This window comes from Macaca nemestrina, chromosome 9, assembly GCF_043159975.1.
Source record: "Macaca nemestrina isolate mMacNem1 chromosome 9, mMacNem.hap1, whole genome shotgun sequence".
Classification (NCBI taxonomy): domain Eukaryota; kingdom Metazoa; phylum Chordata; class Mammalia; order Primates; family Cercopithecidae; genus Macaca; species Macaca nemestrina.
This window is the reverse complement of record NC_092133.1, coordinates 57,594,536-58,171,251: the sequence shown is the minus strand read 5'-3', so window position 1 is coordinate 58,171,251 and position 576,716 is coordinate 57,594,536. Positions and strand designations below refer to the sequence as shown.

Genomic DNA, 576,716 nt, shown 5'->3' with positions numbered 1-576,716 from the left:
AGAGTAATTATTTTTTCTCAAATAAAGGCATTAAAAAGATGAAGCTCTGGTGGTGGCTCATGACTGTAATCCCAGCACTTTGGGAGGTGGGAATATTGCTTTAGGCCAGGAATTTGAGACCAGCTTGGGCAATGTAATGAGACCCCTGTTTCGATGAAAATTAGCTGGGTGTGGTGGCATGTGCCTGTAGTCCTAGCTACTCCGAAGGCTGAGGTGAGATGATCATTGGAGTTCAGGAGTTTGAGGCTGCAGTAAGTCTAGACTGTGCCAATGCTCTCCAGCCTGGGTGACAGAGTGAGACCCTGTCTCTTAAAAACAAACCAACCAACAAACAAACAAACAAAAAATGCAAATGAGCCCAGAGTCTGAAACCCAAACTCTAGGGCCAGCCAGATTTAAACACTTTCCACATTCAAATGTCATCAAGACCAGAAAACCCCAAACACTAATGGATGGATGCGCCCTAGAGAAATTTTACACTCATCACACTGGATATCATGCGATATGAAGACCTGGACTTTGAATTACGAAGTGTGCTTTTGCCCAAGTCATACCCCTACACTGCTTGAACCACAAACTACAATTTAACATTTTCAATGAACTCTGCTCTCACAGAATCCGTCCTTGTTCTTTCTCCCAGAAGGGTGAGCAGTTGTGGTGTTAGAAAGAACATTAAAAAAAAGAAGAAGAAGAAGAAGAAGAAGCTGGCTTTATATGAGGTTGTCACTTTGCCTCTTTGTCAAAATCATTGAGAGCCCCAAGAGTCACTAATGAGAGTAATGTATTACTGCCTTTGTTATACCTGGATTGCTTGGGCAGTTTAAGTCCAAAACAGCCATGGACTTCATTGACTGCTCAACAAACCATGTAAGTAAACACTTTTGTAATCCATTCCAAAACATGCCCAGTCTTACTCACTCTGTTTCATACTTGTGAATGCTGGAGTAATTATTAATGCTCCTGATCAAGGTTTTAGTAATTTCTTAGGCATGTGATTTGCATAGCTATTTCCTGATCTGCCTTCTCTCTCTGCCCTGGAGGTCTTCATTTCTCAGAAACACTTAAAAACAGAGATTATTTTACTTCTACCCTTCCCCCAACCCATAAATGGAACAGGACTTCCTAGCTCATCTGTATTGCTAATTGGTTTGAAAGCATGTGACTCCGTGCATTCTTGCCATTAAAACACAAGCAAGCCTCTTTTGAAGTCAGCTTTACCAGCAGTGATAGGCAGATTTCTATCTTTGTTCCCCCACTGTGTCTTGAGGCAGGGGAGAAATGTAAATGATCACATGTTATTTAAATATTGTTCTGAAATCATGTAGCGAATTCCAAGGTAATATAAAAATATTCTAGAAGTCTGTATAATAGGGTTGTCTACAAACACACTGGCAAAGAAGGGGATTATAGATGCTTTTCACTACTGTTTGAGAAACAAGGGGAAAATCTGGGAGCTGAATCTAGGAGTGAGGAGAGAGTCTGGTTTTTCAGAGGATTGATTCTCTAGGGGAAAATTCTGGAAACAGGAAAAGAGATTGAAATCTATGCCAGACCTTTCCAACTCTCATCTTCTCTCTGGTCTATTTGGCTATCTATTCTTGGTGGAGGGTTCCCTTGTAAGAGGTGGAAGTGGTAGCTCATACCTGCTGTGCAAGAGCCTATGCATCTTTGGGATAATGGGGTCTATATAGCACAGCATGGACAAGACCACAGCCTAGGTTTTCCTGAGGATCAGGAGCCTATGGAAAGACTCCTTTGTCTTGGGATTCCACATATTGTTTTCTTTTTTTTTTGAAACAGTCTCTCGCTCTGTTGCTCAGGTTGGAGTCCAGTGGCACGATCTCGGCTCACTGCAAGCTCCGCCTCCCGGGTTCACGCCATTCTCCTGCCTCAGCCTCCGGAGTAGCTGGGACTACAGGCGCCCGCCACCAAGCTCGGCTAATTTTTTTTGTATTTTTAGTGGAGACGGGGTTTCACCATGGTAGCCAGGATGGTTTCGATCTCCTGACCTCGTGATCCGCCCAAAGTGCTGGGACCACTGGCGTGAGCCACCATGCCTGGCCAGAATTCCACATATTCTATAAAGAGACATCAGGGCAGAGTGGACATCTTAGGACTTAGCTCGGTCCCTAAAGGTGTGCGGCAGTGCTATCTAGGAGCTGATACTGTACGCAAACGGTCTGATTTCTCTGCCCATGCCACGCACCAGGTAGCTGCAAGGTCCTGTCAAGTCACAAATTCAGCAAAACCAAAAGTGAATTCTCAAAATGCCATCAAGGCTCAAACTCCCACTTTCACATTTACCTGGCAACTTCTTTCTCCTATTCATCTCTCCAGATGCTGGGTGTCCATGAGCCATTTCCAGGCCCCAGGTTCCTCTCTCAATGGAGATCAAGCACAGAAACTATTACAGTGAGAATAAGCATGTTGTTTCAATGCTATACTATGTATTTTTTTCTTATGATTTTGAAATAGCTCCTGTCTTCATTTTTTGAAAACTCTGCTATAAATACAGATTTAGTCTTTCTTGGTATGGTTCTATATAGTAAAAATAGAATATTAACAAGATACTTGTCTTTTTCTCTTAAGGCTGTTTAAGGATGCGCTCTGGAAATGTGTTTTAAGGCATTTTGATTTCCACAATTTCTGAAGGTTATACAGATAGAACCTCTTAAACAAAGAGAGTTAATTTTTTGTCTCTCTCTTCTTTTTGTTAAAATCAATAAAGCTGCTCATTCCAGTCTATGATTGATATGTTCTATGGTGTTACTATTGAACATGACAGCACAGAAGTGAAACCAACATTTTTGTGTCAAATAGCCTTGTAAGAGCAGTAAATATCAGAACACTTTTTAAACTCATTTATAAACAGGACATTCTTGTTCAGCCATTTCTCCAGGTTTGGAAATGAGACAGTCCATTTCATCATTGAGGATAATTGATTTGCTACCCTCTTTATAGAAAACATTCCTCACTTGGAAATAAGTAAAAGAGATGGGTTGTTTTTGTTTTTGTTTTGGTGTGTATGTGGATTAACATGGAGATATTTAACTTATTGCATACTTGGATGAGTATGTCATGGGATACATTTTAGTATTTAAAAGACATACACTTAAGAAACAGTCATCAAGTGATAGGCTCCCAATTTATTTTAAAAAGATCCAAAAAGGAATTTGTACAGAAAGGGGGCTTTTCACTCGCTTTGTGCTTTTATACCTTTCAGAAAGAATAATGTGAATAGTAGGATAGTCTCTTACTTAAAAGTAAAAAGATGACTATTTTTGGTTGTCTGAGATTCGGAGACATTTTTCTTTGTTCAGGCAAATCCCTCTCACCCTTCCTTCCTATGAGGGCATCAGTACCGTCCCCAACTAAGTACCTCAGTGGTCTCTGAGCTTCATTTGTTTGCGCAGGTACAGGAGCCAAGATACTGGAAAATGACTAAAAACTCTTCTGTGGTACCAAGAAACTCACGCAAACTCACAGATTGTATAGAGGAGTGTGCGTCTTGGAGCAGGGTGGGGTGAGGGTACAGAATGAGAAGAGAAAGGGGCCTGGGGTGGGCGTGGAGAGGCAGCAACAAGGTTCATCATACCTGGTGACATGTTGACTAAGTGCAGACTATAAGCCATGGGGCAAGCTAGAGTTATCAGTCAATTGGAGGGAAGTTTGTCACACGATAGAGAAAGAGCACACAGATACCATCAGAAACCCTAACGTAAAGCTAACAGTGAACCCAGAAGAGGTTACAGCTTCTTCACATTTTTTCGGGGTAAGATAAAACATTTCTATGACTATTTAGAATTGCTGTGTCTGATACAGTCACCGCTAGCCACATGTGTCCCTTGAGTATCTGAAATACTATATGTCAAGTCCAAATTGAGATGTGCCACAGTGTAAAATACACACTGGATTTCCACGACTTAATACAACATAAAAGTAAAATATCTCATTAATAACATTTTATATTGATTGCATATTGAAATGATAATATTTTGAATATACTGGGTTAAATAAAATGTATTACTAAAATTAACTCCACATGTTTCTTTTTACCTTTTAAAATGTGGTTACTAGAATATTTTAAATTACATGTGGCTCACATTATCTTTCTCTTGGGCGATGCTGGTTTAGTCAATAATTCAATGTTATGATTATAGATATGTTCTTGGAAATATGTGTTAAGGAGCAGACAGAACAAGATTAACATCTGAAACTAGAATAATCAGCAAAAGTCACGATTCAATGTTTCAATACATTTAAGATTTTATTCACTGTTATGGAGGGTAGTCATGAAAAATGATATATATAGTTATATATATATTACACACATATATAATGTTATAATGGTATCTAAAAATTTTGCTGAAGCTGAGGTCTCTCCTCTGTAAAATTTAAATCTGGTAATCATTGACTCAAGGCTACTAAATGGCCCTGCTGAAGATGTTATTTCATTAACTTCCTTAACTAAGATGTCAAAGTGAATGTTAAGCTTTGACAACAGACTGGAGAAGAGACAGAAGGAGAGAGAGAGAAGGGAGAGAGAAAGGGGGGAAGGAACTAGCTAATTATTTATTTCACGACTTGTTCTCTCCTGCTGTCAATATGGGTCGGGTATAATGTAAGCCATTTTCATCATGCAATACAAACTGAATAGGAGAAAATGGAGCTGGAGTGATTTTAGTTGCTTGGAAGTAGACACTTCTTAATCTCCAATTACTGAGTAAGTTAATGGTCTGACTTTTTGAACATTTCATCTGAGAATAAATAGAGAGGTCAGTTATAGTCAGGCTTAAATACAGGGGCATAGCCTCATTGGCTTTGCCAACCTGCCTCAAGTGCCATTTATGACAAAATATGAGATTATTCATTGAAGACTGGCATTCCAATAAGCCCAGAAAAGTTGAACAGAACAAAAAGGTTTGAACTCTGGGGGCAGGGAGGAGATACATTTTTTCCACAATCATTCTTAGCACCAAAAAACCATCAGGCATCACTGAGAAGGCGGCTGCCCAGTGCTCAGCTGGCCCTATGTCCCATCCTCCCAAACAACTTGTTACAGTAGCCAAAATCAAAGCTGATTCCCTCCACCTCCTCACTCTTTGATTCCTGTGGCAGCAGCAACACAGAAACCTAACTAGACATTAACAGCCCTCCAAACACTACATGCCAATCAAAAGGCTGGTAAAATGGGTTCCTATTGTAAAAATAAAAGAGCAACAATGGTGGAAACAGAAATAAGCTTAGGAAATCTTTTCTTTTCTTAGAAGGTGGGAGTTGCTAGAGCATTTAAGGCAGTAGCATGCAGAAAGGCTTAGACCAAAATCTCTGCAACATCGACAAAATGTGCAATAAATATCATACATTCTACTGTATTATACTTATAATGTAGTAATTTTGATGAAATGATTTGGTGGGTTCAACCTACGTCCCGTGAAGCAATCTGCACACCTCTGGTATGTTTCTGATATCTAACTATCGAAGTATTTGTCTTTGTCCTCCAAACTCTTTTATAGCACATGGTATGCATATTTCAGCATCCAACATTATTAACTCATGAGCAACTGTCAGTTGATGGTTATCTAACACATGGGGTCTGCACAAAAGGGATCCTTATTTGGGCAAAAGCTCTTGTCTGCACCAGTCTGTCTATATTTTCCCTCAGAATAACTTTATTTGGATTATTATTCGCTGTTAGTGGAAACTCGGAGGTTGCATGTGTGGCAATCGGAAGGCGGAGAAATAAATCCTTAACAAGTTCAAACACTTAGCTGATATTAAAACCATTTCTAGCTTTGTTAGCTGAAAGCAAACGCTCCATTGCCCTCTCGTGGTGAGTCGATGGGATGCGGTGGGACGATCAAAAAACCCCGCAGAAACTAACAAGAGAGTTTACTCCAATACAGGTGACAACATTCATCTTGAATAGAAACAGCCACAAATGACAACCTTATGTTGTTTTATATGTTTCAGAATTTACATTTTTCAGCCCTCTTACATGGAGATTGGACAAGGTGTGGTGGGTGGGGCCTGTAATATGGAAATTAGAACTTTGTCTTTCTGCAATACAATGACTGCACTCTATTTACAACCATAGCTGCTATATATGTGGCAAATTGATTTTTATGAGATTTAGAAACTTAAAAAAATCATGCTCACATTTTAAAAGCTCCTTTAAACCAAAAATAGACTGATGTTCCAACTGGTTTGGAATTATAGGAACCAAGGAAAGAAGTCTGAATAATTCCCTAATATGGAAGAAAAACTGTTTTTTTTTTTTTTTTTTTTTAAATAAGGAACAGTTTGTTTCTGACAATAGGCAACATATGGAAACATGGAATTTATAGAACCAAGTATAGGTACAGAATTTATCTTTCTATATTCTCTAAAAATAAAATTTTATAAAATTCTGAACTCTAAATTTAATAGTCAGTTACCCAATTGGGTATTTATCTTTTAAAAACACCATTTAAAATTTCTGCTGTATGCCTTTCAACAATTTCCTGCCTAACAGGCCCATCCCCAGAAAGCAAACAAACCTGGTATTAAAACAGACTGAAGAGCTTAAGAGAAAGCTGGGGGAGAAGTCGGGGCAAAGTACATGAGAACATAAACTACTTTTTTAATCTTATTACCAGTAAATGTACCATTTTTCTCTTTTATGTGTCTTCTCTTCAGATAAAAACCACTCCTCCAACCAGCATTACAAAAATGCTCTGTATTTTTATAATATGATTTTAGGGGCAGATTAATCTCAAATTGGCTTTTCCACTCACACGTGGAAGTTCAGTTTTGCAACAACAGTTGTTTGATTTTGTCTTTGAATTAGCAAAGTTCGTAAAGTAATTTTACTATAAAATTAAACAGCTGGGAGTTCTTTAGCAAAACATGACAACTCTTGTTCTTCTTTGTACTATTGTGCAAGCTGAAATACCCTTTCTTTCATGTCTTTTCATTCCAAAATGAATTCCCTAGTTAGCCTTGTTTAACTTTAAGAAAAATAATAAAGAAGGGGGGCGGTTTTTGCTGACCTCTGAAATTCACAGGCTTTTAAGCACAGGGCGTTTACACAAGGTGCGTTCTCAAAGGGCTTTTGTTTAATTCCTATTATGGAATGAAAAATGATATTCTTCCCCCATATAATGCCGATCCTTGTGTACAGCAAAGCTGTTGACAAGTGTTTCTGTGGAGCGAGACGTCTTATGCCGATTTTGCAGATGGGAAAACTGAAACATCTCTAAATGCTGAGGAAATATGGAACTAAGATGTTCGTAGAGGCTGGAATTAAATTTAGAATTTGACTCTTAGCCCAGGACTCTAACCATGTGAGGGCCCTAACTCTCTGGAATCAACAGAAGGGCAATTTTAAAACATTCTTTTGACATTATTAACCACAGCCTGGGGGCTCAGGGAAGTGAGTGGGGGAGGGCCTGGAAACATAATACAGAGCTGCTAGGTGACAGCCTCTTGCAACACTGCTAATACTTTGGATTACTTGATCCATATTGCCATATACTCTAGGAATATTCCGAGGCTTAGTGATTTCCTTTGTATCTTAAAAAATTAGAGTCTAGATCCAAGGGCTAGTGTAGACTGCTTCTTAAAATATGGAGCCAGAGTCATGACAAGACAAATTGCGGAAAGTGGTTCTTGGCTTTTCACATGAATCTGGAACCAAAGATCACTGCTAAGAGTTGGTGAAACCATAGATGTTATGCCAGTAGGATTCATCATTGGAGTCATATATAAAATGATGGAATTCCATAGCTTTAGGAAAACCTCGGGCACCAGCTTGTCAGTCTCCACATCAGAAAAGGCAGGACCAGAGAGCCCAACACTTGCCCAGAGTCACCCAGTGAGTAGCAGAGCTACGATAGACCCTGGGTTCTGTTGCATGAGATCAGCAGCAGAGCCTTGGCAGCAGATGGCTTTTCAATGGCCCTGAATACCTCCACTTGGGTTTCTGCAGGGCCAGCTCTGCCATCCCAAGACCATGTTACTGAAACACACTTTCCAAGGAACTGCAATTAATAAAGTCAAATGGGAGCCGACAAGGACATTCCCACTGTGTTCAAATGCCAAAACATACAACCAAGAAAGCTCACTTGGAGCGCATGAAGTGGGGGTCCTTCTGGCAGGACTTCTGTGCACCATACTCCCAGCTGTTTGCTCAGACCCAAATGTGAGGGACTAGCAGCAAAACACTTGCAAAGCCATCAGGAAAGTGCTCTGGCATTGGGCGTCAACAACTGCTTTTTTTTGTTAGGCTGGGCTGAAAAACCAAAGGAGCCCTCCTCAGGGTGAGGAAGGGCTTTGGGAACTCAGGATCTCTGGGATCAAGAAGAAATGGACCACAGGCCACATTGCTAGGGAGCACTGTCCTCACCTTCTAGAAGTAACACGTGCCTCAGAGGTCCCAAGCACATTAAGAAGCTTAATACCTGTGTGCCTTTGTTCCTGGGCTTCCTCTGACAACAACATCTTTCCTTTTTTAGCTTTTCTTCCTCCTGCCCCAACTCCCCACTATCAAGCTTCCTTGGCCAGGTGCAGTGGCTCATGCCCATAATCCCAACACTTTGGGAGGCTGAGGTGGGTGGATCACCTCAGGTCAGGAGTTCAAGACCAGCCTGGCCAACATGGTGAAACCCCATTTCTACTAAAAACACAAAAATTACATGGACGTGGTGGTGGGCGCCTGTAATCCCAGCTACTTGGGAGGCTGAGGCAGGAGAATCGCTTGACCCTGGGAGGCGGAGCATGAAGTGAGCCGAGACCGCGCCACTGCACTCCAGCCTGGGTGACAAGATTGAGACTCTGTCTCCCCCAGCACAGCAAAAACAAACAAACAAACAAAAAAAGCTTCCCTATTCTCCTTCATCTCCTGCTGGGTGAGAAAACCCTTGTCAGTACCTGTACAAAGTATGCTTTGGGTCGGCTGCGGTGGCTCACACTGAGACCAGCCTGGCCAACATGGTGAAACTCCGTCCCTACTAAAAAATACAAAAATTAGCTGGGCATGGTGGCAGACACCTGTGATCGCAGCTACTTGGGAGGCTGAGACAGGAGAATCGCTTAAACCCATGAGGTGGAGGTTGCAGTGAGCTAAAACTGTTCCACTGCACTCCAGCCTAGGCAATGAGTGAGACTCGGTCTTAAAATAAATAATAAAAAATTTGAAAAAACGCAAAAAACAAGCATGCTTTGATCCTGGCACCTGTCACCCCTGTACTGAAATCATCTGGTTAGTGTATCTCTCTCCCTTACCGCAGTCTGAAGAGATTATGTTGGTCTTGATCACTGCAGCATCATTATAGTTGGTGTTCAATAAACGTTTACTAAACAAATGCCTCCCTCTGTGTCATGTTTTGAAATCAGTGTCTGGTACTACTTACTAGAGTCTAGTAAATGTTTGTTAAACTGCACTGACTGCTCATCCCACTACAGAACATAAATGTCTCGAAAGAGGGCCAGGTGGCTAGGCTATCCTTGATGGTTCACCTTCCTATCTCCAGCACTTTCCCTAGGTCACGATCACCATTAATAAGGGGAAGACATATACACCGACATTGTAATGTCCACTATGTAACTTTGAGACCCAGCTATTGTCAAACACCTAAATACCTAACAGAAACCCGCCTTGTCTGTGGACACACAGATCTCACCTGTTTTGCCAGGACTCTCAAGCCCACAGGGTCACTGGCTCTCCTAGAGAGCCCCTACAACAAGAAAAGGTCAGCAACACCTAAGAGAAAAAATTCTCCTGGGAAAGATGGCAGACTGCCTGGTGAGGATCCCTTTTTTAAGGAACCCTCTCTCTGCAGAGCTGCCTAAAAAAATGTGCCTACCAATGAGAGTCTGGGCAAATCTGTAATGTAGAGATTACATTTAAATTCCAATAAAGATTTTTAACAAAAATCAATAAAATAGGAGATTGATCTGCAGTTAAAAGTTCCTAGTAATGGGATAGCCTAGGAATTTCATAAATAATGCTTTTATCTTGATTACAAAATAATCCCCTGCCACAAAAACAAGGCAAATCAAGGTAGGAAATTGTTCAGCGGGAATTAAAATGTCACACTTTACACAGAATAAAGCATTGCAATCACCAGGGAAACACACATTGCAAATGTGTTAACACAAAATTACATATATCACTTAATTATATAAGCGCATAGCTCCTGAGTCACCCATTAGCTAAACATGTCAGCTGCGGTTAAATATATACATGCAATATTTTTAGCACAGAGGGGATGTAACTATGTCAGGCCTGGCACCATAAAGCCTGAGATGGCAAGTGCTATTAAACTGAGATGCAATCATGTTGAAAAGGAAACATTAACAAACAGCAGACAATTGAGAAGAAAATACAGTGAGCTTGTGTTCTACTACATGTGCTTCCAAAACCTTATATAACTATTCATTGTCTATTTCATCTGGCTTGCATCCCAGGTTTGTTCTATGCTATACTAATTTTATAATAATAAACTGTTATACCAGTTTTATGAAATCATGCACACAGAGAGGTTGCAGATGACATTATGTCTCATTATCTTCACCAGAAAAGGACATCATCCCGAAATTAAACATAGCCTCATGCAAAACCATCCGCTCCATTTAAAATGGCCCCTTGAGTTTGCTTCTGAAAAAAGATATGTCATCTTTCCTTCCATCATCACAGCACTGGTGAAGTTGGCAAAATTGCTGTTGGAGACCCAAGTTTCATAAGAAAGTAGAGAGGGCATGGGCTTTGAGAGCAGGCAACTCTGTATTCACTTTATACATAAGGCAACTATGTGACCTTGGGCAAGTCATCATCTCGCTCAGGGCTGAATTTAACCATTCATCAAGAGAATTATATACCCATCTTGAAACATTATGATGGGGAAGGAGTATGAATGAGGTAACATTAGACAACGTGGCTGGCACATTAGTTGGCACACTGAATACACTAATAAATTATTATTATTATCACTATTATATGCACGGACACATGGAAGTAACATTAATACATCATTTCAAGCATTTCAAGAGACCAGCAGTTTGCTGGTGGGAGAGTTATTGACATTTTGGAAACACCTGAGCCCTCAGCACAGAGGTAAGCACCTTGTAGAGCCCTGGAAGAGAGAGAAGTGCAGGAAAGCTCCTCATTTGACAAAAGGCATCTGGCATACCTCCTTGGAGCCTGAACTGTTGTCTATGGTGACAAGTCTTCCAATACAGAGGCAATAACTGGGTTGTCAAAAGGAAGAACTTATCTTGGTGATAATTGATTCTGTGTTTCAGGCAACTTTACATCTCAAGGCAAAAACTGAAGAAAGGAAATTACCACAAAGTAAAGTGTGCCTCAACAGGATGAGAGACAGTGCACGTGAGAGAGTGACAGACAGACAGAGACTATGCCAAGTGTCCTTATTCTCTAAATTAATCATTAAATGTTTCTGAAATGTGCTTGGAGAATCCCCATTCAATGCTTAAGTCCCGAGGCTCATTGGAAATCATTGGAATCCCCTGTATCTAGAAATCACCATACACAGGCCTCAGCACATTGTAGGAGCCCAATAAATAGAAAACAAATTGAACAGAATTTAATCTCGTAGGCCAAGAAGAATGGCAACCTGTTGGTTGTAGGGTTCCCAGTAGAGACAAACTTATCTTTCAGGAAGGTTGGGCCCCATAGAGGGCTGAATGCTTTTGCTCTCGCGCTTCCAGTAGAGCATTCTTTTTAATCAAATCTCACTTTAAGCAAGCCCTTAGGTAGCAAAATAGAAGAGTAAATTCTACCTATATAGAAGTTAGGGTAGGTCACTTAGGAGAAAAGGAAAGAAAGGAGTCATTTAAGATGAAACGTTTAAGGTTCTGATTTGTCCTGGCCAAACCAAGTCCTGGTTCTGCTTCTAACATCCAATATTCACTGATCCAACACTTATTTATTTTCCAAGATGGAGTACTGCTCTGTCACCCAGGCTGGAGTGCAATGGCACGATCTTGGCTCACTGCAACCTCCGCCTCTCGGGTTCAAGCGATTCTCCTGCCTCAGCCTCCCGAGTAGCTGGGATTACAGGTGTCCGCCACCATGTCAAGCTAATTTTTGTATTTTTAGTAGAGATGGGGTTTCACCATGTTGGCCAGGCTGGTCTCGATTTCCTGACCTCGTGATCCACCTGCCTAGGCCTCCCAAAGTGCTGGGATTACAAGTGTGAGCCACCGCGCCCAGCCCAGACCTCTTTACTCTTAAAGATGCATACCCCTTGCCTGATTCCTGGGGGATGTACTTTGAAACTGATATCAGAAAATCGGTCATTTTCAGCAGCAAGTTATACTGTATTTGTTCTTCATTCATTTTTAGACCCTTTGCGCTCCAAAAACACTTCTTGATGGTTGCTAGGCAACTATTGTTGAATACATGCAAGAGGCATTAATTGTGTGATCATTTTCAAACATGGGGAAAATTTGTTTAAAACAGAGGACATTGCCACACCTAAAATAACACATTTCCCTCCTTAAACAGCTATCCAGAAGAAAGCCACTACAGGTTGCTGGCTTCTGTCAAGGAGTAACATGATTCGCCAAAAATTGTTTATTTACAGTTATTTGTCTTAGATCTTCCGTCTTCAGCCCCCCACTCATCCATGTAAACAGCCCTGTCTTATGACAAATCCTCACTCTTAGGCTAACTGGGACTTGTCTTATTAAATATTTCCCACTTTTCCTGTTGTGCGGTTCCTTACCTAAAATACCTGTAGTGGTCGGGCGTGGTGGCTCACGCTTGTAATCCCAGCACTTTGGGAGACCGAGGCGGGTGGATCACCTGAGGTCAGGAGTTCAAGACCAGCCGGGCCAACATGGTGAAACCCTGTTTCTACTAAAAATACAAAAAATAGCCAGGTGTGGTAGTGGGTGCCTGTAATCCCAGGTAGTCAGAAGGCTGAGACAGGAGAATCACTTGAACCCAGGAGGCGGAGGTTGCAGTGAGCCGAGATCATGCCACTGTACTCCAGCCTGGGCAACAAAGAGTGAAACTCCGTCTCAAAAAAAAAAAAAAAAAGAAAAAGAAAAAAAAAAACCGCATTTTTCCTGACATGTGTATTTCACACTTGCATATCCTCAGGGCAGGACAGCTTGTGGCTCGTCAATTATTACATCTAGCTTTAGAACCCAATAAACTTATCATAGGGTGATCATCTCTTTCTCTGACCCAAATGGAAACAACAAGAACTTTTCTATTTTCCACATCAAAGACTAAGCTTTCTGCTGATGCCAAATGCTCTGTGTACGTCTCACACCCCCCATCATTAAAGGAAACATAGATTTCATTTTACAGTGTGTTTTCCTCACACTTTGTTTTTGATATCCCAATGTCATGATTAAGCTACAAAGACTTCGATAAATTGAGTCAAAAATCTGAACTAAGTAAGGGCAGAATTTGTCACAAGGTGATCTCCCTCTTTTACTGAATATTAAGTGAAGCAACACAAATGTCCATGAGGATGGAGTCCGACGGGCAAAACTAGGCTCTTTCCACTCTATGGTTCCTACAGGCAACCAGTTTCCTCCTGTGTAAATTGGGGGAAAGGATTCAGAACTCAGATCAGTGCCTGGCACATAATAAATAGTATATAAGCACTAGTCACTACTATTATTAATTCTTGGCCTTAGATCCAACATTGTCTTCCTACTGTTTCTTAGTTATATATTCTCATTTTGGTTAATTCCAATCAAAGACAATGTCTTCTCTATGAAATTAACTTGGAAAAATACTGAGCATAATTGACCTGCCACAGGAAAAAAAATAAGCTGTTATCAGAGAACAAAATATACTACATAGATAGATATAATTCTCAACTTCCAAGCTGACTTTTGGAGAGTAGTAGAGATAAAGAGAGGCCATGGCATACCCGGAACTGGAGTAGTCTGTATGACGTGGACATGGGTAAGGGTTAGGGCTGCAGGAGAGGAGGAGGAACATAAAAAATGGAGCCGGGAATAGTGTGGCTCTGCAATATTCTGGATATTCTAAAGCCTAGGCCTCTCTGTGGACACACTGTCACCTCAAAGTGTCCCACAAACAGCTTTGGAGAGCAGATGGAGGCAATCAGATCTCCCTTGATTTAGGTTAGCTGTGGTGTGTATTGCAAATCTCCCGCAAATATTTTATGCCAGGTACTGTACTTCTAAGAGTTTTTTTTTTTTTTTTCTTTTCTTTTTGAGACAGAGTCTTGCTCTGTTGTCCAGGCTGGAGCACAATGGCATGATCTCAGCTCACTGCAAACTCCGTCTTCCGGGTTCAAGTGATTCTCCCACCTCAGCCTCCCAAGTAGCTGGGATTACAGGCATGCGCCACCATGCACGGCTAATTTTTGTATTTTTAGTAGAGAGAGGATTTTGCCATGTTGGCCAAGCTGGTCTCAAACTCCTGACCTTAAGTGATCCACCCACCTCGGCCTCCCAAAGTGCTGGGATTACAGACATGAGTCACCATGCCCAGCCCCTTCTAAGAGCTTTATGTGCAGCACTTCATTTAATCCTCATATATATAATATATCCCCTTGAAGTGAGTAGTATCAAGATTTTCAATTTAGAAATGAGGAAACTGAGGCTGAGAGAGGGTGAGTCATTGCCCAGGAGCACACAGGTGGTGATTGACAATGAGCGCAGACTGAGATCCAGAGTTCATCTTCCGGTTGCTGCGCCCCTGCCTCTACAAAGCAGTGGGCCTCAATACCCCACAGGGGAACAGACTTTGTTTCCCGTGACAAAGTGGCCTGGAAGGAGAGAGGCTGAAAAGCAGAATGCAGTGACAACAGGCCCACACTTAACACAGGATTGCTCACTCAATACTACAAACTAGTATTTTTGTACTTACGTAACTCCTTCAAACTAAGAAAGCAAACAAGTCCAAGCCGGTTCGTTCTTCTCCCTATCCCCCACATCATTAAAGGAAACTCTTCTCATTCCCAGCTAAGGTAAATATTACAGCAGATCTAAGAATTATTTTCAATAAATATTTCTTGGGTACCAAATAGCATTGCGACCAAAACCAAAGAAATATGAGGAAGGATTCTTGTTTTCCAGGGACGTAGAATCAAGTGTGTTTTCTGTGACTTAGGGTTAACTCATCCATCCCTTCAACATTCACTGGCTACCTAGGATAAGCAGCTGCACACCAGGGACAAGGCGTTTCCAGGATGCCCTTTCTCCTTCCTCCCATAAAGCTGAGGTTTTGGCATGGAAAAGAGCAAGGTGAGCTGGGTCGGTGTTATAAAAAGGTAAGAGTAAGAAACATCACAAGGGTGCCGAACTCATTGGAACATCAGGGAAGACCTCTTTGAGGAAGTGATGTTTAAGGTGAGATCTCCAGAATAGAAGGAGAAATTGGCCAGGCTGAGGGGTTTCTTTTCCAGGAAGGACATACACAGGGTTTTCAAGGAAGAAGGAAACGAGTTCAAGAAGTTACAAAAAGGTGCACACTGCCCGGCTGTACAAAGCACAAGGGAAGGACCATTTTCTTCTTAAGAGATACGTGAGGCGGCCGGGTGCGGTGGCTCATGCCTATAATCCCAGCACTTTGGGAGGCCGAGGTGGGCGGATCACGAGGTCAGGAGATGGAGACCATCCTGGTTAACACGGAGAAACCCCATCTCTACTAAAAAAAAAAAAAATACAAAAAAATTTAGCAGGACGTGGTGGTGGGCACCTGTAGTCCTAGCTACTCGGGAGGCTGAGGCAGGAGAATCGCTTGAACCTGGGAGGCGGAGCTTGCGGTGTGCCGAGATCACGCCACCGCATTCCAGCCTGGGCGACAGAGCACTCCGTCTCAAAAAAAAAAAAAAAAAAAAAAAAATGGAGATACTGTGAGGCTAATGCATCACTAACGTGAAGACTTTTCATGTTGCAGGCCTCCAGGAGGTGGACAGATTCAAGAAGGCTGGTGCAGAGCTGTGGCCAGATGAGGCTTGACAGATAGGAAGGACTAGAAGAGATGGAGGAAGAAAGAGAGGAAACAAGACTGTTTCCTTTTGGATCATGGAGGTGGCGGAACTAACCAAGGCTGCCCGCCCTGTCAGGAGCCTTCTTACAGGACTTTATCACTGTGATACAACTTGCCATGCGTATGTTTCATCCTTGGTGAAAAAGGCTCAAATTATTCCTTTCATTCCCCAATAGCCGTTGTTTGGCTCCTTCTGCAGGCTGAAGTTGCCTATTTTAATATATGACTCTTCATTTCTTCATTTTCAGCCAGCAAACAATTTTTAATTAGCCTGCTCTTTATTAAGGACATGGAGCAGGTTATTAACTAGGTGCATCTTTGGGTCTTTAAAAGGAGTGAAAGAGTCATAATCAATTTGCATGTGATGTTTAGGGGTTTAAGTGGTATTAGTCAACATATTTAGAGCAAATCTCATCAAGCTCCATTTTTAAGCCCTGACTCAACTTGACGATCCCAGAAGGCAGAAGGGAAGAGTGGGATTAATATATTAGTCACTTGTACAACTTGCCAGTCCATCAGTTACATTAGTTCCAGTAAAATATTCAAGGGAATAATAAAAAGTTTTTTAAAAAGTATTCCTTTATCTACAGAATCTGACAAGAAGGATTCACTTAGCTCTATCAGAGTACTTAAATACTGCTATAATTGCTTAATTCAAGGGTCCTCCACCACTAGAATGTGAGTGCCTCAAAGGTTAGCACTGGATTGTGTTCTTTATTGTACTAGTCCTATATCCTCACATGGGGCTACACACAATTACCTAGTTGGCAATCAATAAATGTCAGTTGGACACATAAATAAATGAGCACACTCACTGCCACACCACACATATCTGCTAATAGGTAATACAGGAAACTGGGGGATCAAAATAACCACATGAGCTCTCAGGGAGATGGAAAAGAAGGTTTTTAGCTCACTCCATTTGGCAGTTCTGCCCTGGTCAGTTGTTCTATATGGTTCTGTTTCTTGCAACAAGGCTTGGGTATAAATACTCAGCATGCATCTAACTCCACTCATGGAAAAGGCACTTGGAATCTGAACCCGACTGAAAGAGTGAAAGAGGGCGGTAAATGAGTGGTGTCACCACCTTATTAGAAAGCCAGCTAACAGCTGTAGCAGTTACTCAGCTATTTCTTTATTATCCATCCCAATGCATGTGCTAGAATTTGCAAGGTCTTCGGTGTGTATTCACCAGATACGAACACCTTTTGAGCTTCCACTCAGTGAAAGCCATTTTGGAACATATTTATCAAAATATTTTGGAAATCTTTCCAATTTCCCAGAGGTAAAAATGCAAATAAGCTTTTTTTTTTTTTTTTTTGCTTCAACTCCACCTCTGGCCCTGGTCAGCAGGCATGCTTGATTATACACATAAAATGTGAATAACCTACATAAATAAAGGAGCTATGATATGGTCACAAGTTATACCTATACTTCTCAACATGCAGTGACTTGATCAAGAGCGATTTGTATTTAGCATGTTTTTCTAATTATACCTCTTTTGTAACACCTCGCAGCTATTGCAGGAAGCACACAAACATAGGTCATCTAGCTAATTTCCAGGCAACAGATGCCAACTGTGGATATAGTAGCATGACCACAAGTTAAGTACAAATGCCCAAGCTTGTGATAGGGAAATTTATAATAAGTAAAGGCAGACAGACACATCCAGATCACCTTTCCAAAAAGCCAATTAGAAATGATCCCACATCTCCCTGTCTCCAAACTCTCTTTAAAGATACCCATTATAAATCTGCCTAAAGTAATGTCACTGAATTCTATGGCCAAGATAAATAGGTTCCTTTACTGTGAGATTTGTTGCAATAAAAATAAAGCTCGAATGAATCACAAAGATGTAAGATAAGAACTGTGTGGAAAACACTGTGATAGATGACACATCTCATTAAATATAATTTTATGTGATCAGTTACTGTATTGCCCTGTTTAGTTGATTTATATACACGTTAGGAAGCTTTTTACTGTTCAGAATGCAATTATATACTTTATAATTGAGTACATAGTTGATTAATTACAATGTTTATGGCCATTTCAATTAAAAGCTGGCTATCAGGTCCATGGTGAGAAACCTACCCTCCCCACCTTTTAAAACATTGCTTCTACAAATAATGTTCTATGAAAAAGAATTATACTTAATCTACAAGACTTTTACTTACAGCACTGCTTCCAGTAGGGCACTCATACATAGTAATCAAGTAGCTATCTTTTCTTTAGATAATTGTCTATTCCTAAGTGTCTTTGGTACAGAGCCATTCTCGATATTTTAAAAGTTCTTTCCAAGCCATTTCAGAACCCGAAAAGAATAACAATACAGATGATCATTTGTCTCTAGTGGAAACTCAATCAATATCTACCCATGAAAACTTTTCTAGATTTTCTTCAGTTCAGTGGTTTCGTAGCTTTGTACTCCTTAGTAAGAACAATGGGAAGTTAATCTGCCTTCTGAAAGAAAAAAAATCAGAAAATATAATTTTGTCAAATCTCCTTCAAAGGAATTTCTTTCCTAGCTTCTTATCTGTTCAAAGCTGCTTAAGATATGGTAGTCAATATCAATCAGAAAACATTTGACCCAAAGAGATAAAGTCCCGAGGTATGATCCTTTGATGAATGGTTTGCCCTTATCAGCTTGTAATTGCTATTATAAACTCAACAGAAAGGTTCCCTTCCATCCTCGTTTCTGAAATAAGCCTCAGAGAAAAAGGAGTGGTTGTGTTACCATTAAACTCAAGAATTGAGCGTGTGCAGTAGTCACTGGCTGCTACAAAGACAACAGGTGTTGTATTAGTCAAAATTAGGAGTCTCTTAAGTTCTACATTTCTCTTTGTACGTATGTGTACAAATATAAATGTATATATTTACTTGCTTACTATTCATATCCCCAGGCTCTAGAATTAGGGTAGCTGAGTTATGTCTGTTTAATTCCATAAGGTTTAATCAGGGCCTCAGGCAGTATCTGGTACCTAATAAGTTATCCCTAAATATTTGTTGAATTGATGAATGATGACCTTGACAGAAAAAAGTACAGATGGATAGATGAATAAGGCACTCTGTGCTGAGGGGATTATCATCCCCATTTTAAAACTAGGGAAATCGAGGCTTGAAAGTGAAGCTGCAGAGGGGGCAGGCACTTAAATCAGAGTCTTCTATATCTTTGTGTGGATACAGAAGGCTATCTGTATCTAAGACTCAAAGGGAACACTGCTTTATATATATGTGTGTGACCCTGATCATAACAACTACTTTACTTAGTCTCCCAAACAGTCTGTGTCCTTCAATGTGCACAGTTCAGGGCAGAAGAGTCACTATTAAATAAATATTTGTGGCTTGATTTGGAGATCAGAAATAGCTCTCTTAAAAAGCACCATTCTTACTCATTTTATAAGTAAGTCTTCCTTGTACTTAATATCACATCGCTACTTGTTTTTTAAATCAAGGTTGCAGCTATGTATTCCCTCGCTTCCTTTTTTCTTTCCTAATCTGACCAAGAGTCTGTTGTTTCTGACTTGACAGTCTGTTTTAAATTCCTTATTCTCTTCCACTTTCCAAATCAACCTTACGCTGACCAAATCCTTCGGCTCTGCAGTCCTTTATTCTTCTGGTACAAGAATATGACTCAAAATGTGGCAGTGACCTGCTCACATGTGCGTAAATATGGGATTTGGTTCAGTTGGTGTGAGGAGACTCAAAAGGATTCTGTGTCATACATGCAAATACATGGAACTCTCAAGATAACAACACTTCTTTCAGGGCCGCTCATTCATACTATGAATGATGATGGCCAAAGGAGGCAATATGGGGAAGAGTTCCTTGCCCTAAATCTAAGGAGCAAATGCATAAAAAGTCTGAGTTGATGAATATTCTAGTAAGCATTTTGTTATTTTCAGACATTCAGCTATTTGTTAACCCAGCACGTTCACAGAAAGTGTTACTTTAATGAACAGATAAGAATTGTTCATAGTAAGGGGTGTGAAACAGTCTTCTCTGAATGACTGATCATCTGCCACATCCACCAGGTATTGGGAAAGGGGCTGGAGACTTGCCTCAGTGTGTGGAAAGTCCAAGCAGAGCAAAGAGACAAACACAGAGACATGTCTCTGACTTGTTTCCAGCATTGACTAAAGACCTTATCAATACTCGTAAGAAAACAGATGTGAAGTTCGTAACACGGGCACCATGGGTTCTGCTGCCCTGCTCAATGAGCAAATTTAACCTTGCACTCCAGTTAAAGAAGAGCTCTGTGAATCGTTCACAATGAGGAGATTTTTTTTTGGTTTGTTTTCAATTTACACTTTGCTTCCAGTTCTTTTCTGTCATTTCAGTTTTTTACAAGACAAGACCCAGGGAATATCTCAAGGAAAGTACATTAATTTTAATATTCCTTTGATGATGGCCCTCTAATAATAGGAAATCCCCAGCCAGTGTCACAGATGAGGGATTGTTGTAGAAAAAAACTGGGTTCCTGTCACATGACCAGGAAAGACTAGGCTTGGGGACACATAGAAGGGTGAGTGGAATTTATTGGGCAAAAAGGAAAAAGGAAAAGCAACTCAGCAAAGTCAGATGGAGTCTTGTTAACAGGCTGTCTACCTCACCGACTGAATCCCAGGTTACCACCCAGGAAAGGAGAGGGGCAGCTCCTCTTTCCTGCAAAAGGCGTGAAATTCCCAAGGTTCCACCCCATCCTCCCAGTGCCCAGGTCAGTGGGAGATTCTCCAGGGACCTTCCCCCTTATCTGCCTCCTGCTTCTATCAGGATCAAACAGGAGGGCAGCTGTGAGACACAAGTAAATGGGTAAGGTTTTCCAAAGGACCCCATGGTCCCCGTGGTTGAAGTAAGAGTGCCCCTTATCTGGAAATCCATATACCACCTAGAGAACCTCATTTTCTCATGTGGGTTTTGGAATCTCCAGAAAGTGGTGTTAGAGTTTATCCAGTTCAGCCCACTGGACTATATGGGCAAACTTCGTTGTATGAGCTCCATTTACATGAATTGTAGTTCAGTAAAGAAGAGGGTTAGAGAACATGGGACAGGGGGACAGTGCCAGGGCTTAAAGCTACTAAAATGGTTACAAAATGTGAAATTTAGAAGAAGTAAAAAGAGTTATGTGATATTTGATATTGTATTTACTTTTCCCAAAAGGAGAAAATTTATAAATCATTAACAAATTCTCCCCTCTGACTCCTTTCCATATTGTGTCATCTCCCAGTTGCTATGATTGTGGTGATGGCGTTGGTTTCTTAAAGACCCAGCTATAAAGTATGTGGACTAACTGTTGAACCAAACCAGGGAGCTATTAGCACCACAGTGGTTGTACTCTAAGCAATTGGGTTTACACAGCTCCAACTCATGCCTTGAAATGCTGAAATAAATTAACTCCTTTATTTAGACATAAGCATTGTTGTAGGAAAAACCAAGTTCTTGTCACACGACCACATTACACCCCAGAAAGGGCCAGAATGGGTGTTTCTGGTTCACACATTCTGTCCAGGGCAAAAGGAGATACTTCTTGGTAATTATCACTGACCATAATCTGGATTCTCTAATTTCAGAAACCCATTCCTCTGACAGAGTAATATTTATAGAAGATGAATTTCGGTTTTCAATTATGCCAACTTCCTCTTTCATATTCAAATGCTACATATATTCCAGAACATGTTTACAGAATTTTCCTATATTTCTAAATAAATACTCCAAAGAAGTTCTGAAATATACACATTTTAAATATGCCTTTGCACACACCAAGTTATTCCCAGATGTTTTACATTCCAAATTTCTCAATAAATGAATAACATGCTAGGAAAGCAAACAAGAGCTGACAGTATTTAGTCTAAGTTTTTTAAATGGGATAGCATGTGCAGCTAAAAACAATTTTCAATAACTATATATCAGCAGTTATTAAAGAATCCAAAGAGTGTTTGTGGGACTTGGCACTGAGCTCTATGTAAATGCAGTCTTCAGGATGATTGTTTTGTGTTTCTCACAACCGCACTGCAGCAACAACTTTTGTCTTCTATCTTCTGAGTTTTTTATATATATATATATTCATGTGACAAACCCATGATCCCAGTTCACTGCCACAAATGCTCATTAACAAGCATCACAGTCCCACAGTCAGTTCTGTGAGCTTTGAACCAGTTCCAGAACGAGGGCTACAGCAAATGGCAGCTTGGCCTTTTCATTTTTTCCATTTTTTACACTTAACAAAACGCAGAAAACTCCCAATAACCGCTCATTTCACACCTTTTATCTCCTTTATAAGTTCGTAATATTCACCCATTAAATCTCAAACTTTGCTATGTTCTTATGTAATGCTTAATTCTCTTCTCTGGCGTTGGCTTGTGAAATGTCTTTAATTAAAAAAGCTAAAAGCACTCTAAATCTGGATGGCAGACTCATTTCCAGGGCATTCAGGCATGTTGTCTAATTTTAAAACTCTGACAGGATACATGTAAATTTATGCAAGTTTCATAAAAGTCACAATTTCCTCCTTGAATTCAAGCTAAAGAAAATGCCCCTGAGCTCTTTTCAAAGCTGTTTGTTTTACTGGAGAGCTCATTTTGCCTATTGTGTTGGAGGTGATTATTCTGAAGAATATCCGATGTCAAAGTCCCATCAATCCACTAAGAATTAAGGAGTTAAATTTCCCGACTATTGATCAAACAGGCTCTTTGATCATTATTTTATGGCTTTTAAACACAGATGGGGGAGGGGAGGAAAAATATTATCATGCAAATTATTTTGGTTGACAGTAATTAAGAAATTATATGTTAAGAAAATCAGTAATTGTTCACATGAGTCATTAATGTGTTTTCATTCTTTGTAAAACTTTCTGGCACGCCCTTCCTTTCTTGCTTTAAATAAGCAAGGACTGGAAAATATGCATAGTATTTGGAACCCAGGGGAGTGACATATTAATTCAAAGTTTGCTTGGAAGTGTAGCTTTGTGGAAACTCAAACATGTTCCCATCCTCTTTTGTTTCTACCTCCCTTCTACTCAAGACTCCTCACCAGAAAGTTAGAGTAGCCTCTTTGAATGTAAGGCAGGGTCTTCTATGGGCTGAGACTCACTTCCCTTCAGAGGGTCACAGTTAGAAGACTCGCTGCCTAGGAAATCTGTAAGAAAACCCACAAAATGTGGGAATTAGAACCAGCTCAGCCCTGGGCGATTAACCAGTCCTTGCTAATTCTGTGGCTCCCTAGGAGCAAATCTTCACTCTGAATTAAACCTTTGCCAAAGTTTGTTTTGGAAAGGTCTTAAATCCACAGGAAAGAGACTAAAAGTGTATGATGGAAGGCTGAGACAAGCTCCTAAATGGTTGGGACACCTTCGAATGAACTCAGGTTGGCTTATAAATGGCCAATCCCTAAAAGAGCACAAACTAAAATTACATTTGTTTTTATTGAAAGACAGCCTCAAGTGCTGACATGTAGTGTATGACATGGGATACATAATAATACTCTTAAACCAGTTCTGACATAATATCTCCGGCGGCCTAATAACCACAAATGATTGCTTTAGTTAAGAACTAGCCAGAAGCAAAATAGTCCATGTAAAAGTAGCTTGAATCATAAATGCCTCAACAATATTTTATGTCACTTTGTAAAAGTTAAAGGAGTCCTATAATAATTAACAACAAAAACGCCATGTTCTTTACTATTGTATGGTGGTTGTGAAAGGTTATTTCATAGTCCCGAGGCTGCCAGTGCCGTAAATTATGCAGGCACCAAGAAGCATTAAGGAGAAATAATAGCAATTTAAACGAAGGCTGACGTAATTCATGATAAACAGTCATTGGAAAATATTACAATGTTGTCTTTTTTGAGTGGGTTTAATCAGAAGAATGTGACCATATTCTAACATAAACCACTTCTCTTTTCCATTGTGCTAGCACTTGGAATGTTGGCACTCACCCTAGCTGCAAGGTTCTTATTCACAATAATTGCTGAATCCAGAGCTCCAACACCTCCAGGGAACCTAACAATGTAAATTTGGTATTCTGATTGATGGAAGGAGCTTCCAAGACAAAGCTCCAAACCTCTGGGCTGCATGGTGGTCTAAAAGACGGACTGAAATGTGAGATTCCTATAGCCAGGATACTTTCAAGAATACACATTAGAAAGATGGCTCAAGTAAAGCAAGCAGTGAAGAATTACTTTATTGTCACGTCTAATAGAACCTGGAGATGTGGTATGAATCTGGCAGCTGTCCTGATAAAAGGAAATCTTTGTCACAGATTGTTCTGGGTGAACTGTAAATATAGCAACACATTAAGAAGCAAATATGATGGGGAAGACCAAAGCAGCCAACTTTCATTAATGCAAAATATCACCAGGTCAGGATCATAAGACATAATCACAAGACAGGGTGGTCAAGCAGATGTTTGTATCTGAACACCCACAAAAAATTACCTTCTGTTCATAAAAGCCGACGATGGCAGGCGGGGGTGGGGGGGCAGGTTTAAAAAAAAAAAAAAAAAAGGTCAGGAGCACATCTCATGCCAACATGAAGACTGGGCAATATTTACCTCTCTGGCATCCACCCAGTCTTTGGAAACATAAAGATAATAATGATATTGGTATTATAATTGCAAAGCCTTCCGATGTAGAGTTCATTTAAAAGTCTTTAAACCAACTATTGATTATCTGTGCCGACGAAGGAAGGCAAGGATAAAAGAAAACACAGAAAATCCAATGGCTTATTTTTCCCACTGGTTTCTATTTCATTCATGATCCTTTCTTTCCAAGGGCCATTAAGAGCAGCAGAAGTGATTTCATTTCTTCTTCCTCTCCTTTTCTCTGCCAACCTTCGGGTGGAGGTGCTAATGAGCTGGAATAAACTCAAATGAAGGGAGAGGAGGTCTGCCCAGGAAGTCAGGGACTTAGATAATCTACATAGTGGGGCCTCTGTCCCTGATAATCAAAAATTAATTGCCACCTTCCAAAGATCATTTAAAATATCCATTATATAGAAAACCCGATTATTTTTGACACTGGATCTTTTCTTCCAACTGAATCTATTTAAATCATCTCAGAGGTCAAATATCTGGCCACTCCTTTAAAAATATTCTTTCAAAGTAAGATAAATGGCTTTCTCTGGCATTTATACTATTAAATAATAAAAATGTATTTTATCTCCTCTTACCACATAAACCTTACTTTCTCTAAATAGCCCACTGTGAACATTATCAGTGAATTTGCTCAGTGTACAAATATTTTATGTATTACAATGAGTAGCAGAACACAAAACTTGCAAATATTTATTTTTAGACATATGGGAAAAAAAGCAATTAGAGCTAAAAATGTGAAGAATGAAGAGCTTACTTAGAAGCAATTACATTGGACATGCAAACTGTTCTGCCATCAAACTTTTATTCAGATGCTGTAGAGCATATTAAGAAATATCACTTGCACACACACACAAAAATATTATTTCACAACCAAACATTTCCAATCACTATAAACAACATCTGGGGGTCATTAATAAATTACTCTGCAGCTGAATTAGCCAAATAATATGTGGCCTGACTCACAATTCCTAAATTTCTATTTTTGAAGGAAAAAAAAAAAACAGAACAAAACAAAATACCATGACTTATTTTTTTATTTTTTATTTTTTTTGAGATGGGGTCTCGATCTGTTGCCCAGGCTGGAGTGCGATGATGCGATCTTGGCTCACTGCAGCCTCCACCTCCCAGGTTCAAGCAATTCTCCCACCTCAGACTCCTGAGTAGCTGGGGTTACAGGGGTGCGTCACCACACCTGGCTAATTTTTGCGTTTTTAGTAGAGACAGGGTTTCACCATGTTGGCCAGGCTGGTCTTGAACTCCTGACCTCAGGTGATCCCCCCACCTCGGCCTCGCAAAGCCATGGCTTACTTTTTTCAAATATGTTTGCTGTCTGGGCAGTTTATATGAATATACAAACGTAAGTAGACATAATGGACAATTTGTGTACACATACGAGGCACATACTGTTTATGCATTAATCACTACTTCCCCTTATGTGGTGTCCTGTTTTTGTTTTGAGGAAGTTTAAAATTGTAATATTGAGTTCACTCGCCTTTCTCAGAGGCTTGTATATAATTAGCATATTTTTCAGACTAGTAAGAATCTGACCATAAGCAACATCTGAGAAGCTTCCCATTCCAAACTACTACAAAGCCTTTTGTACACAGCCTCATAACACATTTTAAGAACAGGCATACTGTTCAAATATTCCAGTCCTAAGATAAAAGAACTAACAATTTTACTGCCACACAACCCACTGTACTGAAACACCCCAAATATTTATACTAACAGGAGTTGAAAATAGTATCAGAGGACAATGCCAAAATATTTCTTCCACTCATTATTAGCAACAATCTTTGGGAAGACAGATGCCAAGAAGCCAGTGCTTTTCTAATTCACTGGGTCCTATCACATGGTTTGTTATTATAGGTTTCATGGGGAGCAACAGACTGGTTGACTTACGGGCAGGGTAAAATTGTCTTTAAGACAATCCATATTTACAGGGTTTTATTTTAATGCCTCTCAAACATCACTTTGAAAAGTATTAAATTTCAATTGTGAGATGCACCCTTTGGTTCACATTGCAATATCTCCAGAATTGGTGGCATCTCAATTGATGGCATTTTACAGTTGTTAATTGGCAATGCTTTTTATCGTATATGCAATGTGGCACATATAAAAATGGTGTGTCTTAGAAATGATGTCTTAAATTTGATGAACCTCATTGGTCTATATCAGAGGTCAATACATTTTTCTGTACAGGGTCAGAGTGTCGGTATTTTCAACTTTGTGAGCCATACTCAAGTCAGCTGTTGCAGCACAAAAACAGCCATAGATAAGATGTAAGCATATGAATGTGGCAGTGTGCCAATAAAACTCTGTAACAGGCTGAGGGCTGGACATGGCCCGTGGGTTGTCATTTGCCCTATGGGCAGTAGACTGCAAACAGCACACTGACTTATGAGAATAGAGCCAGCTATGCACAGTGATGGAACCTTAGCCCCAGTGCTGAATCTCCTAAAGGCAGAAACTCTATCATCCTCTGAGTCTTCCCAGTCGAACAATTTACCTACAGCAAGGGTTCCATATATGCCACATAAGGCTAAGGTGAATAACGGTGTTTAAATTCACACTGTTAGGCTGGGTACGGTGGCTCATGTCTGTAATCCCAGCACTTTGGGAGGCCAAGGTGGGCGGATCACCTAAGGTCAGGAGTTCAAGACCAGCCTGGCCACCATAGCGAAACCCCGTCTCTATTGAGAATACAAAAATTAGCTAGGTATGGTGGTGGGCACCTGTAGTCCCAGCTACTCAGGAGGCTGAGGTGGGAGAATCGCTTGAACCTGGGAGGCGGAGGTTGCAGTGAGCCGAGATCACGCCACTGCACTCTGGTCTGGGTGACGGAGCAAGACTGTCTCAAAAAAGAAAACAACAACAAAAAACCTCACACCGTTCAGAGGTGGAAAAGCAAAGACTACGCAGGTGAATTTGAAGAGTGTACCTAGTTTCCCCCATAGGAGCATCGCTGTATGTATTTGACAAAAGTCCCAGTGAGCTCAAGTCAGATTCTCATAATCATTATTTAAATGAATTAGAACAGTCAATAGGCTACTAAAAAGAAGCACAACACAACCCATCAGAGCACTGCTTTGCAGCTCACAGAGCAGGGTTTGAATCCCAGCTCCACTTACGCAGCTGTGTTGAAACACTTCCTTAAACAAGTCTGAGCTTCAGTCTTCTCATCTGTAAAACCAGAGAAGGTAACCATCCCTACCTCAAAGCATTATTGTGAAAATCAAGGACATAATGTACATAGTAGGTGCTCAATAAATCCTAGAAAAATTCGGCTTCAATAAGCTTTTCGCTGAAGTATTTATCCTACTAACACTTCATTAAGTGGTTATCTCTTAGGGACATAAATTATAGGCACATAGCAGTGCCTGATACATGGTATGCTCTCAATAAAAGGTATGATCTAATGTCATTATTTTCATTAACTAAAATTCTAAGGAAATGAGTTGTCCTAATTAATGAAGTATAAAGTTTACAGAGAATCATTGGAAACACCTTTTTTGTTTCACTGATGGAATGCAAGTATGTGAGAACAGAAAAGTTTCTTAAAGATCACTCAGTCCAGGAGTTCTTAATCTGAGGTTTCATATACCCTACAAATCCTGGAAAATAGATGCAGAATGTTCTGTATTTGTCTGACATGTCAATTTTTGCTAATAATGTTGTTCAAAGCCATTATTATTTTTATTATGTTTGCATGCACGTTTTATGAGACGATTCATAGCTTTCATCAGATTCTTAAAGGGACCTGAGATCCAAAAAAGTGCAAAAACCGGTCTGACATTCCATTTCATATGTAAGACATGGAGTCCCAGAGAGGTAACTGAGTCATGGAAGCTCCTTATTTGGTATGAGGGTCATAATTCAGAACACAGCTCTCCTCACTCCCAAATGCCCTTTCTAGTACACTGTGCTTTTTCTTAATTTCTTGGTAGTTAATAGCATACAGAGTATATACCTCCAAAATCAGGGCTTTGCACTTTTACCTAGCAAAGCCTTTTACCCATCTGTAAGTGCCCAAGGAACATACCCCCTACCTTCAGCCGCTACTTCTTACCACATGCTGCCTCCTGTCAGCACCAGCTCAACAGTTCCTCTATCACACCCGAACAGAAGCAATTACGGAAGGAGGAGCTGGTGGTAACAATTACTTTGTCAACTTCCATTCTCCATTACCACTGCAACCAACTTCAACTTTAAGCATTCCTACAGTATTGAGTCTCAATCTTAAGTGTGCACAAAGTGTGATTAAAATATTGGTAACAAGGAAATGTAAATTAGTACAGCCATTATGGGAAACAGTATGGAGGTTCCTCAAAAAATTAAAAATAGAATTACCATATGATCTGGCAATCCCACTATTGGGTATATAGCCAAAGAAAAGGAAATCAATATGTCGAAGAGATATCTGCACTCCCATGTTCACTGCAGCACTATTCACAATAGCCAAGACTATGAGTCAACCTAAGTTTTCATCAAAGAATAAATAGATTTTTTTTTTTTTTGAGATGGAGTCTGGCTCTGTCGCCCAGGCTGGAGTATAGTGGTGGGATCTCAGCTCACTGCAGGCTCCACCTCCCAGGTTCACGCCATTCTCCTGCCTCAGCCTCCCAAGTAGCTGGGAGTACAGGCACCCACCACTGCAACCAGCTAATATTTTGTAATTTTTTAGTAGAGACGGGGTTTCACTGTGGTCTCCATCTCCTGACCTCGTGATCCGCCCGCCTCGGCCTCCCAAAGTGCGGGGATTACAGGCTTGAGCCACCGCACCTGGCCAATGAATAGATTTTAAAATAAAGTTTATCAAGGAAATAAATGCTTGATGTAATAGATATCACAATTACCCTATTTCATAATTACATATTGTATGTTTGTATCAAAGTATCATATGAACCCCGTAAATATGTATTATTATATATCCATAAAAATTAAAAACGAAAATGTGGTATATATACCCAGTGGAACACTATTTAGTCTTAAAAAAGAAGCAAATTCTGCCACCATTTGCAGTGACACGAAAGAACCTGGATGGCATTATGTGGAGTGAAGTAAGCTAGTCACAGAAAGACAAATACCACAAGATCTCACTTACATGTAGCATCTAAAAATGTTGAATTCATAGGAGTAGAGAGTAGAATGGTGGTTACCAGGGGCTGGAGTTGGGGAGATGTTGCTCAAGGGATACATAATTTCAGTTATGTAAGAGAAATAGGAGATCTCTTATACAACATGGTGACTATAATTAATAATGTATTCTTAAAAATTACTAAGAGAATACATTTTAAGTATTCTCATTACAAAAAAAAAGCTAAGTATGTGAGGTAATGCATGTACTAATTACATCAATTTAGCCATTCCACAATGTATATATATTTCAAAACAACACATTGTACATGATAGACATGTACAATTTTTGTTGGTCTATTAAAAAAACATGGGTTACACGATATTACCCATTCCAATTCTAAAGGTCTGAGGCAGATCCCAAGAATCAAACTTTTAGTAAGTGCTTCAGGAAATTGATGCACATGTGAAAATCATAGCCTGAGCTCACTTTCTTGCTTGTGCCCAGTATTCACTGAAGAAAGTTTTTTCCTGTTGTGCTTTGGAGCCCAGGTGAAACTCTGGATCTTCATTCTGAGCACTGGGTCTCAGAAGATACCTAGGTTACAGTAGGCTCTGATTACCTGATTTCTGTGCTATTGCTTGGAAGGAAAATAATCTTGGCAATAAGAGATTCCTAGAATCCATCAAGTGCTGATGCTTTTATGTATAAAGATGTTTGTTATAGTATTAATTATATATTATACATAACAGCAACAAAACAAAAGTGGAGAAAACAATCTAAACTTCTAATAAAAAGGGATTATGTCAACTGTGATAAATTCATTTTATGTAATATTAGGCAATCATTAAAATGGAGTTCATAAAATGTTTATAAGAATATGGGGAAATGCTTTATAATGACTAGAAATGTAACATATAAAATTGCATAAATAAAATGTTCTCAAGTAAATGAAAGTGCTTTTGAAAAAGACTGGAGGGAAATCGATAACACTGATGAGATGGTGGATGATGTTTAGGGAAGCAACAGAGTAGATAAGCATACCAGCTTTGAAGCCAGACAGACCTGAACTGGAATCCAGCTTGACCACTCACTAGTTTTGTGACTTTGGCTTATTTAACTTTTCTTTGTTTTTTAATAGAGACAGGGTCTCACTCTGCCGCCCAGCTACTTGGGAGGCTGGAGTGCAGTGGTGTGATCTTGGCTCACTGCAACCTTGGCATACCGGGCTCAAGTGATCCTCCCACCTCAGCCTCCTGAGTAGCTGGGACTACAGGCGCATGCCATCACTCTTGGCTAATTTTTGTTTTGTTTTAGAAGGGATGGTGCCCAGGCTGGTCTCAAACTCCTGGGATCAAGGGATCTGCCCACTTCGGCCTCTCAAAATGCTGAGATTATTTAACTTTTCTTAGCCACTCTTTCCTCCCCTGTGAAGTGACGGTTAACACAAGCTTCCTTATAGGGATGCTGTAAGGATTAAGCAAGATAATGTATGTAAAGGGCTTAACATAAGGCCTGACATATGGTACACGCTCACAGAAGAGTGGCAATTATTATTATTAGTCTACTTGTACTTTTCATAATAGAAATAACTTCATAATGAGAAAAATATTTTGAAAAACACATAAGCTGCTTTTACTATTTACTTTTTTTTTCCTCCTTGAAATATGGTACTATGGGGATGAAGGAGGGGGGGCATCTGGTTAACGGAAGATTCTGGTTAATTAGGGTGTGCTGTATATAATCGCAGCTGTGATGCCATGCCCTTCCGCACTGGGCCACATTTGGGGGAATGGTATTAAGAGCAAAGGCTGAGTAGCTGGTGCCCGAGTTTCACTGTGGTTTTCCCTTAGCTTCATTCACTACTGTGCTAACGTTTAGCCACTGACTCACCTGACCAGTTTCTTCAACTTCCCGGTGGGGTCAAGGACACTTGTTCTCCCAGTACAAGAGTTGTGCAGAGGCCAGAAGAGGTGGAGGTGCTCTGAAAAGTATGAGGCATCTTCTTGCATGTGCAAGACATTCCTCCTATGGCAAGACTGAGGGTGGGATGAGGAGTTACCAGGGTTGGGAGTGGCAGGGTCAAACTCGCCATGTCTCTGAGGCCACCTCCTCAGCTCATGTAGGTAACACTGGCACCAAGGGTCTGCAAAGCAACTTCCTGGGGCCTCCATAACAGTCCCTGGGTTTGTTCTAGTCCTGACACATTTTGATTTCCTTTCTTTCAACAGCTATGGGATAAAATGCATTCTCTAGAGCATGGTACTTGCAACTGTGCTACAGTAAAGACAAACCTCAAAAGAACTAATTAGTACTGACATCCGTTGTCTTTCTGAAGGGGTATGTCCTGGAAATGAAGCGGGACTCAGCCCCTTGATAAAGTAATGTTTCTGGTGCTGTGTGTGATACCCTTGTTAAAAGATTTGATCTCCTGCTTCAAAGATATAATATTCATGCCTGGGACGGGATGAGGAAAGTGTCCTGCTGAACCCTATGTGTTGTGAACTTGCCTTTCTAGGATCTTCCATGCAACTCTCCCAAGAGAAAGATTCAACTATAAATCATATGCAGTAAGCCAGTGATCCATAAGGGATCCTTGGGGTGTCAGTGCCATCTACCAAGTAGTCTTCCATATGAGAACGTTATACTGGCTAAACCTTTTTAACTTAACAATTTCCAATATGATGCCAGCCTGAACTGTGATCTATATTATATTCCTGACCCATAGAGTTAACATTTAATTAGAAACCTGACAACGCCCTATATGCTATCAAGCAACCAGCCACTGTTTCTTGGTTGGCCACGGTGAATTCTGGTATCTGTGTTAGAAGTTGGAAAGGTTGTTAGTGACCTCTGGATACAGGCTACCATTTGTCCTGACTTAAGTATGCTCCCTGATTTTCTAAGGAAGAGCATCCTTCTAGGTTGTGCAGACTACAGAGGTCTTTTAAGCATCCTAACAAATGAGCAATCTTTAGCCAAAGACATTGACCAAATTACAAACAATGTCTCTTTGGTTTGAAAAGATAAATAAATATTGAGAAAAATCCAGTTGAGTCTGGCACTCTGCCTTGAGAATGAGATCAACTGGCAATGAGCTAAAGCTAAAAGACCGAGGTCATGAAATACTTACCTAGGAAAAGAGATAGATGATGCAGATTTGAAGCCCTCTGGGATCTAGTAGAGTTTTTATGTCATTTCAACAAACATGTTGATTCTTAACCCCTCAAGGAGCTTAGAGTCTAGTGAAGAGAAATGCAACTGAAGCCATTAACTTTAACAACAGGCAGAGAGGGAAAAACATCTTTGGAAAAGTACTGAAGAACACATAAAGGACAAGAAGCAAAATGTTAAAGATGATTATTCTGAAGCGACTCTTTTAGCCTAGAAGCAGCCCATTAAGCAGACAGGAAAGCAGGCAGGCACCTCACTCCTTTACCTCTGCTGCAAAATTGGTGCCTCTCTCCTTTTCTTTCTCACAGGCCCAAGAGAAGGATCCAATTTAATAAGAAACAAGTTGATTTTTCTTCCAAGAAACTTCCCCTGGGTTCCAACCACGATGGGGGTCTATGAGGGGACTCACAAGCACTCGCTCCCTCGGGGGAACGTAACATCTTCTAGGAAAAGAAAAAGAGTTTTCGCTTGTGGAGGCTGCTTTTTGTCTGTGCAGAAAGCTAAACACAGCAGAGGAAACAATCTCTTTCTTGAGCTTCAAAGTCCAGAGTATTTTCCACCTCCTCACTTGAAATAACTTCCTCCTTTTTGTGTCCTTCAAGGTCCAGTTGAAGATCGATTTCCTCTAAGAGACTTCCTCTGACATTAGGGCCCTCTTTTAGGCATCTTTTAACTCCAGTGGCACCTACAGTTTGACCTCCTCATTTCGCCCTAAGCCAACTGCCTTGCAGTGTCTGTTATATGGCAAACTTTCCCATGGACAAAGCTTTGGCAGATATCCTCTCCTTTAAACTTCAAAATAACTCCTGACTCTTAGCTCCAGGCTTCTTGCATTTTTAGTAGAAAAGCGTGCCCCTTCGGGTCAGTAGACCTAGGGGTGTGTGGGGGTTTGCTTTGCTAACCCCTACTTCAGCAACATGCCAGGTCTGTGACCCTTCAGAAGCTGTTTAACCTCGCTGAGGTCGCTCATGGGTAAAATGCAAGATCGTTAAGAGGATTACAAAGAACATTTGTAATGGTCTCTTGCTCCATGTCCTGTCTCAGACAACTTGATTTTTCAGTTGTCTAGAGAGCAGACACTAGTCTCCTAACAATGCCTGGAGTTCTGCCTTAAACATAGTTGGTGCCCAAAGAATGAATGTATAAGCACCCAAGGAGCATTAGAATGCACCAATCTTCTTCTGCCGAAACCCAGTGTGTTCCTTAGTCCTCCAAGATGGCACCTGGAGAGCCCAAACAGCCGCTCTAAGAAGAGCTTCTTAGCGAGAGAATTTCTAGGCAACTTCCTAAGGGAACATAAAGCCCAGATGATGGAATCAAGGCCCACGCCAGCCAGCAATGAGAAGATTTCCTGAGCAGGCAGTACAGCTGGCTCTTGTGCCAAGAGCTTGGCTACTCTGCCTCCTTTGAAAACCCATTACCAAATCATGGCAAGCGAAATTTAATTTTAAAAAGGGAAATGATTTATGTGCTACAGAAATAAAAAAGTGACAGAAGCAGGAAAGCTTGCATACATTTCATTTTTTGAAATTAGACCTATAATTTTTTCATTAAAGAAGAATGCCAAGTTGGGAAAGCCAATGCATTCTAAGCAGAAAATTACGGAGAGGTGTATAATGAAAGTCCTGTCAGCATGGAAACCCCGTGTCTCACAGAGTCCATGAGGACACAGCAGTTCACTATCTGCCCCCTTCAACTTCTAAACAGTTTGAGCTCTTAAAGAGCCCTATCCTCATTTCTGTTTTTCTCATGAGATGGGAAGCCACCAGAAGTCTGAGTAGAGAAATGGCCGCTCTGGCTGGGGTGTTAAAAACAGACCAAAGGACAGCAAGGGCTGAGGCAAGAAGGTTGGCATAACAGAGATGAAGGGTACTGGCGGCTGGCACCAGGGTTTCTTGATTCCAGTCCAGTAGGTTTCAGATTTTGAATCCTTGTGATTATTCCTTTCCTAACCACTTCCCAACACGCCAATCTCTCTATTTAAATCCTACAAAATCTACTGTACATTTACATTCATCATCTAGAAATCTAGAGATCGGTTATCTGTTTTCCATCAGTCTGATCTCAGGAAGCCTGATCTCTTTCTGAGCAGGGTCTGGGCTGAGAGGCAGCTTAGTGTAAAGGTGCAAAGAGCATGGACACTGAGCACGGATGCTGATTTTGCCAGTTGCTAGCCATGAAATGTTGCTGTGCTTCAGTGTCCTTATCTGTGAAATGGGATAGCAATGATACTGACACACAGTATAAACGTATCCATCCGTTCATGTGACTGATATTTACTACACATCTACTATGTGCTGGGGTACTGCTCTGTTCCCTGCACACATGGCTGTGAACAAGACAGAAAATCCCTATATACATTTACAAAGAGCTTATATGGCAGTGTGCGTGTGTGTGTGTGTGTGTGTGTGTGTGTGTGTGTGTTGCAGGGCCGGGGTGGGGTGGGTGGAGGGGTGGGGCAGACTGTAAACATGTAAAGAAACAAATACAGGAGTTAATTTCAGATAATAATGAGTTACAGAAATATAATGACACACTGGATGATGGGATAGAGCTGGGCTTGTGGAAGAAGGATGGTCAGAGAAGACTTCTCTCGGGAGGAGACATTTGAGCCAAGGCCCAAATGATCTGGGAAGAAGCCAGATCTGTGATATCTGGGGATATACATTCCATGCAGAAGGACAAACAAGTATTTCTGGAATAAGTGATATGGAATGATTTTTAATAGCAAATGATATACTTCATTTTCCCCAGCAGTCTGTATCAATACGAAATAATTTTGTGGGCATTTTCTGAGGAACCACTACAGACCCAATATGTGGTTGAGGTTGTATTGGGTGCTGTAAGAGGCACAAGAAGAATAAGTTAACAATGAATACTTAAACAGCACTTACATGGACCATCTAAGTGCTTTTACTCCTTAGCTCATTTAATCTTCACAACAGCCCTGTGAGGTCAATACCTGTGAGGTCAGGTCCACAGTTATCTCACATTTTGTTACTCCCTTTTCCATATACTATAAAAGTGGGAAATTTTCTGTCTTGTTCACAACTGTTGTCCTCATAGACCAGAACAGCACCGCACATATAATAGTTGTGGAATAAACACTGGTTAAATGAACAAATGAATGAATGAGGGCCCATCATGTGTCAGGCACTGTAATAGGCTCTAAGCATCTCCAGACAGCCTCACCTACAGTCCAAGGAACTTACATCAATCTAGTTCCCTGGCAGGAAATAATAAAGGGGAATACAGAGAATCTTCATTGATCAAGGAGGTTGCTTAAGTCGAGCAAACATAGACTTATTCTGAATCTCCACCACCGCTACCCCAGACCAGCACTTTTGCTTGTGATTTTTCAATGACCCGGTTCTTTCCTGCAGCATGTATGTGTGTTTTTTAATTGATAAAAATGTCTATTTCAGCCCAGAGAGAAACATGTTGATGTTGCTAATGTAATGGGATATAACCTTCTTGCTTTTCTAGATGAAATGCTAGGTGAAATATTAGTCAATATAGACACAAATCGTTTCTTACGGGGTGAACAAAAGTTTATTGTACCCATGAGCCCAAATATTTTTAATAACCCATTGAGCCCACTCAGCTACAAAAGGTGTACAGAGTTATTTTTAAATCTCCTTTCAAGTTCCAAAAATAGAAAAGAAATCCACTAATCTTAGCCATTCCATATGTTATGACTCTGTAAATTAATTTACAGTAGCAACACACAAAATTCTTTTCCCAAGAGAAATGGTATTCTAGCTTCTGAGGCCTCTGCCCAAGGAGGTCTTCTCTCTCGCTCTACTTTTGTCTTACTCTCTTAGAAGCTGAGTCCATCTGTTAATCATTACATGTATCACGGAGCACATCCATTACGCCTCTACCAGCACTGAGTTGGATTTGGTTTACTATGTTGTATGATGCCTTAATGTTCTCCTTGTTTTCACTTTGGTAGCACATGCAACAAGGAGAAAGTGCCAAGAGTGACTTGGTTAGACCACTATTTTGTTGTTGTTGTTTCTTTGTTTGTTTGAAATGGAGTTTTTGCTCTGTTTCCCAGGCCGGAGTACAATGGCACGATCTCGGCTCATTGCAACCTCCGCCTCATGGGTTCAAGAGATTCTCCTGCCTCAGCCTCCTGAGTAGATGGGATTACAGGTGCTTGCCACCATGCCTGGCTAATTTTTGTATTTTCAGTAGAGAAGTTTCACCACGTTGGCCAGGCCGGTCTCGAACTCTTGAACTCAGGTGATCCACTTGCCTTGGCCTCCCAAAGTGCAAGGATTACAGGCATGAGTCACCATGCCCAGTCTGGTTAGACCATTCTTTAACAATAAACAAAACCTCTAGAAAATTTCCAAAGCAAAACAGTCCTCTAAGTAAGATCTCTGAAGATTAAGGTCTTCTGCATAAATAGCAATATACGAGAAGCACAACTCCTTTTCCACTTAGCTTCAATGAAAGACAAATGTCTGCCTTCTTATCATTTGGGAGATCGGTGGGTACTGCAGGCAGGCAGAGAAAGTATGAATGTGGACAGGGGCCAGGAACAAAGCCATTTGATCATCGAAATCCATTGTGACCATGAAACCTACTTTGGCAAGGAAAAAAATGTTTACTCACTTGCAAATTCCCATGATCCTTAACAAAACAACTGCCTTTCCTTTCATTTCCAGCAAAACATGTGATGTTCAGAAAGGAAGAGGCAGAGCCCAGCTCATCCTTTATGTTTCAAATTAATTTTATACATCCTGAATTTCCTCTCATAAAAATTCAAGGTTTTGTCCCTTCATCTCTTCTGTTCTCTCCCTTTTCTTTTTCTTCTTTTGTCCATAATGTCATTATTTCACTCCACAGGAAAAACAGGACTGGAAAGTTCAGTACAGAGATAGAAAAGCCTCTTTAAAAACATACCATAAAAAGTAGAAAACTCTTCTTTTCCATTAAAGTTCTATTATAGTAAGACCCCAGGAGCCTTAGGGAATTGGGTTCCTTCATGATTGAAAAACAAGATCATTTTGGATGCATATGAGTTGTGCAAGACCTAAGACTGATAGAAACAGTAGAGAATCTTCATTTATTAAGAGGATTCTCTAAAAATCAACTGAATACAGTCTTATTCTGTGTCCGGCAAGTTGGCTGTTATTACCTGATTTTACAGATGGGGCAAGTGAGGGACCTTATGTCACTTGCCCAGAGGCACAAGAATCAGATGGTTGAGCCCTGATTTAAACCTGGGCTATCTGCCTCTAAGCTTAGCACTCTTTCACTATCCCCTGCTGTCCCTCCTTTCTGGTCCCCAGCAGAATGTGTATTTTCATATTGACACAGCCAACCCCTTCTCCCTGAAGATCAGAGCTCATGGTGTCTGCACATGGACAAAACACCTGATGACAGGCCAACTCATCTCTTTTCTTTCCTGGTGAATTACCACAACTTTCCTTTCACCCCATCCCATCACACTCACACACCCCAACTGCCAAAAGACTTAGAAGCGCAACTTCAACTTCCTATGCTTCTTCGCAAATCAAACCTCAGACCAAAATAAACTGTTATCTCTTTTTTAAGTCAACCATTTCTTAATCCATTTAGTCCCACACACCTTGAATAACTGATTTCATCTCATTTATGTATATTGAGCTGCCTTACATATCTTTGATGGAAGCCAGTACCTTAAAGTTATCCATTTATCTACTGTACTGAGTGTGCCTCTGTTTGGATTTAGCTGTCAACACTTCACACATGTGAAATCATTCTGTGTGATATTAATGTAAACACTGTGCATTACAAAGTGGTGGACATTTTATTGTTCTAACAACAAAAATAGACAACAATGTTTGTATGTGTTTGTTTTTTCTATGGCATAGAAAATAACACAATATAAATGACAGTATGCATTTTACAAAAGAGGAATCATTAAAAAAGGTAAAAGCAAGGTAGGGGTTGTTGGAGAACGCTTGATGTTAAGCTATTCTAACAGGACGGTGGAGGCAGGAATTATGCACAGAATAAAGATTCTTATGAAGAAAAAATTGCCATTCACATCACTTTCCCCTCATTGGTATTACAAGCTCATTTCCTAATTGCATGCGCAATACAATGAGTTTTCATAATGCTTTAATGGGGAGTCTGTTGCTTTCGTTTTAAAAATAGTCAATTCTCTTGTGCTAAGAAAAGAGCATATTGCCTTTAAGAGCAGTGTAACTGACAAGATGGAAGAATGCAAGCAGGATGTCGAGACTGAAGCTTTTCAATCACCTACCATTAATACGATTCAATTTATGCTTATGTCATAGGTTTAGACATTGCACAGCTCTGTAAGCAAGGAAGGGACCTGAATAAAATACAGTGAAGAAAGCAGATGGTATGCTATCAAAACCCTTCAAGCCTAAAATAACCTTTTCCAAGTAAGGAGGATAGTTAATTAAAACCAGGATATATTTACTCAATTCTGAATATCTCAATGTAAATAACAATCAAAATGACGCTACTGTAATGTTGGATTAAATGATGAAATTTCATCTATTCTATTTTTCTTTAATAGTTTCTAATCAAACTTTTCATTAAATAGCTTCATAAAATTCCACAGAGAATTTATTTACAGGGACTCATTACAGATTTAAAAGCCTTACTTTTATTGTTCAATTAAACTTGTTATTCAGTGGACAACATTAAAACAGCAGTGGAGATTGGTGGGGGGGCAGGGGTGTATGGGCAGTTGGGCAAGGTCATCCCACAATGCAAAGTCTATTTTCAGAGATGAATCCAGGGAATGCAGGTAAGCTCTAAGGCACACAGAGAAAACTCAGACTCATTCCTATCCAAGATGAAAAGCCAGCCCCAGCTCCAAAGTCACAGCCTGGGTTCTTGCCAGGCTTGGTCATTGAGTCACATGTGTGTCCCACAGGTAGAGAGGACATCAGGCCATTTATGAAACGCACCCAAAGGATAGTGACTAGAGGCAGAACAAACCTAAGACAGACCAACAGTTGATCCAGGGTGAAGGCAGCCTTTACCCAAAATTGAAGGTCAGAACATGAGTTTTAAACAATCTACACATTTCCAATAGTTTTTTAAATTAGAAATGAGTCGTTATTAACCCGCTCCCTATCTTTTAAAACCAGATCAAACCCTGCCTTTTTCACGAGGCTTTCCCTGACCCCTCACCAAGACTGCCATCTCTATCCACCTCCCAGCCCACTGCTAAATTCCTACCACACTTGCTTTCTGCAACACTCATCAAATACTTAATCATTGACTTTCTTGTAACATTAGTTAACCTTTCAGGTGTGTTAATCCTGTCTTCCCCAATTAGATTTTAAATTCTCAAAACTAGCAAGAACCAAGTTTTATTTATCTTTCGAACACCTCCTCCCACCCCCCACTCCATAATCGCATTTAATAAAAGAAAGCAAAAAGTATATTAGTTAATAAAATAAACATTATTCAATCAAGGAAAGCAAACAGTGTCCTTTTGAGAAGGACCTTGGAGGTATTTTATGGCAATTTATGAATTTCATGTGTCAAAGGTGTAGCTGCTAAATGCTATAAACTCTTTGCCATCAGCTCTACCATTCATCCACCTGGTGATATGGCCAATAAAATTTGATTTTTACAGCCTAGGCATACTGTTACCTAAATTACATTTGACCAATTACTGAAGTCACCAAACGTGTGGTACAGAATATATACTGTGTAGAAAATTCATCTGTGGGCCCCCTGGCACTCTCGGTAATCTGACAGAAGTGTTTCAGTCATCTGGCAGTGTTTAATATTAGGAACATTTGTTTAATGCTAGTCACTAATTAAATTTATGTTCTTCCACCAACTGTTAGTTGGTTGGAGAAACTCAATGCCACATTTTAACAAACACTTCAACCCATGTCAATTTCAAATGCAACCAGTTGGAGATTTAAAAGGGTGCTCTTTGGAAATTTAGGTTGTGACTGAAAGTGGGACGGTGGGGAGGGATGTTAGTGAAGCTGCTCAAATCTGCTCAAAATAAGCTTGTTGGTCCACTTACTAACATGAAAGACTTTAAGAAGTACAAACTATTTGAAGTACAAACAACTAAAAAAGGTCTAAAACTCTAATTATTAAACTAGCCATCTAGAAGGTCTCTAAAGGTACCTTTATTCCAAAAGAAAGCTTCCACTTTAAGAGGCTGGAGAAGAAAAACAGCATTAAAATTAGCTATACCAGAAGAAAGTTCAGGAAAACATTCAAAAGTCAGACGCTTGTGTTTGTGAGAACATTTAAAACTAATTTAGTAACTCTCAACCATTGTGATCACTGTTAAATTGGAACTTCTTTCTATTACCAATTCTAGATGCAACAGCTTTGAAACTCAATGACTAATAATTCTTAAATTAGCCAAAAAGGTTAAAACATTTTTTTCCTCATATTACATTGTGAAACTCTAATTTTGAACACTCTTAAATGAGGGAACACATGCTTTCGGTTTTATTCTGTGTCAGGAATTTAGAGACCTCTTGAGCGGCAAGTAGGAAGCAACGTTTGGGAGCCGGGCACGTGGAAGAAAAACTCAAACACAGGTATTGAACAGGGAAGATATGTAAATGCTGATCTGAAAAGAGAGGGCATTGTAAAAAATGTATTGCCTACATGTATCTACTTGAAGTCAAAGGATATTTGAATACTAAAAATATAACAATAAATCAATTTCTTTGAAGATGAAAAAAATAAATACTAATAGTTTTGCCCTCTTACAGAATGACAGTCATTTGATAAGCCAGAGTTGTGAAAGATACCCAAAAAAACAATTTAGAGGGAAAAAAATGTCATGGCTCTTAAAATCTAATGGACTTAGATCATTTGGTTGCCCTTCCTCTCTCTCTTCCTTTCCTTCTTGATCATCATATGCCATCTCCTCATCCTCGCCTCGACTCTGTTCACATATCTACTTGCAAAATTTCTCCAGCAGCAGCACCAGGGCTGTTGAAATCATGAAGAATCAAATTTAAGAGGCCACAGTGGACTCCTGAAACCATACCAAGATCTGCAAAAGATAAGCAGAGTAACCTGAATCTGGATAATCTGCCAACTAGGGATTCTCGGAAAAACGTCAGCCGACAAAATCAAGGAATGTTTCAGTTCAAAGGGACCCTATGCTCTCTCCAGGCTAAGGGTCTCAACCTCTTCTTCACCCAGGTAGCCATGAGGGATTCAGCAGGGCTCAGCCATCCCAGCAGTCACTCTGTGGTAGTGATTCCAGAGAAGGGGTAGGGTGAGAGCTGTAGTGTTCACGCCTCTAAGTATAGAAATTCCCAGGAACACAAGCAGTTTGATAAGGCTACCCCAGGGTATTCTGACATCCCTGCCCAGCCCACTGAAAACCACTGATATGATCCAATCTCTTCAACAAACAGATGAGAAAGTGATAATGTAAGAGAACGACTATCTTGGCTTGCATCTCGCCATCTACTGCATCACATAAGGCTTCCCCAACTGGTGATGTGATATCTTCTTCTCCTCCCGCTCTGTCTACATGTAGAGACACGTGACCGGTTAGCTAGGCAGAGATGTGGATTAAGATATGTGTGCATGTATCCATCTTTGGTGGGCACAATGTGCGTGCACACGTATGTGTGTGTGTGTGTGTGTGTGTGTGTGTGTGTGTATGAGTATATGAAAATATTCAGGACATGGAGATCTATTACCAATCATCCATCTATCTATCTATCTTTATCTATCTATCTATCTATCTATCTATCTATCTATCTATCTATCTATCTATCTATCCATCCATCCATCCATCCATCCATCCATCCATCCATCCATCCATCTATCTATCTATCTATCTATCTATCTATCTATCTATCTATCTATCTACCTACCATCTCTCTATGTGTCTATCTACTGTACAGGACTGAAGTGGTTACCTATTTATCCACCATACAGTACTGAAGTTGTTTTCTTTGTATCTATTTATCTATCCACTGTTTACCATTGGTGCATTTTATAATGCCTTATAACAATGAAAAGAGAGTGACTGGTTAAATAAAAAAGCACGTGAATAGACAAAGCCTTTTGAGAAAGGACTAACATGAAAGCTTCCTGTCCTAAAGTCCAATTTCAAGGTCGACCAAGCAACTTCAGACTACACTGAACAACAAATTCTAAATAATCATCTCTTACTCATGGTAAACAGAGGCTGTGAAGGAGGCAATGACACCTTATGCCGCAATAATGTGGGGGATGGGAGGGATGGGGCAGCACATGGGGCTTGTGAAAGTGAGCCCCGTTCCCCATCACCGCTCTTCAGAAGAACTGAAAACAACTAGGCACACACGCACAAGTATCAGGTAGGAAAAAAAAAAGACTCACCAAACTCATCGCATATACTCTCGTTTTCTATGAGAGTCGGGTGGTCAAAGGTGTCCCGACAGTACAGGATCTGAGGGTTCCTGCTGACCACTGCAATGCCCCCCAGGGCCAATGCAAACTGGTCCGTTAGAATGGAAGATGGCTTATCCTGGATGCGTTTCAGCATCGAGCGGTACCGGCAGTACTGGGGGTAGCTGAGAACTATCACGTTCGTTTCTTCCTCGTCCTCCCCTAGACAAACGAGAAAACACTTCCATTACCCTCTTCCCTCTGACAAAGAACTTTCATGGCCATGGTATAATTTCAATAATCACTTCTGGTTTGGGACTAAAAAGACTCTCATCCTTGTTACAGTCTGGGGGATGCCAGCATCCTCCCGGCCCCACCTCACCCATCCAGCCCCACAGAATATGCTTCAGGCTACCTGCACAGTGGACCTTCTTATAGAGAAAAGAAAAGAGTAGGCTGGCCCTCTAGACACAGTAAGCAATATCTGTGTCATCAGCAAGCAGCAAGACCCAAAAACTGTTTTGAAAGAATCTTCATTTTTTGAAACATTAAAGTCGTCATCATCATAGGGAAAGGCAGAACTTTGCTGGGCTTCTTTATATTTATTTCTAGTTTGGAATTGCTCTTATATTGGATTATACAGATGATCCTCAACTGAATGATGGTTCCATGTAAGATTCCATGACTTTATTATCGTACAAAAGCAACATGCATTCAGTAGAAAGCATACTTTGTATTTTGAATTTTCATCTTTTCCTGGGCTGTGGATACGCAGTAGGACACTCTCTTGTAAGGCTCGACAGGGGCAGTGGGCAGCAGCTCCCAGCCAGCCACGAGATCAAGAGGGTGAACACTGGTACTCTACAGTATACTGTGTTGCCAGATGATTTTGCCCAACTGTAGGCTACAGTAAATGTTCCAAGCACGTTTAAGGTAGGCTAGGAAAGCTATGTGTTCAGTAGGTTGGGTGTATTCAATGCCTTTTCGGCTTGATATTTTCAGCTCACAATTGGTTTGTTGGAATGTAACCCCATAGAAAGTCGACAAGCATCTGTATCATCTTTTCAATGCTTGAAGCCTCTCAATAGGTCATCTGGCCCCAAAGATGTCCATGGGTCTAAAAGGCATCACCATCTGCTCTGGGGTCATGAGTGCTGTTTAGCAGCTATTTCCTGTTCTCCTTTTGGGCCTGTGGAAAGCCCGTGTGCCTCACTCTCTTGGAGGCCAATGGCCTTCTGACTTTCCTTGGCCAATGAGATATGACAGAAGTGGGTGATTGCTTTAAGACCCAGTGTGCCACTGACCACAATCTTCCTTCGTCTTTGATGTGACCATCTATGATGTTCCAGATAGTGGCAACTCTGCCAGTATGGGTCTTGGAGTAAAATTAACATGAAGCAGAACCCCTGGTTGATCCAGAAGAGACATATAACATAAGCAGAAAATAAACCTTTGTTGTTCTAAAGCAATGGTGATTTGGGGGTCATTTGTTATTGCAGCATGATCTAGCCCAACTTGATTGATACACCCACCTTCTCCATCCTCCCCACACCCATACCCCTTCTCTTTTAATGTTCCTCAAATCCATCTGGTAACTTGGCACACCTCAGAGAACCATGCTGGGAGGACTCCCTAAGCATCCTTGTGAGAGAGTTCTATCAAAACCACCTTAACTCAGGGGAACATTTCAGCAAATTTAGCGAAGCTTCCTCTTACAATGATCTTAACGCTTATTTATACCTCACTTGATTTTGTGCTAATTTGTAAACACCAGATTCTGCATGGATGAAGCCTTCCTTCATCTTAAGCTTGAGAAATGATAAACACCGTGCTTTGGTGGCCTCCACCTGTACAACATCAAGCTGAATTTAGGCTCCCTGACCCAGTTTGCCATCACTCTGCAACCACCCCATCAGAGCGGTTGTAAGCAATTCCCAGACATGTCACTTGCTTCTCCAAAGGGAAAACACTCAATATTTCAAGCCCTTACCATGCTGCAGGGAATTGCACTAGACAGTTGTTAAGGATACCGACGTTATCATGGCCATCTGGTAACCAGTGGGAGACGAATGAGCAAGGACGAAACATAATGATGGAACATAACCAGTACCCACGGAAGGTGTGCATGTGACCTTTTCAGATAGGAGGCCAATACCCAGATGTATTTCTAATTATGCTCACTTAGTTCCTCAGGCTGGCGGCTTTTCCACGGATGGAGATGTTTAGCTGCTTACAAGATGACATCTTTTAACAGTGTACACGTCTTCAACTCCTGCCTGGTCTGTGGATAGCTGCTTTGTCAGCTGGCACACTTAATTAGGAGGAAATATGTTTACCTTAAAGGCAAGTCCCCAAATGCAAACTAGTTTTGAGATGCTGATATGTCCCAAGACATGCCCATCTGAGATTTTCACAGCAGACCAAGACGCTAAGTTCAAACTTTGGGTTCAAAACTGTGTTTTTATACAGCTAAAGCACAAAAAGTTTTAGCAAAAATATTCAAATGCTGTCAGTTCTCCAGAGTTTTTAAGCGCTATTTCAAGAAGCAGCCCCCAACGTGTCAATTGTATTATTACACTCGATTTGTATTCTACTCGATTTGTCTAAGACATTGTTAATGAGAGACAGGCATATAACCATGAACTGCCAGGGCTACCCCTCATAGCAAGCTCGTAGCACTTAATACCCTCTCCTATATGTAGTAAATACTGTGCCTGAAAATACCTGTTGATTCCAAAATTCTATCTTGGTTGTGCAACTAGCTTTCTACGATGGAGGTAAAGGTGCATCAATTTCTCCAAGTGTTCTTGAAATAAAATGGAGAAAAATGTGTGTGCTCTCAGGTTGAAGGAAAATAAATGAACAGTTTCAGAGTAAGTTTCACGGAAGATGCCACCTGGACTCTTGGGACCACTTTACTTCCTTCATATCCTTTCATTCTCATTTTGTTTTTTTCTCTAACCATTCTTCATGATGATGCCATCTCTAACTGCTTCCCAATTCTCTGTTCTGGATGGAGTTGGCTCCCTGGCAATCTTCTGTGCCTAGAAATGACCTATTTTTTTTTCTCTCCACCTCATCCTAGCTCAAAACATTTAGGTCACACAGTACCCAAAACACTAGCCAAGTCATGAATCCTTCTCTTTCTGTTGGAAGAAAAGCAGCAAGTTCCCCCTACTCTCAACTCCTACAACTGTCTGTGCGTTCTGGAGACAGTGTTGCTAATAGCGGTCCTGGGAATGTCTGCATCAGAAACAGATACTGTGCGGTCGAGAACCAGTGGTTCAGCATCTCCAAGGCTGGGGTCTAGGAATTTACCTTTTCAACAAGCATCCCAAGTAGCTCGTGCACACTAAACTTTGAAACCAGTAACTCTGAGTTTACTTTTTTGCAAAGACTTAAAGTAAGGTAGTTAGTTTGGGTTTTGTGAGAGAGAGAGATATATATCTCACAAATATATATATATTTAAATTTTATATATAAATTTTATATATAAAAATATATATTTATATATAGATGTATAAATATATATACAAATATATATATTAAATATATATATATTTAAAGTTGTCAGAGTTTTAAAAAATTCTTATTTCTCTCCTAACCCCCCAGTACATAGAACAAAGAACCAAATTCTCTTCTCGCTGCCACTTTTTCAGGATTGTTATAGATATCACAGAAGACAGCACATTTTAAAATCCCTCTTAACTAAAAATATGAGAAACGGAGAGACTGTTTTCCCGTTTAGAAAGCAAGTATTAATGCTATCTCCAGTGCTGATAATAAAACACTAAAATTTACAAAGGTTTTTTATACAGCATTTTCACATCTCTTTTGTTCCTCGCAACAACCCTATTAGTGCCATTACTACTTGTTAATATTCCCCAATTTGAGACTATAACCACCCAATCCTTTTTCTTTCTTTCTTTCTTTTCCTTTCTTTTCTCTTCTCTTTCTCTCTCTCTTCTTTTTTTTTGAGATGGGCCTCTCTCTGTTCCTCAGGCTGGACTCAAATTCCTGGGCCCAAGCAATCCTCCTACCTCTGCCTCCCGAGTAGCTGGGATTTATAACCCAATCTTTGAACTCCAAGTTTGATGGACTTTTCATTAGGATAAAATGTCTCAAATAATAATAGTAATAATAATAACAGAGATTTAACTGGTTTACACTATTAGGGATGAGGATGGTGGCCTCTGATCAAGTCAAATCTAAGACTTCTGTTTGGTGGAAGACTGTAGAATTCAGCCAGTTGGAAGCCAAAATTCTGTTAGCTTGTTATTTATTATTTTGGAACACTGCAATTCCCACTGTAATGATTTAACATTATTGATATATCATTCATATACCTTAACTTTCTACTTTCTATGCATGTGACAGGAAATAGTCCCAACTCTATGTGTTGCCAGCCTAGAACCCCTACCTTTCATCAACCTCCTTCCACACACTAAGAGGCTACAGGCATAGCTGGGGCTTGGTCTAATGTGGCAATGCTTGGTGGGGCCAAAACAAAAAATGATAACTTTGTTGCTTACGAACAGAACCGCCCATTTGGATCAGAATTTTGGCATTGTTTGGACAGAGGAAGATTTCCAACCTTGCACTTAGACGTCCCCAGAGGAGTTGCCTTTAATATTTACCAAACTGGAGAAAGCCCATGAGACCTTGAGGACTCCTAGGAAAGTTTACAAAGCATTCTAAGTGAAAAGTAAAAGGCAAAAATACAGAGTCAAAGTGGGATCCGGAAAAGCCAAGGTTGAAGCTAGGTTGAAGTTTCACTGAGTAAAAACATCCCACGTCCAGGTCTCTTCTTTGTAGTTTATTTTATTGGAGAAAACATTTTTTTTTCCCCCTCAAAACAAAATATGGTCAACATTACATGAAAGGTGTGTATAACAGGGTATAAAATTTTGAGTTTGGGGAGAGCTTTCCAGATCTAAAATTCTATGATCCTAAAACTGCCTCCTAAGCCTTTGCATTAAATTAACTTCCTTCTGATACAGCTATAAAAATATTAAAGTGTTCAATGGCTGGCATATTTTATTTTGCCCTAGTACACCAGGAAACAAATAAAGCCAAGCAGTCCTTTCAAGAATTATTTAAATTCCTCAGATACTTTTTTCTTGCTCACGCAGTTCATATACACATAAGTAAACACTCCTGTGCAAAGTTACCCATGAAACAAGGGCTGCCAATAAATGCTGTGTAAGATATTTTCCCCCTTCCAATTCATAATAGGGAAAGCAGATAAATCTAAGAATGAATAAATTGCACATTTGTTTTGTAAAAGACAAACAAAGTGTTCCTGGAACAAAGATTTTCTTTCAACCACACCCACAGAGAAAAAGAAATCAAAGTACTACCCTAGTAGTATTCTTCTAACACACTCTAGTTGGACGTAGCTGGTTGGGTTATATATACATTACTTGATTTCAGTCAACAGAAAATGATCTGTAATAAATTGCTAGTACCCAAGACTGAAATTTTAAACCATAATTATGATATTCTATTAAAATGTCATCCCATTCCTCAGTTTCTCCCATACCAAAAAAAAAAAAAAAAGTGAGTGCCTATTTTAAAATGAAACATTCACAGGGAATAAGAGACCCAACATTACTAAACCTCATTTCAACTTCAATAAAAAGAACTTTGCCTATTAAAAGTTAATACCTAAAGTACACTGCTTGTAATGCTCAACCAAAATGACTCTAATCCTGTGCTTATATCATAATTACACGTTTTGTTAACCTCTCTCAATGTCAATTTTTTACTTATTTATATATTTCAAAGTCTGAAACAGAATTCCACAGAGAAACTGTAATTATAACTTGAGACTCCACCCAAGCTTTTCAAACAGTAACTGTATACCATTGCTTTAATCCTCAGAGTTGGGCTGGGGGTGGGGAAGGGGTCGGGTAGAAAGGGTAAGAGCAGGCCTTCATTCTGAATAGCACGTTGCTCAAGTTGTCTTTGTACAAAGAGAGATGCATGAAATAGCAAACACAATGAATTAATGGAGCATTGACTTTCAAATATCCATAATGCTATTTTTTGAAAATAGATAATGGCGGCCAAATGCACAGAGTCTGAAAACATAAATTCCAGAGGAGAAATTTGCTTTTATCTCTTACACAACAATTTAGAAATGTAACTTTCTTTTTCATTCTTGGGGTGAGGGGAGGCTTGTTTCGGAAACATCACACTAATATGCTTACTGAAAACCACTATAATCTACTTCTAACATCAGTAAGTTTTCTTTAAAAAAAAATCTTTAAAAAAAACCTTCGCCCCAGGATTTTATAGAGCCTAGTGGAAAAAATATGCATGTTCCTTCCTGCACCTAATTACCTCAACTGAAAAATCTGCCAAGTATTTTGCCCTTTAGTTCTCTTAATCGTATTAGGGCAAATGCATTTGGATGCCAATAGAAACAAACATTTAAAGATTTTCACTTAAAAGATTCCAAATATGTATGAAGGCTAAGTTTGAGACACAATGTCCCTTGTGCTTCAAAGACAGCATACAATTTTCTTTCTCCTTTTTTTTTAAAGCAAATAAGAATGTGCTCATGTTATAAAACTTGATGTCTAGTTTTGAAACAATTTAAGCAAAATAATGTCAATATGTGAGGTTCTCACAATGATTTATGCTTCCTCCTGTTACTTTATTACATTAGACATTCTTTTCTCAAAGCTTTACACTTTTCACTGTGCTCCTAGCAACCAACCAACGGCGAAGCACCAACTTTATATACCTGGCCGTATTCCAATTCTTACTGCTATTGACAATTACATTGAAGTTTCCATTTAATTGCTGCTCTGTTGTGACACTGAATATTTGTCATAATTAGGCATTTCCTATTTTCTGTCCATGCATTTTTTATTATTACTGAAAATGAAATTTTTATTCCAGAAAACCTAAGCATGAAAATTCTACAGATAAGAGTAGCTACAGCTGTTACTATCATTACCAACATTGTAACATGAAGAAAAAAAAAAAAAGAATATAATTTCTCGGAAGGTAATTTTCCTTTCAGTCTAAGTGCTCTTATTCATCTTGCAGTTACTCAATGATTTCCTGTTCTAATTACAGGACATTATACAGAAAGACATTTGTAAAAGGAAAATGCAGCAGAGCATATGACTAAATAGCTTGAATTGGTTGAAAGTGTTTAAAATTCCAAAGTTGTACATCAACTTTATCAATTCGTGGTTACAGCTCTATGTAAATGTGTACTGTGTCCTGCCGTATTTTTCAATCTCTCTTAAGGCAGTAAACTTAGTATCCAAAGTTAGTACACATCAAAGGGGAAAACACATTTGCAGTTAAACTGATGTTGAAGAGACGGAGTCAGGGAAGATCAGTTTTGTGTGTGTGTGTGTGTGTGTGTGTGTGTGTGTGTGTGTGTGTGTCTGTGTCTCCCCTCCTCATCAAAGCTATTAAATTGGAGACATGCCAAAACAAGGAGTGGAAAATATTAATAATAAAAATAAATTAAATGCCTGATTAAAAGGGAAAGAGAACAAGATTCCATCCGGAATAGAAATGAAAATGCCACAAACTATTTCATAAAAACAAACTGTGACGTAAATTACACATCAGTATTGCACTGTTGTGGTTATTTTGAGAAATGGTTTGTACTGTAAGTCAGCTGGTACTGCCCCACCCTTAATGATTTTGTAATTCTCTACACAGTAAGCAAGTGGGGCAGCCCTGAGATTGCTGAGACAGAAAACAGACCTAGCCATACAGAACTGGCAATAAAAAGATAATGTACTTTTAACATAACAGAACAAGGAGATTGGCTTGACTTTATTAACTAAAAAAAAAACTACTTTAAATGGTCCCCAGCTTGCCATTTGTTTTGATAAATGGAAACACAGATCTTCCCAGGATAGGCAACAAAAACATCACTGGAGAACTTAAAAAAAAAAGTAAATGTGGGAAAAATATATCAGTGCATGGATGCAAACAAAGAATATTTCAAACGCAAAACCAAGGGTTTGAACCAGCTGTTTCCAAAAGCAAACCACTTAAAATAGAGGCATACACAAATATAAAAATATGTATCAAAATGTTACTATCAGTTTTTGCCCTTACTATTGCTTCATCACTCAAGAAAAAAACATCACAAAGCTAAACTATAACCAAACACTGCCATCACTCTGAGTAACAAATGAACTCAGTGGGAAGAAAGCCAGCTCCACCTCCAAGGTTGTCCCAAACGGTCACTGAATTCTTAAGCCACCACCAGGAGCCACTTTTTATCTTGAGAATTTTGCAGCTTATTGCCATAGAGTTCATCTCAGCCAAATTTAAATGTCACACTAGACAGGGATAATGCAATAGGTGAGACTTCATGGCCAGATTGACATGTAGGTAAAGTTGTTAGCACATATGAGGTGTTATTCTATGGGACCTGAACTACCTTAACTTCCTTCCCCGTCACATGGGTTAACCCTTTATGCTATAGTCAGCCATTCACGTTTCTTTTTTCTTTCTTTTTTTTTTTGAGACAGAGTTTCGTTCTTGTTGCCCAGGCTGGAGTGCCAAGCATGATCTCAGCTCACCGCAACCTCCACCTCCTGGGTTCAAGCAATTCTCCTACCTCAGCCTCCCCAGTAGCTGGGATTACAGACACGTGCCACCAAGCCCGGCTAATTTTTTTGTATTTTTAGTAGAGATGGGGTTTCTCCATGGTGTTCAAGCTGGTCTTGAACTCCCAACCTGAGGTGATCTGCCCACCTCAGCCTCCCAAAATGCTGGGATTACAGGCGTGAGCCACCGTGCCTGGCCTCTACAATGGTTTTTTAACCATGATACCAAAAGCACATATGGAAACAACAAAAAAATAGATAATTGGACTTCATCAAAATTAAAAGCTTTTGTGCATTAAAGGACACTATCAATAAAGTGAAAAGATAGTCTCGGAGAGTGGGAAAATATTTGCAAAGCATATACCTGATAAGGGATTAATAACTAGAATACATAAAGAACTCCTGCAACTCAGTAACAAAAAGACAAACGGCAAAGGACGTTGATGATTCTCCAAGGAATATATATAAATGGCATCTTAAAAAATACTCTTCATTAGGGAAATGAGAAGCAAAACCACAGTGAGACACTACTTCACACCCACTAGGATGACTATTATAAAAATGAAAACAAAAAAATCCCAAGTGTCGGCAAGGATGTGGAGAAATAGGAACCCCTGTGCATTGTTGGTGGGAATGTAAAATGGTGCAGCCATGATGAAAGACTTCCTTAAAAAGTTATATACAGAATCGCCATGTGATAATTCCACTCCTAGGTATATACTCCAAAGAATTAAAAACAAGGACTCAAAAACAGATATTTACATACCAATGTTGATTGTAGAATTATCACAAAATAGACAAAAGGTAGAAACAACCCACCAGTTTCTCAATAGATGAACATATAAAATTTGGGGGGTGTGTGTGTGCGTGTATGATAAATATTGTGATTGCACTTATACGAGGCATTTAAAAGTGGACTCGCAAAACAGGGTGATTCATAGAGACAGAAAATAGAATAGAGGTTGCTAGGTGCAGGGGGTTTAGGAGGGTTGGAAGGAATGAAGAGCTATTGCTTAATGCGTACAAAGTTTCTGTTTGGAATGATGAAAAAGTTCTAGAAATAGTGATGACCGTTACACAATATTGTGAATGTACTTAATGCCACTGAATTGTGCACTTAAAAATGGTTAAAATAATAAATTTTATGTTATGTCTATTTTACGCAACAATGAGAAAGAAGGGAACAGCTGGGAAGGGTTATATTTTCTGTGGAGATGCATGCTTGGTTGCTCTGGGGAGGAAAAGTGGTGTCTCTCCAATCCACAACTAGAATATATCCTGTAGGGCACAGAATCAGTGTCCTAATTCCTTGGTATCCCTCCTAGACCTTTGAGAATGCTGACAAATGTAACTGCCTACAAACAGTGCTGCAGTAGACATCTGAGCCTTCTTCCAAAGGGTAAGAGCAGTCATGTCATTAGTTCACCGTAGACTCTGACCCAAAGGCACTTTCTAAAAGTCTGAAGGAATCTGGAGAAGGTTATCTGCCCAACATCACTGTAGCCACTGCCTGGCAGGCCTTTTGTAGACAAAGGGTCATGTGGTTAGGCCGTCATCTCATTTTAGTGACTTTAAAAAGCAAAATAATCTCACCACTTGAGGAGTTTGTCCACCATGCTCTAAGTGCTGAGCCACCTCTGCAACTGCACTGACTTCTGGGAGCTAACATCTGTGTCAAGAGCATTTTTATAGGTTGCACTGTTTTCCTTCATCTTACCGCAGGGCTTCTGGGGCAGCTCAACAAGGAAAGAAGGGAAAAGGCCTCTTGCCTCTGTCAGTGACTCATCTTAAATCAGTGGTCTTCAAAATGGTGAATCTCTCCTTTGAGGGTACGAGAAGACTTTTTAAAGGGAACCTACATAGGAATGGGACTGATCTTCAACTTAGTTATTACTCCACTCCGTAATGCATCTGCCCAAGAATGAGCCAGCAATCAGAACAGCCCATCTCCTTCTTCACCCATCCTCCATCCCTACTCCTATTATGAGCACTAAAGAGTCAAATCACAATATTGGTTTTGGAGACGCTTCCTTTATTGATCTATCAAGGAACCTCAAGCCATAGGCTTCTGATCTTTCCCTTCTTGCACATAGTTCTGTTCAAGAGGAAGCTCAGCATTAGAAATAGAGTACTTTGGCCTGTGTTAGGATGCTGTAAATTCAGAAAAGCCAAACCAATAAAGGTTAACGATGCTGGTCCATGAAAGTGTAGCTGGAATGCGCTGCAAGGCTACCAGATTTTTTGACATAAATTGTATAAACCTATGGATAAAAATTTTAGATAATTTATTTTAGAACTGTCGTGCTTTATTAAACACAGATTTTAAACTTCAGATTTTTGTCAAATCATATGTAACGTTTCTTCCAGTTATAATCACCATCTTGTGTCATTCCCTATCATGTTTAACATTTTTTACTTATTAACACAAAATTTATCCAAACATGATTAAAAATGTAGATGTCTACTCAAAACCGGGCAAAGGAAATACATCATGGATTCTTTTTTTCAAAAATCTTTTAGAGTAGCATTATTCAATAGAAACATAATGTGAGCCAACTTATAATTAACACACTAAAAATGTAAACAGAAAACAGGTGAAATTAACTTTAGTAAGCTATTTTGTGTAACCAGTATATCCAAAATATTATTTTAACATATGATCAATAGAAATGATTACTGGTAGGGCATGGTGGCTTATGCCTGTAATCCCAGCACTTTGGGAGGCTGAAGCAGGCGGATCATGAGGTCAGGCGATCAAGACCATCCTGGCTAACGTGGCGAAACCCTGTCTCTAATAAAAATACAAAAAAATTAGCCAGGCATTGTGGCATATGCCTGTAGTCCCAGCTACTCGGGAGGCTGAGGCAGGAGAATCACTTAAACCCAAGAGGCAGAGGTTGCTGTGAGCTGAGATCGCGCCATTGCACTCCAGCCTGGGTGACAGTGCGAGACTCAAAAAAAAAAAAAAAAAAAAAAAAGAAAAACAAAAAGAAAAAGAGAAGATCACTAGTGACATATTTACATTATTTTTTATAGTAAGCTTTCAAAATATAGTGTGTATTTTACATTTATAGCATCTCTTGAAGTGGACAAGCCACATTGCAAGGGCTTAGTCACCACAGGTGGCTAGTGGCTACCATATTGAACAGCATAGCTCTCTTTAGAGCGTCTGCCTGAAAAGAAATTTGAAAATCATCGTGTCCTGGGTATAAAGAGGCACCTCGGAAAAATGAGGTTCTTCTGGGCACAGGTTCCTTTTGGCCAACTATCTTGAGATACGATGTTCTGAAATACAGCTAGGAGAGGAGAATAGAACAGGAGGAAAAGCCTCACAGTGCCTGTTATTTCATTGTTCTGATACCCCAAACCCCAACAAAGGCCCATAGTTAGCAAGTATAGTTATTTTAGTAGAGATTCTCGCTTGCCACCTTTGGTTTCTGGTGAATAATAAAATCAATTCAAAGTAAAATAATAATCCCTTAAAACCTTCAACTATAAGACCTCATGAGAGCCCTCTCCTCTGCGTTAAAACATATCCTCCTACTGTAACCAGCTTCAAGTTCACTTGGTGCCATGTCCACAAAACCATCTGCTCTGTTTTCTGTCATGACACCCAGTTGTTCAGAACGGGTATTTCTTTCTTTTTCTAGTGTGCACATTACTAAAAGTAGTTTAACAGCTGAAAGAAATACTTATGAAACCTACTGGAAACTGAAACCACTATTTAATCTCACGGCAAAGCAGTCATATAAAAACTCCAGCACCTTCTAATGTGCTGTCACAGCGCACCATGGAAGAACATCATTGAAAGCTGATGATACGGATATGCTCTGTTTTACTTCCTTTTTGTACAGGGTTAGTACTGAGTAAGCTGATGTAAGACAGGAGGAGGATGGCTCTAGTTTAGTCACCTTTCCCAAAGTACCTACCATCTGCTGAAAATCATTTCCACGGCAAATATCCTCCTTTCCCCAATCTCTAACATCCAAACCTACTTCTCTTTCCTCATAAAAGACAATAAACAAGTTGCTCGTGACTAATATATTAATTCCAGTGAGAGTTCTGGGGTTTCATACCGTGAGTTACCAGTGCTACAGATCCCCGTTCTGGGTATCTCTTAGGTATTTCTTCAAGATGATTTCTGTTTGCAAGGGTTGGCAAACTATGGGCCAAATTCAGCCCAACACCTGTTTTTGTAAATAAAGTTTTATTACAACATAGTCATGCCCATTCATTTACATAGTCTTTGGCTGCTTTTACACTACAACGGCACAGTTGTGTGGTTACAGAGTGGTGCATTTACCACAGAGACCTTATGGTGCACAAATCTAAAATATTTACTATCTGGCTCTGCTGACCCTTGATCTAGAGAATATAGTCTTGCTGCCAGAAATCTGCTATTTTGGATCACGACTATCAGCTTAATTTCTAAGATACAGTTACTCTGTAACACTTGGCTGCATTTACTTGTTCAAGCTGGACTCTCCTTTCCAGAATATGGGTTCTTTGAAGGGCAGGAGCTAGGTCTGTAGCATGTCTGAATTCCTAACACCCGGGAAACAAGCGAAGCACATGATAGACTCTTAATTAATGTTAATTCTTTTTCTGGTTATTCACTGTCCCTCTGTTCTTATCCTACTCCCGGATCATTACCCATTCTTTCTTCCTTGCTCTGTGACCCCTGCAGTTGTATCATTGGGCTCCCTCATGGGCTGGCTGGTTTCTGCTTGTTCAGCCAATGGGAGACACCTAACAGATCGCATGTGGGAGAGACAGAGAAGTTGTCATATTTCTTCTCTACCCATCTCTGCTTCAGCCTGGCAGCTCTGGCCAAGGCCACAGCTCCTCCTTGACGGCAGCTTTCACCAGGTAGGACAATTTCTTCCTCTTGCTTCTTCCTAGTGCCCAGATGTCTTCATGGTTCTTTTCACCCTAACCCCATCTCTATAGTCTTCTTTGGGTTCTTAATCTGTAAACTGGACTGAAGAACGGTGACTCCTGGGAGGTCTTTAAACAGTAGTTAAAAGACGCAAAGCAGTCAGGCTAACGTAGCGCACGATAAACGCCCCGTAGGTACTTGTCTGATTATTGCTTTGCAAGTTGTTTTCCAGGAGGCCAAGGAACACTAGTTCCTTGAGAAAGAAGGGAGTATGTTACCAAGTGTTATGTGGCAAAGGGGCACCACAGCACGGGAAACACTGAGTTTAACAAAAAGCTACACAAACAGCTTGGAGCCTTTAAATGCTAATGGACATTTTAATGCATAGGAGGGAAGATGCTGCTTTTCCTGAATTTATTTTACTATGAAATCCTCTCCCATCCGCTTCCTCACCCTCCCCCACTTTTTTGTCATTCATGGCTCACCTCAACAAGTTAGTGTTTCCCTGATCACATTTTGGGGACATAACATACCTAAATGTTGATTACAGCGATCACCCTGCTCCCGTCAGCTCCCGTTCTCAGCACACAGCCTGCTTTACACTCTATAATTACAAATAGTTTACTACGCATAGTATAACCACTCATCTGTGTAACACTTCCACGTTTATAACGCCCTTTCATGTGCTTAGACTCATTTAATCCTCCTAGAATCTCTCTTAGGGCCTGTCAAGAATAGTCCCATTTTATACATGAGGACACCTCAATGAGGTGAATGACTTGCCCAAGGTCATTCAGCTAATGGCAGGGGCAAGTTGCCTGGCACTATTTTAAATCCCACAGTGTTCTTAACACACCCCAGCTGCCTTCTGCTTGACTCCGAACCTCTGAGAAGAGCCCTGTCAGATTCATGGTATTCCCAGGCACCTCTCAGAGACCCTCCAGTGAGCTGGTGGCTTTGAGAATTCTCGTGATTTTATGAGATGCAAATTTCTGGTTTCAGATTATAGTAGTAAAGAATCTCTTCCAGTCCTGTGTTCCAAACAATCCCTAAGTGAAGCTTGGTTTTGCCTTATTTGGAAGATAATCTCAAAAACAGATGACCATTGCACAGAACACGCTTCGCCAGCACAATTCTTTACTTTTAACCCCTTAGAAAGCACATTTCAGCCTAAGTGAAGTCAATGGTATTATTATTTCTCTCTATTACTTCTCCTCTTTGGATCCCAGGACAAAGGTCCACAACCACCTGATTCTCATCATGCACACATAGCTCACACAATTGCACCCACTGTATCATCAAAAAGATAAGATTAAAAATTACAGGATTACATATATGTAATTTAATGTTTTTTAGGACATTCACAATGCAACCATGACTCCAGTCAATTTAGAACATTTTCATCACCCCAAAAGGAAACCTCATACCCATTAACACCCTGGCAACTACTAATCTACTTTCTGTCTGTATAGAGTTGCCTATTCTGGACATTTCATATAAATGGAATAATATAATATGTGGTTTAAAAAAAAAGGATTTAACATCAAAATGGTCTTGCATCTATTGACTGGTCAGACACCAGGGGAATACCTTCTGTGGATTAGGAGGTAGCAGGTGGCAAGAGGATAAAGACCAAAAGCCACCATCCCTCTTCAAAAGGGGGTGTACAGCCTAGAAAAGGTGGTGGGCATGTGAACAGATGTATTAGGTGGGTGCAAAAAGTAATTGCGGTTTTTGCCATTAAACATTACTGCAAAAACCGCAATTACTTTTGCACCAACCTAATACAAACAGGCCTTCTGACAAGAGTCACAGCAGAGACAGAATCTTGATAGCAAAGAGAGTGAAGAAAGTCTTCGCAGGGAAGAGAAACCCCCTAAGCTAAGTTTTGAAGGATAGATAGAAACTCTCCAGGCAGGTTAAAATACCATGACTCATTCATCTTTCCAGTGTGTCAGTCATGAACATTCTCTCTCCTCCTTTGGGCAGCCCTAAGGAGGTTATTATGAGCCCCATTTTTCAGATGGGGAAACTGACGCCAAAAAGAGATTAAGTAATTTAACAACAGTCACACAGCTAAAGAGGCCTGGAGAATAGATCTGGGCCCGATGGATGTGTGGGTCTGCCTGCCCCTGATGCCTCAAAAGGTCGAAGGAGAGAGGAGAATCTCCTGTCCCCAGGGCTGTAATTGGTATGAACCAGTGAGGACTCTGGAGTTTAGGTGCTGTGTCTGGAATATGGGTTTGGAACTCTGAGAGAACCTTGGTGGTCATGCTATGGGTTTTCGAGTAAATCCTGAAGGCAGCGAGGCTGCCATTCATGCATGGTAGTGATGGGCCTAATCTCCTTGCCCGCAAGAGTGGAGGATATATTGGAGGATTGCTGTACTTAAACCTTAGCCTTCATCTTCCTCCTTTCACTCAGCTGACTGAGGCCCTCCCACCTGCTGCCCCGACATGAGCAAGCTCCACTGACCCCGGTTCAAGGAGGGCCGCGTTCAATGTCCGGATGAAGTCTCTTCAAGAGAGAAAGAGACTATGCAAGCAGCATTTGAGGGCAAGATCCCAGGAAGGGTAACCTAAGTGTAATTAACTAGATATTCAAGGATAATGTCTACGCTTTCATCATGCAGTCAGCGAACCTTTATTTCATTTCTACTCAGTGCCAAACGCTGTGTTCAGTAGTGGGTTTACATGGGTGAACATGACGGCACCCGTTCTCAGGGAGCTCCCAGTCCTATCCTCCAACGATGGAGAAAACAGATGAGACTCCAGACAAAGGAGGAGTTGGTGGCTCCCAAAGAAACAGTGGAGCCCAGGGGATGAATAATTAAAACGTAAAGCACATCCCAGAGCTCAGCACTTTGAAGGTGTTTATGTCCCAGCTCTGAAAAAGATGTTCAGTATTTCATCTCTGAGTCTAAGATTTCAAAAACTATGGCTGGTGCAACAGTAAGTACAAAAGGGGGTTTAAAAAATATAATTTGGATTATGACTGGGTTCATGCCGAAGAAAATGGATATCTCAAGTACATAGTCTACCATTCAAATATTTCCTTTTTCTTTTTTTTTTTTTCTGGCACTTGGCTTGCCACACCTTCCACGGGGCAAGTGCTTCATACGCAGGTCAGCAGCCGAGATCTCTCTCAATAATGAAAGATATTACTAATATAAAATTTGCCTCAACTGTAATTCAAACCTGATGTGATTTTTTTCTCCTCAGGTGGGATGTGGACAGAGAACATCTATATAATAGGTGTTATCATTCAGGAGGCCTAGACTGAACCAATACTTTGTAGCTAAATGTAATTTGCAAAGCACAATTTAACAGCTCCATTTAGCGACTTTTCACAATCACGATGATTTCAACAGTCTCTGAACGCCAGCCAAGATACCACCAAAGTATACTTAAATACCAGCAAATATTACATGTTATAAAAATTCCATGTTTATCTCCTCCGATTTAAGAAAATCACTACTCTTTCCCATCCTTTTAAGTCAAAGCCATTGCAATTCTTCAATTCTAAATGGGAGGAGGAGGAAAGGAAGGACTTGGATGAGAAAATTGAGCTTTGCTATTTCCTAAAATTAATATTCATCTTCCCCTAATTCTCTTTTTATTGGCTGTTAAGCTTTCAGGTCCTTACTTCAAGCTAAGGGAGACACCCAACACACCCTTCCCTTGCTCCAGCAACAAACTTTGAAACTTACAGGACTTCCAACAGCAGTTATTTTAAGGATTTAGTCAGAGGCACACACGAGCGAGCAGCCTCCGAAGGCGCCTCAATATGAGGTTCTAGGCAGCCAAGAAAGAGTCTTTGAGATCCATCAGATCCCTCTACTTTGCCCCGTCCTGCAAATCAGTCTGGTTATTTAAAGTCACCCTTACTCTTTCTGATTGGAGGGCCAGTTTCTAAATTAAAAGGCAACATAATTCATCATCTTGGCGGGGGGTTATTTGTTATCGCAAGTTGGTCCATGTTTTGAAATCTGGAAATAAAATCTCATCTTCTCAAGTACAATAAGGAGAACAAAAGCAAGGGGCTTCCAGTGTTAGGTTACCATTTCCCAAGGCCAGCCAAATACCCTCCCACTTTTCTCTAACAGAGCTGAGCTTTGGAGCTGGAACAAATATTCTCATGCACAACTTAGTGGAAGAGATTCTTCCAATCAAATTTCCCACCACATGATATCTTGGGTTAGGATGCTCTTTTATAAATGTCAATGAGTTATTCCCTCATGCATAACGATGAAGAGACTACTTCTCTTTAGCTGTAAGAAATAATTTTTATCTTTGCTCACACCTTCTTTAAAAGCATTTTTTAAACTCAGAATATATAAATACATTCTTGTTGTAAAAGATAAAGTAATGACTCCCTTGACCTCACAAACCCTTATACTTTAGTGGAGACTTATGTTTCCACTTCAACAGAGCCTTCTTGAAAACTGGAGAACAGTTGTTCTTGACATGAAGGAGGCCAAGAAGAAAAGGGAAGAAAACTGGTCCAACAATTCTAGCTCAGTTCTGGGGTGTCTGACTTTTTAAAAAAAAATCACCATGAAATAACAGCCCTCTTAATTCTTCTAGAGTGTAATTTACTTAGCACAGAGGCAAGAACATCCCACCTATCCAATACACTGTGGCAACTCCGAGCACACAGCAAGGATGCAAATCTGTGAAGACAGTCAGCTCTAATCTAACCCCAAGTCTCCAACTCTATACTGCTTCTTCCAACACGCAGAGAAGTGAGAATGATTACATTTTGTTCAAAATGTCTCATTACATTGATTTAAATAATATTTCCAAACCTGCAAAAAGAAAAACAGCTTAAAATGCCATTTGTCTTATACAAGACTCCATAAAAAGGCAGGTAGTGAAACCCTGCAGAAACCCAGGTTGGTGGGGACCAAAATCTCCCACCATGGACGTCTGACAGGAGGATAATGGAGTTTAGTAACACCCAGGTGAGGTGTTTCTTTTCTGCTTAATGCATCCTCGGATGACCAACACAATGTAACAGACAGGTGTTAAGAGACCTGCATTGAGGAACAGACATTGTGGGTTTTGAGATCTCAAACTTGAGGAACTTGCTCCATCTCTGAGAAGATTTCACACACCTGACCAGGTAAGATAAGGTTCAGTGTGCAAACTGCCATGCACATTTCCTGATGTTTATTAACACCACAATCATTATGACACTTAATGACAAACTACAGGAAAAAAAAAAGACAAAAACCTCAGGCCGGGCACGGTGACTCACGCCTATAATCCCAGCATTTTGGGAGGCTGAGGGAGGTGGATCACCTAAGGTCAGGAGTTTGAGACCAGCCTGGCCAACATGGCAAAATCCTGTTTCTACTAAAAATATAAAAATTAGTCGGGTATGGTGGCGCGCACCTGTAATCCCAGCTACTCGGGAGGGTGAGGCAGGAGAATTGCTTGAACCTGGGAGGCAGAGATTGTGGTGCGTAGAAATTGAGCCACTGCACCCCAGCCTGGGTGACAGAGCAAGACTCTGTCTCCAAACAAACAAACAAACAAACAAAACAAAACTCAGCCTACCCACCAAGAGTGTTTACTTATTGCACTGTCCTGCTAGAATACAGCTGCCTTTGATTGAACATGCTCTACAGACAGGCAAGCGCTAAGCCCTTAATGTGTATTTAATCACTGTAGCAACCCTATGAGGGTTAAGTTTACTGCTTCCATTTTATAGATGAGGAAATTGAGGCTTAGAGAGATTAAGCAACCTGTTCAAGGTGACTCTGGAACCCAGGCCTGTCTGATTCCAAAGCCCACAGTCATAACCACTGCTTGTAAGTTCTGAGAGAGGCCTGTGCCCAGATGAACCGATGACACAAAGGCAAATGCCACAGAAGCAGCACTGAGAACAGAGCTGCATGCAAGGCAGCGGAGGTGCCCAGAGGAGCAAGCTACTGGGTGAGTGATGGTATTTCGGATACTGGCATCCTAGGAGACAGGACAGTAGTCACTGTCCTGGGAAGCCATGATCCTCTCCATTCCTGTTCAGGGTCAGCACAAAACCTATGATTTTGGAGGAGGCAGAAGGGGGCCCATTCTGGGTTTGCCATTCTAGTTCCTTCACTATCGGCTGAGTGGAGGCAGGTATTTACTGAGCACAGCAACACTTATTATTATTGTAAGAGAGGCCTTTGGAACCAGGAAGCTCGATGAATTTATGAGATCAGCAGCTATTTTTCCAAGATGGTTATAATACAATTCATTTCATTTGCAGCTGGTTTAACGTGAAACATTGTTTAAGAGAGACAAATAAACAACAATTCACATTTGCTGGGCTTCTCTCCTCCCCACCCCTCCCAGTTGTTCCACAGGAAATTTTTTATTGATTAAAGTACAATTATATTACGGTTGGGAAAAATCAGCCCCGGAATAAATCGTTTTAAGAAGAAATCGAGGCAATGCCTTATGAAGAGGCAGCATAAGGAGGAGAAATATGAAGTAGGCACTGGATTTGGGCAAAGAAGGGCTTCATCCTCTGGCTCTGTAAAATGATGGGGTCACTGTCTTCTAGGAAGCGTGTGACCAGGTAAAGGCAGTACTGCCTTCTGGCTTCCATTAGCCTCTAGGCACTTTGCCCTCCTGAGCCCCTTCCTCCATAGAAAAAGATTAAAAGTCACATTTTAGGACTACATTGGTATACAGATAACTATATAAATATAATATATTAAAATATATTTTTCTTCTTTTTTTTTTTTTTTTTTTTTGAGATGGAATTTTGCTCTTGTTGCCCAAGCTCGAGTTCAATGGCATGATCTCGGCTCACTGCAACCTCCACCTCCCAGGTTCAAGTGATTCTCCTGCCTCAGCCTCCTGAGTAGCTGGGATTGCAGGTGCCCGCCACCACACCCAGCTAATTTTTTCTATTTTTAGTAGAGATGGGGCTTCACTATGTTAGCCAGGCTGGTCTCGAACTCCTGACCTCAGTGATCTGCCTGCCTTGGCCTCCAAAGTGCTGGGATTACAGGCGTGAGCCACCACGCTCAGCCTAAAACATATTTTTCAACTGAAAAGGTCATCGTGTTTTCTTCTCATTTTAAAAGAGCTAAAGGCATTTTTGTGGGTCCTTAAAAGTGTTGTGGGCCCTAATCACTGTGGTTGCTGCGGCTACTGTTTGTGCCAGACCTGGATAGAGGGTAGACCCCTTGTTTGCTGAGGACTTGGAGCTGGGGAAGGACATTTGGAAGGGGTGGGTCCTGGCAGTGTTCTGCAAAAGGGGCCTCCATGTGGGAGAAGCCTGGAGAAGAGATCTCCAATTGGGAACCAGCTGAAGAGTCAGGGGGAGAAGTGTTGGCTGGGAGTGATGACGTTAGTGTTTGCATGGAGAGTGGATGTAAACCAAGACCTCCTCCAGTTCTGCCATCAACTCTGTGAAATCCTTCCTACGATCTACATGCCTCACCAGGAACAAGGAATTTTAAAAATAAAAACAAGATTGGATTCCATGATGTCTAAAGTCTCTGTTCCTGCTCTAATATTAGATTTTTCTTCTTTGCCACAAGTATTTAAATAACTGTTCCACAATGCCAAAAGTTGTGTCTTCTCCCAGAGGAAACTCACTAATGTAGGACCTAAGAAAGGACTTTGAGGAACTCGGATGGCTTGCAAAAATGCATCACTGTCCAGTGCTGCAGAGGTTTGGCTGCAGCACTTCCCATCGGCGGGCCACGTGTACTCGGGTCTCCCATGGAATTCTCCTGATGAGCTCTGTGTCGTGGCTGGCTGCATTTCACACTCAGTACCTTTGAAAGCTTCTGTCCCACAGACAGGAATGAATTTGGATAACTCAAAATGGAACTGTGAAGTGCTACATAATTTAAGATCCTGTGTGGCAGAGAGTTACTTATTCTGTAGTTCAACATTTGTAAATCTTGTAAACATGTCTATTGGGTGTTTATGCTCCAAACCACCTTCCACTGACTCAATGAACATTCTCCCCCTGGCAGAATTTCAGCGGCACCACCATCTTTGCCCGCTCACCAGGGTTAGGCACTGCTTGAGAATTTTATTCATTTTCCCCATCGATATGTACCAATTCCATGTTTCAACAGCATACACTCTAAACAGCAATCCATCTGCTTTTTTTTCCGTTGGTACTATCCAAACACCAACTTTCTGAACCTTGGCATTGTGCCTCATTAGGGAGCAAATATACATGGTCATTTAGGCTTCCACGTGTCTATGAAATACTCCTCTTTACCTTCCAAACTGGCAATTAAAGCCACAAATCTTTACTCTGGAGCTGGATTATCCAATAGAATAGCTTCCATTACGTTGTTGCAAAAGTAACTGCAGTTTTTGCCATTATAGCTGCATGCGGCGATATAAAGTTAAATTAATTAAAACAAAATAAATTTTATATATTAAAAATTCAATTAAAGCCACAAATCTTTACTCTGGAGCTGGATTATCCAATAGAATAGCTTCCATTATGTTGTTGCAAAAGTAACTGCAGTTTTTGCCATTATAGCTGCATGCGGCGATATAAAGTTAAATTAATTAAAACAAAATAAATTTTATACGTTAATTCAGTTTCTCAGTCACATTAGCCACATTTCAAGTGGTCAACAGCCACGTGTAGCCAGTGGTACCTTACTGGACACAGAACAGAGATACAGAACATTTCCATCACTGAAGAGCGTTCTATTGGCAAAGTGTGCCTGAAGGCATGGACATTTATAAAGGCAAAGCCTACATTCCTTTCACCACTGTATTCCTAGTGCTTAACACAGGCCCTGTCTGACATGTATTAAAAGCTCTAATAAATGCTTAAGGAACTGAGATTCTTCCTCTCTAAACATGGAAACAAAATGTGATCCCAAAAAAATGCTGAGTTAGACAAGGAAGAAGTAATAAATACAAAGAAACAGCTATATTGGGAAAACTGTTTCCATACTCAAAAACTAGAATTCTATTATTAATATAAAAATTATTTCTAGATCGCTCCCTATGAAAGCAAAGAGTGAATAAGACTATTGCTCAGAATTTACATCCATCAGCTATTCCCAATATTAATAGACAGGCAAAGTCACGAAAGACTGTAAGAGTAATGCAATGGCAATAGTCGTAATAATAATGATGGTACTCTGCAATATAGACCATTTAATACTTATAAAACCCTTTTCAAATCTTTTAAATCATTTCAATCTCACAATAATTTTGCGAGGTTGGAATTCTTATACCCACTTTACTGGTGGCACAAAAAAAAAAAGAGGATTGGAGACTCAGTGACTTGCTTAGGATGACTCAGCTGGTAAATGAGAGAAAAAGACATCTGTCCTCGGGGTTTCTAACTCCAAGTCTTTCTCCTCTGTCACAACTGCCACACTTTGTCCAGACATTACCCACTGAGCTACTCCCACTTTCTATTTATGCTGTTAAGTGAACTGGGATCCTTTTAACAAAAGCAGACTTCTATTTCCAGTGTGTTGGAAGGCCAACTAATCGATTGTCCTCCTTAATAATTTTTGGCTTCTGCAATATTGAGGGGCTAATCTTTGGTAACCAGAGGCTCCAGAAACATTATTAATGTATCACCCAAGAAACCATTTGTTCTGTGGATTATCCATCTCAAACAGTGATTCTGAAGCATGATATACTATGTTCTGGGTTACACAGCTGCTTTGCATTTTGAATTCTTTATTTATAGAACAAGTCAAATTAATAACTCAAAAATGTTGTTTCAGGCAAAGTAATGGACACACAATAAAACTATTCATTTCCTAAAAGGTCACTCCAGGAGATGCATACATTGTTTAAAAGCCTACCAACAATGCTATTATTCCTTCGAAAACTGAAAATGTATAATAAGCAGTTAGAGCACATATCTGCCCCTGAGACCCCAGGCTAATTTAAAGTACAATCACAAGGCAATCAATCATACTCCAAAATTACTTCATTTTCCAAACTGTTTACACTTTTTAAGTTACAAATCCACTTTCTGCTATTTCAACTCACGATTTACAACTACAGATTTAGACCGCTTGGCAAGCAGCCAAGCACTAGTCATGAGGGAACTAATGATATGAACAGATCAGTGTTTTATAAAGGAGAAAAGCGCATGTAAATTTCCAGTGTGTCTGCAAGTAATCAAGGCACTGCTGACTATAAATGAGACCGTCTCAAATTTATTTTAGGAGAAATATCTTAAAGCTGTACTTTTTATCCAGGCCAAAAAAAGCCTTTAGGAGGAACTCTGAGATTACTCAAATTATTATAAATAAACGGTTATGTGAACAATATGGAAAAATAGTGAAATAAGTGACTTATTTCAACATTCCTGTCACACATACCCTTATCATGATTTCTGGAATGCTAGAGTTAATGGGAAGAGAGGGAAAGATTTGTTCTCCTCTCTCTCTTTCTCTCTGTCCCTTCCTTCAAATGTGATTGTTAACCATAGCATCAAATCAAGTTTGTTTTAGTAGTCCACAACACTCAGAATAAAAGGACCCTAGAAGATACTGTTTTAAATTAAATATGATCTTTATTGTCTCATTACAATGGCATAGCCAAATAATCACTTTGTGTTATTTGTACAAATAATGTAGAACGCTCATTTTCTTGCGGAAATAATTACTCTGGTGTATCATATCCTGCTTGTTGTCAAAACCTCTCCCTTTGCTGTCACCAAGCATGTGCATTGGACTCCAGAGGCTAAATTTAGCCAAAGTTTCACGTGTTCTTATATGTTAAAGAGTAAAGCCAAGTAAGCATATTCAGATGTGCGGGTGCCTTAAAGAGAGAAGCTCAAAATAGCCTCACAGTGTATACATCGCAAAAGTCCATTCACTGTGATTGATATTTTACTTAGAGAATCATTACATGGCTAAACTCGATTTTATAATTGGATAAGGCCAGATACAATAAACCCGCACTGCACTGTAAAAGCATCTTACATCTTAAAACTATTTGTAATCATAAATCAACCTAATTATTTGAAATACTGTCATGATGTGGAAAAGAAAAGAAATTAAAATAAACTAGCTGCCTGAATATCTCATTTTATTTTCTAAGGATCAAGCAAAGCTTTTTATTGGCATTAAAGCCTAGCCCCACAATGGCTGGTAAACCATACTCTTTAGATAAAATTGTACACACAGAAAATCAGAAAATCAATAACAAAGATTAAAAGCTTCCCCCCCTCCCATTTTTTACACAGGAATCTGGTGTGTGTGTGTGCGTGTGAATTTAAGTATGACTAAAAATAATGACCTTCAGGAACCTGGAGCAACAAATGTAGCCCCAGTCTATTAAAACTTCAATTTATCCTTGTTTATCAAAAAAGCCACAAATAGTGGAATGAATGTTTCCAGTTCTGAGTGATTTCATAATGAACTCCCCAGAGTCCTGGAGCCTCTGATATCAGCATTGTGACATCATCAGGATAAATGCTCATTGGCTACAAGAACCTTTCAGGTTAACCCTTTCACAGAAGGTCTCAGCCTATCACTTTGCTAGTTTTCTAATGAGGTTCCTCTATATTCCCCTGTGAGAGCAGAGACTGGAGAAGAACGTCACCATCCTTTCCCCTCAGTCCCCCACACACAAACAGCACAGACCGAGAACATTCTAAAGGGCACTGGGTGTGTCTCTTCCACTGGAAGCCTTGGTACAAATATAGGCCCTCAGAGGGTCATTGTGGAAGGTTCTCACAGGTGGAGGAGGGAATGATCAGGCGCTCTCTTGGTGTTGAGTTGTCTTTCCTCATCATAGTCTGAGAGCTGGAGATAGGATTCTGGATATAGAAACATGTTCTGCACAGAAAGTACAAGTCTGTCCAAGATTGGCTCTATCTAAGTTTGCCCAACTTCTCATGAGAATTGATAATAAATTTGTTCATTTCACACTGGCTGTAGCAAATGCAATCATTGAGGAATTTTCAATATACACAAGATCCTAATTCTACTGAAAATGTTATTTACAGTTTGACCAGCACCTAGGTAAAGTCTCAGAATTCTGCTTTGAACTTTGATCTGACAAGCTCCACTTCTAGGAGTTTATCCTAAAGAAATAATAATATGGCTTCAGGGATGTCTCTGAGAGCACTGTTTATAATATCCAAAAGCTGGAGGAAAAAACCCAAAGTCCAGCAACAGGGGAATAGTCAGATAAGCTATGGCACTTCCATAATAGAATACAGTGGAGTCCATCACTAACAGTGATGCTACACATGAATATTTATTGTGTGAAAGAGCATATTAAGTTTTTTTAAAAGTATGATACAGGCCGGACTTGGTGGCTCACGCCTGTAATCCCAACACTTTGGGAGGCCAAGGCGGGTGGATTACCTGAGGTCAGGAGTTCCAGACCAGCCTGGCCAACATGGTGAAACCCCATCTCTACTAAAAATACAAAGAATTAGCCGGGTGTGGTGGTGGGCACCTGCAACCCCAGCTACTCAGGAGGCTGAGGCAGGAGAATCGCTTGAACCTTGCAGGCGGAGGTTGCAGTGAGCTGAGATGGCGCCACTGCACTCCAGCCTGGGCTGCAAGAGCGAAACTCTGTCTCAAAAAAAAAAAAACTATGAAATAAGACTAGAGATACAGTATAATGTTAAAAATTAATATCCAACATATAAGCAGATAAAAAATATAGAGTACTAGGCAAATATCAACACTAGCTATCTTAGTATGGTGGTATTCTGTATTTTTTTTTCTTTCTGTTTCTTTGTATTGTCTTATGATAAACATGGATTATTTTTATTATAATAAAATAAGCACAATTAAAAGAGATTATGAAAAACGTGGACATAGAGAAAAAAAGTAACCCCACATAAGTTCTTCAGTGTTGGGTGGCTCAAATATTTGCTCATGCCTTTTTGAAATAAATATACCAAACTTTCATGTTTTTGTAACTCTGATAAATCCCCCTCAATACAACTAGCAAGAAGATGACAATCCAATATATATCCAATTAAAAATCATAAAATAGCTGCATCAAGTTAGGAAAAAATTAAATTCAGGTTTACATGCCACTGACATCTTTTTTTCCTGCTAGTGTCTTCAAGCAAAACATGTAAAAAATTAATATATTAGTGTGGTACCTTTGTTAAAACTGGTGGAACAATATTGATGCATTATTATAATAATGACTACAGTTTACATGAAGGTTCATTTTCTGTGTTGTACAGTTCTACAGGCTTTGCCATATGCCAAATGCATAATGTCATGTATCCACCATGACAATGTCTAATAGAATACTTTCACTGCCAATCTGTTTCCTTAACTGAGACTGAAAATTTCCATCGGATAACACATACTGACTTTGCATTATTAGAACAGACACAAACATATCAACAACCCTCAGCACAGTTCAGGAACAAAGACAGCTACAGAGTTTCAGCAAAATTAAACAATCATTTTTTTGGTGCCAGTTCAAAGGGTGGCTGTGAAAAGAGATAAAACTTTGGGATCAGCTAGTCCTTTTCTCTGAAACATAAGGAGGGGAGGAGGAGTGACTGAAATTTCTTTCTTCTCCACTCTAAATCCAGAATTACTATTCAATTACAAGACAGAATGTCAAGATATAATAAACTGAACTGAAAAAGGGAAAAGAAAACATGCACTTTTTTTTTTCTACAAATGAGGTTCAGAGCTTTTGCCCATTAAAGTAAACCAAATATGTTTCTCTCAAAAATTCCAGCCAAAAGGCAGGATGCCAAATATACTTAACAGATAAATCACTGTTCCAGGGTCTCTATTTTACACGTTTTCCCTTTTTTTTCTTTTTTATTCTCTTTCTTTTGTTTTACACACACACACACACACACACACACACACACACACACACACACACACAAAGCAAACTAATACTCCTCCTACTTTTCTCAGTCTACTTACAGAAAAATAAACCAAAGGAAACAATTACTTTTGTTGAGGAATCCATTGTTTAGGGGGAAAGTCACATAAAAATAAGTTCTACCTTCTTCATCAGAGATTAGTATTTCATATCTTGGGATCAAGCTATTGTTCTGCTCACTATGTATAACTTATTTTAGTTAATTTATCACTAAGGTCATTGTAAACTAGGAAGGAGTTTGTAAACAAAAATGAATCACAGGTTTCATTTTTGTATCCTTTTCAAACTGGAAGACCTAACAGTTTCCTGTTCCAACATACAAAATAGCATTGCTTCTATCAACCTCCTCAGCGCTCTTGCCAGCAGTTTCCATTTAATTAAACTGACAGCAAAACAGGGCCTTCGCTAATGGGATCCAGACCATTTTTCCTTCAATGTAAATTCTCAGGCATGAAATTACATCTGAAACAGACACAATAATCCTTCTATATCTTCTACATACATTTAATCTACAATACCAATTCTTTTGTCTATGTTACAGTGTATTTGAGATTTCAGTCAACCTTGTTTTTAACTGGAATTCTCCAGTGTTACCCAACTGGAATTTACCTTCGTGTTCTTCCAGTGCCCTGGCTATATCTAGCCATAGATTATAGTCAAAGACCATATGCCAAAGGCTAATGTCCACAGCAGGGAAAAACAATTATAAAATGAATGAATTATATTTCTGTTTGCATTCTTGTTCTCAAAGTCAATTTATTTAAGTAAGAGCTTTTTCATCAGTTGTTGACTCTAAACAAAAGCTATTGGCATTTATAAGTATATCTGATTTTCATATTGTAGGTTATGTTTTCAAGTATTTCAATATGGTTAATCAAGGCAGAATATATTGATTAAATGGAGTTTGGAGACCTGATCATATCAACATAATGAATGGACTGGCTAACTATTTTTCTCTATTTGGATGTTAAGTCACTTTTCTGGTAATGGCAAGCCATAATATATGCTAAAAACTTGACTCTTTCTAGTGTTTTAAGTGTAATTATATTTTTTAAATCCCCTTAATGGATGTTGGAGAGAGTGAGTTTTGTCAGGTAATTTAGCATGGAAATCAAGACTCTTAGGGCAAAAAACAAATCCAAAAGAATCAAAAGGCTATTTCTAAACACAATTAAAGCACCTAGTAAACTGAGTGAGGAAAACGCCAATTTATTCTGATTGTGAGACAATAGAATATGAAGATTCTTGAGTGAAAATTGGTTGGCTGAAGTGTCATTAAAAAACTAAGCCTCTTTCACACTCATGGCAGGTGTAGAGATCAGCAACACAGGTATGAGAATATCAATGACTTGAAAATGCTAAGCCGAAGGGTCAAGAAGCCTGATTTGGTAAACTCAACTCAGTCCTCCTCAACACCTTCACAAAATGCCAGGTCCCTTGGTATGGCTGGTAGGGTCTGTCCAGCTGTCGAGCGAAGACCTGTCTATTTCAATGAAGGAAGGGGATTTTGTTGTAGACACTTATTACCATGGCCCTGAAAAAAAAGGATAACGGTGTGCATATTGCATATTATAGGTTCAATTCCTTTTCCAACGCAGAAGGCTACTATCCTGTTTGACCACCTCACAAAACTGGGAATTCTTGATTGTAAGTGAATTAAAGAAGATATTCCTATGAGAAACTTGATAAAACAAACTGCTAGCAAATAAGCATTTTAGGACTTGCTGAAAATCGTGTCTTCCAATATGAGAAGTAATGCCATTGTTCTCTTGGAAAATATAAAACAAAGCACTTTATTTGCGGGGGGGGAAGGGTATTGCAGAGCAGCTAAGGAACTCTCTTCAGAATATCCTGACAGTCTCTTTGAAAATGAAACATTTCATTTATACAGCAGAAGACAGTTGTGGCAAGATTAGAAATCATTTTGAATCTCCCAGGCAATCAAAATACAGTCTTTTCATGCGGATGGAAGGCCTCTTGTTTTACAGAAAATGCTAAATAAACAATTCTATGGGCAGAAATGTGAAAGCAATTTATTATTGTTCTATTCACTTTGGTTAAAACTTTAGAAACCACATGAAACCTATAAATAGAAGCTTTTCTTTGTCTTTGGGATTGTTGAAAGCGGTTTCTCTTAGGTCCTGGGCAAAAAGCAGGAATTATCACTCTTTCTCTATCGAGGAGTAATACACTGATTCAGACAATGCCTAAAAGATGGATTCCTAAAACACACTGTATATGAGAAGAACAGCAAACCTATCCACATATTTTGAAAAATCAAGGGCACTGTATCATAAATGGACTTGTGCTATGGGGTTCTTCTGTTTTAGACATGGGTAGCTTAGTAACATACGACAATATATTAGATTACCAAAAAGAGCATGGAACTGTACCAGTAATGGTGCCTTAGAAATAGGATACCTTGAAAGGGTTCATTTTTAGACTTTGGAAAAGAAATGCAAATTCTGCAGGGATTGTTATAGGGTTGGAAGAACCTAAGTATCAATTAGCCGAATTTGGATCCACACACACTTAGTTAAGTTTGGAAATAGTGTGCTTAACCAGAAAGAGACATCAGGCAAAACGATGACGTGTACGTTAGCATTTTCTAAACTGAGATTTGCAGCGCATTAATAGGATTAGAAAACCAATCAGGTGGGTTGCAACTAGCATTTAAAAAAATGTAATAGGATATAATAGAAAAGAAAATGTCAGAGGGCATTGTTGGTAGGGGGGTAAGTACTGTCTGGTGAAACTGTGTGTGTGTGTGTGTGTGTGTGTGTGTATATGTGTGTGTGCATGTGCTGGCTTGCCATGTTAAATTTATTATTGTGGCACACTAGATTAGGTGTGTTTATAGACCTATAAATTCTTACTTAGGTAATTATCATGAAATGAGCCATCCCCACCCACTTGCCATACAATAAGAAAATGCGCATTTTCAGTAATTTTTCTAAAAATCCAAGGCCTAATGGAGCCTGGGCATAATAGGCCCTTAAGTGTTTACTGAATAAACCAATGAATGAATAAATAAAAATAAGAATGTACAAATAGATGGTTATCTACATGAATGCAACAAGCATTTCCAAACCAAAAGGTTATATGAACTATTCCATGGGCCTGGACAACTTACCTTTACAACATCAATCTGTACTTCCAACATTCTGTTGAAATAAAATGCCAGCATTATTTTTTTCTGTTGTAAATGGCACACACATAAGAGAGACATTAACATTCACAGGACAGAAAGGTATTTTTGGAGGCTGTGTCTACATTCTAGCAAAACATCTGCTTGGAAAGGGAAAAACTGAATGTTTGGGCAGTTTGTCTACACAGTACAAATCATCTAGTTGAAAGATGCACATTTATCCATCAGCCAACTCCACTTGTCATTCTACAACTAAGCATATGGATGCAAGAAAAGAACTTTTTTGCTGTAGGGTGCATGACACCGTGTACGAACCATCGCCAGCTAGGTTCAATGTGTTGTCTCATACCACATATTTCCCCTATGTTCACACAGAAAGGAATTGTGGTGGTGGCTGAAGATAAGCAAGGTAGACACATGATTCACTAACGGCCAATGGATCAATTAAAAATTTACTTTGAACTAAGAGCTCTGGATAATACAAATATTGACTGTTAAGATAAGCTTCTTCCTGTAAGACACTAGGTTGGAGTCAAGTTAGGAAGATATATCTTAAAGTAGAAATATGGTAACATCCAAATAAGAGTGGTTTATATTTTGTTTGGTGTTTGCTTGTTTTAATCAGCTGCTTGAGTAAGTTATAGAAAGCTTCTCAAACTTGCAGATGACACCATTGGAAGATATAATCCAAATGTATGTGAGTCAAGAGCAAAATGCTCTTAAAGGGCTGAAAAATGGCCTAAAGATAGTATTAATGCTAACTCTAGTAAGGGAAAATACAATCTTACATAAGTTTTGGGGGAAAAAAAGTTCCGGTTTTCTGAGCTAACCATAATTTCTATATGAGCCAATATATAGAGTACTGCTAGTGAGAAATAATAAAATGTGGGCAGAATTCATGGAAATATAGGTCCAGGATAAGGAATGTTATAGATCTTATAATATGCCACATTGGTTATACAACACATATGGTCTGCAGACAGTATTTTTAAATGGGCATTGATTAACTGAACCACATGACGGAGGGGCACTTCAAGGAATACTCCAGGTTGAAAGCACCAGGGATGTTTCACCTAGAAATTAGGAGATGTCAGAAGAACCTGGAAGATTTCAGGTTCTTGAAATCTTGAAAGCAACAAATTACTGCTTTTAAAGTATCTGAAGGACTTTCATGTGGGATAAGAGTTTATACCCTTATCTTATGGGATGCCTTAAGGGAACCAGTCTCAATGGGAAAATGTGGCAAAGCCAGGGTATTTGGTCCATGTAAACACAAAGAACTTTCTAAAATTCAGAGCATATGAAAAAAAAAAACTACAGTTGTATAAGGTAAGCTCAATATCACTGAAAGAACAATGGGAAAATTACTGTGATTGAATTTTTGTGGTTTCTTACAATTCTAGGACTCTTAGACTAGGGAGAGCATTCTCTGTGAGCTGGAAACACAGGGAGAAAGATGACTTCTTGAGGGAGGAGGGCCAGAGCTGGCTTTTAAAAACCATTCTAAAACGTGCTCCCTGCCTCTCCTCACCAGTTTTTAACTTTCTGAAATCAGTATATATCTTAAAATCATGTGTATATTTAGAATGAAATGGTTTCCTGTTCCCCAAAAGCTGCTGTGAAATTGATGATGCATTGTATACAAGTGACATCTTAGTAAAAAGAAAATATAGTACATTGGAATTAAACCATTAAGAGTGGTAAGCATCTGGGTAGTGGGACTATGGCTGATTTTTATTTCTTCTTTTTGCATATCTTTACTTTCTGCAATACAAACATATTACATTTGTAAGGGAAAAACATTTTAAAAGGATGATTTAGAATGAGATTAGATTTTCATCTAGAAAAGTCCCACTGGTGAAAAATGAAAGTGATGTCTAAATTAAGACATTTCAATGTTTCCCAGATAATGCACATAACTTTAGTTCAACCAAAACATTTATTTTCATAGACCATGAAAAACAACCCCTGGCCTACTTGAGATTATGGCCTCAAATCTAATTTTAACATCAATGACTGAAAAGTTGCCTTTATGTTACTACTCTTCAAATATACCCATATGTTAACATTTTAGTGGCCAGTGTTCTACTGACATTCTTTTATTTACTAAAGTAGTTCTTGTGAGTTGTAAAAATAGAACCCTGGGGACTCAAAAACGCCATTTTTATTTTAAATAGAAAAAAATATTTTTTTTCTGAATTGACCTATATGCACAAAAACCATTCACTTCAGAGAGGGACATATCATAACTATAGTAATGTACCGAATACTAACTCCTCTACCTGACAGAGGAATCATAGTCCCCTAACAGTCACTCATTTTCAGGATGGCTGGGGTGGGTGGAGGGTAAAGGTATATTAATAATATCTCTTACTCTGTGGGTTCATGAATGGGATTTAAAAAAATAATTGCTCCTCCTCTTTAACACAGAGTTAAAACTAGTATACATTTAAAATCCCCCTCTCTCTACAAATAAAAATGAACGTGGAAAAAATTTCCTATTATCTTTAAACAGGGATATTCAAAGGAGATGTACGTTTGAAATATATAACTCTGAACATACAATGTTCTTTCAATAAAGGCTGGGCAAGGGTCATAAAACTATAAAAAAAATACCCTGTCCCTTTGGACTGTAACAGCTAATCATTAGCCATCCATTCGTAATGTTTACCTTTTCGTGTGTTATTTTCACATTTTTCTTCATGGGGACTAACCATTAGTATCCCCCTAAGACTAACAAAAGTACATTCATTGCCTGCTGGCAAATGATTTCCGGCCCCAAAGCATTTGCTGGTAGAAAAAGTTAAAGTATATCTAGGCTTATATTTCTATTATTGTTAGGCATTAGCGGCAGCATAAATTTTTCTTCCCAAGAACTTCATTCTAACTGGCTTCACATATAAAGGTAAAGAAGGCATTCCAAATTCACACGTACAATTAATGTGTTCGTGAATCAAATGTAGGAAAATGAAATATTTTAAACATAATAGGCATCTCAGAAATCGTTTACTAGGTAGACATTTTAAAAATTCATTCTCTACTGAACCCCCTTACTTTCACTCACCAAAAAACTACCCCAAAGCACCATTGCCTCACAAATTAATATTCTTCCGCATTTTAAAAAGGGAGCTTGTTTGCATTTAAGCGTGCCTATGTAAACAAGGTGTTTGGGGGAGATTTTCTTCTCAGAGTATTCCAGAGCTGGAGTGAAGCTATTTAAAGAATGGAGTATTCAATTCCTTAGGCCAGATGCTAGTATAAATATGAAACTATGTTCACACTGCAGATGAAACTATTTTTAGTTGGTGCATTTTGAAGAGCACTATTCAGTTTAGCATTATAGGGTAGGATTTCAGTAAGCTACAAACAGAACCTAGACAGATTCCTGCCCCTGTGCTAACGCGCTGACACCAGGACTGCAGCAAGGGCTAGAACGTGCTAGAATGGCCTCATCAGTTTAAAATACTGAGAGACGTCCCTGCAGGTTAATAAATAGCCCTTGCCCCATCTCCTCTCCCTAGTGCTCCCTGACTCTTCCTCCCCATCCCTGGTCTTCCCTTGGGAGCTCCTGGACACCATATAGTCCAGACACTGAAGGGTTAACTCCTGACACACACAGGGGTCCCTGGCTGCTATTGTGGCCCTAAGGTTTGTGTCCATTCAGACTGGTGCCTGCCTATTCCCTACAGTTGCTAATGTGTTGATTCTCTCCCCGCTACATCTGATTATCCAGTAAGTTGGTCTCCATATTTGACCCCAGACTTCAAAATCAAGAAAGGTGCAAATCTAAAAGGGATTTGAGGACCACAGAAACCTGCAAAAATAAAATTACTCTGGGGCAGATCCTGGCAATGTTTTTCACACCAGGCACATCTGTCTCTGTGTGTAAGCTCCTTTAACTGAGTGTTGCTAATGACGCCAAGGCTGTAGGTACACTGGGGTCCCAGGTCATTTCTTCCCCGGTGCCTTGAACACACCAGATACAATTATAGTAACTGCACACAGAAGGGGCTAGAGTAATGACAGTAGTCAAAGATGACTGAAGTTTCCTGAAATCAGGACACAGGCACAGAAATCAAGAATGCACCAAGTAGTTGTCAACCTCCCACTAACACCTGCATGTATCATTTTCCATGGAGCTTTCTGTGGGGCCAATGGCTTTACAAAGAATTGTCTTGCTCTTTTTTTTTTTTTTTGAGACGGAGTTTCGCTGTGTCTCCCAGGCTGGAGTGCAGTGGCATGATCTCGGCTCACTGCAAGCTCCGCCTCCCGGGTTCACGCCATTCTCCCGCCTCAGCCTCCTGAGTAGCTGAGACTACAGGCGCCCGCCACCACGCCCGGCTAGTTTTTTGTATTTTTAGTAGAGACGGGGTTTCACCATGTTAGCCAGGATAGTCTCGATCTCCTGACCTCGTGATCCACCCGCCTCGGCCTCCCAAAGTGCTGGGATTACAGGCTTGAGCCACCGCGCCCGGCCTTGTCTTGCTCTTTACTCGAATCTACGATGCTCTGCCAAGCTAGTCCAGTGGCGGAGTGACACTGACCTTATAGGTCAACTGCCCATCTGGATCTTCAACTAAGATGTGGGGTGGTGTCATGAGACAGTGGTTCTGGGTGCAGTCTCGCTCTCAGGAGCTGCCCCAGGGACATGCTGCTCTTTCTGTGGCTATGAGCTAGGTCAGTTGGCTGGTGTGGGTCGGTGCCCCTTTCAGTATCTCTGCCATTAGACCAGGAGGTAACAGGTAGGGAAACAAAGTCCAGGACTAAGCATGATTAATGTTCTCCTTTGTAGAATCTAAAACAGGAGATAAACCAGCCAAACTGGGGTCAGGAAGCTGAGAGGAACAGGGCCTTTCATTGTTGTCTTTTTTAACTTATAGAAAACTCATTCGAAAGAAAGGAATCAGAAATTAGGGAACTAAAAAAGACAGACATGAGGGAATATCTTATTTTTCTCTAAGTATATTTCCTATTTGTTGAAGCACACGTCATACAAATTGAGGGCCTAATCTCAGTCGGGACACTCTCATTGGCCCCAATTTCCATTAGTTGAGTTGAGTCCATTAGTAGAGTTGCACATTTTGACAAAACACCAATCACACACCGCCAGAAAAAAGAAAAAAGCCAACTGCAGTGCTGTGAACACGGCTCTAAATATTTCCTAAGGTTCTACTAACATTAGAAACCACTGCAGTTTCTTTCGTGGTTTATTATGATATCACCAAATCCACTCCGTGTATTTATAGCCTTGTAAGTCATAATTACCAATCATTTACTCTAAGACCATAAATGCTTTTTGGCGACTTAACAGATAACTAATTCTGTTAGTCAATGGATGAAGGTACTGCTCATATATGGGAAAATTTATTCTAGTCCAAACTTTAGGAGTTCATCTGTCAGATATTTTATGCCACTATTCTTTTAATGATTCATTTACCTGCATAATATTTGTATTCAGAACTGCGGTGTTTCTAGCCAACGGCAGAATGCTTAGCTGAATTATCTTTTTCTTTCACAGCATAACAGAGTGAAGCACAGTCAAATTGAAGATGGCCTTCACTACTACACTGTCAGAATTAGATTGTCTGGCAAATGATCCAGGCCTATTTCTCAAACCCACATGTAATGTTCTGACTACCAACGTGCCCGTAGAGTCATTAACAAGCGTCCTAAAACATGCTGTACATATTTAAATGATTAGGAGAGGAGTATGGATGATGAGGCTGTTTCTAATGGTGCTTCAGCTTTTATCAATTATGCAATGCAACACAGATGTGAGCCTTCACCTTTGTTTTTTGTGTGCCGCTAAAGTGCACTCCCTTTTAAAGCAGTGTTTATTTCCTTTTATCTAGCTTAAGCTCGGTGCTTGGGCAAGAGGGTTGTTCCAATCCAGACAATCTGAAAGATTCAACCTCTGCAAATCACCTTTGGCGAGGCAATTTCTAAAGAAGCTCATTTTACCCAGGACTCAGTTGTGCAATGTTATGCAATAGCTGTTTAGGGCTAGTTGGTAGTAATAACAATTACCTTTTCCCTCACCCTACTAAGATCTGTATTCAGAAATTGCCCAGAAGGCTGGTTGTGGTGGCTCACGCCTGTAATCCCAGTACTTTGGGAGGCCTAGGCTGGGCAGATCACCTGAGGTCAGGAGTTCGACATCAGCCTGGCTAACATGGTGAAAACCTGTTTCTACTAAAAATACAAAAATCATTTGGGTGTGGTGGTGGGCGCCTGTAATCTCAGCTACTCGGGATGCTGAGGCAGGAGAATCACTTGACCCAGGAGGCGGAGGTTGCAGTGAGCTGGGATTGCACCATTGCACTCCAGCTTGGGCAACAAGAGCGAAACTCCATCTCAAAAAAAAAAAAAAAAAAAAAAAAAAAGAAATTGCCCAGAATTGAGACGCTTAGGTCCCCCAAGCCCAATCAAGGGGCTAGATATCAAACCATTGATAAAAGTCTGAGCATTTGGAAGGTAAGATTCATGCCTTTACTGTTCCTACAGCATTTCATCCTCTGGTGCTTGGTTCACACTGTAACTGACACATGAAAAGGGCAGGTGCACGGTGGGTTATTTTCAGACTTCACATCTGTGTGGCAGTTACACTCCTGAGCCTATAGATTAATTCAGTGCCACCGGTTCCAACCCTTTCTAGCTTGTTGTTGACATGAGGCTTGCATGGTCTGAGAAGGTCTCAAAGCTATCAATAACCTAGGTTAGGCTGTTGCCCAAGAGAAAAGCCTCAAAGGAAATGACTTAACTGTGGTATACACTAGTGGTACCCAAGTCAATGTTAGGTGGTGCATGGATAAACATATTTTTTATTTTAAGGATTACATATTTACCTTCACCATTAATTATAGCAAGTGATACACGTTTTCCATTTATGGTGATGATATAAAATTTCCTACTTAAAGTTATTTAAGTTAAAAAGCAATTAATTTAAAGAAAAATTAAATAAATAATAAAACAGAGTGTTATCGGTATGGCAAGAACTATAAAGTTGCTTTATAAATGACTAAAGTCTAGGATATCCTGATTTAAGGCTTAAGAGTTTAACAGTGCTACCATGTATCAAGTGCTTTATGGCACCAGAAAATGTCCTTAAGCACCTGGGATTCTATATGTTATTAAATCCTACAATATCCCTATGAGATAAAATTTATTATACGCATTTTACAGATGAGAAAACTGATACTCTACAACTTGCCGAAGGGCATAAAGCTAGAGATTGGGGATCCAGAGTGCTAGTCTATGTCTGCCAGACTTTTAGTCCCTTACCATTACGTTATGTTGCCGCCAAGTACAAGATTTAAGATCTAGTCATCCATCCATTCATCCAACATTCATACGGAGCACCTATGATATATCTGACAATGTCCTGGATTAAAAGAAGGGGGCCCTCATTCCCTTCCCTTCAAGTAGCCTAATCTAGTAAACAGCAGATGAGATCTTGGTTACAATGGAAAAAAAAGGTGGTTCTCATCTAGGGCTTCAACTCATGCTCAAGGAGGCAGGCTACATTTTGACCAAAAACAATATGTAGAACTCCCTACTTAAAAGACAAAACTCGTAATCTTATAAATATTTAGAATAGTGAGCAGGAGACTGATTCCTATAATAAACATATTGCTGTTAAAAGAGGCAAAAGGCTTCCAAAAGAATCCTTAGGCAGATCTCATTTTATGCAAACCCTATATATAAAAATTAAGCCATAGAAAATGTGTTTCCATTGCAAAACGTTCTCCACTTTACCAAAAGGAGTCTCAGTAGGGCTTCCTACTGTTGCGAGCTTCCTTGGAGCTTTCTAAAGAGAAAGTAACTAATGAAGACATTACTGTACATGGTATTTCCAGACTGTCCAGACAGTAGAGAATGAATATTACCTATTGTCTCCTGCCGTCAAAATGTATAATTTGAAAATATAAAAGAAAAATATATGAAATAAGACAGGCATGCCCTTCCTTCCTACACATGCATGAAAACCAGAAACTCTCCAATCTGAAAGAGGAAACCCACCAACCAGGCAGGTAGACATACATCATCCTTGTTTTCCTTCTTCATAGCATAATGGTTCTGTATTCTTAAAGGAAATTATCCAGCAGTCCTTAACCAAGAGAGCATGGACCAACTTCAGGAGGGGGCTGTTCACGAGTGTCCTCAAATGTCATTCAAATTTTGTGGATGTAAACATTTTCTGGGTGGACGGTCCATAGGGTTCTTTAGATTCTCAAAGTCATCCATGCTGTCCTCCCAAGTTATAGCCCCACTAGACTAGGTGACCAACTACCTGTCTTCCCTATCACATGTGTGAACTATTAGGAAAATACAGTAAATAAAACTTAGCTGAGATGCCTGAGTAGCTTCTTGGGGAGAACAGTAACTGATAATTGGGCATTTAAAAGGGTATATCATAAACTTGAAAATCATCATCGATACCTTTCAGAATCAGACGAATGCTATGAATGGTCACCCAAGAAAATGTGTGTTGAAATATAAAATTCTGCATGCAGATTTTGGCAGGGGGTGGCATTGCCACAAAAATTATCCATCAGTTCTTAATTAAGATCCTATTACTCAGGTTATTTTCCAGCACAACATTTAGGCACTTGACATGTAGCCCAAGTTACAGGGTTTTTGAAGGTGGGGTGGGGGAATAATTACTGTCAGTATATCTCCTGCCAAACACTGAACCTACGCTGTACAGTACAGATTCTAGACCAAATAGCCCTACTTCGCTCCCAGAACAGAGATGTGAGAGAAGTTTTATTCAGCCAGAAAGTTCTGCCCAAGGTGAATTCTGTGATTTTGTGAAATCCACCACTAACATTGCCTTCAAGAGAAATTGTTTTATATGAAACAATTTGATTAACTACACTAGCCCCATTTGCAACCACGAATATAGGTCAAAAGTTGACATTTTCATGGAAAAGTTCTATCATTTGCAATCTAAAATTGCTAACTTTTTTTCCTAGCTTGTAGGTTGTACCCTAAGAATATGAAAATATTGCAGTGATGAATCAAGGATAGTGAATGAGAGGATAAATTATTAACATTCTGAACTTCAACTGACAGCCTTTCATTGCCAAAGCAGACACTGTAGGCCTGGACAGTCTTCATAGTTACGAAGCAAATGAAACTGAATAAATCCAAATAAGAATGAGCCTTCAACTCCTCAGAACACTTTCTGGATGGAAGTGCTAGAGCTTTGGTGGAATATTAGGAATTTTGACAAGGAATATACAATATACATATTTCTTCTGTTAACCAGACAACCTCAAAATGAACCACTATGCACTTATCAGAGACAACAAAAGGTCAGTATTTAACATCAAGCACAAGGTTTCTATTTAGAAAGCTGGGTTTGAACTAAGTATAAGTTCCTAGTGGGATGAATAGGCCTTTCAAAAAGAAGATCCAAGTCAGAGCCGACCACAAGATTCTTTATTTCTAGTAATATCCTGGTAGAACAGGAAGAGTACATGGGATGGGAGTCTCCTCATTCATTCAACAATCATGTGTATGAGACTACTACCAATGAAAAAGAGGTCATGGCCAGGCGTGGTGGCTCACACCTAGAATCCCAGCACTTTGGGAGGCCTAAGCAGGTGGATCACGAGGTCAGGAGATCTAGACCAGCCTGGCCAACATGGTGAAACCCCATCTCAACTAAAAATACAAAAATTAGCCGGGCATAGTGGTGGGCACCTGTAATCCCAGCTACTTGCGAGGCTGAGGATAAAAATTGCTTGAACCTGGGAGGCAGAGGTTGCAGTGAGCCAAGATAACACCAATCCATGAGAATCCATCTCAAAAAGAAAGAAAGAAAGAAAAAGAGGTCACAATGCCTACTCTTTAAGTTTTTACAATGTTGTTCACTGGCAAGACGTACTTATGCAACCTTCGTCCAAGCTCCTGGAACACTGCTTACACCTTCATCCATGCACTGGCTAGACTCTACCTTATAACATAGTTGTAGCTGTTTGCCCTGCTACCTGTGAGTTCCTTCCTTCCTACACATGCATGAAAACCAGAAACCCTCCAATCTAAAAGAGGAAACCCACCAACCAACCGGGTAGACAACCTCAGAATGAAGGCCGTGGTTGAGGGCAGTGACTGGATCCCTTTCGTCTTCATATTCTTTCTACAGCAAGTATAGTGCCCTGGCCTTATGAAGCACTCAGTGCATGAAATGGTGATTCCACTTCAAAATAATAGATTGGGCTAAACATTGCATTTGTCCAAATCTCTCTAGATCAGCACTGTCCAATATAAATATAAAGTGAGACACATATATTATTTTAAATTTTCATTAAAATTTCTTAAAAGGTCAAATTAATTACAGTAATATATTTTATTTAATCCAACATATCAAAAATATTATTTCAACATGCCATCTATATAAAAATTATTAGAGAGATATACATTCTTTTTCATACTAAGTTTTTTTTTTTTTTTTTTTTTTGAGGCGGAGTCTCGCTCTGTCGCCCAGGCTGGAGTGCAGTGGCGCGATCTCGGCTCACTGCAAGCTCCGCCTCCCGGGTTCCCGCCATTCTCCTGCCTCAGCCTCCCGAGTAGCTGGGACTACAGGCGCCGCCACCATGCCCGGCTAATTTTTTTGTATTTTTAGTGGAGGGGAGGCCGAGATGGGCGGATCACGAGGTCAGGAGATCGAGACCATACTAAGTTTTTAAATCCAGTATATTCTGCACTTACAGTACATCCATTTTGCATGCTAAATATATAACAGTTACAATGCCAAGACAGGCCGGGCGCAGTGGCTTGCGCCTGTAATTCCAGCAATTTGGGAGGCTGAGGCAGGTGGATCACCTGAGGCCAGAAGTTCGAGACCAGGGTGGCCAACATGGTGAAACTCTGTCTTTACTAAAAATACAAAAATTAGCCAGGCATGGTGGTGTGCACCTGTAGTCCCAGCTACTCAGTAGGCTGAGGCAAAAGAGTTGCTTGAACCTCGAAGGCGGAAGTTGCAGTGAGCCGAGATCGCACTGCTGCACTCCAGCCTGGGCAACAGAGTGAGACTCCGTCTCAACAACAACAACAACAAAAAAACCATGACAATAAAGTTATGTTTAACAACAACAACAAAAAAATTATATTGCTTCAGTTTTTTATTTTAAACTGAAATTAGTTAAAATTAAATAAAATGTAAAACCCAAATTGTCAACTGTAGTAGCCACATTTCAGATGCTCAGTAGCTACTTGTGGCTAGTAGCTACCATACTGGACAGCAGAGCTCTGCACTACTGTTAAATACTAAAAAGCACATAGTAAGTTCCTGTCTTTTCAGAAAAACAATTTAGGAGGCTGAGATGGGAGGATCACTTGAGCCTGGAAGCAGTTAAGGCTGCAGTGAGCCATGATCCCAACAGAGTGAGATCCTATTTCAAAAAAACAAAAACCAATTTACACACAAACACACACAGATAACTGGAGGAATAGCCACAAATTGTTAGCAATTTGTTATTTCTTGGGGGAGGAGTGGGACTGGAAAGGAGGTGAAGAAGGATTTTTTACTTACATTTTCATGTGTATTATATAAAAAGTAAAATTAAGGAAACAGATTGAGATGTCACCTTTTCTTTAAATACGGACAAATGTAGTTACAGTTTGAGAGTGACAGGGACAACTTAGATTTCTTTAGATAAGGGCCACCAGACAGGTGAAGGAACTAGAAATCACACTATATAAGGAATGTGAGATTGAGGTTATTAGTGTTTGACCTGGAGAAGGGAAAATTGGGAGTGGGGACAGAGAATGGTGAGGAGGCCTGGAAACTGAAATGAAAATATTTGAAGTGCTATCAAGAACAAGAAAAATGTGATTTGTGCCATGTTGTTACAAGAATAGAACTGGAAACAACAGTATACAGTTAATACAGTTGTTTATACTATAAACCAGTGGTCCCCAAACTTTTTGGTACCAGGGACCGGTTTTGGAGAAGACAGTTTTTCCAACGACTGTGTGGGATGGTTTCAGGATGAAACTGTTCCACTTCAGATCATCAGGCATTAGTTACATTCTCATAAGGAGTACACAACCTAGATCCCGTGCATACACAGTTCGCAATAGGGTTTGCACTCCTGTGATAATCTAATGCCACCACTGATTTGACAGGAGGTGGAGCTCAGGCAGTAATGTTCAGGCAGGCTGCTCACTTTCTGCTATGTGGTCCAGTTCCTAACAGGCCAGAGGCTAGTACCAGTCCACAGCCCGGGGGTTGGGGACCCCTGTTATAAACCATACAGTCAAATTTATTTGTCAAAAGGAAGAATGTCTAACAAAGAGATGGATAAAAGATATAATGGGACTATCTCATAAAGTAATAAAAATTCCCAGTTATTGAAAATATTAAAAAGTCAACTAATCAAGATTTCTGGGTCTGGTGCAGTGGCTCATGCCTATAATCCCAGCACTTTGGGAGGCTGAGGCGGGTGGATCACTTGAGCTCAGGAGTTCGAGACCAGCCTGGCCAGTATGATGAAACCCCATCTCTACTAAAAATACAAAAATTAGCTGGGCATGGTGGCAGGTGCTTGTAATCCCAGCTACTCAAGAGGCTGAGGCAGGAGAATCACTTGAACCCGGGAGCCGGAGGTTGCAGTGAGTTGAGACTGCGCCACTGCACTCCAGCCTGGGTGACAGAGGGAGAGCTTGTCTCAAAAAACAAAAACAAACAAAAAAAGATTTCTGCAAAGGGCATTGAAGAGGTAGTAAGTGTGGTAAATTATTAGTAAAATCTTGCAATTAGATTATCTGTAGTTCCTTTCATCCCTGAGATTTTATTATCCTATGATATACATCATTATCCTAAATGCATGTGCGAAATATTACTAATGTTCACATTCAATTCCCCTCTCCTTCTAAGAATGCTGTAAGATCATATGCCCACCCCCACCCACCTCTTTTAAGTCAAGACATGGGCATGAAGTTAATCACTTCACTGATCAATGAAATGTGAGAAGTGATGCATGTTACTGCATGTTAATGTATGTATTAATAAACATTTAATTGCTAGTACTCCACTTCTGCCTGTTTTTTCCCTTTCTGTGTGAGCACAGAAGCATGTGTTGGTATATGGAGGTCCAAAGCCGGGCCACCATAGAGGGTAAAACTGCTCTTACAGTCCTATGTACCCCACATTGAACGGTACATAAGGAGGAAGTTAGTCTTGTGTTCAGCTATTGAGGTTTTAGAAATTTTGCTACTACAGCATATTTTAGGCTATTCTAAAATTTAAAATTCTTACTCACAACCTCTAAGAGAAAACAACACACAAAACCATGGCACATCATAGTTTGCTTTCTTGTTTCTTTTTTTTTTTTGGAGATGGAGTTTCGCTCTTGTTGCCCTGGCTGGAGTGCAACGGCGTGATCTCGTCTCACCACGACCTCCGCCTCCCCAGTTCAAGTGATTCTCCTGCCTCAGCCTCCCAAGCAGCTAGGATTACAGGCATGTGCCACCACGCCCGGCTAATTTTGTATATTTAGTAGAGATGGGGTTTCTCCATGTTGGTCAGGCTGGTCTTGAACTCCCGACCCCAGGTGATCCACCTACCTCGAAGTGCTGGGATCACAGGCCACTGCTCACGCCCATAATTTGCTTTCTTGTGGAATAAATAGATACCACAAGGACAAAAGAGATTTCAATTTTGGATGATTTCACAAACACACAAGCGTATTCACACACCTACTCATGCACACCCAATAAACCACAAGAACACCAGTTCACAGCCAGAGAAGCATCAGAGGAGCTAACAATACACATGTTTTACATGTGATCCTCCAAAGCACATTCTGAATTCCTGGCACCAAATCTAACCAACTAGCATCAGCTGTTAATCATGATCTAAGAGTGATCAGAGGAATAAAAAGCAGAAGGTCTACAGGACAATACACACGAGTAAATTTTAGCAGCAAAATATCTATCTATCTATCTATCTATCTATCTATCTATCTATCTATCTATATTTTTTAAATTTTATTTTTATTTATTTATTTTTTTGAGATGGCATTTCAGTCTTGCTGCCCAGGCTGGAGTGCAATGGCACAATCTTGGCTCACTGCAACTCCCACCTCCCAGGTTCAAGTGATTCTCCTGCCTCAGCCTCCCAAGTAGCTGGGATTACATGCATGCGCCACCATGCCCAGTTAATTTTGTATTTTTAGTGGAGACAGTGTTTCTCCATGTTGGTCAGGCTGGTCTTGAACTCCCAACCTCAGGTGATCCGCCCACCTCAGCCTCCCAAAGAGCTGGGATTACAGGTGTGAGTCACCGCGCCCTGCTGAAATTTATATTTTTAAAAAATCACGTTAAAAACTTCAAAACAACCCCTAGAGAACTGGGATCATGGCTCACTTAACCCTCAATCAATTTCAGTGTCTTATAATAGATAACTCTAGTGTTTGTGAATTAAATAAAATAAAATAACATACTACTGTAATCTCTATCTTGGTATTCTTTTTATGTTGCATCTACTCACTTTGCTTTCTTGAATAAGGGTTTACCTTTCTAATGGAAAGGGGAAAGGAAACTAATATTGTTGACCAAGTGCTCCCACTGTGTGTTGGTTACCCTTACACAGGATCTAATCTAATCTTCCCAAGTCCTGTGAGACAAAACTGTGAGATGGGTATTGTTAACCCTGATTTACGGATAAGCAATCAAAGCAGAGTGAAAGCTTTTAACGCCATACAGTTTATGGAGCAAGGACTTGAATCCAGGTCCATCTTACTTTGTAAATTTCATGCTGTTTCCGCTACAACATAACTGACTACCGAGGTTTAGTACAGTGGTTAAAAAGAAGCTACCCTAAAATGGCAGCTTCTGTGTTTGCTCATTCTTCCAAATCTTTGATGGGAAACATTAATACAAATCAATGGGAACTAAATGAACATTCTCAATTAAAAAAAAAAAAAAAAAGAAAAGAAACCCACACACAGGCTGCACATGTGAAAAGCCTGTAACTTTAGACACACAGCCATCATGTGATGGTTAATTAGCCAGGTAACTATAGGTTTTTCTCTGCTAGAAAAGTATATGTTTCATCATGCTTTGAACTCTGCCTTATTATCAGCTCTGCTATGAAAACAATGTTTTATTTCTTATTGAGAGAATAGGCCAGGCATGAAGCATTGTTTTTGTAAGGCCTAACAGAAGACTTTCTGTGTGAACCACAGTTGTAGAATGAGTAGTTGGAAAATGGAGAATATCCTCCGCCATGATTAGCAAGCAACCATTTTAAGGGAGGTGAAGATTAAAACGGTGTAATTGCCTAGAATCAAGCAACACTGGATGTCGTACTACAACCACCTTCTTAATAACCTGTCACCTTAGAAAAAGATTACAAACAAGCCGCTAATAAAAAAAAGGTAAGGTGGAACAAGTCCAGTCTGGATTTATTTCCCTGCCTACTTTTGTCACTGCTATGATCCTGAAACATGAAGAAGATTCCCTTGAGAAAGGCATTAATATGTCCCACTATTAAGATGTAAAATGTCCACACACACACACACGTACACACACTTATAATACCATCTACAATCCTCAGGCTAGCAGGCTAGCTTCAAGCATGTTCACATGATCTCTCAATGTGTTTTTCTAGAATGAATGATCAATAGATGACTACTAATTAGACCAAGAATAGTTAGCAACCTAATACCCCAAGTAGCTGCTGCTTCTACAGGGTACCAGTGAAATAGCCCCTCCACTAGAGTGTCTTAGGAAATGCTCTAAAAGAAATCAAATCAACCTTCAAATGCGCATAGGTGTCTCCAGTAGACTAAGAACAGAGAACTCCAGAGATTTCAGGAAAGTCTGATCGTAAAAGCTGCATGTTTACTTAACCTACTAGGTATAGCTTTGATGTCTGAGTGCTAACACTATAGAGTTAAGACTGTTATTGGGAAGATAAGATAAACACATGAAAAAAAGATACTGCATTATATTGGTAGGTATAGAGTAAGGTGATCAATAAGGTGGTAGAGACACTAAATGTGATAAGATAAGAGCTCAATAAAGCAGGGCAATTCCTCTGAGCTGGATGGCTGAGAAGGAGTTCAGAGGCTTAAACAAGTCTTAAACGAAAGGCAGAATTCCCACAGGTAAGAGTCCTAGAAAGGCCATTCCAAGAGTAGAAAGGCATGAGCCACTTAAAACACACTGGAGAGTCTGGAAGGCAGGGGACTGAGTATATGTGGTTAAAGAGAAAGAAGACGGGGCAGTTAGACTAGTTAGGCTAGGGTAGAAGGTTTACGAGAGGAGATAAGGTAGGGGATAGGGGTCTTAACGTTCTGTGTGCACTTTGAACCAGTGATCCCCCGCTACAAATGTATAAAGAAATAGGCATGGCTATGTGCATAGCTACAAGAGTTTCAAAGGAATCAGAAGGAGCTGAAATGCCTAACAATAATTAAAGTATGAAACACCTCTGTAATGAAATATTCAGCAGTCAAAAAAAAAAAAAAAAAAAAAAATCAGTATAGGATATTTTGCAACATGGGGGCATATTTATAATACCTCTGTACAAAGTTAAGTGGAGGAAGGTAGATTCCCAAACAGTAGATTTTATTTTTAGGAGGAAAAATAATATCTATATAAATTCTCACTGATACATGCATTCATATACATTGGTACATATACGAATACTAACAGCACTTACTTCTGAGTGGGAGGAAAATAGGCAACTTTAATTTTTCTGCATTTTGCTTGTCAGTAGTGCCTATATTTTCTAAAACAAACAAGGATAACATTGGTAGTAACAAAAAATAACAATAATGAAAGCTACCTAATGAAAAAGAGAAGAAAATGGAGGCTGGAAGTTCACTGGATACTCCTGTAACATTTGTATTTTATCCAGTAGGCATGAAGTTTGCAAAGAAACAGGGATCCTAAGTGGAATGCCAATATTTAAAGGTCACAAGTAAAAGATAATAGACATAGTTAAGAATTCAAAAAGCAAGTGGGGCTGTCCAACGAAAGAGAGTTCTAGGCAAGGCGCAGGCTCAGGGTTTTAAGGAAGAAAGAAGCAATACCACTTCATCCAAGCACACCAAATGAAAACACACAGTGAGGCAACTAGGAAAAGCCTGAAATCATCAGCACTATTTGCTCAGCCCCTACTGTGCATGAAGCACTTCATGAAGCCTTTGAAAACCCACTATTATTCCAGTCTGTCCTAAATAAATACATTTATTAAAATAAGCTAGAAGTCCAAACCTCAGCTTTCCTCTGCAGTGACCTGCATAAACTACAGACTTAAACACATAATGTTACAGGAGAAGAGTGAATCTGACATTTAGGAAAGTTAATGTGCTGCAACAGAACTTCAGACTTAAAAGTACTTCAACAGATTAAACAAACTGTTCAAAAGAATCAGTGTCAATACCACCGAGTATTAAGAGTAAATGCCCAAATCAGATACCTGCTCACAGAACGCACCGGCAAAACCACATCAATTTACATGTAGGATATATCTGCTTTGTGTTCCAAGGTGATGCTATCATGATAGCAGCTGTAATAATGGTTCACTGTCAGTAATCATATAGTGGGTAATGAGGTGAGAGGTAGAAGGTAAACAAAAGCATTTTAGAGTCATGATAAAATAAAAGCATCATGCACCTCCAACTGAAAGGGGAACTGCTGAATCAAGCCTCATTTTAATTTTTTATTTATTTATTTATTTATTTATTTTTGGAGACAGGGTCTCACTGTGTTGCCCAGACTGGAGTGTAGTGGTATCATCTTAGCTCACCGCAACCTTGTTCTACAAACTTCTTTTCAGTTGATGGTCCATCTGGGCATCAGTGATTGTCCTGCCTCAGTCTCCTGAGTAGCTGGGGCTACAGTTGGGCATCACCAAACTCAGCTAATTTTTAAAAATGCTTTGCAGAGACAGGTCTTGCTATGTTGCCCAGGTTCCTCTTGAACTCCTGGCCTCAAGCAATCCTCCCACCTCGGCCTTCCAGAGTGTTGGGGTTATAGGTGTGAGCCACTGTTCCCAGCCAGACCTCATTTTAAAAGCACATCTGAGGTACAGAGTCAATGCTGCATTCTCAAAAGATATTTAAAAGACTGTGGTGGTCGAAGCCAGGTGTGGTGGCTTATGCCTATAATCCCAGCACTTTGGGAAGCCGAGGCGGGCAGATCACGAGGTCAGGAGTTCAAGATCAGCCTGGCCAACATGGTGAAACCCTGTCTCTACTAAAAATACAAAAATTAGCTGGGCGTGGTGGCGCATGTCTGTAATCCCAGCTACTTGGGAGGCTGAGGCAGGAGAATCACTTGAACCCGGGAGGTGGAGGTTGCAGTCAGCCGAGATCACACCACTGAACTCCTACCTGGGCAACAGAGTGAACCTCTGTCTCAAAAAAAAAAAAAAAAAAAAAAAAAATGGTAGATCAGTTGGGTTTGTCCTTCACAATAGACCCACTTATATCACCAAATGCAAACAGAATTACTGGTCCAAGTTTGGCAATCTATCAGTGATAATGAAAATTCATGAGCTTATATAAAGCCAAGGCTGCATAAGACTTGCTTCCAGTCAATCCAAGGTACACAGCAAGAAACTAAAGGCATAGCAAGGAATAGGACCACAACAGAATTTATTCTTTCATCTTTTGATTATCTTCTCATCATATGGCGATCTCCACAGACAGTTCTTTGGGAAATTAACATTTCAAATTAATGAAGCTAAAACAAAATTATGAATTGGCTGTCTTATCCATCACAGTCTTTTTTGTGGGGGCATGGGGGGCGGCGGACAAAGTTTCACTCTTGTTGCCCAGGCTGGAGTGCAATGGCACAATCTCGACTCACTGAAACCTCCGCCTCCCCGGTTCAAGTGATTCTCCTGCCTCGGCCTCCCAAGTAGCTGGGATTATGGATGTGTGCTACCATGTCCATCTAATTTTGTATTTTTAGTAGGAATGGGGATTTACTATGTTGGTCAGGCTGGACTCAAGCTCCTGACCTCAAGTGGTCCACCTGCCTTGGCCTCCCAAAGTGCTGGGATTACCGGCATGAGCCACTGTGCCCACTCTCCATCATGATCTTTTATCATAGATATGGCTGTAAAAAAACAAAATGCCAGAAAAAAATAGACAAAACAAAACAAAAACAAGAACAGCTTAAGTCCAGGAGAACAACATGATTAAACTATCACATACGATAATTTAGGGAAGACTTGTCAGTTTTTATATTATTTGGTTGGAATAGCTTAAACAAACTCTCAGACACCAAGCTGGTCTTCAACTGTAGACCGTTAGTGAGGCAAAAAATCAATTTGGGCAAGCCCTATCCTAAATGCTAGAGTAAACAACTACAGGAACTACAGAAGCTCAGAAGGCACAACATTGATATTGAGCCACAGTAGCTGCCATATTAATTAACAATGATGTTCATTAGATACTAGTCTACACTTAATATTACTGTGTATAAAAACAAACAAACAGGTACCTAAACTTCAGGGAGTGTAGTGGCAGAATATTTTCCCCCTTTTTGCTCTTACGTATAGAATGGTCAAGGCCGTACAGCTATAGAGAAGAGTCCAGTAGTTTTGCTAATGTCATGTCGTATCTGGAGGACGCCAAGCCAGCTCCTTAGAGTTCTGGTCACGCATAATGGATCACTGGGGACTTTCTCTAGAATCTACTCCTACTCTGGCTCTAGGATTCTTAGTAAAAATGAGCTCCTGCAATATAAATGAGTTAAATGGTATTAAAAAATCACCTCGGCCGGGCATGGTGGCTCACACCTGTAATCCCAGCACTTTGGGAGGCCAAGGCGGGCATATCATGAGGTCAGGACATCAAGGGCATCCTGGCCAACACGGTGAAGCCCTGTCTCTACTAAAATACAAAAAAAAATTAGCCAGACATGGTGGTGCGTGCCTGTAGTCCTAGCTACTTGGGAGGCTGAGGCAGGGAAATCGCTTGAACCCAGGAGACAGAGGCTGCAGTGAGCCAACTCCAACCTGGTGACAGAGCAAAACTCCATCTCAGAAAAAAACAAAAACAAACAAACAAACAAAATCACCTAAAGTGTATCCTAAGATGAGTAACTGTAATGGTGAGGGATTCTGAAAGCACATCTTAGGGAAGAACTGAAAAGAGAGGACTGAAGACTGTTAGAAGGAAAAAGAGGAGAAAACAAGGTTCATGAAGGCCCCTTGGAGCCTGACAATTCTATAGAGTTTCAGAAAAGCGTGAGTTTACCTTTTTCATACATTGTATCCTAGAGGTAAATACTGGTAGCCTGGATACTAAAAATAGCACAGAAAGTTCCAATATCACTTTTTTTCTACTTCTGCCCTGACATCTCCAAATGGAAACGTAAGAATAAATTCCAAAATTCTACAAATTTCTTTTCAGTTGATGGTCCATCTTCAGTCTGTCATCAAAAGAAGAAATGAACCTGGAATTCCAAGAATCTTTCGTGGCTGCAGGAAACACTAGAAAATCCTCAGGTCAACAGAAATTCCAAATGAAAGGGTTTTAACTTGGATTGTGCCTTCATGAGTGATGGCAGTATAAGTACCTGGGCAGCAGTATCAATGACCAGCTGTTGACTGGCTCAGACTCGGTTAGATTTCACAAAGACCACTTTTCTAGCAGGAAAAGCTGAGATGGTTGATTGTAGACAGCATAAATGAATGTTACTTATTTGAGCCACGTTTACTCACTCATTCTTCCACTATTGCGGGGCAATATTCAACTATATGATTAGATGGTCAAGCCAAAATTTAAATTTCAAATGAAATGAATAATCTTATTACTTATGTGTTACAACTATATGTATTCCTAGTTTCTTAGAAAACATACTGGATTGGACACAGTGGCTCATGCCTGTCATCCCAGCACTTTGGGAGGCCAAGACGGATGATCACTTGAGTTTACGAGTTTGTGACCAGCCTGGCCAACATCGTGAAACCCCATATCTACTGAAAAAATACAAAAATTAGCTGGGCACGGTGGCGGGCACCTGTAATCCCAGCTACTTGCGAGGCTGAGGCAGGAGAATTGCTTGAACCCAGGAAGTGGACGTTGCAGTGAGCCAAGATCGCACCACTGCACTCCAGCGTGGGCAAGAGAGAGAGACCCTGCTGTCTCAAAAAAAAAAAAAAAAAGGAAGGAAGTTAGGAAGGAAGGAAAGAAAGAAGATATACTGGTAATAAGCTGTTCGAAAACTTTGAATGTCTTGGATGCAGATTCTTGTACCCCATTTAAAGGTCCTTTGGTTTGTCATGAGAGGCATGTGGGCACTTGGAGAGTATCTCCTCCAATGTTAATTATGCCATGATGAAATTCTTTAAAGAATGCATGGTTAACACAACAATATTGTCAGAGAGAAAATCCTTTGGAAAGTATCTTTACAAATCTTTGAAAAGTCTTGTATGTAATCAGTTTCTATGTTGAACTTAAGGATACTATAAAGGCCAATTTTTTTTTTTTTTTTTTTGAAACAGAGTCTCACTCTGTTGCCCAGGCTGGAGTGCAGTGGTGTGATCTCTGCTCACCACAACCTCCGCCTCCCAGGTTCAAGTGGTTCTCCTGCCTCAGCCTCCCGAGTAGCTGGGACTACAGTCGCATGCCACCATGCCTGGCTAATTTTTATATTTTTAGTAAAGATGGTGTTTCGCTATGTTGTCCAGGCTAGTCTTGAACCCCTGACCTTGTGATCCACCCACCTTGGCCTCCCAAAGTGTTGGGATTACAGACGTGAGCCACTGTGCCCGGCCCAAATTCGTTTTAGTTAGGAGGTTGTTCTGTAAGGGTTCTTCATGATATTCATGAATAGCATAGTGCAACAATATATTATTTAAGAAACTTCTCAAGTTGCAGTGTTAAGAAAAATACTAGAGTTAGGCCAGCAATGCAAGCAACAAATACCTTCAAAAGACTCTTTAATATACATACAAAATTTAAATCTAGAAAGGAAGGAAGGATTGTCCCAGTAAGAAGGATGTCTTCCAATCCTAATAAATTCATTAGCAGTGAAAAGTCTCTATGACAAAATGTCAGCATTTAGCATGCTTTTTACAGACATCTATACTGTTTTCTTCCACAAAAAGTGAGAATCCTTCCCATGTCCACATCTCAGGAAGCTGCTTGACATACCAAACTCAAAAGTGATCTGAAACAACCATTTGCAATACAAGGCCTCCAGAAGCTCCAAGCAAAAACTACAGCTAATTTTTAACTAAGAGTATTTGAGCGGTCCCATACAACTGGCCACTTATGGCTCAGCTTATTTTGACAGAATTTTCAGGAGATAAAAGTTTGTAAAATATGAATATATATTAATATATGAATAAATATATAAAATGTTTATGTTATATAATAGATATTACATACATTTATTATTTGAAATAAATATATATTAAAATAATAGTCATATATAATATGTATTTATATATGTACATATAAACAAGCAAAAACCTGAAGGAGTCTTTTTTTTTTTTTTTTCCTTCGAGACGGAGTCTTGCTCTGTCGCCCAGGCTGGAGGGCAGTGGCTGGATCTCAGCTCACTGCAAGCTCCGCCTCCCGGGTTCACGCCATTCTCCTGCCTCGGCCTCCCGAGTAGCTGGGACTACAGGCGCCCGCCACCTCGCCCGGCTAGTTTTTTTGTATTTTTTAGTAGAGACAGGGTTTCACCGTGTTAGCCAGGATGGTGTCGATCTCCTGACCTCGTGATCCGCCCGTCTCGGCCTCCCAAAGTGCTGGGATTACAGGCTTGAGCCACCGCGCCCGGCCCTGAAGGACTTTTATAATAGTTTTCTATTGAGGGGGACAATCATGAGAGTAAGCCCTATTCTAAATCACTAGAATGCGTGTGTGATTAGGGAAATTCAAAATGGACAAATAAGCCAACCTTGTCCCACATGGCTCCCTATCATACAGAACCTGCTTCTGATAATAACTATGTAGTAATAATACCACTTTAGACTTCACTATCACAAATGTTTCCACAGATATTAACTAATTTGTTCTCAGTTGGTCTTCTCAAAAATCCAACAAGAAACAGGCAGGTACACATTATTGCCCATTTTAGACAAAAGAAAGCTGAATGTATAAACAATATATCATTTAAGAAACTTCTCAAGTTGCAGTGTTATGGAAAATGGCAGAGTGAAACCAGCAATCCAAGGTAACATATAAACAACAAATACCTTCCAAAGACTCTTTAATATACACATAAAATTTAAATCTACTTTGAGCCATTTGGTTGAACAGTTGCATTCTTTTCAAGTTACTTTAGAGTTGTATAATAATATTTTACTTTATCTCTGCAGCAATGATCTGAGTACAGATATTTTATTTTTTACCTTTGAAAATCTCATTGTATTTTATCATTTTTTGTGGCTGAGAATTAAGAATTCATTGCTCTCATTAATATAATAAAAGTTATTTTTCTTCACTGAAAAAACAAACAAAAATATACACATAAAATTTAAATCTAGAAAGAAAGGAAGGATTGTTCCAGTAAGAAGTATGTCTTCAAATCCTAATAAATTCATGAGAGCACTCAGGTGAAAAATCATACAGTGACTCTTCCAGTGGTGACAGATCTACAGGTACAGCCACGATTCTCCTGACAGCCCACCCTCTGCTCTTTTAACCCTACCATGCTGTTGATTCCCAAAAAGTACAGTGAAAGTCCCAGCAACAGAAGAAAGGGGGAAGCTACTCTTTCTCAATTTGAAGGGACAGATTTAGAAACAGAAATTGAACTGAGGGAACCCCCATCATTAAATTCAGCCAAACCCCCACACATAATCTTTGGGTCTTTTTTCTCGATTTCAGCTCAGACTCCTCTATCTTTTCTTTCTTTTCCTAAAGACACATTTGGAGATGAAACCATTCATAACTGCCCATCCACAGACAGTTTGTGGCAGCATAATTGACAATGAGTCTGCTGCAAAGAAATGAAAATGCTGTTTTAATAACCTTAGCCTAAAATACATTCTGTTGTATGCCTCAAAGGGCTTCAATAAAAAGTCAACCTGTAGAGACATATTTTCTTGGCTTAAACAACAATCCAAAGCATATAAATGTAGTCCAACTATAATGACATATTTATAGGCCAATAAAGCTTACACTGCAGCTTTCATACTTCGCTTAAAGGAACTCTGTAAGAATCAGTGTTACATAAAATAATTTGATTTTTTTTCAAACTATAGCCCAAGGAATAAAAAATGCAAGTTTGCTATGCTTAACTGATAGTGTTTATATTCCTTACTTGCTAAAAATTTTGTAAAACGAAATAATTCTTCATTTGACTACTTTCAACTGCCATACCAAATATGGCTATCAAGTCCACTTTATTATAAAAGCTAAGTACTGTAATTCTAAAGACAAAAATAAATAACTAGAGGCTTGTGTGGTGAATGATTTAATCAACCCAATTCTTCTGGAAAAACAGGTTCTTGTGTTCATTATGCTTATGAATAATACATTCCTTAACCCTCCTATTTTAACATAGTTATTTTTCTTTTTTTTTTTTTTATAAACTTCAGTATGAAACAGTCTGAAAGAAGGTAAAATATCTCACTGAGTAAAGTCATAATTTGCATTGGTTTCATATTGAACTTTCTTTCTTTGAAAAGGACAAAGAGGAGGGAAGAGAATGAATGCACTTTGCCACATCTCAGAAGTGTTTTTTAAGATTATTAGTTTTTCCACTATCCAGATCTGTAGTTTTAGTCATCAACCATTAAGAGTCTTAAAACGAAAACTCTAGAGAGTTTTAAAAAGCAGAAAGATGACATCCTCAAATATTGTCTAAATGTGCTCCCTCAAGGGGGAAGGGAATAAAAAAAAATGAAAGAGTTGTGATTTGAATCAGAGCATTTATTGGAAGCTGCCATGTGGGGCAGAGTTTCTCTTTGTGGAGTATTAATTTGTTGGCAGACACACATTTGTGAGAACATTCTTGTTTTTTTTTTACTATTCAGAGAGAGACAGGAAGTGACACAAACTGGGATTAAAGGGAACTTATTCTACCTAAACACTGAGCAAGAAAAGTTCTTTAATGAGCTTTTATATTTTAAAATCCCTTCTCTAAGAACCAATCTAATTATTTTGTTATTATTGATGTTTTAACACTATGAAGTAACTCAGTTAAAAAACAATAACATGTTGGAGTTTTACTTTATCCATAGAAAGGTGAGATCTTTCCGTTCTTTGCTTACTTCCACCAGAAAAAAGGGGGGGTCTCAAATAATCTCACAGTTCATCTTCTTTCTTTGGTAAGAACAATGAGGAGTTGGAAGGGTTCTACAGAAGGAAAAACCTAATAAGTGTGTGAATTTCCATTAACAATGTGGTATTGGAGGTGGTTTCAGTGTGACCAACAGAAAAGGAGATAAGAAAACCACTGTGGAGAAAGAAAAGTACAGACAACAAATATTTTGATGTTATAGACAGAGAAAGGAAGAGGCTGAAGAGAAAGTTGTGGGGAAAGGAATGTGTAAAGAAAATGACACCCCCTATCTCTTCAATATAAATCCTGACAATGTAGACTTACCAACCTTAGATCAGGCAGATAATGGAAACTCATTACATTAAGGAAAGTTTTTGTTTCTCTTTCCACATTATTACAACACAGTGTGCATTCCAATTACAAAAGCTATTTGTCTCAAATTCCTCACAGTTCAACTGAGTAGAATTTCAAGGCCCTAAATTCTATCCTTAAAGGGGTATTTTACATTAAAAATTTTTTAAGTACATGGTGTTTCTTGTTCCCCAGGGGAGAGCCTCCCAATCAACTCTCCTGTTGATTATTTTCCCTTCTTCAGCACTGATCATAAAGCTGTCTCCAAAATGAGACCAAAACAAACAAACAAACAAACAAAATCAGAGTCAACCTAAGAACCCCGCTTTTTTAGACAGAGTCTCGCTGTTGTCGCCTGGACTGCAGTGCAATGGTGCGATGATTTCGTCTCAGTGCAACCTCTGCCTCCCAGGTTCCAGCAATTCTCCTGCCTCAGCCTCCCAAGTAGCTGAGATTACAGGCCTCTGCCACCATGCGCGACCAATTTTTGTATTTTTAGTAGAGAAGGGGTTTCACCATGTTGGCCAGGCTGGTCTCGAACTCCTGACCTCAGATGATCCACCCGCCTCAGCCTCCCAAAGTGCTGGGATTACAGGCGTGAGCCACCGCACCCGTCCTGGAACCTTTTTATCAATACACATTCCTTGGCCTTTCCTTAGTCCTACTGAATGAAGAATCTAGAGAAGCTGGACTCAGTAATCAGTACTGTTTTTTAAATTTCTTTCATGAGTCTAATGAGCAACTAGATTTAAAAACCACTCATCTAGATTTTCCAGGTCAAACCACCTGCAAGTACTGTGACCACTATAAACCAATTTCTTCTGGAATCAATTGCAAAAAGGTAGAATATGGACCTTCTTTTTTTTAGAATCCAGGAGGATCAACCTCTTAATTCTTTGGGTGGAATTAAGAAGTTAGACTTATTTTCCTGTTCATTAATAAATTATCCATTTTAAACACAATTTTAAACATAAACCTTGCTATAAATACTCTTGTTTATATGTGTGACATCAAGCTTAACCATCTACACATCCTTTTGTCCCCTGTGGGTTTCCTGTTTAACTTTTTATTAGTAACAGTATATTCCATAACACACACACAAAATTAAACAAACAAAAGAAAGGTTTTAATGTTAAGGAAAACATAAGACAACGGCAATACAACTTGGATCATACATTAGGAAAGTAACACAACAGATGTATTATTCAGCATTATCGCAAGTCATAAGACTAGTCATTGTGTGTTCACAAAACTGGGGGGTGTAACAGTATATATAGGAAGACTATTAAAAAACTCTTTGGCTTTAGAAGGAAAACCACTAGCTTAATAATTTTCTCTAAATGTGCACGTGACAATCAGGCTGCCATATCCAAAATGTTCCCGTCTGACATCAACCAAAAGATGCCAGGAAACTGTTGATAGTTAAACTCAAACTGCAAGAAAATATTAATGCTATTCCCAAAACACAGCACAGCTCATCACAAACCAGAGTCACATGAAAGCCACAGTCAGTTACTGGTGTTATTCAGTCTCTTTATGCCAATTAAAATAAATTGCCTAGGTTTGTTGTAATAGTTAAGTTCTGGGTTTAAAAAAAAAAACAGGAAGCTGTCACATTAAGGCATAAAATAGGACTGCAAAAATCAGCATTGTGCGCAAATGAAAGAAAAAGATGCCTTAATATGTTAAAGCGCAGTTCCTCTTTGCCTAAAGAGGAAATAACTAGTCTAAATCAGAGGTCAACAATTTTCGTCTTGAGCAATGCTAGGAGAGTAAATAAGTGAATGACATGGGAATACAAACAGAAGGGAAAAAAAGCAATGAAAGGACACAAAATGTCACTGGAGAAGAAAGTGTTAAGAAAAAGCAATATAACTAATTATGGAGCCCCTCGTTTATGCCAGTCAATGTGCTCTACCCTTTCTATCTCACATCTCACAATAACCCTGTAAAGTTTCCCTATTTTTTAGATGGGGAAACTGAGGCTTATAAGTTAAATTATTTGCCTTAGGCCACACAGCTAAGTAAGCAGCAGAGTTAGTATGCAAACACCAACCAGCGTAACTACTCCACAGTCCAAGTTCTCCTTTAAACTTACAGTGGAAGAGGGAAGGAAGCAAAAAAAAAAAAATATATATATATATATATACATATGCAAAAAAAAATATATATATATATATATAGATGGTACCACTGAACGCTAAAGGATCAAGCAAACCTATGCCATTGGTTGCCAACCAGTGGATCCCCTGGCTTGACATTGTTTTCTTGCTCCACATTGAGGAAGTCATCTCTTTTCCTCAGTTTGTTTTCCACTCAATGTAAAACATGAAATTGGGACATGGTGTTAATAGATGTCATACTATATACTTATAGCAAGTATATAAACGCTTTATTAATTAAATTTCAGGTGCTATAATCAAATCGTCTGCCTTGACATCACACTGAAAGTTGTTCAGAACCACTGTATCACCCCAGAGCAAGGATCCACACATAAATGGTCCTGTGATCCAACAGGTAACACTCATTCCTTACCCATCCAGTCATTTCTCCATCCATATTCTTAGGCCCCTTTGAGGTTAAAGAAATTTTAAATATATTTATATACAAATGATAGCGTTTCCAGAAAAATCTACAACCGAAAAGTTACTATATACGCCCACACATTAGATTTAAAAGTACGAGTCATATTTACCCAGGTCTGCCTTCTCCTTGAGAACATCTTTGAAGTTGAGTCCACTGTTTAGGGTTGACTGCCTGTACTTCAGCAGAGCTTCCTTCTGTCCATTCCTTCCCAAGGCCTCAGTTTTCACGGGTCCAGCGTGGAGGCCACATCTCCACTTGGAGAAATCAGAATGTACCCACTTGACCAGGTCTTCAAGCTTCACAATCACCTTTTCAGAAACAGCAATGACTTCATCCTACAAGAGGTGGTTGGGGAAGAACAAAAAACGGTTATTTATAGGTTTGAGGGAAATGATCCACTCTCCACAAGGCCCACCTGAAATGCCATATGAGTGGTTTAACCTAATGCAAGGAGACTGTGTGCATTTTGGTGACACAGAATCTTTAGTAACTCACTTCATTTCAATGGTTTTTCACTGCTAATTGTTTAGTTAAGGAATAAGTTTTGTATTTGTTACACAATTAGAAAGTATCCAAAAATAGGACAGTAATTCTAATAGCCATTTTTAATGTTGGTTGCCCAAGCTCACACTCTACCTAGCTGACCACTTGGGTGAAAGCTAGTTTTTAGGTGTAATTAATGGCAAATGTAAAAAGTGAAAGCTAGATGACTAATGGTGAGCCTGTCTCTACATAAATGGTCTAAGTAAATCTAGGATTCTTGGAACTCTGACTCACCCCCAAATTCCTATGTTTATGGTACATTTTCCCTTGGCTTATACACAAATATTGAATTTAACTTTTGTCCTAAAAATTAAATAAAACTGTGATGTAATCCCAAAAGAAATACTTCATAAATGTTATGTGCTTCCCACTGAAAGAAACTTACACATTCTCATGTTTCTGAAAAACTTTGTAAGCTGAGAAATGAACTGATTTTTTCTTTTAATACATATGGGGTAGAGGGTGAGAGGGTGAGTGAGGAAAAAGTCTTTGAATCTAAGAAAAGTAGTTGAAATGTAAGTTTCTCCTCTGGATCATAAATTTGAATGTTAAGCATCTTTAATTGCTTCTAGGAAACAACCAACTTTTCTGACTCAGAATTAATCCAGCAAGATATTTAATAGACATCCATACATGGAACAAAGGGAGGCCCCTTCACCCGAAGATTTTTTGGAAAAGGCTCAAGAAGATCATCTCACTGGGTTTTAAGTTATTTAAGCATTGACATTTCAACTTGAACTGACTTCTTTCATTTTTTTTAGTTCACATTTCTGAAGAAAGCTTAGCTGTGAAAACCCCTAAGCTTACAAAATCTTAGAAATATTTCTGACAAACAACAACAGGAAGATGTTTCAAAGCTATTAAACAAAAGGAATTCACAACTGATTTTGGCTAATTTTGCTGTTAAACAGGACTTTTTCCTCCTCCCCAAACATGACTTTTTCTTCCTCCTTTTGCCCCACCGACACACACACACACACACACACACACACACACACACTTCTCCAATTCGAACAAAAAAAGGTTATTAGGATAACCTTCACATAATAAGAAGCCCTGGGTTGAGGGTTTTTTTTTTTTATGTTTTAAGGTAGAATCTAAAATTTCAATTTTCCTCACTGAGTTCCAAGCTGCTTCTGAGAAGAAAGTCTGTTAGGCAGCAGCAGAGTAACAAATACTCTATCAAAAATGAAAAGTCAAACTTCAGTAATGGAATCTTTTCCCTTATCATGATTAAACATGAACTACCACTAAACGGGAGACAAAGTGGGAAACTGTGTTTTTATCCTCTGCTCAAGAAAAAATTTGAGTACTTTATAAACAATGGGGCCCATTACAAAATACCATTTCAACGGATGATTTCCCTCAGATTCACCACACCATCCTCTTGAAATAAAAGATCTGTAGTTGTCATGCATTTTATAGCTATTTTCATGGTGATTATTAAATGTCAGAATAAAGTCAGGCTAGATATTGTTTCAAAGCATATGGGAACAGCTTCTGGACAGGGCACACCAGAAATCAAGTTTAGAATGTACTGGAAAATAATTAGGTGTATCAGTCTCAACATTAGTAAAGAGACAATTTGGCAACATTTTGACTACATACGGTTTCCCAGAAGAGACAAGTTTGTAGATGAGTGTTATTTTCAAATAGCTCTCTGATCAAATGATTATCATTTCAATTACTAGTTGCTTCAGATCTTTTCCAAGAAATGGCATGACTATCTTTGGATGGCTTACAACACCCTCCAAAGAAATAATTTATTAACCAAGAGAAAATACTATCCTTATGATGTCATTAATGAATAAACCCATCTTTTATGATTCAGTCTATAGGTTTTATCCTCCCTTTTTCTTCCTCTCTCAAACAGATCTTTCATGAATATACACACACACATAAAAACAAATGCAGGAATTCACATAAACATGTATAAGCCATAAACCCAAGTTTGGCTTAATTGTGAAACCACCAGTATGTTTTACTGTGGATTCACAGAGAAACTGGCCCTGCCACATTGTCAAACGCCATGGAAGGAAATCTGATAAGGAGAGGAGGGGGGAGCAACAAGCCAACACCCCCCTCCCACCACAAGAAAACAAAAACTAGCCAACATATATATAGAAAATGTCTCAGGAAACATTACTTTGCGCACACAATGGCATAAATCACATGTTCGCATTTACTATTCTGAGCAAGTGCTGACTAAAGTTCCTAATACTCACCATTCTTGGGCAAGTCTCTATGTCTAAGAAAAGAATTTCAATAAGCTCATCTCATGATTACATTAGCTCTCTGCAAACTGAGAATTAGCACTGGATAAATATTGCTCATTTACTCTAATACAACACAAAAGGAACACAAAGAAATACACTTTGTTATTCTATGAATGTACCTTGGCTTTTCAATTAACCCAGCTCTTAATATTTATGTAGGCTGTGTTGAGCCACGTTCTAAGTCCTTATGCTCTTTCGTCACTGTTTTAAACTGCCTATTTCTGTAATTTGGATTTAGTTTCTACCGTTGTACAAAAACAGCTCATTTAATAATAAATCCTCTAAGTCAAGAGGAGCTCATCCAGTCAAGAAGTCACAAAGCAGTCAGCCCATGTGCATGGCGGGCCCTTCCTAGTGTTCTAAAACTTGGGAAACTTTACACAAAAATACCGAGACCTCAATCTTCTCTGATCAAATAAAATAAAGGCCAAAAAAAAAAATAAAAATAAAAAACAGTTGAAACTGATAGAAGCTGCCTTCTTCTGATAAGATGTAAAATCCCCACCACTCCCTATTGTATCGCATTCAGTCTAGTTTCCCCTTAACTATCTGGCCCCCGTGGGCACCAGACATTTAAACTTGTAACATTGATTTAGTTCACCTTTCTCATTTTACTGATGAGGACAGTGAGGTTCAGTGACATGTCTAAGAACCAACTGATGGCAGGACTTCAACAAAGATCTAGGTTTCCCATGTGCCAAGACAGCATCTTGGACTCTGCAGCCAGATTGCTTGGATTCAAATTCCAGCTCCGGAATTTACTTGTTGTGGAACCCTGAGCAACTTCTTCAACCTCCTTGTGCTTCAAAGTTTTTTTTTTTCTTTCTTTTTTTTGTAGAAAGACAGTATAATAATTCTGTCTGCCTTGTACAGCGGTAATTGCCAGGACTCAATGGGTTGATACAAATGAAGTAGCATGTTAGAATTAGCTATCATGATCATTGTTGTTTCTTCTCTACATTAGTGTTTTCCAAACCGTGGCATGCAGAGACGATTTTAGATGGTTCAGAGGTAAACTTTCAATTTAATTTAATTTAATTTAAGTTATTTATTTATTTATTTGAGACGGAGTCTCACTCTGTCGCCCAGGCTAGAGTGTAGTGGTGCAATCTTGCCTCACTGCAACCTCTGCCTCTCGGGTTCAAGCGATTCTCTTGTCTCAGCCTCCTGAGTAGCTGGGATTACAGGTGCCCGCCATCACACCTGGCTAATTTTTGTACTTTACTATTAGTAGAGATGGGGTTTCACCATGTTGGCCAGGTTGGTCTCGAACTCCTGACCTCTGGTGATCCACCCGCCTCGGCCTCCCAAGGCGCTGGGATTACAGGCGTGAGCCACTGCACCTGGCCCAGAAATAAACTTTAAAAATGTATATTAAGTTTCTCATTGCTTATTTGTTTTGTATTTACTATTTATGGGAAGGTGGTACTGGTTTTCTATTTATAGGAGATATAGCAAGTTTCCTCTTTAAATAAATTTAAGTTTTAAAAAAGGGCCAATTTGAACATAGGCATTAAGTAAACACAGGGAACATGTGGATGTAGCTAGGAAAATAAAAGTCAAGATGCTATGAAAATAAAATTTGGAACAATGTGTTATATCATTGGTTTTCAAAGTGGGTTCAGAAACCCTTGGGAATCCCTGAGACCATTTCAGATGCTCCACGGGGTCAAAACAATGATCCTAAAACTACTAAAACATTACTGGCTTTTTTCACTCTCAGCCTCTTTCAAGTGTATATATAGTAGGGTTTTCCAGAAATGATGTGACATGTGATATCACAACAGAGTGAATGCAGAAGGAGATATGAGAACTCAGCTCTCTATATAAAGCTAGACAGGAAAGAGATTTACAAAAAATGTAAAACAATGCCACTGTTCTAATTTTTTGTTGTTTTTGAAAATATGGTTAACTTTCATAAAAAGTGTGCTACATTTACATAATGAGTTTATATTGCTATTTAATTTTATTTTTAAATTAACTTACAGTAAAATTTCCTTTTTTGCTGTACAGTTCTGCAAATTTTAACACACGGATAGACTCATATAACTACCACGACTCTATTGTCAGGATACAGACTAGTCCATCACCCTCCAAAATCCCTCATATTAATTATTAGTAGTAACCCTCTCCCTCCACTCCCCACCAGCTCCCGGCAACTACTGATTTGTTCTTGCTAAAGTTTTTTCTTTCCTAAAATGTCATATAAATTGAATCATACAGTACAATCAGGCTGCTTTAAGAAGCAGCTTCAAAGAATAATGCCTTTGAGATCCATCCATCCATGTGGCTGCGTGTATCAATAGCTTATTCCTTTCTGCAGAGTTCTTATGTATCCATGGTATGGTTGTGTCCCAAAGTTTGTTTATCCACGCACTGACTGAGGGACATCTGGGTTGTTTCAGTTTTGGTGATTACAAACAGAGCTGCTATAAATTTCCATGTACGGGCATACCTCTTTTTATTGTGCTTCACTTTACTGCACTTCACAGATACTGCATTTTTTACAAATTGAAGGTTTGTGGGAAGCAAGTTTTGCGGCCCCATTTTTCCAACAGGAGGTGCTCACTTTGTGTCTCCAGGTCACATTTTGGTAATCCTTGTGATACTTCAAAACTTGTCATTACTGTTTTATCTAGTATGGTGATCTGTAATCTTTTTTTTTTTTTGAATTGAAGTCTCTCTCTGTTTCCCAGGCTGGAGTGCAATGACACGATCTTGGCTCACCGCAAGCTCCACCTCCCAGATTCAAGCTATTCTCCTGCCTCAGCCTCCTGAGTAGCTGGGATTACCGGCATGTGCCACCACGCCCAGCTAATTTTTGTATTTTTCGTAGAGACGGGGTTTCACCATGTTGGTCAGGCTGGTCTCGGACTCCTGACCTCGTGATCCGCCCGCCTCAGCCTCCCAAAGTGCTGGGATTACAGGCATGAGCCACCACACCCGGGCGATCATTGTTCTTTAATGTTACTATTGTAATCGTTTGGAGATGCCACAAACCATGCTGATATAAGGTGGCAAACTTCATTGACAACTCTTTTGTGTTCCGACTGCTCCACTGACCTGCCTTTTCCCCAGTCTATCTCCCTCTCCCCGGGCCTACTTATTCCATAAGACTCAACAATAATGGGCTAATTAATAACTCAACAATGGCCTCTAAGTGTTCAAGTGAAAGTAGGAGTCCCATGCCTCTTCCTTTAAATCAAAAGCTAGAAATAATTAAGCTTAGTGAGAAAGGCATGTCAAATGCCGAGAGAGGCTGAAAGCTAGGCTTCTTGCACCAGTTAACCATGTTGTGAATGTAAAGGAAAGGCTCTTAAAGCAAATTCAAAGCACTACTCCAGTGAACACACAAATGATAAGAAGGCAAAACAGACTTACTGCTGATATGGAGAAAGTTTTAGTGGTCTGGGTAGAAAGATCAAACAAGCCACAATATTCCCTTAAACCAAAGCCTAATCCAGAGTAGGGTCCTAACTCTCTTCAATTCTATGAAAGCTAAAAGAGGTGAGGAAGCTGCAAAAGGAAAGTTGGAAGCTAACAGAGGTTGATTCATGAGGTTTAAGGAAAGAAGCTGCCTCTGTAACTTTCAAGTATAAGGTAAAGCAGGAAATGCTGATGTAGAAATTGCAGCAAGTTTTCCAGAAGATCTAGCTAAGATAATTGAAGGTAGCTACACTAAAACAACAGATTTTCAGTAGAAGATGAAGCAGCCTTATATTGGGGAAAAAAATACCATCTAGGACTTTCATAGATAGTGACATGTCAATGCCCAGCTTCAAAGCTTCAGAGGACAGGCTGATTCTTCTGTTAGGGGCTAATGCAGCTGGTGATTTTAAGTTGAGGCCAATGCTCATTTACCATTCTGAAAATCCTAGGGCCTTTCAGAATTATGCTAAATCTATGCTGCCTGTGCTCTATAAATGAAAAAACAAAGTTGGGTTGAGAGCACATCTGTTTACAGCAGGGTTTACTGAATATTTTAAGCCCACTGTTGAGACCTATTGCTCAGAATAAGAGATTTCTTTAAAAATATGACTGCTTATTGACAATGCACCTGTTCATCCAAGGCTCTGATGGAGATGTACAAAGAGATGAATGTTGTTTTTATGCCTGCTAACACAACATCTATTCTGCAGTCCATGGATCAAGGAGTAATTTTGACTTTCAAGTCTCATTATATAAGAAATAAACGTTATGAAGCTATAGCTGCCATAGTGATTCCTCTGATAGATCTAGGCAAGGTAAACTGAAAACCTTCTAGAAAGGATTCACTGTTTTAGATGTCATTAAGTACATTCAGATTCATGAGAGTGGGTCAAAACATCAATATTAACAGAAGTTTGGAAGAAATTGATTCTAACCCTCATAGGTGACGACTTTCAGGAATTCAAGATTTCAGTGGAAGAAGTAACTGCAGATGTGGTGGAAACAGCAAGATAACTAGAATTAGAAGGGGAGCCCAAAGATGTGAATGAATTGCTGCAGTCTCATGACAAAACTTGAACAGATGAAGAGGAGTTACTGCTTATGAACGAGTAAAGAAAGGAGTTTCTGGAGATGAAATCTACTCTGGGTGAAGACGCTGTCCACATTGCTTTTTGTTTTGTTTTGTTTTTGTTCTTTTGAGTTGCGGTCTGGCTCTGTTGGCCAGGTTGAAGTGCATTGGCACCATACGGCACTTTAGCCTCCCAAATAGCTGGGATTACAGGTCTGGCTAAATTTTAAAATATTTTTTTAGAGAGGAGTTTCACTATGTTGCTTAGGTTGCTCTCAAACTCCTGGCCTCAAGCAATCCTCTTTCCTCATCCTTCCGAAGTGCTGGGATTTGCGAACATTGCTGAAATGATCACAAAACATTCAGAATATTACATCAAGTTAGTTGATAAAGCAGTGGCAGGGCTTGAGAGGGCTGACTCCAATTTTGAAAGAAATTCTACCTGTGGGTAAAATGCAATCAAGCAGCACTGCATACTACAGAGTAATCTTTCGTGAAAGGAAGTATCAACCAATGCATGGCATTTTAAGAAATTGTGAGTTTGAGACCAGCCTGGGCAACATGGCGAAACCGTGTCTCAACAACAACAAAAATCAGCCAGGTGTGGTGGCACACGCCCATGGTTCCAGCTACTCAGGGGCTGAGGTGGAAGGATCACTTGAGCCTGGGAGGTCGAGGTCGCAGTGAACCATTATTGCACCAGCAACCACCACCCTGATCAGTCAGCTGCCATCAACGTCAAGCCCAGATCTTCCACAAGCAAAAAAAATTACAACTTGCTGAAGACTCAGACTTTAGCACTTACTGGCAATAAGGTATTTTTAAATTATGGTATGTACTTTGTTTTTTTAGACATATTGCTAACGCACACTTAACAGACTACAGTATGGTATAAATGATAAATGTAACTTTTATATGCACCAGGAAACCAAAAATGTCATGTGACTAGCTTTATTGCGATATTCGTTTTCTTGCAGTGGTCTGAAACCAAACCTGCATTATCTCTAAGGTATGCCCGCACAGGTTTTTGTGTGAACCCATATTTTCAATTCTCTAGAGTAAACACCTAGGAGATGGATTGCTGAGTCATACGGTAAGTATATATGTAATTTCTCTACCGACTTCCCAATTGTTTTCCAGAGTGGCTGTATTATTTTACATTCCCAACAGCAATGTATGAGAGTTCCAGTTGCCCTCCATCCTTGCCAGTACTTGACACTATCACTGTTAATTGATTATTAATAATTATTATCCTAATATGTATGTGGTAGTTTCTCATCATGTTTTAAATGGTCATCTCTCTAATGACTGACGATGTCAAACATCTTCTTCAGGTGCTAATTTGCCAACTGCATGTTCCTTTTGGTGAAATGTGTGTTTAAGTCTTTTGCCCATTTTAAAAATTGGGTTGTTTTCTTGCTCTTGAGTTTTGAGAGTTCTTTTAACTTTTTGTCAAATATATAGTTTGAAACCCCTTTCTCCTACTTTGTAGCTTGTTTTAAAATTCTTGTAACAGTGTCTTTCACAACACAAAGGTTTTATATTTTGATTAAGTCCAGTTAGATTTTTTTTCTTTTTTGGATTGTGGCTTGCCATTATATTATGAACCTTTTGCCTATTCCAGGTATAATGAATTTCTCCTATGTTCTCTTCTAAAAGTTTTATAGGTTTACATTTTACTTTTAGAAGTATGATCCATTTTCACTTAATTGTGTATAAGTTATGAGGTTCAGCTTGATGTATTTTTATGCATGTAGATGTCAAAATTTTTAAATGAATTAATAGATGTTTTAAAATTATTTCTCAGTTGTAATTCCTACTGTAGCAAATATCAATAGGTATAACCCACAGAAACAAAAGCTCTTTGGGGTCCTCAATAAGTTGAGTGTTAAGGGTCCTGAGTCCAAAACTTTGAGAGCCATGGTATTGTGTCACTAACCCAAGGCCTTTTCTTATTCTTGAATTTCTTTAACTTCTTTGTAGCATTTGGTAATGAACAACCCTAATTTTGACTTGAAACTCTCCTTCCTATTAAGAACTGTGAAGGGTCTGAGATTTTTACCCTATTTGCAGACTTCCAAGTTCACCTGCCAGTTTCATGGATGCTAGCAGATGCCATAAGACTCCTGGCCAGAGACAAAAAAATGGTTAATTGCTCACGGTAATAGCAATAGTCAATGTACCAACATTTGTGGTGGTTCTTTAGTACTCACTTCCCAAAAGGAGATGCGAAGAGAGATGATACCTTTTCACACACTGGGGTGCACTACAGGAGAAGAGTTCTGAGCGTAGAGAACCTATATGTTTAATACTGGACAGTAAGCATGCCTGCTCTTGTTCTGAAGAAAAACGCTATCTTTGGCTTCCAGTGCTGTTCATTCACTATACAAAGATCTTTGAAAAGACAGTCCGGAACACAGACAGTCAGTGGCTTTGCTCACAAGATGTGTATATATGCAAGAGACCCTTGGAGAACAGTTACCCAACATCTACCACCTCTACATTTCTTTGCTTTATTCAATTTCTCTTCTTCCTCGTTCAGTCTCCCAAATGGGAAAATGTATGAAACATATACTTAGATGCAATCTGAGATGTGGTCTTCTTTCTCTGCATATCACGCCTTAAAGAAATCATTCTCTATGGGGATTCCAATGCTCACCTCTAAAGCCTGTGACTACATTGTACTGTTTGGTTTCAAAAATTCATCTGCAGTCTAGTCCCTTGTTATCAGTTTAGATGCCTCAGAGTCAACTCAAGCTCAGTGGAACTGCACAACCTTCCCTTTGACTTACTTGTAAGAAAATATCTTGTCTGGCACAAGAAGACCTTAACACTTCCCAACTGTGGCTAACCTCTCCATAGTATCTATTCTCCCTTTCTAATAATAAACTGCTAAATTGTTGGGTGGAGAAAAAAGGCATCATTTCTCTGTTTCCTTTTACAGCCAGGTGCAGTCATGTGATCAAATTATGACCACAGGATGTGAGTATTAGTGATGTCCTTCCCGTATGTAGTTCCCTCAAAGGAAATAAGTGTAGTTTTGGACCATACGAATGAGGGCAAATTGCTCAGGAGAAAAAGAAGGAGCCCAGTCCCTAGACAACTTCACAGAGCAAAGCCACCACACTAGCCCTGAGCCATCTACATCTCTACCATGATAAGAGATTTTGAACTCCCAACGTATGTAAGCAACTATAATATGTGAGTCTCTGTTACACATAGCTGAACCTATATCCTTACTAATATACCATCCCTCGAGAGAAAGAACATGAACTTTTCTTATCATACCATGTTGTACCCAGTAACAGATCATTGCTAAAGAGAGTAATAATCACTTAGCGTCCCATGGACAATAAATGCGCAAGTGTAATGTCAGAGGGGTTGGCAGGGAGGGGACAGAACGAGAAAAGGAAAGTGTGGCATACTCACCTTAATCTTCCCTGAACATTCCAGACTTTAAAAATGTACTTTGTAGCATTTGAAACATGATAAATGTTGGGAACACAAAAACAACAATATGAGGTATTAGCTAAATAAACTGTGAAACCAATATACTAGTCCAACTAGTTGCATGAGGGTGGCAAACTTTCATCAAGGCAGAAATTAAAAATGAAAATCTTTTAAGAGTCAACTTTTAGAAAGACTAACTACAACCACTTCAGCTTGTGAACTGATGGAACCATTCCTGGCAGGTTCATGAGCCTCTGGTGTGCACCAATGGAGACGGATAAGGGGAAGAATGTGCCACCTCGAAGCCTGGGTGGTCTGGCCACTCCCTTGCTTTCAAGCCTCCCTCAGACACACTGCAATTTGAGGTACCTACCAGTTTGCCCAACTGTTCTCCTCATGACACATTAGTGTATTTTACTAATGGGATATCTACAGAGGGAGTAAAAAGGTTTCACGCTACGGGTAAGCAGTCACCACTTGGAATCCAAGAAAGTCAGAAAAGACAGGATGGTAATATGGATCAAACAAGATGAAGCTTTGACTGGTCGGCGGTGAAATGAGAAAAATAGGGACAATGCAGTCAAACTTCATGAAGCTAAATTTGCTAGATTTCAAGGACTCTCCTTGTAGCAGTCTGAATCCCAACAGGAAACCAATGGAATACTTGAGTAATAATAATTCAAGTTGGGGGGCGGGCATGGTGGCTCATGCTTGTAATCCCAGCACTTTGGGAGGCCAAGGTGGGTGGACTGCTTGAGCCCAGGAGTTCAAGACCAGCCTGTACAACATGGCAAAACCCAGTCTCTACAAAAAATACAAAAATTAGCCAGGCATGGTGGCAGGCGCCTATAGTCTCAGCTACTCAGGAGGCTGAGATGGGAGGATCACCTGAGCCTAGAAGGTTGAGGCTGTGGTGAGCCATGATTGTGCTACTGCACTCCAGCGTAGGTGACAGAGTTGAGACCCTGTCTCAATAATAATAATGAGAGTAATAATAATTCAAGGGGAGGTTTTACACTGGAACAAGTGACAAAGGTGTTGGTGGGATGTAAAGGAAGCATAAGAGATACACAGTACAGGAACCTGGGCTACAGCAGCTCAGCTATCACTACTCCTGGGCTAAAGGACCGCAGAGGGGTGGGAGTGACTACCAGGATAGAGAAGACCCTTTTACCAAACACAGTGACTGTTCCTTAAAGGGAAGCCACCAGCCTGAAGGGACCAGCCTGGCGGGAAGCAACAGGTAATAAATATCTGCCTCCACACTTCTCCCTTCCTCTTGCCCCCGGCACCTCTATGAGTAAACCCCACTGGAAACCATAGCGCCCAGGGCCTCTGTTAATGGAGCCCACATAGGTCAGCCTTCCAGAGCAGAGAGCAGAGAAAAGAAAGGAGTGGCCCTGATATGGGGGGACTCTACACACCCTCCGCTGGAGACTTTTATCCTTCCTCGTTTCTTTCATGTGGTATTATAATATCCTTTATTTTCTCTGAAATGATGATATCAAAAGATGCTGGTAGTTATTTTTGAATGTCCTTATTAGGCAAAATAAAAAGCTACCTCATCTAAGTTGGTCCCTGAACTGGGACTTACTATTCTTATTACCTGTGACATAATGTTAAATCTTTATTAGGCACTAGTATTTGATGCTGAATTGCATAATTCTGTCTTCTAAAGTAAACACCTCAATTGCAAATATTTTTTAGAGGCAGGTTCCCTTGCCTAATTTCCACTTCTCTTATACTTCCCAAAGAGCCAAGGCCTGTGTTGGGCCCAAAGCACCAAGCGCTTATTTTAATGGTACATCATCTCTGAATGTTCCATGTTGGAAGAAACCAAGGGAGAGCTGAGAAAGTCCTGGCTTTTGAGCCTGATGGACCGAGATTCAAGTGCAGCTCTACTGTGTTATTTTAGCCTATTTTCCTCATTTTTTAGATGAGACCCTGGCAAGTCTATGTTATTCTTGGACTTGCCAAGTCTCATATGAAAAAATGGGGAAAATAGGATAAAATAACCAACCACGGAGGGTAGTTAGGATGCTGCAGTTGTTACAGTACAATGGTCAACACAGAGTAGGCATCCATGAAATAATGGCTATTACGATTATATATTATCTCTTGAGCAGAAAATGAAGGGAGGGCAAGTGGGATTCAAATGTCCCTTGTGGGTAACTGTGCATGTTCCTAACTCTTCTTAATTCTTTGTCTAGGAACAATAATGGTCCTGTAACTCTTGCTGGGTATCTCCAAGGGAAGGTTGGGCCAGAAGACAATTATTAGGTTAGTGTAAAAGTAATTGTGGTTTTGCCATTACTTTCAATGGCAAAAACTGCAATTACTTTTGTACCAACCTAATAATAAGATTAAGGCCAGGTGTGGTGGCTCATACCTGTAATCCCAGCACTTTGGGAGGCTGAGACGGGCAGATCACGAGCTCAGGATATCAAGACCATCCTGGCCAACATGGTGAAACCCCATCTCTGTTAAAAATACAAAATACAAAAAAACCAAAAACTAGCTGTGTGTGGTGGTGCACGCCTGTAGTCCCAGATACTTGGGAGGCTGAGGCAGGAGAATCACTTGAACCAGGGAGGAGAAGGTTGCAGTGAGCTGAGATTGCACCACTGCACTCCAGCCTGATGACAGAGACTCCATCTCAAAAATAAAAATAAAAATAAAATATAATAATAATAATAATAATAATATTAAATACCTGGGTTTCTCATCCTCCTCAACTCTCAAGGACACAGCTGCAGAAAACTCACAGATGCTTTACTTGATGCAGACACTAGTCTATGAATTTAATAGACATTATCCTATCTAATCCCTATAAGGACTTTCTGAGGTAGGTGGTCTTAACCCATTTTAGAGATGAAAAACCTGAAGTGGAACCAGAAACCAGCATGGTAGCATCATCTTCTTTCTGGAAAATTGGTCATTTAAACCTTGACAGTAGTCACATCCCAACCTACTCCCTCCCTGGGACAAATGCATCCTTCCCCACCTCCTGCCAATTCCCTGGGGTGAATGGAATTTCAAGTCACTTCACAAAAAGGATTTTAATTTTTATCGTGTTTTTGTTCCCAAAGAAAGACGGCAGAAATCACCACTCATGTGCTAGTTAAAAAATGTAAAAAATTTTCTGTTGTCAGAGCGATGAAGATAGACCCTGAAGTATGTGCTAAGATTTAATTTGACTCCCTTAACGTGATGAGATGATTGGCCATGGAGGCTCTTTAGTGTATGGGGTTCTAATTTCCCAAGCTAGCCCCTCCTCTTCCAACCTTTTCCATCCTGCTCACCAGATCTTTGAAGCCTGTGGCTCGATGAATTTTGGAAATCCATCCTGGCAAAAGAGGAGGGAGTAAACAAACAGAAGATTGCTCTGAGGCACGCTTTGTCAAACGGAACGCGACCATGCTTCATGGTTATAGCCAATGGCATTTGCGTATCAAACAAGTAATTCAAAAATCCTAAATATTTTATGTTCCTAAATACATTTTTAATATACACTAATCTAAAACCTGGTCGGCTGCAGCCTGCTCCCCTGACCATCTCCAAAGAAAGCCCTGGAAACATCCTCTCATAATTCCCTGTTCCATTTCTTTCCTCTTGGGCTTACCATACATGTACCTTTTTCCTCCCTAAAATTAAAGACGACTTACACAGAGAGCAGAAAATTGCATCCCAGTGTCCTACATACTCTCTCTCTAAAGAGGCAAGCATTTGATATGCAAAGAAGAGGCCTTACTTATATCAGTGGTTAAGCCTGCCTACTTTTTCTCTGGCCAAATTAATAGGGTGTACACTCCATAGTCTATGTTTTTTTTTTTTTTTTTAACTCCTTTTAGGTTGCCATAATAAAAGCTAGCCTTGGCACCCAAATAGTTAGCTCTGGCCATTAAAACTTTAACAAAGAAGATAAATGAGCCTAATTCCAGTGTTATGCTCAGGTAAGCCACATGTAAGAACACTCAATAAAAGCAAAAACAGTAACAATAAAGACCAATCCCAACCACCACCCAATCCAGAATGACTCCACGATTACTTTAACATCTGATTTTTTTGACTCTTCTTTTCTTTTTTTTTTTTTGGAGACAGAGTCTCACTCTGTCGCCCAGGCTAGAGTGCAGTAGTGCGATCTCTGCTCTCTACAACCTCTGCCTCCCGGGTTCAAGCGATTCTCCTGCCTCAGCCTCCTGAATAGCTGGGACTACAGGTATGTGCCACCATGCCCAGCTCTTTTTTGTATTTTCAGTAGAAACAGGGTTTCACGATATTGGCCAGGCTGGTCTCAAACTCCTCACCTTAAGTGATCTACCCGCCTCAGCTTCCTATAGTGCTGGGATACGGGGATGAGCTACCATGCCCAGCCTTTTTCACCCACTTTTACAGGCACATGACCTTCTGCCCAGGTACATCGTCCAGCAGAGTCTATCCCATAAAGACCCTCAAAGGAAGAAGAAAACCCTTGGCCCCTGTTGGTGTATGAAAATCTGAATGACTAAACCTTACTGGTCATCTGGCACAGAGTCTTGATATACCGTTGCCATTAATTAGAAGAGCAGTCTTTCGAGAATCACTGACAGCCTTATGCCTATTTAGGACACTTTAATGTACAAACCAAGTAAATCTTCCTGTTTTCTGTAGCCTCTGTTTAAACATAAACATATGATTTAGACACACTCCCTTCTCATTAAATTTTTTTTGCTCTGTTCACTTAGCACAGTTCACATTATTATCCTCACATGTACAATGGCAGTGGGATCATTTGAGACCCACAGCTTTATTTAATAATGTAATTATCCTATATTGGATTACTTAAAGGGACTCTGTATTTTTAAGTTCTAGTTTTTCCTAGACTAGTGATATGCTCTGCTGCGGTAAATGATTCAGGCTTCAATCAAAAGCCCTAAATTCAGTTTGGAAAAATATCGAGTGTTTTTGAATAAGCCAGGATTAATGCAAAAGCCAATTTGCAACCACAGTTGGTGCCTTTTTACTCCTGTTCAACGACTGTGGTGTGGAGGCCAACACAGAGGACAGACTCAAGCAACTACAACCGCCTGAGTCCAACTCTTTTGCCTCCTCGGGGAGGTTGTATAAGCCAGAGAATACAGCCTAACTTTTCCTCAAGACACGCTTTCTAAAGGTGGGGCTGAAAACTTATGTAGCTTTCCATGCCCTGTGCTCTGCATCCTTGCAGGTGGAGCTTTAAGAAACAATGAATAAATGAATGAATAGATGCATACTACTAGGCATTCTGACAAAACAAGCACAGGAGGGAATCCAGGAGGAGCCATCTCTGCCACCTTTAAGAGGACATTCACAAGCTGAGCTTCATCCAGCATTGTTGTCAGGAGAGATTTTGTTCTAGCTTTTCCCAGACTCAATTTAATCTGATCCAATTACCTTGTATTGACTCTCTGCTCTGTGCCAAGCACAGGGCTGAGTATCAGCTACAGAGATAAGGATGGAGAAGACCTGGTGCTGCCCTTCAGAAACACACAGTGCCCAGGGAGAGTCTCCTGCCCCTTGCCTGGGAAGTGCAGCTCACACTCCTTCTAGTCCTTTGTCAGAGGGTTCACTCACTCTTTCATCCTCAGTGTTGCAAGCATCTATTCTGAGCTGTGCTAGGCACTAGGAACAGCTGGGGAACAAGCCTCTCTGAGTCATATACCAGCCAAGGTGGGGAAGATGGACAGTAAACATAAGCCCTTAGCTAAATGTGGTTTATATAATGAAAAATGGTCATAAGTGATTTTATCAGTTCAACAAATATTTATTGAACACCAACTGTATGCCAGTCACTGGGGTTACAGCCAGGAATAAAACAGACAAAACCCCTACCCTTCTAGAGTGGACAGTCATGTATGTGTGGACTGGGCAGAAGAGCCAGATAATAAACAAAATCTGATGCAAAAGGATGAGAAGAGGCATTGATGGGGCAAGGGGTGGAACCAGGGATGACTGAAATTGAGTGATCAGGAAAGGTCTCTCTGTTCAGACCCTGAGAAAGAAAAGGAAGCAGCCAAGTTAAGAGGTGAGGGAAGATGGGGAAGAACACAGGACATTGTGGGAAGAGGGAACAGCATGCATGAAGCCACTGGGAGAAACATGGTACATGGTACATTTGAGGCTAAAAAACGAAAAACACACAACATGCCCCATGTGTATGTCTTACTGCTGATGCATGCTCCTCAATTTGAATCCAGGCCGCTTTTCTTTAAGTTCCCACTAGGTTTAACATGGAAGCCACCCCATAAATCAATTTCCATTATTAAAAATTAACCAGTATCATTGAACATCATTATGCATTAAAAAAAGCATTGGCCAGAATCTGTTTAATACTATCTTTTTCTCAAACCTCTAATGCCTACATATGTATGTTGTGAGCACTTTGCTGAAGACCAAACTGCACCCTTCCAGAAAGAAAAATCATTGAGTCTTCCCACAAAACAGTTAACTTGCACAAAATTTAAAAGATGGTAGACCAGCCTCTCTCCTGACATATACACAAGGTGGAAGGAGAGCCAGGAGATGCTCACCTCTTGTAGATACACTCATGAGAAACACACCTGGGACAAGAATCCCTCTCATGTGGATTTTTAGGTCGTCTTTCCATGGGCATTATGCCAACGTGATTTAAAGCCCCTCCTGAACCACTGTGCATGAAACATGCCTATTTTCTCTTTTCTTTTTATTGAGACAGAGTCTCACTCTGTCAGCCAGGCTGGAGTGCAGTGGCGTGATCTCGGCTTACTGCAACCTCCGCCTCCCGGGTTCAAGCGATTCTCCTATCTCAGCCTCCTGAGTAGCTGGGACTATAAGCATGTGCCATCACGCCCAGCTAATTTTTGTATTTTTAGTAGAGACGGGGTTTCATCGTGTTGGCCATGCTGGTCTTGAACTCCTGACCTCAGGTGATCCACCACCTTGGCCTCCCAAAGTGCTGGGATTACAGGTGTGAGCCACCACACCCAGCCCAAACATACCTATTTTCTTATGCATTAAGGAGCCCGTTTATATTAGCTACAGGATCCTCCTTCCTCATTTCTCTCTGCCGATTTCTCATCTAACCAGATACAATGCCCTTTCCAGCAAAACTCTCCAAATGCAATGATCAAGACATTAGATGTAAAAAAGACCCAATACGGCTTGTTGACATGCTGTAGGACTAACAAATCTTCAAAAGATTATGGCAATCTGCAGTCTACTTTGTATGTCATCTATAGTTATATGCCCTGAAGAGTGGGGAAATGTTTGGGAGGAACCACCCAAGGAGACTGTATCAAAAAATTAGCTGGGCACAGTGGTGCACGCCTGTGGTCCCAGCTATTCGGGAGGCTGAGGTGGGAGGATCGCTTGAGCCAGGGAGGCCAAGGCTGCAGTGAGCCGTGATCACACTACTGCACTCCGGCCTAGGTGACAGAGTAAGACTCTGTCTCAAAAATAAATAAATAGATAAACAAATAATAAAAGGGAAAAAAGGAAAAAAGCAAAACAGAGTAAGAAGAATACCTTTCAACCCTCATCAGATGAGCTGTACACTAAAGTGACTGGCTCTGTTGCCAGCTGTAATAGGTGGCCTTGAAGATGGTCCCCTGAGATTATACGCAACCTTGTAATAATCTCCTGCTCTTGAGTGTGGGCTAGATAATAATGCCTCACTTCTAACAAACAGAATTAGGCAAAAGTGACGGGATGTCACTTTCAGCATCAGGTTATAAAAAGACTATGGCTTGTGTCTCATTCCTACACCTTACAGTCTGAGGAGAGTCTGTTGCCATGTTTGAGTTGCCCTATGGAGAGGCCCATGTGACCCAGCAAGGAAGCCAGGAAGACCCAGGCCCACTGCCAGAGAGGAACTGAGGGCCTTAGTCCAACAGCCTGAGAGATCTGAGAGCTGTCAATAGGCAAGTGAGTGGGCCTGAAGTATCAATAGATCCTCGCTCTACAGAGCTTTCAGATGGCCACAGCTGGGGAGGACACCTTGCCTGCAGCTTTGAGAGTCCCTTAGCAAGAGGCACCCAGATAAGCCTTATTCAGACTTGCCACCCACAGAAACTGTGGATAGTAAGTGTTGTTTTAACAAGACACCAAATCTGGGGTAATCTGTTACACAACAATAGATAACCGATACAACCATCTTTAACACAGGACACATTTACATGCCATTGTGTGACAATAAAATGAAGTTTGTAAAATGAGGTGCTAAATATGTTTGAAGTATGCCTAGAAATTAGATAATTTTCTGCAGAGATGACAACAAACCAATAGTAAAATACTTTGTGCAACTACCTAAATCCTAAATCAACTGCCTGTACGAGAGATCTTTCATTTTGGGGGATTATCCATAGAAATTTCTAAGAATACTATTTAACAATGTGAGTGTATTTTTCACTATGAAAGAGGCAGTATAAACTTGCCAAGTATGGCTAACTTGAACATCTTTTATCTCCTCTAACTAGAGAGAAAGAAGCTGATTTTATTCATCCCTTTATCACCCTGGTACCTCCTAATAAATATTGATTGAATTTAATTGAATAAAGGTTATAGTCAAAGGCCTATATTTAAAAATAGAAATGTTACATTTTTTCAATAGCAATATTATGTTATGCCCTTAACTACCATATGAGAATTCCAAGCCCCATCTTCCTTTTTTTTTCCTTCTACTCATTTAAGAGTCATCTTTTATTTGGGAGGCCAAGGCAGGCAGATCACCTGAGGTCAGGAGTTCGAGAACAGCCTGGCCAACATGGTGAAACGCGTCTCTACTAAAAATACAAAAAAAAAAAAAAAAATAGCCAGGTGTTGTGGCAGGTGCCTGTAATCCCAGCTACTTGGGAGGCTGAGGCAGGAGCATCACTTGAACCCAGGAAGCGGAGGTTGTAGTGAGCCGAGATTGCGTCATTGCACTCCTGCCTGGGCAACAAAAGTGAAACTCCATCTCAGGAAAAAAAAAAAAAAAAAAGATTCTTCTTTCAAAGACCAATTAGAAAAGTTAGCTGGCACAGCTGAGCAGTTAGAACTGTATTAACTGTAAGTACAATCTGCAGACCCTGTCCTCCAGTCCCCCAATCCTCATGGCCAAGATTGAAGCAAGATTCCTCTTGGCTTAAGCAGAGAAAAAAAAAGGACACACAAAAAAGCCTGTAAAGATTAAGGCAAAAAAAAAAAAAAAATTTAAGGCAACCGAGATATCTCAATATTCTGACATGCTGAGAATGTTTTCACTCCACTGCCTCAAGGGGTCATTGAAGGAATTCTGGGGGTCAGGAGTGATTTGAACACCTGCTTGGCTGTCTATTGAATTCCTGATCTAGTAATATCAAAAATGTGGAGTGAGAAACAGGACCTATAATATAAAGAAATAAAAACGCACCCAGAGCTTGTTGATAATTTTTAAAGACAACACCATTTATGTGATTCATATGATCTGCATTAAAAAAACAAACAAACAAACAAAAACCCTTCAGCCTTTTTACGAGAGCCCTCTTTCTTGCCTGTCCACATAGTTGGGGATGCATATTTTACAACCAATGCATTGTTGCTAAAAACACACTCAGGCCCCAGAAGCACAAAACACAATTAGACTATTACAGAGAATATTCACAAGGAACAGAATGGAACAGATTACTTTACTTAAGAAACACCGAATTCAGTTATTTTTTCTGTATTTGCAACCCATATATTTTGGAACCATTTGGCGAGAAGATTGAGTACTATAGCAGTGTTTTCATCTGAATTCTAGTCATCTGATATACACTGTGGGATTAACCCAAAGCAAAAGGATTTAATGGCCCAGCAGGCTCTCTCTATTTGGAGGATCCTTCTGAGATTCCCCCAGCCATTTTGGCTGGGACCTTTCCCTTTACATGGTCTGGCTGATGCTTTTTGCATCTTTCAAAGAGTTGGATTGGAATACACCCCCTACCATGACCACCCCCAAATGAGGTGAGGAAGGGGACAAGGGGATGAAGCAAATTTTCAAGTTAGGGGTGTTTTTAAGAAAAGAAAATACAGGAAACTTTTCTAAAATGGAGGCATAGTGGGTTTATTTAAAATGAATTCAATGTTTTGCATGTTTCGCAGCTCAACACCAAATTTCTTGATGGTTGCATCATGAAAGGGCAGGGTGGAGGGTGGGGCACTTAGATCAAACGTCTGGAAAGCCAATTTTGTCTCTTGACTCCATCATCCTCCTATCTCAGTTAATTTTGTCGTGGCCAATGGAAGAGATGTCCCCTAATGTACCTTTTTTTCTCTTTTTTTTTTGAGATGGAGTCAGGCTCTGTCACCCAGGCTGGAGTTGCAGTGCAGTGGCACAATCTTGACTCACTGCAACCTCTGCCTCCCAGGTTCAAGAGATTCTCCTGCCTCAGCCTCCTGAGTAGCTGGGATTACAGGTGCATGCCACTACGCCCAGCTAATTTTTGTGTTTTTGGTAGAGACAGGGTTTCACCATGTTGGCCAGGCTGGTCACAAACTCCTGACCTCAAGTGATCTGCCCACCTCAGCCTCCCAAAAGTGCTGGGATTACAGGCATGAGTCACCATGCCTGGCCCCTAATGTACCTTTGACATCTACATGGAACAGAATAGAGTGGATTCCAACATGTCTCCTTCAAAGTGACTGGAAATCACCAATATAGATAAAAAATGTTGAACCTAAACACAGGAGAAGTCTTTTGGGGTAAATGCAAAACCAGGAAGTTTAACTCTATTTAACATGATGGTTTCCTTAGTTCCTGTTTTTCAAATAATAGTCCAATACCTCAACCCATAATTAGTTATTAAGGAGTTATTAACAGTCTAGCACTAAGACTTCAAATGTTACAATGTGGTCCCTGACCAGGGAGGGCAGGGTCAATAACCAACATTTGCTGCAGACCTAGGATAAGCCAGGTCATGGTTTTGTGCTCTTTGCCCATAAGCATCTCACTTGACATTCTTAGCCCAGCAAGATCAAGTCATTTCACAGGTAAGAAACTGAGATGCCAGAGAGATTAAGCAAGTTGGCCAAGATGACACACAGCTACTAACTGGCAGAGTAAATATTCATGCTCCATTCTACCAGTCTTCAAGGCTAAGGGTTTATATTCTAATTAGAAAGAGAAAACAGATGTGTGAATGTATTCGGCAGCACTGCCTTCAGATTCCAGTCCACATGACATGCTAGACTCCCTGAGGTCTGGCCTCAGTCTACCTCATTTCCCACTAGACCTGTGCTCTCTTACCAAATCCAGACCATATCCGGTATTGGTATGTCCTTCCTTCCTACTTGCCTATGGCTTTGCTTCTGCCTAGGATTTTCTAATCTCTCACCCTCATCCATCCTTAGGTGTTTTCAAGGGCCCCTTCTCCAGGACACCTTCCAGGATGGCTATAGGTCACATTCACACTCATGTGATGCTTTCCACAGCTTGTCCCTGCCTCCCTCCTCAAGCCTAAATGTAGGCTCCAGGGCAGAGCCAAGCTCTTCTTCTTGCACATCTCTTCCCCATCCCTCCAGACTCCAGAGCCCTGGCTTTATCCACCTGGTTGTCTCCACCCCGTTTTTAACAGCCCCTTTGGGACCAACAGTTCTTTTTGCCTTAGTTACAGAAAATGGGCCAGATATGAGAAAGTTTTAAAAACTGCAAGAGTCCAAAGCTTTGCTCTAGAGATGGCAAGGTGGCAGCCTGTGGGCCACATCTGGACAGAAGACACATTTTGTTTGGCCTACAGAGAGTGTTTTAAAAATTGGATTAGGCCAGGCACAGTGAGACCAGCCTAACAAACATGGTGAAACCTCGTCTCTACGAACAATACAAAAATTAGCCGGGCATGGTGGCATGTGCCTGTAATCCCAGCTACTCAGGGGGCTGAGGCAGGGAGGATCACTTGAACCCAGGAGGTGGAGGTTGCAGTGAGCCGAAATGGTGCCACTGCACTCCAGCCTGGGTGACAGAGCAAGCCTCTGTCTCAAATAAATAAATAAATAAATAATTAGTCAACTAAAATCACAAGAAAATCTAGGTTTCTGGTTTCTCTTGAAAAATGGAAAGATTTGGCAATATCTCAGAATGACATTCCTGCCCAGCAATGCTAGGTTGAAACTGAAGGGCATTTTATTTTTTTAAATAATTATTATTATTATTATTTTTAACTAGAAACAGGGTCTTACTCTGCTGCCCATGCTGGAGTGCAGTGGTGCCATCATGGTTCACCCTGAACTCCTGGGCTCAAGTGATCCTCCCCACTTAGCCTCCCAAGTAGCTGGGATTACATGCACATGCCATGGCACCTGGCTCAAGAGGAACATTTTAGAGGCATGCCTCAAACCAGTCATACACTCCCCAGTTCCCCTGAATATCATATTGTCTCCAAGACCTGGCCCAGTCACTCATAGATCTTATCTGCCTGACCCAGAGGGCACTTACACCTGTGCCTCTGTGGCTTCTTTGTTCCTAGACAGTCAATGGAAGACCTCAAGGAGGAGGTGGGTTTTGAATGGGACCTTGAAAGATGGATACAGCGGCTGTGCAGTTTCATTTCACAGAGTAAAACCTCAGCTAACTTCACCACCCTTTTCTGATACTTCCCGTTTCCTCTACTTGTAAATAGGACAGCACAACGTTTCTGCCACCTGCATTTTGGAATCAAGACAGCTTGAGTTCCCATTCAGTCTCTGTCATTTATCAGATGAGTGAATTTGGAAACCCGGACAAGTTACCTAACCTTTCAGATTACCCTCCCGCAAAATGGAGATGACATTAGAATCTACCTCACAGTATTACTGTTAGAAGAGTAAATGAAATGTCACATATTAATCTGTCAGGACCTAGTTTTACTATTACTTTTATTAATATTATTTTAAATGAGGGGTTGGCATTTTTTATAAGGGCCAGATAGTAAATGTTTTAAGCTCTGTGTGGTATATAGTCTCTGCTGCAACTACCCAACTCTGCGACTATAGTGCGAAAGCTACTGGAGACCATTTGTAAACAAGTGGGCATGGCTCTGTGCTAATAAAACTTTATTTACAAAAACAGGTAGTCCAGCCTGGCCAACATGGCAAAACCCCATCTCTACTAAAAAAATACAAAAATTAGTTGGGTGGGGTGGCACCTGCCTGCAATCCCAGCTACTCACGAGGCTGAGGCACAAGAATCACTCGAACCTGGGCAACAGAGGTTGCAGTGAGGCAAGATCACGCCATTGCACTCCAGCCTGGGTGACAGAGTGAGACCCTATCTCAAAAACAAACAAACAAGGCTGGGCACAGTGGCTCACGCCTGTAATCCCAGCACTTTGGGAGGCCGAGGTGGGTGGATTGCTTGAGGTCAGGAGTTCAAGACCAGCCTGACCAACATGGTGAAATCCCATCTCTACTAAAAATACAAAAATTAGCCAGGCGTGGTGGCGGGCACCTGTAATCCCAGCTACTCCAGAGGCTGAGGCAGGAGAATCACTTGAACCTGGGAGGCGGAGGTTGCGGTGAGCCGAGATCGTGCCATTGCACTCCAGCCTTGGCGACAGAGCGAGACTCTGTCTCAAACAAACAACAAACGAACAAGACAGGTAGTAGATCAGAATTGGCCTATGGGCCTTAGTTTGCCTTAGCTTGCCCTGTTTTCAACCATCTCCACAGCCAAATGATGTACATTAGCTCTAAATATGCACCCCAGGTGTCTAGATGATACCTAGACCAATAGGTGTCTCCAGTGGGCATCAGTGGGTATCTCTAACCTGGCTATTGAATTCACCAAGGCCAAGCCCAGCCCAGAAACCATTCTGCAGGGAGGTTTTGCTCACCCTACACCTTGCCTAGAAACTTCCCAATCTTCGCCCCCAGATCCCTTTAGACTTCCCCTCAAATGTTATTTCTTCTAAAATGCCTCCCAAGACCTTTCTGACAAAATCATGTACCCCTGACAGAGGTACTTATATTTTCCCTTCATCCCCTTGACCACATCACAAAATCACCCCTTTGTTTGTGATAAGTTTATATACTATGCGTGTGGTCCCCACCTGATGGTAAGCTCCGTGGGGGCAGGATCTGCCTGGTTTTCCACCTCTCTCTCTCCAGTGCCCAGTGCTGGGCTGCACACAAAGGCACGCTGGAGGTACTGAGCCTGAGATTTCTCTCTCGTGAAATGTGAGAAAGGCGCTATGTGGAGTCTAAAGCGCCCTTTGAAAGTGTATTACCCGTGTGTAGGGTATTACTGTTATCTGGGTATCAGTCAACTGTGCAGGTCCCTAAAGAGCAGGAAAGAAGCTTTCACGAAGACTCAATTAAAGAATACATCAGTATATAGTGAAAGTCCCAATGCTAATGTTGAGAGTTCTCAATATGTTCTAAAGTTATAACGAGAAACAAAGCTCGCCCACTGGTCTTGGCAGCATCGGGAGAATATGGGTTTCAATCCTGACTCTTGAGTCTCACCTATGTGTGACCTTGGGCAAGTTCCTTTAACACCTCTGTGGCCTCAGCTGCATCATCCACAAAGTATGGAAATGTCAAAATACTACTGACATTATAGACTAGCTATGAGAATTAAATGAGATATTTTATTTATATTTAATTTATATGTTAACGTTTTTGCAATGCCTGATACATAAGTGGTCACTGAATTAATGGAAAATATCGTGACTTTGACTTCATTGAAAACACTGTGGGTGAACATTTTGCGGATGGTTTCAGGAAAGGGAAAGGTAGGGCATTTTCTCTAGGCTGTGAATACACAGAGAAGAGAAAGCACTCTAAGGGAAGCATGAATTCAGTTTTAAGACTACAATGTATGGAGATGGTTTTCCCTCCATTTGGGACAAATTAATCAAGTTGCTTCTTCCTTCTTACTATAGGAGAGAAAATATGCTCTCTGAGAACAGAAATCTTTGTGTACTAGTCACTCACTGCTCACTACTATATCCCCAGAACGGAAAACTGATATATAGTAGGCACATAGTAGATACACACTTCTAAATGATGAAACCATCCATGAGTATCAGATGTTGGCAGAAGTACCAGTTCCATTTATTACCAACATTGCCACCTTTTAGCGAAGCTTTTCTTCAGCCAATATAAATAGCATCCCATTAGAGGGCCCTCCCGGCTTCAGGAAAAATTATGGAAATGAAGGCGATGTCTGGTCTGGGATCCTGAGTATCAATCCTGACTTCTGTGTAATCACTAAATCTCTGTTAAGTATCCTGCCATTCCAGGACCGGGCGCAGTGGTTCACACCTATAATCTCAGCACTTTGGGAGGCTGAGGCTGACAGATCACCTGAGGTCGGGAGTTCAAGACCAGCCTCACCAACATGGAGAAACCCCATCTCTATTAGAAGTACAAAATTAGCCAGGCATGGGTGGTGCATGCCCGTAATCCCAGCTACTCGGGAGGCTGAGGTAGGAGAACCGCTTGAACCCGGGAGGCGGAGGTTGCGGTGAGCTGAGATTGCACCAATGCACTCCAGCCTGGGTGAAAAGAGTGAAACTCCATCCAAAAACAAACAAACAAACAAACAAAACAAAGTATCCTGCCATTCCAGTAAAGTGCATATTCTCCATGAGTTGTTTTATAAAAGTGATATCCCCCATGGCACCATGCACTGGCATAAGACAGGGCACTGGAATGGCCTACCAAGAACACAGCCATGGAAAGCACTTGCCTACTTTCCTCAGGGCATGACCTCAAGAGAGCAGCCCCTTCCCCAAAACAGCAGACCAGACTGTGGTACCTGAGAACACTGAATCCTAGTTCCACTTCTGTCACTCGCTAGCTCTGAGGACATGTCCAAGATTTTTCTGGGCTTCAGGTTCTGCATCTATTAAATAAAGAGGGCTGGATTTGTTCTCCTCAACCTCTTTTAACCTGTTATCCTGTGAATCTACCAAAATGTCCATAGCAAATTAGACATGAGCGTTTCTCCTAAATAACCATGGCGAATCTTCTTGACCATCGTTATCAACAATACCAAGGGACTTTAAGCTAGCCATGCCTAAAACCAAACATGTTGGCAGATAGCAGAGCCAGAGGGACCAGTTTTACCAATGGATACACCAAAGTTGCAGCCAGGAAAAGGTCTCTGAGAACATTATCAATGACCTTTCCTGCATCTGACCTTCACTGGTCTGCCCTTTGCCTTGTATCACCAGCGTCTTTTCCACAATGCAAATTTCCAACCAGAACACTGCCAAAGTTGCATAGTCACAGAATAAAAACAAGTAAACCTGAGCCTATCACATTCAGGAAAGTCTGAGGACAAGGGAATGGGTGAGTACATTTTTATTCTCTGATACTGTATCTAGCTAATTTGCCTTCTTTCTGGTGATACTCTGAGCTGAGCTCAAACTAGATAATGGCAAGCAAAAATTGAACCAAACGGAAAACAGTATTCTGTCAAAACGTTTCCATCTCATCTTCCATTAGAGAGCTTAGGGCAAGCCTAGTGACAAGCAACTCGAGGGTAACTTGACTTGTTATCCCTGTAGCATGTGAGCCTTCCCTTGGAAGGGTTAAAAAAACCATATGTATATATATGTGTAATGTATACAGAGATAACAGGACAAGTTATCTGTGTGTGTGTGTGTGTGTATATAAACATGCATATATATACATACATAATTATATATATGCATATATACATATTTTTTCTCCAGCTTTATTGAAGTATAACTGACTAACAAAAATAGTATACATTAAAGTATACAATATGATGGTTGTATATATTTAAGGTATACAATGTGATGATTTGATATACAGATATATCATGAGGATGACCACAGTCAAGTTGTTAACATTCATCACCTCACATAGTTATCCTTTTTTGATGTGGTAACAACACTTAAGATCTACTCTGTTACCAATTTTCAAGTATACAATACAGTATTATTAACTATAGTCACTATACTATACATTAGATCTCTAGATACAAGATGAACACATATATATACGATATCTCATAACTAACAGTTTGTACCTTTTGACCAATACCCTATATATACACATTAATATTCCTGCCTTAAGAAGAATACACAGTATTAGTGAGTTTAAATTATTTGCACTTAGTTCTTTGTCTCCAGTTATACTGTGTTCCTTTGTGCTTGTGAAACAACACATGCTTTAATTAGCAAATATCTGTAAATAATTTACTTGCTTTTCAAATACAATAGAACAATGGAGTCAATTTTCACATACATTTACCAAGCAAGTATCCTGGGTCATAATCCAGACTCTCTCATTTTTCAATAACTCTATCAAGCCGTCGAACTCCGGCTGCCCTCCTTGGTGGAGGGTTGGGGTAGTGGGTTAGAAGCCCAAGCTTCAGTAGCAACATCACATTTTGTAAGAACCCAGAAGGCAAGCACAGATAGTTGTCCAGCTCATGCTAAAACAAACTCTTACACTCTCTAACCCTAGAACCTTCCTTAAGGAGCATGGAAGTGAGCCAAGGGCAAAGGGCGTTGGAATAATGATGGCAAGACAAAGGCACCCTTCTGCCCCCTGCCCCCCAAGCCCTGAGAGCATGAGCCAAAAAACGTAAGGCACAATGTATAGCCTATGAATCACAGAACTTCATCTAGGCTCTGCAGGGTTAAAACTGGGTGCCGCGCATGCAGTGCAAAGAAAGATGTTAAATCAAATGAGAATGACTGCTCCAGGACTGGAGGCACTATTATTTTGAATAAGATTGAAAAGGCCAGAAAAAGCAATTCAAAAACATTTCAATTATGTATTTCCCAGAACTACATCTTTGAGCAACTAATGCAAATGTTACCACCACAATAAAACTTCTTCCCACATATAAAACAGGTTGAACAGCATATACTTTATATATCATATGCATATTTTTGACTATTAATAAAAAATTCAAAATCTATGTAAGCTTTACTCTCCTAAGCAATACAGTAATTATGATTAAGGGACAAGCAGCACAAAAAGAGCCAATTTATCTTACTCGTGCTCAGGAATACTATTGTGTAACTAAGCAACTAAAGACAAAATATGGTCTAATTAATTCACTCCTATGCTTATTTAAAAGACACAATTAGAACATTTTTATTTTCCAGCTTGCACAGTAGCTCAACATGCTTGAGGGTATAGAAAGCAAAGCCCATTATTCTCAAAGACAAGAGTTTAATGTTTAGTGCCACTGATCAGGCTTGGAACTCAACTATGGGGTGGAAGGGGTGTTTCATAGGCCGGGTGTGCTTGGAGTCATGAGAAAAGAAAGGTGGGGGAAAAGATGTTTATGGGGTCTCTAGATTGACTAGCAACATTTGGCCTCTGCCGCCTGGGGGTTCTTACTGGGGCACAGGAATGGAGATGTGACTGTGAACTTGATGGTCATATGCCAAGGACACACGCCACTGTGTGTCTATTTATACAGCCACAAAGATCCTACAGAAAATTCGCGTAATTAAACCACCCATCCTAGTCTGCGTGATAAATGTCAAATATCCATCTTTAACGCTGCTAACAGTGCATCTGATTTTAAAAGCAGAATTAATTTACCCAAGTGTGTGCGAGAGATTGATGCTATTAGCATGATTCTAAAGCACCCTTTCAATAATCATCATCATCTGCGTGTTTGAAATGTGTTGTCGATACTGATGCTCACAGTCCAGGGCACGAGGGATGTACGCTGGAGGGCTAAGGCCAAGGTTCTCATCTCCAGCAAGTCAGTGAGGAACACAGTGTGGCCAGAAAAATCCATTCTTGGATTTGTGCGAGTGTAGATTCTTCAAGAAATAAGGGAATCCATGACCACATCTCTGAGAGGCAAATGAATCCTTAAGCCAACAATCGATAAATTTGTTTTAAATTTCCTTAAAAGCCAAGGCAACGGGTAGTCACTCGCTACAATATTATTCTGAGTAGAAGATGGCAAATATCCAACTACACTGGCTATAAAAAATGACAAGTGAACGCATTTGATTCAAGCAATTATATTCTGGATATTGGTTAAAACTAGACTTTGATAAATGAGCTTGAGTCATATATCACTAGATGCCACTATGAACAATGGCATGCTTTATTAATAATTAATAATGAAGTATTTACATGTATGGACTCCTGTATTTCATAAAAATAACACTGCCTTAGTATGTGCCTGACAGTCTAATTGTCAAGAGAGGTTTTAATTGCTTACAATTTTGAGGCACTATCAAACACGTGGCCTAGTTAAGACCATCAGCCTGCAGAATATGCTGGCTCGTATGAACTGCCAACCAACACCAGGTGAGGAGTGAATCTTCTTCCCTGAAGTCTAGTCTTTTCATAGGTTGCCACCACAAAGCCGTGACTTTTTATGGGTTGACTGCTGAGACTGGAAAATTACCCAACGAAACAGAGATGCTGTCTCCAGCCTAATCATTCAAATATTTGCTTATTTCTTTGGTGGGTGCCCCTATGAAAAAACCACTTCCCACAGTTTCACATTCTACAGTGCGAAATGACTACAGACTTTGGAAGAGAAAGAAGAAGTGTGAGATGGGGTCCTCGATCTGGCCCACATGTGGATGACTGGTCACTGGTCATCTGCCAGAAAGAAACTGGATAAAGCTTTAAAAAGGTAGCCTGTGTGCAAGAAGGCATTTTAATTATGTGGTTCAGTCACTCAAAAAATACTCACTGAATAGCACTAAATATTGCAGAGCACCCATAGGTGAGTAAGGCACAACTGCCTGCTCCTGAGAACAGCACTATGGTGGGGGGAGCATGGGGTCAGGCAACAAGGTAAAGGAAAAGAACACAGATAACTATAAAGTGCACAAGAGGTTACAACCAACCGCTGGACTATACGCTCCCTGGGAGCAGTGATTTTTGTCTGTCTTGTTCATGTTGTATCCCCAGGGCCTAGAATAGGATCTGGCACATAACAGGTGCTCTACAAATATGTGTCCAGGGAGTGATAATTCAAAGATGAAGACAGTATTTTCTAATTTCCAGAAAGATTAAGAAATGCTACAAACAAATAATGATCTCAGTTCATCTCAACTCAAACTAAGGAACCCAGATGGAAAGAGTCTGATGGCTTTTCTGTGATTACTGTCTGTCTATAAAGGCAGTCTGGCAACTCCTTGAGAGCAGAGGCCATTCTCTTTTTTTTTTTTTTTTTTTTTTTGAGACGGAGTCTTGCTCTGTCACCCAGGCTGGAGTGCGATGGCACGATCTCGGCTCACTGCAAGCTCCGCCTCGCCGGTTCACTCCATTCTCCTGCCTCAGCCTCCTGAGTAGCTGGGACTACAGGCGCCCGCCACCACAGCTGGCTAATTTTTTTTTTGTATTTTTAGTAGAGACGGGGTTTCATCGTGTTAGCCAGGATTGTCTCATCTCCTGACCTCGTGATCCGCCCGCCTTGGCCTCCCAAAGTGCTGGGATTACAGGCGTGAGCCACCGCACCCTGCCGAAACCATTCTTCTTAATCTCTTGTATCCAAGTGCCAGCACACAGTAGGTCTTCAGTCAACATCTGAGAAATTTAATGAATTCTTTTCCCAAAAAACATGATGGTTGGGAGCCTTCCTTTGGATGCCTATTACATGTATTATAAGCACAATTTACTGACGTGTTGTGTGTCATACTGCTTTTACATTTTTAGACATGTTGATCTCATCTCCTTATCAAGATTGATAAATTTATTCAGAAAACGGGTCACATCACAAACCATTTTGCATCCATCTCTTCACCTACCAGAGTACTGAGCACATAGAACTTCAGGAGTAGTTTTTTATTAACTCAAGATAGACAATACTAATATTGGCTAAAGTTTCGATCTTAACCATACAAAATATAACTTAATATTATTTCACTCATTCTCAAATTTTAATGTCCTAGAATCAATGGTGAAATTGGATTGGATACGTAAACGTTAATGATATAATATTAATGTACAATTTCTTATAGTACTTAAATTTCTTATATTTCTGATATTACTGGTTCCTGGCCAAAACTCAAGTAAGAAAGAAAAACAGGTACACATCATCTACCTTCTGGCAGATCAACTGCATAGGCCAGGGGTCAGCAAAGTTTTTCTGTAGAAACCCAGATAGCAAATATTTCCACTTTAGCAGCGATCTGGTAACTGTCAAAAGAACTCAACTCTGCTGTTGGAGCCTGAGAGCAGCCTTAAACAAATTAGCATGGCCACATTCCAATAAAACTTTATTCACAAAAACAGACAGTGGGCCAGATTTGGCCTTCAGGCCTTATTTGGGTGACCCTTGTCACAGTCCAGTAATTTCTCTCCATGCAATTCTTTACATCTTATCTTTGCTCTAAAAGACCTGCTTGGTAGAAAGTAAAGATAATTCCTTTTCTTAGCTTAAGATGATTACTAAAAATAAGTAATAACTATTATAAGTGCAACCATTATTCATTGAACTCTCATGTATAGGTACTATGCTAGATTCCAGACCCTTTTCATTATTATCTCTGATTCCCAGCACAGTTGAGATCATTAAATCTATTTTACAGAGGAAGAAACTGAGGCTTAAAAAAGTTAAAGCAATTGTCAAAGGCCAGTGTGGTCATTTAAGAGGTCTCAGAAATCTCTAAAAAATTACCTTATGGTTATAGACCAAGACTGAGGAGCTATCCAAAAAGAAGAGCACGACCAATCCAGCACCTTCTAGATTCCAGAATGTGTCTGCCTAACTCCAGATATGATCAAATCAGGTAATCTTTTGGAAAAAAAAAAAAAAAAAAAAAAAAAAAAACCTGCTGATCCAGTTGACAGCTTACTTCTGCAGTAAAATGTAAATCCTTAAGACAGTTTTTATTTTGGCGACACAGCTAAAGCCAACATAGAGATGAAAGACAGCCTGGTTTGGTAGGACTTGGAAGCCCATGTGTCCTAGCAAACTAACCTAGGTGCCATTCTCTCACACAGAAAACCTTTCTTCAGTAAGCTCCATGGTAGTGGTTTCAAACCTCAGTGAGTATAACGCTAATATTAATGATAATAACAACAGTCAACCATTACTGAAATATCTACTATGTGTCAACTTTGTGTATATGCATTTTACATATATTAACTTATTTAATCCTTAAAATAATCCTAGGAAATAAGGACTGTATTTCCACTTTACAGATGAGAAAACGGAGGCACAGAGAGTTTAGAACTTGCTCGAGATCACACAGCTAGACTGAGACTGTTTAAATATTTAAAATTCAGACTCCTGGACCCAACTCTAGATATTCTATTTAAGTAGATTTCAATAGGGGCCCCAGAACATGGATTGTTAGCATTTTTTAATTCAGCAGTGAGGCTGGTGATAACCAAATCACTTTTAGAAATCCTGAATGCATGCTAGAATCTGTAACATCCAGGTATGTCTGATCTTGACTCCTGGACATCATTAGCTTAGCCATCCACATGCACAGTTGAGGTGACCAGCAAACCTTCTCGTAAAATCCCAGCGATGGCTGGTCAGGCTGAAATCCACGCTTGCATATCCACCCATTTTAAGAGGGTATACTGCCAGTAGATTAAGCACTTGGCAATTGGAAAATGAATGTAATCAGAAGTTATCCAGTAACAGAACCAATTACCCGCCTACTTTGCCATTTTCCTCCTCTGAAGAGCTACTGGCTGAATGTGGCAATTGTAAGTAATTACTAAAGACACTTAACTCCTTGCACATGGCCCTGCTATTCATTTTCATGGTAATTTAAGATGGTATCATTTTTAGGTCCAAGAACCTCCACATAGACACAAAAGTTATTTTTTTATTGTTTATAAAGTTAAGAATATCTAGAACAAAGGTCACTATAATCATAATTCTTTTCTATTTATTTAAGCACTTTACAGTATATAAAGCTCTTTTGCCTATAAATCCTCTTCATCTTCACCAACAATCTATAGTCATCCCTACTTTGTTCCCATTTTGCAGCTGAAGAAACTGAGGCTCCAAGTACTTAACAGTTGTTCAAGATTAAGCAAATAGCAAGCTGCAGAATCAAAATGTGACTTTCTTGAATGCTTTTCCTCAACACCAGTTGCCAACACTGGAAATATTATATATGAAGGCATTGGTGTATATAAGCACATAAATCATCACCATTATCATTAAAATGAATAGTAAATTGTTAATGATCATTAATAACTATTAAAATATAACTGCTATCATTATATACCACTGATTAGAATTAGCTTAACTTTATAGGATAGGGATAGTTTTGCTACCTAGACATCTGGTGACCTTTGGCAAACCTGATTAACTAGTTACAATTCTAAAATGTCTGAGGGACTGTCCACATTAGTACACACTTCTAGAATATAATATGATGCGTTCAAGCTCTGCTTTCAAGGGTAGGTTTCACTGGGGAGAAAAGATAACCCTGAATTTCAAGAAAGCCTGGGTTCTAGCCTGGGGACCTTTGACGAACCACATAACCTTTCCAAGTCTATGTCCTCATCTGTAAAATGGGTGTACAAAGTCCTGCCTTATCAAGCCTCCCACAATCATTACAAAAATCATGAGAAAATATTCAAAAAAAAAAACAAAACCCTCTGCAAATCACAGCAAACCACACAGGGACGCTATTTCTAATCTTGCACAATGATCATTTTTCTGCTTTTAGAACTGACGTCTTTACATTTCAAGAAATCATAAAAAGGCAGAATGATTCTCTTAAACCAAAAAAAGCATACTGAGTCCTGGCTGTCCTTTCGAAATGGATGCTGATGTCAGCTCAATCAAGAAATTATTAACCTCCATTTGGTTACTTAAAATAAACTGTACTGGCTGATTAAATGTGCTGAACATTTTCTCCAAGTAACAGTGCATATCACCAAGAAACCTTTCTCTTTCAGTTACATATTGCAAATGGCAACTGCATCATTCAAAACTATTTAAAATCAATAATAAAAATCATTTAAATGTATATAAACAAGTTAATGGAGTAAGTGAAAACAAAGCAAATTTCTTAATGAGAGGGCCCTGTTGCCCCCTCTAGGTGCCAGCAGTAAATGCTGGTTTCTGTAAGGCTCTCCTCCAGAGGAGACTGCTGCTGCTAGTCTGCTAATGAATGACTAACTTAGGCCAGGGGGGAAATGACATCACCAGGGTGGAAAACCGATCTGCATTGGGAAACTTTCTACCTGCTTTACATTTGTCATAATTATTTTGCACAATGCAGCCTGCATTTGCATAATTTTGAGGCGTGTCATTATCTCAATTGAAAATTGTTTTAATATGGCTGAATAATTCACAATGACATCAGCCAAAGTCCTAATGAAATATACAAGTATAATCATACAGCTAATTACCAGCCGTGTTAGCATTAAAAAACAAATCATGCATAATATTAGGCGATGTATATGCAGCTGAGGATTATAAATAGAGCCATCTCCCTCTGCAAACCCCCAGAGTTTACTTTTAAATGGCAAGATTAATTTTCTCAGGTATGGCTCATATAGCAGTGACGAAATGCAGAGATCATTACAATGGTTCCCTTTCAATTCCCCATAATGAACAATTAAAAAGAAATCATGTATTTAAAAATATATCTATTCACTGTCAACACTTCCAGCAACATTTGGCAAACACAGCCTTTATTCTTAAATCAGAATTCACCATTTAATTACACCAACAAAAATTAAAACTGGACCAAGTGGGGTCAACTCAGGGTCTTTAAAAAATATCCCAATTTCAATCCCTCCCCCCAAAAAAAGAGTGACCACAAAATATCCCATAAAACACTGAATAATTTCCTCCTGGACTTAGTCAGAAGTCTATTAGGCACAAGTTCTTTTCTGGATATTTAATCCTTCCCTTTTCCAGATCACAGGCCATGTTGAAGTAATAAATTTGAAAAGCAAATAATAAGAAATCAGGAGGGGGAGGGGGAGGAAGACAGCTGCGCAGGAAAGTTGGGTCGGAGGAGGGGGCCGAGCCAGACCTTGGGAGGGGTAAAGAGCTCAACCTGTTGGTAGGTTGCAGGATTTTTCACAGTATTTCCAAACAACACCTTTTTAAAATTGCAGGCGGACGTCGGGAAATATGAACATTTAAAAACCAAAGCTGGCCAGGGAGGTTGGAGGGGGGAGGTGAGCGGGGAGGTGGGAGGGGCTTATTTCCGAAAAGGCAGATTCGAGGGCGAACGTTTCGACGAACTCCAGTAATTAACCGGCAAAGACCACTGACGAGTAATTCGATCCTGGGGAGAGGGAGTGAACTGGCAATGCCAAAAGTACTATCAACTCCACCAGACCAAGGAATTCTGGAAGGACTGGCAGCTCCGAGCCCCGGGATGAGTTAAACGGGAAACCATTCATTTAACAAAAAGATCCTTAGATCCTTACACCTACCTCGAAAGCTCGAGAGCCTGGCACAGCACTAGCTGCTCTCAAAAGTCTGTTTGATTACCCTGCTCTCGCTTTGGCAACACAAAGCCTCGCCAGGCGGCCGTGCGCCCTCCCTCCCCGCTGCGCCGTGGGCACAGACTCCCCAAAATAGTTCCCCCCGGTAGGTACCACGGCGCTGAGGTCGGTCAGCTGACGAGGGGAGCCCGCAGAACTGCGGTCACACATGAAATGACAGAGCCGAAGGGAGGCGGCCGCCCCGGCGCCCAGTGACAGCGGGCTCACCTCCGGCGTCCTCCCAGGAGCGCGGCGAGCGCCCCCGCGGCCGCCCAGAAACGTGCCGGGGAGGCTCTGTCCCTCCCCGCCCTCCCCGGGAGCGCCGTCTGGGCACGGAGAACGCTGGACCCGCAGGGCCAGTGGGCGAGCACACACCTCTCTGCCCTCCCCTCCCCCGCCCCTGTCCCACACACCCCCAAAGATCGCGCAGGAAGACGTCCACTATGCGTGGAGTAATTGCAAACTAGAACATCAAATGGCTTGTCCGGGGGGAGGGGGAGTGGGCGAGAGATAGTTGTTAATGCTTAACGTGTTTGTGCCTGTTACACCACCGCTTTGAAATCCGCCCGGGCAGATCTGCAAGTTATTTGAATGTATTATTCCAGTACCTGTCATTTATCACTTTATTCAACACGTCTTTGCCAACTCAATAGCTTTTGATCTCATTCTGCCTCCATTTCGTAATTTCCGCCCTCTTAAACATATCAAATACTTACTTAAAAAAAAGAGAGAGAACAATATCGAAACCCACCGAAAGAAATCCACCCAGACACGACGAAGCCAGACACGAAGGTAAATTTTCAAAAGGCAAAAAATATAAAAAGGATGTGATGTTCAAGAGGCAATAGCAGGAGAGCAAATGAACACACACACACACACGCGCGCACACACACACACATCCTTGAACAAAACCCTTCTCGAACAAGTTATTTGATCTTGACTAAAATCAGCAGTTGGATCCTCTTTGTAAAGCTGACAGCCAAACTCTGACAATGGCAAAATACTCGAGCCCCAGCTAGTGGCGCTACCCCTTTAAAAAAGGAGTCGATCCTGCTCGCCTGCAGAAGTGAATACAGTATTTTCAAGCTTGCCCTGTAATAAGCATTACTAGGGGGAAAAATAATAAAGAAAGAAGAGAGGGACAGACAGGTTTACCACCTCGCCATGGTCGCTATTTCTGCCCTGGGGAGTGTCTTCTGGGAGGAAATAAAGTTTAGAGCTGGATAAAAGTTGCCGGCTGGTCCTCTCTTCCCACAACAGCTGGAGCTCCGCTATGCAAATCGGATCCTTTGGCGTACATCTTACAAAGAAAAAGTCGCCAAGGGACAAAATTCTTGGTTTGCCTTCAAGGTGGAATTGAAAAGCCTTGTAGAAAATGTAAGGTCCGTGCAAGCCACACGGTGAGCCGACCCACTGCAGGGGGGGAAAAAAACACCAAATAAATAATGTAGCCATCAGAGCACAAACATCTATTCCCAGACACATTTACACACACATCCACTCTCTTAATACAGACGACCCAACAGATATAACGCTGGGTGGAAAAATAATAGCGCCCACAAATTTTTTGCCTCCCTAAAAAAAAAAAAAAAAAAAAAAAACTCAGGGCCCCCCACCGCCACTTCTCCCACCTCCCCATCTGAGGCGGTAAAATTACATTATGTATGTATGATCAGTGCAGGGATTTTTTTAAACAATAAAAATGATTTTGGGGGATGCAGAGGGTAAAAGTTTGGTGAAAAGTTTGTGGGGGGTGTGGGTGGGTGCAGAGGTGTGGGTGAGCTAGGGGGTTGGGGGGTGCCGGGGGGTGCCGGGATCGGAGGAGCGGAGGAGAGCGAAATACCTGGAGTGAGTTGGGCTCCATCTCGACGTTCTGAATTGATTGAACTCAACATTCTCTCCAAACTTGTTGGCTTGAATGGATTGCATCAGGTCCTGGCAGGGAAACGCATTCTCTGCCTTCAGCCGGCGTAATGTCTCAATATAAAACTGAGCTCTTGCCTCCCTTTGGGCACCGAAATGATTGAAAATATGTCCTAATATTTCTATAACGACTCAATTTTCAGCTCCTGAAAAAACTGTATGGGTTTTCTTCCAAATATGGATTGATCAAATTCATAATCGAGAGAAAGGCGCCGTACGATCTCGGCGGGAAGAGGATGGATCAAGGCGAAAAACACATAGAAAGATTTGTAAAAATAAAAAGCACCCTAAAACTGTGTGGAGATGTGATTCCTCTCTCTCTAACCGCCCCTGTCTGGGGATATCGTCTGATGAGATTTTTGGAGGAGAAGAGGGCTAGCGAGCTCCGCTGTGCATCTGACAGGACCTGCTTGTATATGTCTAATATAAAGAACATTTCCTGCAGAGATTCCGGGGCGCTGCTCCTCTTTCTAATGCTCCTTAGCAGATTTGCTGTTATTAGACATGTAGATTTGTTTGATAGTTAAATTACGCTTCCTCACTGCCATGTTTTCGAGAACTAATCTGTTAAATTATCTTTTGATGCCTATTTACATGGAAGGGAAAAGTGGGTTATCGATTATATAAACATATAAATATTAATGCATTTGTTCGCTTCGCAAAAAAATACTCAGCAAAAAAAAAAAAAAAGAGACAAGTGAGCAGTGCACACACATCTTAGGATTTTGGAAACAATATTGAACGGACAGCGACTGCATTTAGGGACTGGAACAATAAACGATGCATGATAAATCAATAAATGCGAGCAGCGAGTCTGCTCAGAATATGAATTCAGGCTCCCGGTTCTGCGTGTGCATTCTTTAATTTTGAAGTATATACACTAGTACGTGTTTACAATGCTGATGGACGCCAAGGGCGCTCTCAAATGATAATGTGTTTATATAACCCAGCGCTACAGGAATAATATACCGACTCCTACCCCACCCCCATCCCCTCCCCCGCCAAAAAAGGGAGGGGAGCTTCCTCAATAATAGTTTGAAACTGAAAAAATCCATTTGCAAACTAGTTAAATACAACCAGAAATTAAGCTGTTGAAAATCGGGGGCATGAACCGTAAGACAATAAAGGCTTTAAATGTGTATATTTATTGTTCTGGAGCCCTGGAGCATTGCGAGGTTTGCATGCACGGCTATTATGCAAACACAGAGAAACTTAAGAGCGACAGAACAAGGAACAGGCAGAGACTGCAAAGCCCTCGCTCGCTCCGACCCAGCTGCCGGTCCTCCGCCAGGCTAGATTGCATTTTCGCAGTGTTGATTTAAAATGGTGTACTCGCTTCCCCCACGTTCCCCCACCCCCTTCCCCGCTCTCCTCCCACTCCTTCCAGCACACCCCCCCTCCAGCTTTTATTATATTGGCACCAATCTTTCCAAAGTGGGTCTGGCATGCTAAAAAAGTAAACATGTACTATATGGGGAATAAGGTCTGTATAGTATGACAGTTGAAACTTGATCTGTGATAAAATTACAGGATGTTGAAATTACTAGTAAGCTATTTTTAACGCTTTCGCAACGTTTCACCTCAAGTCACAGCATCTAGTTGAAACAGGATTACTTTAATGAAAATTATATTCACATGGCTGAAGTTAATACACCCGGCAGAGCACAAATGCCTCATATTCAGTGACTTGAGGTGGAAAGACCCTCTGTGTGTATTTTTATGCCTTTTCATAACGTCTGCGTCCGCTGCAGTAAGAATTAGGGCACTTAACATTATCTAAACCACATTTTTGATTCAGAACATGGGGAAGTAATAAAAGGCAAAATCTATCTCCTTTCTATACACACAGAGATAAACGAAAGAAAATGGCAGATCCTCCAATTACAATAAATAATAAAAGCCCATGCCAAAGAACCGGTATTCTGAAAGCTGTCGAAAACTATTTTAATAATTTAAAGTAATATCACAACTCTGCACGATGGAGGACTACAATTCAGTCTCCAATCTTCTACATTAGCCAAATTATGACTTGCACATCACTCTTTAATTATCTCTTGAAATTTCATCTGATCTTTCTATTTTATAAACATGGGTTACAAAGAGAAATTACAGCTCTCTTGCGCTTTCTCTCTTTTTAACTTTATAATGCATACTGCAGACGTTTGATTAGAATCGCCCATTTTGTTCATTTTTAACATATGAGAATGGACTTGACTGAGGGGGATTTTACATGTCTTTTTTAAAAATAGACATGCCTAAGGCTTCTGTTAGTCTCTGTCCTGTTAGCGTAAATATATACATCCAGTTCAAGAAATCCTATATTAAAAAACTTGAGTTGCAGTATTTTGACAAGATCGTATTTGAGATCGACTCTGAGTCAGTTTCCTGTATGACCAATGCAGCAGCATTTATGCAGGAAACCTCAACAGAATGCCTGAGGGTATCCCTCAATTGTATATTAAATCTCTTTCTTAAAAAATTATACAGCTCTTTACAGCATCTAAGCAACTTCTACTATCTTTGGTGCTGTAAGTCTTTAAGTGTGTAACGAACTTCATCTAATTAGAAACCCTGTTTCTTCAGCTCTTCAAGGTAGGCACTGAACTAGGATGCACGGTGCCTTATCTCTCTGATAAGGTTTCTGAGATGTTAACAATTGCAGGGATCTAGGTCTGAATATTTTTGAGCATCCGCAGCCTTGTAGTCAGATGAATGCTAAATTTCAAAATAGAATTACAGGGATATCTTTCCCCCTCTTTTTACAGCACTGCCCCCACCCCCATGAACATAATAAATCTAATAAATTGAACGAATACTGTGAATGCTTCTTAAAATTACAGATCACAATAGTGTTTACCCCTCCCCCCAAAAATCCCTCAATTTTACCTCTTCCTTAATGTGATGTTTCATAGGCACCTGTAAATTATCTGTGTAGCAAATATCCACACAAAGAAAGTTTCAATTAAGATAAGGAGATTGTATTGAAACAGTTCTTTGAAGTAATGTAGTTAATAGCCTGTTTGATTTCTGCTTGTGAGAGAGTAATAACGTGGATTCAAGGCTCCATCAATCACAGAGCAGATGTAAGACTTGAGACACCGACACCCAGGGGAATAGAGGCAAACTCCTGCAGTGCAGGGTCCCTGGGCTAATGTAAAGTAAATACTCATAAACAGATTGAATGTTGTAAGAAGACAATCCATTCAGGACAGTTATAATCATGAAAGCAACTGCTTTATTTATCTATAAAAAAGCTTGTAGCTGGAACTTGCTGTGTATAAAAGGCGGGAGGGAGAGTAGTATATGTTTATATGACCCACTATTTCTGGGCTCTTTCTTGTACTGAAACACAGAATCCTGTACCCACACACCTATATCCCTGCTGCTTTACTAGCCAAAAATCCTACTTTCTAAATTAATCTGGTATATTTACAAGGTAAAAAATTAAAAATCATTCTTGCCCCTCAAGGGGATGGAAGAGCAGTAGACATTATTCAGTGTCTGCGAATCGCTTCATAAAGGATCAGGAGGATTAAGTTAGTTGCAAAAACCAGCAGTGACATAATTAGGCAGCTTGGACTATAATAAACAGGATCATAAAAAAAAAGAAAAGAAAAAAGGAAAAGTACAGTTTGAAGAAAGAAGGCGACCATTTCGAAAATGCAAACCTCTCTGCGTACCCCTGGGCCTCCCCTCCCCCAAATTGAAAAGACAACTGAAGCATTTTTGACCTTGGCTACAATAATACTTCATGTTTTAGCACTTTAGTCAGCATTTTATCTACTAATTGCTACACACTACCGCATGTGGCTCGAATCTGCCACTGCAGCTTTCTCTTATTGGTGAGCGAATTGCTTGATAAAGACTGGGAATTCAACCTGGCTGTTTCCTTCCTTGCTCCCCCTCAGCCACCCGCCCCCCCCCCCCGACCCCTTTTCTTTCCTCTTCCAGCTAGAAGCCACTAATTTCTCCAGAAAATACCACATGGATGAGAATAGGGACAGTGAATGGTTCCCTGATCTCCTTCCACTGGTTAAAGCTCGGGTCACTTTTGCGATCCGGAGGCAAAACGGAGGCGGTGAAGGAGGGTAATGGGGGCGGGGAATTAGGGGCACGAAGCGAGGAGCGAGTGGATCCTGGCCTGTTGGCGGACCTGATGCTAGGTGATTCCGAACGTGGGTCCCTTGCCCAGTCCATTGCTGGCTGGGAGTCCGTGGGGCTCCACGCTGCCCACCTGGGGACCTCGAGTTAGGAACGCTCTCGTGCTCTTGCTTGGTCAAGAAGTGGGGTTCGAAGGGGTAGCCCTGGAGTCTGCAGAATGATTCGTAAAGAACCAGCACTGTCTGAGGGTCAGCCACCGCCTGGTCCCATCCCCCTCTATGCCTGGCGCCATCGTGAGCGGCGGGGGCGGGTGGCGTTATTAGTAAGGAGGCCTTGAGCAGAGCCGGCTCGCCAAGTCTTAGTGCAACAAGTCTATTGGTTTGAAGGAGGATAAACCGGGTTATACGGGTCATTGCTTTCCCGGAGACCTCTAGTGGTCAAAGGTTGAGCTACAGCTCAAATTTGGGTCTCCTATTCGTCCCCTGTCTCAAGAGCTGTGGTGGGGGTGGGACTCCAGCCCAGGTCCGGTGGTAAAGGCTGGAAGCTTCAGAAGGATGGGTATGGTGACAGATTTCTCATGAACTTGTAGCCGGAGCCAAGAGAGACACAGGAACTCGGAGCAAGTGATCCCCCTGGGAAGGGTCATGTGATGCCCTTTGTGAGCACTGGAAGCCCCAAGTTCTCCTGCCCTCGGTACAGATGGAGACCTCCTGTCTTATCTTGATTTTCCTCCCGAGTCTGAGATTAATCAAGTATTATCCGGGAAGTTGGATTAAATTTGCTCAAGCCTTTCCAGTTACAATAGCAATGCTGAGTCTGTTTATTTTTTCTAATTTGTTTGTAAATTAAAGACAAGTCCCACTCCCTCACCCCATCACAAATACACCCTAACACCTCTTAATTTTAACAATTTCATTGCCTTCAAGTGCCCTTGACATTTATGGGTTACTTAGTATAGAAATAACTAAGCTTTTATTTTTTTAATTGCCTGCACTGCAGGGTACATATATGACGTTTGACTAAATTGTAATCTTGCCCCTTTATTCGGAATGCCATGCCATTCCATCCCAAATGGCAGGGTGCTGGGGGAAAGGGTAGTGGTGACTCAGGCTTTCAGACTCATTTGTGATCCACATATTAATAAATAATTTGATCAAACTGCCCCCCAGCATGGTATTAAAGAAATTGCTGGGAACACCTACCATAGGTCATACTCAAAACAGAGGTCCCAACCATCTGAGGTTATTAAAACATCTTGCCATACCTGATTTTTTTTTTTAAAGGAGACAAGAAAATGTACAGACATGGAGTCTTGGCTCCACTGGGGGACTCATATATTGCCTACTAAAATTTCTCTGTGCAGTTTCAAACGGACATTAATGATGCCTTGTATTTGGTGATTTACAACTTATAATTACTTGACAAGCATTAAGTAACTCATTACTTAGAAGCACAGTGGGTACGGTAGGTAAATCACTAGACTGAAAGTCAAGGGGATCATTCTTCTCTGATTTGCTGTGTATCCATGTCCATGACTATAATTATCTGCCGGGCTCAAACCCTAATTCCGGCTTTGTCAGAATTTCTCACATATTGTGGCAGAATTATCCAGACTGGTCATCTGTATAGAGGCAGCTGCCCTTGCTGGGGAGTCATTCAGATCCATGGAAGTGCCGGCAAGTCCCTTGACTGCCTCCACCTACATTTTGCCATGTCACAGACTGATAATTTTATGACTTGTTATTGCAGGTTGAAATATGTAAATGTGGTAATTCACTAAGGGTATAAGGAGATCTGAGTACTTCAGAAGAAAAATAATACCAAGAAGAACAGTGAGGTTGGTTCTGTTTTCATTTTCAATAAGCTTTGGCCAAAATAAAATTGGGTGGGCTTTACACAAAGACAGTAGGGGACCAGATGAATTTCCCTCAGGGCTTAAAAAATGCCCTTCTAGGGGTATGCTGGCACTAGTTCCCGCCAACTCCCCAGAGCTGATGATTACATTTTCAGAAATTTTGCAAGTCAGATATCAAACACATCCACTATTGAACATTAAATTATATAAGCTGTCAAATAAATTATATTAGAAAACAATGGCAATATACCCTCAACACTCTAATTGTTTTACTACATTTTACTGTTATCTATACTCTGGAGGTTATTTATGTCTTTTGCATTTTTGTGGCCGCGGTACAGTATCCTCAGAGGACTGGTTCCAGGACTCCTGGCAGATACCAAAAGCTGTGGATGCTCAAGTCCCTTATATAAGATGGCGTAGTATTTGAATATCACCTACTCACATCCCCCTTATACTTTAAATCATCATATTGTAATAACTAATATGATGTAAATACTATGTAAACAGTTGCTATATTGTTGTATTTTCCACTTATTTTTATTTTTCACTTATTTCACCATTCACTTATTTTTATTTTTCACTTATTTTTATATTTATTTATTTATTTGTTTTTTTTTTTTGAGACGGTCTCATTCGGTTGCTCAGGCTGGAGGGTAGTGGTGAAATCTCTGGTCACTGCAACCTCCGCCTCCTGGGTTCCAGCAATTCTCCCACCTCAGCCTCCTGAGTAGCTGGGACTACAGTCGTGTGCCACCACACCTGGCTAATTTTTGTATTTTTTGGTAGAGATAGGGTTTCAGCATGTTGGCCAGGCTGGTCTCAAACTCTTGACCTCAAGTGATCTGCCTGCCTCGGCCTCCTGAACTGCCGGGGTTACAGGCATGAGGCACCATGCCTGGCCTTTCTGAATATTTTAAATCTGCAGTTGGTTGAATCCTCAGATGCAGAACTTGTGGATATGGAGGACCAACTCTACTATATAAGGGTATGCTACTCCCCATCTCTTCCCAGTTCACATCCACTGACATCCTATTGGCAGCTTGAAATTGGCCATGGTGGGGTATTTATACCATGGAATTCAGCAAACATTACAAATCAGAGCTTGATTCATTGTTTTGTTGATTGGACTTGAGAAAGTGGTGAAGACAATGTTAATACTGTAGATTGTGATGATTAATCTTATGTGTGAACTTGAGTGAGCCATGGGGTGCCCACATATTTGGTCAAACATTTTTCTAGGTATATCTGGGGGAGTGTTTTTGATGAGATTAACATTTGAATCACTAGACTGAGTAAAGCAGAAAAATGATATGCAAAGTAAATCCCCACATGGGTGGGCATCATCTAATCAGTTGAAGGCCTGACTAGAACAAAAAAGCTGAGTAAGAGGGAACTTCTCTAAACTGCCTGCTTGACTTGGGATATGGGTCTTTTCCGGCCTTTCGATTTGAACTGAAACATCAGTTTTCCTGGTGTTCAGACCTTTGGACTCAGCTTGGAAGTACACATTAGCTCTCCTGGGTCTCCCGCTTGGGGACTACAGATCTTGGGACTCCTTAGCCTCCATAATCAATCATGCGAGCCAATTCTTCATAATAAATTAATCTGTCCCTGTCTTTCTCTCCCTCTCTACACATACTCAACACACACACACACACACACACACACACACACACACACACACCCCTTATTCCGTTTTTCTGGAGAACTCTGACTTAGGTTTAACTAAGTCAAGCCTGTAGCCAATCATATTGTGAATAGCACAATTGAGGAAATAGTTTGAAAACTATTATTTGATACCAGCAAAGAAGGTGTTCATGTCATTGATGAAAAAGCGAAGTTCTAGGATACATCTTTGTTTTTTCTCTTTTGTTGTATTCCTTAATATAAGTGAAAATATCCATCAACATTAAAGTTAGAGCTACACTTATTTGTTAATTGCAACCGTAGGTTAGGTATGGATAGCAGAGTTCAGCAAACAGGAACAGAAGCATTCTATGAGAATAAATGAACCAGCTGGAATTCACAATGAAGAGTGTTGTATAATTATTATTTGCACATTTCTGCTATACTTCCTGTATATCTGCAAAATGTATAATAAACTTTCACACATATATATGCATAACTTGATCTAAATATATACATATGTAGAGCTATATATCTAGATCTAGATCTTTGTATATATTTAAATAAAACATACATACCTTTTTGGGGGTGAAGAACTAATTGTTAAAGATTTGAAAGATTTGTATGGGTATCTTTGAACATGATATGCAGTTCAGACTTCTAGAGCAGGGACCAGCAAACTACAGCCTACCACCTGCTGTTCTATAGCTCCCAGGCCAAGAACATGTTTCACATTTTTAAATGGCTAAGAAAAATCAGAAGAATAATATTTTGTGACATATAAAAATTATATGCAATTCAAATTTCAGTGTCCATAAATAAATGTTATTGGAACACAGCCATGCTTTTTCATTTATGTATTGTCTACGGCTGCTTTCGCGCTAAAACAGCAGAATTGAGTAGTTGTGACAGAGACCGTATGGCCCTCAAAGCCTAAAATATTTACTGTCTTGCCCTTTGTAGTAGAAATTTGCTGACTTCTGCCCTAGAATATGGAGGTACGTCCCTTGGTTGGGAGTGGTCAACTCAACCAAATGACCTTTTGAAGTCTTTTCTTGCCTTTGGTCCTAGAAATACTTCCTCAGTAAACAGATAGAAAAAAAAAAAATTGAATACCTGGAGTTTTTGTGAGGCAGTCAAATCATTGACTCAAGGTCACGGGGAGAGCCCAGGCCATCATAAAAGTAAGAGCGGAGCATAAGATTTCTCACTCATTGGTTTGTATTCTGACCACTGCATGACAGTGCCTTTCTTCCTTACTGCTTGTCCTAAAGCACTGTATAATTTTGTTGGGTGCTGTTAAATATTTATTGAGTTTTCTTGTCCAATGTGGTTCGGTTACTGTGTGTCTGTGTGTGCGATGGGACCCTTCAGGATTAAAGGTGCTATATAAATAGAGAATTATTTTATGAATTGTTATTGCAGGTTGAAATATGTAAATGTGGTAATTCACTAATGCTATATCAGTGCATATATCTGGGAAGCTAGAATGCATTATCCTGCTATTTGAATGTAACATCATTTACATCCTTTTTTAAAAAAAGATGCCCAATCAATTTTTTTTTTTTAAATGAGGAAACACAGTAGAGGAAAAAAAAAACCTCCTTTAATGCAATACTTCAGCTGAAAGTTTAATGACACAAAAGGCAGGCAATTCAAAGTTACAGTTCCCACAGCAACTGTAACTCTGCTATATAGCACATTTAGGCATAGATTTCACAGCATGTACTGCAATACAAAATACTCCACACTGGGCATGCAAGGGGGCAGAGTTATGGTTGCTATGGGTACCATGACTTTGAATTTCCAGATTTTTTGAGAGTTTAAATTTTCAACCAGAACATCACATTAATAGTTCATTTTTTTGCATTGAAAATAATAAAGGTTGTATCACTGTTTCCACTGTCAAACCCATCTCCAGCTCAGTCCACTGCTTAGTATAAATACCTACCCAAACATATTCACCCTACTTGCTAAAATTAAACACATGACCTCAGCCCAGGGAGTATTTTAGTTTGCAAATTTATATGCGATGACTTTCACTGGATTAACTAAATCTGTTCCCTCGTCCTTTCTCAAAATCACCCATACATTCAGATTAACCCTCTCAGCATTCTGGTATATTTTATCTGTTATTCATAGGCTGAGAAGATATGATAATCATATTCATTGTGCATGAACGTGTGATGTATATATTTATAATTTATACTCTGTCTACTTCCAAAAAGAACTGGAGGTAGCTAACTACACTTATTCATTTATTCCTTGAACATGTCGTGCAATTTTATGTCTTTATACCAGTGGTCACAGGACCCCTTTTCACTTAAAAATTATTGAGGACTGCAAAGAGCTTTTGTTTACGGTGGATATATATACATATAATATTAGCAGGTCAGATTTTGTATATGTAAAATATTATACATTATAATGGAAATATTTTAAAATATTTATAACTGATTTTAAAATAATAATAAATCCATTCTGATGAAATGCTTTTTAATAAAAAATAACTATATTTTCCAAAACAATGAAATATAGTGAGAAGAGACGCATTGTTTTACATTTTTAAAAGTCTCTTTAATGGAAGATAGCTAGATTCTCATAGCTGCTTCTGCATTCAGTGTGTTTCATATTGCAAGTCGTATAGTTTCTGGAAAACTCCACTCCACTGTATTTTTCTCAAAAAATGAAAGTGAGAAAAGCAAATAATGTCTTAATATTATTATAATCATTGTTCTGACCCTGTGAGCCACCTGAAATTGTTTCAGACGTTCCCACGGATCCCTAGACCATACTTTGACAGCTAGTTCTCCATGCATTTGTTTATGCTGTTCTCCCAAGTATATGTCTCTTCCTTATCTACAGGAAAACTCCTATTCATGCTTCAAGGCACTAGGAAGAATTAATTGCCCCCTTAGCTGTATTCTCATAGCATATTACATATATGTGAATCAGACCATTTATAATATTATGTGGTATTATGACTATATGTTCAAGTATCTGTTTGCTGTTGTTAGACTGAATTCCTTACAGGGGAGTCATGTCTTATACATGTTTTCCTCATTTCTTAGGATCATACCTGACATTCTGTATGTATGAAATGTAAGAATTCAATTCAACCAGTGATAAAATAGCTCCCATTCTTAGAGTCCATAATATATTTTAGGAACTGTGTTGAAACTGTCTCAAATTTAATCTTCATAGTAATGTTATGAAGTTGGTACTATTATTATTAATGTTTTTTGATTGAGGAGATTAAGGCTTGCCCATAGTTCAACAGCTAGAAAGTGGGCAGACCCTGATGGGTTTAACATATTGCCAAGAAATATGAGAGAAAGTATAAAGTAGGAAACAGGGTCTTTGCCTTAAAGGCATTTACAATCTACTTTGGGAGACAAGATGTATTTCACAAATGAAAGGCAAATATCCATGCAGAAGTTAGCTAACAGCAGACCACAAATGCCATAATTAAAGCAATGCCTATTTAGTAGAAATGGCTACTTACCCAATGAATCATTCAGATTCAAACTTTTGGAGAATATACTTCTATCAGAAAACCTTTGTTTTAGAGTGCACACCAGATAAACAGGTATTTATTTATAAATTATATACTTACTCTTGCACCAATCTGTTACAAATGTATCAATATATATATTAATATGCTCAAAGATATAAATCACTAAATATTTAAAAGAATAAGATAAAAGATATAAAGACATTCTACAATATTGTTTAGCATGCTGATGAATTATGCACTCCACTTTGGAGGCAATTTATTTGGACTAGTGGTGCTCAACTTTGGCTGAAAATTAGCTTCTCTGGAGAGTTTAAAAATTGACACTGGGGTCCCAACCTCAGGTCAATTCAATCAGGATCTCTGGGGGGTGGTACACAGATCTTGGGAATATTTTACCTTCCCCCTCCACCCCACCCACCAGGGAATTCTGTGCAACCAAGGGTGAGAATCACTGGTCTAGCCACTGAGGACAATGGCACCCTGTAGAGAGATCAGTGGACTGCAGAGAGAGAAGGGAGATACTACAGGTCACTTTAATATTTTTACATGGAAGCATTGAAAATTTGTGTTTGTAAAGTTAGTCAAGCTGAGTTTTAAAATCTCCCCTTGCCTAAGTTGGTGTTCATGTTTTGGTTTTTTAAAACAGTACCCCTTTTGGGTGTGTCTGGCTTGTCAAAGTCTGGGAATGAGGAGATCTGAGTTGTATCCTGGGCCTGCCTCAGAAGTTGCGCTGAGACCTTGGGCTAGTTTTCAACAATTGTAATTATGGGGGTGGTGATTTTCTGTAGTCATAAAGTACTTTGTCTCAGAAAAGTATATTCTTGGCGTCAATATATAAGCCTGCAAATGGAACCCTGAAATATTTGTTCTGGAAGACATCTTTTAGAACAGCACCCTCGGCCGGGCGCGGTGGCTTACGCCTGTAATCCCAGCACTTTGGAAGGCCGAGGAGGGCGGATCACGAGATCAGGAGATCAAGACCATCCTGGCTAACACGGTGAAACCCCCTCTCTACTAAAAATACAAAAAAATTAGCCGGGCGTGGTTGCGGGCGCCTGTAGTCCCAGCTACTCTGGGGGCTGAGGCAGGAGAATGGCGGGGACCCGGGAGGCGGAGCTTGTAGTGAGCCGAGACCCGGCCGCTGCACTCCAGCCTGGGCCACAGAGAGAGACTGTCCCCCCAAAAAAAAAAAAAGAAAAGAAAAGAAAAGAAAAAAAAAAAAGGACAGCACCCTGATTACACGTGAGGAAACTGAGACCCAGAGATGCTAAGTGGAGGTAGTTGGCTTACCTAAGACAAAGCTGCAAGAAGAAAGGGTTAGGACACTGGTTGGGGGAGGAGGAGGAGGCTGCTTCTCATCAGCCAAATGGTTCTCAAATGCGGAATTCCACTTTCATAAAGGACTCAGGATATATGGACAGAATAGAGTACAGTAATTGTGGCTTCTCCATCTTTAACTGATCCCATCAACACAAGGGGTAGGTTTAAAAATTCTACAATAAGTTGTATAGAAGGCTCCCATGTTCCCAAAGTTAGAAAGCCCCTATGGTCAAGGTTTCCTCATTCTTGGATCTGTTTTGAATACAGTCATCCAGAACTTTCTCTATGAATGAGGAGGTTAAACTAGATGAGCTCTGAGGTTCCTTCTGACTCACCATGAAACTTCTAGCGCTGTGTGCATTGCTAGTGTCATGCAAACACAAGGACACGATTAGAGCACAAAGTTGGGTTCAAATAATTCCCTGTTGTACTGCATAACGGAGGAGAGGTATTCTTGCATAATTTGCATTTGAAAATACAGAAGCCTGGGCTCATATAATTCTGAGGGCAAATAGAATTACGCTTTCCCTTGCCTGCTTAACATGGGTCATTATAGGTGAAAGACAGCACAACTGAGAACTGCTGGACCCGGAGGGCCAGTGTCATGCATACACCAAGACAAGTGCATGTTGACAACTTGTCAAGGCTTGTTTCATATGGTTTACATTGGCTTTCATGAAGTGGAAAACAATACATGAAACCATTCTTGTTCTTTGTTCTTCAAAACACATGAAAATATTGGGAAGATTTAAATGTAGGAGTTAACATGACACTTAATGTCTCTTTGTGCCTTTGTTTATGTCATTACTTCTTCTGGATGTCCCTCAATTTGCCTTCCTCACCATATCCACCCAGAGAAGTCCAACATGTCAACTGAAAAATGGACAAACAATAGGAGTAGTCCATTGCCTTAAGTGCTTACATGCATGCATCTAACTCTATATGGCAAGCACTAATATTGTTCTCATTCTAGATGAAGACACTGAGGCACAGAGAGGATATGTAACTGACCTGAAATCATTAAATTCAGAGGCAGAGACTGAATTCAGACTCAAGTAGTCAGTTTCCAGTGTGCTCTCAAAAACACACTTTACCAAGTTTTTGATGGCATTGTAAAGGATATCAGAGAAGAAAAAATTCAAATGTCTGATGAATGCATTAAAATTAAAAAATACAGTTATGTTTATGACCCATCAACTTGGCAAATATTTTAAATAGTAGCTGGTGGTGGGGAGGAAGTGAGAACATGGAATTTGCCCTGCTGGTGGGTGTGCCAGTTTGTACAGTCCTTCTGAAAGACAAATTGGCAGTACAGTAAGTCCCTTAAAACACACTGCCAGACCCAGAAATTTTACTCCCATGAATTTATTCTAAGGATAATTTTGGAGAAGTTCACAAAAAATGAATGTATAAAATTTATACAAGAACATTGTTTAAAATAGCAAAAAGTTGGAAACAACATAAATAATTTACAATGGGGGATTGGATAAATAAATCATGGTACAACTCTAATAAAAAATATGCAGATATTAAGAATGTAATAGAACCATGTTTACTGACATGGAAAGATGTTCAAAATATTGTTAAGTTTAAAACAAAAATAGTTTTAAACTTAAAACATAAGTTTATGTCAATAGTAGAATTAAGACAGTTGCAGATTTCTTTGTAGTGTTTGGTAATTTCCATTGTATTACTTACATAAAAAATAAAAATAGACCAGGTGAGGTGGCTCACATCTGTAATCCCAACATTTTGGATTACAGGCAGGTGGATCGCTTGAGCCCAGGAGTTCAAGACAAGCCTAGGCAACATGGTGAAAGCCCCTCTCCACAAAAAATGAAAAAATTAGCCGGGAAGGGTGGTGTGTGCCTGTGGTCCCAGCTATTCAGGAGGCAGAGGTGTGAGAATCACCTGAATCTGGAAGGTCAAGGTTGCAGAGAACTGGGATTGCACCACTGTACTCCAGCCTGGGTGACGGAAAGAGACTCTGTTACAAAAACAAACAGACAAACAAAACCACACAAACAAAAACCCCTAGATTTTCCTTGCCTTAGCCATTGGAAAACTTTTTGCATATGTGCAAAACAGACAGTGACTCTAACCAGAGTGAGTTTAAAGTAAAATTAATTGTTAACATTCATTGAGCACTGAGCACTTATTATGGGCTAGGAGCTCTGTCAAATACTTTAAATGATTTCTTTTCATCCTTACAACTCTTATGATGTGAGCACTCTGTCTTTTTACAGTTCAGAAAACTGAAGCATGAAAAGATTTAAATAACTTGCGCCAAGTTCACTGAGAAGGCAGCTTCTAAGGGGATGTAAATAATTTGTGGGATTCAGAAATAAAAGAATGAAGTTGGCCTTTGGACATTAAGGCAGCATCTCCTATGGATAGGAACGTTAGCTAGTTAGCCCAACGCAGAAGATCAGTTTAGATCTTCTGGTTAAGAATAAAACCATTCATTGAGATTGAGCCCTGAAGGAACTCAGGATGGGTAAATAGCTACGTTGTGTGACTTTTTACCTTGCAGTTAACTTCTCTGCCAGATAGAAAGTGCTTTACTAGTGATTGTTTTTTCCTTTGTATCTCACACAAAGCCTATCCCATCTGAGGAGGAGCCTGAGAGAAAGTCACTTCAATTCAATTTTGGTAATTTAGAGATTTTGCTTGGCACCCGATCTCCTTCCAATACTTGTCTCCATAAACACTGATCTTCTCTACCTCTCTGAGGGGCTCTACCCTTGGTATGTCGCTGTTCTTCATCATTTAGTGACTAGGAAATACAAAGGCAGAAGTCCTAAATCTGTGGCAACTTCAGAACTTCTAAATAGTAGAGCCGTGGAGGTAGTAGCACAGTTACGGTAGTACACAGTAGCACAGTTGGACATTCTAAGTTGCTGGACATTCTAAGTTGTGTCTACATAGTACTTGACACAAGAGTGAGAAGGCATCAGGTGTGTGAATCAAAGAATGGGCCACTGATAAGTGACTTAGCCCTGAGGAAGGGTAATGAAGAGTGACCAGGCTACAAAGAAAATGTGCCCGGTGCCCTAATCTTTGGGTCTCTGCTTAACCTCAGCATGCCTTCAGATACAAAGGAATTGCTTTCAGTGATTGAGTTATCATCAATATTCTATCTTAGATGGAGGAAACCAGGATCTTGAAAGGACAGAAAACTTTTATGATTATTATTCTTTTGTTCATGACATTCATGTTTCTGAAACACCTCTACTTATTCTCTTTCTCATCATCCATTGCAACCCAACTCAAGTGCCCCCACCTCCTTCTATAAATAATTCTCTTGCTACCAGACATATTGAGAATGATCTCAATATACCTGGAGCTGCATAGAAAGCTTGGACTGCTTTCCTTGGCTGTGTCTTTTTAAATAAGTTGTATAGCTATATTCCTCTGGCCTTGAGGGACAGGAACTCTATTACATAACAACAATGACAAAACAATGCCAACAACTAGCATGGCACAAGCCTATTTATTTCAATAGAGAGAAGCCTAGTGGTTTAAGGTAGACATCATCTATCAAACTAAGCTTTCAGTACTTGAAGCTTTGAGGCTTCAAGTGGTTTGAAAAGTCCAGTGTACCTAGAACCTATTCTGTGCTTGGGGTTAATTGGCTTCTAGCTCAAGACCAAAAGGTAGGAGATACTGGTTGTAGGATTGGTTCGCTCATCACTAAGACATATTCTCAGTCACTTCTTGCAGTCTTGGTTCTCTCATCTGTCAGTTGACACAGAGCCAATCATACCTAAAAGAATTATTGTGAAAACAAAATAAAATAATGGATGTGAAAAGCCTTTAAAAGTTGAAAGCACTAGGCAAACCCAAGGCATTATTTGGCATTATTGTAAATGACAAACCAAATCTTATGTGGCAGAGGAGATTGCAATTATAAGGATGGGTGGTCAATACTTAAGATTCATGTATGATCAATGAAACCAACTATCTGTGGAAATGACATCCACCAAGGAAAAGCCTGAGTGGTTGAGGAGGTCACAGGGAGATGAGGACAGCTCATATTCAATCAAGGGAGAATATTCATATTGCTGAAATATAGAACTCTGGGAGTTTTTTCATAAAGTGTTGCCTAAAGTTGGATCTGTGAAACAGGTTTTTCAGGGACAAAAATGGGTCAAATAGATTTGAGTTAGACAAAGTCAAATAGAATTTTCACTCACCATCTTTAGAATGCCAACTTGACTCTTCAAAAGGGAGAGAGGCAGGAAGCTTTAATCTTTTCAAGGGCAGTCACCTGGCAAAAGCTGAAGCTCAACCCATTGTATTAGATCTGACTGCAGGGAGTATGTGTTTATGATCTGCTTGGAGTTTCTGAGATAAGAACCAAAAGACGAAGACTTGAATGATGTTTCTCCAGCACTATGAAAGTGAAAGAGTCAGGTACAGTGGCGTGCACCTGCATTCCCTACTACTTGAGAGGCTGAGGCGGGAGGATTTTGAGCCCAGGAGTTTGACACCAGCATGGGCAATATAGTGAGATGCAGTCTCAAAAGAAGAAGAAAATAAAATAAAAGAAACTTGGGTTTTGGCAGTCATGGGAATTTTGGTCCTAGGAAAGCTGGAGAAAGCTGGACTCTATTATGACAGAGGGGATTGATTAGGCACACTTTGGTATGTGAGAATTCTCCTTCCAGACAACTGTTGCCCTTGTCCCAATCCTTGGCTCTCCACCAACCTTCTGTTACCTGCTCAGCTTCCAGGCACTGTTATCATGGAGAGCAGTGTAAATGATGGGCAGCACCATTCAAGAAAAAAAAAAAACAACATTAAAAATTATTAAATTCATGTTCATTTTTCTTAATTACTAATCATAAAATTAGCACATTTACTCAAAATTTCAAATGGAAGAAATATAGAGTAAGAAGTGGATACTCTTTCTCCATCTATCACCATGCTATGACACATAGTTTAAAATTGCTACATTAAAAAACAAAATGGGCCAGGCATGGTGGCTCACACCTACAATCCCAGTCAGTGCTCAGGAAGACCGAGGAGGCAGGATCACTTGAATGCAGGAGTTTGAACCCAGATAGAGAGATTCTGTCTCTACAAAAAATTAAAAAATAGCCAGGCATGGTGGTGTGCACCTGTAGTCACAGCTACTTGGGAGGCTGGGGTGGGAGAATCACTTCAGCCCAGGGAGGATACAGTGAGCTATGATCGCCACTGCACTCCCAGCCTGGACAACAGAGCAGGATCCCATCTCTAAAACACCAACCAAGTAACCAAACAAACAAAAAAACCCATGAAATGACTAGAAGCCAGTTCACAATATTTCATAACTATTTATTTAACCAGTTCTCTATGGCTGGGCATTTAGGTAGTTTCCAAATTATCATCATTACAATAGGTGTTGCAATAAACTTGGACATTTATTTTTGTGAATGCATTTTCTATGAGATAGATACACAGAAGTGAAACTGCCATCACAACTCATAACTAAATTGAAAATTTGGCTATGTACTGCTAAATTGGCCCCCTCAAAATGGCACCAATTTCCACTTCCACCAGGAGTATATGAGGGTTGCTCATGAATTTGATCAGTTGGGTGAGTTGCTTGGGACAGACTATGTCTGAAGCAATGACAAAAGTGATGATCTGGACTGCAAAGTCTCAGGAACTTGATGACACAAGAGCTACTCCTGTGTCGGGCCTTGTATAGGTGGTCAGCATGCCATGCCTAATAATGTTGACCTCACACATCTCTCGTTAACTGTAAATCAGACCACATTATGGCTCCTGAAGTGCACTAGACTGTACATCAATTTCCTATGAGAGCCCTAATCAATTGTTTCTGTGAGGGGTTTTAAAGGACCCTGAAACATCATGCTTCTTTTTGGCCCAAGGCTTGAATCAATTAGAGTTAGGCAAAAGAATAAGACAGAAAGAATCAAAACATCACCTTTGTCATTGTTAAAGTTGCTGCTGAGGAATGTGGTTATATCTGCTGTGCCAGTGGGCGTCCCCATTCTTAACTGTGATATTACAGGGACCACAACCAGCCTCCAGCAGCATTGGACCACTACTGATCTTCCTACAGGCTGAGGAGTAAGTTCACTGATAAATTCATTAGCTGGTAGAGAAATATCAGGAGTACATGCTCTGTGTGAGTGTGCATACTGCCAGAGGAAGGGGCTTGGCAACCCATGGCTAGTGTTGCTTTTAAAGCTTACCAATCAGATTATGTCTTTTTTTCTTCTCTGGAGGAAAGTAGGAGTGTTACATTAGTGGTGCTCTGTTTACAAGAAGGAAATGTCAGGAATAGGGGAGATTCTTGCTCTTTCTGCCTCAACCTTCCCCCTGCCATGCCATCCCAACAGCAGTGTCCACCTAAAATGTTTAGTGGGAAAGAGTTTCATAATTGATTAGTAATGTCTGCCGTGAGAGTGGGCAGGGGGAGTTATGGCACATTTGTCATACATTTTCAATCCTACAATAATTATGCAATGAGTAATATGTGGTTAGTATAAAGGTTCAGTACAGTTGTGTCTTCTAAATTATAAAAGAGTTTCACTACAGATCAGCCACCCCCACAGACTTTCTGTCTCTATTTTTCTGAGTGTTCTGAGTCTCTCTCCTATAGTAGGGTGGAGAGATACTCTGGTCCCAAATAATTCGTAACAGTCTAGGTCTTTATACCACTTGGTGCTATTCCCAGTACAGAGCTGATATTTTCATTGTAATGGTTTATAATTAAGAACTCACATATCCAAATCTCCAGCTTTTACTACTGGGGAACAGAGGCAGAAAAGAAAAAAAAAGTCAGTACTAGTATTTGCCAAGTGGCCAAGGATAAAATTAGTAGTGAAACAATTAGACTTTCAAGCTATTAAAAATGTATTACAAACAATGGAGCATTTAAATAAAATGAAGCTGATGTTGTCTTTCTGAACACTTGGCATGTTCTACTTTGTGCTCCTGTTGATGTTCTTTCTTACAGAAGGAATTTTTATTTATTTTTAATTTTTTTTGCATGCAGATACTTTCCATTTGCAGTACTGAGGAGAAAATAATTTTTTTACTTGATTGGGTGGCTTTGATGCTAAAGAGAGGAGCCAAATATGTCAATGTCCAATTAAGCTGGATTTAAAAAATGCATGAGCAGCCTAATAGGAGAGTAATAGATGCTGGGCGGGATTGAGTTAGGAGACAGGAAGGGGTGTATTGAAGAGGAAACCACTGGGAAGACAAAAAGAAAAGATCTGTTCTTCTATTAACATCTTTCCTGGTAGACACTTTATTATTTCCAGCCCTTTCCCATATTCAGCCAATAAGATGGCTGTTCCCTGGGATGGGACTTTAATTAACCCCAGATGAAATAAGCCCCTCTCAAGATCCCTGACCAAATACCTTCCCCTTCAAACTAATTTTTTCCTGAACTTTAAACATTGGTGTATTTTCTTTCTGATTTTTTTACTTATCAATTTTCCACTTGTGCTGTTTCCTCTCCTAATTTTATATAAATAAATATATATATTTAGAGACAGAGTCTCGCCCTGCCACCCATGTTGGAGTGTAGTTAGGCGATCATAACTCACTGCAGCCTTAAACTCCAGAGCTCATGGGATCCTCCTGCCTCAGCCTCTGAGTAGCTGGCATTACAGGGGTGAGCCACCATGCCTGGCTATTTAATTAATTAATTTACGTATTCATTTTTTTGAGACAGAGTCTCGCTCTGTCACCTAGGCTGCAGTGCAAAGACACGATCTCAGCTCACTGCAACCTCTGCCTCCCGGGTTCAAGCAATTCTCCCACCTCAGCCTACCAAGTAGCTGGGATTACAGGCACACCCCACCACGTCTGGCTAATTTTTGTATTTTTAGTAGAGACGAGATTTCATTATGCTGGCCAGGCTGGTCTTGAACTTCTGACTTCAGGTGATCTGCCCACCTTGCCCTCCTGAAGTGCTGAGATTACACATGGAAGCCACTGCATCTGGCCTGGCTGTTTATTTTATTGACTCACTTTTAAAACTGTTTATAACTGAAAGAAAAGTCAGTATCCACCCGCAGTAAATACAAGGAAATCATAAAAGTAAGTAAAATGGAAACAAAAATGCTACTTAAAAGTTTTTTAAAAATAAAATTCACCAATGAAAAACAATTAATGATAAACCCAATAAATTAAAAAATTTCCACACCTAAAATAAATTTCTCAATGACAAAAATAGATCTATTTATTTTTAGTCACTAATGGAGGGATATTTAACTCATTGGTGCTTAGTTCCACCCAAAATCATGTCATTGTCTGCAGTTTGGGAAACAGACTTTTCAAGGGGGCAGTGAAGTAAAGTAGGAAAGGTTGGGATTTAAAATCAGACCACACTGAGTTTGACTTCTAGTTCCAGCTGTTACTGGCCCCTCACAGTAAAAGTAGGATGATAACATCTACTTCACAGAACTGCTGTAAGGCTAAAATGTAATTGTATTGAAAAGCATTTAGGACATATTTAGGCAATTTCAGTTTTATTCTTTTCTACCAATATAATATTAGTAGAATATCCCCAGTTTTGGAGTCTTTTTGTCTTGGTGGAGAAAGGCATTAACAAAACATGGAATCATAGAATTTGAGAAATAGAAGGCATTTCTCAGAAAAAATAAATAACGTTTACAGGCTGTATTTATTTTCCATTCAAAATAAAAATAGTTTTATTGAGTCCCATGGGAAAAACGTACCGTCTTACCACTTGCATGATCTACTTCATTGACTAGAAGAATGTCAATGAAAAAATTCTCACAGTTTGTCTTTATTTAGTGTAAATATCTCGGTTATTTGAGAAGCAGCAACAGAGGTAGCATCCTAATCATTTAGCCTTATATTCAAAGCGAGGCCAGTGGGCTGCATGGCATCCATGGGCCTCTGTAGCTCCTCATTGAGTAGCCATTTTTTTTCAGTACTGATGAACAAATGGAGATGAAGAGCATTGAGTGTCCCTGTGATATTAACAAATAAATAAATCACATTGAGTGGCAACACAGAGATTTACCCAATATATACCCTCATCAAATGCTTACTAGTGTCCCAATACCAACTGACAGTATTTCATACAGTTTTGGAATAACAGAATGCTCAATATAGAAGGAAATTCAGGGCTTGCTTAGCTCAGAAGGTCAGGTAGCTAACATTAAGGAGTGACGTGGGGCTGATGGCACTGGGGAACCAGAGAGATCAAGCTATCCTAAAAGGCGCCACCTCCTAAACTGTTCCCCTGCAAGACTTTGAACCCAGTATTGCCAGATATGACTTCTAAAGACAAGCTAGGGAACAAGCGTGGTAGCTCACTCCTATAATCCCAGTGCTTTGGGAGGCGGAGGCAAGCGGATCACCTGAGGTCAGGAGTTCAAGACCAGCCTGGCCAACACGGTGAAATACCACCTCTACTAAAAATACAAAAAATTAACTGGGCGTGGTGGCGCATGCCTATAGTCCCAGCTACTTGGGAGGGTGAGGCAGGAGAATTGCTTGAACCTTGGAGGCAGAGGTTGCCGTGAGCTGAGATCGTGCCATTGCACTCCAGCCTGGGCAATATAGTGAGACTCCATCTCAAAAGAAAGAGAGAGAGAGAGAGAGAGAGAGGGAGGGAGGGAGGGAGGGGGGAGAGAGAGAGAGAGAGAAAGAAAAGAAGGAAAGAAGGAAAGAAAGAAAGAAAGAAAGAAAGAAAGAAAGAAAATAAAGAAAATGAAGAAAAGCTAGGAATTTGGATATTGCCATTTTTATGTGAAAATTTCTTTATATATTGGCAACTAAACACCTCCTACCTCCCCCATCCCACACTTAGTGCTCCCCACCCCACTCAAAAATCTCCATGTGAGTCAAATAAGACGTGTCTGTGGTTTCCATCTACTCCAAGTGTTGCCATATTGGTGCCTCTGATCTGGTCCAACTGCCTTCTGTGTTGGATGGGAAATGGAAGTCCAGAAAGGAGAAATGACTTAATTATGGTCATATCAGAAGCCTCTCTTCTAAAACCTCCTTTGAAAAGCTGACTGTTTGTTCATTTAAGAAAAAGTATGATGGAATAAAACTGGAATCTGATAATCTAGAGAGCAATAATTCTAAGCGCTGCTCTTTGTTTAATTGTCTATAACCTATATTATCCAAGCTGGTGAACATAAGAAGTTAAGACAGTAGATCACTGCAATAATAAGTTGGTAAGGGAGGGTTTGAAAATTAAGCAGAAGTATTCGTTGGTGCAAGATTTTTCCACAGATTAACTCTTGTCCCAAAATCATGCACCTGCACTTAAAGTAATATGGAAGTATATCAGTGATTTACTCATGGCCCCAGAGATAAAATTGAATGAGATAATGAGTATAATTTGCAATTTTGTGGGAGGAAAACCTATGAATATTTGGCAGTGATCTTTGAGGATGAATAAATGGATGGATGGTTCATTCATTCATGAGTTCCACAAATAATGATTGACTTCTTACTACAAGTGAGTCACAGTTCAGACACTGGGGATAGAGTATGAGCAAGAAACAAAAAAAAAATCCCTGCCCTAATGTGACTTATATCTCAGTGCAGACACTGGGGATAGAGCATGAGCAAGAAAAAAAAAAAAAATCCCTGCCCTAATGTGACTTATATCTCAGTGGCTTAGGCAACTCTCAATTGGCTAAATAATGGATCAGCTCCTCCATCTCTTTTAGTCATGCCAACACGAAGAAGAAAGTTGATGGTGGCATTGGGAAGAGAAAGTTGGCTCTTTTGCTCCTAGGCCAATATTCTATTGCCATGGCAATGATGTGCTCACTGGTCTGGATCATGACATAGACCTTTCTATTTTGAATCAAAGCTCTAAAAATACCAGAAGGCAAAAGATGCTATTAACAGGACAAGGTAGGGGGACTGATATCAATTTACTTCTTTGTTGCCCTTGCCTCTCTTAAAACAATATCTGAAATGCAGCACAAACAGGGCGTGCACCTAAATTAAGCCCGTGGTCAGCTTTGCTGGGGAGAGACGCATTTCTGTGAGTGATTTGTCTTCAGCCCTGTTGGCTCTGGCAGATTTATAGGGTTTATATTTCCACACACAAATTGTCCTTGAACAATTTCTCCAATACCTGAAACACTGCTGCCTCCTCCCAGCCCCTTGTCAGATGTACCCATCTGCTGTCTCCCGCCCAGATTTTTTCTTTAATAACAAAGTGATTGTTGACGTTGTAAGAAAAATCCAATTCTTGGTTGAAGTTTATGTTCCAAAGGGTCTCTCTTTGGGAAGAAAATCAGCAGTAGATAGAGTTGCACATTCCTGACATTGGGGCCAGCTCCCTCGAAAGCCTGCATTACCATGAAACAACTGCACTGCCCTTCCCAGCTGGTCCTCTTTTCTTTCTTGGGAGGGATCAAGAAAGACTAATGCTTTTTGTCCTTTCCTCTCCCTGTAAAAGCCAGGGCTGGTGCCTGGAGCAATGTCAGTAGAGGGTCAAAGGGAAGATGGCAGATGAGCCTAATAGCCCCTGAGTTAACCTTCCCATGACCACTTCCCACTTGCTAGTGATTTTGTTACCTCAACACAGGTTGCTTCTCAAGCTTATCAGTTGTCTGACAATGAGGGGAGCTTGGAAGTCATTGTGAATATCAAAATTCCCTGTGGCATCCACAGATGATGACACCTAGTCAGGCTGAATGGACTTAATAAAGATTTGGTCAGAGGTGGCTGTTCCTTTCTAGGAGCATGCCAGCTGATGGTGTGGAGACTAACCTTTTTATTATATTTCATTGTACCAAAGTTCCTACTAAGTTGGGCTAACTAGATAAAAGGTAAATCTTAAGAGGCAAAGTAGAAAAATGGCAGGAGAAAGGGCTTTGGAATCAGATAATTCTTGGTTTGTATAATGTCTCTGCTTTATCACTTTCTAGTTTCAGGGCACTGGACAAGTTACTTAAAATCTCTGAGCCTGGCTTTCCTGTGGGTAAAAAGGAAATAATCATGTCCACAGTACATCACAAGGTCGTCATAGGGTTAAGTGAGATGATGTGTGTGAACATCCTTATAACAGTAGCCTGACATCAGTGAGCACTCAGTGAAAGGTGATTTTTATTCATAGCACAAAGTTAAATTATAGAGTATCTTAGGCAAATGCATTTTTAATTAAGAAAACTCAGTTAACAAAATCTTCATGAATAGGCCCTTATGGGACTTGCCATAACAAAGAGGTAAGAACATTTCAGAATAGCTTTATCACTTATTTATAGGAAGAGGTTGCTTTGAAAATATTTTTGAAAGCTCTGAGCAAAAGGCTTTGAAGACTTACTCACAAGTAGGGCCAATACTCTGCTCGAAACTTTGTTTATACATTAAGTTCTTATTTTATAATTGGTGCAAAGGTTCATTTCAGTTTAGCTCTCTCTATGGAGTGATAAATTTTGAATCTGCAGTGTCTGGATTCCTGAGGCTTTATTATTATTCAAGGCTTTAATTTTGAATTTTGAAGAGATCCTGCATATTTAAAATCTAAAAGAAAGTAGTCTTATATTCAGTATGATTGACCTAGAATATGCCCTGTCAATGACATGATTTTGAGCTCTAGGGCTTGGTGCTGGCCTTCAGTAAGATAGCAATTAAGATATAATGATAAAACCTCCTAGATTTGTCCATGGTTGAAACGATTTCATTTGTGCTTCAAACAATCCTCATGTGGCAGAAAAAAACAACATATTATTACTCACCTTTTACAGTTGAGAAAATTGAAGTTTGAAGTAAGTCACTTGCCTCATGGCACTTGTTTCAGAGGTTTACAAACCTTTATGTAAGTGTTTAGTTGCAGTTGCAGAGCTTTTTCTGAAACTGAAATGTACTCTGGAAGAGAAAAAAAAAGGAACCAGTTAACAGCCTGACAGCTTGCCTTCCTGTACTATCCTGTTCTGTCCTGATAGCCACTGATCCCAGGTCTGAGGTAAGATGGCAGCCTTCTTGGACAATGACCGTGGTAGAACTGATGGGTGGTCATGAGAGAATGGCGCTCTTTGGCTTCTGGATTTTATATGGCCTCCAAATCTAGCGAGAGATGGAGGGTTGAGATCTCCCCACTGAATGCCGGTGGAGCTTCCTTGGTGAGTGACATGCTGACTTTGAAGGCAATTCTGCGCAGCAATGCAGAATGACGTCCTCTGCTCTCTGCCCACTGTTAGCTGGCATTCTGAGTTTTGCCTATTTGGCACGCCTGGGGAGTGGTAGACTTTGTAAAAGAGAAAGGTATCTAGTGTTGGTGATGCTGGTGCACATGGTTGGGGTGGGGAATCAAACCTAGAGTTTCTAAACTGGGGAAAAGGCAAAGTGGCCAATGGGATATACAGCCAATTTTATGAAACCCCTTTTTGCAGTCTCCAAGATAGAAAATTGGAATCCTTTGGATAAAATAGTATTGCATATTTATACCTCTTTTACTAGTTTCCAGCACTGGCCCACATTATCAAGAACCTAGCTAGCTAAAGAGATATGTAAACGTAATCATCAACCACTGTTGGCTTACAAAGAACCTCCAGATAAACATTCTTTGGCAATAGACCCTAATTGGTACCTCATTAATGGCCGTTGAGTGAATAACCAACACCTTGTGCAAAGCTGGTATTTTTATCCTTATTTTACAGTGAGGAAACTGGAAGATTAGGTGATGTGCCTGAGGTTATCTGACTCTGAATCTGGTAACTTTTCCATTATACCAATGCATGCTATCATTGACAACTTTGTCACTGCCTCATAGAAGCAGACTTTTCGTGATAGGAAGAGGCTTTGCCCATGTCTATTCCATGCTCTTCTTTATCTATAAAAAAATGGCACCCAGAGGAGTTTCAAACACCTATGTGAAAACATTTCTTCCTTCGAAGAGACTTGGATTAGTAGCTATTCTCCTGAGATTCCATAATTAATGATGTACAAAAGCTTAGCGATGTACAAAAATGCACCTGGGAAAAATACAAATATATGCAAGAAGGGGAAAGATGAGATGGCTCTAATAGAGAAAGATATCTGTATTAGGGTGGTAACAGCTGCTATAACAAATCCTAAAATATCAGGAGGTTTAGTGTCATGAAATTTTACTTCTCTGTCATGTAACAGTCCAGTGTGGATATTGCTGACTAGTAATGGTGATGGTGGGGGCATTGCTCCATGCAGTCTTTCAGGGATCCAGGTTAATGGAGGCTTTGCCATCCTTTGTGTGTCACTTCTCAGCTCATGCCATGCTAGGCATCATCAATATATAGTAAGAAAAAGAGAGGAGAATGAGGGATTGCATGGAGGAATTTGTTTTATGGGCTAGGCCTGGAACACATCATTTCTTTCCATATATCATTTTAGAATTCAGTCACATGGCCATATCTGATATTGGGAAGCTGGGAAGAGTAGTTGTGTTCACAAGACAAGAAAAGACTTTTGGTGACCGGTCAGCAATCTCTGCCACAGGATCCAAAGGACGGACAATTATGGGAAAGTGACAACCTCCTCAGGTTGATAAAATTCCCATGTACATGTCCATTAGATGACTTTGTAGAAGACCACGATTCTAACCTACATCTTTCATAAGGAAGGGCAAGTGAGTGGAGGAAAGAATGTCCAAATTCTGTTGATCTTTTAGTACCAACAGCATGAAGTTTTTTCTGGTCAGCTTAGACAGAAGCAATCATTTTCTCCTTTGGAATTCCACATTACTCCACTTTCTCATCTCTCATGGACTCTTTGGCTTTGGACAATCACGTCCCTACCTTTTTTCCTTCCCTCTATAATCTTTGACCAAGTTATACTAGTGAAATACTTGTAAAACCTAATTTATATGTTGGAGTTCTACATATGATTTCATTAACAAAATATTTAGTGTTTGAAAGCTGTTGGATAGGATAATCTCTAAAATTCCTTTAAGCTCCATCAAATCTACAATTCTGTTGACCTAACAACATAACCCGGATTTACAGGATAATTGCCAGCTTCCCACTTCACTTTGTACTGGGACCAAGCTTTTAAGCAGGAAGAAGATGGAAAAAATGGTTGAGTGTGGAGGAGGGAAAATTCAACTGAACTTATTGAAACGGATACAGCCCTTCCAGAAAATACGCTAAAGAACCAAGTGGCTAGCTTTAAATTACTGTTTCCCATAGTGAATTAGGAAATGGATTCCCCTTAGCGGGCCGTGTCTCTGGCTTGTATATGAGTCTAATTCAGTTGGTCACATGAGTATAAAACGGCACCCAGGAGCTGTTTTGAGCTGTGTATCAAACTGAATTCTGCAGTTGTCTAACCCAACCTCTAATTTTCAATCTATCAGTGTGTAAGTATATGCTTTTTGCTTTCTCAGAATTTGCATAAACTCCAGCAATCTTTGTTTTTCCTTCTTCTTTATTTTTGGTTGATAATAGTGTTTGTGTTAAAAATCACACCTTCTTTTGATTTCTTGCATGCATATAGACTTTTCTCGTGTTTGTGTATGTAAGTGCTTTTATCTCACTCTGCAATCAGTCACAACCCAGGGTGGAGGCAGGGAATGTTTGGTACAATATTTCCTATATAAACAGTTTCACTGTAAAAGAAACAATATGGCTCTAATTTTGATGTATGATCAGTTTAGAAATATGCAAACACATTTGAATATACATCCTGTACATGACAACAGCAATATGAAATTGGATACACAAAAGGGTTTTCTTTTCCTCTAGTGATTTCCCCAGCCCTCCCCCAACCAGATAATATCAACTTTATTTCCAAGCTTTTAAGTGAAAATGCCTGCTTTGATAGCTTTCCCAAATTGATAAAAATATATGTAGTCAAATAGGATTTTTTTAATGGTCAAGTTGTTCCCTGATGCACACTCTGTCTTCGTCTGAATACAGATAAAAGCTGCCTAAATTGAAGAGAGTTTAACATTTTCCAATGCAGCTGTGAAGTAAAATTGGAAGTGGCAGTAGTAGATACACAGTCCAGGGATATTGAAGATATATTTGTTCTGTGTGAGAAAAAAGCACTTGGATCATTAGGTCTGATTTGTCTGTGCTAGGTGGGAGGTCTTTGTCCTCTGGTTTGGTCACAAACTGCCCAGGTGTGGCTGGGCATTGACGGGGCAGTCTAGTGGTGGAGGTAGTTTTGTTTTTCTAACTCTTTCTCACAACACAACTTTGCGGTTGAGCAGTAGATATTCAGTAACATGTAGTTGTAATTTGGCTACTTGCAGTTTTTAAAGAACAAAAAGAGATCACTTCTTAAAGTTAAAAGTATCATCCATAATCTACCACCATAATTCCTGTACTATGTATTGGGAATTTACTAAATACCAGAGACAGCTAAGCCAACCTATGAGGTTGATACTATTATTAATATTCCCATTTTTCTGGATAGGAATTGAGGCTTAGAAAGAGATAATGTAATGAGCTAAGATAATACAATTAGGAAGTGGTGCAGCTTGCATTAAATCCTGGCCCAGTGGGCTCCAGAGATAATGCTCCTAATTTCTACTCCAAACTGCCTCTTAACCCTAACACACTAAATTTTATGTTCCCGTGTTTTTAACCTGCTTCCTATAAACATGAGTAACTTTTCTTACTTGAAATCAGAGTGAATACACATACACAGAAGAATGTATTAAAATTGAAATGTTGGATATTTACAATATTTTAAAATTATTTTAAGGATTTTTGATATTACTTTTATAGTATTCGTTACTATAATTTTGTCATTTCTAATGCTGCGTAGCTCATATTAAAAATATACTTACCGTGTGATTTCAAATTATGTGCTAGACATTATACTTTTACATACACTAAGCATTTTGTCCTCGCTTCCAAAAGAAAATTGCTAGAAGCATGCATCTTCATTTTATCTCCATTATCTCCATTTTATAAATGTGGAAGTTGAGAGTTACAGGACTTAAGTAACTTACCCAAAATCTAACATCTGGCCTGTGGCTGGGCAGAAATTCCAAGAGAGACTTTTTGACTCTACAACCTGGGCTCTTTCCACTAACAGCTGCCTTTTGGAAAATTAGCGAACCAAAATGTCCAATGCTTGGGACATGAGTAAGTACTGCACCCTTCCTGGGAGCCATTGTCTCAATGTTTGTATCCCCTCAAAATTCATTAGTTGAAATCCTAATCCCAAAAGCGATGGTATTAGGAGGTGGGGGCTTTTGGGAGATGATTAGATCATGGGATTAGTGCTTTTATAAAATGGGCCTGAGGGAGCTTCTTGTCCCTTTCTCCATGTGAGGATGCAGTGAGAGGGCATTATCTATGAACCAGAACATGGGCCTTTACTGATGCCTCGATCTTGGACTTCCCAGCCTCCAGAACTGTGAGAAATAAATCTCTGCTATTTATAAGCTACCCGTTCTATGGCGTTTCGTTATAGCAGCCTGAACAGCCTGAAGGAGTGGGCAATAAATTTACTACGTGGGTGGCAGCTGAAGGTAACAATAAGCACTGATTTTCTTTCTGCTGAAAGCGTATGATGTGGCTCCAGTGATAAAATGTGTGCTTAGATGGGTGTTCTCGTGAGAATGATGGATCTGGGCAGATCTATCCAGACCAGCACCCTGTTGACAAACAGTGCATGCTGCTGAGTCTGGACCTTAGGTCTTCTGGGGATCTGCTCTGGGGACAGAAAGACATTAAATGAGAATCAAGGCATCTTCAGCATCCGACTTCAGTGCTTCATTTGGTGTGTGTGTGTATGGAGACCCTTTTTCCACAAATGCTAAATCCTAGCTGTCTCTTCTTCCTCCCTTCCTCTTTTTGGCTTCTTCTACTTTATCTTAAGGCAGGTTTTCCCTATGTGTTGTGGGGCAACTGGGGGTGTACCTGAGATAAATTTTAGCAGTACCTACATGAACATTTCTTTATTTTTATCATTGTGTACTTATTTTAATATGTATTAGAGAAAATATGTATTAATATATATTTTTAATATATATTAAAGGAAAAATACAAACTAAAATAAGTACACAACAATTAAAATCAAGAAACAGTGACTTTCACCTATATTATTGCTTAAAATGAAGCAAAAGCAAAATTAAAGTTAAAAAAAGTAAGTCATTTGAAGAAAAATATTAAATAAATACAATTATGGGTGGTTTTAGGATGTGTAAAAGTCCTGAAGGCAGCCTGTGAGTGAGGGAAATTTGGGCAACGTTCCTTAAAAGATGTATTGTGGCTGGGTGTGGTGGCTCAAGCCTGTTATCCCAGCACTTTAGGAGGCTGAGGCAGATGGATCAACTGAGGTCAGGAGTTCAAGATCAGCCTGGCCAACATGGTGAAATTCCGTCTCTACAAAGATTACAGAAATTAGCTGGGCGTGGTGGCGCATGACTGTAATCTCAGTTACTTGGGAGGCTGAGGCAGGAGAATCCCTTGAACCTGGGAGATGGAGGTCATAGTGAGCTGAGATCTCTCCACTGCACTCCAGCCTGGACAACAGATTAAGACCCTGTCTTAAAAAAAAAAAAAGTATTGCTTTGCCTTTCCTCTCATTCTGCACCAACAGTCCGATCTCTTAATGCAGCTCGATGCCAGGATCTTTCTGGCAGGAACCCTGCCTTGCTTGTCCTTTTAATTCACTGCTTCTTTACCTTAGCACTTGACACAGTGCCCAGCACATTGTAGGAAGTTAATCTGGGCTCTTCAATTTCTCTGCTTTTAAAGTAGCCAAGCAAGTCAACCTGCTGCCTGCCTCTGGGCCCTGCCTCTCAGCAGCATGCCTAGAGATCCAGGGCTCCCAAAGTCTGATCCTCAGCTAAGAGAAGGAAACAAGGGACAGAAATAGAACAAAAAATCTTGAACACAGATAAAAGGCTTTTTGATATTTGCATGAAATATGCTTCTTAAAGAGGAACTATTTTTATAGTATTATCTATAAGAGATTATAGGCAAAAATTAATTTTCTAAGTCTTTATAGTTAAAACAGTCTGCGCACAGAAGGAATTTAAATTCCTCTTTTAATAAAAAACCGTGCATTGTCCTGCAGGCAAAGGGTTAGGTTTCTTTGTGTGATTATTTTGCGATTTCTGAGGCCAAGAGAAATTTGTAAAATGCTATAAAGACTGCTATGCTTACTTCACTGCATTCCAAACTTCGTCTATGCTTCCTCATAAAGGATTATTTGGGGGTAGGGGAAGGGCAGAAATATTATAATATAGCAATGCAATAAAGTATTGTAAAACCGTAAAATACAGAAAGGATAGGAACTAAAGCTTTCTAGGTGAAGAGAGATGAGGCAGGACTAGCTGTCTAAAGTTAATGAATAGGAAGCCAAGAATTGAACTTAGAACAAACTGAGAGTTGAACCAAAGGCATTTGAAGTGTTAATTTATTAAATAACCCTTCACTTTCAAGGCTTACAATAAAAAATATTTGTGGTCAGGAAAGTTAGGAGACAGGAAACTGAAGTCTTCTAAAGCCATTTTTATGCTTGGAATGAAACCAAACCTTTATCCAATCATAAACCTCGTGTGTTTATCTGTAAGGCAGTGGGGAGGGAGAAACAAAGGGTAGCAGTATTTGATTTCTTTTTAAAGTTCCTCTCTTGGCCCTGGATTTCGATACTAACGGGGTGTCTCCATGTGGCGTAGAGGAGACTGCTGTCTCCCCTGCCTCTCCCCGCCTTGATCCACAGCACCCACCCTCTGAGTTGGTGTGCATGCATTGGCTCAGTTTCCCTGCTTTAGAAAAAATTCACAGGGAAGTGCGAAACGGTTTAATGATTAAAGCTGAACTTGATCTGTATCAAAGAGATCCTTTCCATCCTGGAAATCTGAGCCTCTTGAAAATTGTTTAGATCCAAGAGAGAGACTACCCAAGTGTCCACACAGGCCAGCTTGAAAGGAGAGTGGGGCAGATCACCAAACATGACCTATCTTTAATGTGATAGCCCGGAACAGTGCGTCTGAGAGCAAGCCGCTGTCTTTATGCTCCTTTCCAATGGTGCTGCATCCTGGTCTAGTGAAATTCTTCTCAGTGAAGAATTTAATGGGGAAGACCCCCAAGGACCAGGAGAAAAATATGAATGTCTTAAATGGCTGAATATTTCAGATATCTCTCTCTGATGGATGAAGAAACCAAGACCACAGAAGGTAAAGTGACTTGTAGTGGAGTGTATTCACTGAGGAATGAGATTATTGAGTTCTGGATGAGAGTAATCTTGAATAAGTGACTTAACATTTCTAAACCTCGGTTGCCCCAACATCCGTGGGTTGTTTGGAAATGTCTACATTCTTGATTCCTGGTCAAGGGCGTTTTCTGTTAAGCTACATCCAGTAGTATAATTTTGCCTTTTTTAAAGCTTGGAGAAGGAATGTTCATAGATTTGGTATAATCTGTTTACTTTTACCCAGTAGCATTCTGGGACAAGGTTGGCAGAGCTGTTATAAGAATAAAAATGGGGCTTAAGGAACTTGAATTTGTAAAGTGCCTACTATGTATCAGGCACTTTACATACATCTCACTTAATTCCTACAAAACCCAAAAGAAAATGTAGGAGATAGGGGTTATTATCCTCATTCTTAATTGGAGAAATTGAACCTCTGATAGGTTAAGCAATATAACTGAGGTGGCTCAGCCAGACGCCAACCAAGTCCCAAACGAGGTGGTTCTTGTCTCCAAAGTCTAGGTGTTTATGAAACTGGAAATGGTTATTTTGTGACCTTTGGTATTGCCCAAGTCCCGTTAGATTTCTCCTTGATTCGCTACCAAGAAGGATATGTTGTGGATCAGATCTCCTTTGGTTTTCAGAGCCAAGGTTCAAACTGGGCTGACTTGAGCCCAAAGCAGGTGCTTTCAGTCATCTCATTTCATTACCCTCAAACAGTATCAGGACTGAACCTGTTTCAGGAACGAGATAGCACAGTGCTTAGGAGGTGCCTGTCATAAGTCTGAGCTTCTGGACCAGTTGGATTTGCCTAGAGGGAAACTTCTTTCAATGGCTATTAGCACTTCCTCCCTTTTGCTGGATGTAGGGTAGCCATGGACAGGGGACATTTGAAAGACTGGGGAGATCTGGGCCAGACTTAGTGATAGTCACCACTGCTGTGTAGTGGGTGGGCTTTGAAATCAGTCATTCCTGGCTTAAGTTCTAGTTCCATCTCTACCTAGCTGTATATACAGAGAGTGATTTATGAGATGGTTCTAAGCCAGTTTCCTTTATGGTAAAAAGATAATCACAATAACTCTTGCCTGACTCACAGGGTTGTTTTGAAGATTAAATGAAAACATTTGTAAAGAAGCAGCAACCTGGAGGCATAACCCAGTCCACAGGTTGCCTACAAGGTGTTTTTTTTTTTTTGTTTTGTTTTTTTGTTTTTTTTTCTTTTTTGAGACAGCGTCTTGCACTCTCACCCAAGCTGGAGTGCAGTGCTGTAATCTCGGCTCACTGCAACCTCTGCCTCTCGGTTTCAAGTGATTATCATGCCTCAGTCTTCTGAGTAGCTGGAACTGCAGGTATGCACCACCACACCTGGCTAATTTTTGTATTTTTAGTAGAGACGGGTTTCGCCATGTTGGCCAGGCTAGTCTCGAACTCCTGGCCTCAAATGATTCGTCCACCTTGGCCTCCCACAGGCTTGAGGCACTGTGCCTGGCCCACCTACAAGTTGTTTTAAAATATTTTCAGTAGTTTCCAACTTTTAAGAATTATGAGATAACAGGCCAGGCATGGTGGCTTATGCCTGTAATCCCAGCACTTTGGAAGGCCGAGGTGGGTGGATAACCTGAGGTCAGGAGTTCGAGACCAGCCTGGCCAACATGGCGAAACCCCGTCTCTACAAATACAAAATTAGCTGGGCGTGTTGGTGGATGCCTGTAATCCCAGCTACTCTGGAGGCTGAGGGAGGAGAATCGCTTGAACCAGGGAGGTGGCGGTTGCAGTGAGCCAAGATCACGCCACAGAGTGAGACTCCATCTCAAAAACAAAAAACAACAACAACAAAAAACCACAAAAAAACCCTCGAAATTGTCTGTTTATCTGCCTATCTTTATCTCTTCCTTTCCCAAATATAAAATCCATGATGTAAAGATTTTCTTTTGAATATTCAGAAAATCTGGCGGGATCCTCATGGGATCTTCTCATGAGGTAATAATCAAATAAAAATAAACAGCAGCTACTGCCTTAGATAGGACCTGTATGCTCCTGTCTTCCCCAGCGCCCTGCACACCTTACTGCCTGCTTTCTTTCTCTGGTCCCTATAGACTCCGTAGTGTTGTGCTTGGCATATGGTAATATGCAGAAAGTAGCTGAGTCAGGATTTGAATGCTATCATTCTGACTCCAGAGCCAGAGGGATCAATCACTCTGTTATCTGGCCTGGCTACTCGAAGTGTGGTCCATGGACCAGCATCCCTGGCATTCCCTCAAGTTCGTTAGACATGCAGATTCCCAGACCCCAACCAAGACCTACTAAATCACAATCTGCATTTTAACAAGCCCCATAGGAGATTCATGTGCATATTAGAATTTGAGAAGCACTTCTTTACAGTTCTTATTATTAACAAATGTTTGGACCCTGAGCTTACAGATAAGGCCAGTGTGGTGGATGGAAGACTAGCCTGGGAATTGAGAACAGAATTCAAGTATATTTGCTTTGGGGTCAAGTCTACTCTGGGCCTCATCATTTTTCTCTGCAAAAGGAGAGGACTGAGCAATATTTATACCTTGTATTCCACAAAAATACTTAACAGTAGTGAGAATTCTAGGTAAGAACTTCTAACTCTATGCTTGGTGCTGGGGCTACACAGTCTGAGCATAGGCAATCCATGCCAGTCCTCTGGGACCTCTCAGGTTAGTATGCCAGAGTCAAGCAAAGGAACGACTACAGCATATAACAAACATGTGCCCAGATTGCACCCGATGCCAATACTCTGATCTCCAAATCACACCTAAGATGTACCAAATAATCTGCAGCATCCTGATCCAGGTAAAAGAGCCTCCACATGTGCCTGAGCCACTCCCCAGTACAAAACCCACCCCAGTGAAGAAATGGATATGCCTTGTATATAGTCTGGCAGCCCCAGGGGAAACCATATGTTGGACTGAGATGCGGTAAAGAATGTAGATCTCACAGACCTTTATTTATTCACATTTATCCTAGGGGAGAATACCTTTTCATTTCACTAAAAATATATATATATATATATATATATATATATATATATATATATATATATATATATATAATGCCTTTAAGCTAGCACTGAATTATAGATAGTGCTAATTTGGTTCAATTATTTTGCTCATTATGGGCAGAAACACGAGTGACATAACAGACCCAGGACTGAGAAATCAAGTCCCAGATTACTTGTGTGAAAACACAAGTGGGATTTAAAAATGTATCAAATAACTGGCTGTCACACCTGATTAATACCACCTCATCTAAGAGAAGCAGCTATTCTGTCTTCTAAAATGTCATTAAAATATCAAAAATAAAGAGTTCACATAATTAAAGAAACATTATTTTGTTCACACAGCCTGAAAAAATGTGACTAGGCAGCAGTTCTGAACTGGTGATAGTCAATCAGGTAGGCTTTTGTATACCAGCGTGGAGCAGATACTGTGGGTTATGTAGAATGTTGCCTCATTACTGTACCGTGTTAGGACAGATGCCAAGGAAAGAGAGAGATGGAGGTGAGGGCACATGGTTCATTCGCTCCGAAGTCACAAGAGTGGAGTTTTTTGTTTGTTTGTTTCAAAGCCAAAATAGCCGTTTTAGCAAATAAGCTATCTGGGTTACATTTCCTGTCAGCAAAGCAACAGGACCCACGCTGATGCTTGGATTCCACATAAGACTGATTTAGTTATTCTGTCACTAAACACAACCTAAATTTCCATTCAACACAAACAAGAATAATTGGTTTCGTTTTAGAAAGACAAGCAATCATTTTTCATTAGCGCATGCGGGAATGAAGCATGCTGTTGGATGCTAATGTATGCTCACAATGATGACTGGGGATGCGGCAAGTAAACGCCACTTAGCAATCATTTTCTGTGAAATAATTTTCTCAAAGTAGGAGATCTGTATATAACTGAGTCTCTTAACCCATATGTTTGTGTATATATCTATATAAATATATATGTTAGTTCAGGTCACTGGGCAAAAATAAATTCCTATTGGTTGTGCCTCGTTCATAGAAGGCACTGATAAATGTTGGTTGAGTTAATTTGCAGGACGATGAGTAGAAATTTGGTTTAAGGAAACACCATTTTTTTTTATTGTAGTTCGTGGGCTGCACAAATAGAGGATGACAAGAATACTGATGCTTCGTAATTGAAGGCCTGGTTGGAGTGTGCAGTCAGCCTTATCCAGGTAATGTGTTTCTGAGTAGAATGCACAGGAGATTTTTCTTCACCCCTAGGTTTTCCAGCATTGGTCATTGAACCAGCCATTCTTGGTGCATAAGTAAGATATTTTGTGACAAATATTCACTCAAGCAGTGTGTCTACCCAATGCCAAAGCAAATGCTTGAAAAGTGAAAACTTAATCAGTCAAACAGCTGGTTTGATTGTGGTTGCCCTGAATTCAAGAATGGTTTAGTGATGGCAGCCAGGTGTTGATAGGTGGCTCCCTGGACAGGAATTCTCAGGCCGTTGCCCTAATGTGTAGATTAATCCTTGACTCTGTCTGAAAGGATTAATTTAGGCGAATGCTTGGATTTTGGAAACTTAGATTAGTAGACCAGAGATCTTTAAAGAGGGGTGTGGAGGAAAATATTTGAAATCTTTTTGTTAAATTTTGGTTTCTTTTTACTGTCTAGTTGTGTGTGTGTGTGTTTGTGTGTTGTGTGTACTTTATACTATACATATCTGAAAGTAGCACAAGTATAACATTTATGAACAAGAAACTATACATTTATTAGGGATTGTGCTCAAAAGTTTCTCAAATAGTGGAGTGCAGCAATACAAAATATAGAGATATTGTACTTGGTCATGCTCTGACCAAGTCTTGAGGGCAGGGGTGATATCAGCTTTATTTACCTCTGTCTACCCAGTTTCTAGCACAGCACACAGAAGTCATTTTCTGATACTATAAACTCCAAGACAGCAGGCTTTCTTGTTTTTGCTTAATATCATATCTCAACTCCCTAGCACCGTCCCCAAAATTTAGTAGGTGCCACACATATTTTTTTTCAAATGAATGCCTGCTAGACAAGTCAATTGTTCTAACAGAAGGTTTTACCAAGTTTTCTGGACACAGCTGAGGATCTCTACCTCATGAAATCTTTGGAAGCATTTTGGACATTTTGGATAACCTACTCATCTAAACATTTGAAACAAAGGGTAGGATGTGCACTGCCTTTTACACATGACCTGCACCCTGCTAGGATTCCCTCTCCTTTAGATTGTAAGCCAGACTTATTTTGAGACAATCCTGATCAACAAATGTCCAGATTTAAATGAGGGCACTATGTCGCTTTTCAAATTTAAGATTCTTCACTTTGCCGAAGGATCACCATAGAATCTTTTTAAAGAAAAAAATAACCTTATGCAATAACATTTGACTAGTAAAAAGTAATGTGTACTCACATTTTTAGGGATACTTTTCTGTGTTGTGTGAGGCAGACTTTCAATATTGTCTAGTGTAATAGTATGTCTTGACTGGAGAGAGTAGCAGATCGACCCACAGAGGTCATTTAAAATCGCATAGTAATTTATGGTGTGTGTGTGTGCGTGCACACACGCATGCATGTGTGTGTGTTTTCCCTTATCCACATTTTGCAAGGTTTTCAATCTGATGATGGAAAACAGCAAAGTATAAAGTTAGGAAATCTCAAAACCAAATATTAGCTCTGCTGTTTATTAGCTATAATTTGCTTAAAGTGATGTTTTGAAGCTTTAATTTACAATAATTATTTCCAATAATACCTCATTTATAGGCAGATGGATAGAACTCTTTTGGTTTCTAATTTCCAGAAAACCTAATTCCAACTGACTTCAGCTAAAGAAAAAAAAGAAAGAAAGTTGATTTGCTCATGTAAATGACAAGTCCAGGTTATAGAAGTGGCTTTAAGCCCAGTTTCTTATCCAACATCATCACGACTTGCTGTCTCTTCCCCTCTTAACCCTACCTACTTCTCTGCTGGCCTTAATCTGAGGCTCAGGTGAGGTAAGATGGCTGTAGCAGTTCCAGCAGTACTTTTTCTTTGGGAAGAGGATGGACACCTGTCTTAGCAGCCCAAGCACAAGTCTCTTTGCATCTCATTGGCTCATTTGGTCATGTGCCCGTCTTGAAGCAATTATTGTCGCCAGGGGAATGTGATGCGCTCTTTGGCTTTAGTTTTGGTCATATGTCCAGCCCACTGCTGGGTGTGTCAGCATCTTCCCCCCAATCAAAATCACTTGGTCCTAGAGTAGGGGGTAGATGATTCTGCAGAGAAAAATTGGGGCAAAGTTACGACACAAGGAAGAGTGACTGCTAGAAGGAAGCAAAAATATCAGCAGTCTTCTGCAGCCAGTTTGTGGGAACATTAAATGAGTTCATATATAGAAAAAAAGCACAGCACAGAAACAATCAGTAAATGATTGAAAGTAGGTGATCAGGTTAAGTGAATCTCAAGAAGTGAAACTCAGAAGCAATTTAGGGCAAGTTTGAGATTACACATATGAGGAACCTTATCTACTTGGAATAAATTAGTTGAGTTCACTAAACAATTTCTTCAGCATCTGTGATGTGCCAAGTGTTGTATAAAGGGCTGAGGGTATTGAGATTAAAAAAGGAGTTGATCTCAGCCTTGCATGGTGGCTCACGCCTGTAATCCCAACACTTTGGGAGGCCAAGGCAGGTGGATCACAAGGTCAGGTGTTCGAGATCAGCCTGGCCAACATAGTGAAACCCCATCTCTACTAAAAATAGAAAAAATTAGCCAGGCGTGGTGGTGGGTGCATGTAATCCCAGCTACTCTGGAGGCTGAGGCAGGAGAATCGCTTGAATCTGGGAGGTGGAGGTTGCAGTGAGTCGAGATCGCACCACTGACCGCAGCCTACGCGACAATGCAAGGCTCCGTATCAAAAGAAAAAAATAAAAGAAAAGAGAGAAAAAAGGAACTGGTCTCTGCCTTGGGCTTTCTTATAGTCCAGCACAGGACGCAGGTATGTATGTCCTTTCAATACGATGTGAAAGGTGTTGATGGAGGTGTGCGCAGGGGCCTGTGGGAACACCAAAGATGAGCTTTGAATATAGCCTTGGGGGTATGCAAAGATTTGAGGGGAGACATCCTCCAAGGAGAAGCTCCTGATGAGTTTTGAACAATTAATGAGAGCTATTGTGATGAAGAAATGAGGTGGATGAAGGCCTTCTTCTGGGCAGCAAAACAGCATGGAAAGAGGCAGGAGAGCTAGAAAATGCACAGTGCTACTGGGGGTGGGGGGCGGGGAAGGCCACCATTTACTACCTCAGAGGTGTAAAGTTGGAGGACAAGAATGGCAGGAGATGAGATTGAAAACATGTTCATGGGGCTCCAACATCAAGGGCCTCATATTCCATGTCATGAAGACTGGACATTATCCTTAGGTTATGGGAGGCCACTGAATGGCTTAAAGGCAGGGGAGTGACACGGTCCAGTTGAAGTTTTTGAAAGATGACTCTGGCTGGTGTTGGCAAATGGATGGGGGTTGGCCCAGATAGACTTTAGTGAACTGGGGAAGATGCTGTTGCACTGGTCCGAGAGAGAGATGTGGGAGGTCGTGGACTTGGGCACTGATGGTAGGTGTGGGGAGTAAGAGATTGGTGCTGGAGGGGAATAGCTCAGGCAGCAGGACTCAGTGATCAGTCAGATGAATGAGTCAAGTCAGGCCCATGACACATAGGAGGCACTTAGACATTCATTCTTTTCTGATAAAAGGTAAAAAGAAAAGCAAACAACTGAAATTGGGCAGGATGAATAAGGAAATGGTTGAATATATGATGGTGCTTTCATATAGTAAAGAAAACTTACTCTGAAGAAGTAAAAAATATTTTAATCAGATGTTTATTGTTTTGAAATATGCTTATGATATAAAAAGTAAAAAAGCAGGCTATAAAATGAAATAGCGGTATGATCCCAATGTATGTAGTTAGTTGTAGAAACATCTGTACCATATAATTTAAGATGACTTATACCAATGTTAATGAATTTTACCGCTGAAATAAGGGAGCATTTTTATATTTGCCATTTTTAAAAACAATGACCTTATCATACTTCTAAAAATTGGAAGAAAACAAATGGTATATTTTATAAGAAAATTTAAAAGGCTATTTCTTTTTTAAAAATGTGAATAGTTTTTGGGGTACAGGTTGGTTTTAGTTACATGGATAAATTCTTCAGTGGTGATTTCTGACATTTTAGTGCACCTGTTATCTGAGCAGTGCACACTTTACCCAATATGTAGTCTTTTATCCCTCACCCCCTTCTCAAGCTTCCCCCTGAGTCCCCAAACTCCTTTGTATCACTCTTATGCCTTTGCATTCTTATAACTCAGCACACACTTATAAGTGAGAACATATGATATTTGGTTTATTTGGCTTTCCATTACTGAGTTACTTCACTTAAAATAATGGTCTTCAGCTCCATCCAAGCTGCTGCAAAAGACATTATTTTGTTTCTTTCTATGGCTGAGTAGTGTTCCGTGATGTATATTTACCACATTTTCAAAGGGCCATTTCTGATTGATGTCAGCCTTCCAGAAAAGATGTTCCCAGGGAATACAAGGCAATAGCTTTGGGCTTACATTGGCCTATTTCACTGGTAGTCATAATGGTTGCTCACACCACCACTTTTGAAGAGGGATATTGGGAAAGACTAATGTCTGAAGTATCTATCCCACTGAAGCTGAAGTCCACCACTCACTGTTGGCTAAGTAAGAAGCTCGCTCCCACCTATAGGCCCTGGGGTCAGAAGACATGGATATGCCTCTTCACTCTGTGACTTATAAGCAGTGGGATTGTGAGGAAATCACTTTTGCTCTTCAAAATTTCTCATTTCTGAAATGAGGTTCACACTCCCTGCCCTGCCTAACTCATGAAGTAGCTGCAGGATTCAAGAGATGAAGAGAAAAGGCTTCATTGACAGTAAAATGTCATCTGAACTGCTATTATCTTTCCTTTGTGATATGTTATAGCTCAGTACCACTTCTTCTCCCAAAGACTGCCTCTCATCCCATGGTGGGGCGCTTGCAGGCTCATCCCTATAAATCAGCTTACAAATAAATCTACGAATGCACTCACCCACATCACTCCTTCACTCTCCATACTAACAAACAGTGCATCATATTTTCTGGCTGAGAAGCATGGAGCAGTGTGTTTGCTTTTTTTCCTTTTCCCAGTGTTATCTGCTGGCCCCCCCTACCACAGATGGTAAAATTCAAAAAGTCACATGATATCAAACAAAAGTGGGAAGGGAAGATCACCTTTAGATGAGCTCTAGATGAAGACTTTTTTTAGTTTATGAATATAGGAGTAATGGCATTTTGTGTTTGAAAAGGATGCTCACAACAGGATAATTAAAGTCAGGTGTTTCAGGGAGAGTCATTTTCAGGAACAGGAGTTGCTCAGGGCTTCTCTGGCTGTGTAGCCACCACCTATACCTAGATGAGTTGCCTTTCACTTTCTCCTTCAGGATTTTCCTGGAGAGGTGAGACTTCAATGGGAAGGATTATCACAGACCACAATGGGAATGGTGTTTCCTAGAGTCATAACTGCACAACCTTCTAAGGTGGACCCGGAAAGGAAATCACATCAACAGGGAGAAGAGTGACTGCTCTTGGCTGTCATCAAATGTTAGCTTAGTCTCTAGATGAAATTGATTTGTGGTAACCAGCTTTGAGTGCTTTACACAGAGTGTGAATGTGGTGTTCGTAAAAATTTGGACTTGATGTCTCACCCTCATGGGTTCATATGTGCATTCATGAGTTCTGGAAGTCGCAGCTCTGACAAATGGCCTTGGTGATAGGCTGGAAAAAAGAGTATCCTCCAAGTATTTGGAAGAGTTAACTTATTTGATACTGGGAACACAAATTTAAAAATAAAAAAAAAGAAGACTCGTATTTTCAGTGGCCTGGGCATCTCTTGAGTTTTAGATCAAGATCCTCTAGAATAGTTTTAAATATTTTCTTACAACTCAGGAAATTTTGCTTCACTTTATTATTTTCTATCTCTTCTAAGCCCAAACCTGTTTCTTCTCACATTCTCCCCATCCCAGCAAGTGTCACCCTCATCCACAAAGTTACACAGAACCCTGGGGTCATCCTTATTTTTTCTCTTTCCTTAGCACCCCATACACAACCTATCAACATTGACTCTCCATCCCATATCTGACCATGTTTTCTCAACTCCACTGGTCCCACCCTAGTTCAAGACATTCTTGTCTCTCTTCTAGAATACAGCCTCTCTACTGTTCTCTTGATTCTATTTGTAACTCCTTAATAGCTGCTGTAGTCACAAGAGTCAGAGTGATGTTTAGAAAAACATCTAGAGACATTGTTTGCCATTCACCTCTCAGAACTTTCTAAGGACTGTGTCTCAGGGTAACCAAGAGAGAAAAAATTTCTCTTTATAGAAGTATTTCTGTTAATAAAGAAAGAATCAGGTGTAGAATTAGAAAACTACAACTTAAACTCCAGTTAAAACATGTCTAGGTAACAATCCCAATGGCTGCCAAGATCACAAATGAAAAGAGACAACTTGAAATAATGTGTGGATGTACACATACTATGACCCAAGAAGGTTTCTTTTGTGTGTGAGAACATTAAACCTGAATTTAATCTAGCTTCTAGACCTAATAACCAATTTTGAGGAAATACAAGGGAGAGAGGTACATAACAAATGACACAATGGGAATGTACTTAGCAAAATCCAGACAGTGGGAAGTGCTGCAGGAAAAATAATTTGGCAAAGGGTGGGGAAAAGAGTAGAGCCAGCTTGTACTTGTCTTTCCAAGACTTTCCTGGTTGTAGCGCTGTAAGTATGGAATCTTGAAATCCACACAGTCCCAGGCAAATTGAGATGGTTTGTCCCAGTCAGGTAGTTGGGAAGGAGAACTCTATAGATTAACAGAGACTTCAGACATGCAGAGTTGGATCCTACTTAAATAAAAGTTGTGTGCATATGGGGGGCACTGACTAATGGTGATATTAAATAATTAGTTTTACTTATTTATTTTTAAGGTATGATTGTAGTATTATGGTCATACTTTCTAAAAAAAGCTTCTTACATTTTAGAGATATATGCTGAAGTATTTAAATACAAAACATGATGTCTAGAATTTGTTTCTAAATAACCCAAGGTTTGGGGACTTGGGTTCAGGTCATTTGAGTTGACAATTGTTGGGTAATAAGAATATGGGGGTTTGTTTTACTAGTCTCTCTAGTTTTGTAAATGTTTAGGTTTTTTTTTTTTTTTTTTTTTTTTTTTTTTTTTTTAAGATGGAGTCTCACTCTGTCGCCCAGGCTAGAGTGCAGTGGCGCAATCTCGGCTCACTGCAAGCTCTGCCTCCTAGGTTCATGCCATTCTCCTGCCTCAGTCTCCCGAGTAGCTGGGACTACAGGTGCCCACCACCATGCCCTGACTAATTTTTTGTGTTTTTAGTAGAGACGGGGTTTCACCATGTTAGCCAGGATGGTCTCGATCTTCTGACCTCGTGATCTGCCTGCCTCAGCCTCCTGAAGTGCTGGGATTACAGGCATTAAGCTTTTTAAAATAAGAAGTAAATGTGTATACAAACTAAAATTTCCTTCAATGGCTTCAGAATACAGCTCTAGCTCTCTAGCGTGGCCTACAGAGCCCTGTGTAGCCTGGGTCCCAGCTACCTCTCTCCTGTTGTTTCTGGTCTTTCCACATTGGCCTTCTTGCTGCTCTTCAAGCAGCATGCTTGCTCCTGGGGGGTGCTGTGGTTTGCTGTTCTCTTTGTCTCAGTCTCCTCCCCAGCCCTCACCTCTGCAGACCTTTGCTTAGTTTCCATTCCTTCCCTGAACAGTCTACAGAGTCCTGTGCCTTCCTTAGTCTCCTACTGTATTCATTCTGCTTTTTATTTTCTATATTTTAAGATGCTTCACTATCTTGGGGCCTTGCAAACCCAGGGAGAGACTATCTTTCCCAAGATAGCAAAATAACTTGGCTTTAACTATGCCTTTGATATGGAAACCAGCCACTCTAGAGTCCATATCCCTACCCACCTCCTTTCCTCAGGCTCCAGCAGTCTGGGAGGACTATCCCCCATCCCTAAGTCACCCTGGAGCCAGGTATCAGACAGCTGGAGACCTCCACTATAGCCCAGAGCCTTCCAAAATTATTCAAACTGTCTGATCCTAAACCTGCTCAGCTACTGATCCTGTCTCACTTATTTCAAGTAAAAACCACACTAAAGGCCTTTGCCCTTGCTTTCCTCACTCCTTCACCTCCTGATCACCTGGTATTGCCCCATATGGCGATGGGTGTGATGTGCCCCTCCTCTAGGGAACTGTAAGCACTGAACTGTCTTTTCAATGGCAGTCCGCTCCTGGTCTGTTGGCTTCACCATACCTGAATAAAAAGGACATCTCCAGGTACATTCTAAAACATCAATTCTTATCCTCTCTCTCCTTACTCTGCTTTCTTTTTCTCTAGAGTAGTGGTACCCACACTTTTTGGCACCAGGGACTGGTTTCATGGACTATAATTTTTCCACAGACAAAGGTGGGGAGGGGGAAGTTTTTGGGGTGAAACAGTTGCATCTCAGATCACTAGGCATTAGATTGGTATATGGAGTGCGCAATCTAGATCCCCCGCATGGGTACTTCACAATAGGGCTCACACTCCTATGAGAATCTAATGCCAACGCTGAGCTGACAGGAGGCAGAGCTCAGGTGGTCGTGCTCACTCTCCCGCTGTTCACCTGCTGCTGCGTGACCCGGTTCCTAACAGGCCACAGACCAGTACTAGTGCACAGCCTGGGGTTTGGGCACCCCTGCTCTAGAGCACATATCACTACCCCAAAGCATAACTATACATGTATTTGTTTACTTGTTTATTATCTACCTTGTGTAGGTCCTTAGAGCAGAAATCTAGGCTGTCCTGTTCATCACTAGACACCCCCTTCCATGCCTTGAATGATACCTGCTCCCTAATACCCACTCAGTATTTGTGAAACCAACAAGTGAGAGAATAGGCCCCATTTGTGCCTGAGTAAGTGGAGGTTTTGGAAGGGGAAGTGTGCGTGGTACCAAGTCCAAGGCATTGCTCCCTTTAACGGTTATCATGGAAGTTTTCCTTTTTCCAAATGTTGGGACAAAGAACAGGTAGTCTGTGATTGATGGCATGTGTACAAGGATAAAGATCTTGACCTCGGAGATAGCAGTTTAATTTTCTGAATCCCAGTTTCAGTGCTAACTAGCAGTGTAACTTTGAGCGAGTAATGACCTCTCAGAACCTCAGAACCTCAGTTTCTTTATGTTTAGAGTGGCAAAAATAATTGAGAATAAGTGAGTTAACACCAGGAAAATTCTTAACAGTTCCTGGCAAATGGTACATACTCAATAGACAGTAGCTCTTATTATGAAGATAATGCCTGCTATCTTGCCTGTTCTTTTCCTGGGTCAATAAAAACCTAGGACATTGAGTGAGGGAGAGGCAGGAGTAGGGTGTGCTTTTTTGTTTAAAACACAATAGGGATACGGTGGTCCTAAATTCATTTGTTAACAAGAACCAGGAAGAGTGTCCAAGACAGGGCGTCCTGGATAGCAAGCCGTGCAGATCTTGCCACATGACAGATGATTGACACATTGGGGGTGCTTAGACGCCAAAATCAAGGCCTGAAGGAGATATGATAGATAACTTCAAGTAGATGACATGGTGGATATATTCTAGGGCTCTTCAAAGGGAAGGCTCATAACTTTCCTGGAAGAGAACTTCCTCATCCTTGGAGCTGTCCTGGTGTGGAATGAACTGCTTCCAGAAAACTAAAGCTTTCTAGGGCCAGGTAAGGTCTTTCTGGACCTCCACTGTATCCTCAAGGCCCAGCATGAAACCCAGCCATAATAGCCCTTGAAGAGGGATTTGTCTCACGAAGGAGAGAAATAGAAGCTGGACAACCACTTAATAGCTCTAAGGTCCTTCCCAACCCACCTGTAACTTTCTACCAGAACCCTGCCAACCCTGAGAGACTATCTTGCTCTCATTTCATTACCTCTTTTAACTCAAATTTCTCTGATAAAAGAATTCAGTAAATAATGGCTTCTATTAGATAAAAGTCTTTAATAATATCTTCCTGCATATTTTCCTAAAACACACAGAAACCTCAGAAATGGTCGACTGACATTTGAAATTCATGAGACTTTGCATATAAGTAGTTCTATTTTCAAGGAATGAATGGAAAGATAAGGCTGTCAGAATTGCAAAAGATTTAAATGGTCCTTGGTTTACCTTCATATAATAATTAAATCCTTCTACAGTATCCCTGCCAAGAGGGTGTTCAGTCTGTTTGAGCTTCTTCAGGTGACTGGAGACTCACCTCCCTGGAAAACAGGTATAGCACAAGGTTTCAGATCATGGACTTTAAAGTAGGCCAAATCCAAGGTCTGAATCCGAGTGTCACTACTTCCTAGCTCAGTGCCTTTTGGAAGTCATGTGTCTTCTCTGCGTCTTAGTTTCTTCATCTGTAAACTGGGGGAAATAGTGTTGCTTATGTCATAGGATGATTATGAACTTAAATGGGATATAAAATGGTTGTGACATTGCATGGCACATGGCAAACATCTAATACATGGTAGTTCTTTACTTTGAAGGCAGAACTACTTACTAGATTGACTATGAAACATTTTTCTATCCTATGTTGAAGGTCATCTTCCTGAAGTGTAGTGCTTGTTCTGGAAGATCATATAGTTGACTCTTTAATGCCATCGTTAGCTGATTGACAGTGGCTTTCTGGAGACTGATATCTAACAGGATTGTAAGGAAACTGGGAAAGAAAGATAGTGATATGTGCCATGGTATGAGAAATGGGGAATGAAGAGGTAGGAATGTAGTAAGTGAAAACATTTGTGCATTTCATTTGCTATTTCTGCCTGATTTTTCCCCTTGGAATCCTACAGAATGTGCTTGTTTTCTTACACTCCCCCCTAATTTTTTTTATCTTATGAGCCCTGCAGCCAATACTTATATGACATTTCCCCTGTTTTGTTGCCGACTGGCTGTTCTCACATCAATAATGTGCCTCTTACTTGGAGAGCAGGAACAGGCTCTGAGTAGCAGTCAAAAAGCCCCTGCTTTTTAACCAATTCATCAAATTCAATAATGACTTATTGAAAGCACAATATGAATAAGAAGAGGCAGGGCTCACTTTATGACACTAACGGAGTGACAATTAAACTTTCAATGAGGAAGCGTAAAGCTCCAAAACAAGACCCAAGCATTAAAAACACACAAAAAATCTTAGAGTCTTTTGGTGTTGAGGCCAACAACTCTACTTGCCTTAATTGCCCCCATGGGCTTCATTATATGATATCAGAGTACAATAATTGGTGTGCATAAAACTGCCTAACTCATCAGGAAGACAATATGTTATAATGTTGTGCTCTGTTAAAGAAAGCAGGAAAGTCTGTAATGCTCTTTATAAAGATTATCAACAATTAATTACAATAAGGAAATATTGCTGAAAACTGAAAATTTCATTATGGAGAATAGCCCGATCTTTGATGATATTTAATAATTATACATGCTTTTAATTTTAATCAGATTTAGGTGGCATGTGAAATTTAAAGGCAGAAAATATTCAGTGCTTGGAGAAAAATATAAATAAAATAGATAAGAAAATAAATATACAGGCTGGGCGTGGTGGCTCACACCTGTAATCCCAGCACTTTGGGAGGCCAAGATGGGCAGATGGCTTGAGGTCAGGCATTTGAGATCAGCCTGGCCAACATGGTGAAACCTCGTCTCTCCTAAAATTACAACAATTAGCCAGGTGTGGTGGTGGGCCCCTATAGTCCGAGCTACGCGGGAGGTTGAGGCAGGAGAATCACTTGAGGTAAGGCAGAGGTTGCAGTGAGCCTAGATCATGGCAGTGCACTCCAGCATGAGTGACAGAGTGAGACTCTGTCTCAAAAAAAAAAAAAAAAAAAAAAAAAAGAAAGAAGAAAATAAATAAATATAGGGAACAATAAAGAATTCATTAGGAGAGATGGTTGATATTTATTTTATTTTATTTCTATAAGCATTTATCAAGCACTTATTCTATGCCGGACACCATACTGAGCTCCAGGGGTGCTAGAAAAGAGTGAGATGAGGTTTCTTGCTTGATGAGTTCATAGTCTAGCAGAAGAGGCCAACATGGTGAAAATATAGCACAAATGAAAGAAAAAGGTCTGAAGAGCAAAGGGCATGGCAGGGAAAACTAAGAGGAGATTAATAATTGAGTAGGGAATTGAAGCATATGTAGGAATTTGCTATTTTCCAGATATGCAGAAGGAAAAGCATTCCAAGAAGTCATAACTTTTTTCTGTTCTTTAGGTATCACCCTCAGCTATATCATCATAAAAGGAAAGGGGAGCTCACAAAGGGTGCTGCCGGTAGGGAGGGGAATTAATTTTGACAATGCTTATTGGTAGAAAGGACATATTGAAAGTGAGCCAGGCTGGGTGCTGTGGCTCACGCCTGTAATCCCAGCACTTTGAGGGGAGGAGTTCCCTTGAATCCCTTGAGGCCAGGAGTTCAAGACCAGCCTGGCCAACATGATGAAACCCTGTCTCTACTAAACATACAAACTTTAGCTGGGTGTGGTGGTGCATGCCTGTAATCCCAGCTACTGGGGAGGCTGGGGATAAAAATTGCTTGAACCCTAGCAGCAGAGGTTTCAGTGAGCTGAGATTACACCAGTCCACTCCAGCCTGGGCAACACAGTGATACTCTGTCTCAAAAAAAAAAAAAAAAAAAAAAAAAGTGGGTCTGGAAATTTGCTTTAATTGTAAGAGGCAATGTGGAGGTGTACTGAGGGTCAAAAGAACTGAAAATGAACCAAATGGGTGAAAGAAATCTAAAAAAATTTACACAAAAGGAAAGACTAGAGATGGAGTTGAATTTACATGGTGAAGTGAAACATGTGCTTAGACCACATCTAGAAAACCACATTTTAGTGGGTTAATAACCCTCACTACAATATGATACTTAGCAAGTCATGGACACCTAATTACTTCTTCAGGTGTTTAATAAGAAGTTGAACCAGCTTGTAATCTACAGTTTCCTTCTAGATCCGAAACACCCCAATGTTCTATGAGATGAAAAGTTAGGAGCTTGGACAGAGACGGCACCTGGAACTGTCTATAGCAGGTGCTCCATACATTCAAAGGAATGACTTCATCACCTCTCTGCAACGGCTGGAGGCAAGTTGAGAAAAAGGTGATGAAAAGGGCTGGGGTCTTGTGAAAAGATTGGAACAGCATTGGGCAAGTGGCTGATCTTATCTGTCTTTTGTAAATAGATGGGGGATTGGGACTCAAAGAGAAGTGCCCGGCAAGGAGATAATGCTACGGATCCTTAGTCAAAAGGGAAATATCTGAGAAGTTATTGCCCTGGGAATGGGAAGAAGGAAGAGATTAAATATTGGTAGGAGGGTCAACATTCAGGAATGCTGCTGTGGCTTACCCTGCAGTATAGCATTTAGGTCCCTATCCTGAGGGTGAGACCCTGATCCCTGGTGTGTGGGACCAGGCTAAGCTCATGTGTGATGATCAAGGCTCTGTAAATGCTCAAGGAGAATGATAGGCCACACATGCACATTGTCCAGCAGGAAATGTATGGGACTTGGAGGGGAAGCCAGGACAGGCCATTATGTACCTAATGGAGAGCATTAAACTTAATACCAGTCACTAGCTCTTCTCATGCTTTTGACTACATTTTATATTCTTTTTAACAATTTCCTGAAAGCCTTGGCAAAGATCTCATTTGACTTGCCCGTGGAGATCAGTGACTGTGTGCCTTGGGGAGAAGCCCGGGAAGCCAGGAATGGGGTACAGATTTACAGGTTAGCAGCAGCATTCAGCGTCCCATCCTCTGAAACTTCCTCAGTTGTCAAAGACAACATTTTTCGGGGAACAGTTTCCCAGAGACCTGAACAGAAAGGCACCTCAGCCCAAGCAAAAAGGGGGCTTGAGGAAAATGTTACTGTGATCATAGAGGCTTTGAGGGCCAAGAAGCTAAGAAATAATGGAGCGAATACCAAGGTGGAAATGAGTAGCAATTACTCTTGAGCACAAATGCTCTCCCACATGTACCTGTGATGGGTTTAGGAAGAAGGGATTTGATTAATCCATGTCAAGCTATTTGAGAAATGATGTCTCAACCAGGGCTGACATTGTGGGCTTTCTTTTTCTTCTGTTTTTGGGGGTAGGTATTACATTGAAAACAGAAAAAGAGTTAAAACTCCTCATATTGCCATCACTTTTTATTAATTATATGGAATTAAACATTGAATTTAAAAATGATGTTCCCATCTCAGCTACCAAAGCTACCCACTTTGAACATGTTGCCATGCATCTTTTCTGAGTTATCTTTAAGCCTGTTTGTTTGCCTTGCTGTCTTCCTATCATGTGTATACACGAATATATACATATAGATGCTATCTTTCTATATGTAATATTCTGAAGCTTTGGCTATATGGTGGGTATTTTTACATACTGATAGATATAAATTTGTAACATTAAAAAAATAGCTGTATAAAATTTTATAATGTGGGCTGGGTGCAGTGGCTCACGCCTGGAATCCCAGCACTTTGGGAGGCCGAGGCGGGCGGATCACCTGGCGTCGGGAGTTTAAGACCACCCTGACCAACATGGAGAAACCCTGTCTATACTAAAAATACAAAATTAGCTAGGCGCTGTGGCACATGCCTATAATCCCAGCTACTTGGGAAGCTGAGACAGGAGAATCGCTTGAACCCAGGAGGCAGAGGTTGCGGTGAGCCAAGATTGCACCATTGCACTCCAGCCTGGGCAACAAGAGTGAAACTCTGTCTCAAAAAAAAAAAAAAAAAATTTGTAATGTGTATTGTAATTTATTCAACCAGTGCCTTAATAATGGTTTTTAAAATTTTGTTGTAAACAATGCTGCAACAAAATTCATATATATGTGTGTGTGTGTGTATATATATATATATATAAAATATTTTTGTTTTCATTTCTGTAAGCTGGATTCCTAGAAATGGGATTACAAGGTCAAAGGGTATATATTAAAAAATTTTATTTTTCAAAAGGATGGGTTAATTAACGTTCTCAATATCAGTGTTTGATCCCTATTTTTGTTAGCTCTGGCACCTCTTAAAATGTAACTCTCAAATTTAAATTTTTTTGCCGGACTAAAGGCTGAAAATTCGTATCTCATTAGTGATTTAATTTGTAATTACATGACAGCTAGAAGGTTGAACATTTTTCTGTGTTTATTGTACACTTGTATTTACTTTTCTCTCAATTGCCTATTCAAATATCTTGCCTATATTTGTATCATTATTTGTGTTTTTGAATTAATTTGTAAGAATTCCTAATGTATTCAAATTAACTCTTTATTAACTTTTTCTTCCAAAGACAAATGACTCTCAAAGAAATGTTTAAGTAGCAAAACCTTTTATTCAATGGGACTCTCATGTGAAACCTCAATAACTACAATAGATAAAAGTGGGACTGCAGAATGTGGTCTTTAAATACCGTTGCTCACTAAAAATAAGCCAGGGCCCTTTGGAAAAATGGCTAATTCCAGATCTGGGGCAGGAAAGGTACAAGAAGCACCGAGAACATCTTGACATACTAGCAAGAAAGATATCAAAGACTACAAGGGTCATATTTCAAGGATCCAGGAGCCAGTCTGAGTCAGTTCCCTCTGGACAAAGACAGGTTATATATGTAAGAGATTCAAAGAAGGATGTCAGTTGCGAGTTGCTTAAAAAGTTACGAGCTGCTTTAATTCATGGGTTCATAATGACACTTAACAAAAATCTTCGGATGATGCTAAGGAACCAACCTATTTTGAAAACTGACAAATAAAGAAATAAATCATTTATTTTGCTTTTCCTATACCTCAGGGTAACCAGGGAGCCGATGAGAAGTTTTCATCATAGCAGTATTTTAGCTGTTATAGCTATTAAAATTAGAGTATCACCCATTGAAATAGGGATCTCACCTAATGATCCTAATGAATCTTCCTAGTGGTTTACAAATTGTTTCATGAACTCCTAATGAAGTAAAGGATCTAGATAATGATCATACATGGCTGCCAACATCACAAAGAGATCAACATCCAGTAGACATGAAAAGCCTGATAGACCTTTGAAATACTTTTGCCAAAAAAATCGAAACCAACTCTGAGCAAACCTCTGGCTATAACTACCATATGACAGGAAATACACTGAACAAAAGAGAAATATGTTAAGTGATACCACGGGGATACAGTCAGCAAAATCCAGACTCTATGGAACAAAGGACATGATTGAAGCAGGGGTGGGGGCAGCTTTAGATTAAGAGAGACTTAAGAGATGTATCACCTAATTTCAATGTATGGACCTTATTTGATCCTGATTTGAAAATACACACTTTACACTGTGAGACAGTTGGGAAAATGTTAACACTGACTAAATTGAAGATTACAAAATTAGTGTTAACATTTTCAATGGGATAAGGGTATGTGGTGATTATTTTTTTAAAAAAGATTATCTGTGTCTTAGAGATACATGCTGACAGTATTTGCAGATAAAACAATGTGATGTCTGGGTTTTGCTTCAGAATAATCTGGGTAATGAGGGTGAAAATGGGTATGAAAGGAGATTGGCCATGAATTGGTAATTGTGGACACTGGGTGAGAGGTACATGGTGGGGATTCATTATACCACTCTCTACTTTCACATGCACTTAAAATTTCTATGACAAAAACATGCTGTCTTGTTGAAGTGCAGTTCGAGTGTGCAGACCTCTATTGGCTCAGTCCCCATCCTCTTGTGCCCTGAGACACCCAGAAAACTCTGGGGTCCCACTGGAATGAAGCTCCTTCTGAGGAGAGTTTTGTTTTCATTCCTGATGAATCCCCAGTGTTTAAAAGAGTGCCTGGCACATAGTAGGCCCTCAGTATTTTGAGGATGGAAGGAATGCTTCTCAACATGACTGGTATTGGGTTAGTTTTCTCTGACTCACTTGGGGAACATGTTAGCCCACAGAAACCTGGGCACAAGCTTTGATTAGGTGCACCATGGGCACCTCTTCTGAGTTTAGTGACTACTGGTACTAACAAACTCATAGTGTATTTACAAATCTGGACTGCCCGAGATCTGTTTCCAGTGGCAAGCTGAGGACCTTGACAGCAGCCTTGTGGCCACACATGGTCAGACTGGCCCAGCTGGCTAGGTCTATAGAGGTCCTCCATTATTGTCACCAAACCAGAGGTTCTCCACATTGTCTGTGCAGCGGAACCACCTGGGGAGCCCATTAGAAATACAGGTTCCTGGGCCCTGCCTCTGAAGATTTGGGTTTGTGAGATCCAGGCAAGCTATTGTTGAGAATAAAAAGCTCCACAGGTGATTCTGAGGGCTCTAAACATAGTCACCCAGCCCTGTGCTGGTGTTGGCCTATGGAGCCGTGGTCTAATAGTATTCCTATATGATTCCCTTGTCGGCGGGAGGCTGAATAAGCACTCCTTCCAGACGGCATCTGCAGAAGTTTCCCTCAGACTCATGGATGGAGTTCCAGGTCCATCCTAATTCTCCTTTGCTCTTCAGCTCAGCTGCAAGTATTTGTTCTCTGAAGTTAGAACATTTTGCTTTACAGGCCCTTTACTCCATGTTCTCAGTAGGCAGCCCTCCTACCTCAGCCAGATCATCCTGCTTCTTTGTTTTTAACTAGTTTCTGGAGGTGGGACTTCCTGCTGCTTCAGTTACTCTCCGGGTTAATGCTTCCAACTGATAGCCTCCCTGAAAGTTACCTCAGAGATAAGACTTCTTCACGGCTTGGAAGTCTGGTTGATTCTTGCCTGAGCCTTGAGTGACTTTTGCTTTGCTATTATAAAACCTTATTGATTAATCAAAAGTATTGCTCACAGCGCTGGTTAATGGATGATAGCTATGGAGTTTGCCTGAATACAATTATTTATTGCTTTATTGATGTGCTACTTATGACTCTGTTAAGTACCATAGGGTGTTTAATTATGTGAAAGGGAAGTGCAAAGGCAGCTGCTGAAAGCTGGAGTTAAAGAGGTCCAGTACCTGAGTTCCTGACAATGTGTCATAAAACAACTTTAAAACACATGCACACCCAAAGGACAAAACCCATTCCAAAGTTTAACAAGCTCGGAAGCAGAACGGGCTTGGGGAACTGCCCTGCCACTTTGTGACTTGACGTTAGCCACAGCACAAGCAGTGAAATCTGAATGTTTTAAATGAAAAGGGGACCTTTATTTGGGGGCTTTTGGGTATTTTCTATTTATTGCTAATGATTGAAGTGGAGCCCATGATAAAAGTCACAGCTAGAAGAGAAGGAGCTGATGGGACTGAAAGTGGCTCCTGTTGCAATGGATGTGGCCCGCAGGCTTGGTGGAATCTGGGTTTCTTTCTGGTTGGTGGTCAACTCTTACCATTCTAAAAGGCAGCTGTACTGCGCCAGGAAAAGCTTCTAAACAAACCCCACCAGGTCACTGATGGAGTACTTGCTACATTTTGCATCCCATTCTGTCCCTGCCAATGGGGATCAATTCTCTAGCATGGGACCAGAGTTCAATGCCCCACAGCAGAAGTTGTGCCTGTGTCTGAGCAAACTGCTTATTGCCAAGTCTGAGTCCTGACCTGACAAAGGGTCATTATTTTAATTCTTTAGATTGGAGATTTTTCAAGTTATGCTCTGAATAATCTTAGGGTACCTTATTTCAGAGGTGGGCCACCTCACCCACCATGTGCTAAGCTGAGGCAGCAGGATCTTCGGGCTAAATGCCTGGGGTGGCGGCTTCCCTGGGAGCCCAGTATCCACACCCACTTCCTGCAAGCTCAGGTCTTCCCCATTTGTAAAGGCTCACCTCCACCCTACGAATCTCTCCTGTCTCAGGCAGGTATCCCTCCACAGTTTTGATTTAGGGAGAGGAAAGTACCTTCCTTCTAGTCTCATTTGAAATCAGGAAAAAATTAGAAATCAATATCTCGGTAAATAATCTTGTCACAGAGGCATATATGGATGCCGACATAAATAATTTGTATGATAGATTGTGTTGTAGTGCAAAGAGCTCTCAGCTGAGAGTAAAACAGAACTGAAATCCTACTTTTGCCGCGTTTAGTTGTATGACCCTGGGACAGTCCCTTAATTTCTCTAAAACTTACTTCCTTATTTATAAATAGGACAAAATAATAGCTACATCTAAAGCTTGTTGTGGGCATTAGTCAGGAAAATAGATGTAAAAAGCCAACTCTGTCTCTGACTCATGATGAATGGACAAATATTAATGTTCATTTTTTTCCCTGATAACCGTGTAACACTTGCACTTTTTAGATAAGAAAAGGTAGAGATCACATTTTGACTTTTAATGCATTCCTTTCTGGAATTTTCTTCATGCTGAATATTATAGAGATTGTATATTTGTAAAGTAATGACAAGTTTTTAAAAAGCATCAGGGTTGTAAACTTGCATATATAATATAATGTCTTTTGAAAATGTACTTTTACAAGCATAGACTTACTAAAAGTTTAAAAAGAATTTACAAAATTGGAATCAAATACTGTAGGCAATTACATACCCTCCTTTTTAATTATTTGTATTAAACAGGCTTGTTCTGGGGAGATTTGTTTTGGAACTTCAACTCTGTTCTCAAGAATTCCGAGGAACTAAGTTTGCTTGAGTACATTTAAAAGAAAAAAGTTGTTTACAGTAGTTAAGAGCGCATATTTATCTCATCTAATAGGGAACGTCTAAATGAAAATAAAGACTTCTCCAACACTAGCATTCAAGACTTGGGCAGTGTAGAGCCGAGGATGAATGCATTGTTCCCGGAATCAGGCGGTCGAGATTTGAATTTCAGTTCTCCCACTTATTAGCTTTAACTTGACCTTGGAAAAGTTCTTCAGCCTCTCTGAACCTCAGTTTCATATCTATAAAAGAGGAAGCTAATAGCTTCTAACCTGGAAGGCTGTTGTGAGGAATAAATGCAGTTACTCAGGTAAGGCATTTAGCCCAGTGCCCAACACAGAGTAAGTGCACAGTAAGTGAATAGTAAGTTAGCAATTATTTTTTGATTCCTAGATTCCCCTAAATTAAAGTGAGTTCATTGAGATGCAATGAAAGGAAGCCATCACAAATCGGACTAATTACTTACATTTATTCTTGTTGACTTGGCTGAATTCTTGTGGAAGGCTCAGGAATACCTTAGGATGAGAGCATTTGGAAAGCAGTGACCACAACTTTGCGTTGTCTTATAAAGTATATTCATGACTCACATGGTTAGTCTGGTGACTATCAACGCTTTGTTATAAAATATTTTTCCCTTGCAATGCTTAAAGTTAGAAAATTATCAAAAATATTTATTTTATTTTTATCTATTATAGTTATATTTTGATTGGCATCAAACGTTACGATATTGTAGAAAGTCAGTGTTACACAGTGGTTTAAAAGCTTCTCTTTGGCATCAAGCAGGCCTGGGCTTTGGTTTTGTGAAGTCTGGGCAAATGACACATCTTTTCTAAGCCTCAGCTTTATCAGCAGTGAAATAGAGATAATAAAAGGGCATTCACTTTGTATCCTCCACTCTTCCTGGCACATAATTAGTGCTCAGACATTCTGGCAGGATCACCTTCTGGCTGAGTTTTAGGCTTCTATCTCCCGGCTTGATGTGTAAGAGGCCCTGCTTGCCGGCCACTGTAGTCAGCCCCACTCGGATGACTTCATTGGTTCAAGGGCTTCTGCTATAAATTATACTGTTGGTTCATTCTGAATCTATAAACACTGTGTTCTGAACATGAGCCTGCAGTGCCCACTTGGGCATGTCTCTGCCAGATCCTGACTCTCACATGCACCCTCATTTCCTCACCAACCATCAGTGATTCGAACCCAATTCCCTCTGGGCACCTATGTGCTGCCCTTTTAGGTCATCTCACAGTCCATAACCTAATCCAAACACAAATCGGACTCGGGGGCATTTGGAGAACTGCAGAAATGCTTCCCTACATTGACAGAATGATTTGCAAGTTCACAACCCTATCTTGCTCAGAAATGAGATGACATATATAAAAGGACTGTGTAAACTGTAAAGTGCTCCGTGAGTGTGACTTACCCTCTCATGATATCTGTTTAGGACTTCATTCTCAGGGGAAGGAGTAACAGGCAATTTTGTGTCCATTTTAGAGATGAGGAGACCTTGTACCACAGAGGCTAAGTGACTTGTTCAAAGATATGTAGATAGTTGGTGACATGAGTGGGATTTCAAGTCAGGGAACTGATTCTTGAGCCATTTTGGTACCACTGAACACTTACCAAGCTCAGTTACTGTACCGAGCTCAATGTCATTTACTTTCTCAGTCTTATATTATTAAATACTATGGAATAGGCATTGTAATAAGTGATTGTACTGTGGAATAGGCATTGTAATATACTATGGAATAGGCATTGTCAAATAGGCATTTTCTGAGGCTCAGAGAAATAAAGTAACTTACTCAAGGTCTCACAACTAGAAGTGATAGAAATGGGGTTTAAACTTTGATCTGTCTGACACCAAGCCTGAACTGATATTATATAGTTTACTGAGAAAAGTTTGAACTGTTTCAACATTAAACAGAATAAACCATATCTGTGAAGCATCAACAACATTTTATTAATTGATGTCTTATTCTGTCTTTCCTTTCTTCATTCAACAACTATTGAATAGGATCTGACAATATGTTAGCCACTATGCTAGACATAAAAAGAACTGCATTTAAACCTCCCTCCACCCAAGGCACCTGTCTGGGTCCTGCCCATAGCCCCTCACCCTCTTGGCTTCAGAGCATGTCAGCCTGCTTTTCCACTGTCAGCTCCTGCATTTGTCTGCTTGAGAGTTTCCTTAAACTTGAGAGTTTCCTTTGGCCACGAAAACCTGATTTTCCTGCCTATGTGGACAGCTGCTAGTACCAGGGAGCTAATGCCTCAAAGGAACAACCTCATCCAAAGGCTGATGGCAGCTGGTACATAAATATCCCAGCTCCCACCCCTCTGGTGGGATAATTCTGAGGTGTTTGTTCTACATGGCCTCTCTGAGTTTCCTCATTAGGGTTAAACAGTTGCCCACAGTGGTAGCTAGCTAGACAACACACTTTGCATTGACTGGCTTCCCTATCCTGTCTCACTTTCCTTCTCCCCACCTGGGGTTTCCCTTGTTTCTCAGATCAACTTCTTGCACTCAAATCCTACTCAAGGGCTGGACATGGTGGCTTATACCTGTAATCCCAGCACTTTGGGAGGCTGAGGCAGGAGCGTCATTTCAGGCCAGGAGTTTGAGACCAGCCCAGGAAACATAGCGAGACCTGACCTCTATAAAAAAAATGGGAAAAAATATCCAGGCATATGTCTGCAGTCCCAGCTACTTGAGAGACTGAGATAGGAGTATTGGGTGAGCCCAGGAGGTTGAGGCCAAGATCTTACCACTGCATGCTAACCTGGGCAAAGAATAAAAAAGGAAAAAAAAAATTCCTGTCTAAAGGTCTATTTCTGGGGGAACTCACCTTAAGTCAGGGCCCCTAGGGGTTCGTCTATTCTATCATTAGTGGATATTTTATATCTTAAGAAGACAAGTAGCTATACTTAAATTGTCTTAGAAGTTAACTCATGATCCAGTAGTGGTTGAACTTATGTTTAACTCCGCCTCTCCATGAGTTATGTAGAGTTGTTGAGTGAGGTCACCTACTACATCGTGCAACGTTACTAGATATTAAAAAAATAGTGTACCAAACATTCTCCTGAGAGAAAACTGCTCTTACTTTCAAGAGATTTTCTTTGTGAGGCCTACTAGAGTGAAAGATAGTTAGAGAATAAGGACTAGAATTTGATATTATTTTCTTTTTCCTGAATCTAACTATTTGGAAGGAAGTGCTGATTGCTGTTGCTGAGAAGGGAAGTACACACCAGTTTTTGTCAGGTAAAGAGGAAGTCTGAATGAGTGAGCCTGGGAGCCATCCTTATCTCCTTAGAGGACATTTTCATTCTGCTGTTCAACAAAAGTTGATTGAACCTTAACAGGGTTTGAGCCCCAGGCTAAGCAGCATGGAACACACATAAACACGAAAAATGGAAAAAAGGCCCGACTCCATCTAAGCGTTCGTGGATCTTGGAATGGCAACCGAAATCCCCCTTTTCAGGGTTCATTTGGGTGGTAATACGTTTCATTCTGGAGAACAACAGAAAATCAAATCGACTTTCGTATGTTTGCTTGATTTTAAAAATATAATCCTAGGGGGAAAGTGGCCTGTCTGCGGAGACAAATGGTTACCAATCTCAAAATAGTTTTCACTTTATTTTTATTCAGCCAACAAACATTCTCTTTTGGAGTCTTAACCTAATTTCCCAGAGTTGCCTGGCCTATCTTTCTCCTCTAATTTTAATGTTCTGCCCAAGTCTTTAAGGTCTCAGTTGGTTAATGTTTAATGCTCTCCACGACCAGTGTTTGATGTTTACACTTTATTGGGCTAACCAAATTTGTAGAGCAAATTAAATGTGTGCGGGTCTCTGGCAAGCCACGTTTAGATATGTGTTGCTCAGAAACCATCTCCTTGTTCAATACTGCATGCCCCAAATAGTTTCAATTAACTGTTCTTCTTTTCTGGCAATATCTGCTGCTATCTACATTGCTTTTGGGGAGCTATTACTTCCTAAATTTACGGATGTTACAGCTTCACACCCTTCTGTTTCCAGAAAACATGTCACAGCAGAGAGCTCCACTTCTCTGTGAAATGAGAGCGTCAGCAACAGGTAACCTATTAAACCAGATTGACCAAAGACCAGAAAAATACACTAGGGTTGGAGCAGGGGAGGCTGGAGAAAGGAGGGAGTAATAATTTGAGTTGGCATTTTTGTTTAGAAAAATATACATACTCTAAGAAAACATACAGGTGGAATAACACACACAGTTTAGGTAAAGAGCCATTAATATAATTACCTGAAGACACATGTTGTTTTTCTTATACCCATGAATTTAATTTCAGTCTTCTTTTTGAACAAACTGAAAAGGCAGATGGTACCACACCATAGTCATGGCTGGGGAAACCAAGGCCTCAGTTCGATGTTCAGCTACGGGGGGCCTCCCCCTGGTGTGACCTTGGCCAAGCCCTCTCTTTAACCTTATGGAAAGTCATCCAGAAAAGAAGAGAGTTGGCTATGATCTTGAAGTGCCTTCCAGTTTGGGCATTTTTTTTTTAAGACAGAGTCTCACTTTGTCACCTAGCCTGGAGTGCAGTGGCCCAATCTTGGCTCACTGCAACCTCCTGGGTTCAAGTGATTCACCTGCCACAGTCTCCCGAGTAGCTGGGATTACAGGCGGCCGCCACCACGCCCGGCTAATTTTTGTATTTTTAGTAGAGATGGGGTTTCACCATGTTGGCCAGGTTGGTCTTGAACTCCTGACCTCAAGTGATCTGCCCGCTTTGGCCTCCCAAAGTGTTGGGATTACAAGCGTGGGCCACCATGCCAGTTAGGGTATTTTGGAATTTAATTATGTCTTTAACTCCATTTATAACGTTTCTAGGGAGAGGGAGACATGGCTTACAATAATCTTCTTAAACGATACAAGTTTTACAAATAATTGCCCAATAAACTACAACTTAATTTCTTCAAAGAGTGCCTTGATTGTGGCTATCAGCAATTCTTCATTTTTTTCCTTTAAATTTTATTTTATTTTTTTAAATTTTTGAGACAGGGTCTCACTCTGTCATCCAGGTTGGAGTGCAGCGTCACAATAAAGCCTCACTGCAGCCTCAAATTCCCTAAATCAAGTGGTCCTCCCACCTCAGCCTTTGGAGTAGCGGGGACTAGTAGTAGTGCCAGCACATGCCACCAAGCCTGGCTAATTTTATTTTTGTCAAATTTTTTTTTTGTAGAGACAGGGTCTCCTTATGTTGCCCAGGCTGGTCTTGAACTCCTGGACTCAAATGATCCTATATCTCAGCCTTCCAAAGTGCTGGGATTACAGGTGTGAGCCACCACGCCTAGCCATAATTCTTTCTCCATCCTTCCAAACTGGTATTGTCTTTTAGCCTTGCTGAGACATACACAGTTTTGACTGGGTATGAGAAAATATTAAGAAGGTTCTGGGATTTAATCAGTAGATGAAAATAAGGAATCCCCAAGTTTCAGGGTCACTGATGGACTTTGGGGTTCAGGTTTCTTGGGGGTCAGATTTCCTGTCTCAAGGCTACCAGAAAGAGTCAGGCCAGGTCTGGAGTGATAGCTGCTTTTCTGGCACATCAGCAGGAGCTGAACACTAATGTGTTTAACAGTTGGACTTATTTTTAATCTACTGTATTAGGAGCACAAATTTAATCAAGAACAAAATGTTACCAATGTTGTTTTTTGTTCCTGCATATGCATATATCCTTAACACTGTTCTGTATTCCCTTGTGCTAGAAAGCTCTCCATCTGACATCTGACTTATTTCATAACATTAGTTTTTTTTAAGTGCAAATATATGTGGAGAAAAAAAAGAAACGAGGAGCTGAATTTCCACTCAATGCAGCCCCCTTACTTAAAGAACTAGCTGCAGTACAGATTTTAACAATTAACATTCCTGCCGTGAATGTCGTTATGGATGGAGCTAATAAATGTTTTCAAACACGCCTCGGCTCAAATCCACGTTCAGCTTATTTTCTGTCATTTGATGGCATTGGTGGGTTGAGACATTCCTCTAAGCTTTTTTTTTCTCCTTTCTAGTAAAAGAAAGAGATCTTATCTCCCTACCCACCCTAACCCACCCCTTTCTCTGCCCTACCCGCTCTGTGCCTACTAAACCTTACTTGCAGGTCAGGAGGCTGGTAACAGATTAATTTTACTCTGTGAGGAACACCAAGCATTTTGGCCAGGACACATGAGAATCCTGCTATAATATTACCGTTTTTCTAAATTAAATATTAGGAAAAATTAAACCAAATTGTGGCACATAGTGCAATGGAAAATATTTCTCTTCCAAACACTTCTCTGTGATAAATGCGTGTGTAGCTGAAAGCACAATAAATATGCACTACTTAAAAAACCCAGATTATTCAGGTTTTAAGACTTATAGCTAAAAGTGGTTTAATGTTTCATGCCTAATAATAGATTACTCCTATCACATTTCTAACCTTTATTTCTCCTCGCTTTGAAGTCCAGCCATATAAAGGTTGTTTGTAGAACCACACGAAAGTTAAAGCAAATATTACTTAGAGTGATTCATACCAGCAAGAATTTGCAATGAAGGCAGAGGCTTTTTTTTTTGGTGTGTATGTGTGTCTGAATCAAAGGAAATGAAATGTTTGTAATATTTTTTGGTTGATAAATTTATTAAAACATTTTAGAGGCTTGTAGTAGAAGCACAGCTGAAATAAACAGACTGACTGGAAACAGATTATATTCTGCTCTGTGGGGGAGGCAGAATTTAAAGGGGGAAAAAATTCCCTGGATTTCAAAAATTGCCACCAGGTCACAGCAATACTTAATTAACTGAATACATTAAGGGAGGGTTATAACATAGATGCTAAAAAAAGAGGGTGGGGGAAGTAGTCAAATTCATTTAATCCTGTGTTCTTTGCTTACAGATTAGCCTTTCAGAATGAGCAACCTGATTTTTTTTTTTTTTTTTAAGGATCCATTTACCTTCCAGAGCTTTTCATAGCAAAACATTTTGCATGGTTGCAAAAGAAATTAATTTGTTGCCAGTTGCTCCATACTGGCAGGAATTCTGAATAAAGAATGTAAGCAATCTATCTTTGTTTGCAAGATATAATTAATCTGGCAGTTAAAATTCTTTGGAAACATTCTGATGACTTATGTGGAAAAGTAGCGCAGCATTTTCAAAGAAAACTCAGAACTGTATGCCGGGGAAGATAAAAGATATATGAAGTGTTTGTTCTAAGCGATACTATTCATTTAAAGATCATAATGTAACCCCACCCTAGCAATTATTGTGAAAAACAAGACAAATCTCCATCTATAGCTTTCTGACACAGTCTTGATTTGAGAAACAAAATAAGCACATTACTGTTAGAGTCTAATAGACTGCAAGCTGTTTTATTAGAGTCAGCTGAATCCTGTTTTGCATAAAAAAGAACTCTGTTTGCTATCAAGAACACATTTACATTAATATGACTTTGACAAAGTAAAATAAAATCGCATTAAGATGATGTAAGTAGATAAGACAATGAAATCTCTGTGAGAGAGTTTTGGCACACACTAATTACAGTCAAGTCCCTGCAGAAAAAGAACATATTTTTACACCAACTATCCATGTGTTTGAAAATGTAGAGAGCCCAAAATGCGATCCTTGGTTTAGGTATTTCCTGAATACATTGTATTTCTGTGCTTCTGAGATAGGGGTTTTTATTTTTTTCTTTAAAGGAGGCTGCCCGATAAATAATACTTTCATTTACAATAATACAAGCAAGTTTCTTTCTGAATACTAGCCTGTAATCATCCTGATTATTTTAAGGGACTTTCCAATACAGGGCAGCTGAAAACAACGTTTTAGATTACATGGTAATTTAGGAATGCATGAAAAGCTAAGCAGTTACCATAATAGGGTTCTGGATAAACTTCATGCTTTTTAGAGCAAAACATAACAACATATGTTTTGTGATTTGTTTCAATGATTTTTCTATATTTTTTTGGTTCAGGTTCTATCAAAATATTTGGAGGCCTCATCTGCGTACAGCATTTTTATAACCTTATTTTGAAAACTTTGATGTCTCTCTTTTTAGTTCAGTCATTAAAAGAAAGGCAATGATGGATGATGATAATGCCTCGGATTTTATGACTAATCAGTTCTTGGCAGTGGCCATATTTCTTCTGTAGTGAAACTTTAATACTCCTTTGGCCTTGCATAGGCTTAACAACAAAAAAAATTTTTTTGGAACTGTGTTACACAGGCTACTTGTTAAGTATTAGCAAACAGTTATTGTACAAAAGTTAGCACTCTGATTTAACACCTGACAAAATGGAGCAACCAGGAAAGATGATTTCTTCTCTTTTCTGGATTCTCACAAATTTTAGGTGCCTTGCTATTGGTTTCTTTTTTTTCCCCCATGTTTTACAGACAGAAATACGGAGAAAAGCTATTCAGATGGCAGAAATATTGAGAGGGGAAAAAAGGCTTGTAGGGGTGGGTTGGGCTGCCATTTGCATTTTCTCTTCCTGAATTGTCTTTGTGATGATGCAATTTTTATGAGAAGCCTGATTTTCTGCCTTGAGTCTTGATGTATTGTTCTTGAAGTTGCAACAACAAACACCAGGTGTCTCCACTTAGCTGAGCTAAAGGTTCTGAAAAGGAAGGCCACTTTGCCAGGAAAAGTTGAAGCTACCTTCCTTTTTCCTCCCTAGTGCTCCTGGCCACGCCTGGATAAGGCCAGAGGGCTGGCTGTGAGTAGGGGAGTGGAGTTTATTCTTTAATAAGTGCTCAGTTTAAAGCCTATGGACTCATATTAGATCTGTAAGGGAACCTGATTTTTGTGTGGAAGTCATGAAGACTGGCACCCGTGGAAATACTGATAGCTGTGAATTAGGCAGCTGTGGCCTGTATTGCATGCCTGTTCTACTCTGGTGGGGACCTGCCATCTTGGTTGGTAAGATGCCCTTCCTGGGTGGATGGGGGCCTTCTTCTTTTGGGATAGCCAACTCCATGGGGACCTTCTGCCTGAGAACAACCAGACCAGAGACCCACAAGCTGATGTGCTGGCTTCTTCTCTACCAGTGGCTGATGTCCCAAATCTCAAGTTGCTGTTTCCATGAGCATATATTTATTTCTTCAACAAATATTCAGTTAATCTCTACTGCATGCCAGGTACTGCCCTAAGCAGTAAAAAACCTAGAAAAACCTGCTCTCATAGAGCTTGCGTTAACATATGCCCCTTCCATTTCATGCCTGGGGTAAAAATCACTTCCGGTGTTTCTCAAAATGTGTTTTGTGGCATTCCAAGGGTCGTAATAAGTATTGTGCTGAGAAATGTTTTCATATTTCATTATGCTTTGGAACTGCTGGGTTAAAAAGTGTCTAGATGCAAAACTCCTTAGTAACCTCTATATGCTAATTTGCACAGTCCCTTTCTAAGAGATGTCTTATTTCTAAAATATATTTGGCTAAGGAATAAGTTTTTTAAAAATAAAAACATTCTCCAAGCCAATTTTTAAAAAACGAAATATGTCATTATTACCCTAGAGAAATATTCCAAACATTTTATTCTGTTACTCAAACACTACCTTCATAATTCTTATCATGTCAGTTGGTCATCCTCCTTTTTTTTAAACCTAGAAATTACCCTGGACGTAAGTGAATCCTCTGAGGAATATACTTTGGGAAAAATTGCTTTGAGTAGTAGACATTCAAAGATTGGAAGATTTGGAAGCTAGAAGGAGGTAAAGAGGCTGGGGCTTAGAGGCCACCTGTAAGGGGAAGGAGATGTTTGCCCCTAAAAACATATTTAAGTTGTGCTGGTATCCTTGCAGAAGAAAACTTTGTTCTCCATCAATTTCTGAGCAGCCATCAAACAACTATTTTGGAAGACGGGAAAGCTAAGAGATATGGGTTCCAGTTCCAGCTCTGTTTTTAACTAGCTGGGCAATCTTGGGAGTAATTTGCTTACCCTTTTGGTCTTAAATTTCATGCCCAATAAGTGTTGAATATACACTAAGCCGCTTAATCACCAAAAAAATCATCTGAGGTAGGTCATGCTTCTACAAGATTCCTTATAGAGAAGGAATGAGAGTAACAGATTAAGGAACCTGCCCAAGTTACACAGCTGGGAAGTAATGGGCCCAAGAATATTGAATGATGATCTTGAATTGGATCCCTTCAAAATCTAACATTGTATGATTATATAAGAGTGACTTTTGCTATGTTTCATATCTATTGTGATTGGCAGTCAATCTTCTAAGCAGAAATCATTCATCAGGCAACAGAAGTACTGAGCGTGTATTCTGTGTCAGACACTAGCCAAGGCCCTGGGGAATTTACAAGGAAGAAGGCAAAGTCCCTGCCCTCCGGACTTTACAGTCTAGTAGGGGGTGGAGCACAAGTAAACATGCATTCTACCTGTATATTTAAAACATTATTATTACTAATATTTCTATAGTGAATCATTGAAATATTATGGTATATTATTCACAAAAGTCCAAATGTGGGAACAACCCAAATGCCCATCAACTGAGGAATGGACAAACAAAATGTGGTATAGCCATATACAATGGAATGTTAGCCATAAAAAGTAATGAAGTACTGATGTATGGTACAACATGGATTAACCTCATAAATGTTAGGCTGAGTGAAAGAAGCCAGATACAAAGGGCCGCATATTGCATAATTCCATTTATATGAAATATTCAGAGTAGGCTTATTTATAGAGGCAGAGGACAGATGAGTGGTAGCCAAGATCTGGGGGATGGGGACAATGGGGAGGGACAGCTTAATGGGTACAGGGTTTCCTTTTGGAATGATGAAATGTTCTGCAATGCTTGCACAACATTGTGAATGTACTACATGTTACTAACAGCAACTTTTATATTATGTGTATTTTACCACAGTAAAAAATGCAAAAAATGAAAGCCACGATGGTAGATAAGGCCAGGCTTATTGTTGTCATTTCAAGTTAAGTCACTCTTCAGCACCTGCATTATGAAAAAGTGGGCTCAGTAGTGTTTGCATATAAAAGTGAATAAGATGTAATCCCTGTCCTTACCGATCTTCAAATATACTTATAGGAGTAATAGAAGATCAGCAAAGAATTACAATAAAGCATGATTAAATTATCACTATAATGGAAGAATAGGCAAAATTCTGAGTGATATTTAGAAGAAAGAAAATTCACTTCTAACTGAAGTTATTGGAAAATCCTCATGGAGGAGGTGGTGGTTTGCCACATTCAGCCTGTTTCCACCTTTCTCTTGAAGGCTGAATAGAAATTCAGCAGACAAAGAAGGGAAAACCAACAGACAGGGAGGATAAACAACTTGCTAGATGTCACACAGCAGTGACAGAAATGGAATCGTAGGCTCCTCATCCTAGTTAAATAAATATAGTACATAATATATAGTATTTAATATACTTAATATAGTACTGATTATATACTACATATGCTATGTAATGTATATATAGTATATAATATAAATAATATATAGTATTAATTATATACTATACATACAGTATATAATACTACAATACTCCTAATACTATATATAGAATAATTATACACTATATTGTGACATTATATATAGAATATAATATAAATAATATATAGTAAAAATGTAAACAATATATATAAAATGATATAATATAAATATATGTATTATAGTATATAATATAATGCATATTATATATCATATATTTTATAAATAATATCTTTAAACAGAAACACATATAAAAGAAGGTTATGTGTTGATAGACTGATGAAATTGTTGTGACTAGAGGCTCACAGGAACTGAGCCTTGTATTTCCTCTAGGAGCCATGGCTCAGTATTCCCTAACTCAGTGTGTGTGACAGCTTTGTAGAAGCTAACTACTGCAAGTAACAGGAGTCAGCTACTTCTCATATCCTCTACTCAGGTTTGAAATTGAGCTATTCCTTCTCAGCTCATCACTCATTTTCAAGCCACCCCCTGGATGAACACACACACACACACACACACACACACACACACACACACACCCCTACCTAGAGATGGTTACAAAGTTTTCAGGATTCAGAGCAAAATGAAAATTCAAGACCCCTTGTTCAACAGTTCCTAAGAATTTCAGATGGCAGGAGCAGAGGATTAAACCAGGTGTTGGGCTCTGTGTTCAGGTCGCACGCCCCTGAAGCCAGCCCAGTTTTTCCCTCCACCTAATCAGTTGTGTCTTCACTTCAGCACTTGTGCCTCTTTTTTCCCTGGGATCAAGAAATATGATCATTGTTTACCTTGCCTCATTTGAGATAAGGAGTTTACCAAACCACTCATATCTCTGGGGAAAGGGGTAATGAGCTCACAGACGCACAGTCTGTGACCTGGTGGCGGAAGGGTTGGTTTGGCCTTTGGCCTCCTGGAATCCAGTGACTTGGAGGGGGTTCATTTTCTCACTGACAACCGGCCAGAGTCACATGGCTTGCATGTCAGAGCCAAACAGAGCTGCAGAGCTGTCCTCGGCCTCTCATGAGTCTCCTGGGCCACATTCTCTGAAAGACGTCTCCTGCTGATTTGGTAGGTCCCAACTGAGCCTCCTTGAAGTTCCTGGACAATGCACAGGTCTTGGCAGCCTCTTGCAGGCAGCCTTTGTTCAGGGACTGTGGACTCTCCAGCCGGAAGGCGAGACTTCCAGAACAGAAGCAGAGGGAGGGCATGACAACAGAGTCCTGAAGAGGATTTGCTTGGCTCATGCCTTTTACAAAAGTTGGGGCTTAAGTTTTCAGCAAGAAAAGGACAGGAAGGGAAGAGTAGACATCCAAAAGCAGCTCACTGAAGACAGATCCTGGAGTCAATTTTCTTATCTCAGCTTCCCTCACTCCTGCTCTCCCTCTGACCAACTAGGAGTGGTATGAAGCGGGGAAACGCCTTGCAGACTTTCGAGGAAGCAGGCTTGGCTTCCTTTTGGACAGGAGGACGCAGGCCAGTTTGCTGGGCTTATTAATTGTTCCCTTGCTGTTTGCAGCTGTCCTCATCTCTTTCTCTGCACAGGCGCATCTCACACAGCCTTCAGAGCCACCTTTCCTCTAGAAAGCCGCCTGAGCCTTGGTCAGGTCGGGGGCTGCATTTGTTTCCCAGGGCTGCTGTCATGAAGCCCCGAATACTGGGTGCCCTACGCAACAGGCATTTACTGTCTCACATTTCTGGAGGCCAGAAGTTTGAGATGAAGGTGTCAGTGGGGTTGATTCCTTTTGCAGGCTGTGAGGGAGGATCTGTTCCATGTCTCTGGTGATTTGCTGGCCATCTTTGGCCATCTTGAGTTTTCCTTGGCTTGTAGATGTATCACTTAGACATTTGCTTTGAGAACCATGTGGTGTTCACCTTGTGTCTCTGGTTTCAACTTTCCCCTTTTTATGAGGATACTTGTAAGGCCCACCCTACTCCCAAATGACCTCATCTTAGCTTCACTAATAACATCTGCAATGAACCTATTTCCAAATAAGGTCATATTCCAAGGTATTGGGGGTTCAGACTTCAACATATGAATTTTGGGGAGGGGACACAGTTCAACCTGTAACAGAAGCCATGGTGGGAGTGAACAACACAGGTAAGATTTAGCAAGCTGGGTGCTAATGGAGATGGGCCAGACCAGAGTGCCCAGAGTAGATCTGGAAGGGGTGGGACCGGGAGTTTGACAGAAACTATGGAGACAGACTGTGATTACTTTTAAAGCCAAGCACAGCAAATTCAGACTTGGTGTGGAAGGCAAGTCAGAGCCACCGTAGGTTTTTGAATTGCATTGTAATACTGTAAAAATGGCATTTTGGAACAATGACACAGACAGTGTCATAGAGGATGGATTGAAAGAAGATGTCAGTAGAGTCAGGGAAAGTAATTGGAATCTGGGCTATAGTGAGAGGGGAATAGAAAGGCTGGGAGAGTTTCTAAAGGAAAAGAAGATGGTAGGATTTGATGACAAATGGATTCAGAAGATGACAGCATTAACAGCAGGGACCTTGATTGACTGTAAAGTTCAGAAGGGAAAGGTGGGGATTGAGGGGTCTGTGTGTGCATGTGCATGTACACACATGAGCAGATGGAAGTCTTAGTTTGGGAAGTACTGAGTTTGAAATGATGTATATGGCATCTCAGAGGACATGTGCTCTATGGTCAGCAAATTTTTTCTATAAAGGGCCAGCTGGTAAATATTTTAGGGTTTTCAGGCCATGTTAGCTCTGTTGTAACTATCCAACCTTGCTGTTAAATTAGGAACGCAGCCACAGACAACGTGTAAGTGAGTGAGCATGGTTGTACTCCAATAAAACTTTATTTACAAAAACAGGCAGCACTCTGGATTTGGCTCAAGGGCTGTAGTTTGCTGATTCCTACACTACATCGTGGGAAATGTGATACAATCATAGGTTATAAGGAGAGAGAACATAAGTCCTTTAACGGCTGGTTTTGTGAGGGTTTTTTTTTTTTTTTTTTTTTTTTTTTTGAGACAGAGTCTCACTCTGTCGCCCAGGCTGCAGCGCAGTGGCACGATGCCCGCTCACTGCAGCCCCGCCTCCTGGGTTCAAGCGATTCTTCCGCTTCAGCCTCTTGAGTAGCTGGGACTATAGGCACACGCCACTACGCCCAGCTAATTTTTGTACTTTTAGTAGAGACGGGGTTTCTCCATATTGGCCAGGCTGGCATTGAACTCCTGACCTCGTGATCCGCCCGCCTTGGCCTTCCAAAGTGCTGGGATTACAGGCGTGAGCCACCGTGCCCAGTCTGTGAGGTTTTTAGAGTGATGAATATTCAACATTCAGTGGGAATCTATAATACCAATGGAAACTTATTCACTTACTAACACATGTAACAAACATGTTATTGAGAATGAACGAGGGGCCAAGTGTGCTTGCATGTTATCACAATCACTCTCCACTGACCACCTTGTGAGTGGGTAATTCTTATTCCCTTTTTGACAGATGAGATAATGGAGTAAACCCTCAGTAAGGTAACTTGAGGCTGTTAAACTTTGCTCCTGACTAGGAAGTTTAGCCAGTCTCTAAGTGGAGGCCTTCCACTCAGGCAGGAACGCTTTAATAGTTTGCATGAGGCAATGTCAAATTTAATATCTGCTTATATGTTGTCATAGTTTTAACTCTGCACTCAACAGTTTTCAGGATAACTGCCCTCTGTGTTCTTGCTACAGTAAGGTCTTGAAACTGTGTAATAGCTACAACCTGTCAAGTACCTGGAAGAGAGAAAAATTGAGAGAAGATAATTTAAGGCTCATGTAATCTCCTCATTTCTCTAGATTACCTATTTTTTAAAATTGATCAAGTTGATTGCTGGGTCTCCCACAGAATAATCTTCATGTAATTTAAGACAAAGCATTGATCTCTTTGTTATAATTGAAAATGCTTTCTAGATTTTGCTGTTTTAGCTGAGAATTATTATTGAAAATATTATTTATTACATCTCCCTATATATCGTTTCTTATGAGAAAATGATCTCAGAATTTGACATAAGAATAATTCTTTTTTCCTGAGAAGATATGATTCTGTTCTTCAGCTAGACAGAACTGTGCAACTAATTGTGTTTCCTTTTTTGATTGGATTTCCAGGAAGCTCAGAGCTAGCTTTAAGGTGCAAAGATAATAGCTATCGTCACTTACCATCAAAGTACTTTCTTATGTTTTCCAGGCTGCATCACCTTTTTAGTTCCAATTTTATTAATTTTTTTCTTTTCCTCCCATAATCTGCTTCAAATACTTCTTAGAGAGAGATGAGCATTTATTTATTTATATATTTATTTTCCTAAGATGGAGTCTCACTCTCGTAACCCAGGTTGGAGTGCAATGGCGCGATCTCAGCTCACTGCAACCTCCACCTCCCGGGTTCAAGGGATTCTCCTGCCTCAGCCTCTTGAGTAGCTGGGATTACAGACACCCACCACCATGACTGGCTAATTTTTGTACTTTTCATAGTGACGGGGTTTCACCATGTTGGCCAGGCAGTTCTCAAACTCCTGACCTCAGATAATCCGCCCATCTTGGCCCCACAAAGCGCTGGGAGTACAGGCGTGAGCTATTGCGCCTGGCCAGAGATGAGTATTTTTAAAAATTAAATTTAATTGATTCAGAATCAAGATAGAGAGTCTTTCAGTCAATCAAGATTGTTACTTAAGTTTCCTTAGACTTGGAGAAAAATGTTGAAAACGAGTTTATGATTAAGAGCAGATATTTGCTTGGGTGACCCTTTGAGGACATTGACATTTGCTCAATAATGACAAATTATTTCATATTTGTTGAGGGATCTTCCTAAATGGACTACTATATACATTTGCCTTACTATTAGGCAAGCACTGAGGGGCTGAGGGCATCAAGCAAGCATAAGGTTTGGAGTTAGAAGATGAGGACTTGTTTTGATTCTGCCACTAAGTACTCAGGTATAGGACACACAGCCTCCGCTGGATAATTTTGAATGTCCCTTCAAATGTAGCTTTCTATAGAAATCTGTTGTCTACCTTCCTGCTGCTGTCTGCCAATCACTCCCTCGCATATTTCCTCAAGTAAGTCAGTCTTATTTTTCTAGGAAGACTCTAAGCATCAGGGGGCAGGAGCTATATGAATATGAATATAAGGCATATGAATTTATTTTTATATTCATTGAATCGTAATACCACCTTATTCCAAATAGATTCAAGGTGGCTTACAAAGATAAATGCAATAAAATAAGATAAAAATTTAAACTAAAGAAAAAGTGTTCATATGGAAGGAAAACAGATTAAGACTAGAGAGATGAGCAGGTAGGTAGGTAGTAGGCAGGCACCTGTAGAATAAACCAATCTCCATCTGTCTCCAGAGAGCACATTTGGTTTCTGCACAAACACAAATTGCCTTGGAAACTGAAGCAAAATGGAATGAGTGTGAAGAAATCTCTTTGTTTTAAGTTAAATTTAACCATCACATGATGGAAACATAGCGCGTCTTGATTGAGTGTTAAAAGTCAGGTGCCGAGTCATTGATCACTAAAGGTATTTACTGGATGTGGTAAATGGAAATTCCTTCAGACAAAAAGGGCACTGCAGAAGGTGGGGAGAGATTTGCTACAGTGGGACAATGGAGAAGAAAGACTTTGCTTTAGAAGGCAAGTGTTTCATGAGGAAAAAGTCTTGGTTCATTGATGTCTCCCTGTGGTTCCCAAAGTATGAGGGGCTGCTTTGGGAGCAAAGCAGATAGCAGCGAAAGTGCAAAACAAGGCAAAAGCAGGGTGGAGGAATTTAGCAAACAGCACTTCTTATGAAATTAGTGAGTAGTAAGGTAATATAGGGGGCTGTTCCTTTTTATGGGAAATATTCTCTGGTGAGCTCTTCAAATGAAATATTCTCAAATACTGTAATGCACTGATATGAAAGATTTATGTAGCAAGAGGCCTTAACCAATAGCAGAAGACATTTGAGGCTATGAAAGTTGGCAGTACTGTCATTAATACTTCATTCATTTAACAAATATTTATAGAGCCCTTACCATGTACTGGATACTGTGCCAATCACTTAGGGAATGAGGGCAAAGGAGCAAATAATGAGTAATACACCATATTTGTCTTACAGAAGCTCACATCCTAAGAGGGAGATGACATAAAATACATCCGATTAATTCATTAAAAGCACTTATTGAGCACCTTTGCTATACCAAAAGTAGTTCCAAGTGCTAGGTATGTAATGCAGAAGTAACATAAACAGCATCTGTTTTAAAGTATTATGTTAGAAATCAGCAGGGTTTTTTGTTTGTTTGTTTGTTTTCCTGCTCAACAGAGAATTAACATGAAGATTTTGACTGTGGAGAAATGCAGAGATTAAAGAGAATTAGAGAGAGTGCAAATAGTATATAATAAAGCAATAGAAAGAGAAACAGGCCACCACTTACAGGTTCCCTTTCACTCCTGGGCAATTTTTTGGTAGACTTATTACTAATACATATTTATCTACATTTAAATAAATAGTAAGATTTTCTTGCTTCTGAAGATTGAGGTCATTGGTTACCTAAAATAATGCTCTTGTACCTTTTCTAGTGGCAGAGCCTGGAAAAATGATCTGAGTTCCAGAAGAGAATCCAGAGATAGCAGTTATATAGTAAATGTCACTAGACCCTGTGCCGCATGTCCTTGGCAGACATTACTAATAGATCACAAGTACTTCTTCCTGCTACGCCTGGATGTAGCCTCAACATTCTCCCTATGAGAGAGTACCAGGTGGCCAGAACTTGTCTTGGCACGTAAGACAAAACCTCTCTGCCCTCCGAAGGCCCTTCACTCCTTTAAATACGTTCCAACTCTTTTTAATGTAAGAAACAACTGAATACTTTGGGTTTCTTTGGGGCTTCTTCCTTAACTCTCTGTTACATTCTTGTTTCAAAGTTTGGTTGATATTGCTGTCTGACAGTTGTTAAAAGGTGATGACAATATATTATTACTCAGAACTTTCATAGCTTTAGGAAATAATAACAATTTTTATCTTTTATAATATGCAACAATTTAAATAATTTTATGTAATTTTAACATTTATTATTGTCATAATCAATCCCTAGCATGAATTAAACATATATAACCTCCCATGCACTATACTATGTGCTTTACCTGAATATTTTATTTAATCCTCACAGTAACCCTGTGAGGTAGGTGCTAGTAGTGTCTTCTGAAAAGAACTTGCCTGAGGTCCCACCAGTAGTAAGTAGTGGAACCTGAATTCCAATCCCCGCTATTTGATGTCAGAGCTGAAGCTTGTTCTTGCCTGCAGTCAGGACTGTGAGGTTCTCTCTCCTAGGAAGTACGGCTGTTCTTCTCCATGAAAAAAAATGGCCCTCTTCTTTATAAAATTGAAGGCATCATCTGAATTTTCAGGAGAAAGAACAGAACCAAGCATGCCCTTAAACTTATGTTCCATCTTCTTAAAGGGAAGCAGGTGAAGTGTCTGTCCTCAAGAGTTAGTGGCTAGTCCAGGACCGTCATTGCACACCCCTGTCCCCATGGTCTCCACTGCCCATGGTCATGGCCGTTATGGGGAGGCAACAGCTGGCACAAAACAGCAGGTCTGGGGAAAGGGGAGTAAGTGGTTGGACTGCTAACATATTTTTTTCATCCAGGGCTGTTGATGAACTGATTTGAATTTCATTTTTTTTTTCCTGTCCTGTACTCATTCTGGGATAAAATGGACAAGAAGTCAAGGTAGGCATTAGAAAAGAGAAACAATAGACATGGACTCAAAGAATAATAATTCCCAGATAATCAAGGGTTGACCTTAAAGAGGAAACATCTTATTTTCTGAGCAAATATTCACAGAGTTAAGATGTGGATTGAATGAGATAGTGTGGGAAATTGCAAAAATAATACTATTTATTGAGCTCTTACCATATGCTGGGTACCTCTTAAAGTGCATTACATGGATTTTTAAGAAAATTGCATGACTAGGTATGGGAGATATTATTTTTTCTCTTTTATAGTTGGGGAAACTGAGGATCAGAGAGTTTACAACACTTGCCTAAGGTGATACAGCTATAAAGGGTCCACCCAGGTCAAACCAGGGTTCCACTATAACTTAGACTCTTCATTTATCTGTTAAATTTGACCTATGTGAAAATGGTCTATAAACTATCAAGCATCAAAGAGTGAATTAATCATGCAGTTATTAAGTTTAAACTTCAGGGACCCTGGTTGGGCATGGTGACTTCGCCTGTAATCCCAGCACTTAGGGAGGCCAAGGTGGGTGGATCACCTGAGGTCAGGAGTTTGGGACCAGCCTGGCCAACATGGTGAAACCCTCTCTCTACTAAAAATACAAAAATTAGCCAGGCGTGGTGGCAGGCACCTGTAATCCCAGCTACTTGGGAGGCTGAGGCAGGAGAATTGCTTGAACCCAGGAGGTGGACATTGTGGTGAGCCGAGATTGCACCATTGCACTCCAGCCTAGGCAACAAGAGTGAAACCCTGTCTCTAAATAAATAAATAAATAAATAAATAAATAAAAAACCTTCAGGGATCCCTCACTTTCCAGGGCCTTTTCTAGGACCTCGGGAGGGGCCTCATTAATATTTATTTATAATTTTGCATTTTTTAACTTAAAGAGCCCCCAACCCCACCAATTATGTAAATTTTGGGCTCATCAAAACTTGCATCTGGCCCTGAAAATACCATATTATTCTAGACTAGATGGTCACATGGTCCTTCCATTCTTATCACCTACCACCCCACGGAGAATGTGGTATGAGTAGAGCCTTCTCTTTTCTTTAGTATTATTCATCATTCAAATTCCTGATATTTCCCTTCTCTGGAACCTCATTTTATTTAGACAGCAAGCTGTGTTGGGGACTAACAGCTTCTAGCCACTCAGCAGAAAAGTATTAATCTTTTCTCTGGCATCTCACATGTGACATCGCCAATGGTGTGTTTGCAACCCCTTGTGAGAATGTCCAATCTTCTAATTATAGTAAATGCAGTCAAGGAAAAAGGGCCTTGATTTTAAACAAACAGCTGTGAATTCTGCATTTGCATGTCATGCTCTGAAGTAGTCTTTTTCTGAGTCATGGATTATAAATTATCAATTTAGATCAAGCCACAAAAAGTACTGTATTTTGTTAATTTGGGGCCTTTGGAAAGGGCAAAAAAATTCTAGTCAAATATCCTAAGAGATTCTGCACTCTTCAAAGTCAAACATCTTGGTGAGTCACTAATAGTTCTTGAGTGAATACACATTTAGGATGAGAATATATTTATGCTAAGTGAACTATGTTTCTAGAGCTGTGACAAGGTTGAGTATGTGATTACTAGAAGATTCAATAAACCCTTGAAAATGTAGAATTAATGTAAAACTTGATTTGGAAACTAATTTGGACCATATGATTATTGGGACAAGACTTATTTTTTGTTTTGTATTAAAATAAACCCAGATATGTGTAAGGGAGTATTTGTTTAAGCAAAAGTAATGTCACTAATAATCCATGTGACTTTAGACTGCAATGATGATAATAATAATAATGATAAAAATTAGCCCTATTGATTGTTTACTAGGTCAGGTACTGTGCTAAGCACCTTGTATCCATTATCTCACTTATTCTTTACAAGTCTGTCATTGTCCCTGTTCTTCGGATGAGGACCCTGAGGTCAAAAAAAGTTGAGTGACTTGTCAAGGTAGTTTGGTACATCGTGGACCTGAAATTTGAGCAAAGTCTGTCTGATAGCAGAACACAAGCTCTTAACCACTCTGCAAGCTATTTTGCCTCTTTGGGGTTCAGCTTTCCTATCTGCAAAATGAAGGGCTTGGCCTTCCTGATCTCTGCCATTTCTTTCAGCTCTAAAGCTCTAGAGTGCTATGATTTCAAGTTACAATCCTCTGGCAGCAAAAGAGCTCTTGGTAGTTTACTAATATGTTTGTTTTTCTAATTGATCTCTACCAGCTCAGGGTAATTAAAACCCCACAGCTCTTACATTCCCCAAACAAACAGAAGCATGCATATTCACCACTCCTCACAGCAGTGCACATGGCATTGTTTACGCATGGCACCTAAGATAAAAACCAAATATATGGTGGAAAGTAGCAAGCTTTGTGAGAACAGAGGAGTAAGTGTGTGTACCTTCCAGTCTAAAGTTCTGTAAGTTTCTGCTTATTTACCAACAGTAGTAAGTGTTGACCTGATCCAAGGCTCTCATCAACAACCTCAGATGTTCTGTTGGTAAATCATACTTTACATTCATGGTAAATGTATGACAGAATGATGGGTTTAGAAATTTAGAATACCATTTAGCAGCCTGTGATCTAGGTAACCATTTATTATGGCCACAATAACAGAATTATCAATATGAGAAAAAACACTCAGCCTTTCTGGATTAAGATACTCTCATGGCTGATTCCTTTGTGCACAGCCTTAGTTACCATGGGGATCATGATGAAGAGTGTTCTAAGTTCTTGTCTTTGCTGCCTGGTGAGTGCGTCCTTTCCTTTGGGGTAAAGCTATATGCCTGAATGAAGACAGAAACAACAGGATTTCCTGCAAGGAGTGTGGATGATGCATCACCCTATGTAGCCAGAGCTCTTCAAGTGCAGTCTGTCAGGACAAGGAAGAGGATTCTTTGTTCATTTCATGAAGAGTTACTGATTACTTCCTTTCCTGGCTTTGTGTTAGGTGGCATTGTAAGCATTATCATGCAGTATTTGAGGCTGTGCCCTCAGGAGCTTATAGCAAGGGTGAGAAGATGTATGTAAAACTCTATCTGTAGGCTTACCACTGCACACACTTCTTTCTCTAACTTATCTTAACTTCATGATAAGGTGATATTGGAAATAGACCTTATGGGATAAGAATCTGTACATACAGAAATTGGGGTAAGGATGTAGAGGATGAAAAGGCAGGAGGAGAGGTTAGGTGAGGCAAGACAAGAAACAATCTGGGCCTAGGATAACACTGTCTGTATTTTTCCTTTGTAGCATCATTATAGTTGTCATTTTTTTTGTGTTATTTGTTTATTGACTGTCTCCTAGATTGGAAGGTAAGCCCTTTGAGATCAAGGACTAGGGACGAGGTCTCTCCTATGCATTGATGTATGCCAAGTGCCTGTGACCACATATAGGTAGATAAAGGGGCTCAGAAAATACATATCTCGTAAAGGGAGGAAGGAAAGTTTGGAAAGGGACTCGCCAATGGTGAAGACATAGCTAGAATCTCAAGATCAGAGGCATAATAGTAGTTTAATTGCCCGGAGAGTTAGACAAGTGTTTTTTTTTTTTTTTTCTTTTCTTTTTTTTTTTTTTTTTTTAAGTCAGAGTCTTATAGTGGTCATAATCCTATCTAGGCAGATAGCAAGAATTTTAAAAAATAGAAGAGCAGGCATTAAGACTGAGCAACAGAGGAGAGAATGGGGGCAGTTTAATTTAGTTCAGCAAGCAGGTACCATCTATGAGCCAGGCATTATGAAGTGGCAAGGGTATGAGTGTGTACAAGAGAGGTCAAGATCAGCTTAAATAGAAGTTTGAAGGAGGGAAGATTGTATCTTTGGGATAAATAGTAGCTTCACAGAAGAGGCAGTGTTTCAAGGAAAATTTAAATAACCAGATTTTATAATTTTTCCAAGAATGCAATCCAAAGTCCAATCTTAGATTTTTCTAGAATGGGAGTGGAGAGGCCATTCTAATAAAAAATAGAGGTGGGAAGAGAAATAGCTCCAATGGAGCAAGATTATAGGTGAGCAAACTGACCTTCCTAATGGGTCTGTGAGTTGAATCCAGGTCTGTCTGACTCTAATCTGGCAAGAATGATTACAATAATAGTTAATCATTATTGAGCTACCTACTTTCTTATCTGCTTGGGAATCTCTTTTCTTCGTGAATCAACTCAAGCGTGACTACCCTGATACTTTCCCTGTAAACCTCTGCATGGGGTGCTTTGTATGTGCTCTAATTAGAGTATTTATCTCACCATATTGCAATTGTCTAAAAACACCCATTTGGAGCACACTGGATTGTGAACTTGATGACGAAATAGACTGAATATATCTACTGCCTTCTACAGATGAACTCCAGGTGGCTCTTCTTTTTGTAACCAACAATTGAATTCAAAATCTCAAGTGGGATCATCAGATGATCAGAATCTGGATTAAATGCTGTGCCCTAGCTGAAAGAGAGGCTGGAGAAATGAATTCCTGGTATCAGTTTTGTGACAAGGGACTAATAATGTGGGGACTCTCCTGTCATAGTTGTGGCTGTTCAGATGAGGTAAACATCCAAAAAGGAAATACAGAGAAGGCAGAGCTGTTAAATTATTTCCTGAAGCAGCTCTGAGTAAAAATTAGACACTGGTTTGAGTATGGATTACGGATAAAGGAAGAATGGGAGAAATGATAAAGGAATTAACATCCTTACAGTGACACAGGTGAGCCACACTCTGTGGAGGCAGCAGGTGGCAGAATTTACCATCTTGAGCTCAATATGGGCATCAGTAGTGGGACATAAGTGATCTTAGGGGTATATGAACATATTTAAAAATATTTTAATAGTTATTTTAATGTGTTACAGGAAAATAATTAGCACATCAAACCTGTGAGTTCACAGCTGTTATTGCTTAGGAGAAGGTTAAGTTTAAGTTCAGTTTAAAAAGTTATTCAATATTAAAATGATTAAATAAATAATACAGCAGGTGGCACTTAGCTATGGCATGATTTCTGAAGGTAGCATGGGAATGGCTGATGTTTGGGGAAGTTCATACATGGAGACAGGAGGCCAGAGCTTCACTCATCACCTACGTGTGTTTTATCTCACTGGGCCTCGTTTTTTGGGGGTAATCTATCTATCCATCTATCTATCCATCTATCTCTCCATCTATCTATCTATCTATCTATCTATCTATCTATCTATCTATCTATCTATCTATCTACCTTGTTTATTTATTTTTAATTCAGCTTTGAAGTTTAGGGGTATATGTACAGGTTTGTTATACAGGTAAACTCATGTCATAGGGCTTTGTTGTACAGATTATTTCATCTCCTGGGTATTAAGCCTAGTACCCATTCATTATTTTTCCTGATCCTCTCCCTCCTCCCACCCTTCACCCTCTGATAGGCCCCTGTGTGTATTGTTCCCCTCTGTGTCCACGTGTTCTCACCATTTAGCTCCCACTTATCAGTGAGAACAGGCAGTATTTGGTTTTTCAGTTCCTGCATTAGTTTACTAAAGATAATGGCCTCCAGCTCCATTTGTTTTCCTGCAAATGATGTGATCTTGTTCCTTTTTGTGGCTGCATAGTATTCCATGGTATAAATGTACCAGATTTCTTTATCCAGTCTACCACTGTTGGTCCTTTAGGTTGATTCCATGTCTTTGCTATTATGAGTAGTGCTGCAATGAACATATGCATGCATGTGGCTTTATGATAGAATGATTTATATTCCTTTGGGAATATACCCAGTAATGCAACTGCTGAGTGGAATGGTATTTCTGTGTTTAGGTCTTTGGAGAATTGCCATACTGTCTTTCACAGTGGTTGAACTAATTTACACTCCCACCAACAGTATACAATATACAAGTGTTCCTTTTTCTCTGCAACCTTGCCAGCATCTGCTATTTTTTGACTTTTTAGTAATGGCCACCCTGACTGGTGTGAGATGGTATCTGATTGTGGTTTTGATTTGCATTTCTCTGATGATCAGTGATGTTGAGCTTTTTTTTCATATGATTGTTAGCCACATATATGTCTTCTTCTGAAAAGTGTCTACTCACATCCTTTGACTGGTTCTCAGTTTATACTTTATATTTTATCTAACTGGGTCTCAATTTTATACTTTATGTTTTATCTCACTGGGCCTCAATTTTATACTTTCAAGGGGGACAACACCATCTTGGCTTCCTGAAGTTAGGGTCAAGACTAGACTAGACTTGTAGTCTAGACTAGACTTAGAGTGTCCAAGTGATACTTACTTGGTTTGCCAAGACTGGTTGTGAATTCTTAGGAATTTGATCTATTCATTCTCATTATTCAGCCGAACCTGCAAAATGTCAACGCTCTGAGTTATCACTCTTTAAATCGAGACTTCACCTGAGTGGCCTTTGGGGAAAGTGAGTCATCACGGGTGGGCAGGTTTCTCCATTTGATAAATGATTTAAGCTCAAGTTTTTATTTGCACTAGACATGGGTCCATTCCCTGGCTCAATGTGGCCTCTTACAGCTTTTCCATTCACACATCCTCCCACTTAGTTACTGGCTGCTGTCTTTCCCACTGTGAATGACTGAAAAGTATGCATTCTCTTCTCAGTGTCTAGCTCCTAGTCTGGTTCATTGTAGGTCCCTGGTGAACGTAAAAACAAAGCCCTTGAGAGTGGACGTTGTTCTACCATGTCAATTTAGCTCTCAGGAAATTGTATGGACTTTAAAAATGTCTCCCCCGAGAATCATTTGGTTACTTATTCCTTAGGAACCACTGTGGTTCAGCAAGACCTGGTGCTTCAGGAAGCAAGGTTAGAAAGAAAGGCGGCTGGGATGAGCAGCGTGGGATGGGTGCTGCGGTGCACGTTGTCTTTGTTAAGATGTTGGAGCAGTTTTGGCATGGGGAGAATCTGGCTGAAAATGAAGTCACAGCAATGAGGAAAACCTGGACTCACTGCTTTGAGCACTTGTGCAATGGTAGCCGGAGCTGTGTCTTACTGGGATTTGTATATAAGACAAACATGATCCTACATTCATAGTTACCTTGAATGTAGGATCTACTTAGAGATTATTCTTAAATATAGCTTAGATTGCATTGGCAGGGGGTTTTTGACTCTACTAGTTAAGCTAGGTCAGCCACTACACTAAATAAAATGGGGCTAAAGATTATACCTTCAGTCAGCAACCTCAAACATAAACCTTTCCATTCATGAATAAACCTAGGATGAACCATTTGATAAGTTACCTGCCTCATTTTATCTTCGAGTTAGTAATAGCAATGTTGATAGTATTACTGCTCACCAAATATTCAATTTTTCTTATGGCACCTTTTCTGCAGGACAGTTATATATTTCCACCTTGTTAAACTCACAAGCAGCGATATGATTTGCCTTAGTCAATGAAGAATGGGCCAAAGCAATGTATATCTCCCTGTGCTGAGAATTTTAGATGTTCTGTCTCATTTAATATGGTAGCAACCTTGTGAGATAGATACCTTTCTTTAATGTCTAGATGAGGATGCTGAAACTCAAAGAAGCTGAAAAGGTTTATGTAGTCACATCACCTGCACATGTGTTCAGGATTTGACCTGGCCCTTGCTCTTAACTGCTTCACTTTATTACATCCCTATCCCAACAACTTTTGTTAAGCTGTCATCTAACCCAAGTGCCAAAGATTCTGATTCTCAGATCCCTCAGGTACCAATCCCTGCAGGGAACAAACCTAGAAAAGTAAAGTGTAGTCTTTCATAATCTGGGGAACAAAAGAAGAAAATGTAGCTGATCTATTGCTGACAACCTACTATTTATTTTATAAGAAAAGACTAGAGTCACATACACATAAAACAATGCCCTATACCTGTAAAAATAATCTAGTAATTTTATTACACTAGCTTGATAACATGTTGGAAATTATATAAAGAACACAAATTTATCACCAATAAAATGTCATTGTACAAACAAACTCGGAGGAATATAAATATATAGCATGTATGTTTACACAATAGGTTTATATTATAAATGTATACAAAATTTGCTTTGGAATAATGGTCTGGATGATGCCTATTTAAACCTCAATATATACCTGTCTTAAAGTTTAGTTTAAAATACTGTTGGTGCCAGTACGCACCGTTCACACAGCAGGGTTCCCCAAACAATGACAACAAACTAAATTAATTATGATGTAACTAAACCACAGTAATGTGTAATTGAAAAACAAGGACAGCGGCAATTTAAAAACCACAACCAACGAACCCAAGATAACACTGATAATATACTGACAGCAAAGGATTCATCCCGTGACTTGGAAATTTCAGCTGTTTGTTTGTGAGCTTGTGTTGGAACTGGCAATGTTACCAAGCATTGTGTAGGAATCAGAATTGTTAGCAGAAGCAATGAATTTGTGTGCTCAATAAACTAGTAATGTGCTAACTTGAATTTGAAGACTAAAATTTGGTGACCTAATTGCCCACTTGCTGCTAGTCCTCATGCCTATGAATTAAACCAGGATCAGTTTCCATTAGGTCAAATGGCAGCCAATCAACGGGTCTCGCTGGTCACAGTTTGATAATCATTCTTCTAGAAGTCAGCTTACCCAACTTTTCACACTTAGACCCTTATTTTGATAAATCTTCTGGCAAAATGCAAAAAGCTTCCCAACTGAGGCTCCAGGCATGGGGCATCCACTTCCCATACACTTCCAAAAAAGTCACTGGGGATCTATTGCTCACCTTGTAGAATGCATTTGGTTTGCCAGGTGCTTCAGGTCTGAGAGAGAAGTGTCTTGTGTTGAAGGCTTGCATGGTTTGCCGTGGTCCAGTGGTTACCATCATGTTTCCTAAAGCTGGGAGAATTCCAGTCCTATTGTTTCATGACCAACAGGACCATCCTATTGGTATTACCAGCTTCCTTCATAGATACAGTGCCAAGTATATGGTGTTTCAGGCCCTGGTGGAGAAGTTTTTTGGTTCCTGGCTGGGAGAGCCTGGCTAAAGGCCCTTAGGTGGCGTTTCCCCAGGGCTCCTGTCTGGACCACTATGCAGGTAATTTTACTAGCTTCCTCTTACTTCTCAGTCTTGCACCCCTACCTACTAATTGCCCTCAAGTAGAGGTGAAGGGTAATGAATGACTTAGAGACTCTTCCAATGAACATCACCTTTCTCAACTGAAGGCATTTTTTTAAGTTCAAGTTTGGTCACTCTCAACTTAAGGCATCCTGCTAGCACAATTTTCCTGTGTGTTTTCTCAGCATTTGTAACTTATGATACTCTGTGTTATGGGTTGAACTGTGTGCCTCAAAATAGACATGTTGAAGATCTAAGCTCCCAGCACCTCAGAATGTGACCTTATTTGGATATAGAGCCTTCACAGAGTTAACCAAGTTAAAATGAAGTTATTAGGGTGGGCCCTAACATGTCATGACTGCTGTCCTTATAGAAAGGAGAAATTTGGACACAGAGACAAACACGCATAGAGGGAAGACTGTGAAGACATGGGGAACATGGCATCCACAAGTCAAGGATGTCCGAGGCTACCAGAAGCTAAGAGGGAGGCCTGGAACAGATTCTCTCTTAAAATGGTCAGAAGGAATCAACCCTGTCAACATTTTCATTCCAGACTTTTAGCCTCCAGAACTCAAACAATACATTTCTGTTGTGTAAGCCACCCAGCTATGGCAGTGCCAGGAAACTAGCATACAATGTCACTTTGTTGGCAATATTAATCCATTAAAATTGAATCCAGTTTTTGCAGTGGCATGCATCTATAGTCCCAGCCACTTGGGAGGCTGAGGCAGGAGGTTCACTTGAGCTCAGGGGTTTGAGACCAGCCTGGAAAACATGATGAAAGCCTGTCTCTAAAAAAATATTTAATTCAGTATAACAAATGCCTGTAAACGAATTCAGGCAGAGGTGGTAATAGTTGATAATGGTGTAATGTGCTGCTCCCTCCTCAAGCCCTCCATATCTCTTCCCCACTGAGACCCACACTTTCCTATCATCTTTCCACTGTCCCTCTTCTCAAGCAGGAGGAGGTTCTTGGTTTACTCTCTACCCAGTCTAGACTCCTTGGACCATCATTATCATCACTTTATTGCATTCCATCAACTAGTTCACCCTCTCTCTCTTCATTGTGTTCCTCTGGAAGACCCCAACCTGGATTAAATTCCACTCTCTGCTTGTTCCTGTGCAGTTCAATGTGGCGGGAGAAAACACACAGGCTGAACATCACACCTTAATTAATAACCACTAGGGCTGCCAGAACTGCCTGGTCTAGTCTTTCCCTTCCTTTACTATGGACAATTTTACTTCCCTCTCCTCGAAATTCTAGTATCCCTTTCCCTCCTCTTCTGCTCTCCACTCTCAGCTAATGATTTTGCTTCCCGCTTCACACAGAAGTAATCAAAAGATGTCTACATGTTCCAGTTTCCACACCTACCTGAATCTGTGCTGTTGGGCTCACTGGCCTCTTGTGACTATGACGGGCTTTCCACATGCCTGTCTAAGGCCAGCCCCTCCTACTGGCCACCAGACCTCAGCTCTTCTCCCTATTCAAGGTTTGGTTCTTGGGCTGTTTCCTTCTTTCTGGCATCATTAATCTCCCTGTTTATTTGTTTCCTAGATATTTCCCATTAGCATATGAACATGCTGTGATTTTTCACATCTCAAAGAAAAAGAACCTCTCCTGACACACACCTTTTCCAGCTGCCACTCTATTTCTCAGATCTTCTTACAAGAAAACAAGTTGAACAAATTGTCTTTATGTTTTTCTCCAATCTCCTTTCATTCTCTCTTGAAGTCACTTGAATCAGTCTTGTGCTCCCAACACTCCACAAAAACTGATACTGTGAAGGTCACACAAGGATCTCCAAACTGCTGAGTCCATTGGATTATTCTCAGTTCTCATCTCACTCGACTTATTAGAAGCACTTGACACAAATGATTCCTTCCTCATCATTGAAACATTTGTTTTTCCTTTGGTGCTAAGACTCTATACTTACCCATTTCCCTCCCATTTCAATAGCCACTCCACTTGCAACTCCTTTAATGGTTTCTCTTCATTTCCCAAACACCTAAATGTTACCATGTTCCAAGACTCAGTCCCTGGAATTCTTATCTTTTATATCTATTCCCACTTGGTAGGTGAGTGTGGCACCTTTCTCAGGGTTCAAAGTACCTACATGCTGATCATACCTGTATTTATCTTTCAGTTTTCATCTCTCCCTTGAATGCCAGATTGAAGTGCCCACTTGACCACTCCATTTAGATGGCGAATAGGGTCTTCAGTTTCACATAGCCAAAATGAAACTCCAGGTCTCCTGTCCCACCAGTAAATTTTTTCTTCCAGCAATGTCCTTTTTGTATTTTATATGCATTCTTTTAGAGACGGTATCTTGCTGTGTCACTCAGGCTGCATGCAGTGGCTTGATTATAGCTCACTGCAACTTCAAACACCTGGACTCAGTGATCTTCCCACCTTAGCCTCCTAAGTAGCTAGGACTACAGGCACATGCCACTATGCTTGGCTAATTTTTCTATGTTTTGCAGAGGCTGGATCTCTCTATGTTGCCCAGGCTGGTCTTGCACTCCTGGGCTCAATCAGTCTTCCCACCTCAGCCTCCCAAGGTGCTGGGATTAGAAGCGTGGGCCGCTGAATGCAGACAGCAATGTCCTTTTCACAGTACATGGGAACTTTCCCTTTCAATTGCTCAGACCTCAAACCTGACATTTACCTCTAACTCATATTTTTATGTTCAATTTCTGAGAAAGAAAAGATGTTGACTCATCCTTCAAAAGGGACACAAAACTCAGTGACTCTTTCCACCGTCACCACTCACTTTTTGGTCCAAGCCACCATCACCTCACACTTGTTTTTTGCAACAGCCTCCTAGTTGGTTTTCGTGCTTCTGCCCTTGACGCTCTATGGTTTCACCAAAGTAGCCCAAATGATAGACTGATTTTTAAAAATAACACTTTATTGGGTTATCATTAACCTACCATATGATTCACCATGTAAAATGTTCAATTCTCTCTCTCTTTTTTTTTTTTTTTGAGATGGAGTTTCACTCTTGGTGCCCAGGTTGGAATGCAATGGCGTGATCTTGGCTCACCACAACCTCTGCCTCCCAGGTTCAAGTGATTCTCCTACCTCAGCCTCCCAAGTAGCTGGGATTACAGGCGTACGCCACCACACCCACCTAATTGTGTATTTTTAGTAGAGATGGGGTTTCTCCATGTTGGTCAGACTAGTCTCAAACTACTGACCTCAGGTCATCCGCCAGCCTCAGCCTCCCAAAGTGCTAGGATTACAGGCATGAGCCACCATGCCCGGCCCGATTTTTAATCTATTTACAGATTTGTGCAACTGTCACCACAATAAATTTTAGAGCATTTTCATCACTTCTAAAAAGAAACTCCATTACCATTTTCAGTTGCATTTTATTTCTTCCTAACCTTCCCTGCCCCCTTAGTCCTAGGCAACTGCTAATCTACTTTCTGTTTCTATCAATGTGCTTATTTTGGACATTTTATATGAATGAAATCTTATAATATTTATCCCTTGTGAGGCCAGGCCTGGTGGCTCATGCCTGTAATCCAAGCACTTTGGGAGGCTGAGGCAGGCAGATCACTTGAGGTCAGGAGTTTGAGACCATCCTGGCCAACATAGTGAAACCTCGTCTCTACCAAAAATATAAAAAATTAGCTGGGTGTGGTGGTGCGCACCTATAATCCCAGCTACTGGGGAGGCTGAGGCAGGAGAATCACTTGAACTTGGGAAGCAGAGTGAGCCAAGATTGCACCACTGCACTCTAACCTAAGCCACAAGAGCAAGACTCTGTCTCAAAAAAAAAAAAAAAAAAAATATATATATATATATATATATATATATATCCCTTGTGACTAGCTTCTTTCACTTAGCATAATGTTTTCAAAGTTTATCCTTGTTCTAGCATGTATCACTATTTCCTTAAAGTGTCTAAAAATATTCTATAGTATAGATAGGTTACATTTTATTTATCCATTTATCAGCTGATGAACATTTGGGTTGTTTCCATGTATTGGGTATTATGAATAATGCTGCTATGAACATTTATGTACAAGTTTTTGCGTGGGCATATGTTTTCATTTCTCTTGGGTATATACCTAGAAGTGAAATTGCTAAGTCATGTGGTAATGATTGTCTAACTTTTTGAGGAACTGTCTAACTTTTTGAGGAATTGTTTTCTAAAGTGACTGCATCATTTTACATTCTCACCAGCAATGCATGAGGGTTCAAATTTTTCCACATCCTTGCCGACACTTGCTATTATATGCCTGTTTTTGTTCTAACCATCCTAGTGGATGTGAAGTAATCTCTCATTGTGTGGGCTGATCCTTCAATATGTAAGTCAAATCCTGTCACCTGCGTCTTATGGGCCCTGGATGGTTCATAGCTCACAATGGTTTTTGAGGCCCTATATAATTGCTCCTCACACATCCTGATTCAACTTTCTCATCTCATTTCCTGCCACTTCCTCTTTTGCTTACTCTGCTGTTTGGACTTGAAGTCTTTGCAGTTACTGTTCCTTCAGCCTAGAACATGTTTACTCCATATGTCCACGTGGCCTGCTCTGTCACCTCCTCTGTGTCTGTGTTAAATTGTCATGTTGTCAGTGGGATTGTGATCACCCACTAACTCATAGCCCTTCCTAGCACATTCCCTGCTGGACTTTTCTCCATGGCTCTTGACCCCATCTGAGATGCAATAACAGATTTCACTTGCATGTTGTCAGGCTTTCCCCACAAAAGTTACATTCCATGATAAAAGGAATTGTGCCTTCTTTTTCTCTATGCCTGTTCCTTATGCTTATAACAGTGCCTAAAACATACTAGGAGCTTGAATGATATGGAATGAGTAATCATCTAAAAGAATTCTATGCAACTTTTCTTTAAGCTGAAAGAATTAAGTTTGCTGTGGAGTTTTAGATACCACAGCCAGCAAATGAAAGTATTTTGGGCTGGAAAAATCTTTCAATAGATAGGTATCCTGAGCTACATTAATTTGGTAACTTATAGCTCTTTCTGATGAGGTCTATATTGCATGGCCTTGACAAAAATTGATACTTAAAAAAAGAGGGTTTTTTTTTTTCCCCTCTAAATTCTCTTAGTTCTTTAAGGGTAAGGGAAAATAAGGTGGAATTGGAATGGCTGTTGGGTAGGGCATTAACATATTTGCCAGATATTTACTGTATTAGTCTGTTTTCATACTACTATAAAGAACTGCCAGAGTCTGGGTAATTTATAAAGGAAAGAGGTTTAATTGACTCACAGTTCAGCATGGCTGGGGAGACCTCAGGAAACTTACAATCGTGGCAGAAGGGGAAGGGGAAGCAAGGCACCTTCTTCACGAGGCAGCAGGAAGGAGAAGCACCAAGCGAAGGGGGAAGAGCCCCTTATCAAACTATCAGATCTCCTGAGATCACCATTATCACGAGAACAGCATGGGAGAACCTCCCCCATGATCCAGTCACCTCCACCTGGTTTCTTCCTTGACACATGGGGATTATGGGGGTTACAATTCAAGATGGGGACACAAAGCCTAACTATACCAGAGGAGAGGTAGCGTTAGAAATTTGGCTCCATTTGTCCCTTAGATACCACAAAAGATGGTGCCTCATAACTAGCTGGAATAACAAAAGATGATGGGCATGTGTGTATATGTGTAGGAGGGTGCCCATAAGGAAAGGGTTCTAATTTCTGCCATGTCACTAATTTTCTGTGTGACCCTGAGTAAGTAACTTAGCCTTCCTGAGCTTAGTTTCCCTATTTGTAAAACAAGGAGGTTAGACTACATGATTTTTGAGCTCTCCCCACCCCTGAAAGTTCATATCCTGTCATACTTTTTACCTAATGAGATGTTAACTCTGGCTTCATTTTAGGACTTAGGGTCCTGGGAACTGGCAGCTATCAGCAAATAGTCTCCAAATGAAATTTGAACACAGTGGAGCTTAATGTATTTTTGTATTTGGGCTTTGGGAGATCAAACTTTGAATTGGCAATATAGGGAACTCAGTTACTATTTTTGACAAGCGGTTGGACTTACTGAATGATGGCAGCATTACTAATGAATCAAGGAAAAAGGACTGAGTTAACATTTTCCAAATAGTTGAAGGGCCTTAAAAGGTTGACCCTAATGAGGACACTAGATTTTTTTTAGGAACCATAGCGTTTGCCTTGCAAAGACCCTCATTATGCAGAATGAGCTACTTAAAGCCAGAGGAGAGAGGTGGTATGAGGGGAGGAGGGTTAGAAGGGGAAATAAAGCTTTGGGGATGATGGGAGCTCAACTGGTCTAAGCAAGAGGACTATTATTTTGCTCACAATAGATCAGTTAGATTCTTGTGTGTGTTTGTTGGTAGAGGAGGAAAGTGGTGCTCATGAAATTGTGAGGGTAGGAAGGTGGGGTTGGTGGGTCTTTGTGATGCTTGTGGAAATAAAAGATTTTCTTTCTGTACAGCAAATTTTCTATTAATGACACAGAAAAATCAGAGCTAATTTGCACTAATGTGATGACACATCCTAAGATCGGCTTTTTGGGTGATAGTCTGACCCTGTGTGATTGTTTGACATGCCCTAGGATTACCTCAATCTAGAGGTTCCCTAGTGGGTTGAGTTAGGGATGGATGGGGCTGGAACCTAAGCTATGGATGAACTCCCTGGCCATAGCCTACCAAGAGGCAGAGAGGATGAAGGGCATTGGAGAAAGTGGAAATATGGTCTAGAACTTACACCTCAGCTGCTGAGTGTCTCCATGGTCTTTCTGCTGACATGGGATCCTAGGGTGTGTATACACAAGAGTTGCTGGAGCTACCCTGGCTTGTGAGTCTTCGTGCATGGCTCTGCTCATTGTAACCTGTGGATGCGAGAAGGGAACTTTCATTCCAGATCATGGTGATCTGTGGGTTTCATGGTGTTGTCAACATGGATTAGTCAGTAGTGATTTCCTGGAGCACTTCGTTGAGAGGATTCTAAGTTTCATATCTAGGTTCAGCATAAAAGACTACCTTCATGCATTAGCAATGTCTGTCCTGAGTGAGAATGGTAAGAAGATGTGCTAGCCATGTATTTTCAATATCTGACCCAATCTTCGAGACAAATTGAGGTCAAAAGAGGGGAAGTGACCTATCTGAGTTTACACTGCTAGTTAGACAGCTGGGGAATAAACCCAGGTCTCCTTTCTCTGATGCCAAGGATTTTTCATTTTGCCATGCTGGGATCTACTTTCATAAAGTCTTCTGTTCCATAAGGATAGTCACAAAGTATGTAGGAAAACATAAAGCCAGGAATGACTGGGCATGTGATAACATATAAACAACCCACTTTGAGCCATATTGTGAACTCTGCTTTTGTTCTTGGTCCAACAGGGCCCAAAATAGCACATGTCTGCTTGCATTGTCTGTGAAAGCTACAGTACTGTGGAAGCCACAGAAACACTGTTCTTTGAGCAATTAACCTTTTTAAAGGAAAGTTCATTATTTTATAGAGACACATGAAGTATTTACATTTCTTTCCAATATTTTACCCTCATAACTTATAATTTGGGGCCTTTGCCCTTTGGAATTCTTAGTATCTGCTTTTCTCTTAAAGGTGAAGTTGCTAACTTAGGCTTTGGAAGATTTTCATTTTATTACAAGCGTTTTTGTCTGATGGGCTCTTTAATGCTGGTTCCCTCTTCATGCCTCCAGCGGCTGGGAGTGGAAGCTGTTCTTCAGCAATTGCCTTGGTGGAAGGGAATTGCCTTGTTCATGGTGTGTCCTTTGTCTAGGGGCAGTCTCCATTTAGGAACTGTCTGCAAAGGGATTCAAAAGTGGCTCTGAAGAGCCATTCTGGCTCCAGTCCTCCCCATGGGGTCAGCTGAAGTTTCTGTTGCAAGCACATCAGTTAAACTTTTTCCTATGCTCAATCCTACTTAACCTTACCTTCTTACAGGCGTTGTTCCTAAGAGCACACACCAATAAACATTTTGTATGTATATCACCATCTCAGAGTCTATTTTATAGAATAGCTACCCAGGCTATTCTGGTTTCTGAAGGTGCTGAACCAAGGGACAGAATATAAAGTTGGATAATGGAGAATTTACCCAATATGAGAGCATTTTTCCCTGGACACTCAATTTTAACACATTGGCAAAGACCCCGGGAGACAGTGCTAGAATGGCTCTTGGAAACTCGGAGAATGCAATGACCCACACCAAATGAAGTAGAACTGGCAGAACTGCCCAGGTAGATGGTGAAGCCATAGGAAGGCTCAGAGAAGAAGCCCTGCTAGAATATTTATACAAGATAAGGCCAGAAAAATGATTAATTGACGATTTTCCATAGACGGGTCAGGAGAACATTCTTACCAAAGCAATAAGGAATGTGCTAGTGAAGTGAGCACTGATGTGGCCTTGGATACATAGACCAGTCATTGATCTGGTGAGTGCATTTATTTCATCTCCAATTGTATTAGTCAGGGTGCTCCAGAGAAACAGAACCAATGGAGCCAGTGGTATCAGTCCCAGTCTGAGTCCACAGGCCTGGGCGCTAGGAGCACTGATGTCTGAGAGCAGGAGAAGATGGATGTCTCAGCTTAAGCAGAGAGCAAATTTGCTCTTCCTCTGCATTTTGTTCTGTCGAGGCCCTCAGTGTATTGGATGACGTCTACTCGAAGAAGGGGATCTTCTTTGCTCAGTCTGCCAATTCAAATACTAATCTCTCCCAGAAACACTCTCATAGACATACCCAGAAATAATATTTCACCATCTATCTGGGCATCTCTTAGCTCAGTCAAGTTGACACATAAAAATTAACCATCACAAATTCACCCTTTATCAACTTGGCACCCATATACATTGCCTTAAACAGTACTTCATCTCTCCACAGAGACAATAACGAGGTCATAATTCTGTTTAATGTGATAAAACTAACTCTGTGTACAACTGAAAACCTACTTATCCTTCCCCTAGAAGAGGAGGTAAAGTCCTTGAATAGTGTTTACTGTTCTACTGATATTCCATAACCTAAATACTGCGATGTAAAATTAACAATACTTATATACTGACAAAAAGTCAATATAACTTATGTTACATGATAACATAATAAGAGGAAAGAAAGCAAGGATACTTGCTTAATATATGTATATATACACACAAATGTGTATGAATAAAAATAAATTCCTCGTAATGAATAAAGAGGAAATCTTCATGACAATTACAGTCATTGCCTCTGTTACTGGTCCTGTATATGGTCATAGCTGCTATTTCTAACTGCCTTCTTCTACCATCCATTCTTTATTCTCTTTGCCTTCAACAAGCATCTCTGCTGGTTGTGGTTCTTTACCTGGGATACTTAGGGAAGCAAACTTTCATTCCTGAAGGGTCTGGACCATTAGTAGTCCTGCCTGGATTGGGTTGCTGTAGTTTTCCATTGACCTTAATGAATCACAGGACATGATAATACTAAGAGATGCCCTAAGGGAAATCCTGCATTTCAGACAAACTCTTCCTCAACTGCATTGTGGAATAATATCCCAATTTACCCTTTGTAATCAGGATCAATCATCCCTGCCAACAGTATAACTCCCTTATTTCCCTGTTGATTCAGAGGCACAGGGAACCCAAAGTGGCCAGGTGGCAATCTTAACTTCTAGTTTAAATGGAATCATTATTGTGTCTCCTGGTAGAGGCATTCCTCTGACCTCTGGGCCAGTGAAGGTCAGCGACTAAGACCTCTGAACCGGCAGGGCATAGAGTTATGGGAATAGGAAGCAACAATTTTGTTAGTGGGTCCCTAGGGGTAGTGGTGAGTGGTGCCACCCCACCTTCATCATTTCATTCCTGGACCCATTAATCCTGGATATGGGAGACACAGAACCATATAATGTGCATTTATTCAGAGAATCTATCAAGCCAACTGCTTCTGGATGGTGGAGAACATGATAAAAGCAGTGAATTCCATGAGCATACGGCCATTGCCCCACTCCTTTTGCAGTGAAGTTAGTTCCTTGATCAGAAGCAATGTTGTGTGGAATATCATGATGGCGTATAAGGAATTCTGTAAGCCTATGGATAGTAGTTTTGGCAGAAGCATTGCATTCAGGGAAGGCAAATCCATATTCAAAGTAAATATCTATTCTTATAAGAACAAAACATTGCCCCCTTCGTAATGGAAGCAAGTCAGTGTAATCAACCTGCTACCATGTAGCTGACTGATAACCCTGGGGAATGGTGCCATATCAGGGACTCGCTGTTGGTCTTTGCTGTTGGCAGATTAGGTACTCGGTGGTGGCCACAGGCAAGTTAGCTTTGCTGAGTGGAAGTTTCTGTTTCTGAGCCCAGGCATAAAGTGCATCTTTCCTACTGTGACCACCTTATTCATGAGCCTATTGGGTGATGATAAGAGATGCTGACTGGTATTTTATCCACTTTTGTTGAACATTAACATGGAACACAAATATCTTCACTTTTCTGATCATTCAGAGTCATTTATCCACGTACCCTTTCTCCATATTTCTTTGTCACCAATTTTGCAGTCATGTTTCTTCCAGTTCCCCGACCATCCAGCCAAAACACTGGCTACAGCCCATGGATTGGTGTAGAATCACGTCTTTGGCCATTTCTCCTTCTAAGCAAAGTGCACAACTGGATGCACTGCCTACAGTTCTCTCTACGGAGAGCATTTCCTTTCACCACTGTGTTCAGGTACGTTCCAGAGAGGGACTGCAGTGGTACAGTTGTATACTTTTGAATGGTGCCTGCATTTCATGCAGAACCATCTGTAAGTCTGGCTTGAGTCTTCTCTTTCTCTGTCAGCTGACTGTAGAAATCTCCTCATGTGACCATCTCAGTGCAGGCTAAGAGACAAAAGGCAGTGTAGCTGTAGCAACAGTGGGGACCATGGGCATTTGGGCCACTTCTTCATGTAACTCATTTGTGTGTTCAGGCCTGCTGGGGCCCTGATCACATAAGTACCACTGCTGTTTGATGATGGAATGCTGCTGGGCACACTCATCTTTATGGCTAGGTGGATGTAGGTTTGATAATCTCCATCATAGCATTTTTTAATTCACCAGTCTGACTCCCACCAAAAAACTGATAGATTCTGGTAGTTGACAGTAGACCACTGTAGCTTCAGACAAGTAGTGATCCCAATTGTGGTTGCTATGCTCGATGTTGTATCTTTACTGGAGTAGGTTAACATAGTTTCAGATATGTAGACCAGTGTGTGACTATTGAGCTGATGAGCACATTTTTCCCATCTCTGTCATAAGAAAGATCAGAAGCATTCTCATTTATGTGGAATGGGCATTCTTTCCCCAGGGATTTGTTGTTTTTCCTTTTTATTGTCGTCATATAGTCTGAAGGGACCTAGATCATAGGGACATTGCACAGAGCATCACCCTGGTCCTTTACATTGATGACATCATATTCATTGGATCAGATAAGCAAGAGACAGCAATTAACTGGAGGTTTTGGTAAGATATATGTGCTCCAGAGGGTGGAAGTTAAACACTAGGAGTACATAGATGAAAGTTGGTGACACTGATGAAAGTTTTGGAGTTCATGTTGTCTAGGTTATGCTGAGACATCCCCTCCAAAGAAAAGGAACAATGGTTTAACCACTTCCCTCTACCACTAAGAAATAAGGACAGATTTTAGTTAGGCTTTTTTTTGGGGGGGAGCTCTGGGGCAGAATATTTCACCTTTGGCAATACTGCCTCAATCCATTTATATATGACATGAAATACTGCCAGTTCTGAGTAGCATCAAGACCAGGAAAGAACTCTATAGCAGATCCAGTCTGTAGTGTGACCAGCCCTGCCACTTGGACCATTAGACCTGGTAGGTCTTATGGTACTATAAGTCTGTATGGTGGAAAGGACTCTATGTGGAGTTTATGGCAAGCCCAACAGGAAGATGACAATGTAGACTTCTAGGATTCTAGGGTAAGGCCATACTATCTGCAGTAGAGAACTATATAGCTTTCAAAAATAGCTCTTGGCATGCTATTATTCCCTGGGTGGACAGGCTGTCTGACTTTGTACCATCAAACAGCTTTGTGGCCGGAGTTGCTTACTATGATCTAGATTCTCTCAGATCTACTAAGAATGGCTAGTCCCCTCATGGTCACCACCACCATCATCATTATCATCATCACCTGGCATTGGCCATGAACAGGGCCAGAAGGCACAAGTAAGCTGCACAAGGGGTGTCCAGATCCTTATGCCATCCTCCACTTTGGCTCTAAGCCCTCTTTCTCAGTACACACTTATAGCCACATGAAAGGTTCCTTATAAACAGCTGACAGAGGAGGAAACTGTGGAGGAGAAAAGACTAGATTGGTTGGCTTAGTATGTGAGTGGAAGCCTAGAATGGGCTGCTGAGGCTCTACAGTCCTACCCTGTGAAAGGGAACAGTGAGGTGAGATCATCTCAATGGGCAGAGCTTCACGGGTTACACTTGCTCCTCCACTTTGTGTAAGAAAAGAAGTGGCCCAAGGTAAGAATACACGCAGACATGGGCTGGGCATGGTGGCTCATGCCTGTAATCCCAGCACTTTGGGAGGCCGAGGTGGGCAGATCACGAGGTCAGTAGGTCGAGACCATCCTGGCTAACACGGTGAAACCCCGTCTCTACTAAAAATACAAAAAAAAAAAAAAAATAGCCAAGCATGGTGGTGGGCACCTGTAGTCCCAGCTACTCAGGAGGCTGAGGCAGGGGAATGGCATGAACCCGGGAGTTGGAGCTTGCAGTGAGCCGAGATCGCGCCACTGCACTCCAGCCTGGGCCACAAAGCAAGACTCCGTCTCAAAAAAAAAAAAAAAAAAAAAAAAGAGAGAACACACACAGACGCATTATCAGCAGGAGATGCTTGGATTGGTCAGACAGGGGCCTGGGAGCAGGAAGATTAGAGGCTGGAGGACAAGATCTAGGGAAGAGGTATGTCAGCGGACTTGTGGAAAGGGACAGTAAGTCTGAAGACCTTTGCATCACTTATTAACCCTCACCTGCGAGCATTCTCCCTAAAAATGGCACTAGCAACCAACCATCTTCTTATTGTGAAATCTTGGCCTTTGACCAGTAGGTTGGCTGGCTTATCATTCGATTTTCAGGTTATTTGCTATGACTCCAGAGAGAACTTTTTTGACCACCTTACTGCTTTCCCTCACTGCTCTATCATATCACCTTTATTTTTATTGTTCTTACATAAAATGATTTTGTTTGTAGTATGTTATCTGTGGCTTTGAATGGTCTCCAACCATGGAGAAGGGATATCTTTGTCCCATTTATCACTTTATCTCCTATGCTCAGAATGATTTCTAACCCAGAGTCTGCATTCATTATATATTTGTTGAATGAAGGCATAGAAACAAGCAAGGTTGGTAAAGTCATACAACTAATAAATGTTAGAAATGAGGTTTGAACCCAGGTTCAGAGTGCTAGCTTTGTGACTTTGGACAAGAGACTAAACATCTGTCTTTGTGCCTTAGTGTCTTCATTCCTGTATGCAGGAATGATAGTAGTATCTATCTCTAGGTTATTGTGAGGATTAAAGGAGTTAGTGTATAAAAGTATTTAGAATAGTGTCTGGCACATATTTGGCATGGGAGAAGTGTTTGCTGTTATCAAGTAGTGGAAATGAGATTGAACTTGGCTCTGATTGGCTCGTCAGCTTTGGTAAACCCCGGAAGTGGCATTTTTGAGGGTACAGGGAACTTGTAGGAAAAGGAACAGTGACTGATAAAAGGAAAGGATAGGTTATCGTCAAGTTACCTTTCTAATCTCACCACTCCTGTATTGAGTATGTAATGTACACAAAGCAAAGTGTTGGGCACCATGGGGAACTCAAAGACAGCTACAATATGATCTCTGTCTTCAAGCAGGTCTTTCCCTAGGTCACAATTCCTTACAGCCACATCAGTGAATCTCAGGTCACCGGGGCAGTGCTGAGGCAGGAAGTGTCCTTCTCCAGGGCTGAGGATAAATAGCTATTGACACCCACTGTCATCTCAACCGGTTTATATACTTTCCCAGTCCAGTTGTATGAGAACATCTGTAGAAAACCTGGGAAGCCTTCCTCTGACATTGACTCCAACTTCATTTTGACTCATGTCACTGAATTTGTTCTCTAGTCCACCATAGGACTTGTCTGAGAAAGAAGTAAGGGTAGCCTTCCTGAGAACCTTAACCTGACCACTTTGGTCTTGACTTCTGGACTTCTGAGCACAAAGGATCTTGAGTACTGGTTTAGGAGGAATTGATGGGCCAGGACTGCTTGGGTTTATATCACTGGCTGATGGAAGCCTGTGGCCACGTTTTCACTCTCAACACTGAAAACTTTACCCAAGTTACTCTCTGGTGAATTGTATTTAACTTTGCCTAGTAGTTTGTGCCAGCATTGTTTACTGCATACTATAGTGAGTGCTGAGCTTATATGTATTGCATGATTTAACTGTTAAGTTTTATCATTTGGGTTGAACTTCATGCATCAAGGTAAATAACAAGGTCCATTATGTCTTAATTTTGTAGATTCATTCATTGCTACAGGCACAGTGGATTCTGCATGTCTGACAGTGGGGGCTGATTTTTAACATAGGATGCCAGGAGAGTCCTTGCTTTGCTAATATTAGAAATAGGGTCTTTTCTAATGTGAATATGTGTGAAAAATTCTTATTCAGCAACTTATATTGCTCTTCTTTTTGCTGCTGGCAATGTATTGTTGGTGTCTCCTTTGCTCTTGGTCTCAGGAAAGGTTATATGTTGTTTTAATAGCATGTGTATATAATGCCCATTAGTACTAATGGGATGTATTCTTTCATCAGGACATAATCGCCGACAGCATGCAAATCAGCACATTTGTTCTTCTTCAACGTTTGCTGAAGGCTCTGTTCTTGGGCAACATATGGTCTCCAGTCACCTCCTCACTTTGCTCTGAAAATTTTCCATTACACATCTTAATCACCAATTTTTCCCCTCTGTTTAAGAAATGAATTAAGGCAATACAAATTGGAATGATGACCACTTTTAGATTGAAAAGTACCTCTTCTTTTGGCTGCCAAAACCCAGTGTTACATTTTTATTTTTCATTTTTTTAAATTTATTTTTTACGTCACTAATTAGCTCCTCAAAATGATTTTTATGTCTGGCATGCATGGGGTGTGAACTATAAAACTTATAGTTTCTAAGCTTTTTTTTGCTGTGTTCTGTGGAAAAAATTTCCTTTATCAAGCAATTTCATAGGCACAGGGGATAGTTGTTTAAGATGCATCACGAACAGCATTTATTCAGGCAGTCAAAGTAATTTTAGAAAATGTGTGGGTTTGATAACAGCGAATCTGATGAATACCCAGAAAGAAGAAATTATTGAAAGAGCACCTACTATGTGTCAGACACTATATATCATTTAATTTTCTTAATGGAGAAGGCATCTAAAATAACTGACCCAGATTTATTCATTCATTTGGACATGACTCTTCTACACACACACACACACACACACACACACACACACACACACACAATTACTGGTTACTACTTTGTTCTAGGTGTTGTGTTAAGCACTGAAGATAGCATAATGAGCATGATAGGCTTGGTTCCTGCTCTTATGGGGTTTGCAATCTAATTGTGAGGACAGATAAAATATAGCCAAACAAAGAAATAAATCAATAAAAAACAAATGGTAAACACTCCAAAAGGCTATAAATAGGATGTTGAAATAGAGGATAATTGGGGTTCACTTAGAAGGCTCTTCTTTGATCTTGAATGCCATACTGCAAGTAGGGACAAGAGGCTTGATCCAAATCCAAGTTTATCTGGCCCCAAAGCTGTTCTCTCTATTACACCTGCGCCTCCTGAGCAGCTCCCTTCTGAGTTTTGATGATCTCTATGATTGCTAAAAGTTCCTGAGTCCCTACTATGTCGCAGGCCTTATTTAATATTGTGTGTTGCTTTAGCTACCTTATGAAGTGGGAATCATTTTTTTCCTTATTTTGCAGATGAGAAAACTGAGACTTAAGAAAAATCTGCAACTTGCTCAAAGTGACAGTGCCACTTTCTTGTCAGTTCCAATGCTCGTGTTCTTAATAGAGAGATTTTGCAGCCACTCTTTTTTCCCAGGCCCAAGGGTTTTTATTGCGCTCCTTGGGAACAGAGACTTAGGCAATGCAGACTGGCTTATGCGACGTTCTGTCTCTCTCTCTCTTGCTCTAAAGTAAAATAAAATAAAATAAAATAAAATAAAATAAAATAAAATAAAATAAAATAAACCACGCTCATCCCCCAGCCAAAAAAAAAAACGACACACAAGAAAACCCCCCAAAGCATTCATGCCTAGATGCTGAGAGTGAAGAATAAAATATATTTTGAATGGTGCTTTACTTCTTTAAAAGCATCATATATTTTTTAGATTAAAAAAGTGATATTTGCTTATTATAAGCAATTTGAAAAATAAGAAAGAATAGAAAAAATGCAAAGGCAAGAATAAAAATCACTTAAAGTTTTGCCACCTGGAAAGCGCAGTATTTTGGTTCTTTGAAGCAGTTTTTGAATGTGTAGTAGCAAAGATGACTGGCCCGTATACAGCACTTACTATTTGCCAGGTGTAATTCCGCACAGTGTACATATATTAACTCATATCCACGGTAGTCTTACATGGAGGGTATTATTATTATCCCAATTTAATTGATGAGAAACGTGAAGTAAAGAGTGATTAAAGTAACTTTCCCAAGACTACAGGGTCAACCTACTCAAACCATACAGCCTGGTTCTGGAGCCCATGCTTCTCTTCTCCTATCTCACTTTTCTCTGTAAAATGTATATTCACATTATCTATCTATCTATCTATCTATCTATCTATCTATCTATCTATCTATCTTAAAAACCTGAAATCAAATTTTACTTACAATTTTATTATTTTTATTTTTATTTATATTTTTTTGAAACAAGGTCTTGCTCTGTCCCCCACGCTGGAGTGCAGTGGTGCGATCTCAGTTCACTGCAGTTTCAACCTCCCTGGGCTCAAGGGGTCCTCCCATCTCAGCCTCCTGAGTAGCTGGGATTACAGATGTGGGCCACACCCAGCTAATTTTTGTATTTTTTGTAGAGATGGGATTTCACAGTGAGGTCCAGGCTGGTCTCGAACTCCAGGGGCTGAAGTGGTCCTCCCTCCTCAGCCTCCCAAAGTGCTGGGATCACCAGCATGAGCCACTGTGCCTGGCCAGATTTTACATACAATTTTAGATTCTACTTTTTTTTTTTTTTTTAACATAACATTTTTCAATGGGCATTCTTTCAATATCCTTAAATTTTCTTTAAAATATTTCTAATGACCATATAGGCATGTGTTATGTAGGAATCCCCACTGTTGCACAGTTAAGTTGTTTCTGATTTTTGTTATTACAAAAAATGATGTGGCCAGGCCAGGTGGCCCATGCCTGTAATTCCAGTGTTTGGGAGGCCAAGACGGAAGGATTGCTTGAGGCCAGGAGTTTGAGACCAACCTAGGCAACATAGCTAGACCCCATCTCTGAAAAAATGGAAAATTAGCTGGGTGTGGTGGTGCACTCCTGTAGTCCTAGCTACTTGGCAGGCTGAGGACCTGTCTTTTAAAAAAATTCAATGAATGTCTGTGTTTGTAAATCTTTGATCAGCTTTTTGATTATTTACTCAGGACAGACTCCTGGAAGAGGATGACTTGCTCAGAATTTTGGCATTTGTTCAAATCTTTGGTGGAGTGGAAAAAGGAAGAAAAAAGAGTTCAGAAGTGTGGCACAGATTTACATGACAGAGAAACTCAGGAGAGTTAGAGATCTGAGTGAGCAGAGGAAAACAAATCATGGAAGCCTTCTTTGAGGAGGTGGGACAGAGCATGAGCTGACCTTGGACAATGGGAGCCTGCTGGGGAAGGGCAATTCTCCGAGACTCTGGATGCCCTTTTTCTATAAGTCAGTTGACACAGGCACTGGGCTGGTAAGACAAGACTTCTTTGAGCAGAGTCTTAAAGGACAGAAAGGAATTTCCAAGACTGACAAGGATGTGAGGGGAAGAGGTAAGTGGGCCTGTTAGGTGGTGGGAACCATGTAGGCAGGCCCAGATGTAGAGATGGGAGAGAACCTGGAGGGCTTTGAGTTGAGGCAGGGAGAGTTTGAGAAATGCTTAGGAGAAGCAGGCAGGGGCTAGATGGAACCTCATAAGGTCCAGCACATCACGTTAAGGATGATGGATTTTTCAATGTAGGCAATGGAGAGCGCTGAAGACTTTGAGCTCACAGAGAGACATGATGACATTTGCATTTCTGATAGACCACTGTGGGGCCAGGGAGTAGACAAAGACAGAGGAAGACCCTTGTAGGAGGATGTTTTGGGAACCTGGAGGAGAACACTGCCAGACACAGGCCTGCTTCCAGTTGCTGTGCCCACAGCAGGGCCCGCAGCCATCTTCATCACTCCTCATGCCCTGAGGAGAATATTTATAAAATGCTGACATGGAAATGAAAGAGCTGCAGAAACAAAGAGCACAAACACTTCTCTATTTTGTTGAGAGTTAACATCCATGAGGAATATGCGTGTATGTCAGAGCAGAAAATAATGAGGCAATATACTTCCTTAAACAGATTCAGTTCATCATCGCCGGGGCCTGTGCAGGGGAGGATGGTTGGGGGCACCTTCCATTGTCGGTGTGGCGGCTCCTTTCCGAGCAGACAGGTCACTCAGTGCTTTCTTTCAGGCAATTATTTTCGAGATGACTGGAGATTTCGATCAACCAATCAAGCTTTTATAGAAGCCACTTTCCTTGATTATGTTCCTGATCTTTAACTCAGGGAGAGATTTTCCTCAGTATGGCTTGACAGCCTCAAGTTTTCAATTAATTTCTCTCTCCTACATCTTGCTTTTGCTTTCAGTTGGGCAGCTGGAGTGTTCACAGGCTCACGTGAGTTCCTGACATGATGTGTGTGTGTATGTGTGGATGTGTGTGTGCACACAAGTGCATGTGCGTGCTTTGAAGGCATCAGAAATCTCCTTCTGGCCTTTCCTTGATGAGAAATGTCCTGTCAAAGAGCAGAGGGACTTGTGAGCAGGAAGCTGGATGAACAAGGGGAGTCGAGAAGAGGCACTGTGGATGTGGAGGATCCTGATGCCTAGGGTGGCTGCACTCAGGACCAGCCCAGAGATATGTAGAATTAGGCAGCACGGATCAGTGCTTTCAAACGCAGGAGCCATATCCCTGCTTCCAAATATACTGACAAATATTTTGAATCATAATGAATGCATATCCATTCTAGTGTGATTTATTCCACAGAAATGATTGCTTTTCTTTCAAAATAAAATTATTTGAATAATATATAAATGACTTAAAGGTATGTATAATTATACTTAAGGTATATATAATCTATAATAACTTGCATAATATTTAAATGACTTAAAGTTTTGGCAAATACAAGTTAAGATGTTACGTGAAAGTTGGTGAAACTCTTGAAGGTGGCACATGTATTTCTTAAGATGAGGAGACCCTGGTGTTATGGAAAGAATTTTGGAGTCAGAGAGACATGGATAAAATCCAAGATCTGCCTGTTATGTGTGCCTGTGGGAAAATAACTTAATTGCTAGACCTCAGTTTGTTAGTCTGTAGAACAGGCATTTAAAACCCACCTTTCAGCATTGCTGTGCGGTCTGGAGATTCATTCATTTATTCCTGCAACCTTGAGATATTAATTGTCTGCTATGTGCCATTCACTGCTCTGGGCACAGGGAATAGAGCAGTGAATCAAAGTTCCTGTCCTCATGGAGCTCTCATTCTAATGGGGGAGATGGACAATAAATATATAGATAGCTATGTAAGAAACTACCAACTACTGTGAAAAATATATCAGAGTAAAGGAGACGTTATAGCAAAGCCTCTGAGACAGGAGTGTGGTAGAGATGTGTGAGGAAAAGCAAGGTGGTCACAGTGTGGTGAGAATGAACAGAGGGAAAGGGAGAAAGGGAGAAATGAGGTTAAACAGGTAGTCAGGTGCCAGGGCAGAGAGTGAGTGCCTGGTAAACTAAGGTAAACCTTGGGTTTTACTGTAACTGTTGATAGAAGATGATCAAAAGGTAGTATCTATTAAAAATTATATTCAATTAATATTAGAATAGTTTTATACCTTGTACCCAAGCTGTGCAGAGCACAATGTTAGGTTCCTAGGTTTTGGGTATACCAAGATAACCTGGACAGAGGAGCTCAAATTCTTGCTGGGGCAACAGTAGATTCTAATCAATTAGTATCTGACATTTGTTAAGTACTTGCTACATGCCAGGCCTAGTTCCAAGTGTTTTCCTTTAATGGAATAGCTTGTGTAGTCCTTATAAAACAAAAGTACAGTATATAGTCAGTTATTATCCCCATTTTACAGTTGAGGAAACTGAGAAACAGAGAGACTTACCATTATATATACTGCCTCTCAACTTCCAAAGAAAGCACAGTGGCCTAAAGGTGCTTCCCTGAGGTTGGAAGTGCAGTAGGAGCACAAAACAAACATTACCCCAAAGAGGGATGCCATAGCCACGGGACTGCAGATGCTCTGGAGGGAAACCGCCCCTGCTAACTGTGACAAACATGTTGCCTTTCCTCTCTGTGCTTCAGTTTCCTCATCCATAAAATGGGATCAGCAGAGGGTATCCATTTTATAGGCTAGGCATGATGATGAAAAGAGACAGTGGACAGGAAATGCTTTTGCACAGAGCCTGCCACATGGCAAGTGTCATTCAAGTCTTAGCAAGAGATTAAGGAGCACTTTATGAACTGGCTCTCCTGGGCCTGGCCTTGAGGCATGAGGAAGACTTTAACAGAAAGCAAAGGTAGAGAAGTTAATTTCAAGTTGATGGGGAATATTTCTGGAAATTAATAGAGTGTTGAAAGTGCATGGTGTGGCTGGAGCGCCAGACTTGTGGTGGGTGAGGGTGTAGCAGATAATTCTATCAGCCTGTGACACTGAGGAGACCTGAACTGCCATCCGAAGAGCAGTGGAGTAGTCTGCGAGAGGGGCCGTAACAAGATACCACAGATTGGGTGCTTAAGCAATAGATATTTATTCTCACTGTTCTGGAGGATGGAAGTCCAAGACCAAGGTCTTAGCAGGGTTGGTTTTCTCTGAGGCCTCTCTCCTGGGCTTGCAAGTGGCCACCTTCTCACTGTGTCTTTCTGTGGTCATTCCCTGGGCCAGCATGTTTTCTGTGTCTTAATCTTTTCTCCATATGGAGACACTGGTCCTATTGGACTAGGGCCCATCTATATAACCTCATTTTACTTTGATTAGCTCTTTGAAGGCCTTATCTCCAAGTCCAGTCATATTTTGAGGTATTGGGGGCTAGAACTTCAGCATATGGATTTGGGGGGGCACATAATTCAGCCCACAAGAGACAATTCAACATGGTGGGGGTGGGGGCTGTGATGTGCCCTGTGCTGTCATAGGCATGTCCAGCAACAGCAGGAGGAGAAGAGAGCACTTTCCCAGGTTGCAAATCCTCCAAGTCCGACTTGCACAGTGGAGAGAGGGTGGATAGGAAGGTGAGGGATGAGACATTTCAGGGGGTGGAACCTACAGGGCTTGGATACTGATTTCTCTGACTCTTTGGAGCTATACAGAAATAAACACAAAAGCAAGAAAATCCAGATTTGCCTTACCCTGGCCTCTTTCTCTGTCCCCCAGGGATGCGTCTACTTATAGCTCCTTAGTTTTCCCATCTGTTAAGTGGGAAAAATACAACCAGGATCTCATGGCTCCCAATGGGATGTAGTCATATGTTACTGTAGCACTAAGACTTTGTGCAAATGCAGACTGATTTCGTTCTCCCTGCTAATAAACTGTCTTTCTACCAGAATACAGTACCAACAAACTTGCATTTTCTGGATATCAGAAAGCAATGGTTTGGGTTTGAGCTATTCACTCACTTATGATCTGAGCTTATTCTAAAAAAACTTTGCAGTTTAGTCTAATTGGGTAATTGGGATGTTTCCAGATGAAATTCAACTTGTAGTTTTAAAAAATGCTTTGAAGAACTGGTTGCCATGGCGCTTTTCTGCTGACAAGATCCTTCACTGGCTCCCACTAAGCAGCAATAATGGGCTTCTATTTATTCTGTTTCAGGTTACCCCACCTGAACATCCTCCTGGGAGGAAGCAGGGCATGGATCCGAAGGAATTAGTGAAGTCCTTCCCTAGCCATCCTTGATGGCGGAGTCGGGGTATGTCTCAGCAAAAAGGTTTGTCATTGCAGGGGCTGGAGGGCTTAGACCTAGTAGCAGCCCAGCTGCAGTGCTGGGGCTTCCCAGACCACTTCACTCCTGGGCAGCTGGGAGTTGAGGAAGAAACCACTGTGCGTTTGTCACCGTATAAACCAGATGGCTGCTTCAGGATATGAACACTAATCCCCTCATATTTGTGGGCAAATGAGTGTCTGGCAGAGAGAATTGCCTTTATTTTAAGAAATAACATGGTCTTGAATATTAATATTCATGTTTTTATAGTATCACTGTTTTAAATTTGAGAAGATCTTTGTTCAAAGTCAATTTTTCAACCTATTGGACACCATTCTTACCCCTCATCCTTAGACTTTTTGTACCCGAGTGTTTATTGTTAGAATGTGAAACATCTGCCCCAGATGCAGTATTTTTGGCCTCATTAAGAGTTTTTCTAGTTCCTCTTCAGTTATGTCAATATTTACCTTGGACAATGCTTTGTATCCTTTTGTTTATAATTCCAGAATTCTCCAAGACAAACTGATTATTCATGACTCTCTGGCCTGGGTTACAATTTAAACATACCTTATGTTGATGTTTTAAGAGTATGAGTCCCCCAGACTATTTCTACTATTTCTCCTAGATTCATAATTCATAATCTTTCATTCCCACTTCATACCTTATATTTTTCCTCCTTCCAGGTATCTTCTAAACATATTCTTTTTTTGTGTGGATTATATTCTTAGAACATGAGATGCAAACTTTTTCCTCCTTTGCCTTTAAAATTCCATGATCCTGGCTGGATGTAGTGGCTCACACCTGTAATCCCAGCACTTTGGGAGGCCATGGCGGGTGGATCACCTGAGGTCAGGAGTTCAAGACCAGCCTGGCCAACATAATGGAACCCTGTCTTTACTAAAAATACAAAAAGTTAACTGGGCGTGGTGGCGGACACCTGTAATCCCAGCTACTTGGGAGGCTGAAGCAGGAAAGTCACTTGAACCCAGGGAGTGGAGGTTGCAGTGAGCTGAGATCACGCCATTGCACTCCAGCCTGGGCAGTAAGAGTGAAATTCCGTCTCAAAAAAAAAAAAAAAAAAAAAAATCCCAGGATCCCTCTCTCCTGCCAAGGATGTTTTTATAACAGTGCATTGTACCCACATTCTTCGAACACTTCCATTGTTTTCCTAGAGAGCACACTCTTCCACACTGCCTGCTCCCTCTTACTAAATTTCTGATCACTGATACAAAAGACACATGACCCTTGTCTCCCCTGTCTGAAGACTATAGTTTAACCTCACACAATGAGTATAAGGAGGCCTTAGTGGATAAATAGACATCAGAAAGCTCAAGCATGTTTTTCTCAAGTGATCCAATTATACAGAGTCAGTCATCTTTCCTTAATCACTCAGGATTTTATGAATCTACATAATAGTTTCAGTTCTCGACGTGTGCCTTGGAGTTGTAGATGACTTTAAATTTACTATTTTACCTATATTATTACATTTGATCCTTATAAAAACATTATGAGAGAGACCCAGAGGGTTCAAGTAACCTGTTTAAGATTACATTGTAAGTGGAATAAGAATAGTTTTTGCCCTTAAGAATGTTTATATTAATATACTATTTGAGTTTATACAAGTCTTTCTGTTCCTCTAAAATAGTACACTGTTTCTTGATTTGGGAGACATTGCTTTTGCTGTTACCTTTGCTTGAACTACCTAACTTCTCTCTTTGATTAGATTAACTCTCACCCATTTTTCAAACCTCAACTTCAAGTTCATTTCTTCTAGAAGTATTCCCTGATCTCCTGAGACTGGGCTAGAATTTCTTTCTCTGTGTTCTGTAACACCCTTAAAAATATGTAAATAAATTCATCCCATTGTCTGCCACCTAATGATAAATATTAGTTGTGATGTCATTCCCTATCCTATCTCTTATCATACTTTATATATCTTGCTTGCCATTGTATCCCCAGTTACTAGCTCTGGGGAGGTGCACAATATTTGTTGAGTGAATGAGCAATGCACAATGAGTCTTGTAATTGAGGTAGTCTTGGGTTCTTGAACTGAAGAGCAAATGCTGGAGAGGGCACTGAGATTGTCTAGAGAAGTTTAGGCATTTCCAAGTCTAATCCACAGACTACCATCTGAGTGTTGGTATCTAAAATGGTTATCTGTTGTTTGTCTGCCCAACACCCTTTTCCCTTATTTTGCCATCACTCTCTCAGTTTTCCTTTGGGGACTGTCCCCTCCCCCTCTTTTGATCAGTGTTGTTCAGGTGGGGATCCCAACACCTCTTGAACAGAAATAGGTCTAATGAGCATATTCCATCCCCTAGGTGCAGTGTAAAGCTTATGGATGGCATTCAACCCAAACTGGGTTGATGCACGTAACCCTTGGATTTATGCTGAAACTCTTAGAGCAGAGGGTCTGTTTTTTTTCTTTCTAAGATTGCAAGCAACAGAACAAGCCTGGAACTATAGGTTCTTTGGGAATTTCTGAAGACATCAGTGAATCCAACACAGAACATCCAGAGCCAGGAGATAGTGATAGAGTGAAGGCATAATGAAGACATCATTTGAGTACCTGGGGTTCAGTGGTACCTGAAGCAGGATAGAATTTCCAAGTTTATGAACTGATAGATTCCCTTTCTGTTTGCAACTAATTTGAGGTGCATTATTGTCAGTCACTGATAGCTGATAGTGTTCTGACCAGCTCAGTTGGAAACAAAATATCATGCTATTTTTATTACTGACATTAGTGCTTTTTGTCCCTTTGTGGATTTGCCTTATGCTTTCACTTTTTCATATATGTTTTGCATCCATGCAACTTGTCTTAAATAGTTAATCATGAACTAAGTAAGTGAGCATATTTTTGACTGACTTTTCCCAAGTCCAATGTCACGTGACAGGCTCATTGGATGTCCCCCAGTTCATATCTGAGCTGAGTACATGCTTGGGATTCTTTTTCTGCAAATGGTGATGACTTTACACAGATTCATCTTTCACCCTCTCACACTCTGCCTGTTGGACTCCCAGGGTAAACTGTGGGAGAGTGAATTCGCTGGGATCTGGGAGGGTGACCTGTGATCTCAGAGTGATGTAAGCAAACTCCTGAGCCTGTGGAGTCAGAGCCTCAGAGCTGAACCTAACTGAGTTTTGCATCCAGATCTGGGCAGACAAGGCCTTCAAACCCTCTTTGGAGAAACTTCATTCCCCCTTAGAGAGCTGAAGAATCACAAGGAATTGCAGGCTATTTGGTTTTCATGGTTGGTGGACACTGGTCTCTAAGTGCTATGGTGACTTCACGCATGGGCTTCTCTGTCCTATGAACTGAAGGACGGATGCATTCCTTTTTCCCAGAAGCCCTCTATGAAATGCCAATGAAGCTCCCTATGGTGCTTGTTTACCATAATCAATAGATGAATCAATTGCTCTCTATACCTGATTCAAGGAAGTAATTAAAGCAGGGAGGCAGGAGTATCATTAATAGAAATTCAGTCCTCGCTATTTGCCAAAATCTATTTCTGGAAACTGGATCATTGCCTTATGCTTTCACTGAATGTGTATAATGGATAATATATTCCCATTCAAACAGTGTTATATTTGGGAATTGTGTTCCCAAACAAGGCTACAGCTTTACATATCTCAGAGGTGACCTTTCATTGTCCTGAAATCCAAGATACAAACTGCAAAGTCTTAAGATAATGAGATTAGGATCTAATTACTATTAAATTGCAAAAATGTAAAATGACAAGTTTAAAATGGAATTGTATGTTCCATACCTGTTGTTTATATAAGGGCCTGTATTATCCATGAAGTATTCATATATCATTAAAAAATGTATTTGACTATCACAAAAAAATGTATTTGACTATCTCTACTATCTCAGAGAGTAGTGTTACACTCTCTGAATCTGGTAAAGACATGTAGGAGTAACATGCAAATCATCACATATATAATAGAGTAAAATTTCAATTAAAAAGGCATAAAATTATCCATGAGGTGAAACCCATTTTTGCCGTGAACCACATTTATTATTAAGAGGTAAAATCAGCTTCTCTTCTTCAGGAGGCAGAAGTAGGCAAAGTTTAGCACTCACTTCCATGTGGTATATTCAGCAAGGATATTTTGTACTTTCTTCTCATTGTAAACATTCTTTATTTGCTCTTTTCCTGTGATGTCCTAATAATAAGATTTGGCTTTAGGCACATGGGCAGGGTGAGAACCTAAAAATCCTGAGCGAAGGCATGGGCTCCAGCTCACCGTATCAGAGGGCTCTACCTAAAGGCCTGGGACACAAGCACAGCTGACAATGAGGTATTATTTGCCTTCTTTTTGTCAGGATTTCTTTTGCGTATGACTTCCCAAGAAATTTCCTAGGAACATAGGTCCCTGGGTCTTGAGGACACCATCATTTCCATTCCATCAGTACTTTATAGGATTCCTACTGGAACCAAAAAGAGAAAAAATGTTTTCTGCTTATCCCCAGTTAACCTGAAAATTCAATTAAACAACATTCTCCAAACACTACAGTTCATTGATGATTAACTATGCACGTTCTTGGAAAGGCCAAACTGGATGAAACTGACATTTTGAGAACTATATTTTGCACTGGAATAGAAATTGAAATAGGAATATATTTTTCCTTGCTTGTTTTGATAGCATTTTACTGATAGGAAGTTTGGGGAAGCTTGAGGGGGCAAATATTGAGCTTTTGATTTATTATCAGTGAACATTTTCTCCAAGTTGTACCCCACTGCTTCATTGACAAGTGATGTTTCACAGAACTATCTTTTTGCTTTGGGATTTTATGGCTGCTCTCTCTCTTGCTTCCCTAGAAGATTGTTGGATATATAAGGGTTACAGCCACTGAGGTTAGTGTTGTCTTCTGCATTGGAGGAATTTTCTTGACTTTATCCCAGAATTAGTGAGTATAGCCAATGACTGTGCTGATAGATCCATTCTACTTGGTGACACACTCTTGCCAGAGCAACTGGCAGATGGTCCAGTGTGGAGGATTGCACTGGAATGGGGAAGATGCTGTTAGGAGAGTGGGTCCTATTTATTTAAAGTCATAATCCTCCATTTTTCTCCTGATATTGAGCATTCCTGCTTCATAACTTTGTTCCACCACTCTAATTAGGCAGGCAGCCTTCCTCTGCCATTTTATTTTATTTTATTTTATTTTATTTTTGAGACAGGGTCTTACTCTGTCATCCAGGCTGAAGTGCAGTGGTACAATCGGGCTCACTGCAGCCTCAACCTCCTGTGATGGAGTGTTCCTCCTGCCTCAGCCCCTCAAGAAGCAGGGACAATAGGCATGTGCCACCATGCCCAGCTAACTATTGTCTTTTTTGTAAAGATGAGGTTTTACTGTGTTGCCCAGGCTGGTCTTGAACTCCTGAGCTCAAGTGATTTGCCTGTCTCAGCCTCCCAGAGTGCTGGGATTACAGGTGCGAGCCATCACATCTGGCCCTCCTCTGCCATTTTATATTTCCACTTGGTTGTACTTCATTTTCAAATCCAACGTTTTTATTCCTGACACAGAAAACTTTGCCCAAACTACTCTTGGGTGAATGTCTGGGGACGTTATTCCGTAAGTCTACAGCTTGATTCAATCTCCTGCTGAAATTATAACCAGGAAACAGCAGAGTCAATGAAAGGAGAGAAGAGGTGCTAACTGAGTGACAAAGGCAATCTCATTGCACTAGAGTTTTTCAGAACAATGATAGACTGGACACAGAGCACATGCCCTGTAAGATGTGTGTGGTGTTGTTTCGTCTTTGGATTGTATTACTGTGCCTTGAATGACATTAGCTCTTGTATATCTTACGTTTCTCTCAGAACATTATTCTCAGAACATGCTACCTTATGTTCCAGGCCCAGGGTGTAAGAAACCTATGAATAACACATTTGTGAGTGTCTAGAAATCCAGATATTGTTTTTTGTTTGTTTGTTTTAAAGTGTTCTTGATGGAAGGAAAAGGAAGCCTCCATTTGCTTCTAAGGAAAAAATAATTTCTTTCCCCCAATGTCCCTTGGATAGCTAATGGCTCTAGAGACAGGCATGGACATGTCTATGGATATAGTCGTACAAGCTCAGAATTTTACCCTTGATTTGTTGGGAATCTTTTCCTTAGAGTCCTTTCATGGATATTAATTATCAATTTTTATTTTTAAGCTGTGGATAGTTTACTCACCCTTGAGAGAAACTTTCTTATGTAAAAGTTGTTTTCCATGGTCCCAAGATGGAAAACAACAAGTTCTTTAATCAAAAGACTCTGAGGTACTGGCGCCATCTTTGTCTCTGGTTCCCAAAGAATGTTCTTGGAATCCTGACACCATAAGGAAAGTGTGGGGCAGCAAGCCTTAAGGGAGACTGTTAAAGCAAGACCCAAATCTTCTGTGCATAGCCAATACGTACTTTTTCTCCACCATCTTCTTCCAAGTGGTTATCATTCCTCCTCCATGGAGATCCTGCTTTTCCTGCCCTTTCCAGCCTTTAGCTGATACAGGGAGTATGGAAAACGTAGAGTGTTCCTTTAGTACTTTATAAAATCAGATCTTCTCGGGAGGTCACACCAAGGGGAATGTTGCTAAAAACAATTGGCTCTTTGGCAATGCTAATCTGCATTTTCCTAAAACAAATACCCAAGAGGGAAAAAGTACGTGTGTTAAGATGAAGATGGAGAATGAAGTTATTGATCTTCTTAAAGTTCATAATGTTGGAAGGGTCATGAGAGTAACACACTCTCAAACTGAGTAATAATCTACAAAGAGTTAAAACAAAAGTTCCTCCAGCCATAGCTGCACCCAGAGAAGTGGGACAGAAGTTCTGATTAAGAACTTTGATTTCCCACAGATTGTTTGAGTCTTACATGAAATTTGGAAAGTTTCCCTGACATCAAAGGCTGTTTCTTTTGGCTAATCTATTGAGTATGTTGTACCTGTCCTCCCATGAGCCCCCCACGACTGGGAACATATGTCAGATTCTTCTTGTGCCAGTAATTTAGAGGCTCATGATAATAAAACATCCTTTTTCTAAGTAAAAAAAGAGAGGTCCTGGGGAATTTTAATGCAGCAGAAAATAGCAATGATTTACTCCTCCCTGAAAAAAATATACCAAGTCTGATAGACCCATATCAGAATATTATCTGCATAATTTGAAAATAACACATTGAAGGAAATAGGCCCAATCTCAGTATCCTGTTCACATTTACATCTGGAACAGCTGCCAGGGCCTCTCAGAGTAGATTTTGTTCAGTTGTGCAGGGCCGATCTGAAACCCAGGCAGAAAATGAAAGTGAGCAAATTTACCTCTGGCATTCAAAGAAATGCTTTTGGTCAAAGTGAGTATTTCTGACCATGACTCATTTTCAAAAGAAGCATTGAATTCGCTTTGTCATCTTTGCCTGGATCGGGCTCAATCAGCCCTTTTATGATTTTTAAAATATCCTATATAGCTGGGATGGCATTTATTAGGCTTCAGCTATTCAATATTGCATTTCAATGTATAAAAGTCACTGTTCAATTGAATATTGAGTTTTCTAAGGAAGTAAACCTACAGAAAAGAAATTTGCAAGAATCTAAAATAAATGAGTTTGAGAAAGATCAAACTGCCCTATAGCTGTTTCAAAGATCAAAAGATCTCTCTTTTATAGAAATCAGGAGCAGTTTGAATAGCCTCTTTCCTCTATCGCAAAGCCCCATTTTTTCACTATCATTGATAGCTTGGGACTGCACCATAATGGTATGAAAGGCCTTGGGGAGGAGGGAAGACGATTTCATTCCCAAAAAGGACGCAGGACTTTTTCGTCTGAAATAGCTGGCTTTTAATTTAATTTGATCTGGAGTCCAGTAGAGTGAGCAAATGAAAACCTGTTCTCAGCTCCTTCAGGAGGAGCGGTGGCCTTGAGGGGCATGAGAGGGTCTCCTGATAATTGTTTTTAAAGGCTGCCATGTATCTTTGTTTCTGCCTCTAGGAGAGGCTGGATTATATGGTAGATCACTATCTTTGAGTTCATGTGTTGTGCGTAACCTTAGGAAGTTACTTAATCTTTGTAGATCTCAGCTGCTTCATGTGTAAAATGGGGATAATAATATGTACCTTATTCTTGAAGTAAGCTCCTTCCAATTCAGGGCCTTTGCTAGTGCTGTTCCTTCCACTGGGCTAATTCATGCTTGGCCCCAGAACCCAGCTGGAATAGCTTTCTTCTGGGAAGGCTTCCATGGACCCTCAGACCAAGTCATGCTAACTCCTCCTCCTCCTCCTCCATTAGACCTTGTGCTATGATTTTGCTTGTAGTACTTGCCTCAGTTATAATTGAAAACATTTTGTGTCAGTACTAATGTCATGTTTGGCTCCTTCTATAAGGGATTAGGAAACCTAACTTATTCATCTGTCTCATAAACTAGAACAAAAACAAAATATTTATTTAATGAATGAAATCAACAGAGACAAAGTCTACTAGCAAACGGTAGGCGATTAAGAAATGGCAATTTCCCTTGTTCCCCTGCACTGTGAGATCCTGGAAGCCAGGACAAGCCTCACCTCTTTACCAGAAGCCCCTACGATGGGGTCTTGACAAAGTAGCTGATTCAGGAACATCTGTGGATGTGCAGGTGGACATTGTCAATCATCTCTCTCTACCTATTTGCCTTCTTCCTCAGCCTGTTCTCTGTCTTCTGTCTAAAAGTGCACTATCAATTTTCAGAGAGATGCTAGAACCCTTGTTCATTTTCTTATATGCCAAGTTTTCTCTGTATAGTTTCATGAAAGCTCCGTAGATGAAGTTTGCAGTAAGAGGTAAGAAACTGGGTCGTGATCATGGTGTTTCTAGCCCCATTTAGAGGGTCAGGTGGAGAGGGTGAGTTGAAGTTGTCAGCCCAGGGAACTTTACACGTGAGGACAGCTTTTAAACATCACCGCCAACATTATCATCATCAGCAACAACTAATAACAGCTTCTTTAAATTTTAAAAAACCTTTGCCTTCTTGTCTAGGAAGAAAAAATCTCCATCAACATCATAGACCACTCATGGTTGTCTACCACTAAAATCTTTTGCTGTGATTAAGGCCATTATTCATAATAAGTTCCTATATTAGTTATTGACTATTGTGAATTAGTTTCTCAATCATTTCATCTGAGAAGATGAAGGGCCAAGTATTAAGTCACTTGGTTGCCTATGTGGGAAGGAAGCATTTCTGTCAGAATTTAGTTGTACATAACATAATTCAGTGTAGTCATTTTTAGCAGAAATGAGTTTCATACAAGGAATAAGAGCTTACAAAGATCACTAGAAAGGCTGGAGTTCTTGAGGCAGAACTTCCAGGAATCACACCTCAGAACAACGCCTCAGGACTGGCCCACGGAGGCAGCTGCTGCCTCTGCCATGATCAAGTTGGTGAATAAGGAGGTCGCCTCTACAACTGCTGGCTCTGCACCTCACCACGTCTATCCAACCTGCACTTGCCTCTCAATAGCCACAGTGATAGGGTCTGGATCCTGGGGGCTCTGTTATAGTTCCCACATATCTCCACACTGTGCTGGTCAGCAGAAGTAGTGGGCTGCAGCCTCAGCCTTGATGTCTGCTTCTATCATCCAGCTCTCATGAAGGAGTCTGTTTGGCTCATGCTGGGTTTCACATGGAACCTAAGCAGCAGGGGACTCTGCGAAATGAGGTTCTTAGCTTTTCTGACTCTTGAGGGCCATACAGTACCTATGAGGAGGGATCTTGCAATGGACCAGAGTGAATCAGTCTGCAGATTCTATTGCAGGGGTTACATAGTCGGGGTGAGGCGGGACATGGGGGCCAGAGGAACATTTTTGAGAGAGACATAAATGGAGAGGGGGCTGAAAAGAATCTTGACTGGCCTCACAGCTTTGCCTAGAGCTGGTCCTGATTATTAAAATGAGGCATTTTGGGAATGCCACAACAGGGAGACATTATTGTTTTCCTTGGGTAAGTGGTTTTGAGGTCTGTATGTAAAGTTTGTTGAGTAAATAGGCTCCTTCTTCTATGCTCCTGACATTTATGGTGGTGTGTTTTAGTTTCCTTCTGAGCAGAGACGCAAAAGTGTTCCTATACCCCGTTCAGACACTTCTACTACTGGGTAATCTTTCTTCATGCTAGTGTCCATCTTTAAAAACATCCCCATGACATTGAGTGAAAAGAGAAGCTTTAGATGCTATCCAGGAATGTCCAGTACTTTTATCTACTGGGTAAATTGCTATTTCCCTGATGAAGAGACCCAAATGAGGGCTGGAAGTCAGTTATTTTGGATGGATCATGGGATCCCCTCTGGGTTTTGGAAGCAGGCACTATCCTGCCATCTTCTTTTTAACATTCCATCTAGCAAACACCTTAAGCTTTAATAAACATCTTCTTTAATAGTGTTGACTCCAAGCTAATAAGGCAACTAGCAAATCCAGTGAAGGTAAATTTCTCATTAACAATTTATTTAACTTTGTTGAAGAGAGCAATTCCAACTTCTGCTAATTGAGTTTGTAATAAAAACATGGATCCATTTTACTGCCACCCTCAGGACCTTAATCAAACTCCAGGAAAGGTAAAGTCACTCTCATTAGCAGACTAAGAGGCAAAATCCAGGATGGAATGGAAGGTACCAGAACACTGTTAAATTCCAGAAACTTCAACAGGATTATAAAGCAGAGGCACAGACTGGCATTTCACAGTGTTTTGAATTTCATTTGCCAGAGGAAGAGCCCTTTTGACATGAAGCTAAAGCTGTGTGTAAGACTTTGAAGATACTGGCTTTAGTATGTGGGTGATGTGTTCAGTTTCTCCCCCTTTATTTAAGATCTCTCTGTGGAATATGGAAAAGTGTGCTGGCTAGACCTGTAAGAGGACTTGCCCTTTTTTCAGTCAATCCAAAGCCTTTTTCTCTGGCTCCAGGAGGTGGCTGTAATTTAGGAGTTTTATAAGGAAGCACTGAGGAAGACCGCCTAAAGTGACGGCCCTGTGGGCAGAGGGACATGTGGCGTGTCTGTGATCAGCCAGCAATTGAATTTGAAGGGATTTAATAATTCTTCATGAAATTCTCTGCTTTTTCTTCAGACTTTCCTCTGGAAGCCTGATTAAATGCGTATTATTTCTTCTTAAGTGATTTTACAGGTCGTTTATTTTGGATTTATGAGCATCAACATGTTTTAAAAGGTATTAGCGAGCTGTACTGCTGGATACTTGTTCCGTAAATCAGTAACTCTACTCTCTATCAGCATCAGATAATAAGAAATCCTTCAAATTATTACTTTTTTTCTTCTTATATATTCATTCGGGCAACAAATATTTTAAAACACCTACTGGGTGCCAGACATTGTGCTAGGTTCTAGAAATACTCCAGTGAAAAGATAGACATGGCCTTTGCTCTCAGTACATTTTAAACAAAATGTTTAAGTTTGGTGTCTATATTATTGTGAAATTATGGGGAATGAATTTGAGTTAAAGTTCCATTCCCATTCAGCACTCTTCGTCTACTGAGTCAACATCTATATGGAGAGGCATGAGCAGAATATGGTTCCTCTATGTTTTTGACATATGCTGGTATGTGGCTCCGTTTAAGATATGAAGAAAAGATGAGTGGGGGGAAACTTCCCCTTCTCCCCTCATCACCTTCTCCCAAAGTACCTGTCCCATAGAATTTGAAATTGTTCAATTGGTCCAAGTTTTTGCCCCAAAAGAGAAAATGCCCCAAGTGCTGGCAGAAGTCCTGAAACAGCCTATTTTTGGGGGGAGACATCTCAGTTCCTACATCTGCATATACAACTTTCTCTTTGTCTGTGTCCCATTCACAGGGCTGAAGTACAAGGTGCTGGGACCAGTTGTCGGCAAAGGGAGTGTGATTCACTGAGTTAATTACATCAGGATGGAGAAGAGAAGCAAAAAGCCCAAGCCAGGTAACTGGAACTACCTATGAAACTGGAGGGGTGTGGTGAACAAAAGCAAAAGGATTAGTCATAAGGTCAGGAGCAAGGTGAGTCAAGGGAAGTGGTTCAGAAAGTAGACTGTGAGGAATGTCGGGAGGTGGGGAGTGGGGTGGCTGTGTTTTATCTCAAGCCCTGCTTCTCAGTGTAATGGGTAGGGAGGGGACTGTCAGCTGAACAGCTCTTATTAGGCCACATACATGGAGCCCACCAGAAGCGGTTGGCTGTGCAGCAGCTGGAAGTCTCCCCTAGGACAACTTGTTCACTTCACCCACAGCATTGGGAAACCTGGATGAAGAAGAAGGTGGGAGAAGACAAGGAGGCCACCATTTTCTCTGCAGGAAATGGTGGTTAACTCCAAGCAGAGGAGAATTCAGCAGTGTACATGAAGCTTGAGACTTTACAAAATACTTTCCCATCCTTTTCTTTTGTCCTTCTCAGTGACCCCAGGATGAAGAAAGGTAGCTAGATGGAGGATGGTTCTCCCCATTCCACAGATGATGAACTTGAAACCAGCAAGAGTGAGTGAGTTTAAGGTCATATAACTATGTAGGGTCAGGGCTCGAGTGTAAATCTCCTCATTCTAGCTGTAACTCTTTCCATTACAATTTACTAGTATTCAAATGATATGTAAAAAATAAGCAAATAATGAAACACAGCATTTTGCAAGACATAAGGGTAAGATTGTAACCACATCTCTGTGATTCTCCTGGAGACTTTGGCATTTGCCCTTGGCTACCTCCTGTCTCACTCTTTTGGCCCTGATTGGGCACTGGTAAAAAGGTGTCTGTGAGTATCTACCACACCTGCCTCCCCCAATACACAGACTGGCATTCTTTCTATGGCCACAGTCCTAAGGGTAATTAAGATTGTGGAGTAACAGGAAATATTTTATTCAGTAAGATTATACTCATTTGCTTATTCAGTTGCTGAACTATCTTCCAGGAATACATCAGAAGGTTTTACCATTCTATTTGCCTGCCTTAGTTGGGAGATCTGAAGGAAATGAGTTTAATTCACCCTTCACATTTCTAATTAAAACTTTTTACATTTCAAGCTTTTTGACAGGAAAATAAAAAGAAAAATTGTGTGGAAGGCAGCTTCAAGAACACATAATCCATGTGTGATTGTTTGAGAGCAAGAAGGGTTAAAAAAGGCAACAACAAAAAACCTGCTCATTTTTGCTGCTTGCTTAAGAAAAAAACAACTCAAGCCATCTCCAAATGTAGTTTAATCCATTTTCAGACTCTATACATTATGCATCAAGATTTTGTACAAAAGGAATTTGAGAGGAGCGTTTGCATGAAACCACTTCAGTGGATTAAATTTGCAGTTCAGCACATTAGACTCAAAAAGTATACAAGACATTTTGAGAGTCCTGTCTCCTTCCTTTATATGCATAGTTCCTACTTCAGGTAAATAAGTTTTTAAGAATGAGTGGATTCCAGCAGCTGTCTTTAAGGAAAAAATTAAGAAAGGCTTTGGTCTACCTTCCACTTAGCTTGCCAATGACTGCAAATGTTTGAAGAACAGAAAGCCTAGTTGAGAAGGTGGATCTAAGCTGTTCTGTGGATCTCGAAATTCTTTTAGGCAAAGCCGCCCTATCCAAGGTGGAAAAGCTAATGTGAAAAGACATTCTCAATAGAAGGAGTTCACACAGCGACGTCATAACTGCAAACCCCACACACCTTCAGTTCAGAGTTGAGATGCCACTTGCGTAGACCACCTGGATGGGAAGCTCAGTCAGTCATCCAGATGTCTTCATCTAGTGGAGGCCAAATATCACTGAGACCACATCTGGATGTTTAGTGGGCCAATGACATTTTTATTTCCTGCTGTTTAAATAATGGATTTGGGGGATCTTGGGAACATAGTCTCTATTTCCTCTTACCCCAGAGTTGCTCTGCTGCAGGAGCACACTTTATGGCAATCGGGTCAAATCAGGAGCAGCCAGAGAGCCACCGGTTTCTGGGCTGTTAATGATGGGAGGTCCTAAACTGACAAGCGGAGTCTGACGTCTAAACATCATGACTGTTATAAACCAGGAGGTGTCCAAACAGCCTATGGAGCACCTGAAAGTTTCTATAATAACTTGTATTTTTTTTTTTCAAGTGTTGAAAAGTTCCTAGCAGTGTGGCTGGTTGCCTGGGTTACAGTGTTGTGTTGACAGCTCTGGTCCTTTTCCTGGCAGCTGAGGATCTGCACAGTGACCAATGAGAGGGGAGCATTCTGCTCTGAACTTTCCATTAGGCTGATGATTCACTTTGAAATCCACACTTTATGAATGCTGTGAATTCAATGTAATGTAGCTGTTGAGGTGTCTACATTCGAATAGGATTCCATTAACTTTATGGTGTGATTAAGTGTCTGAATCATCAGGACTTGGGATTGAATTTATGTGCTTCTGAGAGCCCTTTTGTAGACTGGCAGTTTTGATGAGTGTAATTTGATGTGTGGGATTGGGAGAACAAACCTAGTTGATACCTAAAGAGATATCACCTCAAATATAACAAGGATCTGAGAAGCCAAATTTGAGCATTGAGGTGGGTGGTCACTCTCAGATGTGCATAGAGGAGCTACTCTTCAGCATGCATATTTTTTTCTTTAAAGAACTTGATTTTTGGTGTTAGGAGGGACTTAAAGGTCTGCCGTTATATTGGCTTTCAAATTTTAAAGTACTTAACTATTAATTAGGGTGCTTCTTAAAAAAATGCCAGTTTCCAGATCCTGCCTTCTGATTCTGAGGGGCTGGAATGGGATGTAGGAATGGAATTATAGACCTCCCTGGGAGGAATGCTGACTTAGTTGTTTTGCATTTGGAGGGGTGACAGGCCTCATCCATGGCCTTCCTCACAGCTAGTGGTAAGAGAGTCAAGCGCAGAACTGGATCTCTACATGTTTCCTCAAGGGTCGTTCATCATGTACTTAGTTCATGCTCATGCGAACTGACATTTATGACATGGAAATTATTGGTAGTATGAAAGTCACATGTGCCATATTAGAAAGGAAAAGAACATGGAGTGGCAGAGAGAGTGGCATGTCGCAGTTTAGCAAAAATCAGTTCTGAAATCTCATTTGAAAATTTAAAGTTCTCTCTAACACATAGGGGTTAAATGGGAGATGCACAATGCTTCACATATTTGAGTCAATTTTAGGCAGTTGCTAAGATAGCAGTGTACAAAATATTTTTACTTTTGCATTTCCCTTTATAGATTTCTTTGGACTTAAATACACTGAAATTTTAATTTAAATTCTCCATGTATTTAAATTCCAGAATTGATGAAATTAAACACTTTTTCATTGTTGCTAACAATTTGTATTTATTCTTTAATTCTTTGTGAATCATTTTTCAGATCCTTTGTGAACTTCTCTACTGAGTTGCTGGCTTTTTTTGGTATTGTTTTTAAAGAGCTGTTTTTTTTAAAGTTATTAACTCCATATCTGTCATACAATTTCCTGAAAGTGTTTTTCTGTTTTTTGTTTATTTATGGTTAATTTTCTTTTATATGGGGCAGTTTAAACTTTTTCTACAGAAACATTAAACTCATTGCTTTTTTTTTGTTCTTTGTGATGATGTTTCATCAGTTTTATTTGTTAAAGCTCTCCCTATCACAAGATCAGGAAAATCATTACTTATACTTTCTTATAGCTATTTTGTAGTTCTAACATTTGGATTTGCTGCTTTCACTTGTTGGTATGCTTTGTAAAATGTAACATACAAAATATAAATATATAACATATAAACATTATTCCTCAAATAGTTGTCCTAGTATCATTTCCTGTATATTACTTTCTAATTGGTTTGTAAAATACATGGTAACTACCATTTATTATATACTTAGGTACAGTGCTAAATATATTTAATGATTATTCACTTTAATGCATATATATTTTATTTGGTTCTTACAACAACATTCTAGGAGTTATTTTTAATTCCCGTTTACAGATGAGCAAACAGAGGCTTAGATAGCTCAAGTTGCTTGTCTATTAAGAGGCAGAGCGGAGAGGCAACCTGAAGATAGAGTGACTCCAAAGTCCACAGACTCAGTCACCCAAATCAGTTTTACCACAAAACACATTCTTAGTATAGGTCATTTTAGGGTTTTGTATTCTGTTTCATTAACTAGGTTTCTATTTTTTTGCACTAATATCATACTTTTAAGTGTTTTAGCTTTATAATGGTTTTAAAACTGAAAGCTGTCACACTTTATTACTCTTCAGCTTTTCAAATATTGAACTCTCACTGGTTCAATATTCATGTTCACCTCAGACTAACATCAGCAAATACAAAAATGCTTCCTGAGATTTTCAGTGGAGTTACTTTTAAAACTTGACATCTTTCCTATATTTAAACTTTGCATCTAGCAAAATGTCCTTTAGAAGAGTTTTATAATTTTCTTCAAACAGGTCCTTTACATCTTACTGCCACTTTAAGTATTCTGTATGTTTGTCACTCTTGTAAGAGAATTTTTTCCATTATATTTTCTAACCATTGTTAATTTATAATCTATTTTTTTTTTTTTTGAGATGGAGTCTCACTTTGTCACCCAGGCTGGAGTGCAGTGGCACGATCTGGGCTCACTGCAACCTCCACCCACTGGGATCAAGCAATTCTCCTGCCTCAGCCTCCTGGGTAGCTGGAATTACAGGTGTGCACACCATGCCCAGTTAATTTTTGTATTTTGGGTAGAGATGGGGTTTTGCCACGTTGGCCAGGCTGGTCGCGAACTCCTGACCTCAAGTGATCCTCCCATCTTGGCCTCCCAAAGTGTTGGGATTACAGGCGTGAGCCACCAACCGAGCCCGGCCAGATAATCTATGTTTTAATATTTATTTTCTCATTTGGCTTCTTACTGAAATTTTTAGAATGATTTTCTCATGGGTTTTTGTTGTAGATAGTCTTACAGTCTACAAACAATAATGATTTTGGTTTTGTGTTAATTATACTTTTAAGTCCTACATGCTGTCTTATGGCAGTGGTAGAAAAATCAAAATACTATTGGTGAAAACAGCCAACCAACCAGCGTATCAGTCTGCCTTCTGCACTTTCTTTCACAAGAGATTTACAAAGTACCTATCCTGCACCAGAAACCATGCTTGACCTTGGAGATAGAGCACCAAACGAGATAGAAACAGTTTCTGTCCTTCCAGAGCTACAGCCTAAGCTGGAGACAGACATTAAACATGGAATGATACAATTACTTCAAATCACAACCCTTATCTCATTCCTGATTTTAATGGGAATGCATCTGGTGTTTCAATTTTTAGTCAATTTGAGATATTCTTTAAGATGTGTTCTTCTAAGACTAGTTTTCTAGTTCTTTTTTTTTTTTTTTAAACTAAAGTCAGTATGTCTCTTGACTTTTAGGAAAAGATTTCTCAGTGTTGCCTCCTTTCACCTGTTTTCAACTTCATGCATTTTATAAACAATAAACCTGAAGCTTAGTTGGGGCGATGTGACAGGCCCACCATTATGAAATTGATTTCGACTGAATCCTTGCTGGAATCCATCTTTAGAATTTATCTCAGTACTGCAAAGGCAATGTGTCTATTTACCAGATGTCATGAGCCTGTCAATGTGTTTAACTTAGATTGGAAGCTTTTCCAGAACAAAACTGTTTCTGGGATGCTCTTTGGGCTTCCCTGGGTCAAAACAGTGCCTGCTGCATTCTAATGATTGTTACTTTTAATCTCCAAGCTTCCAGTGGATTGATCTGGAGGCTGGCAAATGACACTGAAGGCTGGGATGCAGCATACACCTGTCAGAAGCAGTGGTTAATTTTTCTTATTCATAAAAAGTCAATATAGAATGCATGAAAAACACAAAAAGATTTTTAAAAAATCACCTGTAGTTTCACCACTAACAGATAACCCTCCAATTTGTTTGAATTCTTTTTCTTTGCCTATCAATGTTCCCCCACAAACACAAGTCATACTAAATGATAGATTTCACCCTTTTATCATTTGATAGTATATTATAAACAATTTCCCAAATCTGTAATTGTCTTATTATTTTGTTTGTTTTATTTCCTCCATTTAGTGCTGTGCAGTGCCCTGGTGATTCATCTGTCTATTCATTTTGAAATAGTTCTAACAAATAAAGGAGCCTATGAGGACACCTTGAATAAAGACACTTAACTAAATCTGAAATAGCCACACTTGGTTGAATGAGTGATGACCATGTCATCAAAATTTCAGCAGAAAGGAAATGGCAATAATAATTCAATATGAGGCCAGCACCCTAAGAACTGAATAGACTTGGTTTCAAAAATTTCTAGCTATTTTTCACAGACATGTTAGAATGCAGTAGGTTTTTCTATGACAATTATTTTTAAACCACACCCACACATAGAAATAATAATTAGCACCAATAGCATAATCTTTGAAAAAGAAGAAAATTTCTATCTATTTGTTTATCTATCTACCTATCTATTATCTATATCTAAATTTGGAAATGAAGAATGAAGAGAATGTTAGGTCATTTCAAGATATGAAATATTATAAAGGGAAGATCACTTTGTGGAGTAGAAATGGCAATTACCTGCCCAATAGCTGTTCTTTTTTTTCTCTCTCTCTAACAGAATCCCAGTTTTGTTCAAGTATTGGCTGACTCTGTTTTTCAGGGCCATCCTCTAGTCCTGGTTAGCAAATGTTAACCCACCTAAATCTATCATGAGAATTCTACTTCGCTTATCAATATCTGGTTTAGGGTTCACCATGTGACACAATTCTGGCCAAAGGGACACAGAAAATTCTCTTGGCAGGCTTTGGGAAGTTTTTCTTGTTCTTAAGAAGAGATATAAAAGAAGAAAAAAAGTTTCTTAAAAAGAATTTTTTTTTGAGTATTTAGTCCTTTTGAGAGGATATTGCTGCCATTTTTGGACTATAAAGGAACAATACTGGGGACAAAAGCCAAGGTGCTGGTGAGGGCACCACAGATAGAGAAATGATCTGGGTCCTCCATGACATCATGAAGGGTCTCTACATCTTTTTTTTGTTATTTTTTGAGTCATTTTAGGTTTAGAATTTTGCTTACTTGCAGCCAAGAATATGCCAGCTGATTCAGGTGGTACCCATCACGAGTGGACAACTACTAACTGAGCATGTTTGCAGGAGGGAAAAACAAAGTTCTGTTTCTCTTTCCAACTCTGTGTATGATCTGACTGTGCCTTTTATTTTAACCTATGGAACTGTCTACTATCCAAGCCAGATTAATACTTCAGAAATACATACTAGTGTTTAGAACTGGATATAGTTAATATCCATAGCAGTCAACACATCAATATTGGCTCTGCTGAGGGACTTAGCTGAGTTCTTGGAGTAGGTATTTAGTAAATAATTTTTAGTGAATTAAAGACTATATCAGCTGAAAAAATGACCTTGGCCTAAGGGGAAAATTACTAGCAAATTAATAATTTAGGGCCTTGTTTTTTACATTTCTTGTTGGAGAAATCCCAAGCCAATCATAGACATTTTAAAAATTACTAGCCTCACTTGAAGGAGAAAGTAGTTAAGGTGTGGACCCTGGTAGAAAATTCCTAAGTGTGCAATTCATCATACTTGTGAAGCTCAGTCAACTATTTCATAGAATGCCAGTTTAGGAGGGACTGTGGGCTTATATAAACTAAGAAGTAATTACCTTATATAATAAAACTATAAGCAGGTCCCTAGTTAATGAATTTGCTAGTTGTTTTTCCAGTTTATAGACATTGACCCATATGAGACATATTATGTATGCATAACATAGAAAGACATATCGATTGAGTTAATTAGAACAGGCTAAATTGTTGTAAAGAATAGACCCAAGAATGAAGTGGCTCTAAGATGTGGAAGTTTATATTTATTGCTTGTCAGACAGTCTGGATGTGTGCTCCAGGTTGGTGAGTTTCTCCTGTCATGTGTTTATTCAGGAACTGAGGCTGGTAAGTGCACTGTTACCTTCAAATTCTCATTGTCCTCACTGCTATGCAGCCAGCAGAAGATGAGAGAAGAGAACATGCAGGAGGTGTTGCCTGGTCTTGAACAAAGCCCTTAACATAGCCAATTTCACTTCTGCCCACATTCCACTGGGTAGAACTTCATCACATGGCCATACCTAACTGCAAAGGGATCTGGGAAATGGAGTCCAGCCACATGGTTAGGGAGAATGGGAAAATGGATTTTGGTGGGCAGATTCTGACACATATGTAGGGTAATAGAAAGAGCACTGGGCTGGAAAATATCCTAATTGGGGTGACCCCATCCTCCCAGGTCTCTTCTTCATTCTCCCTACTGCAGCTAGAGTAATCCTTGCATAGTGCAAAATGCCTGTCCTTCACCAACCACCTCCAAGTTCTGCTTAAAATCTTTTAGTAACTTCTGATTGTATTTAGGACAAAGACAAAACTCTTTACTCTGACTTACAAGGTTCTGCATTATCTAATCTCCACTTACCTATTCATCCTCAACTTTGAAAATGCTCTTACTTAGAGACTTCAGCCACACAGGCCTCCTTTCACACGCTCTGCCTTCCATATTTTATTTCCACAGGGATTTGCACTTGCTGTTCCCTTCGCTTAAAAACTTCCTCCTCTCCTTAATGAGTGCCCAATTCATCCTTGACATGTGCCTCTTCATTAGAACCTTCCTTGATTTAGTCAAATTTCTCTATGTGAGCTCTTGCTGCAGGGTATACCCTTTTTCTAGAATGCATTATAGTTTTTTTAAAACTAATTGTTTATGTAATTGATTAAAATCTACCTCTCTCAGTAGACTATAAACTCCATGAGGCAGTGGTTTTATCTGTATTGCTGATGTATGCTTAGCATAGCTTCTGACATACAGAAGACACCCAGTAAACATTTGTTGAATATAACCATGTTTGAATGAATGAATGATAATGTGGATGCTAATTTGGACTTTGCCATAAATTACTTGTGTTATTACAGCGTCTTTTCACTTTCCTGGCCCTCAGTTTCTTTATTGTGAAAGGGTTAAACTAGAAGATGTTTAGGACTTTTACCACCATGGTCCTACGGTAGTACTATTTTTAAATCGAATCTTGTTGGTCATGGATTTTGTTCGATCATTCAGTTATGCATACTAAGCAAATGGAACAATTCTGGCTCTGGCAAAATCAAGCGAGAACACTTTTTATTTGGAATTTTTGACTATTGCAAATTCAATGCAAACTTTAAATTTATCCTAATCCATAAAGTCCAATAACAACCCAAAAAGGGACTGGGTAGAGTTAATGAAAAATTATCATATCAATTTTTATACTAAAAAAGGAAAAAAAAAATTCATATTTTGTTGGTCATTGTAACAGTTTAACAACTCCCACGTGAGGTTGGAAGATGAGTACTATGTTACTTTTATTCTGGTTGAATTTGGGCCTTGGTTTTGTGAAAGCTATACATGTATTGACAATGCATTAATATAAAATGTCACTGGTATAACAACAGGGCCTAGGGGCCGGGCGCAGTGGCTCACGCCTGTAATCCCAGCACTTTGGGAGGCTGAGGCAGGTGGATCACGAGGTCAGGAGATCGAGACCATCCTGGCTAACATGGTGAAATCCCGTCTCTACTAAAAACACAAAACATTAGCTGGACGTGGTGGCGGGCGCCTGTAGTCCCAGCTACTCTGGAGGCTGAGGCAGAAGAATGGCGTGAACCTGGGAGGTGGAGCTTGCAGTGAGCCGAGATCTCGCCGCTGCACTCCGGCCTGGGGGACAAAGCAAGACTCCATCTCAAAAGAAAAAAAAGACAAACAACAACAACAACAACAAAAACAGGGGCTACTTTTTTCCTCTTTTTGATTTTGAGATGAATATTCAATGAAAATATTAATAACCAGGCCATTTTGATCTCTTTTTTTTTTGGTGCCAGGATGGCAGGTGATATGATTATTACCAGGCTTGATTTCAAGTAGCTGGATAGCATTTATTTGTTTATGTATTTACTGTGTTTTCCATGTTATATAAAACAAGGACTGCTCATTTAGAGAAATCTTAGCAGAATCTAAAGAAGCCTTACCTCATTGTGAGCTGCTTGAGAGACTGGGGCCATTCTATAAATGGTTGATTTCTCTCTCTGTCTCTCTCTCTCTCTTTTTGCTTTAGAGATGGGGTCTCACTCTGTCCCCCAGGCTGGAATGCAGTGGTGCAATCATAACTTACTGCAGCCTCGAATTCCTATGCTCAAATGATCCTCCTACTTCAGCCTCCCGAGTAGCTGGGACTACAGGTATGTGCCACCAGGCATGAATAATTTTTAAGTTTCTTTTGTAGAGATGAGGGTCTCTCTATGTTGCCTAGGCCGGTCTTGAATTCCTGGCCTAAAGCAGTTCTCCTGCCTTGGCCTCCCAAAGTGTTGGGATTACAGGCGTGAGCCACTGTACCCAGCCTGGTTGATCTCTCTATTTAAGATCAGCTGATAGAACACATTATAATGTTGTGTTATACAACGAGTTTGGTACTAAAAGAAATCTATGTTCTCTGCTTTTATAAAGTGTGCATATTTTTGGAAAAGTTTCAAATTCTACTATGGAACTAAGAAGGTATGAATAAGTCTAGAACGGTTGAAATTTACAATTACCTCTTTAAAATGGGATGTATTACTTTCTCTTTTTTCTGAGCATATTTTTTCTAATTTGCAAGATGACTATATTTGATTTTCCATGTGACATTTGCAAGGGGGTATCATTTTATCAATAGTGACATCTGACTGTGGGCATTTTTTCTTCTAATTAATTTTGTTTTGACTAAGATTCTTTTAAAAAATTAATAGATTTTATTCTTTTAAAACAGTTTTAGATTTTTTAAGGATAGTTGTAGATTTGTAGAATAATTGAGCAGATAGTACAGAATTCCCCTATGCTGTCCCCACTCCAGCACTGCACAGTTTCCTCTTAGTATTATTATTAATCTTACGTTAGTATAGTACATTTGGTGCAGTCCATGAACTACTATTGACACATTTTTATTAATTGAGATTCATAGTTTATTCATATTTTTTAAGATTTCCTTTTTCTGTTCCAGAATCCCATCCAGAATACCTTATTACATTTTAGTTGTCATTCTCTTTAAGCTCCTCTTGGCTGTGACATTTTCTCACACTTTCCTTGTTTTGATGATTTTGGCAGTTTTGAGGAGTACTAATCAGGTATAGACTGTTCCTTTTTTGGAATTTGCCTGATGTTTTCTTCATGATTAGACCGGGGTTTTAGGTTTTTGGCATGACGATCACAGAGATCTTCAACATTTTCACCTCATGTCAAGGGTACATGAATTAACATGATTTATTGACTGTTGATGTTGACCTTGATAACCTGGCTGAAGCAGTGTTTGTCAGGTTTCTCAACTATAAAAGCATTATTTTTTCCATAGTATATTCTTTGGAAGTCACTATGTACAGCCCATACGTCAGTGGAGTTACACTCCTCCTCCTTTGGAGTGGAGTATCCACATAATTTATTTGGAATTCTGCAAAGAAGATTTGGACCAACATTATTTTAAGTAAGTGGGTTTATATGGGTTTGAGGATTATCCTTATAAACATTTTGTGATTATAATTCTGCATGTTATTTTGAAAAAATAATTCACTTGCGTGTCTTCTGTCTCTAGATTATAAACGTCATTAATTCCATGGACTCTCTCAAGTTAAGGACCTTAATTGTCTTCTTTCATTGTGGTACTTAGAAAGCCCAGAATAAATTACAAGCTAGATTAAAAGGAAGAAACAAACACCAAAATGACCATTGAAGACATTTTCAATGAACATTCTCTGAAGCTAAAAATTATATTAACATAAAACACTTTGGCAGCTCTGACAAATAAAATATGATAAACCAATCTTCTTCACTGAAGGTACTTCTGTGAAAAGGAAAGTCATCCTGAAAGCAAAAGGAATTTTTAGTATTCTCTCTTTGGTTTGAAATTATTTTGATCTGGATGGAATTATTTTGATCTGGATTCGTTTTTCTTTGGAAACTTAAATTAATAGGTATTTTGGCTGTCACGAGGGGGTCTTGACTTCTCTTATTTAACAAATGAATGTCCAGGAAACAAATGACTTTCATGTCCAGAAGAGGGACGTCTTCCAGAGGCTGAAATTTGAGATGTCAGAAGTATTTCTCTTCTACAATTGTTGGGAAAAGGAGCACATTTATTCTCTAGGGGAACTGAAACATAATGAAATGCAATCTAAGAACATGCAAACTTATTATCTACCAGGATGATTGAATGGTTCCAATCAAATGAAGGATAGAAATAGGGGCTTTATATTCAGATTTTGGAAAAATGACTCCACAGTTATATTTAGGCACAACAGTGCCTGCAAATACCTGAAATAGTGGCAGTCTGTGGCTTGTTTATAACATAATGAATATATTTGCTCTTTGAAACTTATCATGGGATCTATGCAAAAAGTTTTCCAAATTATTCCTGCAAATAGAAGAAACATACTTTATTGTGGATGACGAGAGAAAAGCTGCTCCTAAGTGATAGGTTGGTATTATTTTTAAACTGGCTCTTCAGAGGGCAACCTTTATGCCAAAGAGTAATTAGAGTAGGTGGACTCTGTCACTTTAAAAAAGTCAAACATTTTCTTTATTTCTCCCTCTCTTAGAAACTGCTATGAAGTGTTGCTATGACATCATTAGCAGTAGGACTCTTTTTATAAGAATATTCCCTTTTCCAGGTCTCCATGGCTAGAAGTCTTGGTACCAGAGAGATGACCTTTTTAAAAACACAAATCTGATGTCACTTGCTACTTAAGGTTTGTCAACAATGAGTCATTGTTTTTACGTTAAAAATAAAAATCTGTGGCCAGGCACAGTGGCTCACGCCTGTAATTCCAGCACTTTGGGAGGCCAAGGTGGGCAGATCACAAGGTCAGGAGATCGAGACCATCTTGGCTAACATGGTGAAACCCTGTCTCTACTAAAAATACAAAAAAATTAGCCGGGTGTGGTGGCAGGCGCCTGTAGTCCCAGCTACTCGGGAGGCTGGGGTGGGAGAATGGCGTGAACCCGGGAGCGGAGCTTGCAGTGAGCTAAGATCACACCACAGAACTCCAGCTTGGGTGACAGAGCCAGACTCTGTCTCAAAATAAATAAATAAATAAGTAAAATATAATAAAAATAAAAAATAAAAATAAAAATCTGTAATGTGCTCCATAACCCCACAACAGCGTTGGCTCTGGACAATTCTTCAGCTTCAGCTTGTGTCCCAGGGACTTGGCACATGTCTCGTTCTGTCAGAAACACCTCTTCCTTCACCTTCTCTTTGGTTAAATTTTCTTGGGCCCAGCCCTGATGTTGATACCCATAGGAAGATTCTCTGACCTTTTAGATGCCACCAAGCTCCTTTGCCCTATATTCTCCTAACTCCCTGAGCTTGTCTTTATCACAGTTACTATTAACTGCCCCCACTAAGTTATTAGGGCAGATACCATGTCTATTTGGCTCACCACTAAATGCCCAGGCAAATAGAAGGTGCTCAACGAATACATCACAATGAATAGATGAATGGAAATGAGTTATATATTCTATCCTTGGATACATTTTTCAAAAACTTAATACACTCATTAGCATAAGCAAGTTTGTTCCCTTATTATAGTAATAAGGGAACAGCAACAAACTTGCTTATTCTAATAATACTATCATATAGTAAGGAAAAGGAAAGGTCAGCTTTCTCTTTATTTCATATCAACTACGAGATGGCTAGATGAAGATAAAGGTTAAGCACTTGGGTTTTGTGATCATACTGGCCCAAGTTCCAAACTTAATTCTACCACCTGCAGGCAGTATGATCATGGAGAGTTACCTAAACTTTCTCTGTATTCCAGTTTCGTCATTGTAAAGTAGGTCAGACTCGGTTTGGAAGCCCCGTCCCACCAATCATTAAATGTGTAACTCTGTTTAGGTTAATAATCCCTCTAAGCTTCAGGCTCCATAACTATAAAATGAGGCTAACGATTAAAGACTAATAGTATCTATCTATCTATCTATCTATCTATCTATCTATCTATCTATCTATCTATCTATCATCTCTCTCTCTCTCAGGGTTATTAGGAAGACTAAATGAATATAGTCTTCCTAATAACCATAATATATATATTATTATCACACATTATATATGTTAAATGAATATATATATATTTTCTTATAAATATATGAAAAGGTATTCAACCCATGTGGAGTAAAACAATAAAAGCAAATTAAAGCAATAGTGTGACATTATTTTCTATCAGAATATCAAAGACAAAAAATTGACTAATGTATGTTGTTGGTAAAATGTAGAGAAAGAGGTATTCTTTTTTTTTTTTTTTTTTTTTGAGACGGAGTCTCGCTCTGTCGCCCAGGCTGGAGTGCAGGGGCCGGATCTCAGCTCACTGCAAGCTCCGCCTCCCGGGTTCACGCCATTCTCCTGCCTCAGCCTCCCGAGTAGCTGGGACTACAGGCGCCCGCCACCTCGCCCGGCTAGTTTTTTGTATTTTTTAGTAGAGACGGAGTTTCACTGGGTTAGCCAGGATGGTCTCGATCTCCTGACCTCATGATCTGCCCGTCTCGGCCTCCCAAAGTGCTGGGATTACAGGCTTGAGCCACCGCGCCCGGCCGAGAAAGAGGTATTCTTACACACTGTTGGTGGGCATACAAAATGGTGAAATATCTTTGACAATATCTAAGAATATTGGAATGCACATACAATTGGACCTAGGAATTCCACCTCTAGAGTTTTGTCCTACAGGTATAATCATACACATTCACAAAGATGTGTGCGCAAGGGTGGCCATGCAGCATGGCGATAACAAACTGCTGGAAACCAAAAAGTTCAGCAGGAGGACCCATCAAAAAATCATGAAATTGATAAAATGAAATATTACATGGTTGCTAAAATGTACTGATAGGAAATTCTCTCTCCGATATATTACTTGCTGAAAAGGAATGTAAAGAGCAATATTAAAAAAAGACCACTTATGCATGTATCCAATTGTTTGAATGGGCAAAAAATACTTTTGCAAGTTGTGGTTGCTCTTACTCCTATTATTATTTTATCTTCAAGTTGGGTTGCCAGAGAGATCCCTGGGCTTCTCCACCATGGAAAATACAGGAGAACAGAGTGGCAGGGTGGCTACCATGGGATGACTTCAACAGAGGGAGAGGACATGCTGCCCCACAGGTGCCAGTGGAGAGAAAGAGAAGGCTTGGAATTCTGGCAGACAGTCTAATCAAGCAACTGGGCAATGGGTATTAGGGATGGGCAGCGGCATATTGAGTCCTCATAACCACTTCAAAAAAAGTATTACTTCCAATTAACAGATGAGCAAATAGAAGTTGAGTAGCCTGTCCAAGGTCACACACTCACCAGTGTGAAGCCAGTATCACACTGTGGGAGTCTCAGTCTAGAGACCACAGCTTTAGGCATGCTTACATATATTGTCTCTATATGGTGTTTAGGGATCCTAGTGCTATTTTGGTTCAGTCTTAGAGTCCTGATACTTCTGACTGATATCCTTGCTCAGATAAGCACTCTTTATTGGAGATGCAGGTCTATTCTGTGCCGACGATTGCACGTGAAGCTGTTTTTGGTGATTTCTGGAAGCTCCTTTATTCCACATTTGCAGTCTCCCCAGTTTCAGTTTGTTCTGGAGAAAACACCGCCTGATGGAATCCAGACTTCATGAGCCCTCCTACTGATCTGCAGCCATCAACGTTTTCATTTAGGAAGGACAGCTCAGAGAAGAAACACATCTCCAGGCCTTTTAGTCTTGGAACTGCAGGAACAATAAACATTGTTTTACCTTAAAAGGTACTCTTACTTCGCTGATCAGTGTAGTTAGAAAATTACCAAATGCTGTCAGATCTGCCTGTGCCCCCAGTGAATATATTTTGGGCAGTTTCTTTGAACTGATGGAGAAAGTAGGGTTAAAGCTGATATTCAATCAAGTGTCACCCCGATCAAAGTACTGTATAACCTAGAAAATTTTTGGGGAAACTGCTCTCCATTCCAGCATACTCTGACGTATAAGAACTTTGGAAAAGAGTTTGGTAGTAATTAATTAATTTGTCCAACTGGGGACAATCAGCTGGCAAGTTGATATATTTTCTTTTGAAATTATATTTTAATAAAGGTATTTAAAGACTTGAGATTTTAAAAAAATCATTCCACTGCAATATAATGGTTAATTTTGGGAACTCTATGAGTTTGATTTGTATTTAAGATTTTTACAATCTATATATAGGTTGTTCTTTAATAACCATTTATACATTGCTTCTTTTTATATAGGTCATGTATTCTCCTGGGAGAGTAACAAGATTAGAAATAACAAATACAGTACAGAATAAATTAAAGTGCTTCAAACTGCATTATATAATTTCAGAAAATTGGTTTCACACTGAAACGTTTAAATAAGAAAAACAAATGATTTCAGTAAAAAATAAAAAAACAAAAAACCCTCGTATATGCACTTGAATTACTATTGTTTAACAAATTTTATCCTCAGTAGTGTGGTACTGGTATCTTTTCACAGTGTTCCAGTAATGTGGCAGTTCATTTGGGTCAAAATGGATAAAGTTATTATCATTTTTCTTTATTTCTGGTTATTTAAAAAGTTGGCTTCATTCTTCTTGAAGATGAATAGCATTTATTAGTCAAAACGTCAAAGGACTATCATAAAAGTAATTGTATTTTTATATATAATTCTCCAAACTCTTGTATACAAAATATTCTTATTACACTTGGTGCAATAAATTCAGAGGCTGTTATGGGATGGGAGATAGCAAAATTGGGACCAATACTTTCCTAATTACTTAGGAAAATAAAAACTGGGGCTTGGTTTTCCTTTCACAACTAAGTGACAGAGATACGACGCTCCAGAGAGTCTATTATTCTGACTGGTTTTGTTTGTTTCTGTGAAGTTTAGCATCACTCTCCTTCTACCGAGTCCTCAGGCCTTTTTCAATTTTTCTATTCGTGCGTTAAAGGCCTCTTCCTGTATTTGCAGTTTTTCGTTTATCTCGGTCTGTGAAGACAATCATAAAAAACGTGGTTATGATGGAGCTATCTTTTGCTGCACATTGTCTTTGTGGTTTTGACATACTATAGTGCCTAAAGACAGACATTATCCCTCACACACCTTCCTGTTTTGCAGACATAGCTGTGTTTCAGCCTGTAGTGATGTGATAACACTTTATCATATTTCTCTGCACATTTCCAATGTATAGCATGTCTGCTATGAACAGGAAGTGGTATTTGGATGGCCATTTTTCACATAGCCTTGTGTTGGAAGATAGGATAATTTATCTGTATTTTCAGACAGACTTTACCAATAAGCACCGAATCAGAATAACTGCTTTGGGCTCAGTTATTGCAGTGCTGTGGGTCCCTCCACCCATCTGCAATGGATGTCTGTGTCTTCTGTGTAATACATTCTAAATGAGATCCCAGGAAGCTTCTGTTGCGAAAAAACAACACAAATAATCTTACAATTAGAACAATTCCCATAATTAAGAGTATTCATCATACATTAGAACTCTTGGAATGATGCCACTTTGTGGTATAGTTTTGGTTAAAAAAAGTAAGCAATTACTCTCAGGTTTTGTGATTGCCGAGGTGGTGATAGCATTTTGCCTCTGGCAGTGATCTTCTGTGGACTCATATTGCTACCTGCACAATTCCATAAATACTTTCACATTATCTAAACATTAGTAGCCCTGGAAATGTCTTCCCTTTTTCACAAGGGATAATAAAATTAGGTACAGAAAAACCAGTGGTGGTTGACGTGGCGAAATTGGTGTTTTTGTTCTTGTTTAGGTGATTTAAAAAATGTCTACCACTGTATAAGGAGTAGCTTATACACATCTGTGTTAATAAACTCAAAAAGTTACATTTCTAATAGCTGTAACATTATTTGAGGGCTTCAGGGTAACTGTACTTTGCAAACCTTTTATTATTTTAATTTAAATAGAAGACATTTAAAAAAATCAAATACTGTTTTAAGCCCAGATATAATTTTTCATATTTATTTACAAGAGGGTAACTATAACAGATAGTTTTGAAATGTCCATGCTGCCTTATCTGATGAGATGTGATCTCATCTCACAGTAAGATATGATATTTCTGGAAAGATCATATATGTGCCAACAATTCTGGGTTCAGAATTCTCACAAGTATGAGTCTTTTCTGATTCAAGCTTTAGTAAACCTTGGGATCAAGCTCTGGCCTCTGGTTTCTTATCTTTTCCTTTCTTGGTGGTTGGGTGGAGGAGGCAAGGAGGGATGGAACTGTCCTCCAGGTCACAGAGGAACTTTTTCTTTAGGGTGTACTGACTCTAAAGAAATCATCATCTACGCATGATTTTAGGTAGGGTCGAAAGCAGCACTGGTCTCGGACTGGGACGATCTAGGTACTAGTTCAGCTATGTCGCCTTAGGTAACTCACTTCACCACCTGGATTTTAGCTCTTACCTTAAAAATTAAGTAGGGGAATAGGATTATGTTAACATCACACTTTAGTTTTTGGATTCGTAATTCCAACTTCCAATTTTGTGATATACTTCACCAATGTTATCTTTCATTGTTATGATGTCATGAAATACTTAAAAATCTGTTACTCCTGCCTCATTAAAATAAATTTATGGCATACAACATATTGGACCACATAGGGATTAAAACGGTTTGAAATAATTTTACCACAATTTCAAGGGATTGGGAAGAATTTCTCCACTCAAACAATTGATTCTTCCCACTTTCAATTAATGTCCCTCTATGCCCACCAGTAATCTCATTTCTTTTCAGCTAAGGATTAATGTGCTTATCATCTACCAGTTTCTGTTTCACTACTGCATAGAGATTTTACATTCACTTGGAGGCCTTTCTGGTATTTTACTGAGACAGAAATTATCAAAACAAGTGTAGGCCTTGGGAAAAGGTTCCTGAAGGTGCACCTAAAAGAATGGCATACTGACAAAGGTGAATAATGTTTCAGATCTCCAGACTTTAGTGCTTAGTACTTTAGTTCAGTCACAACCAGCGGAGTTTGGATCTAAAGGCTCTACTTCTAGTCAAGAACAGGCTGCCATTAGCCACTTTTCTTTATCATTCTTCAGAACCTTGCTGAACAGACAAACAATCCTGCAAATACTGTGGTTGGGTCTGGTTCTAGTTTTTGATTTTTTAAAGGAAAAAAAAAAATAGGTTCAGTAGTCTCTCATTGACCACTTCTTTGAGATGATCTCATGCTCAGCTTTTCTAACCTGGAAAATTCAAGTTGACCTAAAAACATCTAGCGTCCCAAGATGGCAAACTTCCCTCAAAGTTTTTACATTATTTTACTCTATTGCTTAGACAGGGCCAACAGCCAACATGTAATGTAAGAATTTAGTGTTAGCATTCATATTTCTCTGAAATGTAGTTCTTTAAATATATTTAAGTTTGCTCCATTGGGTATAATTTTTATTACACAACTCAGGGCCAAAATAATTTCATTTTGAATGTATCTTTAAAATTAAAATACCTAAACTATACAGGCTTAAAATGTTTGCTCTATTCAGTATAATTTTAATTAACATCTCAGGGCCAAGATAACTTCATTCTTAATAAATCTCTAAAACCATAAAATGAGTCAATGGGAAAATAAGTGAATTAACATAAAAAACTTATGGATTCATACTACATTTTCAGTAATTTCTGTATTAGAGAAGGTCAAATATGCCTGAAACCACATAGAAAAGGAGTTTTGAAAAAAACTGTACTTAAAACATGAATTATTTACTGCCAGTTTTTTTTTTTTTTTTTGCAAAAATTGTAATAACAGTATGACCTTTACACAAAGGAGGAGAAAAAAATCTGTGGGAAAATTTAAAACATCTCACAAGCAGTAATTCATTAAATGTTCCTACAGCAGGTCAATGTATTCAAATGGCATATATACACTGACCACTGACACATAGCTACCTTTGAAACGGGATATGGCAGTTCTTAGAGCAAGGAACACTGGAAGGCAGGTTTTAGAAGTGGAAAATAACCTATACATCTAAAATAGGAGGAGGAATTTAGGTAAGCAGAGAGTAATTACCCAACTTGGAATCTGACCAAGACGCAAGGGTAAACACAGAAAAAGTGCCACACCACGGGAGTATTAACATCCAAAGTAGTCTGGTTGTGATATTAGAAGTTATGTGGTTTTTGTGGATAGCACTGGAATTAGAACTAGAACCCAGGTCACAGCTCTCATTCAGGGTCTTTCATCAGTTGTCGACCCTGGGAACTCTGCACAAATAACTTAAGTCTTTCTGTGTCCCATTTTTCAATTTATCAGGGGAAGTGCCTGCCTCACTCACATGGAGTTTACTAGGATTACTGAGAAAAAATACATAAAGGGGTTTGCCATCTCGAGCCATTGTATAATTCCACATCATCATGCTGTTTCATTGAAAAATTGGCAGTAATTTGGCCCAGGCTGATATCTACAAATCCACTTACTATGGAAATGATTGTGGCACCTAGCGGATCTGCATCCCTGTCCTCTGGTCCATGTCCTCTCCGTGCTTAATTACATTTAGGTGAGCAAGCTATTGAACCTCCAGGATGGCTTCAGGCCAATGGGAAGATAACATACAGACACACAGCTATCATACAGAGTAGTGGTATAAATGCTGTAGACTGTAATATTGAAAATAATTTCAATGAATAGTTAAAAACATACTGTTCACTGCATGGAAGACAGCTTTGGTAAAGACGTTTTCGATTTTTTGGGCCTGCAAACAATTCAGTTACTGTCTAGTAGTTCCTTGGCAATAATTTCAGAGCTGCAGGATTGCAAAGGAGCCCAGAGCCATGATTATACATAAACTATATTTAGATGAAATGTTATCAAATCTAAAAAGGAGATATGTTCTGAACTCAGCTTAATTCAACTGCACTCTGCCCTTCTACACAATAACCAGTTATTACATTCATGGGGTTGTTAACAATAAAGCTTTGTGTAAAACGTCTTCTTCCACTATTTCTGGTAAACACTAAACACCCCTTATTAAGCTGAGGACTTTGGCTGAGCCTGTTGGCACCAAATCATTAAATGTTCGTGTAAATAGTGCAATAACATTTGATGATTAAACAAGTAACAAGGTATGTTTATGCCAAGCTAATCTTGTGCTCTTTTTAAATTAGTTGTTAATACAGTGGGCTTTTAATATATGGTCTCATGTTCAGATGACAACTAAATCTTCTCCTGAGGTGCATTAATATTTTAAATATGCACTAGGTTGCCCTCCTGATTTATAGTCATTTCTAAAGAAATTGCAAGTGTACTCAGAATGTGCATTTTACTTATTTAATCATTTGGCCTGAAAAATTATGTGAATTCCTGTAAGTCTTTGAGTTGGGGTAGAAATGGCTGTTTGTTTTTTGAACAGAATGAGAAAGAACTAAGCATAAACCTAAGCCAGTTAATAAATCATTGGCAGCTGCTATTCATATGGCTGCTGCCATCACTATGTTCGTGTAGTTATTGGTGTAAACTGCTTAGCCATTAATGATAGGTGAAAAGGAACAAACTGTCTGAGAGGCAGTTCAAAGATCTGAAAGTCTTTAGAAATTTGGGGAGAACACTTAGCTAAGGATTAAGGTTTGATCTTCAGTGTTTACCATTTAGAAATGCACTCCAATTCCTTTTGCATGAGCAACATTTACAGTTTGACAAGATATAAAGCCTTTACCATGTTATTTTTTGGATTTTGTCGTTGATTTTGTTAACTGATAACATGCACCACACTAGATGCTGTTGGAAAATCTATTTTGTGATCTTACTGAATCTCTGATGACGCAACTGAGAATTACGTGAAGCTGTTAAATTGAACTTCATCATAAGCATCACTCGTGCTGGCCGTGTGGGAAGTGTTTATAGACATTAAAGTTAAGGTTGGCTAATTAACCAGTAATAAAGTAAGTGAGCATACTATCAATACTAAGTACCTGAATGCTGATTAAAATGTCATCTGTGACTTGATCCAGCACTGATTTTACATCTTCAATGGTGAACCCAACTAAAGGATCCATGTTTGAGGTGTCAGTTTCTGGCTGAGACTCCTCAGGACTTTGTTCTTGATCCAACCCCTAGAATATTGAAGGTAAACAACACTCAGGTGATTTCTAGAGCATTCGGTGATTTATATGGAATGTAAAACTTCTTGTTTTAAATTTATTTTATTTTACTTTAAGTTCCAGGATACAAGTGCAAAATGTGTAGGTTTGTTACATAAGTATACGAGTACCATGGTGGTTTGCTGCACCTGTCAACCTGTCATCTAGGTTTTAAGGCCCGCATGCATTAGCTATTTGTCCTGATGTTCTCCCTTCCCTTCCTTGTCCACCCTCCAACTGGCCCACATGTGCGTTGTTCCCCTCCCTGTGTCCATGTGTTCTCACTTGAACCTCAAATTTCTATTGGATACTTTTCTAGCAGAAACAATGTCAATCTGGAGGGAGATTTTGATTTGATGTTACTCTGCATTTATATTCCCATTCATAAGGATTATGACAGATCAAGTCATGGTATCAACGTGGTGCCTAGGGGAAAGTGAAGGTGGAGATTAGGAAGGGTGGGGTGCAAAGGATTAAAATTGCTGAACTACCATCAGCGGTCTCATCTTTGAATTGACACTTCGAGAAATATTTGTATTTGGTTGGGAAAAATCAGAGGCAAAGAAAGTGAAGAAAACCTTTAGTTCGTTTTCTCCCACCCCAAGAGAATATAATGATGAGGTAGGGTGAATGAAAAGACAAAAAGAAACATACCTTCATTTCTGTATCCAATGTTGTGGGGGGCTCTATGAATGTTGAATAAATATCAGATGAGATTCCTTCTTCCAGAGGATTTGGGAAAGGGCTACATGCAGACTTGACAACCTCTATCACTTGCTGATGGGAAGAAAAAAGTTGAATTATGACACAGCCTTTGGTGAGCAACCACAGTTTCGGTCAGTTCCGTTACATATGTCCCATAGTTCCAAGTCTGTTATCTTTCAAGTGCCACCTCCTTTGAATTTTTGATGCCATTGCCCTCTTGGTTCTCTAGTGCTTTTTGAGCTCCATTTCTCAAAATTAACACTTTGTTTGCCCACTGTCTCATTCCCTTTCTATACTCTGTGGTTTACGATTTCATGTAGTATCTCCTCGATCTTAACTGTTATGTGCTTCAGTATCCCCTTTCTCCTGACTATAAGCCCTCTGTAGGTGGAGAACCAAGTTTTAGATGCTATGTGTATCTTCTCTAGTTCTGGCAGAGGATTAGGTGTTTAATACACTTAATGACATCCTGATGGGGACTGCTATGACTCGGCAGAATGTAGCTGCTGAAGTGGCCATCAAGAACTTGGTGATGAAGACGATAAGGGCTGCAAAGGTTAATATATGAAGCCAGTAGACCAGGGAGGAGATTTGCCAAACACACAGAGGGCAAGGCAAGACTTCACTATGAGCATTGAAGAATTCTTTAGCAGCAGCGTGCCGCTCAGAAGGAGGCTGATGGTTGGTTAACACTGGAAATGAAGGGAAAGGAGAGTCAAGGAAGCCAACTTTGGCAGTGCCCATCTCACTCTGTCTCAGGGGAGGGAAAGGGGAGATGAGGGTATTCATCACATTAAACATTTGATTCATTTAATTAGGTGTTGTTCTAATTCCATGTTTAATAAGCAATATTTTGGTTATAATTTGAATTCCCGTCCCAGTTGATCTGTAGAGACATGCCCACTTGAGGGTTGTCGTTTTCACGCCTACTACATGCCTCGTTGTAAATTGATAAATTGTTTTACTTTATAGGAGCCTGTTACTGTGGCCCAGAGATGAAGTCACCCACAGTATGCTGACAAAGTCAGGCCCCAAGATTAGAGCTTCAAATGTAAGTTTGAAGACAAAAATGTGAAAATGCATAAATTCGCCAAAGAATTATCATCCTGTGAAGCCTGAAAAAGAAAAACCAATGAAATAATCATGAATTCATTTTTAATGTCTCCACGATATTTCAAATGAATTTGTATGTTACATGTCACCATTTAAATATTAATGTTTTTGATTTAGATAGGCTTTGGAATGTACTGGCAGCTAAGTTTTATTTTTGGTCTTACAAATGCTTATGTGTTTTGCATTGAATTAATATTATTAATTTTAACTTGATTTTATACAAAGTTGCTGCTTAGTGTAAATATATAGAAGCCCCAACGTGTCCTAACTTTATAGGCAAAAAGATTTGGAAACCAAGAGGTTAAATGATTGGCCTAAGGTCAAATAATTACTTCTTGACAGGGCTGGGAGTTAAACTCTGGTGTGCTGACTTCTTGTCCTTTGTGGTTTTCAGTAAACTGTAATACGTCATTAAGTTGCCATATTTGGAAATTACTGCTATTATCAAGCACTTAATTTTTATTCTGTTAGGTGACATCATTCCAGATTGTTTATCTTAAGTCAACTAAATGTTAATCAAAATAGAATATTTAGAAAACATATCAGAACGGTTCTTTTCTCTTATGCACTTCCACGAGCCATTGCATTTTTCGTAAATGGGGCATACAAGAATTTCATCTTCCCACAAAATGATTTGTACCTTTTTTCAGCACTCTTGTTTTTCATCCTTCCTTTACCTTCTATTGCTCTTTATCTTACCAAGCTAGGAAAAGGAGACAGCTAAACATATTTAAATGGCCTCTGAAACATTATAGGTAAAATAAATAAGCTGCACATGGGAATCAGAGACAAGGGAAGATGATGAGGTATTTACTTAGTGGTATAGACTTTAATATACACTGAGGAACAGGAGTGGGGGTGGTGGGGATGAGTGAGATGGCAAAAAGAAGAGAGAAAGGAATTGAATGGAGTTTACTGAATTTACTGCAGGCACTGAGATAATCTGCAAGGTAAAAGTGTTGTTTTTAAGGCAGTAGAATTTTCTCTGGTCTACTGTCACCATATCTGTCTTGTTGCTGAGCTTGGCCATACACAGGCTAGGCCTTTCTGCTCACTTGACCTCACACCCTGTGGAAGTTCTCAATAGGTTGCCTCTCCGGCCTGGTAGTAGCAGATTCTACCATCGGCCCTTTTCTACTTGTACCTATTTCCCCATCAGATTATACACTTAAATGGAAGCAGGTATTTGTGTCCAATTCTCTCATTTCTTTCTCTCACATCCCTGTGCTCTGGATTTCTTTATAAGGCTCATCTGAATGACTCACCAACTACCCAGTTTCCTGGTCTTTGGCACCGTGTGTGTGTGTGTGTGTGTGTACTGGGCACACACTTGGAAACTTGGAACTTCCCAGCTTCCACATCATCATTTCTTTGGTGGAGTGAAACTCCCAAGAACCTGAAGTTCTGACTGAGAGTTGAGCTTTTCTTTGCCCTCATTTTTATGAGTGTAGCCCACATAACTATTAATTTGATTTAATTGGTGCACAGAAACTAGGGGGTGAGAATTTCTTCAGGGTGTTTTGCATACTATTAGTGAACCAAACCCTAGCTCTGTTTTTCTTTTTTATGAAGAATTACGCTTAGCTGTGTTAGTGAGATACTGCAAGGGAAAGAAATGTCCCAATTTCAGAAGAGGGTAAATATAAAGTCTTTTCATTAATAATAATAAAGTACATTGTCAAATATATGGTTTGAAATAAACATAATGCCCAGAAGCATCACAGTGATTTTTTTCACATTAAAAATGGTAGCCTTTTTAAAAAGCAAGTTTAAGGAAAATTAGAATCAATAATTGTGGTGAGAGCCCAGAGCCAGAAACTATGTTTAAATGAAACCGTCTGATGCAATAGTTTCTTTAAAAAATACAATTAGGCCTTTGTATTTTTTTAACAAAACCTCATGTTTTACAACATCGCTGGTTCTGTAATAAAATCTATTTAAAAACAGAGAGACATGGTCAGCTTTATTAAGTTAGATTTTCTGAAAGAACGTTATAATTTCCTCAAGTCTATGAATAGTTGAAGCAAATTAAATAAAGCTAGTTTTATAACTATTTTTATACATTCCTGCAGAATTGTAATTGTCTCATTTTTTTCCCCTCAAAAGTCTAATATGTTACCTCTTAAATCTGGAAAAATAAAAACAGAAAAGGATCAAGAATGTTTATTAAAAAAACACTCCTATTTGGTACCCTGATTTAGCAACCTCCCTTTTTCTATATGAGAATAGCACTCATAATCTTCAGATCAGGAAACAAAGGGAAGGCCTTTAAGTGAGTTGCCTGAGGCCTAATGCTGAGATTAAAAATCAGGAGTTTCTGATTATACACATACATCCATTTGGCCAAATGATTGGTTTTGCTTGACTTTCAAATACCCCCTAAATATTACTTTGAATGTAAAGCAATAAATGTGTTTCTCTTGCCATTTTTGAATGCTTGAACACAAATGGATATAATAAAAACAATCACGTTGTTCCATGTGAATGCCATTTATATTTTTTCTGATAATGAGCAGACCATTTGAACTAAGGTGAGTACATTAAAAGCTCTAATAAAGAAGAGAATAGATTTCTAAACAGAATAATGGACTGTTAAGTGAACATACAATAAATAACATCTACAGATGTGGTTGCTAGAAAATTAGTTTTGCATAACTTGCCAATATACATTTCCCCCAGATGTTATCTGTTACATGAAAATTAAGTTAGTTATATTGTTCATTACGTGCACATTGCATTAGTGTTATTTAAGATGGTTTACATCTTTACCTGACTTGTGCTATGGTATTTAAAGTTGAATTGTGCTTTAAGTTGAATTGTGCTATAGTATTTGAAGAATATCAAGTAAATGGCTTTTTGGCATAATTTAATACTCGTAAGTATAAAATGTCATTGCCAAGCATTATGTATCTTAAAAAATCAAGGTTGTTATTTACAAGCCAAATAAAATCATAAGAAATCTTTTAAAAATTTGCATATTCAAGATGAAATGGACATCTGCCATGGGAATAAATACTAAGAATTTTGAACTCTCTTGGAACTAAGTACAGGGTCAGTTTGGATCTAAAAACATGCTTATAGAAATTAGACTCTGTTTCTAGATCTTACTGTGTCTGAGAAGTGGTATAAAGATTTTATCTGAAAATTTGATCACTTCATGCTTTCTTTTTTCTACTTTCCGTGTTAACATTATCAATAGTATGAGCTCTGATGTATTGTTTTACTTTAGTAATGCTTGTTTGGAGAAAGTATAGTGATTTGTGTGTAGTGGTTGTGCCACTGGAATCTATGACTAAGGGGGTAATTATTAAATTATTAAAATCTATTATTAAATTTTTAAGATATTAAATATGCAGTTAAGATTACATCTTTCCACTATTTTGAATAGCAGAAAGCAAGATAAATCTGCTCAAGCTTTTTTGAGACACAGGCACATAGACAAAATACTGGTTTGCTTTGTAAAGACATTTGTTTGGAATTGTCAGATGATGACTTCATATGTAAATCAGAACTTACTATAAAATGTCAAAGTTTCAAAAAGTAAACTTTACTGCAAACTTTCCTGACTATTAACTAAGGGGAAAAAAGCACAGAAATTCCTGTAATGTTTTAACGATTTCCCCCCCTTGAAGAAAGGCATTACTCATTTGCAAGTCTAATTAAGAAGTACTTGTGTGGTTCTGGAAATTTTTAACAAAAACTTGCAACCCATTGCCCACAATATACGGCACATAAAGCAACAACATATGAATGCCACCTGCAAAATGCAATAAACTCTAGTAATGTCATACTGAGGCCATAAATTTTAAATGAAAAGAGGAAATTCAAAAGCCAACATTATCAGAGAAACTAATTAATCCATTTTTAAAGTATTTTTCTTTTGTGATAGGGCCATTACAATCTTCTTAATATACTCTGTAAATGTAGAATATCAATTCTACTAACAAGAGTCCTCCTCCTCCTTTGCATTTTTGACTTGGAAATAAATTTGCAAATGCAGCACATTAATTTTCTTTCCTATGCTTAATATGCAGTATTTACATTTTGAAAAGGTTCAAAATGTTGCCAGGCTTCTGCAGAGTATGAATAGACATCTAATAGCAAGTTCTATTTTTATCCACAGCATACTGGTAGTTTGAACATTTATAACTTAATAGAGCTTTGAGACCATCAGATCCACACATGCTAATCACCTAAACAGTGAACGGTAACACAGTACAACAAGTTAGGACAGGAAATGAAGATTACCCATTCCAGCTGAAGCTGCAGGGAGAAATTTAAGTTGGCAGGCCACGGTAAACCAATTTGCAATCTGGCTAGGACACTCCAGTTAACACCTTGTGTCCATTTTTATTTATCTCTTGATTTGATCTTGTTTCGCTTGGGCTTCAAATAATAATTTTTAAAAAGTTAGATAATTAAAGTAACTGATTCCAGAGTATTTTAGATATCTTTTGAATTTTTAAGTGTACTCCTGCTTAAGGCCAATATGACAATTTGGAAAGAAATCTGAGTATTCCTATTTTAATGACCTCAGACAATAAAATCCTCTTTCATGAATCAGAAAAGGAGCATCTTCTTGTAGTGTAAATGCAATTTAAAAGGAAAAGATGTTTTGATCTGGCCGTGGTGTAAACATTTCCTGAGGGATAGAGCAGTGCTTCAGATACCCAGATATTTTCTAAAGATGCAGTAATCTGGAAGATAGATCACGGAATTATAGGCTTTAGACTTGGCTCTATTCCTAACTGTGGGATGCTAAGAACAACCCTAGGCCTCAGTTTATTTATCTGTAAAAGGAGGATAATGATAATTGCTACCTGGCTACTTCATCGAATTGTTTCAAGCACAAACTAGATAATGTGGATGAAAATACTGGGAGTTCTTCAAAGGGAAAGCATTATTAAACCTCAAGGTGTATTATTATTATTACTTATAATTACTGTTATTATTGAAAGGATCATCTTTCTAATGCCATCATTGAAAGACAGACTAGAGTAGCCATATTGAGGACGCTGGTCCATGCTATTTTTATATGTAATTGTTAACATTGCCCAAGCAGCCCAATTACCTGGGAAGAATTTGTTAACGAGGACATGCCATCACTGTGTTTCCATATAGTGACAGTCTTTAAAATATCAAACATATATTCAATACCATGTTATTTGAAGAGTTCCTTGGTCCCAAACAATTTCTCTTTTGAGGCCTAGATAGAATGACATAATGAGGTAGATATGTAGCATGATCAGGAGTGGGGCAAGACACCTATTTAGAAAAGGAGAGTGTTTACATCTAACTTTCCAATTAGAGAATCTGCCTCTCCCCTTCCCCCACCCAATTTATCACTCTCTTTATCTTTTGTTTTTCAGCTTCAAATATGGCCTGTGGTTGCCCTGATTGCATTCATTTTTAAAAGATTGCCTTTAACAAATTTTGTCAAAAGTAAAGAGTCAGGGCTTACAGGGCAAACTTTCAACACGTCTCTCTTGTGAAAATGAAATACTGGAGCTCAACGACTAAATTCAGCATTGTACTTTTGATTCTTAGATTGACCTTACCTTGCAACTTCCTCAGGGTGAGAGATGGAAAAGTATGGTGCCATTATAAATAGTTTAAAAAATCTAATGCTTTTCAAAATATTTTTTAGAAGCCACTCAGAGTATATTTGTTTAGCTTACTAGGTTATACTCTAAAAGGCATACCCTTGAACTCAGTATAAAATATTTCAAACAATTCTAAGCATGGATTTTTGTTTCGTTTCTTCTAGAGTATTCTATTTAAAATTGAGGTTTTTAATATTTTAAAATTTTATTTTATGGAGATTGCATTTTCATTAGACATTATGATAGCTTACAAGAAGATGAAGCTATTTCAAGGCTCTCATATTATCCTCTTTTTGAATAAGCACCTATAATTTGCAGAAATCATATGAGATAATAAATTATAATGGTTAGAACAGAAAGAAACTACAGTGGAAGAATGCTAGGTCCTTGGTTCGAGTCTTTCTTTTTTTCATGCACTTCCTGTTATGTTGACAGTTGAAACTACCTGAATAGGAGGAGGAGGCTGAAACTATTTGGATAAAGCTATCATGTAATTTACTTAACTTCAAAGCATACTGATTGAACTGCACTTCAGTCCCGAAGTCTGCAATTGAAAGGTGGGGGCGAAACTTCTTAAAACCATATTCAATTAGAAATAAAAAGTTTCTGGTGCTAAATTAGAATGTTTGTAAAGTGCTATGAAATCTTCAGAGAAGTCAACCTAATATTATTATTTCTGACCTCTTAGAGCCAAGATGTCTATTTTAAGTAATCTGACATTAAAAATATGCTGACAAATATAGATTTAAAAAACAACACAGGAAGTTGTAAATCAGTTGGTAACCCTTAGCATCAAGGAAATAAGAGACCATGAAAATGTAGTCATTTACTTTAGTCAACCTCAGCCTTAATTTTTAACTAAAGAAAATTTGCAGAAAGCATGATGTTTACGTTTAGATATTTTATTCATAGTTTGTGTGTTTCTTTTTTCTCCAGTAGGCTCATAAATTATTACCAGGAAATATGTTACAGTTCTCAATATTTCCCTCTCTGCTTAGCTCTCCCTAGCCCCTACCCTTTTTTTTTTTTTTCGTTTTTTTAAAAAAGTCTCATTTAGTGATTCTTTAACCGTATTAGGCACTTTTCTCTGGTCAGCAGGCAGGATTTTCTTGCTTGGGAGGAAACTACTGCCAATTAGTTGTATGTGCTTGGCATTCTAGAAACAGGACACTTTCAGTGAGCACCCAAGTCCTTCCTCCTAGGCAAGGCAGCTTTTTATTCCATACATGGCAAATGTCATTATTTCAGTGACCTAAAGAAGCATGTCTTCCCTTATAAAGAATGGGTCTAGGTACTCTAAGTTTCTCTGGCTTTTCATGAAATCTGAAATCTCAGAAATTAACTACAAAACTGATTTTGTGGACAAAGGTGTACATAGCAATACATGTTCTCAAAAGAGACCTCTCACCTACAATCTGCGAATCACACTAGTTTAGTTAAAAATAAACAAACTGAAATAGCAGCAGCTCTGAAAAATCTAGGTGGTATCTTTATTCCAGATTTGAATGTTCTAAAAATGTGGATTTTTTTTCCCCTTAAATGTGTAGTCAGAGTTCTGGATTGGCTCTGCTGCTCAGTCTGAGATGTGGTTTCTTTGTTTGTAAAATTAGGGAGTTGGACTAGGTCATCTCTAGTCCAGCTACAGATGTTACATCTTATGTTACTAAATTTCAAGTGGCTTTTTCTCTATTTAGACAAAACTCAAAGTTGCTTGCCTGTGTAGATCCCCAGATTTAGTATTTTTTCTGTCACGATGTAGAAGAATATTTGGATTACACATTTAGTGCTTACTGGAATCACTGACAGGCTGAAGCTTGTCCATTTATTTTTCCTTAATTACCTTCCCCAAACCCGCTCCTCCTCCAATTCCTTTATCTTTTGGTGGCATCACCAGCTTCTCAGTTACTGGACTCAAAGCCTTGCAGCTGTCTTCAGCCCTCTCACTCGTCCCTAACATTAAGTCAGCCATAAAACTCATTGGGGGCACCTACTGATGCAGGTCCCACTTGTGCCCTTCTATTTTTTGAAGCCTTCAGCTCCATGTTCTTGCCTTCACAGATCTTGAGCTCCAGCTGTACTAGACTACTCACTCTTTTCCTGCTTGCCCAGTGCCTGCAGCAGAGTGGATGCTCCATAATTGTTATATGGGGAAAAAAAAAAAAAAAAAAAAAAAAAAAAGAGAGAATAAGAAAAAAAAAAAGGCAAAGCAAAACAGAGCAAAGCAAAGCAAGGCGTGGAGGAAGCTGTGGTCTCAGCTGCGTCTTGCCTGTGCTGCTCCCTCTGCTGGGGGCGCTTTTCCCCCACATCCTGCCAGCCCATCTCATCCATCTGGATTTCTCACCCAGCTCAATCACCTCTGCGACGTTTCTCCTCATCACCCTTGTGCTCTCAGAGTTTCTTGCTTATTCCACTTCATAGTATTTGTCACATTGGCCTTGAGTGACAGCCAGGTAGAGTGATCTCTTGCCATTGTGTGGAAATAACTCAAGGACATGGGACACGTCATATTCAACTTAAGGACCCCTACCTAGCTCAGGTCTTTGTACACAGGGGGCAGTCATTGGATGTTGAGTATTTCATCAGAGTGTCCATTCATTTAAAAATCTTCGGGGCTGCCTAGTTTGTTAGACCAGCTACAGATCACTTTAAATATTTGTCTTGAAAAATGGTTAACACTTGGAGAAGCAAACGTAGTCATTGTATTGTTGCATCAGGTGCAACTGTCTGTATTTCGTATCAGTGGAGCCCTACAGTATTTGTTTGATTAGCAGAATTCTAAACAACCAAACAGATTCTCACTGATTTGACTTCATTGATAGTTCTTGTTATCATTTTTTTTTGAAACAGAGTCTTGCTCTGTCACCCAGGCTGGAGTCCAGTGGCATGATTTCGGCTCACTGCAACCTCCACTTCCCAGGTTCAAGCAATTCTTCTCTCTCAGCCTCCCAAGTACCTGGGATTACAGGTGCCTGCCATCACACTAAGATAATTTTTGTATTTTTAGTAGAGACAGTGTTTCAACATGTTGGCCAGGCTGGTCTTGAACTCCTGACCTCAGGTGATCCACCTGCCTTGGCTTCCCAAAGTGCTGAGATTATAGGCATGAGCCACTGCGCCTGGCCTGATAGTTATTTTTAACTGACTTATAATTAAACCGTTTTATAGACACAGTGTAGTTTAAAATCATAGATAGTTCTTCAGAGATAACACACCCCTCACTTAGCTCCTGATGAAAGTAACATCAGGAAGTGAATTTCCAGGAGGGCTGACAAGTTGCCTGACTCTAGGGGCCATGATTCACATCGCTTTCCATGAGCCTCCTCTGGTCCCCCACTTACAATACAATGTGAAAGGTACTCACTGGAGGTGTGCAATGGGGAGGCCCTAAGGGCAGTGCTGGCCACCATTCGGGAAAATAAAGTGTGATGATGAAAAAAAAAAAAAAAAAAGCAGCTCTCATTTATTGAGAACTTACTCTGTGTCTGGCATTGGGCTGGTTAGAAAGCATGTTATAAATAGTATAAAAAGTCATACTGCATTTGGAGGAAAGGTTTTATTGACTTCATTTTTTTGATTAAGAGCCAAAAGCTCAAAGAAGTTAAATAACTCGGCCAATGCCCCACAACTAAAAAATGGAGAATTCTTTCAGAACTTGAACCCGGATCTATCTGACTCTGAAACCCATGCACCTAGCGGGAAGGGGAACCCCAGTAGTTCATTATGGATTCTAAAAAATGTTTATCTCTAGTTTATAAATGAGGAAATACAGGTTCAGAAAAGTAAAATGACATGTATATACTAGAGCTGTGAAAGCGAGCATTCTCTGGTAAATTCAGAAAGAGAATTTGTTCACTGGTTTTACATCGTGTTGGCACCAACTACAGTGCATTGTTCCAAAATAAGTCAGTGAAAGTCAGGAATGAGGGGTTGAATAGGTTTTAAAGATGGCAAGATATAAAAAGCATTGCATGTATAAAGAAAGCTGAGAACACACTTAATTCATTTGTGTAAACAGGAAAGCATAGGGACATCAGTTTGCTTTTGGCCACTAAAACTGCATGTTCCTGCTCAAATGGCAATTTGTCCTATTTGTTATAAGTGTAATTACTGTTTTTACTGGAATCACAGTTTTCTCTAGGAACAGGCATGCAGAAAAACAACCAATAACCTAGACAGTTAAAAAATACATAGAGAAATGAGGATGGTCATGTGACCCGAGCCCCTGTGATTATTCTTCCACTGTGCGCTGTAATGTGCTTTAAATCCATTTCCATATTTTTAATTAACACTTACTTCCAAAAAAACTTTCTGGAGGCCATTTAAATCACAAATGGGGAAAAAACAAATTTACTTTATCAGAAAATTGACTATAGACTATTTTGGTGGCTTTTATTATTTTTACATACGAATGATTAAAATTAAATATAGTCCAATTGTTCACGACAGAAGGCAGTGAAATAATTTTCATGGCTGATATAATTTTAAAGTCAAACCTGGGTGAATAAGATATTAGTTCTGTTGTGGATGAGTCTCATTGTCCATCCCGCGGCTCTGATTCCTGATCAGACCCATCCATCTCATAAAAGGAATTATACAGCTGTACCAAGTAACTCTTCTAACAGAGACCCAGGGGTGCATTGGCGTTTTCTCAACAATTGTCCCACAGGGCCTAGAATGCTGCTTCCGCCCTATGGATTTTAGGCACCTATTTTCACGGTTTGAATAATTTATTTTCTTTGAGTGGGAAACAGAGAATGCCATCTTACGGCACAAATACTGTTTTAAAACTCGAACGCCAAAAAAGCTGTATCATCTGCTAGGTCAGAACACTGCCATTGTCACCAGTCAAAGGCATAACTGCAGCTCTCTGAGGATTCATGTTCATTCACAGTTCTCCAGCAAGGGTCACAGTTTCCTTGCCTAGAAAATGGCCATAACGGTGGTTACCCACTGCGTGTTTTCTTCAGAGGACTAAATCAATATGTGAAAGGTACTCACACAGTGCCTGGCATGTAGAAAAAGCTTAAAAGCGTGAGGCTTTTTGTTTTTTAGATTTCCACGTCACATATTTATGTCTACAACAATGCTAAACAAAGCTCTCTGAGGGCAGGGACTTGGTCTGTTTTGTTCCTAACTTCACTGCCTGGCAGGTAGCTAAGAAATAGTGGGAAAATAAATAAATACTTACTGAAGAATTAAATGTAGGAAATAATTGTAGTTTTATATGGTCAGTAAGTCACTATATATTGCGATTGTCCCCTTTATAGAGTCTCTTGATTAATAGTGCCAAATTTTAGGGTTTTGTTTTTCTCCTGTATCTCCCCCCACTTCACCTCCCCAATACAACCTATACATCAGGCTGCTCCTCAGCTGGGTGTCCAATCCTGCTCCTTGGCTTTTCCATATTCCTCCTATGTTAATGGTCTTCCAAAAAGTGTCCATGCTAGATGAAGTTGTGTAGAATGAACCGATTGTGGTGATAAGACCGGAATATTAGGATGGGTATAGCCTGTTATCTGATGAGAGAATTATTCCCGCCAAGAAAACCTTAGAAGGGTCCTTCTGGTTTTCACACTTGTATGAAGACAGCCTTGATATGAAGATTTGCTAATGAAGCCAGTGAATCTGGCCCAGTATATTAATTTACTTGATCCAGGGAACTTTCCAGTATTTATAAATTAACTCTGTACATTAGGCAACTAATATTTATATAAGAAAATCAGAAAACAGCACGTTCTGCAACATAGCACTTCAACAGATTGAAGTATCAATCGACTCTAGCAAAGCTAACATGGTTTAAGTAATCAAAAACAAGCAAGAACAATGAGCTACTGTTGGGAAACTCTGCTAGAAATAAGAAACCAGGGCTAAAAACATTCAAATAATAAAGGAGCATTGCAAAACCAAGCCATAGCATTAATTGGCTTAATCTAATTATACAATCTACAATTAAGCCTTAACATATTTCAGATTGCTAGTATCATTGGAAACACCAACCCACTGATTATCGTCATTGCCCCAGGAAAAGATGAAGGTTGTACCTTTGAAAGATCTGGTGTTCAAGGTATGTTTTGAAGAACAGATAGACTATCAAAATGTTATGAAATCACACACTCTGTTTCTTTGGCTTCTGTTTGTGTTAGAAGCTTATTATTCTCATTCTACTCAACAATGCTGTGTAAATACTAAGAAATGACTGGGAAAGCAATGTTACTACACGAATTCTTTATCTAAAAAATACCAGTTTCCTTGCAGTGTATTTTGTTATAATTAGTATATGTATCTACTTATTGGTAAATAATTTTATTTTGGTTTTAGACACAGAAATGCAGCATTATAACTAATTTATTATTTTGTCAGATTGATTTTTCTATTGGTAGATCATAAGACATTTTATTATTTTTACAAGAATTTTTTTAAAGCGTTTACTGTTATATCTCTGAACTTCACCATCTCACTAGCATCTGTCAGATTTAATCACCTACAGAACTACCTTATAAAGATTACCTTATCAGAAAAAGTGTCATCTTGTGAGCTTAGGTGTGAGAATTGCAAAATAAAGCTGAGCTACACTAACAACTGCTGTGCTAATTTATTGTAAATTATGTTTTTTTTTTTTTTTTTGCAGAGATAAGACATGAGAAGTGTTTCTATTTAAATTCATTTCCTATTATTTCAACATATACAAAACAGCTTTACAAAAAAGAGTGAGAACAAAGAATATTCCTTAAATAGGCTCTAGTGACAGTGAAATTTATTTTCTAAGCTATTAGTACTAGTCATGTCACACCATCCTAGGTGCAGAATCAGACAGAACCATTAAGACAAAACATGGATGGTTAGAACACGAGATGGAAATTACTGATTGTCATGTGAAGAGTGATGATTTATATGATATGAACTGGAAATAATTGTGTGGCAAGCTGATATACAGCAAAGCTTTAATTCACTGGGCTGACACTGTAAACTCATAATCCGCAGACCAAGCACCAGCCGTGATAGATTACAGCGGTTCAGAATATATAAGCATGTCTTTTTCATGAACATTCTGGAAACCATAGTTCAGATGACCCCAGTAAAAACAACTGCAAGGTTTTTAACCAAGCTGGTTCCCTAAGAAATGTAAAAATCATAATGAGTCATTATATTATGAAAGTTCAGAACTAGGTGGTAGTGAATCACATGAAGTTATCACCTTTAAATCACCAAGGAGAGCATAAATTGTGTCCTATAAAGCACCATGATTTTCAGTGCATTTTAAACAAGATGAACCTCTTATATAAACATGATTTTATTATTATATTTATTGTGATTATTATTAAAACTAGAGTAAAATTTACTGCATATAAAAGTGAAGGGCTAATGTTGCTGACCAGAGCCAGGAAGAGCATAGGCCTATATTTTGTAGACTTCTTTGTGTAACTCAGCCAATATATGTTGACCTATTCTGGTTTTTATGAGTACATGATAAATATGGGAATTTGTGTGATCCTAAAAAAATGCATTAGCAGATAGGGTTTGTGGTAAGAGGCCCTCAAATCCATCTTGGTTTTTAATTCGAATTAAGATTTGAACTGTAGTCTCAGAGAACCAGTTGTAGGTCAACCCAACTGTTCCATCCTCTCCTTTTTAAAGAACACTTGGGGTCTTTCAAAGAAAATGGAGTTGAAATACATTTGAGAAAAAAGTGAAAAGCCATCTTGCTGTGACCCTCTGCCAGTAAGCTTTATGCTACAGCACATCACACGTTTAAAAGAAGAGTCTTGTTTTTTGCGTAAGATTTAGATTTTGGTTCAATTCAATTGATCTGTGTGCGTTCCATGCGCAAAACATGTCATAGGCAGGATTTCTGCCTCAAAAGAGTTAAGGTCTGAAGGTCGAGAAAGAAGGCAGGGATACAAATGCCTGTACGATTCATTGTAACACTATTTAAAAATGGCTACAGTTGGGCCATAGGGGTAGAGGACTGTTGGGTGAGTCCTTGATTTTAGCTGACAGCAAAACAATGTACCTGCTAGGGATGGGCCAAAGAGAAGAGCAAGGACAGGGAGGGCATAGTGGAGTTTGTAGGTGGACCTTGTCAACTAGCTATGCCTCATAATAGTTACCCAAAGCCAGAGGAATAAGTGGCATAAAGGACCTGGAATATAAAAACATGTCAAAATAAACTTGGCTCTGGAAGAATTTGAGTATAATTGTTAACTTCTGATAAATATTACTTTGATTATAAAGAAAAACAGAAGAAATACTGTTTTTGGTCAATGGTTATTTTTACTTAAAACGTTTATAGTTAGATGGATACAAATAGACCTCTGGTCATAGATTATGAAAAACACATTTGATAGTAGACATAAAAATCCTAATATTAATAACTACTGACATTTATGTAGTCCTTTCCTCCCAAAGCTCTTGACAAACATTACTGACTGTATACACAGAGGAATAGCACTGAAATGCTGCTACCCTTTCAAAAGACTAGACATTAATTCAAGGAAAAAGTAGCAAATGGAAATATAGGTCTGCAGAATATAGTGTGCATTTGGAAATGAACTCATACCATTTCAACTTGCTTGCAAAGTGTTTGCCATATTTTATTTTTATTTTATTGAATTGCTGGTGTTATTTAAGTTAATTCTCTTACTAAGACCTCTATGGTGTCATTTTTCTTAGGTAGGGCCTAAGCTGATTTATGTTACAGTAGGGCAGTAAGTACCAGGGCTGATGTTGTCTCCTTTCTGAGGACAATAGGTCTGACTCGCTAGCACCTCCTAGTGTGAGGAGGGCTGATATGCCAGCACAACATAGGAGTGCCATGTACTGAAGGACTAGTTTTATTTCATCACAAACTGAGATTGTACGTGGTTATCTGAGAAATACGAGAAATACCACCTGGCTCAAACAAGTTTAATCATATATTAGGCCAAATGAGTTGCTGCTGAGCTGCTTGATGACCTGATTAAAATGATGCTATGTTTGTTCATTTCCTTGAACAAAGTGTAAATTACATGGCAGTAATCATTTTTAAAAGCCAGGAAACACGAAATGTTTAATGTGCACGTTTAGAGCCCTCACTACAAAATACGAACAATTTTACTGCATTCTCAAAGTACGACTGAAATAATAGAAATATAAATTAAGGTTATTTACATTTCTTGTAATAATGTTATACTTTGGAAATTTCAATTCAATTCAGGGTTTATTTCAAATCACTTGTTTTAGATTTTAACATTCCTCCTGCCATCTTCTATAAATCCTGTATATCTTCAAAAGTTAAGTTAAGGTCTCAGCAATTATTTAAAGCTTTCATTTTTTTTTTTTCCAGAAAACAAGGAACTTTATATTTTATACACTCTCATTTATATTATCATTTTCACCTTCACTGAACATGCACTCCAAGCCACGTACTGTACTAGGTCATGGGGATTCAGAGACAAACAACACATAGTCTCTGACTTTCAAGGAGGTCTCAGTCTATTGTGTGGGTGGTGGGGACGCTTGGTAGGAATAACATAATTTGCAGAATGAAACAATTATTAGAAGTATATGTAGAGTGTTCTAGAAATATAGAAGAAGGATAGCCAATTTATTTTTGGTGGGAGGGAAGAGAAGAATGGATTCAGAGAAAGCTTAAAAAGGGAGGTGGTGCTTGAGTTGAATCTCAAAGGAGAAATAGGAGTTAGCATGCAGATGGGGATGGATAGGGAGGGGAAATACCAGATAGACAGACAGAGGAAGTGGCATGTACAAATGAATAGATACATAAGGAGAGCATTCTAGAACAAAAGATATGTGTGACATTGGTGAAAAGCTAGGGTCAAACAGGCCTGGGTTCAGCCCCAGCTTTGGTATTTTGTAACTACAAGACCTCTGGGCAAATCATCTAATCTCCTACAAGCCTTGGGTTTTCCACCCGTTAAATGGGAGAAATGACCTGCTGATTTGGTAGAGCCAACTTTCTTAGAAACATATTTAAAAATGCAAAAATTAGAAAAATGGAAAGGAAAATTAAAGTGAAATTTAGTCGAGTGCTAATGCTTTAAATATTGAAATGTAAGTGTTTTAAATTTAAAATGTGATTTACAATCTTTCAGAGTAAGTCATGCCTAGAAGTAAGTATCTGTTTGTCTTTTGCTATGGCTACATTGAAAGATGGAGAAAAAAATAAAAAAGAAATCAAGGGATTTATTTTCCATATGTCCAAATAATATCCAGCTATTTAAAAAACAAGTTTAGCAAAAGTTAAGACAATGTATTTCCCTCATCATTTGTTGAGAGGAAGCCTGCTTGATTAATGTAATTAAAGGGTTGCTTGTAACTCAAGACTCAATTAAAAAAATAAATTTGGTCTTATTACTTTACTTCCAACTGGTGGTTTTCCTAGTGTGATTTTTGAGCTAAAATCTGCGGCTGCTTTGTTCATGACACATGAATTGTTTTAGCACATCCTTTCCCCTGCTGTGCATATGATTAAGAAAGCAGAGGTTAAATAGTGCAGTAAAGAATTGGGTAAATTCATTCTATTTTTGCTCATGGTGCCTTTTAGTCCCCTTCCTCCTTTTCTGGACTAGAAGAATACAGAAACCTATTATCTTCTCCTGAAATTATTTAAGATATGTTCTTATGCTGAAAAAAAATAACTTCTCTCTCAGCATTTTCTAGTACACTGATTTTGTGATGTCTGTGCTATAGATATTGTCTGTATTGGCAGGAAAACCAAATGCAAGTACATCCTACCATTTATTGAGTGCTAATGTATGCTGGGCACTGTAATAAGAATTTTGCACACATTGTTTTATTTTTACTTTGTGATAATCCTATAAGACAGGGATAATCATTCTCATTTTTAGACGAGGAACAAGAAGCTCTGAGAGGTGATGTTACTGTTCCAAGGTCCCGCAATTAGCAGGTGACAGAACTAAGGTGCTAAGTCTGGTCTATCTCATTCCAAATCTGGGCTCTTATCCACTTGTCTTTTTTTTTCTTTGTAGCTTGAGTTTGAGTCAAAGGATTTGAATCTAGTTCTGGTGGAGCATCTTGCATATAGTTGGTGCAACACATGTTAAATTCAACTGAATAGAAATCTTATGTCATGAGTGTCAAAAGCAGTCAGTTCTTGCCCTCTTTGAGTTTATAGTCTAATGTGGGTGGCACTATAAAGTACAATACATTAGGCAGCATGGAGAAAACATGACAAACTCAATGTCCAGGGCAAAGAAGCTTTTTTTCTTCCCTTAGCCCTGTCTCCTCCCCAGTCTTTCAGCTACTCAAACTAAATCCTGGAAGGTATTCTTAATTCCTCCCTTTCGCTCACTCTTTGCACCCAATTCTTTGACAAGTCCTGTCATATATGCTCTGAAATGAAACTGAAATAGACTTCTCTCTACCTTCCATGCCACCATTCTGTTCCATGTGACTCAGACCACAGCCATTACCTTCTACCTGGTCTCCCTGCTTCCCCACATTTGATAAGAAACATGTACAAACAGCAGCCAGAGAAGATTTTGTGAAGCCTGAAGCTAAATCAGGACACAAAATTAGGTACAGAAGTGAATCTATAGAATTCACAGAAGTGGGTATACAGAATAATAAAAGAACAACAAATTACTTTTATTAAAAAGCTAACAAATTCCAAAAATAGCACAAAATTAAAAATTAGATTTAACAATTAAGTGCTTAACCTATCTCAATAATACACTTTACCCTACTTTTTTGGGCTTCATATTCTAATCTGCCATTCAGGTACAACAATATTAGGATGTTATTTTCCTTAAAAAAAAATAGAAAAATTAGTCTTTCTTCTAGCTTGGTTAAAGGATATGTTTTTAAGTTATTAATAGTTTAGGAAAACTTCAGCCTCACAATTTATTTTTGGTAACATCCTGTAGATTTTAGCATTGATGTCCAATTTCAGAAAACATTTAGCAAGTTTTCTTCATACATTAACTACAAGATTTAAGCTTCTTTTCAGGTTATTTTATGCAGGAAACAATTTAAAATACTCTTTACTCCTTAAATAGGTGGCACTCATTAACCGAGTTGTGTTGTTGCCCTCCTTGTAAAGTCATATTGTACAATTTATGCTACCTTAATCAATACAAGGTTTTTTTTTGGTAAAAATGCAAGAAGCTTAAATCTATTTTTAATGTTGTCATATTATTCACTTCTATTAATTGCGTTAGCAATTAATAATAAGCAGTGTAGAAACTTATTCACTGCTTCCATTTAAAATGTATTTCTTCCTTTTATTGGATTTTTGAAATTTATTGTTATTTATTTTATTTTATTATTTTGTTTTTTTCTTTGAGATGGAGTCTCACTCTTGTCAACCAGGCTGGAGCGCAATGGTGCGATCTTGGCTCACTGCAACCTCTGCCTCCCGGGTTCAAGCAATTCTCCTGCCTCAGCCTCCCGAGTAGCTGGGATTACAGGTGCACACCACACCCATCTAATTTTTCTATTTTTAGTAGAGATGGGATTTCACCGTGTTGATCAGGCTGGTCTCGAACTCCTGACCTCAAATGATCCTCCCGCCTTGGCCTCCCAAATTGTTGGGATTACGGGCGTGAGTCACTGCGCCCAGCCCTCGTATTGGATTCCTACTTTAGTTATGACCTCAATTTTGGGGGGTTATGATTTACTTCTTGATGTTAAATTAATTTCTATTGATTTCATTGCTCATTTATATTGCTCTTGTTTCACATTCCGCTATATTTTAATTTTTTTCTCGGTTCTCAGTAAATAAGTCAATTTAAAGATGACAAAAGAAGGTACTCTGCATATAATTCCAAATCCGAAGTTGTAATTTCTCACTTGTTGAACTAAAACATTCCAAAAGTCTGCCCAAATTGCAGTTAAAATGGTATATTCAAAATTTACTGAATAAAATGTTTGCATTTCATTTGCACTTCGGTTTTTATTCCAAGTCTTCAAAAATATATTTTAGAGTTCTTAAAATGTCACTTAACTCATGGCAAGACTTGAATAGCTTTTTACACAGCTGATGTTTAGATGAATATCCCGTAGGCTTGCTGCTTGCTCCATACATTTCAAACCTGGTTTCCCCTCCATTACTCACACATGTCCAAAGCCTGGCCGCAAAGGACACACAGTCACACTGCAATATGGCAGAACCTGGCACCTTTCTATCATGATGTCACAGTTTATGGTATGAGAAGCTGTATCTACACAAAGATAGGTATAGATTATTACACAAGAGTTCCCTCTCCCAGTTGAGTCAATGACCTAATATACATATCCAGTCCTATCTGTTTGTTGGAAGTTTATATTTTGTCATTCTAATATCACATTAAACTTAATGTATTTAAAACTAAACTTGTATTCACATCTCTTACTATTATTATGAAAATTTGGCTTCAAATTATGTTAATGGCTGTGTTAATGGCACAATTTCTCTTTTAGATCCTGTTGTTCAAATGTGTGCAAATTTTGGTTTGTCTTAACTTCTCAGGTCTTTTATATCCAAGTGATTACCAACTTCTATGTTAAATTTCCTTTATAATTTTTTTTTTTTTTTTTTGAGATAGAGTCTCGCTCTGTCGCCCAGGCTGGAGTGCAGTGGTGTGATCTCTGCTCATTGCAACCTCCGCCTTCTGGGTTCAAGAGATTCTCCTGCCTCAGCCTCCCGAGTAGCTGGCACTACAGGCGCGTGCCACCATGCCTGGCTAATTTTTTGTAGTTTTAGTAGAGACGGGGTTTCACTGTGTTAGCTAGGATGGTCTCGATCTCTTGACTTCGTGCCTCAGCCTCCCAAAGTGCTGGGATTACAGGCCTGAGTCACTGCACCCAGCCAATATATTTTACATAAGTCCATTCCTTTCCATTACCATTGCTATATGCTAGCATTAAAAAAAATAACTTAGCAATTTCCTAATTTTCTAATTAATCTCTCTGTCCCTAATCACTTTTCATTTCAAACTGTTGTTATAACATTGCCAAGTTACTTTGCTCAAAATACTGCTGTTATACCAGTCTCATGCTTAAAACTTGCAATCTAAATTGCTGTTTATAACATTTACATGAGAACTTTTACCAAAGATATAATTTTAAAAATGAACTCAAATTTCTGAAGAATTAAAGCTACTTTCATATCTAGTAAATATTTTTAATTTGGATGAATTTGGTGGAAAGCCAGTCTAAATTTGAGAGCAGTCTGAATTATAGAATATTTCTAAATAAAACTTCACTTTCAAGTGGTAGCAATTCTCAACCTCTCAAGCGAGATTCCTAGAGAATTTATCCCTCATGCCCAAGGCATCAATTTTTGTAATGAGTTAATTTCTCTCCTATGCATCTAGAATCTTACTAGCTATGCAACCATCCTTGAGAAAATTCAGAAAATAGTCATTTAATTGTTTTCCGTAGAATGTAGTTCTGTTGCAGATCCCTATTAAAAAAGACTGGTATAGTAACTGACAGAGCTAATGAAAGGTTACAAGTTGAGATTCTGGATATACCTTAATGACTTAAGAAAGAAAAAAAAAAACCTCACTTATAATTAGCAATGTCCATTTGCATATAAACAACAAATGCTGCCAAATTCAAACTGCTCTGCTTAAGAGAGCAAGAGCTGGTTTATAAACAGCCTCCATGTAATATTCTCTAAATTATGAGTGTCTTTGTTCTTTTATAGACCAAAATTTACTATTAGTGCAGGCCAAGTTGATGTATTTGAAATTCAAAGTTATCTGTGTTTGATTTAATATAGTTTTTACTGTGCATAATTTGCAAGAAGGTTCAAGCCACTACAACATTTATTGTATAATTGTTAAGACATAATGTAGACTACAATAATATTTAGTTACAATTATAAGAAAAATTTTTTTTGAGAAGACAAAATATGTTATAATAGAGGTGATTCTGGACTTATCATTAGGATGTTTTGAATTTAACTATTTAAAAATGAAAGGTGGCTAATTTTTGTTTACTAGCAATATAATATTTGTTTACTAGCAAAAATATATTTGTTTACCAGCAATATAAAGTAGTGATATTGGTATATTTAGATGGTATTATATTTAGCTGTTAAAGTGACAGAAAATCCAAAATTCCAGCAGCTTTGACATGATAGTATTTTATCTTGCCTTCACATAAAAATCCAGAAGTAGGCAGTACCAACCTGTATGGTGGCTCTGCTTTTCACAAAATCTTTTGGGATCTAGGCTCCTGCTACCTTTCTGCTCCTGTAACTGGCCTCCATTTCTGTCTCTTTGGGGGAGTGGATGGTAGATGAATGTATGCTGGCAAATTATACACAGTTGCAGCCAAATTTAATTTGCTGGTTTTCAGCCATTGGTTGTGCGTTAGAATCTCCACAGAGCGTTTAAAAACTAGAGATGCCAAGCCCTATCCCAGACCGATTGAATTAGAATGGTGGTGGGGGAGGTGTTGTAGTTTTTTTAAAAAAATATTTTATTTATTGTTTTTTGTATACTCTTTAATTGATAAGCAAAGATATTTGCTTGTTTTTCCCAGATATCATTTAAAAAAATTTTTGTTTTAGGTTTGGGGGTACATGTGGAAGTTTCTTACATATATAAACATATACCACAGGGGTTTGTTGTACATATTATTATATCACCCATGTATTTAACTCAGTACCCAATAGTTATCTTTTCTGTTCCTCTCCCTCCTCCCACCATCCCCCTTCAAGTAGACCCCAGTGTCTGTTGTTTCCTTCTTTGTGTTCATAAATTCTTATCATTTAGCTCTCACTTATAAAGAGAACATGTAGTATTTGGTTTTCTGTTCCTGTGTTAGTTTGCTAAAGATGATAGCCTTCAGCTCCGACCATGTTCCTGCAAAAGGCATGATCTTGTTCTTTTTTATGGCTGCATAATATTCCATGGTGTATATGTACCACATTTCCTTTATCCAGTCTGTCACTGATGAGCATTTAGATTGATTCCATGTCTTTGCTATTGTGAATAGTGCTGCAACGAAAATTCGCGTGAATGTGTCTTTATGGTAGAATGCTTTATATTCCTCTGGGTATATACCCAGTAATGGGATTGCTGGGTCAAATGGTTACCAGTTCTGCTTTTAGCTTTTTGAGAAATCACCACACTGCTTTCCACAATGATTGAACTAATTTACACTCCCACCAACAGTGTAGAGGGGTTCCCTTTTCTCTGCAACCTCACCAGCATCTGTTATTTTTTGACTTTTTAATAATAACCATTCTGACTGGTGTGAGATGCTATCTCATTGTGGTTTTGATTTCCATTTCTCTAATATCAGTGATATTGGGCTTTTCTTCATATGCTTGTTGGTCGCATGTATGTCTTCTTTGGAGCAATCAGGCAAGAGAAAGAAATTAAGGGCATCCAAATAGGAAGAGAGGAAGCCAAACTATTTCTGTTTGCATATGACATGATTCTTCCCTATCTGTAAAACCCCATAGTCTTGGTGCAAAAGCTCCTTCAGCTGATAATCAACTTCAGCAAAGTTGCAGGATACAAAATCAGTGTACAAAAATCACTAGTATTCCTACACATCAGCAACAAGCAAACTGAGAGCCAAATCAGAAAGGTAATCCCATTCACAACAACCACAAAAACACAATAAAATACCTAGGTAAACAGCTAATGAGGGAGGTGAAAGATCTCGACAATGAGAATTACAAAACACTGCTCAAAGAAATCAGAGAAGACACAAATAAGTGGAAAAACATCCCATGCTCATGGATAAGAAGAATCAACATCATTAAAATGGCTATAGTGCCCCAAGTAATGTACATATTTAATGCTATTCTTATCAAACTACCAATGACATTCTTCACAGAACTAGAAAAAATTATTTTGAAATTTATATGGACCCATGAAAGAGCCTACATAGCCAAAGCAAGCCTAAGCAGAAAGAACAAATCTAGAGGAATCACATTACCCAACTTGAAACTATACCACATAGCTACAGCAACCAAAACAGCATGGCATTGATATAAAAACAGGCACGTAAACCAATGGAACAGAATAGAGAGCCCAGAAATAAGGCTGCACATCTATGACCATCCGATCTTTGATGAAGCTGACAAAAACAAGCAATGGGGAAAAAGATTCCCTGTTAAATTAATGGTGCTGGGATAACTGGCTAGCTGCATGTGGAAGATTGAAGCTGGAACCCTTTCTTACACTATATATAAAAATCAACTCAAGATGGATTAAAGACATAAATGTAAAACCCAAAACTATAAGAACCCTGGAAGACAACCTAGGCAATACCATCCTGGATCTAGGAATGAGCAAAGATTTCATGACAAAGACACCAAAAACAATCTCAACAAAAGCAAAAATTGACAAATGGGATCTAATTAAACTTGAGAGCTTCTGCAAGCAAAAGAAACTATCAGAGTAAACATACAATCTACAGAATGTGAGAACATATTTGCAAACTATACATCTGACAAATGTCTAATATTCAGCATCTATAAAGAACTTAAACAAATTTACAAGAGAAAAATAAATAACCCCATTAAAAAGTGGGCAAAGGACATGAACAGATACTTCACAAAAGAAGGCATACTTTTGGCCAACAAGCATGTGATAAAAAGCTCAGTATCACTGATAATTAGACAAACATAGTTTGTTTTTAAAGCACTGCAAGTGATTCAGCTACATGGTCAGGGTTCTGAGCCACATTACTTCAGAACTGCTATGGGAAGGAATTATAGGAAAGACTGAGTGAGAATTGTGAGCACCTCTTCAAACCTCTCTTTCTTCCCCTCACTTATCAGACTTGGTTACATATTCTTCTCTTCTCCAACTCTCATCAAGCCTTTGGAGCAATTTTTGCCATGGCTCATGTGACAGAAGAAATAGAGAGGGAAATGAAATTTAGGATTAAAACAAAAACATTCCTGAAATAAACTTAGGTGATAGATAAAAGCTAACATTCACATCTGTAAGGTGAACTCCTTGAAAGCAAGGCCCTCATCTTTTTCAACAAGACCTCCATTGGACAGCAGAAGCTCCAGAGAGGTTGGCAGGGGAATAAGCTATATTGGTACTAGACTGTAGCCCTCTGTCTAACTTTGGTTGCTCCAGGGTGGGAAACTAGGACTAAAGATGTAAGGGTTCCAGCTACCTCATCTTAGATGATTTCACCTCAATGACTTTATCTGATTTTATTGATAGAAAACTGCTCTCAGATCTGCATAGAGCCTACAAAGAGAGCAAACCAAGTTCTCGATGTTACTAAATTAGATTTCTGGAGAGGATGTGTTCTGAGCCCCACACATTCCCTTGTGACTATGAGCCCTGTGATGCTTACTTACTTTATAAATGGCTTTTGGGGGTTCATCCTGGATCATTTTGAGGGATATTTTCTAGCTGACTCCCAATTTTATTCTCTTGACTTGAAACTATTCTAAAGAGGTATCTTAGATATCACCTTCACTCATTAATGGAACTTTATGTATTCCAGGCCTTGGAAAAATCTCATTCTTCTAAATTCTCTTTTGAACACAGAACAATGAGAATGCGCAGTACTAAGCATATTTTATTTAAAATTTTAAGGTTACTTTCAGGTTAGGTTGAGTTTCTCAGTTATGTTTCTTATCTAATCTGGTCCCACAAATTAAGCCATTTTTACTAAAGGAAATGAACACCATCTTCCACCCTGTTCTGCATTTTCTCATCCTATTTCTGTTCTTGTTTTAAGATTTTATCCGACACTTCTAGTTTGGATGAGCTTACTTACAATCTCTTTGATCATGGCCATTCCTACAGAAAGCACTCCACTTACTTCTTTAGTTATGAACATTGCCAGTTAGTTAATGGTCTGTAATTACAGACATTTAAACTTTGAAAAACCAATGTTTTCTCCTTCCCATTTTCAGGAGACAGATTTAAAAAGATTTATGTGAAGAGACAAAAATCCATTGTATTTCTTGTTGACATAAAATGCTGCATATAACTTTCTGGTTTTTCTCTTAAGTCTTCTTAGTTTCTTTTTTCCCCCTTCCTACTTCTTGAATAAAGTCTTAATTAGGTTCTGTGATTCTTAACACCTGTTTAATATCCCATTGAAGAGTGAAGGTGGGCTTCAGGTTTTCAGTAGTTAACAGGCATCCCTGGCAGTCACAAATTAGAAAAGCTTGGGTGCTGGAGCACTGGGCTGGGGAGGAAAAGAGGAAATGCAAAAGGAAATACCTAATCCATTGACCTGAGAATTTTGTATACATTGAAACTTAATTATAAAGGTATACAAAGGATAAATGTGTAAAGAGGTCTCAGGGCATATATGAGTGTGCACGTGCCACATACGATAAAATTCACATTTTCATATCCTTGAAATTAAGGGTAAAAGGAGGTTTAGGGCAGAGAGAAAAAACAAATGAACCAAATTATTTTGAAATAAATAACTAATAAGTAGCATTAATTTATCTTCAGAGAAAACATTAACTCTTTAACTGGGGGTGGGGAGTAAGCGGGGGGAAGTATCACAGTTTGAAAAAGAAACACTGTTTGCACATTTTTTGATGAATGTAAATGAGTGTATAGTCTAAACTTTTGTTGCTATTTTTTGTTTTGTGATTCTACAATATTATAATCTTTATGCTTTTAACAAGAAAACTCTTTGTATTACATAAACCTATAAATATCTTAAAAATCCACTACAATAAAATAAGAAATGTAGATAAAATGCCGACAAGTCTCAATTTGTATTTTGAACTGCAAATCTTCTGCACTGTGAATGTTTCTTGTATTTTAAAAGGAATTTAAAGTCTAGTTGCAAATGAAAAAAAATGACCAAACTATATTGAACTTTGGCAATTCTGAATGTGATGACTCGGTCACTTGGTTTGAAAATCATTCTCATGGGCACAAAAATGAAGTTTTAACCAAACCTCCACAGGAGGGCACTATAGTGTGACTCTGGTGTAAGTTGCAGCCACAGCAATTCATTCTGTCCTTCTCCAGCTCTTGGTTAAAAACCTTAAACAGTGAGTCCTTCTCTTGGATTAGAAAAGTCTAGATTTCAAAACTCAAGCTAGGTAGATTTCATATATGGTAAATATTTTTTCTTTGCTAAAACATGGCTATAGGTAATTTAATCTTTCTTTTGAGGCATATATTCAACATAAAATCTTATCTCAAAATACAGCAAAAAATGGCAGGATGCATGCTCTGAGTGAAATAAACTGTAAGTAGGTTAAAATTATATAATGCTTTGAAATAACAGAAATAGTTTAGAACATTTGGTTAAGCAATCAAAACCAAAAGACATTACAACAGATAAATGCATTTATTACTCATAAATGATAGTATGTATAAAAAGCACATATAAATGGTATTACTTAAACATGGTATATATTACTTGCAATGGTGTGTCTAGCTAATTAGATGGTAGACAGTTACATAAATCTTAGTAAATGTAGAAACAGAATCAAAACATAAATACCAAAGCATTTCCAAACTGGTTCGCCTGATCCCAATAAAAGCTCTAAAAACATTCATTGTAATGATAAAGATGGAGATTAAGGCCATAAAGATGGCCAAGATTAAGATTTAATAAGTGTTTCTCATCCTAACTTTCAGTTTCACTAGTTTATTTTCAAGTTGTTCTTCAGGAGATAACATATTTTGGTATTTTACTAAAGTTTTTAAAATCAATATAAAAGTAATTGTAATCTTGGCAATTGCCATCTGTCTTTATGAGACTTGCCTTATTATTTTGAGGACTAACAGAGCCTTGCAAATCCAAGAAAGCTGTATCGAATAGACAGTTTCATTAAATTTGAAAAGTCGCAGGAGCAGTAGTTATAGATACAGATTATATGGTTCTAATAACTGTTTACATAGCAAATCTATTTCCAGTAAGGAAACTTTTCATTTTTCAGTTTTGCCAAAAGGATTTAGGTAAATCCAAGACCGGTACAAAGTTAAAGTGGGCTATATCAGCAGGGCTTAACTTTTGGGTGGTAGTTGTTGTCTTTACAGTCAACTATTGATAGATTTAATGTTCTGGGAATTTACAATTGAAACAAAGTAATGTAACCACAGTACACATCTGACAGCTTTCTGAACCTGCATTCTAGATTAGACATTGATGGCATCATGTTTTCCTAGAAATGAAAAGTACTTGCTTAAAGCAAAGGAGTCTCTAAATTTTTGATGGTTCACACCTGGATTGAATAATTAAATTTGTTAGTAATTAAAACGCTAGTTCATCACTCCCCTGGGGAATCCAGGCAGACTGTATTAATTTAAATATCTTTTCTTTCAGCTCATACAGATCTTTATGCCAATAAAGGATTCAAAAAGTAGATTTAAAGAAAGACTTGGGTAATCTGCTTTCACATAATAAGATTACTTTTAAATATTGTTATAAAAAACTGGCAACTTTTATACCGTCAGACAAACAACAGAACCATATACAATCAAAATTTTCTTTTGCTTTAAAATCTGGAATCTAGTTAATCAGAACATTTTAATTATGAGATTCTTCATTGTTTAGAAATTTTAGAACAGGTAAATTGTAATCAAATGACTTGATATTAATCACTCAAAATAATGCAACTTCTGGCATCTATATTAAGGGTGAAGCAATTTCTACTGGATTTTATATGATTTTGAGGTACTAAAAGATCTCCCTTTAAAAAAGAAACTTTCCCCTCCCTCCCTCCCTCCCTCCCTCCCTCCCTCCCTCCCTCCTTCCCTTCCTTCCTTCCTTCCTTCCTTCCTTCCTTCCTTCCTTCCTTCCTTCCTTCCTTCCTTCCTTCCTTCCTTCCTTCCTTCTTTCCTTCTTTCCTTCTTTCCTCCCTCCCTTCCTCCCTCCCTCCCCTCCATTTTTAATGTTTTTCCAGTCAGAAAACTGTGCCAATAGATTTTTCATAAAATATCATATGTCAAAAGCAAATTTTGGTTAAGCAAAATGCTCCATACTAATCAAAATTTTGCTGCAAAATTCTGTTTAATTTCCAAGTTTGACTCCTTGAAAGTATTTTGAGGGGCAACTGTTGTATTTCTCTTAAAACAAAAAAAAAAATGAGAAAGTGAAATATGAGATTTGGTAAATACTAAAAACCTCTACAATGCAAGGGAGATAAGAGGAAGATCCTGGGTTTTATGTGGGTTTCATCTTCAGGTGAAGGACTGAAAGAACCATGCCTCCTTGGGGAGGATTATGTAACAAAACCCAGCGAAAACAAGAGCCAGAATGTGTGGAAGCAGCTTCTCCTGATAGCTCAGATGAACATTCCTAGAATTCCCACGACCTCGGGAATTCTGTTTGTTTAATTTGTTTTGGAAATAACGTCACATTTACATATAGTTAGAGAAATAATACATAGTGCTCCCATATAACTACTGGAAATAAATTGCAGACTAATGCAGCATCCCTTGTCATACTTCCATGTGCATTTCTTAAGTACAATGACACTTTCCTACATAACCAGAAAACAGCTATTAAAATTAACTTAGATCTAACATTGCCATATGATCCCTCTACTGCAATAACATTTACCAGTTATCCCAATAATATTATTTATAAGTCCAATATCCAATTTAGGAGCATGTGTTGTATTTAAATATTCCTTTAGTCTCTTTCAATTTACAAGAGTTCTCAGTGTTTCCTTATTTTTCTTGACCTTGACATTTTTAAAGAGCCTACAACAGTTACTTTTTAGGATCTTCCTCTTTGGGTTTGTCTGATGTTTCTTCATGATTTATGCATTTTTGACAGGAATATCACAGAATTCATGTTGTTTATCTCGATGCAGTATATGAGGAGGAAACTGATAATTTGCACTATTACTTACATTATGAATGTTTATTACTTAGATAAAATGGTATCTACCAAGTTTCTCAACTGTGAAATTAATTATTCAGTACATTATATTTATTACTTAAACAATTAATAATAATTTTATGGGAAAATACATTGGCACTCTTTAAATATTTGATTCCTTACCAAACTTACACCTACCAAGTTTAGCACTCTTTGATCATTCATTCCTAAATCGATTAGTGGGATGGTTACTAAATGACAATATTGTAACTGTATTGTTTCTTTTGGATTTATTAGTTGTCATTCTACTGATGCATCTTCCTTCCTCTTCATATTCTAGTGCTTCATGGATATGTATTTTACTCAAATAGTTACAATTTGTTCCTATCATAATTTACTTGGATGTTCACATTGGCTAGTAGGAGACCCTTCAAGCTGGATCCTGTGTCTTTTGGGCAAGATCCCATCATTCTTCTTCACTTTTTGTCATGATAACATATTCCAGCCCCATCTAATTTTTTCCTTTCCCAAACACAAAGTCAGACATTTCTTAAGAAGCCATAGTTTCTTTCATTGGACAACGGTATTTAGAAACCAAGAGCTGGGTGCTAAGAGTGCTCATTGTTTTGTTTTGGATGGCGTATTTTACTTTTAGTGGTGAGAATGCAACGTGAGATCTATCCCTTTAACAAATTTTTAAGTCTACAATACATCATTATTGACTGTAGGCACAATGTTGTGCAGGAGATCTCTAGAGCTTATTCATTTTACTTGACTGAAACCTTATGTCCATTAATCAGTAACTCCCCATTTTCCTCTCCCTGCTGGCCTCTATTTTAGATAACTGATATAAACGAAATCATACAGAATTTGCCTTTCTGGAACTGGCTTATTTCACTTAGCACTATGTCCTCAAGGTTTATCCATGCTGTCCATATTGCAGAAGTGTCTTCTTTTTAAAGGCTGAATAATGTTCCATTGTATGTATACACCACATTTTAAAATCCATTATCTGTTGATGGGCATTTAGGGTTTTCCACATCTTCACTACTGTGAATAGTACTGTGGTGAACATAGGAGTGCTAAAATCTCTTTGGGATCTTGATTTAAATTCTTTTTGATAAATACTAAGAAGTGTGATTGCTGGATCATATATGGCAGTTATATTTTTAATTTTTGAGGAACCTCCATACTGTTTTCCATAGTGGCTAGAAATTTTGCATTCCCACCAAAAGTGTACAAGTGTACCAATTTCTCCACATCTTCACCTTGTCTTTTGTTTGTTTTTGATAATAGCCATCCTGACGAGTGTGTGGTTTTAATTTGCATTTCCCTGATGACTGGTGACATCGAGCATTTTTTTCCCATATACCTGTTGGCTATTTGTCTGTCTTCCTTGGAGAAATGTCTTAAACTGGATTTACGATTCAATGAAAGCACAACAACAGCTACTAGAAAATGAAATAGTACATCGTATATAATCATAGATAATAGTAATCAGAATCTCAAAGTAAATCATAATCCTTAAGTTTGCTAAGTTAGCTCATTGCTAATGAGGTATCATTGATCCAGCCCTCTTAGAAGACAAAATTAGAAAAAATATTATATTATGTCTTATTATACCTATCTGTCTATTTGTCTTAAAACCCTTAGTTCACACTGATACGTCTAACACCACATGGTTTATTCTAGTCTTCCCCCTTACCACAGATATAACTCCCTTCTACAGTCACAAAGCTCATTGTTTTTGATATATTTACTTATTTGCCCAGTTCCCCCCATACGTAACCACATTTCAAAGCCATGCTATGACAATCTTGACTGTAGACATGCGCTGCCATTACCCTCTCTCCAGTATCCTGGCCATGACTTCAAGAAGGAGAATGGAAATGGGATGAAGAAAGGAGGAAGAAGGAAAGGCTTAGAAAACTTGCCTCTGGCTATAGCAGTCTCCTATACTACTGCCGGTTGTGTTGACTCAAAGGTGGCCTGTGGATGGATAAGCTCCATCTAGCTAGCCTCCTTCTGGTTGTGCTGGCAGAAGCTTAGCTTGGTCAAAATTTCTGAAAATTCAAATTCTGAAGTAATCTTTTGGGATCTATTTAATATTAATTGAAACACTCAAATTGCGTATGTATGTGTATTTTTAAAACTTGTAATTCCTTGTACTCTCAAGGATTCAATACATTTTTCACCTTTAAGGAAGTTATAAATGTGAAGAGATAATACAAATTATTATATCTTTGTAATTGACAAGAAGAATTCTATTGAATTCACTTATGAGGATTGATATGTTTTTGCCCAGAGATCTACAGGGGCTGGGTGATATTTGGTGCTGCTTTGCAAAGACTGACAGGCCAATTGTAATGCTGGCAGGTCTGTCTCCACAATTCCATATTTCAGGAAAGGTATTTTGTTACCGAATATCACAGAACTGACATGTCAAGTGTTAAAGGCCTTGTACATAAACGTAGGTAAGAACTAACTTTGTATATTTAAGGGAAAAACAAACAAAAAAGTAGAAAAACCAACAATACACAAGAAGACTTACAGATCTAGAAGAAGCTAAAGAAATCAGAAAGAAAGATAAAAAAATCAGAAAAATATAATACCCATATCTTTATATGTTTTCAAACGCATGTTGAAACAAAGGTTCAAAAATGGGTTTAGTCCTTTGAAATTACAGTCTAAAAATACTGATGTGTGTAACCCACAGGTTTTAAGGATCTAGAAATAAAATTTAAAACCAATTCTGTAACAGATGCTAATGTAAATGATGCTTACAGGCATTGATAAAACACTTTGCCTTCCTTCTACTAACATATTCCATAATTATACTGTGACTTAAATAGTTTATATATAGAGGGACGAATGTGGAACAGGAGAAAAGTATTCATACATTAGCATTCAGAGTAAGTAATTCAAACATCTAATTGTTCCAGCTCAAGGAATATTTAAAAATATTATCAGTTAGGTGTTCAAAATTATTTTGGTCTATTTTGTATTGAGTCATGCTGACAATTTGCAAAATTATAAAATGTTCCCAATCAACATAAATACATGCTACAGAAAATACAGAAAAGGAATAGAATGACAATTATCAGGAAAATATTTCTGCTTTTCTTTTATCCTAGAAACATGCAAAAATCTTTCTTTTTCCTTAACCAAGCTTCTGCTATTTGAAGACAGTTATGGATGAAAACAGACATTTCTAGTTTTTTCTCCTTTTACAGGAGAGAAATTCTGTGTATAAGGGGTTTGATTATACATTCTTTGAACTCTAGAGCTCTTTCAGATGCATTTTAATTAACTTGAAACAATTTAAATCTTTCTTCAATATTCTGAGAATATCAGTGAAAATCTTATTAATGTAAAACTATTCTTGAGATTTATGAAATGAACAATTTATACATCTTTCTCTTTGTAACTAGATAAATTTGAAATTCTTAGATAATTGAAAATTCCAGTTTTATTAGTGTAGGTATAGAGATTATGATGGATTTTTTTGGTTGTAGAGTATAATTGGTTCAATTCAATAAGCATTTACTGAGTACTTCCCTATGTTAAGATCTATGGGAGTCTAAAAAATAAGAAATAATTCTACCTTCAAGAAGTTTATAATCTAATAGAAGGTGATAGCTCTAAGATCACATTTTATCTCTTATTATTATAATTTTGTGTGTGTATGTGTGGCAGGGTCTTACTGTGTCGCCCAGACTGGAGTGCAATGGCACAATCTCGGCTCACTGCAACGTAGGCCTCTCAGGCTCAAGCAATTCTTGTGCCTCAGCCTCCATAGTAGCTGGGATTACAGGTGTGCACCACCACACTTGGTACTTTTTTTTTTTTTTTTTGTAGGGACGGGGTTTTGCCATGTTGGCCAGGCTGGTCTCCAACGCCTGACCTCAGGTGATCCATCTGCCCCCAGCCTCCCAAAGTGCTGGGATTACAGGAGTGAGCCACTGCACCTGGCCTTATTATTATAATTTGTACAAGTGCCATAAATGAAGGCTGTAGGAGTAAAAAGGAGGTCATCCAGTTCTGGGCCATCATATATGATTCCATGAATAATAATATTTTCTAACTATTATGAATGCACAAAGTAACCCCTCTTACAACATTTTCCCCACCAGATAAAGGGGCTTTATTGCTTTTTATTCATAAAAATAAACAGAATCATTGTAAAAGAGTTCAAGCAAAACAAATAGTAAAAATATTTTTAGAAAACAAAATCACTCCAAATCCCATTGTAAATAATTAAACATTTTCCCAGATATTTTGCACTGTAATCAAGTAAAAATATAGCCCACATGTTTTATATTGTGACACTTAATATTATATATGTACTTATTTTAATAAATAAGATACCATGATACAGGTATTTTGTAATTTTGTTGTCAATCGCCTGTGGAAATGCACAAGCTCATAATTTTTAATCGGTATGTAGCCTTATGTTGGATGTATGTACAAATGTGTGCTTAATCGATTTCTTATTGAGGAATGCTATTTTCCAAATTTTCATGATTGTCATAAATAACACTAGAACAGAAGTCTTCATGGACATATTGTTACACATATTGAATTATCTTCTTGGAACAAAGCTTTGAAATTAAAATTGCTGTGTCAAGGGGTATGCTTTCCTAAAATTTTGATAGATTTTAAAAAATTGCACTGTAGTGGAGTCCCAATTTAAGATTCCACAAACAGTATGAGAGTTTCTCTCACACAGGGATAACATACAAAGTTGCCAATCTGATATATAAGGGATAGTGTCCTACTATCTTGTTTGTATCCCTTTTACTATTAGCAAGCCTGAATATGTTTTTCATATATTAGGGGACATTTTCTTTCTTCTTTTAGGAAATACCTGTTCATGTTGTTTATTTTGCTGTTGTGGTGTTTTCCTTTCTCTTATTGATATATAAGATGCTGATGATATTAACCCTTTAACATGTGTTACAAATAATATTTCTTTTTTAAAAAAGTTCAAGCTTGTTTTTGGTGCCTGATTCAATTAAAAATATAATTTTGATATTTTACAATTATCCATCATTTCCTTTGTGGCTTACGAGACATTTTCAAAGGACTTCCCATCCAAAACTATAAACAAATTATGAATGTTCACTTATATAAAATCTACTTCTGGTATCTAATTTTTAGATATGGGAGTGTTTTCCCGTTTTCCATATTTCAATCATTAATTTCAATGCCATGTTTATCAGATATTAAGATAAAGAAAAGGCTCACAGCTATTTCTAAACTCTTTATTGTGCTACAGTGATCTGTTGGTCTTTTCCATATCCTGTATAATTGTATACGGTATAGTCAGCTTTTCTTTATTACATCATATGTTTATTTCTCCAGATGAAAGAATAATTTTGCAATATTCTCTATTCTCAGTCTACATATCCTGAATGGGTATACTCCAGTCAAAAATTTTGTTAGAAAAAAAAAATTTTGTTAGAGTTTTGATTGGCATCGCATTGGATTTAAACATTAAGAAAGGGCTTGAATTTGTATAATATTGAGTATTTCTATCGATGAAGAACATATGCTTCTTCTGTTAAGGTCTTCCTTTAGTTTTTTCAGGAAAGTTTATAGTTTGATCATTTGGGTCATTCTTTTGGGATTTTCATAGCTATCTAAAACTTTTCTTACTTTTGTGAATTGACTTTTTACTCTGCTATATTTTCTAATTATATTGCTTAAACATAAAAATGCTACTGACTTTTGTGTTTTGGTTTTTAAAGCCAGCATACTGAATGCTACTTTTTTTTTTTTCCTCGGAATTTTCAATTAATTCTCTGGGCTTTTTCAGATAAATAGTTATACAGTTTAAAGGTCATCACAATTTTACCTTCTTTCCAGTAGTAATACTTTTTTTGCCATGATCAGTTGTGTTCCCTCCAGCCTCAATTTATATGTTGAAACCTTAACCTCCAATGTTACTGCATTTAGCATAAGGAAGTAATCAAGGTTAAATGAGGTCCTAAGGGTGGGGTCCTGATCTGACAGAGTTAGTGTCCTTATTAAAAGAGACACTGGAGAGCTGGCTCTTCCTCTTTGCCCTGAGAGGACACAGTGAGAAGGTGGCCATCTGCAAACCAAAAAGAGACCCCTCACCAAAAGCTAAGCATGATGGCCCCTGGTCTTGGGCTTCCAGACTCCAGAACTGTGAGAAAACAAATTTCTATTGTTTCCATCACCTAGCCTGTGGTGCTTGGCTACGGCAATCTGAGCACATGAATACCCTGCCTATTTCCATCTCTTATTACATTGACCAGTAAAAGCCAGTCATGTAAATGTTAAATAATGTAGGACCTTGTCTTAGCATCATTTTTAATGGGAATGCTTCTAGTATTTCATATTTTCACTTTTGATTTGGGGACTGTATACTATAAAAATATTAAATATCCTTATATTCGTATTTTAGTAAAAGCCCCTATCAGTAATGTGTGAGAATATTAAATTGTATCAAGTGTTTTTTAGTGTTTATCAAGAAGATATCAAAATTATAACAGTTTTTTCTTCTTGTCCACCAAGTGGTGACTTATGTCAATGAGCCATCCTTGCCGTCCTGCAATAACTCCACTTGATCATGATGTGTTATTCTTTTAAAGTGTTGCCGAATTCTACTTGCCAACATTTTAATTAGGTCATTTGTACCAATATTCAGAAGTGAATTGTTTGTAATTTGCCCTTTTAGAGTACTTTTGACAGGATTTGAATCATTATTTTTCATTTATAAAAAATGTGAGCAGGTTTTCTACTTTCTCTAGCCTTGTTAAATACGTGTCAATTATCAATTATTTGAAGGTTTAAAAATTCCCCTTTGAAGACTTCTTTGTTTTCAGTTTTTCTCCCATAGGATTTGAATCATTATTTTTCATTTATAAAAAATGTGAGCAGGTTTTCTACTTTCTCTAGCCTTGTTAAATACGTGTCAATTATCAATTATTTGAAGGTTTAAAAATTCCCCTTTGAAGACTTCTTTGTTTTCAGTTTTCTCCCATAGGTATTGGAAGGCTTTCAATACAATCTAGTGTCTATTTTGATAATTTTTACTTCTCTTTCAACCACATTTCTCTGTGGTGATCTATGGCCATTGCTGCTTTCTAATTTATGTATTTTTTGTATTGGTGTTTATCCTTTAATTTTCTTTTTAAAATTTAAACTAGCTAGTATTTTACCTAGTTTTTTTTTTTTTAGAAGAAGCAATTCTTGAATTTATGAGTTCTACCACTTTTCTTTAAAAAGTTCATTTATTTCCGCTTTGATCATTAATGACTTTCTTCTGATTTCATTGCTGTTAATGTTTTTTTAATAAACTCTTGAGTAAATGCTTTATTAATTTTTGTACTGTTTCACACTAAAACAATTTTAGGGGCCTGAGTACAGCTCTGGTTATGTGTCATAGGTTTGGCAATTAATTTGTAGATTGTTATTTTTCTAGCAATTTTCATTTAGATTTACTTTTTGGCTAAGAGTTGTTCCAGTAAATTTAAAAATTTGCAACAGCTGTTGTATTGTTTCTTTATACATTTGTTTTGCATTCCTAACATTAAAGCATCATTGTCAGACAGTTCATTATCTACTATTTCTAATATAGGAATTTATTGAGGTTTATTTTGTGGACAAAATATTACATTTAAAAATTTGTGATGGCTGCTTAAAATAATGTTTTCTTCAAAGGTAAAAAGAGGAAATATACATATGGTTTGTGTGTATGTATGTGTCACATGTTAATGCCCACCAGAGACCATTCACCACAGAAGAACTAAACAAACAAGTATACAAAGTGACTCATCCAATTGACAACAAATATCTTTGGCCATCAGCCTTTTTCAGGGCTGTCATGATGGGCACATGGCTGAGCATTTTGACCCTCTGTGAAAGATTTTTATAGATAATTCTTAGGTCAGAGCTCCCCAGTGGACTGGCTAAGGTTTTCTAGTTCATTGTCTGCATAATTACACGTTCAACATCTTTCTCTGTCCGATCCTGCTTCTTCCCCCTTCTCTTCACAGGTGTTGATTCCTAATAAAGATTTTGCACGCAAAATCTGTCGCAGCACTGGATAATGGGAAACCTGGCTTGTGACACTGAATTCTATGGAGTGCATCACTCGTCAGTCTTCTGCTTCCAGCTGGATTTGGTGAAAGGGAGCCACAAGCAGCAAGTAAAATGGTGGGAGGAAAGAGAAGTCAGGGTATTGTTGCCCCACATCCGACTGCTTCATCATGGCTGTGGCCTATGCTGTACTCTGTGACTTCAGTTCCTCTTTTGTGGCTCCTCTTCCACGATTCCATCCCTTATTAGACTCTATTATGCATTGCCCTTCCCTTTCCTCTTCAGGCTGAGGAAAGGTTAGATTTGCTGCTACAAAATTACTCCCAAATATCAATGACTTACAACTATTGTTTGTGGTACATATCCATCACAGGTTGGTTGTGGTGCTTCTTCCTGATGTCTAGCTAGGGATTCACGTGATGGAGAAGCACAAACAAGCTTCAGAAGCTTCTTCCCATCTGTTTCATGACATTTCAGCTCACATTTTATTCAGGTAAATAGGTAAATCTAACTTTAAGTGGGGCAGGGAAGTATAAGCCTTCCCCAGAAAAAGCAGAGGTGGGGCCGGGCGTGGTGGCTCACGCCGGCAATCCCAGCACTTTGGGAGGCAGAGGCGGGCGGATCATGAGGTCAGGAGATCGAGACCATCCTGGCTAACATGGTGAAACCCCACCTCTACTAAAAATACAAAAAATTAGCCGGGTGTGGTGGCGGGCACCTGTAGTCCCAGCTACTCAGGAGGCTGAGACACCATTGCACTCCAGCCTGGGTGACAGAGCGAGACTCCGTCTCAAAAAAAAAAAAAAAAAAAAAAAGGCAGAGGTGGGTGACCAGCAATACAATCTAACAGAAATATTATGCTTTCCTACTACTGCTTGTACATGGGTGCCTACCAGCCCATGGAGGTTCACTACTATATAAAGAGACCGTTCTTTAAGTCTTTTTGAAGATGCTGTTTCATGCCCAGAATCCTGGTAGATACGTGGTATTCTCTGAAGGTTTTGTCCTCATTACCACCCCCCCACCGACCATATGATGTAGTGTTTCTTTCAAGAATTAGAAACATTATACTGTTTTACACTAATTAGTTGTTTGGCCTTAATTTTATGTTCAACCGAATTTAATAATCACCTGCCATTTCTCATCCTGTGACTTTCCCATTCCTGTCGTTTTTATTTGGATTAATCTGTATATTGGCTAGATTGTGACAAGTAGATATTTTTAGAAATGCTAGCTGGATATGTGGGAGATATACTTCCTCGGACTTTGTAAATTTGAGATCATTTCCTATCATCTGGACATTTAAATGCCAATTTGACTAAGTTTGTAATTCGAATCTCTTTTCTTCGAAAATCCTATTGATATTGTTCCACAGTTTTTTTTGCATGTAAAGCTGCTAACATGAATTTGTAAGTCAGTGTTTTTTTATTTTTATTTTTTATTTTTTACCTCTTCCTTTGTTGGTGACGCATTTTTATTGCTTGCATGCTTAAAAAAATCACTGAGGTTCAATTGTAAGACGACATCTCAGAGTGTGTCATTTATCTTTTTCTTTTAGAACAGTGGCTCCTTTTGTTCTTCAGATCCTGTGTGTTTCTTCTTTGCCGAAATGTTATTTCAATGATGTCTTTGAATGATTTCTTATTCCATTCGTTCTACTGTTTCCTTCAGAGACAGCAGTCCGATGCATGTTGAATGGCTCTCTGGCAATCCTTGTTTCTATGTCTATTCCCTCACAGTTTTTGTGTGATTTTCTTTGCTTTCTTCTTTGTCTATTTTTTCTTTTGAGATGGAGTCTCACTCTGTCGCCCAGGCTGGAGGGCAGTGGTGCGATCTCGGCTCATTGAAACCTCTGACTCCTCGGTTCAAGTGATTCTCCTGCTTCAATCTCCAGAGTAGCTGGGATTACAGGCACCCGCCACTACGCCCAGCTAATTTTTTGTGTTTTTAGTAGAGACAGGGTTTTACCATGTTGGCCAGGCTGGTCTCGAACTCCTGACCTCAGGTGATCCACCCGCCTTGGCCTCCCAAAGTGGTGGGTTTACAGGCATGAGCCACTGCGCCTGGCCCGATGACACCACTCTTAATTAAAAGAACAGGTCAAACATAACAAGATGCTGTTTTGAAAAGTCATTTCCCATCTTGCTCATCAGCAGTGCAAGTGTAGACCCTATGCTGAGTATTTTCTGTGTTTTTCAAAGCTAAGCAAAAAAATGTGTGTGTGTGGAGGGTGTGGGGGTATCTAGATTTTTTTTTAATCATGTGTAACCTGTAACTATATTGTGTTCATTAACTGGAGAGGTTAAGTTAAACTAGCATATCAGTGTCTACTCTCAATATTGTCTAACTAATATTTACCTAATAATTGCTCTTTGGAGTTTATAAAGTAGGCCTAGCCTTTCTTAGTTTAAGTTGGAAATCAAACAAAGCAGTTTTGTAACCATGCCCTTATGTCATTACCTTTCCAAGAAGTCCATTATAACTTTCATAATTTGTTTTTCTAAGACTCAAGAAAGCAATAATCAAACTAAATGTTTGTTTTCAGATACAGGAAGCAGGGCCTTATTAATACCTTCCTGAAACTCTGAGGCATTCAGAAGCAAATGATATATTGGAATTATTTTATTCCATTAGTAAATGTACCCAAAAAGTGGTTTATGCAGCCTAATGACTTTCTGTAAAATTAACAAAGTGTTTTCAAAGCATGTTTATAAAATAAAAAGTAATTGATGAAAGCTTTTCATTTGACAATTTTACTGGATTTTTTATTATGAATTGGAAATCAATTTCTAAGCACCTAAAAGATATAGGTATTGGGTAGAAATGAACACCTTCTTGTGAGAAATATGTCCCCTCAGTGTAATCATACTTATTTATATAATAGAGTGATAAGCTGTTAGATATGGTAAAATAATAGATACATTAATACCTTTCATTAGATAAACTTAAGGCGACTTTTCATAATGAATTGGTAAATATTTTATTTTAAACTTAATTGCTTGAACTTTTTCCAGTGAACTGTCTACTTTGTAGACAAGGACAAAGACCAAAATGACAACTTGATTGGTTGGCTTGGCCCCTTGCAGTCCTAATCTGCCTCCTAACCCCTACTTAGGAAATTAAAACACAAACACACATGCATATAAACACACCCAAATTCTGACCTTTGCTGTATGTTTAAAGAATAATATCTTTATGGAAAATTATGCATATGCAAAATTATTCATACCTTTTTAAAACAAACTGTGGTTGCTTTTTACAAACAATTCATAACTATTTTAATTTACACTTAGTTGATTGAGCATTTTCCAGTGAATTGACTACTTTTTGGACTGAAACAAACAGCTTGATTCGTTGTCATGACACCATAGCCCTAATCTGCCTCCTGACCCTGACTTTGGAAATTAAAACACCTACACACATCATAATGTTCATGGACACAAATACACACCCAAACTCTGACCTTTGCTTCGTGTCAAAAATAATAATCTCTTTATGGAAAATCATACTGATTTTATGGAAAACAAGTAGGAAGATTTCATTCCAACTACGCTTTGGGAGGAACTTTCCTATGTTAAAACTCAGTAAAGGTCCCGTTAGTACATTAAATACTCTCACAGTCAGGGATGAAAACGGCCTCAGGTTGTTTTTACTGTACTCAGCCTGAACCACACTGATCAGCATCCATTCAGAGCTTGTCATAATCTACCTTACCCATTAGATTCTAGTTTCCAATAATCTCAAATACATAACCCTGCTCAAGATGAGTCATCTCTTCCCTGCTATTGGGTTAAAACATTACAATCATTCTTGCCTCTATGCCCTTGCTTGTGCAGTTACTAATTTTCACCTTCTCAAATCTGGAATATTCTTTGCTAACCTTTCTAAATTCTGCCCTTCTCTGAAAGCCCACCTCAATTCCCAATGCTTCCAACAAAAATTTATTTTGCTGTTATATTCCAAAGTGATTCCTCCCTTTCCTGACCTCTATCTTGTTTTTTAAACTAAAGCTTTCCTGTTAATTTCCTAAATATTTAATTCTATCTTTTCAAATAGATTGCATAATTCTCTGATGTCGGGTACCATATTATACTCCTTTTCCATTTTTCCACCATTATAAAGCATAGTACTGAACAGGCAATACCTTTTGGTTGTTAAATAAAAGTATCAGAAATTTTTTTAATTTTGTCTCATTGTAGTTGTGGATCTCCAGGTACAGCACCAGTTTTAAAAACTAAGTCATTATTAGGCTTTTCTTTTCCTGGCAGTTAAAGATGTTAACATTATATTAAAAGTGAAGGTAATTTGAAGACCTCAAAGTTCCAATCGCCAGAAAATTGATGTATTTATTTTCAAAAATAAGAATTCATAAAATAGTACTCCATTAAATATGGAAAGAATAGATTAAGTCATAGGAAAAGTGCCCTTTATTCCAAAGTTCTTTCCTGTGTGTGTTCTTAGAAGCCAGCTTCCCTCACCATGTAGCCAACTTATGTCAGAATTTCAGATGTTTTGGAGCTCTTCAGGTCTATAGGATATTTTTTTTCTGCATCTTTTGTTTCCTTTGTTTTGCATTCCTTGGTAATTTTTTCCTTTTCTTCGAAACTTTGCAGGATGTTAGGAGGATGAAGTCTTTAGAAACGTGCCTGACACATAGTTAAGAATTCAGTAAGTGTTCGCCGTTACACTATTTTCTTTTTCTTTTATTCTCCCCAACGTAAGTCAGGTAAAATACACACAACTATTATTCAGCTTCACTTTACCTATCTGTATTTAAAAATATCTGATTAGTATACAGAAGAAAGTTACAAGCCAAACAATCTCAGACATACCTAGTATTGACTTATTAGAAAGTTTGGATTTTATTACAATCTTCACTTATTAAATGTTTATCAAGCATCTCATATTTGCAAAGCAGTTTGAGAGAGGTATTATTCAGAAATGAACCTTGACAATTTGCTACAATATGAGTTTCTTATTTCAGTAACTAGAAATAAATGTTATTTAAAATGTAGAGGAGATAAGACTCATATAAATAATTCAAGATTGGAAGTTAAAAGTGCCCCAAGAAAGGTAGAGATAAAAATGAGAGTTCACAGGGGAAAATGGAAGAGCTATTTTCAGTTTAGGGGTTAATAATTCATACGAGAGAGGATTTGAAATGAACTTTGGTGATAGAGCTGGTTTTGGACAAGCATAAATTTGAGAGAGGTGGGAAGATGTGATGAATTGTGGGTGCCTGCTAATTCCCTGTCACTCCCCCCATTGAAAGGTGGGGTTTATTTCTGCTCCCCTTGCGCCCTAGCTGACTCTGTGACTGCTTCAACCAATGCAACAAGACTGAAGGGACACTGTGCCAGTTCTGGGCCTGACTTCCAAGAGGACTGGCAGCTTCTGCTTCCTCCCTGTTGCAACTCTCACTTTTAGGATATACTAAAATGTAATTTGTGTATTCATAAGGAAGATATGTCAGTAATTTTCCTTTCTTACAATGAATGTCCTTGTCATGTTATGGCATTATAGGAAATATAGAAAAAATATTAAATATTAAAAATTTATAGGAAAACTTCATATAATTTTATATCATCTTAAATATGAAGCAACTTAGACTGGGAAGTTTGCTTGTGGAAAATGTTTTTAAATATTATAATTTAATTCCATTTATTTTAATTCCACAAAGATACTCCTCAAGAAGAGCAACCCCAAGAAACCAAGTTAGAAAACACTCTTTAGGATATTATCTAGGAGAACTTCCCTAAACTAGCAAGGGAGGCCAACATTCAAATTCAGGAAGCACAGAGAACAGCACAAAGATATTCCTCAAGAAGAGCAACCCCAAGACACATAATTGTGAGATTTGCCAAGGTTGAAATGAAGGAAAAATGTTAAGGGCAGCCAGAGAGAAAGGTCGAGTTACCCACAAAGGGAAGTCCATCAGACTAACAGCGGATCTCTTGGCAGAAACCCTACAAGCCAGAAGAGGGTGGGGGCCAATATTCAATATTCTTAAAGAAAAAAATTTTCAACTCAGAATTTCATATCCAGCCAAGCTAAGTTTCATAAGTGAAGGAGAAATAAAATCCTTTACAGACAAGCAAATGCTAAGAGATTTTGTCACCACCAGGCCTGCCTTACAAGAGCTCCTGAAGGAAGCACTAAACATGGAAAGAAACAACCAGTACCAGCCACTGCAAACACATGCCAAATTGTAAAGACCATCAATGCTATGAAGACACTGCATCAATTAATGGGCAAAATAACCAGCTAACATCACAATGACAGGATCAAATTCACACATAACAATATTAACCTTAAATGTAAATGGGCTAAATGCCCCAATTAAAAGACCCAGACTGGCAAATTGGATAAAGAGTCAAAACCCATCAGTGTGCTGTATTCAGGAGACACGTGCAAAGATGCATATAGGCTAAAAGTAAAGGGATGGAGGAAGATCTACCAAGCAAATGGGAAGAAAAAAAAAAAAAAAAAAAAAAGCAGGGTTGCAAGCCTAATCTCTGATAAAACAGATTGTAAACCAACAAAGATTAAAAGAGACAAAGAAGACCATTACATAATGGTAAAGGGATCAATTCAACAAGAAGAGCTAACTATCCTAAATATATATGCACCCAATACAGGAGCACCCAGATTCATAAAGCAAGTCCTTAGAGACCTACAAAGAGACTTAGACTCCCACACAATAATAATGGGAGACTTTAACACCCCATTGTCAACATTAGACAAATCAATGAGACAGAAGGTTAACAAGGATATCCAGGACTTGAACTCAGCTCTGCACCAAGCAGACCTAATAGATATCTACAGAACTCTCCACCCCAAATCAACAGAGTATACATTCTTCTCAGCACCACATCACATTTATTCTAAAATTGACCACATAATTGGAAGTAAAGCATTCCTCAGCAAATGTAAAAGAACAGAAATCACAACAAACTGTCTCTCAGACCACAGTGCAATCAAATTAGAACTTAGGATTAAGAAACTCATTCAAAAGTGCACAACTACATGGAAACTGAACAACCCGCTCCTGAATGACTACTGGGTAAGTACCAAAATGAAGGCAGAAATAAAGATGTTCTTTGAAACCAATGAGAACAAAGACACAATGTACTAGAATCTCTAGGACACATTTAAAGCAGTGTGTAGAGGGAAATTTATAGCACTAAATGCCCATAAAAGAAAGCAGGAAAGATCTAAAATCAATACCCTAACATCACAATGAAAAGAACTAGAGAAGCAAGGACAAACAAATTCAAAATCTAGCAGAAGGCAAGAAATAACTAAGATCAGAGCAGAACTGAAAGAGATAGAGACACACACACAAAAAAAACCCTTCAAAAAAAATCAATGAATCCAGGAGCTGTTTTATGAAAAGATCAACAAAATTGATAGACCCCTCGCAAGACTAATAAAGAAGAAAAGAGAGAAGAATCAAATAGGCGCAATAAAAAATGATAATGGGGATATCACCACCAATCCTACAGAAATACAAACTACCATCAGAGAATACTATAAACACCTCTATGCAAATAAACTAGAAAAGCTACAAGAAATGGATAAATTCCTGGACACATACACCCTCCCAAGACTAAACCAGGAAGAAGTTGAATCCCTGAATAGACCAATAGCAGGCTCTGAAATTGAGGCAATAATTAATAGCCTACCAACCAAAAAAAGTCCAGGACAAGACAGATTCACAGCCGAATTCTACCAGAGGTACAAAGAGGAGCTAGTACTATTCCTCCTGAAACTATTCCAATCAATAGAAAAGGAGGGAGTCCTCCCTAATTCATTTTATGAGGCCAGCAACATCCTAATACCAAAGCCTGGCAGAGACACAACCAAAAGAGAGAATTTTAGACCAATATCCCTGATGAACATTGATGCAAAAATCCTCAATAAAATACTGGCAAACCAAATCCAGCAGCACATCAAACAGCTTATCCACCATGATCAGGTTGGCTTCATCCCTGGGATGCAAGGCTGGTTCAGCATACACAAATCAATAAACATAATCCATCACATAAACAGAACCAATGACAAAAACCACATGATTATCTCAATAGATGCAGAAAAGGCATTCAACAAAATCCAACAGCCCTTCATGCTAAAAACTCTCAATAAACTAGGTATTGATGGAATGTATCTCAAAATAATAAGAGCTATTTATGACAAACCCACAGCCAATATCATACTGAATGGGCAAAACTGGAAGCATTCCCTTGGAAAACCAGCACAAGACAAGGATGCCCTCTCTCACCACTCTTATTCAACGTAGTGTTGGAAGTTCTGGCCAGGGCTATCAGGCAGGAGAAAGAAATAAAGGGTATTCAATTAGGAAAAGAGGAAGTCAAATTGTCCCCATTTGCAGATGACATGATTGTATATTTAGAAAACCCCATCATCTCAGCCCAAAATCTACCTAAGCTGATAAGCAACTTCAGCAAAGTCTCAGGATACAAAATCAATGTGCAAAAATCAATGACAAGCATTCTTGTGGACGAATAACAGACAAACAGAGAGCCAAATAATGAGTGAACTCCCATTCACAATTGCTACAAAAAGAATAAAATACCTAGAAATCCAACTTACAAGGGATGTGAGGGACCTCTTCCAGGAGAACGACTAAACACTGCTTGACAAAATAAAAGAGAACACAAACAAATGGAAGAACATTCCATGCTCATGGATAGGAAGAATCAATATCGTGAAAATGGCCATACTGCCCAAGGCAATTTATAGATTCAATGCCATCCCCATCAAGCTACCAATTACTTTCTCCACAGAATTGGAAAAAACTACTTTAAAGTTCATATGGAACCAAAGAAGAGTCCGCATTGCCAAGGCAATCCTAAGCAAAAAGAATAAAGCTGGAGACATCATGCTACCTGACTTCAAACTATACTACAAGGCTACAGTAACCAAAAGAGCATGGTCCTGGTACCAAAACAGATATATAGACCAATGGAACAGAACAGAGGCCTCAGAAATAACACCACACATCTACAACAATCTGATCTTTGACAAACCTGACAAAAGCAAGAAATGGGGAAAGGATTCCCTATTTAATAAATGGTGCTGGGAAAACTGGCTAGCCATATGTAGAAAGCTGAAACTAAATCCCTTCCTTACACCTTATACAAAAATTAATTCAAGATGGATTAAAGACTTAAATGTTAGATATAAAACCATAAAAATCCTAGAAAAAAACCTAGACAATACCATTCAGGACATAGGAATGGGCAAGGACTTCATGACTAAAACACCAAAAGCAATGGCAACAAAAGCCAAAATAGTCAAATGGGATCTAATTAAACTAAAGTGCTTCTGCAAGGCAAACGAAACTACCATCAGAGTGAACAGGCAACCTACAGAATGGGAGAAAATTTTTGCAATCTACCCATCTCACAAAGGGCTAATATCCAGAATCTGCAAAGAACTCAAACAAATTTACAAGAAAAAAAACAAACAACCCCATCAAAAAGTGGGTGAAGGACATGAACAGACACTTCTCAAAAGAAGATAGTTATGCAGCAAAGAAACATATGAAAAGAAGCTCATCATCACTGGTCACTAGAGAAATGCAAATCAAAACCACAATGAGATACCATCTCATGGCAGTTAGAATGGAGATCATTAAAAAGTCAGGAAACAACAGATGCTGGAGAGGGTGTGGAGAAATAGGAATGCTTTTACACTGTTGGTGGGAGTGTAAATTAGTTCAACCATTGTGGAAGACAGTGTGGTGATCCCTCAAGGATCTAGAACCAGAAGTACCATTTGACCCAGCAATCCCATTACTGGGTATATAACCAAAGGATTGTAAATCATGCTACTGTAAAGACACACACACGCGTATGTTTATTGCAGCACTATTCACAATAGCAAAGACTTGGAACCAACCCAAATGTCCATCAATGATAGACTGAATTAAGAAAATGTGGCATATATAAACCATGGAATACTATGCAGCCATAAAAATGATGAGTTCATGTCCTTTGCAGGGACAAGGATGAAGCTGGAAACCATCATTCTCAGCAAACTGTCACAAGGGCAGAAAACCAAACACTGCATGTTCTCACTTATAGGTGGGAACTGAACAATGAAACCACTTGGATACAGTGCAGGGAACATCACACACCTAGACCTGTCAGGACATAGGGGGCTGGGAGAGAGATAGCATTAGGAGAAACACCTAATGTAAATGATGAGTTGATGGGTGCAGCAAACCAACATGGCATGTGTCTATCTATGTATCAAACCTGTACGTTGTGCACATGTACCCTAGAACTTAACGTATAATAAAAAATTAAAAAATAAAAAGGTAGTATTTTTAGATATTATAATTTAATTCCATTTATTTGATAGAGAAGTTTTCAAATTTTATCATTTTTATGTAGTATGAAAATTTAGACACAATGTTATTCATATTCTTATCTTTATTTTATGTGATCTTTAGAGACGCCTCAATTTATTACTGACATTGTATTTTCATCTTTCTTTTTTTATTCTTAAAGTCTTACTAGAGGATTATTAATTTCATTAGCCTTTCTAAAGAATCACCTCATAGCTTTATTTTCCTCATTGTATATATTTTCTTTTTCTTTAATTTCTGCTCTTTTTATTTACTTTCTTATCCTTTCTTTCAGCTCAATTTGAGAATATTGAGTTTTATTTCTCTAACTCTCTCTGACTAAGGAGTCTTGAATCTTCTGCCACTATCCACAAGACAGAGACAGGCTAACCTGTAAAATAGGTAAAATCTGACTCTTCACAGTTTTTGACAATAATAATACCTTCTTATTCTTTTTATATTTGTAGAAATTTTAATAATGTCATCACTCTCAATCCTGATTTTGGTAATTTTGTCTTCTCTCTCTTTTCCTGCTTGTTCTTGATATTTATTAATTTAGTTGATTTTAAAATAAAAAGCTCTATTTTTATTTTGTTTTTTATTTTTTTTCTGTTATTTGTTACTTCTTTTCTTCAGCTTAATTTGTGTTTAAACTTCTCTTCTTTGTTAGCTTCTTAAGGTGCAAGTTGAAGTTAAAGATTTAAGACTGTTTAGTGCTATAAATTTCCCTCAAAATGCTGTTTTAGCTTTGATATTTTGTGTTTTCATTTTCAACCCATTCAAAATGCTTTTTAAATTCCTTTTTTATTTCTTCTTTTATCCATGGGTTATGGAGAACTGTGTATTTAGTCTGTACATATTTGGGATTTTCTGTTACTGACTTCTGAAACTCAATTTTGATCAGAAAGCATACTTTGTACGATTTGAATCTTTTGAAATTAATTTAGACTTGTTTTATAGTCTAGAATATGAACTAACTTGTAAATATTTTTTGTGCACTTAAAATGAATGTGTTTTCTGTTGTTTTCCTTATATAAATGTCAATAATGTCAAATTATTTGATAGTCTTGTTCAAGTTGTCTATATTTTTACTAACTTTGTCTTTATTAATCATTAAAAGAGGGTGTTGACATTTACCATTATAAGAGTAAATGTGTCTATTTTCCTTGCAGGTCTATTGACTTTTGCTTCATATATTTTCAATCTCTGTTAAGTATATAAACATTTACGATTGTTATGTCCTCTTGATGATTTGATGCCTTTTTCATTAGGAAGTGACCTTCTTTCTCACTGGTCATATTCTTTGCTTTGACATCTATTGAGTCTGATACTTATGAAACCACTCCTGCTTTTTATGATTGCTGTTAACATGGTATACATATTTTCCATAATTTCCTCACTTGTAAACTGTTTATGTCCTTATTCTTGTAGGGATTATATAGTGGGTCATATAGTTGGCAATCTGATCATCTTTGCTTTTTTCTTTTCACAAGGGGTGTTATGTTTAATGTGATAATTTATATGGTTAGGCATACATTTCTTTTTAGTGTGATAACTGATTTAGTTCGGTTTAAATCTACCATCTTCACTATTTGTTTCTATTTGTCCCATAACTCCTTTGTTCTCTTTTTTTGCCTTCTTTTGCATTATTTTTGTGTTTCATTTTATCCCTTCTGCTTGCTTTTTAGCTATAAGTTTTTGTTTGTTTTTGGTGATTGTTTTGGGGTTTATAGTATACATTTGGGTCAATTTCCCACCATGGCTTAAGAATCAGCAAATGCCTGGAGTGAAAAGCTATCACAGAGTACCAGGTTCACTTCTGTGTACCCCCTCTTCTTCCTGTAATCTTGTCCTCTTGATCCTGGCCACCTTGACATGCTTATATTCAGAGTTTTGTTCTCTAGTCTTAGAAAACTGTCAAAAGTTCTATTGGCTTCTCTGCTTCTTAAGGACTGTCCTCCGCTTGCTTCTCAACTTCTTGCCTTGTACTTCCTAAAACTCAACAAATTCCCCTAGAGGAAGAGCAACACAAATATTGGGTTCACTTCAAAAATCTTCACTTCTCTCTAGGATTGTGGCCTCTTAAATCCTGACTACCTTGGAAAATCTCCAATGCCTTCAAACTTACTTTTAAAAAAGTATCCACTTTTTTATGTGTTCTTGATTAGAGCATGATTTCTTGCAAGGTAGTCCATCAGAGCTGAAACCAGGTGGACCAGCATCATTAGTTTTTGGATGAAGCATTTTTCATATTTGAAAGATAAAATTATTTGTAAATTTTGTGCTTTATTGTTAATATATTTCCACTATTTTAAAAAGTGGAATATTTTGTGTTTACAGTATATTCAGAGAATATAAATAGCATCACAACTACTTTAGAATTCAAACTGTGTTCAACGAAAGTTAGGGTTTCTCCAGTTAACTCTAAGAGCTCCCTAAAGAAGCTATTACAATGATGTCTCTGTCATTATCTCTATATTTATGTCTCTCCACACACACACACACACACACACACACACACACACACACCCCATTAATTCAGCATGTCAAGTCTCCAGTCACAAAACTGTATGTGGAAATGAGAATTTGTGGCACAGAATAAAATCTTTCCATCAGTGATATACACACAACAAACTCACTGGAAAAATCATTTAAAATAATTTTAATCAGTAATCAGGCAAATTTCTTCTTATTTTTGGCAAATAAAAGCATTATGTTTGTAAATCATTCTGTCTACATTTTGAGGTAACAAACATTTAAATTTACAAATTATGTAAAGTGTTTATTTTTATGAAGTCACTCATGCTTTAATTCAAGTTGTTCCCCCTCTTAATTCATTTTATAGTTTTGGAATGGCAAGTAGAGCTAATGTTACCACAAGCATTTCCATTAATCTGAAAAATGTGTTTTTTGAAAAGCTGCTCAGCACAAAAAAGGCTATAAATAAAGCTTCTTTTGCTAAATAAGTTTAAATTAGTTACATTTCAAATAGTGATAGAGTGCTGGAACCCTATGAAAAATGAGAGAAATGAGGGGAAACAGCATTAAGTTGTTGTCTACATATATACATTTTTTTTTTTAAGGGGAAAAGTAAGTCAGGCCAATAGTGATTTAAATGATGTTAAAAAAATTTTACACTTTTTTGCCTTTTAGTTTTAGTGATTTAGTGGTTATTGGCATTTCTTTTAATATGAAAAATGAATTTGTTTAGAGGCACTGATTTTGTGAATTTGTGTGAAGGGACTAGGCACTTACTGTGAAATTTTAACTGAGTTTTTATGGTTGTGGCATAAAGCTAATAAAACAATCCAAACATGGTAGCCATAATTTAATGAAAGGTGACTCTCTTAAACTGACTTAGTTCCAAATGTCTGGCCTTATTTTAATTTAATGGCTCTGTTTCTAAGCAATAATCTAATTTTAAGCTTTTTGTTTATTCCAAGCAAAGTCAAACAATATGTACATTTGTTAGGAATAATCTTTGGGTGACACTTGAGTTGATATATCCCATTAAAAAGGATTTGGGGAGACTCTTTTGAGGAACCTGTCCAAACTGTTTCTTCTTATGGTTTGTAGAAATAAAAGGGATAAAATCAACTACATGTCTCTTACTCAAAATTAACCGTTGAATGTTAAATATTTTCCACATCTATTCATTTTGGATTTATTGAAATAACTTTCAGAAGTAGGACTTCTTCCAAATTCTTAGAGCATTTTAACCATAAAAGGCATAAAAATATTTTGCAATCCCATGGGCAGTAATATGATATTTGGGAGTTTTTTTTTTTTTTTAAGAAATGTACAGTGTATAAACTTTCCAAATTAGAAGTTTATGCGTGGTCCATAATGGACAACATTTATTTCAGTGTCTGTAATGTGTTGAGTCCTTGAAATACAAATTGGACAAAAGAAAGGAAAATAAAATGTATGGAGTACTCCCTATTTTATAGGTATTTAGACTGTTATCTAATTTATTTCACAGCATTGCTACGAGGGTAATAGGTTGCTATGGTCTGAATGTTACCATCTCCCCAACATTGATATGTTGAAACTTAGTCCCCAATATACGGTGTTAAGAGGGGTGGCCTTTGGGAAGCAATTAGGTCACAATGCCTCCACCCTCATAAAGTATTAATGCCTTTATGAAAGAGGCCAAAAGCAGAGAGCAAGTCTTCTCTAGACACTAGAAATCTGCTGGTGCCTTATCTTGGATTTACCAGTCTCTAGAACTGTAAGAAATCAATTCTTGTTGCTTATGAGCCATCCAGTTTACATTTTTGTTATAGCAGCCCAAATGGACAAGGGAGAGATGTCATCTCAATTTTAATGAGGAGAAACCTACCGCAAACCTGCAGTTAAATAAATTGTCCCTGACTATAAAGGCAACAAATGAAGAGGTGAAATGTAAACACCAATAGAGGGAAGGAAAGAAAGGTACACCTTAAAGTAACCACTTGCATTGCATCCTCACAATAACACATTCATGAATTCATTCAGTCACCCTCACTAGTTAGGATCTGGTATGTTTCTGTGAAATAAGCAGTTGTGGAGCCTGACCTCAAGGCTCCAGTATAGGATGTAGTAATAGATTGCAAATGCCAATGAGAGAGGAATGCCCAAGGCAAACTTACTTTGCCCTGTCTTGTTTATCCCCACAACAATGGGAGACAGATATTAGTTCCCTTATTTTGTAGATGAAGAATCGAGCTTCATAGAGATTAAGAAAATAGTTAATGGTAATCCAAGTACTTGCGGGGGGATGCTTACCTTTCAACTAAGCTCATGTATCAGCTTCTGTTTTTACCTTGTGCAAAACTTGAAATAACTCTCCACACTTTTTTGTGTCAATTATACAGAGTACATTCATGCAAGCATTAGTGAGCAGTGTATATTTTCAGGAGATTTCTTTTAAAAAAGTTCCATTACTACACGTTTTTCTCACTAATACTGAAGATTCATTTAGTGATTAAAAACCTATAAGCTTGTCATTAGAATGGTGTGTGTGGACTGTTCACTTTAGCAAGCTCTTCATCCCAAACATAGTTCAAAGCATCTCACGCCTCTGATTAGAAGTCAGCCTACTGAGAATAGCCACTACTGGGGTGGTCAGTGATGATGGAAAGCTCCCCAACAAGGGATTCCCGAATGCTTGGATAAGAGGAGTGCATCCTCTGGACATTCACAGGGATGATAAGTAGAAAATGGCTAAATGGATAGTACATTATTTCATCTCCCTGCACTATCAAAATCCTTTCTTTTCTTTGCATCCTGCCAGGGAAGTTCTGCTACCACAACCTAATTGACTGTATGGCAAGCCTAGCAGCCTAGCAGACTCTTAATGTCACTCCTGGGTGCTGGAACCACATTCTCAAGTAACAAATCCTGAGTGCACCCACATCAACACATTCGCCTGCTCAACTTGCTATTTGATTATCTTCTGTTGGATATCCTTAGAGTCAATGCTCAGTCATGTTCCTCAGTGTTGCATCCCAATTTCTCCCTACACCTACTCTTGCCCAGTAAGCTTTCTGGACACCACACACATATGTGAACAACCCAATTCAGAATCTCATTTGAGGATCAGTTTCCTGAGGCCATTCCTGGTATCAATTACTATAGAGTTAGAGTTCTAAGAGAAAATAGTGCACTGAAAATGGATCATTGAGGAGGGTTTAATAAAAGGACTTTATACAAAGGTGCAGGCTGGTTTGAGGGAAAGTAACGGGGATGGCACAGCACCCTACCTCTGTTATCCCTCGGGTGATTGGGAAAGAGGAAGGAACAGTTTCCAGAACGCAGGGAGAAGAGCTGCATAGACAGGACAGAAACTATAACCTGTGAAGGATGCACCCAACATGTAGTGATTCAATGCGGAGGGAGCTGGGAATGAAACCACCTCAGCCTTGCGCTTTCTCCCACCCAGGCACCCTGCTGGCACAGGTAGAAGCCCAGGAAGCAAAGGAGCCTCTGGATGGTTTCCATAACATTAGCATTCTGAGGCACGTGGTAGGGTAGAAAAAGGGGTCTGGAGAGGCAAATACAAGATGTCCAAGCAGTAGGCCAAATATTTAACATAGGACTGTTTATGTTATTTAAAATGCATTTGGGAAGCAGCTATGTTCAATTATAATTGTTTTTCCCTAGATAACTAATTATGTTGAATAGGTGACTGCATTCATTTTGTGAAAGCGGAACAATTAAATATTCAGAATTCAGCCAAAGAGTTTATCTTAAGGAACATTTCAAGTTTTGAAAAATTTACATTTATATCAGTTATGCTCATTTGCATTTAATGATCATATTATTTCAAAAACATTCATTATTTAACAAAGAATAATGAACTGCGTTCCCTTCTCTTTTCTCAATTTTGGCTGTAATTTAATACACGGTACAGTGTTGGTTTTCATAAACTGCACATAAACTGAAACATATATATTTGGTTAGCAGTATTTATTATATAAAAAGAGCATCATGGGGTTCTTGGGTAGAAAGTATAAAGAAATGGAGAGGGTTGTAAAAGAATAATTGAAAATAACTTCATTACACGATTATTTATATCATCCTTTATTCTTTTAGAGTGCATGTTTGGAAGGCAGTAATTTAAACTAAGTTCTATTTTGTTTGGGTTTTAACTGTTGAAACTTCTGTAGGTAATTGATATCACATGCTGCTTAACTGAAAAATGATCTAAACAGTCTTTTTCATTCAAGGTTGTCTTTGATACTTTTGAGGATTAACTCAAAGTCTTTGCAGAGGAAGCTTGGGACAGCAGTTAGGCTTGTGGAGATTAGTCATAGATTTCATGTTTTTAAAATATGGTTGAAGAGGTGTTCACCCTCTATGGTTGTTGTGAAGATTATGTGTGTGTGATATTTAAAGTGCTTAGTGCCTAGAATACAGTAAATGCTCAACTAACTCCACTTCCCTTTGCCCTACACATTTGCCTGGTTAACAGGTTATGCCCAGACCTCTTCACAAAGATAATAAACTCAGAGGAGCCTTCCTTGATCCACTGATTATAAGAAGCCCTCTAATATATCTCTTTAGAGTAACCTCTATTTTTCCTTTACAGTACTTGGTTTGTGATTATATGCCTGTGGGTTTACTAAATTAATGTCTGTTTCTCTTGCTAGGCTCTTAGCATTTTGAAACTGTGTTTGTTTTTCTAGCCAGTGTCACACGATAGCAGTAAAAGTAATATTTGTACAGGAACTTACTGACTGACAGAAAGTCTCCAGAGTACTTAGAATGCTGGTCGGCATACTGCATTTGTTCGATAAATACCTTGATAATCAGGTGGCCACAGACACTGACCTGTAAAATGCATTTAGAAGAAAATGATCTTGAACCCAGAATTGTTCCTGAGAGGAAAGTACTTGCTGGGCTTTAACTGTACAGCAGCTTTGATCATGTGAAATTAAAATGTATGCTTCTTCCTGTTCCAGAAGCTGAAGAAGCCAAAGAGTACATAGAGTCCAATGTCTGTCTGGCTCAGGTACTAGATAAGGTTTTAGAGTTATCAGTATTGAGTCTTGCTCACAAAAGGCTTAGCTTCAAACACTGAAGCACCTCTCTCCATAACTTCAGTCTCAATTGTTAAGAAAATATTTTTCAAATGAATAAATTTTGTTTGTGCAAGTCAAAAGAATTTGAAGTTTCCTTATACTATGAACGGATATTTATTAAGCATCTATTATGTACAATGGTTTGGGAGACAAGCCATTCATGGAGGAGAACTGTTTTTTTTTTTAAACCAGAAATCCAAGGGGACTTTTCTGAAATTGAAGAGCAATAACAGGAGGCTAGAGTGGGTTGTGCAAGGAGCAGCCAGACACAGGGGAGGAGAAAACGAAAAAAAAAAAAAAAAGAGAAAAGTAAGCCTTTTGGGGATGATTGAAATACGGGGCAAAAGAGAGAGATTTCAGCTGCTGTTATGAATGGGAAATGTATTGTTACCTATTGCTATGTAACAAATTACCCCAAGCCTGGGCGCTTAAAACAGCAAATATTTAGAAATACACAATTCTGTGGGTCAGGGATCTGAGCGCAGTCTAGCTATGTGGTACTTTCTCAGGGTCTTTCATGATGTTTCAGTCAAGCTGTCAATCAGGCCTGCATTCATCTTAGGGATCAACTAGAGGAGGATCTACTTCCAAGCTCATTCAGGCATCTGTAGGTGGGCCTCAGGCTCTCGCCTTGTGGGCCTCTCCAGATGCTGCCGAGTGTCCTTGTAGTGTAGCAACAGGCATCACCAGTGCAAGAGAGGGATCAAGAGAGGAACCAAGATGGAAGCCACAGGTTTTTTATAGCCTCATCTTAGAAGTGGTATTTTGCCATTTCTGCCATATTCTATTCACTAGAAGAAAGGCACTAAGCCCAGCCTACTTTCAAGGGGAAAGTTCTAGAACATTTGGAAGAATTTGGGCATATATTTTTATATATGTGTGTGTGTGTGTGTGTGTGTGTGTGTGTGTGTGTGTATATATATATATATATATTTTTTTTTTTTTTTTAGACAGGGTTTCACCCTGTCACGCAGGCTAGAATGCAGTGGCACGATCTCGGCTCACTGCAACCTCCACCTCCTAGGTTCAAGCGATTCTCCTGACTCAGCCTCCTGAGTAGCTGGAATTACAGGTGCCTGCCACCATGCCCAGCTAATTTTTTTTGTATTTTTAGTAGAGATGGGGGGGGGGGTTTCACCACGTTGGCCAGGCTGGTCTCGAACTACTGGCCTCAAGTGTTCCATCTGCCCACCTCAGCCTCCCAAAGTGTTGGGATTACAGGCGTAAGCCACTGCGCCTGGCCTTTGCACATATTTTTAAAACTAACAGAAAACTTAGGAGAGTATCCAGGTCTCTGTGTGATGCCCTATGTATCATCTTTGGGCTGAGCTTTTAAAGAAAGCTAAAGATATATAGTAAGGAGTCACCATTTCCCTCAAGCTCCTAGGAATCAGTTGTGTGTAGGGGACAGCAAGAGGAGTTTATGTGAGTGTATATGTGTGAGAGAGAGAGAGAGAGAGAGTGTGTGTGTGAGTGAGAGAGAGAGTGAGAGACAGCGCGAGAGAGAGCAGAGGCAGGCTTGAAGGCCGCCTGGCTAAAGTCAGATTACATATAAATTGATACCAAAAAGCACAGTGCCTTAGTTCAAATCAATGGTGGTCTACAGGAGGGAGGATTCAGCATGGTCTACAGAAGTCAGAAAAGTCTTCATAGAAGAAACATGAGTTGCTCCAGGTCATGAATATTAGTATGTTGTATTTATTTAATGTATTTTGCTTATTACTGAGGAAAATATCATTCAAGTCAGATTTCCACTCTTTAAATGAAGCAAAATAACTGGGTTCATTTGTGAGCTTATATTATGTCTTTTTTTCCAATCTAAAATGCTTCATCTTTTTTACATGAAAGTCCCTTATTCTTTAAGTTACTGTGTATTGAATAGGAGCAGAAAAAAATTCCTAGAATAATGGATGATCTATCTCTTTGGTGCTCCCGCTGTTTAGAGTATGACATGTGTACGTGTGTGTGTGTGTGTGCGCGCGCGCGCCTCCTCACAAGCTTTGGTACATTTATATGATACTGTATGTACCAGGCATGCAAATCTTGAAATAAGGGAAAGTAGGTTGCATCTCTCATCTAAATTCTTCTTAGTCCAAAATCAGTGCTCTGGGAGCTATGACACTCCATATTCATCAGTCAAACTTGCCACTTGTGCTGTGGTCATTAGTGGTTCAGGCAAACAGAAGAAAAAGCAACTTCCCTCTACCACATCTCCCCTTATATTATTTCCTTGATCGAGCACAGAGCTATTTTGCCACAGAGAACTTTGTTGTTTTTTTTTCCCTCTTCACTCCTATAATGTCAATGGTGCCGATGCAGCTGCATAATTTGCATAGAAAGTTTCTCAATTCTGCCATCAGAATACCAATCAGGTGGCCTCTTTCTAAGCATGTTTATTCTTTCTTAATTGACTCTTCACTTGCATGCTTTCCTGCACAATGCATATCTGCTTGTATATTCTCAGCCATCTGTCAAACACTCATCAAGCCTAAAGAGTGGCCTCATAAGCCAACATGAACACTATGAAAACATTAGTATGTGGCCCAATATTATAGAACTGTGATCAAAATCTTCTTTTTAAAAAAAAAAATCAATAAAAATATATCACCCTAGAGTCTTGGTTGACTTACATTGACATGTAAGTCTGCATTCACCAAGATAGAGCCAGCTACATATTTATGGTAAGTGACCTTTTAGTTATAAACAACTGCATTTATCCACTCCAACTGTAAGCAATCCTACATGATTTCCAACCCATAGAGAGGAATTCACTTTGTCATTCTATTAGTAATTGCTACCCAGAGTAAGACTGGCTGATCATAAATTTTGTACTTTACTAATGAGAATAACATTTGGAAGTATACTCGTGGGAAGAATAGGACAAAATAGTTTAAATTGAAAGTCCTAAAAAATCCTAGAAAAATCTGGGTGTGATGGTCACATACTCATAGATCATCTAGTTCAATTTTGCTTCTAGTGCTTTAAACAACTTCAGAAAATATCATTCAACAAAAGCCATATTGCTAAACTTGAAATATATTCAATGAAGATGTAACCTATTACCTCTCAATTCATTCCAACAAACTTAAAGTGCCATCTGTCTGCCAGGACCTGTGCTGAGAATTGGTAGTATAAAACTGAGGAAGGCCTAAGCCTCTGCCCTCCCACATTTCATCCCTTCCATTTCTAGATACTTCTATATTTAGAAAGGGATTGCATTTATTTAGTAAAAATCCTCCCTAGAAGATCCAGCGATCTTTGGTTTGCCATCTGGGAGTTATGCAGACAAGACAAATCTCTTCTTTATCTTGCTAGTCCTTTAGATTTGAAGACAGTTATTATATCCACTCTGAATCTTTTCTTTTTCAGAGGCCTCTGGTCCTGGAAAATCCAGGTTATTTTCCTTTGAAAACATTTTGATTTGAAAATGTTCACTTCAAAATGTGGGTTGCTGAACCTGATACAGTTTACTTTAGGCATGCATGTCTGGGCATCCTAAAAAAGACTGAAAAGAACACTTTAAGCCAGAAGTATGGATTATTAATGGATTCTGTGGGTTTGTAATCACAGAATGGAAACACAATTTTTCTTAGACTGCATTCATCCCCCCAAGTCCTGCCATCTATTGGCCAGATAGTATCATAAATAGCAGAGTAAATCCCCTTAGCTAAAGCCCTTGTTTTCTAGGTCATATTGTTATCACCCTGGACACTTTTTATGACTTATATAACTCATGAATAATAACATACTCATCCTCGAGTAATAATTAAATCTTCATTTGCAATAGAACCTTTTGCTTTAGGGAAAAAGAGCACTGCCTAATCACATAAACATGAAATGCATCTGTTCAAAATAAAACAGACATTTTTATAATGTTATGCATTTTTTAAAAGTTAAATAAGCAAGAAAAAAAGAAATAATGCTAAGTAAGGAAAATAAAAGGGAATGGAGTAAAACTTTGGTAGTTTAAGCTGTTACTTTTTAAAAACGAGAACATGTATATATGCTATAATACATGCTGATTGCAAAAAATAATTTCAGAAAAATAATTTCATAAAGACAAGTACAAAGGAAAGAGAAAGCGAAGATTATTTGGTATACCATCGACATTAAATGCTCTTCATCATTTTCTTGACAACCCAGGACTACTGCTAACAATTTGATGTATGTCCTTCGGGACTTGTTCTCTCTCTCTCTGTGTATATATATGTATACATATACAGACACAGATGTGGATGTAAAACTATAAATGTATACATATACATATGTACATGTTCTCTCTCTCTGTGTATGTGTACATATACATACACAGATGTGGCTGTAAAACTATAAACTGCAGTCACAATGGACACAATTTAGTAGCTTGTTATCAAATAGTTAACACAGCGTGAATAACTTTCCATTGTAAGTACAACACTATATGAATACTCTTAATGATGACAGAATTATATAGAGGCACCATAAGAATTTTAAACTTCCTTCTAATAACAGACATTTGGCTACTCCACAGTTTTTTTTCCATTATAATCAAATATATGCACCCATATTTCTGCCCATTGTCTGATTATCTACTTGGGATAAACCCAGTGAAGGACAATCCTTGTCTCAAAAGGTAAATACAAATAAAAAATTTGATATATCTTGCCAAACCACTCTCTGAAAAGTTTACCAATTTACATTCTTCCCAGTGGGGTATGAGAATGCCATTCATCACATTCTCACAAGCCAATGGTTTCATTTTAATTTTCGAGAATTTGATTTTTGTTGAATCTACGTTTCTTTGGGTACTATAAAGGGTGAAAATCTTTGCATAAGTTTATTGGCTATTTATATATTTTCTCTTGTAAATATGCTTTGTTAATTTTCCCATTAGTGTGGTAACCTTTTTCTTATTGATTATATAGAATATTAAGACTATTATGTCTTTTTTGTCATTTATACTGGAAATGTTATTTTTAGAGTTTGATTTTTAAATTCGTTTATGATGTTTCCTTTCCTTCCCCTAGAATAGAAATTTTAAATTTTGATATAGTCAATAATATTGGTGGCCTCTGGTATCTTACAGTCTTGACTTACAGTGGGCTATAGTTAGCCATTTCCCAAGGTGGTCCATATAAGGCAGTTTATAATAAAAAACATGACTAATATAAACATGTGTTATTCTATTACCAGCTTTTAATTTCCTGGTCATGGACTTAATGATTAATAATTTAAGAGATTGATCTAACTTTTTCAGTCTACACACCAAAATAATATTTTCCAAATATAACTTTGTGTAATTCATCAATAAAATAAAACGTTCCTCCTTTACATTAATTGATTTAGTAAACAGTTAGTGAACACTAGGTGAATGTATGTAATTCCTATACGCAGAAAAACAGGAGAAACAATAATGTCAGTTACCCGGATCTCATGGAATTATAGATAGTAATTGGTTGCTTGAGATATCACTTTATAATTAGAAGTCAATTTCTAGGAGAGTGTATGATGACAGTATTTTTGAACAAGACATTTAATGTTGGGGAAATAACAAGTAAAAGGTAATGTAAGAGGAAGTACTTTTTATTCCTTCCTTCTTTGTTCACTTTTTTTTTTTTTCTGTAAGAAAAGTGTCTCTCAGACGAAGCTATGAGGGGATAGTAGGCATGGGTTGGTAGAAAAATGTTGGAGAACTTTTCAGGCAGCAGTAAGAACAGCCTCATACTGCAAGGCAGAGGGAAATGAGAAAGCTGTAATTACGAAAAGGCCAACCTAGCTCAATCAGAGAACTGGTCACAGAGGAGCTAAGATTGATGCTCCTGGGGCAACAGATGGGAAGACTTGGGTGACAGACTCAAGAGTTGAGATGCCATGTGATCTGTGATGGAAATCATCTTTAAATTATGCTCCTGCCATTTATCAATTATTTTGCTGGAGACAGATTCCTTGAATTTCTCTTAAAAGATTTATATTTAGAGAGGGATGATTATTTTTCTGTGCTTTGGAGAAAAAGGACTGGAGTGAAGTTTGATAAATTGTATATCCAAGAATCAACCATTTTCTTTAAATGATAGATTCTAAAGTCAGTTAGTCACACATGCCAGGTAGAGCAGGTAGAGTTATTTTAACACAACAATTTCTGATTGATTTTCTTTAGCAACACCCAATGTGAGTAGGTCAAACTACAAATTATGCCCTGTATGATTTTCCCTTCCAGTAGTTTGCTAATAGGATCATCCAACAAGAAAAAAGCCTTTTTCAAGATTAAAAACATCATCTGGATAAGTTTAGATTATTTTGATAGGTACATCTCAAGGGTAAACTGAAGAGAAAAAAGGTATCTTTATGGCTATGCTTCAGTTGCCTTCCTCCTTTCCAAAATATGATCTAATGTGCAATGCTGTTTTGGTCCTTTTTTTCCTTAAAAGGGTGAATGTTTACATAAGTCTCATAGTTTGTTTATTCAGGACACTATAACTTTATAGTTTAAAGAAAGAAAATAAAATTTATGTTTTTATATGGTTATTTTCTGCCACAAAGCTAACGATGTTTAAGCATAGTGTCATTAACACCCACAATCTGTGTGGGTTTTGAAATAAGGAAGGGAAAAGTGTTTTATTTTGTTTTTGCTATAGGAATAAGTGCTCAGAACATGAAATTATATACAGTTGACATTCACTGACTTTAGAGAGGTACATTTATTGACCTTAAGTGGTATTATTTCGGGTTTTGAAAGGCTGCCAAAATGTGACTCTAGTCAAGGTAACCACTTAGGCATGTTTATGATTTTCTTTAAATATCCTTCTAAATATATCATATTTATTATAGTCAGATTCTGCTACAGAACCGCTTTAGAAAACAGGGCCTCCACCAATGACTGCATGGTCTGTACAATGCACAACTCCATTAAACACGTGGACTGCAATGTGAATGGTGCCCCTGGAGCTGTGCAATGGGGCTTACGTGAAAAATGTCCATGCTGCAAAATAAAATCTTGAAACTGAGTGAGTGAGTTGGCTTAAATGGTTACAAATAAAGCTATACCTATCTATCACATTTTGTAAGTTAGAGAAATTATTAAAGCAGATTTATTCTTATGTTTTTATATCCAAACACAAATGCGTATATATGTGTGTGTGTGTTGAAATGCATACATAGGATATAACCTTTGAAAATAAAAATGATCTAAGATTTGATGTGTTGCCACTTTGGTGAAATTAAGCTGAATAAATATTTTTACAATATGATAAATATGCATAATTCATGATATAAATTTTATTTTCTTGGGGAAAATTTGGGATATTATAGCACAACACCAGATTTTTACTCTATAAATGACTTTTTAGCTAAACCTAGTTTATATTGAAAATTTTAATATGGTAGCAACACACTTGTAAAGCACTTAATTTTATGGATTGAGAGTTCACGTATTTTTTCCCATGCAGCCTTTCATCTTGTAAAAACCCAGATGAAGTCACTCTATCAATATGTTAGTATATAAGCTTGTTTATATGCTGCACTTAATTCACAAAATGTGCCTTAGTACTATACTTCTCGGGAATGAACTAGGGAACAATTTTATTATTGTACAAAAATATGTGAAGACATTCACATTGTAAAAGCCTAACATTAAATCTGAAATATACAGAATAAAATGTCCCTTTTCACATCCTATTCCATTCCTATTTCCACCCAACTACCCAAAGGTAAGCCATATTAATTGTTAATATAAATTCTTTTGGTTTTTATACAATCACTTACATGCATATACATGTCTATATATTTTCATTTTTATTTGCTTTTAAAAATAAATGGGAACACTATTCATATTGTTCTACTTCTACACTTTTTAAATTAAGAATATATTGTAGAGATATTAACATAGCCATACATAGGAATCTACTACATTCATTCTAAAGACTTGATAGTTTTTTTATAGTGTGACTGTACTTCATTTTATTTAAATGAATGTACACATGAAGTATTTATTGAGTACTTCATTTAAATAAAGTATTTCCCTTCTGATTTACCTTCTGCAATTTTTAGCTGTAATAAACCATGCTTTGATGAATATTCAGGTATGAATAGCTTTATATAATATGAATACATATGTCTATAGAGAAGATACTTTGAATTTAGGGAAGAAAGATATTCACATTCACAAAAACTTTATAGATTTTGCCAATCTTCTCTCTAGAGTGGCTTTACAAATTTAACATTGCACCAACTAAATATGGCTATGTTTTCTTGCAGCCTCATTTACAAGATATTAATCCATCTTTTTACTATTAGCCAATCTTATATTTAAGAAATGCATATTTTTTGCAGGTCCTTGATAACTATTAAGGTTGGATATCTTTGTATCTGTTTATTGGTAAAGTATGTTATCTGTTCATATTCTTTGCCCATGTTTCTGTTGCCTTGTTTGCCTTTTTCTTATTTTATCAAAGAAACTATTTGTGTATAAAATATTTTTGGGCTGGAATTGGTGGCTCACACCTGTAATCCTAGCACTTTAGGAGGCTGAAGCTGAAGGATCTCTTGAGGCCAGGAATTCAAGATCAGCCTGGGCAGCAAAGTGAGACCTCCATCTCAACCAAAAAAAAAAAAAAAAAAAAAAAAAAAAAAAAAAAAAAAATTAGCTGGGTATGAAGGTGTGTGTCTGCAGTCCCAGCTACATGGGAGGCTGAGGTGGAAGGATCACTTGAGCCCAGGAGTTCAAAGCTGCAGTGAGCTATAATCATACCACTGCATTCCAGCCTGAGGAAAAGAATGAGACCCCATCTCTAAAACGATAAAAAAAAATTTTTTTTTGACCTTCGTATGTTAATTTGCAAATGTTTTCTCCCAGTGACTTAACAAAATTTTATTCACAGTATTTTTCATCACATGTTAAAAAAATTTATATAGCCAATTCCACAATTAAACTATTTTCCTTAATATTTTTCTTATATTTATTACTATAGTTTTGCATTTTAAATTTAGTACTTCAACTGATTTTGTTGTTACATCTTCCTCCTCTCTTAGCTTAGCATTATCATTTATTCAATGCTTACCCCAAGGATATAATATGCATCCTCAACTTATTAAATATTTATAAATAAGTACTTTTACTTTCCTCAAACAACAGGAGGGGCTTAGAAAACTGACTCACTTACCTTGCTCTCAACTTATATGCTATTGTCATTGTGTATTTTAAACCTCACAAAACATTTTGTGTAACACGTTTGATATTAATTTAGATTGATCTATCTATCTATCTATCTATCTATCTATCTATCTATCTATCCATCCATCCATCCATCCATCCATCCATCCTAATCTGTCCCGTTTTACTTGCTCTTCATTCCTTTCTATTTCTCTCACTTGCTGTTTGGAATCATTTTCTTTATGCCCAGAGAGCACCCGTTAGTACTTCCTTTAGTGTGTTTCTGTTTATAATAAATTTTCTTATTTTTTTAATCTAAAAATCCCTTTATTAAAATCCTCATATTGTCTGTTCATATTCTTTGCCCATGTTTGCGCTGCCTTGTTTGCCTTTTTCTTATTTTATCACAGAAAGTGTTTTTTCTTGGAATGAAGTTCTAGATTGACAGTTATTTTCTTAAGACGATTTGGAATTACTTTGTGGTCCTCTGGCTCTCATTGTTGCTGTTGAGAAGTTGGCTGTCAGTCTTATTGTTGCTCCTCTGAAGGACATATGTCTTTTGTTTTCTATGGCCGGTTTTAAGATTGTCTTCATCTTTCGTTTTTAGAAATTTTACTATAATATGCTTAGGTGGGGATTGACATGTATTTGAAGTTCAAGTAAATCCTAAATCTGTGTCCTAATGGTGTTGACTAGTTCTGGAAAATTAACTCTTCACATATGACTTCTATATTCTCATTCTAGAATTGACTTTTGTTCTCTCGTTATGCCTTTTACTATATCCATACTCTCTCATCCATTTTCTGTGTTTACCATGCTTTTGCATCCCCATGCTTTATTTTAGATTTTTTCTTTCGATTTATCTTCCAGTTTACCAATTTTTCTCTTCAGCTATGGACTAAATTGTTAAACACATCCACTTGGTTTTGAATTTTTATTGTATTTTTCTATTTCAGAACTTCCATTTAATATTGTAATCATTTTTATCTGCTAAAATTTATATATTTTATTTTCAAGAATATTTTTTAGAATATTTCTTAAGGATAATTATTTTCAAGTACATGACCAATTACTCCATCATCTGGAACACTTGTGGTCTATTTTTGTTTTCTGTGTGATTTTTATTATGTAACAGACATTGGTTATGAAAAACTGTTGATACAATCTGGAGTGTAGCATGATTTTATTTTACAGAGGAAGTTAACAACACTATACACAGCTAACCTGAATCCACCAGAAATGGAGAAAATTTGGAATTGAAGTTCAGTCCATGGTAGTTAGGGCTGATGTCCTAAAATGTGATCTTGTGCAGACCCAACATGCTACTTGTAAAATTTGCTATATTCTCTTCCCCCTCCAATTTTTGTTCTCCTAGCTCCATGTGTCTACCAAAGCTTCACTTCTCAGCTTTTAAGTTTCTTAGCCACCTTTTCCAAACTTGTAGATGCCTATAAGTAGAAAGCATTTGTGACTGTCAGGCTCATAATCTTTTTTGAGCTTGCTAGCTGAGCTTTCAAATATTTAAGTCTTAAAACAATCTTGTCCAGTTTTTCCAGTTGTTCTCAGTGGAAGTGTTGACCAAATTATAGTTTGCCATTAAGGAATATGTCTTCCATTACGGGAAATGAACCTCTTAATAAATTGGATTTAGTTTTAAGTTTGGTATAAGGTAAAAATCTAATTTGTTTTTAACAAACACATAGCCAATTATCCCAAGTAACTTTACATGCCAATTTACTAAATATTTGTATATGCCACATACTAAAAATCCACATATGCACAGGTTTATTTCTAAATTTCATATTTAAGAAAAATGAACAATAACAATTAAGGATTAAAAAGAACTATGAGAAGGAGGTGACAAGACAGTTGATAAAGTTGTGGCCTCTTCCTCCAACTTCCGGGCCAACAGTGTGACACCTTCAAATCTCCCTTTTTCTGACTCTGACCCTCCTGTCTTTCTCTTTCTCTTACATGGAGATTACATTGATCCCACTTCAGTAATCTAGAATAATCGCTCCATCTCAAATTCATAAACTTAATCAAATCTGCACAGTCCCTTTTACCATGTAAAGGAATACACTAACAAGTTCCAGGAATTAGTAACAGTCATCATCAACTATGTGGCCAATATTCAAATGCTTCGATGGTCTCATAACTGTTTTGTGTTTGTGGTTTGGCTTGTCTATCTGTCTGTTTGAAGTAGGATCCAAATAAGATACCTACATTGAATTTGATTCAGTCATTTTTTAATCCACAGGTTCACCTTTTATGTTTTTGTTATTTCTTTGAATATTTATTTGTTGAATATTCCATGTCTTCTGTCCTATAGAATCTCCTATACCGTGGTTTGCTAATTGCCTTTTTGTGATATCCTTAACATATTCCTTTATCTTCCATATTTCCAGTAAATGGGAAGTTAGTGTTAGAAGACCGACTAAAAGACTATCCAGTTCAAACTGCAAGAGCAATTTATATGGGGTTTTGTATAATTTTATTAACAAGCAAGTGATGTCTGGTTTTCTTTCTTTTTGTGATGTCAGGAGCTACACATCATCATTGCCTAGATCTATTATTTTGTTAAAGGTTGACAAATGGTGATATTCTATTTCATCATTCTGTTCTCACTTATGAAATGGACACTTCTATGATTAGAGGGGATTTATGTTTTTTTCTCATCTATCCATGATTAAAGAAACTAAATTTCATCAGTGTTATCTAACTTGAATGCTTGCCTAAGAGTTAAATTTCAAACATTCGTGTGTTTGTCTTGTGGCCATTATTTGGTCCCAGAGCCCTGATATCAGCATGAATAATCATATTACTGGGGCAGGCCCCTACCTCCTCCATGAAAGGTTGTTAATTAAAAAACAGATATTTGTACCAAAGGTTAGCAAACACTTCTAAAATGTCATAAAATACTTTCACTAATCCTTTAAAATGCCATGAGGGGCCTAATTCTTAAAGACCCAACATCAGTCTCTTAAAGATTTTTTTTTTATTGCCCTGGTCAGCCTGGGGAAAATACAAATGACAATGGAAAATAAAGCAGCCAATCCCTGTCTACTTTCTCCATTTTATCTTTCCATAGTGTAAATGTCACCTAAATATATCCTTACAATATAGAAGAAAGGCATGATTGTGTAATTAACAAAGGAAAAGGGAGCTCTTTCTGAAATTTTTTCTTGATCACTCTAAATGTCTACTTATGCTGTTATTGAAGCCACTATCATTTCCCCAAAGTTTTGCTTGAATAGATGAGATAGGATTATATTCCAAACTGATAATTATTGCAAGGGCTGTCACACGATATGATGTAATTCTGAAATGGAAACGTTTTTCAGTGAAACTTTGTCAAGTGACACCTAATTTAAGGTACAGTATGAGGAGACTGCAAAGAAGTAATTTTTAGGAAAGTCAGAAGCAAAAAGGGTTCCTTGTTTTCTGGCAGTTCACTTTTAAAAGGCTGGCATTAGAACAAGTACCCAAATGAAGAGTGAGGGATGGTGACTGAGGTGTTTATGAAGCAAGTAATTTATAAATTCCAGAATAACAATACCCAGGAAGTCAGAATAGCTGGCATGTTCCATGTGTTTCTTAATATCAGGAAAATTACAAAGGTAATGTGAATATCCCCTTACTCACTGTTTATTTCTGATTATTGCCACTCCTGTCCCTGGTACTTCTAGGAGGCAGGAAAGCCCCCTAAAGTAATTGAGGACCTACAGAAGCACTATTTTTTAATGGCATCTTTAGTCTCCTTAAAATGATTTCCTGGAATCTACAAGGAACTTAAACAAATTTACAAGAAAAAAACAAACAACCCCGTCAAAAAGTGGGTGAAGGACATGAACAGACACTTCTCAAAAGAAGACATTTATGTAGCCAAGAAACATATGAAAAGAAGCTCATCATTACTGATCATTAGAGAAATGCAAATCAAAACCACAATGAGATACCATCTCATGCCAGTTAGAATGGCGATCATTAAAAAGTCAGGAAACGCCACTGCACTCCAGCCTGGGCAACAGCGTGAGACTCCGTCTCAAAAAAAAAAAAAAAAAAAAAAAAAAAAGTCAGAAAACAACAGATGCTGGAGAGGATATGGAGAAACAGGAATGCTTTTACACTGTTGGTGGGAGTGTAAATTAGTTCAACCATTGTGGAAGACAGTGTAGCAATTCCTCAAGGATCTAGAACCAGAAATACTATTTGACCCAGCAATCCCATTACTGGGTATATACCCAAAGGATTATAAATCATGCTACTATAAAGACACATGCACACACATGTTTATTGCAGGAGTATTCACAGTAGTAAATATTTGAAACCAACCGAAATGCCCATCAATGACAGATTGGATAAAGAAAATGTGGCACATATACACCATAGAATACTATATAGCCATAAAAAAGGATGAGTTCCTGTCCTTTGCAGGGACAAGGATGAAGCTGGAAACCATCATTCTCAGCAAACTAACACAGAAACAGAAAACCAAACACTGCATGTTCTCACTCATAAGTGGGAGTTGAACAATGAGAACACATGGACACAGGGAGGGGAACATACCAGGGCCTGTCGGGGAGTGGGGAGTAAAGGGAGGGATAGTATCAGGAGAAATACCTAATGTAGATGACGGGTTGACGGGTGCAGCAAACCACCTGGCACGTGTATAGCTATTTAACAAACCTGCACGTTCTGCCCATATATCCCAGAACTTAAAGTATAATAAAAAATAAAATAAAACAAAATAAAGTAAAAAAAAATGTTTTCCTACTCAGGATTCATTTCTAGGAATTACAAATATACGACTATAAGAAAGCCTGTTTGAAAGTGTCTCCAGATAGACCTTTCATTGTAGAACTGCTGTCCTAGGCACTGAATTGTTTATGTAGTATTAATTGAGGGGTTACTGTATCCAACATTGTACTATATGCTGTAGCAGAAAAGCAGCAGATATCCTTGTCTTCAGGAAAATTACTGTTGAGTTGTACTGACTATATCAACCCACAGGAAACAATTAGGAAACCATATAACACGGTGAATATTGATATGCTTATTGGTGCGACAGTAGCCCAAACTCAGCAATAAGAGATCAGTTGGCACACAATAATAGGATTGATTACAGAGTTTGTCTAAACCTTTTGTTTGGGATTATGATACAATTAAGGTAAGTTTGATTCATTGAGGAAGTGGGATTTAAATTAGGTCTTAAACAATGAGTAGAATGAAAAAGAAAGAGAAATTAGAAGGGATTTCACTGAGTTATCATTACATTTACTTTGTATAATTATTCTTTTTGCAAATTACTAGTTTATCAGTTTTTCTGATTTTATTTTTATGAAGACATATGTACCTTATCCAATAGAACTTTGTCAAATAATCCATAAATACACAAAGTATACATGATTAACAATGCTTTTAATGCCAAAAGACAGCTTATTTTCCTAATCCAAAGATCGCTTTATACAATTATTCTTTTTGCAAACTACGAGTTGGTTATATTAACACTTGAATAATCTTGACAAGAAGTTGCTTTAAGCAGTTAAAGATCCAGATGCTGATCAGCATGCATTCAGTGATTCTGCTTAATTGGTTCCATCTAGATAAATTACTTACCTCAGTTCCTATCACAATTTCTTCCCTGGCAGAGAAGAACATAAACTCGTATAGCTTGTAGTGTTGAAATAAGCTGAAATATAAAATAAATGTGCACTCTGATACGTTGATTTCAGGAAAAAAAACCCCCACAATATGTAAAGACATTTATTAAAGGAAACTTCATATTGACTAAGCTAATGCTATCAAACACCAAAATAGAGTTAGTACCCTCCTTTATTCCAAAAGAAATTGTCTGGAAATGCTAAGAAATTAAGAGTTTTAGTTTTTAAGGAGATGACAACATAACACAATACCTAGAATAATATCAGTAAATCCATCTGTAATGAGTGGGTAAGTTAGAAATAAGGGAGAAATTGGATGGCATCTTGACTTTTCCTAGCTTAAAAGCAAATAATGCACCATTCCTAAATAACATGAAACTTCACATTATTTGCTATGTTTTGCTGCAAACAGGAGTCATTTTCCTCTGGAAAAATGGCACTGAATTATATAATCTACCTCTATATCAATTACTTCTCACATTCTCAAACTGTTTCAATGTTAAATTAATCTCTGATAATACCTGAAAAATGAGGGCGCATGAATTAAAATCCATTTAGAAAATGTCTGAGTTTCCTGCAGAATATTCGGTCACACATGAAAGGGAAACATTAATTTAAGAAAGATAATTCCTTCATGCTTGTAATCCCAGCACTTTGGGAGGCCAAGGTGGGCAGATCACAAGGTCAGGAGATTGAGACCATCCTGGCTAACACGGTGAAAACCCACCTCTACTAAAAATACAAAAAATTAGCCGGGCGTGGTGGCAGGCGCCTGTAGTCCCAGCTACTTGGGAGGCTGAGGTGGGAGAGTGGCCTGAACCCAGGAGGCAGAGCTTGCAGTGAGCCAAGATCGTGCCACTACACTCCAGCCTGGGCAACAGAAAAATAAAAGATCATTTCTTCAGTTCTTACCCTAAAGACTAGGTGGTCAGCATACAAAACCCTATAAAGAACCAAAGGATAGGAGGTCCTTAAAATAAGTATTCTAGTAAGTTTAAGGAGCAATGCATTATTAAGAGTTAAAAATTTACTGAAGGGCTGACTTCTAATATCCTGTTTGTGATAATATTTGAATTTTTCTAGTTCTCTTCCTGCTGGTTGAGAAAATTAATAGACTCATAATACAGCAAAATGCCCAAGAACAAAAAATTGTCTTAGTGGTTTCTCTCTCACTCTGGTGCCTTTTGCTATTTAAGGAAATTGATTTTAATATAACTGAGAAATTAACATTTGCAAAATGTAGCTACAGAGCATGTATAATAATGGCTTCTCCTGGATGTTGTAATGGATCAAAGTTTCAATTCATTTGAAATCAATGAAGAAATCCTCAGGCAGCTGAGTCTCTCTGAGTTATATTAGCAGTTGATCTCACTAGTAACACAATCCATTAAAAAGTGATGGGTGTGCAGACTCTGTCATGGTATTTTTTGGGGAAAAAAACCTCTTGTACATTCAAATTACTCATCAATATTCAGAAAAGTAACTTAGCTTTTGACATTACTTTGATTTGTTGGCTAGAAAAATACATCAAGATTAGTGAAGTCTGATAATTCAATGACACAAAATAAATTCAAACTCTCCCTAACTTACACTGGTTATCTAGAGAAAGCCTTAAGGTCAAAAATATTACACTGGCAACAACCGATTTTAAGTAGAAAAATTAAAGACTATAGAGTATTTTGGAAACAGCTTGGCTTCCTCTCAGTGAACCAGCATAAAATTTCCCTTTCTCTATCTTGTGTCACACAAAGAATTTAGTTCATAGATCTTCCTTCCTGAAATTTCATAATCTTTCAGGCTTATTCTTTTCACTGCATATAGGAATTAGGTTGTCCCATGCCAAGAGGGAAATTCACTTCTTAACACTGAAAATAAAATGCGTGATTTGGATGTGGTGGTCAAAGGTGCAGACTTGGGGGCAAGTCCAGGACTTGTCCAGATTTACCAGGAGCGATTAGGTAGTGCTGTATGGGAACAAAGTGACACTTCAACTGCGATAATGCATTTTCATCCTCTTCTGACTGACTCAACCTCCTAGATTATTTTGTCAAACATTTAGTCTTAGTTCTAAATTGAAGAGAGATGAAGTGAAAATAATTCAAGATGTCTGGCTCGATGCCTGGAAGTGCAATACCCTGTGGTTTACAGAGCGGCAGGGTTGATTTTCTTATTTTGGGTACCTGCCTCTTATATTGAGTGTACACCTGAGATTACTATCGCCTAATTCCCATAAATAGGTAGAATCCACAATGACAGACGTGTACTTGTGCCATATATATGTAAATGATGTTTTATACTAAAAAGCTGCAGAAGTATTTATATTTGTATACATTATACAATACATTGTACAAATGTAAAACTAGATTTGTACAGCTAGATTTGCCAGTACTTACAGTCATGTAGGGGAGGAAATTTGGTATTAGTTTTTTTCAAATCACAGACACATGACAGAGTGTGTTAAGGGCATCAGACGAAATTTCAATTTTATTGTCAGTTAAGTTTCATGTGCTATAGGTCATGTTCTAAAAACTGCTCTACCTCAATTGACTAGGGCTTTTAGTGGTTGGGTAAACTTAGTATCGGGTTAAATTCAAACACTTATACTTTTGATAACTGGGTTGCCTTCATATTTATAACATTGCTTTGTAGTAATCAAAATGAAAAATATTATATGATTTCGTTGTTATTAAACTGTTTTTTTCCTTCAACTTTTCACTTTGAGGGTACATGTGCAGGATGTGTAGGTTTAAATGGGTGCCATGGTGGTTTGCTGCAGAGATCAACCTATCACTTAGGTATTAAGCCCAGCATCTATTAGTTATTCTTCTTGCTGCTGCCCCTCCTCCCAGTCCCCCCTAAACTCTCATTTGTGGACTTTTGAGGGATTCTCAACAGGTGTTGTAGAAAAGCATATTTTCTTTTACACAACTTCAGAATCAATTCCAGACATCCTACTAACTGATATTTTGTAGTTCTGTAATAGGGATATTTAAATTGCATAACTTCTTTGAAATAACAATATGAAGACTTAACAGCATCAACAATTGTTGTGATTTACTTTGACTAATTTCTTAAATACTACTTTTCGTTTTATTTTTAGTGAAGTAATAATATTAGGGATTTATAATATGCGAAATTACCCTGGTTAGGATCTAAAGGTGACATCCTCTCTTAACTTAATTGTTTTCTGAAGGACAATGTCAAGAAATATGTCAATGAACATTTGCCCAGAGAGACAAGATGAAGGGGAAAAGAGCTGCCATCCTTTACCTTCTAGAAGGGGTCATTATGGCATGGGTTTTGTGGCCCTGGTTAACTATCAGTCCCTGTGCCCATTAGAAACTTCCTGGGCTAGCTCAGTTTTAAAAATGTGTTCTGCAAGAGAAACTGGGATTGTTCAAATAGAGAAGGAAAAGAAGGATGCTAACACAATGTGCAAAGTAGAATTCCTCTTGCCCAGTGATTCCCAAACCCTGACGGGTAGAAAGACCTTCAGGAATAGGCTCTCCTCCAATTCTGGATTGCCATCATCTCCCCCAACACAAGGACCTTGCCTTACTTTAATTGATATGAAAACTACTTCGGCTTTTACTGAGAGATACCCCTTAGGAGCTATGTTTTAATATTAAGAAACCACATTATATCAAATGCTATTACGTAAAAACCATATTATATCATATGACATTATTAATTCATGCCAGAAACCAATATATAAACTTTATCATATTAAACACGCTAGTATTTAAAAAGCTTTCTAGATTTCAGCTAGAATCCTTGCCAAGCAAATCATGAGCATGTCTAGGATATCAGTCAGCACTCTTATTTTAGAATTTTAAATTTTAAAGTTGAAAAACACTGGCGTATATAGTATAAGAGAAACAAAAATATTATGCAGAAGCCTTCAGCTTGACAAAAGATTTTAACCTACTCTTGTTGGAATATTTGCAAACTCTAAAAATGTCCCTTTAGAGAGATGCATGACTCTACTGGAGACCTTGTGACAGATTATATAAAAAGACAAATTTCTTAGTTCACCAATGAAGAATCACTGTAATAAAAATACTTTTCCTTCCATCATTTTCTAAGCAGTAAGAAAGACTTAATGAGTTTAATTGGTCAATATTACAAGATATTTCAGGGGATGTAATAAATTTGAGGAAGTATATTCATAAATCTCTTCAATTTCTAATACAAAGCATTCAAAATAAATATTTAAATAGCAATGAATGTTGCTCTTCAAAATGTAGAATCAGGTAGTTGGAAAGATCAACTACCTAAAATATAGAGTCTATTGTAATTGCATCTGATTAATCTGAATCATCCTATTAATAAATATTAATTAGAGATGCAAAGAAAACGGAAATCTTAATTTATTTTAATTCTAGATGAAATTATATTTATCAAACGCAAACCTTTTTTTCTGGGAATGCAAAGTTAGCCAAACTATTCACTGTTCTGACTTTTGGTTATTAGATGAAAGATTTGAACATCTAATTTAAAGAAGATTTAATTACCTAATTATTGGTTGGGCTAATTACAGCATAAATTCTGTAAATATCTGAATTTGCCAAAAACTGAATTACTTTTTACTTAACAGACATTTTCCAGAAGATGTGAAATGAAAAATAAATGTTACTGAAAATAATCCATACCTGATTTTTAAGTAATCAATGATAGCATTGGCTTGTTTTACATCAAAGATATTCCAGTCCTCACTTTTTTGTGAATGTGTTGGTCCTATTTCAGCCATAACTTCTCCAAGCCATTTTATGCTGTCCTCTAAGGACATATGTAGTGCTGAAATAAAATCCAGAGAGATCTTAAGTATTATTTTGATGGATGTTTTCAGAATAAGATAATCTAAGATGTTTTTAATGTGCCAAAATTTACTTTGTTAAGTATTTGTGAGGATAAATGGTAAAACTCTTGTTTCTTCTTAATACATTAATACATTTTATGCAGAAGAATAGCAGCTGGCTGGACACGGTGGCTCAAGTCTGTAATCCCAGCACTTTGGGAGGCCAAGGTAGGTGGATCACTTGAGCCCATGAGTTAGAGTCCAGCCGGGGCAACATGGCGAAATCCTGTCTCTTCAAAAATTCCAAAAATTAGCCAGGCACGGTGGCACATGCCTGTGGTCCCAGCTACTTGGGGGGCTGAGGTGGAAGGATGGCTTGAGCCTGGGCGGCAGAGGTTGCAGTGAACTGGGATGGTGCCACAGCACTCCAGCATGGGTGACAGAGTGAGACTCTGTCTCAGGAATAGCAACTGACCCCGCCCCAACATTTGTGAATTACTATAATGCTACACAATTGTCTGTAGAATTTATGATTCTATTTTAGGATAAAAAAAAGAAAAAAGTTCAAATTGTACTTTAAAATCTTTAAAATGAAAAGGGTTTTTTCTTTTTTCTACAATCTTAGAATAAAAGCATGAAAACTACAAAAAAAGATGTTTGACAGCTGGTGAGGAATGGAAGACTTAGATGGGAGGTTCAGTTACTAGACAGCAGAACTGAACTTAGAGCTGAAAATGTAAATGAATGGAGTCAATCAACACAGGGCTTTAGCCAATTGTTTCCATGTGTAAATCTGGGTCTGAAGATTTTCAATGGAAGTCAGAAATATGGATTTTTATGTAAAACATCAAGTTTTTTTTTTTTCTTTTCCACAGCCACAGACTTATAACTCATGTAAGCTGTTTCTCAAATGTCTGCCCTGTGGTGCTGGTGAGAGCCGGATGAAAATGCACAGAGTGACACAACCTGGCCACCACCACCAGAAGTAAACAGCTCAGTGATTCTCGTCTATTCTCTCACAGCTACACACCAGCGCAAACACACACCCAAAACTGTCTTGTGTGGCATTTGTCCAGTTGAAAAAGAACACCTTAGACTTAACTTTTAAAGTGTCTGTAATAAAAACATAAACTTCCATTTTCTTTTCTCATTTGGTTCCGTTATGCTCAGTGTTACTTGTGACAGATAAAATATTATTTACAACCCACACACACTCTATCCACCCTTCCCCGGGAAGATGGAGTCAGGTAAGTGGACTGGCCAGATTGTCCTATGTTTGCGGAAAAGCGATGGGTATGTGGACATAAAACCGAGGATGCTGGAGGTGGAGAGTAGAAAGACACTAAAGCCAGGCTGGACTGGCCGCCTGGGGGAGGTGAATGTCAGCGGGGAGCCTGAATGTGGGATCTACGGGAATTGTGCTGCTCAGTGTGGACCCCACCAACCAAATCCCTGTCTCTCTCTCTGAAGTCATCAGTCAACATTACACTTGTTGTAATGGAGTTGATTTGGAAGGGAGGGGGTGGAGATTAAAAGAAGTTACGAGAACATAGGCTGATCGCTGGACCAGGTATTTCTGGATTAAACAGCTGCTCTTTCCCACTGGGGTGTAAGTGCTCTACCCTAAATACCAAAATTACTAATAAGGTGAAAGGAAAGTAATTTAAAATATTAGGAAGACACTATAAACACAAACTTGTAATTTGTTTAGTATAGCTTCTTTTCTACTTACAGGAATTAGAAAGAAGCATAAAAACTATATACAACAATTAAAATCTGGTTTAATGAATTACAATTGGTTCATTTCCCATTGCCTCCCTCCAGATCATCTTTTATGTATGTCAGATACAGTGAATTATTTCTGGATAACTAGGTTTTCCTATATCATTCTAAGTGGAATTCAATTATTATTGTACATTTCTCTCTCCATGATAAACTTCTTTTGATAATAGTGGAAGTAGCTTCAGAAATGAAAAATCTGTTGGATAAAAGCAATTCATAAATAAATGGAAAATCTGAATCATTTTATTAATAAAATGATATTAATTAGAGATGCAGAAAAAGAGAAATTCTTAGATAATTGATTATAATTCTAGATGAAATTATACTTATCAAACAAAAATACATTTATATGACTATTTCCTTCTGAAAATAGTTGAATCTTTAAAACTGTTTTTCTATGTCTAATGTCTTTCTGTAGATAATTGCTTTAAAAATTAGGGAAGTTATAATTTCATTTATCGAACTGAAATATTTGCTCTTTTAAAAATCACATTTAGTGATGTGATTAAAATATAAAAGATTAAACCACTCAAATAGCAAAAGCTTCTAGAAACAAAATGTATTCTTGAAAATTTAGAGTAATGAAAGAACATACCAGACTTAAAATTAATTGGAAAATGTAGGATGATACCTCATAACTGACCTTTACTGTTAGTAGTTAGGTGACCTGAGTCTCTTTTTATTTATTTATTTATTTTGGGAGACAGGGTCTTGCTGTGTTGCCCAGACTGGAATGCAATGATGCAATCATGGGTCACTGCAGCCTCAGCCTCCTGAGCTCAAGCGATTCTCCCACTTCAGCATCCCAAGTAGCTGAGACCACAGATGTGGGTCACCATACCCAGTTAATTTTTCAGTCTTTTTTTAGATATGGGGTTTCTCCATGTTGCTCAGGCTGGTCTTGGACTCCTGGCCTCAAATGCTTCTCTTGCCTTGGCCTCCTAAAGTGCTGGGATTACAGGCATGAGCCACTACATCTGGCCTCATTTCCTTTCTATGTAAAATGAGAATACTGCAATACCTGTTTTCAAAATTATAGTGCCGTTGTGAGGATTAAATAAGAAATTCATGGCCGGGCACAGTGGCTAACGCCTGTAATCCTAGCACTTTGGGAGGCCAAAGTGGGCAGATCACCTGAGTTCAGTTCGAGACCAGCCAGGCCAACATGGTGAAACCCCGTCTCTACTAAAAATACAAAAATTAGCTGGGCGTGGTAGCGGGTGCCTGTAATCCCAGCTACTTGGGAGGCTGAGGCAGGAGAATTGCTTGAACCCAGGAGGCAGAGGTTGCAGCGAGCAAAGATCATGCCACTGCACTCCAGCCCGGCCAGGCGACAGAGCTAGATTCTGTCTCAACAAAAAAAAGTTCATATGGAACTCCTGGTACTATTACATGTGTATAGTGCTTTCTAGATTTAGCCCGAAGCCAGCACATTTGATGTAGTATTTAAGAGGATGGGCCCTCACTTGCTAGTGTAGACCCTGTGTGACCTTAAGGAGTCACTGAACCCCTCTGACTCTTACCAATTTCTCTCATAAGGTGGCATGTGAATTAAATAAGACAATATTTTTAAAGCAATCGACACTGTGACTGGCACAAGTTAATCTACATAAATGTTACCTGAATTTGCCGTTCCTATTGAGGGGAAAACCAATTTAGCATCATAAGAACTAAAAAATATTCTACAGTTACTTGCAAACATTCACATCATACAGAGGGGAGTCCATCTAGGCCTATGGACCTGGCTGGAGGCCCAATATCCAGTCTATCCAATACTTTACAGTGGGAACGTCGAATCTTTTAGGTTCCCTGGGCCACACTGGAAGAAGAAGAATCGCCCTGGGCCACACATAAAATGCATTAGCACTAACAATAGCTGATGAGCATAAAAAAAATCACAAGGGAAATCCCGTAATGTTTTAAGACACTTTACGAACGTGTGTTGGGCCGCACTCAAAGCCGTCCTGGGCCACATGCAGCTTGCGCGCCGTGGGTTGGATAAACTTGCTCTACAGCTTATGTTCGGTCAGGTCCTAGAAAAACCAGACCTCACAATATATACTGTTAAGACGAGTCTCCAAATTCTGTGTCCCATATTTTTTAGCTTGATCTAATTTGATTCCAGATGGGTTGACTGTAGAATGCCTGGTAGATATGCAGCCAAGTTTGAGGCAAGGATCGATCAGAGACTGAGCTAGCATGAAATGGAATTCCCACACTGGACAGAGTACACCCCTGCCAGAGGCCCAGAGTGTGCGCTTTTGGGCTTTTTCTATTATGACGTTGCTGAATGGGAGTGGTGGCTATGTGCTCAGGACTCTATTGCTACCTAGTTGAAGTGTAAACATACTTTACCTTTTTCCTTGGCACATTTGGCTAAAATTACATTCTTTCCTAATGATGACTATAACTTTGTTCAGTTTAAAAGTGTGGAGGGATTTTTTTTTTTTTTTTTTTTTCTGCCAGAAGGTAAAACTAGATTCCTTGCTTTTTTTCTGGTTAGGTTCTACATATGTACTTTCTTTCTCATGGTTTATGAGGAGCTGGAGGGATCCTGCTCAGGTTTTAGAAATTCATTTTTGCAGTAATATCAACAATATAAAGTTTCATCTAGAAAAAAATGTTATTGAGTCAGTTATAAGTTACGGGAAAAGGTTAAAAAAGAAATATGTTCTCGGGGGGAGGGGGGAGGGATTGCATTGGGAGTTATACCTGATGTAAATGACGAGTTGATGGGTGCAGCACACCAACATGGCACAAGTATACATATGTAACAAATCTGCACGTTATGCACATGTACCCTACAACTTAAAGTATAATAATAATAAATAAATTAAAAAAAAAAAAGAAATATGTTCTCAAATTTGGGATGTGAGGTCCATGAAAATTTTTACTTTCCTTTATTCTATTTCTGGTGTATGAATACTCAGCTCAGAAGTTGCCAAAACTTAGGACTGTCCATGTTACATATTCTCTTTTAAAATTTAATTTTTGCATAAGTGATGTATTCATATTTCAAAAATACAAACGAAGAAATCTTATGAAAAGACTTCCTCCAATATCTGTTGCCCACATGCCTGGTTCTTACTACCATTCACCCCAGGGAATATCTATTATTAGTTTTTTTCTGTATCTTCCAGCATTTCTTTGTGTACACACAAATAAAAATATGGATAGATTCTTGTTTTTGCCTCTTTTATAAATGAAAGCATGTAGTTCTGCACCTTGCTTTACTTAATAACTATATATTGCTTCCCATATAGTACACAGAAAGCTTCTTCATTTTTTCCTTTCTATAGCTTCCTAGTATTCTATTCTAGAGATGGCTAATCATTACTGATAAACTTTTAATTTCAGTGTAGTTTTAAATTTACGGAAAGGTTACAAGAATATCACAGAGTCCTCAGATATTTAGAGGGTGAATGACACTGATACAACTTTAAAATGAAATTAACATATCTTTGGCAAATTGACTATTAAGAAAACTGTAACCTTTGTTAAGTATTACTTGAGGTTTTATAACTCAATGGAGATATGAACTATATATTTGCTATACTCAGGAAAAATCCTTATTTTTCATTAAAGAAATTACAATAAAATCTGTAACTTTTGCTTAAGAACCTCAATTTAGATGGTAAACTGAATTTGTTTTACTTAAAAAAAGAAAAATAATGTACTTACTTTTAAGATTTTGAAGTAACATAGCTAGTAAAGTCATAAATTTTGAATACTGAATAATAGAAAAATCCATTCCTCTAGCCCACAAAAATCCAGATACATAATAATCTAGTAGAATAGCATCCTTTAAACAAGTTTCAAGGTTTTTGAAATTCAAAAATGTTCCCAGTTTTCTGTAAAATAAAAGAAAAATCCACACATTAAGTCAGATTAGATATAGAACCATTTCTTTTCCTAAGTTTTGAAAACAGGTCTTTTTCTTTAATGAAAATTCTATAATGCCCATAATCTGAAAATATTTAGTTACATCAAACTTCATAAAACCAAAATGACATTCAAAAAAGAAATAGAGAGAGACAGAACGAGGAGGGGGGAGCAAACTCTATTTTTGGTCTCCTGCCTCCTCTTCCTCTTTATTTTCTGGTTCTCCTCAGTCTTCCCCCTTCCCTTTCTTTCTTCCTTGTGTATGTATAGCAATTTTACTAGTATTTTTTTCTCTGAAATTCAATGTCTTTTTGCATTTATAAAATTAAGTTTCTTTTATTTCTGAAAATGTTCTGGAACTAAATTGTTAAATATTATGATATATATACATATATACACACACACACACACATATATATACACACTTTTTTTTTTTTTTTTTTAAGGCAGGGCCTTGCTCCATCGGCCAGGCTGAGTGCAGTTGTGTGATCTTGGCTCACTGCAACTGCTGCCTCTCCAGTCCAAGCGATTCTCCTGCCTCCGCCTCCAGAGTAACTGGAATTACAGGTGCCCACCACTGCGCCCGACTAATTTTTTTGTATTTTTAGTAGAGAGGGGGTTTCACCATGTTGGCAAGGCTGGTCTCGAACTCATGATCTCAAGTGATCTGCCCACCTTAGCCTTTCAAAGTGCTGGGATTACAGGCGTAAACCACTGCACCCAGTTCATTCTGCTATATTTTAAAAAGAATTCCAATTATGTATATTTTAGTCATTTTTTTCTAGAGTTATAATTTTCTCCTCAACCTTAAAAATTTTTCAAGTCTATTTTGTTTTCATTTTGGATACTTTTCTCATTACCATCTTCTATGTGTCTTAGTGTGTTTTCAGCAGTGTTACTTCTTCTGTGGGTGGCTCTAAATTTCCCCCAAATTCTGCAAGATCTTTCCTTTTCTACTCTTTCTTAAAAACAAGTTTTATAATCTTTTATTTCTTTATCTCTTCCTTGAGCTTTTATATCTCTGTTGTATGCTTTTTGTAATTGCTTCATATGTTTTAAAATTCATGATAAAATAGTTGATTATCTTTTTTGTCTGCTCATGGTTGTATCTTTCTGGTGTGTTTGATTTGCTATTTCTCTTTCCTGTTCCTCTTCTATTTTTTCTTGCAGTGTCCTGGAATGCATATTCTTTGTTTACACCTTATCTTTGGATGAAGTGAGTTTTTGTCCTTGAATACCTACTTTTGGGAAGTACACTGGAGGTGGAGACCTGGCCAAGTTACAAACTAGTAGGCATTTTCTGTATGAAGTAACTTTGTGTCAATTATTCTAGCACTTGTTTTTTTTTTTTTTAATTGGTAAGGAAAAAGAAAGAAAAGAACAGATAGGCTCTCTTGATTATCATATAAACAGTCAATTTCCTGTGCTACAGAAAGAATCTGCTCCAAGCCTGCACACCCTGGTCCTGCTATTGCAGATAAGCATTCCTGGAATGGTACTTTAGGGTTTCTCCTCCTGGGAGATTAGCAGATATATAGGTAGATAGATATAGATATAGATATAGATATATAGATATTAGCTCATTCTAAGCTCTGTGACTATGAACATCCTTCCTTATATTTTCTCCTGCACTTCTGGTTGATCTATAATGACAGTAGCCATCATCTTTATATTTTGTGGTTTGGACCATTAGCATTCTCTTGATTTTGACAAAGATGAAGGTGGTATTTCCTTGTTGTTTTTATGTGATTTTGAGAGGGGTAATACGTGTGTGACAACTTTTTACTGCCGTCTTCAAAAATGGAAGTCCTTATTATTCTTAACATCAAAATAAATGATATAATCAGATTAATAAATACAGCAAGATTAAACAAGTTTGGGAACAAATAAAGCTGATGTTGATATGGGTCTATTTCTTCAACATCCATTTCATCTACAGTGGTATCAGGGTAGACCTCAAACCCAAAAGCGAGTTCTGATTATTCTAAGCTAATCACGGTAATTTCACCCCTTGCCTTAATGCCATTTGGTATATGGCATATCTCAATAATAATTATTGTTCTATGATGGGCACGTTCCTAAATTATTCTAAATAATTCATAACAGAGGATGAAGTTTCTTTTTTTCCTGTTGAATAAAAATAAAAAAGAGCAAGTAAGTGGCTTTAGTTGCTACTGCCAGTTATCTTGTAACCCTAAGAAAAATGGGTTCTAAGATTAAGCCTCATTTCTCGATGATACTATTTAGACCTTGACTCAATTAACTTTGGAGTTAATCCATCTCTGAATTTCCTGTTATGTCATACATATGTACATATATGTATATATGTGAACATTGTATATTTTTAATTTTTAGGTCAATAAGTTCAGTTTTTTATATTGCATGTCACTATGCACTTTGATACATTTTTTCAGGCATTTGATTCAAATGGCAGATACAGACATCCTGATGATGGTGGTGGCAGGGTTTTAGTCTATTAGCCAGGGAACTTTAATTTGCACTGGACATTACTTGGCAAGGTTTATTTCTCAATGTTTAATGTACAGTATCATTTACTCTTAAGTGAAAGTCAGTATGAAAACTTCCACAATAGTGAAAACTTGTGGTATTGTTATGAGATAAGTAAGTAGGCCAGTGGAATATGTAGAAAGTCCAGAAACAGACTCAATACATGTGGGAGCCTGGTATATGGCAGAGGTATTATTTCAAATCAGTAGAGGAAGTATAAATTCTTCAAAAATGGTGCTGAGAGAATTGGTTATCCAAATGGAAAATAAAATAAAATACCATCCCATACAATACATTAAAATAAAATCCAGGTGGGTTAAAGATTTAAATGGCAATAGCAAAAATTACAAACTTTTAATAAAAAAATATATTACTGACATTTGGATAGGCCAAAATTTCTTAAAAGTGACACCACAAAATACAAACCATAAAGAAAAAGACTAATAAGTTGGTCCTTGTTAAACAAATGAAACACTTCTGGAGAACCAGAGACAATCTAACTACATTGAAAAGACAAGCTGCAGACGGGGAAAAAAATTGTAATGAACATAAAAGGATTAGTATTCAGTAAGGAAGGAGAAGTAGGAAGCCTTCATGCATTCTTAAGTCTTATCAGTAGGAGAGAGGTCTAAATACAGTTAATAATAGATCAGAGGTATGTATTCCCAAATTGGCTTTGATGTTCTCCATTGGTTAAGAATCCAAAGTAAAGAGAAATGATCAATTAAGATCTTTCCAAAACTCCAATTATCTTTTGCAATAAACTCCTAAAATTGGGACTGCTGGATTATATTGGCCATGGTGAGATATGCTGCTAGCCCTCCCTCCAGAAAGGCAGTGCCAAATAGGTCTTTCATCAAGACCACACAGAAAAAGTCCACTTCTCTATACTCCAATCTAGTTTGGATTTTGTCCATAATTTACTAATCTAATCTAATAGAAAAGATTACCTTTTTCTTTTTTTTTGGAGACAGAATCTCACTCTGTCACCCAGGCCAGAGTGCAGTGGCGCGATCTCGGCTCACTGCAAGCTCTGCCTCCCGGGTTCACGCCATTCTTTAGCTTCAGCCTCCCGAGTAGCTGGGACTACAGGCACCTGCCACCATGCCCAGCTAATTTTTTTTGTATCTTTGGTAGAGACGGGGTTTCACCATGTTAGCCAGGATGGTCTTGATCTCCTGACCTTGTGATCTGCCTGCCTAGGCCTCCCAAAGTGCTGGGATTACAGGCGTAAGCCACCACGCCTGGCCAAAGATTACAATCTTATGTATTTCTTTGCTTATTTACTAGATTGGATTTCTTTTTAATGTCCTCTATTGGTTACTTTTTCTTATAAGTTTATAAAAGTTTTTTGCATACTTAGGGATGTTAACCCTTTAGATTTATGATACAAGTTTTTAAAAGCATTTTATTATGAGCCATTTCTTAAAGCAATTTTCTTGTGATTTTATGATTTTTGTAACACTAATCCTGAAGTATTTGCAATCACTCACTTTCAATTTAAAATAGCATTACTGTAAATAGGGGTCATCTGCTTCAATTCGGTTTTATTTTGGTGAGAAAAGGAAATTCAATTACTTTTTTTCTCATGTGCTTGTCTATTTTTGTTGACAAGTTCTAGAATAACTATTTCAGTCTATTATTATCATATTGGATTTTATTTTAATTTTAAATGACCCGTACTTACTACCAGGCTTCTTATATCACAATTTCTCATTGGCAGTTTTGTTGTTTAAAATTCACAATTTATCTTTCAGCTGGGTTATGAAGTAAATTTTTTAATAAGACCACAGGAATACTGTATTTTCTGAGTTGTTCTAAATATTGCAATGTCTTGTTGCCCCTATAACTAAACATCAGACAAAATTAGTATTTTATTTTGCAATCATACTCTTTTGACTTCCTAAATTTTGGTTACTTGTTGCACCACTGATTTTTGCAGACTAACCTTGCTAGGGAAAAGTCTGAGGCCTGTTATTTTCCTCTTTAGGTGACTTGCTTTAAATTTATCCCACAAAAAGGCAATACATGAAGTTTTATTCTACTAAAATATTAAAATCAAAGCTTTTATGAAGTGTAGATTTTTTTTTCTGATTGACTATATTGAATGTATATTCTAACTTCTTCAAATAATTGCTTTAATCTACACTTTATGTAAGTTTTCTTAAATTTGTCTTTCACGTTACTGACTTGATTTTCAGCAAGGTAAGTTCTACATTGGTTTTACTCTTAGCCTTAGTTTCTTGCCTTAGTTCTAAAAGCTACTTCTCTATATATTTTACCATGTTTTTTAGTTTTTGGTCTCTTGTTTTGTGAAACTGATGCCCTTTTTAATTATTAGCTTCAACCTAACATTTTCTTCTGTTTCTAGCAGTTAGTTTTCCTTCTAAGTGTACTCATCATCTGCCATCTGCACACTATGTATTTTTAATTAAGTATTTGCTCTGAATATTTGCATATGTTCTTTGCTTTTTATTTTTACTTTTCAATGTTTAGCAGTGTTTGAATGACAGTAACTACTTGCCAAAGAATATTTTGGTGAAATCTCTTTGACCTTCTTCACTTTTGCTGTCCCCGACACTCTCTCCACCACTTTCCCTAATACCATTTGTCTCTTCCCTTTTAACTTGAACCACAGGGCTAAGGATTTATCATTTCCATTCTTTGCTCAGTCATTTCACTCCAAAGATTATGTAGGGAGACATTTGGAGCAAGATACTGCTACGGTTTGAATGCACAGTTTCCAGTATTTTACTGGCAAATACGTAAACTTTTTCTCTGGGAATAAGGGGAGCTGGAACAGGGGAGAGGGGAGAGATGGCTACAGCTGTAACATGAGAGAATGTAGGGAAAGAGAAAGATGATTCACTGTGTTTTAGGAAGTTTGGTATAGTGATGATGGGTGATATACCTATCTATTTAGTCTCACCGAGAATTTGTGTAAAAATATTACATTATTCTTGCATGTTCTGGACAATGGGGTGCATTTTAATTCTTAAATATGACATGCAGGAATAAGCCTCAAGGCAAGAGCTAAATAGCTCATGGAGGCCCAGTTACCGAAAGGTTATTAAAGATGTCTCAGTGTTATTCTTGTGTTTATATAGTTACTTTCATTTTAGTCCTTATTCTTTTTTAAAAAGATTGAGATGGATCTATAAATAAAGTCAAGGTTACATTAAAATATTTATGATGGATAGCAGCTAAGGGATCATGAGAGATGTACCCAGACATTTAACTGTTTACAGTGGATTTCAGAAATATGTTTTAATGATACTTTAATGTTTCATTTGGTTGGCTGCTTTCATGGAGAGCAATTTTTAATTTTAAGAGGTAGGGAAATGTGCTGATTTCTTCTAACTTATTTAAATAGGCTTATAACTTTGTAGACTCTATGATTTTCACATACTTCTGTCACTTGGTGATAGGATATTTTAACTATATTTCTGTCATTTTGTAAAGCATATAACCCCCATTTATAATAATGCTATTTTAAATTGAAAGTGAGTGACAGATTGCAAATATTTCAGGATTACTATTATAAAAATCATGTATAAAATCTCAAGAAAATTGTTTTACAAAGAAATGGCTCCTAACATAATACTGATGTTATTTATCCAAAGATGATGTCTTAAAATTTGAGGTCACTTCAGGTGATTTCTACATTAATGAGACAGTCTAAAAAGGTCAACCTGCTATTGAACCTGGCTGTTGTTATACTGCTAACTTCTGCAACACCTTCTGTATCATTTACTGTATCCTAGGTCTTACCCCCTAAAGATTAAAAATATGTTCAGAATTTAGATTTTCAACAACAAAGAGAGCCTATAATTTAAAAAAAATCATCACACAAAGTATGATACATAGCAAAATTTACAACGTGGGAAGAAATAATTCTAAAAAGCACTTATTTGCAGTATCTTTTATTTAATATTAATTGTATTTAATATAATATCTTTTACTTGACATTTAATATAAATACATTATGAACTGTATAAAATGTGTGCTATTTGCATTGTGCTATTTTGCCTAGTATCAAATACCTATTGTTTTGCATTGCAATGATCAATAACATTTGGGGTTACCTGGAAAAGTAATACAACATTTTACGTAAAGACATGATCAGTGGTATCATGGATCAATTCTTACATTAAGAATCAGAATTCCTAACAAATCTTAATTTCTATAAAAATGGTAAAAATCATCAGAAGATACTTGCTTAAAAATCTGTGAAATTTTAAATTCACTCATGCTTGTAGAGATGCAGATAGTAAGCGGTATGGCTGATCACAGATCATCAATTTCCAGCAGAGGTTGCCAGCGCTGGAGCTGAGAGTCCGGGAAAAGCCCTGTCAGTATTATTCAGCCGTTCTTGATAAACCTTCCCTTCTCGGATTTTTCTTCCAGCCAGGACATTTGTCATATTCCCTTCTCAGTAGCAAGTCATTTTTATGCTATAACATTTGTAAGATTTGTCAGTGATAACCACTGACAGAGCCATTTTCTATTTGTCCGTTATAGTCCACGACACCCTGCTTGTGTCCCAAGGACTGGCCTGCAGAGACTTGATACCAGGATGCTAGTGCATGACATCATCCCCGCTCTCCACACATGATGGCCAATTAGGCTTCCATTCTAAATTAGGATCATTTTTTAAATGGATGATTACTAAAAATACCTTTTAGGATATTATGTTGTTGGATAGATCTGACAAAAGTTCTAAATAGATGATCTACTATAGAAATAAATGGCCTAAAGAGTGAGATGTACATATACTGGAATTAATGACTATAAATTCCATCGTATTCACATTTTTAAGTAACATGTACTCAATCAGAGTACTTAGTATAGCATTACTTCTGATGAAAATCACAGGTGGATGGCAAATACTCAAGATTTCCAAAAAATAAAGTGTATTGGCCATTATCATTACAGAAAACACAACTTACTTTTCTTACAACGAGGGAGAACATCCTTTAAGTTAATGTGCATACTGACAGTTTTATGAATGAAAGAGAAAACAAGATGGCATATGCTAGAGCTTGCTTTTATCAACAAACCTCTGCTCTTGGTATTAGTAAGTATTAGTAAGCTGGTTTGCAATACATTTTCTTTATAAAGGAGACTGTTGAGTAGTGCAAAAAGTCAGTTATTTGAGAATTTTTGTGTTTCAGAGTCCAGATATATTTCAGCGCATAATATCATAACAAATATTTTGAAGAAATCTTAAATACGTAATCACAATGGTTTACAGATGCAAAACTCGAACTGTTCTACATATGATTGTAATAGTGAAGTGCTTACTCTTGAACTCCATCGATGTCCTCCGTTAACAAATCAGTGATTTGTTCAGCTGAAAGAAAATCTGGAGATAGAATCTTTTCATGCTCCTGGAATTCAGTGTCTCTCTACCAAAACACAATGCAGAGTGAGTTATTGCAATCGTACATTCATATATTAAACCCAATAATATCAAAATTGGTTCTTCTTATGGTCTAGTTGCTGTCAGGACAAACATTTAAAAACAACAACCTTCGAGATGACATTTTTTCTTTTCCATATTATGCAATGGTACCTTTTACCTGAAAAGTCAAATGGCTAACAGTCAATCTGTCTTTGGGGCATATGTACAACTGGGCGATGGTTTCCAATTCAACAAATATTTATTATCTGCACATTCTTCATTGAATCTAGGGCTTATGAGGAGGCAAATATAAACAAGAAAGATGTGCTAACCTCAAGAAGCTTAACATCTAGTGAGAGAAACAAGCCTAGGATGATGTTAAAAGAAGAAAAGAACACAAGTAAGCCATAATAAATGCAGCATTCAGTCTAAAAGAAAGGACAAGTATAGGCAAAAGACAAGCAAACTCCACAGAGAGGAGTTCCAGGAATAGGCTTTGGAGGGTTGGGTGTGGCCAATGAATGCCCCATGTGAATGAACCAGCAACACTGAGGTTATGAAGATAGGATAGTTAGGAATGAGTTCTGTAAATATCAGCAACTCACAATATTACCTAGGTTACATGAGGAGGACTAGTTGGACTTAGGTGGAAGTGGGCATTGGAAAGGTATGGTGGGCGATCTTAAATTTAACGATTCAACGAGTGCTCACAAAGTACAGGACATTGTGAAGGCATCATAGATATTTTAGACCCTGGCTGGTTGAACAATGGTAGTCTGAGAAGTTTGTTTCTGGTAACACAGCTAGTAGCGCTCAGAACCATGAAGGTTCTGAGCAGGTAAATGACAAGACAAAACTGTGCTTTAAGGAAGGGTAATCTACTGGAGGGTGAAGGAAAGACAGGAGCAGAGGAAGAGTTAAACAAAGAGGTCATTTAAACAGTGCAGGGATGAAGCATTGCACTGCTCTGATCTCCTTTGACAGTGTGGATGAAAAAGAAAGTGGTGAATGTAGTCATATTATGGGGGCCTAAAAGAGGGGAGAAAGAATGGAGATTCTGAGTTTCTGAAATAGGTGAGTTGGAGAAAATGGTGGTGATACTAATAATACATATGCCACCTTTATGTGCCTTAGACAAAGGTATCCTCTTTGGGTGGAGGAAGTGCTAAAAAGATTTCCCTAAGGCTGACACAGCCCTGTGTCCAAGTGTATTGCCTGTGAATAGAGTGTAGTTTTAGACCCCATTCACCCCTCAGCCAAGTGCTTTTGTTCAGAGCACAACCTGCATAACTGTACATGTCAACTTTTTTTTTTTTTTTTTTTGAGACGGAGTCTCGCTCTGTCGCCCAGGCTGGAGTGCAGTGGCCGGATCTCAGCTCACTGCAAGCTCCACCTCCCGGGTTCACGCCATTCTCCTGTCTCAGCCTCCCGAGTAGCTGGGACTACAGGCGCCCGCCACCACGTGTGCCTAATTTTTTTGTATTTTTAGTAGAGACGGGGTTTCACCGCGTTAGCCAGGATGGTCTCGATCTCCTGAACTCGTGATCCGCCCGCCTCAGCCTCCCAAAGCGTTGGGATTATAGGTGTGAGCCACCGCCCTCAGCCAACCCTTTTTATATGCTAGAAATAGAGTGTTGGAAGATGATGCTAATTTTTAAATAGCAAGATGATGAGTTGATTTCAGTGGCTGAGTTTAAGGTGGAATACCAATAGCGAGAAAGAAATGTTTAGAGTTTAGTTAGAAAGGCTGGAGTCATAAAGGTCAAGTTTACAGACGTTGGTTTAGGAGTCAACTGCAACGGTGACAATGGATGAGACTGCTCAAAGCCAGGGCATGTAGAGAAGAGCTGTGAAGGGGAGATGGAAGAAGAGATTGGGAAATAGAGGCAAGACAGCAGCAGCTACACAAAAATAAAAAATTATGAGACTTTGTGGGGAAAGAGGGCAAATGTTTCTCAGTTCAACAAATAGTTATTGAGTGTTCCATGCGACTGAATTCTGATAGATAAGGGCAGCAAAAAACAAAAACAAAAAAAAAAAAAAAAACAAAAAAACTGCCTTGCTGTAGTTTACCAGATAACATACCAAATTCTTTTTCTTTTTCAAGAGTGGAAAAATATCAAACCTACCACTTATTGATAATGGTAATTGGCTTAATGTTTGTAATTTAATGTTAGGTTATTGTGCTATGTTTTTATCTTTGAAAATCTAATTTAGAAATAAAATATGCTACATTATTAGCCACTTTTTTTGTAAGCTAGGGTGGGTCAATTAATCTAAACTAGGTCATATAATTAGATTATAAACTCATTAAGGAAAAAGTATTTTAGTATGCTGCATCTAGTAGGTACTCAGATACTTACACATTGAATTAAATGCACCCAGTTTTTGTTGAGGATACTGTTTTGATCTATAATATATGGCTATATATTTGTTTAAATGATTTTGGTTATACACATTTTTATTAGTGGTAAAGTATAATTATTCCTATGGTGTCAATCCCATTAGATTGTAAATTCCTCAGGGACAGTCATTCAATCTTTCATTTCTTTTTAGAATTCCACAGTTCTTGATATGTCAACATAGGTTGCTAACTGACTGTCTAAAGTCATCTTCATCATCTGATGACATTGTTAGATAGTGGAGCATGATGAAAAGCAGGACTTAGAGGAACTCCAGATCTCATGATAGTTTGACTACTGATTAATTTTATGACTCAAGGCAAGTCATTTGAACCTAAATTTGAATTCATATTAAATATAATTTTTATGTGTTTTAATACACACAAGATTACTGTCATATTAATAATGAATAAAGATATACATGAAAAGTGAATTATACAGACATTCAGATCAATTTATCTGATTTGAAAAATCTCTGGATAGGAGAAAAGTAGGTCACACAAGAACTATATGAAAGAGAATCCAATAATCTTAACCTTTTGGACAGTACTAATTCTAGCTAAGATGCCTAATATTAGAGCCTCATTCCTTTACTAAAATTTGCAGGCTTCATATAATCATCTTTTAGGGGAGTTTGCCTCTGGGTTTTTTCTTTTGTTTTAAATTATATTCCTGGACCTATTTTAAACCAGACTGCTTTCTTGTTTGTTTATACAGTGCCTTGCATGAGAAAGATATCAGATGGCTAAAAATGTTTAATCTTTCAACACATACATTCTGCTTTGTAAAAATTAAAGATATAATAGAAAATTCATAAATAAGCTAAAATATGTGCTATGTAATTGTGGCTTTCTCTGTAAAATTACATCTCCAACTAGGAAAATATGTAAGTTAAATGGCACTGTTAATTCATTTTACTCCACCACCTGGTGGATTTTAGGAGTTATTCCAAGAGCAATAAAACTATAAGCCTGATACTATCTGCCAGATAATGTTTTTCTCTAATTTTTTCCCCCTCTAATGTCAACTAAACTTTTCACATTTGTATATATTTTTTCTTTCTAGAATGTAAACTTTTAGGGACATCTTTGTATCCATCACTGGTGGTGCTTTATATTAAAAAGATTCTTAATAAGTATTCATCAAAAGAAAGATAACAGATTTCACCAAGGATTACTAAGGAGAAGTTTCCTAGTCACAGAGGACATAGACTGGTCTGCAAATTCTAGACTTGGAAGGTGTTTTTGTTGTTGTTGTTGTTGTTGTTGTTGTTTTCAAGCCTGAAAGTAAATGAACCAAGGAGCAGGAGCAGTGCTGTGCTAAGCCATACTGGAGCTGAAGCGAAAGGAAAAGTCAGTAATACAGATCTGATCTTTATTGAAAAATTTAATCCACCAGGGATTTTTCTGGGGCATTAGGTTTGATGTTTTAAAGTATTGCATTAAAATACAACTTATCTTGATTACTGAGTATTTTGGTACTTCCTTCAATTCCGTGCCCAAGGAGAGTGCCTCATTCACCTTACCATAGTCCTGCTATGAAGCTAAAAAGCCAGTATTTTAAAAAACAATTAAAAAAAGTGAAAGAAGAATAAGTAAAAGCAAGAGCTGATTCCTTAGAATAGTTAATAAAATGGGCAAATTTTTGACAAATGTGACTAAAACATAATATAAATTTTGTCACATTCAGGGGCAATATATTAGAAAATTTTAAGAAAGTGGGTGGTTTCCTGGGAAAATGTAAGTACTCAAAATTGATCAGGGGTAGATGACAAAATTGATCTGATCAAAGATGAACTAAACTGGAAGTCTGCTTTCTAAAAAGTCACCATGCCCAGATGGTTTTACACTTGTGGTTTTACACTTGTAGTTTTACTTATTAATCAAAGAACACATAAATTCTATGTTAGCCTAATATTTACAGACTGTAGAGAGTTCATTTTTAAGAGGCCAGCATAGTCTACACACAAAACCCTGAACTAACAAAAAAGGAAATTATAAACCAAAATCACATATCAATGCAGATGCAAAAATTATAATTAAAATACATCTTAGAAAATCAAATCTTAAAATGTACTAAAACAATTACAAGATATACCTATGACCAAATAAGATTAATTTTAGAGATCCAAGGATGGATCATCATTAACAGGTCTAATATAATTTTTATGTCAAATTAAGTAGTGCAAATTTTATGATTATTTAAATATATAATAAACTTGCACTTACTAAGACTCAGCAGCAAAACTCCCAGTAAAATATGAAAAGAAAAAAAATGCTAAACATGAAAAAGACTATTTGGCAAAATCATATTGCAAGCATCATATTGAATAGTGAAATCCTAAGTCCTTCTTACGAAAACAAGGAACTAAGAAAAGGTTATGGATGCTAACATTATTGTAATTCAATACACTATAGATGTTCTAGCTAATACAATAAGAAAACTAAATATGTAACTTAAATAGCAGAAATGAGGAAATTTAAAAATCCTTATTTGAAGATTACAAGGTTGCATACCTAAGAAAGCTGATGTTGTACTAACAAAAAAGTTATTGCTAATAAAAAATTTGGCAAGATGGTTCTATATAACATAAATATATAAAAGTCAGTTTTCTCCTATATAAGAGGCTAATTAGAAACAGAAATGGTAAAATCTTGATTGAATTATACTTGGTTATAAATATAATGAGAAAGGTAGAGTATCTATATAAATTATAAAACTATCAAAAGTTCAAGAACAAGACTTGATAAAAGAGATTTATTAAAAACTTTCAAATTCAAAGAACTAAGTCCTTCCTACATTATAAATGTAATGTAATGACAATCTCAAGCCCCAATGAGATTATTCTGGAACTTTACAAAATAACTTTTTAGTTCCTATGGAAGAAGACATACTTGTCAAAAAAAATAGAGTGAACTTTCCAAAATAGATTTTAAAGATGAATATAAAACGACATGATATTGACATATTAATGGACAAACATGTGAGTGGAAAAGCATAGAGGATCCAAAAATTTATTTTATATAGATAACCATGTGTATATGTATGCATATATAAATTTTTTTAAAATAAAAATGTATATAATAAAATATATAATTTATAATTATACTTATATATGTAAAATGTATATGTAATATATAATTATATTATATATAGTATATAAAATTTATATATAATGTAATTATATTTATATATAATATATAAAATTATATATATAATATACACCCATATTTTGGGATTTGCTATTCTCTTCTGCTGCCTATTTTGTCCATTCATATATATGTATAATGTGATAGCAACAGTCAGTCTATTCTCAATAGGAAGAGACAGAATAGTTTATTTAGTAAATGAAGCTGACATAATCAGTAATTCACTTCTAGAAGGAAATAAAATTAGATCCTCATTTCAAATATAAAAATATTCTAGACTTGCTAAAGACCAAATTCATAGTAAAATACAACTTTAAATATTAGAAAAATTTTGAAGATGATTTGTGCCATCTAGGGAGGAAGACAAAAGGGAGAGGAGGAGCCGGACTTCTTAAATAAGACAGTAAACCCAAAGATCGACAGTAAGAATGACAAGCCTAAGTGTTCGTCAATATCTCCATGCTGCAGCCAGAATTTGCTACAGGTTCTAAGTGTCTGATAAATACAACTACCATGTACTCACATTTTGAGTTCCATTAGTACTGTTTTCTCAACAATATTTTAAGTGACGTTTTTGGCATTTTCCCCATAGCCTGCATAGGTTGATCTGTACGATGTGATCACAATGTGTTCACTTACATTGAATTATTCATAATTTCAAGAAGTACTTCTTGAATGACACTGATGTTGCAGGAAACTGATACTTTTGCTGCTCAATTGAGCCCTGAGTTTTCTCTGTAATGATGGAGTGGGGTCTGTTTTCTAAAGTCTTTAGGGAGCACCCAGTGTAGACAGAGTTGTCTATGGCCTGCTCCAGGACATGTTGATGATCTCCTAGACAGGTTACATCATCTTTCCCCTCAAAATTATGTAAGTGTCCTATCCTGATAAAGCCGTGAATGCATTAATTGTCACCTGTTGGGTGATGTGGTCATACTTCAAGAGACACTATTCAGAAGAAGCAATTGGGAAATAATCATTTGTGTTTTCTTTTAGGTCTCTGATGTAAGTTGAAGTATATTCCTTGTAAGTATACTACTTATGATTCTATTCCCTAGATATTTTTGAAGATATTAAGAAAGTCAGTATATGAACAATTTATTAATACAAGATTGATCACTGAATTCCAAGTGCACATTTATAAACTCCTTTCACTTACAGGTCTATTCGTAACAAACATTTATTTTCAGATTTTTGTCATTTTTTTCTGTTATGCACTCATACAGATATCTGCCAAAAGTTTAGTTTTACCATGTAAAGGGAGGCATTTCCTCCAGTATTACTAAAGAACTCGGGATGTTGAATTCAGAAGGCTGGCAAGCAGGACTTATTCAATGCCACAGAAAAAATTAGTTCTCTGGATCTGCACCTCATATCTGCTTGTTCACAGTAACTCATAGAGTAGATTTTAATCTATGATAACCACCTTTCCTAGCATGCCTCAGCATGCCATCCTAGCATGCCATCCATGATTTTAATTAGTCATAATTTACTGAGCGCCTACTATGTGATTGCGATAATTACTTCTATTCTAGATATTGGCCACAAACAACAAATGGGAAACATGGGACTACTGAAAGCTTATGCTTTCTTTCTGATGCACTTGGCAAGAAAGGAACTAATTCAGTACTGTTTGGCTCAGTCGACTACATGGGCTATTGGCTAAGTCATTTTGGATACAGAATTTATTAGAAATGACACCGTAAGTGATTAGCTGTTGGGGGATCAACACTGTAAATAATCTGATCTGAGAAGAACCTTTCAGTATTTAACTAAAAAGTGGTGGCCTTGGGAACAGACCACAAGAGAGAATCTTGCCATCTTTTCTAGCTAACATACGACACCCCCAACCAGCACAAATGGGTGGCAGGCAGGACTTGTTTTTACGAATGACACAGCTCTGTGGATCAACTATATTCCCCATGAACTACAGGAACTCTGCTTTCATTAAAATGGAAAATGGAGTTTCCACCAAGCAGCGAATTAGTGTGTTATCTTAGTAAATGAGCACTGCTAATTGAGTCTCTGTTTCAACTTGATTTCTTCTGTTTGTTACTAAGTGATTGAGCACATCCTGAATTGCATGTCATGAGAATACCTGCCCCTCCAAGAAGTTGACAAATGTGCGAGCTGACAATCCTAAGACGGTAGATAATCATGTAAGGCCTGTAACTAGCTCATTCATCTGGCTCAACCATTATCAAATGATGTCTTTTCTCCCGAAGCATAGCACTTCTTTACATCTTTTAAAAAATTATGTACTTTTTAAAGTCCAGATTCATTAAGACCCCAAATGATCAGTCTTTTTGGAAAGGACATGATCTACATGGGTGAGCATGTGTATGTGTACACTGACAATTGCGCATTGTCTTAAGCTTGGTATATATTTAAATAACACAATTTAATTGGAAAATTTCCTGTGCTACTTTTGAAATTGTATTACTTACATTAGCGATCACAAGGGAGTAATAGGCTTAGTAACCAGTTTATCACATTAAAATGTACTTTAATGTCTGCTAATTTCAAAAGGCTCATATGAGAGTCCGCATGCCTTAGCGGTCTGCATTTGATTTTGGTAGGAATCTCGGCTGGGAACAGCTTACATATCTCTGAGCAAGGCATGGAATTATTGGCTCTCTGTGTTTCCTCATTATAAAATTGTAGCTAACACTTATCTTCTGCACAAAGAATGTTGTTTAGAACAACGAATAATGAAGACAAGCAATGTTAATTAAGACATGATTATTCACCTTTAGAGCCTTGATGGAAGAAAAACAACTTCCCAGGAACAATAATAATAGACTCTGTGTGCAAAGATTTAAACATGTTTTGTTTGTAATATCTGGCACGGCAGACGTGTTCTTAAAATCTCAGGATATTAAGTTTATGAGTAAAGTTACTTAAAACCCATTTATTATGGAGAGTTGGTGACGGGAGGGGCCTAAAGATCAACCTTTTGTCACACAGGAGGCCACTGGTGTCTAAGGAGATTAAGTAACATTCCTTAAAGTCAAGTTGATGAGCAACTAAAGCCATAACGAGAGAAGATTTTCCAGCCAGTGTCCTTTGACCTCTATTTATTTGTTTAGAAAAAATGGCAAAATAATGGAAACACCAACCTTCTAATATTAATCAGTCCATCATCAGTAAACAGCTATTATTTCATGACATCTTTTGAGCAATCGCAACTGTAATCATTACAGAATTAGTAGCAATTTCAAAAAGAGACTGGCCCATTTAAAAATCTGAGATCACTTATTTTACTTAGAATTAAAACAAAAAACAAAAAACAAAACAAAACAAAAAAAACCCCCCAAAAACAAAAAACAAAACCTGCGGTAGAAGCGCGTGGTTATGAGAGCGTTTGGGCAAGAGACGTCCAATGGAAGAATTCATACATTTAGACCCGCTGGCACCGTGCACGGCGCGCCGGGGACGGCTGGGGGGCGCCGGGCAGCAGAGGGTGTCCGGGACCCCAGCGCAGCTCCCAGCCCCGCCGCCCTCCCGGGCGGCTCACCAGCCAGGGCCGGACGTGCGGCGCCTTTTCAGAGACCGGATTTGGCTCGGCCGCTGACTCCGCGGACGGGGAATGAGAGCTCGGAGGTCTCTGGTAGCGGCACTGGGACCGGGAAGGGAAAGGGGCGGCGTACCTCCGATTCGGGCGTTGTTCCCGCCGGGGTCGGCCCTGCTGGGGTCGGCCCCCAGGGAGTCGTCCCCTGCGACATCGCCGCGATCTCGGCCGGCCGAGAGAAGCTGCCCCTCGTCACCTAGGCAACTGGGGTGGGGCCGGCGTCCCTGGGCCTGGGAACAGATCCCAGCGGAAGGCGGCGCCGGGCCTGAGCCTCCTCCCGCGGAGTACAGGGCTGGGGACCGCGCTGAGGAGCAGGAGGCCGGGAGGGAGGCCGACAGCAGCCCGCTGCGGAGGCTCTGAATCCTCTTGAAGAGACAGAGTCGTTCCAGTTAGTAGGAATGAACGTGGGGAAAAGGCAATTCAAGTAGCAGTAATTTAAATGAAATGATATATGTCAAAGTACCTAATGCTAGCACATTGCAAGTTTCAACAAGTATTAAAGTAAGATATATTATTAGAACTTCAACCACTGAGTGATGTTTGATACTAAGCAATCATTGTAAATTCTAAAGTATCATGGTGGTATTGTGGTCATGTTTAGAAGGAAAAATATGTCTTTATCTTTTAGAGATACATGCCTAACAATTTAGTGATGATGAAATGATGTAAAATATGTGATTTATTCCAAAATAATGAGGGAGGGGCACAGGAAGTGAGTGAAGGTATAGTAGATGAATCTAGATTAGGTATGTGAATGGAAGGGGTTCCATCAGTGTACTATTCTTTCTACTTTTGTATATGTTTGAAGTGTTCCACAACAAAAACATTTAAAAACAATAAGAAATATCACATAGCAGCCTGAGTATTCTTGACTTCTTTGGATGATCAACTCCTGCTTTGAAAATGAAATGTACTTGGCTTATATTTACCTGCATGGAGGTTGCTATGCAGGACACTTCCTGTAAAAATCAGACATTATTTAAGTGATTCAGTTTCCTCATCTGTTGAATGAAATAACAGTGTTGGCCTTCAAACATGACTATGAGGATTTAACAGGTTAATATATATATGAAAATGCTTATATCAGCCTTGACACCTAGTAGTGGTCTGTGTTTGATATTATTAGTGTTAGTATTAATATTGTGCTTCTCCTGACGTTAGTCCATCTTGTACACAGATGCTAGGATAATATTTCATCATGAACCTCTCCTTTATGTTAGCCCATTGTCTTTAGAACCAAATTTAACACATTAGCTTTATATAACCTCATAACTGTGCCTTGCCTTCAAATTGTCTCATAGTTCAAATTATACAATTTGTACTGTCAACCTGTGTTTTTGAGTCGTCTCTAGTCTTGTATGGCCCATCTTTTCAAGTGGGTTTTACTGTTTTCCTTGATATTTTCACTTCTGAAGGGGCTAGTTTAGTTCTCAGTACAAAGAATGCATGCAACAATACGTTTATGACTTGCAACCCCATTATATAGGACCCCATTATATAGGACATCAATAGGACCATATTAAAACTTCTTCAATTGGTGAAAATATAGTCACTTTTTAGTGATTGCTAGAGTTAATGCAAAAGTCACCACCTTAGAAAGTCATTACAGTGCTTAATTTTTTTCATTACTTCCTTCTGATCGCTGCTTCAAAGAAATTGAAGATAGCTGGTCACCTTCTTCAAGGTAAGGACCCTACCATATTCCTTGAATTTAGTGTTTGGTGACATGATAAAGCATTTATTTCTCTAACGTGGAGTTCCAGTGATCTCAAAGATTTGGCTTACTTTTCAGGCCTTTAATTTTGCTGCCATTTATTTGACAGTTTTTAGTTTTTCTTCTCCTGTTTTTGGTTTTGCACCCCAGAACCAGATGCAAAACTCCATTAAAGATGGAATCAATTCTAACAGTAATAGGAAGGTTACCTCAGGGAGTGGGGAATTATTTTGTAGGAATTACAATTTTACTTTAAAAAATTCAATGTTGTAATTTGTTAGAGAAGTCAGTTTTGAGGAGGTAATTTAATTTTATGGGACACAAATGTTTTGCTCAGTAAGAAGTGGTGTTGAAAACCCATTAGCCTGAAGGTTACTTTTAATTTGCACAAGTTGAAGCTGATTTTAGCCTCCCATTTCTTTTGTAGATAGGTGCCAACAAGAAAGACAAATCTCAGTAGGTGATATGCTTTCTTACGTGGGAAGTCATTTAAGTCTTCCTTCCTAGGTCTCTTTTGAAGATACAGGCCTCTAACCAAAGCCTGCAAAATTCCGTTTGTTATCTTAGTCTATTGTTTTAGGACTGGAAGAGAAAAGGAAGCATATGGGTCTAGTTCACAGTTATTTTTTTAAAAGACCACTGACTTTTACCCCATCACATTGAAATGTGGGGTAGCTTGATATTACTTGATCAATTGAATTCAAGTTCCTGTTCTAAAGAAAGTTTTCCAATCGATGTGTCCATAAACCTGTGAGTAGTACAACACTTTATAAATAAAATCAGATTCTCTTGAAGAGGGGCATTTTCATAATTCTACTGGTTTAACCAAGTATTGGATGTTTAAAATAAAGCATACTTTTAAGTATCAGGAAAACGCTTAAGAAAGGGCTAGATAATTTTAAAATGGATATTGACAGTCCAGTGTGGCAATATTTGGCAATGAATACTGACAGATTTTAACTGTATTCTTAGAGTGGGTAAACATTTCTACTCCATTCTTTGTGGTTCCTGTGTCTCTGGCTCATTTTAAATATGGTGAGGCTCTTCAACAATAAACAAAATAATGCCATTAATGAGATTAATGACATGTTAGTAGTTCAAACACTGTGATTCCTGAGGTCTTCAATCTATTAAGTGATAGATAATGATAATCTTAAGAAGATCAGGCAGGAAACAATTCAGTATGCCCCTAAATGGTAATGAGAGATCTCATCATTCTAGTGATAGAATTTAGACAGCGCATTGTTTCTTGCCTTGAGATCCGTGAAACTTGATAGATGCAGAATGAAAAAAGACTGAAAGCAATTTAATTTGTAATTGCCTTCACTCTGGTTACATATTTTATTTTTAGCAAAGAAAGTATTCCAATAGTTAATTTTGAAATGTATTTAAAGTTTTCTTAACCTTTACCTAGTACTTAAATCTGGTCTTCTCATTTCAACCAAGTACTATAGTCTGTTCAGGTCATATGTGAGAACATTGTGAAGTCTTACCTTAATAAAACACACTTAGAATATGATATAGTAAACATACTATAGTATACATTCTAAGAGTGAGTAATTATTGTAGGGTGGGATAATGATTTCCAGAAAACAGTTGGTATAATACTATTTTGAGAATATTTATGTAACACTAATATTTGTCTTCAAAACTCTGTCCTTTCCCATTTTGGGTCCATATGTTTGTCCCTCTTTCTCTAGTCACTCCCTTTACAATGGATCCTTCTGCTGTTCAGATGAAACTTAAGTCCTTTTTCCAAACCAGACAATACTATCTTTTCCTACTACAGAGATCTCTTTAAGATAGTTTTGTGCCATTTTGCTTTCCTTCCTGATCAAAATATTGAAAAAGTAGTCCCTCTCTTATCATCTCTCCTTACCCACTCCAGCTCTGTAATCAGTCTCTCATCTCCTTAGCTCTCCTAAGCCGACCTCCCCAAAATTGCCACTGGTTCCTGTCTTTCTGAGTATGTGGACACTTTTCGCTCGCCCCTCATGTCCACTCTCTCCCCATCTCTGCTTGGTCTCGTGCCAACCTTTATGGGCCTCATCAGCTGATTTTGCCACATTCCTTGCCCTCTGACTTGTGGTTGGGTTTTGCCAATGGGAGCATCACCAGGGGTTTGGAAGGTGGAAGAGTGAGATCAGGGTATTTATTCTCCCAGTCCCCTCTCTGCAGAATTACAGATTAGAAGTAGCCAGATTCCTACACCAAAAGCCCTGAAGGCCACCTTCTGTCCTTCGGCCCCCTCCACAGCTAGAGCCGTCTTGGGGTTCGGGTAACCATTCCTCCCCTCGCCCCTCCAGCCCTAGAGGTGGTAATGGCTTCCTCCTGCTGCTGTTGATTTTACTTATGGCTGCTCACCTGTTTGTGAACGGTTCCTTTAATAAGCTCTCCTCAGTTACCACATTTGTTCTGCTTCCTGTTGGGACTTTGACTGATTTTAGCAAAAACTAACTCCACAACATTTAATAAGGAAGATGTCTGGCTTGTTCAACACCGTTGTTATTGCCCACTGCTTAGTAGCTGTGCAGCGAGCAGTATTGTCTGTAAGTGATCCTGGCTACTTCTTGTGGATTTCTTGCACAATTATCTAGGTAGGGCTGCACCCCAGCCCACCCCTTTCTCCAGCTGGAGAGGCTGTACCTAATTACCCTCAGGACTGATGGCAGACAGTGGAGACTGTAACTACCCATGGGACCTGTGTTATCCCTGTCTTGGACAGCTGGCTGTCTCAGACAACTTGTGTAGATTGCTGGTTCCTCAAATCTTAACTTTCCAATGTCAAGCAGACTGTGTAGTATAGTCCCCCTGTTGACAAGACTCTTTTAAAATTTGAGCTATAAAAAGTCAAAAGAACAGGTCCTGGGCCCTGGCAAGCCTTTCCATAGATGCTGGGGTGTGTTTGAGAAACAACAGTGGCTTCCTTTTTTGTTCTTGCCGATCCTGGCCTTGAAGCTTTGACCTTTCCCAATAAAACCTATCCCATGTCACAGGAGGTTGTGAATTTGGAAGCCAGGAGGATCATACCTGGCAGGGGCTGCTGCTTGTGAAAATGCATGTCATTCACACATTCACTTGTCCCAGCACATTTAGATTCATAATCTGTATTTGCACGCGAGTCTTGTTAATTATTTCCATTTACAGATTGTTCTTTATGGCAGTATTTACGTTAGTATTTTCATCACTCCTTTTATGCTTCAGTGAACCACTTTTAGGTCACTGATCCATGTTTGTGAACTGGTAGTTTAATGCAAAAAACAAGTTAACCGTCCTAAGCAGGGACATACGTATTATGTGAAAATACTTCAGCTGAGGAAACACTGCACCCGATTTCCAGAATGTTAGCCAAGGTAGACTTACCCAAATTCCTAAAGCAAAGGCAGGATTTTTAAACAGATGATTTGAGCTAGCTATAAAGAATTTTTGTAAAAATCAAAATTCATCCTGCACTTGAAATTTGCAAAATATGTATGATCAAACGGTTTCACAGACTTTTTCTTTTTTCCTTCTGAAACTGCCTAAAAGTCACTGGGTGCCACTTAATTAATGGCAGGGGACTCCATTGCTCTTTGAAGACATTTTTGAGGAAACCTCTTCTAGGAGATTCTGGGAAGTGCCTCCACTGAACAACTATTGCCCCCTTCTCTGTACTACTTCTCGCCCCCCTAACTTTGAAAAATAGCAATTCTAGTTTTACCTGTTTTACATAACACCTTCTTATAAATTTTGTTAGAAGGAAGCATTTTGAGCTTTAAGAAGTTTAAAAGCCACTAGATAATCTCTAAGGAAGCTTCATCTCTGAAAATTCTATTGTGATGTAATTTCCCAAAGAATTCATTGCCTGAGACATTCACCTTGGCAAATACAAAGCATTACTGTTATTAAACATTTCTGGTGTGTTTGCACATTTATAATTCCAGGGAAATGAAATAACATGCATTATTTCATCTCATCACCAGACTTGCACTAAGAGGCATATGGTATTATTTTTGTTTTGCAGACAAGGACACTGAGGTTCAGAGGGCCAAGGTAACTGACCTAATGTCTCATGGCTAAGTATGTGGCAGGCAGGCACAGGTATTAACTAGTTTCTATGATTCTGCAGCCCGCCCACTCTGCTCACTATGCCGCACTACCTCAGCTGTGTGCCGTGCTCAAGACCCTGGCCGGGTCGATGAAATTTATCTCTGGAGCCGTTCCATTTCTCCTTCATTGCCTCTCCTCTCACCACGTACTTCCCACTTCCCCAAGGTCTTCACAATAATTGCTAATCCATTTAGTGTGTTACTCTTGTAGGTTATCAAGCCAGGTGTATAGTCATAACTAAAGTATGAGATGATATGGCTTAGCTCTTACCAGGAGGCATTTGTTTTGTTTTGTACTAGGAGACACTTGAAGATGGAAAATTCTTTCGCAGCTCAAATGAACGAGGTTTTAATAGAGGATTGCCAACTCGTGGGGCTTATATTTTCAAAACAGAAGGTCTTTTCTGGTGCCTTCAAAGGTTTCACCTGAGGCACAGCTTTATTCCACTTACTAGTGTCAGAAGCTGTTATGATGATTTCTTCTACCCTCCACAGAATCTGTTACAGTGCTTTGATAAACATCCAGTAAATGGTAGAGCATGATGATGAAAAAAAGCAAATTAATCAGTAGAAAATATCCTTGTAGCTATGGTTAATCCTGATTCGAGTGCACTACATGGAATTTTTGTTTTTGTTTTTGTTTTTTTTTTTGAGACAGGGTCTCACTCTGTTGCCCAAGCTGGAGTACAGTGGTTCAGTCTTGGCTCACTGTAGCCTCCGTCTCCTAGGTTCAAGTGATTCTCTCACCTCAACCTCCTGAATAGCGAGGACTACAGGCGCATGCCACCTGTTAGCTTGGCTAACTTTTGTCGTTTTTAATAGAGAAGGGGTTTCACCATGTTGGTCAGGCTAGTCTCAAACTCCTGACTTCAAATAATCTGCCCGCTTCAGCCTCCCAAAGTGCTGGAATTATTGGCGTGAGCCACTGAGACCAGCAGGAAAAATTTAAATATTATTTTTCTACATTGCTAAAAGGCCCATGTGCCTTCTTTTTGAGTGAAATGCATTTCATATGCCTCAAAGCTAGGTTAAGCATCTACATGAGAGAAATTCAGGGTGTCATTGTGCAGCTTTCAGAAGATTATAACAAATGATCACAGGATTTACTAGCCATTTTCTATTTTATTTTATAATAATAGAAATCATTGATTCTGGGAGGAAATAGGCTGTTTGCCTATGTGTGCTGGAAATCTAGGTCTGTAAAGAGCATGAGAAGATTATATATGATATTTCTGAAGCTAGAAATCATAGCCTCTTGATGGTTAATGGTTGGTCTCCAGCCTGTTATTTTGATGATAGTCTCATCGTGCCCCTTATGGTGCCACCTCATGGTCACTGGTACACAGATAGGCATAGCTTTGGTGCAAGTTAGAATAGTGAATTCGGTTGAGGGATATTTTTGACCAGCTAAGAAACCTTAGGAAAAATTAGTCTATCTCCGTGTAACATTGATGATTCTTCTCAGAAAATTTTTAAGCAGTTCCTTATGCTAAGGAATACAAACTCAGAATGTTTGCACAGAAAAACAAAAGTAGACAATTGGAAAAGAGAAAAGAAGGGAAGGTGGATGGCAGAACAGAAGTGATGTTCAGACTTTGGAGAGAGAAAATGGAGTCAAACAGAACATCTAAGTCAAAACCACCACGACATGAGATCACACAGCTGTCATCAGGAGTCATATGAGATTAGGCCACAGTATTCCAGTAGATTTTGCTTTGCTCAGGAATTAGCCTAGTAATTACTAGGAAGGTCACTAGGACAATGCCCTTTTTGGGACCTGCATCCTCTAGACAAATGACACTCTGAAATGAGTCTTTTTTTCCCTTTTGATCGTTAGACTTAAATTGATGCCATGGCCATAGATGCAAGTTGCATGACTGATGCAACTTGATTACAATTCAGCAGATGAATTAGGTAGTGGAGATTTGTTTAAACTTAGATTCTTAAAGACTTGGTGGGTTACTCTTGCCTGGGCAGTCTTCCAATGAATGTCTGGCTATTCTTGATGTGGCAGCCTTCCCATCAAATCTTGAGCCACACTCAAGAAGAGTCAGACTACTCGATGGACTCTATAAGTGGGAGAGTCCGGTGGTCACAGGTCCAGGGTCCAAGGACAGCTTAAGATAGTAGAGCAGAGTATGCTTCCGATTTCATGTTGCTGTTGCATCCTCTAAAAACCGTTGGCAAAATTGCTGTTCCTTCCTTGACTGGACAAAGGAGAGCCCATTTTTCTTGTGGACACACAATGTTGGAATAATTTTTCTCTGGCAGCAGCATATGCTAGATGAAACATTGTAGACTTTAGCTTCTGTCTTTGCCCAGATAGCTGTCCCTTTCTTCCTTATGCAAAGCCTAAATCCTGGGGGATACCAATGAAGCTGGCTTGGGTTGTATCCATATATGGAGAGTCAAACTCCTTATTAAGGCCTGGTTTCTAACTCCACCTTTAGTGATTAGTGATTAATTATACTATTACACTGAGAATCAGGAACAACAAAATGGAGTAAGGAATTTTTTTCCACAATTTAAGACCAGGTAAAATTGTTGAAAATGCATACTGAGATATTTTCCTATTATCATGAGTTCATCCAACGAATACTTATGGACTACTGTATAAGTATCCAGTACTATTCTAAGCATTTGGTCAATAAAAGAGGCAAAAACTCTGTCCTCTCAGAAATTCTATTCTGATGAGTTGAAAAAAATCTACATTCTATCTGAAGATTCACGAACTTGCTAATTATTATTTTGGAAGGCGTCCTGTTTTTGTGACTCTGAGAAGTTAAGATGTACAAAGAGCCTAATTACATGTGCTTTTTTAAAAAACTGGAAATCCTATGGGCTGATGGTTAATAGTTTGTTTAGAAAGTGGGAAAAATGGGGCAGACTGAGGAGATCAGAAGTGTGGGGTTAAGAAAATCAAGGTGTGTTGCAGTCTTGAATAGGATAGTCAGGATAGGCCTTAGACAAAAGATGAGAATTGAGCAAAGTGTATCATCGCTATTGTCGTAACTAGCATTCTGGCTAAGTGCCTTTTGTGTGTTTCTTCCTTAAACCTTGCAACAGATGTGGTCACCGAGGCTTAAAAAAGTTAATTATCTACCCAGTATTACACAGCTATTTCATAGAGACAATAGAATTTTAACTCAGGACTATCTGATTAAGAACCCAAGTTACATACACTGTACTATGTCTCAAAGCAGTAGCTTACAAACTGTATTCATATTTATAAATACAGATCACCAGGATATTATTAGCTTTTAAAGCATCTATTATTAACCATATTTTCATGCTATACTTAAAAGCACATACTTAAATATATTATAGTCCACATATTACCATATTGGAGGGACCCAACTTACTAAACTGTGTTAGGTAGGTACTTTTTGCAGATGTGCAAATGTTTTCTCATCTCTATGCATTTGAACAGTATGTAAATGTTTCCTTGGCTAGGAGTGTTTTGATTTTTCATGATGTAAAAAAAAATCAGGCCTTAGCATGCCTGTTTACATAAAATTGCTTAACAGCTCAAATATAGCATGGAGTAGAATCAAGTATGTCTGGTGGTTAGATGTTCACATCGTAGTGGAATCATTGATAGCTCATTAATAAGGGAACCTATAACATATTTATGTAGTGTGATATTAAAGATATTTCTAGTGTTATTAGGTTTAGGTGCTTTTTGCCTGCCTTATTTTGAGAAAAGATGGGATACAATTAGTGATTAAACCTTGATTTTATTTTAAGCTCTGAATTACCTAATTGAAGCATATCTTGAGACAACTAGGGAAGGTTTTTGTTTCTTTTTCCAAACCATCATTTGTAATTACTTATGTAGTTCAAAAATTTATTTTAATACTATGAAACCAAGCCAGAATATTGAAATAAATTTGATGTTGAGACTGATGTGACTGGAAGAGTCTCATTACACTAGCTTTTACAATGACAAACAAATGTATGTTATAATAAGTAAATATATGTTTATAGTTATAATAAGTACATTAAAATATACTGTGGACAGTAATTTATATAAATAATACAACACATTCATTTATTTACCTTTGAAGTTTAATTTTTTAAAAATTAGCAAGGGAGATGAATGGGGTAAAATCCAGTGATGTAAACATGGACATGGATTTCTAAAATGGCAACTGCAGTAATCCCCCCTTTTCCATGGTTTTGCTTTTCATACACGTGGTGCAGTGCAATAAAATATTTGGTGTGGGGGGGGAAGAGAGAGACCACTTTTATGTAACTTTTATTACAGTATATTGTCATAGTTGTTCTATTTTTTAGTCATTGTTACTTTCTTATTGTGATTAATTTTTAAATTAATCTTCATCATAGGTATGTATATGTAGGAAAAAAACACAGTATTTATAGAGTTCAACACTACTTGCAATTTCAGGCATCCACTGGGAGTCTTGGAATGTATCCCTGAAAATGAGGAGTGTCTGCTGTTCAAAAGGAAATAGAAAACATAGACTGTGCACACATTTGCTTTAACCGAAGCTAAGGAATATTGCACGTTTTGTGAATATAAATAGTCTAATGACCAAAATAATCTGTTTTCTCGGCCGGGCACAGTGGCTCACACCTGTAATCCCAGCACTTTGAGAGGCTGAGGTGGCCAGATCACCTGAGGTTGGGAGTTTGAGACGAGCCTGACCAACATGGAGAAACCCCGGCTCTACTAAAAATACAAAATTAGCCGGGCATGGTGGTGCATGCCTGCAATCCCAGCTACTCGGGAGGCTGAGGCAGGAGAATCACTTGAACCTGGGAGTTGGAGGTCGTGGTGAGCCAAGATTGCATCATTGGACTCCAGCCTGGGCAACAAGAGTGAAACTCTGTCTCCAAAAATAATAATAATAATAATAATAATAATAATAATAATAATAATAATAATTGTTTTCTCTCACCTATTTTAATCTGTATAATTGTACCCTTAAAGGAAGTAAAATAATATGAAAACCTTCACAATTTCATTTCTCAGTCATTGACTTTAGATGAGTAAACTTGGGGAAGGGTAATTGCTGGAGTGGTGGGGGTAAAGGAAAATTCACTTGAGTTTAAGATTGCCACTGCTATGTACGCAGAACCTGTCCCTTCCATTCACTTGCAGACCTACAACTAAAGGTCTTTCTGTAGAGTTTTTATTAGTTTTCTTCGCTTGCTTGTTGGTTTTTCTTTTTTCTTTCTTTCTTTCTTTCTTTCTTTCTTTCTTTCTTTCTTTTTTTTTTTTTTTTTGCAATCAGTGTTAAGTTGTCATAAGTTTAAAATAATAGGTTATAAGATGTTATTTGCAAGCCTCATGGTAACCTCAAATCAAAAAACCTAGAACAGATACACAAAAAATAAAAAGCAAGAAATTAAAACATACAACCCAAGAATATCACCTTCACAGAAAGGAAGACAAGAAAGAAAGAATGAAGGAAGAGAAGACCACGGAACAACCAGAAAACAAATAAAATGGCAGGAATAAGTCCTTATTTATCAATAACAACATTGAATGTAAATTGACTAAATTCTCCAATAAAAAAATGTAGAGTTGTTGAATGGGTTAAAAAAATAAAAAGACCCAATGATCTGTTCTTGCAAAACCATACTTCATCTATAAAGATACAAATATACTGAAAATAAAGGGATGAAAAAAGATGTTCCATGCAAATGGAAACCAAAAAAGAGCAGGAATTGCTATCCTTATGTCAAACAAAATGGATTTCAAGACAAAAAGTATAACAAGAGACAAATAAGGTCATTATATAGTGATTTAAGGGATCAATTCATCAAAAGAGTATAACAATTGTGAGTATATATGCACCCAACACTGGAGCACCCAGAGTATAAAGCAAATATTAGAACTAAAGGACAGATGATTGTATAGACCCCAATACAGTAATAGCTGGAGACCTCGACACCCACTTTCAGCATTTAACAGATCATCCAGACACAAAATCAACAAAGAAACATTGGACTTAATCTGCACGATAGACCAAGTGGACCTAATACATGTTGACAGGACATTTCATTTGATGGCTACAGACTACATATTATTATTCTCCTCAGCACACGAGTCATTCTCAAGGTTAGCCCATATGTTAGACCACAAAACAAGTCTTAAAAAATTCAGAAACATTGAAATTATATTAAGGATCTTCTCTGACTACAGTGGAGAGAAATCCATAAAACTGGAAATCAATTACAAGAGGAATTTTGGAAACTACACAAACACATGTAAATTAAACAATATGCTTCCTAATGACTAGTGGGCCAATGAAGAAATTAAGAAGAAAATGTAATCATTTCTTGAAACAAATGAAAATGAAAACACAACATACCAAAACTTATGCAATATAGGAAAAGCAGTACTAAAAGGAAAGTTATAGCAGTAAGCACCTACATCAAAAAAGTAGAAGAACTTCAAATAAGCAATCCATGATGCATCTTGAAGAACTAGAAAAGCAAGAGCAAACCACACTAAAATTACCAGAAGAAAAGAAATGGCAAATATTAGAGCAGAAATAAATGAAATTGAAACAAAGAAAGCAATAAAAATAATGAACAAACAAAAGTTGTTTTCTGAATAGATAAAAAAATGGACAAATCTTTAGCCAGACTGAGAAAAAATAGGGAAGACCCACATAAATAAAACCAGAGATGCCAAGGAGACATTACAATTGATACCACAGAAATTCAAGGATCTTTAGAGGCTACTATGAGCCAGTATATGCCAATAAGTTGGAAAACCTAGAAGAAATGAATAAATTCCTAGACACATGCAATCTATCAAGATTAAACCATGAAGAAACTCAAAACCTGAAGACGAATAACAAGTAATTAGATTGAAACTGTAATAAAAAGTCTACCCGCAAAAAAGGCATGAGACCCGATGACTTAACTGCTGAATATGACCAAACATTCAAAGAACTAATACAGATCCTAAGGAAACTACTCCAAAAACCAGAGGAGGAGGGAACACTTCCAGACTCATTCTATGAGGCCAGTATTACCCTGATACCAAAGCCAGACAATGACATATCAAAAAAGAAAACTACAGGCCAACGTCTCTGATGAACATTGAAACAAAAATCCTCAACGAAATACTAGCAAACCAAATTCAACAACATATTAAAAAGATAATTAATTATGACCAAGTTGGATTTATCTCAGGGATGCAAAGATGGTTCAACATATACAAATCAATAAGATACATCATATCAAAAGAATGAAGGACAGAAACCACATGGTCATTTCAATTGATCATATGAAAAAGGATGGGATAAAATTCAACATCCCTTCATGATAAAAACCCTAAAAAAAACCTGTGTATAAAAGAAACATACCACCAGACAATGAAAGCCATATATGACAGACCTACAGCTAGCATTATACTGAAAACTGAGGAAAACTGAGAGCATTTTCTCTAAGATCTGGAACGAGAAAAAGATGCCCATTTTCACTACTGTTATTCAACATAGAATGCGAATCCTAACTACAGCAACAAGAGAAAGAAATACAAGGCATACAAGTTGGAAAGGAAGAAGTCAAATTATCCTTGTTTGCACGATACAATCTTATATTTGGAAAGACAAAGTTTCCACCAAAAGAGTATTAGAGCTGATAAAAAAAATCCAGTAAAGTTGCAGGATACAAAATCAACATAGAAAAATCAGTGGCATTTCTATATGCCAACAGGGAAGAATCTGAAAAAGAAATCAAGAAAGTTATCCCATTTGCGATATGTACAAATAAAACAAGATGCCTAGGCATAAACTTAACCAAAGAAATGAAAGTTTTCTATAATGAAAGCTATAAAACATTGATGCAAGAAATTGAAAAGGACACAAAGGAAAAGATATTCCATGTTCATAGATTCAAGGAATCAATATTGTTAGAATGTCCATACTACCCAAAGCAATCTACAGATTCAATGTAATCCGTGTCAAAACACAAATCACATTCTTCACAGAAATAGAATTAATAATTCTAAAATGTATATGAAATCGCAAAAGACCCAGAATAGCCACAACCATCCTGAACAAAAGGAACAAAACTGAAGGAATCACATTACGTGACTTCAAATACAGAGGTATAGTAACCAAAACAGCATGCTACCGACATAAAAATAGACACATAGACAAATGGAACAGAATAGAGTACCCAGAAATAAATCCATACATCTACAGTGAACTCATTTCAACAAAGGTGCCAAGAACACACGGGGAAAGGATAGTCTCTTCAAGAAATGGTGCTGGAGAAAACTGAGTATCCATTTGCAGAAGACTGAAACTAGACCTCTATCTCTCACCATATACAAAAATCAAATCAAAATGGATTAAATACTTAAGTCTAAGACCTCAAACTATGAAACTACTAAAAGAAAACATTAGGGAAACTGCAGGACATTGGTCTGGGCAAAGATTTCTTGAGTAATACCCTACAAGCATAGACATCCAAAATAGACAAATGGGATCACGTCAAGTTAAAAAGCTTCTGCAAGCAAAGGAAACAATCAACAAAGTGAAGACTCAACCCACAGAATGGGAAAAATATTTGCAAATTGTCCATCTGACAAGGGTTTAATAACCAGGATATATAAGGTGCTCAAACAACTTAAGAGGAAAAAAAAATATAATAATCCAATTTAAAAATGAACAAAAGTTCAGCCTGGCGTGGTGGCTCACGCCTGTAATCCCAGCACTTTGGGAGGCCAAGATGGGCAGATCACAAGGTCAGGAGATCGAGATCATCCTGCCTAACATGGTGAAACATGTCTCTACTAAAAATACAAAAAAAAAAAAAAAAAGAAAAAATTAGCCAGGTGTGGTGGCAAGTGCCTGTAGTCCCAGCTACTCGGGAGGCTCAGGCAGGAGAATGGTGTGAACCCCGGAGGTGGAGCTTCCAGTGAGCCAAGATCATGCCACTGCACTCCAGCCTGGGCAACAGAGCGAGACTCTGTCTCGGAAAAAAAAAAAAAGACAAAAGTTCTGAGTAGACATTTCTCAAAAGAAGACAAACAAATGGCAAAAAGGTGTATAAAAAATGCTCAACATCACTGATTGTCAGAGAAATGCAAATCAAAACTAAAATGAGATCATCATATTCTAGTTAGAAAGGCTTTTATCCAAAAGACAGACAATAACAAATGCTAGTAAGAATGTCAAGAAAAAGAACCCTTTACACTGTTGGTAGGAATGTAAATTAGTATAACCACTATGGAGAACAGTACATAAGCTCCTCAAAAAACTAAAAATAGAACTACCAGATGATCCAGCAATCCCATTGTTAGGTATATACCTAAAAAGAAAGGAAATTAATATATCAAAGAGATATCTGCATGCCCATGTTTATTGCATCATTGTTCACAAGAATCAAGATTGGAAGTAACCTAAGTGTCTATTAACAGATGAATGGATAAAGAAGGTATGGTATATACACGTAATGGAACATTGTTGTGCCATAAAAAGAATGGAATTCTGTCATTTGTAACAACATGGATGGAACTGGAGGTTATTATGTTAAATGAAATATGCCAGGCACAGAAAGACAGACTTCGCATGTTCTCACTCATCTGTGGGAGTTTAAAAATTAAAACAATTGAACTCATGGAGATAGAGAGTGGAATGATAATTACCAGAGGCTGGAAAGGGTGGGGAACAGGGGGGAGGGGGAAAGTGAGGATTGTAATTGGGTGCAAAAATATAGTTAAATAGATTAAATAAGATACAGTATTTAATAGCACAATAAGGTGATTACAGTCAACAATAACTTACAGTACATTTTAGAATAAAGGAATGCAATTGGAATGTTTTTCACACAAAGAAACCATAAATGCTTGAGGTTATGGATAGTCCATTTACCTAGATGTGATTATTACACATTGTATGCCTGTATCAAGATATCTCATGTAACCCATAGATACATACACCTGCCATGTACCCATACAAATTAAAAATTGTAAAAAGTCCACTTACTTGCATGGGTGGCATGTGGTTGTTTTTTGTCAGTGATACAAGGGGTGAGCATTCATAATATTATTTCCATAATTATTACTTTGGCCACTAGACAGAATTGTCTTCAGTGGCCAATTAATATATTGAGGATGGTTTCACTTGTATGGAAATCATGTCTTTTTATTTTTTTAATTGAGACAGGGTCTTTCTGTGTTGCTCAGGCTGAAGGACAGTGGCATGATCATGACTCACTGAAGCCTTGAACGCCCGGGCTCAAGTGATCCTCCTGCCTCAGCATCCCAAGTAGCAGAGACTACAGGCACATGCCACCACACCTGGCTAATTTTTAAGTATTTTGTGGAAACAGGGTCTTGTTATGTTGACCATGCTGGTCTTGAACTTCTGGCCTCAAGTGATGCTCCTTCTTTGGCTTCCCAAAGTGCTGGGATTATAGGCATAAGCCACTGAACCATTCTGGAAATCATGTCTTGTTATGGGGCAATTAAGGCATAAAAATTTAACCAATTTTTGTATTACATTAGTGGAATTATTGAAATAAGTATGAGGTAATAAGAAAAAGACAAATCTCCTACCCCTATAGAAAAATAAGAATGTAAGTGAGTGTATCTCAAAAGAAAAGATAATGAAAAGAAAGACATGAAAAGTGTTCAGCTTCACGAATGTTGAAAGAAATGCAAGCTAAAACAATCATAGATCCTCTTGTCCGTCAACATTAGCAAACATGGGGGCAGGACAGTCTCATGCACTTTTCGTGGGCATGTGCATTAGCAGTATTTCTGGATGTTCGTATGACAATATGCATAAAAATTTTTCCATACTCCTTGACTTGGAAATTATATTTCTAGAAATGTGTCTTAAGGACATAATCATAAATGTCTGCAAATACACCTATAATTTTTAGTCTAACATTGTTTATAATTGTAGGGGAAAAGGGAGAAATAAGGTAATGTCCAGTAATGGGTTAATGATAAAGTAAATCAAGTCAGACTCATAAAATGAAATTTTAGATGGTTACAAAGTATCATATTTGAGAAGATGTTAATGATAAATTAAGTGAATACATTGCCAAGTAAGATATATACAACATGATGCTCATTTGTGTATCTATCTGTATAATTATTATAATATATGTTTATTTAATGGAAGAACTAGAGGAATGTTGTCTAAAATATTAAATGTCTTTTGGTGATTTTTTTCTTGTTTATTTGTACTTTGCAAGTTTTCTGCAATATATATGCAACATTATTTTTACTTCTTAATAGAAATTTACAAACTTAAGAATAGAGAGCAGTATAATGAACTTCTGTGTAGCTATTCCTCCCATTTCAACAATTATCTACTACACTTCTTTAAAAAGAAAAATGAAAATATTTTTTAAAAGTACAGTTACTCAGAAACCATTGTGCTCAAACCTCCTGGAGCAACTTATTAATTGTAATTCTTTATAAAGAATTTGTTATATTTTCCCTTGAAAAACGTCGTGTTTCCACTGCCAAAGTCCTGGTTTTCAAAGCTTCGGCCTACTCACCAACAATGTTTGTATGAGAAAGCTAAAAGCATTTCAGTGTTGTTAATGAAAAAAGTAAATCAATAATGTGATTTCTTATTTTTTTATTCCAGTAAAAAACACATAGGTTTTCTGGCAGTTGATTACTATTTCTTTGAACACATAAACAAGAAACGTAAGAACAGTAAGATCTAAAAGGTGATGTAGCCAGCCGTGTGTGTGTGTGTGTGTGTGTGTCATCTCTTTTCATCTAGTTTAGGGATCAGGGCAGAACTTGGTAAAACACATTTCAGTAACAGGGCTGTCTGTCTGCTCTGCAATCAGTTTTGGGGGCACTTTCATTCTTGAGTTCAGAATTTGAAATGTAGTCTGTGCTGTGCAAGCAGATGTTTATAAGGAGCTTCTAGAAGAAGGTAAGAATCAAGGGTGCTCCAAAGGATTAGGTGCCTACATGCCAAAAAAAAAAAAAGACTCCTGTGAGTTTAAGTATTTTCCCCATTGAAGCATAGAAGACACAAAGAAGTGCAACAACCACCATTTAGTGTATTTCCAACTAAAAACCTCACCTGTAGATTCCTGTGTTTCTACCGAGCTTTAAAGGCACATTTTTCACACTGTGTGTTAGTGGGAGTGTGTGCATTTTGATGGACTAACCCCTCTGGTGAACTTCAATGTGTGCTATTTTAAAAAATCCTGGATAACTTACTTTTGGAAAGTGGATATTGTTTATTTCTTTAATTTCCACAAGGCCCAATGCTGTGGTTCCAATACACTGGGTATAACTGGACCATAAAAATAATAAATGCATGACAATATAAGTATAAACATAATACATGTCCTGCATTCACATGGCAAATTGTCAATATCCATTGACATTTGTTCTTATGGCATCTATTAAGGCCACACCATATTTATTAACTTTGGTTTGATTACACTGCTCCATTAACTTGGTAATTTCATTACAGTTTAAGAGGGATTTTAGCTGCCGGTTTTAGTTTAAATTTTATGCAAAAGTCCAGAAGTCCTTGGGCAGTGAACACATTTTATATAAATCAAATAAATAATGAATGAATGAGAGCTATTTCAGAGAAGCAGAAAACAACAGAATCAGGATCAGATAACTTTTTAATAACACATACTGAGAAACTATTCATAGAGATTAGAATCCTAAAGCTGTGTCAGGTATATTCATATACTTGTTAGTCAAATATTGTCATGTAGAAATATCCATGTCAGAGGGAAACATCGCTTCAGTCACAAAATTGGTCTTCAGCTCACATAGACTGTGAACAACAAAGAGAGATGCTTACATGGGGCAATAGGATGAGTAAATTTGCTTGTTTCTGAACTCATTTTAAACACGATATGGCAGATATTTGATGAGTAAAATGCTTCCCTGATTAAAAAAAAAAAATCCTATAAAAGTTGCCAAAAGAACTGGTTAGGAGTGAATATATTGGGTAAGGGCCTCTTTAGCATGTAGTCAGTCTCATCTGTAAAATATAAAGATGTCATTCTGTGTTATTTTAGTTACTATCTATTGACAAATCATAGATTACACCTAGGTTTGACCTTTCTGTTCTCAGCCCACTTATTTGTTTAATTTATTGTTCTCTTTGAAAGCCCTTAGAACAAAAAAGAAAAAAAACGTTTTCAAAGCCTTGAAAACAAATGAGTAAACACATGTTCTACTTATCATTTGTCAGACTGAACAAAGCTCTTTGGATGTGCTCAACAGCTTTTGGAGGAAGACAAACACTATCAGTGAAATAAATGAACAATTTCATTGGGATCAGAAAGTTTCAACAGAAGCTATTAATTTTTATGAGCATTAACTCTGACAAAAATCTATGTGTCTGTAGGCTCCCCCACCATATTAACATCAAGAATAAAGAATCAGGCAATTCAGATGAAAATTGTAGCATATGGTAGGGTCTTTAAAATGGTGGGAAGATAGGCCAAAAATTATGTTTGTAAATTTCTGAAATGATTTCCAGAAACGCATTACAGGCTAAGTGCTTTATACAGTATGTATCGTTAGCAGGTGTTGTGAGCACTTTATTTCTTACACACAATGCTGACATTTTACTCCTTTATACTCTTTAAGGGAACAAGCAGCATAATTGGAATTCCTTTGAGAATGATTTGTTAGTTATTTTGGACCTTTACAGGGAGTAAATGGTAAATAAGAGCTGAGTTTTTGGACATTAGTATCTATTGGTTGAGCAGATTATACTGTAAATTTTAAAAAGGAAGGGCAATTTAGGCAATGATACTAACAGCTGCACGGTTATTGTGTAATAGTGGCCCACCTGGGCTGAATTGTGAATTGCAAAACAAAGCTGAATGCTTTCAATTCCATGATGTATTATACTACAAGGGAAGCTCTCAGCTAAGCAGAATGTAGAGCTACTGTCAGACCATTCCTCTGCCAAATTACTACTGCACTGAAAAATGACTACAGTGATATCACTTGGTGAGATCATCACAGTCTACTTCTCTTAATGTTTCCATCATTTCCGATCCCAATTTTACATCTCAGTAATTTATTTTCAGTAATGAAGTGTTTTCTCCTCCTTCACTTTGGGAGAGCATATACTACATTTAAAAAAAACTTATTCAGCTATTTGAGAATGAAAATACATGCAGTTTCCTCCCTCCATCATGAGCAATGTAATAAGTGAACAATGTCTAGCTAATGAGTTACTTGTTATGATTTATACTGGTAATGTGCAATTATTTTAAACATAGAGGAATGTTCTTATAAGTGGATTAAACACAGCGAACATAAGCCTTCTTGTACTTAAGTATTTACTACCAAATGATGTGACTGATTAGCTTTGTTCAAGTTTACTCACAAAGAAAAAAAAAAAAGATTCCTACATCTCCATCAAGATCCTGACTTTTCATTTCTCTAATTTTCCTCCATACTCTATAGTGTTGAAGAGAATAATGGAGGCTTCTCAAAACATGAATTCTTAGAAAAGGAAGGAGTTGAGACATAGGGAAACCATGTGGTCTTGCTGTGAATCATTACAGATATGAGCCAAAGAAAAGTTGGGCATGATATCAAGCATTGTTTTCTTTCCAGGTTTTTCTAAATCTGGCCGAGTTTTACAAACACTTCAGGGGAAGTTCAGAGTTCTGCATTTTATTCCTAGATCTTTCATATGACCCTGAGAAGTCACTTAAGCTTACAGATGTGGGGGAGATGGATTTTAAGCCACCTTTCAAAATCGATCTGTAATAAAAGATATTCATTTGGATGCTTTCTCTTCGTACACACTCAGACGAATGCATGGAAACAGTGATATTGTATTGTGATGCAAAGAATAACTCAATTTTTAATAAAGTGAATGGCTGCCTGCATACATTTGTTAATCAGTTTTCTCTTTACTTGTTTTCTTCCAGTAATGTGGTTTCCATTATACATTTCAATTCTGCTTCATTGCTGGTAAGCATCTGTTTTAAAATACAGTTAAAAATTGGTACTCTTGGTCCAATTCCAAGGGGCAAAATCAGCAGGAATAAGTAATCCCACAGCCTTAAGAAGAACCTTCTTAACCATAGAAAGAAAAGCAATAAGTACTAAACTTTGAATAAAAGAGCCATAAATGAGTCTGGAAGCCTCATTTACATTGTAATGTGCATACCAGCATGATGTCATTATCAATTAGTGTGAGTATTTTCTAACAGCCATCTATTCGGAGTATGTAGTCATTTAGTTTATGGTTATGATTGTAGTGTGTGTGTGTTGGTATCAGAGAGAGAACACTAAAGCAGCAATGTCCATGGCAAGTAGTAATACTGAAAAAATTTATGCCAGTCATGAATCAGTCCTCCTTCATTTAATATTATTTATTGATAGGAGGTAGGTAGAGTACCTCAATAATCCATGTGTGTTGAATAGAATAATAAAAATCCAGATGTAATTTAATCTTTCTACTGTATGAGTTAAAGCAATAAATAAATATATGTATATTCTTTTTTTGTCAGTCCTATCACAGTGTAATTTTTTTTCTTTGGGATTTTGGAAAGCTATCGTTATTGTTGAAACTAATATTTCATTCTCTGTGTTTTGTCTTGCTCGATCAATTTCATTATGTTTCAAGACTACTGGTGCATGGATTAGTGTAGTCTGAGGTGTGAGGTGAGACTGTTCTCTTGAGTTTTGGGTTTATTCTTTATAACTCTGTGAGAATAAAGGGCATTTGCATGGACATTCATGTAGAGGTGTGCAGCGATTTTGATGGAGCAACTATGCATCCTAGGCCTGGTTTCTTGCTTTTAGACTGTCTTTTAAAATTAAATTTCCTTTATTTCTACTTCCTTCTGTACATATGCTCTGAAATATTCCATAGATTTTTTAAAAAATCCTGTTCTTTGTTGCATTTCCACATATAAATTCATCCCAATGATTATTAAATATTTTCTGATTTGTGAATTCAGAATACAACTATGATAGCTGAGACTCACGAATGAAAGGTATCCAGGTTGTTCATATATTTGTGGAGAGTATATCTCAGTGATATTATTGAAAAATATAATGGGTTATCGAGAAATGTGCATGTTGCTTAAGAAAAAGAAAATGCTGGAAAATGGTGCTTGGTTTACCTGTACAGTAAAGTACAAAATAGTAAACAAAACAAAGCAAAGCAAAAAAGCAACAACACCTTGTTTCTGGACTCTGCTGTAAGCAGGCTGTTTTTTTACCTGAAAGGCTGTGTGTGTGTGTGTGTGTGTTCGGGACAGCGGTATCTATCGGTCTCCGGGCTGTCAGGCTGGGGCTGTGGTGCTTTGCTGTGAGCACGGTGCAGTTTGGTGACCTGTGTAATGTTCTGTGTCTTTGTTAATCATACAATGGAAGGACTGAATTTACTGAATCATGTACTTTATTATAACTCCAGAAGTGCACCGTAACCGCCTGGTGGGAACTTTCTTGGAGGGAGTTATTCTGGTTGCAGTCACTATGTAAATACATCTCTTCAATTCCTGTAAAATGGCACCAAGACATTCTGCTACAACTGAGTTAAAAAGCAAAATAACCCTTTTGATAAGCTTTCCTAGTGGAGGTTTTTTATGCTGCATTTAATACTTCATGGTGTTAGCATGCTAAATTGCCAGGGTGGTAATTGAATGAGATAATGTATGTAAGATCGCACCGGTACAGTGCCTGGGAGATGGTGAGCGCTCAACACATGCTAAATATCCCACAATGATGCTGGCGATCCACTGTGTTCACAGTGCGTATTAGGTTTCAAGTGGGCATCCACCTAACTGCTTTGTTCGAAAATTTGGATGTGCTCCATTTTTTCCCAGCACACGAATGTGTATTTTTTAAAAACCTTATACGTTTTCCACCTGATTCCATTCTCTCTTTTTCCTACACTTTATCCATCAGAATCCTAACTCGTGTCCTATCCATCTCTCTTGCTCCATCGTCCTCTTTCCTGCATCTTATTATAAACACTCTCACGTTTCCCTCTAAGCCCTGCTCATAAAATCCTTCTTGATCCAGCCTTCTCTTTAAGCAATTAACTTAGGTTTATTCATTCCTTCCTAGCCAAACTTCTCAAAAGAGCTGACTACTTGATGTCACCTCCCAACTCCCGTATAATTCGAAAATAACCAGTGATATGGCAGAGTGAATATAAAGATACAAAGCGGTCTGTGCAGCATTTAGTGATCAATTGCAAATTGAGTGTGAATGAGGAAAAAGAAGATGCTTCCTCTCCAAGTCATCCTCCCAGTATTTACATTGGGAGCCTGGATGGTTAGTCATTGCTTTACATACTGTGGGGCATGCCAAGAGAGGCAAGGCATGGTGTCTATCTCCAAGCTGCCTATGAACTGCTTGCAGAGAGGACCCCATACATAGCAAGAAAATTGAGAATGAAAAGGAGTATCAGGTGGGCGGTCCAGGCAATGTAAGTCATGGAGTCAAGTGAAACAGGCTCCTTAGTGCATACGGAGGCACATTTGAAACTGAGGTCAGCGAGGATCATGAAGACAATGACTCCCGAGGTTAAAAGGCAAACAGACACCCCTTGTTTGGGAGGGGAATAGTGGCAATATTGGAGCTAGGTTTAAAGGTTGGGTCCTTTAAATGTGACAAGGTTGAGGATACAGTTCCGGGGGAGGGAATAGTATGTAAATATGGTAAATGATTTAATATGGTAAAATGTTTTCAGTAGTCAGAGAGGAACAATCTGGTTAAGAAAGAAAATTCTTATGGGCGGGTAATGCAAGTCAGCACAAAAGTAGCACCTAATGCTCACGTATTCAATAAATACGTTTCCTGGAAAGTGAAATAAATAAGGATTAATGTATTTTGTTCTTTAGAAATCATGACACCTGGCTCTCTTGCCAGTGAGTGAACGCTCAGTCACTAGGCTGTCATTGTGGCCAGTCTTACCTTTATATAAATTAAGCAATTGCATTAACTCTTTCAGGTTTTGTGGGACTCTATCATTTGCTATGTGAATAATTAACAAATGCCAGTTAATACACTTGATGTATTAATAATGGATGCTACCTACAATAGAGAGTGTTACTGACTTCCTGGATGTAATTTTGATAAATATTTGAATGTGATTAATGTCAGTGCATTTTTTACTATAAGTATCTCAAGAAATTATTGAGTTTTATGGTACTCTGTGGGACAAATTTAGGAAGAAATTATATTATGCTTATTAATTACCAGATACTTCACAGGTCTTAAGTCATTTTTAAATTCCACTAAGTTCATTATGCTCATAAGAATAGGCTAAAAGGGCTCAATTAGCCCCACCTTTCCCAGAATGTAACTTACTCCTCAAAGCCACTCATCAGATTTTACATGGCCAGAGGTTCAATTAATAAAAAACTTTTTCTGTTAATTAGAAATGACTCAAGATACCTGACATTGTTCTTGTGGCTTCCAGTCACCCACAGACTTAATGTGCTTATTTATTGCTTAATGGCAATATTTTATTGGTATCTATATATCAGTTTGTCAGATTTGGTTATTCTGTGTAATGTTGCAAAATATTCCTTATTTTCTTTTCCTTCTGAAAGTTTGTGTTCCTCTAAAGAGGTTCTGTGGAATAACATTCCGTTAGTAATTTTGAGGGGTGCTGCCAGTGGGGTCTAGAGCTATGGGAAGTAGAAGGTGTAAACAGAATGCATTTGCTTGGTTATATACAACCTGGTGGATGTCTAAAGAAAATTGAGTATTATTATGATTGAAAACATTAAATCATGTCATCAAAAGAATTAAATCAGGTCATAAAAGGAATATCTACTTAATTATACAGTAGATGATTTTAGTCTCCTATTCAAAGACTACACCTGTAACCTCACATAGTGTTGCTGTGAAATCTTCCTCCGACAAGGCTCACTAGACCCTAAGAGCTGAAAGGGAAGTTAAGTATTGTTCAGTTCAAATGCTCAACATGACTAATCATCAGGGTTTTAGTCTAATTAAAACCACAGTGAGATATCAACTCATACCTGTTAGAATGGCTTTTATCAGCATGACGAAAGATAACCAGTGTTGGTGAGGATGTGGAGAAAAGACGCCCCTTGCACACTGTTGGGGGGAATGTAGTACAGACATTATGGAAAACACCATGAAGGTTGCTCAAAAAATTAAAGATAGGACTATCATATGATCCAGCAGTCCCTCTACTGGATACATATACAAAGAAAATGAAATCAGTATCTCAAAAAGATACCTGCACGCCTGTGTTCATTGCAGCAGCATTCACAATAGTCAAGATATGGAATCAACCTCAGTGTCCACCAATGAATGAATGAATAAAGAAAATGTGGTATATATACATAGTGGAATACTATTTGTCCTTTCAAACACTGAAATTCAGTCATTTGTGAAACATGGATAAACCTGGAGGACAGTATATTAACTGAAATAAGCCAGGCATGGAAAGATAAATATCACATGATCTCACTTATATGTAAAATCTAAAAAATTAAACTCATAGAAACAATGAATAGAATGGTGGTGGGTGGGGGGGGAATTGGGGAGACATTGGTCAAAGGATACCAACTTTCAGTTAGAAGAAAAATAACTTCAAGAGCTCTATTGTACAACATGCTAACTGTAGTCAATAACAATGTATTGCATGCTTGAAAATAGCTAAGAGAGTAGATTTTAAATGTTCTTACCACAAAACAATTTTTTGGTAAGAAAGTGTGGTATGTGAAGTGAGGCATATGTCAATTAGTTTTATTTAGCCATTCTACAATGAATATATATTTTGAAACATCATATTATACAACATAAATATATACAACTTCTATTTATCAATTGAAAGATAAATTAGTAAAACAAACAAAAAAGAATTATTTAGTTTGCCAGGCTATTTGCCAAATGAGGAGCCTGAGGCCCAGAAGGTAGCTGAATAACCCAACTTCTTGCATCTAGACCACATCTCTTCCTTGTACCACTCTGCCACTTACATGAGGGCCCTGGATTCTGAAAGTTCTCTGAGATTCTATGGTTCATTATTTTGTTGTGCTTTGGAGTCATGTGGTTTTTTATTTTTCTTGTGAGTGCAGGATATATTTCGCTAGTAATACAAACTACTTTTTGTAGTTTAGTAAATGAAAAATATTTACATAGCTGGGCGCAGTGGCTAACGCCTGTAATCCTAACACTTTCCGAGGCCAAGGTGGGTGGATCACCTGAGGTCAGGAGTTCGAGACCAGCCTGGCCAACATGGCGAAACCCCATCTCTGCTAAAAATACAAAAATTAGCCAGGCGTAGTGGCACACGCTTTTAATCCCAGCTACTTGGGAGGCTGAGGAAGGAGAATCGCTTGAACTCAGGAGATGGAGGTTGCAGTGAGCCAAGATTGTGCCACTGCAATCCAGCCTAAGTGATGGGAGCTAGACTCAATCTCAAAAAAAAAAAAAAGAAAGAAAGAAAAGTATTTACATACATGGAGGATGTAGTAAAATTACTTTTCATTTACTAACATTTGGATACATGGTGGGTTCAGAGGCTGAGCTTTGCTGTCTGACCGGCATGGATCCAAGTACTGACCGTGCCACTTCTTCAGTGACATTTGATAAGTTACTTAACCGAAACCTCAGTTTCTTCATGAACAAAATAGCATTTGTTTAGTTATATGAGCATAGTGAATAGTCAATAAATATTGCCCTCATTATCATTCAATCAATACTTATTGATCAGTTGAATCCGGAAACAAAATTCAAGGGCTTCATTATTACCTTTAAAAATGTTGCTCATTCCATATTTTTAAAAAAGTGATAGTGATAGTATTTAGAGACAAAATTTGTGAATTTGTTCAAGTATGTTCCTTATTGGTGATATTTCTAGATTTATGAACTTCATGACCTATGGGTGCTGAACTTGTCTGAATGACACAGAACAAAAACAACCCAAAAGGTAATTTATTGACTTACTGGTGAGTCAGAGGTAGGTCAGATTTCAGTCCAGGTTTGATCCAGAAATTGAAACCATGTTACCAAAGATCCCATTTACTTTCTGACTATCCTCTTTGCCTGCCAAAGTGTCTACTTCATCCAAGAAAGGCTCAGTTTCTGGGAACTGAATGCTTCCTAATTCAGATTAAGCAGTGAAAAAGAGAAAATCTCTTTTGGTAGCTCTCAAAGAAGAGTATAGAAATTTATTTGTTAAAGAAACTCTCAGCAAAGATCTTCTTGTGTTTCATTGACCCCCACTAGGCTCTGGTTGTTATGTCAGAGATTGAATGTGTTAATTGGTTTGCCAGAATCCATTTCTGGTGTGGAGAATGGAGTCAGCTTTTCCTGCACTAAATACTGTGTTGGAGAAGCAAGGACACTCAAAAGAAAATTAGAGAAGGCTTGCTAAGAGAGGACAATGGATAAGGGTAGGCCAAAATATGCACTACATATTCCCAAAGCTACTGGTGTGTCCCAAATTTGAGGTCTAGTGTTAGCTGTGACCACAGCTCTCTATTTTATATAACATCAAGTTCTTTGCCCGTACACTGATTAAAATAGGCATTATGAACATAGCATATTAGCATGGACGTATTTAAAGAATTACATCTATTTGTACTCAAACTTTCTCAATCTCTTCTCAAAGCAGTGACCCACAGAAGAGTTTGCTATTCTTAGACAGGAGGTCTAGATTAATTATAATAAATATAGCACATTCTGAGCAATTCTGAATCTGGAGTGTGGTATTTGAAGCTTTGAAACCAAAGACAAATTACTGGCATTATTTTGTATTATCATGTAACTGAATTTTCATCTTCAGAAAAACGTCTTATTAAGCAAGATAGAAATGAGGTTGGAATGGATTCATTGGAATCATTTTGGCCAAAAACATATTTTCTACTTTTAGCAAATTACAGCATTATCAACATGTAATCCTTCTTATTTTCCCACATGTTATTTAACAAAATATTAGTCAAGTTGGAAATTATTTTTTTGTTGCTATCAAGGAAATGTATGCTCTCAGTTCTGGCATCCTTCAAGCATTTACAGATGATGCTTCACAAATGTCTGAGGATACAGTGTTTATCCAAGCTGCAGTAGACTAAAAATAATCATGGCTCCAAAGTGGTTTGCATCCCCATGGAGAATATATACCTCACTGACAGGAAAATTATCACAGAACCAAACGATACTAAGCACAACAAAGTGATGCAACCATAAACTCTCAGAGAATTTTCAGAATACAGAATTATTTTGGATTTTGTGGCTTTTGAGTGCACCAATGAGCCTCATAATAGTGGCTGAGCTCCCCGGAAGAATGGCAGTATTGTGGACAGTCTGTTAGTACTTGGAGCCATGGATTTTTTTGAGTCAGATGAAAGACACAAATGCTCATACCAGAAAACGTCTTTTCCACCCCAAATTTCATATAGAATTTTGGGGGGTTCATGTACTCCCCAAAGCTAATTTTTAGACCTAAGTAAATATAAACCATTTTTTATCAGAATGCAAAATGAAGCCTGACTTCCTTGAATTTTAAAATTTAATATCTGGCTTCTTACTGGCAAAGATGTAGTGATTTGAAAGACCTGAGTTCAGTGTTCCCCAAAATATATTTCTAGTAGTTTGATCTAACAGGAATAAGAACCTATGAAGGAGTAAGAAAAATGTAGCATCAATGGATTCTTCTAATGCCTTACACTTAGTAGGTACAATGAATCTTATATAAATTAATGAAAAGTCAGTCTTAAAATTATGCAGAGCTAGCAGCTCAATTCCAATGCTATAAAAGTAATAATGGGCAAGTATTATTAAATGATTCCCAGTTATTTTGGTCGTACACGAACTACTTCATTATTGTACAATTTTTAGGCTTCTAAAGATTTTCTTAATATGTGAATTCATTAGAATATGCAAAGTAGTTAAAGTGCCTGGCTAGTTTCCTTCAATTTTTTGCTTTTATAACTTCAGCGAAATTTTTTTAATGAATAGTATATTATGTTTATGCTGGTATACAAACAATTCCATGAAGATATTTCTTACATTCTAGATTTTAGAGTCGATTTTACTTCTGTCTTTTGATTTTTATAATTGCTAATAAACTGAGTGTTTTCTAAAATCAGTCTTCTCACCAGAGAGATCCGAAACATCGACTCAAATGACTGAAAAAACACGACTGGTCCTAACACTGAGCAAAACTATGTGGAAAATTTGTAATGATTTGTAAACATTTCACACTTATTATGATTCAGATATGGACTGTGGCCCAGAAAAGATTTGGATTTATTTTGATTGTCCCTGTAATTAGCTCAGCAATGTTTTTCTAAGTTATGATTTCATGCTGACTATTAGAAGTTGCACATTGTTGAGATGCCACATGTAAAGAAGGTATGGGATTATATGGCAATAATTAAACACACTATAAGGTAAATTGAACAGGACTGCAAACCAAGAAAACATGAAGTAAATGTAACATAGATAGACTTAAGAAGGCAAACTGATATCTTGTTCTATGTTTTAGATAAAATTCTAAGCACATAGCCCAATTCAATTTTGCACAAGCAGAGGAAAAACTACAGTGCTAATGAGAAATATGGGCTTTACTACTATATTGTTACCCTCAGGGTGGAGATCAAGGCACCACGTGTTGGCCCACATGCTATACCACTGATATCTTTTCTCCTGGGATGAATGACAGCAGGACTGGCTACTAGTTTGTGGGGCCCAGTGAAAAAGGGAAATGCAGGACCCCTTGATCACCATTCATTAAGGATTTCAAGATGGCGACCAAAAGTTTTAGACACAGCATGGAGCCCCACCTGAGGACCTGTCTTGGTAAAAATAGAAGAAGGGAGTTATAGAGGTGCTTCTGAATTCTATCTGTCCGTCTCTCCCACTCCTCCTGGGCTCGGCGGAGATGTTCAGAACAGGACGAAGGAAAGAGCCAGCTGTCTGTTTGGTACAAGTTTTGAAGGCAAGTAAGATGACAAGGGCTGCTCCTTTCTAAAATCTATCCTCAAGATAGGTTGTGAGGATTAATGAGTTAATATCAGAAATTGCTACAGGGTAAATCTTCACTTGCCTAAAAGAGCATAAAATTTTTATTTTGTCTTTTATGCTTTCTGACAATCCCTTCAGTCTGCCACTAGGCTTTTAGTGGAGCGTGTGGAGAATTTAGGACACGATGATGAATCTTACTGAAGGGCATCTTGATAGCTTTGCAAACTCAATGCAATAATGTAGGTGTTGGGCCCTGTGTCATGAAGTAAACAAAGACAGCTGAAATTTCAGATAAAAGAGGCTGTAGCTCATCTACTGTCATTATTTAGGAGACAAATTACGGCAATGAGTATTTTTTCCCCTTAAAATCCCTTTTATTATTGCATGTCTAGTTAATTTTATTTTGAACAACTAGAAAGCTACAAAGATACTCTGTTGAATGTTTAAAGCTGTAATTTATTTTAAACAGTGCATACAAAATATATTTTGGCCTTGAAAAGTTAAAAAAAAAAAAAAAGGTAGGTTGTACAACTTGGAAGCTGGGTAAAGCCCCAAATGAAGGCTGTTGGAAGAACTAGGACAGAAGGAAAGTGGCAGTCTTCTTGGGTTTTGCACAAATGTGAGAGTCCAGAGTCCAGAGTCCACATGGGTTCCTGCTCTATTGCCACAACCTGAGCCACTTGAGGGCATCTACTCTTCTGAGTCGCTAAAAAAAAGTGCTAATGAAGCATTTAACACTTGTACTGGGTTGAGCTAGGAAAGAGGCTGCCTATAAGCAGGGAAAATAGCCAGAGGCAGTCAAAGATAAGAAGGGAAGGGCAGGGATGCCAGCATACATGTAACAGTTTAGGACAGTAACTGGTTCAACTTTATTTATTTATTTATTTATTTATTTATTTATTTATTTCTGAGATGGACTCTCTCTCTGTTGCCCAGGCTGGACTGCAGTGGCTCGATCCTCCTGGGTTCAAGCGATTCTCTTGCCTCAGCCTCCCTTGTAGCTGGGACTATAGGCACACGCCACCACACCCCGCTAATTTTTGTATTTATTTTTATTTTTATTATTATTATTTTTTAGTAGAGACAGAGTTTCATCATGTTGGCCAGGCTGGTCTCAAACTCCTGACCTCAAGTGATCTGCCTGCCTTGGCCTTCCAAAGTGCTGGGATTACAGGAGTGAGCCACTGTGCCTGGCCTGGTTCAACATTTAGACTTGGAGGCTTCTTTTTCTTTTGTCCAGTGCCTGCAAACCAGTTCCTGCCTTCAAGGAGCTTTCAGACTTGCAGTGGAGATCAGGATATCAGTAAGTGTGGAAAATACTGATAACCTTGTGAAGGATTTGAAGAGGATAAGAGAAAGAGAGAGAAAAGGAAAACTTTACTAAAGATGGTGCTTTCAGGAGTCAAACCTTGAGGGCTATTGATGGGGAAAATGGGCGGAAATGGGAAGGCAACAGGGACTGTACTCGGAAGAGAACATTATGGAATACCGACTGTACCTGGATGGAGCAGAACACTTTTCATGTATCTGTCTCCTGCAGTCTTCACAATAGCGCCATGAGACCAACTGCTAATTAGCTTGTTTTTGAGACAAAAAAGGCCTTTATTTCATTAGAGACCCACCCCTGCCTCCCAAAATGGAACATGATTAAGATCCTTAGAATAGCTAAACAACAGAAAGATTATGGTAACCCCCCTATATAATTCAAAATAAAAATAAATCATAATACAATACATTCAAGTGTATGCTAGAATTAAAACATTAGCTTATGTTCTGAGTTTTTCTCAGGTCTATGTCCCGGGTAAGTTAATTGAGTATGGGCTTGCATCAGGTTTGAGTAGCTCTTCAGCTGTGGCACCCTGGTGAGGTGCTCCTAGCTAGCTTACTGTCTGAAACAATACTGCACCCAAGGGTGACAGAGCCAGTAAGTGGCAGAGGAAGGATTCAAACTTAGGTCTGTCTGACCTTTGATAATATGGCTTTTAAGAACGTGGCTTTCCCAGTGAGCCATGCCTGGGATAAGTCTAACTCCTGTGTGTCTGCTCACCTCAGGGGAACCTGCTCATCACTTAGGCGCAGACAAAGAGGTCTTAACAGAACATCTGTGAAGAGGTAAAAGGCTTCCTGGGACTCTCTGTAAAACTTTGTCAAAGGGTTTTTCAGTGACATAAACTTCCTCTTATCTATGTTGTATTGTTACGTGAGAAAAGCACGCTACAGAGAAATATATATATAGCAGGACCCCGTTTTCTCCTAACAAAATGCTCCTATATTTACATTTGTAGATGCTGTCATATGTTTGTGGGGTTACCTTAGGTACTTGGGGGAGAAAAGGATAAAAAAGCTGGGGAAAAATGATAGGTTCCTAGTGTGATGTGAATGAAACATATGCACTGTATCGCAGTCAGGCCTCCAGCATTGCCGCAAATAGGTCATCTTTGACTGTTCCTATGAACATGGTTTCAAGGTAACGTGGTTAAAAGAGAGCACTGGGCTGGGTGCGGTAGCTCACACCTATAATCCCAGCACTTTGGGAGGCCGAGGTGGGCAGATCACCTGGGGTCAGGGGTTCGAGACCAGCCTGACCAACGTAGTGAAACCCCCATCTCTACTAGAAATACAAAAATTAACCGGGCGTGGTGGGGGCACACTTGTAATCCCAGCTACTCAGGAGGCTGAGGCAGGAGAATTGCTTGAATCCAGGAGGTGAAGGATGCAATTGTGCCATTGCACTCCTTCTCAAAAAGTGACAAAAGTGAAACTCCTTCTCAAAAAAAAAAAAAAAAAAGCACTGATTTGTTTAGATGCTGGGGCTAAGGTCAGTTTTGGTCTTGGATTTCTTTTGTTATTTGAGTTTGGCTTTTTCTCTAAGATAAAATAATAAAACAAAGAATTCCCCCAATCTGTGGACATTTGTGCTTCTAGGTGTACAGCCAGCAATGACACACCTTGTAGCATGAGAGGCAACTTCACCAGGCCTCTTGACTCCTCTCTGTGCTTCTATATAACTTTGTTTTCTTTATTTTATATATAACTGTTTTTAAAGACTGGGTCTCACTATGTTGTCTGACTGGCCTTGAACTCCTGGGCTTAAGTGATCCTCTGACCTTAGTCTCCCTCCCAGCAAGTAACTAGAGCTACATGTGCACGCCACTGCACCCCTCTCCCCTCTGTGTTTCTAAAGGGGGGCTACCCACTCTGTTCTCATGGGCCACATGCTGGCAGTGACTGAAAGTCCCTAACCACACAGCCCTCCCTGCAGTCAACAGTAACAGAGGGAGCCCTCTGGGAAGTTGGTAAACAGCAATGTGCATGACCTGTCTAAAAGGGGCAGGCGAGGCTCCCCTCTTGGAGGCTGTTGCCTTTCAGGATGGTGAGCCCAGTATCTTCAGTTCTTCCAGTTCTTCTCGAAAAGTACGAAATTCAGATTAGAGGTGAGCACTCTTTGTTTTTAATGAGTGGCACTGAATCGGATCTGAAAAAATGCTATGCAAGCCAAATTGGATACATTTGCAATCACATGCCATTGTGCCTTGAAGGGGAAAGGGCCTATTTCAATCCTTTAACAAGAGCTCAGGAAAGTTCAAGTGTATGGCTTTTGGATGGGGTGCCATATAATGTGGGTGAAGTGGTGGAGTGTGGTCTTTAGGTTGGGGAAAACAGAACATATATGAGAGATTTCACAAAGTCACACACTGGGGAAGAAGGGTAGCCGTGGTCCCATAAAAAGATATTGTTGATTCTTTTTGCTGATTTTTCAGTTTTGCTAAGTATCTATCTTTTTCCAATTATTTTCTCTGTCTTAGAAAATTGAACTCTGGAGCTCGAACTCCAACAGTGTCATGCTACTTCCATAAGGAGGGAAGACATTCTCACTCCAATGCGCGCCCGCGCGCGCGCACACACACACACACACACACACACACACACACACAGCCCACACAGCCCAAGCATGAAGAAACGTGAAATGTTGTTTTTCTCTTTTGATTACTTAAGAGTGAGGGGTAGGAATGGACTGAAGTAAATACTATAGTGCGTCATCGCATGTTCTGAATTCCAGCATAATTCAAACACCTCCCACTAAGATTTGTCATTCTGCCTCTAGGCAGGACTGTTCTTAGATTGTGCTTGACGTATTTAAATTGTCCTTGACCTGTGGTATTCATTAAGCCCTCCTGGGAATCAACTCTCCTTAGAAATTCTCAGAAAGTATGTTTCTAAAAAATGAAATTCTCTATCTCTATCAAAAAGATAAAGGTATTGCTTTCACTCTGCTGTATCTTAAAGGGCAAAAAAATGTAGGTTATCATGTAGACAGTAGAATTAAGTCAGTGCCAGCAAGAATTCAAGAGGTATTCCTTATATAGCTCATGACTTAATATTGGCAAAAGCCTCCTCCCCAGTCTGTCTTCAGAAAAGAGGCACAAGAATTCTGGAACATCATACTCTATTAATTTTTAAACAGTGCTGGAAAACTACTGCTTTTAAAACATGGAAATATTAAGAATTGTTCTGTGCCCAAAACAGATATTCTTATTTTAGAAAGTGCTTCTTCACCAACTATCATAACATTCTTTTGCAAAGAGCTAGTTAAAAAGGAGTAAAATTTTTTCTGCATTGCAAGTCTGTCTTCTGTGTTCCGTTTCAAGCCAATAGCTCATTTTATGCAGGCACAAACCAAGAATTTTGAAATTTCTGAGTCATCATCAGAATAGCATATTCTCCATGATCTGAAGACACATTTCTTGATAACACTTTGATTACTATATCCCTAGATGGATATCTCTGGTACATTGTCTGTCTAGCAGCCATATATTCCCACCTATTTGTCTTGGTAATTTCAGGCTCCAGAAGAACATATGGGCCATATTCACAACTTCTACCATTTTCAGTGTTTATCTTTATTCCATCAAATTTCCTAAGAGTTCTTTCCATTTCCCTTCTGTCTCTCTGTTCTCTTCATTTTTTTGAGTGTGCTGATCAGTAATCCATCTTTGTAGAGCTCCAGTGTAAAAGTTTGTGGGATAGGGAAGTTCAGTGTTAAGAAAATGGCAAATCCATAGGCTCAGGTTTTAGTCCTGGCTCTGTCATTGTTTAACATTAATAATTCTTATAGGTCGTTTAGCACTCCTATGTCTTAGATTCGCCACTTACCCAATGCAGTGACAGCAGTTTCCTCCTACCAGCTTAGCAGGACTATAGTGGCAATGAATAATGTACATGAATTACTTTGAGATTCTTTAGAAAAATCTTGAGTTCTTGACCTCACTCTGCCAACAGCTCTGTTTGTAGCCTGTGGAAGTTGCTTTGACTGTTGCTTGCTTTGGTTTCTCCACGTGAACAATCTGAGTGATAATTACTTTATCTACTTTACAGAGATGCCTGAGTTTCCATAGGCAATTGTGCTACTTTGAAAAGAATTTAAGGCAGTATGGCCTAGCTTCTGGAATAGAAAGAGCAGTGCACTATGGCTATCAATGGCCTGTTATGTGTAGACACCTGCACTTTATGTTAATTACATGATCTCTCATAACCTTTTACCGTCTCTGCCACTGTTTATAATAATCTCTATTTTTCATGCAGATGAGAAAACAGGCTTGGTATGTGAAAAACTGGTCCAAGGCCACAAAACCTAGTAAGAGGCAAAAACCAGAAGTTGAATCTAGTTTGTCTCATTTTTGAGTGTTTTTCAACTTAAATAAGTTATGGCTGGTATATTTTTATTAATTTTTTTTTTTTTGAGATGGAGTTTCACTCTTGTTGCCCAGGCTGGAGTGCAATGGTGTGATCTTGGCTCACTGCAACCTGTGCCTCCCTGGTTCAAGCAATTCTCCTGCCTCAGCCTCCTGAATAGCTGGGAATACAGGCATGCACCACCATGCCTGGCTAATTTTGTATTTTTAGGAGAGATGGGGTTTCTCCATATTGGTCAGGCTGATCTCAAACTCCCAACTTTAGGTGATCTGTCCACCTTGGTTTCCTAAAGTGCTGGGATTACAGGCGTGAGCCACTGCGCTTGGCCTATTTTTATTAATTTATATACACGTTGGCATAATTGGCCTTTATTATAAAAATTTTGGAATATATAGAATTTTGATCTAAACTTCTGAATGTCACCTGTTCCTGCATCAAAGACAATGGCAACTTTAGAAATGACTTTAGGGACAAAGTAGCTGAGTATGGTTTCTAATAAGAGTTTAACTACAGATGTCACAAGGAAGTATATACTGTATTAAATCTATAATGACAGAAAGCAGATCATTTATTGCCAGAGAAAGGGTTGGTGGGAGGCAACTTTGGAAATGGCAGAGGGAACCCTCTGGGTTGATGAAAATAGTCTATCTTTTAATTGTGTTTACCTAGGTTCATAGATTTGTCAAAATCTGTCTTCACACTTAAAATGAGAACATCTTACTGTCAATAAATTTTACGTCAATAGACTTGATTTATAAATTACAGATATTATCATTCAATTGCCATCTGATTGGGCAAGTGACTTAACTGTTCTGTTTCATATTCCCTCTGTGTACACAGGGACTGTACCCACCTCAAAAATTGGGTGAAGTATTCAATAAGGTAATCCATCTAGAGAGCTTACCCTCATACTTGTCCATAGTAGGCACTCAACACATGCTTATTCAGCAAAAATATGTATCAGACATTGTTCTCAGTAGTAAATAAGACGAAATTCCTGCCCTCACTGGGCTTATATTCTAGACTTGGGGAGGCAGAGAGTAAGCAGCAGGGAGACAAAGAAATGACCAAGATACTGTCAAACAGCAGTGAGGGCTGTGAAGCCAGGCAAGCGGGGATGCAATAATGACTGAGGATGGCAATCATTTCTCTGAGTGGTCCCTGTGAGGAAGTGTCCTTTCCAGTGAGACCCAGATAATATCAAGGAGACAGCCACAGGGAAATCAGCTAGTGTTCCAGGCAGAGGGAACAGAATGTGGAAAGGACCCAATGTAGGAGCCAGAAGTAAGAGGAGTAAGCCAGAAGTTAAGAGAAGCAAGCCAGAAGTAAGAGGAGTAAGAGGTGAGTTTGGGAAGCAAAGCAGCAGGACAACTCAGCTTATCTACGCGATGGGAGGATGATGGAGATCTGATAGTAAGTAGTGAATCTAAGATGTAAGTGTGTTAAATGACCTATAATAATTATTAACCTTAATGGGAAGGATGTGATCTGATTTACATTTCAACAAATTTCTTTGGCTGCTGCGTAAGGTATGGATTCTAAAAGTGTGAGAGAAGAAGCCGGGAGACAAGGAAAGAAATACTGCCACGTGGCCTAGGGTAGTAGGAATAGAGACGGTGAGACGTGGCCAGATTTGGAATCTATTTTGAAGCAGAGAAAATAGGAATGCCAACAGTTTTGATGTAGCAAAGGATAAGGCATTTTTTTTTTTTTGGCTTGAACAACTAGGTGTAATATTGTTGCTGTTTACTGGCTTGACATTCACTGATTATATTTTAATATTACCGAAAAGCCATTTAGTGAGCTATTAGGTATTATATCATAAAGTGTTTCTGGGCTAACTACTGATATAAAGTGTGTGTGTGCTAAGTATTAGCTTGGGGTCAAATCCTTAGCTTTAGATTTTAAGCTCCCTATTTGTAAAGTAAATGGTTGTGCTGGAACCATTTCCTAAATCATAAGGGCAATTGTGATTGCATGTGAGTGTGCATGTGTAAGTGTGAATGTGTATGTGCAGTGTGTCATTGAGGCTCCAGAGTTCTGCTTTCAAGAGTGACATTAGAAGGTAGAGCCTAGAATTTCTTACCAACAGGGGTTTTGAAGTTACCCCTTGCTCACTTCACTTGTACTTTTCTACAACTCTGCATAGTCTTTATGGAGCTGAGATTTTGCCCACCTGTGGTTCTCTCATTATTTCTCTCTGTTTCTAAAGCAATGAGAATTCTACCAGTCATCCCCAGTATCTCTGGAGTGGCAAGTGGGCAAATGTCTAAGAGATTCCTCTAGTTTCCTGTCCTAGCTTAAAGTTCAATGGCTGAAGCTTAATTGTAGCACTTTGGTGGACAGGTTCAAAGTCAACATCACAGTCGTTGATGAGTACAGCTTTCCCTCAAACCTTTACTTTCTTCCTCACAGATTATTCTTCTTGCTTCCCTCTGCTTGGATCTCCCCTTGAAAAGCCACTGGAAGTTTTACTCAGTGTGAAAGACTACTCTGGGATAAATCATTAAACCACATTTCCCAGGGGAAAACTGATAGCAGGTGGAAGCTTTAATTCAATAATAATAATTAATAATAAGTAAACAGTCGTTGCAGGCTGTTGAGCACATTCTACCTGCCAGTGCTTTATAGGAATTCTCTTTCTTAATCCTTCTAGCTAACTCAAACGTTCTCTTGTGCAAACTTGTAAAGCATTTTTTTTTTTTCCTACTCTGTGCCTGTGGGTTACACAGAGAGTAAGGTAATTTGCCCAAGGCCACACAGCCAGTAAATGACAGAATTGAGACTTAAACTCAGGTCTGTATGGATCCACATTCCAAATTTGTAACTACTAAACTATCAGACCTCAATCCATCTCAACTGTTGAAAATGGTATGCTATAGCAAGATTTCCCAGAATCTTGGCTGGTAGTTTCTTGGCTGCATATTAAATCAATACTGTGATGCTGATCGTGGCACGTAGAGAACAGTACCACTAACATGGTGGCTACTGCCCTCATTAAAAGCCAGATTTTTGGCTTTGCTTATATGGATGCCTCCACTTACACGGATGCATCTTTTCATTATGGTTTTGGCCTTCCATCAAGACATGGAAAATAGCATCACCTTCATATTCAGACTCGAAGTTTCCTGATTTTATGTGGGCCAGTCTATGTTTTTTTAAGTACACCTTTAACCCCTAGGTGTTAATTCACTAAGAATCTGTTCATTAATATGATGACTAATATATTATTAATCATGAAATTGTATATGCCTCAAAATCTCAGTCAGACCAAATACTTACAATACTTCCTGTCCCTATATGAGGAAATTCAGATATGTGATGTTTAGCAAGTTAGTTCAAATGTTGGCATTGATGACTGACAGAAAGCACAAAGACTATTTTTCAGATTCATGTTGCTTTAAGTTCTGGCCAGAACATGTGAACGGAAACAACACACACGAGAGGGAGGGTGAGAGAGACAGAGAGAGAGAGAGAGAGAGGTAAAGAGAGAGAGAAAGAGAAGAAACACAGAATGTATTCACATGATATTGCTGGCCTGTTTAAAAGCAGGAAATGCTGGAAATGTGTTTGAAAGCATGATCTCATGGGATTTCTACGCCACTTCAGAGGAATGAAGTATTTGGTTTACATACATAATCAAACACTGGGGGCTGGCACTAGAACCAGCCCAAACAAAACCTGCAACTCTTCCATTGCTACTTGCAAACTTTATTTGCTGGAATTGGAAACCCAAAACTATTCGCCCTCTTATGACAATTTATTATTCAGAGATGATGTCTTTATGTGACTCAGATGTACTTCATTTGAGTGATGGAAAAATGGAGGTCTGAATCACAGAATACTAACAAAGCGATGCAGATGAATCTATTAAAGTATATCTCCTCACTGTTTTGTTTTTGACTTTCAATTGGCACTTTTTCTTGCCTCTCAGCTTTGAAACTTGAGAATAAAATGCCTCTGGAAACAAAGCAAAGCAAGCTGGAGTGTGTGTGTTATACAGAATACTGAGAGAGATCTTTGTGCTGTTCACAGCTACAGCTGTCACCGATTTTTCATCTACAGTAAGGTCAGCCAGACAAAAAGACCCAAGACAACACATTCAGTAGCGTCTTTGTTCCCATCTCAGCCTAAAAGAGATAACTTCTTGTGGTGACTTCCAATTATGGTCATAGTGATTTTTCAGCACATCGTTGGTTTGGATTAATTGTTGGTCATATGGGAGAGTCCTTTCAAGCTTCTAAAATAAAACAAATGTAGCCTCTGTTAATGATGTTCACCCCAAAGCTTCAGAGATAAATTCCCTAACTTTCCATGCTGGAACCTCCACTTTGTTTTGTGGGGAAAAGGATTCATTATTAATTCAAAATGAACGTTAAACATAAAGAACTTACTCTGTTATTCAGTGTTTGATAATATAAATTACTATTGAGATCCTTTCTCCAATTTGCTCTGTTTTCCTTCAGAACTTTTTCTCCATCCTTTTTCACCTCTAATGGCTAGATAGGATCAATCTTCTACTTATTAGGTACTTAAGGAACAGTTAGTAAACTAAGGTTTAAGGATTATTCAACTATCAATGGAATCCATCTTCTAGTTATTTATGGCTATTAAAATGTAAAGTTTTTGCACGTATCTTCTTTCCGTTCATATTAAGCACAACAGAAGGTAAATTTTAAAAAGCCAAGGAACTTTTATTCCTAGTCTTCCATATTTTTTATTTCAAAGATATGATTTAGAAATAATTTTTGTCTTTGTTGAAACATTTGATATATAAGGTGTTTGTTTTTGAGGATTAAACAGAATCAAGAGTACCAACTTAATTTGTCCGGTAGAGCTTCTTTTTTTTCCTTAATGTTGAACTTCAGCTTGAATGGAGATCAGTGTCTTCTCTGTTTTCTTCCCAAAAGATTGTCTGATGTTCTGTCTGCTTCCAGAACTTCATTTTTATAAAAAATTCCAAGAGAAGGAATTTCACCTGTACCAGGACCTGTGCGAAACAGGATTTTCCTTGTGTTACTCTTTACTTTTCTCTGTTACTCGTGTGGCTACATACTCAATAGAAAGAGGTAACACAAGCCTTCACAGACCTCAAAATCTATAATTAAGAACTGTATCTGACAAGGTTTTTTTTTTTTTCCTACTGACAAATAAATGACACTTAAAAAAAAAAAAGCAAAAGGGCAAAAATTGTTCCTTCTCTTCTTCGTGGAAGAACACAGGGAGGTGAATTTTTTTTTTTTTTTTTTTTTTTTTTTTTTTTTTTTGGTAAGTCCTTACAATGAGTACACTGTTGACTTGGCATGCAGATCAAAAGACTGACAGATTTAATTCATGTTTCCATGCTATACAAACAATGACATGTACAAGCCAATCTGGGCTGCTTTCAGCAAGTAATTGAAGGTAGTGCAAACACAGACTTTAAAAGATCAGTGGTGCACAACTGAACTGTTCGACAAAAAGAGATCCGACAGCGCATATTCTTTTTACTGTTTCGCTGAGATTCCTCTTTGCCTGCCCTCTGCCCTGCCCTTACCCTCCTGGAATTAATAGCGACTGATAGCCTGTGCATTGTGTCAACGGAAATGGACACACGCACGCTGTGTATTAACTTGCTTGTCTGCTGCTGGGTGAAGAGATAAGCTCTGAGAGTGCACAAGAATAATCTGAAGACGCCTGGAAGTTAACCACGAGAAATCAATGTTTGCATAAGCTTCCATTACACAGGCAGTACTTTTGCTCTATAATGGGGATGGTCTGGGTAATAAGGTAATAAATTCATCCACAAATATATAAAGGATGACCCTGCAGGATTTTGACATGACATTTTCTGTGGATCTAACTTGGTTGGAAAATACAGGAAGCATTTTTCTCCGGTAATTTGTGTACTTGATGTATTTTTTTTTTTTTCAAATTGCATGGTACCAGCAATTTGGTTTTTAAGTACAATAGTCTTTGAAAAGTACTGAAGAAAATGAATAGAAAATCACCAGCATCATAGCAAATTATCCCAGGTCAACACATAATGCTTTCATTTTCTAGATGTCTCAATTTAGGCAGCTACTTTGGGCATTTTCGTGTAAGGATGCTTATAAGTATTCCATGTTTAATAATACATTTTCTGTTGTGTGTTACCGTAGGCTAACACCATTGTATGTGTTATCTTCCACATTAAGGTTTCACAAGAAATGGATTTAAAACAATGTAGCCAGAGGCAGTGCTTTTGCCTAAATGTTTCAGATGAATTATTTGTTCAAAATTCTTGCCTTTACTCTAGGGTCATAGATAATTTCTCATGATTCCTCCTCAATTATAAAACAATCATTGCTTTATACAAAAAAGTTTTAACATGTGGTTTCCAAGTTTTTTTAATGCCCAGAGTTTGAACATTTGGAAGTTATCTATCCCATAATAATTAATTGGCAAATCTGTTTAAGAATAGTTGGTCTTGCTTATGACTGCCTTAAAAAGATTTACATAAACATTGCTAGCTTAGTGTAGAAAAAATTAGGCCTTCTAAATAAGCAGAAACAACAAAGAAAGTATCTATTAATATAATACTTTTACCCCAGAATAATTATTATTATCATTTGAGTCATATCCTTTCAAACTGTATGCCCATTCTGTTAGGAAATAAATAGGAAGCTTGAGTCATTAACCATTTTGGGTATATACATGAAAGTTACTGTGTTTTGTTTTGTTTTTGTTTTTGTTTTTGTTTTTGAGACAAGGCCTCACTCTGTTGCCCAGGCTGGAATGCAGTGGCACCATCTGCAACCTCCGCCTCCCAGGCTCAAGTGTTCTCCTGCCTTAACCTCCTGAGTAGCTGGGATCACAGGCATGTGCCACCACTGCCTGGCTAATTTTTGCATTTTTAGTAGAAACGGGGTTTCACCATGTTGGCCAGGCTGGTCTCGAGCTCCTGACCTCAAATGATCCTCCCACCTCAGCCTCCCAAAGTGCTGGGATTACAGGGGTGAGCCACTGCACCTGGTCAAAATTTAATGTTTTTTTTTTTCTCCCATGGAATTGTGCAGAGTGCTTTGCCTGATTCATCTTTTTCTCTACATTGATTTTCTTTTATGCATTTCTTAGATTCTAGAGTTTTTGAGTAGGAAGGATCAGCCTATGCAGGTCTATTATAAGGTGGGAAATGGTAAAGTAATATTTTCTGAATCACATGGACTGATTAGTGGCAGGGAGAGAAACTGGTAAAGATAAGTGATTCCTAAAAACTCTGAGCACAAAATAAAATCTTTGAGAATCATGAATGTGAGGGACAGTCAAAGAAATTGGGCAGGCTTAGTCTGGAGAAAGAGCTTCAGATAAATTTAATTGTCTTTTTATTAGAATGGTTACCATGTGGAAATCTTTGTGTCTTAATAGTAGCTGCTATAACCAAAATACCATAGATTGGGTGGCTTAAACAACCAATGTTTATTTATCACAGTTCTGGAGTCTGGAAGTTGCAGATCAGGGGCCAGCATGGTTGAGTTCTTGGGGAAGATCCTCTTTCAGATTTACAGTTGGCCAACTTGTCTCCTTATTTGGTGAAGAGGGGTGGGTGGGGAGAAGGAAGGAGAGAAAATGAGGGAAATGGAGGGAGTCAAGGGAGAGGGACAGGGAGGGAGAGAGAGCACAAACTGTAGTCTTTTCTTATAAGGACTACTAATCTCATCACGACGGTTCCACTCTCATGACCTAATTACCTCCCAAGGGCCCTGTCTCCAAATACCATACCATACCATCACATTGGAGGTAAGGGTTTCAACACAGGAATTTTGGGAAACACAAACATTCAGTCTATAACAAGTGCTGCAGAAGAAAGAAAAGTAAAACTACAGTACATCTTGGAAATTACCACAAGGAGACTTGAGATCCTATTGACAAGGAAGAAAGGATCAGCAACTGGAAATTTTTCACAGCGGTATCAGCTGCATTTAAAGTACTGAACTCTTAGTCATTGAAGGTAACTGGGGGATGCAGAACAGCTTTCAGTCAGGGTTGCTGGATGTGGGTTTGCTTCGTGGGGAAAAAAGTTAGACTATGTGAGAAACCTCCTTCTTCTTCAGAACCATATTTCCTTCATGCCAGGCAGCCTAAAGGGCCCAATACTCTAAGAGTAAGGTTGCATGTATATATAATGTTGAAACCTAAATGGCAACTGCACAAAAACTGTCAGCAGTAACAAAATCAGTTCTGATTTATATGGTTGTTTGAATAAAACCTCCAATTATCAAAATATCAACATCTCTTTGCCTATGCCAGATGTAAGACATAATTTTAATTCTAGAAACATAGGATTTACAATCTTCAAAGTAATCAATAGGAATTAGAGCTTTTATTTCAGTGGTATGGATTCTATATCTCACCTCAAAATGGATGTCATGAGGAAACCTAAGAAAACAGGGACTGACGTGTAACACATTTGATTAAGTGAACTGTGTTCATTTCGTTTTGCACAAAATCTAATCAGTCTGCATATGAAAGCACTGCAATAGCATAGTCTAGAAGCAAGCAAATATAAATCACCACTTTGGCAACCAACCAAACCAGCAGGGAACAAACTATAGAGATAATTCTTAGGTAGTAGAATAATCGCATAACCCACATGACTTTATGTTATTCCAGAGACAGAACAGGCTTCAGCATTATTCCCAAATACTGTGCAATATCTGCTAATTGTAAATCAGGACATTACAAAGAGAAGGTGAGATGATCATTGTAAATTAGGATATTACAAAGAGAAGAAAAGAGCTATAGCTAGAGACAGATGCTCCAATTAGCAAGATATCCACTTCCAAATTATTATGTTTTCAAATAAATTCTGACATGCAATTTTGGAACATTGGAAAATAATACTAAACCAGCCTGAGTAGAAACAGGAAGTAAATCTTGGCAGAGCTGTAAGCCTTCAGCGTATTCCCAATAATTCATTGCATCGTTGAGTAGGGGGTGATGCACAGAATGATTTTCAAAACCAGTCTTTAACTTGAGATGGTTTCCCCAAGCTTGGAGTTATAAATTGAAACTTGCGAAGTCAGAAAAAAAAATCCTGTTATTACTAAATCAGGTAGTTCATCTGGATAGTTTCAATTGATCTGTGAAGACCCTCATGTTCCAAAGTACCAAATACAGCTGAAAAGCCTTATGAGCTTACCTTTACCCTTTGGTCCATGGTATGCATCATTACACATCTCAGCAAATCTGTACTGATCTTACTCACAGGCATCAAGTTCTGTTTTATTTTCATTAAGTCCATTCATACCATATAGTTGTGACCAATGTACGTCCATAAAAATATTAACCCCACTCCCATCCCCCCCAACCACTAATGCCTAAAAACCAGTTTTTTCATAGAGAAGAGGACATGAGATGCATGTGTTGAGTTCAGAAAGCTCCTTTCTTGATAGTGGGGGAAAGAAGAGAAGGGCAGTGTGATCCACAGGTGACCTATGTCAGAATCAGCCGTATGCTTCCTACTAAACAAAGCAACTTCTAGGCCCATCCCAGGCCTATGAAATCAGATTCTGTGTGGGTTGCAGTAGCATTTAAAATATGCTCACTAGGGATTTTATGGCATTCACATTCGTGTATCATTGGCTTGAGGAGAAGTGTTGGGGTTCTTTTCTCCAGCACTCTCCACAACCTAGAGAATTTGTGGGTGATGTAGAATCAGTATTAAGTAATGAGTACTGGAAATAAAAAAGAAAAGAAGGCCAAGGGAGATGAGATGAGGAAGAAAAACATGAGGAATGACAAGTTGGATGATCAAATAATTTGAAGTCTGAATGTCTGAGTACAGACTAATGTATGATATATGTAGACATAAGCTATTGAAATCAAAAGCAGTGGTTGGGGGATAGAGTGAGAGAAGGATATAAAACGGCTGTGTACTTAAGCTGTCATTTATGTCAGCCTATTGCCTGTCATTGGAAATAAGCTGAGAACCCCCTTTGTATAACACAGTGATGAATCTTGGAAAATCTTACAAGCATGTTTAAGTGCCATTTGAAACTCAGCTGAATCTTTTCTCTTTGAGTTAAGTTGATACAGCTGTTGCCAATGTGATGCTAGTAATGATGTTTTATGCCAGGCAGTATTCTAAACCCATTAGATATATTATTTCAATTAATCTTTACAATACTTTTCTCCAGTAAATGCTGTTAATCTTCCTGTTTTACAGATAAAGGCACTGAGGCCTAGAGAAGTTGAATACTTTTTCAAAGTTTCAGTTACTTGGCAGCAGAACTAGGCTTTAAACATCGAATACTGACTTCAGAGCCCATGCTTTAAGCAAGGATGCTGTTCTGCCTCAAACTCTGGGACTATGTTATATAGCAGGGGCCAGCAAATGTGTTCTGTGAAAGGCCAGATAGTAAATATTTTAGGTTTTGTGGGCCATAAAATCTCTGCCATTACAGCATGAAAACCATAGACAAACTGTAAATGAATAGACGTGGCTATGTTCCAATAAAACTTTATTTATAAAAACAGATGGCAGGCTGTGGTTTGTGGACCACTGTTCTATAGTATTTTAAAAATGTCTACTCTTCATGGTGATGTAAAAGAACTATGAGTTTCTATTTTTAAGGTAAGACTTCTGTGAGCAAAGATTTTGTATTCTCTACTGATGTATTTGAAAGATTCTACCCCTTATTTGTGCCAAGAGGCAAAAGGGCATGTGCATAGAGGAGCTTCCAGAAGTGATGATGGGTCTGCTTTGAGGTCTTCACACTGCCTCACTTAGTTGCCCCTGTGATCAGAAACATGAATTCATGAAACAGCCAGCTGGGCTCAGGGGTGGGGCTTTCTAGAAGAGAGACAGATTTTACACATGGAGAGTGTAACTCACCTGGAAGAGGTTCTCACCTGTGATCCAGGCTTCTTTCTCTCCATGCTTTCATCTCATGGGATGACCAAACCAGGCAAGATCAATGAGTCTGAGGACTACACTGGTATATGTGCTATATGTGCTATAAGCTTTTTTGCTTTGCAAATGCATATTCCAACTGAACACTGTTTGCAAACGTTTGCTTCCTATTTCATCAAAATGAGAGGACCTTTCCAGGCTATACTCTTTCAGATGGCCTGTTAATGAGTGACTTGCAAAGAGTAAATATTATTGATAGTGGCTCTCGGAAATTCTCTATAGCTCTACAATTTCATTTTTCTCCATCTGTGAATGGGGACTATGACAGCTGCCATACTTCACAGAACTGGGAAGATGGTATGAGGAAATAGACACCAAAAAGCCTTGATAAGTTCCAGAGGGCCAAAATAGTAACTCTTGTTGGCAAGGGTATTCTATAAATCATTTGGGGTCAGGGAATTATACCCACTGCCTATGTGTGTACAGGGGCTTGGTAAGTTGATGGCAGCAAAGTAGAATTTTCACTATAAAATAGCACTGGACAAGGTTCTCAGTTATAAGTGGAAGCTAAGCATCGGGTACACACAGATATAAAGATCGAAACAACAGACACTGGGAACTACTAGCACGGGGAGAGAGAAAGAAAGGGGCAAGGACTGAAAAACTACCTATTGGGTACTATGCTCACTATCAGGTGTTGGGATCATTCATACCCCAAACCTCAGCATCATGCCGTAACAAACCTGCACACATATTCTCTGAATCCAAAATAAAACTTGAAATTAAAAAAAAGCACTGGATAATATTTTCAATCGTTGAACTAATATTGTTGTTATAGTCATGGTAGAATATTCTGCAACTGTTTGAGGGGATGTCAATATGTACTGCAAAAGGGGAGTGATGGCCTTCAGGTACACTGTGATGATATATGGCAAGAGTGAATGTTGGCTTTGAATTAAAATGGCTTTCAGTGATAACTGGCATTTGTTTGTTTGTTTGTTTTGTTTTAGAAAAAAAAGTGAAAGAATAAGACGTCATCTAACAAAACTGGAAGAAGTGGAGCTGGGACATCAGATACTGCTCAACACTCTATCAACAACACTCTATAGAGTGATTCATTTCCCTTGCTTTTTGTAGGCTGTGCATTTGGAAGCTTTAGCATTTATATAGCCAACAGCATGGACTGTCTCAGTGGCCAGCAACTACTTGGTGACATAGGGGAGACTGATATTCACATAAAGGAAATAAACCAGATGGGCTCTACACAACTCCTCAACGTGTCCACAAATCAAGTTTAAAGCTGAGAACTTGAGGATAACTTATTTGATTTTCCATTTCTTTTCTTTTTTTTTCTTTTGGAAGGAGTTTGGATTGATGAAGGTGAAATAAGTGTAATTAGGAAGAACAGCAGAAAGGGCAATATGGCCACAGTTGCTCGAGAGTAAACCTGCTAAAGTTGTTGATAAAGTTCTAATTTTTATTGTAAGTACTCCCTGTTTATTGAGCACTTAACTCTGTCAGTAACTGAGAAAAGAACTTAAATTGTTTCTGACCGGGTGTGGTGGTTCACACCTATAATCCCAGCACTTTGGGAGGCAGAAGCGGGCCGATCACCTGAGGTCAGGAGTTTGAGGCTAGCCTAGCCAACATGGTGAAACCCCATCTCTACTAGAAATACAAAAAAATTAACTGGGCGTGGTGGTGGGTGCCTGTAGTTCCAGCTACTGAGGAGGCTGAGGCAGGAGAATCACTCGAATCTGGGAGGCGGAGGTTGCAGTGAGCAGATATCATGCCACTGCACTTCAGCCTAGGTGATAGAGCGAGACTCTGTCTCAAAATAATGATAATAAAAAAAGAGCTTAAAATATCTCATTTACCTCCATGATATCTCTATGAAGCAGGAGATTTTATTTTCCACGTTTTTTACAGATGAAGGAAATGGCCAGAGACACACAACTAGGAAGTGGGATTTCAACCCAGATCTGTCTGAGGCCAAAAAATAGAGCATGTAGTCACTAGTTAGAAAAATACAGGGATCACTGTGAACTGAGCTTGGTTCATATGGAATACGTAGTTCTATTCTACAAGAATGGAATTTATAAGTGACTTTGAGGGTATGATGAAAGAAGGGGGAAAGACAACATTTAAAAAGTTTTATTAATTTTTAAAATTTTTTTGGAGAAGGAACACAAGAAGTCACAGTGGAAGACATCTCAGCTGAGGTGCCCAAACCAGTGTAAGTATCCCTTCCTCAGCCCTTCCCCGGTCATGCAATGGAGGGGCGTGCCTGCTCATTACTTTTGCTCTCGGCATTCTATTTGTTTTTTCACCATATGAACTGGCAGAATGTGAAATGATTATATTTACATATTTTATTTTGTGTTTATTTCACTCCACAAGTGCTTGTTCTTATTCATCATTGTATTCCCGGCACCTCCTATTCACAGGCACACATTAAGCACCTAAAATTCCATAGTAATAATCTTTTTTTTTTTTTTTTTTTTTTTGAGACGGAGTCTCGCTTTGTCGCCCAGGCTGGAGTGCAGTGGCCGGATCTCAGCTCACTGCAAGCTCCGCCTCCCGGGTTTACGCCATTCTCCTGCCTCAGCCTCCCGAGTAGCTGGGACTACAGGCGCCCACCACCTCGCCCGGCTAGTTTTTTTTTGTATTTTTAGTAGAGACGGGGTTTCACCATATTAGCCAGGATGCTCTCGATCTCCTGACCTCGTGATCCGCCCGTCTCGGCCTCCCAAAGTGCTGGGATTACAGGCTTGAGCCACCGCGCCCGGCCCATAGTAATAATCTTTACTGAGCACTTACTGAGCGCTAGGTGTGCTTCCAAACACTTTACGTGTATTATCTCCTTTAATTTTCACCATGGCTGTCTGAGGGAGGTGCCCATTATTAGACTCAGGGGGAGGATGTGACTGTGTTCTCTGTGGACTCTTTTATTCATCATGGCTCATTTTCATTCCTTGCCCTGCAGCTCCACTGCCTGCCATTTAAATGTGTTTTCTTTCTTAAGTCCATAACAAATTGCTAGATTTGTTTATTTATATTTGATTGCTTGCTTATAATTTTATATGATGTGTAATACATTATATTTAATGCACACGTATACACACATGCAGACACACACAGAGATTTACCTTGTTTTTTATGAAGTTGGGTTACACTTGCTGGACAAACCTCTGATAGTACCTACCCATAAAGCTTAATTAAAGTCACTTTCATATACCAGCTAAAAAAAGAGAGAGGAGCTCAGTTTCCAGAAAGAAAGAACATCCAGAAAGGGAAGGAATAAAGTCTATTTAAATATGTATCTATTGAGTTTCTGTTTTGTGTTCCATTTATATCCCTGTGCTTCTGAGGAATACAAGTGAAATTCAAGACCCAGTCACACCATAAGGAAGTTTACAGCTCTTAAAATCGTGAAGGTATGGGCCTTCTTGAGAAAGCTTTTGGGAAGAACAAATTTACCTTGAAGTTTGCACAAAGCCCTTAACTTGCACATTAAGTTGGCTTGCTGGTAAAAGGATTTATAAAGAGCTATAGAGCATAACTTAGTAAACATCTACCCCAAACAACTACTCAGTGTACATGTGGGTGGAGAAAAAGCTTCTATGCCTAACAGCCAATGTTTAATAAAATGTTATATTAGCTTAGAATAAAATGAGAAAATAGGAGTTGAGCAGAACTCTAGGTTGGAAAATCCAGGAGGGATAAGAAAAAAAGGCAAAAATCAGCTAAACATGAGATAAAGCTGAACTAGTTCAAGTACAGAAGGTGAAATTATTAATAAATTCATGTACAGAGTAAATATTCAATAAACATTTATTTTGAATGATTTGATTTCAAAAATACTTATGAGAAGTAATGGTCTCTCTCTCCACCCACATGTCAGTACAAGTCTTTCACTCAAGCAGAAGGAAAGATTAGCTATTTATTTTTAATCATCCTTGAGAACAAGGCTCATGCAAGAAATTGCTTTATTCTCTTATCTTCCTGCACCATCCCACACTTTGACTATCATAAATCATTCTCCCTCCCTTCCTCTGTTCTCTGCCCATGGGACCTGTGACTTTGATTTTGGACACATTTGTGCCATATGGGTAAAAGAACAAAGTAAGTTCTTTATCTGTTTCTATAAACAGCCCAGGAACAGGAGGCTGGATCGAGGGAAGTTTATACAGGAAAAGGCATGATGTATTTGAGTTGTGAAGGGAGGTTAAAGAGAGGGGTGTGACCTAAGGAGATTAGAGGTGTCACCTTAAAGGACAACTTAAAGGGAGAGTGTTGTTATTAAGAGGCAATCATCACAATTTGTTTAAGATTTAAATTAGTCTGCTTTACCTTTTTTTTTCTTATTTAAAGAGCACTTGTTAAAGGCATAGCCATTAACCTGTAAAAGGCATGAATCTAAGTGTTAAAATCCTCTCATTGAAAATGTTCAGGGGTCATTGGTAGATGACATGCAAAAAAGATATTCTACATCATGTTTCTGTCATGCTGAGACTGGGGAACTCCCTGGCACGGGCCCGACACACTAGAGCCAATCTCTCTGTCTTTTCAACTTGGAAATCTGGAATGGTAGCTTTTGGAAGAGTTTGATTTATTGAAATATGTGTAATGGCACAAGAAGCAATATCTTTGATCACTGGTTCCCAAATCATCTAAACAGGGCTGTTCAAACTGGCTAAAGAACAAATAGACAAGTAGGCATATGGTCACAGCCTGTATAGGTTCACCAACCTGAACATTTGCCCCAAGGCACATAGCCTCCACTCTGTGCCATAGAACAGATGGAGGAAAGGAAGTGGACTAACTCCATGGAGAAGATCTAACAAAGGGAATAATTTGCCTGCTTTACTTTCTTGACAGTTGTGGTTTCATGTAGGTTATCTAGAATAATGTGTCTCCCTCTCCCCTCTCCCTTCTTTCCCTTCTCCCCTCCCTCTCCCTGTCTCTCTCTTTCTTCTTTCTCTTATTCTCCTCTGTCCTCTCCAGAAAAGTTATCAAACCTCTGTAACTCTACAATATATATCTATATGTGTCCCTCCATTCCTCCCAATTTGCCCCCCTCTCCCTTTTTTGGGGTTAGCAACTGATAAGGTTTGTGCACATTTGGCATGTGTAAGCTTGTAATAAAACATTCAACTATTTTTGGAAATTGAACAGGGCCTAAAAGATATGTAGATATATAACAAACACTTTGGAAAGAGTGAGAAAAATATGGGACTAAGTGGATTTATAAATTAGGCATCTATCAATGTTGCAATTTGGTTTTGGTAGGTAACTGTTGGAACAAGAATGCTTTCCTGAGTAGTTGGCTCCTTTAGTAGCCTGGGAAGAGAACTGGCATTTTTTGGGGTGGGGGTAATATTTTGTTACTTTACTTTAGAATCACTTTGTTCCTAATCAGGGAAAAGAGATTAAGCTTATATATATAAGCTTCTTTGTTGGACAGAAGGAATTATTAGGAATTCCTTTTCTTGACTCTGTAATATTTTCTAGAGCATATTGCAGTGCCTCAGTAATTTCAGAGTGATAGAGCTAGAGAGAGAGCAGAGGCTCTGAGTGCCTGGGTGCCTCGCCCAAAGGCATGCTCCCAGGGATGCCACGCTCCACACGGGAAGAGGTCTAGATCTGAACTGTGGACCAGGAAGAAGTTCAGCCTTGGCTAGTGCTGTGCTCTCACATGAAATTTCTACTCTCTCTGATTCTCTCTTTCCTCCTGAGCAAAACAGGAGGTTCTAGTAAGGCTGTGGTGAGGATGATCAAGAAGCTATGTAAATTTTAGAGCACTGTGTATACAGAAAGTATGCAGATGGGAACTTAAGTGAAGTGATGGGATGTGTACTTCGAACCTAGTTGTCTTTTATTGTTAATTTTTTCTAGAGTGAAATGGTATTCAGCCAGGATCTGCTGAATTCACTGTTGGAATTTTGAATCCTTTTGGGGTCATGACTTCTACGAGAAGTTGATTCAAGCAATGGAGCCTCGCCTCAGAGAAATGTGCCTGTATGCATGCTCACACATTTTGCAAGCATATATAATGTTATATCCTGCCTCTGTCAATTCCAGCAGGGCATAGTGGAGTAAGCATAGACTCTGGAGACTGACAGACCCGAGTACATGCTCTAACCCTGCTACTTGACAGGTTCATGACTTTAAATAAGCTAGTTAATAGTTAATATTTTGGAACTTCACTTTAGTTTTTTCAGCTATAATACAAAGATAACACCCACCTGACACATCTTGGCTTATAGGGTGGGCTTATGTATTGGGTTCCCAATAAGTGATATAAGTGGTAGTTATTTTTGCTTTTTTTTTCTCTCTACATTTGACATGATATACACCTCACAAGATCCTGCTGTTGTGGAACTTTGAGTGATGTATTGATCAAAATGACCCCAGGGAGATTTCCAATATTGTCAAATTAGAGAAAAAGAACATTTTAACAAATATTTAAACTCACTATTGAAAATGTTCTCAACTTGGGAACATTTAGTAGCCGTAACCACCATAAATGTTTTTACTGGAAAGGGCAGACAAAGATGTACAACAGACGGACAAATGCAGTTGTAAATCTAATTGAACACTTTAAAGACAGAACTCTTGTCTGGGTGATGCCTATCATTTAGACTATCATGGAGATATAAATTTGTATTATAGATAGAATAAAATATTTTGAAGTCAACTAGGCTAACATAAGGGTTGTATTAATGGGATAGTTCACGTTTCTGGCTTTGTCAGTTTCCTTGACTTTAGCGTCTTTTAATTTCCTTTATGTTGAATAATATGCTCTGGTTTATAGCAACCACTCTTTCCGTATGGGCCATTTCTGTCTTGTTTTTTTCTGTCAAATGGTTTCTTTTCCCAAGTTTCTGATGTTAGTCAGTGTAACATCTAACATAATTTGGATTCCCCTTTATGCATTTGGTTTTAAACAATCACATCCAGATGTTGTTTTCATTATAGCCTGATTCCATTCAATAAAGCTTGGGTATGTCAGAATGTTTTACTATCAACAGCTTCCTTCACTTGCCTTTCAGTTCACAGTGATTTAGATTTTCCCACAATCTTTTTGTTTCCAGTATAGGGTAATATCGCCAAAAAGTACTTTAGAGGTCATTTAGCCCAATCCCTGTGTTACAGATGAGGAAAAATCCCTTGGGAGCCTCCTCCCAATGCTAGTCATATAGCCAATATTTGGCAAATCTGAGAATAAATGATGGATCTCACTTCCCTCTGGTTACTCCAAGCTTGAGCACTACATGATTGACCACTAAAATTTTTTTAAACTTAAAAAAAAGTTTCTCTTGTTTATGGAACTATATTCTAAAATTCAACCCAGAAAGATACTTAGAAATCCCTAAGAATGGCTGGCTGCAAATTAGAGACGTTTCATTTTTTGCTTTTCTTTAAATATGTAATTTTTAAAGCAAATCACTACTTTTGTGTCTCTGAATTTGGAACAAATTTGTACTTCCAACTTCTATATTCTTTGTTTTTTTTGGTTGTTGTTTTGTTTTTTTTTGAGACAGTTTTGCTTTTGTTGCCCAGGCTGGAGTGCAGTGGCGCGATCTCAGCTCACCGCAACCTCCGCCTCCTGGGTTCAAGCGATTCTCCTGCTTCAGCCTCCCGAGTAGCTGGGATTACAGGCGCCTGCCACCATGCCCAGCTAATTTTTTGTATTTTTAGTAGAGATGGGGTTTCATTTCATTTCAAGCTGGTCTCGAATGCCTGGCCTCAGGTGATCCACCCACCTCGGCCTCTCAAAGTGCTGGGATTACAGGCGTGAGCCATCGCACCTGGCGTATTCTTTGCATACTTTAGACAAATAGATGAGTTTTTAGGCAGTAATTCTTCTCCATTTAAGAACTTTCCAAATGTAAAGTCTGCAAATGAGGAGCAGTGAAGTCATCAGTAGATTATATGTCATTTAGGGCTGTAGGGGTATGTGTAGAACTACAATATTTTCCTCACTAGAGAAAGAAAAGTTTAAAATCTAATTCATGTGGAAGGGAAAAACCAAGAAGAACTAAACCTTTCATTAAACAATACCAAAAATAATATGATTTAGAAAACGTATACTGTAAATGCTAGTGCATAAAAATATCTCCATTTTAATCACAATCCACTTTTGATTTAACTAGTATTGAAATGAGGAATGCAAAGGCAAGTTTAAAGTCTTTTATTTTTTTTTTTTTTAATGGGAGATCTGCCAACTACTAGCAATTGAGTAATTATTTTTCCTCACAGGGCACTTTGGGCTCATTGGAATGTGGCTTAAGATAATAAGCAGATTCAAAGACATTCTGATGCCAGTGGAACATGGAATTTGGTTATGATGCTCTTTTCAGGAATATATTAAGCTTTATTTAGATAACTGAATTCCTATTCTGTTTTAGTAGGATGTATGTGAGGTAGGCAAAGTCTTCATTTCTGCCACTAACTTAAAAACCCCCAAAGACTTAACCTATAGGCTTAGAAGACTCTGATTTAATCATTTATCCTTCATTTTTAGTAATAAACATCTTTGGCCAGGCGCAGTGGCTCACGCCTATAATCCCAGCACTTTGGGAGGCCAAGGCGGGCAGATCATGAGGTCAAGAGATCGAGACCATCCTGGCTAACACAGCGAAACACTGTCTCTACTTATACAAAAATTAGCCGGGCATGGTAGTGGGCACCTGTAGTCCCAGCTACTCGGGAGGCTGAGGCAGGAGAATGTTGAATCCGGGAGATGGAGGTTGCATGAGCTGAGATTGCACCATTGCACTCCAGCTTGCCAACACAGAGAGACTCCATCACACACAAAAAAAGATAATAAAATAAAATAAACATCTTTTACACAACCATCATATAAAGGGTACTGTGTTTGATGCTTAGGATTAGAAGTTAATTTTGTTTAAATCGGTGTTACCCCCACACATGTGTTTAGTAGAATACTATTTTTTTTTAGAAAAATAAAATATGCATAAAAACCACTAATAGTGAATATTTAGACATACCATGTACAAACACTGTATTAAATACTTTATGCATATGATACATAACATTTCACTTAGTCCTCACAAAAACCCTATGAAGTAGGTACTATTATATTTCATTTTTCAGAAGGATCATTGAGGATTAGGAAAGTTAACTAAGGTGTTCCAGGTCTTATAGCTAATACAAAGTGAAGCTGTACTTGAATACGTTCTGATTTCGGACTTGATACTTTCAACCCTCTGACACAACAGTGCCTCTAGAGGACTTCAATGGTTATTTCCCAAGATAGGCCAGTTCAGTTGATGCTAACTAAGATTTAATGTTAAAGTTGAATTATTTATACTCATTTTTGGAATCATTTGATGTAAATTTTAATGTACCTAAGATTTAATGTCTTGTAGGTATATATTATTATATCTGAGCTAACTGCAGCATCCAGAATTATGATTATTAATTTTCAATTCAAGTTCTGTGATTCTTTTGTCAAAAGGCTTGAGTGATAAGGGGTTTACCAAAAAATCTTGGAAGCTGAAGGCAAAAGGATGGTTCATAGAATAGCACTTAAAGGCTGGCATCCCATGATTCACAGGGCAGTTTTCATGCAAGGTGATCATGAAATTTCTAGGTATGTACATTGAACTTGTTCCACATGTCTGTGCCATGAATATGCAATATACTCTGAAAGACTAGAATGACTTGGAGCACTGGAGTTGTGAAGCATGGATCTCTGGTTTGCTCAATCAAAACTATATACTCCAGGCTCACAAGACTTAGCTCCTTGAATATGTGACAAGGCAAAGCTTTATAAATTAAGTAGCATTAAAATTTTGCAAAATCTAATATGCAACTCAAACCTTGCATCATTGGTCTAGACCATGGGTTGTTCTGAACAACAGACATAATTTTAAGCAAATGGAAGTATGAGAAATTTGAAAAAAAATTGAGCATGTCTATTATTAGTTCCTTGACTCCAAATTAAAACATTAGTACTGGTATAAGACTGGACTGATCACAGAAAGACAAGTTATTCTTATCAACAAAATGATGAGCTGTGTTTTACAGAATGATCTTGCCTCCTTGCTGTTTATATTACCTAATACACAGCATGTACATGAAAAAAATCTTTTATGATAATGTATCCTTCATCTTGGAGATCCATCTTGTATCTTTACATAGTTAAGGTGCTGAAAAGTCTTCCAGTCTTTTCTAACTCATGGTTTCTCAGTCTTATTTCACCACATAATACCATTTTCCAGCATCAACAGGGAACTATTATTGTGTATAAGATGGCAATGTTCACTTGGGAATAACCATTCTGATTCAAAATGTCTCCTTTCCCAATAGCTCATGGATTTCTTTTTGTTTCTTTTTATTTTTTAAATTTTTCAAAATTTCAAACATACATAGGAAGAAAAGCATAATAAGTCCTATATACAACATACATATAACAACTATTTAGATTTTTCCATCTCTTTTTTGAGGTGGCTTAAAGCAAATCTCAGACATTATAATGTTTTATCCTTAGATATTTTGGGATGCTTTTATAAAAAACAGATTTCCTTACACATTTACCATGTCATTATCCCTTCTAACAAAATTAACAATGCTTCTTTAATGTCTGACACACGTGATATTCAAGTTTTCTAAATTATTCCCCATATGTCTTCTTTTTAGAGTGCCTAATCCAATGGCTTTCCATGTATTCACAGAATTATGCCTTCATCACCACATCAATTTTAAAACATTTTTATTACTCCCCAAAAGAAACCCCACTCCCCTGAGCCATCATCCCCAAATGCCCACATTCTCCCCAGCCTTAGGTAACTATGAATCCACTTTCTATTTTCAGAGGTTTGACTATTCAGGATATGTCATACAAATAAAATCATACAATATGTGATCTTTCTTACACTTCCATACATTTTCAAGGTTGTCAATACTGTAACATGTATTATTCATTTCTTTTTATAGCCAAGTAAATTCAGTTGTGTGGATATACTACATGTTATTTATCCATTTGTCAGTTGATGGACATTTGGGTTGTTTCCATTTTCTCATGATTTCTTAATTATAAAAACCTTTATTATGAAAAAATTTCAAAGATATGTAAAAAAAAGGGGCTATAATAAACTTTCAAGGGGTGTCTCACAGTTTCTACATTATCAATTCCTGGCCCAGTATAAATTGGGTTTCATCTACACTTCAGAAATTTCTTGCTGTCCACATTGTTTGAAATAAACATTAGACATCACATTATTTCATGTGTAATATTTCAGCATATGTTTATAAATGACAAGAGCTTCTTTTCCTAAAACATGACATCACTTTCAAACAGAATAAAGAAATCATGAGCTTGAAGACACACTATTTGAAAATACACAGAAGAGATAAAAGAAAAAAAAAGAAAAAAAGCATGCCTACAAGATCTAGAAAATAGCCTCAAAATGGCAAATCTAAGAGTTATTGATCTTAAAGAGGAGTTAGAGATTGGGGTAGAATGTTTATTCGAAGAGATAATTACAGAGAACTTTCCAAATGTATAGAATGATACCGATATTCAAATACAGGAGGGTTATAGAACACCAAGCAGATTTGACCCAAATAAGACTATCTCAAGGCATTTATTAATCAAACTCCCAAAGGTCAAGGATAAAGAAAGGATACGAAGAGTAGTCAGATAGAAGAAACAATTACTATACAAAGGAGTTCTGATATGTTTGACAGCAGACTTTTCAGTGAAAACCTTATAGGCCAAGAGAGAGTGGCATGACATATTTAAAGTACTGAAGGAAGAAAACTTTTACCCTAGAATGATGGGATATCCAGAGAAAATATACTTCAAGCATGAAGGAGAAATGACTTCCTTAGAAAAAACAAAAGCTGAGAGATTTCATGAACACCAGACCTGCCCTAAAAGAAATGCAAAAGGGAGCTCTCCAATCTGAAAGAAAAGGATGTTAAGGAGCAATAGGTGCAAAACTCACTGGTAATAGTCTACAGAAAAACACAGAATGTTATAACAATGCAATTGTGGTGTGTAAATTACTTATATCGAGTAAAATGACTAAAAGATTCACCTATAAAAAATAACTACAAGAACTTTTCAAGACATAAACAGTGAAATAAGATATAAATAGAAACAACAAAAAGTTAAAGTGTGTATAGTGGGGATGAATTTGAAGTGGGGATGAATTTGAAGTGCAGAGTTTTTATAAGTTTCCTCTTTGCTTGTTAGTTTATCTGTTTGTTTTTACAATCAGCGTTAAGTTGCCATCAGTTGTAAGATATTATTTGTAAGCCTCATGGTAACCTCGAATAAAAAAATCTACAACAGGTACACAAAAAATAAAAAACAAGACATTAAAACATAAAACCAAAGAAAATCAAGTTCACGTGAAGAAGATACGAAGGAAAGAAGGAAGATAAGACCACAAAATAATCAGAAAACAAATGACAAAATGGCAGGAGTAAGTCCTAAATAATCAATAATAACACTGAATGTAAACAGACTAAACTCTCAAATCAAAAGACATAGAGTGGCTAAATGGATAAAACAGAAAAGATCCAATGATCTACTGTCTACAAGAAACTCACTTCACCTATAAAGACACACATAGACTGAAAATAAAGAGATAGACAAAGCTGCTCCATGCAAATAGAAACTAAAAAAAGAGCTGGGGTAGCTACACTACATCAGGCAAAATAGATTTCAAGACAAAAACTATAAAAAGAGACAAAGAAGGTCATAATATAATGACAAAAGGGTCAATTTAGCAAAAGGATATAACAATTTAAAATCTGCTTGTACCAGTGTTGTATCCAATACTGGTACAACCAGATATATAAAGCAAATATTACTAGAACTAAAGAGAGAAATAGACCCCAATGCAATAATAGCTGGAGACTTCAAAACTCCACTTTCAGCATTGGACAGATCATCCAGACACAAAATCATTAAAGAAACATTGGACTTAATGTGTACTACAAGTCAAATGAACTTAATAGATATTTAAAGAACGTTTCACCCAATGACTTCTGAATACACAGTCTTCTCTTCAGCACATGAGTCATTCTCAAGGACAGACCATGTATTAGGCCACAAGTCAAATCTTAAACACTTCAAAAAAATTGAAATTATGTCAAGTATCTTCATTAACTACAATGGAAAAAAAGTAGAATCCATAAAAGAAGATTTTTGAAAACTATGCAAGCACATGAAAATTAAACAATATCCTCCTGAATGACCAGTGGGTTGATGAAGAAATTAAGAAGGATTTTTAAAAATTTCTTCAAACAAATGAAAATGGAAGCATAACATTCCAAAACCTATGGAATACAGCAAAGGCAGTACTAAGAGGAAAGTTAATAGCAATAAGTGTTTACATCAAAAAGTATAAAACAAAACAAAACAAAAAACAAACAAAAAAACCTTCAAATAAGTAACCTAACAATGCATCTTAAAAAACTAGAAAAGCAAGAGTGAACCAAACTCAAAATTAGCAGAAGAAAAGAAATAGTGATGATTAGAACAGAAATAAAAGAAATTGCAACAAATAAAAAACAATACAAAAGGTTAATGAAACAAAAAGTTGATTTTTTGAAAGGATAAACAAAATTGAGAGACATTTAGCCAGACTAAGAAAAATAGAGAGAAGATTAAAATAAAATCAGAGATGAAAAAGGAGACATTATGACTGATACCACAGAAATTAAATGGTTAGAGACTATTATGAGCAACTATATACCAATAACTTGGAAGATCTAGAAGAAATGGATAAATTCTCAGATACATATAGCCTAATAAGATTGAACCATGAAGAAGTCCAAAGCCTGAGTAGACCAATAACAAGAAATGAGATTGAAGCATTAAGAAAAAGTCTACCAGCAAGGGAAAGCCCAGAACCATTGGTTTCACTGTTGAATTTTACCAAGTATTCAAAGAACTAAAACCACTCCTACTGAATCTATTCCAAAAAATAGAGGAGGAGGTACTATTCCAAACTCATTCCATATAAGGGCAGTATTATTCTGATACCAAAATTGGACAAAGACACATCAAAAAAGAAAACTACACGCCAATATTCCTGATGAATATTGATGCAAAAATCCTCAACAAAATACTAGCAAACCAAATTCCGCAAAATATTAAAAAGATCATTCTTCATGACCAAGTAGGGGATTTATCCCAGGGATGTAAGCATGGTTCAACATATACAAATCAATGTGATACATCATATCAACCAAGTGAAATACAAAAGCCATACGGGATTGAGGCAGAAAAAGCACTGTGTAAGATTCAACATCCTTTCATGATAAAAACCCTCAAAAAACTCGGTATAAAAGGAACATACCTAAACAGAATAAAAGCCGTGTAAGACAGGCCCACAACTAGTATCATACTGAAAACTGAGAAAAACTGAGAGTCTTTCCTCTAAGATCTGGAATAAGACAAGGATGCCAGGTCAGGCATGGTGGGTCACACCTGTAATCCTAGTAGTTGAGGAGGCCCAGGTGGGTGGATCGCTTGAGGCCTGGAGTTTGAGACCAGCCTGGGCAACATGGAAAAACCCATTCTCCACAATAAAATTACAAAAAATTAGCCAGGCCATCCCTGTATTTCCTGAATTTGAATGTTGGCCTGCCTTGCTAGGTTGGGGAAGTTCTCCTGGATAATATCCCGCAGAGTGTTTTCTAACTTGGTTCCATTCTCCCCGTCACTTTCAGGCATACCAATCAGACGTAGATTTGATCTTTTCACATAATCCTGTATTTCTTGGAGGCTTTGTTCACTTCTTTTTACTCTTTTTTCTCTAAACTTCCCTTCTCACTTCATTTCATTCATTTGATCTTCAATCACTGATACTCTTTCTTCCAGTTGATCGAGTCGGTTACCGAAGCTTATGCATTTGTCATGTCGTTCTACTGTCATGTTTTTCATCTCTATCAGTTCATTTACGGACTTCTCTGCATTGGTTATTCTATCAGGAAATACAGAGAATGCCACAAAGATACTCCTCGAGAAGAGCAACTCCAAGACACATCATTGTCAGATTCACCAAAATTGAAATGAAGGAAAAAATGTTAAGGACAGCCAGAGAGGAAAGTCGGGTTACCCACAAAGGGAAGCCCATCAGATTAACAGCAGATCTCTCAGCAGAAACTCTACAAGCCAGAAGAAAGTGGGGGCCAATATTCAACATTCTTAAAGAAAAGAATTTTCAACCCAAGATTTCACATCCAGCCAAACTAAGTTTCATAAGTGAAGGAGAAATAAAATCCTTTACAGACAAGCTAATGCTTAGAGATTTTGTCACCACCAGGCTTGCCCTACAAGAGATCCTGAAGGAAGCATTAAACATGGAAAGGAACAACTGGTAGCAGCCATTGCAAAAACATGTCAAAATGTAAAGTCCATCGATGCTAGGAAGAAACTGCATCAACTAATGAGCAAAATAACCAGCTAATATCATAATGACATGATCAAGTTCACACATAACTATATTAACCTTAAATGTAAATGGACTAAATGGTCCAATTAAATGACACAGACTGGCAAATTGGATAAAGAGTCAAGACCCATCAGTTTGCTGTATTCAGGAGACCGATCTCACATGCAGAGACACACATAGGCTCAAAATAAAGGGATGGAGGAAGATCTACCAAGCAAATGGAAAACAAAAAAGCAGGGGTTGCAATCCTAGTCTCTGATAAAACAGACTTTAAACCATCAAAGATCAAAAGAGACAAAGAAGGCCATTCCATAATGGTAAAGGGATCAATTCAACAAGAAGAGCTAACTATCCTAAATATATAGGCACCCAATACAGGAGCACCCAGATTCATAAAGCAAGTCCTTAGAGACTTACAAAGAGACTTAGATTCCCATACAATAATAATGGGAGACTTTAACACCCCACTGTCAACATTAGACAGATCAATGAGACAGAAAATTAACAAGGATATTCAGGAATTGAACTCAGCTCTGCACCAAACGGACCTAATAGACATCTACAAAACTCTCCACCCCAAATTAACAGAATATACATTCTTCTCAGCACCACATCGCACTTATTCCAAAATTGACCACATAGTTGGAAGTAAAGCATTCCTCAGCAAATGTAAAAGAACAGAAATTATGACAAACTGTCTCTCAGACCACACTGCAATCCAACTAGAACTCAGGACTAAGAAACTCAATCAAAACCACTCAACTACATGGAAACTGAGCAACCTGCTCCTGAATGACTACTGGGTACATAACGAAATGAAGACAGAAATAAAGATGTTCTTTGAAACCAATGAGAACAAAGATACAGAATCTCTGGGACACATTTAAAGCAGTGTGTAGAGGGAAATTTATAGCACTAAATGCCCACAAGTGAAAGCAGAAAAGACCTAAAATTGACACCCTAACATCACAATTAAAAGAACTAGAGAAGCAAGAGCAAGCACATTCAAAAGCTAGCAGAAGGCAAGAAATAACTAAGATCAGAGCATAACTGAAGGAGATATAGACACAAAAAATCGTTCAAAAAATCAATGAATCCAGGAGGTGGTTTTTTGAAAAGATCAACAAAATTGATAGACTGCTAGCAAGACTAATAAAGAAGAAAAGAGAGAAGAATCAAATAAATACAATAAAAAAACATAAAGGGGATATCACCACTGACCCCACAGAAATACAAACTACCATCAGAGAATACTATAATCACCTCTACGGAAATAAACTAGAAAGGCTACAAGAAATGAGGATAAATTCCAGGACACATACACTCTCCCAAGACTAAACCAGGAAGAAGTTGAATCCCTGAATAGACCAATAGCAGGATCTGAAAATGAGGTAATAATTAATGGCCTACCAATCAAAAAAAAAAAGTCCAGGACCAGACGGATTCACAACCGAATAGAGATACAAGGAGGAGCTGGTACCATTCCTTCTGAAAGTATTCCAATCAATAGAAAAAGAGGGAATCCTCCCTAACTCATTTTATGAGGCCAACATCACCCTGATACCAAAGCCTGGCAGAGACACAACAAAAAGAGAGAATTTTAGACCAATATCCCTGATGAACATCAATGCAAAAATCCTCAACAAAATACTGGCAAACTGAATCCAGCAACACATCAAAAAGCTTATCCACCATGATCAAGTGGGCTTCATCCCTGGGATGCAAGGCTGGCTCAACATACACAAATCAATAAGCATAATCCAGCATATAAACAGAACCAAAGACAAAAACCACATGATTATCTCAATAGATGCAGAAAAGGCCTTTGACAAAATTCAACAGCCCTTTGTGCTAAAAACGCTCAATAAATTTGGTATTGATGGAATGTATCTCAAAATAATAAGAGCTATTTATGACAAACCCACAGCCAATATCATACTGAATGGGCAAAAACTGGAAAAATTCCCTTTGAAAACTGGCACAAGACAGGGATGCCCTCTCTCACCACTTCTATTCAACATAGTGTTGGAAGTTCTGGCTAGGGCAATCAGACAAGAGAAAGAAATAAAGTGTATTCAATTAGGAAAAGAAGAAGTCAAATTGTCCCTGTTTGCAGATGACTTGATTGTATATTTAGAAAACCCCATTGTCTCAGCCCAAAATCTCCTTAAGCTGATAAGCTACTTCAGCAAAGTCTCAGGATACAAAATTAATGTGCAAAAATCACAAGCATTCTTATACACCAATAACATACCAACAGAGAGCCAAATCATGAGTGAACTCCCATTCACAATTGCTTCAAAGAGAATAAAATACCTAGGAATCCAACTTACAAGGGATGTAAAGGACCTCTTCAAGGAGAACTACAAACCACTGCTCAGTGAAATAAAAGAGGTCACAAACAAATGGAAGAACATACCATGCTCATGGATAGGAAGAATCAATATCGTGAAAATGGCCATACTGCCCAAGGTAATTTATAGATTGAATGCCATCCCCATTAAGCTACCAATGACTTTCTTCACAGAATTGGAAAAAACTGCTTTAAAGTTCATATGGAACCAAAAAAACAGCCTGCATTGCCAAGACAATCCTAAACCTAAAGAACAAAGCTGGAGGCATCACACTACCTGACTTCAGACTATACTACAAGGCTACAGTAACCAAAACAGCATGGTACTGGTACAAAAACAGAGATACAATCCAATGGAACAGAACAGAGCCCTCAGAAATAATACCACACATCTACAGCCATCTGATCTTTGACAAACCTGATAAAAACAATAAATGGGAGAAAGGATTCCCTATTTAATAAATGGTGCTGGGAAAACTAGCTAGCCATACGTAGAAAGCTGAAATTGGATCCTTTCCTTACTCCTTATATGAAAATTAATTCAAGATGGATTAGAGACTTAAATGGTAGACCTAAAACCATATAAACCATAGAAGAAACCTAGGTAATACCATTCAGGACATAGGCAAGGGCAAGGACTTCATGTCTAAAACACCAAACGCAATGGCAACAAAAGCCAAAATTGACAAATGGGATCTAATTAAACTAAAGAGCTTCTGCACAGCAAAAGAAAATACCATCAGTGAACAGGCAACCTACAGAATGGGAAAAAATTTTTGCAATATATTCATCTCACAAAGGGCTAATATCCAGAACCTACAAAGAACTCAAACAATTTACAAGAAAAAAACAAACATTCCAATCAAAAAGTGGGCAAAGAATATGAACAGACACTTCTCAAAAGTAAATATTTATACAGCCAACAGACACATGAAATAATGCTCATCATCACTCACCATCAGAGAAATGCAAATCAAAACCACAATGAGATACCATCTCACACCAGTTAGAATGGCAATCATTAAAAAGTCAGGAAACAACAGGTGCTGGAGAGGATGTGGAGAAATAGGAACACTTTTACACTGTTGGTGGGACTGTAAACTAGTTCAACCATTGTGGAAAACAGTGTGGCGATTCCTCAAGGATCTAGAACTAGAAATACCATTTGACCCAGCCATCCCATTACTGGGGATATACCCAAAGGATTATAAATCATGCTGCTATAAAGACACATGCACATATATGTTTATTGTGGCACTATTCACAATAGCAAAGACTTGGAATCAACCCAAATGCCCATCAATGACAGACTGGATTAAGAAAATGTGGCACATGTACACCATGGGATACTATGCAGCCATAAAAAAGGATGAGTTTGTGTCCTTTGTAGGGACATGGATGCAGCTGGAAACCATCATTCTCAGCAAACTATCGCAAGAACAGAAAACCAAACATCGCATGTTCTCACTCATAGGTGGGAATTGAACAATGAGATCACTTGGACACAGGAAGGGGAACATCACACACTGGGGCCTATTGTGGGGAGGGAGGAGGGGGGAAGGATAGCATTAGGAGATATACCTAATGTAAATGATGAGTTAATGGGTGCAGCACACCAACATGGCACATGTATACATATGTAACAAACTTGCACATTGTGCACATGTACCCTAGAACTTAAAGTATAATAATAAACAAAAAATTAGCCAGGCCTGGTGACAAGCATGTAGTTCTCGCTTCAGGAGGCTGAAGTGGGAGGCTCATCTGAGTCCAGGGAAGTTGAGGCTGCAGTGAGCCATGATCACACAAGTATGCTGACTTTTACTACTGTTATTCAAAACAGTGCTATACATCTTAACTAGAGCAATCAGACCAGAGAAAGAAATGAAGGGCATTCAAATTGAAAAGGAAGACATAAAATTATCTTTGTTTACAGATGATATGATCGTATATTTAGAAACACCTAAAGACTCCACTAAAAAACTATTAAAACTGAGAAACAAATTTAGTAAAGTTGCAGGTTACAAAATCATCACATAAAAATCAGTAGCAGTTCTATGCCAACGTTGAACAATCCAAGAAAGAAATCAAGAAAATAATCTCATTTATAATAGCTGCAAAATAAAATAAGATACCAAGAAATAAACCTAATCAAAAAAGTAAAAGTTTTCTACAATGAAAACTATGAAACATTGATGAAACAAATTGAAGAGGACACAAAGATATAGAAAAATATCCTTGCTCATGGAATGGAAGAATCAATATTGTTAAAATGTCTATACTACTTAAAGCAATCTACAGATTCAATGCACCCTATCAAAATAAATACCAATTACATTCTTCATGGAAATAGAAAAAATAATTTTAAAATTTATATGAAACCACGAAAGATCCAGAATAGCCAAAGCCATCTTGAGCAAAAGGAGCAAAACTTTAGGAATCACATTTCCTGACTTTAAATTATATATAGAGCTATAGTAACTAAAGCAGCATGCTGCTAGCATAAAAATGGATTCATAGATTAATGGAACAGAATGAACAACCCAGAAACAAATCCATACATCTATAGTGAACTCATTTTCAACAATTGTGCCAAGAACATATAATGGGGATAGGACAATTTCTTTAATAAGAAATTGTGCTGGGAAAACTGGATATCCATATGGAGAAGTATAAAACTAGACCGCTATCTCTCAGCAGATACAAAAATCAAATCAAAATCGATTAAATACTTAAACCTAATACCTCAAACTATGAGTCTATTGAAAGAAAACTTTGAGAAAGCTCTCCAGGACATTGGACTGGGCAAAGATATCTTGAGTAATATCCCACAAGCATAGGCAACCAAAGCAAAAATGGGCAAACGAGATCACATTAAGTTAAAAAGCTTCTGCATAGCAAAGAAACAATTAGCAAAATTAAGAGTCAACCTACACAATGGGAGAAAATATTTGCAAACTGTCCATCTGACAAGGGGTTAATAACCAGAATAAATAAGGAGCTCAAACAATTCAATAGGAAAAAAATCTAATTTGATTAAAAAATAAGTGACAGTTCTGAATGGACATTTCTCAAAAGCAGACATACAAAGGGCAAACAAATATATGAAAAGGCGCTCAACATCACTGATTTAAAAAAAGCAAATCAAAGCTACAATGAGATATCTCACTCCAGTAAAACTAGCCTTTATCCAAAAAACAGGCAATAATGAATGTTGGCAAGGATATGGATAAAGGGAAACCCCTGTACACTGTTGTGGGAATGTAAATTAGTACAGCCAGTATGGAGAACAGGTTAGAGGTTCCTCAAAAAAACTAAAAATGGACTACCATATGATCCAGGAATTCCACTATTGAGTATTTATCCAAAGAAAATGAAATCAGTGTGTCAAAGAGATATCTGCACTCTCATGTTTATCACAGCACTATTCACAACAACCACAATTTGGAAGCAACCTAAGTGCCCATCAACAGATGAATGGTTAAAGAAAATAGTACATTTTCAGCCATAAAGAATGAGATCTTGTCATATGCAACAACATGGATGGAACTGGAGTACATTATGTTAAGTGAAATAAGCCAGGCACAGAAAGACAGAGTTCACTTGTTGTATTAGTCTGTTTTCATGCTGCTGATAAAGACATACATGAGACTGGGTAATTTATAAAGAAAAAGAGGCTTAACAGACTCACAGTTCCACGTGGCTGGGGAGGTCTCAATCATGGCACAGGGAGAAAGGTACGTCTTACATGGTGGCAGACAAGAGAGAAATGAGAGCCAAGAAAAAGGGGTTTTCCCTTATAAAACCATGGGATCTTGTGAGACTTATTCACTACCATGAGAACAGTATGGGGGAAACTGCCCCCATGATTCAATTATCTCCCACCTGGTTTCTCCCACAACACATGGGAATTATGGGAGCTACAATTCAAGAGCAGATTTGGGTGGGGACACAGCCAAACCATATCACTTGTTCTCACTTATTTGTGGGAGTTAAAAATTAAAACAATTGAACTGATGGAGATAGAGAGTGGAATGATGGTTATCAGAGGCTGGGAAGGGTAGAGGAGGTGGAGGTGTTTGGATGGTTAATGGGCACAAAAATGTAGTTAGGGAGAATGAATAAGATCCAGTATTTGATAGCACAACAAGGTGAGTAGGGTCAACAATAATTTATTGTATATTTAAAAACGAGTAAAAGAGTATAATTGTAATATTTGTAACATAAATAAATGATAAATGCTTGAGGTAATGGGTACCCCATTTATTATGATGTGATTATTATGCATTTTATTCCTGTATCAAAATATCTCATGTACCCTGTAAGTATATATACCTACTATGAATGTATACAAATTAAAAATGAAAAAAATTAAGTAAAAAAATTACGTGACCATTATTACACCTAAAAATAAATAATAATTTGATAACATTATCAGTTATATGTTTCATCGACATGATAATGTTCAAGATGTTTGTCTTCATATATTTGATTTACCTAATGAATATCAAAATTGTCAATGCCAATTCATTTATATACAGAATCATTTGATATACTAGAGGAAAATTCTTCTTTCCTTGGGACTGCTAAACATGAAAACTATTCCTGGTGAGAGTTATCACATGCAGAATGTACCTGTCACTCCTGGGTTCCCCAAATACCATTCCCTAGTTTTATAAAGTACATGAGGCTAGAGCTCAGAGAGATCAGCAAAGCTGTCATTCTGAGATCTGGAACAGACCAGCTGGGCCAATGCTCCATGAACTGTAGCATTGTGATATTGATCTGCTGCAGAAACAATGATCTGGCAGCCAGGAATCCCTTCACGTCCAGGTCATTGGTTGGAGTCTAGACCAAGACCAGAGCCATAAAGGTGAAAGCAGTACCAGAAATGAGCTGGGGAAAATTAATGACAGTGAAGGTTCCAGGTGAAATATAATCTGCTCTTTCAGACAAAATGTCTGGGACTCAGTGATTTTATCAATGTATAATTATGTTAATTTTTTTTCTTTCTTCTCTCCCTGGAGACACATTGTACTATTTGTTATTTAACTTAGCCTTTAAAATATTTTTAAAGGCTTCTAAAATTCTTTTTGAATTGCAATAGTTTGTGTTTATCTAGCCTATACAAAAAAAGAGAACCACTCTTCTACTTTTTCTGCTGAATATTTATAATTTTTGAGAAAGTGCTTTTTTTCCCCACAATAAAGTGATGAATGGCAATGAACTTTGCAAATGGTGTGTGTGTGTGTGTGTGTGAGAGAGAGAGAGAGAGAGCAAGAGAGAGAGAGAGAGAGACAGGAGAGACCCAAATCAGTGTTCTCATCTCTCAATTCAGTGTTCTCAACATTCAATTCGGTAACACTGATGAATAAAGTGTTAAAGTGAATGCTGAAGATAGAAAAAGTATGACACTGCCTTGGTGTATACCATCGGCAGCTAACTGATTAGCCTTTCGTTAATTATTTAGGTCTTTAATCTAGAGCAGTGATTCTTAAGCATGTGTCCTTGGGTAAATTTTAGAAACACTTGAAAACCCTTGAAGTGGTATGTAAACATTTGTGCGTTTGTCTGGATTTAGGTGTCTTTTTGTTGTTGGTGATGTTGTTTTTGAAGGTTTACAACTTTCAACAATTTCTCTACAGATTCTGTGTCCCTTCTCCTCCATAAGGTTTCAAACCAGTCGTTTGAGAGTTTGACAAGACGAGCCAGTGAATTTCTTTAAATATTATTTTCTCATAGTTTCTTGTCTGATTAGAAACTTTAAAAGGCCCGGTACAGATCAATATTTGTTGAATAAATGAATGAATAAGTGAACAAAAACTTGCTGCTTTTACTTTACTCAAGTCTTTCAAATTTCGGTCAGATCAAACAGCGGTCATTTATTGATTGCTCCACTGAAAACCCCAGTAACACCTTAAGTGTGCAATAGGAGGTCTTGGTGTAAAGAAATCCGTATGTTTCACGTGGAACTCAACACTCCACAGTTCCCATGTCCTTTTAGACCATTGCTAATATAGAAGCGCTAAGTGGTAGATTTTACAGTCGAGTTTAAGAATACAATTCAGTGGCTCTGTTTCTGTATCCAAGGAATATGCTGGAATTATTAAAATTCAAATAAAAAGATGTGTTTAATATGCTGGGTGCAGTCTGGATTCACTTTTCCTCTTTCCATTAACCTTCTTAGAGAGATGAACCTTTGCATATGCAAAGTATTTTGCCTCCTAATAAGCTATTATTTAAACTCAGATTACAGTCAAACTCTGGAGTTGGCAATTTCTTTGAGAATGTGGCTGTTTGTGTAATTCTGTGTTTTATTGACTCTGGACCCTTCACTCATCAGGGAGAAGTAAATTTCTCTCCCCCCAAAACAAAATGTAATATCGTTAAAGATGGCAAAATCTAGATGATATCAAGAGATTAACACTGGCTATCTCAGGGGATTGATGAGACTTTTCACATTCACACTGAAAATGCATCTGAACCATAATCCCTTTACCTCTTATCAATAACAATTGTGCCTAGGGTGTCCAGCTTTCAAATAAAACCTGTTTACACAGTTGCAGAGGTCTTACTATATACAACACTATCCTGAAAAAAGCTGTAACTGCAAATTAAGGCAGGAAGTGAGGACTGTTAGGTCTAATTCAAACCATAGGGTAGTTTTCATTAGCTATAGTGCTAGCATTCAGTCTGAACAGGACAAGTGACCTGGTTCTTAAAGGCCCTTATGAGTGGCAAGATAGATCTACATCTTATTTGAAAAAGACAGTCTAAAAACCAAGGACCAATCTTTCTTGAGCTCCTGCCTTAATCTGCATTTTGGAACCAAGAGAAGGAAAATTCATTTAAAATAGATTATCTGATGACAGGGAGTCAGACTTATGAAAAAAATATTTAAGCTTTATACTAACGAAAGGAAGAATAAAATACCTTTCTTACTGGAGCATAATCTTTGTGAAATTAAACATGTTTAATGATTATACTCCAAAAATGTCAAGAAGCCCTGTAATAACAATGAGGTCATCATCAGAACAGACACAAAATATTATCTCATCAAAGGGGATATATGACTATATAAACACATGTTTAGAATATATATATATATATATCTAACACATGTTTAGATATATATATCTAAAATATGTGTATGATATATACATCTAAACACATGTTTAGAATATATATATGTGTCACACACACACATATACTTCAGAAAATGTTTTGCCCTACTAAATTAATAGAATTATTGTATTATCATACAGACAAGTAAGATTAATGTTAGGGAAACAGTAGTTCCAAATTACTCCTAAATGAAATCAGGTAAAATATTTAGTTTAGCTATGCTGTGAATTTCACAGTTGTATAATGAAGATCTTGATGAAATGATGATTAAATATGCCTTGATCAATTTTGGGGAAGTTCAGATGTTTTGTTTTCTTTCGTGACTAAATTCAGTCCCTAACATTCTGTTTCTTATGTTTAGATATGTCTTCATGAATGAAGCTGTCCCAGAGAAAATATATTAGACACAAATATCAAATCAAGTATAGTATGTTGTAAAAAAACAGGTGACTAGGAGTTAGGCATCCTAGATATGTATTCTTCTTCTACAGCTAAACTAGTGGTGTGACCTTGGGCAGGTAGCTTAATCCCTTTGAACTTAGATTGTCTGAGCTATACTGTGAGTAAGTAGGACTAGATTTTTTTAAATGTCCTTTTGGTTCCAATAAAAATAAAATTCTAAATTGCTCTGTGAGCTAAATCAACATTGCCAGTCTGGTTAATTCTGAGCCTCCAGTCCCTTTAAAAGGATAAGAGTTTATGTGAATTATACAAAAAAATTGATTCATCTCTTCTCCACTCCACTTTGCCTTTGAACACACAGTCTCAGCTATTTAGTCTGTATGGTGGCATTGTAGGTCTATTTATTTTTGCAAAGACCTTTTTACTCTGATGATTTGATAAGAAACAGTATTTTTTTTTCAAATGTATTGAGTTATTCCCTTGGTTTTTATTAGGGTAGATAAGTCCTTCGAGTTTTTAAATGAGTTTACATTTTCATTCCGTCTTTTTGATTCAAGTTTGAAGGGATTCTATTTTGGCTATTTTATCTCTCTGCCCCTAGGAAAACCAGACTTAAAGTTTTCCCCAAGGTATCACTGGCAGCATTCCACACCATCTGCAATGTATAAATATATTCAGTTATTCAGTATATTCCAACTTAGCTAGCTTTAGTAATTTTATATTATTGGGGTCTTTGAGGAGAAAGGCATTCATTCTCTCCTGATTTATTCCTTATTATTAGTTCTGAACATTCGATTCAGCTGACAAGTAATCTAATACAGAAACAAAACCTTAAGATTTTTCACAATGAATTAAGTAACGGAAAGTTCTGGAGCCCATTCATTGTCTTTATTACAGTTGACTGGCTGAACACATTTGAGCACCCTTGACAGATTCCAGATTTGAATTGAAGAGACTTAAGGCAGGTCAAATAACTTGCAATAAAGGGTACTTGTCTTTGGAACTTGTCACTTGATACAGCCTTCTGCTTAGCTTCCCAATATGGTATCAAATTGGTTTCTTTGACAATTAATTCTCTAAAAATTCCTCTTTCTTTCCTTTTTCTATCACTGTGATAAAAGAAAACACACCTTTCTCCCATTAGTGCATGTTTCCAAAAATTTGCTTTTTAAATTTAAATATTAATATAGCTTTTTTTGGACTTTCATACATACAACTGTATCTTCATGAGAGCTCGTATGTATAGGAACGCTTGGTCACTATAGATACCTCTTATAGTGTGAGCTCTTGGTGAGGGAAGAAGCACCATGGAGAATGAAGTCAGAAAAAGCTTCTATGATGGTAAAATAGACAAGAGTTCTAATCCCAGCATTCTCATTACTAGTTATATGACCTTGAGAATGTCTTAACCTTTCTCAGCATCAGTTATTGTTATCTGTAAAACAGGACATCTTTTATAAAGCCTAAATTATGATAATCTGCAGGATTTACTGTGCAGGGTAGGCCTTCAATAATGGGAAGTCATTTTTAAGAACCTCTTGTGTACTTAACACTGTGTTCATCTTTGGATAGAATACAGAAAGCTCACAAGGTATGACTGTCCCGAGGAGTTTAAAAATTTAGTTGAAGTTTAAAGTTAGCTGAGATATATTGCAGTAGATTTCATACTGCAATCACTTATTCTTTCACTCATTTATTAACCCATTCATTCAATAAATGTTTCTTATATGCCAAATACTACTTGTAGGGCCTGAACGGTAAATCAGTGATCATAAGTACACAGCTAGAGTCTGTGAAAATACACAATTTTAACTGACTAATTTTTTTGCTTCCTACACATAGTATACTTAGTGAATTAGAGTGGTTATAAAGACATTCTGGCTCCAGACTGCCTGGGTTCAGATCTCAACTCTGTCAGGAACTATGTGAGTAATTCTGGTCATGTTATTTTTAACTACTTTGAGCCTTGATTTCCTCATCTGCCAAATGAGATAATAATCATATGTATCTGCATGTGAAGATTAAATGAGTTAGTATAAATAAAGTGTATAGAATAACTTCCTGACCTACAAGACCAACAAAATGTTAATATTATTGTTATTGTTATTTACTATTTTCCAGACATCAGATTCTTAATTTTCTTTCAAGAAATAACCTCCTCGTTTTCTCAGTCCATTATTTGGCCTGTAACTTAAGCTTAAGCTAATTAGCATGGTTCATTTTTCTCAGCCATGGTGCTTTGTTGAGTTAGGACAAAAGCCGGTCAATCAAGTTCAATCAAAGTCCTTTCTAGGGCTTTTGCTTGAGTGTCCAGGAAGATGCATTCTCTCTTTTCTAATAGAATTGAACCTTAGTTGATACAGTTCTAGAGTTTCTGGCAACTTTCTTATCACTATATGGATCCAGATAATGACAGCATCATGGAAGAAGACAGAACAAAAAGATGGGGAGAAACCAAACACTAATGATAACATATAAGCCTCTAGATAGAATGATGACAAAGATATTCCTACTGAATTTTTCAGTTATAGGTGCGAACAGATTACAATTTTTCTATCCCTTTTTATTTTTAGTGTTTGGCTAAGTTAGCCAGATTTGGTTTTTGTTGCTTACAGTAAAGAAACCTAACCAATAAATAACTGGGTTACTTAGAGGTTGATGCAAGTTTCTGATTATGAAATCTCTTTCCTTTTTCTTTCTCCTTCCATCTAATATAGTCCATCTTATACCACTTTATCAATATTTGTAGAAGTTTTCTTTTTTGAGTAGAAACCTGTGATTGTTTTTTCTAAGACTAGAACATTTCCTGAATCTACTAGGGGTGACCAGAGTGTAGTCAGGAAGAAATGACAAAGTAAAGAAAGCTACAGATTGATTCAATTATAGGTAAATGGTGTGTTTTTGTGCTTGGTAAAATGAAAAATTAAATAGTACAAGTTTGTCAATGTGTATGCAGCAGTATAAGAGATCTAGTGTATATGTTCTAAAAAGCTACATCGAGATTAAAGAAGGATAATCAATTAGGCTATGAAAATAAATATGTGGCTACAAATGTTGGTAAGCACTATGAGGGAAAATATTGGGTACAAATATTAAATAACCAGAATATCACCCAAAATCAAAATCTTCACTAATAGTATAGCTGATATTTATTGAGCACTTAAGCATACAAGTACTTGCCAAGTACTTCACCTTTGCAACCTAGCAGCCGACTAGGGTACCCTGTCCTTTGGCATTCACATAAAATTCACCTGAGTTCTCATTCTATATATAGATGTAAAACTCAAGAATCCCTTCTAATGGCCCCCCAGATTCTTGGGTTGAGGGCTTAGGTTTTTCTGGCTCTAATTGTTTTCTTCTACAGAATTAGTTTTTTTTCTTTTTTCTTTTTTCTTTTTTTTTTTTAAATTTCAGTATCTGTCTCTGGGCTTGTTGTCACTAATTTGCCTTCCCAACACTAGATTCACTTTGGTACCTTATCCTTCAAAGGACCAGTGATACAAAGTGAAATTTATAAGAGATTTGTACAAAAGTTGGGTATGGGTGTGGAATTGAACCAGGTACATACAGCAGTTCACATTGTGTTACTGCATGATCAATATCTTCAGTGAGAACATACAGCATTCATGGTCCAGGGACAATTTCTCAGTTATTGACCATTGTCCCTTCTGTTGCTAAGGCTTCCATCCCTCCACCTTGTTAGGCTTCTTCTCTTTACTCCACTCTGGGCACCTTCCTCTCCTGAGTTGTTTACTAAAACTTTACTTTTTTATTTAATACTTACAGCCACGTTATGAACTCTGTTATTTAATGTCATATAAACAAATTAGCCTCACTCAAATAATTTGGGGTTAGGAATTGCCAGTGCAGTTTGAGGCTAGAGAAATTCCTTGGCATAATATATCAAATTCTGACAGAAGAAGCTAGAAGACTGTACCTTCATGACTCTTAAGTGAGCTGTGAGAAATCCTGCAGGTGTGTATGAGGAAGAGGGATTAGTGGGGTAGAAAGAAGTAGGGGTTACCAAAAATGCAAGACAATTTTTAAAAAACTTTGGAGTTTTCATAAAGTATGATTTCTGAGTTTATAAGTAGAAGGGGTTAATTAGTAGGGAAAATAATTCAAAGCCTGGGAACAGATGCCAAGGCATAGACAGAAAATTGTTCTTCCTTTTTCTCCTCCACCTTTTCTCTTCATAGCAGAATCACATAGCTCACAAATGTCTTTTTTATGACTATGCAGTCAAAGTGTACTGCTTTGTTGTAAGACAATTAGTTCTTATTTGTTTGAGCGAATGTTCTATTATTTATAAGGAAAGGATGGAAGAATTTCTCCTACCAAATTTTTTCCTATCTTTCATTAAATTGTAATGTTCACATTAAAAGTGGAATGTCCAGTTCCTTCAAATTTATTCCCCAAATGGTGATCACAGCTGAGAGTTTATCTGTAATATTTATGATGATGATGGTAGTAATGGGAAATATTTATGGAGCTTTTATTGTATGGCAGGCATTGGGGTTTCATTTAAGTCTCCAGCAATCCTGTGCAGCAAATACTGTTATTACCTCCATTTTATGTTTCAGAAAAAGAAAACAGACTCAGAACAGTTCAATGACACACTCAACGTCACATCAAGCAAATAAGTGGTTAAACTACATTTATGTAGGGAAGGTTAGCATCCTGATGGTTTTTTCCCTCGGATACTTCATGGTTGCTTGGATGCTTACAATCACCATTGGATGCTTTCATGGCTGATTCTGTCGCAATTTGACATTTATATTATCAATTGGTGAGCTGGCCACTGCTGAATCTTTTCTATTTCATTAATAATGATTTCATTTTGAAGAAATTAGATAGATATAAGATAAGGGGGAAAAAACCTGTCACTATAAGCATACAATCATAGAAATTTTAGAATTAAAAGTTTTCTTAAGGATGATTAAGAAAACATTAAGGAATCTGAGGCACAGAAGCATCAACTGACTTGGTCAAGGTCAAACAGCTAGTTACATAATCACATTTTCCTTTGCCAAAGAAGTAAAGTGTTTTAAGTAATTTATTTTAATGTTGAGAGATCTTTATAAATCCTCCTGCATTACTTAGATAAATAATTCTACACTACAATTGTTTTTCAGTAATTTTGTTTGGCTATTTGAGTGTGTGTTTTTCATAATCTCTAACCCTGAATTTCTCATCAATTCAGCCCTCCAGATTTTATTAGGTTTTGCATGCTCAGGAAATAACACCATCAAAGCAGAGTTATCTCCACATACGCAGGACAATTATATTGATATATCATGTGCTGTATTTTAATTTCAAAATTATTGCCTCATTGTTTTTTCCTGGAGCCCAGTTTTATTTCTTTCCTCTTATCATTAAAGGTACAGCAACAACTAATTCACCCTTAAAAAGAAGAAGAGAAAAGAAAATGTTTGCTTAAAAAAATGTAGCTAGAAAAATCTCCCACAGAGTGAATTCCCACAGTGTTATGGAGGATGTAAATTTAGCCCAGTGTGATTCAAACAATCAAGTTAGGAATTTTAATTTAATGGTTTGTTCCTTTGAATTGTTAGAAGCTCACCTCATTGTGGAAGTTGTGTTTGAATTGGAGAAAATTGAACTGAAATGTGTTGAACTTGCCCCAATCAGGTTGTTCTAGGAGGTCTGATTCACAGGACTAGAAAGAATGAATCAACATATCCAACAAAAGGAGACTTGAATGATTTCACTTTAATAATAATGATTCTATTATCCCCCAATATTTTAGAATTTAAATATTTGGTTTCTGTGGTGGCTATATTGTCTTAGTAGTTTTAATAGGGCTGGGGAATTATCCCCTTTTCATTCCAACATAACCCAAAGTCCCATGTTTTTGGTCTGTTGGTCAGAAACCTCAGTGCCTCACAATTTAGAGGGCTTGTGAATCAGCTTGGCGGTGGCAAATAAAATGCTGGAGGAGATTGAAAAAAATGTTGGAAGAAACTGCAGATAAGAAAAGGGAGCAAATATTTTTTGTGATATTTTAGGGAATAGTTTAACAGGTCTAATGGGTCTAGAGAATCATAGCTTATGTTTGAAATTATAATAGTAAAATTTGGTAAAATACAGCACTTTTCTTAGAAAGTAAGAAAACATACAAAAAAGCCCATCAAGAGGAAAGTAACTTGGTTATAAACCTTTTTACATGTTTACCCATAAAGAAAGAAATGTTAATAAAGTGAGCTCTTTGACAGTCAAATGGAGTTCTTACCACTTAGAGGCTTTAAAAGTTAGGTCGGGTAGGAACTTCATAGCCACATATATTATTCAATTTCACCTCAAATACATTGAGACTAAGGCTCCAGGATAGTGTGTTATGTCAAGGATCACACTGGTACTGAGTTACAAAAGTATTTCCTTTCCCTTCATGCCATGATGTCTTCCTGCCTTCTCTTAGGAGTGCTTGTGACTCAAATAACTGTCATTGCTCCTGAGTCCCTTTCTTGGAATATAATGTTGGTGTTAGTTTATGGTGTGCATGTCTGTCGTTTTCAAGGGCCACAGTCATGTCACACATATGGTGGCATAATTATTCCAACCACAAATACTAACTGTATAGTGGCTCAGGACCTCTTCACTGCTTGGTGGTTCTGAAAGACCCAAGCCCTTTTCAGGCAGATCCAGTTCCTGCATTATGGTAACTGAGTTCCTTTTGCTGTGAGAGATGACATATTCACAGGTTCCTGGGATTGAGACCTAGACATCTTTGGGGAGACATTATTCTATGTACCACTCATAGTTCATCACTTTTGGTCATTTGATTGCTAACTCAACTTAACTACTTTCACACACAGATATCCGTTATACACAATGCCTTCCTTACTTCCCCAAATAGGAAATCTAGATGTAGTTATCCCCTTTGTCTGGAAGACGCAATGGAGCTTCAGAAAGATTACATTAGTTGTCCATGAACATAAAAAGGGGCAGGGGAGCTGGGATTCAAACCCTGTGTGTCTGATTTGAAGTCTGGAGTTTTAACACATTTACTGTAAAGTCCTCAAGCTTCATTCACAATAAGGCAGTGGTTTTTCAAATTTACTTTAGCAGCAAAACCTTATGTTAAATGAAATCTTACACATGTAACCAATATGTCCCACTTCACCACGTAGGAGTTCAAAACAAGGTCATCTCTCTTTTCATATTCAAATTAAATGATGCTAAGTCCCATCGTGGTGTCATGAAAATGTCTCTCTTTTCTCCTTGGACCTTTCCTTCCCATAACAAGCCCAACAATGCTAAAAGTGTATATTCAGTTCATGACATATAAGATACCACATGAAGAAAAAGTCCAAAATAGTCTAATGCACTTCCTGGGAGCCAAGACCTCCACTGCTGTTGTTGCTGTTGCCGCCACATGGTGTCACTGGTGGAGACTGTAGTACCAAAGCCACGGCACTGTGTGTCCATGGAAGACCACAGCAGAGACCTATCTGCACACACTGCCATTTTTGGCTGGTGGTAGACTGCAGATGTGAGGGGTGAATGGGAATTTCTTTTGCTCTGTGTTAGGCAGAGCTATGGTCATCCGTGCTCCTGCTCATATGGCTCTACCATTTAGGTAACTGCCCTTTCAAAACACAATCTACAGCCATTTGTCCAAAGCATTCTCACCCATAGTGTCTGTCTGGGAAGCTAAGGCATGAGGGTTTTCCTGTCTCAGAAACAGTTCATATCCCAAACCAGCCTCCCTTATACATCAACACCCTAACCCATGATATTAGAGAAAATCCTTTCTTGGGCCCATGGTCTGTCCCAATTAATGCATCCAAATGAGTGATATTTCTTTAGACATGCTACAACTAGATTAGACTGCAAGGAACAGAAAAAAATTAAATCACCAAATGAATAAGACACAGGTTGATTTCTTTCTCATATTGTATCTTGGTGCTCCACCATGTGTTCCTTACTTTCCGAAGGTCAACTCATAGTTCCAGGTACTCTCAAAACCTGAAAGCTATAGGCATCGCATCCAATATTTCAGTCAGAAGGTAGCAGGAAAGGGCAGGAGAGAGAATGACACCTCCTTTAAGGATACTTTACATCCTACTTTCTATAACTTAGGTGGTCAGGTGACCACACTTACCTGCAAGGAAGCATGGGCAATGTGAATTGTATTCTGAGTGCCCACATGTCCTGCTAAAATTGGAGGATGCTGTTCTTAAGGAAAAAAAAAAAAAAATCACGACCAGCAGTATCCATTTTAAGAGGGAGAATCCTTCCTTATTACATAGTCACCCCAGTTTATAAAACAGTTGGGAGCAGATTGCCCTGGTTGAAGCAACAGTAGTTTCTAAAGTCCTGCCCACTCAGCCTTCTATACCTTTGCTCTGGTCCTTGAGGCAGTGATAAGAAATATGGGACTACAGAACTCAGCTGGAAAACCATTGTACAGGGATGACAGCTTGCAGCTCAAAGGGTTATCTGCTTCCTGCTTTTAACAAACACATTTGCCTATTTTTCTTGATAAATTTAAAACTTATGGAAAAATTAAGATATAGTATAATAATAATATGCCTGTAACCCAGATTCACCCTCATCACGTAAGGTACCAGTGTTGTTTAAAAAATATAAGGAATTTTGGATTCTGCTAGAATTCCTTTGAACCACCCCACAGCCTCACTGTCCACTTTCTTCAAGTCTATGGCCAACACGGCTCTCCCCAACTTGTATCATAATACTGGTTGGTATCCTTCTAGATCATTTTTTTCCCAATTAGCTAGAGTCCATACTTTATTCTTATTTCCTTTGTTCTTACCTAATGTCCTTTTTCAGTGGCAGGATTCCATACAGGGATGTCACATGATATTTAGGAGTTTAGTAGTCATGTCTCCTTTGAGTCCTCCTGTGGTGACAGATTCTCATACTTTGCTCGTTTTTGATGGCTTTCATAATTCTGGTTAGGCATTTTATAGGATGCCTCGCTACTTGGATTTGTCTGATGTCTTTATCACGACTAGGGTTATGGAAAATTTTGGTGGAGGAAGACCACAGAAGTAAAGTGCCATTTTTATCATGTCATACCAAGGGTCCATTTTATCGACATGATTTATGACTGTTGATACTCACCTTAATCACCTGGCTGAGGTAGTGTTTGCCAGATTTCTCCATTGTAAAGTTACTCTTTTATCCTCCTCTTTGCATGCTGTACTCTTTGGAAGGAAATCAGTAAGCCTGGCTCACACTTAAGCAGTAGGGAATGAAGCTCCTCTGCCCCCCATTTGAGGGAAGAATATCTTCTACATCTAGGATATAGCATTTGGAATGCTTCTGCATGAGGGATTTATCACTTCTCTCCCATTTATTTATCCAACCATTTATTTATGTCAGTATGGATTCATGGTTATTTATTTTATAATTTAGGTCCAATTCTACTTTATTTATTTTTGCTCAAATTGCTCCAGCTTAGAACATTGGGAGCTATTTCAAATAACTTCTATATCCCTTTGACACACCCCTAACCTCCCAGGGTCATTTTATTTAGTTATTTACTTTAGCAATTCTTTATTTTCTGGTACTACAAGATGCCCCCAGGCTCATTATGTCCCAGCCAGAGAATCAGCCATCTATTCAAGAAGCCCTGATTTCTTTTATTGGAGGATGATATAAATTGCTATTTCTTTTATTGGAGGATGTCTATGTACACATATACATATATATACACACACATATATGTATATACATATATATATACATATATATGTAGAGGATTTTCATTTTAACAGGATTTAGTTGTGAGCTAACAACAATGCAGTTCTAATTGTGGCATTTTTTAGCATTAAAGGAACAGGTGATAGAATACTTAGGGGGTGGTCCTTGGGGCTACTGGCCCCTACCACCATCACATTATGAAAGTAGTCACTTATTCAAATAGGTGACTTCAAACCTTTAAGCTTTCTTTGAGTCATAAACACCTTTTGGAAAGCTGCAAGAAGGTTAACAAACCTTTTGCCCAGGAAAAGAAAAAGCATAAGCAAACACACACAGAATCTGCCCAGGATTCCTAATGTTCATAGGCTCCTTGAAGTTCTGACCTAGGGCAGCCGGTGACTCCTGGACAGGGGACCATGGTGTAGCGGAAGGGCCAGGATGGCCACGTGCCTTGGTTCTTGGTTGCTGTTTTTCTCAAGCTTTATTTTCATTGTGACCTCTTTTCTGGCCAAGGAAATGGAGTCATTTAACAAATACATAAATAAAAGCCTGATTTAACATCATAGTTTCTTCATTGGTTGATTACAAACATTTTATTTTAAGCTGCTTCTTTTATGTACAATCATGATGGAGTTGTTTTGGGTTCTTTTTTGGTTTGTATGATTTAAAGAAAAAAAATCAGAGGTAATTTGCATGGTTTCTTTAATTCATATCTCTTTGAATTTTGTTTGAGTCACTTCCTCTTTGCATCAATGATTCCTATTTAAAACCGGTACAGTGAGAAGAAGTGTATATTTAGCATAAAGTTGTGCCTGTGAGAGCTGACATCAGTGCAGGACTGAAAGAGTTAACTAAGTTAAATCTCAGTACATTTTTCTGAAGCTGTGTTTAACACTGATTATTTCAAGGTGGTTTTTATAATCACTTCCAAATGTTTTAATGAGGCTGTTTTTCATTTTTCACTAGACTTCTTTAAAAATTTTTTCCTTTCCATATTGATTTTCCAGCCACTTTCCTTAATGCCACCATTGGCAGGCCCCTCCATGCACTTTTACAGTTTGTTCCGGAAACTCCCCTCCATCTCCTGGCCCCACCTCTCTTCCTGTCTCCTGGGTGCTCTTCATCCGAGGAGGATGCTCTTCTGCTCTGATTCCTCCTGGTTTCTCTTGCAGCCTGAGTCCTAGGCCATGTGCAGTTTTTATTTCAATCTATCCATTTTAGCTACCTCCTGCTGTCATTTTAGTTTTTAAACATCCCTCTGGAATAGAACCTATAAGACTTTGTGATTTTATTGAGTTTTCGATTATAAGCATTGGAAGATCTGTTTAATCATATGTGCCTTCCTTTGATTTCAGACTTGGCCTCAGAAGCACTTGCTTCCCTTCCCTATCTAGGTTTCCCTGGCCTGGCATGGGGCCCCGTCCCTACTGTATCAGGTAGCAATAGTTAATTAGGCTGCCCAAAGAAGGCAGGGCTGTGACACTTGTCACATGCCAGAGCTTTCAGACAGTTCTGTGTAAACACACATTACCAGCCAGCCCAGGCTGATGTCAGAGATTAGAGTCAGAATGCGCCTGCCATTCCTTCAGACGGAGGTCCTGTTAGGTCACGATAAACAGCCACAAGATCTATGGTTTCCCAAAGAGGAAAACCAATTCCCCAGACTCTCTGAGAGTGATATCTGTATGCTGGACACTCTTCTCCTTGCAAACATCATGACGCAGAAACGAGATCACTCATCAGATGTGTTGTTGTATCTTGCTGCAAGAGTGCTGGGTGTTTTCTAAAAGGTAATGATAATAAATGGTCCTGCTTTCCCTATTTTCTTTTCCTTACTCTTCTCTTTGAATCCAGGGCCTATTCTCAATTTAGTTAAAATCTTTATAAGTACAGCTTCCCACCCTTCCAAACTAAATTACTTACATAAGCTTATTGAGAGATGCTGCATTTTTCTTTTGAAATCAAAGTAGAATATTTATTTTTAATGGAGAAAGGAGGGGTGTCCCAGGTTGACGTCATGGTCTCTGTCAAGGTTATCAGAATTAAAAGCGTGAATATAGTGTCCTTTATGTATGTGCTTGGGTATTTAAGCTTGCTAATTGACTATTCCCCCCAAAATGAGAAACTATTTATATATGAATGATATTAAAGTAGTTCTACCACTCAGTGGGGGAGAAGGCAAATTAGGTACTTTGTTTGTTTAAAAAAAAAGCTTTTTAAAACTTGGATTGTTGTACAAATTTAATGTTAATTTTCAAGACCAAATTGCTATTTTTCAATGTAGTGGTAATACTAAAATAACAATAAGTTATGGACACATAATAAGAATCCACATTTTCCTGAGAGCATTCAGATGGAACAATATGAATTGTCAAATCATTTGGATAAATACAGTCCCCAAAACCCAAATGTTTTCTTTTCACATATCTAAACATGTGAGTATTTGGAAATGTCAATTTAGGGTTGATATTTTTCTTCTTTCAAGCAGATATTTGGCACCCTGTGAACAGGACAGTGTGTGAGGCTAAAAATTATGTGTTAAATGCATTGCAGGTTGAAGCACAAAGGCCCACTTGAAAAGAATCTTTGGAAAATCACAGTATCAGGGTCTCTGTACCATGAACTGGGTTCCCAGACAATATCCTTTCATGATTTCTTCATGAATGCCCACAGAAGTGATTGATCTGACTGTAGTCCTAGTCAGCTTGAGCTATCCAAACTCAAGAAAAAAGTGTTACTTGAATTAGGGATCTTTTATTAATAAGATTAATTGGCATAAAATTTAACAGTTGAGAAAGGATACCAAAAAGTAAGATAAAATAGGGGTTCTAATGAGAAACAGATACCCATCCCCAAGGAAATAAATGTGAGCGCAGATGTAATGTTAACACAAAGAAAAGGGGAAAATGTGTAGTTGCTGTGCATAGTGGCAAGCTCCCTCCTAGGGCTACGTCCTGGCTTCCAATTCTGTTCCCCCTATTATCTCCAACTCAAAGATTCTGCTTTTGGAGCTGAAATTCTCCATGCTTTGCTCTACCCTAAGGGAATGCATTCAGTTTTTCTGGAAGTTTTTATTTTGTGAAAGCTAAATCTCTTTGCTTTTATCTCAGCAATGATGTATTTTCACAAACGCAGGGCTGGCAGTCCCAGCAACAATTAGTCCAGCCTCTGCCTGGTCCCGCGAGGGGATGGGCAGCACCAGCTCACTCCCACTGGCATCCATATCCTCATTAATTTTTTTCTTTTCTGACATGCTTTTCTTTTTTGGTTCTCTTAACTGTGACCAATCACAGGGTCAGCTTGACATCTGCTTGTTCCATAAAGTCTTTCTTAAGGATTCTGGCCTCCTTGTTCTCACTTTCCTTGGATGCTGAATGACACTGGCTCCTGATTGAGCCCTTGGTTATATACTATCTTCTACTTCTTTCTCTCTCTCTCTCACCTCACATATGTTAGCTTCAGTCTTATCAGCTAGACTGTAGGCTGCTTGAGAGACAAGAGACTCATCTTCCAGGAGGTCTCTTCATAACCACACTCATGATGAGGGGCATGTAATTTTTACTATTTGCCACATCTCCATTGTGGGCTTGATGGACTTGGGTAACAAGGAGATTCCCTTTTCTTGAGAGGAAGGAGGCCCTGAAGAATGTATTGGAAAATATTCTCTAATTATGTCATTAATGGATTATAAAAGGTGATTGGGGTTTCTGAGACAGATATCACAAGTTATTAACTCTCCACTGTTGTGAATAAATTTCAAATTCCTGGGATCGATTATTTTGGGCAAAATTAGCCTAACATTATTGTTTCAGCAAAGTATCTGACAATGCTATCTTTTTGCAATCTTTTGGGACATGCAAACTGAGCTAGCTCAGTGCTTTACAGATTGTTTTTCCATGTGCTAAAATCAGTTACACTTGCATTTTTAAAATGTGGCTTAAAAAATTCATAATGCTGTTTTCCCAACTGGCACATATCCCTTATGGCACTAAACCACATTTCTGGGGTAAGGTGGATGAGATGTTTTAGGGAGATGCACCAATGGACATTTTTAAATGAAAACATTTATTTTATAGATTCAGGCAGGGGGTACATGTGCAGATTTGTTACGTAGATATATTGCATAGTGTTGGAGTTTAAGCTTCTAGTGTACCCATCACCTGAATAATGAACATCATACCCAATGGTTAAGTTTTCAACTTACATCTCTCAACTCACCTTTCCCCCTTTTGGAGACCCTCAGTCTCTGTTATTTCTCTCTGTATGTCCATGTGTGCCCATTGTTTAGCTCCCAACTTACAAATGAGAACATGTGATATTTGGTTTTCTGTTCCTGAGTTATTTCACTTAGGATAATGGCCTCCAGCTTCATCCATGCTGCTGCAAAAAACATGATTTCATTCTCTTTATGACTGTGTAATATTTCATGGTATTTTATATATATAATATGTATAATCTCTATTGTATATAATATAGAATATATATTATAGATTATATATTATAGATTATCTCTATATATCTATATATCTATACTATGTATCTCTATATATCTATAATATATAGATTATCTATAATATATAATCTCTCTCTCTCTATATATATATCTATATATATATCTATATATATAGAGAGAGAGAGAGGGAGAGAGAGAGAGAGCATCGTATTTTCTTTATCCAATCATCCACTGATGGATACTTAGGTTGATTCCATGATTTCACTATTGCAAATAGTGATGCAAGAAGAAATGCATGCAGATGTCTTTTTGATATAATTTCTTGTCCTTTGGGTAGATACCCAATAGCGGGGTTGCTGCGTCAAATGGTAATTCTAGTTTTAGCTTTCTGAGAAATCTCCATGCCGCTTTCCATAGAAGTTGTACTAATTTATATTCCCACCAACAGCAAGTAAGTGTTCCAGTTTCTCTGCATCCTCAACATCTGTTGTTTTTTGTCTTTTTAATAATAGCAATTTTGACTAGTACAAGATGGTATCTCGTTGTGATTTCAATTTACATTTTTCTGATGATTAGTAATGTTGACCATTATTTCATATCTTTGTTGCCACTTGTGTATCTTTTTTCGAAAAATATCTGTCACTTTTAAATGGGGTTAGTTGGTTTCCTTTCTTGTTGAGTTGTTTGAGTTCATTGTAAATTCTGGATATTAGTCTTTTGTTGGATGCATAGTTTGCAAGTATTTTCCCCATTCTTTAGGTTGTCTGTTTATTTATTTTGCTGCGTGAAAGCTTTTTTTAAAGTACCGTCTATTTTTGTTTTTGTTGCATTTGTTTTTAAATCTTAGTCATAAATTCATTGCCTAGGTCAATGTCCTGAAGAATTCTCCCTAGGTTTTCTTCTAAGATTTTTATAGTTTCACGTTTTACATTTAAGTCTCTAATCCATCTTGAGTTAATTTTTGTATATAGTAAAGGATACGGTCCAGTTTCATTCCTCTGCATGTGGCTATCCAATTTTCCCAGCACCATGTATTGAAAGGTATCTTTTCCCCAGTGTATATTTTTGTCAATTTTGTTGAAGATCAGTTTGTGGTAGCTATGTAGCTTCATTTATTGGTTCTCTATTCTGTTCCATTGGCCTATGTGTCTTTTTTTTTTTTTTTTTTAAACTAATACCATGTTCTTTTGGTTACTATAGCCTTGTAGTATAATTTGAAGTTAGGGAACATGGTGCCTCCAGCCTTGTTCTTTCTGCCTAGGATTGCTTTGGCTATTCTGGCTCTTTTTCAGTTCCATATGAATTTTAGAATAGGTTTTTTCCTAATTCTGTGAAAAACGACCTTGGTAATTTGTTAGGAATTGCATTGGATGTGTATATTGCTTTAGGCAGTATGATCATTTTAACAAGATTAATTCTTCCAATCCATGAGCTTGGGATATTTTTCCATTTGCTTGTGTTGTCTATGATATCTTTCATCAGTGTTTTGTAGTTCTCCTTGGAGAGAGCTTTCACATCCTTGGTTAAATGTTTTCCTAGGTAATTTGTCTGTGTGTGTGTGTGTGTGTGTGCGTGTGTGTGTGTAGCGTAAGTGGGATTGAGTTCTTGATTTGGTTCTCAGCTTGAATGTTATTGGTGTATGGAAATGCTGCTAATTTTCATACATTGATTTTACTACCTGAAAATTCACTGAAGTCATTAATCAAGTCTATGAGTCTTTTGGAAGAGTCTTTAAGGTTTTCTAGGTGTATGATCATGTTATCAGCAAACAGACATAATTTGACTTTCTCTTTTCTAATTTTGATGCTTTTATTAGTTTCTTTTGCTTGATTGTTCTGATTAAGGCTTCTGACATTTTAGATTTTTAATAATATTTTAGTATGAACTAGAAAAGACTTAGAAGACAAATGAAACCTCAAATTCACTGGCATTATTTCTTTGGATAAAATATGTAAGACATTGTGAACCAGGTTAAAGAAAACTATCAAATATTTAAGTATTTACTTACTCTTTGTAGGTGGACAAACAGATACAGCCAAAATTGTGAATTTAATAGAAGGGAACAACTAAGAGGAAACACAGCTTAAACCAAGACTAGATCATTCAAGAAGAGGGGAAAGAATAGTTGTTTATTAACACCCATCCAATAAGAGAGACATATGCGGCTAGCATGGTGCTGACTCCATTGCCATTGGTGCATTCTCCCAATGGCCCTCTGCATGCTGCACCCATAATGCTTATTATACATATAGATATAGGTATAGATACGCATATACATATACATATACATAGTGCTCACTATAAGTTGAACACAGCCTGAAGCCATTGATGACCAGGCTGTATGTCTGGCAGCATGATTAGAAGAAAGAGTGAATATTTTTCTAAGCTCCACATCTTGGCGTTACCACATGCTTGTGCATCCTATAAAGTATGTCCCAAAAAATCTGCTGGAACATATCTATTGTACCAAAGTAGATAGGACTTCTCTTTTATTATAAGCTAAAGCAGACCCTCTTACATCTCTGTAAATATCATTGCTTTCACTCACATGTAATGCTTTTCCTTGAGTGGAAGAGAAAACAGGGAGATATAGGAGAGAGCTGAAACTATCTCTATCTCTGGGTCCATCTTAAAAATTGAGTCATATTTGGGGCCATCACCCATTCTATGTGGCTGTCATTCTAGAGCATCTTGTTATAAAACCTCCTTCTTCCTCAGCTGTATCTGAACACATAATTTATTTCTATGCTTTAAACAAAAATGTACTTTTACAATTTGACAGCATCTAAATGACTTTAGCTTTTTTACCCATGGTCATAAAAATTGGCAAATTAAGAGAATAACTCTTGCTCTTTCTAAGTATCACTTTGGATGGCTGAGAATGAAAGAAGCCGATAAAGGTCAAGTCACACCTGGAAAGTCACACCAGACTTGGCTAGCATTACGCTAGGCTTTCCATGTTACAGAACTCAGCGACTGTTTTACCAGAACCCAGAGATTCATTATAGACTTCGTTGTTTGCTGGACATGAGAAATCTCCTTTCAGAAGAGACGTATGAAGAATTAAGAGCTGCTATTCTTCTGCTTTAATGAAGCTACTGGTAGAAATAGGAATTAGTACTTAGCGGGGATTCTAAACTGTCAGCTTCCCCAGGCAGGTGCCATATCTTACTCATGCAGGGAGTTTTGGTGTGTAATTTTTGGTGTGTAGTACATTACACACAAAATGTTTGATGGATGTATATGAGGTAAACACAGTGTTATAGAAGAAGCCTGGGGCAGAGAAACAACTGAACTGCATTCTACCACCCATGCTGCCAACAGCTAGCATTTGATATTGGAGAAATTACTTCCTTCTCTGGAAATCTACTTTAGATTTATCCTGTATCTCCAGAATGAGGGCTCTTAGAATATGTAATTTCTAAGGTATAAAAATGTGCTTATATTTTAGATTATGTCCATTGATAGATCATGCCTATACGCAATAAAACAATTAACAATAACCTCAACTATCTCTTTATGTTGAATACTTACCACGTGCCAGTTACTTTACTAAGGTCTTAAGTATATTATTTAATTTGATTATCCTATCAAACATGTGGGAGTAAACATTACAATTTCCATCTTACAAGTAAGAGTACTTTGAATTTAGCACTGTTACTTTCTGAAGACATCAAAGCTAGTAAGTGATGGACACTGGATGGGAGTCCAGGGCTGAGTAACTTGTCAGTGTCGGCCCTAAACCAATTTACTGCCTCCCAAACTGTGAGTAGTCAATGTTACCAGTGACTAATTATATGTTTATCGCTGGTCATGCCCCTAATTGGAAAAAGAAATGGTGACAAGGAAGAGATATGAGGGGCAGAAGATATGACTATCTAGTTTATTATTTATTTATTAATTTGATTTAAACATACTTTATTACCGAAAAAGTAATCTCTAAGGATAAGAAATTTAAAACCCTGTTATGTGATTGTTTAAACTTTGTTTCTTTTCACTGACTTCAGTAGATCATAATTATTTTCCATAACTCTGATACTAAAGTGAGTATTTAGTCAATGTGTTAGTAACTTTTTAAGCAAAGCAAAACATTGGTATAGGTTGAAACAAGAATTCTTATCATTCCCATTCACTATGAACTCTCCATTAAGCACAATTGGATAATAATGTAGTGTGACCATGTTCTCCGTCTCCCTTTGCCTCCATTTCAAGACAGTAGTTCTCATAATCTCAAATGTATTCATTTGAAATCACGAATGCTACAGAATCACTAAAACCAATGCTTTCAAAGTTTACAGATCATTAATTGAACTTAAATTGATTTAGTGATTCAAATATTGCAATTATCCTCTACTGAACTCTTCAGTGGGGAATTTGAAAATACTGTAAACTGAAGTGCTGGTTTAGAACTGGAATCTAATATGGATAGCCTCCTTGTTTTCCTTCCCTCCCTTTATCTCTCCCTATCTTTTTCCTTTATTCCCTTTCTCCTTCCCTTCCTCCTTTCCTTTCTTCCTTCTTTCCTCCTTGTTTTCTTTCTATCTTTCAGCTGAGCTAGACTCAGTATTACTTCTGCCCATAGACTGCTTGGATTAAAACATTTGAAGAAATTAAAACCATATTTCTGGCTACTGTTCTGTCTTGATACAGAAACCTTTGTATAATAACAAACATTTCTTCTGATGACAAATGTCCTGTATTAAATGTTTATTAAACAAGTTTTAAGTCTTAATTTATGCATACAAGGTTGAAATGATACAAAGGAAAACCAAAGGAATTTGGTTATGAATACACATTTCAACTTGGGAAGCCTCCTAGGAACTGGCCAATAATGCTTGTGTTAAAGGCTATTTTATTTACTATTATATTACCTAAGTGAATTTAATGCATCAGTAATTTAGATACCTGGATTCCTCTAAGACTATGGATTTGGGAAGTTCTCATTACATGTAAAAGCATCCTGCAGTGTTCTTTGCTTAGGGAATCCAACCTGTGTCTATAAACCTTTGCAAGGTTTTCTTTGTTCACTGCAGGGGGTTCTAGCAAGTAAGCAGATAGAGAGGTTTTAAAGTAAAAAGAAAGAAGAACCCATTCTGTCATAATGGCAATTCTACAATACCTCTGAGGAACCATGTTAGTGATCAACACTGGCAGCAGAGATGATGATTTAGGTTGTGTGTGTATGTGGGGTGTGTATGGAAGATTTACATTTGCAAGGCTATTTAATGACTGTGCAGAGTGACTTTCAAAAATAAAAATATTGCGATTGATGCAGTGTAAAGTAATGCTTCCCTCTGCCCTCACGATGCATCTCTTTACCCTCACTGGCCTGGGACAGCCTACAAATGCAGACTTTCTGATGTAGAATGAGGCATCAGTAGGGCTCATGGCTTCAGAGATTCACCAGGAATGGTCATGAAGTTCCTACCCATAGCCCTCCACTTCTCTGATTTTTCTTTGTTTTTGTTCTTTTTAAAACTTAAAATAGAAGAACATTTTTTCTTTCTTCAGTTTTATTCAGAAACCCAACATGAAAGAAAGAAAAAGCAGAGCAGCTGCTTCTAAAGTGCTAGTAAGAGCCTCAGAGCTCTGACCACTGAACTGTCTCCTGCCCAAGGCTCTCTCTAAAACCAGCTCCTCTAAGAATCATTCTAGATTATGATAAGTGTTCTAGTGATTCATTCATTTGGATTGAGACTCTGAAGCCCTGAGCTACAATGTAAACACCTGGGAAGGTTTTCACACTCTGCCATTTCTTATTTAGCTGTTCCTACTTTCATTCTCTTCTGTTAGCTAGTAATGAGCAAAGCCCTAAGTGGCTGAGGTAGAGGAAAGTGATCTCTAATTTAGAAAATTAAGGAAAAAATAAAACCGTGGGCGATGCCAGAGAGAATATGAAAAGGCTAACTCAGTTAGAAGGACTGAACATTTGGGAACAGTCTTAGAGCACTGGCTGTCTGGTAGAAGGAAATACATAGGCCAAAGGGAGGGAAGTATTGTGGACAGAGAGAAAGTAGGTGATGAAATAAGACCAGTACCTGCTTTTACGTTAGGCAGTCCCTAGGCTCACCGATCTGCTACTGTGTTTGATTCTTTTGGTGAGAGGCCTCATTAACATTTAAGACCCTTTAAGAGCTTGTTTTGCCCAGGCAATTGCTTGTGAGACCAACAGAGTACTCCAGAAAGGAAGAAAAACAGCCAGAACTTTCCAATGTAGATCCCAGACGGAGCTTGGCTTTCAGAATATCTTTGGTTTGGAAGTCCATTTGGGAATATTCTGGAGCCCAGCTACATGATGACTAGTATCTGAATCCCTGCTTGGCTCAGCTATCTATCCCAAGGATGACTCAGAAACAAGGAAGGGCAGGAACGCCTCTTTCTTAAATTTACCCCAATCTCTGCTGGACCCTCTAATTATTTCCTTTCCTACTCATTTGAGTTGAATGAAAGTTCTGAAGAGTTATCCTCACTTTCCAAAGGTGATGATGCAGAGGGATGGTATATATATAAAGCAATTCAGGTAAGCCACTCTGTATAAGTGTCTTATAGTTGACTTAATTAGTATTTATGTATAAGTGAAAAAAATAGCAAAATTAGAATATATTTTCCCCAATCAACTTGTTCTCATTCCTCATAAATGTGTACAATGAGAACAAGTTGATTGGGAAAAATATATTCTCACAGTGAATGAAAAGACAAAGAAACAAAACCTATAGAAAGAAATTGATGGAAATTCTAGAACTAAAAACACAGTATCTGAAGTAAAAATTTCAGATTTCCATGAATGTATTTAACGCAAATGCTTCTGCATGTGATATTTTCAAGGCAGTGTTTTTATGCAATTTTCACCTATGGTTTGTGTTTTAGGGGTTTAGTTTAAGATACAAAGATACCTTCCGATGTTATGCATAAACTTTTTCTTTAAGTGTTTTACTTCTGCTTCGTTCTTTCTATTATCTCCTCTGGGACTTCAAATATACATCTATGAGACCATTTGCTATCATCCTACAGATTCTGAAAGCCCTATTCCCTTTTCCCCCTATTTTTTTTCTCATCTTCTCATAGAATAATTTCTACTTACCTTTTCTCTGTCATTTCCATTCTAATGTTAAGCTAGGTGGTGAAATTTTTATTTCAGATACTGTGTTTTTAGTTCTAGAATTTCCATCAATTTCTTTCTATAGGTTTTGTTTCTTTGTCTTTTCATTCACTGTGAGCATATTTTTCTTTACATAATTGAATGTATCTATAATAAATAATTTAAAATACTCTAGTAATTCAACATATGAGTCATCAGAGGTTTGGTTTCCATTGATTATCTTTTCAATTGAGAATGGCCAGCATTATATTGTTACTTCGTATTTTAAGTAATTTTGAATTTTACCCTGGACATTGAGAATGATACGTTGTAGAAGTTAATTTTTTATTTTTATTTTTTGAGATGGAGTCTCACTCTATTTCCCAGGCTAAAGTGGAGTGACATAATCTCGGCTCACTGCAACCTCTGCCTCCCAGGCTCAAATGATCCTCCTACCACAGCCTCCTGAGTAGCTGGGACTACAGGTGTGTGCCACCATACCCGTTGAATTTTTGTATTTTTTTTTTTTGAAATGAGATTTCATCATGTTGCCCAGGTGGGTCTCAAACTCATGGGCTCCAGCAATCAGCCCTCCTGGGCCTCCCAAAGCCCAGGTTACAGTCGTGAGCCACTGCACCTGGCCAGAGTTCTTTTATCATTAATTAGTCTACTAAGTCTACTTCGTGTATATGTTCAAGTATCAGCTACAGATTTGTGTAGAGTATCAGTATACCAAAAACTTGGGGCTTCCTTTCTTCAGAGTTTGACTTTCTGAAATTTCCCCCCTAATTTTCCTACTATGGTCGTTGCACTGAACCTTGTCCTCTGGTTTTTCTAGCAAGATAATCTGTGTATTTTATGTCAAAGTTTTAACCGACTCACATAGTCCTCACTGTGGTTTGCTCTCATACTTAAAACAATTAATTTAAAAATTAAAAAAACCTCACTACATGCTGTTTCCTTTTCCGCTCTGGTGTTTTCTGGTTTATTCATTCTCTACGCCTTCAAGTCGTTTTGTCCCTCAGATCTTACAGTTGTTTTAATTTTGTAGTTTTACCTTACACATTTGTGTGTTTAATCCATCCCATTGCTCTCTGTGTTTATAAGTGGAAGATTAGTTTTATTTTTCCATATAATGAGCAAGTTTCCCTCCACAAGATTTACTAAACACTTGTTTCTTCCTCCACTGATTTGTAGTGCAACTTTTACATATAAAAGTGATCTGTCTCTGGGCTAATTATTCTGTTATATTTGTCTATTCCTGTGTGAGTAAAAAAAAATTTATTATAATGCATTTGTAGTATGTCAGTACCTGGTAATGTAAGTCCACTCCTTTGCTTCTCATTTTCATATTTTATTTAGCAATTTGTTTATATTTGTTTCTCCATATTAATTGTAAAAATAAATTTATTATCTTCAAAAAATTCAGAGAATATTAATATTTTTATATTAGTAAGTCGTTACAACCAAGAGTAAGGAATGTCTCCCCACATATTAAAATATTTTTTATGTTCTTTTATGATTTAAAAATGTTATCCTTAAGAGTCTTTTAAGTTCTGGATTATTTACAGTACCTTTGGTACCATTATGAATAGCCTTTTTCATTTATTATATTTTCTATTATGTTATTGCTCATATAAAGAAATGTTACTGATTATTTAGTTTACTTTTGGGGTATAAATTACATATAATAAATTGCATAAACCTGAAGAGTACAGCTTAATGAATTTTTATTTTTGTATACAGCCATATAAATATTGCTCAAACCAACGTGTAGTAGCTTTCAAAAATTCCAAAGTCTCCTTCATGTCTTCTACCATTTATATGAACTTTGTATAACTAGAACCATATATTATGTATTTTTCGTGTCTGCATTCTTTTGTTCAACACATGTTTGTGAGATTTATTTATGATGGTTTATTCCTTTTTCATTCTTGAGCAGTATTTCAGTATGTGAATACACGACAATTCGTTCTCCCATTCTCCGATTGATAAACATTTGGATTGTTTGACTTAAGGTCATTGACAAGTTGCTATGAACATTCTTAGAGATATTTTGTACTGGACATTAGTAGTCATGACACACGCTTTAGATTTTCATTAGTTGATGTTTAAAACCTCATAAACCTTATTGAATTATCTTATTAGTTTAAAATTTGTTGAATCTGTTAATTGTATAGATGACCATATAGTTTGAAAACATTTAGAGTTTTAACTCTCACTTTAATCCTTACAGTTGTATTTATTTTTCTTTCCTTAAAACATTTACCAGGTTCTCTAAGAGTTTGTTAGAAAACAGTGGTAAAAGTGAGTATCTGTGTGGTTGCCCGAATATGTAAGGAATAATACCTAAAATTCTTTTCATAATAATGTATTTCTCTATTAAGTATTACATTTCTGTATGTTTTTGGTATATAATCCTTGGCAAATAAAGTTGTTGACTGTTCTTTGTTTGCCAATAGCATTTTTGTTTAAATTTCAAATGGGTATTAAAGTTCCTAAATTGTTTTTTCTGAAACTTTTAAGATAATATGATTTCTCCTTTTTGTTTGGAGAAATATATTGATACATTTTCTAATAAAAATTGATACTTGCTTTCCTGGGATCATGAAGTTTTCTTTTAGTACAATATTTAATTTATACAACTAATATTTTATGGAGGATATTTGCAGCTATATTTTATGTAGCATGCACCTAAAATGTTCTCTTCTTTTCTCTTCCCTTCCATTTGCTTCTCTTTTCTCTTTTTTCCTTTTCTTGTTTTGGAGTCAAGGTTACACTAGCCAGAGAGCCAGGTAAGTTGGTAGCTTGGCTCAAAGCCTCAGAACTAGGGAAACTGATGGTGTAACTCTCAGTTGGCAATTGAACGCTTGAGGATCCAGGGGGCTCCTGGTGATAGTCCCAGTATCTGAAGGACAAAGAACTTGGGATTCTGACGTCCAAGGGCAGAGGAAGAAGGGTGTCACACCTCCAGGAGAGAAAGAGAAACTTTGTCCTTCTGCCCTTTTGTTCTATCCAGGCCCTCATCCAATTAAACAGCGTCTGCCACATTGGTTGAGAGTGGGTCTTCCTTGCTCAGTCCATTGGTTCCAACACCAATCTCTTCTGGAAATACCCTCACAGACATACCCAGAATGCCTTACCAGTATGAGTCATTCCCCATCATTATTATTTTATTATTTTTATTTTTGTGATTCAGCTCTATTGTTTACCCTTCAACTTACTGAAATAAATACTTAGCTCATTTGTTCTCAACTTTTCTTGCTTTCTGATACATGCATTTAAAGATACGTTTTCCCCTCTGTATTAGCTTCATCCCACAAATGCTGACATGAACTATTTAATTTTGGGTACCCAGCTACTTGGGTATCCCTTAATCCAGTCAAGTTGACACCTAAAATTAACCATCACAACCTGATTGCTGGAAGCTTAGTAGAAGGCATCTCTTTAACTACGTAGGTCCAGGGCATTTTAGAAAGAGAGATCTTTGATTACAATTTCAATTTATTTTGTGCATAGCTATCTCTTTGTTTCCTATTTTTTCTTGCACCAATTTTTCATTTTAGGGTATCTGAAAATTTATCAGTTTTATATAGATTTTCAAATGTATGCATGTGTTTTAAAAATAATATTGTTTAAATTTTCATTTTTTACACTTTGTACTTTTTGGTAACTCCTTTCCCACTTTCTCTTTCACCTTGTCTCTTTGTTCTTTATTGAGATATGAGTCTGTCCTCATCATTATTATTTTATTATTTGCATTTTTGCTGTTGAGCTCTAATGCTTACCCTGAAACTGACCAAAATAAATGCTTAGCTCATTTGTTCTCAAACTTTCTTGATTTCTGATATATGCATTTAAGGTATATTTTCCCCTCTAAGTACTGTATTAGCTTCATCCCACAAATGCTGACATGAACTATTTAATTTTTGCTTTACAATATTCCTTGTCATTTCTAATTAACTAGAGGATTATGAATTAATATTTTATCTTCTAAAATTTGATTTTTAGCAATTTTTTGTTAATATTTTCTAATTTTATTGCATTATGGTCAGAGAAAATAGTCTGTAAGATATTGATTCTTTACAATTTATTTAGGCTTACTTTGTGGGAGAAATGTAAATGTAAATGTTCCCTATGCCCTCATATATAATAGTTGCTTTCTCAAGTATAGATTTTTTTGTATAACTAACTCAAGCATGTATATTATTCAATCAAAGAGATCAAAAGAAATATCAAGAGATTTGTGTCTTTATTATTATCTGCTTCATCTGTTAAGTTCTGAAAGAGGTGTTTAAAAATCTCTAATTTCTATCAGTTGTCACTTTATATAATTTGAGGCTGTATTTTAGGAGTATATTCTCTACTATTCTTTTTTTATAACCAATGTCAAAAGATACCATCGTGCATTATGGTAATTTCTGCCTTAAATTTTATTTTTACGAAATTTAAGACTGCTATCACGCCCTCTTTTTGTCTATATTTTTTTCCTGTGTAACTTTTCAATAATTTAAATTCTGACTCTTTTTGATTCCTTTTGCTTTAAATGAACCTATTATAGAGAATATGTTATTGATTTTTCCAAATCTGAGATTATTGGAATACCGATATCCAAGAATATAGGTGAGTTTAGTCTGTTTATTATAATCCTATTTATATTTGAATTGCTTTCTGTTATTTTATTGAATAATTTCTATTTTAACTTTCGTTTTTCTTCTTTTCCTACAGGTTGTCTTTGGCTAGTTTGTATTTTAAGCTATGCACTTAAAAATTTATGTGTTTATTTGTTTCTATGCTGCTTGCCTTTAACCTAAAAATCAGACTTATGTTTATTAATCTCTGATGATCTTTGTAAATAGTTTTTGATTTTGTAAATTTTCTGTCAATTTAGAAACAGGGAAAACAGTATAATAAAACCAATGTATCAACCATCCTACTTAAACTCTTAGCAACACATTACCAATATTGTTTTATTTCTAACTTCTTCACTGTCTGCCACTCCACCATTCCCAAGATTATTTTGAAGCAAATCCAAGATTTCATATCATTTTGCTATAAATATTTTATACTGAATTTCCAAAAGATAAAGACTCAAAAAACATTTCCACAATACAATTACCAAAAGCTAAAGAAAACTGTTGTATGTAATCTAATATTTAGTATTTTCATTTTGTTGTCTACCAAATTTTTCTTAATCAATGTTTGTTTGAATCACAATCTAAATTATATGCTTATATTTAACTGGTTGATAAGTCTCTTAAATATCTTATTTTTTTTGCCATTTTCTGAGTTGTAGGAGGTTCAATACACTAGAGGTTAGGTATGCTAACTAGAGGTATGCTACACTAGAGGTTAGGTAATGCTCCACATGAGTACTGAGTCTGAATCTGCATTTTATTAAGATTTACAGTTGTTAGAAATACATATTAATATATGTGGAACACTGTATTATTAATTCCTCCTTTTTCATCCCCCCTCTCTTTTTTCATTATCATTATTATTATTTTTTGAGACGGAGTCTCGCTGTGTTGCCCAGGCTGGAGTGCAGTGGCCAGATCTCAGCTCATTGCAAGCTCCGCCTCCTGGGTTTAGGCCATTCTCCTGCCTCAGCCTCCGGAGTAGCTGGAACTACAGGCATCCACCACCTCGCCCAGCTAGTTTTTTGTATTTTTTAATAGAGATGGGGTTTCACGGTGTTAGCCAGGATGGTCTCGATCTCCTGACCTCGTGATCTGCTCGTCTCGGCCTCCCAAAGTGCTGGGATTACAGGGTTGAACCACCGTGCCCGGCCTTTTCATTATTTTTTAATTGAGCAAACACTGGGTTGTCTGTTTCATAGATTTTTTTAGTCTGAATTTTGCTGATTGCTCCCTGTAGTATTCTTAATATGTTTTTCTAAACCTTCTATTGTCTGCAAATTGGTAGATCTGGAGTTTGAATTATATTCAGGTGCAAATTTTTTTGAAAGGATTCCATAAACAGATGGTATGTACTTCCATTAGGAGATATACAATGTTCATTTGTCTCTGCTTCTGTGATGCTTCTTAAGTCTTTGTTACACTTAAAGACTTAACAGATCACATGGGAAAAAATAGGATAAACTCTTGATTCTTTTACTTTATTTACCAATTTTCAAAATAATGAAATGGCTCATTGGCACCCTCCGAAAATGACCAATTAAAACTATTATGTTGGTTTCTTTGCTTTTATGTTATTCATTCACCTACTTATTCATTCATTTTGGCATCATTATATACTCATGGATAAAAATACATTTCATATATTTCAACTCGTTTCTGCTTTTATCCTTATTGATGCTCAGAGTTTTCCATCTTAGACAAGGATGACTTCTCAGCCCTTTTGGCTTACATTTAAGAGTCCTTTATAACTTTTCTGCTTTTTGATATGATAAACTTTCTGTTATATTAATTTTTTATTCTCCCTATCTTGAACCATTAGTAATTTCTATGAGGAATGTGGTTCCATTTGGTGTGACATGGTTTTCAAGAACATAACCTGATTATTGGAAAGGCTCATTGATTCTATTATTGTTGTCCAATGTAGTGAATTATGAGAGCAGAGCTGTGAACCTGGAGGGTACAGCTATGGGCCTTAGAGGATTATTCCTAGGACTTGAAAATTAATGGAGTTTGCTCAGCTGGATTTCAAAATTGCTTGAGACCAGTAACTCCTTTTCTGCCCTTTATTCCTCCCTTTTTGAATGAGAAATACATGACTGTTAGCTAATGCTTGTACTATCATTTTGTTTTAGAAGAGAATTACTGTTTTCTTGAATTTCAAAGGTTCACAGATAGAAATTTTACTACGGAATGGATCATATCAGAGTCTCATTCGTACCTAATTTAGATGATGTAGTGAGATATTTTACTCTTGAGCTGATGAGACATGAAATTTTGGACTTGAGCTGATGCTTAAGTCATACAATTTTGGACTTGGGTTAAGACTTTTGGTGACCTTGGGATGGGGATGAATGTATTTCGTATGTGAAAAGAATGTTACTCATTAGGAGCTAGAGGGTTATGATAGGCTGAATAATGATCCTTGGAACCTTCACATATATTATCTTATATGGTTCGTTAGTCAAGGTTCATTAGTCAAGGTTCATTAGTCAAGGTTCTCCTATCAACAGGGCTGATAGGATAGATATATATGAAAGGGAGTTTATTAAGGTGTATTGACTCACATGATCACAAGATGAAGTCCCACAATAGGCCTTCTGCAAACTGAGGAGCAAGTAAGCTAGTCCAAGTCTCAAAACCTCAAAAATAGGAAACGGACAGTGCAGCCTTCAGTCTGTGGCCAAAGGCCTGAGAGCCCCCAGAAAATCACTGGTGTAGGTCCAAGAGCCCAAGGGCTGAAGAATTATCTCCGAGGGCAGGAAGCATCCAGCATGGGAGAAAGATGGAGGCCAGAAGACCCAGGCAGTCAAGTCCTTCCATGTTCTTCTGCCTGCTTTATTCTAGCTGTGCTGGCAGCTAATTAGATGGCACCCATCCAGATTGAGCGTGGGCCAATAGGATATATATCCTATTAGTTCTGTCCCTCTATAGAACCTTGACTAATACAGATTTTGGTACCAGAAGTGGTTCTGGAGGAACAAAATGTTAAAGATGGAGTTATTTCTTTGGTTTTAGGGTTTCTGGAGTTGGATGCTTAATATGATTAGACCCAAAAATGCTAAGGACTCTAATTCTAGTAGTATGGAGAACACTGATAGTCCTTGGCATAAACTTCTTAGAGAGTTATGCAAAATAAATGCATTTGACACTCCCGATTCACCTCTCATGAGAGGCAAGGAGTTTAGTGGCTTTATACATAATACCTTTGACCATATGTGGAGAACCAAGGAACATAATGAAGCTGGTTGGTTGCTCCTAAGTTCAGTGGACAAAGTGATAAAAGAAAATTATCAACTCAAGGATTATGTCTCCCAGCTTCAAAAACAGATACTGAGCCTCAAATCTGCTAAGATTGCCCTGAATGAGAGTCTTATCTCCTGTAGTGAAAGAGTTGAAGTTGTGGAAAAACAGACACAAGCTCGTATCATGTGAGTGGCTGACCTGCAACAAAAGGTGCATGTCCAGCCTCACCAGGTGTTTACTGTTAAAGTGAGGGCATTGATTGGAAAAGAATAGGACCCTGCAACTTGGAATGGGGATGTGTGGGAGGACCCTGATGAAGCTGGGGACACCGAGTTTGTAAACTCGGACGAATCTTTTTTGCCAGAAGGAACAACTTCCCCATCCCCAGTAGTGGCAACATCCCCTCCCTGACCCACGTTGCCATCAGCCTTTCCACCTTTGTCTGAGGAGATAAACTCTGCATTGCCTGAGGCAACAGTGATGGCCTCCCCCGAGGCAGATGTCAGGCAAAATAATGTTGATTATCCTCAGGAGCTACACCCAACACCCCTGTTTGCTTCTAGACCTACAACTAAAGTCCTGGTAGGTCCCTAGAGGTGAGGTTGAGAGTGTGGCCCATAAAGAGGTATGCTACACTTAAAAAGAACTGTTTGAGTTCTGTAATTTATACAAACAGAAATCTGGAGAACAGGCATGGGAATGGGTATTAAGGGTATGGGCTAATGGTGGGAGGAACACAGAGTTGTATCAGGCTGAATTTATTGATTTGGGCCCACTAAGTAGGGACTCTGCTTTTAATGTTGCATCTCAAGGAGTTATAAAAGATTCCAATAGTTTATTTGCTTGGTTAGCTGAAATGTGGATTAAAAGAGGGCCCACTGTGAGTGAGCTGGAAATGCCTGATCTCCTTTGGCTTAATGTAGAGGAAGGCGTGCAAAGGCTTAGGGAGATTGGGATGGTGCATTAGTCATGTCAGACCTACTCATCCCAGCTTGGAGGGTCCAGAAGATATACCCTTGACCAATGCCTTGCAAAATAGATTTGTGAGGGCAGCACCTGCATCTTTGAAGAACCCTGTAATTGCTCTTCTCTGTATATTAGATCTAACAGTGGGAAACAGAGTGACTCAACTACAAAAATTAAATACAATGGGAATGGATCCCAAAGGAGCAGAGGCCAAGTGGCAGCACTCAACTGTCAAAGGCAAGGTGAGCTACCATAATGGACAGCAGAGACAAAGCAGCAATCAGAGTAGTCTGACTCATGTAAACCTCTGGCATTGACTAATTAACCGTGGTGTTCCTAGAGGTGAAATTGATAGGAAGCCTACTGCATTCCTACTTACTTTGTATAAGGAGAAAACTTCTAGGTCAAATAGACAAAAGACTAATTTGAATTATTAAAATAGAGAATCATGGCCCCTGAATCAATTTCCAGACTTGAGCCAGTTTACAGGCCCAGAACCCTTTGAATGAAGGGAAGGCCAGGTTCTCTTAAGCAAGGATCCCACTATATTACTGATAATTTATGCAGTGAATCTCTCTCTTATCCTTCCCCAAGGAGACCTCTGGCCTTTTACCAGGGTAACTGTGCACTGGGGAAAGGGAAATTATCAGATATTTCGAGGACTACTGGACACTGGCTCTCAGCTGACGTTGATTCCAGGGAACCCAAAACATCACTGTGGTCCTCCAGTTAAAGTAGGGGCTTATGGAGATCAGGTAATAATGAAACTGTAGCTCAGGTCTGACTTACAGTGGGTCCAGTGGGTCTCCGGACTCATCCTGTGGCCATTTCCCCAGTGCCAGAATGCATAATTGGCATAGACATACTTAGCAGCTGGTAGAACCCCTACATTGGTTCCCTGTTAGGGTGAGAGTTACTGTGGTGGGAAAGGCCAAATGGAAGCCATTAGAGCTGTCTCTACCTAGAAAAATAGTATATCAAAAACAATATTGCATCCCTGGAGGGATTGCAGACATTAATGCCACCATCCAGGACTTGAAAGGTGCAGGGGTGGTGACTCCTACCACATCCCCATTCAACTCTCCCTTTTGGCCTGTAGGGAAGACAGATGGATCTCAGAGAATTATAGTGGAATATCATAAACTTAACTACGTGGTGACTCCAATTGCAGCTGCTGTGCCAGATGTGGTTTCATTGCTTGAGCAAATTAATACATCTCCTGGTACCTGGTGTGCAGCCATTTACTTGGCAAATGCCTTTTTCTCCATTCCTGTCCATAAGGCCTACTAGAAACAATTTCCCTTCAGCTGGCAAGGCCAACAATATACCTTTACTGTCCTACCTCAGGGGTATATCAACTCTCAGGCTTTGTGTCGTAATCTTATTTGGAGAGACCTTGATCACTTTTCTCCTCTGCAAAAGGTCAAGAGATAAAGACCATCCTGGCCAACATGATGAAACCCCGTCTCTACTAAAAATACAAAAAATTAGCCAGTTGTGGTGGGAGGCACCTGTAATCCCAGCTACTTGGGAGGCTGAGGCAGGAGAATCGGCTGAACTCGGGAGGCGGAGGTTGCAGTGAGCCGAGATGGTGCCATTGCACTCCAGCCTGGGCAAAAAGAGTGAAAATCCATTTCAAAAAAAAAAGATATATCACACAGGTCCATTACATTGGTGACATTATGCCGATTAGATCCAGTGAGCAAGAAGTAGCAAACACACTGGACTTATTGTTGAGACATTTACATGCCAGTCAATGGGAAATTAATCTGAGTATACTCAGGGAACTTATATCTCAGTAAAATTTCTAGGGGTCCAGTGGTGTGGGACCTGTCGAGATATTTCTTCCAAGGTGAAGGATAAGTTGCTGCATTTGGCGCCTCCTACAACCAAGAAATGTGCCTATTGGGCCCATTTGGATTTTGGAGGCAACACATTCCACATTTGGGTGTGTTACTTTGGCCCATTAATTAAATGACCCAAAAGGTTGCCAGTTTTGGATGGGGTCCAGAACAGGAGAAAGCTCTGCAACAGGTTCAGGCTGCTGTGCAAGCTGCTCTGCCACTTGGGTCATATGACCCAGCAGATCCAATGGTGCTTCAGGTGTCAGTTGCAGATAGGGATGCTGTTTGGAGCCTTTGGCAGTCCCTATAGTTGAATCACAGTGGAGGCCCCTAGGATTTTGGAGCAAGGCCCTGCCATGTTCTGCAGATAACTATTCTCCTTTTGAGAGACAGCTTTTGGCATGTTACTGGGCTTTGGTGGAAACTGAACATTTGACTATGGGTCAGGAAGTCACCATGTGACCTGAACTGCCTATCATGAACTGGGTGCATTCTAACCCATCTAGCCATAAACTGGGTCATGCACAGCAGCATTCCATCATCAATGGAAGTGATATATACATTATCAGGCTTGAGCAAGTCCTGAAGGCACAAGTAAGTTACATGAGGAAGTGGCTCAAGTGCCCATTGTTTCCATTTCTGCCACCTTGCCTTCTCTCCCGCAGCCTGCACAGATGGCCTCATGGGGAGTTCCCTATGATCAGTTGACAGAGGAAGAGAAGACTAGGGCCTGGTTCACAGATGGTTCTGCATGATATGCAGGGACCACCTGAAAGTGGACAGCTGCAGCACTACAGCCCCTTTCTAGGAAATCCTCAAAAGACAGTTGTGAAGGGAAATCTTCCCAGTGAGTAGAACTTTGAGCAGTGCACCTGGCTGTGCACTTTGCACAGAAGGGGAAATGGCCAGATATGCAATTACATAATGATTCATGGGCTGTAGCCAAGATGGTCAGGGACTTGGAAGAAGCATGATTGGAAAATTGGTGACAAAGAAATTTGGGGAAGAGGTATATGAATGGACATTTCTGAGTGGTCAAAAACTGAAGATATTTGTATCACATGTGAGTGCTTACCAATGGGTGGCCTCAACAGAGGAGGATTTTAATAATCAAGTGGGTAAAATGACCCGTTCTGTGGACAACACTCAGTCTCTTTCCCCAGGCACCCGTGTCATCACCCAATGGGCCTATGAACAAAGTGGCCATGGTGGCAGGGATGGAGGTTATGCCAGGGCTTAGCAACATAAACTTCCACTCACCAAGGCTGACTTGGCTATTGCCACTGCTAAGTACCCAATTTGCCAGCAGCAGAGACTGACACTGAGCCCTTGATATGGCATCATTTCTCAGGATGATCAGCCAGCTACCTGGTGGCAGGTTGATTATATTGGACCTCTTCCATCATGGAAAAGGCAGAGGTTTGTCCTTACTGGAATAGACACTTACTCCGGATATGGGTTTGCCTGTCCGGCAAACAATGCTTCTGCCAAGACTACCATCCGTGGACTCACAGAATGCCTTATCCACCATCATAGTATTCCACACAGCATTGCCTCTGACCAAGGCACTCACTTTATGGCCAAAGAAGTGTGGCAGTAGGCTCATGCTCATGTAATTCACTGATCTTACCATGTTCCCCGTCATCCTGAAGCAGCTGGATTGATAGAACAGTGGAATGGCCTTTTGAAGTCACAATTACAACACAAACTAGATGACAATACTTTGCAGGGCTGGGGCAAAGTTCTCTAGAAGGCCATGTATGCTTCGAATCAGAGTCCAATATATTGTACTGTTTCTCCCGTAGCTAGGATTCACGGGTCCAGGAACGGTTGGAAATGGAAGTGACACCACTCACCATCACCCCTAGTGATCCACTTGCAAATGTTTGCTTCCTGTTTCCATGACATTACGTTCTGCTGGCCTAGAGGTCTTAGTTCCAAAGGGAGGAATGCTGCCACTAGGAGACACAAAAACGGTTCCATTAAACTGGAAGTTAAGATTGCCACCTAGACACTTCAGGCTGCTCCTATCCTAAAGTCAACAGGCTAAGAAGGGATTTACAGTGTTGGCTGGGGTGACTGACCTGGACTATCAAGATGAAATCAGTCTACTATTCCATAATGGAGGTAAGGAAGAGTATGCATGGAATACAGGAACTCCATTAGGGCGTCTCTTAATATTACTATGCCATGTGATTAAGGTCAATGGGAAACTACAGCAGCCCAATCCAGGTGGGACTGCAAATGGTCCAGACCCCTCAGGAATGAAGGTTTGGGTCACTCCACCAGGAAAAAACCATGACCTGCTAAGGTGCTTGCTGAAGGGAAAGGGAATACAGAATGAGCAGTAGAAGAAGGTAGTCATCAATACCAGGTATGACTACGTGACCAGCTGCAGAAACGAGGACTGTAGTTGTCATGAGTATTTCCTCCTTCTTTTGTTAAAAACATTTTTGTTCATGTATACACTTGTACTAAGAAAATATCTTCATTTTATTTCCTTTTCCTTTATCATGTGACGTAAGTTTTATTGACTTCATATCGACATTTAAGTATTGTTAACTTTATGTAATAGTATTTGGATTGGGGGTTGGTGCGTTTTTGGTTGTACAAAGGAAGTTGTATTGTGTTAGGTGTAATTGTAACCTTATTATTGCTTTGTTTGAGGATTATGTATGATCTCAGGAGATGTGTATGGGTTCAAGCTGACAAGGGGTGGGTTTGTGATGGTTAATACTGAGTGTCAACTCAAGTGGATTGCAGGATACAAAATATTAATCCTAGGTGTGTCTGTGAGGGTGTTGCCAAAGGAGATTAACATTTGAGTCAGTGGGCTGAGGAAGGCAGATCCACACTTAATCTGTTGGGCACAAACTGATTAGCTGCCAGCAAATATAAAGCAGGCAGAAAAAAGTGAAAGGTGAGACTGGCCTAGCCTCCCAGCCTACGTCTTTCTCCCATGCTGCATGCTTCCTGCCCTCAAACATCAGACTCCAAGTTCTTCAGTTTTGAGACTCGGACTGGCTCTCCTTGCTTCTCAACCTTGCAGATAGCCTATTGTGGGACCTGTGATCATGTAAGTTAATGTAAGATATATATATATGAGAGAGAGTATATATATGAGAGAGAATATATATATATATATATATATATATATATATATATATATATATATATATCTCCTATTTTGTTCTGCTCCTCTAGAGAACCCTGACTAATACATCAGTTTTAGAATGATAATACCACTATTACCACCAAAAATCTGATTACCAAAAATGGTTTAATTTTAGATTATTTCCCACTGAGAGTGTAAAATCAAATTACTGTGTCTTAAATTCATTTGTAATAGATCTTCTCTGTGTGATTATGCCACCAACTGGAGATTGAGTTAGCTTCATTTGTTTCATTTTTAGATTTTAATGATTGCTTTTTGATTGAATTTTCTCTTAGAACCATGTAAAATATTTTTATGATTCCAACATTAAATCTACAAATCAAGAAGTTTGGCTTCTTTTTCTGTCTTTTCTGCTATCTCCTTCTCCCTTTATAAGCACATGTTTTTTTAAAAAATTACTGGACAAATGTCATTGATGTATTTTAAAGAACTTCTCAGAGAACACTTGTTCTTCACTATGCATTAGCAATATAAATAAAAACCTAAGGTCATGGAAAATTTTAAGTATATTAAAAGAAGACAGAAAAACTGTTTGAAGCACCCTGGACTCACCATCAACCTTGCAATCAATTAACTAATGGCTCCTGTTTTTTCACCTGTAACTCTCACACATTTTTCCTCTTCTTGCACTATTTTGAAGTAAAAGCCCAAATACTACATCATTTTATCTATAAATGTTTTATTAAATATTTCTAAATGACAAGGAATCTCAAAAATAAGTAAAATTATTACATCAGTGATTCTTTAATAGCATCAAATAAAAACTTTAAGCTTGCATGTCATAATCCATTTTTATAATTATCCTTTTTGAAATAGAATACAAATAAGGTTCACTTACAGCAAATTTTTCTTTACAAATATTTTCTCTTTAATCTGGAGGTTCCTTTTGTATAGGGAAGAATAAATTGTTTCTTACAATTAATTTTATTTTATTGCTATTATTGATAAAACCATATTAATTTTCCTGTAGATTTTGCACAGTTGACATTTTACAGATTGTATTCCTGTGATATAGGTTGAGATATTTTTCAATGTATTCCCTCTAAATTGGTATTTTGATCTAGGATCTTGTAAGATTTCTTCAAAATGGTGTTTTGTTTTTCCATCAAAAGGTACATACTGCATGGTTCTCTCTCTTTCTCTCCCTCTCCCTCCTCCCCCTTCTCTTTTTCTTTCTTTATTTCTTTGTCTTTGTGATGATCAATTCTTAGATGCATTAATTCATTAGGGGTTGCAAAATGATGATAATTTAATTCTATTGTTATGGTCTTCATTTTTAACTGGAATTCTTCCATAAAGTGAAATGTCTCATGTCCTGTTCGACTATACAATGATATCATTCACATAGGGAGACAGGCAGGATAATATTTGATTCTTTCCTTCCTTTGTTTTTTTTTTTTTTTTTGCAAGTTTTCAAAATAATTAGAAATTATTTTTGCAAGTTTTCAAAATAACCCCTGGCATCCATCCACAAACATAAGTTGTTCCCTTTTTTGCCCCACTTTTTAATTTTTTAAAAAAGTCATTATGAACTCAAGAATTTAAACATATTTGATGTATTTCCACTCACTGAAATCATCATCATTATTAGTGCTCAAATTGTTTCATCCATGGACTCTTCAATTTGGCTTCTAAATCATTTTGACACAATTGTAGTAGTTTTAATAGCTTCCCTCATTTTGGTATATTTCATGCTTATCTTGTATACTTCTTGCCCTAAATTTGAATCAGTCATTTCTCTGAGGAGACCAGCTTCTTTTTAGAGTAAAATGCTATTTCCAGGCCACAACCTGGGTGCTACAGGCGTACATCATTTACCACCAGATTGATCATTATTTTTAGGCCTTCTCTATAGATAAAACTAGCAATGTGTAATTAATTTATTACCATTTTAATTCAGGACCACAGAGTTTTTTTTAATGAAACCTCTTTTATATTACATCTTTATATCTTCTTTCCCACTAGGTAAATCCCAGTTACCAATAACACTGGTAAAATTAGTCTTTCAAATAATGACTCACTCACTGGATCCCACATTACACAACAAGTGTATCAGAAGAACAATACCCACACTACTACCGACAATATGATTATTAAGACAGCTTAAAAATTATTTGTAATTTCTTTACCTTTATGATTTGTATTCACTGGGAATATGCAGTCAAATTGCCATATTTTAAAGTCATTTGGAGTAGTTTCTGTAAGACTGGTAATGCCTCTAGCTGGATACTCATACATTAATTTAATTTATTAAAAAAGTGAGTATATTTTATTTTTAGTACAGTCTTAGATTTATGGAATCATTTAACAGATGGTATAGAGTTTCATATAATCACCTAACCACCTCTCCCTCCTCAGCATCCTCTATTATTAACATCTTGCATTCATGTGGTACATTTGTTAAAATTAACAAACCATTAATACATTATCATCAACTATAGTCCATCATTTATATTAAGATTCATTCTTTGTGTTGTACATTCTATGCGCTTTGACAAATGTATAATGACAGGTATTCACCATGACTGTTTCACACTGACTAGTTTTCTCACCTAAAAGTCCTCTGTGCTTCACTTATGCTTTCTTCCCCTACCCCTCCCCTGAAACTTGGCAACCACTGATCTTTTAATTATTTTAACTGTCTATATAGTTTTGCCTTTTCCAAAATGTCATATTGTTGGAATCACACAGTAAGTAGCGTTCTCAGACTGAGTTCTCTCATTCAACAATATCCATTTTGGATTCCTCCATGTCTTTTTATGGCTTCATAGTTTAATAATTTCTGTTTGTCAGTGAATAACATTCCTTTCCATTGTGTGGATATAGCACAGTTTATTTATCCAGTAACCTGGTGAAGGATGTCTTGGTTGTTCAGTGTTTTGCAATGAATTAAGCTGCTGCCATAGACATTCATGTGTGGTTTTTGTGTGGACAGAGGTTCTCCACTTAATTGGGTAAGTACCTAGAAGTGGAATTGCCAGATTTTATGGTAAGCCCATGTTTGGGTAACTTATGTGAAATGTGTAAGGAGTATGTCCAGATTCATCTTTTTGCATATGAATGTCCAATCTTCCCAGCATCAGTTCTTGAAAAGACTATCTTTCCTCCATTAAATTGCCTTTGCTCCTTTGTCGAAGGTCACTTGGCTATATTTGTGTGGATCTAGCTTTTATCACTATCCCTCCATCCTATGCCTTCCATTCCGTGCAGTTGATCACTTAAAAAATTATGTACCCACTCACTGTAATAAATAAAAGGTAGCATACTATACATATTTTACTTGCATCTAGTTGCCTTGGTCAGTAACTTCAAAACAATATTTAATAGCAAGGGAGTCAGCAGATAGGCTTTTCTCTTCTTGATTGTTGCAGGATAGTCTCCAATGTTTCCCTGTTAAGGGAGACCAGCTTTTGGATTAAAGGATAGACAGGTAGAATAGATAGATACATAAAATCATGTTAACATCTCCATCAATTCCTATTTTACTGAATGCTTTTATAAATGAATGGGTAGTAAATTTTGTCAAATGCCTTTCCTGTGTCCATGGAGATAACAGTATTACTTTTCTCTTTAACTTCATTGAGATGAATTATAAGTGTCCCAATGTTGAAGCACACATATATTCTTAGAGTTAACCCCATTTAGTCACAAGACTCATGCTTAATGTGTTGTTGGATTCTGTTTCCTAACATAACTTATATAAAAATTCTATAGTATTATTTATAAGTGAGATTAATCTGTACTTTTTTTATGGGACAATCTTTGTCAGGTTTTGTAATAATGTAATAATTGTTTCATAAAATTAGAGTTAGCAGAATTCTCCTATGAAATCTGGGCCTAGTGCTCTTGAGTGGGGATCTCTTTAACTACTATTTTTCTTTCTTTTGTGGAAAATGATCTGTTTAGACTGTTTCCACTGGAGTTATTTTTGGTAAGGTGTAGTCTTCTAAAAAGAAACTATTCCTTTTATATTGATTTGTTAATCATCTATTTCAGGGGTCCCCAACCCCCAGGGCTGTGGACCAGTACAGGTTGCTTCGTGGTCTGTTAGGAACCGGGCCACACAGTAGGAGGTCAGTGGTGGGCTAGTGAACATTACCACCTGAGTTCAGCCTTCTGTCAGATCAGTGAGAACATTAGATTCTCATAGGAGCACGAACCCTATCGTGAACTATGTACGTGAGGAATCTAGGTTGCACACTCCTTATGAGAATCTAATGCCTGATGATCTGAGGTGAAAGACTTTCATCTTGAAACCATCCGGTATCACTAAGTCTGGAGAAATTGTCTTCCACAAAACTGGTTCCTGGTGCCAAAAAGATTGGGCATCACTGATCTGTATCTTCCTTCTCATGCATTGTTTTCTCTACTGTTAATTTTTCTGGAATTTTAGTTCCAGTTTGTTTTCGATGTGTTTTTATTTATGCTGTTCTTTGTTTGTTAGACAACAATACATTTTAAAAATGGATTTGATGGCATTTATTGTCCAGATCTCTTCAATTATCCTCCTGAAATTAACCTTATTTTTGTCTAAGGAGGAATTTGAAGGTGGGATCTTGGCAAACTTCGTGAGTTCTTAGAAGTCTGAGAATATTTTTTTCCCATCAATTTAAATGACATACTGGCAAATATAAAATTCTACAATCAGAGATATGTTCCTTCTGCAGATTAAAAATAATACTGTATTGACTTCTTGCTTCTTTTAAATGTAATTCTTGTTTTTTTTCTCCAATATGTCTAGTTTTTTATTTTGGAAGCTTTCAGAATTTTATCTTGTTTTTTATGTTATCACATTTTACTACAATATGTCTAAGGGTAAGGTTTTTTGTCTATTGTTTTGTGGTCTGTATGGGCCCCTTTCAGCTTTCTTTAAATTGGGCAATTTTATTTTCCTTATTTTATCAAATATTTCTTCATTAGTCTTTTAAAAAATCTCCATCTATTCTTCTATTCTCTATACATTTTCACTTTGATTTCTGATCTCCACAAGTCTTATTTTCTTTTATATGTCTGATCAGTATCTTTTCTTGCTGCATTTTGGGAAAGTTCCTTAGTCTTATATTCTAGCTCACTAATTTGTTTTACAAACTGGTGTTCTTTATTCACCTATCATGCTTTTCACATCTCACATTTGACCTTGTTCTTTTTTCTGTCTTCTTAGTACTACTAACAATACTAATGTCTTCCGTTCCCTGCTTGAGAATATTTATTATGCTTATTTGGATTACTTATGCCAACAGTTCTTCTTCATAAGGTTATTGTTGTTGATTTTATTATTTTTAGAGTTGTAGCCCTCAGCTGTCTGTAAAGTCATATTTCGCAAGGGATAACAAGGGATTTCAGACTTTATTGACTTTTCTACAGTCAGAAATACATTTTATCTCTTGACTCAATATATATTGATGAAAAGTATTTTAAAATATATTTGATATATATTACAAAATATTTATCATCATGTTAAGCAATGCACTCTATTATTTCTTAGTCAGTTTGATTTTATTGAAAAATACCAGTGCTCCGTACTAAAGTGATTTAATCATTTGTTAATGGGTAAATACCTACAGTTTGAAAACTCTATGAGAATTTACGTTAGGGAAGGGCTAAAGGTCAGGCATAGTTAAGAAGGAGGGGTTAAAGTGTTGTGCCCTAGAGCCCTAGGCATCACATAATCCCTCAGATGAATCTAGTTTCCTTTATTTCATTAGGCAATAACTCTGTTTAGGCATTCATATCTAAATTCTTAGAGAGGAGCAGACTATGAGATGGCAATCTCTTTAGGTAATAAATTACCACCTTTGTAATTTTTTGGAGAAGGGTTGGATGGATGACTATTCATGGGACACTGGTCAGCTTACACCTATGCCAGCTCCTCATCCCCAAAGGCTGCTGTAAGAATACCCACAGCCATAGAAATCAGTTACTGCTGATTCTGAGGCCAAGGAACAAGCAATGATTATTCCAAGGCAATATGGGCTGAGATAAGAGCATAATTTAAAAATATTTGCCCAGGTCTATATTTACTGCTGCTGCTTGGCTGCTCTTGACCCTAGAGGAACACCCTGTCACTCCCAGACCAATTCACATGGCCTTTCATCTCTCCAGAGTTCCTTACAGCTTTTGTTATTTCTTCAGATCAATGCTCCTTTTCCTTCCACAATTTTTCCAGAGGGCATCTTGTTTGGGAAAATCCAGTGGATTGTGTTTAGGAAAAGACCTATGTTAAGTCTTTTAGGAGCTCTTAAAATTTGCAGGCTCAAAATCATGCTTTTTCGTGGTCAAGGAAGGACTCAGTGATCAATCTGAGATGAATCTATCTCAGAGTAGAAATCAGGTTGATAGAAAGAACATACAGGTTTACTTATTTTTTCTTTAAGACTACCTTTGCATTTTATTTTCTTCTATTGCCTACGTAGCATTCATTCTAACAATTTCCAGGCTGTGTTTAAGGATGCATTTTGGCAGTATCTGCGTAATCAAAACTACACAGGGGACTTCAGTCACAAATGCACTGGGAATGCAGTGAATCTAAAGAGCTCAGGGAAAACAGCCTTTGCATTTGTCTGAATTTTGTGGCTCATTTAATGTAGTTCAGGTCACTGCATATGTGGTAATAAGTATACATGGGGGTTATCCAACAAGCAAAGGGATATGCCTCTAACTCTATCATATGATATGAAGAACTCCAAAAAACACCTCTCCCCTAAAAATCACCTCCATCCTACTCTGACCTTTTCTTCAGGTTGGCCTTAAATCATCTATCCTATTTTGCAATTTCTGTTATTCCTAATTCCTTTGAGTTAAACAATAAGGACCACAGAACTGTTTCTAAGTCTCGCTGAGAAAAGACCTTCAGTATGCATTTTAGTACACGTCTTGATTAGTGATCACCCTCCATTCCAGTTAAGCAGGTAATCTCTTCTCCATCTGACCTCACCATCTTCCTTCACCTCTTTCTCCTCTTATGTTCTCCAGATCTGTGTCTGCCACTGCCATCCATGCAGTTGCACATAGTGATCCTCAGCTCTTTCCTCACTCTTGCTACCCCACAATCTACTGTTAGTTTTAACTTCTAAGTTTCTCTAGAATCCAGACATTTCTGTTTATCCCTGCTGCCACCATCCTAGGCATTTCTCACCGGCTGTCTCTCACAGCTTCTTGACTAGTCTCCATATCTTCAGTCTTGTCCTCCTCTAATCCATTCTCAGTCAAATGTTTTGACCATGTCAGCACTTTGCTAAAATTCTTCAATGTCACCCAATTGCCTTTAAAGCAGTTTGCCAATGTTTTTCACCCACTAAAACATACACAAGAAATACAATGCCCTTCTTTAGTATCTGCAACGAAGGCAGTTGATCTCCTAATTGCATCGCATGCCAGAGTGTGTAGGGGGAGATATAGGGGGACATATCTGAAACCTCAGAATGAGGACATTTCTGGAACACTGTAGATATTCAGTAAACATTCCTTTAGTAAATGAATGATGAATGAGACATAGGAAAAACCACCATGTTTTTTATACAATGAGGTTAAAATAGAAAAATGGAAGTCCTGATATTAGTAATAATACATTTGAAGTATAAATGGGAGTTATCAGATAAGCTAAAAGTGTTGCATGTGTTTTCCTTTTTAAAATAAATTTTGTTGTGTATATTTAAGGTAGGCAACATGACGTTATAGGATATATATATATAAATGACTACTGTAGTGGAACAAATGAGCATACCTGTCATCTTACATAGTTACCCACTATCCCTCCTACCAAGAGCAGCTATACTCTACTCATTTAGCAAAAATCAGGAATCCAATACACCATTATTAACTGTGATCTTCATGTCATACATTAGATTTTTTGACTTATCCTCCATATATGCTACTTTGTATTATTTGACCTGTATCTCCCCATTTTCTGTCCCCACCTCAACCTTGGTAACCACTGATTTATTCTCTCTCTCTCTCTCTCTCTATGATCTTTTAAAAAATAAGTTTCCACCTATAAGTAAGATCATGCAATATTTTTCTTTCTGTGATTGGCTTATTTCACTTAGCATAATGTCCGCCAGGTCCATCAATGTTGTGACAAATGGCAGGATCTCCTCTTTTTTAAAGACTGAATAATACTCCATCATGTGTGTATACACACACACACACACACACACACACACACACACACACAGACTTTCTTTATCCACTCGTCCATTGATGAACACCTAGATTGTTTCTATATCTTGGCTATTGTGAATAATGCAATAATGCTTTAATGAACATGGGAGTGTAGATATTTTTATGAGGCGGTGATTTCTTTCCCTTTAGGTATATACCCAGAAGATGAATTTCTGAGTCGTATGGTACTCATATTTTTAATTTCTTCAGGAAAACCACCATTTTTGTATAACGGCTGTACCATCTACATTCCCATAAACATTGTACAAGGCATCTCTTTTTCCTACACGCATGCTAATACTTGTTCTCTCTTGTCTTTTAGATAACAGCCATCCTAACAGGTGTGAGGTGGTATGTCATAGTGGTTTCCATTTACAATTCCCTGATGATTAGTGATGTTGAATGCCTTTTCACATATCTGCTGGCCATTTTTATGTCATCTTTGGAGAAATGTCTATTCAAGTATTTTGCCTGTTTTAAAATCAGGTTATATGTTTTCTTGCTGTTGAGTTTAATAAGTTCTTCATAAATCTTGGATATTAACCACTTGTCTGACATATGGCTTACCCTACTTTTTTCCTATTGGTAGGTTGCCTTTTGATTTTGTTGATTGTTTTCTGTGTATAAGCTTTTTAGTTTGATGTATTCCTATTTATTTATTCCTGCTTTTTTAAACAGAGCTTTTGGTGTGATAGTCAAGAAATCATTGCTAAGACCAATGTCAAGGGGATTTTCCCCTGTTTTCTTCTAGAATTTTTATGGTTTCAGGTTTTATATTTAGGTCTTTTATCCATTTTAAGCTGATTTTTGTGCATAATGTAAGATAAGAGTCAAATTTCATTATTTTGCATGTGGAAATCCAGTTTTCCCAGCACCATTTATTGAAGAGACTATCCTTTCCCCATTGTGTCTTTTTGGTGCCCTTGTTGAAAATCAGTTGACCCTATATGATGTGGTTAGGCCTTGAGTCCCCACCCAAATCTCATCTTGAATTGTAATCCCCATAATCTCTATAATCTCCACGTGTCAAGGGGGAGACCAGATGGAGGTAATTGAATCATGGGGGCAGTTTCTCCCATACGGTTCTCATAATAGTGAGTGAGTTCTCCTGAGATCTGATTTCATAAAGGGCTTTTCCCCCTTTCCTCAGCACTTCTCCTTTCTGCTGCCTTGTGAAGAAGGTGCCTGTTTCTCCTTTGCCTTCTGCCATGATTGTATGTTTCCTGAGGCCTCCCTAGCCATGCAGAACTGTGAGTCAATTAAAACTCTTTCCTTTATATACATTCCTAATAAATATTCCTTTATTTCCTGTATTCCTAAATACAGGCTCGGGTATTTCTTCATAGCAGTGTGAGAATGGACTAATACAGTATATGTTTGAATTTGGTTTTGGGCTCACTATTTTGTTCCACTTGCATCTTTATATTCTATAGCATGTTTATTGGGCTTATGAATGTCAACTGTCTGTTCAGTTGTTGAGTTAATGTAATAAAATTAAAGGTAATACACTACATCATTGAATCATATTATATAACATGTTGTTTTCTTCCTTCTCTACAGAAGAAGGGTATAGTGGAGAAATAGAGAAAACAAATATGTCTTTAAAATTATAGATGGGTATGAAAAATGTTTTCACTTCATCTTTTTCATATGGCTTATTAAGCCAAGACTTTAATTTTATATCACATTAATTTCCAAATGGATCACAGATACAAGTGGATAAATGTGGGGAACAAGTAAAAGAAAGAGAACTACACAAAACTGTAAGTACTAGGAGAAAACACAAGTGTATTTCTCTATATGAAATTTGGGAAAATGTTCCTAAATTTGACTCAATATCTGAAAGTGATAAAAGAAAAGCACAACAAATTTGATTCAACAAAATTTAAAAAGCTTACATGGCTAATTAAACACAGTAAAAACAAAACAAAACAAAACAAAAAACCGTGGGAAAATACTTGCACTTTATCATAGACTAGAGTTAATAATGCCTAAAATATGAAAAAGGAGAAAAATTCCCTATAGGAAAATATGCTAATGGTATGAAAAGACAGTTGACAGAAGTAGAAATTCAAATGGCCCTAAACCAAATGAAAAGATGCTTAACCTCATTTGCCACAAAAGTAATGCAAATTAAAAGTACTGTAGGATGGCCTGGTGCAGTGACTCATGCCTATAATTCCAGCACTTTGGGAGGCCGAGGCGTCAGGATCACCTGAGGTCAGGAGTTCGAGAGCAGCCTGGCCAACATGGTGAACCCCTGTCTCTACTAAAAATACAAAAATGAGCCAGGTATGGTGGCGGGCACCTGTAGTCCCAGCTACTTGGGAGGCTGAGGCAGGAGAATCACTTGAACCTGGGAGGCGGAGATTGCAGTGAGCCAGGATGGCAGCACTGCACTCCAGCCTGTGCGACAGAGCAAGACTCCGTTTCAAAAAAACACAAAAAGAAGAAAGAAGAAAAATAAAGTTCTGTAGGAAACATTTCTCCCCATCAAATGGGCAAAACTCTAAAGCCTCACAGCATACTTCTTTGGAAAGGCTATGGGTAAGTAGACACTTTTATATACTGCTGGTGATAATTAAGAAATACAACCTTTACAGGGAGGGATTTTTCCAAAATCTAGCAAAATTGCATAGGTATTTACCTTTGGATCCAGCAATTATATTTGTAGAAATATATCATGAAGAAACACTGGCAAACATTTGGAAAACTGCACAAGACTATTATAATATTACGGATAATAGAAAAGACTAGAAACAATCCAAATATCCATCAATAGGTGACAAGTTGAATGGAGCATGTTGAATAAACTATTGCACATCTACACAATGGAGTACTATAAAACAGTATAAGAAATCTCTCTGTATACTCTTATGGAACAATCTCTAGGATATATTGATAAGGGAAAAAACAAGGTAGTAAAAAGAAGGCAAAGTTCATCTAAACAAGTGGGAACATGGGATATGGATATGAATATTTACTAACCAATGAAAGGCTACCATAAAATAAAAGCAAAAAAAAAAAAAAAAGTTAGAAAGCTTACCTATAGAAGAAGAGAGGGATAGTGTGATACAGACAGCTATATGTTTTCAAATATACTGTGTTTTGAAGATTTGACTTTGAGGCCTTAAGGTTTTTTTTTGTTTGTTTTTGTTTTTTAACATCATTATAAAATAAAATTAAGTACAAAGCAATATTTTAAAACTGAAAACAAATAAACCTAACCCTATATCCAGTTGACCTAATGTCATAGCAAGAACTCTTTTAAATTACTTTAAAACTCAGTAATTTGATTATGTGTTACTACTAAGACATACTCAAAGAAAAGAGCTGTAAAAAATGTAAACTATTTTTAACAATCACAATCACACATGTTGGTGGTGCTGTAACTACTCTGAGAGGGCTTTACGTGTGGTGTAGGATAAAGCAAACGAGTGATTAGGTTGGTATCATTGAAAACCAAGCTTTTTCTTCTTTTATTTTTTTATTTTACTGTAAGTTCTGGGATACATGTGCAGAACGGGCAGGTTTGTTACATAGCTATACGTGTGTCCTATGGTTTACTGCACCTATTGACCCATCCTCTAAATTCCTTCCTCTCACCCCTCACCTGTTTATGTGATGGATTACATTGATTGATTTGCATATGTTGAACCAGGCTTGCATGCCAAAGATAAAGCTGACTTGATCATGGTAGATAAGTTTTTTGATGTGCTGCTAGATTTGGTTTGCCAGTATTTTATTGAGGATTTCTGCATCATTGTTCATCAGGATATTGGCCTGAAGTTTTCTTTTTTGTTGTGTCTCTGCCAGGTTTTGGTATCAGGATGATGCTGGCTTCATAAAATGAGTTAGGGAGGTGCCCCTCCTTTTCAATTGTTTGAAATAGTTTCAGAAGGAATGGTACCAGCTCCTCTTTGTACCTCTGGTAGAATTCAGCTGTGAATCCATCTGGTCCTGGGCTTGTTTTGGTTGGTAGACTATTAATTACTACCTAAATTTCAGAACTTGTTATTGGTATACTCAGGGATTCGACTTCTTCCTGATTTAGTCTTAGGAGGGTGTTTGTGTCCAGGAATTTATCCATTTCTTCTAGATTTTCTAGTTTATTTGCATAGAGGTGTTTATAGTATTCTCTGATGGTAGTTTGTATTTCTGTGGGGTCAGCGATGATATCCCCTTTATCATTTTTTGTTGTGTCTATTGGATTCTTTTCTTCTTTATTAGTCTAGCTAGTGGTCTATTTTGTTATTTAAAAAAAAAAAAACAAAAAAACAGCTCCTGGATTCATTGATGTTTTGGAGGGTTTTTTGTGTCTCTATCTCCTTCAATTCTGCTCTGATATTAGTTATTTCTTATCTTCTGCTAGCTTTTGAATTAGTTTGCTCTTGCTTCTCTAGCTTTTGTAATTATGATGTTAGAGTGTCAATTTGAGATCTCTCTAGCTTTCTGACGTGGAAATGTAGTGCAATAAATTTCCCTCTTAACACTGCTTTAGCTGTGTCCCAGAGATTCTGGTATTCTGTCTCTTTGTTCTCATTGGTTTCAAAGTACTTTTTGATTCCTGCCTTAATTTCATTATTTACCCAGGAGTCATTCAGGAGCAGGTTGTTCAATTTCCATGTAAATTGTGCAGTTTTGAGTGAGTTTCTTAATCCTGAGTTCTAATTTGATTGCACTGTGGTCTGAGAGACTGTTTGTTATGATTTCAGATCTTTTGCATTTGCTGAGAGGGTTTTACTTCCAATTATGTGGTTGATTTTAGAAAAGTGCCATGTGGCACTGAGAAGAATGTATATTCTGTTGATTTGGGGTGGATAGTTCATCTATCAGGTCAACTTGATCCAGAACTGAGTTCAAGTCCTGAATATCCTTGTTAATTTTCTGTCTCATTGATCTAATATTGACAGTGGGGTGTTAAAGTCTCTCACTATTGTTGTGTGGGAGTCTAAGTCTCTTTGTAGGTCTCTGAGAACTTGCTTTATGAATCTGGGTGCTCCCGTATTGGGTGCATATAGATTTAGGATAGCTAGCATTTCTTGCTGCATTGATCCTTTTATCATTATGTAATGCCAATGCCTTCTTTGTCTGTTTTTTTTTTTTTTTTTTTTTTGAGACGGAGTCTCGCTGTGTCACCCAGGCTGGAGTGCAGTGGCCGGATCTCAGCTCACTTCAAGCTCCGCCTCCCGGGTTCACGCCATTCTCCTGCCTCAGCCTCCCGAGTAGCTGGGACTACAGGCGCCCGCCACCTCGCCCGGCTAGTTTTTTGTACTTTTTTTTTTTAGTAGAGACGGGGTTTCACCGTGTTAGCCAGGATGGTCTCGAACTCCTGACCTCATGATCCGCCCGTCTCGGCCTCCCAAAGTGCTGGGATATCTGTTTTGATCTTTGTTGGTCTAAAGTCTGTTTTGTCAGAGACTAGGATTGCAACTCCTGCTTTTTTTCCTTTCTGCTTGCTTGATAAATTTTCCTCCACCCCTTTATTTTGAGCCTATGTATGTCTTAGCACATGAGATGGGTCTCCTGAATACAGCACATCAATGGGTCTTGACTCTTTATCCAATTTGCCAGCCTGTGTATTTTAATTAGGGCACTTAGTCCATTTACGTTTAAGGTTAGTATTGCTATGTGTGAATGCAATCCTGTCATGATGATGCTATCTGGTTATTTTGCATACTAGTTGATGCAGTTTCTTCAGAGTGACATTTGTCTTTATATTTTGGTGTGTTTACGCAGTGGCTGGTACTGGCTTTTCCTTTCCATATTTAGTGCTTCCTTCAGGAGCTCTTGTGAGGCAGGCCTGGTGGTGATGAAATCCCTCAGTATTTGGAAAACCAAGCTTTTCAACATGAGGGAAAGGAGATACAGATGTAAACCTGTAGTCCTGAATTTGAACTGGAACATCAGTTTGACATATCAAAATATCTTTGAATAAAATACATATTTCTTTGGTTGGTTCACTCTGTAAAAACCAAGAAACAGTGATCAACTCAGCTGAGCCCCACTGACACCCAGATTGGGGTACTGAAATATTTTCCACTAAAAGAAACTGGGGGTTTTAGAGAGATGAATGAATTCTGGATCTGGTTTAGGAAATGTGGAGCTACCCACCCTTCAGAAACACACACACACACACACACACACACACACACACACACACACACAAGAATCTGAATCTTATCAATGTATTATATTTCATCAAGGAGAGGCAATCAACAAAATTCAGACTGTGGAGAAACTCCATATGGCAATAGAGCCAATTTCTTCAACAACAACAACAACAAAAAATGCAAAGATTAAAACCCAGCATATTGAAGGAGAACCTACAAAGAGACAAAATGTAACAGTGAACCACAATATATGTACTTACTTGAATCACAAGTCAAATAGGCAATATTTTAAAAAGAGTGGAAAGAAGATAATTGGGGATCTGTGAACACTGATGAATATTTTAAGGATTTAAGAAAATTTTTAGGTGAGGATGGTTTTGTGTTTTAGGGTAAGCACCAAATCCTATCCAGGAGTTTAAAAATTGTTGAAGATGGGTAGTGAGTATATTAGCTTATTATTTTAGTTTCTCTACTTTTGTTTGTGTCTAAAATTTTCTGCAAGAATAGTTAAAAATATTTCCATTAATTCAAATTTGCATTGTTACTAATAGCAACAATGAAAACTCTTTTATCAAGAGAAGATTTTTGATGTTTGACTTTTCTTATTAATATTTCAAGGATGCTTATAAGATACCATTTAAGTCTGAAACTCAATTAGCTGTTCAAGCTTAACACTGGCAAATTTTCTTCCCAATTAGTTTCCTCTGCTTCATAAAAGTCATTTCAAGTAAACTGAGAGAACTAGAAACTAGAACTGAGTGATAACAAATACCTTTGAAAATTTATTTTATGATTTAATTTCATTCTAATGTAGGCTTTTAGTAATTGTATATACATTGCCAAACACTCAAAGTTTTAGAAAAACTAAATTATGTATCATATTTAGAGATATTTCTCCTATTGTTAGCTTTTTATTAAGGTATACTCCCCTTTTACTCAATCTTCTATTACTCCATTGAATAGAACAAGTTTTATATAGTAAAGTTGGAAAATCATGTCAGTGAACCAAAAACTGATTATACCTTTAGCATGTTGTTGTAATTGGCTAAACATATGGGGAAAGATTCACATCATATCCTTATTTGATACTTTTACCAAAATTAACTTTATAATGGATTAAATATTTAAATATTGAAAATGAAATAATAAAAGTAACATAATATGAATTCTTGATAAATGTTTATATAACCTATGTTGAAGAGTAACATTCTCTTGTGATATCAAGGCAGATGCTACATGAAAAGATGAGTAGACTCGAGCACACAAAAACCTTAACCAAAATATCACAAAGTACTCCTCTTCTCCCAGTTAGTGACCCACTGGTAAATGTTTAAAACATATGTAATTGAGGGTTAATATTAATATATTAAAGCCGTTTCACTTCTGAGTGGATGAGAAAAAGATAATGTCTAAGAAAAAAGAAAAAGATAATCTCTAAGAAAAAATGGACTAAGGGCATGAATAAATAATGCAGAAATAAATAGAAATCACTGATACACATGTGAAAAAATGTTTATATATGCTTGCTAGTAATAAAATAAATGCAAATTAATATGAAGATGACAATTTCTCATCTACCAAAGTGACAAAGACAAGGCGCCTGATTGGGCGGGTGTGTGATATTAGGGACTCAAGTACTGCACTGCTGGGAGAAGTAGCAATCAACACAAGTCTCTCTCAAGGCGATTTGGCAGTATTAAGACTCATAACATTTACATAACCTTTAACATGGAATTTTTTTTCTCTAGAAATTTTTTCTTGAAAAGAAAAAACAGAATGAGTGTGGAAACATTTAGCATAAATGTTTATTGCAGTGTTATTTATAATAGCAAAATACTGTAAGCAACCTGAAATCCAAGGATGAAAGAATTTGTTTAAACCCTTGGTAGATATACACAGATGTTAAAGAGGTGCTTTATTAACAGAGAAACACGTTATAGCTGTTGTTAAGTAGGAAAAGAAAGGTTCAAAGATATTTATATTGTTATTCCATATTTATTTATATATAGTCTATCAGCATTTTATATGAGAAACCTGTAATTTTGTGATACATCTAAAAAAGATGTCTTATTTCCTATTTATATTTGAAAAGATTCGATAAGAACCTATGTTGTAAAATGTAACTATAGGAAAGATCATTCAAAATATTGTAATGCTTGTTCTTTTTCTTAATTTTTTTGATTTTTAATTTTTACAAGCTAATTGTAGTTGTACATATATATGGGCTATATGTGATATTTTCACACAAACATACACTGTGTAATGATCACATCTGGGATATCCATAGCAACTGGGATATCCATGACCTCAAATATTTATCATTTCTTTGTGGTGGGAACATTCCAAATCTACTGCACCCACATTATGAGTAGGAACATGTGACATTTTTCTTTCTGTGCCTGGCTTATTTCACTTAACATATGATCCTCAAGTTCCATCCCTGTTGTTGCAAATACCAGGATATCATTCTTTCTTATGGCAGAATAATATTCCATTATGTATATATGCCACATTTTCTTTATCCATTCATCCACTGATGGACACTCAGGATAATAGCATATTTTGCCTTTTGTTAATAGTGCTGCAAAAAAACATGGGGGTGCAGACATCTCTTTGATATACTGATTTTCTTTCTTTTGGTTACTTACCCAGCAAGGGGATGCTGGATCATATCATCATTCCACTATGCAGAACCATATAGACATTCCTCAAAAATCTAAAAATAGAACTACTATAAACAACAATGTTCTTTCTTGTTGAGGCAGAGTACTGATGAACTCCAGAGGGAAAGCCCAGAATGGACAGGAACCTGCATGATGTATACTCATATTGTTATCAAGCTAAACTGAATCCATTTGCCCATAAGCAACAGAAAACTAAACACCAAAGCTCCGGGTTTTGCAGTGAGAAAGGTTTTTGTGAGTGGATTGACAAGGAGACTGGAGGAAATGCTCAAGTTGGTCTCCCCTTACTGTCCTTGTCAACATAAATTTTAGGGAGACGTTTTGAGGGTGGGGCTTTGGGTCTGGAAAGAAATGGCATTTGAGAAGTCCCTTGGGCATGTGCTGTTGACCCTGCATGCTTCTTTATGCCTTGCATGTTCAAAAAGTGGCAGCATTAGCGTGATTTGGAGGTGGAGTTTTCAGCCCTCTGTGTCAAAATGTCCCTTATGGGGTGAGTAAATCTACTCTGTAAATCTACTCTGTGCAGACTGTAGTCAGCCATGTTGGTTCCAACTAGTGTCAGCCTGCCAGCCAACTTTGTTGCAAATCCTGGGAATTTTAACAATCTATTTTCTTCTCTACTTGTTATCTTCACTGTGTTGCAAAGCAAGCTGGAGAAATTTTGCTAGTTAACAAATTCTCTAACCCTGGGGCATGCCTCAGTGCCCCCTGTCTTTTAATCACTCCTCAATCTTGTGATGATGACCATTCTAGGTATTTTCTGCTGACCAGGAGCATCAACCTTAGTTAGAGAAATGAAATTGTTTAGCACTTTGCTGTGGGAGTTCCCTGGTATCAGGCTTACATTTCAGAAATTGTTTCAACCCGGTTCTGGGAAAGAGACATTTTCAGCATCAGAGAGTTAAGAAATTGAACATTTTTCTCATAACACACAGGAGGAAATGAATAATCAGGAAAAGTTGCAATACAGGTGAGAAAAATGATCCAAAATCCTGGGGAAGCCAACTGAAAAGATTATAAAGTAGAAGAACTCTGGTTCTTTGGTAGATACTTGGTTAAGGCAGGTGGCTTCTTGTCTGATTTTCTCCAAATGTGTCTCAACTTCTGCAGTGGTATTAATGTAAATGCAACATGATGTGTTAGCTACTACACAAACAACTCCTTGCTCGGCCAGTATACAATCAAGAGTCACTCCATGATCTATACTATTTTAACCAAAGAATCTAGCACCTCTGTTTTGCCACTATGGGTAAGATGGTCTCATTGGCAAGCCTTGCCAGGGTGTTGGAAAGATTTCTAATCCTGTGTTCATGAACTGCACACCCCACCTAGTTAACAGAGTTCACCTGAAGAAATATCATGCCCCATGTGATAAGCTGCCTGACAAATATTTACTGGGCAGGGTATCTCACATAAATCTTGGCCCTTGCATATAGTTTTATGATACTAGTCCAATACTTGGCATCACTAACATTATTGATAAAGAAAGAAATGAGTAGGTACCCGAGTAAACAGAACCCTCCTATATGACAGCTGTCAAGGTATTCATAGGTCCAAGACTGGCCATTTGTTCTGCAAGTAAAGATATATCCTGAAGAGGGCACACAGAATACTAAACATGTTGTTAAAATTCAAGTTTTTGGGAATTTCATTTAGGACTTGGTCAAGCCAGGGGTCAGTTTATGGTGGTGTCCAGGAGGAGTCATCTATTGTACAAACTGGTAGGGAAGTGGGTGGTCCTTGAAGGTATACTCAATTCCTTCTTGACATAATGGTGTAGACCTGTACTTTGACATAATGGTTTAGACTTTCTTGACATAATGATGTAGACCTGTACTTTAATATAATGGTGTATACATTCTTGAAATAATGGTGTAGACCTGTACTTTGAGGATGCATTAATTCATCTCTTCTGGACTGCAGGATAGGAAACAGGAAGCAGAAAGTAAATGTTGTTATGTAAATAGATGATTTCAGTCCTTCCATTAGCCAATATCTGGTGTATGTGGGCATAGGCCTCTTTGTGCTTGCATTGTTTTTCAGCTGTTAGCATAGGTGTGTCTTTGTGGGAACTGTTACTGGAAAACAGGGAACTGACAATTCTCCATCAGCCAATCTGACTCGATAGGTTATACCTATGGTTTTGTTTTTATTTTTGTTTTTGTTTTTATCATAGGTCATCATGAAATTTGGCATGCTAGAGAAATGGGTCACAGGGATAATTAGGAGATCAGCAAGGTTAAGTACAGAGGAGGTTCTTGGATCACATATGCAACACTAAGTAAAATCCCCAAAGTGGCAAGAGATTGGGAAATTTGTATTAAGGAAAAATTCCCATGCTATGGTTAAAGCAAGTGAAAGGATATTGTTAAGAAGAAGGAGGGGTGGATAATTTTAACAGAGGGAATGAAGAGCCTTAATGATCATCAAGAAATGATTTAATTTTTTCAAGTAGTAACACACACACAAATCACAAATTAATAGAAATTTAGGACAAAGCAAGCAACAAGTAGATCAAGAATTTAAGAGGCATACATGTCTTCTCTTGTGGCTTTCTTTTGAAAAGCAGCTAAGAGCAGCCAAAGGCTCACAAAAACAGGAGGCTGAGAGAAGTCTGTGTCAGAGGTATGCTTCCAATAGATGTTGGGGTGGCCTTAGCCCTTATGGAAATCCTCAGCACAGTTCCCATTCTATTGGCAGGGCTGTGGGGATAGGGTCAATCTGCTGAACCGGAACCACCTTGACACGAGAGTGGTGAATCCAAGGCGTGACTTCCTATAATTTAACAGAGGAATGAGTTACCAGGCATACTTCATAAGGCCCCCACATACCCGGGATGCAGCTTATCTTCCGAATGTTTGTTCTTCCAAGATTTAAGCACCATCCAGTCTCCTAGAGTCAAATGATGAAGAGGCATATCTGTAACAGACCTTAACCTGCTGGAGGCAAACTTATGAATAGCAGTTAAAGTGGCACCTGGGGATTGGACATATCTGATGAGATCTGGTTCTCTTACCCTCCATGTCTCCAAGGCCCTAGGTCAAGCTCATTTTGAAGGAAGGGTATCTCATAAAGTTTTTTGTAAGGGCTCAATTGGAGCTACTTTGTGGGGGCCACCCTCACTCTAAGCAGTGCAACCAGCAGCACCTTATCCCAGGTCAAATTAGTTTCTTGACAAATTTTAGCCAGAGCTTTTTTTAGAGTGTAGTTCATCTTTTCTATCATTCTTGTTGAGTGGAGTCTCCTTGAAGAATGGAGTTTCCATTGTACTCCCAGAGCTCCAGAGACTTCCTGTGTCATTCTAGCAATGAAGGCTGCTCCACTGTCACTTTGCATTGAGGAAGGCAGTCCAAACCTAGAAATGGTTGATATTAGTAAGGTTTTGCCTACTTCAGAAGACTTTTCTGTCCTATTAGGAAGGACTTATACCTATCTTGCAAAAGTATCCACAATAGTAGCAGATACCTCAAGTTTCTGGCAACCTTCAGCATCATGGTGAAATCCGTTTGCCAGTCCTCACTGGTGGGTTTGTTTTTTTTTTTTTTAACTTTTCTCGCTTCTTTTCCTTCTACCTCCTCTTTCTCTCCTTCCTCATCTTCCTCCTCCTCCTTCTCCTCCTCCTCCTTCTCCTCCTTCTCCTCCTCCTCCTCCTCCTCCTCCTCCTCTTCTTCTTCTTCTTCTTCTTCTTCTTCTTCTTCTTCTTCTTCTTCTTCTTCTTCTTCTTCTTCTTCTTCTTCTTCTTCTTCTTCTCCTTCTCCTTCTCCTTCTCCTTGTCCTTCTCCTTCTTCTTCTTCTTCTTCTTCTTCTTCTTCTTCTTCTTCTTCTTCTTCTTCTTCTTCTTCTTCTTCTTCTTCTTCTTCTTCTTCTTCTCCTCCTCCTCCTCCTCCTCCTCCTCCTCCTCCTTCTCCTCCTCCTCCTCCTCCTCCTCCTCCTCCTCCTCCTCCTCCTCCTCCTCCTCCTCCTTCTTCTTCTTCTTCTTCTTCTTCTTCTTCTTCTTCTTCTTCTTCTTCTTCTTCTTCTTCTTCTTCTTCTTCTCCTCCTCCTCCTCCTCCTCCTCCTTCCTCCTCCTCCTCCTTCTTCCTCCTCCTCCTCTTCCTCCCCTTACTCTTCTTACTCTTCTTCATCTGCTTCTGCTTCCTGATTTTTAGAGATAGGGTCTTGCTATGTTGCCCAGGCTGGTATTGAACTCCTGGGATCAAAAGATCCTCCTGCCTTGGCCACCCACATTGCTGGGATTATAGGCCTGAGCCTCAGCCCCTGACCCCTCACCTGGTCTTAATCTCCTGGCTTGAACTCCTTTTATGACTGAGATGGACCAGTCTTTCTGTTATGGAGTAACCCTTTTTTTCTAAGGGATGATTTAATTTGTTTCCCTGGTTCCCTACTTCCTACCTAGACCTTTAGAAAAGGAAATATAGCCTTTTACCCTCTCCTTCATCAGACACTCCCTACAGGGCAAGGTCATCTATTTCCTGGAGAGTTAATAATCAATTTACAGACCAAAGGATCCCCACTAAGGAACTCCCTCCATCAGGAGGTGGCCTCAAGAGATAACAGCCTGTCCACGAATGTGCCAGCAGTTACCAGCTTGACTGCCTACTGGATAAGGCACCAGAGCTTGCATGGACCCCTCACTTTGATTATTTCCTCCTTGCCTTTTAAAAGTGCCTGCTTTCTGTCCCAAAAGTGAAGCAGTATGGCAGGACACATGTGCCACTTCCCCAAATTAGCTTTGGAATAAACCACTTTCTTTATATCAGACCTCACTCTTGTTACTTGGACTCTGCACTTGGTGAGCAACTAACCTGATGTTCAGTTACATTTGGTTTATTCTTTGTACAGATCACACATTGATGTATTACCTTTTGGACTGTTCTCCACATGTTGGGTCCAATGATATATTTTTGTATCCATTGTAGTGTAGCATCCCTACCATAGCGAGTGCTCTTGTGGACATGACTAATTACTTCTTCCATTAAGTCCTGAGGAATCAGGACCTTTTCTTGTCTATCACATATCCCTCTTTCTTTAGTATACTTGTATGTGGTGTCCTGAGAACACATTGGTCCCCAATTAAATCCCCATTGACTGAATCTTTCCAAGCCCTCAGGGGAGTAGAAGGGCTTACTTTTTGATGAGTGTGTATTTAGTTTGAGCTGGACATGTCCTGATGAGTGTCACTACAGCATTTTCAGCCCTCCATATCCCTTGATCCATGAAACTACTTCCATCAGTGAATCAGATTTGGATCTTTTAGGGGTTGATTTACTGAGTTGAGCTGACTAGAATAAACTTGATCGAGTATGAATTAATAATGAATTTGGATTCCCAACTTTGGGCTCATGGCTAAGCCCCTTTAGAAAGCCATGAAAGATGAGGACAAGGAACCCCTAAAATGGACTGGGGAATGTCACAAAGTTTATACAATATGAATGCAACAATGAATAGTTTCTTCCATGCTACTCAGGAGTAAGGTGGTAAGATTCAAGATGGAGACTACTTTTAGTTTCACATTTGAGTTGCCCAGCAATAATGTTTTGTATTTTTCTAGCCTCTCAGGTATAAGTCAATGTCCTCCTTTTTGTTCTAAAAGAGGTAACATGTAATGTGGGGTTTGCATTGTAGTAGGCTGCCCTATGGTAAACTTGTCAGCCTCTAAAAAGAGCAAGTCACAAATGATTGCTACTGCCTGAAGTCAAACTGGCCATCTTTGTGTGACAACATCCAGGTCTGAAAAATAAGCCACAGGTTTCTTATGGGCCCTAAATTCTGAGTTAACACCCCAAGGCTTACTTGCCATCTTTCATGACAAAAAGGTTAGAAGATTTTCTTAGATCTGGAGGGCCTAGGGAAGGAGCAATCACCAATTTTTCTTTTATGTCCTGGAAAACTTCGTGACATTCTCCAGTCCATTTTAGGGGTTCCTCATCCTCATCTTTCATGGCTTCCTAAAGGGGCTTAGCCATGAACCCAAAGTTTGGAATCAAAATTCAGAAAAATCCTACCATTCCCAAAAAACCCTAGTGGAGTAGTTATCTATCTATGTATCTATGTATCTATGTATCTATGTATCTATCTATCTATCTATCTATCTATCTATCTATCTATCCATCCATCCATCCATCTATTGGTTTTCAGCCAGTTCCATGCTCACCACTCCCATAGCCTTAGTTATAGTCTTTTGTTATAATGTTGAATGTGTCAGGTCTCAGGAAACAGAATCACTCTGACCTTCTCATGCCCACCTCTCACCTGCTCCAAGGCAGGACTCTGATCTTCCCCTGTCTTTCTGATTGTGGGTCATAAGACCTTCATTCCAGAGAGGGTCTCATTCCATACCCTGGGGGAAGGAATACTGACATCCTGAAGCTTCCATAAAAACCCAAGAGAACAGGGTTCAGGGAGTTTCTGGATAGCTGGACATGTGGAGGTTCCTGGAGGGTGGCATGCCCAGGGAAAGCATGGAAGCTCCACACCCCTTCCCCCATACCCCACCCTACACACCTCTTCATCTGTATTTATCCTTCCTTTCTAATATCCCTTATAATAAACTTGTAAACATAAGTTAGTGTTTCCCTGAGCTCTGTGAGCAGCTTGAGCAGCTCCTGCAAATTGATTGACCCCAGAGAGGGGATCTTGGGAGCCCCATCTTGAGGCTGGTAGATCAGAATTTCCAGAGGTCCAGAATTGCAACTGGTGTCTGAGGGAGTTGCAGGAGGGAGTTGAGGGAGCAGTCTTGTGGGATTGAGATCTCAATGTGTGGGAGCTAATGCTACCTCCAGAAAGATAGTGTTGGAATTGAATTGGAGGAAACCCAGCTGGTATCTGCTACAGAATTGATTGCTTGCTTGCTGGTGGGGAGAAAGTCCCACATTATTTAGGGGTCAAAGAAGTCTTGTTAGTTGATTGCTGTTGTTGGTATTAGAACAGAGGAAAAACATGGCTTGAGGGTTTAATAGCAATTGGTGTCAGATAAATAAGGTTTCCTAGAGAGGCCCTAACTCACAGAAATATGTGGTTTGGGAAGAGAAAGGATGGAAATGTGGGGGAATAAGGAACCTTTCATTCCCTGAGTGACCACATAGTCACCCATGGCATGGAGCTACAGCTGTGCTGCACGCAGTTACTAAAGGCAAAAGTTACAGTTACTAAAGGCAAAAGTTATCAGTGAAATTTAGAAATGGGTCAAACTAAACTCCTGGGGAGTTGGTTTACTGGCTGCCTAAGGAAATGCAAACTAATAACAAAGAAAGGGAAATACTCAATCCCTTCATTATTGTTATCTATAATAGCTAAGATGGGAATAAAAGAGAATACTTACTAGGTTGGGCCTTGAGCTGGACCAAGCTCAGATGTGGATGTGTCCGGGTTCAGGCCACTAACCACAAAGTCATCCACAAAGGGGAAAGTTCTGTTCCTTGGGGATAGCAGAAAGTGCCTCTGAGACCTGTGATTACCAAGAAGGTAGTTAAATGTTGGGGAAGGGCAAAATCAAGTAACTTGAAACCGGAGGGTATTGTGTGTGACAGAACTATCTCATTTTGAAGATCAACATTATCAGCTTCTTGAGGAACCTTCACTGAAGTGGATTATGAGATAAACTAATTTAGGGGCAGTATCTTTGGTTTTAAATGCTGCAGAGTGGAAGACCATGTTTGGGTGGATGCATTTGGGTTGAACAATTGCAGATAGGTATATATGAACTAGAAACACAGGAGGTTATTCCTGAAGAAACAGCCCACCTGGTGGCTGGGACACAAGCCCCTGTAAGTTCTGTTTACCCTGAGAATGGGACCTGCCAAACTCCATCTATAAGTACCAAGTGGAGCACCAGATGAAGTAGCTGATATGCTTCCTCCCAATAGTTTCTCGCTCAGGGCTTCAGCCAGCAAGGTGGCCTGGTGTTTCATTTTGCTCTGTTCATTATTTTCTGGGACCTCATCTCAGCCATTGAAAATTTTGAAAGCAATCTCAAACCACTGAGACATGGGCATTCCTAAAGCCTCTTCCACTATTTGCAATTTATTCTGAATGTTGGGGGCAGCTTGTCCTGTAAAGGTCATATTTCTCATTTTTAGATTTTTCAGAGCTTCCATATCTATCTCTGCATACCGTCAGTAAGCCCCCAAATTGTAAGTATTCTGAGGGGTCTTCTTTAGGCTTTTGTTTGACCTCCTGGGTGTAATTTAAACTTTTTGTGTCAAAACTCCTTTCTTTAGCCCCTTAAGTATGCAATCTCTATAATGTTCAAACTTATTTCTATCTTCCATGTCGCTAGGATTTCATCAAGGGTTGGTGTTGGGATGGTCAAGTCAGGGCAGCCCTTACCAAGTTATTAGGGGCTTCTTCATACGTCTTATCAGCCTTGGTACAGGCTCTTTGAAAGGAAAATTCTATGTTCTCCTGAAGTAAGGAGGGTATTTAAGTGAGTTTGGATATCTGCCCAAGGATTGTGGGTGGCAAAAAGAGAAGCATTCTTTTCTTTCTTTGTTGCAGACAGAAGGGATTGTAAAAACTGTTTTTTTTTCTCCACTGTCCTGCAAAAGAAGCTCAAGAAATTTTGCTAGTTAACAAATTATTTACCACTGGGGCACAGTTTCAGTATCTGATTTTAACATGTCATAAATTAAAGAAATGTAATACTTTTGGATTTTGAGGATGAACACAGATAGATATTTACCTCCAAGATATACACACACATATATATACATACACATAAACACAGACCTAAATATACAAGCTTGGGCAGTTTGATGAGGAAAGACTACTAATGCATTCATCCTGATAAATACCAAGAACAGATAAATAAGGGATTTAAACTCAATGGTACATCAAGTCCTGTGGTACAGTTATTTGTTATGATCAGATATCTGTAAAATATTTAATATTTGAAAATGTTCCAAAAGAATACCAGGGCTTAAATAAGCAGATTCATTCATTCAACAAATATTTATTAAGCACATGTTATTTGCCAAGAATCATTTTAGCCTGTGAGACTACTGCAGTAACTAAACAAATCTGTACCCTTATGTAGCTTTCAGTTGAGAAGTTAAATTTTTGTAGATCAAGTAATGGATAAATTTTTTAAAAAATTGGGCTTAGTCATACACATTCACTAGTTATGGAATCACAGACTGTGTACACCATTTTTAAAAAGCTCTGATATTAACCCTCTTACAGTTAACCGAACTCTGACCTTAGGGGTTTTTAACACAGAGGAGTGGACTCCACTTATTTTGCAAGGGCGAAAAAGGAGACATACTCAGGTTCCCAGATAATTTCCATTTTATTCATCCACCCTCACCCCACTCAATATCAAAAATCATAACTAGAACCTGTTCATTTTACTTTTAAATATTTCTTTAACATCGCCCATGTCTCTCCATGTATATTACCACCACGCACCACAAGTAACCATCATGTCTTGCTTGGGCCATGACAATCTCTTCCTAACGGGTCTCACCACATTCACCTTTATTCTGCTCCAACTCATTCTCTACACATGTACTGTAAGGTGTGCCTTTCTACCACTAGCTGCAGGGGCTATTGAGCAATGCACAGCTAGTCTACATTGAAATGAGTTGTAGCTATAAAACAGACACCATATTTCAAACACTTAGTGTGAAAAAAGGATGTAAAACATCTTGTTTATAATTTTTTATTTTTATTTTTTTTGAGACGGAGTTTCACTCTTGTTGCCCAGGCTGGAGTGCAGTGGCACAATCTTGGCTCATTGCAACGTCCACCTCCTGGGTTCAAGCAATTCTCCTGTCTTAGCCTCCTGAGTAGCTGGGACTACAGGCGCCTGCCACCATGCCCGGCTATTTTTTGTATTTTTAGTAGAGACAGCATTTCACCATGTTGACCAGGCTGGTCCTGAACTCCTGACCTCATCCACCCTCCTAGGCCTCCCAAAGTGCTGGGATTACAGGCGTGAGCCGCTGCACCTGGGCTCATTTATAATTTTTATATTGATTCCATATTGATTCCATGTTGAAGTGATCCATCGAATTAAGTAGAACATATTAAAATTAATTTCATCTGTTTCTTTTTACCTTTTTAAAAACTATGGTTGCCAGAACATTTATTATTGGATATGTAGCTTGCATTACATTTTTGTTGGACAGTACTGCTGTGTGCTGTAAAAAAATCTAATTATGCCAATCCTTGCTCATATTCTTTCAAAGTCTTTCTGTTACTCTTTAGATAAAGACCAAAATCTTTAGCTTGGCCTCTAGGTCTGTGAAAGATCTCCCACCTGCCTCACTATTTCCACCACTTTTCAACCTTCCCTCTTGATTTCTGAGCTCCAGTCAGTCATCTCTTTTTAGATACTTCAGCACAGTGATTTTTTCTAACTACAGACTGAGACTTAATAATGAGTCATGAAATAAATTCTGTGAATCAAGACCAGCGTTAAAATAATAGAAGGGAAGGAAGGGAAGGGAAGGGAAGGGAAGGAAAGGGAAGGGAAGGGAAGGGAAGGGAAGGGAAGGGAAGGGAAGGGAAGGGAAGGGAAGGGAAGGGAAGGGAAGGGAAGGGAAGGGAAAATAGGTTACATCGCAAACAAAAGGGTAAATATTATTTCATGTAAATGCTTGTTATGTTTTGTGTTACTTTACTGGATTATGTTGTAAAAATATATTTTGTATTGTAAGGAAAATGTTTGAGAAGCAATACTTTAACCCAGGGTTTCTCAACCTTGGTACTATTGACATTTTTGTTGGATCACCCTTTGTTGTCTAGGGGCTGTCCTGTTCTGTGTAGGATGTTGAGCAGTGTCCCCAACCTCTACCCACTAAATGTCAGTAGCACACCCTCTTCCATCATGACAACTAAAAATACTTCCAGATTTTGCCAGATGTCCCTGCGTAAGAAGCCTTTCTTTAACCCATCAGGTTTGATCTCACAACACAGCTTTTTTCCTTAACGGAAAGACACGTCTCACCACTCAACTCCTGGGTAACTCTTACTGACTCTTCAGTTCTCAGTTCAATTATACCATCCTTGGGAAAGTCTGTCCTAACTCTTCCAGGAAGATCTTTTCCTTTTATTACACATTCTAATAAAATCATGCTCTCTGTTTCAAGCACTTATCAGTTTCTAATTCTCCATTTATTTCTGTGATTATTAGGTGAATATCTACCTTCCTCACTAGGTAAAAGCAGGGATCATTTTTGTTTTGCTCACAATACAACAGTAAATATATATTTATTCAGTGTCTACTATGCATTGCCTCCATTCTAGGTGGTAGATATACACTGCATACCTGAACAAGTAAAATTCCTGCCCTTGAGTACCTGATAGCCTTGTTGGGGAGACCTAAAATACAGAAACAGACCAATACTTAAGTACAAATTAAAAAAGAAATGGTGCTAAAACAAAGATGTGTTTGGGGTTGGGAAGACCTATTTAGATAGAGTTGTCAGAATAACAACTCACAACTTAAAGTTCACAACTGAACTTTAAGTAAAATTTGAAGTATTAGAAAGATACAACCATATACATACAGGGAAAGAATATTCAAAGAACAAGTGCTATCTAACTAAAAGGCCTTATAACATGTTTCTAGTAGGCTTTTAAAAGATCATCTGCACTTAAGAAAATGCACCAAGGAGACTAAACATAAAGAAAGTGAAGCCACTTAGGAAGTCATTCAGTCAAGGCAGGAGGTCATTAGTATCTTTGACTGGGGGATGTCATACTGGTAATGAGAAGAAGTGTATGAAATACAAAAATTTACTAGATAAATACTATGTCAGTTCTGACAACTGACATACTAGGTACTTAGTAAATATTTGCTAATTTAATATCAATGTGAATGATAAAATAATAAAAAATGTGAATTCATTCAACATTTGCTAACACAATGAGATCAAAGCTTTAAGAAATTAAGACAACTTTGGAGTAAGTTTGAGTACTTGCTTTTTATTTTTGTCATGATATCTGCCTCTTAAAGCTTAGTTTAAATATTATATTGTCTAAGGAAAAATCTGTCCCTATAGCTATATTCTCATGGCAAGTTTGTTCTAGCTTCATTGTAGCATTTATCATTGTCCACCTTAGATAGTTATGTGTTCATCTGCCCAATTATGTTACGGTTGGTAGTGAAAGCTAATTTAAAAAAAATCATTTGAATTCTGATATAATAAACTGTATATTGAAGACATTAAAGAATGTTAAACAAAATGTTACATATTTATCACAGAATATTACTCGGGAGAATTCAATCTTTTCAGACTTTGCTTTGATGACTCTTTCAGTCAGAAATAATCTTCCAATGGACAGGAAATTAATTGTTTACAGTTTTTATTTCAAGTTAAAGTTTATTTTAAAAAGCAGTGTTTTAAAACATGTTTCAATGCCAGACATAGCAAAGGCTAGTTTCCACTAATACAAACAGTTTTTGATGATGCATTTCATTGTGGGAGTTAAGGGAATATATGTTTCATTTCTATGTGATGATTACTGAGGAGTAGAATTGCTGCATCAGAGGGTAAGTGTGTATTTAACTCCATAAGAAACTACCTAATCTTTTTCCAAAGAGATTAACCATTTTATACTCAGTCATGTATGAAAGTTCTTATTTTGCCACATCCTTATCAACTTTTGCTATGCCAGTCATTTTCATTTCAGCCATTTTAGTTGGTGTGAAATGATAATGTCATGGAAGTTTTAATTTGAAGTTTCCTGATGACTAGTGATGTTGAGCACTTCATCATATCTTTATTAGCCATTCATTTGTCTTTCTTTTGGAAGTGTCTGTTTTAGTCCTTTGCCCAATATTTAAAATTTGCTGCATTTTTGTTGTTGAACTGTAGATGTTCTTTACATATGGTGGATATATGTATTTTTCAGGTATATCTATTATGACTACTTTCCCCAAGTGTGTGATTTGCGTATTCATTTTCCTAATGGTGATATTTAAGGAACAGAAGTTTTTAATTTCAATGAAGTAATTTCTCATTTAAAAAAATTTTTATGGTTAATGTTTTCTATGGCTTAAGAAATCTTTGTTGGCTACAATTCATGGAGATATTATTCTATGTTTTCTTTAAAAAACATTATAATTCTAGCTTTTGAGTTTAAGTTTATGATCTTTTATTTTCTGTGTGTGATGTGTTGTAGGAATGGTAGTTTATTTTTTTCCTTATGGATACCCAGGTTTCTTGGAACCATTTACTGAGAAGACTTTTCTTTCCCTATTAAATTGCTGCTGTATTTTTGTAAAAATTTAATTGGTTGTTTATATAAGTGAGTCAACTTCTGGATTCCAGATTGTTGATGTTGTTTTGATCTATTTTTTTCTATCCTTTAAGTCAATATCACATTAACTTGATTACTGTAACATAAGTGTTACAATCAAGTATATGTAATTTCTTCAACTTGGATGTTCTTTTACAGAATTGTTTTTTGCTATCCTAGGTTTTTATAAATTTCATATACATTTTAGCACTTGCTTGACAATATCTAAGAAAGTTTGCTAGGATTTTATATGGGATTGTGTTGAAACTCTATATCCACTTCAGGAGAATTAACATCTTAATGGTAATTAAGTCTTCTAATCCATGAACATGGAATATATTACCATTTATTTAAGTCTCCTTTAATTTTTATTAACAATGTTATATAGTTTTTACTGTGGAAGTCTTGCACAACCATTGATATATTGTTAAATTTATGATTAAGCATTTTAATGCTATTGTTCAGAACATTTTCTATTATCTTATTTTTATCTCTGGGATATGTAGTGATGTCCCTTTTCCATTTCTGATATTGCTAATTTTTGTTCTCACTTTCTCTTTTTGTCCCCTGAGCATTTTAAAAGCCAATCAATTCTATTAATCTTTTTGCAGAATCAACTTTTGTGCAGAATCAACTTTCAATTATTGTTTATTATTTTAAATTTCATGTATCTCTGCTATTACCTTACTTATTTCTGCGCTTTGGTTTACTTTGAGTTTAATTTTGAAAAAGTCCAATTAAAATTTTTTACCACCCCTCCTCCATTAGATAAGAAGCCGTTTGATAGTAAGGACAATATCTAATGCTGCATATATAAAGCTTCAAAAATATTGGTTAAATCAATTGCCAGAGACGGAAATGGGAAAGTTCCAGTTGTCCAGCATGTAATTTGGTAAGCATTTGCATTAGTTATCTATTGATGAATAATATATTAACCCAAAGGTTCTTGCCTGATGGGGAAGGGGAAGAAATATAAGAAAATGACTAAAAGTAAAAATCACTTTAAAATGCAGAGGAGTGTAATAATGTAGAAAGAGCAGAGATGTGGAACAGAATGGGTCAAATTCCAGTCTCTAGATGTGGAATTTGAGGTAAATACTTCTCTGAACTTTAATCTCTTCATGAAAATGTGGTTATCACTACTTCTAATAGGTTTATAGAATTAAATGAAATAACATGTAAAACACCTGTAAGAATGTATACCATATATTAGTTCAACAGATGCCATTTTTATCAGTCTCAGTGTCATTTTGTAAATATGCTCTGAGAATAAAGTTACTACTGAGCATATGGTAGAAGATACATAAATAACATGGTTAGCACCAGGCACAGTCCATTTTAGATGCACCTAGAACACACACCCTGTAAATGTCTGTAGAACTTATAAACCTTTACAAATCATGTTATGGCTATTGGAGACAGAAAAAAGTCTATAGATACCTTTTTTGGCTTACAATTTTTGCTTAAAATCTATACCTTGTTTCTTCAACTGAAGATTTAGTTAATTTTTTTTTTTTCAAAAGACCAAGCTGTGAGCTAGTGCATATTAAAAGGAGAAAAAAATAAAGACAAGATGGGACATACGAAACAACCTTTGGACCACCATGTTCAATAAAATAGAGTAAAAACTGGTAATTCAAGATCAGGAATTCTGAATTTTCTCCTTGTATCTGAGTGACCACCCAAGGGGAATCACATAATTTCAATCTCTTAGGAATATTGTATCTTAGATAAATAAATCATCTCTTAAGACTATTAATGGGTGTAAAACACATTTCCATTATAACACATCAAAGGTTAGTGATCGTCATGATTTTCCTAGAATTTGCTGAATACCTATCATTGCCCTGAATATTAATAAAGAAATATCTGAGTTTGGAAAGACACACCCTAACACTTTTCACTTCTGCTGACATATTTTTGGCTAAAAAATCGTGTCTATGGTTAACTTTAAGTGAGTAGATGTGATGGTTAACATTGAGTATCAACTTGTTTCGATTGAAGGATGCAAAGTATTGTTCCTGGGTGTGTCTGTAAGGGTGCTGCCAAAGGAGCTTAATATTTGAGTCAGTGGACCGGGAGAGGCAGACCCACCCTCAATCTGATTGGGCACCATCTAATCAGCTGCCAGCATGGCTAGGATAAAAGCAGGCAGAGGAATGTGGAAAGACTAGACTCACTGAGTCTTCTGGCCTCCATCTTTCTCCCATGCTGGGTGCTTCCTGCCCTTGAAGGTAGGACTCCAAGTTCTTCAGCTTTGGGTCTCTTGGACCTTCAACCACAGACTAAAGGCTGCACTGTTGGCTTCCCTGCTTTTGAGGTTTTGGGACTCAGACTGGCTTCCTTGCTCCTCAGCTTGTAGACAGCCTATTGTGGGACCTCCTTGCGATCATGTGAATCAATACTCTTTAATAAAGTGCTCTTTATATATACATCTATCCTATTTTTTCTGTCCCTCTAGAGAACCCTGACTAATACCGTAGAGAAGTACAAGCCTTCTGTGAGCAACAGTAACATCTACCACAGACACTTAAAATAGCTACTAAACACATGGTTCTCTCCTTTTCTTTACTCATGAACCCTAAAACAACTTAGCTCTAGAGTACAGGCTGAAAAATAGTTGACATAAACTGATTCAACACTTATATTTTCCCAATCATGAACTACAGCTTTGAAGTGCTTTATACATACTTGTTCATGTATTCCACAAGACAAACTTAAGAGGTTAATATTATTACCCCTATTTTATAGATAGGGAAGTTAACGTACAGAGAAGAAAAGTGATTTGCCCAATATCACACAACTGGAATTCATAGCCAGGCAGACAGTCTGACCCCAGAATTCACACTCTTAACCATTAGAACACACTGTTCTACAGAGAGGGGAACAACATACACCAGGGTGTGTTGGGGGGAAAGGGGTGAGGAAAGGGAACTTAGAGGACGGGTCAATAGGTGCAGCAAACCACCACGGCACACATATACCTATGCAACAAACCTGCACGTTCTGCACATGTATACCTTTTTTTGGGGGGGGGGGGAAGAACACACTGTCCTCAGAATAGGTCCTTGACAACTATTTTTTGAAGAGCTATGGGCCAGGATCTGAGCTGGAATTTTTCATCTGTATTCTCAATATGCATGGAATGTGTATGTCAGAATCTAGCCATTATGCAGGAAGACCACCGCTGGACTTGAGAAAATTTTCCACAATGCACTATTTTTAATTGTAGACATATTAGAAAATAGTATTCTATTCATTTTGTATATTTTTCCATATTTCTACAAAGGGTCTTAACATATAAGTAACTTCTGTTGCTCAGTTTGTGACCTTCATTAAACAGTGCTTGTGCCAAAACCTCAAGAATGCATTACTTTCCTCTTTTGAGAGGAGAAAAATATAATTTTGCAGAGTTACATGGGATTAAAATAATGAAAATATACAAATCTGTTATTTATATTTAGACTACTTATTTGTCCCACACAGCCTTCCAATTTTTCATCTTTTGTACCTTCACGCTAATGGCAAATAAGAATTAATGGATAAAGAAGACAAAATGGAAAATCATAAAGTAAGTTCATATTCTCTGAAAATAATTTGTTTTAACATCCTCAATTTTGCATTTTCAGAAATCAAATTCCACATTGAGTGCCATTCGCTAATTGAATCGTTTGATCATCTATGAAAGGGATTGGCGAACTACCACCTGCAAGCCCAGTCTGGCCTGCTTCTTATTTTTATAAATAAAGTATTATTGGAGCACAGCTATACCCATTCATTTAGTATCATCTATGGCTGATTTTGCACTTAAATGGCAGAGTTGAGTAGTTGTGACAGAGACAGTCTGGCCCACAAAGCCTAAATTTTTTAGTATCTGGTCTTTTTCAGGAAGAATAAAATTGCCAGCCTCAGGTTTATGAAGAGATCAGTTGCTGAAATTATTGATAATAAGTCAGATATTTTGGGTATCCTTTTTTCTGTATTCAGTGTTTTGCTTCACCTTGCAAATCACATGCTTAATGAAGGGCCCACTAAAAATACAGCGAACAGATGTCCTAGTCCCATTAGACCATTGAGGCTTACATTCATCATATAATTGATCCCATTATCAAATGATTATCATAGTATAAAACTTACTACTAAGCATCTCTGTTTTATGAGGCTTCGCCAAACACCAGTCCTATTTCTATTTATTCCTGCTTTATGGTAGCTCACATAACACCGAGATAGAGTTTCATGTTATAGTCTAAATGAAATAAATGTTTAAATCACTGGTAATGAAATTTGGTTCCACGTAAATTTTAGAATTGTTTTTCTATTTCTGTGAAGAATGTCATTGGTAGTTTGATAGGCATTACATTGAATCTGTAGATTGCTTTGGGTGGTATGGACATTTTAACAATATTCATTCTTCAAATCCATAAACATGGAATAATTTTCCATTTGTTTGTGTCCTCTTCAATTTCTTTCATCAATGTTTTATAGTTTTCATTGTAGGCATCTTTCACTTCTTTGGTTAATTCCCGGGGGTTCAATTTTATTTGTAGCTATTGTAAATGACATTACTTTCTTGATTTCTTTTTCAGATTGTTTACTGTTGGCATCTAGAAATGCTACTGATTTTTGTATGTTGATTTCTTAGCCTGCAACTTTACTGCATTTATCAGTTCTAAGAATTTCTGTTAATCTAGATATTTTGAAATATACTTACCCTGAAAATTTTAATGAGAAGTGCATAAGAAAGAATTGTAATGAAATTTGCTTATCAGAAATTTGTGTCAGAAAATTTGCATTAAAAGGCGTCCTGTTTAATTCATAGGGAGTAAAAGGAATGAATATTTTCAGGTATTCTTTTCTTAATAGTCATAAGCCAAGCTTATATAAAGAGATGAAATATGAGTTTGCAAAAGCAAACAGACCTGATGCCTAATGTGATCTCTCTCTTTTTTTTTTTGGCTCTGAGTTCAACATTGTAGCTGACTTGCACTGTGGGTGATAAACTTAAAACTGAATAAAAAACTTGAGAATCTTACTTATCTGGCTTTCTCTTTCTTCTAATGTTGCCCCAAATCAAAACCCTGCCATAATCTCTACATAATAAATCAAGCAGAAAGTTCTGTTTATTTAATGAATATTATTTTTTTCCAGATATGACCGTTGGTGTGTCTTCAGCAAGTAGAAGGGTAAATTAATGAAGCAAGTCACTAAAAATTGCATGTTCTATTAACTAATGAGATGACCACAAAGAGAAGAAAATTCAATAGCTAAGGTTGGTATGATATTTTAATCATTTGCCTGAAATGATCAATTTCTAATCAATTGTCTAACAATGAGATTGATTTTTTTTCTGATTTTGTTATGAAAAATTTCAAGCATGCAGAATACTTGAATAAAATAAATATCTACCATCAATATTCAGCAATAGGAATTGACCATATTTGCATTTGCTCATTTTATCTCTAGATAAAATCTAGAGTAGTCTTCCCAGCTTTTAATTCATTTAACATATTTTTAAAATTATTTTAAAATTAAACTTATTTTGAGAGAATTATGGATTTACATGCAGTTGTAAAAAATAATGCAGATAGATCCTATGTATCTTTTACCCATTTCCCCCCAATGATAGCATTTTGCAAAATGATAGTATAAAAATATCACAATTAGGATATTGACATTGATACAGTCAAAATACAGAAGAGTTCCATTACCACAAGGATCCCTTGTATTCCCCTTTTATAGCCACAACTGCTTCCTCCTGTTTCCACTCTCTCCAATGCCCCTGGCAACCACTAATCTGTTCTCCATTATTATAATTTTTATATTGACTTTTTAAAAAGACCAAATCCATTTTCTCATTGATTGTCCCACATCCTGAATGTATCTGATAGTTTCCTCTTAACGTTTATCTTTTTTCTTTATCCTCTATTTCTGGAAAACTGAAGGTTGATCTAAAGACTTGACTAGATACACAGTAAACATTTTAGACAATATTTAATAAGTAATGCTTTGTATTTCATTTTACATCATATCAAGAGGTACACATGTTGGTATATCCCAATGTTAGTGAGTCATCTGCAATTTCTAAGTTTGATCACTCTGTTAATGTGATGACGAGCAAACCTCTCCATTTAAAAGTATATTTTCCTTTGGCAACGGTGTATATCTTATACTCCAGCAACATTTTACCGAATTGTTTTAATCTTTACAAATAATTTTTTCCTGATTACTTATTTCCATGTGGGGTGTCAGAAAAACATGATTTTAAAATATTATTATGCTTTCTATGTTTATTAACTATCACTCTTTTGTGGAAAAAGTGTTTCTCCTCCAAAAATTTGCTCAGCTCCTTTCTTTTAATTACCAGCTGTCAAAGTAAGAAACTGATACAGTAATAAGATGATTAGCAATTCCAGTTTATCCAGGACAGTCCTGGTTATGTCTCTTTCCGCAGAATGTTGTTGTGTTTCCATTCACAATAAAAATTTAACAAATTGACAATAAGTTATAACATTATTCTATGTATCAGTCACCTCCAATTTCTCTCTCCACCTGGCTTTCACTTGCAGAATCACTACAGACTCCTAAGTGTTTATTTATTCAATGTTTCATAATTAATTTTGCCTTTTCATAGGCAAATCTTTTATACTTGAACAATTAAAATAATTATCCCTATTGGTGCTCACATTTCAATACTCAAATACTCAGATCTCAAAATTGGCTAATGTAAATCCCTTAAAAATGCTTTTGTGGGAATGAGATCATGTCCTTTGCAGAGATATGGATGGAGCTGGAAGCCATTATCCTCAGCAAATTAATGCAGGAACAGAAAACCAAACACCGCATGTTCTCTCATAAGTGGGAGGTGAACAATGAGAACACATGAACACAGTGGGGGGAACAACACCCACTGGGGCCTGTCACGGGGTGGGATATGTGGAAAGAGCATCAGAAAAAATAGCTAATGCATGCTGGGCTTAATACTTAAGTGATGGGTTGATAGGTGAAGGAAACTATCATGGCACACGTTTACCTATGTAACGAGCCTGCATATCCTGCACATGTACCACAAATTTACAAAATAAAGTCAAAAATGCCTTTGTGTGTTTTTGACACAAATTTTTGCTTCAGTGGTCTTTGACTAAATTTTTGTTTTATGAACTATTAAGATATTACAGTATTACCCTGTGTTTTCTTTCTTTTTCTTTTCTTTCTTTTTTTTTTTTTTTTTTGAGACAGGGTCTCACACTGTCACCTGGGCTGCAATGCAGTGGTGCAATCATTGGTCACTTTAATCTTAAACACCTGGGCTCAAGTGATGCTCTGACCTCAGCCACCAGAGTAGCTAAGACTATAGGTATGTGCCACCATATCTGACTAATTTTTTATTTTTTGTAGAGACAGGGTCGCACTATGTTGTCCAGGTTAGTCTTATCTTGTATTTCCTATGCTCCAGATCAGAATTCGAACATTTCTTCAAAGATCTCTGAATTCATTTTTTAAACATTTATTTGTATAAATTTAAGGTGTACAGTGCAATTTTGTTACATGGATATGTAACTGGGATTTTAGTATATCTACCACCTGAATAATGTTACATTGCACCCACTGAGTAATTTCTCACCATCCAACCCCCAACCTGTACCCTCCTGAGTCTCCAGTGTCTCTAATTCCACACTCTGTGTCCATGTGTACACATTATTTAGAACCCACTTATAAGTGAGGAGATGTGGTATTTGTCTTTCTGCATCTCACTTCTATCCATGTTGCTGCAAAAGACATGATTTCATTCTGTTTTATGGCTGATACTATTCTATTGTGTATTTATGTCACGTTTTCTTTATCCAGTCATCTCATGATAGACAATTAGGTTGCTTCTGTATCATTACTAATATGAGTAGTGTTAGGATAAACATGAGAGTGCAGGTATCTTTTTTGATATAATATCTTCTTTTCTTTTGTGTAGATACCCAAACAAGGATGCTCACTTTCACCACTCCTATTCAGCATAGCACTGGAAGTCTTAGCTAGAGCAATCAGGCAAGATAACAAAATAAAAGACATCCAAATTGGAAAAGATAAAGTTAAATTATCCCTGTTCATTAGTGAGATGATCATACATGTACAAAACCCTAAAGACTCCACAAAAAATCTTTGAGTGATGAATAAACTCAGTAAAGTTTCAAGATACAAAGTTAATGTAAAAAAAAAGTAAAAGTACCATGTGTATACATTAGTGATCTAGCAGAAAACCAAGTTAAGAAGGTGATTCCATTTACAACAGTCACAAACAGAACACAACACAATACAACAAAACAAAACAAAAAAAACCCACCTAGGAAAACTTTTAACCAATGCAGTGAAAGGTGTTTACAAGGAAAACTACAAAACACTGATGAAATAAATTGTAGATGACACAAACACGTGGGAAAATCATCCTATACTAATTGACTGGAAGAACTAATGCCATTAAAATGACCATAATGTCCAGCCCACATTATCTAACTTTAATCATAGTACAAAGGTATAGTGACCATAACAGTGTGATTCTCGTATAATAGACATATAGATCAATGGGAACAGAATAGAAAACTCAGGAATAAAGCCATACACTGACAGCCAACTGATCATTGACAGTTGACAAAAACACACTGGGGAAAGGCCACCCCTTTAATAAATGGTGCTGGGAAAATTGGGTTCTCATAATGCCAAAGAATGAAATTAGACCCCTGTCTTTCACTATGTTAAAAAGTCAACTCAAGATGGATTAAAGACTTAAAAATAAACCTGAAACTGTAAAAATACTAGAAGAAAACATAGGGGAAATTCCTCTGGACATTGTCTAGGCAAATAATTAATGACCTCAAAAGCACAAATAACAAAAACAAAATGGGACTTAATTAAACTAAGAAATATATCTGATTTTCTGGGGGGAAACTGATAGTTAGAAACTAAAATGTGAGTATCAGGAGTATTCATTTACACTGGAGTGGTGTGGTTTCAATGGATAAAGCTAGGATATATGTAAATATAAGTAAACTTAAAGATTGAGTATATGTTGTTTATTTCCAATTCAAATTTAACATTACAGTGCTTTTCTGATTTTTTGATTTTGTATTGAAAACCTGTGTTTTATATCGAAAACCCTGGTTACTAATTAACACACTTATTTTATTCTTTTTTTTTTTTTTTGAGACGGAGTCTCGCTCTGTTGCCCAGGAGTGCAGTGGCGCCATCTTGGCTCACTGCAAGCTCTGCCTCCCAGGTTCACGCCATTCTCCTGCCTCAGCCTCCCGAGTAGCTAGGACTACAGGCGCCCACCACACCTGGCTAATTTTTTTTTTTTTTTTTGTATTTTTAGTAGAGACGTGGTTTCACCGTGTTAGCCAGGATGGTACTTTATTCTTTATTCTAGGACATGTATAGAATGACTACAACATAAAAATTCCAATATGCTTACTAACTCTCAACAAGGTTTAAAATTGTGTTTCAGATTTTTTTCCCTTTAGAATATGTTCTATTAAGGATGTGCAGTCAGAATACTAGGCTAAAAGTCATTTAAACATTTGCCTGGCAAAAATACCACAAGCAAAATAAAGAGACACAATAAACTAAAAAAAAATAATAGCTTCCAGTTTTTTATCACAGGCAAAAGATTAATATTCTAAACATAAAAGAGCTAAAAGAAATAGAATATATATAATGGAACAAAAATGTATCAAAGATAAAAATAGTTCATTGAAAAAAGAAATACAAATGACTTTTAACATATGCAAAAAGGCTTAATTTGATCACAATAAGTTACATGTAAAACTCTGTTAATGTACAAATTTTGAACTATCACACTGACAAAAATCCAAAAGTCTTACAACATATTCTCTTGGCCAGGCTTCAGGGGTAGAGACAATGACATATTGCTGGTGACAAGGAAAAATGGTATTTATGGAAAGGAATAGACAATATCTAGCAAAATTTGTACATTGTTTTAGTCTTTGACACAGATAATACAAAATCTTTCCATCCCCAAATCATTAATTTAATAACATTCGAAAAATCCCTTTTGTCATGTAAGGTAATATATTTTTAGGTTCTGTGGATTAGGATATGGATATCTTGGGGGGCTTTTTTTTTTCTAACACAGAGAGTTACAGAAGACATAGATGAATTTATCAATAAATTTAAGGGGACTGTAGTTGTGTAGAGTATGTTCCCTTATAACAAGATAATTAAGCAAAAAAGTCATTGAGCGATAACAGCAATTTAGAAAGCAACCAACACACTTCCAGATTACCCTTAGATCAAAAAAGAAATCAGAAAGGAAATTAGAAAATATTTGAAACCAAATGTAAAGAAAGCAGCTGTATTTCAAAATTTGTGGGATACAATTAAAGCGTAGACAGAGACATTTATTTATTTATTTATTTTTGAGACAGAGTCTTGCCCTGCTGCCCAGGCTGAAGTGTGATGGTGATCTTGGCTCATTGCAGCCTCCGCCTGCTGGGTTCAAGTGATTCTCCTGCCTCAGCCTCCTGAGTAGCTGGGATTACAGGAACCCACCACCAAGTTTAGCTAATTTTGTATTTTTAGTAGAGATGGGTTTCACCATGTTGGCCAGGCTGGCCTTGAACTCCTGACCTCAGGTGATCTGCCTGCCTCGGCCTCCCAGATTGCTGGGATGACAGGCATGGGCCACCACACCCAGCCAATACAGACATTTATATCTTTTAATGCTTATATTAGTAAAGTGAAAGGGCATATAATCAATGAGCTAAGCTTCAGTATAGGAAGCTAAAAAAGGAGAGTTAATAAAACCTAAGTAAGTGAAAGCAAGTAAATAAAGATGAGAGCCAACATAGTAAAAGAGAAAACAGACTCCCAAAACAGAGATGAATAAAACTCAAAGTTTGTCCTTTGGAAAGATATAAAAATGATTGAATGTCTAGTAGATGAATTAAGAAAAAAGAGAGAAGGCACAAATTATCACCACCAGAAGTGAAATAAGTGATGTCTCTACTGATCCAACAGTCATTGAAAAGATTATAAAAGAATATTATGAGCAACTTTATTCCAATAAAAATTGAGAACTTAAATGAATTGGGCAAATTGTTTGAAAGGTCTTAATTAAAAAACTGACTTATTGAGAAATAGACACCTCGATAGTTCTGTATCTATCAAATAAATTAAATTTATTACTTGAAGACTTTCCCAAAAGAAACTATAGGCACAGACAACTTCATAAAAGAATTCTATTGCATATGTAGGAAAATACAATACCAATCCTAACAAACTCTGTAAGAAAGTAAAAGGAGACGACATTTTTCAGAGCATGTTATGAGTCTAGCATTAGTTGAACACCATCTCCAAATAAAGACTTCAAAAGCAGACAAAGCTAAAGAGCAATATCCCTTATAAAACAGGATGTAAGAATCCTGAGCCAAATATTTAAAAATTACACCAAGCTATATAAAAAACAGATAGCCAGTAATCCCAGCTACTTGGGAGGCTGAGGCAGGAGAGTTATTTGAACTGGGAGGCGGAGGTTGTAGTGAGCTGAGATCACACCACTGCACTACAGCCTGAGTGACAGAGTGAGAGTCCATCTCTAAAAACAAAACAAAACAACAACAACAACAAAACAGATAATACATGATGACCAAATGGTATTATCCCAGGATTGTAAGGCTGGTTTATTATTATTATTATTATTATTATTTTAAGATGGAGTCTTGCATTCTCCTGCATCACCCTCCTGAGTAGCTAGGACTGCTGGTACACGCCACCACGCACAGCTAATTTTTGCATTTTTAGTAGCGATGGGGTTTCACCACGTTAGCCATGATTGCCTCCATCTCCTGACCTCGTGATCTGCCTGCCTCAGCCTTCCAAAATGTGGAGATTACAGGCGTGAGCCACCACACTCGGTTGGATTATCATTTTTAATTCAATTAATGTAATTCCCCATGTAGAAAATAATGAAGATAACTGTGCAATTGCTGCTGTCCTGAGTGCACTCTGCCCCTGAATGCCCTGTCATGCTAGCATTGCCAGCACAAGCACATGCATGGAGGCCAAAAGTGCCATCTCCTGTCCTGTACCGATATGGCTGCTCTGGCATGAACACATACACAGAAATTGCCAGTCCCACATCTACCAGCACCCTTCCCCTATACAGACACCACTGTATCCACAGACACCAGTAGCCCCAACACCTGTCCCCCATATGCTGCCACTGCAAACACCTGCATGGAGAAAGTCAGTCCTGTACAGGCCAGCATGCCTCACTAGCCATCATGCAGGTGTTGCTGCTACTGACAGGTATGAAAAAGCACAGATCCACAGATTCTGCTCTCACCTCCCAATGAACAGCTTTGACTGGCACAACCCATCATAGTGTTGTGGCCAGCAGTCCAGGAATACCTCAACTCCTCCAGTGCAGCAGGTTCCTAACCTTAAGGGGCCAGGGCCTGCTATCAGCCCCTATGATTTAGAGCATTCAGCCCAGGAGTGCTGAGTTGAGCTCTGGCCTCCTAAAATCTTCCAGAAATGAAGTCCGTCAGCTGAAGCTACCTTATACCATAAGTATACCCCCAAGGACATCAAAGAGGACAAAAGCCAACACAACAACAACAACAAAATGATAAAAAGACAGCAACTTCAAGGATTGAAGGAACATCAGCCCATAAAGATGAGAAATAACCAGCCCTGGAACTCTGCCAACTCAAAAAGCCAGAGAGTCTTGCCTCCAAATGACCACAGTAGTTCCCCAGCAATGGTTCGTGACCAGGCTGAAATGGCTGAAATAACATAAATAGAATTCTGAATATGAATGTGAACGAAGATAGTTGAGATTCAGAAGGTCAAAAACCAATCCAAGAATTCTAGAGAATATGATACAAGCATGGAGGAGATGAGAGAAAATGGCCATTTTAAGAAAGAACCAAACTATTCTGACAAAACTGAATGACCCACTTCAAGAATTTCAGAACACAATCACAAGTATTGACAGCAGAATTAACCAAGCTGAGGAAAGAATTTCAGAGCTCAAAGACTGGTTCTCCAAAATAACTCAGTCAGACAAAACTAAAGAAAAAAACAGTATAGAAGAATGAACAAATCTGCTGAGAAATATGGGATTATGTAAAGAGACCGAATCTACAATTCATTGAATCACTGAAAGAGAGGGAGAAAACACTAACAGCTTCAAAATATACTTCAGGACATTGTTCATGAAAATTTTCCCAACGTTATTAGAGATGCCCATATTCAAATTCAGAAAATACAGAGAACTCCTGCACAGTAATACAGAAAAAGACCATTCCCAAGACACACAGTCATCAGATTCTCCATGAATGACATGAAAGAAAGAATGTTAAAGGAAGCTAGAGAGAAATGGCAGTTTACCTACAAAGGGAACTCCATCAGGCTAACAGCAGACCTTTCAGAAGAAACCCTACAGGCCATAAGAGGTTAGGAGCCTATACTCAACATTCTTAAAGAAAAGAATTTCCAACCGAAAATTTCATATCCATCCAAACTAAGCTTTATAAGCAAAGTTGAAACAAGACGCTTTTCAGACAAGCAAATGCTAAGGGAATTTGTTACCATTAGACTGCCTTAAAAGGGGTCCTAAAGGGAGTGCTAAATATGGAAAGAAAGACCATTACTAGCCACTACAAAAACACAGTTAAGTACATAGAACAGTGAGACTACAAAGCAACCAGAAAAATAAGTCTGCATAATAACCAGCTGACAACAAAATGACAGGATCAAATTTGCACATTTCAATATTAACCTTAAATGTAAATAGTCTAAATGCCCCCAACTGAAAGGCACAGAATGGCAAGTTGAATAAAAAAGCAAGACCCAACAATATGCAGTCTCCAGGAGACCCATCTCGCATGCAGTAACACTCACAGGCTTAAAGTAAAGGGGTTGAAAAAAAATCTACCAAGCAAACAGAAAACAGCAAGGATTGTTATTTTTTATTTTTATTTTTATTTCTTTTGAGATTGAGTTACTCTGTCACCCAGGCTGGAGTGCAATGGCATGATCTATGCTCACTGCAATCTCTGCCTCCTGGGTTCAAGTGATTCTCCTGCCTCAGCCTACTGAGTAGCTGGGATTACAGGCGCCTGCCACCATGCCCGGCTAAATTTTTTTGTGTTTTTTAGTAGATATGGGTTTTCATCATGTTGGTTAAGCTAGTCTTGAACTCCTGACCTCAAGTGACACACCTGCCTCGGTCTCCCAAAGTGCTGGGATTACAAGCGTGAGCCACTGTGCCCAGCCCAGGTTGTTATTCTAATTTCAGACAAAACAGACTTTAAACCAAGAAAGATACAAAAGACAAGAGCATTACATAATGGTAAAGGTAAAGGACTCAATTCAATTAAAAGATCTAAGTATCCTAAATATATAAACACCCAATACAGGAGCACCCAGATTTGTAAAACAAGTACCTAGTGACCTACAAAGAGACTTGGATAACCACACAAAAATATTGAGAGGCTTCATGATCCCACTGAAAGTATTAGACACATTATCATGGCAGAAGACTAACAAAGGTATACAGGACCTGAACTCAACACTTGACCAAATGAACCTAATAGATATCTATGTAACTCTCCACCCGAAAACAAGAGAATATACATTCTTCTCATCAGCATATGGTATGTACTTTAAAATCAAACACACAATCAGACATAAAACAATCCTTAACAAATTCACAATAACTGAAATCATACCAACCACCCTTTCAGACCACAGCACAACAAAAATAGAAGTTAATACTAATAAAATTGTTCAAAATCATACAATTATATAGAAATTAAATGACCTTCTCCTGAATGACTTTTGGGTAAGCAATGAAATTAAGGCAGACATCAAGAAATTCTTTGAAACTAATGAAAACATAGAGACAACATACAAGAATCTCTGGGACACACTAAAGCCACGTTAGGAGGGAAATGCATAGCACTAAACACCCACACCAGAAATTTAGAAAGATTTCAAATTAACCTAACATCACAACCAGGGGAACCAGAGAAAGAGGAGCAAACAAACCCAAAAGCCAGCAGAAGACAAGAAAGAACCAAAATCAAAGCTGAACTGAAGGAAATTAAGATGGGAAAAACCATAGAAAAGATTAACAAATCCAGAAGTAAATTTTTGGAAGATTAATAAGATAGAGAGACTGCTAGCTAGACTAATACAGAAAAAAAGGAGAAGATCTAAATAAACACAATCAGAAATGACAAAGATGTTACCATTGACCACACAGAAATAATAATAATTGGAAAACTCTCAGAGACTACTACAAACACTTCTATGAATGCAAACTAGAAAACTTAGAAGGAATGAATAAATTCCTAGAAACATACAATCTCCCAAGATTGAACCAGGAAGAAATTGAATCCCTGAACAGACCAATAATGAGTTCTGAAGTTGAATTAGTAATAAAAAGTCTACCAACCAGAAAAAGCTCAGGGCTAGATGGACTCACAGCCAAATTCTATCAGAAGTATAAAGAAGTGCTGGTACCATTCCTACTGAAAGTATTCCAAAATATCCAGGAGAAGGGGCCCCTCTTTAACTCATCCTATGAGAACAACATCATGCTGATACCAAACCTAGAAGAGACATAACATAAAAAGAAAATGTCAGGCCACTATCCTTGATGAGCATATGCAAAAATTCTTAACAAAATACTAACAAACTAAATCCAGCAGCACATCAAAAAGCTAATCCACCACAATCAAGTAGGCTTTATACCTGGGATTCAAGGCTGAATCAACATAAGCCAATCAATAAATGTGATTCATCACATAAACAGACCTAAAAACAAAACCATCTGACCATCTCAATAGATGCAGAAAGGGCTTTTGATAAAATTCAACATCATTTCATGTTAAAAACCCTCAACAAACTGGGTATTGAAGGAACATACTTCAAAATAATAAGAGCCATCTGTGAAAAACCTACAACCAGCATCATACAGAATGGGGAATAGCTGGAAGGATTCCCCTGAAAATCAGTACAAGGCAAAGATGCCCTTTGTCACCCCTCCTATTCAATATACTACTGGAAATGATGGCCAGAACAATTAAGCAAGAGAAAGAAATAAAAGGCATTCAAATAGGAAGAGAGGAAGTCAAGTTACCCTGTTTGCAGATTATATGATTCTATACATAGAAAACCCCATAAAAGCTCCTTGATCTGATAAACAACTTCAGCAAAGTTTCAGTATACAAAATCAATGTACAAAAAATTAGTAGCATTCCTATACACCAACAACATCCAAGCTAAGAGTCAAATAAAGAATAAAATCCCAGTTGGGCACAGTGGCTCATGCCTGCAATCCCAGCACTTTGGGAGACTGACACGGTGGGGTCACGAGGTCAGGAGTTTGAGACCAGCCTGACCAACATGGTGAAACCTCGTCTCTACTAAAAATACTAAAAAATTAGCTGGGTGTGGTGGAGTGCCTGTAATCCCAGCTACTCAAGAGGCTGAGGCAGGAGAATCGCTTGAACCAAGCCTGGGTGACAGAGCGAGACTCTGACAAAAAAAAAAAAAAGAAAAAAGAAAGAAGAAAAGAAGAAAGAAAGAAGGAAGGAAGGAAAGAAAGAAAGAAAAAAAGAAAGGAAAGAAGGAAAGAAAGAAAGAGAGAGAGAGAATCTCATTCACAATAGCCACAAAAAGAATAACATACCTAGGAATACAGCTAATTAGGAAGGTGAAAGATATCTACAATGAGAAATATGAAAAACTGCTCAAAGAAATCAGAGGTGACACAAACGGAAAAATATCCCATGTTAATGAATGTTAAATTGGCTGTACTGACTAAAGCAATTTACAGATTTAATGCTATTCCTATCAAACTACAAATGACATTCGTCACAGAACTAGATAAAACTATTTTAAAATCTACATGGAATCAAAACAGAGGCCAAATAGCTAAGGCAATCCTAAAGAAAAAGAACAAGCCTGGAGGCATCACAATACCAGACTTCAAATGATTCTACAAGGCTATAGTAACCAAAACAGTATGGTACTGGTACAAAAGAAGACCCACAGACCAATGAAACAGAATAGAGAACCCAGAAATAAGGCTGCACACCTGCAACTATCTGATTTTCAAAAAGCTGACAAAAACAAGCAATGGGGAAAGGACTTCCTATTCAATAAATGGTGCCAGGATAACTGGCCAGCCATGTGTAGAAGATTGAAACTGAATCCTTTCCTTACACCATTTACAAAAATCAATTCAAGATAGATTAAAGACTTAAATATAAAACATAAAATTATAAAATCCATGGAAGATAACCTAGGAATACTATTTTGGACACAGACCTGGCAAAGATTTCATGACTAAGACACCAAAAGCAATTGCAACAAAAACAAAAATTGACAAATGGGATCTAATTAAACTAAAGAGCTTCTGCACAGCAAAAGAAACAATAGAGTAAACAGACAACCTACAGACTGGTAGAAAATATTTGCAAACTACACATCTGACAAAGGTCTAATATCCAGAATCTATAATGAACTCAAACAAATTAACAAGTGAAAAACAAACAACCTTAGAAGAAGTGGGTAAAGGATATGAACAGACATTTTTGAAAAGCAGACATACATGTGGCCAACAGGCGTATAAAAACTGTTCAACATCGCTAATCATTAAAGAAACGCAAATCAAAACTACAATGAGATCATCTCATTCCAGTCGGAATGGCTATTATTAAAAAGTCAAAAAATAACAGATGCTGGCAAGGTTGTGGAGAAAAGGGAATACTTACATACTTCTGGTGGGAATGTAAATTAATTTAGCCATTGTGAAAAGCAGTTTGGCGATTTTTCAAAGAACTCAAAGCAGAATTACCATTCGATCCAGCAATCCCATCATTGGATGTATAGCCAAAGTCATATAAATTATTCTACCATAAAGACACATTAACATGTATGTTCACTGCAGCACTCTTCACAATAGTAAAGATGTGGTATCAACCTAAATGCCCATCAATGGTATACTGTTTTTTAAAAAATGTGATACATATACACCATAGAATACTATGCAGTTATAAAAAAGAATGAGATCATGTCCTTCGCAGCAACATGGATGGAGCTGCAGGCATTATCTTAAGTAAACTGCCACAGGAACAGAAAATGAAATGCCACATGTTCTCACTTACAAATGGAAGCTAATCATTTAGTACATATGGACACAAAGAAGAGAACAAGAGACACTGGGGCCTTCTTGAGGGTGGAGAGTGGGAGGAGGGTGAGGATCAAAAAAATGACGTATCAGGTACTATCCTTGTTACCTGGGTGACAAAATAATATGTATACCAAAGCCCTGTGACATGCAATTTACCTGTATAACAAACCTGCACATGTACCCCAAACCTAAAATAAAATTTTTTAAAAATTCAAAAAAGATGAAGAAAAACATATCATCTCAATAGATGTAATTAAAAACATTTTGCAAAATGCATCATCCACACATTGTAAAAGTTCTGAGCAACATATAAATATTAGAGTAAGAGTAGAAAACCTTACTTAAGGTAGCATCATACTTATGGTGAAGGATCAAATAATTGTCCTATAAGATTGGGAAAATGGAAAGAATACCTACTCCCACTTACATTCTACATTGTCATTGAAGTCCTAGCCTGTGCAATAAAGCAAGAAAAAAGAAATAAAATAGGTTTGGGTTCAATTGTATCTTTTCTAAATAGTTATCCATATATACGTGTATGTATGGATATATGTGTATTACACTGTTGAGATATGTTTTTCTTTATTTTTTTTGAATTTTTGTGAACTTTTATTTTAGGATCGGGATACATGTGCGGGTTTGTTATACAGGTAAACTGCATGTTACAGGGCTTTGGTGCTCATATTATTTTGTCATCCAGGTAACAATATATACACACACCTTCCAGACACACACACACACGCACATTCATATGGATAGATTAGATAGAGAGATAGATGTTTTATTTGTTTTTTTTTTCTGTGTGTGTATATATACATGTATATATATGAAAGGAAGCTATAAAACTTAAAATTTTTTTTGGATATTGCCATCCTGTACATAGAAATTCCTAAGATCTCTACAACTGAAGCTACTCTAACCAGTATGTAAATATAACATCAAATGAGACAAAACCAGTAGACCAAAGTCAATGATTTTCTCAATTTTAACAATGAACAAATATAATGGCATTAAAAACCATAAAGAACATAGAGATAATTTTAACAATACATTGAAAAATATAAAAAATTGCTGAATGCAATTAAAGGAAACAAATAATTTGGGAGGCATAATGTTAATGAATTGGAAGACTGAATATGGTTATGATATTGATTATTTCCTAATGTATTTATCTATTTAACACAATTTCAATTAAAATCCAGGCAGAAGTTTTTACAGAAATTGTCAAACTGATCCTAAAATTTATGTAAGTCCACAAAGAATACAGAATTTTGAAGAAGAATGTATCCAGAAAACTTTTATTCCCTGAGTTGAAGGCACTATCAATGTGTAATGCTTGTATTGGCATAAACATAGATATCTAGATCCGTGAAACAGAATTGAGAGTTCAGAAATAGATGTATGATTATATGGTCAATTTAAAAAAATTGTCAAGATAATTCAATGAGGAAAGAATGTGTCTTTTAAATAAATGGTCCTGAAAGATATGATCCAGCTGGATGTCTGTGTGGAAAACAGGATCTTAGGCACTTTTCTCACAACATACACAAAATTTGATTCAAAATGGATCACAGACCCCAATAAGAGCTAAAACCCCACAACTTCTAGAAAAAAACATAAAAGAAAAATCTTTGTGATCTTGGGTAAGGCAAAGCTTGCAAAGACAGTTTGCAAAATATATGACTCACCAAAGAAAAATATTTTATAGTTAAAATGCACCAATATAATAAGCTTTGGCTTGTCAGAAAACACCATTAATTAAGAAAACTAAAAGATAAGCCACAGATGGGGAAAAATACTTGCAAAACATACATGTTACAAAAGACTTGGATTCAGAACATATAATGAAATCTTACAACTCAATAACAAGACAATCCAACACGAAATGGGCAAGTTATTTGTAAATGTCCAGCAAGCCCAGGAAAAGTTGTTAAACATCATTGGTCACTATGTAAATGCAAATTAGAACCACAGTAATATACTATTACACAACCATCAGAATAACTACAATTAAAAACAAGCCCTGGCAAAGATGTGGAGCAACTGGAATCCTCATGAACCACCTGTGGAGGTGCTAAATGACTGTCAGGAGAATAGCAGTGTTACAGAAATGGGCTATTCTATCAGCCTAGATTCTGGAGTAATGAGGATTCTGGAGTAATGAGACAAAGCAATAGCCAACACAAAATTTCAATAAGGCAAGAGAGAAATCAACATTTGCTGTTGCTGTTCATGGAGATGTGAGGATTATTACACAGCATATCTTATAAAAGCTGATGAATAGAGTTGTATTTTTACTGGTATATGGTGTTATATTTTGTTTTCCTTTTTGTCTTGCCACACACAAGAGTTTTTGTATTCAGGTCTATTGTTTTTTTATTGTTTCAGAATTTGAATCATGACGGAAAGACTTTCCAGTTTTCATGTATTAAAATAATTTACTTATTTTTCTTCCAGTATAGGTAATATTCTCTTTTTTATATTTATATCCTTGATCCATATGGATTTTTTAATTGGTGTATAGTAAGTGAGAGGTTTGGTTTGGATTCAATTGTATCTTTTTCTAGTTATGCAATTGTTCTACGATCATTTACTTATAGGTGCATCTTTTTCCCAGTAACTTGAGATGCCACCTTTACAGTATATCAAATATCCATATATACTTGCTCTAATTTTGTACTTTCTATTCACTTTCACTGTTTGTCTATTTTTTCTTGTACTAACACCACAATGTTTAATTATAGTGACCTTATTATATAATTAAGGTAGTTTTTATTGATTTTTTTCCTACATTTTCTTGTCTATTTGCATTTTGAGAATCAAGTCTGTAGCTTAGCAAGTAACTTCATGTTTTTATTGGAATTGCATATTGTAATTTTTATATTAACTTGAATAATATTAACCCTTTATAAGTCAAATCACCAAATTCAAGAATATAGGGTGTCTTTCTTTTCAAGTTTATTTTGCTTGCATCTTCTAATAGTGTTTTATTATTTCCATGTATAGATTTTGCACCACATTTATTATTCACTGTATTTCTTGTTTTGCTCACGTTTTTGTTTTTGTTGGGGCATCTTTCCTTCTATGACATTTTCTAATTATTTTTGCATATATGAAATAATTTTTGCATGCTAATTTTAGATCTTGATTTCTCATGGAACCATATTTTTGTTTGTAATTCTATTTTCATTGATTCTTTTCAAGTATACTATCGTAATTCATACCTATAGATGTACTTTTATCTTTTCCTTTATAATCATTATACTCCTAATTATTGTGCTTATTAGTACATTGGGTAATTGTATTAGTCCGTTCTCACATTGCTATAAATAAATACCCGAGACCAGGTAATTTATGAAGAAAAGAGGTTTAATTGGCTCACAGTTCTGCAGGCTGTATAGGAAACGTGATGCTGGCATCTGCTCAGCTTCTTGGGAGGCCTCAGGAAACTTACAATCATGGCGGTAGATAAACGGGGAGTACAAACAGCATGTGGCTGGAGTAGGAGCAAGAGAGAGAGAAGGGGAGGTGCCACACTCTTTTAAACAACCGGATCTCACGAGAACTCCCTCACTATCATGAGGATAGCACCAAGGGGGATGGTGCTGAACCATTCATGAGAAACCACCACCGTCATGATCCAATCACCTCCCACCAGGCCCCACCTCCACCCCTGGGGATTACAATTCAACATGAGATTTAGGTGTAGAGAAGGATCCAAACCATATCAGTAATGTCACCAAAACAAGACGATATATTAGTGGAAATGATAGGCATCCTTGCCTTATCCCTGCCTTAGGGAAAATTTATGTGGTGTTTTCTACATAATGTTAGCATTTGTGTTGAGGACTGGATATACATACATACACAGACACACAGACACATATGTAATAATTTTAAGGGTGAATGCATTGAATCCTATTTCACAAATCCTTTTTTCTAAAGTTAGAAAATGATGTTGAATTTTCAAATGCCTCTTAAGCACCTAGGAAGATGTATGATTTTGTTTCCTTAAATTTATTCATGTGTTGAATTACATTAAAGGCTTTTTAAAAATTGTTGAAACATTCTTGCATTATTATAATGAATTCCACTTAGTCAGGATATATTATTTTTTAATGTGCTGTTTGATTTTGCTTGATCATATTTTATTTGAGATTTTTGCATTGATATTCATAAATGAAATTATCTGTAGTTTTAATTACTTAGGGTTCCAGCTTTCTAGTTTCAATATTATGCTCTAATCATAAAAATAATTTGAATATTTTTCTTCTCTTAGTATCCTCTTTGATGGTGATGTTATTTGTTATTTGCTCACATCCTTGATCTGTATAGTTCTTGGGAAATTATATAGAGAAATTAGAATTTGCTGATGATGATTATATAATATGAACCTGGAATTTTTATCTTATAATACCAATGCATGCTTCTTGAAAAAACTTTACTTATTACAAATGAGCAAAAAGAAAAATACAATAAAGTAATAATGGTAATAAAATCAATAATCCTTTATTGTTTTGAATAATTTTTTACAAGATTATTTAAAAACATAGTAAGCGATCAGCATCAGAAAAATAAATGTACCTTAAATACTTCTGTCAGTAGAACGTTAGTCTGAAAAGCCTTGCTTTTGGTTTACTAATATATTTTTATTTCCTTTATAATAAAAACATTTTAAAATATTTTGATATACATAGTTCTTCTGTAAACTAATGATTCTACACTGTTGGAAGAGTAAAAGATGCCTTTTAGAAAATAAGAAATAGCTCATTTTAGTTATACCAGATGGGACCGCAATATATTAGTTATATGAACAACTAAAAATTGACTAAAATGAAGGCTATCATTCTTCAGACATAAAACAAATTTTTGAGAGCTTACTTTAAACTTCCTCTCGAAAAATGTTCATTTGTATACTTTCTGAATTCATACCTTAGGTAATAATGTTTTAGATTCTTCTTTATGATTGGATCTGAGTGTCAAATTAGGATACTCTTACATGGATATCTGAGATATATATATATATATATATATGTGTATATATATATGTGTGTATATATATATATATATATATACACACATACACACACACACACACATATGTATGTGTGTATTTTAAGACAGCAAAAAGTATAAAATAAAATATTTGTTTTCTGTTTTATGTTCCTCTGTTTCCCCTTTCTTACATTCCTGTGGGTTATTTCAATATTTTATAAAATGTCATCCTGTTTTTTATTTATAGTATTTTTAGTTTCAGTAGGGATGGTCCAGGTTCTAACAATATGCATATCAGTCTGACATTATTAACATTTTACCACTTTGAGTGAAATTTAGAAAGCTTACTCCCATCGAGGTCCCTTTACCCTACTCAATTACTCCATTTAAAAATATAATTGTTTTATGTATTTCTTCTGCATACATTAAGTACCACATTAGAGGGTGTTAGAAATTTTATTTTAATCATCAAACATGATATAAGAACTTAACAAGAAGATTGTCTATTATATTTATTCCTATTTTTACCCATTCCGATGTTATTTCCTTCCGAAGTTTCAAGCCTTCTATTAATATTTCCTTCCCATTTATAGAACTTCCTTTAGTAATTCTTTTACAGTGGATTCGCTGACAATAAATTTTCTTAGTTTTACTTCTTCCGAGACTGTCTTTATTTTCCCATCATTTTTAAAGGCTATTTTCGTCAGACATAAAATTTATATTGAGTTCTTTTCTTCCAATACTTAAAAAATGTCACTTTTTTCTGTACTCCCTGGTTTTAGATATGAAACTGGTATGTTCCTATAAGCAGTATATTATTTCTTTGTGGCCATTTTAAAGATGTTTTGCCTTTAATTTTCAGAAGTTTATTTATGATGTTTGTATCTTGGCATGGATTTCTTTGGGTATTCTATTTGCAGTTTGCTCAGCTTCTTGAGTTTGTAGGTTTATGTCTTTTACCAAATGTGGAGAGTTTTTAGTCATTGTTTCTTTTCTTTTCCGAGAAGGAGTCGTGCTCTGTCATCCAGGCTGGAGGGCAAAGGTGTGATCTTGGCTCACTGTAACCTCCATCTCCTGGGTTCAAGTGATTCTCTTGCCTCAGCCTCCTGAGTAACTGGGATTACAGGTGTGTGCCACTGTGCCCAGATCTTTTTTTTTTTTTTTTGTATTTTTAGTAGAGACAGGGTTTCATCATGTTGGCCAGGCTGATCTCGAACTCCTGACCTCGTGATCCGCCTGCCTCGGCTTCCCAAAGTGCTGGGATTACAGGCGTGAGCCACCACGCCCGGCCTGCCATTATTTCTTTGAATACTTTTTCAGTTCTACTCTTTTTCCTCTCCTTCTAAGTCTCCAATGATACTAATGTGTGTTCTTTTGTTTTTGTCCCAAAGGTCCTTGAGACTTTATTTTTATTTTCAATCCATTTTCTTGCAGCTGTTTAGACTGAGAAAACTATATTGATCTATCTTCAAGTTCACTGATTCTATCGTCTGCCATTCCCATTCTACTATTGAGCACATTCAGTGAGTTTTAAAAAGAAATTGGCCATTGTGTTTTTTAGTTCTATAATTTCCATTTGATTCTTTTTGAATGACTTCTATTTCTTTGCTGAGATTTTCCTGTTTGTTCACTTGTTTCAAGAGAATTTGTGATTGTTCATTGAGGCATTTTTATGATAGTTGCCTCAAAATCCTTGTCAAATTGCTGTAACATCTGATTTGTCTTGGTGCTGGCTTCTGTTGGTTGCTTTTCTAATCCTTGTGATTTTCCTGGTTTTTGATATGAAAAATAATTTTTTGTTGTGTCCTAGGCATTTTGGATATTATATTATGAGACTCTGTTTCCTATTTAATAATCTTTTCTGTGCAGGCCATGCCTCTTTTAAGGGGCACCTCAAGGTCTGGGTGGTTGTATGTGTTCAGCTTCTTGCAGGGTCTTGTCTACCATACCCTGGCAAAAGTGGGCACTGACTCACACTGCATGGTTGCTGCAGGGTGTCGATGAAGCTTGGTTCCATACTGAGCCTGACACCAGAAGAAGAAGTGGAGTTTCAATTATTCCTGCCTCCCACTACCTCTTCTGCCTGTTCAGTGCCTGACAGGGTGGAGGTTTAGCTTCTCACTAGTCCTGCTGACACAAAGGTAGAAGGACAATGGGACAACTATCCCACTGTCAACTACCCTGCCTTCTATGACTTCGTTCCATCTCCTTGATGCTAGGTGGGTGTGGAGGTTCAGTTCCCCACCGAGTCTTGCTGACACCTGGGGAGGAGGTCAACAGGAGCACAGATTAGCCACAACTGACACCTCTTTATTTAATCTTGTTGGTTGTGGGTGGGAGTGGAGGTTCAGCCCCCAACCCGGTTCCACTGCCATAACTCTCATGGGGAAATTGGAGCACTGCCCATCTTCACCAGGCAGGGGATGGAATACCATCTCCCTGCTTAGCCCCATGGACATCAATCAGATGTGGGGAATCAGAATGCTGCCTATTTTCACCCGGGCAGGGTATTGGTGTGGAAGATCAACTTCCCACTGCATGGCTGAAACCAGAGGAATACAAGATATAATTTTTCCCCTTCATGTTTGGCTAGAGTTTGGCGGTGTTGCCAAGAAAGTTTTCTAATGTCAGACATGTTTCCTGGTCCTCTTAACTTGGGCTGAGCAGGTTTTTCTTGGAGCATTTTGGTTTGTGGCTGTTGACACTTCTGGGTTGGAAGCTTTTGCCTGGCATGGTCTGGGATATGTGGGAGGCAATAAGTAGACACAGTAAACTCATCACCATGTAGTTCCTCAAGTCTCAAGGTCCCTTTGCATCCAGCTTTCTTCTTTCCCCCATTTCTGAGAATTCCTTTGCTTGTTGTGTTATATCCAGGGATTTTTTTTTTTTAATTGTGAAGGGGGGCATTGGAGAGAAATGAAACTACTCCATCCTTGGCAGAGCCAGAACTCCCTATCATATATTAAGATTTAAAATTTGTAAAGAAAACATTAGCCTTTATTTTTCACTTTGCATGTTGCACACTGACCTGATCAAAGATTCATTTAGCTGTCCGATCCTCCTTGTCAGATCAGACCCTAGCAGATCAAGAGCAGATCAAGTTTAAGTCATCATCAATCTGTTAAAAGATGGTGAAGGGAGAAACATTCTCCCTAAGTAACTAAGGTGGAATTTTTTAATATGTCTTTTGATGATAAATGATAAGTGAGAATATTTGATCCAGTGACATGTGCAATATTTCCTCTGGATTTATGTCTACCATTTAGCACCACCATGTTTAGTTCATGAACACATTTAATGATAAATATCCCTTTTAGGTTAATTTTTCTATATCTAAAATAGTGGCCCAGTGGGAAGAGGTGGCCAATCTATTCCCCAGTGACTTCAGGTGGAGAAATACTGAGTTCATCATCAATCTTACCCTTCAGTCCTCCAGGGAAGATTACCTTTGCAGAACATTGTAAATCTAAATAAGTTTAAAAGATTATCAGAGAGAGAGATAATAAATCTAAGCATAAGTTCATGATTCTGGGCACTTATTAGAATCACCTGGGGAGTTAGTAAAAAATAACACTAATGGGTTTTCATTGCTCCAGATCAATTACATAAGAATTTTTTGGGTAGGGCCTGGGCATTGGTATTTTTTAAAGCTCTCGAGGTAAATCTAATATGCAGCCAAGATTGAAAATAACTCATATAGCTGGATGCCATTTTCCATGACAAGGAAATTCATTGCATCTACCATACCAGATAAAAACTCGGACTGAATAGAAGGTGTTCTGGTTTTATGAGAGAGGCAGCTTAAAGCTGGACCCTTTAAGATTCCTCCTCTCGGTCGAGCGTGGTGGCTCATGCCTGTAATACCAGGACTTTGGGAGGCCTAGGCAGGTGGATCATGAGGTCAAGAGTTCGAGACCATCCTGCCCAACATGGTGAAACTGCATCTCTACTAAAAATCCAAAAATTAGCAGGGCATGGTGGCGCGCACCTGTAATCCCTGCTACTTGGGAGGCTGAGGCAGGAGAATCGCTTGAACCTGGGAGGCAGTGGTTTCTGTGAGCCGAGATTGTGCCACTACACTCCAGCCTGGTGACAGAGCAAAATTCCATCTCAAAAGAAAAAAAAAAAAAGAGATTCCCCTCTCATCTTCACTAGTGACTTATTTGGCTGCCAGAATGTTCTGTAAAACCAGGAGAAAGAGTAGACAATACTCTAAAAATATTTACCCCAAAAGATAAAGAAACACCATGAATCCAGAGAGATCGATGCTCTAAAATGTAAGTCTCTTGTACAGGAATTATGTTACTAACCATCAAGTTCCTTAACTGTGGGATTTACAACTTCCTGACATAAAAGAAACCTTACATTTCAAGCAATACCTGCCAATGAGTCTGTCAGGAGCAAAGCACTGAAACTGTGGTATTCCTATATAGGGAGCGCTGAACCCTGCTCCTGGTGGAGAGCTCATCTTGAACCTGGCAAACCAATCTCATTTTGTCTATGGAGAACATTTCTAAGCACGAATTTTCATTTTCGAAACTTCAGGGCTTCTGGGTTGGTTACTTACAGTGGTGAGTTAGCCACACCTGGAAAATGATGAAGGACTTTTTCCCAGGGGAGTGGTGTTGAGCTGAGAGGGGACGGCAAGAATATTCAGTGTCTCCATCTGGAGGGCTAACAGAGGGTGCCAGTCTTGAAGCAAGTACAGGCTCACAGGTTATACAATAATATATCAGGGCTTTAGTAGGAAAAAGCAAGCCTCTTTTTCAGTGGAATCTTGCAAGGAGACATGATAGAGGTTTCTAGATATGATGAGTATTGTTATTAGGGCAAAGGCATCAAAAGTTGTTTAAATCACCTTTCAGGGAAAGCGACATCTATTTATTGGTCATGAACTTAATCAGCCTTGGGATATGGAAGAAGGATTGAAAAACACCAGTCACAGCCATGTTCTTTTTGTATGAAAGGTAAGCCTATTAACTGGGATAAAATAGATCTCTCCTCCTTAAGTTTTCTTAGCCCATGTTTTCCTGGCCATCATGGGATCTGACAAATTAAAAGAGCCTCCACAACGGATATCATTTACAAAATTCTATGAAGATTTCACTCTGTCCAGGTTTTCATGAATTCTTATGGATGCTGCAGAGGCATTCACAGCAATTGGCCCTAGTGTCCATGTATTTTTAAGAATGTTTCTCTTAATTTAGAGTTTAAGATTTGGAGTTAGCATCAGTTTAAGATTTGGAAATTTGTATTTAAATAGGATATTTTTCTTGGCTTAACAAAAACAGGAGGCAGAATGGTTGCGTAAGAATTAGCCAACCTGGCTTCTAGAAATCTTACAGGTAAATTTAGCAACCAGTTAGCATCCACGTAAATAACACAAGTGGTCAAACTGAGCTGTGTATGTAGGGCAAACAGAAGATTTCTTGAAAGCCATGCCATCCCTAAAATTTAGAAATGGACTAGTAGGTGATTTAACGTTCTAGAGACAATGTTGGGCCAGTTTAACAAAAAATTGGTGAATACCATTACATGCTAATATGTACAGAAATTGATAAAATATGGTCTCTGTCCTTTAGAACTTTACAGAACTTTTAGAATTGCCCCTAGTTTCAGGTAGTGTTCAAAGAAAGTTTAATTTCTGCTTTATAGTTCACCAGTGATTACGTAACTAAGACCCTTAATTCTAGCCTTGAATATAATTACTGCTGGTTGACTTACTCATCTCTCATTTTACACATTTATTATTAAAGCTTTTCTATATAAAGAACTCTACAAGCATTCAAATTGTATGAAGATGGCTCACCAGACCAAGTACATAAATTATAGTTGGTGGCTCTTTAAAGTCTCAGCAGGCAGCCGCCAACATTCTCAATATTTGTCAGCCATTTCTTACATGGCTGTATCCAAAAGGAGTTCGAGCCTCATTGTTTATATCCATGAAGAGTTACAGTCCACATGTAGTATATAGAGCTTGTTGCATGATTAATTAGGTCTCCAAATAAATTGAGTGAGAGTAAAATGAAAATAAAAGTCCATGATGGGTACATTTAATGCTTGAAAATATTTAATTCATTTGCACTTAATGATAGTTGCAAGATTTCTCTAAAATTAAGACAATTACCTCAGTGTATATTAGATGTTAAAGTTGGAATTGAAGAGAAAAAAATTCCATTTGGACCTTCCTAAGCAAATGGCTGTTGAAGAGACATCAGCTGCATTACATTACTTCTTTCCATATTGGCTAACTAAACTACGTGCTCATTAGTTTATTGGGTTTATAGATGAGAGACTAAAAAATGTACATGCTCTTACAAGTGAAATATTTTACAGAGCCAAAGGAAGCCTGACTAATTTGAGTTAAATTTAAATCCTCTGTCTTTTGTAATGATTCATACTGTGACACAATGAAAGAGTCATCAGCTTCTAATTCTGATGTGGTTGGTGACCCACCAAGAGAAAACTTGGGAAATCCTCTTCACCAAAGGACCACGTCTCCATATCTGTAAAAGCATAAGACTAAACTGATGCTTAGGGCTCTACCCCATCAGATAAAGATCCTAAGGGGTTTTATATTTATGTTTATAACTTCATCTTGCATATAATAAAATCGATCTGTTGTTACTAAAGCATATTCTCATAGAGTCAAGTCCATTTAAGGTCTGAGGTACATCCTAGGCTGAGAAACACTCCAGGGCCAAGACCCATGATGTAGCTGCAGCTATGAAATTGCTGAGCTCTCAAAGGAGAATGGGCTGATGATATATTATCATGAGAGATGATAATGTAAAGGAAAATGCTTTACAAACTATTTGGGGCAATACAAATGTCAGGTGTTAGGCATCGTTATTACCTTCTCCATTTACTGAGAGAGATCAACTTCCAGACGTGACTTCAGCAAGGCCATATATTAAGTCAAGAACAACCTGGAAGAAAAGCCAGTTTTTTATTCTGACATTCCTTCCATTTCTTCATCCCACCAATATTTATGGATTGCCTTCTACTTGCAAAGTAGCAGTGGGGGAATTAAATTTGTGTCTAAGACACTATTACAATTCACAATGAGTTTGCAATGTAATAAATACGTGTAGAACAGCATTGTCTACTTTTCTTTAATGGCGTTATGAGTAAAGAATAATTTTACCTGACTAGGTTTTAAGTTCTTTGAAGGCCCAAAGTAGACTTTTATTTCTTTTGAATTTCTTGACAATGTTCAATAGACTATTGGACATATCGTCCTAAAAAAACGTTGATAGCAAAATAAAAAATAAGCTCTGGAATAGTGTTTAGATTCTCTAAAGTGTTATACAAATGTAAGTTATCATCATTGTTTATGTTGGAAACTTTCTCTAGTGCAACTTGAGAAGACATCTAGACACAGATTTCATTGTTATAAAATGATACTGGACGAATAACAACCCAAAATATCAACTTTTTTGAAGATTAATAATATGCTAGGCATTATGTTATATGTTTATATGCAGTATCTTATTTATTGACCACAATAATCCTATTAACTTGAAACTTATTATCTCCATTTTATAAATGAACAGACTAAAGTTTAGTGATGAAAACCACAATCACAGGGTTAGTGAGTAGCAGAATGGGAAACTGAATTAAGCATTATAGTTGCCAACACTTGAAAGGTGATATTACTGGGATCTGAATCTACCTGATATACCACATAAATAATTTCTAGAATTTTAGATCAATTGAGATTAGTGGTTCTCAATGCAGGATGACTTTGCCACCAAGGGATTTTTGACAATGTCTGGAGGCATTTGAGGAAATCACAACTGTAGGAGTCCTGTGGAGCTTAGCATAGAAGCTAGGGATGCTGCCTAACATTCTCCCCCACAAAGAGCTGCCCCCCTCCACAAAGAATGATCTGGCTCTGAATGTCCATGGAGAATCCCTGATCTACACCTCTTTTTCGATGCCTGGATAGTTCTGTTGTAAATTAGTGAATTCCTTCTTTTGGCTTAGGCAGACAAGAAAACGCATGACCTAAAGCCAACATAAGAGAGTCGAGTATGAGGGTACATTTGTGATCTCAAAGCTTCTGTGGAAGTCAATGCTATGTGCGGTATTTTTTTCCAGAAGGTAAGAAGAACATCCTCCTTTGATATTATTTTTTGGTTGAATTTGGTATTTGTAAAGGTTTGGTTTATAGGTCATCTTCCCCCTACAACCACCCCTACTCTTCTTCCTAATTTAAACTTATGTCCTATAATTTTCTGAAATATAAAATATACCTGAAGTCTTTCCTATACTTGAAACTGTTTCCACTTAATAGTTACATTACTTTATCTATGAGTGGCTAAGATAAATAGCTATAGCAATTTCATGGTACTTAAAGTCACATTTCTTGATAATCTCTGGATTTTCAGGGACCATTAGAGATCCCTGTGTGAATCTTAGAATAATGAAAAGTACATTCGAGCAAAGACTTTAGGTACCCTGCTATTACTGCATTGATTTAGAAACACATTTCTAAATCAATTTTTTTTCACAATTTTAACTTGTAATAAAATGAGTCTTAACCAAAGTGCCCTTTGCAATCTAAATGCTTAGGTTTGAGACAGCAGGCCAAATTGAGAATTAATTAACATTTTGAAGTCAGAGTGCTATGTTGTTTAATCCTAAATTGTACTTCAAATAGGGATTGATTTCTACACCGCAGAAAAACAAGTGTTGCCTCTTCCCGTGCCCCTTTTAATAAAAAATATGGATAGAGTGTATTTAGAGAATAAGATTAAATAATTCAATCATTAAATGTTTTTGATGAAGCCATAATAATATTCTATTACAGAATCCATGTTCTCCAAGTCGTCTTTATAACTTTGAGAAAACAATTATTACAGAATAAGTAAGACAGAAAAGCAACCAATACTGAACACATTAGTATAATTTATGTATTCATAAAACTGATAATAGACATTTACTTCTAAAAATTCTTAAAGCACAGGTAATAATGGAACCAGTCAGCAATTTACCACTTGCAATTAATCACTCTCTTCATATTCACAACATTCAATTTTTCTTGCTATTTGAGACAGTAATGATTAATTGATAAAAGTTTAACAAGTGCACTAATAGCAGGTGCTTCTAATTGCAAAGTCTTCAAATGATTCTCCCCAAACCTACCCTATGCTAATTTGTACAGCATTAGTCATAACACTTTATGATTTTACTTTTAAAACGACTTTTCTTTTAGTCACCCTAATTTAATTAAGAATTTTAACTAGTTACATGTATCAAGAACACCAATGAATTTTAAATTTGTGAGTTTGATTACCATAAGAGATTAACAGGAAGACTCATAAAAATGCACGGCTGCCAATTAGAAGCATCAACACTGTGTAAATTAGAATTTGTTAATTGGTTTAGCAAATGTAAATTCAATTTTTTGAAATTTTATGAACTGAAAAATTGATTATATTTTTTGTGAGCCTCCAGAAATATATTATTAGTGATGATATTTGTTTCAGTAGTTGCTGAGATTATCCTTGTATTTTAGCTACAAATGTTTCTACTTCATTTATTTCAAAAATATCTGACTTTAGCATTCATTTTTCATCCACACGTTTGCCCCTCACTATCCACACTATTAAATGCATACTTAAGTACACATTTTTCTTTCACCTGTCCTTCCTCTCAGCAAGACAGATAAAATATGCATTCTAGGTAAGGTTTGTTATTTTGTACTTTCAGTATTAAAGTGCATGTAATTAATTTAGCTTCTTTAAACACTATGTGTTTATGACAAAACCTACAGATGCTTTTACAAAAAATACATATTGAGAAAGCATTTCAGGTATGCAGATTAATACTGTTTGCCTCTAGGAAATAGACCCAGCCATCTCGCATTTTATAATTATAAGAAGAACAGAGCTATAGGTTAGTATACATTGTGGAATGGGGAGGTCTCTTAGCAATGGAAGATCAAAATCTATTCTCAGAGAAATATGGACCCAGTCTGAGTGTTAACCTTTAGTCAGTTAACTCCCATGGTGAGTTGCAGTCAAGAAACTGAGGGTAGAAATTAGGACAGGCCTTACATATACTTATGGCTGAGTCTATATACTGCAAATGAGAAAGTGGGGAAGAATAGAGCATTGGGTAACTCTGTAAACTTAGCACCCTGAATTTTCCAGATAATTTGACTGATTTGACTTGTGAACACCCTCACTCTGCCTCCTAACTTCTCCAGCCCCTCCCAGAGGTGTATTTGAAATCACAGTTCTAGATATTCTTTCCTAATACCTAATTATTTCCTAATTCAGCAGCAAATTCAGCAGATAATTATTTGGACACTCAAAACCTCTTGCATCAATACACTATCCTAGACCGGGCACGAGGTCTCACACCTGTCATCCCAGCACTTTGGGAGGCCAAGGCGGACGGATCACCTGAGGTCAGGAGTTCCAGACCAGCCTGACCAATATAGTGAAACCCCGTCTCTACTAAAAATACAAAAATCAGCCAGGCATGGTGGTGCACGCCTGTAATCCCAGCTACTTGGGAGGCTGAGGCAGGAGAATCACTTGAACCCGGGAGGCGGAGGTTGCAGTGAATGATCAAGACACTGCCCTCCAGTCTGGGTGACAGAGTGAGACTCATTCTCAAAAACAAAACAAAACAAAACAAAAACCCACTATCCTCAATTATAGTATGTAATACTCTACTCCAATTAGCTCCAAAGGACCAAGACACAGAATGAAACCGAAGGGAACACGAAGAACACATTTAGCACCTTCCCCTTTGATCAATAGGAGTAGGAAGGGACTTAACAGTAATAGAGGATATGCTTCATGCACTTAGTTCTGTACCTCATTGTCTTTAAGCCGGAACTGGAGCCTAGACAGCTAGACATGGCAACCAAGTAAGTGCAAGAAGGCATCTGACAGGGGCCAACTGCTGCAGGAACCCAGGTTTAAAAGAGATCTAGTCACTAGAAATCAGTTGGGTTGTAGGAAGCAGAGCAGCCCCTGATTACCAAGAAAGAGGGTAGGTTTGTGTCTTTAACCCTGATCCCTTCCTCCTTTCTACTCTCCCCTCCCTTTCATAGTCCTCATGTTATGCTAGTTTAAAAGAAAAAAGTGCAAACAACCTCAGTTTCCAAAAACAATATGTTGTTTAAATAAATGTGGATATTAGTGAAATGTGCAGCTATTAAGATAATAATGAAGACATACATATGTATTGACATGGAATTATGTGCATGATTAATTCATTGATTCACTAATATTGCCACATGCCTCTTCCGTGGCAAGCTCTGGACTAGGTACTTCTGTAGGAAAGAAAACAGGCCTGCACTCAAGAAATTTACGTTCTAGTGGTAGATTCAGATGATGAAAAACTAAACAAACAAACATATAATGTAATTTCAGGAGTGATAATTACTATGAAAAAACATAAAGCAGGTTAAGGGGTCACAGGAGGTGGGAACAGCATTTGATTAGATACATATTTGAGAGATTTGGGGCCTACACAATTCTGTAGGTCAAAAGGGTATGAGATACAGAGATAAGAACTTTCCAAGCAGACGGAGATGTCAGTATGAAAGCTCTGAATTGGGAGTAAAAAGGCCAGATACAGGGTGGAAAGACGGGCTGGAAAGGAAGCAAAATAGGAGGTAGGACAAAGAACAGACAGAAAAACCACAACAATGGCAGTAGGTTGGGGATCCTCTAGTACTCTCACTCAAGTTTTTGTTTTGAGAATGGTAGAAAGAAAGGAGGCATTATATGCTCTGAGCTGGTGGTGATTCTGGGTGTACAAGGCATCTCTCAATAGTATAGTCTATATATACTAACAACCACGAGTGACAAATGCATTGTCTCACATCCAGTGGTGCACGGACAAGTGTGGCTGCACCCTATTTATGTTCATTAAAAATAAAAACACTATATGAACCAGTCAGATATATCTGTGAGTTCCTATGTGGGCCTTTTGGCTGGATTTTTGTTGCCCCCATCTTAAACCTGTTTAGTGACCATTCCAGAATTGAATGTTCTGGAGGAATCAGAAAAACATGTGTTGCAGTCAAAGGAAATGCTTTGAGTAGATATTCTCTGGGAGTGCATCAACTTTCCTTTCCAATTTGTCAACCTTTTTTCTCTTTGCTAGATGTACCCTAGGACTTTCTCTGTAGTAATCAAAGTTGTCTATAAATTTCACTGTTTTAAGACTTCTCTCATAATGTGGTATTGAACATTTATGGTATGTATATACAGTGATTCTAATTCTCTAATCTCCACTTGGGGTTTTATGGGGGAATCTTGGGCAAAGCTGTTCCACTTGAAGCCACAACTTTATAGGTTATAAATGAGAAGAATAATATTTATCTTTCCCTTGAGATGGTGCAATGGTTGATTAATAAATGCTTACAGGGTGTTCTGAAGATTACAAGTGTCAACTACTATTGTGATTATTATTAGCTGATCCTACAATCCAGAATTCAATGAGCACCAGGTTATGGCTGACTCTTTCATCTTCTGTACATACATTCTATCCACTGGAAGAATTAAATGTAAGCCCAGCATAATTAATTAATGTTTATGAAGCATGTTGTGAGTCTCAATTTCTCTAAGTGCCAAGTGCAGTTATGAGAAATATCATAGCTTTCATTTCAACCTTGTAGTAATGTTAGATTCTGATTAGCTTCATTTTCATTATAGATCATGTACTTAGTGTCTCATTTCTATATTCTGTGCAGTGCCTGCTAGCCTGCTGCTATAAGTGTCCAATAAGGGCAGTAATAAAGTTGTAATCTCTTTTCTTTCTTTTTGATTCACCTTTGTGTGTGTGTGTGTGTGTGTGTGTGTGTGTGTGCGTATATATTTTTTTAAATAGACTATACAGGAAGAAAGAGCTCTTTCATTTTTGGCAAAAGATAATTCTAAATCTCTGTTGATGGGAATATGGAATCTTCTTTCTCCTGATTACCAATCAGGAAAATGAAAACTATTTACTGTGAAAAGTCTAGTTGTATCACTTCTAAATCATTTATAGTCCACTAAGTGCTTTGAATAATGGAGGAGCTAGGAGAGCCCCTGATTTAATTTTGTCTCTGTGTTTCTTTAGTATCTTTGTGCTTTCTTGCATTTAGAGGAATAGCACAGAACAGAGAGTTTAGATGATTTTTTTAAGAAAGCTATTAAAAGCTTTTACAAGGGACTTGAGCTTTAATAAAACCTCTCTGTATGCCGAAAGGCCAAATCTCCAGGGATCTGGAAAGAAGCAACCTCAAAGTTAAACATTTGCAAAGCAAACTAAATTCATGAGTTTAACATCATTTTTTCCATCTCCCACCCTTATCTTTCTTATAATAAATACAACATTGGTTCAATATATTCTTTAACCCAACATCTCTAATAGATAGCAATATCAAACTTTAAGAGCACATATTTGCCTGACATTTTAGTTTATAAAATGCTATATTACATATGTATTAGTTTTCTATTGCTGCCCTAACAAAACTATCATAAATTTAGTAGCTTAAAACAATCACTATCTATTATTTCACAGTTTTGTAGGTTAAAAGCCCAGGTTCAGGTTGGCTCAGCTGGCTCTCTGCTCCAAGTTTCAGAAGGCTGAAATCAAGGTGTATGCAGGGCTCTCTTCCTTTCTGGAGGCTCTGGGAGGGTCTTCACTTCCCATCTCATTCACATTGTTGGCAGAATTCAGTTCCAGGCAGTTAGAGGACTATGGTCTCTACTTCCTTGCTGAGTATTGGCTGGGGTGATTTTCAACTGTTACAGGCAGCCTGCATTCCTTCATTAATGGCCTCATAGTGGATCAAATCCTTTTCAAGCTTTGAATCTTTCTAATATTCCCTTTTGCCTCATCTCTCCTCTGCTCTCTGCCTGGAAAAAAACATCTTTTTTAAGAGCTCATGTGATTAGACTGAACCCTGCCTGATAATACAAAATAATCTCACCACATCAAGATCTGTAAATTTCATTATGTCTGCAACCCCTTTTGTCATGTAACACAATATATTAGCAGGTGCCAGAGATTAAGGCATAGACATCTTTGAGGGGAGACTGTTTTACCGCCTGTAATTCCATAGAATTATCATACCAGGCAAGGTGGACAATATTATCCTAATTTTATAGAGGAAGAAATACAGTATTTCAGTAGCATGAATTATTTGACCCAGGTCACAGAGTAAATAAATGGCAGAGCCCGGGAGTAAAGACTAAAATCCTTTTGTCATTTTTAGTTATTTTTGCTTTTAATAAACATTTAAAGGGCTCATGGTAAGTGTCAGGTTTCTATATCAAATCTGAGAATACAGGGATGAAAGATGTCTCTGAATTTAACAGGTTCATAATCTTACAGGCAACACTGAGAAATGTCCAAGAAGTTTAATATAGTTTGTAAAGGCTTGATAAAGAACACAGAAGGAGTATAATCTCAGGGAGGAAAATAAGTGGGCATTAAGAAAACCTTTACAAAGAAGGTGATCTTTGAAAACGCTCCTTAAGATCACGTAGGAGTTCATCAGTTAGATAGCCAAGGTATATTGGGAACAGCATATGTAAATGCTTGGTGTCAAGAAATGCTAGGGCTCCTCTGAAATCCACTAAATGAGGTGAATGGCACCAGTAGAAAGGAATTGACAGATAAGCCTGTGAAGGTGGGTATAGCTATACTGTGAAGGACATTTTAAACAGCACTGTACACCTCCATGGTGAGGAAGAGCTGAAGCATTTAAGCCAGGGTTGACATATTCCAATATGCATATTAGAAATGTATAAAATAAGGGGCTTGATAAAATGAGCTGAGATGGTGAACAACGGTGATCATTAAATTTAAGGCACTTGCCAGATATTTTGAAGATTACAAAGAATATAAATGATGCATATGTCCCTATGGAGATTTTCGTCTTCTATCAAAACTCTTTTGGTTGCAAGGAACGGAAAGCCAATTCGAACTAACATTAACTGGAAAAGCAGAATATGTTGATTCACGTTACTGAAAATCATGGGGCAGATGACTTCAGGCAGAGCTGGATCCAGAGGCTCATTTGATGTCATCAAGGATCTCTCTCTCTCTCTCTCTCTCTGACTTCTGTCCTCCTCTTTTCTGGAATCACTTCAGAGAACTTTCCTTCATGCTGCAGCAAAGATGGCCAGCAGCAATTTTTGGATTTGCATTATCCATACAGCTAATAATCCCAGAGAAAGGAGCATTTCCTTTCTCCCACCACCCATATTATTCTGAAAAAAAGGACTCTGATTGGTCTTGCTTACACATGCCCAGCAATGGACAAATTACTCTGTTTACAGGGACAGCATACTCTAAATAGCTTAACTTAGTTATACATCCACTTCTGTATCAGGGAAAATGCAGCCAATCTCGTGTGTTGGAGTCAGAGCATTTCCTGAAATAGAGAAATGACAGATTTCCTGAAGCAGAGAACAACAGTTAGGCAAATATAACTGATCTCCATCACACAAGCGTACAAATCACCAGAGGGTGTTATTAAAATGCAGCTTGTGGGCCGGGCGCGGTAGCTCACGCCTGTGATCCCAGCACTTTGGGAGGCTGAGGTGGGCGGATCACGAGGTTAGGAGATCGAGACCATCCTGGCTAACACGATGAAATCTCGTCTTCACTAAGAATGCAAAAAATTAGCCGGGCGTGGTGGCGGGCGCCTATAGTCGCAGCTTCTCGGGAGGCTGACGCAGGAGAATGGTGTGAACCCGGGAGGCGGAGCTTGCAGTGAGCTGAGATCCGGCCACCGCACTCCAACCTGGGCGACACAGCCAGACTCTGTCTCAAAAAAAAAAAAAAAAAAAAAAATGCAGCTTGTGTTTCCGTAGTACTGGGAGGAGGCCTGAGTTTCTGCATGTTTAGAAGCTCCTAGGTGACACCGATGCTAGTGGTCCATGGACCACATTTTGGGTAACAAGGCACTGTATTATCTGTGGGGTAGCCAAGCCCAGCATGTGAAAAGATAACCATAGTAATAAAAAATGCAAGTTGTGATTCAAGATGATGACAGAAGAGAGGTACAAAGGGGGATTATCAATCAAATTTCAACGACAATGTATACCCCACACTAATACAAAGAAGGATTTCCTCTAGGACATTAAAAGCCTCAAACTGTGGTCTGCAGTTAACCTGATAGGTTTTCAAGGGGTCCATGAGGCAAAAACTGTTTTCATAAGAATATTATCATGTTATTTTATTCTTTTTCCCACACTGACATGTAGTGATTGTACAAAAGCAATGATAAGTCAAACTACTGGCAGCTTGAACAGTAGTGATAGTTTCATCACTAACATGCCCTCACTTTATTAAAAAAAGGAAGAAAACAAGAAATGTCAGTTTTGTTAAAAAATGTACCCAATGAAGCAGAAAACACTGTTAATTCATTAATCCCAATCTTGAATTTTATTAGATATTTTTAACGTCCTGTGTAGTGAAATGGGAATTATGTATAAAACATTCTGCTGGATGATGGTTGTCAAGAGGAAAAACACTTGTGAAATTGAGTTACAAGTCCAAGTAGCCACTTTTTCATTGAACACATTTATTATTTGAGAGAATGACTGACAGATTATGGCCATTCTGACTTTGGTATTTGGATGTTTTATTAAAAATGAATGAATGAGTCTCCTACTTCAAAAAATGATAGTTTTCATTCTTAACAATAACATTAGAACTTTCCAGCAAACATTAGAACTTTGAAAAATATGTCCCCAGGATTGTGATGGCATCTCAATTCTGAAAAGCTTTGGTGTTAAGATTGATGGTATATTAATAAATGCAATTTTAAAATTGCTGTGTAATCATTTGGATGATTTACATCATTCAGTGAGTCAAATTTTCCAAATGGCCAATGCACAATGTTGCAAAGATATTTATAGGTGAAAAATCCATTGGAAGTGCAAGACAGACACATAGACATCCCTACAATATGTACCAAAAATTCATTGATGTGGTTCCAGATTCCATATTGCAACTAAACTTTAAGAAACTGTCTCTTTCCAAGTTTAGTTCCAAAGAAGGGTATCCACAATTATCTTACAAAATGAGTAAAGTACTCTTCTCATTCCAAAATACATATCTGTGCGGGCCAGATTGTCTTCACATACTTCAACCTAAACATATATTGCAACAGATTGAATGCAGTAGCTGATGTGAGAACTCAACTTCTCTGAAATCAGGCATTAGGGAATTAACAAAAATGTGAAACAATGCCACTCTTGTCAAAAATGACTTCTTTTTGGGCCTTGGAAAGCATAGTTATTTTGTCATAAAACTATTTCATTTATTTTAGCATGCATTTGGTTTAATGTTATTTTTAATAGCATTAAAGTAGAAATATTTAAAATTTTTCCTCAGTTAAAAATTTTCTAATTAGGTAAATGTTTATTGGGTTAATCTACATAAATAAAAGCTCTTTGGGATTCTTAATAGTTTTTAAGACTGTAAAGTGGTCCTGAGACCAAAATGTTTGTGAACTACTGGGGAAGGCTAATCAGAAAAACCTGAGATCGCCAGGTTTTTACTGCCTTTTAATTATGGAATATGTTATAATAGCACAAAAACCATGGGTCCTTACTCCTTGAATAAGCTTCCATCATCTAATTTGGTGTTGTTAACCTTTTTATTTGGTATTTGGAATAGACCCTGTGCTTTAAAAATATTTCAGACAAAAACAAAAAACAGAAGTAAAAGACAATACTCACAAATAAATACAATTAGTCTCCTTTAAACGCTACTGAGTATAATACAGCATTAAATGTTTGTACTTTTACTTAAAATGTGATTCTTCAAAATAAAATTTAGAGATCAAGTCTTTCACATTTCTGAAATAAATACTATTTGACAGGGCTTCTGTTTGTCCCAATTTTCTTTCTTTCTCTAGCCCCTTCCTTCCTTCCTTCCTTCCTTCCTTCCTTCCTTCCTTCCTTCCTTCCTTCCTTCCTTTCTTCCTTTCTTCCTTTCTTCCTTCCTTCTTCCTTCCTTTCCCTCCCTTCCTTCCTTCCTCCCTCCCTTCCATCCTTCCTCCCTCCCTCTCCCTCTCTCCCCCTCCCTCCCTTCTCTTTCTCTCTCTCTTTCTTTCTTTCTTTCTTTCTTTCTTTCTTTCTTTCTTTCTTTCTTTCTTTCTTTCTTTCTTTCTTTCTTTCTTTCTTTCTTTCTTTTTCTTTCTTCCTTCCTTCCTTCCTTCCTTTCTTCCTTTCTTTTTCTTTCCTTCTCTTTCTTTCTTTTTTCTTTCTTTCTTTCCTTCTCTTTCTTTCTTTTCCTTCCTTCCTTCCCTTCCCTTCTCCTTCCTTCCTTCCTTCCTTCCTTCCTTCCTTTCTCTCCCTTCCTTCCTTCCTCTCTCCCCCTCCCTCTCCCTTTCTCCCTCTCCCTCCCTCCCTCTCTCCCTCCTTCTCTTTCTTTCTTTCTTTCTTTCTTTCTTTCTTTCTTTCTTTCTTTCTTTCTTTCTTTTTCTCTCTCTCTCTCCTTTCCTTCTTTTCTTTCTTTCTCTTTCCTTTCTTTCTCTTTCTTTCCTTCTTTCTTTCTTCTTTTTCCTTTCTTTCTTTTCCTTCCTTCCCTTCTCCTTCCTTCCCTTCCCTTCTCCTTCCTTCCTTCCATCCTTCCTTCCTTCCCTCCTCCCTCCCTCTCTCCCTCCCTCCCTCCATCCCTCTGTCTCTCTCTCTCTCTCTTTCTTTTATTTCTTGCTTTCTCTTTGTTTTGCTACTGCTTTTTGAGATGTCAAAACACACTTAAATAGTTGTTGAGAGTTGGTCCTTATTTTTCAGTACTTTCCTTTCCCTTTAATGCTAAACTGAAGGTTGGATCACTAGAGGGTTGGTTGATAGATATATTCTACCCAAGATTATCACCTCAGGATAAGTTTATAAAGCTTATTATGTGAATAGCCATATTTCTTCCACCTGAAAACAAAGCTTTAGAAAAAAACTTAGCATTCCCTATAGGAAGATTTGTACCACTTGCTGTTTATCACATATTATTCTAGATGCCTTGCAAATGTTGACACATTTAAACCTCTTAACAATATTATGAAGAACCTATGAAGACATTGGAGCCCATGGCGCTTAAGTTACTCATTCAAGGTCATACAACTATTGAGTGATAGAGAGCCCAGGCAATCTGACTCCAGATATGTGTCCATAACCGAAGGCATTAGGCTGAATTAGTGTGTTGGAGATCATTTAAAAAACAACATCTCAAATGAAGAGTTGCTTAATTTTGGTGGGAATAATCTTAATTAGGATTTACTTGTTCATTGGACACATACCCTTGTGCTTGTAAGGCTTCCAAGAAGAGATTCAGGAGAGGTTTAGGTCACAAGAGATATAACTTAGCAATAATTTAGAGTTGGTGGAAATCTAGTAATGCTCCTCAAACATTGCCGGCAACATACCCACCAAAAGTATGCAAAAGTATGCAAACCTTGGTTCTCTGTTACAAATGACAAAATGTTTTTGAACTTTCATACTTTATCTTATGTTTTTGAATTTTGCATATGATAATGCTTTAATATGAAAATCATGTTTTAAGTTACTCCTCATTGAATAAAACTAATTATCCAAGAGATCAGCTGTCACAGTCTTTTGAAGATTGGAGTGGCTCCTGGCACATTGTACCAATCGCACCTGGAGAAACCTAGCTCCATAGAATACTTTTGGAAGACCATGGGGTGTTTATTCTTCTTTGTCTACTCTTTGTGCACTACTGCTCAGGCACTCCATACCAGCCAGAATTTGGTTGCCTAGTTCTAAATAAAATGTTAAGAAGAGGGCTCCATATGAGAAACTGTGTACACTAAATAGGTTTAGTGAAGTCATCCAATGGTCCTTCTTTAACTCATGCCAGTAGTCGCAGTATCAAAAGTCTAAAGAGATTAACGAGGTAACTTGAATGAATGAAATAGGTCAGGTATGCATATTATAGGAAATGTCGGAGACTCAGATAAATGGAGGGCATGTGTACTATTTAATGTGAGATGAAGTACATACCTTCAACCCACTAAGAATGGGGATCAGGTCACCTCATGTTTTGATCTTTAAAAAATTAGAGAAGCAATTTAAATTATTATCTGAATTTTTTTTGATTTTGGTAAAAAGTTCAGTTTTATAAAATATGTAGACAACCAAATGAGTTTCAGACCTATATGTTGTATCATCTTTCAGTAAAGGTAACACCATTTATGTTGCACAGTTGTGTATGTCGTTGATTGTTGAGTAGGCACACCCTGGTTGCATGTGTGTTAGGGAAAGGGTGAGAAGAGAAACTTTTGTCCTCTGATCATCTTAAAGTTTTTGTTTCCATCTACTTACAAGTCCCAAGAGGAGAATTAGGATGTCGCTTTCTGAACATGTTTATGGTATCATCCTCTGAGGAACATACATTTCTTTTGTTCTCTCTCCGATGGAAAAATGGAACAACTTTTTCCCATCCTCTGAAAAGTTCTCTGTATGTTGAAATAGTTATTAAGGCTCTCCTTGTTCATGTTTTTGCTTTCGTTAGACAAAATAACCACAAATCCTAAAGTATTTGTTTAAAGATTTCTTTTCTTCTTACTTTTTAATTATTTTCACTGTAGAACTATGGACCTTCTTCAAGTTTCCCATAGCTTGCTTATTACATGGTTGCTCTGGAATAACTTGTCCTCATAACCATTTAGCCAAAGCTAAATATGAAGAGAACATTATTTGCAGTTATATTTTATGTCTTTGTGTTATTTTCAAACAGCATTGCATTTCTGACTGATATGTAACTTATAATCTGCTGCAATCCCTATATCATTCCCATTATATTTATGCATAACCAGTTATTTATTTTTGTCCCATAATTTGTAACTTTAACTGCCTTATAATTCATCTTAAATACTTTCCTTTCTGTATTTTTTTTCCATTCTGTGTCCAGAATGTTGGAGCTTATACTACATGGTGTCCAATACATAATAGGTGCTTAAGGCAGGTATAATGAATGAAATAACTAAACCAAGATTAGGCAATATATCCCACAATAATTTTTATTGGCTCTAACACAATATAGATTTATTGAACCTAATAAAATCTAGTAGAAACTTTTTCCATACTTGACCAAATGTTTGGACTTTATCTAGAGAAAGATCTTTGTTTAAGCCTTGGCTCTTGCTTCTTATTAGCTATTTAGTTTGGAAAAATCATTCAAGTTCTCTAAGCCTTTGTTTTCTCCTCTAGAAAATGTATATAATAATAGCTACCTTTAAAGTTATTGTGACATTTATACAAGATATTGTATGTAAAATGCTTAAAAGTCTTCTTGGTACATAGTGAATTCCCACAAAAATGCTGACTCATAAGAAAATGTAACACCCAAACCACTATATATGGATAAGTTAAAGAGGGGGGTGTTTTTCTCAGCTCCTGTTTTCCCTTCTGAAAGGATTTATGATGGAAATTATTCTTGGATGCTTAAGAATTCTTCTTCAAGGTATTCTCTATTGATACATAACTTTCTCATCTTTCTTGTCAAATTGAATGCATAGTACACTTGTTTAGTCCCAGAAAATACTTACTACAAAATGTTAAGACTTCAAAATTAGCAGCAGCATCAGTTTCATCTTTTCCTATTATCTTGAGATAAGATGATAGAAAAAAAGATAAGAATCTAAATGGCAAGAAGATCCCACTGATGCAACAAAATAAATGTATACCTGACATTGAAATACTTCAGAGAAGAATAAAATTTTGGGAATTCAGTGAAGAGGGATGGTACCTTTGGAAAAAAGGAATCAGGTCTTATACAGAGTGTGTGCCCAAGGAGATATAGGGTAAATGTCTCTTGGGTGATGATGACAGAGATGGGGGTGATGATGGCAGAACTGGTAGTGTTGATGATATGGATGAGTTACCATAACACGGAAAAGAGGGCTTGGCCACTACAGTAACAACAGAGTATTAGATATTCCAGTGAGTATCTGACTATGGCAAAGCTTTAGGAATGTAAAAGAGGAAATGACAGTTCAGAAGTGACTCACAGCAACGTGAAAATAACAAACCGACAGACTGCATGGATGCTAAAATTCACAATTTAAAAATGGCCACCTGACACTCATGCCTCAGCAGATGTTGTAGTTTAAAGTGAAGATTTACAGTTTCTTTGGCAGGAAGTGAGTTGCTCAGGAAAAGGATTTTTATAAGACTTCTTAATTGTCATCAAATGATAGGATTTAGGGGTGGCATTTGTTAACACAAGTTGCTATAAGGTGGTAACTCACACAAAGTTTACGTTAAGCTTAGGATTCACAATGCAGATTTTCAAAATCCAGATAACCTTGCAAGGCGATTTTCATTTTCAGCCACTGTAGAACATTATTTCCTACTCAGAACAACTTCAAAATTGTATGTTCCAGGGACACACTGAATTTTATTTTTACACCTTTCTAGTTTTACCTACACTAGGAAAATGGTCGTTAATGTGAGACAAATAAAAATCAGAAGATCCTAGTGTTATTACTCTTATTGTTAAGCTTATTCTCGGATTACATTTTTTTTTTCATTAAAAAGCACAACACCCTTAAAATTATAATGTACCAGTGGCCCTAATATTTGGAGAGCCAAATTGTATGTGGATCCACTTGGGATAATTGTGTATGCAAGTGCCTGGAAAAATAGTGAAACTGAAACCAGTTTAAGAATCAAATTGCAAAATTCTGTTTTGGTTCTACCATTCATTATCTGTGTGTCATTTGTTAGGCAAATACTTTGAGTCTCACTTCTCCCTTTAGTTAAATGGGAATGATTTCACAATGGCTTCACAGTGCTGTTTGATAGGACGAAGGAAATAATGTAAGGTCAATGAAAACCACAAGGGTTGACCAAACATACATAAGGCACTACTATTACTAGCTACTAATACTACTTCTACTACTGTTATTACTGTTATTACTGCTATTATAACTGCTGCCACCATCACTAACAGCATTACTTTCATCTTGGGTTTGCTTTGAGTAGCTATTTCTTATCCTGGATTTGAAGATGAGTAATATATAGATATACGACATATATACTATATTCCTCTGATACCTGTATAATTAAAACAGTGGAAGATAAGGTAAAACATAGTAATATGCTTTTACATATTTAGTTTTAATAAAATACACATCAATTGTAAAAAAGGGTCAAAAATAATACGAAATTATGATGTAAAAAGTAAAGTATGTGAATAAATAAACAGAGGACTCTCTTCTGTTATCTTTTCCCAGTTCCATTCCCCAGAGGTTATTCAGTCTATACTTTTTCAGTGTACGTCTCTCAAGGCTGGTTGTTTCGGGAATGAAATAAGTACATCTTGGATGTAAACACTGTTCCAGCTATGCAAGTGTCTACACAAGCAAGTAAGTCAGCAAGTTAGTCTTCAAATACTTTGGCTTCTAGTGGGAAGACAAACTATCTTAAAACATCATCAATAACAAATAAATTTTGAGTGCCTGTTACCTACAGGGCGGAGTACTGGTTACACTGGGAAGTACGGATTCTCAGCTTTCCTTTTTGTTAACCTTCATACAGGCTGTTGTTCTCTTCTATCTATATTCAGCACATAGCGTCACTCTTTATTTTAAATAGATTTTCAGCTTATCTCACAGCTCCGAGTTTATAATTTATTTCTTCTGAAATGTGTTTCTTATGACATATAGACAGTCACTGATTTCAGTAATCCCCATATACCTGAGTTCTTTTGCAGGTTGCCCAAACAGAGTGAATAGCATCTGTTTTAAATGGAGTGGCTGGAGCTCTGAGTGAAAGACAGGATCCCATAGGCAGGTATGTAAATGGGCCTGCCACAGATGGCCTAATTTTGGCTAGATTGGGATAAAATCTGGTTTCTGATACTAGGGTTATGTATGGCTGGCACAGGTGAGGGCATAGAGGGATGCTGGGCCAAGAAGATGTAAAAACATGCTTTAACTTAAAATTAGAGCCTATACATTTCTCCATGTACATTTAAATGATTTTACAAGAGCCAAGAATATGCTATAATTACCCTGACCATTTACCATTGTGCATTATATTATTTCCAGTATTGTGTTATGAATAATGGCTGTAAGGAATGCCTTTGGGTATACACGTTTCTTCACATTTATACTCATTTCTTTAGAATAGAATCCCTAAGGTAGAAGTTCAAGTCAAAGGTTATAAAAATGGTAATGACATAGTTACAATTTTTATATCACCTAACTACGAGACCACAACAATTTAACTCACAACATTAATGCTTGAGATGGCCTGTCTCATGGGTTCCTCGTCCCCACCCCACCCCCTGCAGATTCTTCTTTAATCTCTGCTAATTTGACAGGAACAGAAAGGGGATTGTACTCCCATTTTCTTGATTGCCATGTCTATTGAATACTACTATTTCTTCCTTTGTGAATCGCTGATTGGTATGGAAATCTTCTTACAAACCTTAATAATTTGTATGAGCTTTTTATATAGAAATGATCTCAAACCATTGTGATACTTATTGGAATATTGTTTCCAGTTTATTTTTGCCTTTTAATTTGAATTATATTTCATTTATAGAATAACAAGTATTTTATGAGAATATAAACCAAAAATAAAATTCTAAGCCCTGCCAACTGACTGAATGGACCCCTCTTCTTGGCCAAGGGTATTCCAAAGTTAACCTGAAAAACTAGTTTAGGCCATGATGGAAAGTGGAGGTCAGACATGCCACATTATACTCTCCTCCCTTGGGAATTCAGGCACCGTGACCTACCAGCATTGACATTACAAAAGAAATCTTAAGACTGATGAAACAGACTCTTTGTAGCAATGACACCAAATTCCATCCTGACTAGTAAAACATCACATGACAGATAACAGGCCCTGAAAAGAATCAAAGTATGTTACCCCAAAATATATTTCTTTGACATATTTTTAAAAGGTCCTTCAAAGCTGTCAGAATCAGGAGAGTGGAGCACCCTTTAAGGTTCACTAATAAGAAATTTACCATCTATGTCTCTGAAGCCAAATAGCTGGAGGTTTCATCTACATAATAAGAACCTTGATTTCTAATAAATGGTGCCGGGAAAATTGGCTAGCCGTAAGTAGAAAGCTGAAACTGGATCATTTCCTTACTCCTTATATGAAAATTAATTCAAGATGGATTAGAGACTTAAATGTTAGACCTAATACCATAAAAATCCTAGAGGAAAACCTAGGTAGTACCATTTAGGACATAGGCATGGGAAAAGACTTCATGTCTAAAACACCAAAAGCAACAGCAGCAAAAGCCAAAATTGACAAATGGGATCTAATTAAACTAAAGAGCTTCTGCACAGCAAAAGAAACTACCATCAGAGTGAACAGGCAACCTACAGAATGGGAGAAAATTTTTGCAATCTACACATCTGACAAAGGGCTAATATCCAGAACCTACAAAGAACTCAAACAAATTTACAAGAAAAAAACAAACAACCCCATCAAAAAGTGGGCAAAGGATATGAACAGACATTTCTCAAAAGAAGACATTCATACAGCCAACAGACACATGAAAAAATGCTCATCATCACTGGCCATCAGAGAAATGCAAATCAAAACCACAATGAGATACCATCTCACACCAGTTAGAATGGCGATCATTAAAAAGTCAGGAAACAACAGGTGCTGGAGAGGATGTGGAGAAATAGGAACACTTTTACACTGTTGGTGGGATTGTAAACTAGTTCAACCATTATGGAAAACAGTATGGCGATTCCTCAAGGATCTAGAACTAGATGTACCATATGACCCAGCCATCCCATTACTGGGTATATACCCAAAGGATTATAAATTATGCTGCTATAAAGACACATGCACACGTATGTTTATTGCAGCACTATTCACAATAGCAAAGACTTGGAATCAACCCAAATGTCCATCAGTGACAGATTGGATTAAGAAAATGTGGCACATATACACCATGGAATACTATGCAGCCATAAAAAAGGATGAGTTTGTGTCCTTTGTAGGGACATGGATGCAGCTGGAAACCATCATTCTTAGCAAACTATCACAAGAACAGAAAACCAAACACCGCATGTTCTCACTCATAGGTGGGAACTGAACAATGAGATCACTTGGACTCAGGAAGGGGAACATCACACACCGGGGCCTATCATGGGGAGGGGGGAGGGGGGAGGGATTGCATTGGGAGTTATACCTGATGTAAATGACGAGTTGATGGGTGCAGCACACCCACATGGCACAAGTATACATATGTAACAAACCTGCACGTTATGCACATGTACCCTACAACTTAAAGTATAATAATAATAAATAAATTAAAAAAAAAAAAAGAACCTTGATTTCTACAACCCCCCTTATCTTAACCCAAGTATCTCTTTCTGCTGATTTCAATTCTTCAGGCAAAGCAACTCTTTCAAAGATTTGCCAATCAGGAAATCTTTGAATCCATCTATGACCTGGAACACCCCCTTCCCTCCCATTCCTGCTTTGAGATGTCCTGCCCCTCCAGGCTGAACCAATATACACCAACATATATTGATTGATACCTGTCTGTAACTTCTGCCCAACATATATTGATTGATACCTGTCTGTAACTTCTGCCCACCTAAAATGTATAAAATCAAGCTGTGACCCAACCTTCTCAGGACCTTCTGAGGCTGTTCATGGGCCCGTCCTTAAACTTGGCAAAACAAACTTCTAAACTGAGAGGAGCCTCAGATGCTTTTTGGTTTATAAAATCAAATAAATGATCTTTTATGTTATTTTTATTAAACAATGTAATAAATTAAAGATGATAATGCAAGATCATTTAATAACTCTAAACTATTACTACTAGCATTATTATTAGTGCTGCTACTAGTACTACTACTACTAATGCCACCACCACCACTATCATCACCATTTTCATTTGGACTATACAGAATAAAATGTGAAAGTCGTCTTCATCTTTCCCCCTCACCCAAACCCAAATCAGAGCTAACTACTAGCAGTTTGATGTATATCCTTTAGAGCTTTTCTTTTATATTAATCTGGAATCTTCTTTACACTTACTCTTCTCATCCTATCAGCCATTGAATCCAGTGGATGCACCTTTCAAACCGCGTCTTTAATTTCCCATGTATTTTTGTTTCAAAGCCACTTTTATGGTCCAAGTCATCATCGTCTCTTACAATAGCCTAAAAGTGGCTCCCAACTTCAATTCTGTCTTCTTAACAACGCATTATCTTCACAGTGGTCCACAATGATCATTTAAAAAAGCACTTTCCTTTCAAGCCATGGAGTAGTTTTCCATTACAATTAGATTAAAACACACATCCTTAACCAGTTTATAAGACCCTGCAGGGACTGGCTCCTGTCTGTTCCTCCAGTTTCCTGCATTACCTCTTTTCTGCTTACCAACACTATTTTTATTTTTTATTTCCTTGAAGCTTTTTTCCTACTCGAGCCACATACTGTTTCCTCTCCTTGGGATGCTCTTTCCTCCCTATTCGCTTTACCTAACTAATTCCTACTCATTCTTCACATTAAAGATTACTTCTTCAGGTTTGTATTTTCTCAGGTTCACCTATCTAAATTACATTTCTCTTTTCATACTTTGAGTTTTCCACTGTAATAGTAATATCAATTATTAATAAACAATCGTTTGTGTAATTGTTTACTTAAGTAAACAATTTGTATTCCTCAGTAGACCATAAGTTCCATGAAAGCTAGGACATGGTCTCTGTCTTATTCACTTATTTGTAGGGGTTAGGGAAGGTTACTATCCAGGATAGGGCACCAGGAAAACATCCGAAGTGCTGAAAATGTTTTAGATCTTCATTTGACTTGTAGGGACAGAAAGCGTGTGATACCTTTCCTCACCTGTCATAAGGGTCACGGCTGATACTCCTATAACAAAAGACAAGTTTACAAGAGAAAAACATCAATTTATTTAATCAAAGTTTTTTTGTGACATGGAAGCCTTCAAAAATGAAGACTCAAAGACTCGAGGGGAAACTGTTTTTGTCCTTAGATTGGGGACAGCCATGTAGAAATGTGATTGGACAAAGGGGTATCATCTAATTAATGGTGACAGACTCAGGTGAGGAACCCAGTAAGGCCTATCCATGTAAATTCTTCTTGGCTTCTCGTGTAGCATCCTTTCCTCCTGGATATGGGGCTGGACCCCTCTGGAATGAGGGTCTTCAAAAGAGAAGGGAGAGAGTTACTTTTGTAGGTTTTAGGACTTGCTGTGGAGGAGAGGGCTTCTGGTTTCTATGACTTGCCTTGGGAAGGGAAATTCTGGTTGCTTTGACTCACTTCTGGGGAGAAAGGAGTTGGAGACAGGAGGGCAAGAGAAGGTCAGAGAGAACTTGCTTTTGAAGCCCTTCCAGTGTTCTTCAGTTCAAAGTACTCAGCATGTCAAAGTGCCATACTTATAGGGTGTCATTTTCTGAGCCCCACAGACTGATGGTTACAGAAATGATGACACTTATTTTTACATGTACATGAGTATATAAATTTGTAAAAACTCTTAAGGTTTGTGAAATTTATTATATATACATATATTATTAATATTATATATATTCAAGTAATCAAAGACATATACATTTCAAATTTGCATAGTGAGTGTCAGATTGTGCTTCAGAAACTATAACAATTTATATTCCATCAACAAATGTGAAGATACTCTTTTCCAACAATATGACAAGCAACAGGTAGTATCTCCTTGATGCCCAAATTTGCTTCTTTGATTATTAGTAAAATTGAACTATGATCATATTTTCAATACATTTGGGACTTATTTCAGTATACAATATAAGGATTAAATTTATTTTTTTCATCCTGTTGTCCCAGAACCATTTATTGAATAATCTTTCCCTTCCTCTTTGATTTGTTATGCCATTAATCTTTATCATATTTTGTGATGTCAATGGCCTTGATAATATAATACATTCTTGTATATTGTAGGATCTATTTCTAAGATATCTATTCTCATCTATTCATTTGTCTCTTCATTATTGTACTAGTGCCATGCTGATTAAATTAATAGAATGTTAAAAAAGTCATCCTCATTAATCTTCTTTTTCAAATGTAAAGAGAATCCTGATGCTTTAAATGATGTCTAAAGTGGTTTTGTGAAGTTAAAAAGTACCCACTGAGATTTTAATTTGCAATTCATCTTAGGTTGGTTCCTCCTCAGGGAAACAGATGCTGAGATGGAGATTTGCATGCGGGAAGTTTATTTGGGAATCTCATGGGAATAACACCTGTAAGAGAAGAAAGAATGCAAAGGGAGAAGTAAACTGTGATGGAGTTGCAACGGAGGCTTCAGTTGATTCCATAGGGAGCTCTGAGGCTAGGATTGTTCTTCTGAATTGACTGAAATTAAACAAAAGAGCTACAGCAACCTGTTAATGGACACAAGCTACCTCCAAGAAGGTGTATGGACAAGGCCAAGGGCAGTTTCTGGAGAAGGACTCAGCTACAAGCTGTCAGTAGCCAATACTCTGTCTCTGGAAATGAGTGCCCTGATCTTGAATAGGGATATGGGCAGTGCACCACAGCATCCATGTCACCATTTTTACAATCTTGCTTGCTTTTCCAGGAAAATGATTAGCTTTCCCTTCTATTCAGTATATTTTAAATAACTTCCTTAGGCTAAAAATACAAAAGAAAACAATCAGAAAAATTGATTAAATTTTCTGTGCAATGAGTAATAGATAAACAGAGCCTCAGTAGATGGGAATCATGCATTCAAATCAACAAGACACTGTAGCAGAAACAAATAACAATACTTTACTCATTATTAGTGAAAGTATAATGTGGTTCTTAGAAAGATACATCATCTATTCCTTTGTTTCCCTTTGGTTTTTCCAAACCCTTTCATCCTCCTTGAGCTATGAGTGAACTTCAAGAGCTTCCTCTCATTCTTCTTCCTCCTTAAACTCTGCATCTTTTGACATAGCTGACCATCAAACCCAACATTTGTATGTGCAGATGTCTCCTGAGCATCCCTTTCATCTCGATAGACTCATTATTTTCCCCCCTCAAACATGCTTGTTTCATATGTTCTCTTCAGGGCCATCTCCAACTCTTTCTCATAGCCTACTTTTAGTTTGTGGTCAGGACTTGCCACGCCTACCTATGGGATGGGTTTGAAACTCCTTCTCATTTTTATTCTTGATGCTATAAGCCAAAGTAACATCAATATTATTTCTTATATGGGGTAATGCTGTAAACTCCTGATTTCCATGTCTCTTATTGTTTCCATCTGTAACCGGTTATGTCACTGACAATACCATCATCAACATCCAAGTTCAAATATTTTGATGACTACTTCTCATAGAAAAAAAAATCTAAGTGTGCTCACATGGAATTCAAAGTTCTGCATATTCTGGACCTAACCTAGAGTCTTGGTCTGTAGCCCAGATTTACCATATTGCTTGCCTTCTCATATCTCTTGTTTATATCGCTTCCATGTGTCTCTTTTCTTTGTTATAAATGTAATTTTCCATTTGTCCCTCCCCAAAGACATTCTATTCATTTTCAAGACCAATCTCAATTGCTACCTCAGTGAAGAATTCTTGGATTCCCACAGTAGAAATCAATTGTGCATCCTCTTATTTCCAAATGTGCTTTGTTTATGCCACTCTTGCAATGTGTATCCTGTGTATGTATATACTTGTATGTATGCCTCCCTGAATATACTGAGTTTTGGAAGGCAGGAGCTGTTTTTTTTTTCATCTTTGTATTCTTCACAGAGTCTGGCCTAGCCTAATTCTTTATTGTGCAAAATATATGGTTGTGGAATATAATTCTGATGTCTAAGGCAAGGATGTAATTGCTTCATTCATTCTATACTCCCTGAAATGCATCTAGAGCCATGCTGTCCAATATAGTAGCCATTAGCCACATGTGGTCATTTAAATTTAAATTAATTAAAAGGAAAGGAAAGATTCAGTTCCTCAGTCATACTAGCCACATTTCATGTGTTCTAGCAGCCACGCGGGGCTCATGGCTACCTCCCATGATGACCACTACAGATATGGAACATTTCCATTGTCACAGAAAGTTCTACTGAACAGTGCTGCTCTATCGGATTTGCATTAGAATGCTTTCAACTGCAAGTAACAGAATTCTCAATTCATATTGAGTTGGGCTCCTCAAAAGCAGACCCTGAGACAAGGTTTTAGCTTATGTAATTTATTTAGGAGGTGATCCCAAAGTCAAGTAGAGCACATTTGTAGGAAACATAAAAGTAAGAAAAGGAAGGTAAAAGAGCCAGTAGATGGCATATTAATATGAAGTTTCTACTGTAGGCAACTGGGACTCCTTTGGAATCCTCTGAGAAAACTCACTTCGGAAATGTCCCGCCAGGTGTGGGAAGGCTGAACCCTCCAACTCCACCAAATCTCCTTCTTTATTGATTGGGGATAAGGGGGAAGAGGCTTAAACCCCTCCTCCACTTTGGCATTGCAACCTCAGGATGAGAAGAAGAGGTGCAGGTGCTTGAGGTGGGAAACTGTCAGAGTGCTAGAAACTATTGCAGCAGCAGATCATCTCAGGGAGGCAAAGAGCACGTGTCGGTGCATCAACAGACTCTTCTACACATCGAAATGGGAGTAAAACAATAACTAAAATCTATTATCTCACATACAAATGTTTGGAAAAAGGAAAAGTTAACATTTTGTTAATTCAGTGGGTTAATGATGAAAGGGCTCTGGATTGGCAGTTCTGCAATAATCTTGAGTTTCCTCCTAACATCATCTCAAGTTGTCTGCAGCCCTTCCAAACATTACGATTTCGGAAGTAAGTATTCCAGTGGCAGGAATGAGTGAATCCACGTTTGGAGTCTTATAAAGAGTTAAATCATTTCTACAAACCCTGCCAGAAGACTTCCCTCTGTATCTCAGAGGTCAAGGCTGCACCATGTGGCCATGACAATGGCAGAGTAATAGACTTGTTGTGATTGGTTTAAACTAATCAACACTCACCTCTTGGGTCCAGGGACAGGGCTGACTTTCTTAAGCAAAATACTTCCCAATATCTGAAAACAATAGACTTCTGTTGGCAAAGAGAAGAGATATATAGGGTGGTGATGCATATGTCCTGGGTAAGCAAGAGTATGTCATAGGTGCAGGCAGCAACTTTTAAGAAAAATATTAACAAACTCGAGAGAATCTAGAGAAAAAGGACGAGAATTTCCAAGCCTTAGCAACTGCATTGTATTTTGAGTAAATAAAGGAACCAGGCACAATCAGAGCTTGATGTCATTACACCAGTACATTAACCAACCTTTGAACTTCTGTAATATACAGATGGAAAAAGGGTATTATGGTAGCTATCATTAAATATTTTAAAAATAGCATTGGTTGGTAGATAAATTTAATTATATGATGTACCAGAGGCTATAGCTGGGACCAGTGTGAGAGTTAGATGTTTTTTCATATATTGAACAGAGATTTAGACTTAACAATTAGTTTATATATCATAAATAATATGAAAAAATAGTAACATCTTCACCAATGGAAAAATTAAGAAGAGCGGAATTCCATTAATGGTTTACATTCCAGCAGTGCTTCATGTTTCAAAGTATCATTTAATTGAACTATTATTAAACCCTTATAAGGTATAGTATGTAAACACTATTGTCTCTATTTTCCGTATGGAAAGAATGAGTTCAGCAAGTTTAATGATTGCTTAAGATCATGGAGCTAGTAATTGGCAAAGATGTGACACACACTCAAATTTTCTGATCCTCAAATACTGGTATTCCTAAGTCATAACTATCTGGGTATTTAAAATGTTTTAGGTAATTGAAAATAACTTTGTAATAGACCTGAATTTGACTATGCTTCTATTGCTTTGTATCACAAACAATCTTGTTCCCAGGAATGCTCATCATTAGCCACTTCAGCCTCCCTCCCTCCCTCCCTTTCTCCCTTCCTTCCTCCCTCCCTTCCTTCCTTGTTTCTTGAGACAGGATCTCACTTTGTCACCCATCCTGGAGTGCTCGCTGCAGCCCCAAGCTCTAGGCTCAAGTGATCCTCCCACCTTAGCCTCCTGAGTGGCTGGGACTACAGGTGTGTGCCACCATGCCCAGCTAATTTTAAAATTTTTGTAGAATTGGGGTCTTGCCATGCTGCTCTGGCTGGTCTTAAACTCCTGGGCTCAACTGACTCTCCCCATTTGGCCTCCTAAAGTGCTAGGATTGTAGGTATGAGTCACTGTGCCTGGCGTAAAGCCACATTTCTTATTGTCCCTGCTGCAGTATGTCTATATCCTGCAGATTCTGCTTGTATTTCCTTTAGTGGAAGATGTTTTATTTGGTATTAGTCATTATGTATATTTTTACCCCTTTCCAGTATACATTATATGGTATCTGGTTTGTGAATAAATGAAAACATAGTACAGGAAATAGATCTTGTTTCTTTTCTTGGACATTTTGAATTTTTTCTCTTTCTTGGTGTCTTCTGGTTTATTTTATGATTCATTGAAACATAGCAAATTCTCTCCTTCCTTTCATTTGTATTCAATATTAAGGATTACCATTGCTTCTGTTACACAGTCTTCTGTTCTTACCTTCCTCACAGGGTGGACATCGGTGTCTTCTATACAGCCTGCACTCAGTGGAATTCTCTTCAAATAAATTAGGAGATTCTATTTTTAGATATGAAATCTCTTTATCCAGTTCTGGATGCTGCTTTATGGCGTGATTTTTTTTTTAGATTAGTGCAACTATACTATTTCTGTAGTTTTTGAGATGGAATTTTTAATATCCACCAGAGCTTCAAGCTTTACATGATTTGAAGCAGCTCATTATATTCAGATAACAAATGGACTTTGCTTCTCAAATATGTTTGATGTAGACTTTTCTTTCAACTACTCACATGGGTAACTTTTGAACTAGTGATTGTTGATACTGTATTGGTCACTTCAAAATGTGTTGTGGCTACTCCAAACAATACCAAAGAATTTTTACCTCCAAAATTATGCAACATACATGCCAAAAATCATAGACTTTGTAAATACTTTCCAGTTACTGCCGTGGTGCTTGTTTGCTTCTTAGCATTTACATTGGTCTGCTATTTCCTTTTAATTGGTGCTTTATTTCATAGTAACAAAAATAATAATACAGATAATAACAATATTGAACAGTTATTGAGATTTTACTGTGGATGAGGCATCATTCTAGGCATTTTACATAAATTAACATAAGAACGTTGTCCACAGAGTACTGTTGTTATCCCCATTTTACAAATTTGAAAACTGAGGCACAGAGAGGTTAAGTAAATTATTCAGTCACACAGCTATAAAATGGTGAAGTCAAGATTGCCACCTAGGCACACCACTATACTTTTAAAAAAATAATATTAGTAATAACATTTTGTTATTAACATTTAACATTTTATTAACATTTATTATTGTTATTATTACAAAATGTTCTCCAAGTTGGAATCCAAGTTGGAAAGTGGGCAGTAAAACACAAAGGAAACTTGTTTCTAAGATGTATTAATGAATTTCTTCATTCTCTTCAAACATTCTTTGAGTATTCAACTTGCATATTTAAGTACTGGTCAACGTTTAATATTTGACATCTATATACATATATATGTAAGTATAAAAAGTAAATTTTAAAAATGGGCATTCTCACCTAAACCCTCTGTATAGACTCTAAAATCTTTGGGATTATAAATTGTAGCTTATGAACTCACCATTTTTTTGTTCTTAAATTTTCTGTCTCATTTTTTAATTGATATGTAAGGGCTGACTTGACCTGTCTTTGAAGGAAGCCTAAACTAGGAAGTAAAAGCAAGTGAGAGGAATAAAATTAGAGAGAATAGCAGGCTGGAAGGATTCCTGTTAGCTGTAAAAGCAGTAAGACATATAAATAAAGGAGATAAAAAGTTTAAGTCAGAAACACTAAAAGATAAAAGGAGTTTAAATAGTTTAAATATTCTTATATGAGAGAAAAAATATGAATGTTTGGAAACAAATGCCAATCTATAGAATCATAAATTAGGATTAATTTTTATAAATCAGAGAAAAAGAAAACTCAAATCTGTCTCTATATATACTTAGGAAAGAAAAATTGGAGTCATTACTATTTATCATTTTTCCTCAGAAAAATGATGGGAAAAGAGAAATAAAAAGTCAAAGAGATGAATAGGGAAAAAAGAAGCAATGCAACAAAAGGAAAACAAGAAAAAATATTGATGGAGCAATATTTACGGAGAAATTACTATGATTTTTAATGACTAAATGCCACAGATACATAAAATGTGAGAGGAAAGCAGAGTTGAGTCATTCCCACAGCTGGCTGTTGAAGAAAAGGCTGTAATGCTTCTTTATTATGACAATTGACTGGCCAGATAATTTATGATTCAGTAAGTTACGGGTGTGGGAAATGGAGTGGAAACATACAAGGGACTCAGCAAACTGTAAAACTGCATTGGTTTTATCAGTGGACTCATGTTGAGTCCATCTAGTTGATGAACATCCTTATCAGCCAGCAAATATAAATGACTTATGGGAATAATATTTCAAAGCATAATGACACAGCTATATCTAGTATTCTTCTAAGATCTGGGTTATTAAATATTAAATATCAAAGCTGTAAATTATAGTAGCAGTTTTATATAACTAAATTAAATTCAAACAAAACCTAATTTCCTTAATCATTGGCTGTAATCCTCCAGGAACATATGCTATTAACTCAACTACAAATGGCACAGAAATTGTATGACTTCAGTTAAGTTATTTGATATCAAATTCTAATCCAGGGCAGACTTCTCTGTAAATCTCCTACAGGGATTTTAATACCTCTACAATCATATTGGCTTTTTACAGAGTAACTAATCTTTTCATACTCTGATTTCTTGCTCCTTTATTCAATTTCTTTTTTTCTCTCTCTTTTTTCTCTCAGAGCATATTCTAGGTCAATTTTTAAAACAAACTTCCTATGGAATTTTAAAATTTTGTCCAGAGTTATCACCACAGTTATTATAACCTGGGATTTTGTACAGAAAACTAATTAAACTTAGCTGGAAGTATTTATAGCTCCAATTAACTGTTTATGGCCATGTATGTCAGTGCAAACCCAAAATAGTAAAAAAATGATCAGTCTAATCTGGCTCCTTGTCCCGGTGGCCAAATGTCTATCATGGAGTTTGTTCAGTGATGAAGTGCATTGTGGCTGTTGTAATTGTGAATAAATGGCTGAAGTGAATTAATTTTGTTCTCTTCTTGGCTAACTGTTAACCATTTTTTGAGAAGTTCGTTATGGTCATAGAGTAAGTAATTTATCATTTAGAAACTAAAATTGCTTGAAAGTAAAAGTTTGAAAGGGAGGGAAGTATCAAATCATATGATAGGGATATACACAACAGTAGGAAAATGAGAGTCCCGAAGAAAATGGATGCCTGAGACGTTTGGGCCTCTATTATTAACCAAGGTAAACAGCGATGTGAGGCATGGGGAGATTAGTCTTGCTAGACTCTTAAAGGAAGGAGAGTAACTATTTCAGGTTTTAGTACTGAATGTCAGGCTTCCTGAATACGAGGATGAAGTAGTCCAGGCCTTCCTTGAATCTAATAAGATTCCCATCTTACCATTCAGCAAGGTAGCCTGGTCAACAGAGGAGACAGTTGCTTTCCTGGAGAGCAAAAGGTGATAACTATTTCCTTTTGCACTTATATGGTAAAAAGTCTTTTTTTTTGTTTTGTTTTTGTTTGGTTTTTGTTTTGTTTTGTTTTTTGTTTTTGTTTTTGTTTTTGTTTTAGAGACAGGGTCTTGGTCTGTCACCCAGGTTGGAGTGCAGTGGCATGATCACAGCTCACTGCAGCCTTGAACTCCCGGGCTCAGGTGATCTTCCCACCTCAGCCTCCCTTGTAGCTGGGACTACAGGTACACGCCTCCACTCCAACTTTATTTGCTGAAGACTCTTACCTTTTCTGTATCCCAGACTTCCCCAGCCTTAGGGTCTCTCCCAACTCATTTCTGCTTGCCTATGTATATCTTCACTTGGATGTCTAATAGTCAGAGCAACATGAACTTGGCTCTTGTTACAATCAGGGTCTCAGCATGGGACAGCTGGCATACTCAAAAGGTTTAACTGAAAGTTTAATGAGAGCCAGGAGTGGTGGCTCATGCCTATAATCCCAGCACTTTGAGAGGCTGAGGCAGGCAGATCACTTGAAGTTAGGAGTTCGAGACCAGCCTGGCCAACATGGCAAAAACCCTTCTGTACTAAAAATACAAAAATTAATCGGGCATGGTGGCACGTGCCTGTAATCTCAGGTACTGGGGAGGCTGTGGCAGGAGAATTGCTTGAACCTGGGAGATGGAGATTGCAGTGAGTTGAGATCATGCCACTGTACTCCAGCCTGGGCAATGGAAAAAAAGAAAGTTCAATGAGGTAGAGTTTACCAAGGTGTGGGCAGAACTACAGAAGCCAATACAAGGTGTTAAGGCATCCCGGGATTTGCAACATTGGGAAGCTGTTATCTTCTTTAATCCTGTAGGGACAAGCAAAAGGAACCCAGAGAAAGCCTGGAGTCATAGAACAAGGTCCATCCAATTGAAATAGTAATCCCAGAATGCAGTGACTGGCAGAACTGGAGTGAGACAGGGAGGGGTCTAAAGGAATAAATTCTCCTACTTGTTTCTTATTCAGCCTCTTGC

At 38.1% G+C, this 576,716-nt stretch overlaps 2 protein-coding genes and 3 long non-coding RNA genes across 20 annotated transcripts in view; 3 read left to right on the top strand and 2 right to left on the bottom strand.

The window, feature by feature from the left end:
• The window catches only part of LOC105466168 (AT-rich interaction domain 5B), a 192,639-nt gene extending 52,569 nt beyond the window's left edge, over positions 1 to 140,070 (bottom strand). The window contains exons 1-4 of one of the 5 annotated variants that reach the window (XM_011715152.2): positions 139,761 to 140,070; positions 139,076 to 139,330; positions 101,904 to 102,129; positions 43,172 to 43,402 (exon numbers count right to left, since the gene is read on the bottom strand). In XM_011715152.2, coding sequence (XP_011713454.2) covers positions 43,172 to 43,402; positions 101,904 to 102,129; positions 139,076 to 139,330; positions 139,761 to 139,781 — 733 coding nt within the window. In that variant the 5' untranslated portion in view covers positions 139,782 to 140,070. Of the gene's footprint in view, positions 1 to 43,171; positions 43,403 to 101,903; positions 102,130 to 137,866; positions 137,996 to 138,031; positions 138,140 to 139,075; positions 139,331 to 139,760 lie in introns of those variants that run through there. The other 4 variants (XM_011715151.2, XM_071069609.1, XM_011715153.3 and 1 more) reach the window with 4 other exon arrangements.
• A 31,904-nt stretch (positions 140,071 to 171,974) lies between these two features.
• On the top strand, positions 171,975 to 268,635 carry LOC105466172 (uncharacterized). 5 transcript variants are annotated; one of them, XR_978022.3, is made up of 6 exons: positions 171,975 to 172,354; positions 176,487 to 176,574; positions 246,328 to 246,424; positions 258,236 to 258,337; positions 258,806 to 258,885; positions 268,467 to 268,635. It is a non-coding gene; the product is annotated as an uncharacterized lncRNA (long non-coding RNA). The 5 variants fall into 5 exon arrangements; XR_003014512.2 differs by having other exon boundaries at positions 246,328 to 246,442; XR_003014511.2 differs by lacking the exons at positions 171,975 to 172,354; positions 176,487 to 176,574 and adding an exon at positions 204,781 to 204,988.
• A 4,023-nt stretch (positions 268,636 to 272,658) lies between these two features.
• Positions 272,659 to 379,145, bottom strand: CABCOCO1 (ciliary associated calcium binding coiled-coil 1). Of its 7 annotated transcripts, XR_011607779.1 has the most exons (9): positions 379,032 to 379,145; positions 369,731 to 369,834; positions 361,718 to 361,887; positions 356,109 to 356,253; positions 351,413 to 351,485; positions 281,144 to 281,266; positions 280,322 to 280,462; positions 275,159 to 275,370; positions 272,659 to 274,122 (listed from the first exon to the last, which is right to left on the bottom strand). XR_011607779.1 is itself a non-coding variant. In XM_024788036.2 (8 exons), exons 1-8 carry the CDS (start codon positions 379,104 to 379,106, stop codon positions 274,111 to 274,113), a joined length of 843 nt encoding a protein of 280 aa, XP_024643804.1. In that variant the 5' UTR covers positions 379,107 to 379,145; the 3' UTR covers positions 272,659 to 274,110. The 7 variants fall into 7 exon arrangements, 6 of the variants coding, with proteins under 6 accessions (XP_024643804.1, XP_011713459.1, XP_070925705.1 ...); XM_024788036.2 differs by lacking the exon at positions 275,159 to 275,370; XM_011715157.3 differs by lacking the exon at positions 272,659 to 274,122 and having other exon boundaries at positions 274,129 to 275,370.
• Positions 379,146 to 379,267: 122 nt separating this feature from the next.
• On the top strand, positions 379,268 to 432,273 carry LOC105466169 (uncharacterized). Of its 2 annotated transcripts, XR_011607780.1 has the most exons (6): positions 379,268 to 379,453; positions 380,606 to 380,636; positions 399,650 to 399,692; positions 426,267 to 426,738; positions 427,438 to 427,492; positions 431,155 to 432,273. It is a non-coding gene; the product is annotated as an uncharacterized lncRNA (long non-coding RNA). The 2 variants fall into 2 exon arrangements; XR_011607781.1 differs by lacking the exon at positions 399,650 to 399,692 and having other exon boundaries at positions 427,441 to 427,492.
• A 19,711-nt stretch (positions 432,274 to 451,984) lies between these two features.
• On the top strand, positions 451,985 to 570,154 carry LOC105466174 (uncharacterized). Its single transcript, XR_011607778.1, has 10 exons — positions 451,985 to 452,173; positions 452,425 to 452,507; positions 516,639 to 516,762; positions 519,357 to 519,441; positions 521,019 to 521,139; positions 543,945 to 544,046; positions 547,069 to 547,185; positions 562,310 to 562,441; positions 562,789 to 562,868; positions 568,218 to 570,154. It is a non-coding gene; the product is annotated as an uncharacterized lncRNA (long non-coding RNA).
• The last annotated feature ends 6,562 nt before the right edge of the window (positions 570,155 to 576,716 follow it).

What these genes read in the sequence shown, in the direction of transcription:
- CABCOCO1 (XM_011715157.3), bottom strand. Translation starts at nt 379,106, where the DNA reads ATGTCGCAGGGGACGACTCCCTGGGGGCCGACCCCAGCAGGGCCGACC. An exon ending in GACATCGATGGAGTTCAAGA is followed by an intron (nt 361,888 to 369,730) that starts GTAAGCACTTCA and finishes TTTATTTTACAG; the next exon opens with AAAACTGGGAACATTTTTGA. An exon ending in ACATTTTAATCAGCATTCAG is followed by an intron (nt 275,371 to 280,321) that starts GTACTTAGTATT and finishes TTGTCTTCACAG; the next exon opens with ACCGAGATAAACGAAAAACT.